Below are 544,819 nucleotides of genomic sequence, written 5' to 3'. Positions count from 1 at the left end.
TTGAACACCCATGTACCAAACTCTGGCTTGCTTTTATCTATTGTGACAAAGTTCCTCCTCTGCCTTGGTGGGTCCTGCACTTATTGGCGGATTCGTTTGCCTCAGAGATTCACAGCAGCCCTCAGTTTGGCCACTTTTGCTAGTGCCTCAAACCTGCTGTTCACTCAGCTAACCTCATCACTGGCCAACATGGGAAAAAGGAAGAAGAACAATCCCCGCAGTCTCTGCTGATCCACCATGTGAGTTGGGGAACAGCCCAGAGACCTTCCCCTCTGGTGGAACCCACAGTGCAGGTCAACTCCTCCTGTGTCTGATCAGAAGTTGGGAGGTTTGGGGGGAACCCGGGCCCGCCCTGTACTCCAGGTGCCAGCCCAGGGCCCTGTGGATTGCAGCTGTCTAGAGTGCCTCCTGGAACAGCTGCACAACAGCTACAACTCCCTGAGCTACTTCCCCATGGCCTCCTCCCAACACCTTCTTTACCCTCTCCACAGGATCTTCCTCCTGGTGTCTGATAATCCTTGTAACACCTCAGTCCTCCAGCAGTACATCCTCTCACTCCCAGCTCCTTATGCACACACACCACAAACTGAAGGAAGGTCCTTTTTAAACTCAGGTGCCCTGATTAGCCAGCCTGTCCTAACTGAGTCTAGCAACTTCTTAATTGGCTTCAGGTGTCCTAATTAGCCTGCCTGCCTGAATTTGCTCCAGCAAGTTCCTTCTGTTTCAAAAAACTGCCCCTGTTACCTTACCCAGGAAAAATGGACCTGCTTTTAATCTGGGACTTTTAAATCTGCTTCAAAAAAATCAGTCACCTGCGCCGAGAGTGCCCCTCTGAGGAATGTGGGGCTGGAGTCTTCATGGCCAGTCACTTTGACAGACATTACTGTGGCAAGTGCTGCCTGACATACTGCTTCAACAAACCAGAAGACAAGTAAATGTGTTAATAAAAAAACCCTCAGATTTTGAAAAAACAAAACAAAACCACTCTCCTGTAGCCATCACACTGTAGACCCTGTCACACTATGCAAAAATGACACTTTTCCTGACAATCCAAATGCTTGAGGGAGATGATCAAAATGCAGTAAAGTGGGAGGATATCTTAAACAATCTCGAAAAGAAGCTGGTTACAAGGTATGAAGAAGACTTTGTGCCTGTTTTACTGAGAAAACTACTTAGAGACCTAGAAGAAGTGGGGTTCTGACACATCAGTGCTATCTTAATGTGTCGAGATCTTTCTTTGATACAGCCATAAAATAAATATATGCCTGGGGAAAGCATACAGATGACTTGAGAGATTTGAAGTTTTTGCTTTTAAATAAAGTTTCTTTAAGATCCAAGATTGAAACAGCAGTCAAGTTACTGCAGAAGAAATGCCCGAATGTGACAATAACTAGGATGTACTGTTTGATGAAGTAACTCTGTTCAATAAATTTATGACAGGAAAACTGTGAGAATGGAATGACAACTACAGTTTTCACAGTATGTTGCAGTGGGGGAGGTTTAGGTTGGATATTAGGAAAAACTTTTTCACTAGGAGGGTGGCGAAACACTGGAATGCGTTACCTAGGGAGGTGGTAGAATCTCCTTCCTTAGAAGTTTTTAAGGTCAGGCTTGACAGAGCCCTGGCTGGGATGATTTAATTGGGGATTGGTCCTGCTTTGAGCAGGGGGTTGGACTAGATGACCTCCTGAGGTCCCTTCCAAGCCTGATATTCTATGATTCTGTGATTCTATGTGGCAGATGGGATGAAGTAATCAAGCATTTTAGAGAACCCTCAGTATGATATGCAAATATTTAAAAAAATGGCAGAACTGATGCTTCACTCAAGAACATTTTCTGTCATGAATGACCTGTGCACAGCAGAAAAATCCAGATACAAGGCTGAAACTGTGAAAGCCATTCTCATTGGCTAAGCAGCAGTTCTGCAGAAAAGGACCTGGGGATTACAGTGGATGAGAAGCTGGATATGAGTCAGAAGTGTGCCCTTGTTGCCAGGAAGGCTAACGCCATATTGGGCTGCATTAGTAGGAGCATTGCCAGCAGATTGAGGGAAGTGATTATTATGTCCGGTTTTGATCCCCCCACTGCAGAAGGGAAGTGGACAAACTGGAGAGAGTCCAGCAGAGGGAAATGAAAATGATTAGGGGGCTGTGGCACATGACTTATGAGGAGAGGCTGAGGGAACTGGGCTTGTTTAGTCTGCAGAAGAGTGAGGGGGGATTTGATAGCAGCCTGAAGGGGGCTTCCAAAGAGGATGGAGCTTGGCTTTTCTCAGTGGTGGCAAATGACAGAACAAGGAGCAATGGTCTCAAGTTGCAGTGGGGGAGGTCTAGGTTGGATATTAGGAAACACTATTTCACTAGGAGGGTGGGTTACCTTCAGAGGTGGTGGAATCTCCCTCCTTAGAGGTTTTTAAGGCACAGTTTGACAAAGCCCTGGCTGGGATGGTTTAGTTGGTGTTCGTCCTGCTTTGAGCAGGGGGTTGGACTAGATGACCTCCTGAGGTCTTTTCTAACCCTAATCTTCTATGATTCTGTGATTGTCAAAACAAACTTCACTTTGCCTTGTCTTGAGTTCAGCAAACTGAGCAAGAACATTACAATTCTAAAACAGATATACTCAACTCATCAGAAATACAGCTATTATTCCAGCAAGCTTCTCTAATATTCACCAGTATTGCTGATGCTGGCAGCACAATTCCTTATATGCATCCGGGGTGGGAGTTGTCCATCTACAGACGATTTCTGTCTCTTAGACCATTGGAGGGGTATGCAGAGGTCTTCCAGGGAGTATGTCAGTTCATCTAGATATTTGCCTGGTTTTACAACAGGCTGCATAAAAATCACGAGCAAAGTCAGTACAAACTAAAACTTCGTAGAATGACGTGTTTATACTGCTCTATATACTATACACTGAAATGTAAGTATAATATTTATATTTCAATTGAATTATTTTATAATTATATGATAAAAAGGAGAAAGTAAGCAATTATTCAGTGATAGTGTGCTGTGACACTTTTGGCTTTTTATGTCTGATTTTGTAAGCAAGTAATTTTTAAGTGAGGTGAAACATGGAGGTACGCAAGACAAATCAGACTCCTGAAAAGGGTACAGTAGTCTGGAAAGATTGAGAGTCACTGTCCTAGACATTTTGGGGGAACTGTGAAAAATTGAGGGAGCTTTTTTGTATTATTATACATATAAACTCTATAAAACCATTTTGTTTGTAGTTTTATAATGCTCCACTACATGGTGAGAAGTCACTTCTGTTCATTCTCATTTAAAATTGTTACATTCTTTATATCCACATTATAGTTGACTGCATGGTTGTATGGTAGAGGTTTAGCTCCAGGCAGATTCCACTAGCAGAAGCAACAAAGTAGTCATGCCGGTTTTCTTGAAATGTGGAGATAACACAGCACTCATTGATAAATCTGTGAAAAATAAATGGTATTGGCAGTGATGTGAAGAAAAAGATTCTTTAAATAGGCCATACTATGGACAACGGGTACAGAAAACTGATGTTCTTGAAAAGTGTTTTTGTATTGTTTGTAACTGGTGTCTGAATGCACTTCTTTAGCGTGGTGTCACCTCCACTGTGATTATATGCATATTTATAGTATGCATCCGATGAAGTGAGCTGTAGCTCACGAAAGCTTATGCTCAAATAAATTGGTTAGTCTCTAAGGTGCCACAAGTACTCCTTTTCTTTTTGCATATTTATAGTGTATATTTTAAGAGTTACATATATAACTGCTAAAAATATTTTGCTTTGCTGTGCTCCGCAACTTACATTTTCAGTCTTGGCTACTTTGCTGTACTTTGCATGTGTCCCCACATTTGATTTACAAAATACGGTCACCTTAGATTGCTAGTAGTTTTAGCAACGACAGCTGTGTTTCTAGTGTAACACTTCCTATGTTTCAGAGTAGCAGCCGTGTTAGTCTGTATTCGCAAAAAGAAAAGGAGTACTTGTGGCACCTTAAAGACTAACAAATTTATTTGAGCATAAGCTTTCGTGAGCTACAGCTCACTTCATCGGATTGAGCTGTAGCTCGGGGAAGCTTATGCTCAAATAAATTTGTTAGTCTCTAAGGTGCCACGAGTACTCCTTTTCTTTTTACTTCCTATGTTTTTACTGTGGTTTTTAATTTGGAATTTTTAATTTTAAATTTTTCTTATTTTTATAATACAAGTTTATTCTGATGGATCATGTGACTTCCATTTTGACTGATTTCCTGGTCTGGTGTTGAAACTTCATTTTCATTTGACCCACCAATGGGGATTGCCTGATGTTATGCTTCTCAATCCAGCCCTTGGTGCTTTTTTGCATGTCACTGCTGCTGTGGAGAACTTGGTTTCCAAATATTAACTAAGGGCAGTATAATAGGTCATATTAAATCCTCTTGAAAGGCAAATATCTAGTGTGATTTTTATTGAACCCATCTAGAATCCCAAGATTACTTAACCACCATAACTGAAAAATCCTGAGTTACTCACCCACAAGTCATGATGCATAAAAACAACAACAAAAAACCCAATATTTATTTATGTGCCTTTTTGGTCCTGAGCCTTTAGTGTGCAGTAGGCCCAGATCCACAAAGCCTAAACACCTTAGTGAATCTTGGCCTAACCTTATACTGTTGTTGTTACCTCTCATAAACAATTCATATACTTAAGGCCACTACAAACTTATGTCGACTCAAATGACATCAACATAGAGCCACCACAGTTAGCATCTCATGGTTCTGAATTCAATAATGAGGTAAAAAGACTTATTTTTGAGATTGAAGAAATAGTAAAAAACAGTCACATTATGAGGTCCTAGATAGCTGATGGTGAATACGGGCTTCATTATCCTCATGAGTTTCTTTAATGTGAATTGTTGCTGACAAGTTTTTCAGCCCACCCACCCTATTTTTGCAAGCACTGGAGTGGCTCATCCCATGAGGGATTGCAATAAAAAAAAAAAATCTGTCTCCTTACCCACTAACACCCCTTCCCCCATATATATTTTTTCCCATATAGTAATACTAAAAAGGTGGGATAGTAAACCACAGTATTTGCACACAAAAGAGGGAAAACAATAGACATGTAGACTTTTCCAAAGGAAAGTTTATGGCATAATTTTTTCTTTCAGTTTAACCTGATCCTTTGTTAAAAAAAAAAAAAAAAAAAGAAAAATTGGAATAAAATATAGTATCACCAGCCCCATACCACCCACAAATCAATGGGTTGGATGAAAACACCAACAAATCCATCAAAAGGTAATTTTAGGGTGAAAATATTCTACTAGTAAAGGCAAATAGAATGTACCATTCCATAAGCTCTTTACACCCCCATCAGTTTTTCCCTCTAGTTCCTCCATCTGTCCAGCACTCTAGTGCCCCAATCTGCACATTAGTTAAAACTCCTCAGTCTTTTTAACCTTTTCACCCAGGCCTGCCCTCTACTCCAGGTGCCAGCTCAGGGATCTTCTGGCCAGTAGCCAAGGCCTGCACTGTCCTACACACCCACACTTAGGGAGAGACTACAACCTAGTTCCCTATGGCTGCTTCTGTTACCAGCTTCCTGGCTTTATAAAGCTGGCCCAACTCCTCCCCCAGCTGGGCTTCATCAACCAATTAGGCATTAGTGCTCCCTGGCTTTCCTTTTCCAGGTGCAGCCTGTGGAGTTATTTGACCCACCTGGCCATCTTAACCCCTTCCAGTGCTGTGTGGGGTGGACACAGGTGTACCCCATCTATCAGAATTGCTACCCCTGGACCAGAGGATGACAAAGGTGAGAGAATAAATAAGAACGGTAATTGGAGAAGAGAGAATGGGGATCTCTGGTATGGGGGAAGGTGGAATAGGGGGCACAAAAGACCCTGGTGGGTGGGAGAACGGGAGACCCAGGACTAGGGAATGCAGAGCTAGCCCTGAGCAGGGGGATAATGGTATCAGGAAGGGGGATGAGAGGGACACAGAGCCCCTAGAATGGGGGGGAAATGTAGAGAATGGAGAACACACAGCAACCCTGTCGTGAAGGAGGACTGGGAGTTGCACAGAGACCCTGCACCAGAGGAGGATGGGACGGTGGCCCACAGGGAGCTTGGGGGGGGCCGTGAAAGGGTGCAAGAAGCCCGTGGGGTGTGCTATGAAATGCAAGACAGTAGGCTCCCCCATAGTCTTGTCTAATTGTGTGCGTCCCTATAATCTAACTTAAGGTTTCCTCTTACGTTGCAGGAACAGAATTGAATCAACTTTTGCTCTCCTAACCAGCTCAGAGGTTCCTGTTTTCTAAGTGTGACTCTCAGGGTCTGGCTGCAGGGCGTTAACCCAGTTATCTACACACATTCCTCCTCTTTAATAGGCTGAGCTCAATTAGCATGGCCATGCTGTGAGATAACACTTGAACTCCTGTGCCCACACTGGGTCTGCACCCACGCGTACTAAGGCTTCTGGGGATTAGCTCTAGCACGAGACCTAATACCTGAACTGCTTCGGCACCTACACCGCGTCTCTAGCCAGACGCCATTCATCCCATAATTCTTTCCTAGTGAATGAATTATTTCCCAGTGAATGGTAGGAATCATAGAATCATAGAATATCAGGGTTGGAAGGAACCTCAGGAGGTCATCTAGTCCAACCCCCTGCTCAAAGCAGGACCAATCCCCAATTAAATCATCCCAGCCAGGGCTTTGTCAAGCCTGACCTTAAAAACTTCTAAGGAAGGAGATTCTACCACCTCCCTAGGTAATGCATTCCAGTGTTTCACCACCCTCCTAGTGAAAAAGTTTTTCCTAATATCCAACCTAAACCTCCCCCACTGCAACTTGAGACCATTACTCCTTGTCCTGTCCTCTTCTACCACTGAGAATAGTCTAGAACCATCCTCTCTGGAACCACCTCTCAGGTAGTTGAAAGCAGCTATCAAATCCCCCCTCATTCTTCTCTTCTGCAGACTAAACAATCCCAGTTCCCTCAGCCTCTCCTCATAAGTCATGTGTTCCAGACCCCTAATCATTTTTGTTGCCCTTCGCTGGACTCTCTTCAATTTATCCACATCCTTCTTGTAGTGTGGGGCCCAAAACTGGACACAGTACTCCAGATGAGGCCTCACCAATGTCGAATAGAGGGGAACGATCACATCCCTCGATCTGCTGGCTATGCCCCTACTTATACATCCCAAAATGCCATTGGCCTTCTTGGCAACAAGGGCACACTGCTGACTCAGATCCAGCTTCTCATCCACTGTCACCCCTAGGTCCTTTTCCGCAGAACTGCTGCCTAGCCATTCGGTCCCTAGTCTGTAGCTGTGCATTGGGTTCTTCCGTCCTAAGTGCAGGACCCTGCACTTATCCTTATTGAACCTCATCAGATTTCTTTTGGCCCAATCCTCCAATTTGTCTAGGTCCCTCTGTATCCTATCCCTGCCCTCCAGGGTATCTACCACTCCTCCCAGTTTAGTATCATCCGCAAATTTGCTGAGAGTGCAATCCACACCATCCTCCAGATCATTTGTGAAGATATTGAACAAAACCGGCCCCAGGACCGACCCCTGGGGCACTCCACTTGACACCGGCTGCCAACTAGACATGGAGCCATTGATCACTACCCGTTGAGCCCGACAATCTAGCCAACTTTCTACCCACCTTATAGTGCATTCATCCAGCCCATACTTCTTTAACTTGCTGACGAGAATACTGTGGGAGACCGTGTCAAAAGCTTTGCTAAAGTCAAGAAACAATACATCCACTGCTTTCCCTTCATCCACAGAACCAGTAATCTCATCATAAAAGGCGATTAGATTAGTCAGGCATGACCTTCCCTTGGTGAATCCATGCTGACTGTTCCTGATCACTTTCCTCTCATGTAAGTGCTTCAGGATTGATTCTTTGAGGACCTGCTCCATGATTTTTCCGGGGACTGAGGTGAGACTGACTGGCCTGTAGTTCCCAGGATCCTCCTTCTTCCCTTTTTTAAAGATTGACACTACATTAGCCTTTTTCCAGTCATCTGGGACTTCCTGCCCTCTCTGGGCACACAGGGGAATTGTGGGAATGCACTGGGGCGAGTTAAAGGGACTTGAGTGGGGCTAGCCTGCATCCACACTACAGGTTGTGTTAGCAGCTGATGACCTGGGCTGATTCAAGCTTTAGCCTATCCCCCCTGACAGGCCAGGCTCTTGAGGTAAAAGCACCAACACACTTGAGTTAAGGAATTTTGTAAGGACAGGACCGGAGTTAAGGGCAACACTTGAGCAACTGTTAGAAAAGGCCTACTGGCTCTTGCCCTCAGCTCTGCTACCAAGACAGACCCCTGCAGTAAAATTTCTCTTCCATTAGACGGCACAGAAAAGTCACAGATCCAGAAGACATATTAATCACAGTGGGCTCCCCAATATTTAACACAATAACCTTTTTTGGCAGCTGTGAAAGTTAGCAAGATTTTGCTCATCTATTTTGCCAATTACGAAAAGCTATTGGCACCAGACACATTGGAACAATCTGTCTGGAGACAGGTTTGTGCCATCACTACCAGTTTAATTTTGCGAATGAAAATGCTTTTTCCTGTGAAGTTGATGATAGCTTAAGTTTCAGACATTTCCCTTATGGACCTGTTATTCCATAAACATTCACTACAGGGATTTTTGGATTTTTCTCTGAAGTATCTGGCTGATGTAAGAGGATCCTGCAGTAGATAGACGCTGGTCTGATCCACTGTAGCAATTATGTTCCTAAAAGAGCACAACTGAAACTTGTACAGCACCCCAGGTGCTGGTAGTTGGTATTTCTTGACCCAGAGTTTAGTATCAGGCAGTCCAGATTCCCACCATCCTGCTCTTTAAAAATGCCCTTGATTGAAAGGCTTTAAAATAGGCCAGGAAATCTGTACTGACATCCTTGTTATGTTGCCTTCAGCTTCATTGTTATTATCACTAAAGTACGGCCGCTTCTTGCTGCTGAATTCGGCAGAAGCCAGGACATGATTGTTTTACACACACACTCCCCCCGCACATTATTCAAGCTATACTTGAAAATGTTCTATGCTGCCTGCTGCCTATAGCCCAAAAATACAGTTAATGTCTCTTTCCAACAGCTCCTATCAGTTATAGTAAGAGGCAGACTTAAGTGAAAGAGGAAGACGCTACCAAAGTTAGGCAACTTTTTAACCATACACTAGCTCTGAAGCCCTTACACATACAGAAGTGAAACAGACATCCTGTTTTTCCCTCGGGTGGAGTGAAGCTTGAGTAATAGTGTGGTAAACGCTCTGCAACCCTCAGCTCCAAGTACCGTTACTCAGACCTACATGCAAGCGGAACATTGGTGCTCACATCTGCCGCCACCTTATTACACAGTGCCATAGAAGAGTTGGGCCACATGCAGGAGAAAGGAACCAGCTTTTATTAGTACAGAGAAGCTCCCTGAAGAAAGCAGAACCATTTAGAAACGTAGCAATTGAATTAGTGTTATTTTTTTAAGTACACCACCTCCTCCCTTCCCCAAGCCAACAGGTACTGGTTTGTGTTTGGCACACCGCAGCTAGCATGCAATAGAGAGGATACTCCCCTCCCCACCCCCAAGGTCTTTGCAACAAGCTCATTGTGGGCAGCTTTGTGCAAGGATTAGGAATAATAGTAAAGTACTGTGACTAAGAATGGTGTCCCTCTTCAGAGGGAACAGGATGCTATTCCCCACGAAAAATGGGCCTAGTCAGTTGTGCCTTGATTACCCAATCCTGCATTAGTTTGTTTCCTTAGGGAAAAATCTTGTGTGACAGCCAACCCCCCAAAAAGCCATGAACATTATTACTCAGCTACTTGTCTATCCACCAAAATTTTACCAATAGAGTTAAACAGATTAACTCTCACATACCCTCCACAGACACTTATTCTGGTATGAGAGAGTAAAACCCTTCCCAAGTGACATACACTAACCTGAAAAAAGCCATTCTTATACCAGCATGAGTGCCCACACTGGAGTTACACCCATATAACTATATCAGTTTAAATTCACACCTTATCTTTTACTAGTAAAACTTTCCCATATGCACAAGCCCCAAGTCGGAGAGACCAGATATGGTACTTATCTGTTATTTCCTCCATGCCATTTCTCCCACAAGTTGTGGTCTAACAAGTCCCTTGTGCACAAAACATAACAATGTTGATCTACTTGATGCTGTATATGACCCTGATCTCCAGCTTAAGACGCAGAGTGCCCCCCATTCAATTTTGTTTATTGTTCTCTGCCTCCTGTCTAGGGCATAGACAGGAGGCAGGATGTTACAATTTCTTGCACATCCTGCACAAACCATATTGAATTAAAATTTTCAATATTTTAGGAGTTCATTGTATTAAAAATGAAAGTGTTTGTGTTATTGTGGGATTAACTGGAAATTCTCTGGGAGGAAAACAGAATTAATGCTATCCCTGGAAAGTATTGTGAGCTTCGGAAGCCGATGCTGAACAACACAGCAGACAACTGATCTTTGGTGACAATACATGTGAAAAGGAATCCTGAGGCAGACTGCAAACTCCCATGAGGGGCTCAGCCTTTGAAGCTTCATCCTTAGGGTGGTACGGGACCTCTTGTCTGCTGCTCACCTGTTACAGGAGAACAGTTCAGACACCAGCTGTATAAAGGAGTAACTGACTTACTCATAAGGGTTCTTGTACCGAGCACGAGGAACCACAGGAGAACTTCTAGGTGGGGTTTGAAGGACTGTTCACTGATTAGTAGGCATTTAGGTTCTTTTTTTTTTTTTTTTAATAGTATGTTTTCTCTGTAATGCTGTTACCTTCAGACAGGGGTGGGCAAACTTTTTGGCCTGAGGGCCACATTGGGGTTCCGAAACTGTATGGTGGGCCGGTATAATGTATTAAATTGCTCCCCGTAGGAATGTGCTATTTACAGGGTGCTACTTACGGCTGCCAGTCCTGGTGCTCTGAGTGGCATGGTAAGGGGGCGGGGAGGTTCGATAAGGGGCAGAGAGTCCCAGGGGCAGACAGGGAACAGGGTGCAGTTGGCTGGGGCAGAGATTCTGGGGTGGGGGGGGGTCAGGGGACAGTTGGATGAAGCAGAGGTTCTGTGGGGTGGTGGTCAGGGGACAGGGAGCAGTTGGATAGGCGTGGGAGTCCTAGGGGGCCTGTCAGGGGGTGGGGGGTGTTGATAGGGGTTGGGGCAGTCAGGGGACAGGGGGGTTGGGTCCCAGGGGGCAGTTAGGGGTGGGGGTCCCAAGAGGGGGCAGTCAGGAGACAAGGAACAGGAGGGGATTGGATAGGTGGGTGATTCTGAGGGGGGGCAGTCAGGGAGCGGGAAGTGGATGGGGGCGAGGGCCAGGTTGTTTGGGGAGGCACAGCCTTCCTTACCAATGTGTAGTGTATTAAATTGCTCCCCATAGGAATGTGCTACTTATGATGTATTACTTACTGCTGCCAGTCCTGGTGCTCCCTAAGTAGCACATTCCTACAGGGAGCAATTTAATACACTACACCCAGTAGCTCTCGCAGCCGCGCAGCCCGGCAGGACCTCACAACCCTGCCACCCAGAGTGCTGGTGGCAGGGCGAGCTGAGGCTGCGGAGGAGTGACCAGGGGCTAGCCTCCCCAGCTGGGAGCTCAAGGTCCGGGCAGGATGGTCCCAGGGGCTGGATGTGGCCTGCAGGCCGTAGTTTGCCCACCTCTGCCTTAGGAATAAATGTCCTTGCATAGAAAGAGCCATGGGGTAGTCTAACTGTGGTACTTACAGTGGTTACTGTCTCTGAGGAGAAAAGTACAGCAGGCTGATTTAGGCAGCCAGGTGTTGCTGGGGAGGTCAGTCCAGGCAGGGAGCTGTGCAGGCTGGAAACACCCAGGTCAGGAGGCAGAGAGAGACGTCTCTTCCCAAGGAGGAACCTTCCTGAGGAGCCTGGAGCTGGTGCCCTTGCAAGGCCACAGAGGGAAATACAGGTGCAGTTGCCCTGAACTGTAGCACAAACAACCTGATATCAGGCACTGTGTTTGCAGAGCTTCTGAATCAGGGTCCAGTACACCAGTGAGCTAGCAGATCACTTTACAAAGGATGCTCACAAGCTCAAGGTTAAACTGATCATCTGATTGGGGTCAGGAAGGAATTTTCTACCACGTCCAATTGGCTGAGACTTGGAGGGGTGGTGGAGTGGCTGCCTTCCTCTGATGCATGGGGTGTGTATTGCTAGGCTGGGCATGTCTCCCTATATTATTTTTCTGCCATTGCAGGGCCCTTAGGCATTGGTGGCACCTCAGCCTCACCTGTTCTCTGTCTGTGGCACACAACAGTTTAATTTCCTGGGGACTGAAATGCTTTAGTCTAACCCACGTTATTGGGCTCTGTACAGGGGTAACTGGGTGGAATATAATGGCCAGTAATATAAAGCAGGTCAGACAAGGTGATCAAAGGCCAGAAGGGACCATTAAAATCTTTAAAATAATGACAGTGCAATGTAGCAGCCCATTCTGCATGGCCCTTCAAAACTAAAGAAGCCATAAGACACAAATACCAAACTCCCCATGGCTAACCAGGCAGTAACCTTACACAGAAAAAGACAGACATCTGGTCTTCAGAAATTTTATTGGTAACACAAAGGCTCACAATAAGCTACCCAGATTCAGGGCTGCTTCCCCTGCGATAGTTTGCTAAAAATTCACATGCAATTTTTACAGAATACATCAAGTGCTCCTCCTGAAGAATTTGGAAGAAGCACCTTCATGAGTAAAACTTCCATGGATAATAGCGTTTTACTTGCAGAGCTGAAGAGAGAGAAAAATTTCAGCAGGACTTTGGCTTGGTTGAGAGCATTCTACGGGACATGCTGAAGGAGCTTTTCAATATCATCTTGGATCTTGATCGTTTCGAAGTGCCTGCTGTATCGCTTGAAAGGCACGCCATCACGCCCAATGAGGAATTTCTCGAAGTTCCAGGAGATGTCATTCCTGCACACTGGAGACCAGATGATGTACTGCGGGTTGGTCATCAGCGACATTGGATCATCATGTGGGAAAGGCAGTGCCTCTTTCAGGAAAGTGAAGAGTGGGTGAGCATTTGCCCCGTTCACATCACACTTCTCAAACATGGTGAAGTTCGGCTCATAACCATTGCCAGGGCGGACATGCTTTAACGAAAGTAGAATCTCCTCATTGGTAGCGTTCTCCTATTAGGCGAGAAAGGAAGTGTGATCTAGTGCAAGGATAAACATCAACAATTGGAATGTATTCAGACAGAACTTCCATCTCCATTACGGGAATCAAACAAGCATGCCTCTGGCACAGAACACGGGAGCCCCTAGCTATCTCTGCCCACCTTCAAACTGTCAGTTCTCTTCCCAACAGCTGTATTAGGAGCCAACAGCAAGGAGGCCAGCTGCACAGGGCATGAGCTTTCAGGGGGGCTTCTGGCAATGGGGAGTTAGTCAAGATTTGCCCTGTTGTCAGAAACTGATCCTCATACTAGTCTCTCATGTGAATGCCATCTTCTAGAACTAGGCAGCCATTTTGCAGGAGTCCTGTGCTAACATCCGATGAAGACAGCTGTAGCTCACGAAAGCTTATGCTCAAATAAATTGGTTAGTCTCTAAGGTGCCACAAGTACTCCTTTTCTTTTTGCGAATACAGACTAACACGGCTGCTACTCTGAAACCTGTTCTAACTAATCATCAAGTTAAAAGGCAACACGTCTTATCTAAAGATGGGCAGTCAGGCCAGGATGCTTTTAGTTAACATGACTTCCTGTGGTGCTAATATCAGCAAGGCCTGGGTCTGCCACACTGCAGCACAGTACATGAAACCATGTTCATGAATCAGGTACACCAGCAAAAAGAAAACCTTACTCCAGGGGTCAGCAACCTTTCAGAAATGGTATGCCGAGTCTTCATTTATTCACTTTAATTTAAGGTTTTGCGTGCCAGTAATACATTTTAACATTTTTTAGAAGGTCTCTCTCTATAAGTCTATATATTATATAACTAAACTATTGTCGTGTGTAAAGTAAACAAGGTTTTCAAAATGTTTAAGAAGCTTCATTTAAAATTAAATTAAAATGCTGATCTTACGCCGCCGGCCCCCTCAGCCCGCTGCCAGCCTGCGGTTTCATTCACCTAGCCCGGCAGCAGGCTGAGCAGGGCCTGTGGCCGGGACCCTGGCTGGCAAGGGGCTGGCAGCCAGAACCCTAGACCGGCAGCGGGCTGAGCAGGGCCGGCGGGCACGACCCCAGACTGGCAGCGGGCTGAGGGGTCAGTCCGCTGCCGGTATCGGGTTCAGTCTGCCGGCTCCTGCCAGCCAGGGTTAGGGTTCCGGCTGCCGGCCCCGCTCAGCCCGCTGCCCGTCTGGGATCCCGGCCCTGCTCACACAGAGTGGGTACCTACCTTCTCCCTTGTTCTAGCCCATTCTCTTCCTCTCTCTCTGCACTGAGCTGAGGGTGGGAGTGCACTGAGCACAGGGCTGGGGATGAAAGAGCCAGCTGGGGGTTGGGGTGTAGGGTCTGGCCAGGAGCTAGAATGAGGGAGGGGCCTCAGGGTTGGGGTTTGGGTGTGGAGTGCTTACCTGGGCAGCTCCCATTTGGTGCAAGGGGTGCACGTGAGAATGTGGGGGGGGTGCAGGAGCTCCCGTTTGGTGCTTGGGGTGGGGGTGGGAATGTCGGGGGTGCAGGAGTCAGGGCATGGGGGGCTGAGTATGTGTGGGGGGGTGCAAGAGTCAGGGCTGGGGTCATGGGGGGTTGCAGGGGTCAGGGCAGAGGGCTGGGGGTGTGGGGCGGGGTCATGGGGGTGCTCCCAGCCCCCTACCCAGAGAGGCTCATGGCAGGCGGCTGGAGGGGATATGCCCTGATTCCGCCCGCCTTCCCCAAGGCCCCGTACCCACCTCTTCTCCACCTCCTCCCCGGAGCAGCGAGTGTGCGGCTCTGCTTCTCCCCCTCCCTCGCAAGGGCCATCAGCTGATCAGCAGCAGGGAGGGAGAGGAGGAGGGGCAGGAACACAGCAGGCTGAGGGAAGAGGCAGGGAACGGGGGAGCTTGCCTGCTCTACAGCAGCAGCCAGCAGGACCAAGCTTCTTCATCCTGCCCGGGAGGGGGGGGGTGGCGGCGGCGGAGAAGAGCAGGCCAGGGCGGGCAGGATTTTTAATGGCACACTGCTGCCTGCTGGGGTCCCAGCCTGGGTTTGGCAGCGGGCTGAGCAGGGCCAGCAGCTGGGACTCGGCAGGCAGCAGCGTGCCATTGAAAATCGACATATGTTCCATAGGTTGCCGACCCCTGCCTTGCTCTGACATGACACTGTCAGTCTGTTCCCCATTTGCAGCACAATGACAGAGGAAGTTACCTTTGGGTCTCCAGCTTGAAGATTTCTTTGGGGCTGGGGGAAGGGAGTAAGAAGGAGGTAGTCCAGAGAGTAACCCTGGAAATACAACTGAAGAAGAGTTTACACTGCTGATCCGCAATTCAGTGGGATCAACCCACTTTTCATCATAGACCCAACAGCAGGAGCTGGAGCAAGAACATCTGAAAGCCACACAAGCCTTCAGTTCCTAGCACCTGTGTTCCTACACTTGGGCAACCTTACAGAAGAAATTTAAGAGCTGCCTAGCTGATAGCAGAGCTCGCACAGCTCCATGTTGCTCCATTCTGCAGCTGCTCCCAGGACCCTGCTGACTGTGCAGAGTGAGGTGGGATGGGATGGGATGGGAGGAGGGTGCTGATGTCAGGGTGTCCCCCTTCCCCCACCTCTGTACCCCATCTACGCAGAGAGGGCAGAGGGGTCTGAATGGTGAATGTCTGAGTGCCTTGGTTAAAGAGACAGTGTACTGTTTCTGAAATTTCCCCAGTGCACACGCACACACACACACAGTCTCTGTCTCTTTCACACTCACCTCCCATTTCATAATTTTTATTTCTCTTACACTTAAATTGCCCTTGATATCTTATTTGCTGACTCACAATGTTGTTTATTTTGCAACAGTGCCTGGTAACTAGTGCCAATTAAGGAGAGTCTGTTGTGGCCCTGAACCTTAGTTACACTTGCAAGTGTTACCAGAAGAAGTAGTAACGCTGAACAAAGAAAGACTGCAGGTCTGTTTGCTTTGTCAAAACACTTCCCCTTTAGACCCTTTATTACCCCGCCCCCAGCCCCAGGCTGTTTTGCTTCCCTGCAATGCTGGTATCTGAGTAACATTCTGGGATAACGCCATGCCAGCTAGCACCCCAGCCAATCCACTTAGCTTCAGCCACGGCTTGCTGTGATAGTGCATGAACATGGGAATGCAGGGCAAGCACAGGAAACACTAGCAGCAAGACACATAGAGAGCTCATGCTCAAATAAATTGGTTAGTCTCTAAGGTGCCACAAGTACTCCTTTTCTTTTTGCGAATACAGACTAACACGGCTGTTACTCTGAAACCTGTCATAGAGAGAACAGGATCCCCAGCAGGCTTGTTGCTAGCCCCATCACGACGTTTACACTACTATTGTTACCGGTTAGCTAAACTAAGGCGAGCACGGGCATGCCTATGTCTGCTCCAATCATACTGCCTAGGTAGGCACAGCCCTGGCAGGTCTGGAGCTCTACGCCACTGACACTGCGGGGCGTCGCAGTCACTAGGCCAGCTAGGATGTAGTCTGGCCAACGGACAGGAGGAAGACGTGCTGGAGGCTGAGATGTAGGAACCAGCTCTGAAGAGTTATGGAGATTTATCCCTTTGGGGGGCACCTGCCCTGCGGGGCACTGCGCCGGCGTGGGGAGGCAGCAGGGCCAGTGGAGGGACGGCTCAGGCATTTAACCCCCTTCTCCTGAAACCGCCCTAGAGCTCACGCCTTATGCTAGCTGCACAGCTGCCCCACGACCTCTGTGCAGGGGTCAGTGGCTGTAGCCGGGCCCAGGCTCGGAGGCCAAAGCGGCAGCAGTAGCCGGCCGGGAGCCCTGTGGCACAGGAAGCAGGTGCAGGGCCTCCCGAGCTGGGCTCTACAAGCAGCCGCCTCCCGCCCCGGCGCAGAGAGCGGCCCGGCCTGTTCCCGCCCGCCCGCGCCAGTACCTGGTGGCCGAACTGGTTACAGGGGAAGGCCAGCACGGCCAGCCCGGGCCCGTAGCGCCTCTGCAGCTCGCTGAGCTGAGCGAAGTCCCGGGCCGTGGTGCCTCAGAGCGACGCCACGTTGCTCACCAGCAGTACGCGGCCCAGGAGCGAGCCCAGCGCCAGCGGTTCCGCCGCGCCTAGCGGCCGCGCCTGCAGCCCCGCTAGCCGCCCAGCCGCCATGAGGTCGCGCTAGGTATGGGTGGGGAGCCGCGCCCGGGAAGGAGCCGCTGGGCCGCCCCGCCCCGCGACGGGGCCTAGCCAGGTCCTGCCCCCGAGAGGAGCACGCACAGCGCCCGGCTGCGAGAGTTCCGGGGCGGGGGCCCAGTAGGGCCCGCCCGCGGCTCAGCCCCAGCAGCAGGGGCCCGGTCGGTCAGGCGTCTTCGCTCCCCCGAGGGTAGAGCTACAGCCCTATCGTGGCTGGTCTTGCTGTGCCCTGGGGTCCCAGTGTTTTCCCCAGGCAGTGAAATTCGAGGGAGGGAGGGAGACCGTGAGAGCGAAGGTGGGCTGTATGGCACCATAGTAAAAACTGAAAAAAATTTCATTACCATTTTATTAGCTTAAACTGATGTTTTTAAATCACCACACAAAGTAAAGTTGACTACACAAGCCTACTATGAAAGAATATCAGGGTTGGAAGGGACCTCAGGAAGTCATCTAGTCCAGACCCTGTTCAAAGCAGGACCAATCCCCAATTTTTACCCCAGATCCCTAAATGGCCCCCTCAAGGGTTGAACTCACAATCCTGGGTTTAGCAGATCAATGCTCAAACCACTGAACTATCACTATCCATCAACTCATATATCTACATCATACTATATCTACATCGTTCTTGCTTTCCTGTTGTAATTTTGCACAGTTCTGTTAATGAATTTCTCAAATGCAGTACATTCATTTTTGGTGGCATCTCATGTGTCCGGTACCTCCAGTCCTTCATGATATGCTCATGATCATGCAGAAAGCGACTTCTTTCAGAACACAAAATTCTATACAATGAGGAAAAAGAATGCTCAACTGTAGCTGTTGTGATTGGGAGTAGAAAGAGATGAATTTCTACTTCTTTCATCCCAGGAAACATAGCACAAAAATTGGGTTGAACCACTAGTGACGATAAAGAAGAAGTTGAAGTCAAATCTTCATTCATTCATCATATGATCATAGAATATCAGAGTTGGAAGGGACCTCAGGAGGTCATCTAGTCCAACCCCCTGCTCAAAGCCAGACCAATCCCCAATTTTTGCCCCAGATCCCTAAATGGCCCCCTCAAGGATTGAACTCACAACCCTGAGTTTAGCAGGCCAATGCTCAAACCACTGAGCTATCCTTCCCCTCCAAATCCTCCCCCCCCCCCCCCAATTCCACTCTGTGTTCAAATTCTCTATTCTGTCCTGAGCACATGGCAGCCCCATTGCAGGTAGTGCCTCACTCTACTCAACTGTCGGTGTTTTATAAGACAGGCATCTGTAAAAGCTGTGTAGAGGTTGATAGAATCCAGAAGTTGCTGTTGTAGAGATGTAAGAATCAAGTCTGTGTACTTTACTTTTTCAGATGGCTTAACAAACACTTCTTGTCCTCTTCATTTAAGGAGTCAATATAAATGCCCTAATTAGTCAACTTCTGAACTGAAGTCTTTGCTTCTTCCCGTACATTTTCAATGGATATCTTTCTGATTGATCCAAGGGTAGCTTCCATTGCTGGACAGAGATCTACTACTCAATGCTTTTTTTGCCTCTGTCTTCACAAACAAGGTCAGTTCCCAGACTGCTGCGCTGGGCATCACAGCATGGGGAGTAGGTGGCCAGCCCTCCGTGGAGAAAGAGGTGGTTAGGGACTATTTAGAAAAGCTGGACGTGCACAAGTCCATGGGGCCGGACGCGTTGCATCCGAGAGTGCTAAAGAAATTGGCGGCTGTGATTGCAGAGTCATTGGCCATTATCTTTGAAAACTCGTGGCGAACGGGGGAAGTCCCAGATGACTGGAAAAAGGCTAATGTAGTGCCAATCTTTAAAAAAGGGAAGAAGGAGGATCCTGGGAACTACAGGCCAGTCAGCCTCACCTCAGTCCCCGGAAAAATCATGGAGCAGGTCCACAAGGAATCAATCCTGAAGCACTTACACGAGAGGAAAGTGATCAGGAACAGTCAGCATGGATTCACCAAGGGAAGGTCATGCCTGACTAATCTAATCGCCTTCTATGATGAGATTACTGGTTCTGTGGATGAAGGGAAAGCAGTGGATGTATTGTTTCTTGACTTTAGCAAAGCTTTTGACACGGTCTCCCACAGTATTCTTGTCAGCAAGTTAAAGAAGTATGGGCTGGATGAATGCACTATAAGGTGGGTTGAAAGTTGGCTAGATTGTCGGGCTCAACGGGTAGTGATCAATGGCTCCATGTCTAGTTGGCAGCCGGTATCAAGTGGAGTGCCCCAAGGGTCGGTCCTGGGGCTGGTTTTGTTCAATATCTTCATAAATGATCTGGAGGATGGTGTGGATTGCACTCTCAGCAAATTTGCGTATGATACTAAACTAGGAGGAGTGGTAGATACGCTGGAGGGCAGGGATAGGATACAGAGGGACCTAGACAAATTGGAGGACTGGGCCAAAAGAAATCTGATGAGGTTCAACAAGGATAAGTGCAGGGTCCTGCACTTAGGACGGAAGAACCCAATGCACCGTTACAGACTAGGGACCGAATGGCTAGGCAGCAGTTCTGCGGTAAAGGACCTGGGGTGACAGTGGACGAAAAGCTGGATCTGAGTCAGCAGTGTGCCCTTGTTGCCAAGAAAGCCAATGGCATTTTGGGTTGTATAAGTAGGGGCATAGCCAGCAGATCGAGGGATGTGATCGTTCCCCTCTATTCGACATTGGTGAGGCCTCATCTGGAGTACTGTGTCCAGTTTTGGGCCCCACACTACAAGAAGGATGTGGATAAATTGAAGAGAGTCCAGCGAAGGGCAACAAAAATGATTAGGGGTCTGGAACACATGAGTTATGAGGAGAGGCTGAGGGAACTGGGATTGTTTAGTCTGCAGAAGAGAAGAATGAAGGGGGATTTGATAGCTGCTTTCAACTACCTGAGAGGTGGTTCCAGAGAGGATGGTTCTAGACTATTCTCAGTGGTAGAAGAGGACAGGACAAGGAGTAATGGTCTCAAGTTGCAGTGGGGGAGGTTTAGGTTGGATATTAGGAAAAACGTTTTCACTAGGAGGGTGGTGAAACACTGGAATGCGTTACCTAGGGAGGTGGTAGAATCTCCTTCCTTAGAAGTTTTTAAGGTCAGGCTTGACAAAGCCCTGGCTGGGATGATTTAATTGGGGATTGGTCCTGCTTTGAGCAGGGGGTTGGCCTAGATGACCTCCTGAGGTTCCTTCCAACCCTGGTATTCTATGATTCTATGATTCCATGATACTGTTGTAACAGATGCCTAGATGGCATTGTTTAATGACCCATATGGTTTCAACAGTAGGCTTACAAGAGAGAATGGTGATTGTCTTCTCTAAACTTAGTAGCAAAAGTAATCTACCAGCCTCACTACTTAGATCTGTCTCATCTTGGTTGATACTTTCCAAAGCCAATAATAATGGTTGCAGTAAATTTAAGACAACAGTCAAGGATCGCTCATGAGAAAGCCAGCGGGTTTTTCCAGGTTGGACTAATTTGAACTTCATTCCCAGTATATATTCTATATTTTGAAATGTTCAGTCCTTTTGGACTCTTGCTGAAAAAAGAGTAAATGAAGACATAAAATTTATAGCTTTTTAAATGCCTTTTGAAGATTCTGCAGCTCGTACTAGTGCTAGTTGGAGTAGATGGCCTCTGCAGTGTGTATAAGAGAGTTTAGAGTTACACTGAGCAAAGCTTGTACTCCAGAGAAGTTTGCAGAGAAGTTTTCCAGAGAAGTTTGCAGCTCCATTAAATGCACAAGCAGCCATCTCTTTGGGGTTCAATTTACAAGGATTTAACTCTTCTAAGATATGGGTTGTCAGAGATGTGGCCAATGTGTCTTCTATAACCTGAACATCTAGAAATTAATCTACTGGCCTACCACTGACATCAAAAAAACATATGCAGTGACCTGGTCACACACCCCTCCTGGGTGTCAGGTTACATGCAGACCACTGGGCAGCCTCACCTGCCCCAAGGGCCTCAGCAAAAATCACACACCCAATTCCCACCACTGAAATATTGGTGCTGTACACAGGGAAACGGAGGTACACACAGTATTAGTATAGGACAGTAAGACTCACATGCAACATAACAAGATGAATAAAACCCCACTTCGTCACAGCAGTCTTCAATAGGCGAGTATAATGATACCATGGATTTATATAGTAAAAGTGGAAGAGCTTGGTTTGCCGGATCAATCAGCAAAGCCAATGCTGACAAACTATGTGAAAAGGATGTACTTCTTCACACAACACACAGTCAACGAGTGGAATTTTTTGTCAGGGGATGTTGTGAAAGCCAAAACTATAACAGGGTTCAAAAAAGAACTAGATAAGTTCATGGAGGATAGGTCCATCAATGGCTATTAGCCAGGATGGGCGGGGATGTAACACCATGCTCTAAGAGCCTCTGCTTGCCAGAAGCTGTGAGTGGACGAAGGGATGGATCACTCGATAATTGCCCTGTTCTGTTAATTACCTTTGAAGCACCTGGCATTGGCCACTATCGGAAGACAGTGTACTGGGCTAGATGGACCATTGGTCTGACCCAATATAGCCATTCTTCTGTTCTGATGTAAAAATTGATTATAATGTAATAAAAATATTTAGTCCAGAAACTCCTCAAGATAATGACCTCTTGAGATAGCAACAATGTGAGATAATGACCTTGGCATATAATGTATTTTAAAAATCATGGCCTAAAGATGAAGACCTAGAGTTCAGAGCTGCTTTCGCATGAGTTTACCTCCCACCCTCGGGGGGCACAGAGGTGAAGGCACCTTGGTCATTCCTCCAGCTGCTCGCCACTTTCTCTGGCCGCTCACTCTGGCCGCTGTTTGTCGTGCCACCATTCACTCCATCACTCCATTGCCAATGGCCCTGTACTGTAACCTTCTGCTGCCACCTGCCATTGTGACCTCTGCGAGTCAGTCTCTTGAGGTTACACCCAGCTCTCAGTGATTTCAGCTCTCAGTGGGGAAACCTCACAGAGAGTGCAGACTGGACTGTCTCTTCCACAGAAGTGCTATCCTGCAGCAGGTCTAAGCACTTAGACGTGATTATTAGTGATTTCAGTTCTAGTAGTCACTTAACAAAACAAAAGACTCTCTATGGAGCCTAATAAGCTCTATCTTTAAATAGGGGAGGGGGCAAGTCAAATAGTGCCTGTGACTCTTAGGCACAGCCCACACCACCAAGCAAAACCCCTGTTCCCCTTCCCTCTCCCCCCCCCCACCCCCCCCCGCCACCAGGATCTGTCATCCAAACCCCTTGCTTAGTGAGTGCAGTTCAGCTGAGGGTGACCAGTGCTTAATTTGTAATGAAAGAAGTGCCAGGGCTCAAGTAAGTTTTTTACTTTCATAACTGATATGGCAAGCCCAGGGGTCCCAGGGCTATGAATTGCCAAGCCTAGAGGTGCCGGTGCTCAGCCCTGGCAAAAATTAAGCATTGAGGGTGACCCACTCAATTAGGACAGGCTAAGTATAGTTCTGCTGCCCTTTACTCATACAATAAGGGTAACAACATTCTATGACCCCCACATTCAATACTAATGTGATTTGTAACCCAACAGCAGCCAAAACTGATCACTTGGGCAACACAGCTCTGTCTGCTGGATACCTAGGTGCAGTAGGTGAGTTCATGTAAATACAGTCTGGTCCGGAAACCTTCACCCTCCCTGGCTCATCACTAGCTGTCAGGAGAGAGCCTCATTCAGACGTTGCTTACAAATCATAATTTGAAATTATAAGGTTGGCCAACATGGCCGAAACAAATCTGCCAACATTGTCAGAAAAAACAACAGCTGTGTGAAGACACTAGTCTTTGTTCATACTTTTCAAACCTGTTATACTTTTCCAGGTACAAGTATTTTATCATATACTGTATATGCCTTTAAAGTGTGTATTAATGTTTCAATTTCAATCCAAATTTCCAACCAATGACTAAATTGGCAACACTGCATGTAACTGGTTGACCACTGGTGTAGAACTGATCAATGAAATTGTTTTTAATTGTTCACTTTATTAATATAACTTCATAAGTAAAGTTTTATGAATGAAACTACATTCATTCATAAAGCCAGGTACCCCAATAACTGGTTAATTGAGTTTCACTTTCAATCCAATTGCCGCTTAAATCACTGAAACTTGCACTGCTTGTAACTTCTCACTGTTTGTCATTCCTTATGCTTGTCCATGTTGTAACCCAAACTCCATTTTAACTTCTCCCAAACTCCATTTTAAAATGCTCACTTCATTTTTGCAAAACCCTGCTGTAATCTTATTAGTTTAGTTTAGATGTGTGAATGAGGTATGCGTGGATGATGGAATCAACCTCCAGCCCCAGCCTGTCCTGATGAAATAAAGTGTAAATACCAATGGCTGAAGATGCAGACAACAGCCCTGACAAAGCAAGAAGAGTCCATCCTAAAAAGAAAAGAACAAAAGTACAATTGAAGAAACATCAAAGCCAGGTCCTAGGCTAAAAGTCATGTTTGCAATTGACAGGTGATCAATCACACCGAACCCAGAGGCAGCGTGACACAGCATGGAGAGGTCTCATCGCATGTTCCCAGTTGACCATGGCAGGTTATTGCAGCAAACGCTCTCCCGCTTGGACCACTGCAGAGCAGCTGGATCTGCTCAGTATAGGGAGAGGAGGTTGTGCAGTCCCGGCTGTGCTTGAGCTGTAGGAATTTTGATACCTATGGGCAGATTTCTCAAGGCTTGTGCAAAAAGAGCTATGATTGGGACACGCTGCAGTGCAGAGTGAAGATAAAGGATCTGAGGCAGGCGTACCATAAGGCGAGGGAGGCAAACCAATGCTCCAGTGCGGCACCCAAGACCTGCCAGTTCTATAAGGAGCTACACGACATCCTCGGTGGCGACCCCACCTCCACTGCCAAGAGCCCCATGGATACTTCGGAGGGCCCGGAGGTGGTGGAAAGAGGACCTAACCCAGAGAACGAAGTCATTGATGAAGAGGTGGAGTTAGATGATGATGTGGAGCTCCTGGCAGGGGTGCCCGGTGGGGTAGGCAGCCAGGAACTGTTCAGCACTCTGGAGGTGTCTAGCCAGTCTCAGCAGTTGTTCTCCGGCGATCAAGAAGCAGGAGAGGAGATGCCTAGTAAGTGGCTGTGGTTTGTGTAGAGCAAAGGTGGGTTCAGGGTATAGAAATGTAGAGGCTGGCTATGTTTCAGTGTGCTGGACATTTCCCTGTGTAGCTAATCAGTACGTCAGAACAGGGTGTTGATGCACGCCAGGATCTCACAGGAATCCTCAAGAGAGATCTCCAGGAAAGTTTCCGGGAGGTACTCAATAATCCTCTGCTGAAGGTTCCTTGGCAGAGCTGCTTTGTTCCTTCCCCCATTGTAGGAAACTTTCCCGCACCATTTGGCAATCATTTGTGCAGGGACCAAAGTGGCATATAGGCGAGCAGTATAGGGACCAGGGCGGAAGCCACAAGTATGTAGTAAATGTACCCTCACTTCCCTGCTTACCCTTAGCAGTGAGATGTCTGCTACAATGACCCCTGCCAATAGGCGCTGACTTCCTTTCTACCTGGTGGGTGCTCAACCCTCCACCCCACTCTTGGCCCGTCTCTTCCCGCTCCTCCACCGCCCTCGCCCCACCCCCATTCCACCCCTTCCCTCAAGTCCCCGCCCCTCCTCCACTGAGTGTGCCATTTCCCCGCTCCTCCCCCTCCCTTCAGGAAAGTCCTAAGCGCTGCCAAACAGCTGTTAGGTGGTGGGCGGGAAGCGCTGGGAGGGAGGAGGAAGAGTGGGGATGTGGCACGCTCGGGGACAGGGAGTGTTGGTGCCGAGCACCTGCTAATTTTTCCCCTTGGATGCTCCAGCCTCAGAGCAGCCATTGAGTTGGCGCCATGCCCCTGCCTATAGAAAATTTTTCCTAGTCAGCTGTACCACAACCCTTGCAGAGTGCTCTTTTCCCCATTTGGAGCACTCTCCCTTCCCGCCACCCCCACCCAACACTAACCATGCTTTAGGGATGTGTGCTTGCCAAGGGTTAATGAGAAAGTGATTGTTATCAAAAGGTGTATTTTATTGAAATGTTTCAGTGCTTTGCGTGAATTTAACAATCATGCTTCTGTCCATTGTTCCTTCTGCTTTGGCAGATGTGGCCTTCAGGAACACCCCACACACACTGGCCGAGCGTCTCCGCCAGATAAGAAAGCGCCCAAGATGGAGCAAAGAAGACATGTTCAGGGAGGTACTGCACTTCTCCAATGCAGAGAAAAGGGAATGCAAGGAGTGCAGGGAAGCCAAAAGGCAGGACAGAAAAGAAAATCAGGAGTTTGTTAAGGACGCTGCTGAGCGGACGATTAAAGTCATAGAGGAGCAAACGCGGGTGCTGAAGTCCTTAATAATGCTGCAGACTGAGCAGATGCATGCCTCCCCTCCCCTGCAGCAACTCTTTTTCATGTGCTCCCAAACTCCACTCGCACAGTCCTTTTTGCTTTCCGGGACTTCTCAGTTTCCCCTTCACTCCGCGCCCTCAGTCAACTTTCAGAATGATAACTGGACTTATAGACAGCTCTGAAAGTCTGCCCTTCCCTGGTACCTGCTTTCCCACCAAGCATCTTTGTGTGTGTGAGTGTTGTTTCTTGTGCAATAAAAGCAAAGTTTTTGAATGGTAAATCGTCTTTATTTGTATCCTACAAATTGAGATAGCAGGCACTACCAATACATAGGCAGTTTAATCATTTGTTTACTGGAATGTAAGGCCCCAGATGTTACCATTACTTCCTAGGAAAACTACATACAATGTAACATTGCAGCACCAATCACAGAGATATACATTACTAGTTCTCATTTTCAAAGTGTTGCCTCAAAGCCTCCCTGATTCAAATTGCCCCCATCTGGGCTCCTCTAATAGCCCTGGTGTCTGGCTGCTCAAAATCAGCAGCCAAGTGGTCTGCCTCAACACTCCACCCCGGAGCAAACCTTTCACCCTTAGCTTCATAAAGATTATGCAATGTACAGCACGTGGCTATGATCATGGGAATATTATCCTCATTAAGGTCTAACCTGCCATAAAGGCATTGCCAGCGCGCCTTTAATCTGCCAGAGGCACATTACACTATCATCCAGCACCTATTAAGCCTGTTGTTGAACCACTCCTTACTGCTGTCCAGGTTTCCCGTGTAAGGTTTCATGAGCCATGGCTGTAAGGTGTATGCCGGATCTACAAGGATCACTATGGGCCTTTCAACATCCCCCACTGTAATCTTCTGATCTGGAAAGAAAGTCTCCACTTGTAGCTCTCTATACAGGCCATCCTGAAGATGCGTCCATCATGCACCTTTCTGGATCATCCCACGCTGTTGTCAGTGAAATGCCCTTGGTGATCCCCAAGTGCCTACAACGCCATGGAGATACTCCTTCCTATTGATGTACTCCTTCGAAAGGTGATCTGGTGCCAAAATAGGAATATGTGTGCCATCTATTGCCCCTCTGCAATTAGGGAAACCCATTTCTGCAAAACTGTCCACTATTTCACGCACATTTCCCAGAATCATTTTCCTTCATAGTAGGATGCGATTAATTGCCCTGCACACTTGCATTAATGCAGCCCCAGCAGTTGACTTCCCGACTCCAAACTGATTTGTGACCGACTGGTAGCAGTCTGGAGTCGCCATCTTCTACACAGCGATTGCCACACACTTCTCTACCAATAGGGAAGCTCTCATTCTGGTGTCCTTGTGCCGCAGTGCTGGGGTGAGCTCCGCATACGGTTCCAGGAAAGTGGATTTCCGCATCCAAAAGTTCTATAGCTACTACTTGTCATCTCACACCTGCATGACGATATGATCCCACCATTCAGTGCTTGTTTCCCGAGCCCAGAAGCGATGATCTACTCTCTGCAGCTGTTCTGTGAATGTCAGAAGCAATCTAAAGTTGTTCCTATCCATATCACATAGCATGTCAGGCAACTGGGAGTCTTCTTCAGTTAGGAACTTCGTGATTAACTGCACTGCTATCCATGATTCTTCATGACAGTTTTCAGACCATAGGAGAGCAGTATGGGACCCATCCCTTCTCACAAAGATGCCAGGGTGCACAGCAAAGAAGGGCCATTGAAAAATGCTGCAAAAGAAATCCGGAAGCCCCTGGAATGCTGGGACAGAAATCAATGCACCACAGGACACTGAGCCCGGTCCCAAGATGCACCATGATCCGCTCCACCTTCCCACAAGTCCTAGCGACAGAGGGTGTTGAGATGGACTGTGGGATAGGTACCCACTGCGCACTGCTCACACTGTTGATGCTAGGGCCCCAAGTGTGGACGCACTCTGCTGACAGAGGGAGTGAGCGTGAACATGCAATACTGATTTTTATTTTAGCACATTTTGAGTGTCGACATCACTTTTGTCAACAAAACTGTAGTGTAGACAAGGGCTGAACCTCTTTCAGTCAGGATTTCTTCCCTAGTCCAATTCTGCTTCCTTTGTTCTTTAGTTGTTGATGGTGCCATAGGTAGAAAGAAAGGGAGAGATGATTTGTGGAGAGAGGGGAAGGTGATCTGCTCTCTCCTCTTATAGCCCTTTCTCTTGTGCAAGAATCATCTCCAGCTGATGTTCAGAAGACAGAAAGTCTTTGTGGGCAGGAACCTCAAGCTGTGTCGTTATTAAGATGCAGATTTTTTGCCCACACCCTCTCTCCTGCATAAGAGTGGCCACGTAATCAGGGGATGGTCCATTTGAGCTCGTTGACACCTGGCTGAGCCATTGGCCAGCCTTCTGTCTCTGGGGAACTGCTTTATGACTGCCCTCCAGAACATGTTGGAACATGTCTTAATAATATCACACAGTGGAATCTTATATCTTTACATTAACAATGTTGCCACACATATTTTACAAGGACAGTAATGATCAGTGAATCATGAGTTTTCAAAGGATTCCTGACAAGGCATACATTGTACAAAAATTATCATAGTCCTCACAGGCACCAACTTTTCAAACTGACAGGGGGTGCTCGACCTCCCGGCTCTGCCCCAGGCCTCACCCCTACTCCTCCACTTCCCCAAGGCCCCCACCCCCCACCCTGCCTCTTCCCGCTCCTGTCCCACTCCTGCCCTGCCTCTTCTCGCCCAGTTCTGCCCCCTCCCCCAAGTGCGCTGCATCCCCGCTCTTCGCCCTCCCTCCCAGCCTCCCTGCATACCGCAAAACAGCTGTTTTGGGAGGCGCGTGGAGGGAGGGGGGATGTGCTGACCTATGTGGCCACTGGCGGGTAGGAGGCTATGACAGGGGATGGGGGGAGCTGTTAGTGGGGCTGCTGGTGGGTGCACCATTTTTCCCCTATAGGTGCTCCATTCCCAGAGGGGGTGAGGGCTCCACCTGGGGGAGAAGGCTTTGGGGTGGGGCCAGAAATGAGGAGTTCAGGGTGTGGGAAGGGGCTCCGGGCTGGGGTAGGGGACTGGGGTGTGTGGAGGGGGGTGAGGGCTCCAGCTGGGGATGAGGGGTTGGGGTGCAGGAGGTTGGCCTGGGCTGGTACCGAGGGGTTCGGAGGGTGGGAGGGGGATCAGGGCTGGGGCAGGGGGTTGGGGCACGGGAAGAGGTTGGGGCACAGGCTCTGGGCAGCGCTTAACTCAAGCAGCTCCTGGAAGCTGCGGCATGTCCCCCATCTGGCTCCTATGCAGATGTGCGGTCATGCGGCTCTGCATGCTGCCCCGTACACAGGCGCCGCCCCCGCAGCTCCTGGAAGCAGCAACATGTCGCCCTTCTGGCTACTAGACAGAGACGTGGCACCAGCCAGGCAGCTCTGCGCATTGCCCCTTTTGCAGGCGCAGCCCCTGCAGCTCCCTTTGGCCACAGTTCCCAGCCAATGGGAGCTGTGGGGGGTGGCACTTGGGGCAGGGAAGGGTGCAGAGACCCCTGGTTGCCCCTATGCATAGAAGCCACAGGGGGGGCATGCCGCTACTTCTGGGAGCTGCCCCGAGGCACGGCACGTGTGGAGCAGGGAAAGCCCCTGACCCTGCTCCCCGGATGGAGCGCCGAAGTGGGGCAAGCCCCAGACTCTGTTCCCAAGCAGGAGCTCAAGGGCCAGGATTAAAACATCTGACAGCCTGGACATGGCCCACAGGCTGTAGTTTGCCCACCCTGTCCTAGGAGGACAGTTCTGCCAGCAGCTTGGCTGCACTAGAACCAGGGCTCCATCCCAGCCCCACCTTTTGTATCCACCATACCACAGCTCTCCTTGCATGTACATACAAACATTCTTGTAAAATCCGTACTCTGTGGGACATTCCCAACTAATAGACGGTATAATACTTAGCATCTACAGGAAGAGGCTAGTACTTAGCATTTATGTTATGAGACTGCATCTCAGGATTTTACGGCGACTCTTCCTCAGGTACATTCTAGAACTTTGTGCACTATTGATTTACCTGGGTCATCTAAGTTAGAACTTCAGGTCTCTTCTTCTCGGCCCTCTAGTTTTACCATTCCCCCTCCCCCTATTTGTTATGCGAGTGTTTAGATAGAATTCCAAGAAGATCGCTCCCTCCCCTTATGTTTACAATCTTTCATGCAGATTGCTTGTCAGAATAACGTGATATTTGGAGCTGAAGCAAATTTTTACAGTCAGGCTGTTGGGGCCATTTATCATATTTAACTACATTCTCTGATTTCTTTCCTTCTGCCTAGGGAGAGCTTTTGCCAGAATACATATTTTATCCTGGAATTTATCGGGGTATAAAAATAAGATGCATGAGATGGAATTTTAAAATGTTTGGAAACACTTGATTTTTGTTTTAGTTTTGTTTTTACAAGAAAAATGTTTTGCTGGGTCAGAAATCATTCTGTTTCCTGGTTTAGAAGCCTTTCTTCAGGGTGGAAGTTGATTGTCTAAAATGGGCTGTATATCAGGAGGACTTGCCACCCTTATGCCTGGAAGCCCAGATTTTACCTTTGGAATGAACATGTCAGGTCATTCAGGCTATATTTATTTTTTCCTGATCTCCAAATGTTAATATGAAGTATTTATTCCCGCCCCTCCCACACACACACACGCCCCCCGATATCCTCCCGGTTTTATTCTGAGTCATTGTGGGAATACCTGGACAAGCAAACCGCTATGGAAGGTCTTCAATTCCCACTGGCCTGTCTAAATATTTTCGGAGATCTTAATGCTCGAATAAGCCATTTATAAATATGCTGTAGTTAAGGGTAGTAGAATGTATGCTGCTTTCATAGATCTAAAAATGGCCTTGAGTCTATTAACTGAGACAAACTTTGGGAAACGAAGGATGGGTCTCAAGACTTTTGCCTGTTGTGAAGGCTGTACACTAGGGCAATATGACTAGCTAGGGTAAGAACTACAGTCAATGGAGAATGTACTAACATTTTCCCTATTTCTAGGGCCATACACCAGGGATAACTTCTAGCACCTCTTCCTTTTAATGTATATATTAACAATGTGGTGGGTGCTTTAAAGGAAGATAATTTGAAGCAGAGAAAAATTAAGGGTAGATCCATCACAGTGTTGTTATATGCCAATAATATGGTTGTTCTATTGCAAATTTCAAGTGGCCTCCACCAGTTATCATCTCATTTTTCCTCTTACTGTAACTTTCAAGACCTGGTTCTCAACTATAATAAGCTCAAGGGTATAATTTTGGGGCAGAACCTACCACAAGTTGAGCAGAAGATAGATGGCCACCCTATATGAGTAGTCTCTGCTTTTCTTGATTTAGGGATAAAGTTTCATCACTCAGCCCACAGGTCCCCTTATCATAAAGACTAAAAACAAAAGGCCCTTTGCTGTGCTCTGTTTTACCTGCTTATATAGTGGGAACAGCGTTGCCCAGCACTAAGAATTTTTTATGCTAAAATAATATCACAGCTGTTCTATGGGGTTGAAATTTGGGTTAGGGGCCAAATTTCAGCCTTAGAGATCATTCAAAAGAATTTTGTCGGAGACTTTTAGTGCTCCCAGAATCTACCCTGGCCTCATTTTTATGTGCCAAGGTGGATGTTCCTTTCATAAGTAGTAGAGCTTGTATTGCTTTTCTTAAATTTTGGTCTAAGATCTGTATTCTTCCAGATTTTGCCTTCAGGAGATGGAGGAACAACCTGTGTCCTCCTTACTTCCATGGTGTAAGACCCTTTAATTTATTATAGCTAGTTTGGATTTTTCTATTACTCACTTATTGTTGATATCTTTTTATCAACTACTGAAACAGAGAGGGACAGATATTATTCAACAAGAAGCACTGGCTGTGATTCATTATTCTAAGTTTCCTACTTTGAAGAAGGCTCATGTTTTTGAACCATATTTGAATGAGTTATCAAATCTTCATTGATGAAAGGCGTATAGTCAGTTACGATTCCACCCCATGGACACTGCTTGTCCTTAAAGGGAAATATGGAAAAGATCCTGGACATCTATATATTTGCCCAGGTAAATCTGGAGCATTTATTTTATTTATTCTACCTCATTTTCTTTTGGACTGTAGAATTTTCCAGCTTCTGAGACCACACTGGATTTTACCTCTTTTGTACGAAAAGAATTTTGATCACCATCCCAAAAGACAGGTTTCAGAGTAGCAGCTATGTTAGTGTGTATTTGCCAAAAGAACAGGAGTACTTGTGGCACCTTAGAGACTAACAAATTTATTTGAGCTTAAACTTTCATTGGCTACAGCCCACTTCATCAGATGCATGCAGTGGAAAATACAGTAGGATGATTTTATATACACAGAGAACATGAAACAATGGATGTTACCAAGCACACTATAAAGAGAGTGATCAGTTAAGGTGAGCTATTACCAGCAGGAGAGAAAAAAAACCCTTTTGTAGAGATAATCAAGATGGGCCATTTCCAGCAGTTGACAAGAACGTGTGAGGAACAGTAGGGAGGAAAAATAAGCATGGGAAAATAGTTTTACTTTGGGTAATGACACATGCACTCCCAGTCTTTATTCAAGCTTAATTTAATGGTGTCCAGTTTGTAAATTAATTCCAATTCAGCAGTCTCTAGTTGGAGTCTGTTTCTGAAGGTTTTTTGTTGAAGAATTGCCACTTTTAGGTCTGTAACCGAGTGACTAGAGAGATTGAAGTGTACTCCAACTGATTTTTGAATGTTATAATTCTTGACGTCTGATTTGTGTCCATTTATTCTTTTACATAGAGACTGTCCGGTTTGGCAGAGGGGCATTGTTGGCACATGATGGCATATATCACATTGGTAGATGTGCAGGTGAACAAGCCTCTGATAGTGTGGCTGATATGATTAGGCCCTATGATGGAGTCCCCTGAATAGATATGTGGACACAGTTGCCAACGGGCTTTGCTGCAAGGATAGGTTCCTGGGTTAGTGTTTTTGATGTGTGGTGTGTGGTTGCTGGTGAGTATTTGCTTCAGTTTGGGGGGCTGTCTGTAAGCAAGGACTGGCCTGACTCCCAAGATCTGTGAGAGTGATGGGTCGTCCTTCAGGATAGGTTGTAGATCCCTGATGATGCGCTGGAGAGGTTTTAGTTGGGGGCTGAAGGTGATGGCTAGTGGTGTTTTGTTACTTTCTTTGTTGGGCCTGTCCTGTAGTAGGTGACTTCTGGGTATGCTTCTGGCTCTGTCAATCTGTTTCTTTACTTCAGCAGGTGGGTACTGTAGTTTTAAAAAAGCTTGATATAGCTCTTGTAGGTGTTTGTCTCTGCCTGAGGGGTTGGAGTAGATGCGGTTGTATCGTAGATCTTGGCTGTAGACAATGGATCATGTGGTGTGGTCTGGATGAAAGCTGGAGGCATGTAGGTAAATATAGCGGTCAGTAGGTTTCTGGTATAGGGTGGTGTTTATGTGACCATCGCTTATTAGCACTGTAGTGTCCAGGAAGTGGATCTCTTGTGTGGACTGGTCCAGGCTGAGGTTGATGGTGGGATGGAAATTGTTGAAATCATGGTGGAATTCCTCAAGGGCTTCTTTTCCATGGGTCCAGATGATGAAGATGGCATCAGTGTAGCGCAAGTAGAGTAGGGGTATTAGTGGACGAGAGCTGAGGAAGCGTTGTTCTACGTCAGCCATAAAAATGTTGACATACTGTGCGGCCATGCGGGTACCCATAGCAGTGCCGCTGATTTGAAGGTATTCATTGTCCCCAATTGTGAAATAGTTATGGGTGAGGACAAAGTCACAAAGTTCAGCCACCAGGTTTGCCGTGACATTATTGGGGATAGTGTTCCTGATGGCTTGTAGTCCATCTTTGTGTGGAATGTTGGTGTAGAGGGCTTCTACATCCATAGTGGCCAGGATGGTGTTTTCAGGAAGATCACCAAAGGATTGTAGTTTCCTCAGGAAGTCAGTGGTGTCTTGAAGATAGCTAGGAGTGCTGGTAGCTTAGGGCCTGAGGAGGGAGTCTACATAGCCAGACAATCCTGCTGTCAGGGTGCCAGTGCCTGAGATGATTTCCAGGTTTATGGATCTTGGGTAGTAGATAGAATACCCCTGGTCAGGGTTCTAGGGGTGTGTCTGTGCGGATTTTCTCTTGTGCTTTTTCAGGGAGTTTCTTGAGCAGATGGTATAGTTTCTTTTGGTAACCCTCAGTGGGATCAGAGGGTAATGGCTTGTAGAATGTGGTGTTGAAGAGCTGCCTAGAAGCCTCTTGTTCATATTCCGATCTATTCATGATGATGACAGCACCTCCTCTGTCAGCCTTCCAAGATGTTAGAGAGCTTATTCCTTCACTCTCCCACTTCCCTGGTTCTTCTCGCATGAACAGAGAGCAACAATACCCGAAGTCTGAAGGTGCAAACAATTCAATGTTTATCACAATCCCCACAATAGAGAGACAGGAAACGGAGGTGAGCTACAGCTCACAGCTTTCAGTTGGCCAAAAAGTGGTGTGAGCACTCTGACCTGCAAACCACATCACAGGCATTTTAAACCTGCCCATGTCTGCTGGGTGACATGGCTATGGAAACCAGGACACCTTATCCAGGGAGCGTGGAGGCTCCAGAGACCAGGCACCTTCATCACATGGGAAAGGGCTCGACTGGATGTCTAACTGCAGAGAGTTATGAAAGCAAAGAGGACTAGATCTACTTCTTATAGTGACATGTCTGGGAGTCCTTGTTCATGAGCCTAGATATGTGCCAGGAACTAGGGGTTCTCATGAGAAATTTTTTGGTAGCCTCAGAGTGCAGCCACCAACTCTTGCTAGTAGCTGCTCTGACAAGTTTTCCGAAAATAGTTAATTAACTTAGGAAAAATAAATAAATATGCACTGTGACAGACTTCCTGGATCCCAATAGGACCAGTTTCCTGTACCCCACTGGTCTGGGTCTGTCACAGTGCATATTTATTTATTCTCAGACCTGCCCACTGCTAAAGGACCTCCCACCAGCCTAAAGGGAGGATCCACAGGACCTGGAAGCCAAATGATTCTGGGGAACAACAAAATGAGATAACAGGGACAGGAGTGAGGTCAAAGGGTCAAACAAAGGGAACCTGATAGGGACACGAGCAGAGAACCCCAGACAGCGCCCACTGCTCCTCGAAGGCATCAAGGGAGTCAGCGGATGCCGCCCAGAGGAACTCTGCCTGGATGCATGAACAGACGGAGGATCGGAAATAGGCCCCACAGTCACAGGAGATCCCTTTGGCCAACCTCCTCTCCCTGGTTTTATAGATGGCCATTTTAGCCAGGGCTAGGAGGAGGTTGACCAGGAGGTCCCGTGACTTTGTGGGGCCATGGATAGGGAGTGCATAGATAAGAAGGTGAGGGGAAAAGTACAACAAGAAACATAGCAGGATGTCTAAGAGGAGCCAGAACAGGGGCTGCAACCTGGCACACTCCAGGTAAATGTGCACCAGGGTCTCCCTCATGCCACAGAAGGGGCAGGTGTCTGGGACGGAGGGTGAACCACACCAAGTACACGCCCGTGCTCACGGCTCCGTGAAGGAGCCAACAACTGATATCCCCGGCAGACCTTGGGACCAGGGTGGAATATAGGCTGGCCCACTGGGGCTCCTCACTCTCTAGAGATGGCAGGAGGTCCCGCCACTTTGTGGCAGGGCAGGATGCGAGGATGAGGAAGTGAAGGGTGTGGAGCACGAGCATGTATAGATGTTTCCTTGGTGCAGTCTGGAAATGAACCGGCTGCAAGTTGTGCAGCTGGCTCACAGTGAAGGGGCGGAGGGCCGGTTGGGTCCATGGGGCAAGGGCCCGATGAAAATGTCCGGAGGGCCTAGGGTGGAGGGTGGCCGGGGTGTGCCCTCTCACAGGACCTGGTCGAGGTAGCCCCGAGCAGCAGGTGGTAAAGTGGCCCTCACCTCCTGAAGTGCGTGATGGAGAGTATGAGGTCTGGAGAGTCCCATGTGCTGAGAGAGCGTCAGGGGATCCAGCCAGTCTCCCCAGTCATAGTCCAGAAGGTCTCCGACTCTGGTGACTTCTGCCAGGACCAACCTCTGGCGCACCAAGTGGGACTCTGCCACCTGTACACGGATCTGGGGGTTGTGTAGCAGGGGCTCCACGAGGAGATCTGCCCCCTCGGTGGCCGCCACGGACCTGGTTGCTGAGAACAGTTTCCAGGTCCGGAGGAGGTCCTGGTAGAAGACCAGAGGCCCGGGGGGGTCTCATGAAAGACCTCTCGGATCGACATAAAGGACCTGCTGGTCACATCGGAGCCCTTGGAAGTGGCGCAGGAAGGCCTGCACCAGTACTCTCCACGCCAGACTACCTGCACCATAAATGAACCTCTGCAGGGCCTGGAGGTGGAAGACATGAACCTGACTGCGTAGGCACTTCAGGCCCTGCCCTCCCTCCTCCAGGGCAGGTGGAGGACCCCTGCAGAGACCCAGTGCACTCCTGGCCAAAAGAACTCCAGAATCGCCCTCCGGAGGTTGGCCAGGAAACCCAGGGCCAGGACCAGGACAAGGACGTTGAGCCGGTACCAAAGCATGGACAGGACTAGTTGATTGAGCACCAGTGCCCGCCCTTAAAGGAAGAGGCACGAGAATAGTCCTGTCCATTTCCGGAGCTGCTCTGTCACCCTGCCCTCTAAACCGTACCAGTTCTCCGGCAGAGATGGATGCGTGGCAGAAACGTAAACACTGAGATAAAGCAGCGGACCCGTGCTCCACTGGATGGCCTGAAGCGCTGGTGGGAGGGAACTTGCCTGCCAGCTGTCCCCGACCACCAGGCCAGAGCTCTTGACCCAGTTGACCCGGGCAGAGGAGGCTGCTGAGTAGACAAGCCTCCACCCACACCAAGTCACCCGGGTCCTGGACTACAAGGAGCACGTCGTCAGTCTACGCCGACAGAACCAGCCACAGCTCCAGTTCCTGCAGCACCAACCCCGTCTGCCTCTGGTGGAGGTGACGAAGGAAGGGCTCAATCGCCAGAGCATATAGCTGGCCCAAGAGGGGGCACTCCTGCCACACTCCCCACCCGAAGCTGACCGGTTCGGTCAGGGTCCAGTTGAGCCTGACCAGATACTCTGCAGAGGTGTACAGGACTTGGACAAAACCCACAAACTGGGGTCCGAAGCCTAATGCTCGCAGAGTGCCCAGGAGATATCCATGGTCCATCCTGTCGAACACCTTCTCCTGATCCAGGGATAGGAGAGTGAACGACAGACCATCCCTACACCCAAGCTCCAAGAGATCCCGGACCAGATGCAGGTTATCAAAGATGGTACGGTCTGGGACAGTGTCGGTGGTGGACCATGGACCCCAGCCGCAGTGAGATGGCCTTCGCTATCACTTTGTAGTCCATGCTGAGGAGCGAGACAGGATGCCAATTCCGTGAGTTGCAATAAGGTGAGCACAGCTCGCCTGCACGAGAGAGGGAGGACCCCGCTCTTCAAGAACTTGGCCCAGAGGGTGATTAGGTCCGGGTCGAGGACATCCCAGAATACGCAGTAGAACTCCATGGTCAGCCCGTCCATGCCTGGAGATTTATTGGTGGGCATGCGGTGGAGGGCTTCCGAGAACTCGGCAAGAATGAGAAGCAGCTCTATGCGGTCTCGGTTGCCCGTGCTGACCATCGGGAGTCCATCCCAGAGCACTCTGCAAGTGTTAGGATAGGTTGGATCTGGGGAGAAAAGGCTTGCATAGAAGGCTCTCGCCCTCCCGTGCATCTCCACCGGATCCGTGAGGGTGGTGCCGTCCTTTGCCAGAAGGCAGGTGATGTGCTTCTTGGCCCCCCTCCTTTTCTCCCGTGTGTAGAAGAAGCGGGAGCTGCGATCCATCTCCCGAAGGAGGCGGATGCGGGATCAAACAAAGGCATACCAAGCCCAATGGTCTTCAAGGGCCCGAAGCTCCTCCCGCTTCTCCCGGCACGCTCCGCAGATGGATGGATCCTCAGGGCTGGCATCCAGGCAGGTCTCCAGCTCTAAGACCTCCTGTTCCAACTGCTCTATCATTGCATCCCTCTGTCGGCTGGCACCCCGGGTGTAGTCGTGGCAGAAGAGCCGGGCGCGCACCTTCCCCACATCCCACCACCGCCGTGCTGAGGGAAAGGCATGCCTCTGCCCCCGCCAGGCCAGCCAGAACTCCTGGAAGGATGCCACGAAGCCCACATCAAGCTGTTGCTGAAATGCCAATAGGCTGGGCCTGGCCTCTCCACGCAGAGAGAGGCTGTCACGGTGGCTAGATGGTGATCCGAAAATGGGGCGGGCTAGATCCTGGAGGAGTGGGCCGATGAAAGTGTGACACATAGATGCAGTCCAACCGGGAGAGGCGCGACAGATGGGCCTCCACCCGGACAAAGGTGAACGTCGACATGATGTCCGGGTGGTAGTCGCGCCACGTCCCTCGCCCCCTCCAATTCTGGGGGAGCCCCCCCAGCCAGCGGGAAGGACCAGGGCAAGAAGAAGGGTATGGGCCCTGCCAAAAAGACTAGGCCTTCCATGGCACGGGCTGCCCCCTTCCCACGGGCTCCCAATGGAGCCCCTCCCACTCCGTTAACATCTGAAGCCCCTGCGAGCCCCGAGGCGAGCATTGCTTTGGGCGTGGGCAGGGAGAATCCTTGGGTGGTGGAAGGTGATCTCCCTTCCATCTATGAGGAGATCGAGGCCTTGGGTCTGACCCCAGTCACATAGCAGGAGGACAACCCTCTGCCAGCGGGCCTCGAGCTGAGCAACTTCGCCTCAGCCCCCATCCCCGCGCTCCCTTCCCCTAACCGTTGTTTCTGCTTCCACCTCCGAGGAGCCCCTGGACTCTTCCACTGACCTGGCTGCCTGTTGAGGTGATGGCCAGTGCCACGCGGCCAGGACCTGAGCCACCAGGGGCACCCCTCATTGGTGTGGAGCAATTGACCTCCTTCCCGGGTGGGGGCCCTAGGAAAGATAGTCCACCTCCTGATGCCATGGCTGCCATACCCACCATGGAACCTGTGCCCAGCATTGCTGAAGGCCTCCTTCCCACCCCCCAAACTCCTGAGCCTGACCGAGATGTGCCACCCCGCAGTGGCTCGGCTTCTGGAGCCCAGAATCTTGCCCCTGTCCGTGCCCCGGATACCAACCCTGTCCCTATTCCTTCCACCTCCCGTGATGTTATTGCCGCCCCAGGGAGTGGCCTTTGTGTTTACCTGTCCCGACCCACTAGGGGCTGCTGTTCTCCCTCTGCCAGCCCCCATTGAGCTGAAATCTGAGGGGATAACTAATGAAATAACAGGGACAGGAGTGTGGTCAAAGGGTCAACGAAGGGAACCAGATGGGGACACCAAGCAGAGAACCCTGGACAGCACGCACTGCTCCTCAAAGCTTCAAGAGTTTCAGTGGACTCCACCCAGAGGAACTCTGCCTGGGTACATGAATGGACAGAGGATCGGAAATAGGCCACCCCCCACCCCCTTCTCTGCTACCTGGTTGCTGGCTGGTGGACCCTCCCCAAACCTTGGTTGCTGCTGCTCCAGCCACAGCCCCTTGGGGGGCCTGCTGGCCTGCTCCCCAGAGGAGGGGCGTGAGGGACCCCTACCCCAGCCATGGACACCACCACCACCACCACCAGTGAGGGGTCCTTTCTGCCTGCCTGGCCACTGGACTGCCACCTGGAGTTGCTGGAGCTGCTGCTGTGTTTAATGCCTAGAGCTGCTAGAGCCTCGAGGAGGAAGACAAAGAGGACCATTTGCCGCTGGGGATGCACGCAGAGACTCTACAGACCATTGTGGAGGGGGCTATCACGGACTGAGTAACTTCCAAATTGTGCTCTTGTGGTGGGGGTTTTGACTGTGTTTGTAGGGACATAGGGGGTGTGGCGTGGAGCCTGCCCCGGTCCATCTGTGTCCCCCCAACTCCCACCACCACTGCTGCCCCCTCCAGTACCCCCATTGGCTGCTTACTATCTGCCTCGGTTCCTGTCTCTGGGACTCAGCTGCTTGCTTGGCTTGCCACGCCCTATTTCCACCATTTCGGCCAGAAACAACAGGCAGCCTAAACAGACTCTTTTGTGCAAGTGCACATCGGCGCACATGTGCCCCCGCTTCCCTTGGGCTGCCCATCCCACCCCTGCAGCAGTCTCCCCCTCTCCCCTTGCAGCCCTTTGCTCCCCCCCTTTTTTTTTGCCCCAGCCCCTCGCTAGCTCCAGTTTGTTTGCCTGCCTCGCCCTTTTCCCTCTGCAGCCTTTGTTTGTTTGCCCTGCCCCAGTCCTGAAGCTAGCCCCTTGGTTTCTCTGCCCCACTCCCAGCCTGGTTGTCTCCCTCCCCCTGCGGCCCCCCCTTGCCCTGATTAGCCCCTCCCCTCATGCGCCCATGCCCCCTCCCATGCGCTTGTGCCCCTCCCCTGTTTGAGTTTGACCCCATCTCACTGCACCCCCTTCCATGGTGTTATATCCCCCCCATCCCCTAGTGCAGCCGGAATCCTATCCTGAGTTGGTGACTGACACCCCCCCCAAGTCCTTGATAGCCCCCCGCATCAAGCCCTCCCCTTCCAGCACCCTCCTCCCCTGCCTGCAAGCTAGTGGGGAGGAGTGGTCATCCTGCTTCCCCTTCCCCTCCTCTCTCTGGTATTTTCTCTACTCCCTTCGCCTCCTTCCCTGCTCATTATGGCAGGGGACATGGCGGGTGGGACCCCTTGGGTAGACCCTAATGCCCCTCCCCCACCTGCCCCCATCACCCCCACTAGCCTCAACCGCCACTGAACCACGTGCTACTGCCCCCACTGGGGCACTGGCAGGCAACGGGGTGACCTCCCTTCCCTCTCTGATTCTGGGGGAGCCCCCCTAGCTGGGAGGAAGAGCCAGGGCAAGAAGAAGGGGAAGGGCCCCACCAAAAAGACCAGGCCCTCCATGGCAGGGGCTGCCCCCATTGCCGTGGCCCCGCCACCGGCCATGGTGTCGCTCCCCGCTCCTCCCTCCACCAGCTCTGCGGGTGCCCCACCTCCCAGGGCGTACGCCCAGGTTGCGGCAGCCCCCCCCACCTGCCGCTACGTCACCTCCTCTGACCCCCACCTCTGCTACCATCTATAGCAGCTGGGGCCCCTTCCCCACCTTGACCAGGAAGCACAGCATCCGTTGCTTCCTGATGCCCACCTCGCCTCATGTGGAGACCTACGTGTGGGCGTTGGCGAGGGTGGTGGGGCCCACGGCCATTGTGGTGGACTCCAAAATGTAAGGAAAGGTCATGTTCTTCCTAGCATCGGAGACCACCACCTAGGAGGTGGTGGAGAAGGGCCTGGTGGTGAGGGGCGTATTCATCCCCCTGGAGCTGCTAGAGGACCTGGGTGTCCACATGGTCCTGACTGCCGTCCCTCCCTTCCTTCCCAATGCCATCCTGTTACCTGCCTTCTCTACTCTAGGGAAACACATCTCCATTGTTAGCCCTCTCCCTCTGGGCTGCAAAGACCCCACCCTCCGTCACGTCCTCTTGTTCCGCCAGCAGGTGCAGCTTCAACTGCTGCCAGCGGCACGTGGTGGAGAGGCGCTTGAGGGGTCCTTCCTGGTCCCCTACCAGAGGGCCTGCTACCGGGTGCATTATTCCGGGGGGAGGCCCAGTGCTACCTCTGCCAGGTGATGGGGCATGTCGGGAGGGACTGCCCCTTGGGCCGGCAAGGAGGAGTGTCTGGGACCCCTGAGCCCCGGCAAGGTGCCGGCCCTGTCATTGCTGGCACCCCTGGCTGCCCAGCGCCACCCCTCCTCCTTCCCAGCCCACCACTGCTCCTGCTTGGGCCCGAGGGGCATCTCCCCCAGTGTGCCCAGACGAGCAGGAGAGCCCCGCCTCCGCTGCCTGCAATCTGGCGGGGCCTGTGGAGGAGGGTGTGGCAGGGACACTGCCGAGCATAGGAGAGGGCCCTCCCCAGGGGGAATCTTCCCTCCCTTGTGCTGCCCCACTGTTACCTCCCCAAGTCCCTGAGTCATCGCCCCTGCCCGAACCCTGCTAGCCAGCCCCCAGCTGATGCCATGGAGGGCTGGGCCCTAGTTCAGGGGAAGTGAGGCAAAGGGAAGGCTCGAGCTCCGTTCCTTCCATCCGATGTGGAGGCCCCCCTGAAAACCAGGAAGGGGGTCACCAATGCCGAGCCTTCCGCTTTGCCCACGGGTGCGTTCCATCCACCGGTGCAAGCTGGGGAAGATATGGCAGCACCGGAGAGAAGCGCTGCCCCTCCAATGGAGCCCCTCTTGCCCCGTTAATATCTGAAGCCCCTGAGAGCCCCGAGGTGAGCGTCGTTTCGGGCGCTGGGGGGGGGGAGAATTCTGGGGTGGTGGAAGGCAATCTCCCTTCCATTTAAGAGGTGATAGAGGCCCTGGGTCTGACCCCAGTCACACAGGGGGAGGACGACCCTCTGCCAGCGGGCCTCAAGCTGAGTGACCTCGCCCCAGCCCCCCTCTCCCCGTGCTCCCTCCCCCTAACCATTGCTTCTGCTCCCCCCACCAAGGAGACCAGCTAGAGCTGCCTCTCACTCTGGCTGAGTTCTTGGAAGCCCTCCACTGCATGCCCACCAATAAATCTCCGGGTGTGGACGGGCTGACCATGGAGTTCTACCGCGTGTTCTGGGATGTCCTCGGCCCAGACCTAGTCACCGTCTGGGCTGAGTCATTACAAAAACGGGGTCCTCCCTCTTTCATGCAGGCGAGCCATGCTCGCCTTATTGCCGAAGAAGGGGGACATCCGTGACTTATGAAATTGGCGTCCCATCTCGCTCCTCAGCATGGACTACAAAGTCATACCAAAGCCATCTCACTGCGGCTGGGGTCTGTGCTGGCGGACGTGGTTCACCCAGACCAGACCTACACCGTCCCAGGCTGTACCATCTTTGAGAACCTGTATCTGGTCTGGGACCTCTTGGAACTCGGGTGTAGGGATGGTCTGTCATTCGCCCTCCTGTCCTTGGATCAGGAGAAGGCGTTCAACATGGTGGACCATGGGTATCTCCTAAGCACTCTGCGAGTGTTTGGCTTCAGACCCCAGTTTGTGGGTTTTCTCCAGGTGCTGTATGCTTCCGCAGAGTGTCTGATCAGGCTCAACTGGACCCCGACTGAACCAGTCAGCTTCAGGCGAGGAGTGTGGCAGGGGTGTCCCCTCTCAGGCCAGCTATATGCTCTGGTGATCGAGCCCTTCCTTCTTCACCTCTGTCGGAGGCTGACGGGGTTGGTGCTGCGGGAAGCGGAGTGGCAGCTGGTTCTGTCGGTGTACGCTGATGATGTGCTCCTCGTGGTTCAGGACTCGGGTGACTTGCTGCGGGTGGAGGCTTGCCAGACCATCTATTCGGCAGCCTCTTCCCCCCGGGTCAACTGGGTCAAGAGCTCTGGCCTGGTGGTCGGGGACGGCTGGCAGGCAAGCTCCCTCCCACGAGCGCTTCAGACCATCTTGTGGAGCGCAGATCCGCTGCTCTATCTCGGCGTTTACCTTTCTGCCACACAACCCTCTCTGCCGGAGAACTGGCACGATTTAGAGGGCAGGGTGATAGAGCGGCTCCAGAAATGGACAGGACTACTCCAGTGCCTCTCCCTTCGAGGAACAGCGATGGTGCTTAATCAACTGGTCCTGTCCATGCTCTGGTACCGGCTCAACACCCTGATCCCAGCCCCGGGTTTCCTGGCCAACCTCCGGACATCGATTCTGGAGTTCTTCTGGTCAGGACTGCACTGCGTCTCTGCGGGGGTTCTCCATCTACCCCTGGAGGAGGGAAGGCAGGGCCTGAAGTGTCTGCACACTCAGATCCATGTCTTCCGCCTCCAGGCCCTGCAGAGGCTCATTTACGGTGCAGGTAGTCCGGCATGGAGCATACTGGTGCATGCCTTCCTGCGCCACTTCCAAGGGTTCCTATATGACCGGCAGGTCCTTTATGTCCATCTGAGAGGTCTTCTGCGAGACCTCTCTGGGCTGCCGGTCTTCTACTAGGAACTTCTCCGGACCTGGAAACTGTTCTCAGCTACCAGGTCCGTGGCAACCACCGTGAGGGCAGATCTCCTCACAGAGCACCAGCTACACAACCCCCAGCTCTGTGTGTAGGTGGAGGAGTTCCTGTTGGTGCACCACAGGTTGGTCCTGGCAGAAGTCACCAGAGTCGGAGACCTCCTGGACTACGACTGGGGAGACGGGCTGGATCCCCTGATACTCTCTCAGCGCATAGGGCTCTCCAGACCTCGTACTCTCCATCACGTACTTCAGGAGGTGAGGGCCACTTTACCACCTGCTGCTCGGGCCTACCTCAACCGGGTCCTGCATGAGGGCACACCCTGACCACCCTCCACCCCAGGCCCGCTGGACCTTTTCACTGGGCCACTGCCCCGTGGACCCAACCGGCCCCTCTGCGCCTTCACTGTGAGCTGGCTGCATGATTTGTAGCTGGTCTGCTTCCAGACCGCACCAAGAAAGCATCTACACACGCTCATGCTCCACACCCTTCATGTCCTAACTCTCGTGTCCTGTCCCGACACAAAGTGGCGGGACCTCCTGCCACCTCTAGAGGGTGAGGAGCCCCGGTGGGCCAGCCTCTATTCCACCTTAGTCCCGAGGCCCGCCGGGGATATCAGTTGGCGGCTCCTTCACGGGCTGTACTTTACTTTGCGTGTACTTGGCGCGGTTCACCCCAATCCCGGACACCTGCCCCTTTTGCGGCGTGAGGGAAACCCTAGCGCACGTCTATCTGGAGTGTGCCGGGTTGCAACCCCTATTCCAGATCCTCACGAATATTTTGTTAAGGTTTTGGTTGCACTTTTCCCCCCACCTCCTTATCTATGCACTCCGTATCCGTGGCCCCACAAAGTCACAGGACCTCCTGATCAACCTCCTCCTGGCTCTGGCTAAAGTGGCCTTCTATAAAACCAGGGTGAGGAGGTTGGCCGGTGGAGTCTCCTGGGACTGTGGGCAGGGGCACAAGCGCATTGGAGGTGGCATGGGTGCATGGAGCGAGGGGCTAAGCAGGCTGGAGGTAGGACAGGGAAGCCATGGAGCTAGCTTCAGAGGCTGGGGCGGGGCAAACAAACAAAAGCTGCTGCGGGAACAGGGCAGGGCAGGCAAACAAACTGAAGCTTCTAAGGGGGGCTGGGGCAAAAGGCTGCAAGGAGCAAATGGGGCAGATAGCAAGAGGCAAAGCTGTGGGGTGTGCAGTCCAAATGGGGGGGAGGCACGTGCACTTGCACAAAAGAGTCCTTGTTTGAGCTGGCTGCTGCTTCTGGCCCAAATGGTGGAAGCAGGGCATGGCAAGCCAAGCAAGCAGCTGAGTCCAGAGGCAGGACCTGAGGCAGATGGTAAACAGCCAGTGGGGGTGATGGAGGGGGCAGTGGTGGTGGTGGGGGTTGGGGAGGGGGACACAGATGGATTGGGGGGCAGGCTCCACACCACACCTCGTGTCCCCACAAACACAGTCAAAACCCCCACCACAAGAGCACAGTTTGAAAGTTACTCAGTCTGAAAGGCCCCCTCCACGGTGGTCTGCAGAGTTGCTAGGTGCTCCCCCACTGGTAGATGGTCCTCTTCTTCTCCTCCTCAGGGCTCCAGCAGCTCCAAGCAGCAAGCTCCACAGCAGCAGCTCCAGCAGGCAGGTCCAGGCAGACAGAAAGGACCCCTCTCAGGTGATGGTGGTGGTGTCTGCAGCAGTAACAGCTGTGGCCTCTCACTCCCCTCCTCTGGGGAGCGGGCCAGCAGGCCCCCCCAAGGGGCTGTAGCAGCAGCAACTGAGGGGGGGGGGCAGTAGCCAGCCAGCCAGCCAGCCGAGAAGGAGAGGGTGGTGTTCGGCTCAGCCAGGGGAGCAGCTGGAACAGCAGCAGCAAGAGCCCATGGCCTAGCAGCAGCAGCCGCCCTCTCCCTCCCTCCAGAGCAGTGGGGTACAGGAGTCTGGTCTTATTGGGATCCAGGAAGTGGGCGGGCGAAGCTCGCCCACTGCTAAAGGATCCCCCCCCAGCCTAAGGGGGGGATCCACAGGACCTGGGAAGCCAAATAATTACGGGGTACAAGTAATGAAGAACAGGGATGGGAGTGCGGTCAAAGGGTTAAACGAAGGGAACCAGACGGGGACACCGAGCAGAGAACCCCAGACAGCGCCCACCACTCCTCAAAGGCGTCAAGGGAGTCAGTGGACGCTGCCCAGAGGAACTCTGCCCGGAGGCGTGAACGGACAGAGGATCGGAAATAGGCCCCGCAGTCGCAGGAGACTCCATCGGCTAACCTCCCCAACTTGGTTTTATAGATGGCCACTTTAGCCAGGGCCAGGAGGAGGTTGACCAGGAGGTCCCGCGACTTAGTGGGGCCACGGACAGGGAGTGCGTAGATAAGAAGGTGAGGAGAAAAGTGCAACCAAAACCTTAACAAAATATTCGTAAGGATCCGGAATAGGGGCTGCAACCTGGCGCACTCCAGATAGATGTGCGCTAGGGTTTCCCTCACGCCGTAAAAGGGGCAGGTGTCCGGGATTGGGGTGAACCGCGCCAAGTACACGCCCATGCTCACGGCCCCGTGAAGGAGCCGCCAGCTGATATCCCCGGCGGGCCTCGGGACTAAGATGGAATAGAGGCTGGCCCACTGGGGCTCCTCACCCTCTAGAGGTGGCAGGAGGTCCTGCCACTTTGTGTCAGGGCGGGACGCAAGGGTGAGGACATGAAGGGTGTGGAGCACGAGCATGTAGAGATGTTGTTTTGGCGCGGTCTGGATTCGGACCGGCTGCAGCTCGCGCAGCCGGCTCACGGTGAAGGGGCGGGGGTGGGAGGGGTCGGTCGGGTCCACGGGGCAGGGGCCCGATGAAAAGGTCCGGAGGACCTGGGGTGGAGGGTGGGCAGGGCGAGCCCTCTCACAGGACCTGGTCGAGGTAAACCCGAGCAGCGGGCGGCAAAGCGGCCCTCACCTCCTGAAGTACGTGCAGGGCAGCACGAGGTCTGGAGAGCCCCATGCGCTGAGCGAGCATCAGGGAAATCCAACCAGTCTCCCCGGTCATAGTCCAGGAGGTCTCTGACTTTGGTGACTTCTGCCAGGACCAATCTCTGGCGCACCGAGGGGGACTCCACCTCCTGGACACGGAGCTGGGGGTTGTGTAGCAGGGGCTCCGCGAGGAGATCTTCCCCAACGGAGGCCGCCACAGACCTGGTCGCTGCAAACAGTTTCCAGGTCCGGAGGAGGTCCTGGTAGAAGACCGGCAGCCCAGAGAGGTCTCACAGAAGACCCCTCGGATGGAGATAAAGGAGCTGCCGGTCATATCGGAGCCCTCGGAGGCAGCGCAGGAAGGCGTGCGCCAATATGCTCCATGCCGGACTACCTGCACCATAAAGGAGCCTCTGCAAGGCCTGGAGGCAGAAGACATGGACCTGAGCCGTAGACACTTCAGGCCCTGCCCTCCCTCCTCCAGGGGCAGATGGAGAACCCCTGCAGAGACACAGTGCAGTCCTGACCAGAAGAACTCCAGAATTAATTTCCGGAGGTTGGCCAGGAAATCCGGGGCCGGAACCAGGGTGTTAAGCCAGTACCAGAGCATGGACAGGACTAGTTGATTGAGCACCAGTGCCCGCCCTCGAAAGGACAGACACCGGAGCAGTCCTGTCCATCTCCGGAGCCGCTCTACCACCTTGCCTTCTAAACCATGCCAGTTCTCCGGCGGAGACGGATGCGTGGCAGAAAGGTAAACACCGAGATAGAGCAGCGGACCCGCGCTCCACCGGATGGCTTGAAGCGCGGGTGGGAGGGAGCTCGCCTGCCACCAGTCCCCAACCACCAAGCCAGAGCTCTTGACCCAGTTGACTCGGGCGGAGGAGGATGCCAAATACACAGCATGGCAAGCTTCCACCCACGCCAAGTCGCCCGGGTCCTGGACCATGAGGAGCACATCGTCGGCATATGCCGACAGGACCAGCCGCAGCCTCGGCTCTCGTAGCGCCAACCCTGTCAACCTCCTGCGGAGGAGACAGAGGAAGGGCTCAATCACCAGAGCGTACAGCTGGCCCGAGAGGGGGCACCCCTGCCGTACTCCTCGCCCGAAGCTGACCGGTTCGGTCAGGGTCCAGTTGAGCCTGACCAGACACTCCGCGGAGGCGTACAGCACCTGGAGAAAACCCACAAACTGGGGACCCAAGCCAAATGCTCGTAGAGTGCCCAGGAGATACCCGTGATCCACCCTGTCGAAAGCCTTCTCCTGATCCAGGGACAGGAGGGCGAATGACAGACCGTCCCTACACCCGAGTTCCAAAAGGTCCCGGTCCAGATATAGGTTGTCGAAGATGGTGCGGCCCGGGACGGTGTAGGTCTGGTCTGGGTGGATCACATCCGCCAGCATGGACCCTAGCCGCAGCGAGATGGCTTTCGCTACGACCTTGTAGTCTGTGCAGAAGGAGCGAGACGGGACGCCAATTTCGTAAATCGCGGAGGTCCCCTTCTTTGGCAATAAGGCGAGCACGGCTCGCCTGCACGAAAGAGCGAGGACCCCGCTCTGCAAAGACTCGGCCCAGACAGTAACTAAGTCCGGGCCGAGGATGTCCCAGAACACGCGGTAGAACTCCACGGTCAGCCCGTCCATGCCCGGAGATTTATCGGTGGGCATGCGGCGGAGGGCTTCCGAGAACTCGGCCAGAGCAAGAGGCAGCTCTAGCCAGTCTCGTTCGCCCGTGCTGACCGTCGGGAGTTCGTCCCAGGGCACTCTGCAAGCTTTAGGATCGGTCGGATCCGGGGAGAAAAGGCCTGCGTAGAAGGCCCTGGCCATCCCGCACATCTCCACTGGATCCATGAGGGGGGTGCCATCCTCTGCGAGGAGGCAGGTGACGTACTTCTTGGCCCCCCTCTTTTTCTCCAGGGCGTAGAAGAAGCGGGAGCTGCGATCCATCTCCCGAAGGAGGCGGATGTGGGATCGAACAAAAGCACCCCAGGCCCGATGGTCCTCGAGGGCCCAGAGCTCCTCCCGCTTCTCCCAGCACACCCTGCAGAAGGATGGATCCTCAGGGCTGGTGGCCAGACGCCTCTCCAGCTCTAAGACCTCCCGTTCCAGCTGCCCTATCACCGCATCCCTCCGTCGGCTGGCGCCCCGGGTGTAGTCACGGCAGAAGAGCCGGGCGCACACCTTCCGTAGGTCCCACCACCACCGCGCCGAGGGAAAGGCACACCACTGCCCTCGCCAGGCCAACCAGAACTCCCGGAAGGATGCCACGAAGCCCACATCCTCCAACAAGCTGTTATTAAAATGACAATAGGCCAGAGACCCAGTGCAGTCCTGACCAGAAGAACTCCAGAATCAATTTCTGGAGGTTGGCCAGGAAATCCGGGGCCGGAACCAGGGTGTTGAGCCGGTACCAGAGCATGGACAGGACCAGGTGGTTGAGCACCTGTGCCCGCCCTCGAAAGGACAGACACCGGAGCAGTCCTGTCCATCTCCGGAGCCGCTCTACCACCCTGCCCTCTAAACCGTGCCAGTTCTCTGGCGGAGACGGATGCGTGGCAGAAAGGTAGACGCCGAGATAGAGCAGCGGACCCGCGCTCCACTGGATGGCTTGAAGCGCGGGTGGGAGGAAGCTCGCCTGCCGCCAGTCCCCTACCACCAAGCCAGAGCTCTTGACCCAGTTGACCCGGGCGGAGGAGGCTGCCGAGTACACCGCCTGGCAAGCCTCCACCCGCGCCAAGTCGCCCGGGTCCTGGACCGCGAGGAGTACATCGTCGGCGTATGCCGACAGGACCAGCCGCAGCTCCGGCTCCCGTAGCGCCAACCCCGTCAACCTCCTGCAGAGGAGACAGAGGAAGGGCTCGATCGCCAGAGCGTACAACTGGCCTGAGAGGGGGCACCCCTGCCGTACTCTCCGCCCGAAGCTGACCGGTTCGGTCAGGGTCCAGTTGAGCCTGACCAGACACTCCGCGGAGGCGTACAGCACCTGGAGAAAGCCCACAAACTGGGGACCCAAGCCGAACGCTCGCAGAGTGCCCAGGAGATACCCGTGATCCACCCTGTCGAACGACTTCTCCTGATCCAGGGACAGGAGGGCGAACGACAGACCGTCCCTACACCCGAGTTCCAAAAGGTCCCGGACCAGATAGAGGTTGTCGAAGATGGTGCGGCCCAGGACGGTGTAGGTCTGGTCTGGGTGGATCACGTCCGCCAGCACGGACCCCAGCCGCAGCGAGATGGCTTTCGCTACGACCTTATAGTCCGTGCTGAGGAGCGAGACGGGACGCCAATTCCGTAAATTGCGGAGGTCCCCCTTCTTTGGCAATAAGGCAAGCACGGCTCGCCTGCACGAAAGAGGGAGGACCCCGCCCTGCAAAGACTCGGCCCAGACAGTAACTAAGTCTGGGCCGAGGACGTCCCAGAACGCGCGGTAGAACTCCACGGTCAGCCCGTCCATGCCCGGAGATTTATCGGTGGGCATGCGGCGGAGGGCTTCCGAGAACCCGGCCAGAGTGAGAGGCAGCTCTAGCCGGTCTCGGTCGCCCGCACTGACCGTCGGGAGTTCGTCCCAGAGCACTCTGCAAGCTTTAGGATCGGTCGGACCCGGGGAGAAAAGGGCTGCGTAGAAGGCCCTGGCCCTCCCGCACAGCTCCACCGGATCCGTGAGGGGGGTGCCGTCCTCTGCGAGGAGGCAAGTGATGTGCTTCTTGGCCCCCCTCTTTTTCTCCAGGGCGTAGAAGAAGCGGGAGCCGTGATCCATCTCCCGAAGGAGGCGGATGTGGGATCGAACAAAAGCACCCCGGGCCCGATGGTCCTCGAGGGCCCGGAGCTCCTCCCGCTTCTCCCGGCACGCTCCGCAGAGGGATGGATCCTCAGAGCTGGTGGCCAGACGCCTCTCCAGCTCGAAGACCTCCCGTTCCAGCTGCCCCATCACCGCATCCCTCCGTCGGCTGGCGCCCCGGGTGTAGTCGCAGCAGAAGAGCCGGGCGCGCACCTTCCCTAGGTCCCACCACCGCCGCGCTGAGGGTAAGGCACACTGCTGCCCTTGCCAGGCCAACCAGAACTCCCGGAAGGACGTCATGAAGCCCACTTCCTCCAGCAAGCTGTTATTAAAATGCCAATAGGCCGGCCCCGGCCTCTCCGCACAGAGAGAGACCGTCACGGTGGCCAGGTGATGATCGGAAAACGCGGCCGGCCGGATGCTGGAGAAGTGGGCCTGGGAGAGATGGAAGCGTGACAAATAGATACGGTCCAACCGGGAGTGGCGCGCCCGACGGGCCTCCACCCGGACAAAGGTGAACGTCGAGGTGTCATCCGGGTGGTGGTCGCGCCAGATGTCCACCAGGGAGTGATGGTCGACTATCTCCTGGAGGACGTCCGCGGCGGCCGGGCACTGCTCGGTCCCCGAGCGGTCCCGCTCCTCGAGGGTCGAATTGAAGTCCCCGCCCAGGACCAGGCACTCGTGAGGATCCAACGTGCCGAGGAAGGCGGACGCCTGCTGAAAGAAGCGTAGCTGCTCCGGGCCCGATGTCGGGGCATAGATGTTGACGAGATTGACCACAAGCCCCTCCAAACGGACCCGGAGGTGCAGCAGGCGGCCCGGCACAGCCTCTGCGACCCCCAGCACCTCGGGCCGTAGGTCGGGGAAGAACAGGGTCGCCACTCCAGCCGTACGAATTGTGAGATGGCTAAAGAAGACCCTGTCCCCCCATTCCAGCCGCCAGCTAGCTTCGGCGGCCGGATCCATATGGGTCTCCTGCAGGAAAATCACAGAGTACCCCCCCTCCCGAAGGAAGGAGAGCACCTGGCACCTGCGGAGACCCATCCTACAGCCCCGGGTGTTCAACGTGACAATGGTAAGAGGTTCCATGAGGAGGGCTGGGGGGAATCCTCACCGGCAGGGACGCTCGCGGTTCCCAACGGGCCGCGCAACAATCCGTGACCTACCCCGTAGGTTATGAGGGAGTCACGGAAGAGGCGGACCCGCTGGTAAGCCGTGGCAGCCTGCTTCCCGGTCCTTTTACCCTCCCCCATGAGGGCCCTTGCGGCCCAGAGGATGAGATGGAAATCCTCCCAGCGCTGCAGAGTGAGCTGCACCTTGTTACGGGAGCCCCGGACATCCTCAAGGAACTCCCGCAGCTCCTCTTGCAGCACATGGGGGGCCAGGGCCACTAGCCCCCGGCTGTCCTCCGGAGGGACCGCAGACACAGCTCCGTGGCCCGCCGAAACGGGCAGACAAGGGGCAGACCCCCAACGTGGCGCCTGATGGGCTGGCGCCACGCGGCCCTCTGTAACCCCTGACATGAGTGGGGGCGGCGGAGGGAGGGTAGCAGCCCCTAGCGAGTCGGGACTAGGGAAAGCAAGAGCCGCGCCCTGGGAGCTATCCACTTGGAGCGAGGCGATGACGGTCCCAGGGGCGGCAATGACAACACAGGAAGCGGGGGGAGCGGGGGCGGGGTTGACATCGGGGGCAGGGCAGGGATCCCGAGGAAGGGCAAGGCAGGGGTTGGGTGCAGAGCCAGAGAGAGGGGCAAGGGTAGGAGCCTGGGCTCCAGGAGCCAAGCCGGTGGACAATGGCCCCTCTCAATCAGGCTCTGGGAGGTGAGGGTGGGGCAGGGGGCCCTCCAGAATGCCGGGCTCTGGCACCACGGCCGGCAGGGGTGCCACAGCACCATCAATGGGGTCCCCACCCGGGAAGGAGGTCAGTCGCCCCACGCCCTCGAGGGGCAACCCGTGGGGCTCGGGTCCCAGCCGTAACGCACCAGCGGTCGCCTCGGTGGGTTCGGCGTCTAACCGCAGGGTGCCACTCACGGCCGGGCAGATGGAAGAGCCCTGGGGACCCTCGGAGGCGGGAGCAAAGGTGACGGGTAGGGGAAGGGGGCACGGGACAGGCGGGGCCGGGGTGAGGTCACTCAGATCAAGGCCCGCTAGCAGTGGGTCGTCCTCCCCCTGGGTAACTGGGGTCAGACCCAGGGCCTCGATCTCCTCGTATATGGAGGGGAGCCACCCCGCCACCCCGGAGGTCACCCCGCTAGTGCCCGGAGCGACACTCGCCCCGAGGCTCACCGGGGTTGTGGGTGGTGAGGGGGCAGGTGGGGCTCCGTCGGGGTCCTTCGAAGGAAGGGACTCGAGGGGAGGGACGGCACTGCCCTCCCGTGCTGCCACGATGTCCCCAGCCGGCACCAGGGGATGGTGTGCACCCGCGGGCAAGACAGAGGGCTCGGCATCGGCGCCCCCCTTTCTGGTCTTCCGGGGGGCTTCCGCATCGGTGGAAGGGGGCGGAGCTCGAGCCTTCCGCTTGCCCCGCTTCCCCTGGACTAGGGCCCAGCCCTCCATGGCATCATCGGGGGGCTGGCTACCAGGGGTCGGGTCAGGGGGCAAGGATGATGGCTCAGGGACCGTGGGAGGCAGCGGTGGGGCGGAATACGGGAGGAAAGAGTCCCCCTGGGGCGGGCCCTCTCCCACGCTCGGCGGCATCCCTGCCGCACCCTCCTCTGGGGGCCCCGCCAAATCGCAGGTAGCAGAGGCGGGGCTCTCCCGCTCGTCTGGGCGTGCTGGGGGGAGCACCCCGCGGGCCCGAGCGGGAGCAGTGGTGAGCTGAGTGGGAGGAGGGGCGGCTTCGTTCGCCGGGCAGCCAGGGGCGCCGGCGATGACGGGGCCAGCGCCCTGCCGGGGCTCGGGGGTCCCGGATGCCTCTCCGTGCCGGGCCAAGGGGCAATCCCTCCGGACGTGCCCCATCGCCCGGCAGAGGTAGCACCGGGCCTCCCCCGTAGAATAATGCACCCGGTAGTGGGCCCCCTGGTAGGGGATCAAAAAGGACCCCTCAAGCGCCTCTCCGTCGCGTGCCGCCGGCGGCAGTTGCAGCTGCACTTGCCGGCGGAACGAGAGGACGTGACGGAGGGCGGGGTCCTTACAGCCCAAGGGTAGAGGGCTCAGGACGGAGATGGGCTTCCCCAGGGTAGAGAGGGCAGGTAGGAGGGCGGCATTAGGAAGGAAGGGAGGGACGGAGGTCAGGACCAGGCGGACGCCCAGGTCGTCCAGCGGCTCGAGGGGGACGAACACGCCCCCCACCGCCAGGCCCTTCTCCACCGCCTCCTGGGCGGCGGCCTCCGACGCCAGGAAGAAAACCACCTTCCCGTACATCTTGGAGGCCGCCACAATGGCCATGGGCCCCACCACCCTCGCCATCGCCCGCACGTACGTCTCCACGTGGGGCGAGGCGGGCACCAGGAGGCAACGGACGCCGTGCTTCCTCGTCATGTTGGGAAAGGGGCCCTGGCCGCTATAGCTGGTAGCGGAGGCGGTGGACGGGAGAGATGACGTAGCAGCAGGCGGGCGGGCTGCCGCCACCTGGGCGTACGCCCTGGGGGTCGGGGGAGGGGCACCCGCAGAGCTGGTGGAAGGAGCAGCGGGGTGGGAGGCCGCGGCCGGTGGCGGGGCCGCGGCAGTGAGGGCAGTCCCTGCCATGGAGGGCCTGGGCTTTTTCGCAGGGTCCTTCCCCTTCTTCCTACCCCGGCCCTTCCCCCCGGCTGGGGGGACTCCCCCAGAATCTAAAGGGGGGGGGGAACGTGGCAGCAACGGAGGTCACCTCGGTGCCTGCCGCTGCCGGCGCCCCAGCGGGGGCGGTAACGGGTGGTTTGGCAGCGGCGGCTGAGGTAGAGGCTCGGGGGGGTGACGGAGGGGCAGGCGGGGGAGGGGTAACGAGGGCTGTTGGAGGGGCCCCCCCCCGTCGTATCCCCCGCCATAATGAGCAGGGAGGGAGGGAAGGACACCGGAAGGAGAAGGGGAAGGGTGAGGCAGGTCAACCACTCCTCCCCGCTAGGCTGCAGGCAGGGGAGGAGGGCGCCAAAGGGGATGGGCTGGACAGGGGGGCTTGGGAGGGCTCGTAGGGGACAGTCACCGACTCAGAGTAAAACAAAAAAAAAAACTGGCTCCTCTAGTTGCACTGGGGGAGGGAGGGGGGTCAGAACAACAGTCGGGGGGTGCGGTGAGGTTGGGGCAAACTCAAACAGGGGAAGGGCACAAGCGCATGGGAGGGGGCATGGGCGCACTGAAGAAGGGCCAAGCGGGGCAGGGCTATCACATGGGGAGGGGGGAGAACCAGGCTGGAGGCAGGACAGGGAACCTAGGGGCTGGCTTCAGAGGCAAGGGCGGGGCAAACAAGCAAGGGCTGCAGGGAGGGAAGGGCGGGGCAGGCAAACACACTGAAGCCAGCGAGGTGCTGGGGTAGAGGGGAGGGCAGAAAGGCTGCAAGGGGAAAATGGGGCAGGGAGCCAGGGACAAAGCTGGGGGCCGGTAAGGGGGGTCAGTCCAGGATGGGGCGGGGGGCACGTGCGCCCACGTGCGCTTGTGAAAGAAAGTCAATGCGGGCTGGCTGCTGCTGCAGGCCCCAAAGGTGGTGAAAGGGGCAGCAGGCCCAGCAGGCAGTGGAATCCCAGAAGCAGGAGCTTGAGGCAGATGGTGAGTGTCCGCTGGGGGTGGTGGAGGGGGCAGCGCCGACGGTGGTGGTGGTGGGGGGAGGACACACTGGTGGACTAGGGGGCAGGCTCCACGCCACACCCCCCGTGTCCCCGCAAACACAGTCAAAACCCCCACCACAAGAGCACAGTCCGAGAGTTACTCAGCTTCCTGGCCCCCTCCACAGTGGTCTACAGAGTCCGTGTGCGCTCCCCAGCAGCAAATGGCCTCGTCCCCTCCTCCTTCGGGGTCCGGCAGCGCTCAGGCGGCAGCAGCAGCAGCTCCAGGCAGCAACCCGGTGGCCAGGCAGGCAGAGAGGACCCCTCACAGGTGGTGTTGATGGTGGTGGTATTATCCACAGCAGCGGTAGCGCCAACGGCTGGGGTAGGGGTCCCTCACTCCCCTCCCTCTGGGGAGCGGGCCAGCAGCGCCCCCCAAGGGGCTGCAGTTGGAAAGTAGTGACAGCACCCAAGGGTGGGCGGGTCCAGTAGCTGGCCAGCAACCAGGTAGGGGAGATGGCGTCCGGCCCGGCCAGGGGGGCAGCTGGAGCAGGAGCAGTGGTGGCAGCGGCAGCAGCAAGGGCCAAGGGCCAAGGCCCCGCAGCAGGAGCAGCAGTCTCCCTCCTCCTTCCAGACTAGGGGGGTACAGGAGTCTGGTAGAAGGCAAATATACTAGCCACCGGATGAACAGGTTTCTGTTCCCTGAGTGACCAGAGCAGGGGCTGTACTAGAGCAATCAGGAACCTGCTCGAACCAAGTAAGACAGGCAAGCTAATTAAGACACCTGAAGTCAATTAAGAACATACTAGAATCAATTATGGCAGGTAGACTAATCAGGACACCTGGTTTAAAAAAGGACCTTCCATCAGTTAGTGGAGGGCATGCAAGGAGTGGGGAGTGAGAAGGTATGTTGCTGTAGGACTGAGGAGTACAAGTGTGATTAGGGGGTTGGACTAGATGCCCTCCTGAGGTCTCTTCCAACCCTGATATTCTATGATTAGGCTTCAGGAGGAAGGTCCTGCAGTGATGATAAAGAAGGTGCTTAGGGGGAGGCTATGGGGAAGTAGCCCCAGAAGATGTAGTTGTAGCTGTCACATAACTGATATAAAAAGAAAAGGAGTACTTGTGGCACCTTAGAGACTAACCAATTTATTTGAGCATGAGCTTTCGTGAGCTACAGCTCACTTCATCAGATGCATACCGTGGAAACTGCAGCAGACTTTATATATACACAGAGAATATGAAACAATACCTCCTCCCACCCCACTGTCCTGCTGGTAATAGCTTATCTAAAGTAATCTTCAGGTTAGGCCATTTCCAGCACAAATCCAGGTTTTCTCACCCTCCACCCCCCCCACACAAATTCACTCTCCTGCTGGTGATAGCCCATCCAAAGTGACAACTCTTTACACAATGTGCATGATAATCAAGTTAGGCCATTTCCTGCACAAATCCAGGTTCTCTCACTCCCTCACCCCCCTCCAAAAACCCACCCCCATACACACACAAACTCACTCTCCTGCTGGTAATAGCTCATCCAAACTGACCACTCTCCAAGTTTAAATCCAAGTTAAACCAGAACATCTGGGGGGGGGGTAGGAAAAAACAAGAGGAAATAGGCTACCTTGCATAATGACTTAGCCACTCCCAGTCTCTATTTAAGCCTAAATTAATAGTATCCAATTTGCAAATGAATTCCAATTCAGCAGTTTCTCGCTGGAGTCTGGATTTGAAGTTTTTTTGTTTTAAGATAGCGACCTTCATGACTGTGATTGCGTGACCAGAGAGATTGAAGTGTTCTCCGACTGGTTTATGAATGTTATAATTCTTGACATCTGATTTGTGTCCATTTATTCTTTTACGTAGAGACTGTCCAGTTTGACCAATGTACATGGCAGAGGGGCATTGCTGGCACATGATGGCATAAATCACATTGGTGGATGTGCAGGTGAACGAGCCTCTGACAGTGTGGCTGATGTGATTAGGCCCTGTGATGGTGTCCCCTGAATAGATATGTGGGCACAATTGGCAACGGGCTTTGTTGCAAGGATAAGTTCCTGGGTTAGTGGTTCTGTTGTGTGGTATGTGGTTGTTGGTGAGTATTTGCTTCAGGTTGCGGGGCTGTCTGTAGGCAAGGACTGGCCTGTCTCCCAAGATTTGTGAGAGTGTTGGGTCATCCTTTAGGATAGGTTGTAGATCCTTAATAATGCGTTGGAGGGGTTTTAGTTGGGGGCTGAAGGTGACGGCTAGTGGCGTTCTGTTATTTTCTTTGTTAGGCCTGTCCTGTAGTAGGTAACTTCTGGGAACTCTTCTGGCTCTATCAATCTGTTTCTTTACTTCCGCAGGTGGGTATTGTAGTTGTAAGAAAGCTTGACAGAGATCTTGTAGGTGTTTGTCTCTGTCTGAGGGGTTGGAGCAAATGCGGTTGTATCGCAGAGCTTGGCTGTAGACGATGGATCGTGTGGTGTGGTCAGGGTGAAAGCTGGAGGCATGCAGGTAGGAATAGCGGTCAGTAGGTTTCCGGTATAGGGTGGTGTTTATGTGACCATTGTTTATTAGCACTGTAGTGTCCAGGAAGTGGATCTCTTGTGTGGACTGGACCAGGCTGAGGTTGGTGGTGGGATGGAAATTGTTGAAATCATGGTGGAATTCCTCAAGGGCTTCTTTTCCATGGGTCCAGATGATGAAGATGTCATCAATATAGCGCAAGTAGAGTAGGGGCTTTAGGGGACAAGAGCTGAGGAAGCGTTGTTCTAAATCAGCCATAAAAATGTTGGCATACTGTGGGGCCATGCGGGTACCCATAGCAGTGCCGCTGATCTGAAGGTATACATTGTCCCCAAATGTGAAATAGTTATGGGTAAGGACAAAGTCACAAAGTTCAGCCACCAGGTTAGCCGTGACATTATCAGGGATAGTGTTCCTGACGGCTTGTAGTCCATCTTTGTGTGGAATGTTGGTGTAGAGGGCTTCTACATCCATAGTGGCCAGGATGGTGTTATCAGGAAGATCATCGATGGATTGAAGTTTCCTCAGGAAGTCAGTGGTGTCTCGAAGGTAGCTGGGAGTGCTGGTAGCGTAGGGCCTGAGGAGGGAGTCTACATAGCCAGACAATCCTGCTGTCAGGGTGCCAATGCCTGAAATGATGGGGCGCCCAGGAGTTCCAGGTTTATGGATCTTGGGTAGTAGATAGAATATCCCAGGTCGGGGTTCCAGGGGTGTGTCTGTGCGGATTTGATCTTGTGCTTTTTCAGGAAGTTTCTTGAGCAAATGCTGTAGTTGCTTTTGGTAACTCTCAGTGGGATCATAGGGTAATGGCTTGTAGAAACTCGTGTTGGAGAGCTGCCGAGCAGCCTCTTGTTCATATTCCGACCTATTCATGATGACAACAGCACCTCCTTTGTCAGCCTTTTGTCAGACAGGCCAGTCCTTGCCTACAGACAGCCCCGCAACCTGAAGCAAATACTCACCAACAACCACATACCACACAACAGAACCACTAACCCAGGAACTTATCCTTGCAACAAAGCCCGTTGCCAATTGTGCCCACATATCTATTCAGGGGACACCATCACAGGGCCTAATCACATCAGCCACACTATCAGAGGCTCGTTCACCTGCACATCCACCAATGTGATTTATGCCATCATGTGCCAGCAATGCCCCTCTGCCATGTACATTGGTCAAACTGGACAGTCTCTACGTAAAAGAATAAATGGACACAAATCAGATGTCAAGAATTATAACATTCATAAACCAGTCGGAGAACACTTCAATCTCTCTGGTCACGCAATCACAGACATGAAGGTCGCTATCTTAAAACAAAAAAACTTCAAATCCAGACTCCAGCGAGAAACTGCTGAATTGGAATTCATTTGCAAATTGGATACTATTAATTTAGGCTTAAATAGAGACTGGGAGTGGCTAAGTCATTATGCAAGGTAGCCTATTTCCTCTTGTTTTTTCCTACCCCCCCCCCCAGATGTTCTGGTTTAACTTGGATTTAAACTTGGAGAGTGGTCAGTTTGGATGAGCTATTACCAGCAGGAGAGTGAGTTTGTGTGTGTATGGGGGTGGGTTTTTGGAGGGGGGTGAGGGAGTGAGAGAACCTGGATTTGTGCAGGAAATGGCCTAACTTGATTATCATGCACATTGTGTAAAGAGTTGTCACTTTGGATGGGCTATCACCAGCAGGAGAGTGAATTTGTGTGGGGGGGTGGAGGGTGAGAAAACCTGGATTTGTGCTGGAAATGGCCTAACCTGAAGATTACTTTAGATAAGCTATTACCAGCAGGACAGTGGGGTGGGAGGAGGTATTGTTTCATATTCTCTGTGTATATATAAAGTCTGCTGCAGTTTCCACGGTATGCATCTGATGAAGTGAGCTGTAGCTCACGAAAGCTCATGCTCAAATAAATTGGTTAGTCTCTAAGGTGCCACAAGTACTCCTTTTCTTTTTGCGAATACAGACTAACACGGCTGTTACTCTGATAACTGATATAGGAGATGTAGACAGCTGCTATCCACAGGGCCCTGGGCTGGAACTCAGTGTAGAGCGCAGACCTGGGTTCCCCCCATCCCACCCAACTCCTGATCGGACACAAGAGAAGTTGACCTGGTCTCTGAACAACAACAGAAAGGAAGGTCTAATTTGGAAAGGGATCTGGCTTGTCTCTGACCCACTATGTGGGACAACAAAGACTGCAGAGATTGTTCTCCATTTCCCCCATGCTGGCCTGTGATGAGCTTAGCTGAGTGAACAGCAGGTTTGAGCCTCTAGCAGAAGTGGCCAAACTGAGGGCTGCCGTGAACATCTGAGGTGAGCAAATCTGCCAAAAAAGTGCAGGACCCACCAAGGCAGAGGAGGAACTTTGTCTCAGCACATATACTCCTCCAAATCATTGTCATTTATTTATGTAAGGTTTTTTTTTTGCAAGGTCAGAAATAAAAATAATATACAGTTATCTCTATTCTTTACTGGACCTAAACAGAATTGAAACACAAATAAGGTACTCTGTACATTCTTGTCTTTTTTGTTTTTGTTGTTTCTTTTGCTTTTTCAGTTGCTTTTTTTTCAGACTTGTTAGCTAGTAAGTTTGCTGCTGTAAAAAGTGATATTTGTATGTTTGTTAATATTTTTCACAGCAGCAGACTTGCTAGCTAGCTGGGAGGCAGTGAAAAGCGATATTAACAAACATACAAATATCACTTTTCACAGCAGATTTACTCAGCCCCGGCAAGCTGGGGAACAAATTAAGCCCTGGATGGGGAGGTGGGGGGGTAGGGAGGCAGTGGGGGCCAGGGGTGATAGGCAGCGGGGGCCAGCAACAATGGGGGTGTGTGTGTGACTTGGGCTGGTGCTCGAAGCCCTGTGGCCAGGGACTGGAGCCTGCTGCTGTATGGCTGAAACCTGGGGTGGGAGGACGCAATGGGGGCCAGAGCCTGAAGCCCCAAGGCCATATCCTGGAGGCTCAGAGCCGGAGCCCACCACCATGCGGCCAGAGCCCAGGGATGGAGGAGACAGCAGGAGACAGGGGTGATAGGGGGAGTGGTGAGCCTGGGCTGGAGCCCACTGCTGTGCAGCCCCAAACCCAATGGGCAGAACTGGCACCCCTGGGCTGAATCCAGAAGCCCGAGCCCCACCACCCCCAGGAAGGTGGGGGGAATCTGCCAGCCGCCTGCTTCTCCGGCATTTCTGGCTACAGAGGGGGCAGGGCCCAACCCCTGCTGGTGGCCCCAGGGGAGGGGCCACCTCTTCCTCTCCTACCAATCACCAACCAGGAGGCTGTGGTGGCAGGAAAAGCCCCTGGTGGCAGCATGCGGCCATGGTGGCCGCATTTGAGAAACGCTGGGCTAGAGGCTGTGTGAGACTAGGCAGCAAGTGGGGTGGCACTCAGTTTAAGATTTAACAGTTATTAACCTTGTGCTGTGGTGACATGTATGCAACTAGCCATTCCCCCTGGCCAGCCATAGACCCAGTCAGAAGTTGCTTTGTGGCTGGAGCCTGCTTGGTTACAAAACTGTGGTGGTGGTGTGGATGGGCTCTGAATCTACACTGTTTCCCCAGGGGCATGGAGCAGATGGAGAATAAAAAGGTTTGTGAGCCCTGGGACTCCATGCGATGCAGGCTGAAAGGAAGCAACGAAGATGAAATGCTGCTACCTGGAGTTACTTTTGTTCCTTTAAACTTTGCTGTGGGAGATCTGGGTGGCAATTAGTCCCTGGTGACTGAGTCTGTGGATTTTGGCAACACATCTGTGTAAACAAACCTCTCCCCGTGCTGTGCAGGCGCAGGCTCAGTACGCTCAGGCTGACCTGCTTCCTTCCCCAGCACGTCAGTTCCTGCAGGCAGTTAGTTTAGTGCTCGCACTGGGGAAAGCAAGAGAGCAGCTGCTCATCCCCACTTGCCAAAGCGGCCCCAACTCCCAGCTGCTTTGGCAACTCACCAGGCTCATCAGGGCTGCACTGAATTTGCATAGACAGGAAAGTTCATCTTTAATCAAGAGCAAGAGTGTGGCCCAACCGCTACCCATGGCAGTGGGAGGTTTCTCCAGAGCCCCAGCATCGCAGGACACTTGGTGTGGCTACAGCCATCAGTGTTGCAAGTGTCACAGGCACGCAGGCAGCAGAAAGTAGCTGAGCAGCAGAGCAGAGTGAGAGCTTGTGAAATCATAGAATATCAGGGTTGGAAGGGACCTCAGGAGGTCATCTAGTCCAACCCCCTGCTCAAAGCAGGACCAAGCCTCAATTTTTGCCCCAGGTCCCTAAATGGCCTCTGTGGCAGTTCAATGATGAGACAGAACACAGCTTTATGCAAGCAAGCAGGCTGGTCAGCTGAGATGGGCTGTTCTGCCCCCCGCCTTCCACCTTCTCCTTTTATTATATTTCTCCGCCCTATGCATTACACACTTCTACCGCAAAAAGATACACAAAGGAATGTATGACGTTGATTAATATACTTATTTACCATCTTTTATCTACTACAATCCTGGTTCTCAGGCCTTGAGCCCAGGCTAAGAAAGCTTCCCACAGTCACTGTCCCTTAATCAAGTTCTCATGGTTCATATCTAGCCCTTGTCCTTGGATAGAGCAATGTGTGCATTGCTTCTACAAAACAGTCAGGGTGTGCCCTGCCTGCTTCCAGGTGGAATAACTAAACATGAACCCTTCAGGCCTCCTCAAGGATTGAACTCACAATCCTCACAAGGTGGGCCATTTCCAGCATAAAATACCTAGGGAGGTGGTGAAATCTCCTTCCTTTGAGGTTTTTAAAGATCAGGCTTGACAAAGCCCTGGCTGGGATGATTTACTTCATGTTGGTCCTGCTTTGACCAGGGCGTTGGACTAGATGACCTCCTAAGGTCCCCTCCAACCCTGATATTCTATGATAATATACAAAAGAGTTTGCTACTTTAACTAGAGTAACCCCAACAGTTTCAGTTTAAAGATAGCACTGGCTTAAGTAAGTTTATTTAAACTACAACAAGAGAGATTTTTAATAAGTATAAATAAGGTATTCAAGTCAGAAATGACAGGTTTCAGAGTAGCAGCCGCGTTAGTCTGTGTTCGCAAAAAGAAAAGGAGTACTAGTGGCACCTTAGAGACTAACCAATTTATTTGAGCATAAGCTTTCGTGAGCTACAGCTCACTTCATCGGATGCATCTGACGAATTGCATAAATTGGTTAGTCTCTAAGGTGCCACTAGTACTCCTTTTCTTTTTGCAAGTCAGAAATGGTTACAAATGAAATAAAGCTAAAACACATTCTAGCAGCTAAAATGTAACTAGACTTGGTTCAAGGTTAAAATCCTCACCACATATTCCCAGCAACAGGGCAGACAAAATTCTCACATCAAAACCCCTTCCAAAATCCAAAGGCTGGTTCCTGTGTTTTCTTAGGTGAAAGAGAGAGAAGGGGAGAGCAATAAGGAGAGAAAGAAAATACCTAGGGCATTTTTGCTCCTCACTTTTATAGTCCAGCCACGCTTTGAAATGCATTTTCCTAAGGGTCACCCTAGTTAAGTCCCTTTTCACTGTGATGGCAGAGATGTAGAGTCTCATGATGAAGGAGATTCCCTGTTGGTGTTTGCTAAAATGCAGATTGAGCTGTTCCTACTCCTGCCATTGATGAAGAACAGCCACTTGACTAGTGATTACCAATCAACTTTGATGACACCTGGCTTGAGGCAACAGCTAGTCCTTGAGGAACAGGTTTACCTCCTTCCCAGACTTGTCTTGTAAACACATTTCAGTCATAATTTCAGCATATGTTCATAGCTTTATGTTGTTATACACATTTCACCACATTATTGATCAGCGAGTTATTAGTTTTCAAATGATACCTCACAAGGCATATTTTGTACAAAGAGCATTTTGTACAAAGTGGTCTGTAGGGTGTGAATACATGGGTGCATTCAGTCACAATCAGCATCTAGATCTTTAATAAAAATTAAATAGTATTGAACTAATCCCTACAGAATTCTGCTAGAAAAAGCTCCACTTATTGATACCCCCCATTACTAACTACATTTTGAGAGCTGAAACCTGTCATTTTGAGAGCTGAGAGCCAGTTTTTAATGCCTTGTTAATTCCAAAAATACAAGTTTTTTAAATCAAAGTGTTATGTGGTACCAAGTCAAATGCCTTGGAGAAACCCAAGTATATTGTATCACCACATCCGATGAAGTGAGCTGTAGCTCACGAAAGCTCATGCTCAAATAAATTGGTTAGTCTCTAAGGTGCCACAAGTACTCCTTTTCTTTTTGTATCATCGCAGTTGCCTTTATCAATCAGATCTGTAATTCTATCAAAAAGAACAAAAGATTTCTTTGACAAGCCTTATCTTCCATGAAACCAAGCTGACCGGCATTATCAACAAAGAATTAGAGGTTAAAAATAAAGACAAATTAATTCTTCCATTATTTTACCCAGGATTGCTGTCAGGCTGTCTTCCCTGTCTTCTACATGGGGGGTTATTGCTTTACTAAATTGCATGGGAATTTAAACAGCACTAAAAGATTAGATTTGAACTCCTGCTCTCCTCTTTCCTGGCTTAGGAAACTTTTCCTTAGGCTACAGGGATGGATGGATGAAGGAGTTAGAGTCGGTCTGTCTCAAATTAGAGTTCGGCAGGTTTAACTTGGTGCCTGTTTTCCATCAGAGAAAAGTTATACAATGCTCCATCAACAAATACTCTCACAGTATAACTGATATCTAGGCATCCTCACATGAGGAGCAGCAATATGGCCAAAGGCCAGGCCCAGACGTGTTTTAGGTTTGTTGCAAGAGGGGTACAATGAAAAAATGAGACAATCCACACAAAAAATTGGTTATTTTTTATTCTCATTATCAATATATTTTTCATAAAACCACCACGAGTGCTGTTAGCATCGCTTAAAGTTTGCATTCTGCTCTGGGTTTTGCTCTTTCAATGAGATTTTTACACTTTAAAGGTTTAAAACGCCTGTTAACACTGGGTTAGAGTTCTGTTTTAACATACCACCTCTCTCATGTCCATATAGGAATACAAAGAGCATGGCACAAATTCTGTATCCACTCTCCTTTGTGGCACAGGGCACACAGCTCACACATACCATTACCAACCAGGGAAACATGGCTCAGCAAGTCAACTTCAACTGTTGCAGCAGCCAAGTGTCTGGGAGCTAATGGTCTAGTTTGAAGGGTCTTTCACAAGAGATTCCTCAAGGGGAAAGAGTTCATTTTTGGGCACTGGAGAGCAGCGAAAAGATGCTGGAATTCAATGGTTGGGTTCTGCCACTCTCCGAATTTGCTGCAGGCACCAGCATGGAATCCATTGCTGCTAAAGGTATTCAAGTGCCTGGACGTGCCGGGTGAATTTCTAACATAGTTCTATCAAAATGAGATTTTTGTCTGAGCCTGTAAAATGCAGGGCCTCAGGGCACCTGCATAACAAATACTGTGCAAAGAGGAACACAAATACCAGGATACCGGGAGCTTAGAAAACTGCCTTTATTCTATTAGTAGTTGGAAAAAGGAAATAATACAGAAGAGTTTAGCTGGCTGCAGATCAGCAAGAAGTTCACAGATGGGAGTTTGGCCACCAGGTGGTAACCAAGCAATACATAGAGAACTTGCATTTTTATAGCCTTGAGCTGAGTCCAGCAGGTTAACTTAAAGCTTCTGAAATGTTCAGTTGCCTTGAGTGTGAACAGGCTGCCTTTCCCTGGCTCCTAAGGCAGGTGCCGGAAGATCACAGAAAAAATCCTCTTCCTGGGTGCAGATATTAGAAATTATACCATACAAATGGGTCAGACACTTACAAACAGGGAGGTGGGAGATGAATCAGCTGCTTTCAACGGGACTTTAATTTTCAAATAAACTTTCTTAAAAACAAACAAACCCAGAACACCTTATGCAGGGATTACAAGTTTAAGAGTATTAGGAAATCCAATTATACAAAAAATACTACATTGCGGCTGGGGCATATAGATTTATTTTTTGGTACCATACATTTAAGTGGCACTAATTACATGGTAACTAAAAGGTAACCAACATGAAACTACAGGACTGTCACTTTTTTGATGGGACTCTTATTTCAGGGTGGTCACAGTTTCAAACTATGGTTTTACACCCTACGCAGCCATGAAAAATGAAATCTCCCTAAAATGTGAAAGCACTGGCGTTATTCTGGACTCCACATACAGCCATGTAGCTCTTGTACCCCATTTGAATGGGACACTAGTTATAAAGTAGTTACAGCCCAATTCTCAGTGTTACCAGCTTTTCCCTCTTTCTAGAAAGAAGCAAGTTGGAGAATTGTCTTCAATTAGCGCCTGGCACATACTGCATGTGCAGACATTTATTAAAGGAATGCTGATGTTACTTGTGTGCACAGATGAATTTGATGCAGACTGTTATAAAAATCATAGTTGGCTTCTAAATATTGGTAGCAAGATGATTTGATTTTTAAATCTCTTAAGTAAATTATTATAGATAAATGAAAAAGGCCAGTAATCATACACTAAGATTAATAAACAGCACTTCAAAATTAATCAAGTGCAGGGTGCTGTCTGAGCCGTCTTCCCTTGGCCATGCTTTACAAGAGAAGGCAGCCAGATTTTTTCTTGCCACGCCGGGCTTGCAAAGCAGCTCTAGTGGCCATTTCAAAAACCTCCCTCACGCCGTCTTTGGTCTTTGCAGAGCACTCCATGTACCCGAATGCACCAATGCGGTTTGCCATGTCTCTGCCTTCTTCAGGTTTGACCGGCTCCTGTGCAATACAATAGTAAAAGCAAATTAATAGGGTCCAACAATGTACCTGAATAGATCATTCCTTTCATCACCTTCCAGGTTTGCCAGAAGTGCAAAATACATACTCTGTTTAGATCCCCATCTCGAATCTAAAATGCTAGCTTATTTTCTGGATTAAAACCCAGTTTAATTAAGAATAACGTTAAAAAAAACATTTTCCTTCCCACAGGTTGTAACATATCAACACCTCACATTACTGAAGAATTTTTAAAATCTCATTTACCTCATCACTTCATTTATTTACGTTTTGGACAATGAAAATGATAGCCCAGTTTGGGTCAGTGTCAATTATTTATAGTCCATTTATTCAGCGTCCAATTCTCATGCCATAGTATAAAAGCTTCAATATTTGTGTTGCAAACGCTTCAGAAGAATATATGTTGCCAAACAAACTGTTGCCATTGGCAATTTAAAAGTCATGGAACCAGTGACAATGATACTTGGGAAGTAAAAGCAATTTTACAAGTCATTACCATAGCAGTACCAACCCCCACAGCATTATTAACAGCTACAAAAATTGCCTTGTCACTTTTTGTTTAAAAGAAACATTATGCCAGGACAGTCAAGTTTGCCTATTTGGGCAGGGTATTCTCATGCTGAAGGATGACTACTTTTTACTAGACCTGGTATGCTACTGTTGGGGATTGTTTCAAAATGAACCTCATTTTGTCTTTACTCATGAACAAACCAAAGCAAGGCTGTTTGAGTTGTTAATATTTAAAACCATGTCCAGTGCAATGGTTTCTTTGGGGGAGAGTGCACTCTGAGTACTGGATAAATGGTATCTTACATGGTAATCTAAGCATCTATTTTGTTGCGCATGTGCTTGGTGTGTTGATTTTGCCTTATCACTGACCTCCCAACTCTTCTAGAACTACTCCTCCAATTTGGGGCCTTCATCTACCAATAGTCTAACTGATGAGAGAGAAATTCTTCATTTCTTTGAGAGTGACCTTTTCTGCTAGGAAGCCCCAAGGTTAGGAAAGCATTATTTGGTGCCTCTGACAAAATCCTTCATAAGAGGCTACTAAAGAAAATATCCAACTGCAACTGAGCATTGTTTGGCTCTTCAACGTCTGTATTTAACAACTTAGTTCTGATTTAAACTATGCAACCATAACACTTAAGTAACAGATATTGTGTTTATTTTTCATCTAAAAGAGGCTTTCAATTTTTTGTCCTGAATAACTGTCATTTCCAGCCCATTCTCCATGATCTATATTGCTCTGAACATTTTCCAATTTCAATACAAGCTCCACTTAGCTATTTCCCACAGATCATCACCTTGTTCCTGATACTTCATTGCAGGGCTGAGTCAAAACACACCCAGGGTGACCGGCTCTAGATCAGCTTAGCAAGAAACAGGAGCACAGAGAAGAGGGGTGGAGGAGACGGAATGCGATAAAGGAATCTAACACTTCTTCCTCTACCTAGTGGAGCCAAACTACACTAGAGAAGGATGAAGAGACAAATAGCTTTGTTCCAGAATGTGGTGCTGTGGGGATGGTGTCCAGGGAAAGCTGCCAATCAGTGCAGACACTGAGTTAATGTGCTCGTTAGCCATATTACAAAAAAACTGTCATGTTTTATTGTAAGAAGGGCAGAAAGAAACTTGCCTGCTTCATTTTGGCCAGCTCCCGTCGTGTGTGCTCATCATTTCTTAAGTCCTTCTTGTTTCCTACCAGTATGATAGGCACATTGGGGCAGAAATGTTTCACCTCTGGGGTCCACTTCTCTGGGATGTTTTCTGGAGGGAGGGGGAGAAAAAAGCAGAAGCGTCTCGTAATCCACATACAAGGCTAAAGAAAAGTGTTTGGGGTGGTTTTCTTTTTAAGATCATCTCTGCTTTCTGACTGGAACTATGCTACTTTATCCCATGACATTTCATTCAGCTTCTGGTGAGATATAAACCACTAAACATCACATTTCCTCCCTCCTGTTGCAACTACCACCAAATACACAAACATTCTGAAGCCAGGGCCTGTCTGTGATCTTCCCAAATTCCTGTTTGAAATTGTCTCTGATTTCCATCTTTCTGGTCACTAGCATGTCCATTTCTCCAAGCCCCATTCATATCCAGAAAGTCAGGATCTATACTCTGCATAGAGGGAATGGTCTGACAAATTCCAGAGGGAATGGTCTGACAAATTCCAGAGGGAATGGTCTGACAAATGTTTGAATTGTTGACTTTGAGAGACGCTTTGAGAGAAGAAGACTTCAACACCACAGCAGAGGAAATTCCTACACCAAACCTCAAGTGTTGCTCAAACAAACCTGTCCCACCATGGTCTCCAGAGCACAACCCATACATGCTCAAGGAGAATTTAGTCTCCTTTGCCACAACTATCAAGGAAATGCTATTCCCCAAAAGCAACCCCAATAGCAGGTAGAGCAATCCTTTCATAAACTTGTTCAACTGCACCGTGAGTGAAGGCTAGGAAACCTGTGCATTAGAGCACGGGAAGTAGAGATGGCATCACATCCACCTCAACAAAACTCAAACATAGCTTAACAGCCAGGCATTTGGGGGAAAACCCCTGGCACACAGAAAGGCCAAATAGCAGGCTACAGTGTTAGGAGCAAAGCTCTTACCCTACACAAACCTGGTATATTCAATGAGACAGACTGATGAAAGTAGTATCTTTCAAGACTGTCCCATCAAGCTTGCTGTTTCAGCTCAGTGCAACTAATGGGCAGCTCCACAGACAGAAGGGAGAGTGCCTCAAATGTTCCCTCTAATTTTTTTCCATCCATGTGCAGAATGAATTTTGCTTTGTGCACCAATATTGAGGTAATATGCAGATGTGCGCAACCAGTAGAAACTAAAAACCTAGCTATAATATATATTTTTAAAAAGTTACCATAGGGATAACTACTCCAACCAGGACAGGTTAGGCATTTTTAGAACTCACTACTCAAAAGAATTACATTTACGTGTAAGAGAGAAATAAAAAATATGAAATGCACAGACCAGTCAAAAAACAGCACTTTAAAAGAATAAAATTACAGAGAATATATGTGCATTGCAGGAAATACCAAGAAGTAACAATAACAATAATACAAGTACGTATTGGGAGGTGGGTGAGAGAGAGACAGAGTGTGAGAGTGAGACAGACACATGCTGCCCCTTTAAGTAGATCAGCATTCACTAGTCTGAAGGCTGCTTGTTCAGACACAGCAGCACCACCACCAGCAGCTCCGTCCCACTTCTGAGCCCTGAGTCGTGTATTTCCAGTCTCTGCACAAGCACCGTCCTGGCAAATTCCTACACAGCATGGTTATTCCAAGCCAGAATCAGAGACAAAAGCATCCAAAAGTGCAAAGAGCTGTTCTCCGGTAGCATTCTATGGTAATGGCTAGTAGAACAGCAATTCCTCTTGGAGTTTTTCCATCATTCTCAAATTTTGTATATGTCAGTATCTGAACAGCACCAGACACATCCATCGTTTTGTCAAGCTGAATGACAAAAAAGGACTTTGCTTGATTTTGGCAATCACTTGTTCAGTCACATCATTTGCCATACGTGAATACGCCTTGCAATAGTGTCAGGGGAATTGGGGCAAGTTGAGTTGGTAGGGTAGGGTAACCACCTTTATGTATACAGTGCTATAAAATCCCTCCTGGCCAGAGGCAACATCCTGTTACCTGTAAAGGGTTAAGAAGCTCAGCTAACCTGGCTGGCACCTGACCCAAAGGACCAATAAGGGAACAAGATACTTTCAAATCTTGGGGGGAAAAGGCTTTTGTTTGCGCTCTTTAAGTGTTTGTTCTCTCTTCGGACAGAGAGGCCAGACAGAAATCCATCTTCTCCAACCCATCCTAATCCAAGTCTCCAATATTGCAACCAGTATAGGTAAGCCAGGAAAGGCCCATTAGTTTATCTTTTGTTTTATGTGAATTTTCCCTGTGTTAAGAGGGAGGTTTATTCCTGTTTTCTGTAACTTTAAGGTTTTGCCCAGAGGGGGATACTCTATGATTTGATTCTGAATACCCTGTAAAGTATTTTCCATTCTGATTTTACAGAGATGATTTTTACCTCTTTTTTTTTTTTTTTTACTTTTTTTTTTTTCCCCAATAAAATCCTTCTTTTAAGAACCTGACTGATTTTTCCATTGTTCCAAGATCTAGGGGTTTAGGTTTTTGATGATTTTGTAACCAATTGGTTAGGATATTATTCTCAAGCCTACCCAGGAAAGGGGGTGTGTAGGGCTTGGGGGGGATATTTTGCGGAAAGACGTCTCCAAGTGGTCTCTTTCCCTGTTCTTTGTTTAAGACACTTGGTGGTGGCAGCATACTGTTCAAGGACAAGGCAAAGTTTGTACCTTGGGGAAGTTTTTAACCTAAGCTGGTACGAATAAGCTTAGGGGGTCTTTCATGCGGGTCTCCACATCTGTACCCTAGAGTTCAGAGTAGGGAAAGAATCCTGACATGGTGGCAGAGCAGTGGGATCATTTTGAACCAAAAACACAGACCTGAAGAGGTTTTTATTTTTTTAAGCTGAGAGCAGCTAGAGGGTTTTCTGTCTATTTGCCTGGAGACAGAGGTGTTCGTTTTTTGTTTTGTTTTTTTTTTTTTTTACAAAGGAATTTTTCTTTTTTGAGCTGGAGTTTTCTCTACCTAAAGGCAGGGTAGTTAACCTCCTGAAGGGAAATTCACAAGTTTGTTTCTGTTTGTTTGTTTGTTTTTCCCTAACTCTCGGGTATAGCTAGAGTTAAGCACAAGAAAGCAGGAAAATGACCAGCAGTGAAGCAGCTAATAAACTAGAGCTGGCCAGATTCGAAGCTGAAGAGAAACAAAAAGAGCATGACAGACAGATGGCCTTAAGGTGCTTGGAGATGGAGGCAGAAAAATCCAGGGTGGAAGCAGAGAAAGCTGCCCACAAGAGAGCTATGGATGTCAGTTTACGTTCCAAAGCCCATTTGGAACCGTGGCTTCCTAAATGAACTCAGGGCCTTGGAAGCACTATTGGTACTAGAAGAGCCTGAAGCCTCAGCAGTACCCAGCCCAGGACTTGAGGATTCAGAAATGGGTGAAATCTGCCAAGACTGAGATCTTTTTGAGACAAGCTCGTTGTGGGAGAACTGGAACTCCTTGTCTTACAGGCTTCCCAGTACCTTCTGACATCTTTTTTTTTGCAGATCTGGGTGAAAGTGGTGCTGAGTAGACAAAGCACTATGCTCACTTGCAGGCTGATGTACAGGGGTTGCACTGACCTGGATCCAGGGCAGGAAGAAGACAGCACTCCATCATGCACTGGATGTGCTATGTTTGTCTTTCTTCCACAGGACAGATGCGACATTGTCTGTACAAAGTGCAAGCTGGTCTCCATACTGGAAGAGAAGGTTCAAGGTCTGGAGCAACAGGTATTGACCCTGCGTTGCATAAGAGAAACTGAAGATTTCCTGGACTGATGTCAGGATAGGCTTCTACGGGCACAAGGTTCTGAAGATTCAGAGCAGGCTGCACATCGGGGACAGAAGGATGGTGAAGAAATTTGGCATTATGTGACCTCCAGAAGAAAAAAGGGGAACGTCCATGTACCAGCAGGGCAGATACAAGTAAGTAACCGTTTTCATGTTCTCTCCACAGGTACTAATGCAGAGAGTGGACCAGATGATACGTCTGAGGGAAGGGAGCAGAAGGAGTCTCTGTCGATTGGAAGGCATGGGATGCACTGTCCTAAGGTTGGGGGTTCCACAACCACCGCTCCCAAGAGAAGGAGGCAGGTGGTGGTGGTCGGGGACTCTCTCCTCAGGGGGACTGAGTCATCTATCTGCCGCCCTGACCGGGAAAACCAAGAAGTCTGCTGCTTGCCAGGAGCTAAGATTCGCGATGTGACTGAGAGACTGCCGAGACTCATCAAGCCCTCAGATCGCTAACCCTTCCTGCTTCTTCACGTGAGCACCAATGATACTGCCAAGAATGACCTTGAGCGGATCACTGGGACTACGTGGCTCTGGGAAGAAGGATAAAGGAGTTTGAGGTGCAAATGGTGTTCTCGTCCATCCTCCCCGTGGAAGGAAAAGGCCTGGATAGAGACCGTCGAATCGTGGAAGTCAACGAATGGCTACGCAGGTGGTGTTGGAGAGAAGGCTTTGGATTCTTTGACCATGGGATGGTGTTCCAAGAAGGACTGCTAGGCAGAGACGGGCTCCACCTAACGAAGAGAGGGAAGAGCATCTTCGCAAGCAGGCTGGCTAACCTAGTGAGGAGGGCTTTAAACTAGGTTCACCGGAGGAAGGAGACCTAAGCCCTGAGGTAAGTGGGGAAGTGGGATACCGGGAGGAGGCACGAGCAGGAGAGCGCAAGAGGGGAGGGCTCCTGCCTCATACTGAGAAAGAGAAGCGATCAGCAGGTTACCTCAAGTGCCTATATACAAATGCACAAAGCCTGGGAAACAAGTAGGGAGAACTGGAAGTCCTGACACAGTCAAGGAATTATGATGTGATTGGAATAACAGAGACTTGGTGGGATAACTCACATGACTGGAGTACTGTCATGGATGGATATAAGCTGTTCAGGAAGGATAGGAAGGGCAGAAAAGGTGGGGGAGTTGCACTGTATGTAAGAGAGCAGTATGACTGCTCAGAACTCAAGTATGAAACTGCAGAAAAACCTGAGAGTCTCTGGATTAAGTTTAGAAGTGTGAGCAACAAGGGTGATGTTGTGGTGGGAGTCTACTATAGACCACCAGACCAGGGAGATGAGGTGGACAAGGCTTTCTTCCGGCAACTCGCAGAAGTTACTAGATCACAGGCCCTGGTTCTCATGGGAGACTTCAATCACCCTGATATCTGCTGGGAGAGCAATACAGCGGTACACAGGCAATCCAGGAAGTTTTTGGAAAATGTAGGGGACAATTTCCTGGTGCAAGTGCTGGAGGAACCAAGCTCTTCTTGACATGCTGCTCACAAACCAGGAAGAATTAGTAGGGGAAGCAAAAGTGGATGGGAACCTGGGAGGCAGTGACCATGAAATGGTCGAGTTCAGGATCTTAACACAAGGAAGAAAGGAAAGCAGCAGAATACAGACCCTGGACTTCAGAAAAGCAGACTTTGACTCCCTGAGGGAACAGATGGGCAAGATCCTCTGGGAGAATAACATGAGGGGGAAAGGAGTCCAGTAGAGCTGGCTGTAGTTTAAAGAATCCTTATTGAGGTTACAGGGACAAACCATCCCGATGTGTAGAAACAATAGTAAATATGGCAGGCGATCATCTTGGCTTAACAGTGAAATCCCTGCTGCTCTTAAATACAAAAAAGAAGCTTACAAGAAGTGGAAGATTGGACAAATGACCAGGGAAGAGTATAAAAATATTGCTCGGAGATGCAGGAGTGAAATCAGGAAGGCCAAATCACACCTGGAGTTGCAGCTAGCAAGAGATGTTAAGAGTAACAAGAAGGGTTTCTTCAGGTATGTTAGCAACAAGAAAGTCAAGGAAAGTGTGAGCCCCTGATTGAGGGAGGCAACCTAGTGACAGAGGATGTGGAAAAAACTAATGTACTTAATGCTTCTTTTGCCTCTGTCTTCACGAACAAGGTCAGCTCCCAGACTCCTGCACTGGGCAGCACAGCATGGGGAGAAGGTGACCAGCCCTCTGTGGAGAAAGAAGAGGTGCGGGACTATTTAGAAAAGCTGGACGTGCACAAGTCCATGGGGCCGGACGTGTTGCATCCGAGAGTGCTAAAGGAGTTGGCGGATGTGATTGCAGAGCCATTGGCCATTATCTTTGAAAACTCATGGCGATCAGGGGAGGTCCCAGATGACTGGAAAAAGGCTAATTTAGTGCCCATCTTTAAAAAAGGGAAGGAGGAGGATCCGGGGAACTACAGGCCAGTCAGCCTCACCTCAGTCCCTGGAAAAATCATGGAGCAGGTCCTCAAGAAATCAATTCTGAAGCACTTAGAGGAGAGGAAAGCGATCAGGAACAGTCAGCATGGATTCACCAAGGGCAAGTCAAGCCTGACTAATCTAATTGCCTTCTATGACGAGATAACTGGCTCTGTGGATGAAGGGAAAGCAGTGGACTTGTTGTTCCTTGACTTTAGCAAAGCTTTTGACACTGTCTCCCACAGTATTCTTGCCAGCAAGTTAAAGAAGTATGAGCTGGATGAATGGACTATAAGGTGGATAGAAAGCTGGCTAGATTGTCGGGCTCAATGGGTAGTGATCAATGGCTCCATGTCTAGTTGGCAGCCGGTATCAAGTGGAGTGCCCCAGGGGTCAGTTTTGTTCAATATCTTCATAAATGACCTGGAGGATGGCGTGGATTGCACCCTCAGCAAGTTTGCAGAGGACACTAAACTGGGAGGAGTGGTAGATACGCTGGAGGGTAGGGATAGGATACAGAGGGACCTAGACAAATTGGAGGATTGGGCCAAAAGAAATCTGATGAGGTTCAACAAGGACAAGTGCAGAGTCCCGCACTTAGGATGGAAGAATCCCATGCACCGCTACAGACTAGGGACCGAATGGCTCAGCAGCAGTTCTGCGGAAAAGGACCTAGGGGTTACAGTGGACGAGAAGTTGGATATGAGTCAACAGCGTGCCGTTATTGCCAAGAAGGCCAATGGCATTTTGGGATGTATAAGTAGGGGCATAGCCAGCAGATCGAGGGACGTGATCATCCCCCTCTATTCGACATTGGTGAGGCCTCATCTGGAGTACTGTGTCCAGTTTTGGGCCCCACACTACAAGAAGGATGTGGATAAATTGGAGAGAGTCCAGTGAAGGGCAACAAAAATGATTAGGGGTCTGGAACACATGACTTATGAGGAGAGGCTGAGGGAACTGGGATTGTTTAGTCTGCAGAAGAGAAGAATGAAGGGGGATTTGATAGCTGCTTTCAACTACCTGAAAGGGGGTTCCAAAGAGGATGGCTCTAGACTGTTCTCAGTGGTAGCAGATGACAGAACAAGGAGTAATGGTCTCAAGCTGCAGTGGGGGAGATTTAGGTTGGATATTAGGAAAAACTTTTTCACTAGGAGGATGGTGAAACACTGGAATGCGTTACCTAGGGAGATGGTGGAATCTCCTTCCCTAGAAGTTTTTAAGGTCAGGCTTGACAAAGCCCTAGCTGGGATGATTTAATCAGGGATCGGTCCTGCTTTGAGCAGGGGGTTGGACTAGATGACCTCCTGAGGTCCCTTCCAACCCTAATATTCTATGATTCTATGAGGAGTTCAAGTTTTATCTCCTGTTTTTTCTACCCTTGCTCTTAAAGGTTGCACAAAAATTGCAATTCTCAGGGATGCACATTTCCTCTGAGCAGTGACTGCACTTGGAATGTCCATTTTTAACGGGAACAGCGTCCCAACAAGTGAGGCTGCATTTGGTCATCCTGGCGTACCCCCACAATGGAGGAAAAGGACTCCTAGGGGGTGTGTGAGGGAAATAAAGACCCTCAAAAATAAATGAAATAGAAATGGAAAACTACACTAATTAAACTACGAGGAGTCTGGTGACACCTTAAAAACTAATAGATTTATTTGGGCATAAGCTTTCGTGGGTAAAAAACCCCACTTCTTCAGATGCATGGAGTGAAAATTACAGATGCAGGCATAAAAATACTGACACATGAACAGAAGGGCGTTACCTTACAAAAACATGGCTACCCCTCTGATACTAAATAAGGTAAACTTCAATAAAAGGCTAAACTAGAAATAAAAATGGCAAACTTAACCAAACAGTAAAGTAGGCATGCTAGATGTTCCGTCTCAGTTGGAGGCGATTGAGAAGGCATTGAGGGCAGTTTGCCTGCACAACCCTATATATACTCAGCAGAAAGCACAAGGAGGTGTAGGGTGCATGCATTGGTTGAATGGGCACTGCTACTGAAAGTCTCTGATCAAAGGCAAATGGGGTGCACATGCACCGGAAGTGGAGCACCCACAGGGACACTACTCGAAGAACAAAGATTCATTACACAAAATATTGAAGCTACCATTGCAATGTATATAAAAGTGTGGTTAGTAGAAACCAGAATTGCCACTCAATATTAAACCATGGATAAATGAATTAAAGGCTCCACAACACAGTCTCCTAGGGATACAGGAAACATGGTTTGGATTCAAGTCTCACTTACCTAAACTATCAGGACTATCAATTGAAAAACACATAAGTATAACATCGGTGTCTGGATATGACAGAGGCCTAAGTCGATCATAATCTTCTTGTCCTGCAGTATCCCACAGGGCCAACTCAACCTACGGAAAAGAATTAAGGCAGTTAGCCAAAATCATGAAGGGGAAATCTGATTCAAGTGTGAGTAGTCCAAGCAAACTAGAGAGTGGATTTCAGTGAACATGACTCAACAGGAGGGAACACAGTGTACTCCACTTTCACAAATGGAAAATGAGGCGTTGTCTATTCCCTGTGTCCAAAAATCAATTTAACACATTGACAAGATTTTCCATTATAATCAGTGGTCATCCCTACACTTCTGAAGAGTGGGAGCTACCAGAAAGAAAAGCAAGATGGATCAACTGAAGGGATATAATAGCCTAAAAATAGTTCTCTGAGGCTGGGAAACTACTCTGTAAACGATCTAAGAGGTCACATTTTCAGTAAAACAGGAATATACATGCACTTGCTTTTCAGAAACTTGGTCAGATTAAAAAAATTCACCCCACACCCCAACTAAGAGAGAAAAATGTCACAGGGCCACTCATTTCCGTGTAGTTTTACTCAACTTCCACCACGATAGCAGAAACTTAAACCCGCAATTTGCTGATCTTTCTTGTGTGCAACACCCATTATTCCTAAGGGATGAATAAATGAGGTCATCTTTTAAGATCTCAATTTGGGGCAGAACTAGGAGAACTACAGCATAGAATTTTTTTGGGGGAAAAAAAAACTAGAAAACTACAAGCTATACTAAGTACCTACAATAATAAATTTGTAAAAACGGCAAATACTAAATGGATGAACCCAAAACACACAAAAAAAAACCACTGAGAAACTTTTCAAGCAGCTCTGATTAAGTGAGACAGGCAGCAACTGGACTCCAAACATCAATATGCTTGAATGCCAAGCAACTGTCAATTGTTTAACTTATGAAAACAGCTCAAATGCTACTCTCAATTATAGGGTGCATCTGCCATAGATTTCCAGGAAGTTTGCACTAATGTAACAGAGGGCAGAACTGGGTTCAAAATGAGAAGTTACTTACCAGTAACTTGTTCTGTGTGTCCCCTTTGTGCATTCACATTTGTGGGAGCAGGCTCCTGGTGGACAACACCCGGAACCCTCTTCTAAAGCAGCGTCTGCTGGGGGGGTGGGTGCAGGAGTGCCTTTGTGTGGTGCTGAAGGAGCCGCTCTAGTCTATATAACAGTGCATCCCCTTTCGCTACCTCAGCTCCTTCTCTCCTTTGAGGGCATCTGTGCATTCCCACCTGTGGGACATTAGTGAGTAGTGTTCCCTGTGACGTTCCCCTCTGGTATTATCTGGACCGGTAATCTGCTAGGTCGCTCGAAACCCTGCCTCTGTGAGCCAGCCTTACTTTGCTCTGCTGTGAGAACCTCCACTCCTGGGCTGTTCACGAACAGCCTCTGACACGTAAGCTGCTCCCTGGATTATGCAACCCAATGACACTAGCCAATATCTCCAGTCCCAGACACAACCCTAGGAACCTCCATCTTGCAGTGTCCAGTTATGCCCGCTGGATGCCGCAAGCTTATATGAGTTTGTCAATTTAACAAAGAAATTCATATGTACCAGGCTTGTTATCCCAAGGGGAGTTTCTGACATGCTTCAAACCAAACGCACTGCTTCAGGTAAAAAAAACAAACATTTATTAACTGCAAATATAAATTTTAAGTGATTATAAGTCAAAGCATAACAAGTCAGATTTGGTCAAATGAAATAAAAGCAAAATGCATTCTAAGATGATCTTAACACTTTCAATGCCCTTACAAACTTAGATGCTTCTCACCACAGGCTGGCTGGTTGCTCATCAGCCAGGCTCTCCCCTTTGATCAGTGTTTCAGTCACTTGGTGTGGTGTCTGCAGATGTAGGTGGAAGAGAGAGGAAGAGCATGGCAAACGTCTCTCCCTTTTATCATATTCTTTCTTCCCTCTTGGCTTTGCGCCCCCCTTCAGAGTCAGGTGAGCATTACTTCATCGCAATCCCAAACTGGCGAAAGGAGGGAGATAAACTCACTCGAGAGTTCAACAGATCCTTTTGTTACTTCATAGGCCAGCATCCTTTGTTCCTGTGAGGCTGGGCTTGTCCCATACCTGCCCTGATGAGGTGTGAACTGCCTCTCTGCTCTTGGAGAGTTTTTGCCTAGGCTTACTTTAAGCCATGAGGATACATTTTCAGCCTCATAACATTACTGTGTGTAGTTATAGGTTATAATTTCATGTAACAACAATGCTCAGTGCATCATGAGCCTTCCGAAGATACCAGACATGACAGACTTTGCATTGGATACTACACAATCATTTCACAAGGATGAACATGAGGGTGCTAGGTGTTCCCCCGAGGTACAGAGCGTCACATTCCCTTAGGAAGAAGGCAGGCGAGGAGCGCTCTAATAAACGTGGACTGTAGCACTGTCCTACCCAATTTCGCATTGCAGTTTAATTTCAAAAGAAAAATGCCTGGTTAAAGTATGCACTGAACTCCATGCTGCTCCTCTCTTTCTCTCCAACAAGAATGTGCCTGAAAGAAGTGATAGCTGTAGCAGTGGCTCCAGCAGAATTTCTTAAGACTGTAGATACAGGTACTTTAGTTATGATTTAACAATTCTATGCATCTCTTAATTCACTGGGACAATCTGTCTAGAGGTAGATGCCAAGGGGAGTCTCCCTCATGAACTATAAACAGAGTTTGTCTTAATAGATTTTGTACTGTTGAGGTAAACCCAAGGAGTTCTTTTAACACAGTGTGCAAGTGTGTTTCCGTGGGATGGGAATGGCATTTTAGGAAGAAGACAGCAAGGGAAATAGATTGATTGAGGTGCAAGTCAGACACCAGCTTAGGCCTTATCTACACTACCACAGTAAGTTGACCTAAGTTATACTACTTCAGTTACATGAATAAATGTAACTGAAGTTGACACAGCTTAGGCTGACTCACCGCGGTGTCTACCCAGTGCTGTGTCAATGGGAGACGCCGCCCACCTAATTTTAGGGTTGCCAGGCACGCAGTTTTCGACCGAAACATCTGGTTGAAAAAAGGGACCCTGGCAGCTCCGGTCAGCACCACCGACCGGGGCATTAAAAGTCTGGTCGCCAGTGTTGCAGGTCTAAGGCAGGCTAGTCCCTACCTGTCCTGGCACCATGCTGTGCCCTGGAAGCAGCCAGCAGGTCCAGGTTCTAGGCAGGGGGGCCATGGGGCTCTGTGTGCTGTGCCTGCCCCAAGCACCTGCTCCACACTCCCAACACTGGCCAGAAACCGTGGACAATGGGAGCTGCGGGGGGTAGGGGGGTGCCTGCGGGCAGAAGGTGGGGGGTGGCACCTGTGTGGGGGGAGGAGGCACACGGAGCCTCCTAGCCCCACCGCCTAGGAGTGGAATCTGCTGGCCACTTCTGGCGTGCAGTGTGGTGCCAGGACAGGCAGGGAGCTTACCTTAGCCCTGCTGGGTAAGCTGCCTGAGGTAAGCCTGAACCCCAACACTGAGCCCCCCAAACCCAGAGCCCCCGCTGCACCCCAAACCCCTTGTCCCCAGGCCCACCCCAGAGCCTGCACCCCCACATGGAGCCCCCCCCACACACACACCTCAATCCTCTACCCCAGCAGAGCCCCCTCCCACACCCTGAACCCCTCATCCCCAGTCCCACCCCGGAGCCAGCATCCTCCAGTTAGAGCCTTCACCCCCTCCCACTCCCCAACCCCAGCCCAGTGAAAGTGAGTGAGGGTAGGGGACAGCAAGCCACTGAGGGAGGGGGATTGTAGTGAGCAGGGGGTGGGGCAAGGGTATTCAGTTTTGTGCGATTAGAAAGTTGACAACCCCATCTACTTGGCTTACTCTTCTCGGGGAACTGGAGTACCAGAGTTGACAGGATATCGCTCTGCCATCGATGTAACGGGTCTTTGCCAGACCTACTAAATCGATGCCAGTGCACTGATCACAACAGCGCTGATCTACCGGTAACTGGCCATCGCCTTAGGCATGATGGGGCCTTATAACCATCTTTGAGCCATGGTGTAAGGTGGTGTAGTCACTGTGCCTGGAGTACACTTACCCTCCTTGCAGAGGTGAAGGCAATAAGGAAAGCTGTATTTAGAAATAAGATGTTTTAAAGAAGCTGATCTAGGAAGTTCAAAAATGGGGGAGGGGAGGCGGGGAGGAGAAAAGAGGAGGAATTAGTACACGATTTAAATCCCAAGAGGAAGGACACTTGTTGGTTGGGGGAAAAGCATTAGTCAAGCCTTTAGAAATCTGGAGACTGGGGTGGAGGGAAAAACTGGTCTGCCTCTGACATGGTGCTAATAGCAGAAATGGCTGCCACATGAACCTTAAGAAATGCACCCAACAGGCCAGACCTTGGGTTACAAGATGCAATAAGTAACCCAGATCTGCAAAAACCCCAACTTGGGATGGAGGCATAATCTTGTCATTGGTCTAGATGCAAAATCTTTTCATTTTTGTGTAGTATTTGAGAGTGGAGCTCTTTCTAGACATGAGAATGATGGATTGCATTTTAAGAACAGGTGTGATCCACCCTAGTTAACCAGGCTGTCCTCCATGCTGTGAGATGTAGCATCTCGGGATTTGGGTGCAGTATTCTACACTGAGACAAGTGGTTTAGAGACAGAGACAAGCAGGTTAGGGTGGCTACCTAGAGAGGTCCAGGAATTTGTGTACCAGCATTGGGATGGTCACAGGTTAGGAAAAATCAAAAGCAGACAGTCACTGTGATTCTAATGACCCCGGGATCACAGGTGCAGGGGAGAGACAGGTCCCACTTCAGAAGAAATTTATCTGAGAGAGGTATTGCCTCTTCCTGCTCTGGTGCAGCAGAATTGATGCTTGGTATTTTGCCTTGATGTGAAACGGTATAATTTTTGGGTGGCCCCATTTGATAAAATTTTCTGACCACTGACATTTTTAGAGATCATTCATATAGATTCGGCATCTTGCTGCTCAACAAGTCTGCTTGCACATTTTCTTCCTCAACCAACCAGATGGATCTGGTGCTTTGTACACCACATTTGCTCTACTTAATGATGGAGAACCTGGTTGTGCTGTTGTCCATTATTAACCAATATCAGTTTCCCTAAGGGCCCATCACACTGGCCTGAAAACACTGGTGTGGCATTTGGATTCTCAGGCATACCACAAGTTATGAACTTTGGGCACAACCAAGACTTCGATCGGGGATGAGGCGGAGGGGTCAGTGGTGAATGTGGATGTGAGAGCAGAAGTGATGGACTGTACACCCTACAAAGATTTTTTTCCTGGCCCCAACCAGGAAAGCTATTGCAGGAATTCAGGAGTGATCACAAGTTTCCTCTAAAAACAATGAGGAGTCCTTGTGGCACCTTAGAGACTAACACATTTATTTGGGCATAAGCTTTTGTGGGATATAACCCACTTCATCAGAAGCAATCAGATGAAATGGGTTATATCCCACAAAAGCTTATGCCCAAATAAATGTGTTAGTCTCTAAGGTGCCAAAAGGACTCCTTGTTTATACTGATACAGACTAACATGGCTACCCCTCTGAAGTTTCCTCTGTAAACTGCACGTTTAGAATGTGGTGTTCTATGACCCAATATTGCAGGGGTCTCATATGAAAGTGAGCTTGAGGGGTCACGTATGCTAAAGAGGCCATAGGGCTTATAAGGCTCAAATGAACTGTGTCAACTGATTTGGCTGGGCACTGAGTGTGATCAGGGCTTGCTGGATCTTGAGGAACCCGTCCTCAGAGGAAAGCTCTGGCCTGGATTGAATCCAGGAATGCCCCAATAAGATGGATGGGTTGGACTGTGAATTTCTCATGGATTATTTGGGGTACTAGAGAAGAGAGCAAGTTGCATGTATATTCAAAATGCCAGTTCTTGCTGTGGTTTTGCATTTACTAGTCAATCATTCAGGTGCTGGTATACATAAACACCCCTTCATCTGAGATAGGCGGCCAGCACTGCCAGACACGAATAACCAGGGGCTTATGGACAGGCCGAAAGAGAAAATTTTGAACTGGATAGTTAATTCCCATGTAGAACACCTCAGGTATTTGATGTGGCTCTTCCTGATGAAACGTGAAAGTATCTAGAATCACGTATCATGTCTCCTTTAAATCAAGGGTTATGTACCAGTCTCCATGGGATAGGGATGAGATACGCTCTCTCTCAAGATGGGTATCCTGAACTTGAAGGTGCGAGTGTACTTGTTCAGGTTCCTTCATACTAGGATGGATTTAAGATTACTTGCCTTCTTGGATATCATGCAATAAGAATAGTATCCATTCCCTCGATATTCAAGTGGGATTTTATTCTCCCTTTGCAAGGAGGGATACCAGTTCATATAAGAAGATTCCCTCATGAGACTGGTCCCAAAAGAGGAAGGAAGGAGACAATGGTGAAGGGATGAAGCGCAGAACTGGATAGACTGCCAAGATTGCAGATTGGTGTCCAATACCCAATGACCAAAAGTAAGGGAGTAGCAACCACTACAGGAGGAGGAGACAAGTTCCAAAGAGAGGAGATGGGTACAGAGATCTGAAGAGATGCTGTTAGAGTGGTATTTGTCTCTTGAAACTACCCTCAAATCCACTGTTTTGAGGCAGATGCTACATGCTGCAAAGGGGTATGATGAGAAATCCTGGTACTGTGTTACTGGAATTTCTCAGTATTTGGTTTGGAAGGTGGCTGGTATCGTCTTTGGTGCTACATATCTTGAGGATAAGCTGGGATCGGTCTCTAGTCACAGAAAGCATGGCATGAGAACCTTCTTTGGAAGACACCTAGTGAATGAGCTATGGCTATGGTTGTCTTGATCTTTCCTAGTATCTAATCCATTTGTCACTAAAAATATGCAGCTTTTCTTGAAGGGCAGATCCTCGATTTTACTTAGACTACAGCATTAGCCCTGAATATCCAAGCTAGGACACATGCACTCACTCACAGAAATCTCCATTTTCCTGGCACCTGTATCTGTAGCATAATATGCTGCCCCCAAAGAATGTGGAGCCAACATCCAGCCCTCACTTGACCAGGATTCTGTCTGCTTCTTTTTGTTCTTTGGGGAGAGAGTCCAAAATGGGGTTCATTGTATCCCATATGGTGTAGCTGTACCCCACCATTATGGGTTGGTAATTCACCACTCTGAGGCCCAGAAATTCCCAATGAATAGGACCTTCATCCAAAAGGATCCTTTTGTACTCATGTGGACTGAATGAGCAGCTCTAGCCCCTCAACATCTTTCCTGAGCAGCAGACACTACCAGGGAGTTGGCAAGCAAGTGCTGCTGCAGAAACTGGTGACCTTTGGAGGGGATGGGGTACATCCTATCTACTTTCTTTACAACAGGTGGAAGAGGAGACAGATGAAAGCCATATCCTTGACTGTGTTCAACAGACCACTATTGGGAAGTCAGGCAGTTATCTCTTTGTAAAATGTCAAATAAGGAATGTTTCTGGTGCTGTGATCCCAGGCTATAACTGAAGCATACAAACCATCATACCTAAAAGTTTCAGGAACTGTTTGTATTTGTCAGTGGGCACGTGGCTGTTCCAATCCGATTGTCTAGGGAAGTGGCATCTGTAGTATTCCCAATAGGGGACTTATGTGGTTCCTGTGGATCATCGCCATCCCAATCAACTGGCCCATCTTATGATCTTGAGCATCAGGGAGTGGTAGTCAGATAAATGCCAAGGACCTGGTGCTGATAGCATTAGTGCTGGTGATGGCCATTGTTGCTGCAATCAATGGAAACACTTCTGGAGTTGTATACTATAGTGACCTGGAAAGTGGAAATATTGCTTCATTCAACAAGGTCTTCACTGAATCCTGCATAGAGGGCCACATTATTAACTGAAGCAAGCCTTGTATAAAGTCTTTTCAGGACCCCATGCCTGTGGGGAAGTGAATGGTCATGAGTCCCAGTGCGAGGTTGCCAAAAGGGACTCTCCAATTCAAAGGTGCTCCACGTCAACCTTAGAGTGGAATAAACCCAGCCAGGGGCTAGCTGAAGATTTTGGGCTGGATGAGGAATAATGCATTGGAGAGGCTAGGATTCTAACTGGTGGGCCAGATCTCTGACTACCAAGTATTGACAGCATTCAAGGAATCCTCAGTAGCAATATTCCTCAGGGCACAGGCACGAATGTATCTGGCGCTGGAAGATGGCCTTGCTGTTCTGGCTGATGCTGGGGGCTGTTCTTTTGCACACGCTCTCTCACTGGGGACCTGTGTTAGAACAGAAGGTGCTATTTGTTCTTTCTATGTCCTCCCTCCTCGATAACGTGTTTTCTCTGTCCTTTTGCACTGGTGGCACTCCTTTTCCAATGCAGAGATGGTCTGTGCATGAGCCTGGAGCAGAAATCTGCCTGAGCTGGAGAAGGGGTTCCGTGTAGTTGGTGCCGCTGGCAGCATAACCAGCTTAGATTACTGAATGCTTGATGTGCAGGAGGAAGCCTCCTGTGTTGGTGCCAGCTGAGGCTTGATGGCTTTGACTGCAGCCATTGGGGCTAGAGGGATCCTGTATCAAGACCTTTATGGTGGGTGGTTCTGGAGCTGAGGAAATAGTGTTCTTGGGTGACACAGGTAAAGACCTCGGCACTGAATCTGGTTCTGTCTGGTCTAAGTGCCAGAACAGGGCCCTATGTTGCTTTGGTTGAAGGCTTTAGGCGGCCAGGTGGGCCTGAGGTCTACCCCTGTTGGTTCCAGAAGTGAAAGTGCCACTTATCACACACCGAGATGTGTCGCCCAGACACAGATGGCAATATACATGCATATCAGATTGTGGTCTGGAAAGAGGCACACCTTTTGAAACCCCATTTTGGGATCAGGGCCAGGCACGTTTGCCCTTGCTTGGGAGAGCCTTAGGGCCCAGAGGTAAAAGCTCGGGGGGCATACTTAAAATTATTTTCTGAGCTTCTTAGACTATCCTTATTAGCTATTTATCAAAGTTGTCTTAGTCAACTTGGACACCAGAGAGGGCCCCTCTCACTACTGGTAGTGATGGAGAAGGAGCAGAGGCAGCTAGAGGATGCATTCTGTTTGATGGAGACTAGGGTGGCTGATGTCAGTGCTGCCAGAAGGCACTCGCATGCTAAACCCCAGACATTGTTTTGCAAACTTACCCCAAAAGGTAACTCCCACAAGTGGAAATATATATAGAGGCCCATGAAGAGGAACCATAATGTTTGCAAAATTATGACCAGTGGAACTGCTAAAATAGTGAACCAGCTAACCTATCCAGAAATGCTGCCACCCACTCTCTTCTCTTCGCAAGAAGATATCCTTGCATTATTCCACCCACCACTGCCAGAAAAATAAGTTACTGCAACAAGATCATACCCTGGACAACTGCATTTTTTATAACCTTCTCAACTCAAAGACGGCTGGTGGGATTTTGCTGACATTTAAAGAAAAGCCAGCTATAGGCACATCACCACTCACAAGACATCTTTCTCCCCAAACGTGCTGCAAACACGTTTTAGGTCCTATAAGGACATACATCTCTCTAGATGTTTCACATACACAGGTGATGTTTAACTGTTGCAGAAATGTGTACCTACCTGCTTTCCATCCACTTCAATATCTGCTACATAATTTTCAAACACTGTGGGAACATAAACTTCAGGGAACTGGTCTTTGCTAAATACAATCAGCAGACAGGTCTTTCCACAGGCACCATCACCCACTATAACCAGCTTTTTCCGAATGGCTGCCATAGCTAGAAAACAAACAAACAAACGGGGCTTGACAAATATAACAGAAATGTTTGTCTATTATATAATAGAGATGCTAGAAACTGAGTGACCGATTATCTCGATGTCCCCAATCAGCAAGAACTTTGAAAAGTGGTACACTTGTTTGTTAAGACTGCTGTGTATGGCATCAGTTTTGACCAATTCACCTTCCTCTTAAAACCTCACAACCCTAAGGATACATGCTGCACGGTGGGGCAAAGGACTACGTGGACTTGGAAGAGGGAGAAACAGAACCAGATGTGAAGTGGGGAATCAGGTATCTAGGCCAGATAAACAAATCAAATCATTGTTAGAACACAAGTGGATACATTTCTAATGTAGAAAGTGGCTGAAAAACTAAGGAAAATGCTTGGAAGCCTACTGAATCCAGAGGAACAGGACAATTCTCCTGGGATATCTGGTACCCAAGAACACATGTGATTGTCTGTTTCCCATAGTAAATCACAGGGTAAAGGAGATGGGGAGACCAATAGTTTCATGCAGCAATGCTTAATAGTTCTTTGTGTGTCTTGTAGACTCAAGACAGGGGAAGCAAAAGAGCGCAAGTAGTATCCTCTGGCTCCTTTCTAAATCTTTTGCTTTCTCCGAGAAAGTTGCTCTTTGGGAATGCCAATCAATGTCTACACAAATATTCTGTTAAAGTGATGGCCAGAGCTATACCCCTGCCATGCTGAGCCAACAGAATATGTATTTTTAACTACAAAAGTACCAGAGGCTTTCCACTCCTTCCTGACATCCAGGACTACCCATGTAGATTGAGTACTTTCCTGATATGCAGGAAGAGAACTGATGGAATGATCACAGTGCAGTGGACAGATTCCTAAAGCAGTAAGCTCCATTAATATGCTATATGGGCTCTTGAAAGCAATCATCTCCTTGCACAGCCAGTTTCAAGGACACTCATCCCTGTAGTAGCAAGACAGTCAGAGACAGAAGCCCTTGTATTAGAGGCCTGGTATCAGGCAGGCCCTGCTTACCGAATCTGGCAAGAACAGGGCTGATATTGCAAACACACACATTCCTAAGAAGTGCTACGCACAAAAACACATTTCCAAAGGGTGATACCAGAACACCCCATACCAAGAATGGTATACAAACAGTCCCTAAAGGTAACAGGAACACATTCTCTTTTAAAAGGGGTTAAAGTCAGGATGACCATACGTAATAGAGATGTTTTGATCAAACCAACATGTACAAGGTAATGGGTTATAATTAGCCACATCAGGTGGCAGTAACTCTGTCAGAGGCACTACTAACTTGTTTATATCAGGGTATAAAGACGTATCTCAGAGGGAGTATCTTTGTCCAGCTGAGGGAGGAATAAAAAGGTCCCACCATTCACTGAGCTGCGTCCATTGTCACAGGCATACATGCCTTAGTATCCTCGTAGTCTACCAGGTACTATTACTGTGCTTTGTTGACAATAAACCTGGCTGGGCGCCTTTGCACCTTAAAGGATCTTGTGGTCATTGGGTGGCTCACTCGAGATCTGCTGTGCTGGCTAACTGCGCAGAGCTGGGACAGCACACAGGGAGAACACACACACGCAGCCAAACACCTAACACTGGTGACCCCGACTACTGATCTGGTAAATAAGCAAGCTGTCCTCTGTAGGAATCATGATCTAACATGACAGAAAACCATAATAAGGCAAATTTTTAGTAAAAATTTTAAATAAAAAGGTAACAACTTGTTTATTTAAAAATGTTTAACCCTTTTGTTTTTTATTTTTGGCACAGCAGACCTTGAGTGAACCGCCCAATGATCACAAGATCCGTTATGGTGCGAAGGCGCCTGGCCAGGTTTATAAGTTTACTGCCAAAGATTTAAAGAAATTCAAACCACTGAACTAGTAGAAGTAACTGGCTAACCGCTTGGAACCAAAGCTTTTTGAAGTATGACTAACAGTAGCCTCTTCTGCAGGTGCAGAGATGATATTCCTTTATTCCAGTTTATTCAACTAGTTCAGTTCAATGACTAGCTTGTTCACAGGTGAGATATCAATTGGGAGTTGAAAAAGAAAGAGCTTATTTTCTTTTTCTAATCTATGCATAAAAATGAAGTGGGAGAGAAGGTGATCTATGAATTTGAAAAACTTGAAAGACAGATGACCAGAAACAATGAGTACAATTCACACTACATTAACAACTAAATTTAATACTTCCTTAGCTTTAACTGCAAAACATGTTTTAATAAATATACATATATAAAAACTACCTTAAATGTGCTGGATACTTTTTTATTAACTAAGGCCAACAAATCCTGAAGCAAAGCATCCAGAACGATGTCACCTATGGCTTGCACTTTGAGGGGTTTTTACAGCAACTGGGATAGAACATTCTGTGAAAAACATTCTGTGAATTAAAAGACTGGTTTTTCTGGGGCTTTATATGGAACCTATGCATTTCTTAGAAAAGATTTTCTACAGCAATGGAGCATAACAGGCTTACTATTTTGTTCCATTTTTATAATGAATCACTCTCCCTCTCCCCTCTGCAATTACATAGGGTTCTTTTAAAATAAGCCAGCTTGGCAGCTTCAGCTAGTGGAAAGGAAACCCACACCAGGCTCACCCTGCAAAGCATGAATCAGATGATTAGTTTCCATGGAAGGGATTCAATGATGACATTTCCTTAACTCAGTCCAAGGTCTTTAAAAGTTATCACACGAGCTTTAAGACACAGTTTGTTCAATAACTCCCTAAAGTCACAGGAGGATACAACAAAGTGGCTCCTGTTAGCTGAAAGTTACCACACCAATATCTCTGCTTAACTGGAGGGTATTTCTTGTGTGCATGGAGGCATTCCCAAGACCATGCCTACTCAAAACATGCTTGTAAAAAAAGCAAAGTGAATATGCTAGGAGAATGGAAAAAACTGACATTTCCCATCCTAAACGTATGTCTCAGAACAGTGTTTGCTTTTCCTCGCCATCCCCCTAATTCAGTTTCCAGATGAGCCATGTTTTAGGCCTGTCCTTAACATGCAAGTTTCAAGATTCTGGAAAGATTGTGGACAATTTCTGAACCCTTTGTGGAGACCTTTGGATGGAATTTGTTAGCTGTATCTGTAATATAGCAGAGGCATTAGAGCTGATCCTGGACAGTCAGTTGTGGGAATAGAATTCCACTATGGCATGGAGAGCCCTAATGGATTTCAATTCCTAATGGCAGTTAACCCAGCCCATGATGTGGCTTCACGATGCTTTGGGGGTGGAGGTCTAACAGTGAGTGGGACAAGACCCAAGTCACAGAGCTGCATCAGTCCCTGTTTACAGCACTGGAGAACACATGCACAATGGGGAGAGAGAGAGAGCGAGAGTTTCCCCAGCCAGGCAACAGGATGAAACTGTGTTGTTTGCTAACAAAATGACAAAGATGGTGCTGCACTTAATGGTACCCCAGAGAACAGGAATCTCTCACCCACCTACGGCCAGGGGATGGGATAGGAAGTACACCTGGTCTTTGCTCTTTGTGCAGACAACGGATAGGCCTTAGGATGGATGTTTATTAAAATTGGAAGCACTCAGCTGTAAAAATCTTTTTTCAGCCCTTACTGGTATTGGTCCAGCTCCTGTTGCTTCCACACTGCCAAGGCCAGCTTCTCTAGCGGTGATGGCATTATTACAGCACCCACATAAGGAGCCTTGGCACTGGACACATCCTCTGACCATTTTGTGACAGACATGATGAACAAAGGCATATATCTTTGAGACTACTGCATCCACATTATAGAGGTTACCTGCATTTTTGTAAGCCAGACCTTGGAAGCCTGAAAACTTGAAAGATTTAGTGTACTGAGACATACTAGTCGACATGGGCCCACAGACTATCCACAGACCTTTCAATCAATAAATTATATATGCATGTGTGTGTTCCTGGCTCACTGGCTGGACTTCCTGGAGAACCTGGAATCACAAGGGGGTGATTCACACAAAATACCAAAACTGGCCATACAGACACCCACCATCAGAATTTTGGCCCCCTGCTCCTCCTCCATCAAAGGAGTATTGACTTGTTTTACCTGCTTCAGGAAGCCCGGGAAACAAAGGCTCCACAACTGTATAAAGTGTCAGCATAAGCTGACTACAGCACCTCAGGTTTGATTAAAAAACCCAACTTGAACCTGTAACCAAGGGGGCAAACCCAACTCAAAGGGTCTGAAGGGCTCAAGGTAAGCTCAGTATGTGTTTAGACCTTGGATTGTTTTAAAATAGGACCAAAAAAAAAAAAAAAAATCAGAGATAATGTAAAATAAATGTACCCCAGAGTTACGAACTCCTTGGGAAGGGAGGTTGCTCATAACTCTGAAATATTTGTAACGCTCAGCAAACCGTTATGTTCTTTCAAAAGTTAACAACATTGACTTAATACAGTTTTGAAACTACCATGCAGAAGAAAAATCCTGATTTCCCTTGATTTTTTTTGGTAGTTTACATTTAACATGGTACTGTACTTGCTTCTTGAACTTCTGGGAATTGCAGGGAGACTGCAGCTTAAATCCTCGGTCTGGGGGAAGAGGATCTGTGTCCCTGGTGACTGACAGGTGACAGCCAGAGGCCTGAAACCAAAGGGGGTCTCTCTTGAGCAGACCATGGAGTGGGTCATAGAATCAGAGGGTTAGAAGGGACTGCAAAGGTCATCTAGTCTAATCCCCTGCCAAGATGCAGGATTTGTCATGTCTAAAGATCAGAGATGCAGTTACCCCAAAACAGGGACATTTATTTGTAGGTGGAACAGGTAGTACTACTTATTTAAGGTTGCCCAACATTTCCCATTGTAAGACCTTGGTTTTAGTTGCTTATAACTTTGCCATATTTTAACCTTCTAGGCTGAAGTTTTTCCACACCAGCTGTCTGCCTCAGATTGATTTTTGGGAAAAATTTCCACAAAATGTTTCAGCTGTTTCTGAAATCGTGGGAGGAAAAATAAATCACCCAAAAATTCTGACAATCATTTTGTTGAGAAGCTTTGGAACAGGGACTTGGTATTTTGCTTGTGGGGATAGCCATTGTGCCTTTTGCTGTGCCCATGGGAAGGGGGAAAAAAAGGAAGAAAAAAAGAAGCAAATTTTGCCAAATTATAAACCTTTGAAAAATCTGAGGTCCCACCTCCTTGGAGACTTTTGTTAGAGTTTGGCAGCTAAATTCTCCCAAGAGTTCATGGAGCATGCTCCAGCCCAAGCATGCAGGGGCCCAGCAGGACTTTCCCTGCAATTGCTTTTCCCAGCTCCTACACCCTGCTGGATGCCAGAACTGAGAGCAAGGAGACTACTTTTTCTGTGCTCTCAAAGCTCTCTCTGCAGGCTCCCAAGCAGCATGGAGCAGGAAGTGGCCTCACTAAGATATAGAGAGGACAAGACGTGGGGGGGGGGGGGGGGGAGGGGGGAGAAGAGAGGAGAGAAAGGTGATAGGTAGGGGGAAGAGACTGAATGAGGAGCCCAAGGGGTTGGAGACTGGAACTAGAAGCGTAGGGGAAGAGTTGAGGGGAAAACTGGAAAAGGCTGGAGGGAAAGCGGGGGGGAGGAACTGTGACCACTAGACCACACTTCCTTCCAGAACCTAGAATGGAGATTCATGAGCCTCATCCTTCCTCTGATGCATGTTCACACAGAGGAGACTAAACAAAGAACCCTGAGACAATGAGACCCCAAGGTCACAATGCCAAGAGCAGAGAGCTAGGCCCAGCCCCCAGGACAGGAGCCACTTCTGTGTGGGGTGTCCTCGCTCTCCAGCTCCTGCCCCTCTCACCACGGTTGACTTGATCTCCAGCCCCATAGAATCATAGAATATCAGGGTTGGAAGGGACCTCAGGAGGTCATCTAGTCCAACCCCCTGCTCAAAGCAGGACCAATCCCCAATTAAATCATCCCAGCCAGGGCTTTGTCAAGCCTGACCTTAAAAACTTCTAAGGAAGGAGATTCCACCACCTCCCTAGGTAACACATTCCAGTGTTTCACCACCCTCCTAGTGAAAAAGTTTTTACTAATATCCAACCTAAATCTCCCCCACTGCAACTTGAGACCATTACTCCTTGTTCTGTCATCTGCTACCACTGAGAACAGTCTAGAGCCATCCTCTTTGGAACCCCCTTTCAGGTAGTTGAAAGCAGCTATCAAATCCCCCTCATTCTTCTCTTCCGTAGACTAAACATCTCCAGTTCCCTCAGCCTCTCCTCATAAGTCATGTGTTCCAGTCCCCTAATCATTTTTGTTGCCCTCCACTGGACTCTTTCCAATTTTTCCACATCCTTCTTGTAGTGTGGGGCCCAAAACTGGACACAGTACTCCAGATGAGGCCTCACCAGTGTCGAATAGAGGGGAATGATCACGTCCCTCAATCTGCTGGCAATGCCCCTACGTATACATCCCAAAATGCCATTTGCCTTCTTGGCAACAAGGGCACGCTGTTGACTCATATCCAACTTCTCGTCCACTGTAACCCCTAGATCCTTTTCTGCAGAACTGCTGCCGAGCCATTCGGTCCTTAGTCTGTAGCGGTGCATTGGATTCTTCCATCCTAAGTGCAGGACTCTGCACTTGTCCTTGTTGAACCTCATCAGATTTCTTTTGGCCCAATCCTCCAATTTGTCTAGGTCCCTCTGTATCCTATCCCTACCCTCCAGCGTATCTACCTCTCCTCCCAGTTTAGCGTCATCTGCAAACTTGCTGAGGGTGCAATCCACACAATCCTCCAGATCATTTATGAAGATATTGAACAAAACCAGCCCCAGGACTGACCTTTGGGGCACTCCACTTGATACCGGCTGCCAACTAGACATGGAGCCATTGATCACTACCCGTTGAGCCTGACAATCTAGCCAGCTTTCTATCCACCTTATAGTCCATTCATCCAGCCCATACTTCTTTAACTTGCTGGCAAGAATACTGTGGGAGACCGTGTCGAAAGCTTTGCTAAAGTCAAGGAACAACACATCCACAGAACCAGTTATCTTGTCACAGAAGGCCATCAACAGGACAGGGCAGGCTTGATCTCCAGTCCCTTCACAAACTTCTGGCATTAAAGACAGAGTGACTGTCTGATGGCAGGTGACATACACTGATGGCCACCAGGTGAACCTGTAGCCAGCTAAGGGAAAGGCCCATCGTCTTTAGAGTAAGAAGACAGTCTACAATAGTAGAAATATCCACTGTCTAAGATCTGAATTGGCTGGACCCAGACATAGAAACCTTTCTACTTGGCTAAGTAACATTTCTTGTTGGAGTCTTCTGTGATATTAAGAATGGTTTGCATAGCTTCAGAATAGGAACCAAGCCGTGAGATGAAGCACATTTGGGTTGGGATGCCGGACTACGCCATTCTGCTGAGTCAAGAGATCAGGGAAGAACTTACTGTTTAAAGGTGGAGGGGATGACATCTGTAGGAAAGCTGGAAACCAGAACTGTCTGGGCCATTTGGGGGTGATAAGGATGACTCATGCCCTATCCAACTGCATCTTCCGTAGAACCCAAGGCAGTAGTACGATGTGAGGGAAGGAATAGCTGAACTGATCTGTCCAAAGTAGCACAAAAGCATTCCCCCCAGAGTCAGGGTGGATTGACTGAAATCATCAAGTGGAAAGCTTTGATTTAAACAAAATAGAAAATTACAAGTACAAAATGGAAAAGTTGAGTAAAATGGAAAGAAAAGGTAAGAACATAAGAATGGCCCTACTGGGTCAGACCAAAGGTCCATCTAGCCCAATATGCTGTCTTCCAAGAGTGACCAGTGCCAGGTGCCCCAGAGGGAATGAACAGAACAGGTAATCATCATCAAATTGATGGCAATTTAATAAGTGATTTATTAAACAGAAGAATTAACTGTAGTCAGTGAATTAAACGGATTTCAGGTCAGCCTGGGAAAGTTTTCAAATATGCCTAAATGAAAGTGACTGGAGCGTAAGTTCTTACTCACCTTAGTCTCTTGAAAATGAGCCAGTCTCCTAAATTATTCAGACTGTCCTTCAAACTTATAAAATTAGTAAGATCTCACCCCTCCCTCATTTTTATTCACAGACTGGAAGGGAGAAAAGTTTTCTTGCTTTTTCAATCCAAACTGATTTATCCAGTTAGTCCAAATGAAGAAAACATTCTCTCTATGCCTGCAGAAGAGACAACTGTAGTCAAAAGGTAGTTTATCACTTTAATAAACTCTGGCTCTAGGAGCTTTAGCTAATGACTTCCATCAGTTCAGTACTGTGAATTTCTTTAAATCATCAGCACACATGTAATGCTTGAATGGTTCACCTCCAGCCCTGAAATTTAGTATGGTTGGCATGACTGATGGATGATTATTAGATGTCGATGTCAAAGCAGGTTTCAGAGTAGTAGCCATGTTAGTCTGTATCCGCAAAAAGAAAAGTACTTGTGGCACCTTAGAGACTAACAAATTCACTTGAGCATAAGCTTTTGTGAGCTGCAGCTCACTTCACTGGATGCATGCAGTGGAAAATACAATGGGGCACCTTCTTCAGCATTTAAGCATCTACCTTGGTACTTTGGGTTGAGAATATTGGCAAGAAAGTGCAGTTAAGTGCTTGATCCATCCACTTCTTTATTGCCTGCAATTTAACTTTGTCATTGAGTATTCTTCTTCATTGCTGTTGAACTTGGCAAAGAACTTCAAGAGAGACATCAGCAATATATCAGAAGGGTAGCCGTGTTAGTCTGGATCTGTAAAAGCGGCAAAGAGTCCTGTGGCACCTTATAGACTAACATGTATTGGAGCATAAGCTTTCGTGGGTGAATATCCACTTCGTCAGAGCTATCCCCCAGGCATGCGTGCAAAGTGCAAACAGTGCAACAAAGAAATGCAAGGCCTGCTTGCCCGAACGAAACAACATCATGAGAAGTGTTACTTCTCAGGAAACAACATCATGAGAAGTGTTACTTCTCAGGAGGAAGCTGCGTTGAAGATGATGAAAGGAACGTATCTGAACATGCAGGATCTTCAGGATGGTATACTTTTTTTTAAGGACTGCCTGTCTTCCTTCTGGACTTTTCTTGAATTTTCATGTTTGAACAAAAAAAATGTAGTTGTTACGCTATGGTACTATCATTTTAGATGCAGTTGTGATAAAAAATAGCTGAAATAGGCAGATTTTCCATTTACAATTTCACCTTGAAAGTAGTACTGAGTGTAAGTGAATGCAATGAGTAATACTAAATGAGCAGTATGGTAATTAAATAACTGCATTGACTTACTTTGTTTAGGAGAATCCATCCTCAACATACAGGATTCCACCTTCAAGATCACCATCATTTTCTATAGTTTCAGAGTTATCTGCCAATTATAGTGTTACAGACACATCATGTATGTCACAGAGCTACAGTATATCAACTGTAGCAAAATAAAAAAAAAATAAAATAAATCTCAATCATCCAGAAACCACCATAGATAAATTTGTGATCAGAACCAGCAGATTACAAAAAGAGGTAATTGATGAAAAAATTGCCTGGTTTGTTTATGCAATAAAAACTCTCCTTTCTATCTGATTGAGAACCCACACTTCATTAACATGGTTCAGTCATTAAGACCAGGATACAATCCACGCAACAGAGTAGATGTTGCAGGCAAATTGCTGGGTAAAAAGTGTATGAAAAAGAAATTGAGCAGTGTGCAAAAGGTCTAGAGGGTGAAACTGTTAACCTGAGTCTTGATGAGCAGAGCAATGTCCACAATGATCCTGTTGTATGTGCCCGTGTGACAACAGAAGGGAATGTCTTCCTACAGAAACAATTGATACATCAGGAAATGCACACACAGCAGAATACTTACAAGAAGTAGCAGTAAAAGCTATAACAAACTGTGAAAAAAAATGCAAATGTCTAGTACACAGCTTGGTCAAATGTAACAAGTTGCAAATGTAACCAAGATAAGAAGAAATTATTTAGAAGAGAGTCGCAAGTTAGTAACATACGGTTGCAGTGCTCATTTGATGCACCTCTTAGCCCAAGACTTCAGTGTTCCAGAAATAAAGGCTAATGTTGTTGAAATTGCAAAATACTTCCGTAACAACCACTTTGCAGCAGCTGCTCTGAAAAAAAAATGGGAGGAACCAAGCTAACTCTCCCAGAAGACATGCAATGGAACTCAGTAGTGGACTGTTTTGAGCACTATATCAAGAACTGGCCTAATGTGACGACAGTTTGTGAACAAAATCGTGAAAAAATAGATGAGACTGTCACAGCCACAGTTCTCAACATTGGGCTTAAGAGAAATGTTGAACACATGCTGAGTACCCTGAAGCCTATTCCTGTAGCCTTGAACAAAATGCAGGGAAATAGCTGTTTTACTGCTGATGCTGTTGAAATTTGGAAGTAACTGAGTGAGATCTTAAAGAGAGAAATGTGCAATGACGGAGTTAAATTACAAGTATTTAAAAAAAGGGGGGGGGGGGGAAGCACTAGCTCCAGCTCATTTTCTTGCAAATATTCTCAATATTCGCTACCAGGGTCAAACCTTAATTGCTGAAGAAGAGGAGTTGCCTATGACATGGACATCCAGTAATCATCCCTCCATAATGCCAACTATAATAAACTTCAGAGCTAAGGGTGAACCGTTCAAGAAATATATGTTTGTTGATGAGGTTTTAAAGAAAGTCACTTAAGCACTTGGATTCAGAGACTGCTGAAGGGAATCTCACTTTTAACTGCAGTAGTTTCTTTTGCCAGTGTAGAATGAATATTTTCTTCCTTTGGACTAATTCATTCCAAATTGAGAAATCATTTGGGACCCGAAAAAGCAGGAAAGCTTTTTCTCCTTTTCCAATTATGAACAAAACAGGAAGGTGAAGATACCTGAGTTAGCTGAAGAAGCCAATATTTTAAGTTTCTCATGTTGACCTGGCTGACAGTCTATTGTTTTTTTAAAATATTTTATTTAAATATTTTTAGTTAACAATTTTAAAAAACTCGAACGTTTAACTAAATTCAAAAATTCATATGCTTGTTTTGTTAAAATATAGTATGTTTGCTCTTGAAGAAAAAAATCCAGAATACATAATGTTGTTGTTTTAGTTAAATAAAAATTTAAATGTCTGTCTGGTAATGTTCTTCTCCTAATACAGCATGGCAAGAAAATCCTCCAAATATTGATGATTAACCGGTTGAATTGGAGATAGTTCACCTTCCAGTGACTTCAAAAATATCTGCTTCAATTACCTTTGGTAAATGAAATAACCAATCATTTGTTTTTTGATACAGCGGTAAAACTAATCTGAAAAGTTTTCAAAATAAATCACTTTAAAAATCTATAGGGTGTACCTTCTAAAAATGAAACCTACATCTATCTCTGAGTTGTGACGAATATGTATTAAGGTTATAACAACCAAAAAGAATGCACTTTTATGTAGAAGACCATGATTAAATCGAGTCTTCCTGACTAGTGATTTAAATCAAATCCACCCTGCTAATTTGTACTACACATGTGAAAAATTAGGTTGTTTTCAAAGGCTCCACTGCCACATCCAAACCTGAGCTTGCAGAACTCAAAGGCACTTCTCCATGAAAGCTAACTCCAAGCCAAATTAACTTTCCAGCTCTAGCCACTGGCACAAAAGCCAGTTGGGTGAGCAGAATTTCCTTCCCCCACCCCAGAAATGGGCTGCGGAGATGTTGGTTGCCACTAGGGGCTGCTAGACCCAGCAGAGCCCAGCTCATAAATAAGAGACAAGGCAGGAGGAGGGATCTGGAGCATTCCCAGAAGCTGCAGTTCCCAGCATGCTCTGAAGGAAGGAGGTGGCAGTGCGTGGGAAACTCTGTGCAAGCCAAGGACCCAGTATCAGCCTGTTTCTCCCTCTGGATCCCTGGACTCTAGAAGGGGAGGGGGTGAGTGTCTGGGCTAGGGGCCCCCACAGCTGGCTTCTGGGGGGTAGAGGGTGTGAGTGTCTGGGCTTGGGGGAAGATGTGGCTAGGCTCTGAGAGGTAGGAGGTGTGGGTGTCTGGTCCAGAGATCCATGCAGCTGGCCTCTGGGGGGTAAAGGCTATGTCTGGGCTGGGGGAGCCCTGCTGCTGGGCTCGGGGGAGTGGGGGGGGGGAGGGAGGGGAGAGAGAAAAGAGTGCCTGGGCCAGAGGTGGGCCATGGCTGGGCTCTGTGGGGAAGGGGGTGAGTGTCTCTGCCAGGGGTCCATGCAGCTGGCCTCTGGGGGGTAGGGGGGTGTGAGAGTGTCTGGGCTGGGGGAGCCATGGAGATTGGGTCTGGGGGGGAAGGTTGAGCGTCTGGTCCTTTGGCTGGGCTCAGGGGGGAAGGTGGCAGAGAAACAGGAACTGGGTTATTATAGGGGTTTCTTTAACTCTCTACTCTGGAGGGGGAGGGGAGGAGGGGGAGAGACAGACAGACAGGTATTTTGAAATAAATTACCAAAATAATTTAAATTTAAACTGGTGTGATTATATATAGTGTTATTTTGTCAAATAACATTTGCAGAATTTTAAAATAATGTGTGCAGAATTTTTAATTTTGTGGCACAGAATTCCCCCATGAATAACCATAAAAGGCCCAACTGACCAGTCTAATTAAGGTAAATCACAGAACATAGCTCTGAATGTCTTAGGTATCTGCTTTATAAAGACTCAGCTTCAGAAGATGAAAGCACTTATATCACCAAACACTATACATTGGTCTAGTTTTAGTCCATGAAATGAACTTAGAGAACAGAGGTGGAACATGGCTACACAGAGCTGCTCCTTCAAGGGAGAGTTGACAAGCCAATCATTCAAATAAGATTAGAAAAATACTCTGTCACCATAGGTAAGTGCCAACCACAGACATGCATTTTGTAAAAAGCACTGGGGCCACAGACAGGTCAAAGGGGGAGGATCCTGTACCAAAAACCTTTCCATATGTCAAAGTGGAGGTATTTGAGGCGAGGTGGCCTTCTGGATATGTGAAAATAAGTGTCCTTTTAAATCAAGAGCTGGAAATGTGTCCTTTTGGGTAAGGGAAGGAATTACTGAATCCAGAGAGAGTATGTAAAAGTGCAAATTTTCTGAAGGAATTCTGCTTCTTGATGGCTAATATTGGGCAGGCACCCCCCCCCCCAACTTTTGTGGGGGGATTAGAAAGCACCTTGGTAGAATCCTTCCCTCTTGAACAAATTAAGAACCTCCTCTGCAGCACTTTTTTGTAGCAGTGAGAGAACCTCTAGTTTTAGGACTGATCTACACTGAAAACTTACATTGATACAGCTATGTCTCTCAGGGGTGTGAAAAATCCAAACCTGAGAAACATAGCAATGCTGACCTAACACCTGGGATAGACAGTGCTAGGTCAACAGAAGAATTCTTCCACTGACCTAGCTACTGCCTCCCAGAGAGGTGAATTAACTACAGTGATGGCAGAATCGGGTCTACACTAGGAAATTAGGTCAGTATACCTATACTGTTCGGGGTGTCAAAAATTCACACCACCAAACAATGCAGTTAAACCCACCTAATCTCCAGTGTAGGCAGTGGTAGGTCGAGGTGGAGTACCTATGCGGGTGGGAAAACCCCACTCATCGGTGTCGATAGTGTCTTCATTGAAGCGATCCAGTGGTGCAGTCTCTCAAGTCCTGTGAGATGTAGATACACCAATTTAAATGTTCGGTGTAGACCAGCCCTAAGATTAGAGCTACTGAGCTCTAACATGTAGTTCCATCTCATTACCAGTGTACTGTACACAACTATAAATAGGATTCTTGAATTAAAGTTTTATTTAGGTGTTGTAACAAAATGTATAACTCATTTCCTTGCAAGGAAGAAAATATTAACCATTACAAAATGAGCTTATCACTTAGTTTAGAGAAACATTTACACTACCCAAAATGTACTGCTTGAGAATTTTCTTACACCGAAAGAAAGAAAATTGTCTTTATTGATGTTTACAAACCCAGAGAAGAAGTCTGTCAAAACTTACTATTACACCTCTACCCCGATATAACGCGACAGGATATAACACGAATTCAGATATAACGCGGTAAAGCAGTGCTCCGGGGGGGGGGTGGGGCTGCATGCTCCGGTGGATCAAAGCAAGTTCGATATAACGCGGTTTCACCTATAACGCAGTAAGATTTTTTGGCTCCCAAGGACAGCATCATATCGGGGTAGAGGTGTACTACAAAAAAAAAAAACCACCATAATGTTTGTTGTCATTTTGGAAGGGTTTTTTGCAGGAAACTGTATATCTCTGAAGAGGCCATCTACATGCTGCCCCTCTGTTTGGCAAATGTCCATTGCGAAGTATATTGTTCCCACAATTCTGTATGCCTGGATTTAGCATAATTTTTTTTTCTTAGAAACTTCCATCTTTTTCCTTTTTAAAAAAAACTCAATTTCCCATCCTCAGCCATTTTGCTTTCACTCACCCACATTCTCCTTTCTGTATCATTTCCATTTGTATTGCTAATCTTAAACCCCAAAGTAAAAAAAAAAACAAAAAAAACAAAATCATGTCAGTCTCCAAATGACTGATCTGATTGCTGAACCTCAACCCCCTGTATTCTCCCTTCCCGAATATTTGGAAATACTTACCTTTTGCAGACCCAGAGACATACTACTCCACACATGGCAACTCAACTCTGACCTATTACATTTTGAGTTACGTGAGGAAGATTTACACAGAATCCATGGAGATTCCTCTGCATCCATTCTTGAATTTCTCAAGATCACTCACTCCACAACTCTACTCCATGCCCCCAATCATTAATTTACTCTATATTTTAAACATTAAGCTCAGCTATTACACATGCATGTTTACACCAATCAAAACTGAACTGTGTATTTCCTTATTAATATAGTTATTATTCAACTCCTCATTTTGGATGATGCCCAGTAAGTCCCTTCTGCTTAATCTTCAGGTATCTGAGCTCTCCTGTTTCACAATACCACATCTGTCACTGACAGTCTTTCCTGTAGAGGGTCTCTTTTCCTACCCTCTTTTTCTTGGGTTTCACCATCTGTCATGATTTTTTGTCAGTTCTACCTCTGCAGAATCTTCTTGTATATTGGAGTTTTAGATCTCTATAGCAAGCAACTGGAGTGTGGTATTCCCTTCTTTAGAGTCTATGTGAGTGATACTGAAAGCTTAATTAGAAGTCAAATGGAAACCCCCCACATATAATGAATTCCTGACCTATTAAGTGTTGCTAAACTTTCACCCAGCTCTAATCTCTTTTTTAAAGAAGAGAGAGATGGTTTTGGACAAACTTGAGCTTGTGGCTTTGGAGTATAAATTCTGAAATGTTCTCTAGCCTTTTTCATAGTAAATTCATTTTGACAACAGTGATGAAACTTCATGAAATCTATAGGCCTTGTGTCACCTCTTCCACAGAGCTCAAATTTAACTACCCCTCAACTAAAGTTTGTGGATACTAGGATTTCCTCCAACTTTTTCAGGCAGACTTCAATTCTAATACCATTTAGTGTGAGCAGCAGCTCTCTTTTTTGCTCCAACAGGACCATGGGACTCCCAGTCCTGCTTCCAGCAATAGCTACTTATTACTTTTCTTCACTGCCACAATCTTGGGGTAATTTCATTTGCAAACAATTCAATTAGCTTTATGCTGAAGACTCACAGATCTACCCTTCTATTCCTTCTGTCCAAACCAAAATCTCAGCTATCTCTGTGCAGATGTCTGTCAGTTCACACTTAACATGGCTATGACAGGCTCTCCCTCCTCCCCCTTCCCGCCAGACCAAGTTCTCCCCCTGCTCCTTTCTCAATCACTGTGGACAACATCATCTCCTGCCTGTAACTCAGGTCCCTAATCAGGGAGTCGTCTTTGATTTGGATCTTTAAGTCCTCATATTCAAGCTACATCTAAATCTTGCAGATTCTTTCCACACAACATCTTTAAGTTAAGTCTTTCCTATCCATCCACATAACAAACATTCTCATCTAAGCTATACCATATCTAAAGAACTGCAACATCACCCTGATTTCCCAGCCCATAAAATAAAGCAGTCAAGCAGCTTTCAGTTAATTGTCGTCCCTTCTTCCATGGGACATGTTTATGAAAACTTATAAAGAGTCCAAGCAGAACAAAAACCAGTAGTAACAAATACAAATAGCAACAAGCAGCCGTTTCCATATACAGACTTGGGGGCACAGCGACAGCTCACACCCAGCTGTTTCCCACTGCTAACGCTCCGGTGGCCCATTATATTGCCCTTGCTCTCTCTAGTAGGTCAGGGTTAACTGGCTGCTGCTTTGACCACTTAGGATCTACGCTAGGGAGTGCCCTTGTCACACATTCTTTTCTTTGGCCTTGACAAATGCAATGTTGCCCTGTTCATATCCATTCACAATGCTTCTACAAAGATCACTCTCCTAGCCTATTGCTTTGACCATGTCACCCCCTTCCTATGAATCCCTCCACTGGTTTTCCCCCTTCCTATTACATCAAACATAAGCTGCCTATCTTCACTTTCCAAGCCCAACCCCCACCTTATCTATCATCTCATTCCTTACTGAAGGATCAACTCCTATCTACAATCTTGTCCAGGATGCTAGCCTCCATCGCCCACCCACCTGCTAAGTTTGCAAACAAGCAATCTTCACTGCCCCTCATGCTTGGGAGGAGCTCCTTATACACATCCACAAAGCTACAGCATTATCTTCCTTAAATCCTTCCTGTAATGAGGCCCAAAGGCCCCTGTTGGAGGCCTTAGGGTGCTGCCACACCCATAACAGGAAAGGAGCAGTGGGGAGGTCCTCCAAGCACTAGTCACTGCAGGGCAAGCAGCCAATCAGAGAGGCTGCAGGGAGCAGCCAATGAGGGCCCAGCAGGCTCATATAAAAGAAGCTGCACAGCCAGAGTGAGTTCAGTCCAATACCAGGGACCGGGAGCAAGAGGTGCTCCTGGCTGGCTGCAAGGGCTCAGGCAGTTTGTTGCTGGCAGGAACTGAGGAAGCAAGAGAATAGCTTCTGGCTGGCTGCCAGGACTCAATTAAGACAGGCTATGGGGAACAGGCCCAAAGAAAAGCAGTTAGTTAAAGGGATGCGGCTGCTACTCAGAGAGTCCATGGACTGAGACCTGGAGTAGTGGGTGGGCCTGGGTCCTCTGTCCCCCTCCCTCTCAATAGGGATTGGGGAAGTGGCTGCGCCCTGAGAGAAGAGAATTTAGACAGGCCTAGGGAAGAACTGTACATGGACCTGTTACCCCCTGGAAGAGGGCTGAACGGAGATGGACCAGCTGGAAAGTTAGGGTCATAGGACGAGAGGGCAGGTAAAGAACCTCCAGGGAGGAAGCCCCGGAAGTGAGCTGCTCCACCCCAGAGCAGGAACCTTTGCGTGCAAGCTGACCAACTAGGGTACTGAGATAGGTCCTGTTGGTTGGACTGAGCCCGGGGAGGGCCACAGGTCACTACTGAGATGTTAAGATAGGCCCAGTTGGACAGCGTAGGGGTTTGTTTTGTTTGTTTGCACACAGATTGCGGGTGACTCACTGAAGACCTGCCTGACAAGAGCAGCAGCCAACAGGGGGCACTGTGAACCAAAAAACTGAGAAAACTGCAGGCACGCGCACACATGACCGGGGGCACTTGTGAGAGGTGGGTGCCACCCTATTACACTTCATTAACACTCTCCTTTGCGGCAAGGCCTACCAAAAAAAATCTTAACAGGCCATTGGTGTACTGAGGCCACTGCCTATCATGCTGACCAGTACATCACACTGTTGCCTTATACTCCCTTCTGTCTGTATCCTTCTATTTTGTCTTATACATAGATTTCAAGTTCTTTGGGGCATGGATCACTTTTTTGTTTTTGTACAGGGCTATGGAGGAGGGGTCCTTGTCCTTGACTGGGGCTCCCAGGTGCAATGGACATACATCCATACCATCCACCCACTGCTTGAATTAAAAAACTCATGATTGAGGCACAAAAAGTTCACAAGATCTAAAAATATATACTTTTGGCTTATTTGCCTTCTAGGATGGGAACCTTTAGGATACATTGGGGTCAGATTTCCAGGCGTTTTGTTGCAGTCAGGAAGGTACGAACTTTGTTTTTGTTTTTTGTTTTTTTTTTTTTAACTGAAAACAGATTGTCCCATACTCATGTGACTCTATACACTTGGGCTCTAATAAAAATACCAGTTATTGTGAGACTCGCAACAGTATCATGACAGTTGGCAAAACAGTCCTTTATTTTACAAAATCTAGTCCATTGTCTGCAGTCTACATTGTTGATAGTGTTGGACCAATCCTGCTACAATTTGTGAAGAAAGTCATGACAAAAACAGATGGAACTATTAGAGCCAAAGCAGTCAAAATCGGAATAAAGATGTAGAAAATATCTTGTATTTACTGAAACCTATTTCCAAAGTGACCTTCTCTATTGCAAATACTGTTGAAATCTGGAAACAACTTCAACAAAACTACAGAAAAATTCCAGGTAGCGAAGAAGTGATAGATCCAGCACTCCACCTCATTTTCTTGCAACATAAAGTACCAGGATAGTCTAACTGACAAAGAATATGCTGCTGTGACATGAGCCCCTAATAGACTATCAATCATGCCGATCATAATCTATTTCGGGGCTAGAGGTGCACTGTACATATTTGCTGCCAAAGCCGTAAAGAAAGCCAAACTGCTAAAATGGTGAAAGTCACCAGCAAGACACCTGGAGCCAGAGTTTGCTAAAGTGCTGAATGGCTTTTAACAGCAATACCATCTTTTGAGATGAAAAATAATTTCTTCAGTTGGACTAACTTATTCAAAGTTTAGAACCTGACAGGATATTGAAAAAGCAGGACAGTGGGTCTTCATCTTCTACTTTATAAATAAAAAAGAGGTAGGAGATAATAGCTACTAGTTCTAGAACTTGAAACACATGGAGATCTACACACCTATTTACAATGCACAGAAAAATACTGCATGATCACAGGGGACTTCAATTTGAGTGACATATTATGGAAGTCTTGTTTAGACAACTATAATATTTTAGAGCTGGCAGCACATTTTAGTTGACAATTTCCTAACAGATGAAGAGGGACTGATCCCAGAAGTTAATGGTCACTTAGGAAAAGTGTTCACGATTTGTTCATATTTATAATGTGCAAACAGAATAAAGTCTAGACCAGTAATATATATACTTGGTGCTTTAATAGGGACAATTTCACAAAGCTGAAAAAAATTATGAGCCAAATCAGCTGGGAAAAAGCATTTAAATCAGAAAAATGTGAATGAAAATTTAGAATGGCTGAAAACATCTTACTAGATGCCCCAAAAGCCACAATCCAACAATCAAGAAGTCTGTGCTGGCTAAAAAAAAAAACCCACACACAACCACCTGCTTTAGAGGTGAAGTAAAGGCAGCAGTAAAAAAAAAAAACAAAACCGAAAACAAACAAACCACCACACACACACACCACAAATGCATATAACCCAGAAGCTAGGAATTGTAGAAAATTGATAAGGGAAGCAAAGGACACAAAGAGAAATCTATGTCCAGCAGAGTTAAGGACAAAGTTTTTAAAATATATCCTGAACAACCAGAATCCTGATAATGGTACTTATCCATTATTAGATGGAAATGGTAAATTTATAAATAATAATGCAGAAGAGGCAGAAGTGTTCAATAAATATTTCTGTTTTGTATCTGGGGGAAAAAAATTGTTATAATCTCATGTGGTGATGATTACATTAGTAGCTGCTGTTTAACACCCTCCAGAGACACTAAAGTTAGACATTTTAAAATCAACTTGTCTGGATAACTTGCACCCAAGAGTTCTAAGAGAGCTGCATGAGGAGGTTGTTGGACTGTTAGCGTTGTTTTTCAAGAAGTCCTGAAGCACCAGGAACATTCAAGAAGACTGGAAGAAAGCTACTGTTGTCCAAATTATTAACAAAGGTAAACAGGATGATCTGGGTAATTGTAGGCCTGTGAGCCTGACATCAACCCCAAGCATGATAATGGAGCAGCTGATGTGAGACTCAATTAATAAAGAGTGATAGGAGGGTAATATAAATAATGCAAATCAGTACAGGTTTATGTCAAACTAACTTGTTTTTAATGAGATTATAAATTTGGCTGACAAAGGTAATACTGTTGATGTAATATATTTAGACTTCTGTTTGACTTGGTACTGCATGGCATTTTGATTAAAAATAGAATGAAATAAAGTGAACATGATACTCTTTAAATTGATTAAAAACTGGCTGAGAGATCATAAAATGCAACTGTAAACGGGGAATTGCCATCAAGCAGGCCTGTTTCAAGTGAAGTCCCACAGAGATCAGTTTTTGGCCCTACGATATTTAACATTTTTATCAATAACCCAGAAGAAAACACAAAACCACCACTGATCAAGTTTGCAGATGACACAAAAATTGGGGAGTGGTAAATAACAGAAGACAGGTCACTGATTCAGAACTATCTAGCTTGCTTGGTAAACTAGACACAAGCAAACAATGTGTGTTTTAATTCAACCAAACGTACATGTGTATATCTGGGAACAAAGAACTCAGGCTGTACTTACAGGGTAGGGGACTCTATCCTGGGAAGCAGTGACTTTGAAAGAGTTTTGGGGATCATGGTGGATTATCCATGAACATGGAGCTCCCAGTGTGATACTATGGACAAAAGAGCTAATGCAATCGTGGGATGCAAAAACAGTAGGATAGAGAGGTTGTTTTCCTTTATACTTGGCATAGGTGAAACCACTCTACTGGGTCCAGTTCTGGTGTTCACCATTCAAGGATGTTGATAAATTGGAAGGTTTCAGAGAAGAGCCATGAGAATGATTAAAGGATTAGAAATACTTTATAGTGAGAGACTCCCGGAGCTCAATTTATTTATCTTAAAGAGAAGGTTAAAGCTGGACTTGATTAGTCTATCAGTACCTACATGAGGTATAAATATTTAACAATAGGCTCTTCAATCTGGCAGAGAAAGGAATTAAAATCCAATGGCTAGAAGTTAAAGCTAGACAAATTCAGACCAAAAATAAGGCCTACATTTTTAACAGTGAGAATAATTAACCACTGGAACAAGTTACCAAGCATTGTTGTGGGTTCTCCACCACTGAATTTTTAAATCAAGATAGGATGTTATTATAAAAGATATGTTTTAGTTATAATTTTCAGGAAGGTCTATAGTCTGTGCTACATAGGAGGTCAGACTAGATTATCAAAACAGAATCTATGAATTCAATGATTACACAAAGCTTCCTTTGTTTAATAAATCTGTTAATTGTAGATATGAAACATGTTTTGATAAACTTTTTTAAATGTATCCACACATTTAAGGTAACAACATTTTTTAAAATGTTTGTGCTAGACTGAATTCAACTTTCACTCAAATTCAGGTTGTCACAAAAGATAAGTAAATCTTTTATAGCAGGGGGAGCTGGTATCAGCCACTCTATTTAGGTTGCCTAATATTTTCCATTACAAAGGATTCTTGCTACATTTTCCTTTAAAAAGCTCTCACACCAATATTGTTTGCAGGCTTTTGATATTAGACAGAGGGAACACCTTCAGACTACAAAAGTGTCTTTTCTTTGCCTCATGAAATTTTAGGATTTGGCTGACACATGAAGGGCTAAAAAAATGTCATCGGCATTCTTTCACTTCTGTTCCTCAGAAAAAAATCTGAGCAAAAAAATGAACATTCTGAGGCCTGTCACCAGACCAGCAGCAGCAACACACACTGTACTACATTGGGAAAACATGGGAGCTGACAGGAATTGTAGCAGGGGGGAGCCCCTCACCCTGTTAGCCTCCTGATCCAGCACACTGCTTCAGTGGCACATTTACCCTCTATCTCCTTGGGAGCACCACATCTGGAAAACTCCCATGCAGTGAGAGATATGCTGAAGGTCTGGCTCCTCCTAAATACTCCTTGGACTCAGGTCACCAATCCTGCTCTTGGGCAGGAGCTCCTCCCATTTTGGAGGCAGGAGAGGGACAGCCAAGTCAGGCCAGACTCTCATCCCCTCTTCTGGGGAAATACCCTTTCCCTGCTGCCAGCTAATATAATGAAATCCTGTAGCTCAAGAAGCAGCACCCTGTACTGTGGAGCTGACAGGTTTGGGTTCAATCCTGGATGGTGATTCAGGATGTGGAGGAAGGTGGTTGTTATAGTTGCACCACAGTTTTTTACCTTTTTCTTTTAAAAAAAAAAGAACCCAGACGTTACATGCACAAACTATGCTAAAATAGCTCTTGACTACAAAGTCATACTCTCAGAAGTTGGAAAACGAAAAATTTATGGCTGCCTGCACAATTTTAATTCTGACCCATTACAATATAGTCTTTAATTACAGAATCACATTCTGTTTTTTCCACAGGACCCTGGCCTCAGTAAGTGCACAGGTTGGACATGCAAGTTTGCGGAAATAAGGTTTTCAGCTGCCCAGGCAATCTTGCATTTCCTGATTTTTAAGTTGTATTCTTTTAGCAGAATGCTTTATGTGCAACCTATTAAATAGGAAATACTGTACAACAGTCACCATTTTCTAACCTACTAAAAATTTATCATTAAGAATCTGAACATGTTTTAATCTCTCTAACACTGTAATTACATAAACAAATGTGTATAGTTACAGTGTCTTCTTCTGGTTAGCATAAAGGCTTACTAGATCTAGTATAAAGGCTATATTTTGTGGTAAATCAAATCAACGTGTTATATCAATTTATGAGAATGAGCCTTTCTTTAGGAAGGTAACGAAGTGCAAACAAAAGAATTAAGCTTTTTTAAATCCAAATTTTCCACTCACTGCTTTAAATTATTAGAATCAGATTTAGAAAAAATTAAATCAATCCACCCTGAGCAAGAATGTGACCACCTCCTCTATGCCTCAGGGGATGCAGGGCCCTTGAGAACAGCTTCTTTTCTGAACTAGCAGGGGCCACAGGATGACTGACTCATCTCATCACTTCCTGGGTTGGGCTGCTCCTCTGAAGCTACACATCAGAATAAAAATCAAACTACAATATCAGAAAATTATGATTAAATCTCCTGCTGTTTAACGGGCATATCATAAAGTGAATATTGAGACGTTGTTTATAAAAATAAGTTCTTCCTATTTTTTCTTCCCTTGCCTCCCTCAAACATGCTACTTGAATACATCTAAATAAACAAGATTGCTTCTCCAAATATAGTTTTTAGAAACTGGATTTAGAAGTTAAGAGTCAAGTCTGGTCCTAGGAGACATTTGCCAACCAAAAGCAGTTATTTCAAAGTTAGTTTCAATAACATTTGGTGATATTTCCTACTCCTATACAATGTGTACAAACCTTCTGATATAGTTTTTCCACAGACAGTGGCTGGAAACCCTGCGGTCTCAGCTTTCATTTCAAACAGATACTCAATCACAACATTAAGGCACCATACTTGCTAATTTCTCATTGTTTGGATAAAATATATGGGCTTTTAAATATCTTAACATATACACTTTTGATAACGCATAATGCTTATTGAATAAATAAGCTGTCATCTTTTCACTACTGATTCGGAGGCTTTTTTAAAAATACATTCTTCTTTAAAGCAATAGGGTAAAAAATAATATTCTGGATGTTTCTGACATTAGTCAGTGAGATGGTTGAGACTTTCCACTCAGTTTGTCTAGACTGGGGGAAATGATAAAGGTTAGGTTGGGTTAGCTAACACATTTTAACTTACCCTGAGCCACACACAATAATTATTTCTCAGTAGGGAAATCCTGAGTTGCAATATACAATTCAGCTAGCACCCAGAGCAGCATGCTACTTTAGGACACAGAGAATTCGCTTGGCTTCTCAACTATTACAGTAATGAGTGTGGGACAGCTCACTCTGCTTTCCTTTCACTAACTAATCCATTTTGCAGCCAACACCTCCAGACACTCTGCTTTGAATGTCATCAACCATTACCAGAAACTTCATGAATCAATGCATATCCTGCCTTCTCCACTTCTACTGCTGAAAGTGTCTCTGTGGCAAGTTCAATGAAATATTAATAAGGGTTCACGGAGGTTTTCAAAATTAATCAAAGATCCATCATAATGTTTTCAAACAAAAAGCAGTTTCAGAAGTTTCCTTTTTTAAACTTTTAAAATCAAAATGAATGGTTAGAAGCTAAACTATAATATGTACAGGTAGGAAATCCTCTCCTAAAAACCCTCTCTTTGTTAATCTCCATGTTAGAAAGAGACATGCAGCCAAGTTATACAGGAAACCAGTTTGTGATCCTGCAGTGAATGTTTCAATAGACCCTTTGCAGGGTCTGATTTTGGGCCCATTTGCAGAAATAGAAATTACATGCACTGCCCAGCAGATTTTTAGGAAGAATAGGTACTTTCCAATACCAACAACCCAAAGACCTGCTGGAACACCACAATAATATTGGACCAACAACCCAAAGACAGGCTGGAACACCACAATAATATTGGACCAACAACCATTTTTAAAAGGGCAACATACTATGGCAGCAGCAAGACACTTTGTTTTTCAGAACTTAAAGATTTCTTGCCTGATTTTCAATACTTGACCATACAATTTTACTCAATATTAGGGAAGTGATAACAAGAGTAGGGTAAATATGAATGAAGAAAGTAAAAACTGAGGAGCAGCTTTCCAATTAAACTGCATTGCAGCTTGCATAGCAGTTATATTGTAAGCATAACACTAGCAAAGGAGGCTGGGAACACAGGAATTGCCAAACCAGATTAGAGACAAAGTACATTCAGTATAGTGTCCCGTCTCTCACAGTGCCCTGCACCAGATGCTTTAGAGGAAGGTGCAACATACTGGACAATAATGGAATAAACTCCCTGTTGGGAAAACTTCTTAACTGATGGAAGTTGGCTTACAAACTACAAGTTTATATCTCTTTCAGTTTATTTTTAATCCAAGCAAATTGAACTGTGGATATTCTCATTGCCAATATATGTTCCTAGCCAATTTCTGGAGTCCTTGTGGCACCTTAGAGACTAAAATTTATTTGGGCATAAGCTTTCGTGGGCTAAAACCCACTTCATCAGATGCATGGAGAGGAAAATATAGTAGAGGTATAAATACACAGCCCATTTCCACCTTAACTGAATTGGCTAATTAACACTGACCTCCCACTTGGTAAGGCAACTCCCATCTTTTCATATGCTGTCTATTGATACCTCTCTGCTGTATTTTCCACTCCATGCATCTGATGAAGTGGGTTTTAGCCCGTGAAAGCGTATGCCCAAATAAATTTGTTAGTCTATAAGGTGCCACAAGGACTTCTCGTTGTTTTTGCTGATTCAGACTAACACGGCTACCACTCTGAAACTTAGCCAATCTCTGAATCCCGCTAAGCTCTTGATCCCAGTGACATCAAGGGTAGGTCTACACAGCAATGCAAGAGTAGGGTTGAGGGACACAAGTCAGCTGACCTGCATCAGAAAACACTGGGCATGAGCGTCTACGCTACATTTTAACCCTAAGTTAAGGATTTTCTGAACTATGCTTGAACCTAGGGCTCTAGCATCCACACTGTGTTGCACAGACCCAGGTAAAAGTAACCGTATCCCAGAGTACCTAGCACACCCCCAGCATCAACACTCTAGCCCTATGAACGTGTTGCACTGAAGGAAAACTCTACTGCCCACCCTTTTTCCTAACCATGATGGTGCTAGTGATGGGACTCAGGTGCCCATAAGGGGGACACAAACTGCATAATGAGCTCCTTTGATAGCTGTCCCAGTAGAATGACTACAGTTTGAGAAGGCTTTATACTGAAGTACCATCTAATCGGAGAATTGGGTTATCCCCCTCTAGGCTGAGTCACATTTGCAGGAAAATGCCCACGTGAGAGTAACTAGGCATCAGATTCCAAGGCTGTAAAACTATGAAAATTACACTTTTTGTGATTCTTAATTTTTAAAATGGGATATTGAATGGAAGTGGTTTGTTTTTTTATTTTTATCTGTTTTGAAGTTTGGACATAAAATACAGGTTTCAGAGGAAAAACGCGCACGCACACACCTCCAGCCTGGCTGCTGCTGGCTGCGGAGTACTGAAGTGCATCCCCAGGGTGTGGGGTGCAGTTTGTGCCAGAGCCCCTTGAAATCCCTTATCTCTTCCCTGTCACACCCCATGAGGTAGGCATAAGAGATCCATTGGGGCTGTGGGGAAGTTTTGGGGCTGGCTCCCACTCACTGTCTTGACAGTGCACACAGCCCAGGCATCCCTGCACATGCAGCCCCAGGGAGAGGAAGGGTGGCCCAGGAGTAAGGGCCAGAGAGCAGGATGGTGACCAAGGACTATCCTGCAGGGAGGGGTAGCAGCAGAGCTCCCAGCTCAGTGCTGCTGAGGGAAGGATGACCCCCAACATCCCAGCAGCAGGGAGCCGCCTCCTGCCTGCCAGCTTCACTCCCTGCTCCAGTCAAGCTCCACACAACAGCAAAGAGGAGATGGAACAGGAGCTGCCATCTCCACAAGAGGAGCAGGAACAGGGAGCACCCTCAGCGAGACAGTATTGGCACCTCTGGCCGCTGGCTACCTGCAGTGTTGTTCCTCTGCCCCTAGGAACTCCGGAATACACCTAGAGGATTTTCAGGACCAGAGTCCAGCCAAGGCTGTGTGCACACACGAAGGCTATAGGCTCAGACCTTACATCCCAGCTTAATACAGTCTCGGACCCTAGATTAACACAATAGGTGTGTGGACACAAGGGGGAGTTACACTTGAGCCCACGCTCAAATTGCTGTGTAGACATACCCCAACTTGCAATCTGTTCCACATGTTAATCATTGATGTAAAATTGATTAAATTTGCTGCCTTTCAAATGAAAATTGAGTATCCCTTTATTGTGGTATTATGGGCGGGGGAATACATGGCACACAATTTATCTTCTCTATACTATTCATTATTTTGTATCTATCCCAGTCATTTGCTTCTTCTGTAAACTTAACAATACAAATTTCCAGTCTCTTCATAAGGATTTTGTCTTATCATGCCTCTAATAATTTTTGTTGCCTATCTGAGCGCCTCAATATCTTCTATAGTCTTTTTGAGACAGGGGATGACAACTGAAAAAATATATTCCATTTGATGGTGTACCATCAATGTATATGTTAGCATTAAAATATTTATAGTATATAGAATTAGATAGAAAAAAAAGCGTTGGGATGTATTTTTCCTGACCACTGCTGCAAATTGGTCAAATGTTTTTGTTGAGTTGACTACAATAACTCGTGGCCCAAATGAGAGTTAATTTAGAAGCCAGTGTGGCATCTGAGTAGATCAAATTATTCCTTCCATCAGGTATTACTGTGCATTTGTCCACAGTTAACTTCATTTTTCATTCTGTGTCCCAGATACTTTTGTTCAGTTCTTTCTACCTGAAGTTTTCTCTAGTCTTTACCATCTGCAAATTTTGCCACTTTAATATATTAAATGATCTGGAAAGGCATATGCAGTGGTGCTGTAGCTGTGTCGCTCCCAGGATGGGAGAGTGAGAGAGAGAAGGTGGGTGAGGTAAAATCTTTTCTTGGACCCACTTCTGTTGGGGAGAGAGAGAGGCTTACACAGAGCTCTTCTTCCAATAAAATATTGCCTCAGCCACTTTGTCTCTGGAAAAAGCAAACAGTCAACAGCAGCCCTAGTACAGAACCTTGCAGCTCCCTGCTGTTAGCCTTTGACCATATTGAAAATTGACTATTCTGGTTCTTTGTTTTCTGTCTCTTGGCCAGTTTCTAATCCATAACAGAACGTGCTTATGAGCTGACTAGCCTCTTGTGAGGAACTTCAAAGGCTTTGTGAAAGTCCAAGTAAGTTAGACCAACCAGTTATCCTTTATCTACTTTTTCTGGACAAGTTCAAAGATCTGTAGTAGACTAAAGAGGCACTATTTTCCTTTATAGATGTTTTGCTGGTTTGTTCCTATGTAGGTGTATTATTCTATTTTTAAATCATCTTGACAACTAGACCAACAATAGGGCTTTTTATAAAGATGGGTATATCACCTGCTAGGCTCAAGTATCGAAGCAGATTTTAATGAATTTGCCTATTTGTTAGCATCTTACTCATGTCACTCTAGATTCCTGCTCTCACCACTACAGGGCGGCAAGAACGAACCCAGGATGTTGTGCTGAGCATTTGCTCCTCTTTTTTCTTGTAGAGGACACCCAAAGTTTTATTTTGTAACCCTTCCCATTCAGTGCATATGTAACAGGAATCTCCAGACTGGGTCAGACCCATGGTCCATCTAGTACAGTATCCCATCTCTGACAGTGACCAGTACCTGATGCTTCAGAGGATAGTGAACATACTCCACAGAACGTATTTATGAGATACTGTGCCACCTCCCGAAAGTTTCCCCCAACCAACCCATCTAGGAAGAGGTTTGTTTAAGCTCTGAAGCTCATAAATGAGGGTTTATATCTCTTCGCAACAACTCTGGACATTTTTGTTATCATATACATATATGTCCAATCCTTCTTTGAATCATGCTAAATTTTTGGCTTTAAAAACCACTTGGAATAAAATCATAGAATCTCAGGGTTGGAAGGGACCTCAGGAGGTCATCTAGTCCAACCCCCTGCTCAAAGCAGGACCAATCCCCAACTAAATCATCCCAGCCAGGCCTTTGTCAAGCCTGACCTTAAAAACCTCTAAGGAAGGAGATTCCACCACCTCCCTAGGTAACGCATTCCAGTGTTTCACCATCCTCCTAGTGAAAAAGTTTTTCCTAATATCCAACCTAAACCTCCCCCACTGCAACTTGAGACCATTACTCCTTGTTCTGTCATCTGCTACCACTGAGAACAGTCTAGAGCCATCCTCTTTGGAACCCCCTTTCAGGTAGTTGAAAGCAGCTATCAAATCCCCTCTCATTCTTCTCTTCTGCAGACTAAACATCCCCAGTTCCCTCAGCCTCTCCTCATAAGTCATGTGTTCCAGTCCCCTAATCATTTTTGTTGCCCTCGGCTGGACTCTTCCCAATTTTTCACTTGTGGCAGTGAGTTCCAAAGTTTAGTTACATATTTAATTTAATATCTCCTTGAGCTTGTATTATAAGGACAAGGAAAATAGGAGGCTGTCAGGCAAGATAATGAGGTAATATGGGCTACAGACATCAATGTCATTTATGCTTTTTTCTTTTTAAATCAGATGTGGATGGTGCATTCTCAGCTATGCCAGTGTTTGAGACTAGAGCTTAGATGAGGGCTAGCTGGCTGAGGCTCAATACAGATAGCACTGGTGAGCTGGGGAAAGCATTCAGAGGAGATAAGAGTTGATATCTGTCCCCATACAGAGGGTTTTTACATCTTTTGTCAGTGAAGTGCACAACCTAGGGTCCCTGTTGGATCCCCGCTGCTTTTAGATCAAGCAGCAGCAGTCAAAATGCTTTTTCCTCTTCACCTGGTTACTAGATGGAGACCTCTCCTTCTGGATATGGACCTCACAAGGCAGCTCCTTCAGACTGCATTACTACCATGCACCCTATTTGTGGTTATACCTGACCAGCATTTGGAAGCTTCAAATAATGCGGAATATAAGGGATCATCTCCTTAGTAGTGCTTTTCAGAACACATTTCACACCTATGCTCCACAGTCTGCACTGACTTCAATTCCTTCTCTGGTTAAGTGTTAGCATTCATAGATTTTTCAGCAAGAAAAGACCTTTAGATCATTAGTATTATACATTGTCAGACTGGGCCACTGAATTGCAACCAGTTACCCTTGTACTGAGCTCAGTAACTTGTGATTGACTAAAGCATCTCTTCCAGAAAGGCTTCCAGTCTTGATTTGAAGACTTCACAACATGGAAAACCCACCACTTCCTTTGGTAGTCTGTTCCATTGGCTAAATCCCACTCACTGGTAAAATGTCCATCTTATTTCTAATTTGAATTTTCTGCCTTTAATTTCCAGCCATTGGTTCTTTTCATGCCCTTCCTATTTTGTTAAAGAACCCATTAGTTCTCGGTATTTTCTGTCTGTTAAAGTACTTATACAGTAATCAAATCACCTTGATCCTCTTTCTGATATGCTAAACAGATTTAAGACTCACTGTAAATCACTTTTTCCACCCTCAAATAGTTTTTTTGATTCTTCTCTGAACCCTCTCCAGTTTTTCAAACATCCCTTTTACAAATGTTGACACAAGGACAGAATGCAGTATTCCAGTATCAATCGCACCAATGCCTCAGAGAGAGGTAAAATCACCTCCCTACTCCCACTCACTACTTTTGTTTATGCATCTAAGGATCATATTAGCCCTTTTTGCCACAGCATCGCATTGGGAGCTCACATGGAGATGTTTGTCCATTAGGACTGTTTTCAGGGTCACTTCTTTCCAGGATACAGTACTCCATCCCAAGGGTTCCCAAAAGGCTGTATGTGTACCTCTGGTGGTATATAAGCTTGATGTTCCATCTACTCACTTCACAACAACTTTTTAAGAAGGTGATATGTGAATCAATAAAGTTTTGGAGCCAATGCTCCATTCTTGTAATAATAGCCTGCACTCTTTGGGCAGTCATTACAGAGCAGTCACTGCATCATCCATAACTTTTTTCAGCAGTGATTTTATATTTATTTATAATTGATAAAAAAAAAGAATGACTAGTGCAGCCCAACAAGAACTGATCCCTGTAGATCGCCACTAACTCCCTTTTCAACTATAATTCCACACTGACTTTGAGAGGAATCAGTTAGCCAGTTGTTAATCTGTTTAAATGTGTGCTTTATTGATCTTGTACAGCACTATTTTTTAAAAATCAGAATGCTGCACAGTAAGTCCAAGACATTACAAAAGTCTAGTTTATACCATCTCTCCCAATTTAAGAAAACAGGTTTCAATGGAACTTGAAGACAGGAGCTGTTTCCTTGGACCTGACAGCAGCCTATGATAAAGTATGGCATGCTGGTTTTCTGGTAAAACTGTCAAGAGCTTTCCCTGCATGGGTGGTGGACCTTGCTCAACTACTTTGTGACAGATATTTTCAGGTACATATAGGAGACAGAACAATGCATGGGGAAGGCAATCCAACTGCTTACCCCAAGGCTCTGTGTTTGCATCCACCCTGTTCAATCTGTGCACAAATGCCCTGCTACTGACTGTCATGAAAATTTATCTATGCAGATGACATCCCTGTCATGCTCTTTCACTGAATTGGAGAACATCTTGGTCAAGATGGCAGACTGCTATAGCGGTTGGAGGCGCCAATCAATTGTGACTAAGACAGTTTTGAGTGTTTTCCATCTCCACAATGCAAGCACTAAATGTGAGTTAAACATCTTCCTCAATGGAAAACAACTGAATAATGAGTCAAAACCAGTCTACCTTGTCGCACTGGACAGCTCTTTGACTTTCCATGACCATCTTAAAAAAAAAAAAAAAAAAAAAAAATCAGGCCAGCAGTAATCTAATCAACTAATTAGCTGGTTTGACATGGGGTACGGTCGCACACTTTGCACACTGGCTCTGGTGCTGTGCTATTCCTCAGTGGAATATTGTGCCCCTGTGTGGCATCATTTGCCTAACACTAAATTGGTCGAGGTCATATTGAACTTGACCATGTATATCAACACAGACACTCTGCACCCCACTCCTCTCGCATGGCTACCAGTCCTGAACAACACAGCCCCTCCACACATTCATCGCAGAGAGTCTAGTGACAGATTGGTGGAAAAGCTACTTGCCTATCCAGGTCTCCCACTGTATATGGGCATTTTCAGATGTCCAGATCACAACTTACTTTGAGGTGTCCATTGTAGTTTTGACTGCCAGATCTGAATCTGTCAGCAGCAACCCCATGGCATGGTGAGTGGTTGGCTAGAGACATTTGGAATGGTTTCCTTGTTGCTGATCCAGCCATTCAACTTCCTGGATTTGACCTGCCACCGCACCTTTGGACTCTGCTGAACAGGCTCCAAACAGGCCAAGGAATATGCACAGCCAACCTCTAAACATGGGTTCTACACAAAGACCCACTCTGTCACCGTGGCCTCCATCAGTCAATGATGCATGTTGTAGACAAGTGTCAACGGACTAGATTTCATGGCAGCCCTAGAATCCTTCATTGTGCCGATTAAGCTTCTGTTGGGTGACTTGGCAAGCACTGCAAACGCTAGCAGAAGCAGTTTAAAACTGTGAACCCCCAGTTTTGTGCCTTTCCTCGCCTTGCATAGTGTCACACATGGACTGTGTATCAGATTAATGATAATACTATGCAACAAACTGGTGTTGACCAGTTCTATATAATGTGTGTCCTTCCTGGCTACTTTATGTAATACCATGGAAACTAAGATCATACATCAATATTAACCTAATTTTGTTTCAGGGAAGTTGTGCACGTTCACTAGTGTGTGTGAAGTTCTTTTATTAGATTTGTATTCAAATAAGGAGAAAAAAAGTACGCCTTCTTTCTTTCTACTTTGATCCCTGTATGCAGTACAGTTGAAGCCGTGTTGGTCCCAGGATATTAGAGACATAAGGTGGATGAACTAAGAATATCTTTTATTGGACCAACTTCTGTTGGTGAGAGAGATAAGCTTTCAAACTACACATAGCTCTTCTTCAGGTCACCTCACCCACCTTGTTACTCTCATCCCTGACACTTCTAGTATGCCTGCATTACAGACAAGGACTGGCCCTCCTACAAGCTCTTGAGGATAAACCTTTTAGATGTATCACCTCAACTCCTTTGACCTCCTCCTACTTTCTGGTACTTATATTCCCTTGCTGGCAGAGAAGAGGCAATTTAATAGTCACCGTGGTTCTTGGAGACAATTGCCTTTGTGTATTTACATTTGTAGAATGACATTTCCCACTGCAGCAATATTGAGCTTCTGGAAAAGCAGTGCCTGTTTGGACCACATAAGTGTCTGCTCATAGCACTAGAAGTTCAGAGGCAAGATTACAAGACATCATGAAGTCCCTCACCCAAACCAATTCTTCTGATAAACTGCAGAGTCCCATAAGGGTAGAAGTCTGTGAAAGAGGGGAAGGTGCATGGATATTATGAATATGCAAAGGTAACACTTTCAACCTAGTTACCATAGTAATTAGTCTTCCTTCCAGGCAGCCTCTGAATATTCTTCTTGTAGGAGTACAGCTAGCAGTACAATCCCCCAGGAAGTGGGCTAAGGATTTCTAATCCTAAACAAGGACTAGAGAACAGTTTGCCTAAAGCAAGCATCAGACTGAGCTGCCAAATTGAGAAAACGGTGCTGCATAAATGTGCATACAGAACTCCAGATAGCAGTTCTCTAGGTTTCTATGATGGAAACATTAGTTGCTTGCTATCAATGCCACCTTAACCGTGAATTCAAAAAAACACTCAGGCACCGACAATCTCCAAAAACCAAACCAATAACCTAGTTCATTTTAATAAACTTTCCGTGGAAATGGTCTTCCCCTTACATTTTATGTAATCTTTTGGAATTAAGACTAAGGCTCTCAAGAAGTAATTTACACTAATCAATAAAAACTCAAAGCACACTTAAAATCTAGGGTATGGAGCCTTGTCTCTTCCTCATAAAAGAGAGGTTTTGGGAAAAAAATGATAGTTACTTACCCGTAACCAGAGTTCTTCAAGGTGGACTCTGCATATTCATACTCCCTGCCCACCGCCCCCACTTCCTGGGACCTATGCTGGGGGGGGGGAAGGGGGGAGGAGGAGAAGAGAGAGACGGACAGGGATGGATGACTGAAGCAGCCAGAGCACAAAGCCTCTATTATATCCTGCCCTCAGCGTGTGCTCCAACACTGAGGGGAGGACATGAGTGCCCCAGTGGGCACTGCTTGTTAAGGTTCCACTGCCCAAGCTACACTGGCTGGAGCAACCCATAGTGCAGAGGACACTACAAGAACTAGGACTTGTACAAGAACAAGAACTGTCTGGCTTAGACAAAACCCTGACACTACTTTAGGTAAAAATTTTGGATGACTATGCAAGACAACTTTATCCCTATATCTTCCGTTGTTGTATGCAGTGGTGTTATAAACACTTTGGCTTCAAGATATTAAAGCAGGGGTGGCCAGAGAAGGAGCCAGAATTTACCAATGTACATTGCCAAAGAGCCACATTAATAGGTCACTAACCCCCCCCCCAATCAGCTCCCCCTCCCTCCCCTTGCTCCCAGTGCCTCCCGCCAGCCTGCAGCCCCGCCGATCAGCGCCTCCCGCCCCGCCCCCGCACCACCCAATCAGCTGTTTCGTGGCATGCAGGAGGCTCTGGGGTGGAGGAGGAGGAGCGAGGGCACAGCAGGCTCAGGAGAGGGGGCAGGAAAGGGTGGAGTGGGGACAGGGCCTGTGGCAGAGCCAGGGGTTGAGCGGCAAGCACCCCCCAGCACATTGGAAAGTTGGCACCTGTAGCTCCAGCCCTGGAGTCTGTGCCTATACAAGGAGCCGCACATTAACTTCTGAAGAGCCACAGGTTGGCCACCCCTGTATTAGAGAGTCAAGGTGGGTGGAGGAATATCTTTTATTGGACCAACTTTTGTTGGAGAGAGACACAAGCCTTCAAGCTATACAGAGCTGAAGAAGAGCTGTGTGTAGCCTGAAAGCTTGTCTCTCTCACCAACAAAAGTTGGACCAATAAAATATTACCTCACCCACCTTGTCTCTCTAACTTTACCCCTGTGATACATATGGTGAAAGGAGGATAAGTTGTGAAAGGCTGTAAGTCACTCACCCCTCTCAAAAAGTTCTCTTTAGCAACAGGTAGAATAAAGAGCCTTCAACCAGAGGTTCAAAAATGAACCAATTAACTTAGTCAGCACCACAGTGAGATCCCACAGCAAGAGTGCTTTTCTAATCTATGAGAAGTCATTAACCAGTCCTTTGAGGAATCTCGTAACAGATGATAGCTAAGAGTTCTTGAAGAGGACATCCGTGAAGTGTTCACTAAATACTTCTGTTCTGTATGTGGAAAAAAGCCAAATGAAAAAATCATGTTCTAGTGATTTCTTTTATCCTTTTCAGTCTGATTTCAAACCTGAGTATGGAATACAGACTATACCCAAGGCAAAAGGTGGCTGATCATCTAGCAATGGTATAAGTATCTCACTTATAGTGATACTTGGAAATTGGCAGCTTTTGAGGTATATAAATGGCTCAGATGGCGTATCTTGAATGGTCCTTCAATGAGTTTGCTCCTTCCCACAGAGAGTTCCCAGAAGGCAGTGTTAGGCAACTGATTCATAGATTCCAAGGCCAGAAGGGACCAGTGTGATCATTTAGTCTGACCTTCTGTATACATAACCCATACGACTCCCCCACACCAAAAAAAAAAAAAATCCTAGGACATCACTTAAAAAAAAAAAAAAAAATCCAATCTTGATTTAAAAATGGTCAGTGATGGAGAATCCACCGTGACTCTTGGTACGTTATTTCAACTGGTTATCTTATTTATCTGTCTTCATATCTATGAAGTGCTCCTTGTTATGGTAACTGATCATCTCACAACCACTCCAACATGTGGAGCCCTACAAGGTCTCATCTTGCAACCATTCTTTTCAATGTATACATGCAACTGCTAGAAGATGCACATTTTGGATGGCATTTCACTGCACCCAGATTCTTGATGTCATTACTCTGCTTCTGATTGGGAAAGATGTTTAGATTTAAGTAAACAGGCTACAACTCAACCCAAATAAGACTGATGTGATACTTGTTGATCAGCAGAGAACAGGAAGAAGTGGTGTCAGCACCATTATTGAAGGAGCATGCCTAGCTTTTACTAAAATTGATTGTAGCTCTGTGTCTTATTGCATCCTCAGATAGTAGTGATGGTATGTGGGACGGTTCATCAGCTACAGCCAGCCAAGACAGCTATTCCTTTCTAATGCAAACTTCACAAACTTTATCTAGACCACGTTGGGCAAACTTTTTGGCCTGAGGGCCACATCAGGGTTGTAAAAGGGTATGTAGGGCCAGGTAGGGAAGGCTATGCCTCCCCATACAGCCTGGCCCCCGCCCCCATCCACCCCCTCCCACTTCCCACCCCCTAACTGCCCCCCTCAGAACCCCTGACCCATCCAACCCCACCTGCTCAAAGATTGAACTCATAACCCTAGGTTTAGCAGGCCAATGCTCAAACCACTGAGCTATCCCTTCCCCCTTTATATTAATACAACTGCATCCACTCAAGGGTTACCAGTATAACTATTAACAATACCCTCTAACTGAAATAATTACATTGGTATAAAAATTGTGTGTAAATCAGGCCTTACTAAAAAAAAAAAAAAGTGTACAAATGTAGAAAGAGGGGTTGGGAACAGCACGATGGAATGGAAAACAGCATGACTCAGAACAAAAGTTCCAAATGTGCCACTGGTTCTGAGATTTATTTTTTCATCCTTTTGGTAAAGATTTTTAGTCACCTACTTTGTTAGTACTACTTTAATGAGTTGAAGGTCAAAAGACCTTTTTCAAAAGTGTATTTTAAGGAGGGACTTGGAAGGGGAGAGAGAAGGCATGGCAGGCTGACTTAAGAAAGGGGAGGTGTTTAGGAATAAGGAGCTGCAGATGAAGTGGCTCACAGACTAGCATAAGTGGACATTAAAGACTTATCTTATAAAAGAAAGTGGCATTTTATTCTACAAGCAATTTACCTATAAACCTAAATAACTTACCCTAAAGAGTGTGTGTGTAGGGAGGATGGGGGGGGGGGAGAAAATAGAGGGGGGCACACATTCTTAAAAGCTTGTGCCTGCATAGCTACACTGCTGTTTTCAGAAAGTTGGCTAGCTTGGAGATGCATACATGTGTTGCAATTGTGCATCCTGACGACAGTGTAGGCATACTGCTAGACTAGAGCTAGCTACAGATGTTTGAATCTTGGGACAAAGGTTTAGAGGGGGTCCGGACTAACCTTTACAAATATGTTAACTACCTCAAATAATCTAATAATTAACTATAGGTTAAAAAAAAAACAAAACCATACACCATTTTAGACAAGCCCTAAAGGGATGGAGAAGCATGTCTCAGGCCAAATGGATGGGGAAGATAAGAGCATCCAGGTTGTTATAAAGCTTTGCAGAAAACAAGATGCTTAAATTTAATATAGAAGGTAAAGGAAAGCTTGAAAGATTTAAAGAGGGACTTCCTGTGGTCGGCAAAGTCAAAGGCAGAGACTTTGAGAGCTGGAGTGTTCCATCCTGGCAACATGGCCAAAGAGCATGCAACATCACTTTTGAATATAATGAGTGAGTGAAGGAAGGCCAGATCTTTGCAAGATTATAAAATTTTGTAGAAAATCAAACCACTTTACATATGAAGTGTTGTGGCTGTGTTGGTCCCAGGATATTCAAGACACATGGTGGGTGAAGTAATGTCTTTTCTGGGACCAACTTCTGTTGGTGAGTCGGTCCCATAAAAGATTTAAAAATTGTATTAAGATGATGTTAAAATAAAAAGAAAATGGTACAGAGTTTAAGCATAGAAGTTTCTGCTTATCAGGGATTAACGTACAGATTATCAAGGGGTGTGAAGTTCGGTTTAGGATCGGACAGTGTAAGAAATACATAATTTGCAATATCCCTAATTGGGGGTAAAAGGTTAATGGGTCAAAGTACAGACATTGAGATATGAGGGTATGTTGTTCATAAAATGGCTATGTTCAGGTATGGAGTATAACGAGTGGATACGATGATGAGGATGGATTTACCCTCATTTGGTGAGATTTAATGTTCAGTGAGTTTATGGTTCCAGTTCATATGGTCCAATGGAAAAAGTCTCTCGGTCCCTTTCTCGTAGTTGATGCACGATGTCGTTCCTGCTCACGCCTCCTGGTATTGTCGGTGGCGTGTTTGATGTAGATGTCCCTGGACCATCGGATGGTGTCCGAGAGCATAAGGTGCCGCATGAGCCATGCGTAGCGTCGACCGATCCCACAGGTCCACAGCATACGCTCATTGCAGGGGTCCCAGGCGCCCAGGGCTCTGACGATCAGGGCGTCCATCTGCACCTCATTATTACATCACCCCCTTGTCTCTCAAACCACTTTAGGCTCAGGATTTGGCATTGACAGCGCATATGCAATGTCTCTAGCTGCTCCAAGTCTGCCTGTCAGAGGGTGCAGATTTCTGACTTGTACAGTGATAAAGTTAGTACACAGGTTTGACAGATCCTGAATTTTGCCTCAGTGCAAAGATGTTTTTATATCCAAAAGTGAGAGATGGACTTCATGCAGAAAGCAGTAAAACCTATTTCTCAAGGAATGCCTGGCTTGCTGCAATTGTTTCAACTCTCCTTGCAGTTAGGTAGAGAGGAAGACATTGGAGTAGTCAAAATGAGAAACTCAGGGCTTGGCAGGACTTGGAGGCGTGTAAATGGGTTAAGGAAACAGATAAGCAGAAAGCTGAAGATATAAAGGTTGAGAGACAGACACAGAGGCCAGAGCAATTGAGAAGGGAGGGGGAAGAGTTCATTTTTGTCATTTTTAGTTTCGGTTGATGACAAAGCACCCTTTAAGCCCTGGAATGATCAGAAACCAGGTTATGTGAAGTGTGGTTGCTAGTCCCACACCCTGGTGATTGTTAAAATCAGTTGGGGTGTTTTTAATTATCTGTTTCTTCAGAGCAGGGTCCCTGCCTTTGGCACTCACTCCCTATGGCAATCTGCACGAGCTTGGGTTTGATGAGCTATGGGCGATAATGCAAGATTTATTTTGTTTAGTTGAACACCCTATTAAGTATTCCCATGGAAACCTCCTGAAATGAAATATTGACTGTTCTAATTTTTTTATATCTTAGCCCAAGTTAGAACTGTCATTATGCTCCAGAATTAACAGTTTCAATCTAACATACTAGTGCTCTGGTGATTGTCAGAAAAGGAGTGGAGTTTGCTACAACAGATCAGTTCATCTGCAGAAGAAAGGCAAAAATTTCCAAGCAGGATCCTTCCAGGGAGATACAGACTTGACATTAGTCTTAACAAGTAAACACAGTACTTCCAAAGCACAGCCTGGCAATTTGAGACATGGAAAACTTGGGTATAGAGTTGTTATGCATCTTAAGTATTATCATCTTCAAGTTTGAGGGGTTTTGAGAGTCAAAAAGTAAGATGACACAGATGTATCTTTTAAAAACCTATGTCTTTCAGATTATCTAAATACCAGATAGAATGTTTTATCTGCTCTATATTAAAAATAAGCCTTTTCTCCCATAGCTAGATTTTTGTGAGTAATCTAGTTTTTCCTGAAGCCTTCATGACTTGCAGTATGAGAAGGTGAGGCTTAATGGATCTAAAGAGACCCTCACCGCTCCCCACAGATCTATCTACTTATTGTCGGGGTGTCAGGAAAGAGAAGTCCTAGAATAAAAACAAGAGCTGGGGATAGAGTGAAAAAAAATTAAGACATTCTAGATGTGTCAAATGTTGATAAATCGGATCCTTTATAATCAAAATTTACTCTGACTTAGCAATAGTACTTTCAAATATCTACCCTGACACAACTCATTGCTCTAGCCACTGTACTAAAGTCTTAAGTTTCTCACTTACTTTCATCTCGCACTGGAAGAAATGATTAATCAAAGACATATTGAACAGCAATTAATTTTCAACTGTATTTAATGTAAGCCTGTTATGCCATTTGCAGCTGACAGTGCTTCCCCGCACCTTTAAAATTCAATTGTATTTAAAACTGAACTCTGTGATAGCCATACACACTTAAATGTCTTTGTGAGCTTAACTAGGACCTGCTACAAAAACCTAAAATATGCCAGTTATAGATAATTTTATTTCATAATCTGTATGTGTAGCAAACACAGTACTAACACACAAAACCAACTTCCTACACTCACTGAAATAGCAATTTTCAGAGTTAATTCACTACATAATTACAGCAAATATACACCCCACCACATGAAAAACATTTACTCAAGGAAACAGAACCACCACTACCTAAATGTCCCTGTGCTCATAAAGTATCCTATTATGGCTTTCGTTCCTGTTCTCTTTAAGTAAAGGACACACTCAGTATTTTACTAAAGGCTGATCCCCACATGAAGTTAAACTAGTACAACTTCTGTACATACACAAAATCCATGTTTGAAAAATATTTTCACTATCAAGACCCTTCAGAGACGTCACTCTTTCTTTAACAAAAACAGGTATCCAGAGAAATGTAACATACGATTACTATTAAGATGGACCTAAAGCAAAAACTGAAACGACAGCCGTTTAGCCTGGAACAGAGAAGAGTCAGACTAGTGAGCCCTTAAACTTTCCCTTAAGGGGACACGCATTTTAGTAGGGAATTGTCGCATGGACACCTCCCCCTCCTATTCACGATTCCACAGCTCCAGCGCTCACCCGTGACACTGGCACATGCCAGAGCCAGTAGGCGGAGAGCACAGAAAGACCCCTATCCACCATCCGACCCATGAGATATCACCCACTGGGCTCGTAGGAAGATAAGACCACGATTTCTGCCCCCTGTAACTCCCCATACCCCGCCCACGGGTCTCTCTCACACCCTTCAGAGATGAGGAAGCACCTCCTCGCCCACGGTTTCCCACCAGGGTGGGGCACCCCCGGGGTCTTGTACCCAGGGCCGTGCACTCTCGCACCGCAGAAGGGGGGAGAGGCGCACCAGGATGCTGCCGAAAGGCGCCAGCCCCGGAGCCCGCGTTGGAAAGACAGACCCACACCACGCCCGGTACCTGCAGGCCCGGCCCGGCTCGGCTCAGTCTCGCCTCGCTCGCGCCGCTTCCTGCTCTACGGGCCCCCGAGCCCCAGCAGCAGCGAACGGCAACAGGCGGGGCAGGACGTGCGCGCTCACAGAAGAACAGCACAGCGCATGCGCGCCGCCGCCACCTGAGCCAATCAGCGCAGTTGGCGAAAGGGCTGCCGGGAAGCGGCGCTATAAAAGCCCGGGTGCTATTTACGCTACCCGTACTAACTGCCGTTCTCGCGCCTGCGCACCCGGACTGAGAAGGATCGAGGCTGACAGGTGGAAGGGCGCAGGGATGGGTATTAGATACACGGAGCCGCGCGCGGGGCAGGATCCTGGGATGGGCTGGAAGCCAGTGGGGTCTCCTAGCAACGGGAAAGCGGGAGCGCCGCACGACCGGCTGGTGTTGCCTAGCACTTGGGGTCGGCAACTTGGGCGGGGTTAGGGCTGCACGGGGCGGGGCTCTGTCCTGTTCGGGAAACCACTCTCCGCGCCTACAAGCCTCTTTGTGATCCGTGCCTCGCACATGCGCAGTGCGACCGGGGGCTGGGCGCGGGGTGACGGTGGCGGCCATGTCGCTGCAGGAGGATCCGGTGCAGCGCGAGATCCACCAGGACTGGGCTAATCGCGAGTACATCGAAGTGATCACTAGTTCCATCAAGAAGATCGCGGACTTCCTCAACTCCTTCGGTGTGTAGGCGCCCGGCCCGGCTCCTCGGGTTCCCCCGGCCCGGCTGCACCCTCGACTCCAGCTCCCTCCCTCCTAGCCAAGTCCGGGCCGGCTCCATCTTCGCTTCCCAGCCAACCACCCCACTTCGACCCACCGGCCCGACTCCATTTTCCCCGGCCCGGCTCCATCCCACCCTGGCCCCGCCGGCCGCCGCGCTCTGTTCGGGCGGGAGGGGTTCTGCGGTCGGGGCTCCCCGGTGGGCGGAGGTGGGGCGCACCTGTCCTGGCTGGGTACCGCGGGGCCTGATGAGCCGCCCCTTCTCCCGCAGACATGTCCTGCCGCTCCCGACTCGCCACCCTGAACGAGAAGCTGACAGCGCTGGAGCGACGGATCGAGTACATCGAGGCCAGGGTGAGGGGTAGCGCAGGGGAGGCGACACCAGGGGACAGCCCTGGCACGGGATGGAGGGCTGGCCTGCGGGTAGCTCGAGGCAGGGCTCAGCCCACGCTTAGCACCTCAGGGACAGCCGGGGCCTTGCTGTTCAAGCGCCCCTATGGCTTTTACCCCATCTCCAGTGGGTATTGCCCTGCTGTACCCCCCCCCACCTCCCAGCCAGGCAGTAACGCTGTGCCCAGCACCACCCACCAGCTAATCTGCTCTTTACACAGTGGGGGGATGTGCGTGACTCCCACACAGAGCCCAGCTGCGCTAGTTGTTACTGTGGGGTGGTGTTGCAGGCCCTTCTCCCAAACAGCAGCGCTGGAGCTCCTGCTCTCTGTACACTCTGGTGGGCATCCCAGCAGTACTTACTTTGGGGCATTGGTTTTGGCCAACAGAGCTAGAGAGAGAACGGAGATCTTGGTGAATTGGTGACTCTGGCCTGGGGAGGACTCCTGCCCCTCCCAGCCTTGCTGCGAGGGATGACTTTTACCTAGTTCCCAGTGTACGGGAGCTCTCATTAACTTTCCCTGAGTGGGCAGACTGGCTAGCCCTTGGTGATTGTAGGCTGTGCTTTCCTCCGGCAGGTAACAAAGGGCGAAACTCTCACCTAACTGCTGAAGGCTGGTGGGGAGCTGACCTGGAGAAGATTGTGCGGCTGTGCCAGAGTTGACTGTCGGGCTTTGATTTCTTCATTACTTCTTATTGGTGACAGGACTTCAGCTTGTTTCTGCCCCCTGCAATGCAGTATCTCTGCATTCAGTGCATGGCTCCAGAGGAAATTGATAAAATGCAAATGAGCATGTTGAATTCAGTGATTTGGTACAGACCGATTCATGCAGCTGTCAAATACTCCTGTGCCACTTAACCTCTCTCTCGTTCCCAGCTGTGCATGTAGAACTACATTTTGCAGCTACAGAATCTCTCTGACTAAAGGTCGCTTTGTGGAAAGAAAACTTCTCTTGGGAGCTGACCGGCTGAGGAAGTGGGTGTCCCTGCTGTTCGTGGGACACTGCTCTGGTGGTTTCAGTTCCTTTAGCAAACACTGCAACTTGTATCTCTTAGCAAAAATGTCAGTATATCCATCCTTCCAGTCTGCGAGCAGAGCAGTAGATGTGCAGTGTGTGTTTGGCAGGGGGAGGCAGAGGAATAGGTCATGTGCCAAGATAAACTCTTCGGGCAGGGTGGGTTTCAGAGTTTTCTGTGTCTTTTGTATTTTGTAGTGTCACATGGGGGTGTCTTTCATTTGTGTTTCAACAATAAACTGCCTCTGCTGATGGGGTCTGTCTGAGCTGATCTGTAGCTGGAGTGCATTGTCTGGGTTGCTGGGAAGCTGGGGTGGGAGCATGGCCATGGAGTGCAGATGGCCTGTTACTGTAAGAGGTGCAGTTGTCTCTTGCTATTCTTCTCTTCCTTCCCCCCTCCACCAATTTCTGCCCCAGTGGGCTTCACTCCTACTTCCCTAAAATGATTAGTAGTGATCAGGGATCCTAGTTTTCTGTGATTTTTTTTAAAAAAAAAAAAAAAAAAAAAACCAAAAAAACAAATCCTTGGCTGAAGGGTTCTCTGCAATTGTGGGGCCTGCGTCCAATTCCTCTCCTTGTTCACGTATCAAGGCAGAGTTCCTCTGGGCCACATCTGCTGGCTCCCTTGACACCTTCGTGGTGCAGTGGATGCGGTCTGGGGTTCTCTGGTCAGTGTTCCCTTCAGGTTCCCTATCTTTGACCCTCACACCTATTCCTGTTTTTTCTTTTGTTGTCCCCTGTACTCATTTGTGTCCCAGGTTCAGTAGATCCTCCCTTTAGGCTGGGGGAGGGGCCTTTAGCCATGGGTGGGCTTGTACCTGCTCACTTCCCAGAACCTTAGTGTCAGGTTTGTCTTTTTCTTCAGTTAGTAAGAATGTGCTAATGAAATTTGCTGATGATAGAAAGTTGGGAGGCATCATGAATACTGAGGAAGATCGGAATATTATACAGGAAGATCTGGATGACTGAACAGTGGAGTAATAAACATGGCATGAAATTCTGTAACACAAAGTGCGCAAAGTACTTAGTCTGACAGTAAGAATTTGTACTACAAGCTGGGGCCTCATCACTTGGAAATGACAGAAGAGGAGAGAGACCTGGTTGGTTAACCATAGGATGACTATGAGCCATGGCTGCAAATGCGATCACTGGAAATGCCTCACCAGACACATCCTAGGAAGATGGAGAAGTATTAATGCTATTGTACAAGGTATTGGTAAGACCTCATCTGGAATACTGGTCACCCATGTTCAAAAAAGATAAAACTGGAACAGATGCAGAGAAGAAATAGTAGGATAATCAGGAAAATGGAGGGGCCTGTCTTATGAGAAGAGACTGGAAGAGCTTAGCTTGTTTAGCATAGCAAAATGGTGGCTGAGAGGGGAATCTCATTGCTCTCTCTAAATACAAAGGGGGTAAACACCAGAAAGGGTGAAGAGCTAGTTAAGCTAAAGGGCTGTTGGCACAAGAACAAATGGATATAAACTAGTCATGAACAAATTCAGGATGGAAATGAAAAAAGGGTTTTTAACTGGCAGGGTGAATGTTCCATCTAATTTTTTCCATCCATGTGCAGAATAAATTTTGTATGCAGTAAGGGATGTGTGCCATCAGTAGAAACAAAAAACCTAGATATATATTTTTAAAAAGTTAAAGAGGAATAATTACTTCAGCAAGAGAAATAAAAATTATGACATGTATAGACCAGTCAAAATACTAAAATAATACACTTTGAAAGAATAAAATTACAGAGAATATGTGAGCATTGCAGGAAGTACCAAGAAGTACTAACAATAATACAAGTATGGGTTAGGTGAGTGTGACACAGAAACAGTGTGTGTGTGTGAGAGACAGAGCGTCTGTGCTGGCTGCTGGGAAAGTTTCTGAGAGATCCCCTGTGCTGTCTCTTTAAGGCACTCACTGAAAGCTGTCCTGAACCCTGTTGTTTCCCCTCCCTGGCTCTGCAGAAATAGGGTACGGGGGAGGGGGAGAAAGAGTGTGAGACAGAGAGAGAGGGGCCCTGAGCTGGCTGCTAGGGAAATCTCAAATAGTGAACTGTCTCTTTAAGAAATGCACTCAGCCCCTCACCCTTCCGTGCAGCAGCTCCAAGTCCTGAGCCAGGCTGTGTCCCCTGCCTCTCCTCTGATCTGCAGAGATGGGGTACAGGGGCTGGGGGGAGGTGGCCACCCTGATATCAGCATCTTCCTCCCACCTCTGGACAGCCAGCAGGATGGTGCCGGGAGCAGCTGCAGGGTGGAGCAATGTGGGGGGAGGGGCACCTGAACACATGCTGTCAGCTATGTATGCCCTCCTAATCAGCTGGGCAGCATTTAAATCTTTCCTGTGCAGCTGCTCAAGCGCTCAAGTTACAGGGAACACAGTTTTCGCTTAGATTTTTCCCATGCCTGGGCAGGGTGAGTTAGGGCTGTGGGGGGGAGGGGCACCCTTCCCGCTGCTGTGGCAGGTCCCCAGGTGGGTTCCCTAAGCACCTGCATGGCACTAAATAGGCTGCTGCAGGGCTGTGTATCTTACAGGAAACTTAAGACAGTGGCAGAAGATGGTGATGGTGCAGGGCCATCCGTGGTGGAGTGAATGGTGGCACAACAAACAACAGCGGCCAGAGTGAGTGGCTGGAGAGTAGTGAGCATCTGGAGGAATGAGCAAGGTGCCTTCTCCCCCACACCATCCTAGGTGGGAGGTGAACTCATGTGAAAGCAGCTCTGAACTCTAAGTTTTCGCTGACCAAGGACAACAACTATGAGTGGGTTGTGATAGAGGGAGAAGGGAGGGGCACAATAAAGAAACATTTGTTTGTTGGACTATGTTTTAGTGACTTTCCTCCAGAATGCTAGATTTGTGACTGAGAAACTTATATAAATATACATTTCCTAGTAGGCCAAGCTTTTTAAAACGCATTATATGCCAAGGTCATTATCTCACATTGTTACTATCTCAAGAGGTCGTTACCTTGGGCAGTTTCTGTACTAAACATTTTTATTATAATCAATTTTTACATAAGAACGGCCATATTGGGTCAGACCAATGGTCCTTCTAGCCCAGTATCCTGTCTTCTGGGAGAGGCCAATGCCAGCTTCTTCAAAGGGAATTAACAGAACAGGGAAATTATTGAGAGATTCATCCACTGTCATCCACTCACAGCTTCTGGCAAGCAAAGGCTCTCAAAGCATGGTGTTGCATCCTTGCCCATCCTGGCTAATAGCCATTGATGGACATATCCTCAATGAACTTATCATAGAATACGAGGGTTGGAAGAGACCTCAGGAGGTCATCCAGTCCAACCCCCTGCTCAAAGTAGGACCAATCCCCAACTAAATCATCCCAGCCAGGGCTTGGTCAAGCCTGACCTTAGAAACCTCAAAGGAAGGGATTCTACCACCTCCCTAGGTAACCCATTCCAGTGCTTCACCACCCTCCGAGTGAAAAAGTTTTTCCGAATATCCAACCTAAACCTCCTCCACTGCAACTTGAGACCATTACTCCTTGTTCTGTCATCTACTACTACTGAGAACAGTCTAGATCCATCCTCTTTGGAACCCCCTTTCAGGTAGTTGAAAGCAGCTATCAAATCCCCTCTCATTCTTCTCTTCTGCAACCTAAACAATCCCAGTTCCCTCAGGCTCTCCTCATAAGTCATGTGACCCCTAGTTCTTCTGTTATAGGAAGGATCTTATTCACTTTCTCCACACCAGTCAAGATTTTATAAACCTTTATTATATCCTCTCTTAGTCCTCTCTTTTCCAAACTGAAAAGTTAGTTTTTTAAATCTCTCCTCATACAGAAGCTGTTCCATACCCCTAATCATTTTAGTTGCCCCTTTCTATATCTTTTTTGAGATGGGGTGACCAGGATTGCACACAGTATTCAAGTGAGCATACCATGGATTTCTATAGTAAAAGTGGAGGAGCTTGGCTTGCCAGACCGATCCGCAAAGCCAATGCTGACAAACTGTGTGAAAAGGCTGCAAAACACCAATCCTCTGGACTGCATTGACATGCAGAAAGCCTTATAAGCCAGTCATTGTCAAAGCCAATTTTAGTAGTATTTAATGAGGCTGTTAAAAATGCTGGAGACAACACAGTTTATTCAAACAAACATAGCTGTCACATCATAGTTTCTCTTTAAGCAAGAGATGCCACACGCTACAAACTGGAGACCAATGTTAAGTGCATTGTCATTTGTTAATCCTGAAGTTGGACCAAGACCAGCAAATGCTCACTATCTCTTTGAAAGAAACTCAACTGACTGGTTAAAAACATGCATTGTAACAGTGAGAGTCAGCTGTTGAAAAAGTGAAGAACTCTCTCACCACACTCAGAAAATGTGCATACATGGCTGATAAATGAACCAATGCAAATGGGTGTCATAGAATCATAGAATACCAGGGTTGGAAGGGACCTCAGGAGATCATCTAGTCCAACCCCCTGGTCAAAGCAGGACCAATCCCCAACTAAACCATCCCAGTCAGGGCTTTGTAAAGCCTGACCTTAAAAACTTCTAAGGAAGGAGATTCCACCACCTCCCTAGGTAACACATTCCAGTGTTTCACCACCCTCCTAGTGAAAAAGTTTTTCCTAATATCCAACCTAAACCTCCCCCATTGCAACTTGAGACCATTACTCCTCGTTGTGTCATCCGCTACCACTGAGAACAGTCTAAATCCATCCTCTTTGGAACCCCCTTTCAGGTAGTTGAAAGCAGCTATCCAATCCCCCTCATTCTTCTCTTCCGCAGACTAAACAATCCCAGTTCCCTCAGTCTCTCCTCATAAGTCATGTGTTCCAGTCCCCTAATCATTTTTGTTGCCCTCCGCTGGACTCTTTCCAATTTTTCCACATCCTTCTTGTAGTGTGGGGCCCAAAACTAGACACAGTACTCCAGATGAGGCCTCACCAATGTCGAATAGAGGGGAACGATCACGTCCCTCGATCTGCTGGCAATGCCCCTACATATACATCCAAAATGCCATTGGCCTTCTTGGCAACAACGGCACACTGTTGACTCATATCCAGCTTCTCATCCACTGTAACCCCTAGGTCCTTTTCTGCAGAATTGCTTCCTAGCCATTCGGTCCCTAGTCTGTAGCAATACATAGGATTCTTCCGTCCTAAGTGCAGAACTCTGCACTTGTCCTTGTTGAACCTCATCAGATTTCTTTTGGCCCAATCCTCTAATTTGTCTAGGGCACTCTTTATCCTGTCCCTACCCTCCAGCATATCTACCACTCCTCCCAGTTTAGAGTCATCTGCAAACTTGCTGAGGGTGCAATCCACACAATCCTCCAGATCATTAATGAAGATATTGAACAAAACCGGCCCCAGGACCGACCCTTGGGGCACTCCGCTTGATACCGGCTGCCAACTAGACATGGAGCCATTGATAACTACTCGTTGAGCCAGATGATCTAGCCAGCTTTCTATCCACCTTATAGTCCATTCATCCAGCCCATACTTCTTTAACTCGCTGGCAAGAATACTAGACCGCATCAGAAGTTTTGCTTAAGTCAAGGAATAACACATCCACTTCTTTCCCCTCATCCACAGAGCCAGTTATCTCATCACAGAAGGCAATTAGGTTAGTGAGGTATGACTTGCCCTTGGTGAATTCATGCTGACTGTTCCTGACCACTTTCCTCTTCTCAAAGTGCTTCAAAATTGATTCTTTGAGGACCTGCTCCATGATTTTGCCAGGGACTGAGGTAAGGCGGACTGGCCTGTAGTTCTCTGGATCCTCCTCCTTCCCTTTTTTAAAGATGGGCACTACATTAGCCTTTTTCCAGTCATCCGGGACCTCCCCTGATTGCCATGAGTTTTCAAAGATAATGGCCAATGGCTCTGCAATCATATCCACCGACTCCTTTAGCACCCTCGGATGCAGTGCATCCGGACCCATGGACTTGTGCTCGTCCAGGTTTTCTATATAGTCCTGAACCATTTCTTTCTCCACATGTTATACCAATAAAATAAAAACCAGCAGGATCTTATTAAAGGGAAAAAGGCAAAATACCACATTTATTGCGAATACAGAAAGAATCATAGTAAGCAGTTAGTTCTAGTTATAACATTCCATTCAATCTCATATTTATTCACACATTCATACAAACACACACACATACATACACACACACACACACACAGGTTCTGCAAGGTTGTTATCATAGTTACCAGCCTTAGAGTTGCTCATGCCAAGCCACTGGCGAGGTGGCCTGGACATGAGGAGGGAGCAGGGCCTTGTCAGATGCTCATCTGATGCTCCTGGAAGTTGGTTTGCAGAATCAGACCCCAAAGTTCTCACTTTTTAGAGTCTATTTTTATAGGAATTTCTTCCTATGCCAGTCTATGGGAATTGCTTCATCATGCTGTTGCTGAATCAATCAGCAGATAGCACATTCCTGACGGCTCCAAGATGTTATCTTGTTCTTTGGTTCTCCCATTCTTGAGGCTGTTGGGTGGATTCCAGTCTGCCCTCCGGTGGGGGGGTCCTCTGGTTATTTCCACTTGACGCCTTCTTCAGCCAATGGACACTGGATTCTTAGGCTGGCACCTCCCTGATCATTCAGTTATTATCCACACCAAGCATCCATCCACATACATCCTCTATCTCTATTTTAATCACAATTGTTAATACAACAAAAGGGTGGGGAGTCTCTGGGTGCTGTTTCTGTTGTTAGAGTATTGCTTTGAGTCTCTCTCTCTGTGAATTGCTTTGAGAACAGACTCTGTCTTAGAATGTACTAACACAATTAGCAGCTTGCAAGTTTCACACATAGAGGGAGAGAAACAGTACCAAAAACCAAGAGACCTCTTAATTAGTAATACCCTGGAATTTAAACTATGGGGAATCAAACTCATTTGTGATTGTAATACAGAACTTCTTTAATATGATCCAACACACAGAGGGCTGGTCACCTCTTCCTCATACTGTGCTTCCCAGTGCAGTAGTCTGGGAGCTGACCTTGTTTGTGAAGACAGAGGCAAAAAAAGCATTGAGTTCATTAGCTTTTTCCACATCTTCTGTCGCTAGGTTGCCTCCCCCATTCAGTAAGGGGCTCACACTTTCCCTGACCTTCTTGTTGCTAACGTACCTGTAGAAACCCTTCTTGTTACTCTTAAGATCCCTTGCTAGTTGCAACTACAATTGTGATTTGGCCTTCCTGGTTTCCCTCCTGCATGCCTGAGCAATATTTTTATACTAGGCATGAGGTGGGAGACAAGCCTGCTTTCTGCAACCCTCCTGCCCCTAACAACTCGGTTCAGCAATTCCCAAAATCAGATCCACTTACCAGGAGCCTCTTCTCCTGTTTCCACTTCGCCAAGATCTGACTGCTGTGACTGGCTAGGCTCCTCCGGGGTAGAAAAGATCTCCTAACTGCATGCATCTCTGGCCTCCGAGTCATCCTCTGCCCCCGGTTTCCTCTCCCCTTCTTCATCCAAGATAGCCTCCTCCTGGCTTGGTCCACTCTTGACTGGCACATGAGCCAACAAAGTATCTACAGGGGCCTTTGCAGTGGAGGTGGTGTCACCACTGAGTATTGCGTCCAGCTCTTTGTAGAACTGGCAGCTCATGGGCTAGTTGTGGTTCTAGTTCCCAAACCGGATGGGGAGATAAGTTTTTGCGTGGACTACCGTAAGCTAAATGCTGTAACTCAGCCAGACAACTATCGAATGCCACGCACAGATGAACTATTAGAGAAACGGGGATGGGGCCAGTTCATCTCTACCTTGGACTTAACCAAGGGGTACTGGCAGGTACCGCTAGATGAATCCGCCAAGGAAAGGTCAGCCTTCACCACACATGTCGGGCTGTATGAATTTAATGTACTCCCTTTCGGGCTGCGGAATGCACCTGCCACCTTCCAAAGACTTGTAGATGGTCTCCTAACAGGATTAGGAGAATATGCAGTCGCCTACCTTCACGATATGGCCATATTTTCGGATTCCTGGGCAGAACACCTGGAACATCTACAAAAAGTCTTGGAGTGCATAAGGGAGGCAGGACTAACTGTTAAGGCTAAGAAGTGTCAAATAGGCCTAAACAGAGTGACTTACCTTGGATACCAGGTGGGTCAAGGAACTATCAACCCACTACAAGCCAAAGTGGATGCTATCCAAAAGTGGCCTGTCCCGAAGTCAAAGAAACAGGTCCAATCCTTCTTAGGCTTGGCCGGATATTACAGGCGATTTGTACTGCAATACAGGCAAATTGCCGCCCCACTGACAGACCTAACCAAAAAGAAACAGCCAAATGCCGTTCAGTGGACCGAAGAGTGTCAAAAGGCCTTTAAGCAGCTTAAAGCGATGCTCGTGTCTGACCCTGTGCTAATGGCCCCGACTTTGACAAACCATTCCTAGTAACCACAGATGCGTCCGAGCGTGATGTGGGAGCAGTTTTAATGCAGGAAGGACCGGATCAAGAATTCCATCCTGTCGTGTTTCTCAGCAAGAAGCTGTCTGAGAGGGAAAGCAACTGGTCAGTCAGTGAAAAAGAACGTTACGCCATTGTCTACACCCTGGAAAAGCTACGCCCATACGTCTGGGAACGGCGTTTGCACCTGCAAACCAACCATGCTGCGCTACAGTGGCTTCATACCGCCACGGGAAATAACAAAAAACTTCTTCGGTGGACTTTAGCTCTCCAAGATTTTGATTTTGACATCCAACACATCTCAGGAGCTTCTAACAAAGTGGCTGATGCACTCTCCCGTGAAAGTTTCCCAGAATCAACTGGTTAAAATCGTCCTTGAGATGTGGAAAATATTGTTAGTCTTTATATACTTGGTAGTATATTTAGAGGTGCATGTGTCTTATTAACTCCATTTTCTCCTAGAGCTCCAGGAAGAAATCACAGCCAGCGTGATTTCACCCTATCTGTGATTTGGGGGGCGTGTCATAAATATAAAGGGAAGGGTAAACACCTTTAAATCCCTCCTGGCCAGAGGAAAAACCCTTTCATCTGTAAAGGGTTAAGAAGCTAAGATAACAGACAGGCAGGGCAGAAAAGGTGGGGGAGTAGCACTGTATGTAAGGGAGCAGTATGACTGCTCAGAGCTCCGGTACGAAACTGTAGAAAAACCTGAGTGTCTCTGGATTAAGTTTAGAAGTGTGTGCAACAAGAGTGATGTAGTGGTGGGAGTCTGCTATAGACCACCAGACCAGGGGGATGAGGTAGATGAGGCTTTCTTCCGGCAGCTCACGGAAGCTACTAGATCGCATGCCCTGATTCTCATGGGTGACTTTAATTTTCCTGATATCTGCTGGGAGAGCAATACAGCGGTGCATAGACAATCCAGGAAGTTTTTGGAAAGCGTAGGGGACAATTTCCTGGCGCGAGTGCTAGAGGAGCCAACAAGGGGGGGCGCTTTTCTTGACCTGCTGCTCACAAACCGGGTAGAATTAGTGGGGGAAGCAAAAGTGGATGGGAATCTGGGAGGCAGTGACCATGAGTTGGTTGAGTTCAGGATCCTGACGCAGGGAAGAAAGGTAAGCAGCAGGATACGGACCCTGGACTTCAGGAAAGCAGACTTCGACTCCCTCAGGGAACGGATGGCCAGGATCCCCTGGGGGACTAACTTGAAGGGGAAAGGAGTCCAGGAGAGCTGGCTGTATTTCAAGGAATCCCTGTTGAGGTTACAGGGACAAACCATCCCGATGAGTCGAAAGAATAGTAAATATGGCAGGCGACCAGCTTGGCTTAATGGTGAAATCCTAGCGGATCTTAAACATAAAAAAGAAGCTTACAAGAAGTGGAAGGTTGGACATATGACCAGGGAAGAGTATAAAAATATTGCTCGGGCATGTAGGAATGATATCAGGAGGGCCAAATCGCACCTGGAGCTGCAGCTAGCAAGAGATGTCAAGAGTAACAAGAAGGGTTTCTTCAGGTATGTTGGCAACAAGAAGAAAGCCAAGGAAAGTGTGGGCCCCTTACTGAATGAGGGAGGCAACCTAGTCACAGAGGATGTGGAAAAAGCTAATGTACTCAATGCTTTTTTTGCCTCTGTTTTCACTAACAAGGTCAGCTCCCAGACTGCTGCGCTGGGCATCACAAAATGGGGAAGAGATGGCCAGCCCTCTGTGGAGAAAGAGGTGGTTAGGGACTATTTAGAAAAGCTGGACGTGCACAAGTCCATTGGGCCGGACGAGTTGCATCCGAGAGTGCTGAAGGAATTGGCGGCTGTGATTGCAGAGCCATTGGCCATTATCTTTGAAAACTCGTGGCGAACGGGGGAAGTCCCGGATGACTGGAAAAAGGCTAATGTAGTGCCAATCTTTAAAAAAGGGAAGAAGGAGGATCCAGGGAACTACAGGCCAGTCAGCCTCACCTCAGTCCCTGGAAAAATCATGGAGCAGGTCCTCAAAGAATCAATCCTGAAGCACTTGCATGAGAGGAAAGTGATCAGGAACAGCCAGCATGGATTCACCAAGGGAAGGTCATGCCTGACTAATCTAATTGCCTTTTATGATGAGATTACTGGTTCTGTGGATGAAGGGAAAGCAGTGGATGTATTGTTTCTTGACTTTAGCAAAGCTTTTGACACGGTCTCCCACAGTATTCTTGTCAGCAAGTTAAGGAAGTATGGGCTGGATGAATGCACTATAAGGTGGGTAGAACGCTGGCTAGATTGTCGGGCTCAACGGGTAGTGATCAATAGCTCCATGTCTAGTTGGCAGCCGGTATCAAGTGGAGTGCCCCAAGGGTCGGTCCTGGGGCCGGTTTTGTTCAATATCTTCATAAATGATCTGGAGGATGGTGTGGATTGCAGTCTCAGCAAATTTGCGGATGATACTAAACTGGGAGGAGTGGTAGATACGCTGGAGGGGAGGGATAGGATACAGAAGGACCTAGACAAATTGGAGGATTGGGCCAAAAGAAATCTGATGAGGTTCAATAAGGATAAGTGCAGGGTCCTGCACTTAGGATGGAAGAATCCAATGCACCGCTACAGACTAGGGACCGAATGGCTAGGCAGCAGTTCTGCGGAAAAGGACCTAGGGGTGACAGTGGACGAGAAGCTGGATCTGAGTCAGCAGTGTGCCCTTGTTGCCAAGAAGTCCAATGGGATTTTGGGATGTATAAGTAGGGGCATAGCGAGCAGATCGAGGGACGTGATCGTTCCCCTCTATTCGACATTGGTGAGGCCTCATCTGGAGTACTGTGTCCAGTTTTGGGCCCCACACTACAAGAAGGATGTAGATAAATTGGAGAGAGTCCAGCGAAGGGCAACAAAAATTATTAGGGGTCTAGAACACATGATTTATGAGGAGAGGCTGAGGGAGCTGGGATTGTTTAGCCTGCAGAAGAGAAGAATGAGGGGGGATTGGATAGCTGCTTTCAACTACCTGAAAGGGGGTTCCAAAGAGGATGGCTCTAGACTGTTCTCAATGGTAGCAGATGACAGAACGAGGAGTAATGGTCTCAAGTTGCAGTGGGGGAGGTTTAGGTTGGATATTAGGAAAAACTTTTTCACTAAGAGGGTGGTGAAACACTGGAATGCGTTACCTAGGGAGGTGGTAGAATCTCCTTCCTTAGAGGTTTTTAAGGTCAGGCTTGACAAAGCCCTGGCTGGGATGATTTAACTGGGAATTGGTCCTGCTTCGAGCAGGGGGTTGGACTAGATGACCTTCTGGGGTCCCTTCCAACCCTGATATTCTATGATTCTATGATAACCTTGCTGGTACCTGACCAAAATGACCAATGAGGAGACAAGATACTTTCAAAGCTGGACGGGGGGAGAAACAAAGGTTTTATCTGTCTGTGTGATGCTTTTGCTGGGACCAGAGCAGGAATGTAGGTCAGAACTCCTGTAAAAAGTCAGTAAGCAATCTAGTTAGATATGCATTAGATTCTGTTTTGTTTAAATGGCTGATAAAATAAGTTGCGCTGAATGGAATGCGTATTCCTGTTTTTGTACACCTTTTGTAACTTAAGGTTTTGCCTAGAGGGATTCTCTGTGTTTTGAATCTGATTACCCTGTAAGGTATTTACCATCCTGATTTTACAGAGGTGATCCTTTTACTTTTTCTTTAATTAAAATTCTTCTTTTAAGAACCTGATTGAATAATAGAATCATAGAATATCAGGGTTGGAGGGGACCTCAGGAGGTCATCTAGTCCAACCCCCTGCTCAAAGCAGGACCAATCCCCAATTAAATCATCCCAGCCAGGGCTTTGTCAAGCCTGACCTTAAAAACTTCTAAGGAAGGAGATTCTACCACCTCCCTAGGTAACGCATTCCAGTGTTTCACCACCCTCCTAGTGAAAAAGTTTTTCCTAATGTCTAACCTAAACCTCCCCCACTGCAACTTGAGACCATTACTCCTTGTCCTGTCCTCTTCTACCACTGAGAATAGTCTAGAACTATCCTCTCTGGAACCACCTCTCAGGTAGTTTAAAGCAGCTATCAAATCCCCCCTCATTCTTCTCTTCTGCAGACTAAACAATCCCAGTTCCCTCAGCCTCTCCAATAAGTCATGTGTTCCAGACCCCTAATCATTTTTGTTGCCCTTCGCTGGACTCTCTCCAATTTATCCACATCCTTCTTGTAGTGTGCGGCCCAAAACTGGACACAGTACTCCAGATGAGGCCTCACCAATGTCGAATAGAGGGGGACGATGACATCCCTCGATCTGCTCGCTATGCCCCTACTTATACATCCCAAAATGCCATTGGCCTTCTTGGCAACAAGGGCACACTGCTGACTCATATCCAGCTTCTCGTCCACTGTCACCCCTAGGTCCTTTTCCGCAGAACTGCTGCCTAGCCATTCGGTCCCTAGTCTGTAGCTGTGCATTGGGTTCTTCCGTCCTAAGTGCAGGAGCCTGCACTTATCCTATTGCTTTTTTCATTGTTCTTAAGATCCAAGGGTTTGGGTCTGTGTTCACCTATGCAAATTGGTGAGGATTTTTATCAAGCCTTCCCCAGGAAAGTGGGTGTAGTGCTTGGGGGGATATTTGGGGGGGGGAAGACGTTTCCAAGGGGGCACTTTCCCTGTTCTTTGTGTAACACTTCGGTGGTGGCAGCTTTTAACCTAAGATGGTATGAATAAGCTTAGGGGGTCTTTCATACTAGTATTAGTACTAGGATACTAGTATTAGCCATTTTCTTTTTATGCCTTGTAAATAACAGACAGGATTTTGTCTGTGTCTATGTTAATTAGATTAGAGGAATTTCAGAGGCCCAGGCCCCAATGTAGGAAAGGATAGTTACAAGATTTAGTAAGGTCTAATTTATGATGCCCTTCTTGTTCAACATAAAACACTGCTGTTTGTTACCTTTTGAAGGTCTCTGCAAAGAACTGTTTGTGTGAATGAGGAATGTATGCATCAGGGAAAGATAAGGTGTGAAGGCCATTTTTGAAGCCAGATGGCCAAGGGAGGAGGAGTGAAGAGACTCAGAGACGCCAGAGAACCATCAACACACATCCGTGGTTGAGGAGGGGCAGACTGATGACCCTGAGGTGAAGGCTGGCACCCTTAAAACACAAGATAATTGATTAAATCAAAATCAGACAGGATGACCCTCTCGGAAGTGTTTTGGGCCATCAAAAGATAACACCAATTAAGGAGTAACCAGTCACAAACTGACACAGAAAAATCCAGACTTTAACGGAGAAAAAAGACTATAAGAACAGGGAGCTTTGCCATGGGACTTTGGGTTCGTCTTGCCACTACTCCAGGAGCATCGGATTGCGACCGACAGAGCCCAGCTACCCTCTGCGACCAATCTGGCTGGCCACTAGATTGATCCAGGCGCTGGATTGGTAGCTATAAACATCAACTGGCAGGACTCTGTGCATGGTGTGTGTGTGTGACTGAAAAGCGTATGCTATTTGCTGTATTCTCAATAAATGCGGCGTGTTGCCTTTTCCCCTATAAAAAGATCTCGTGTGCTCTGTTTAAGCATAACATTTTTACCCAATTCTAATACTTTTTTTGAGATGGGGTAGCCAGAACTTCATGCAGTATTCAAGGTGGCGGAGTACCATGGAGTTATATAGTGGCATCATGATATTTACTGTCTTATTATCTATCCCTTTCCTAGTGGTTCCTAACATTGTTAGCTTTTTTAACTGCCCCTGCACATTGAGCAGATGTTTTCAGGGAACTATCCACAATGACTCCAAGATCGCTTTCTTGAGTGGCATCAGCCAATTTAGACCACATCATATCATATGCATAATTGGGATTATGTTTTCCAACGTGTATTACTTTGCATTTATCAATATTGAATTTAATCTGCTAATTTTTTTCCCAGTTATATGATAGCCCTTTGAAACTCTTCACAGTCAACTTTGGACTTAACTATCTTGAGTAATTTAGCGTCATCTGCAAACTTTGCCAGCTCACCATTTACCCATTTTTCCAGATAAATTTATGAATATGTTGAACGGTACTGGTCCCATTACAGATCCTGGAGAGACACCACTATTTACCTTTCTCCATTCCGAAAACTGACAATCTATTCCTACCCTTTGTTTCCTGTCTTTTAACCAGTTACTGATCCATGAGAGGAGCTTCCCTCTTATCCCATGACTCCTTACTTACGAGCCTTTGATGTGGGACCTTGTGAAAGGCTTTCTGAAAGTCCAAGTACACTATATCAATCGGATCACCCCTGTCCACATGTTCTGTTGACCCCCCTCAAAGAATTCTAATAGATTGGTGAGGCATGATTTCCCTTTCCAAAGCCATGTTGACTCTTCCCCACAAATCATGTTCATCTATGTGTCTGATAATTCTGTTCTTTACTATAGTTTCAGCCAATTTGCATGGTACTAAAGTTAGACATAACAGGCTGTAATTGCCAGGATTGCCTCTGGAGCCTTTTTAAAAAATCAGCTTGACAGACTGACCTGATCTTGAACAAACCTTATGGAATTAAAATAAACTCTATCAAATTAAGTTAAATCTTACTGAGTTAGGGTTAATACCTTTGGAGTATATTGTATTAAAAATGAAATAAAATATGTGTTATTGTGGCATTGTATGTATTTTCTCTAGTAGGAGGAGGAGGCTAATGTACTTCCTCCATTATCCGCCCTCTGAAGCCACCCGTTGGAGATATGCATGTATACTAGTACAAACCAGATTCTCCTTGGACCAATGGACAAAGAGGATTTTTGGATAAAGAGCCTGGTTTTAAACTGGCTCAGGGCCTTCTTTCTGATCAAGCCAACACAGGACTCCTGGTCCATGGAGGCCCTCCCATCCTTGGAAGGACTGGGCCTACTGAAGCCCCATAAGACTGGGTGCTTGTTCTGAACTGATCTGTGATGGAACATGTGGCCACACAGGAGACCCCATGGATGGTATGTTGAAAGACTGCTGTTGCCAGAGCCCATGTTAGGACTGGGGTGACTTGTGGTAACTGTATTAGCAGGCATGTAGGTTATTTTATTGTTTTTGTTTTTTCTGTAATGCTTTCACCTTAAGAATAAGACAGGCTTGCATAAGTAGGACAGTGTGGGTAATTTACTGACAGTCACTCTTATCCCTCTCTGAATAGAAAGCAAGCCTCTGCTGGGAATAACACAGTGAAGGCAGAGAGCTGGCAGCCTGGAAGTAACCCAGTCAGAAGGGAGAGAGACATGGGTCTCCAACCAGAAAGGCAACAGCTGGGTAGTTTGAAAGCCCGGGAGAGGGTGCCCTTCCTGAACCACAGTTGGGAAATACAGGTGTGACAGCAAAGTCAGAGTTCAAAGCCAGAAGGGACCAGTTAATCTAGTCCAGTGGCCTCTCAACTTTTCCAGACTACTGTACCCCTTTCAGTTGTCTGATTTGTCTTCAATACCCCCAGTTTCACCTCACTTAAAAACTACTTGTTTACAAAATCAGACATAAAAATACAAAAGTATCACAGCACACTATTACTGAAAAATTGCTTCGGTTCTCATTTTTACCATATAATCATAAACTAAATCAACAGGAATATAAATATTGTACTTAATTTCCGTGTCTAGGAAAAAAAGAGCAGTATAAACAAGTCATTGTATGAAAATTTAGTTTGTACTGACTTCGCTAGTGCGTTTTAATGTAGCCAGTTGTAAAAGTAGGCATGTATCTCGATGAGTTAATGTACCCTTGGAAGACCTCTGCATACCCCTGGTTGAGATCCGCTGCTCTAGTCCAGAGACCACCAGCACCTGCCCACTAAACCCAACAAGCAAAATTAGGCCCAAGTATTACAGCACACAGGAGACAAGACTATTATGTGCCATAGGCAGAGAACAGGAGGGACTGGGTGCTGAAGGCTCCTGCAGTGGCAGGGAAATGATTAAGTGAGAGAGACTCAGCTAATCCTGGCAAGTGACCCATACCCCACATTGCAAAGAAAGGCAAAAAAATCCCCAAGATCCTTGCCAATTTGACCTGGGGGAAAATTTCTTCCTGACCCTACATATGGTGATCATTTTAGATCCTGAGCACATGAGCAAGAATCAATCAGCCAAGCACCTGAAAGAGAATGCCCAGTGCCACCTCAGAGCCCTGGCCCACCTTGCCCAATGCCCTATTCTCCATCCATGGCCATCCCTGATGCAGAGGAAGGAGACCAACCCTCATCCCCCTTAAAACCCCAGAAGATGGCTGAAACCCTGAAGCATGAGCTGTAGGCACATAAGATAATAACTGGAAGGGACCCTCCAGTGCTGCTGCCCTCCTACCCTGGAGCACCCAAGGAAAAAAGTTAGTGGGTGCTTAGCACCCACTGGCAGCCAAGCTCCCCTCCTGCCCTTGTGGCCACACTGATCAACTCCTCCCCCTCCTCCCAGTGCCTCCTGCATGTTCCGCGGCATGCAGGAGGCCCTGGGAGGGAGGGGGAGGGAAGGAAGAGGCAGAGCAAGGGTGAGAACAAGCAGGGCAGGGGTAGAGTGGGGGTGGACCTGTGGCAGGTTGAGCACCTGCCAGAGAAGAAAGGAAGTCAGCACCTATGATCACAAGCAAACCTGTCGTACAATCTCACTCATAAATTTGTCCAGCTCACTCTTAAAACGAAGTAAGTTGTTTGGCCTCACAACTAGTGGAAGGCTGTTCCAGAACCTGGTCCTCTGTGAGTTGGTCTTTTGAGGTTCCACTCAGCTCTCGGTGATTTCAGTTCTCAGTGTGGGAACCTCACAGTGAGTGCAGGCTGGGCTGTATTTTCCACAGAAATGCTGTCCTGCGGCAGATCTAAGCACTCAGACCTGATTGTTAGTGATTTCAGCTCTAGTCGTCACTTAACAAAACAAAAGACTCTCTATGGAGCCTAATAAGATCTATATTTAAATAGGGGAGAGAGGCAAGTTAAACAGTGCCTGTGACTCTTAGGTTCCATCTACACTGGCAAGTTTGTGCACAGGAAAGCAGCTTTGAGCGCTGTAAGTCCGGAGGTGTTCACACTGCCAAGCCGCTTAGTGTGCAGAAACTGCACAGATGCAGTGCTCTAAAAAAACCCACCTCAACAAGAGGCGTAGAGCTTTCTGGGCTGGGGCTACAGCACTGCGTAGAGCTTTCTGGGCCGGGGCTACAGCACCGTGGTGGTTAGAGGGCTACAATTGGCCTCCGGGAGGTGTCCAACAATGCCTGTTCTCACCTCTCTGGTGAGTTCATCGATTTGAACTCTACTGCCCTGCCCTCAAGTGACCAACTGTCAGTCCCACCCCATACATTCCTTTACAGATTTGAAGGTCCCCTTCCTGTTTGCTTGGTGATGCGTCCAGTGGTCTCAGTGCACCTTTCCAGGTGGCCATGCCCACTCCACACACAAGGTGATCCCCCGCTTGGAGCAATGCTGACCTGCTGGACCTCATTGGCATTTGGGGAAAGGAGACAGTGCAGTCACAGCTGCTCTCCAGTCGTCGGAATTATGATACCAACGGACAGATTTCTAGATGCATGACAGAAAAGGGCCATGACCGGGACACATTGCAGTGCAGGGTCAAAGTGAAGGAACTGTGGAACACCTATGTCAAAGTTCCTTCCCCACTCTGAACTCTAGGGTACAGATGTGGGGACCTGCATGAAAGACCCCCTAAGCTTATTCTTACCAGCTTAGGTTAAAAGCTGCCACCACTGAAGTGTTACACAAAGAACAGGGAAAGTGCTCCCTTGGAAACGTCTTCCCCCCCAAAATATCCCCCCAAGCACTACACCCCCTTTCCTGGGGAAGGCTTGATAAAAATCCTCACCAATTTGCATAGGTGAACACAGACCCAAACCCTTGGATCTTAAGAACAATGAAAAAAGCAATCAGGTTCTTAAAAGAAGAATTTTAATTAAAGAAAAAGTAAAACGAATAGGGGCGGAATTGTGGCACGTGAGTGACATCCATTTGCCACAGCTGATTCGCTGCGGTACCTCTGGGGTCAACGGCATAAAAAAAGGTAGGGGCAGCAGCGGCACAGTGGGGGCAGGAACGAATAATAGAACGTGCATGATCAGCAGGAATGTAAAACTGTCGGGCCAAACCAGAGGCAGACTGATGAAAAAAGGAATGGCTTTCAATGGGGTCAGAAAAAAGGGAATTTTCCTGACCACGTAACGCGCGATCAGCGCGCGCATTGCCTTCAGTAAGTAGCCCAGGCAGAGGGGTATGACTGCGAATATGAGCAACAAAATAAGGGAAATTACGAGTGGTGATGAGATACTGTAAGGACAAAAACAGGCGAAGAAGGTCCGCATCGACCTGAGGGGTAATAAGGGCAAGGGGTAAATGATCAATTACCTGATAAACATAATGCGTGTCCACGATCAAATTAAAGGGACAATCAGCAAAAAGTTGAAAGGCCAAAATAACAGCAGCTAGTTCCAAGGACTAGTAAAGCTCTCCAAGCGCTGTGCATGCAAATATTGTTGTACAAGTGAATGAAGCGCTTTCAGTTTTTCTAGGGGGAGGGGCCACTGGTCAATCCACACGGGCTCTAAGGATTGCCATACCAATGGTAACACGGATGGCAAGATGGGTGAGGGAGGATTTTGGGCGATTATATATTAATATCGAGGGTGGTGTCCAGCTTTGCAAGTAAGTCACGGCTCCAAATATTGAGGTGGACAGGGAGTACAAAAGGGTGGATTGTAGCAAGGGCATGGCCTCCTGGTTTAGAGACCGTGACCCAAGACAAACTTTGGCGCCCGGGTTTGCTACCCCCGATCCCCCACAACTCTTTAGAAGGAACTGTTGGCCAACCGACCGGCCACTCCGGATCACAAATCACCGTAATGTCAGCTCCAGTGTCCACCAGCCCTGTAAAAGGAACATTATTTAAAAGAAGTGTTAACTGAGGTTTTGAGGGGCGGACCGACATTGTTAGAGCAACAAGTGGAGAGGACGTGTTGTGAGATGGCGACTGAGCCAGCGTCGATCCAAAGCCGCCTCTGCCCTGGGCTCGATCCTCTGCAGCTGGCACCTGATAGGGGACTAAAATCAATTGCTCAATTGACTGTCCACACGGGAGCGATTGTGCAAGATGGGTCCATACCTGAACCTTAATAACGCTGGTGTAATCGGCGTCAATGACCCCTGGGATGACAAAAAAACCCTGTTTCCCAGCGTGTGAGCGAGGGAGAGGTCCCATCACCTGGGTAGGTATGGCGCAAACCTCTCCCGGCAACCGAAAATCAGTGTGTTTCTGCATAATCAAATCAAGCCCTGCACTTCCGGCAGTCGCCGCCCTCATGGAGTCTATGGATTTTAAGGCAGAGGAACAGTTGTCTGAGTGGGAAACACCCCCTTTTGGCCCTGGGTTCGGGGGGAACCCGTCGTGCGGTTTCCCGACCCGCTACGACACTGATTAGCCCAGTGATAGCCCTTCCGACACTTGGGGCACTTCTTTGAGGGGCAGGCGGGCGCCGTCGATGAGCGGCACTCCCGCTGAAAGTGACCCTCCTTACCACAGTGGTAACAACGCTTCCCCTCTTTCCCGCTTTTCCGCAGGACGGCGGTCATAACCCCAGCTTTATGTGCTTGAGTTCCGATGTTTTGGCACGCCCGCAGCATGTCTGACAGCTCTAGAATTCCAGAGGCTTGTGCAGCCTGGAGAGCACGGCGGCAATCCTCGTTCACATTTTCAACGGCCATTTTTAACAGGATCTCCTGGGCTGCCGCAGGGCTATCCACCTGCCGGAGGATAGCCTCCTGCAATCTGTTGATAAAATCCATAAAGGACTCTGATGCACCCTGATGGATACTGGCAAAGCTTTTGGTAGGCTTGCCTGAATCCGGGACCTTCCGGAAAGCATGCTGGGCGCAGGTGGAAATAATGGGGAAGACGGCCTGAGGGAATTGAGACTGCATCTGAACGGTAACAAACAGGCCCTCCCCTGCCAAATGCTCATAAATGACACCTTGCTCTCTATATACCTGGGCTTGGCGTTCCGCCATCTGCCGATTCTCACTAAGCCAAATAACATACTGACTGGGCGTCAGCATCATGCGCAACAGCGCCTTCCAATCTTCAGGGATCAGGGTGTACCCAGTACCTAGCCCTTCAATGAGACCACTTACATACGTGCTAGTGAGGCCGAACTCGCGAATCGCTTTCTTTACGTCTCTGATCACCGAGTAGGGCAAACTGACCCAGTTTGCAACCTGGTTGCCCTGGCCATCATCCTGCCAGGTCACCGAACAAACTGAGACCAGATCAGCCAGCTCCTCTGCTGTAATATCTGAGTGAGTCTTCGCTGCGTGAACCATTTGTTGCACCAGCGAAAGCCGCTGAGCAGACGCGGACGACCCTCCAGGGGGCCCCGGAGCATGGGGCCCCACGTGGGGAGGGTGATCACACACCGGCTCCGGTGGGGAAGGCCAGGGAGGCGGTGGTAATAGAGGCACTGGGGGCAAAGCAGGGGGAGGGATGGTTGCAGGAGCAGACGGGGGTGGCAAGATCGGCAGCCCCTCTGTTGGCGCGGGAGAGGGCCTTTCCGAGGCAACACGCTGTGTCGCATTGCCAGGAGGGGGGATGGCTGCAGGAGTGGACGGGCATGGCGAGATCACCAGCCTCACGAGGGAGGGCCTGTCCGAGGTGACACGCTGTATCGCATCGTGGCAGAGGTGCCAGGCATGTAGAGCCTGCACGGGCGCCCGAGGCTCTTTGTGCAATGTCTGGCCCAACCGCTCCCAGTCCGCTAGCTTAAGGGTTCCAGCTTCAGGGTACCACGGGCACTGGGCACTCACCTCCTGTAGCAGAAGAGTGAGTTCTCGAGTGGGGCAATCATGCTGAGCCTTACGCAGCAAATACTGTAGCTCACTGCGGTGTTGCACTTGCAAAGCAGAGAGGGAGCTTCCCATACTTACCACAATGAAAAATACTCACCAGGATCCGCGAAGCGGATGAGTGACGCGTCTGAAACCCTTGCCGGGTGAGGTGAGTGCTGAGGGCCCCACGTTTGGGCGCCAGTTGTGGCAGTTCAATGACAAGACAGCACAGAGCTTTAAGCAAGCAAGCAAGCTGGTCTGCTAACGGGCTTCTGCCTGTCAGCTTTTCACTCTCTCCTTTTTTCTTTTCTCTCCCCCCGCGCATTACATTCTCCAACAGATAAAAGGAATACACTGGCTTTGTTTAACATTCTTATTTACCCGTTTCTATCTACCGCATTCCTTGCTCTTGGGCCTTGAGCCCAGTCCTGGGAGGCTTCCCACGGTTCATGTCATCTGGGCGAGATTCCAAGGTTGATGCCCTTGAAAGGAGCTGTGTGTGCACAGGTCCAGCACAACACTCCGGGTGTGCCCTGAATGTTGCCAAGCGCATAAACCTTGTATGAATCCTACAGTCATCCTAGTTGTTTGCATGTATTATTTCTATGTCTGGAGTTAGGAGAATATGCTATAAGCTTGTATTACTGATGTAAACATGTTAAGTAGAAGCCATTAAGGGTGCTTCAGAATCAATGAACTGTAAATGGCTCTGTTTACTTGCAAACCTTCCTGTGTATGTGTGGGCCAGCCCAGGAAGAATGGAGCCTGGGGTGTCACAGGACATGGAGTCCATCTTAAATCTGGTACTTTTCCATTTAGAAGGGGGGGTGGGGACCCAGAGAGACAAAAGATTCCCATCTTGTGCCAAAGCTATAAAAGGGGGTGGAGCAGGACAAAGGAGGCTGCCAGTCCCGAGAAAGCCCCTGCTTACCACCTGAGATGCCTGCTCGAACTAACAAGGACTGTACCGGGAAAAGGATTGGGCCCAGACTAGGAAGGAGTCTAATCTGTGAAAGAATTTACATCCATATTTGAGGAGATCGAGGCTCTGGGTCTGACTCCGGGGCGATGCTCGCTTTGGGGCTCGCAGGGGTTTTAGATGTTAAGCAGGCAGGAGGGGCTCTATGACACCACCCCACTCCTCTCTGGTACTGCCACGTCTTCCCCAGCTGGCACCCATAGATGGAACACAGCCCTGGGCAGGGCGGAAGGTTCGGCAGCGATGCCCCCCTTCCTGGTTTTCCAGGGGTCCTCCGCATCAGATGGCAGGAGCGGAACTCGAGCCTTCCGCTTGCCCCGCTTTCCCTGTACTAGGGTCCAGCCCTCCATGGCATTGTCTGCAGGCTGAGTAACAGGGATTGGGTCTGGGGACAGGGAAGATGACTCAGGAAGGCAACGGTGGAGCAGCACGAGAGAGGGCAGATTCCCCTGGGGCGGGCCCTTTCCCATGCCCGGCGATACCCCCACCACACCCTCCTCTACAGGCCCCGCCAGAGTGCATGCAGCAGAGGCGGGGCTCTCCTGCTTGTCTGGGCACACTGGGGGGAATACCCCTTGGGTATGAGGGGGAGCAGTGGTGGACTGAGAAGGAGAAGGGGCAGCTCCAGGTGCCAGGCAGCCAGGGGTGCTGGCAATGACGGGGCTGGCACCCTGCTGGGGCTCGGGGGTCTCAGGCGCTCCTCCATGCTGGGCCAAGGGGCAGTCCCTCCGCATGTGCCCCATCGCATGGCAGAGGTAGGACCAGGCCTCCCCCATGGAATAATGCACCCAGTAATGGGCTCCCTGGTAGGGGACCAGTAAAGACCCCTCGAGCGCCTCTCCGCCATGCGCCGCTGGCGACAGTTGAAGCTGCACCTGCTGGCGGAACGAGAGGATGTGACAGAGGGTGGGGTCTTTGCAGCCCAGCGGGAGAGGGCTGATGACAGAGATCGGTTTCCCCAGGGTCGAGAGGGTGGGCAGCATTGGGGAGGAAAGGAGGTCAGGACTACACAGGCACCCAGGTCCTCCAGCGGCTCTGTCAAGGTTCCTTCCCCACTCTGAACGCTAGGGTACAGTTGTGGGGACCTGCATGAAAAACCTCCTAAGCTTATCTTTACCAGCTTAGGTCAAAACTTCCCCAAGGTACAAAATATTCCACCCTTTGTCCTTGGATTGGCCACTACCACCACCAAACAAATACTGGTTACTGGGGAAGAGCTGTTTGGAAATGTCTTTCCCCCCAAAATACTTCTCAAAACCTTGCACCCCACTTCCTGGACAAGGTTTGGTAAAAAGCCTCACCAATTTGACGAGGTGACTACAGACCCAGACCCTTGGATCTTAAGAACAATCCTCCCAACACTTGCACCCCCCCTTTCCTGGGAAATGTTGGATAAAAAGCCTCACCAATTTGCATAGGTGACCACAGACCCAAACCCTTGGATCTGAGAGCAATGAAAAAACATTCAGTTTTCTTACAAGAAGACTTTTAATAGAAATAGAAGTAAAGAAATCACCTCTGTAAAATCAGGATGGTAGATACCTTACAGGGTAATTAGATTCAAAACATAGAGAACCCCTCTAGGCAAAACCTTACGTTACAAAAAAGATACACAAACAGAAATAGTTATTCTATTCAGCACAATTCTTTTCTCAGCCATTTAAAGAAATCATAATCTAACACGTACCTAGCTAGATTACTTACTAAAAGTTCTAAGGTTTCAGAGTAACAGCCGTGTTAGTCTGTATTCGCAAAAAGAAAAGGAGTACTTGTGGCACCTTAGAGACTAACCAATTTATTTGAGCATGAGCTTTCGTGAGCTACAGCTCACTCCATTCCTGGTCTATCCCCGGCAGAAACAGCATATAGACAGACAGAGACCCTTTGTTTCTCTCCCTCCTCCCAACTTTTGAAAGTATCTTGTCTCCTCATTGGTCATTTTGGTCAGGTGCCAGCGAGGTTACCTTTAGCTTCTTAACCCTTTACAGGTGAGAGGAGCTTTCCCCTGGCCAGGAGGGATTTCAAAGGGGTTTACCTTTCCCTTTATATTTATGACAGGCTCCATGGGGACAAACATGCCCCCCACCACCAGGCCCTTCTCCACCGCCTCCTGGGTGGTGGACAAAGATGACCTTGCCATACATTCTGGAGGCCACCACAATGGCCGTGGGCCCCACCACCCTTGCCAACGCCCCCACGTAGGTCTCCACATGGGACAAGGCGGGCACTAGGAGGCAACGGACGCCGTGCTTCCTGGTCAAGGTGGGGAAGGGACCCGGCCGCTAGGGATGGTAACAGCGGCGGTGGCTGGGAGAAATTACGTAGTAGTTGGCGGGGTATACGCTCTGGGGGCCGTTGGAGGGGGCTGCTGCGGTGCTAATGGAGGGAGCAGTGGGGAGGGACGCCGCAGACAAAGGCGGGGCCGCGGCAGTGGGGGCAGCCCCTACCATGGAGGGCCTAGTCTTTTTAGTGGGGCTCTTTCCTTTCTTTTTGCCTTGGCCGTTCCCACTGGCAGGGGGAGCTCCCCCAGAATCGGAGGGGGCGAGAGACGTGGCAGTAGCGGAGGTCACCCCATTGCCCGCTGCTGCTGGCGCCCCAGCAGGGGCGATAGCCGGTCGTTAGGCAGCGGCGGTTGAAGTAGTGCCTGGGAGGATGTCGGGGGGGTGGGGTCTGCCCCAGGGATACCACCCACAGTGTCTCCTGCCATGATGAGCCACAAAGAAGGGGAAAGAAGGGGAAAAACACCAAAGAAAGGGGTTGAAAGGGGAAGCAGGTCAACCATTCCTCCCTGCTAGGCTGCAGGCAGGGGAAGAGGGTGCCAAAATGGGGGGGGCAGATAGGGGGGCTATCAAGGACAGGGGGTGTGGGGGGTCGGGTCAGTTACCGACCTAGGATGGAAGTCCGGCTCCTCTAGCTGCACTAAGGGAGGGAAGGTCACAAGAACATCAGGGGGGTGCAGTGATCAACCAAAATGGGGGGGGGGAGACACAAGCACATGAGAGGGGGTATGGGCACACGAAGGGAGGACCAATTAGGGCAAGGGGGGGGCCGCAAAGGAAAGGGAGCAACCAGGCTGGTGGTGGTGCAGGGCAACCCAGGGGCTAGCTGTAGGACCGGGGCAGGGCAAACAAACCAAACCACAGAGGGAAAAGGGCAGGGCAGGCAAACAAACTGGGCTCGCAAAGGGCTTAGGCAAAAAAGCTGGGGGTCAAAGGGCTTTAATTGGAGGGGGCGCAGTCCAAAATAGGAGAGGGGGCACGTGCACCCACGTGTGCTTGCGAAAAGTCACTGTGACTGGGCTGCTGCTGCAGGCCCAAATGGTGGAAATGGGCGTGGCAGGCCAGGCAAGCAGCTGAGTCCTAGAGGCAGGAGCTTGAGGTAGATGGTATGTGGCTGGTGGGCGTGGTGGAGGGGGCAACGGTGATGGTGGGGGTTGCGGGAGACACAGATGGACTGGGGGCAGGCTCCATGCCACACACCCTACATCCCCACAAACACAGTCAGGACCCCCACCACAAAAGCGCAGTTTGATAATCACTCAGTCCTCAATAGCCCCCTCCAGAGTGGGCTCCAGAGTCTCTGTGCGCTTCCCCAGCAGCCGATGGTCCTATTAGTCCTCTTCTACTCCAGCACTTCCCCAGGACAAATGCAGCAGCAGCGCTGGCGGCCAGGCAGGAAGGACCCCCACACAGGTGGCATTAGTGGGGTCCTGGCTTCTCCCTCCAGAGGTGGGGGAGGCAGGCCAGCAAGGCCCCCCTCATTCAGCAGCAGTCCTCCGAGAAAGAAGAGAGCTCTACCTAGCAGCAACAGCTCAGAGAGGAAGAGGGAAAGCTCCAGCCAGCAGGTCAGCCCAAGCAGACTGACCCTCCCTTCTGCAGCGCGGTAGTTATCCGCTTTTGCTGGCAGCAGCAAGCAACCCGCCCCGTTCCCTGCGTTGCTTGGGGGAGGGGGCAGAAGCCGGAAAGAGGTGGGGCACGGTCGGGGTCTTGGGGGAAGGGGTGGAGCGGCCTGGGGCCGGGTCCCTTGCTGCTGCTGTCGTCAGGCCCCCTGCTAGCCCCCAGGCTGCCCTGGACCCCATGTCCCCCTGAGGTGTGGGACCCCCCCGAAAGAGCAGTTCCTGGGGCAGTTGCCCCCGTCCATCCTATGGACGGGATGGCTCTGATTAAATATAAACCCAAACATTGGCGGAGCCAGGCCCATGTTATTGAATATTGGTGGAGCACAGGGAAGCTGGTTGTATTTTATGTAAATGAGCTAACACAATATGCAGATGAAGGACCCTGCAATCTCCACATCCCTGGCCCGCAGGTCTGACAGCGCGCCCCGCCCAGATGGACATGGACACGGACCCCGCTCCGGGCCTGCCGCAGGGGCGCTCCGCGCTGTACTGAGCGGGGTCCCTCTAGGTTGAGCACGGCACGGCTCGGCACGTCACAGCCGAGACCCCGCAGCTCCCAGCCGCGCGTGAGACACCCGGCACGAGGGCTGGGCTGGGACGGGCTGACGCACTCCCCCAGCAGGTGGCGCTGCGCCGCCAGCCCAGCCTAGCGCTCCGCCCGCGGAGAGCGGCCCGTTCCGCCAATCAGGCTATCGGCGCAGCCCCGCCCCGGCCGCAGTGTCCCTGCTGGGACTCCGTCCGTAGCCGGGTGGTTGTTGCGACTGAGGGGCTCTGGCGGGTGAGTGTCCGTGGGCCTTGCTCGATCCGGGCTCCCTGCTGCGGCTCCAGAGCGCCTGGGGCCGTGGGTGCTGCGCTGCGGCCCCTGGGCGGGTCGGGGTCTGGTGGGGTGGGGTCGGGGTCAGGGACCGGTGGGGCGTGTGTGTCCCTGGGCGGGAGCGGTTGGGTCGGGGGCTGGGTCTGGTGGGAGGAGAACCTGGGTGGGTCGCCGGCTGGTGGTGGTGGGGTTTCCCTGGGTGGGAGTGGGCGGGTCCGGGTGTTGGGGGTGGGCTCTGTGGGAGGGGCTGGGTCCGGAGCTGGTGGGGTGTCGCTTGGTGGGAGAGGGCGTGTCGGGGGGGGGGCTGGTGGGGAGGGTGTCCCTGGGCAGGAGTGGGTGGGTCGGGGTGAGGGGGGGTGTCCCTGGGCGGGAGCTGGTGGGTCGGGGTGGGGGGGTTGTCCCTGGGTGGGAGTGGGTGGTCGGGAGCTGGGACTGGTGGGAGGGGGCCCTGGATGGGAGTGGATGGGTCGAGGACTGGTGGGGGGGACCCTGGACGGGTCTGGGGCTGGTTGGGGTGGGAGCAGGGGCCCCGATGGGAAGTGGGTGTTCCTAGACTAAAAGCCCCTGGGCTCCGTCATAATAAAAGTAGTGAGACAAGTGAGTTAATTTTGCACTCAGCCGAAGCCTAGGGAAGCCCAGCAAGGTGATGGGGACTAAGTGCCCACTGCGCTTGGCGTAGGGTTGCTTGCCTGGGGGCTAGGATAGATCTATTGGCAACTAGTGCAAGCAGCCCGTGGGCCTTGAAGGCCAGTCAGCGTTGCTGTGCTGCAGGCCCAAAGAGATGGCTCTAGTATGCGTGTGGTAGCACCTCAGGGGTTCCCCTTTCACTTCAGGCATTCATTCACATTGTTCTGCATGAAAAGTGTGTCATATCTTCCCCCAGTGTGCAGCACCTGATCTTTAGGTAAAACATGAATTTTCTGACAGATTAATTAAATCTGAGTTTATTAGTGAAAATTAACTAAAAGTGGGATCTTTAAGAACTTTCTCCAGTGTTTGACCTGTTGTTCCTCTCTTTCTTGCTAACAAAGGGCTGGCTTTCTGTATAGTTGAAGCTTCTTGCTAGCATTCCTCAAATATATGCTGAGGCCTGGTCTACACCTTAAAACTTACTTCAAACTAGCTATGACTCAGGGCTGTGAAAAATTTTGTGCCAGCACTTAGGTTGAGCTAACCTCCACTGTAGTCGCAGCTAGGGCAATGGATGAACACCTCTCCACGGGTGGATCTGCTACAGCAGTGTGTCTCAACCTTTTTGTGCAGGTGACCCCTCTCCCAATTGTGACCCTCCCCCTTAAATATCACTAAGTTAATCATGATTAATACTTAGGGCTGGCAAGCAGGACAATTGCCAGGGCCCCACAAAGCTAAGTTACATGCTTCAGCCCTGGGCGGGGCTCAGGCTTGGGCGTGGGCCCTGGGTGGTGTGGCTCACCTCAGCGGGCCACCCAGCCCGTGGGTCAGTGTCAATGCTTCCGCATCCAGTGCTGGTTCTGTCCCCAGAGACCATCGCACATACCTTCTTTGTGGGCTCACGCTCTTTAGTTTCTGCTCTGGTCCCCAACAAGTGTAACTCCGGCCCTGCTGGTAACCCCCCTAAAACTGTCCTGCAGTCCCCAGGTTGAGAGAGACTGTACTACAGGGACAGAAAAACCCTTTTAGTCACTGTAATAAGTGTCTACAGAGCTACAGCGGAATAGCAGCTGTGCCAGTGTAGTGCTTATAATGCAGATATACGCTGAAAAGGTTAGGTTGTAAGGTAAGCAAAGTTTGTCTTTCTGTCTTGCCCATTATCTTACAATTTTCCCTCCCTTGAGATGGCTGTCAGTTCATATAACTTACAATGTACTGAAATTACTTATACCCTTTGTAAAAATGGCTGCAGTTTAACTGGTGTGGGGGGCCTTTGTTTCCAAGAGGACTGAAGCTACAGGCCGTTGTCAAGAGAAGTGTCTTCCGTTTCCCTAAAGCCTCTGGCAGTTTTGGAGCTTGAGAGACTGTGTGTGATAAAGCCACTGGAACGTAGATTAGAGTGGCTTTTCACTGTAGCACCTGGTTTTAAGTCTATTTTCTTACTGTATGAAAAGATAAATATGTTTTAAGAGGGAACTGGAAAAAAGAAATGCTGTCCTCCTGTGGCCCATACGAACCCCTAATAGTATTGAGCAAAACCTTAATTGCAGCCTTCCCATTCCCCATAAATACAGAATGCACAGTATGGCAACCCTTAATGTTTGCTGCTGTTGCTGACCGTGTAGTCCAGGCTTTGCTGTAACCTATGAGGGAGGTGAGTGTGCTGTGTAGCATGGTTCCTTATTTGGAGTCAGTAGGAGGTTCGGTGTGGTGTGGAGCCTGTTGCTTTCCCTGAAAGTGGTGCTACATGGGTAGTTGGGTCCAGATAAGAGCTGTTCCATAACTTGCTTTTTAGGGTTTGCGGTAGAGCGGATATTATGTGTACCATGTCTTAGTCCCTTTTAAACACAAGCTTTTGTTTATGGCTATTAGAAGTGGCAATAGGGACAGTAGAGTGGGCTGATCTCAGAATTGCCTGCTCCGATTACCTAGTTGATGAAGTGAGGGACAAAATAGAGGTAAGACAAGCTGATCATTCCTCACACGGTGGAGGTCACTAGAAGAGGGGGGTATAGTAGTGAGAGAGGCTGTGGTAAGGACACACTCCTTTGGGCATCATTATACTTTATTTCTTAAAAGAGCCTAAACATTTACTGTATTGTGAATGCTGTTGTGTACTGAACAGATGTCTCCACTAGTCACCGATTTGTTTCAGAATTTACAGATTTTACAGAACTTGTTTGTTTCCTATGTGCATCATAACCTTTTACATGCCTTCACTGAACTTCATCTTCTCTTGTGCTGCTAATTCTGTTTGGTGGCCTTTGTGTCACTCCTCACTGGTTTTCTTAGTATATATTAACCAAAATCAACATGTGCCTTTGGTAGATGGCTACAAACTACTCCATATCCTCTCCCAGATAGTTATCAAATATCTTAGACCTCACCAGCTCAAGCACTAATCCATAAATCTTCAGCTTCTAGTCTTTCCATACTGAGAATTGGCCCTTTATCCCTGTGCTTTGTTTCCTTTTGCCTTAAGCGGTTGTTAAATTAATTGCAGTGGCAGTGCTTTACCTTTCACACTTGATATCATTTTTCCTTAATACACTTGTTGGGGAATCTGTCAAAATTCTTTAGAAAATCCAAAGTGCTATACAGTAGTGCCTATTCTGCTGGGTTTTTTTAGCTGTTTTAAAGTGTTTTGGCAGGTTAAAATAAGTACAGTTTTGAGGAGGGTAAACTGGGTTCCCTATCATATAATACACCTCAAGGTATTCTATTAACCCGCCCTTACCTGGTTTTCACAGCTATTTCTTCTGAAGATAAAGTAAAGTGTCATGCTTGTTGACAGTTCCCAAGCAACTTTTAAAACTGCACATGCAGCATAGCAACTAGTTTTAAGGGAAAATCATAGAACTGTAGAACTGGAAGGGATCTTGATAGGTCTAGTTCAGTCCCCTGCACTGAGGCAGGGCTCAGTATTATCTCCTGGACCATCCCTGACAGATGTCTAACCTCTTCTTAAAAAACCCCACTGACAGATATTCCACAACCTCCCTAGGCAATTTGTTCCAGTGTTGAGCTACCCTGACAATTAGGAACTTTTTCCTAATGTCCAACCTAAACCTCCGTTGTTGCAATTTAAGCCCATTGCTTCTTTCCCTATCCTCGGTGGCTAAGGAGAACAAATTACCACTCTCCTTTTTATGACAACCTTTTATGTACTTGAAGACTGTTGTCATGTTCTCGCTCAGTCTTCTCTTCTCCAGACTAAACAAACCCAGTTTTTTTCAACCTCTCTTCATAGGTCATGTTTCCTAAACCGTTGATCGTTATTGTTGCTTTCCTCTGGGCTTTCTCCAATTTGTCCATATCTTCCTTGAAGTGTGGTGCCCAGAACTGGACACAATACTTCAGTTGAGGCCTTGTCAGCGCAGAGTGGAGTCGAAGAGTTATTTCTTGTGTTTTGTTTACAACACTCCTATTAATACATCTGTCACGGATCCATAGGATTGGTGCTATGTCCCAGCTTTGGGACAGACTGTAGGACAGGGGTGGGCAAGCTACGTCCCGCCAGCTGTTTTAAGCTGGCCCTCTAGCTCATGCTGGGGAGTGGGGTCTGGGGCTTGCCCCGCTCCGGCACTCCAGCTGAGGAGTTGGGGGCTGCTCCACACAGCTCTGGGAAGCCACAGCATGGCCACCCTCCAGCTCTCCAACTGGGGAGCAGGGTTGGGTGCCACTCCACGCGGCTCCTAGAAGCAGCTGCATGGCCCCACTCTGGTGAGCAAGCCGGAGCGCAGGGTCAGGGGCCGCTCCACATGGCTCCTGGAGGCTGTGGCATGGCCCCATTCCGGTGCTCCAATGGGAGCTGCAGGGGTGATGCCTATGGACGGGGCAGTGTGCAGAGCCATCTGGCTGCACCTCCGTGTCGGAGCCGGAGAAGGGACATGCCGTTGCTTCCGGGAGCTGCTTGAGGTAAGTGCCGCCCGGAGCCTGCACTACCCTCTCCCCATGCCCCAACTCCCTGCCCCATCCCTGATCCCCCTCCCACACTCTGAACCCCTTGATCCGAGCCAGGAGCACCCTCCTGCACCCCAAACCTCACATTCCCAACCCCACCCCCGAGCCTCACTCTTCCCCACACCTCACTTCCCCACCCCAGCTCAAGGCCCCCTCCCGCACTCTGAAGTCCTCATTTCTGGCTCCACCCCAGAGCCCACACCCCAGCTAGAGCCTGCACCCCCTCCCCCACCCCAATCCCAATTTTCTGAGCATTCATTGCCTGCCATACAATTTCTGTTCCCAGATGTGGCCCTCGGGCCAAAACATTTGCCCACCCCTGGTCTAGGAGGAACCTCTTCAGTGTGCTGGACCCCCTAGGGCCTCACTCATCCTGCACAGGATTGGCCTCTTTAGACTGAACTTCTGCTGCTCCAGCACTCCTGCCTCACCCTGTGAGCTCTGTTCAGCTAGTCCAGATGAGATGGACCCTGGTAGAGACTTGTACACTCTTTAGGGATTAATGTGCCTCTCCAAACATTTGCAGTGACACTTCAGCACCATTGTCAAAATAGTCAGGTTTATTAGTCAACTGGAGCCCAGTTTAGGAAGTCTTTAGAGGAGCCCAGAGAACTGAAAGTTAAAGCATAGCCCAAGTCCATTCTGATTAGTCAGAGCCCAGACAAGCTGAGTCTCTCTCTGTCTGACTTCCTTGGTCAGTTCCCAGGTGAGAGTCCCAACTCCTTCCAGCAGCCAGCTCCTATTTCCCCACTACCTCACATCTCCCAGCCTTTGTTCTCAAGCTGGGGGATATTACTCAGATTTCCCCTCCTCTCAGTAGGAAACTATTTCCTCTGAGTTGTTGATTGCTAGATGTCAATGTCCTGGTGACTGGTTTGCCATTGTTTTCTCTTCCAGGCTTTTCCCAAGGACTCCTTTAGCCTCAGACAGGTAGGCAACATTCATGCTGTACCTGAATCACTTAGCCTGCCTTGAGAGCAAACAGTCATTTCGCACCCATTGGGTATCACTACTATGTATAGAAGAAACCGAGGCACACAAAGATCCATAAAAATTACAGAAAATTCTCACATCCTCACAACATCCCAGAATGATTATCAATTTTTTTTTGCAACAGTATTACACTGTTGATGCCTATTTAGTCTGTGATCTGCTATAACCACCCCCTCCTTTTCTTCAGTACTTCTTCCTAAGCAGTCATTTACCATTTTGTATTTGCGCAGTTGATTATTCCTTCCAGAGTGGAGTATTTTGCATTTGTCCTAATTGAATTTCAGTCTGTTTAATTCAGACTTTCTCCAGGTTATCAAGATCATTGTGAATTCTGTGTGGTGTGTTATCCAGCTCTCAGATGAAAGCTATTCTGCGGGTTTAGTACATTCTAACTTTGAGTTGTTGCCATCATTTTGTTTTTCATTACACTCCGCTGGAGAGGTGAGAGAGTGCCCCACCATCACTGCAGTCCAGGGCAACTGTGCAATAGGGATTGCTTCATTGCTCTGGTGGAATTGGACGAAATCCTGTTTTTTCTCTACAGTCCCTTGTTTCTCCCTTTGCTGCCTGTTGGCCTAGCAGTCCCAACTGACCTCCCACCAATGGGCTTCCTGCAGTACTTAAATTGTTGGCTTGGGTCTCCATTTTTCCTCTGAGCTGCCCTAGTCTCCACCCTGCACCTTGCTTGGTGCTGTTTCCACTAGGCTCAGGCACTCGCTTTGCACTGCCTGCTTCCTGTCTGCTCTTTTTCTTTAGAGCAGGGAACACACTGAAGTTGATCAGACAGTTGTTCTCCAAAGGACTTGTGGGAGGATTGTAGTGATTTTCAGTAGAGTGCTTGCTCACAAACAATAGATGCACAGCACTTGTGAGCCAGAACACAGCTGGCAACTGACACATCTGCTGTCCTTGGCAGCAGCCTTTAAACAACATGGGTGATGTCTAGAGAACTCTGCTTTCTGCCAGTGATCTGCTCCGGCTGAGAACTTGGGTACCTGGGGGTGGCTCTGAGGTAGTTCTCTGAGTTCTAGTAATATTGGGAACAATCAGAAATGTTCAGGCTAATGCTAGGTTTTCACCTTGCAAACTGCTTCACCAGTAGCTCATTCACTTCCAGCCAAATTAGTTGCTGTCCCTGTAAAAACCCCTTGGATGCTCTATGGCTCCTCTGCTTTGTAAGCAATGTGGTTCTGCTTTTGTCTGGTTCAGGCCTCTCTCTACCTTCCCCCATCGCTGACCAAGGCAGTTCCCTCTTGTACAAACTGTCAAATAGAAGAATGAGGTGTCAGTCTATTCCTATATCTGTGGGCATGTGAGGTATTGTCAGGATGAGTGTGAGGACTGCTAGGTTGGTATTTGTACCACATGGCTGTCCCTGAGCCCCTTCTTGAATGAGGCGTGTCTATGCTGGGCACTGATGTACTGCTGCTGCCCGGTTTCTGTGTAGTGGCTCTAGGTGTGAGACAGCCTAAGCTCTTCGGCGGCTGTAGAGCCCATGGGGGTGGAGGGCACTGTCTGGTGCAAGTAGGCGCTGAGTCACATGACCTGGGTCAGGTGCTGGGAATGGCTGAATTACAATGTGTTATGATTGCCTTGTCTCCCACTCTCCCAGGCCTCAGTTGAGACTGTGAGTGGGGCTGGCAGCCTATTCCAGTTAACTTCCCTGGTTGTATGGCAAGCTCTTGGGGCAGGGACCTGTTAATTGTCTGACATCATCATGTACATGTTCAGTGCCTTGTTGGGCACTTCTAAAGCCAGGGAAATCTAAGTGACATTCTGTGCTTGCCTCTGATTCATAATGATGGGCAAGAGCTAAGGGAGGGACCTTTCTCACCAAGTCTCCTTGCTCCTAATGACAGACTGGTGTGCCTTCCTGTTTCAGCTTCAGCCTCCGTGGTGGTTCATACAGCCGTGAAGAATGACGTCGAGAGGTGCTGGGACTGCCTTTTCCCGGAGGAACTACAGGCTGAGCACTGAGTCTGAGAAGCCCAAGCTCACAGGTACGTGCCCTTGCATAGTGTGTAGATGTAGGGGTAGACTGGCACATCTGTTTCCTCGGCTGAGTTCTTTGCAAGAGCCAGTTAGCAGTTTCTAGTTGACACTGAGGATTTTCCCCACTTCCACCCTTTAGTGCTGCCATACCACTGCCAACCCCCCAGTGTGACACAAGTAACTGCAATTTGCACTGGGGCATCTTACTCCACTTTTGGGCAGGGACAAGCTGTCCTGGTGCCAAGGGCAGTGAACTTGCTTGTTGCCCCAGTGCAGCTGCACTGGGGATTGCAGTTGGGCAAGACTCCAGGGCAGACAAGACTTAAACTCTTCCTAAGAGCCCAGAGGGGTTCTGTCTCTTGTGGGAGGGGCCTTTCTCACTGCTCTAAGGGCTTCTCCCTCTTGTCTCTGTCCAAGACTCCCTTGCTACAGTGGTTTTCCTCTGCATGCAGCTCCTCTACCTCAGGCAAAAGCGTGATGCCTCAGACTCCTTGTCTTCACCCCTTCTGACTTGGGGAGCTGCTTGTGCAGTACTTCGAAGCTGCAGGGGATTACAGTTTGCATCTGAACCTTTTTCTGGGCAGCTTAAATGTCCACCAGGAGCTAGTCTTCCCATTTATAAGTCCAGTGTTTCTGGGTGCAGCATCAGAAGCCTTGAAGTAAGAAGCTGTGCGAGAGTCATGCAGATGATTTTCCTTGGGTGAAGTAGAGTATAAGGGCTTGTCTATATGGCAAGTTAATGTGCAACAAGCTGGGCTGTGAATGTACAGCACAAATTAGTTTGCCATGTGCTAACTTGCTGTGTGGACTCTGCTACCATGCACAAAAAGTTCCATGTAGACAAGGCCTGAGTGGGCCCAAGGAGGGCCATGGGATTGTAAGTGAGCCAGGCACACTTCATTTCCATCTTCCTCTAGAAAGAAACTGTCCTTAAGTCAGTTTCACTGCTGGTTCTTGGCAATGCTGGTTAGTCTGTGGCTTCAGCCGAGTGGGCTTTCATTAGGGACGGGTTCTGATCTTTCCACTCCTATTCCCCTAGGGAGATTTGGGAAGGACATGGAAGGTGTGAGGACAGCTTGTCTCTAAAGGAAGAGCTGAAACTCAGCGTTCCAGGGAGATCTGGCAAGGGATTTGATTAGACTGGGGGAGCTGCAGTTGCCAGCCCCCTCCCCTCCCAGCAATTTGTACACTGTACTTCTGTTGCAGTACAGAAAGGAGTAAAAGCTGAAAACATAGGGGCAGCATTAAATAAAATATGAACATGACATCAGGAGTTACAACTGATTAGATTACTCACTTTCCTACTGAATTTGGTAAAACCTCCTATTCTGAGTGTATAGAAATTCCAGTTTACCACAGAATGTAGCTGCAAGAGAATAGATGGGGCACTATGTCCTCTCCTCATGGTGGTGAGGCTGCTCAGATCGACATGGGCCCTTGCTGTGAAGTCCATGACTTGCGAAGAGAACTTCTGATGCCCCTACTAAAGATGGTCAGCAGGCTAATGTCTTTCTGAAGCTGCCTTTTCTGCTGCACGGTAGGGTGACTTGGAGACCTACACCCCACTGTTTCCCCACGAGTTGGAGACCTCGCCCATAGCAAAGGAAGTGAAGTTGATATTTCTGGGGTGATCTTCCTGACTTCCCATTGCTTATCTTTCTTTTGCTGTTCACTACAGGGATAGTGAACAGCAAGCTGCTGAATGACTATCTGCACCGCATCTTTCCCAGTGCTGATGGGATCCAGCCTGCAACTGCTTACAGGTACTGGTTGCCTTCTAACTCTTACATGGCGAGTGAAGCTGCACCTACCTTCCTCCTAACATGTCATGACAGGTCTGACCGGGACACCATTTCCAGAGTCAGTCGGTAACAAAGCCTCTCTGTGATCCTGGCATTAGGGAAAAACAAGCCAGTGGAAGTGCATTGTATTGCAGAAGTCTCCTCTTTCATGGCTTATCACAATTTGCCTGACTTATAGAATTGTGCACATGTAATTGTAGGCCTCACTTGCTTGGAGATGTACAGTAAATGTAGTGATTGCATGTACTTAGGGCCAGCTATGCATCTACCTGATCAGTCATACACGCTGTTGCTCAGTTTGCTTATGCAGTGACAAGTGCTGCAGAAATGTTGTGTAAGCATTTGTGAAAATTGGGCAGTCATTGCCCTGTAAACTAGACACAATGCTGCTATTGTCATATGTAATACAGTGACACTTCCTATGACAGTAATATCCCTTCTGTTGTCTCAGTCTTGAGCACTGTATGCTGACCTCTTTATTACTAAAACAATGAAGAGTCTGGTGGCACCTTAAAGACTAACAGATTTATTTGGGCATAAGCTTTCGTGGGTAAAAAACCCACTTCTTCAGGTGAATGGAGTGAAAATTACAGATATAGGCATAAATATATATTGGCACATGAAGAGAATGGAGTTATCTTACAAGTGGAGAACCAATGTTGATGGCCAATTTAGTCAGGGTGGATGTGGTCCACTCCCAATAATTGATGAGGAGGTGTCAATACTAAGAGAGGGAAAATTGCTTTTGCAGTGAGCCAGTCACTCCAAGTCCCTAGTCAAGCCCAAATTGATGGTGTAAAGTTTGCAAATGAATTGTAGCTCTGCAGTTTCTCTTTGAAGTCTGTTTTTGGAGTTTTTTTGTTGAAGAATGGCTATTTTTAAATCTGTTGTTGAGTGTCCAGGGAGGTTGAAGTGTTCTCCTACTGGCTTTTGTATGTTACCATTCCTGATGTCTGATTCGTGTCCATTTATCCTTTTATGTAGAGACTGTGTTACACAGACAAAACTACACAGGGGCTAAGACAAAATGTCACGTTTATTATAACACAATTTGATTTATGACCAATAACTAATATCACACACACACACCCCCAAATGTTCTGCACCTGCTGTATAGTTACCAGTCCTGAATGTAGCTTGGGTTCGTAGCTTGTGGCGGCTAACTGGCCAGGAATGCCGGGCACAAGGAAGAGCTGGGTCTCTGTTGGGCATGCACCGATGCCCTTCCATGTTGGCAGCAGAATGTTACCCTCCAAAATCTTATATCTGCTCCATCCTTTTTTGCAGTCTTCAGTTTGAATCCAGAGTCTATAGCTCTTACTGTGTCACACTGCCTTTGGGTTCGGTGTGATTGATCACCCATCAAAAGCGGACATGACTTTCAGCCTAGGACCTGGCTTTGATGTTTCTTCAGTTGTATTTTTGTTCTTTTCTTTTTAGGGTGGACTCTTCTTGCTTTGTCAGGGCTGTTGTCTGCATCTTCAGCCGTTGGTGTTTACACTTTATTTCATCAGGAAAGGCTGGAGCTGGAGGTTGATTCCATCATCCATCCATACCTCATTCACACATCTAAACTAATAAGATTACAGCAGGGTTTTGCAAAAATGAAGGTTGCAGCAAGCTTTTACAAAATGGAGTGAGCATTTAAAAATAGAGTTTGGGACAAGTTAAAATGGAGTTTGAATTACAATGTGGACAACTGTAAGGAATGGCAAACAGTGAGCAGAAGTTATAATCATAGAATATCAGGGTTGGAAGGGACCTCAGGAGGTCATCTAGTCCAACCCCTTGCTCAAAGCAGGACCAATCCCCAACTAAATCATCCCAGCCAGGGCTTTGTCAAGCCTGACCTTAAAAATATCTAAGGAAGGAGATTCCACCACCTCCCTAGGTAATGCATTCCAGTGTTTCACCACCCTCCTAGTGAAAAAGTTTTTCCTAATATCCAACCTAAACCTCCCCCACTGCAACTTGAGACCATTACTCCTTGTTCCATCATCAGCTACCACTGAGAACAGTCTAGATCCATCCTCTTTGGAAGTTTCAGGTAGTTGAAAGCAGCTATCCAATCCCCCCTCATTCTTCTCTTCCGCAGACTAAACAATCCCAATTCCCTCAGCCTCTCCTCATAAGTCATGTGTTCCAGTCCCTTAATGATTTTTGTTGCCCTCCGCTGGATGTTTTCCAATTTTTCCACATCCTTCTTGTAGTGTGGGGCCCAGAACTGGACACAGTACTCCAGATGAGGCCTCACCAATGTCGAATAGAGGGGAGCGATCACGTCCATCGATCTGCTGGCAATGCCCCTACATATACATCCCAAAATGCCATTGGCCTTCTTGGCAACAAGGGCACACTGTTGACTCATATCCAGCTTCTCGTCCGCTGTAACCCCTAGGTCCTTTTCTGCAGAACTGCTGCCGAGCCATTCGGTCCCTAGTCTGTAGCGGTGCATTGGATTCTTCCATCCTAAGTGCAGGACTCTGCACTTGTCCTTCTTGAACCTCATCAGATTTCTTTTGGCCCAATCCTCTAATTTGTCTAGGTCCTTCTGTATCCTATGCCTACCCTCCAGCGTATCTACCACTCCTCCCAGTTTAGTGTCCTCTGCAAACTTGCTGAGGGTGCAATCCACGCCATTCTCCAGATCATTTATGAAGATATTGAACAAAACCGGCCCGAGGTCCGACCCTTGGGGCACTCCACTTGATACCGGCTGCCGACTAGACATGGAGCCATTGATCACTACCTGTTGAGCCCGACAATCTAGCCAACTTTCTATCCAACCTATAGGCCATTCATCGAGCCCATACTTCTTTAACTTGCTGACAAGAATACTGTGGGAGACTGTGTCAAAAGCTTTGCTAAAGTCAAGGAACAACATGTCCACCGCTTTCCCCTCATCCACAGAGCCAGTTATCTCATCATAGAAGGCAATTAGATTAGTCAGGCATGACTTGCCCTTGGTGAATCCATGCTGACTGTTCCTGATCACTTTCTTCTCCTCTAAGTGCTTCAGAATTGATTCCTTGAGGACCTGCTCCATGATTTTTCCAGGGACTGAGGTGAGGCTGACTGGCCTGTAGTTCCCAGGATCCTCCTTCTTCCCTTTTTTAAAGATGGGCACTACATTAGCCTTTTTCCAGTCGTCCGGGACTTCCCCGGATTGCCATGAGTTTTCAAAGATCATGGCCAGTGGCTCTGCAATCACATCTGCCAACTCTTTTAGCACTCTTGAATGCAGCGCATCCGGCCCCTTGGACTTGTGCTCGTCCAGCTTTTCTAAATAGTCCCGAACCACTTCTTTCTCCACAGAGAGCTGGTCACTTCCTCCCCATGCTGTGCTGCCCAGTGCAGTAGTCTGGGAGCTGACCTTGTTCGTGAAGACAGAGGCAAAAAAAGCATTGAGTACATTAGCTTTTTCCACGTCCTCTGTCGGTAGGTTGCCTCCCTCATTCAGTAAGGGGCCCACACTTTCTTTGACTTCCTTCTTGTTGCTAACATACCTGAAGAAACCCTTCTTGTTATTCTTAACATTTCTTGTTAGCTGCAACTCCAGGTGTGATTTGGCCTTCCTGATTTCACTCCTGCATCCCCGAGCAATATTTTTATACTCTTCCCTGGTCATTTGTCCAATCTTCCACTTCTTGTAAGCTTCTTTTTTGTGTTTAAGATCAGCAAGGATTTCACTGTTAAGCCAAGTTGGTTGCCTGCCATATTTACTATTGTTTCTACACATCGGGATGGTTTGTCCCTGTAACCTCAATAAGGATTCTTTAAAATACAGCCAGGTCTCCTGGACTCCTTTCCCCCTCATGTTATTCTCCCAGGGGATCCTGGCCATCAGTTCCCTGAGGGAGTCAAAGTCTGCTTTTCTGAAGTCCAGGGTCCATATTCTGCTGCTCTCCTTTCTTCCCTGTGTCAGGATCCTGAACTCGACCCTCTCATGGTCACTGCCTCCCAGGTTCCCATCCACTTCAGGTTCCCCTACTAATTCTTCCCAGTTTGTGAGCAGCAAGTCAAGAAGAGCTCTGCCCCTAGTTGGTTCCTCCAGCACTTGCACCAGGAAATTGTCCCCTACATTTTCCAAAAACTTCCTGGATTGTCTGTGCACCGCTGTATTGCTCTCCCAGCAGATATCAGGGTGATTGAGGTCTCCCATGAGAATCAGGGCCTGCAATCTAGTAACTTCTGTGAGTTGCTGGAAGAAAGCCTCGTCCACCTCATCCCCCTGGTCCATTGGTCTATAGCAGACTCCCACCACGACATCACCCTTGTTGCTCACACTTCTGAACTGTTGAAACAGTGTAAGTTTCAGCGATTTAAGCAGCAATAGGATTGAAAGTGAAACTCAGTAAGCCAGTTATTGGGGTACTTAGTTTTATGAATGAATGTCGATTCATTCATAAAACTTTACTTATGAAGTTATATTAGTAAAGTGAACAATTAAAAACAATTTCATTGATCAGTTCTATAACTGTCCAGTTTGGCCAATGTACATGGTAGAGGGGCATTGCTGGCACATGATGGCATATATCACATTTGTAGATATGCAGGTGAATGAGCCTCTGATGGCGTGGTTGGTGTTGTTGGGTCCTGTGACGGTGTCGCTAGAGTAGATATGGAGACAGAGAAGGCAACAGGGTTTGTTACAGGGATTGGTTCTTGGGTTAGCGTTTATGGGTTGTGATGTGTAGTTGCTGGTGAATATTTGCTTCAGGTTGGGGGGCTGTCTGTAAGTGAGGATGGGCCTGCCTCCCAAGGCCTGTTAGAGTGGGGGATCGTTTTCCAGGCTAGGAAGTTGATCATTGATAATGCTCTGGAGAGGTTTTAGCTGGGGACTGTACGTGATGGCCACTGGTGTTCTGTTATTTTCCTTGTTGGGCCTGTCCTGTAGTAGGTGACTTCTGGGTACCCATCTCACTCTGTCAATCTGTTTCTTCACTTTAACAGGTGGGTATTATAGTTTTAAGAATGCTTGATAGAGATCTTGTAGGTGTTTGTCTCTGTCTGAGGGATTGGAGCAAATGTGGTTGTATCTTAGGGCTTGGCTGTAGACAATGGACCGTGTGATATGTCCTGGAAGGAAGCTGGAGGCATGTAGGTAAGTATAGCGGTCAGTAGGTTTTCGGTATAAGGTGGTATTTATGTGACCATCACTTACTTGCACGGTAGTGTCCAGGAATTGGATCGCTTGTGTGGACTGGTCCAGGCTGAGGTTGATAGTGGGGTGGAAATTGTTGAAATCCAGGTGGAATTCTCCAAGGGCCTCCTTCCTGTGGGTCCATATGATGAAGATGTCATCAATGTACCATAAGTAGAGGAGGGGCGCTTGGGGACAATATCCAAGGAAGCACTGTTCTAAGTCAGCCATAAAAATGTTGGCATACTGTGGGACCATGCGGGTACCCATAGCAGTGCCGCTGACTTGAAGGTATAAGTTGTCCCCAAATCTGAAATGGTTGTGGGTGAGGACAAAGTCACAAAGTTCAGCCACTAGGTGTGCCATGACCTCATCACGGATACTGTTCCTGACATCTTGTAGTCCATCCTTGTGTGGAATATTGGTGTGTAGAACTTCTACATCCATGGTAGCCAGGATGTTGTTTTCAGGAAGACCACCAATGCATTGTAGTTTCCTCAGGAAGTCGGTGGTGTCTAGAAGATAGCTAGGAGTGCTGGTAGTGTACCGTCTGAGGAGAGAGTCCAAATGGCCAGATAATCCTGCTGTAAGAGTGCCAATGCCTGAGATAATGGGCCGTCCAGGATTTCTAGGTTTATGGATCTTGGGTAGCAGATAGAATACCCGTGGTCGGGGCTCTAGGGGTGTGTCTGTGTAGATTTGTTCCCGTGCTGTAGCAGGGAGATTCTTGAGCAGATGGAGTAGTTTCTTTTGGTACTCCTTGGTGGGAATGGAGGATAGTGGCCTGTAGAATGTGGTGTTGGAGAGTTGTCTGGCAGCCTACTGTTCATAATCCGACTTATTCATGATGACGACAGCACCTCCTTTGTCAGCCCTTTTGATTATCATGTCAGAGTTGTTTCTGAGGCTGTGGATGACGTTGCGTTCTGTACAGCTGAGGTTATGGGGCAAGTGATGCTGTTTGTTCACAATTTCAGCGTGTGCACGTGTGCGGAAGCACTCTATGTAAAAGTCCAGTCTGTCATTTTGACTGGCAGGCAAAGTCCACGCAGAATTCTTCTTCTTGTAGTGTTGGTAGAAGAATTCTTGTAGGTCACTGCTCTATTCAGTGATGTGTTGAAAATGTTCCTTGAGTCGGAGATGGCAAAAGTAGGCTTCCAGATCACTGCAGAACTGTATCATGTGCGTGGGGCAGCAAGAGAGTCCCCGAGATAGGACAGACTCTTCTGCTGGGCTATGTGTGTGGTTGGATAGATTAACAATATTGTTGGGTGAGTTAAGGGTACCACCATTGTAGCTCCCTGTGGCATGTAGGAGTTTAGGTAGTTTACTGTCCTTTTTCCTCTGTTGAGAAGTGGGGGAGAGTTATGAGTTCAATCCTTGAGGCAGCCATTTAGGGATCTGGGGCAAAAATTGGGGATTGGTTCTGCTTTGAGCAGAGGGTTGGACTAGATGACATCCTGAAGTCCCTTCCAACCCTGATATTCTATGATTCGATGAAGTATGCGTTGTAAATGGCTTGTTTTTGTAAAGCCCAGCCATGTGGAAGTTTGTGTGGAAGGTTGGTTTTGTATGAGAGTTTCTAGTTTTGGGAGCTCATTCTTGATCTTCTGTTTGCTGTACAGGATGCTGATCAGGTGGTTCCTCAGTTTCTTTGAGACTGTGTGGCATAATCTCTCACCATAGTCAATGTAGTATGTCGATTGCAATGGATTTTTTACCTTCAGTCCATTTGGTATGATGTCCATCTGTTTGCACTTGGAGAGGAAGATGATATCTGTCTATCTGTGAGTTTTTTTCATGAAGTTGATGGATTTCTATTTCATACAGCTAAATTCAGTGCCTTGCATGGTACCAAGTATCAGAGGGGTAGCCGTGTTAGTCTGTATCCACGAAAACAACCAGGAGTCTGGTGGCACCAGACGAACAGATTTATTTGGGCATACGCTTTCATGGGTAAAAAACCCACTTCAGGTGAATGGAGTGAAAATTACAAATACAGGCATAAATATCTATTGGCACATGAAGAGAAGGGAGTTAACTTACAAGTGGAGAATCAATATGGAAGGCCAATTTAGTCAGGGTGGATGTGGTCCACTCCCAATAATTGATGAGGAGGTGTCAATACCAAGAGAGGAAAAATTGCTTTTGTAGTGAGCCAGCCACTCCCTGTCCCTTTAAAACTACTATACTCACCTGGGGAAGTGAGGAAACAGATTGACAGAGCGGAATGGGTACCCAGAAGTCACTGTTAGTTTTTAAGGTGCCATCAGACTCCTTGTTGTTTTTGTGAATACAGACTAACACAACTACCCCTCTGATACTTGGTATCTTTATTATTAGGTGTCCTCTGAAGGAAACTGCTTGTGCAGGGCAAAAGTAAAGCTAGACACTAGACACCAAGCTGTGGCACTGAAATTCTTTTTATACTTTCAATTCTGCTTCACATTCGGTGGGTCAGAATCCTGGGGCCTCTTGCTGTGTAACTCTTGTGTTCAGCTTTACCACTGGAAGCCTGTAGGCTCGGGGTGGGTACAGTTGCAGTTGGAATGGTGTGGAGCCCCTCTGGTGAAATGTTCCTCTTTCTGGCTGGCTGTGTTTAAAAGGCGCCGGGGGTCACATTCCTCCCACTATGCTTAGATTCTAAGCTCACATCTGATCTGTCATCACCTCTAAAAATAACTTTGGGCCCTCTTGGCTGTTGGTAAGCTGAGGTTATGGGGGGAGGAGAGAGGACTGTCTCATGTTACTTTGCCACACACTTTTCAGTCAGCATGCCTTGGAATATTCCATTTGCACTAGCATGTCAGTTTTCAGAACTCCAATTCTTTTGTCTGCTGACTGGAGCTTTAAGGGCATAGGGCTGACAGACCAGGAAAGGGTGATTGATCCAACAAACTGGCTTCTGTTTGTTTTTCTCCTCTCTGCCTCCTTGGACTTGAGCTGAGAAGTAGAAGACTGTAGTCTGATCCCAGTACATTATCACCTCAACTCAGGTGCAGACAAAGAGAGCTCTTGGCTAATGGAACTTGCCATATTGAAGCAGTCCTTCTAGGCTGCTGTGCTCTCTGGTAGTGGATTGTACTGTGCTTGGGCTGAGCTCCCCTTAAACATCTGCAAAGCTATCTCATTAATACTGTCTCATTGTTTCCTTGAGCATCCCCATCTGTCTGTCTACATCGTCTCTCATTTTATATTTAGATTGTCAGCTCTCTGGGGCAGGGACTGTCCTTTTTGCTCTGTTTGTACAGCACCTAACACAATGTGGTCCTGGACCATGAATGGGGCTTTAGGCACTGTGGTAATAGTAATGCAGTTGGCCAGTTTCACAGTACTCCGCATAGGATTGCCTCTGACCTCAGCTGATGATCAGCACCAAGAGTTGAGGGCCTTTGGTAATTTAGCTTATCTCTCTGCAAACACTGTTCTTATTCACATATCTCAGCCTTTGATCCTAGCATGCCTGTCTGCCTCAAGTTCCTTGGGTTAATGATATGTAACACAGAAAAGTGGAACGTCTTACTGTGAGCTTTACTACAAAGAGCAGCAAAGGATAATGGTGGGGACAGTCAGGCAGATCTGGCTTACAAGCCACCCAAGGTGTGAACTCATTAAACCTGGGTGACACAGAGTTCTGAAGGGCTCTCTTCTTTATTCCCAGGAAGCCACTGACATTCCAGAACCTGCAGGAGCACCTAGACAAATTGCTGGCAGAGGACAGTGGTGCAGAGGACAGTCGAGGTAGGAGATATTGGGTGTCTGGTCCTTTTGGAGCTTCCTTGTCTGCCTTATTGGGAGAAAAATCAGTCTCATGGGAGACAGATTCCTAAATGAGCTTGGTTCTTGCTTTCCTATGTTCTGATTCATCCTCTCTTTAACTCCTGCATTCTAAGCACTTGTGGGCTAACCCTGCAACAGATCAGTTCTTAGTTGTAACAACCACGTTTCCAGATGGATAGTGGGTGCTTGCTCCAAAGAATGGACAAACTCATTATGCAGTGAACTCTTGTTTGGGCAGGTGTGTTGGATATATCTCCTTAGCAATGATATAGCAAGCCCTTGCTGCTGAGGCTTCACACTGCAGAATAGCTGGAGTGTACCATTCTCCAATGGAATAAGCAGGCTTGTTGATAGTCTGTGGCTTATTCTTCTGATGCATTCCCCTGCTGTTGCTGAATTTCCTCAGCCCACGCTTTTACCTGCCATGGTCCGAGGCATTTGTTTCCTCCCCCAGTCATTAAAGCACAGCCCATAAGAGGTGATGCTTTGCCTCTTCATGTATCTAGTCACGAGCCCATATCTACTGTGCGAGTGTCCTGCTACCACTAGATGGGAATGTTTGGTCTAATGTTTGGTTTGGAGTTCAGCTTTGATGGCAGTCAGACTGTTTTGAAGCCACTGAAACTGTTGGGGTAAATTTTCCAGGTGCTATATGAGACTGGGCATGTGACTTGGGTGCTGCATGCCTAAAACATCATGCATTGCTTTGAGAACTTCCATTTAAGTTTCATCCTGAGCCTCCTTCCCTGCTGCCTCCTGGAAGTGCTGATAATCTGATACTAATAACTCTGTTCTACTGCTCCTCCTCAGCTGCAGAATCCAGGTGTTCTTCTCTAGTCTATACCATGGTGTCCACAAAACACTTTTACTGCAAGTGCCATGTGGCTTTCTCTGCTGCTCTGACTGGCTTTCATGCAACTCTCATTTCAGATCAGGTATTAGAGGGGCGACTTGGTCCCTCTACTGTGGTGTTGGACCACACCAGTGGTTTTGAGGGACTCCTCCTGGTTGATGATGACCTACTTGGGGTGAGTGTGACAAGGGGCACAGTGTATGTAGAATGGCCCATGGGGATTTAAAGGTCTGTCTTCAGGCCTGCGTTGTCCTCTTGCAACATGTTCTTCAAAGCAAATCCCCCTGCCGCCATTTTGGTGAGTGTTGTTAAATGACGCTCTGGGAGGCTGTAATGCTCCTGAGTGAAACAGATTCTCCAAGAGGAGGAGTTCTAGCAGTGCCTTCAAACTGTATTTCAGGCAAGCTGCTCCTGCTCTGGTTTTATTGCATAGTCTGTTGTCCAGAGGTTTGAGATTCTGGGGTGGTTCTCAGTTGGGTTTTTTTAAGTCACCTCGAGGTTGCATTGCACTTAGCCTGTATTCTGTGATACCCAGGTGCTTCAGGTTAAGTCAGTGAAGCATCAAACAAAAATGAAAGGCAGTATGCAGGGCCTTTGGGTAACCAGAGGTCTCTGGGCAGCAGGGGCCAGGCAGTTCCCTCATCCTTCCCTTCACTAGCCTGTTGTCCATTCTCGCTCCCTGGCTCACTTCCAGCACCTATTACCTCTGCTCCTGCCATGGTGCTGTGGGAGACCCCATCACTGCACTGACTTGTTCTCTTCTCTTTCTCTATCCCATTGGCCACAAGTCCTGCTTCCTGCCACTCACTGAACCCACTGCCCCCCATTGAGCCCTGCTGCCTCCACTTACTGTAGCCCTTTCTCCCCCAGCACACTCACTGAAAGAGCAAAGTGGCCCAGTCTGCTGGGATCTAGCAGATTCTCCACCTGCCCCAGCAATCCCACCCCTCACTGCCTCCTTGCGTCCCTTGCCCCGTGTTTACACCTCTGTCTCAGTCTCTCTTTGTTCTTCCTCCTTGGTCCTTCTTGCTTTGCCTGCCACCGCCCCATCTCTCTCCTCCCCTGGATCTAGAGTGCGTTGTCAAACTGATGTGTGTGTAAATTGCCTGTCACTCCCTGAACCCCCACCTCCTTGTCTGCCCTGAAATCAGGAGCACCTTAGAGCATGGGTTGCCATTCCTCTGTGTCGGGAAAGAATCGGGTGGGAACCGTAGTAAGTACTCCCCAGTCCTGGTCTCCAGGCTGGCTATACTGAACCTGTGACTTCATCCTAGCTTCACATGGCTTATCTAGGATCCAGACATCTCCCCTGCTCCTCCTTGTACTCTCAGCAGCACCAGCAACAAACTATATCTACTTGGCTATTGCTGCTGGGCCCTGGTGGTGCTGCTGAGCTTCTGCTGAGCTCCTACTAAGCTCGTAATGTATTTGCAAACACCATGTGTTATGGGATGTGTGCAATTCAGGTAGCTCCAGACTGTTTGCTGCTGAAGACCCTGGGATCCTGGCAATTGATATGTTGCCTTTGATAGCAACTGTCTCCCTGACTTAGGATGGAAAAGTGTCCCCTGTGACTTGGGCTGCATGCAGTGGGAAGTGCCAGTGGTGGGGCCTGGGCTGGGGGAATCTGTGGGCCTGCCTCAGCTGTACAAATCTCCCTTGTTTGTTCCTCCATTCAGGTGATTGGCCATAGCAACTTTGGCTCCATCAGGGCCACGACCTGTGTGTATAAAGGTAAGTGCAGTGAGTGGGTGGTGTGGCTGGAGAGCCTGCCATGACAGAAGGGAGTTGCAGGTTACCCAGCTGGAGAGGCAAGGGTGTTTGATATGCTGCAGCCTCCTCAAGCTTTTAAAACCCCAATCCTTCCACTTGGTCTGTGGGGATGGAAGGGAGGCAAACGATTGTCTGATGGGAGGAGTTGGCAGAGGGGATTGGGTTTGACCTTAAGGTCCCCTGGACATCACATCCTGTCCTGCAATGGCAGTGTCGCTGCCTGCTGTTCTGCTGCACTGAGTTCTTAGTTTGTGCTGTCTGGCTCTGTCATCCCTGCTCCTCTCCCCTCTCTTCCAGGAAAATGGATCTACGAGGTGCTCATCTCCTCCCAAGGGCTCATGCAGATTGGCTGGTGCACTCTCAACTGCAGGTTTAATCAGGAGGTACTGTAACTGCACAGCTCTGCAGCCTGTTCCTGGCCTGCATGCCGAGGAGGGGGGCGTGTTCTGTTGTCTTGGTGCGCTAAAGTTGCTTCCAAGCACATGTGCACACTGTAAATGTCAGATCATCATGAAATAATAGACCTCATAAAAGCTATTTCTGCTGCAGTTGCAGACTAGGGTACAGTGCAGGTGCCCTCCAAATCCCTTCTGTGTTATGTGCTCATGCTGGATACACAACTGGGGACAGCAAATGCTGCATCTCAGATTACATAGGCTCTCCCTTCTGCTCTCTCCTCTGGCACCCTGTTAGCATGATATACAGGGCTGATGGGAACATTCATGGCATCTGGGCCTCAACATGGTTCTTGCCAATAGGTGCTACGTGGCTTCTCAGGCTGGCATAAGCAGAGCCTGGTAAACTCTTGCCAGGCATTTGGGGGCTGTTTGTTTCACTTGGAGTCTGGCCTGCCTGTTTTCAGTGTGTCCTTGAATGTTGATGTGTGATTGGCAAGGCAGGGGGGACGGGGAGCAACTGGTGGTGTCTCACTGGCTAGAGTGTTGGGTGTATGGTTTGCTCCTATTCTTTTGTTTGGGCTGAAGGTCAGTGGGGCGGTGGTCTGTAAAAAGGCATAGGAAGTGGGAGTGCAAGTGCCGCTGAGTAACAGGATCTTTGCAGGCGCTGTGGGAGTGCAGAGGGCAGTCTGCTGCTGCCCTGGGAGGATTACAGGTGACCATAGATCTGGGGGCTGTGTGTGTGAACTACTAGAATTATGGTCCAACGCTCTCCTCCTGCCCACAGCAGAGTGCGCATGCTGCTGAGCGCCAGAAAGCCCATTTTCTCTACCTTGTGGCTTCGCTTCCATTGCAGTGGCTGCCTCTCTGGGTGTGAAGAGAACAGGAGTACTAGTGGCACCTTAGAGACTAACAAATTTATTAGAACATAAGCTTTTGTGGGCTACAGCCCACTTCATCAGATGCATAGAATGGAACATATAGCAAGAAGATATATAGTGACTGGGTCGGGCCAGATGGCTACAGGAGAGCAATAGAAGGCAGATATATTAGCCCCAGGTTAAGTAGGTCCCTTTTCACTGGTAAGGTAACAGGGAAGGTTCCAGAACAATCAGGAACCTTCTGGAGACAATTAAGACAACAGGCTGATTAGAACACCTGCAGCCAATCAAGAAGCTGTTAGAATCAATTAAGGCAGGCTAATTAGGGCACCCGGGTTTAAAAAGGAGCTCACTTCAGTTTGTGGTGCACGTGTGAGGAGCTGGGAGCAAGAGGCACTAGGAGCTGAAAGTGAGAACGCGGACTGTTGGAGGACTGAGGAGTACAAGCATTATCAGACACCAGAAGGAAGGTCCTATGGTGAGAATAAAGAAGGTGTTGGGAGGAGGCCATGGGGAAGTAGCCGAGGGAGTTGTAGCTGTCGCACAGCTGTTCCAGGAGGCACTCTAGATAGCTGCATTCCACAGGGCTCTGGGCTGGAACCCGGAGTAGAGGGCGGGCCCGGGTTCCCCCCAAACCTCCTAACTCCTGGTCAGACACAGGAGGAGTCGACCTGCACTTTGGGTTCAGAAAAACGGCCAAGCTATTATCAGCAGGAGAAAAACTTTTGTAGTGATAATCAAGATGGTCCATTTAGACAGTTGACAAGGTGTGAGGATATTTAACATGGGGAAATAGATTCACTATGAGTAATGACCCAGCCACTCCCAGTCTCTATTCAAACCCAAGTTAATGGTATCTACTTTGCATATTAATTCAAGCTCAGCAGTTTCTCTTTGGAGTCTGTTTTTGAAGCTTTTCTGTTGCAAAATTGCTACCCTTAAATCTTTTACTGAGTGGCCAGAGAGGTTGAAGTGTTCTCCTACCGGTTTTTGAATGTTATGATTCCTGATGTCTGGGTGTGAGGTGCTTGAGCTGGGCTTCTTGTGCCCCGTCAGCTTGACTATTGTTGGCCTCTTCTCTGTGCAGGAGGGGGTTGGAGACACTCTGGATTCGTATGCATATGATGGAAACAGGGTGCGCAAGTGGAACGTCACCACCACCAACTACGGTAAAGTAAGTGCCTGCGCTCAGTGGCTGCCAAGAGGGAGCTCTCCTTTGCTTTTGGGCCTTCCCACCAGGTCACAGGTTAGGTCGCTAGTGGAGCACTGTGACTGCATGGTCTAGCGTTCCCCAGCTGCAGTGATGAGTTCTGCAGAAGCCTTAATTGGTATTGGCAGTGACATGGAGGTGTTGAGAGGAGCTGGCTCTGCAAGAGGGTGTGCAGCAGTCAGCAGAGCCCAGAGAGGCAATGCTGCTCTCAAACCACACTGAACCCCATCATTGTCTTTGTGAATGCCAGCTGGGGAAGAGCTGTTCTTTCCTTTGGGCAGGGGAAGAGAAGAGCTAGCAGAGCCATGTTCCCTTTAAAAGGGAAGGAAGTAGGTGGCTCCCTTTGGTCCTTGTATCTGACAAAGCTCTTTCCTGGACTTTGTAAAACACTAGTGAGTGGTTTGGCGAAACAAGGAGCCAGCCCCAGGTGAGCTCGGGGATGCAGACAGCCTGATGATCACTGATCTATGCTCCTGGTAGCACACTGCACCCTTACAGCACCTACGTATTTGGACCTGGCTGCTTGGCCATCTAGTTCAGTTCACTGAGCAGCTGCTCATGGGAATGAACCCCAGCTTGGTGCTGCTATTGTTCTCAGGAGGGCACCATTTGGTTTGCTCCTTGTTAAACGATGCTGCTGCCCTGTGGCTAATTCTGCTGGGTTTGTGGGTCTGACACAGCCACGGTCATACATGTAAACCTAGTAATGGCCAACAAGGAGAGCCTCTGAGTGTTGTGTGCACAACTGTGCAGAGGTGGCTGACGATGCTGTGTGAGCTTTTGTGGGAAGGAGATGTCCCGTGCTTTTCTCTCTAGACCTGGCCAAAAAAGGGTTGCTGGAAAACAACCAGAATTGTTCTCTTTGCAAAACTGAAAACTTCTGATTTCTGTCAGGAATGTCAGAATGAATGCTCCTGGCTGTCCCTGCCTGCAGGGCTCAGTCTTAGGGAGACAAGGTGGGTGAGTAATCTCTTATTGACCAATTTCTGTTGGGGACTGAGACAAGCTTCTCAGGTCTCTGAAATGTACGCCAAGGGCCAGAGCTAAATACAAGGTGGAACAGATTGTTGAAGTGGTTAACACATTTCAAGGGACCAATCAAGGTGAAGTGGCCCATTAACAGCCCACCATTCATAGGGAGGAAAGGAAGGGCATGGGGAGCAGCTGGGGGAGCTTGGTAGTGGGTTATAGATTATTGTAATAAGCCATAAATCCAGTGTGTCTATTCAGTCCGTGATTTTTAGAGCCTAGCAAAGTTATGAATTTAAGCTCCCAGGCTTGTCTTTTGAAGGAATTGTGCAGGCTTGTTTGAGGATGAAGACTCAGAGGTTGGATATAGAGTGATCACTTTGCGAAAAGTGTTCACCCACAGGTGCTTGGGTGTGTTTTTGTCTTTGGGAGGCTCTTGCCAGCTTCGCTTTCTGCAAGTGATGTTGACACAAGCTTTTCTGTGGGGCTGCTGAGACACAGTGCCTAGGAGCTAGGTGTTCCCCCACCAGCTCTGGGAGGCAGAGAGTCCCACTGTACAGACTGCCCTGAGGCGAGGGACCCCTGTTTTCCATGCTGTCTGGCTCTAGGTCAGCCTGGAAGCTCCTGAGAACCTTGGATTGAGTTCAGACTTACAGGGCTTCCCAAAGTGCCTGCTGAGAAACCAGGAGCTTGGAAGCCCTGAGACACACTCTCGGGATCTGTGACAGCACTGCTATGTGGACTACCCTGGGCCAGGGACCCCCAGGGCTTCCAGACTCATGGCCAGCGGGCTCCCTAAACTGACACTAGTGTTTGTTTTGGAAATGTGTCAGTGTTACTGAAATGAATTGCGGTGAGGGATTTCTGGTTCATGGAACACTTAGAAAAATTTGGATTAATTCCTTTTCGTAATGAAACCAAATTGCAAAAATGCAAAATTTCCCATGAACCAGAAAACCCATATTTTGGCTAGCTCTTCTCTTCCCAGTCCAAGAGTCTGGGATAGGTATCTGGTCCTGCTCTGGTTTGGGAATATCCAATGGGAAGCTGGTCGAACACTTGGATAAGCTTCTAAACCTTTTCCTTCTCTTTGTGCAGTCCTGGGCGGCAGGAGACATCGTCAGCTGTTTGATAGACCTGGATGAGGGGACCATTGCTTTCTGCCTGTAAGCATCTTTGCAGGGCTCCCTGTTGCATTGACTAGCCCTGCTTAGTGTAAATGTTCCTCTTTCCTCAGCAGATGCTGCCAGGCCTTGGATGAGCTTCTCCTGGCAATCACCAGGAATATTGTACTCCCATGGCTGAACCCTTGGCCAAAGTAGCAGCTTGGTAGGGTACTTATACTCCTAATCGTCATGGAACCCAAATGGTTTACTTCTGAGCGTGACTTAAAGGCTCTATCTTTGGTGCAGAGCTAACACAGGTGAATGGCGCTTGGGTTAACCTAGCCCAGATCATAGAATCATAGAATATCAGGGTTGGAAGGGACCTCAGGAGGTCATCTAGTCCAACCCCTTGCTCAAAGCAGGACCAATCCCCAATTTTTGCCCCAGATCCCTAAATGGCCCCCTCAAGGATTGAACTCACAACCTTGGCCTTTAGCAGGCCAATGCTCAAACCACTGAGCTATCCCTCCCCCTCCAATGTGAGGAGCCACACTGTGAAGACCTGGTCAAGTTATTGGGTCCACACCTAAGTTCCCTCTAAGCTGCGCAGCCGCACAGCAGCCTATTAAGCGCCTCTCAGGGCGGTGGCAGGGAGAGATGCTTCTTCCCCCAGCCCCAGGCCTGCTGCGGCCAGGGAAGAGGCCCCCTCCCCCCCCCCCAGCTGACCATGGCCCTGGGCCTGCCGTGGCTGGGGGAGAGGCGCCCCTCCCTGCTGGCCCCAGCCCCGGGCCTGCCGTGACTGGTGGAGAGGCGCCTATTCTCCCCAGCCCACATGCTGCTGTGGGGAGAGAGCTCGGGGAAGTCCTCTTTCCCCACTGTAGCCCTGGGGCAGCCTGTCCTGCACCCCAAGCCCCTCATCCTTGGCCTCACCCCAAAGCCTGAAACCCCAGCCAGAGCCCCTACACTCTGAACCCCTCAGCCCCACCCCCACAACATGAATTTTGTTATGTGCACCGATATGGAGGTGATGTGTGACACATTCATTCATTCTGCACATGCGTGGGGGAAAAATTAGAGGGAACACTGGTGCTGCACTCCTCCAAATGTGTTGCTAGGACTACTGGGGTTCTTATGATTCTTAGCAGTGCAGTAAGCTGAGATGCTCTGATAGTTTTGCAGTGAGTCATGGGAGAACTTGTCTGTCCTCGGCACATGAGGAATTGTGGGAAGGTATTGGAGTACCACTGGCATGAACCTGCTTCCGTACTGCAAACTGGGTGGGTTACAAGCCCAAGTGAAAGCAGCACCTGGGCTTTAGCCTATAGCCCCAGATGAGCTAGCTGGACCGGGTTTCAGAGTAGCAGCCATGTTAGTCTCCGCAAAAAGAAAAGGAGTACTTGTGGCACCTTGGAGACTAACGCATTTATTTGAGCATAAGCTTTCGTGAGCTACAGCTCACTTAAGCTCCTTCATATGTAGGTCAGAGGTTTGTGTGTGTGTGGGAGCCAGCTTAACTTTGTAGTGAAGACAGCTTAAAGCAGCCCAGGGATTCAGGCTGTGCCCCCGGGAGGGGGGCAGTGCCACCAGGCAGGCTAGACTTGGAGGGGAATCACTCAGGTTCTCAGGGTTCTGGGTCAGGTGTCTGTGGCACTGCATGGAGTTCTGCACCATTGCAATATTGCACTTGTGAAAACTCCCCCAGCCCCATTCCACTAAATGAATGGGAGAGACGCTGCTTTGGAGTCCGCTGCAACAGTAGCTGTGTGACAGATGCAGAGTTGCTGCAGGCATGCAAAGTGGTGAGCAGAAGGGCTGTGCTAATGGAAAGGGCAAGTCTGTGTCAGATGTCGCTTTTAAACTTCTAAAAGGCTGGTACAAAGCTAGAGAACTAGACGTAGGAGAGCTCTGGAATTAGCTGTTAAAGGGAGCTGCAAAGCAGACTCCGAATGGGGCTTATTCTTTGCACTCTCTGGTGGCTACAGAAAGCCTGAAAGGTATCTTCAGAAATGCTTTTTTCTGCTTGTTTTCCATAAGAAATTCTGTTCATGTCTAGCCTGGAAGACTCTGGGGCTGGAGAGCTAGTAAAATAACAGTGTGTGAGGCCAGAGAGTGAAAGTTGAGTCAGACTGTCAAACAGCTGTTCAGTTTACAGCAGCATTAATCTTCAGTAACTCTTTGTTAAAGAGTCTATCCCCAGCCCTCTGATTAAAGGGTGAGAGCTCCAAATACACCACCCAGACCCCCACCAGCCGTCCAGCCTGGGGGAGGGATGTTGGTGGGGGAACCCTTGCAGGCTGCCTTTCGGCCTTTTTTGCTGCTTTCCAATAGATAACCTCATTTAAAAAAAAAATCCTTCAAAGGTCACCTTTAAACTCAAGCCCAGGCAGCTGTGTAATGGAGGGTAGATGAGCTCCCTCTTCTGGGGCACTTATGATGTAACAGCCTGCACTCCTGTTCCTGTGAGGCACCTGCTGGCAGGTGGGCAGAACACTCACCCCCCTTTTTCTCTGGGGCCAGGGCAAGTTGGGGGTTGCTGGGCTTGGCTCTAAGGCAGCTGGTTGATTGGCAAAGCAGGCCCAGTGGAGCGTGGCAGTATTCTCTCCAGGGAATGGGAATCTCTGGTGTGGAGCAAGTTGCTGCTGTGTGCTGGCCAGAGGAGGGGAGTCCAGAAAGTGGTGGGCATTTCTGATGCACAGCAAGGACTGAATGCAGGTGCTTTGTGGAGAAGATGCTCTAAGGCTGCAGAGTAGAACAGATTGCGGGTGTGTGAACTGCAGTGTGCACCACAGTGCTGCGCTGTAGCTGCTGTGTGGATGCTGCCGGCATGAAGTACAAGGTGCCTAGTTTGCTCTGCACACAAGACTATGTTAATGTGAAATAGAATCATGAAAGCACAGGACTGGAAGGGACCTCAAGAGGTCATCTAGTCCAGTCCCCTGCACTCATGGCAGGGCTAAGTTTACGTCAGCAGTGTCCAGTGCAGTTACATCACAGCACTTCAGTGCATGCTGCAGTTCGCACCCCTGTAGCCCACATGGGGGGCTGTGCAGACAAGCCCTTAGCTTCCTGGTTGGAATGGGAAGACCTTATGGCCCCTCCCTCGCAATTACATTGGTAACATTAAGAAAAGGAGTACTTGTGGCACCTTAGAGACTAACCAATTTATTTAAGTATAAGCTTTCGTGAGCTACAGCTCACTTCATCGGATGCATAAAGCAGAAAATACAGTGAGGAGATTTATATACACACAGACCATGAAAAAATGGGTGTTTATCATACACATTGTAAGGAGAGTGATCACTTAAGATGAGCTATTACCAGCAGGAGAGTGGGGTGTGGGGAGAAAAAACCTTTTGAAGTAATAATCAAGGTAGGCCATTTCCAGCACATTTCCAGGAGTTAACAAGAACGTCTGAGGAACAGTGGGGGAGGGGGAGGAATAAACAAGGGGAAATAGTTTTACTTTGTACAATGACTCAACCACTCCCAGTCTCTATTCAAGCCTAAGTTAATTGTATCCAATTTGCAAATTAATTCCAATTCAGCAGTCTCTCATTGGGGTCTGTTTCTGAAGTTTTTTTGTTGAAGAATAGTCACTTTTAGGTCAGAAATCGAGTGACCAGAGAGATTGAAGTGTTCTCCGACTGGTTTATGAATGTTAGAATTCTTGACATCTGATTTGTGTCCATTTATTCTGTTACGTAGAGACTGTCCAGTTTGACCAATGTACATGGCAGAGGGGCATTGCTGGCACATGATGGCATATATCACATTGGTGGATGTGCCTCTGATAGTGTGGCTGATGTGATTAGGCCCTATGATGGTGTCCCCCGAATAGATATGTGGGCACAGTTGGCAACGGGCTTTGTTGCAAGGATAGGTTCCTGGGTTAGTGGTTCTGTTGTGTGGTGTGTGGTTGCTGGAGAGTATTTACTTCAGGTTGGGGGGCTGTCTGTAGGCAAGGACTGGCCTGTCTCCCAAGATTTGTGAGAGTGTTGGGTCATCCTTCAGGATAGGTTGTAGATCCTTAATAATGCGTTGGAGGGGTTTTAGTTGGGGGCTGAAGGTGACGGCTAGTGGCGTTCTGTTATTTTCTTTGTTGGGCCTGTTCTGTACTAGGTGACTTCTGGGTACACTTCTGGCACTGTGAATCTGTTTCTTCACTTCAGCAGGTGGGTATTGTAGTTGTAAGAATGGTTGATAGAGATCTTGTAGTTGTTTGTCTCTGTCTGAGGGGTTGGAGCAAATGTGGTTGTATCGTAGAGCTTGGCTGTAGACTATGGATCATGTGGTGTGGTCTGGGTGAAAGCTGGAAGCATGTAGGTAGGAATAGTGGTCAGTAGGTTTCCGGTATAGTGTGGTGTTTGTGACCATCGCTTATTAGCACTGTAGTGTCCAGGAAGTGGATCTCTTGTGTGGACTGGTCCAGGCTTAGGTTGATAGTGGGATGGAAATTGTTGAAATCATGGTGGAATTCCTCAAGGTCTTCTTTTCCATGGGTCCAGATGATGAAGATGTCATCAATATAGCGCAAGTAGAGTAGGGGCATTAGGGGATGAGAGCTGAGGAAGCGTTGTTCTAAGTCAGCCATAAAAATGTTGGCATACTGTAGGGTCATGCGGGTACCCATAGCAGTGCCGCTGATCTGAAGGTATACATTGTCCCCAAATGTGAAATAGTTATGGGTGAGGACAAAGTCACAAAGTTCAGCCGCCAGGTTTGCCGTGACATTATCAGGGATAGTGTTCCTGACGGCTTGTAGTCCATCTTTGTGTGGAGTGTTGGTGTAGAGGGCTTCTACATCCATAGTGGCCAGGATGGTGTTTTCAGGAAGATCACTGATGGATTGTAGTTTCCTCAAGAAGTCAGTGGTGTCTCGAAGATAGCTGGGAGTGCTGGTAGCGTAGGGCCTGAGGAGGGAGTCTACATAGCCAGACAATCCTGCTGTCAGGGTGCCAATGCCTGAGATGATGGGGTGCCCAGGATTTCCAGGTTTATGGATCTTGGGTAGCAGATAGAATACCCCTTGTCGGGGTTCTAGGGGTGTGTCTGTGTGGATTTGTTCTTGTGCTTTTTCAGGGAGTTTCTTGAGCAAATGCTGTAGTTTCTTTTGGTAACCCTCAGTGAGATCAGAGGGTAATGGCTTGTAGAAAGTGGTGTTGGAGAGCTGCTGAGCAGCCTCTTGTTCATATTCCGACCTATTCATGATGACGACAGCACCTCCTTTGTCAGCCTTTTTGATTATGATGTCAGAGTTGTTTCTGAGGCTGTGGATGGCATTGTGTTCTGCACGGCTGAGGTTATGGGGCAAGTGATGCTGCTTTTCTACTATTTCACTCCAATGAGAGACTGCTGAATTGGAATTAATTTGCAAATTGGATACAATTAACTTAGGCTTGAATAGAGACTGGGAGTGGTTGAGTCATTATACAAAGTAAAACTATTTCCCCTTGTTTATTCCTCCCCCTTACCCTCCCTCCCTCTCCCCCCCGCCCGCTGTTCCTCAGACGTTCTTGTTAATTCCTGGAAATGTGCTGGAAATGGCCCACCTTGATTATCACTTCAAAAGATTTTTTCTCCCCACACCCCACTCTCCTGCTGGTAATAGCTCATCTTAAGTGATCACTCTCCTTACAATGTGTATGATAAACACCCATTTTTTCATGGTCTGTGTGTATATAAATCTCCTCACTGTATTTTCTGCTTTATGCATCCGATGAAGTGAGCTGTAGCTCACGAAAGCTTATGCTCAAATAAATTAGTTAGTCTCTAAGGTGCCACAAGTACTCCTTTTCTTTTTGCAAATACAGACTAACATGGCTGCTACTCTGAAACCATTGGTAACATTGGCACCAGGGTTTGCTTCCTCCTGCTGGGAACTGCCACTGTAACACCTGGGAGTGGCACCATGGGAACACATTGCTGCTGGACCTGGTGAGCCAAATGCAGGACACTTTCTGGTGCTGAAAAGTAAAGCCTATGGAGTGGCTGCTATTGAGAGTTCAGGGACGCTGTGGGTGCCCAGTGTCTTCAGACCAGGCCCTGCTGGAGGGAACGTCCTTCACCCAGGTGTGTCCGTTGCAGTATTCCTTGCTAAACAGGTTGGCAAAGTTTTACCCTGCAATGCCTGTCCCAGGCCAGGCCCCTGCCACATGTGAGCTGTCCTGTGAGCTTTACGCTGGTGGCATAGCACAAGCACTCTGTAGCACAATGGGACTGAATTCCATAGCACTGCTAACATGGTCTGTCTGTGGCATCCCTCACATTCCCAGGCCCACAGCCATGGCTCTGGAGAAAATCCTCTTCAACCTAACTTGCTTGGTTTTGATGCTGGGTTCTTGTTGTGCTTGCTGACTGCAGGGGCCTTGGCAGCACTGATTATGCCCAGCCCTGCCAATCTGTGTTGGAGAGGGGGCACTTTGTAGCCAGCATCAGCAGCTCATCTGCAGCTGCCTGGCTGCTCTGGCTGCACTTCTGGTTCCCTGGCTCCATTTCTACCTCTCTGACCCCCATTGCCTAGCACCATAGATCTGTGCAAGGAGCATACACTGCGGCCCAAGAGGCAGCTGCAGGCAGGTCCCAGCCAGGCAGGAGGACAGGAAACAGGTTGTGGGTAGCCTGATACAGCACAGGTGAATTCCACAGCTGAAGCTGAATGCTGTGGCTGAGGAATCTGAGATCTGTGGGGCACTGACATAGAGGAACAGGGAAAATCACACCCTCTGAGTGTTATCTGTGGTGTCTTGGATACCATTATTGCTTCACACTCCATTCATGTTTTCAGGGTTACCTCAGCATTAAAAGGGCTAGAGACACATATTCTGAATGAGATTCTGGAGCACACGTCTGGTGTGGATTCGTGGGCCCTTGGTGCTGATTTCCAAATCTGCCAGTGCACATCTGCCCTTCACTGTGTGATCATAGTAAATAAGAGAAGCCCGTGGTCTGTTGCCTCCTCCTCCAAACATGGTCCCTGAGATGGATGAACCACTAACCTCTTCCAGGCTGGTTAAACCCCAGTGGGGGCTGTCTCCTCTTTCAGGAATGGTGTGTCTCTGGGAACAGCTTTCGATAACATCACCAGGGGAGCTGGCATGGCGTACTTCCCCGCTATCAGCCTCTCCTTCAAAGAATCAGTCGCTTTTAACTTCGGCAGCCGCCCACTCCGATATCCTTTCACAATAAGCCTGGGGGAAGAACAACCGGTACCTAGACCATTCTGGGTGAGGGGTGCTGAGTGCACAGGCCAAACTCTGCCCCCACTTGTCCTACTCAGATGTGCTCTTCGCCATCCCTTGGGCCGAAAGCTAAGCAGGGTGGGCAATACGAAGTGCCTTCTCCTGTACTGGGGGTGTTCCACTTGCTCTGAAATGAAGTGGGTCTAATGCTGCCTCAACTGTGGGCTGACTGCTCTTGAGTGCCAAGATCCCTTCACTGTATCTTACTCAAAGTGTAGAAGTCCCAAGGGGGCCAGGAGTGTGGGCCCCCTTTGCTACGGGCCCTTCCCATCCTCCCCTCCGGGCTGAGGGCACTCTAATGTATCTTCTGGCATGGCAAAAGTGCCTCACGTGTTGGTGGGAGGGTTGGGAATGGCAGTCCATAGCTGCGCGGCTCTCGGGCCTGATGATCCCAGAGGTACTTTAGTGAGCAAAGTCTGAAGTACTTGTACTTCCTTGTGGCCTCTTGGAATGTCTGTTCCCTGTAGGGTGACCAGATGTCCTGATTTTATAGGGACAGTCCCGATTTTTGGGTGTTTTTCTTATATAGGCTCCTATTACCCACCCACTCCCTGTCCCGATTTTTCATACTTGCTGTCTGGTCACCCTAGTTCCCTGCTTGGCACAAGGACTGGAAAGCATGGGGTGGCCTCAAGTTCTGACCAGAGAATATATGGACTGTATAATATAGCACATGCATGGCAGTCTCCTTGCAGAGCCAATGGTGCAGGTCTTCTGTTGCATTCTGGCTAGTAGACTTTTCTTAACACTCCAGCACTTATCCGGTGGAGGGATATCGCCCCCTGCAGGACCCGCCCAGTGTGGACCTGGTGAAAGCTCACAAGCTGTTGGGCTACCTGAAGAATGTTATTCACATTGGGATAGACGTGTTGGTAAGTTGGCATCATCGGGTTAGTGAGGCTAAGATCTAGGAAATTTGTGCTGCTGCCTTCCCTCTGTCTGCCACTTTAAAAGCTCTTAAAACTCTGTGGATAGCTCCCTACCTTCAGGGATATGTGCTTGTGGGGGGCTCCTGTGACTTGGTGACTCCTAATTGCCTATCACTCAAGGGTTGCAATAAGTCACCTCTAGCTTGTTAAAATATTTTTTATTTGCAGTGGTGTTGTAGCTGTGTTGGTCCCAGGATATTAGAGAGACAAGGTGAGTGAGGTCATATCTTTTACTGGATCAGCTTCTGTTGGTGGAAGAGAGAAGTTCTAGAACTGCACAGAGGACTTCTTCGGGTCTGGGAAAGGTCCTCAGTGTCGCAGCTAAATACAAGTTGGAACAGATTAAACATAAGGGGTTAACACATTGCAAGAAACCATTTTAAACGAAGTGGGCAATTAATATCTCTGCAGTATCAGAAGCAAGCTCCCCACAGACCAGGACCCACCAACTCAGAGGCACCAGACTCTGGCAGAACAACTGGATGCAAAACCTACAGACATAGCTCCATTGTTAAGATGATCAGTACCCCCATAACACTTTTTAGGATCCATGGGTCCTACATATGTCTATCACAACCTGGGGTATACCTCATCCCATGCATCAAATGCCCCCACAACACCAGTGTGGGCAAACTCACACAGAAAAATGTTAAGACCAAAACACCCTGGCACTTGTGGGGAATGCCTTTCCCACAGTGATCTCTCCATGTCTGACCTCTCAGTCCTCATCCTCAAAGGAAACCTGCACAACACCTTCAAAAAATGAGCCTGGGAACATAAGTTCATTACTCTGCTGGACTTGAAGTCCTGGTCTACATGCAAAGTTGGGTCTTTTAAGCTGCCTTTTGTTGACCTAGTTGTGCATGTGTCTACACTTAAGCATGTGTCCTGCTGATGTAAGCACCCTGTTACAGCAACACAGCACCACCACTTCCCCAAGGGGCACTGAGCCATGGTCGATGTATGGAGGTGGCTGCAGCATGAATGTAGACACTGCGTTACTTATGTCTACCCTAACAGTCCTCCAGCAGCTGTCCCACAATGCCAGACACTGACTGCTCTGATCACGATTGTGAACTCCACTGCCCAGGGGTCACAGAGACTGAAAGGCTCCCCACCACCTCTTTAAAGCCCTGTGAATTTTTGAAATGTCCTTTTCTTGATTACCTGGCTTGACGAGCACACCGAGCAGCTCTCTATTGTGTGCAACTGCCTAGCTCACCATGCCGGTTACGTGCTCCAGACACTCTGGATTGGAGTAGACGAGCTATTGGATCTCCTGGGCCTGTGGGGAGAAGAGGCTCTGCAGACACAGCTATGGACCAGTAATAGGAACCTGGACATCCATGAGCAGATTGTATGGAGGATTCAGGAGAAGCAGTATGACAGGGACCAGCACCATGCTGTGTGAAAGTGTAAGAACTGCAACAGGTGTATCAGAAGGCCAGGGAGGCCAACAGTCAATCCATTGCCAAGCTGCAGACCTGCCGCTTTTATAAAGAGCCACATGCCATACTATGCAGAGACCCCATCACCACCCCACAGACTACCAGGGATACCTCGAAGGAGCCTGAGCCATAGGCCCCTGACGTGAACAGTGAGGAGGTGGAGGAAGAAGAGGGTGGAAAACATGCAACTGGGGGGTCCAGCTATGCCACGAGCCAGGACCTGTTTGAGATTCCACTGCAGTCCCAGCTTTCGAGCATGGGTGAGCCCGATGTAGGGGAAGTAACCTCAGGTAAGTGTTGTGACAAAGTTCCTCCTCTACCTTGGTGGGTCTTGCACTTATTGGTGGATTTGCTCTCCTTGGAGCTTCACAGCAGCCCTTAGTTTGGCCGTTTTTGTGAACCCACAGTCCGGGTCCCCTCCTCCTGGTCTCTGACCAGGAGTTGGGAGGTTTGGGGGGAACCCGGGCCTGCCCTTTACTCTGGGTTCCAGCCTAGGGCCCTGTGGAATGCAGCTGTCTAGAGTGCCTCCTGAAACAGCTGTGCGACAACTACAATTCCCTCGGCTACTTCCCCATGGCCTCCTCCCAACACCTTCTTTATCCTCACATAGGACCTTCCTCCTGGTGTCTGATAATGCTTGGTACTCCTCAGTCCTCCAACAGTATGCTTTCTCACTCTCAGCTCTTAGTGCCATTTGCTCCCAGCTCCTTACACGCACACCACAAACTGAAGTGAGCTCCTTTTTAAACCCGGGTGCCCTGATTAGCTTGCCTTAATTGATTCTAACAGCTTCTTGATTGGCTGCAGGTATTCTAATCAGCCTGTCTGTCTTAATTGTCTCCAGAAGGTTCCTGCTTGCTCTGGAACCTTCCCTGTTACCTTACCAGTGAAAAGGGACCTACTTAACCTGGGGCTAATATATCTACCTTCTATTACTCTCCTGTAGCCATCTGGCCCGACCCTGTCACATAGTGTAATTGTATTTCCCATTACGATGGTATACTGATGTTGCTCCTATCTTAACAGGACACAACTATCAACTTTTCATTAATTTACTTGTACAAGAGGAGATCGTGGTGCAACAAAGAGGTAGCATTATTATCTGCTTTTCAGTGCCCTCTAGAGTTAAGCAAGGCAGGGGAGGTGAGTATGGGGGAGGGCATGCGAAGCAGTTACGTAGACCGGGATGTTCCTTGAATCTTCCTGAGAGATCTTGGTGAAACTGCCATGGAGGCTCTCTGCAATCCTATCCCAAAGGTTTCTAGGGATGACGGCCTTATTACTTCCTCCTCAGTAGGACACTTTCCCACTGCACTCAGCAATAACTTCAGCAGGCACCATTGCAGTGCATAGGCTAGCAGCATACCGCCACTTCCAAGAGCAGGAGACGGGTGGTGGTGGTGGTCAGGGACTCCCTCCTAAGGGGACGAAGTCATCCATCTGCCGTCCAGACTGGGAAACTTGCAGTGTGCTGCTTGCCTGGAGCTAGAATTCAGGATGTGATGGGGTGTCTGACCGGACTGATCAAGCCCTTGGGCCGCTGCTCCTTCCTACTTCTCCATGTGGGCACCAGTGATACTGCCAAGAATGACCTTGAGTGGGTCACTGCAGACTACGTGGCTCTGGGACGAAGGATAAAGGAGTTTGAGATGCAAGTCGTTTCTCGTCCATCCTTGCTGTTGAAGGAAAAGACCTAGGTAGGGACCATGAAATTGTGGAAGTAAATACATGGTTACACAGGTGGTAACAGAGAGAGGGCTTTAGATTCTTCGACCATGGCATGTTGTTCTCGGAAGGAGGATTGCTAGGAAGAGATGGCATCCACCTAATGAAGAGAGGGAAGAGCATCTTTGCAGGCAAGCTTGCTAGCCTGGTGAGGAGGGCTTTAAACTAGGTTTGCCGGGGGATGGAGACCTAAGCTCTCAGGTATGTGGGGAAGTGGGATACTGGGAGGAAACACAAGGAGGAGGGTGCAACAGGGGAAGCCTCCTGATTCATATTGAGAAAGTAGGGCAATCAGCTAGTTATGTTAGGTCCCTGTACACGAATGCAAGAAGCCTGGGAAACAAGCAGGAAGAATTGGAAGTACTGGCACAGTCAAGGAACTATGATGTGACCGGAATAAGAGACTTGGTGGGGTAACTCACATGACTGGAGCACTGTCATGGATGGGTCTAAACTGTTCAGGAGGGACAGGTAGAGGAGAGAAGGTAGAGGAGTTGCACTGTCTGTAAGAGAGCAGTATGATTGCTCAGAGCTCTAGTATGAAGCTGGAGAAAAGCCTGCTGAGAGTCTTTGGGTTAAGTTTAGAGGCGAGAGCAACAAGGATGATGTCGTGGTGGGCATCTGTTACAGACCACCAGATCAGGAGGATGAGGTAGACGAGGCTTTCTTCAGACAACTAACAGAAGTTTTCAAATCACAGGCCCTGGTTCTCATGGGGGACTTCTATCACCCTGACATCTGCTAGGAGAGCAATACAGCGGTGCACAGACAATCCAGGAAGTTTTTGGACAGTGTTGGGGACAACTTTCTGGTACAAGTGCTAGAGGAACCAACTAGGGGCTGTGCTCCTCTTGACCTGCTGCTCACAAACAGGGAAGATTTGGTAGGGGAAGTAGAAGTGGGTGGCAACCTGGGCAGCAGTGACCATGAGATGGTCGAGTTCAGGATCCTGACAAAAGGAAGAAAGGAGAGCAGCAGAATACGGACCCTGGACTTCAGAAAAGCAGAATGACTCCCTCAGGGAACTGATGGGCAGGATCCCCTGGGAGGCTAATATGTGGGGGCAAGGAGTCCAGGAGAGATGGCTGTATTTTAAAATAGCCTTATTGAGGGGGCAGGAACAAACCGTCCCGATGTGCAGAAAGAATAACAAATATGGCAGGTGACCAGCTTGGCTTAATAGAGAAATCTTCAGTGAGCTTAAACACAAAAAGGAATCTTACAAGAAGTGGAAACTTGGACAGATGACTAAGGAGGAGCATAAAAATATTGCTAGAGCATGCAGGGATATAATCAGGAAGGCCAAAGCACAATTGGAGTTGCAGCTAGCAAGGGATGTGAAGGATAACAAGAAGGGTTTCTACAGGTATGTTAGCAACATGAAAAAGGTCAGGGAATGTGTGGGACCCTTACTGAATGGGGGAGGCAACCTAGTGACAGATGATGTGGAAAAAGCTGAGGTACTCAATGCTTTATTTGCCTCAGTCTTCACAGACCAGGTCAGCTCCCAGGCTACTGCACTGGGCAGCACAGTATGGGGAGGAGGTGAGCAGCCCTCAGTGGTGAAAGAACAGGTTAAGGACTATTTAGAAAAGCTGGACATGCACAAGTCCATGAGGCCGGATGCAGTGCACCTGAGGGAGTTGGCGGATGTGATTGCAGAGCCATTGGCCATTATCTTTGACAACTGGTGGCGATCGGGGGAGACCCTGGACTATTGGAAAAAGGCAAATATAGTGCCCATGTTTTAAAAAGGGAAGAAGAAGAATCTGGGGAACTACAGACTGGTCAGCCTCACCTCAGTCCCTAGAAAAATCATGGAGCAGGTCCTATAGGAATCCATTTTGAAGCACTTGGAGGAGAGGAAAGTGATCAGGAACAGTCAACATGGATTCACCAAGGGCAGGTCACGCCTGAGCAACCTGATTGCCTTCTCTGATGAGATAACTGGCCCTGTGGATATGGGGAAAGCGGTGGACGTGATATACCTTGACTTTAGCAAAGCTTTTGATACGGTCTCCCACAGTATTCTTGCCAAGAAGTTAAAGAAGTATGGATTGGATGAATGGACTCTAAGGTGGATAGAAAGCTGCCTAGATCGTCAGGCTCAACGGGTAGTGATCAACGGCTTGATGTCTAGTTGGCAGCCAGTATCAAGCAGAGTGCCACAGGGGTTGGTCCTGGGGCCGGTTTTATTCAACATCTTCATTTAATGATCTGGATGATGGGATGGTTGACCTCCACAAACTTGCTGAGGGTGTAATTAAGCTTTGAGGGGGAGGTAGATATGCTGGAGGGTAGGGATATGGTCCAGAGTGACCTAGACAAATTGGAGGACTGGGCCAAAAGAAATCTGATGAGGTTCAACAAGGGCAAGTGCAGAGTCCTGAACTTAGGATGGAAGAATCCCATCCACTGCTACAGGCTGGGGACCGACTGGCTAAGCAGCAGTTCTGCAGAAAAGGACCTGGGGATTACAGTGGACGAGAAGCTGGATATGAGTCAACAGTGTGCCCTTGTTACCAAGAAGGCTAACAGCATATTGGGCTGCATTAGTAGGATTATTGCCAGCAGATTGAGGGAAGTGATTATTCTCCTCTATTTGGCATTGGTGAGGCCACATCTGGAGTGTTGCGTCCAGTTTTGGGCCCCCTACTAGAGAAAGGTTGTGGAAAAATTGGAGAGAGTCCAGGGGAGGGCAACAAAAATGATTAGGGGGCTGGAGCACATGACTTATGAGGAGAGGCTGAGGGAACTGGGCTTATTTTGTCTGCAGAAGAGAAGAATGAGGGGGGATTTGATAGCACCCTTCAACTACCTGAAAGGGTGTTCCAAAGAGGATGGAGCTAGTCTGTTCTCAATGGTGGCAGATGGCAGAACAAAGAGCAATGGTCTCAAGTTGCAGTGTGGGAGGTCTAGGTTGGATATCAGGGAAAACTATTTCACTAGGAGGGTGGTGAAGCAGTGGAATGAGTTACCTAGGGAGGTGGTAGAATCTCTAGCCTCAGAGGTTTTTAAGGCCTGGCTTGACAAAGCCCTGGCTGGGATGATTTAGTTGGGTTGGCCCTGCTTTGGGTAGGGGGTTGGACTAGATGACCTCCTGAGGTCTCTTCCAACCCTCATCTTGTGTGATTCTGTCCGGGTCTGGGTGGCTTTGTGATGCCAACAGGAGCTGTGCTCTGTGTGCCTTTTGTTAGCCTCAGGAGTGAGAGATCGGCTAAAATCGCTACTGTGTCTGGAAAACTGCCAATATTCAATGCCATTGCTCTGTACTCGATTTCATGGAGCCAAGCAGTTTCCTCCGCATTTCGCTCACCCCTGGTGGGCCGTACTCACCTTGTCTGGTGCTGAGTGGGGGGTCATGCACAAGCATTCCAAAGCAGAAGTGTCAATAAGCACAAACACGTCTTGTTTAAAGCTTTAGGGGAACAAGAGAAGGGAGTTCTGAATCTAACATTCACTTCCAATTGGGACTATATCAACAGTGGTACTTGTGTGGGTTATCTGCCTCTGCTGCCGTTGTGGCCTTGCGGGTTTCCCACTCCACACCTGTGGGACACCTGTGCCAGTTGAGGGGAAAGGAGGATCCGGGATGGCATGTTCAGTGAGATCCTGCAAGCCATCGCTGCATCAAGGTGTGAGCACAGGACCTGGAGGGTGAACACTGCAGACAGCCTGGAGAAGGAAAGAGAGGCCCAGGAGTCCCAGCAGGAAAAGGAGAAGGAGATGAACCAGGATGCAGTGGGCTTTTCTGGCAGCAAACACAGGTGCTGCAGACTTTTGTGGACCTACAGGTTCCTCAATCCAAGGCTCGTCTCACTTTGCAGTCAATGGAGAACTCCACTGCAGCACCTCCTGATATCCCCCAAAGTTTCACAAGGCATTCCACAAGGGGCTGCATCCCTACCCTACCACTCCACCCCAAGGCACATTAAGGACAACCTCAGTTTCATATGCACTGACCTGTGAGAGCCTCGGTTGCTGTAGGTGTGGGTAAAATGGACATCAGTGTTCTTTCCCCTTAAGTTTTGTTCCATTAATTTATTAAGTTTTTAGTGTATTTGGTTTTAAATGGTACAGATTTCTTTGCACTGGGTTTCTGACTGAATAAAATCCTGTCTGGAAAATAATTCATCTTCATTAGTTCACAACATATGCTTACAGCCTGCCTAGCAGTTCTGAAAGCACCCACTTGTTACTGTACAATGGGACACAACTTGTCGGATCAGTGACAAATACTGTAATAATCAAATGTGCAGCAAGTGCTGCAAAATTAATAAAATGTGCATGAAGCAGCATACAATTCCTAAGAGACACCCAAACAGCAGGGCCAGGTAGCACCTTTCAATGCTCTCCAGTCACTCCTTGTCATCCCAAGCCTGCATGGTGGTGATATCCCATCAGGCAGTGCTCATTCCTTGGGCCCAAAAACAGTGCTCCATCATCTGTGGCTCCTCTGTGAACTCCACCTACAACCTTGAATTGGCAATCCATCCTCCAAGAAATCAGCATGTTCTCCACTGATTTGGTGGTTTTGTGGCTCTGGAAATGCCAGAGGATAGTGCATCCTGTACGTGCAATGCTTATGACAATCGTGCAGAGCTGGGCAGACTCCACACTGCTGTCAGATGGCAGACAGTGAGGAGGGCTGCATAGGTTCATGGGATTTTTAAAACAAATGCAAAAATTTTGGGATATAGATGACATTATGTGGTGGAGACAGTTGCAAGCTGCGAAGTTAACCCCTTGTTTGCAGTCATCCCTGCACGACTTTTCTGCCCCAGTATGCATTGCCAGAACTTCCCAAAAGACACCGTTAGACAGCGGTGGATTGCACACTAGGATACCTGCCCATGGTGCATCACACTGTGCCTTGACACAACACTCCTGGTGAGTATGCTTAGCGCTGACACAAGGAAACAAGTATGCACATGCACAAACAATACACTAACTGCGGTGGCTTTATGCCATTGTATCTTGTGTAGCATAGACATGGCCTAAAAATCATGGGCTCACCAGTGAGCCTGGCTTTATGGCTTATTACAACAGTTTGTAACCTTGTAATCTTCCTTTTTCCCATGACTGCAAGGTTGTTAATTGCCCTGTTCATTTTAAATAGTTTCTTGCAGTGTGTTAATCTCTTATGCTTTAACAATCTGTCCCAGCTTGTATTTAGTTGTGATACTCTGGTTACCTTTTCCAGACTTAAAGAAGCTCTGTGAAGCTCAAAAGGTTGTCTCTCGCCAACAAAATATTTCTTGTATCACAGCTTTCAGCAGCGAGAGTTCCAATCAATGCTATCCACTAAGGGAGACTAGAATTTATAGCTTGTGTGGTCATAACCACAGAATTTATTTTTGCAACTATGTGAAACTGGTTTGCATATTTAACTCTCACTCGATCCCGGGATCCAAATCCACTAGTCCAATTTTTGACATGCCCCTCATGGCAGCAGTTTGGACACATCTTAGGGAATCTGTATTCTCATCCCTGGCATCCAGCATCAGGCAAGAGAGGGAGATGAAAATAACTATTGCTGAGGGTAGCTAGAGACTGCTTCTTATGAGGCTGCCTCATCATTACCCAGGCTGGAAACACTTGCTTTATCACCTGGTGGGCTTGGCCTTCTGTTTTCCCATGGAGGGCAGGACTTGGATCTAGCCCCGGTCATGATTGAAAGCACACCACAAATCTTTCCTATCTCACCTAGTTTAGAAACTTGCTCAGTTAGAACCTGTTGGGATAGGAAGTTCAGGCAGATTGGGGGAGTAGTAAATAATGAAGAGGATAGGTATGCCAGATTCACAGGGTTTGGTCTGTGCCCCAGCCTGGAGTGACCCTTTAATGTGCCAAACATCAACGGTCCACACAGCTCAACAGGGCAGGTCCACAACTCTGAAATTGAGCTGTCTGCCCCCAGCAATAGCAGTGCTCGCTGTAGGTATTTGCAGAGACACTAGACAACCTTTTCAAAAACAAGGTAACGCTTTAGTAGTCATCTGGCCTACAGAATATGAAAGTCCTGATGCCAGTAGAGGGAAACCAACGTTCGGACAGTCCATATGGCTGAAAGCCAGGGCTCTACCCAGTCAAGCTGCCCACAGAATGCATGTTGTCTCTGTCTTTTATTTCTGTTTTGTTTGTCATGTCACCCACGCACTCTAGGGCACCCTCATTTACTCTGTTCCTAGGGCTCAAGGCATAACCCTCTTAATTAAGGCACCCACCCATACCCTGTTCCTAGGGCTCAGGATGTAACCTTCTGTGGGCTTATGGGACCTTTTACCGGTGAAAGAGCCTTACAGAGTAATATCCTTAACCTCTATATATTAACAATCACCAGAACAGAATGCACACGCTAAGAATACAATGCTCAACACTCCTAATAAGGTAGATGAACTTTTCCTGGTGGCCAGTCAGGATCAGGTCATCTGGGGACTCCAGCTTCTGCGTGATATAGCTTGCAGGATGTTGGCAGCTCTGATCTTGGGCTATGTCGTGGAGGTGGTTCCCAAGAACTTCATTTTGAACCCCAGTTTATATTGTGAAATTTGAGTCCTGCTTAGCTGTAGCTTAACCAATCATTTTACGTAAATATTACAAGATAATTCTTTGACCAATCCTAATATTGCAAAATAATTCTTTACCCAATCATACCCCACCACCTTAATTGATTTAAATCTTGTAAAATTAATTATGCAACAGGCAGGAAAAAAAATCAAAGAACCAGACAGAAACCTTACAGATAAACAATAGAGAAGCAGGGACCATAAAGGCCAAACAATAGAAGTATAGATTTAATAATCGCAACTATCAAACAGTTTTCTTTAAGCATCTGAAGATCTGTTTCTTTATCTGGTGGTGGTTGGTACTATTAGGACAGGATCGCCTTCTTAACAGCCCGATATTTCATTGTTTTAATGTAATTTAGATGAAATGTGAAGATGTGACTTTCTGCTTCTTGGCTCATGGCTGCTGCTCTCCTAATGTGGCTGCAGAAAAAAGCCTCAGACCTTGCAGTTATTCCAGGTGAGAGCTGTTTGTCTCTCCAAAGGCCAGCTCTTAACATAGCTCCCTGCCACCTTTCCCCATTGTTTTGCAACTCTCTGCTTCCCAGCAGAGAGGTGTGTGTGAAGGGGGAATCTTCCTTCTGGTTGGTGGTTACTAGGTGTGAATGGCCTGGCCAGTGGCGTTCCCATTTGTCTTTTGGACCCTCCATTGAGATGGGTCACTTTCATACTGTCTTTAACGGCCCATTCATCCCACCCCAGACAGGTATTCCAAAAACTTCACGTCTTCTGCTTCATCCCAGGAGCATTTTAACCCTTCTGCACCCACTGGCTAGCAAGCCCTAGTCAGGTAAGTCCCTGGCATGCACATCATCCATACAATGTTATGGACAATTCCCATTTTGTCGCAACAGGTCACTGACACAGAGTCAACTGGATGGCTTGGTAAACTGGGTGCAAGCAAACACTGTGTTCTGACCCAGATAAGTGTAAAAATATACAGCTGGGAACCAAGAATGTAGGTCAGAAGGGGGAGTTTCTTGGTGTGCTCTGGCTTGACCAGTGCTGGATACAAGTGCTGCACTTTCTGCAAAGCAGAGGGAGGTCAAGCTTACAGGACAGGGGACTATTCAGGGAAGCAGTGATTTTGAAAAAGATTTGGGGGTCATGGTGAATAATCAGCTAAACATGAATTCCCAGTGCAATGCTGCAGCCAGAAGGGGTAATGTGATTCTTGGATGCATAAATGGGTGAATCTCCAGTAGGAGCAGAGAGGGTATTTTATCTCTGGATTTGGCACTGGTGTGACCACTGTGGGAAGCCTGTGTCCAGTTCTGGTGTCCACAATTCAAGAAGGATGTTGATAAATTGGAGAGGGGTCAGAGAAGAGCCCCAAGAATGATTAAAGGATTGGAAAACCTGCCTTATAGTTTCAGAGTAACAGCCATGTTAGTCTGTATTCACAAAAAGAAAAGGAGTACTTGTGGCACCTTAGAGACTAACCAATTTATTTGAGCATAAGCTTTCGTGAGCTACAGCTCACTTCATCGGATGCATACTGTGGAAACTGCAGAAGACATTATATACACAGAGACCATGAAACAATACCTCCTCCCACCCCACTCTCCTGCTGGTAATAGCTTATCTAAAAAGAAAAAGCTGTAGCTCACGAAAGCTTATGCTCAAATAAATTGGTTAGTCTCTAAGGTGCCAGAAGTACTCCTTTTCTTTTTGCGAATACAGACTAACACGGCTGTTACTCTGAAGCTTATCTAAAGTGATCACTCTCCTTACAATCTGTATGAAAATCAAGGTGGGCCATTTCCAGCACAAATCCAGGTTTTCTCACCCCCCCCCAAAAAAAAAAAAAAAAAAAAACCACACACACACAAACTCACTCTCCTGCTGACAATAGCTCATCCAAACTGACCACTCTCCTTACAATGTGTATGATAATCAAGGTGGGCCATTTCCAGCATAAATCCAAGTTTAACCAGAACGTCGGGGGGGGGGGGGGGGGGGGAGAATAGGAAAAGACAAGGGGAAATAGGCTACCTTGCATAATGACTTAGCCACTCCCAGTCTCTATTTAAGCCTAAATTAATAGTATCCAACTTGCAAATGAATTCCAATTCAGCAGTTTCTCGCTGGAGTCTGGATTTGAAGTTTTTTTGTTGTAAGAGAGCGACCTTCATGTCTGTAATTGCGTGACCAGAGAGATTGAAGTGTTCTCCGACTCGTTTATGAATGTTATATTCTTGACATCTGATTTGTGTCCATTTATTCTTTTGCGTAGAGACTGTCCAGTTTGACCAATGTACATGGCAGAGGGGCATTGCTGGCACATGATGGTATCTATCACATTGGTGGATGTGCAGGTGAACGCGCCTCTGATAGTGTGGCTGATGTGATTAGGCCCTGTGATGGTGTCCCCTGAATAGATATTTGGGCACAGTTGGCAACAGGCTTTGTTGCAAGGATAGGTTCCTGGGTTAGTGGTTCTGTTGTGTGGTATGTGGTTGCTGGTGAGTATTTGCTTCAGGTTGGGGGGCTGTCTGTAGGCAAGGACTGGCCTGTCTCCCAAGATTTGTGAGAGTGTTGGGTCATCCTTCAGGATAGGTTGTAGATCCTTAATAATGCGTTGGAGGGGTTTTAGTTGGGGGCTGAAGGTGACGGCTAGTGGCGTTCTGTTATTTTCTTTGTTAGGCCTGTCCTGTAGTAGGTGACTTCTGGGAACTCTTCTGGCTCTATCAATCTGTTTCTTCACTTCCGCAGGTGGATATTGTAGTTGTAAGAATGCTTGATAGAGATCTTGTAGGTGTTTGTCTCTGTCTGAGGGGTTGGAGCAAATGCGGTTGTATCGCAGAGCTTGGCTGTAGACGATGGATCGTGTGGTGTGGTCAGGGTGAAAAATGGAGGCATGTAGGTAGGCATAGCGGTCAGTAGGTTTCCGGTATAGGGTGGTGTTTATATGACCATTGTTTATTAGCACTGTAGTGTCCAGGAAGTGGACCTCTTGTGTGGACTGGACCAGGCTGAGGTTGATGGTGAGATGGAAATTGTTGAAATCATGGTGGAATTCCTCAAGGTCTTCTTTTCCATGGGTCCAGATGATTAAGATGTCATCAATATAGCGCAAGTAGAATAGGGGCGTTAGGGGACGAGAGTTGAGGAAGCGTTGTTCTAAATCAGCCATAAAAATGTTGGCATACTGTGGGGCCATGCGGGTACCCATAGCAGTGCCGCTGATCTGAAGGTATACATTGTCCCCAAATGTGAAATAGTTATGGGTAAGGACAAAGTCACAAAGTTCAGCCACCAGGTTTACTGTGACATTATCGGGGATAGTGTTCTTGACGGCTTGTAGTCCATCTTTGTGTGGAATGTTGGTGTAGAGGGCTTCTACATCCATAGTGGCCAGGATGGTGTTATCAGGAAGATCACCGATGGATTGTAGTCTCCTCAGGAAGTCAGTGGTGTCTCGAAGGTAGCTGGGAGTGCTGGTAGCGTAGGGCCTGAGGAGGGAGTCTACATAGCCAGACAATCCTGCTGTCAGGGTGCCAATGCCTGAGATGATGGGGCGCCCAGGATTTCCAGGTTTATGGATCTTGGGTAGTAGATAGAATACCCCTTGTCGGGGTTCCAGGGGTGTGTCTGTGCGGATTTGATCTTGTGCTTTTTCAGGGAGTTTCTTGAGCAAATGCTGTAGTTGCTTTTGGTAACTCTCAGTGGGATCAGAGTGTAATGGCTTGTAGAAAGTGGTCTTGGAGAGCTGCCTAGCAGCCTCTTGTTCATATTCCGACCTATTCATGATGAGAACAGCACTTTCTTTGTCAGCCTTTTTTATTATGATGTCAGAGTTGTTTCTGAGGCTGTGGATGGCATTGTGTTCTGCACGGCTGAGGTTATAGGGCAAGTGATGCTGCTTTTCCACAGTTTCAGCCCATGCACATCGGCGGAAGCACTCTATGTAGAAGTCCAGTCTGCTGTTTCGACCTTCGGGAGTCGTCCACCTAGAATCCTTCTTTTTGTTTTGTTGGTAGGGAGGCTTCCAAACCCCTCCAACGCATTATTAAGGGTCTACAACCTATCCTGAAGGATGACCCAACACTCTCACAAATCTTGGGAGGCAGTCCAGTCCTTGCCTACAGACAGCCCCCCAACCTGAAGCAAATACTCACCAGCAACCACATACCACACAACAGAACCACTAACCCAGGAACCTATCCTTGCAAGAAAGCCCGTTGCCGACTGTGCCCAAATATCTATTCAGGGGACACCATCACAGGGCCTAATCACATCAGCCACACTATCAGAGGCTCGTTCACCTGCACATCCACCAATGTGATAGATGCCATCTTGTGCCAGCAATGCCCCTCTGCCATGTACATTGGTTAAACTGGACAGTCTCTACGCAAAAGAATAAATGGACACAAATCAGATGTCAAGAATTATAACATTCATAAACCAGTCGGAGAACACTTCAATCTCTCTGGTCACGCAGTTACAGACATGAAGGTCGCTCTCTTACAGCAAAAAAACTTCAAATCCAGACTCCAGCGAGAAATTGCTGAATTGGAATTCATTTGCAAATTGGATACTATTAATTTAGGCTTAAATAGAGACTGGGAGTGGCTAAGTCATTATGCAAGGTAGCCTATTTCCCCTTGTCTTTTCCTATTCTCCTCCCCCCACCCCCCAGACGTTCTGGTTAAACTTGGATTTATGCTGGAAATGGCCCACCTTGATTATCATACACATTGTAAGGAGAGTGGTCAGTTCGGATGAGCTATTGTCAGCAGGAGAGTGAGTTTGTGTGCGTGTGTTTTTGGCGGGGGGGAGGTGGGGTGTAAGAAAACCTGGATTTGTGCTGGAAATGGCCCACCTTGATTATCATACACATTGTAAGGAGAGTGATCACTTTAGATAAGCTATTTCCAGCAGGAGAGTGGGGTGGGTGGAGGTATTATTTCATGGTCTCTGTGTATATAATGTCTTCTGCAGTTTCCACAGTATGCATCCGATGAAGTGAGCTGTAGCTCACGAAAGCTTATGCTCAAATAAATTGGTTAGTCTCTAAGGTGCCACAAGTACTCCTTTTCTTTCTGCCTTATAGTGAGACTCAAATAGGTCAGTCCATTCAGACTTGATTACAGGGTATAAGTAGCAAATATTGAGAGAGCAAATATTGGATAATGGATTTCTCAGTCTAGCAGAAAAAGGTCTAACATGAGCCAATGGCTGGAAGCTGAAGCTAGAGAAATTCAGGCTGGAAATAAGGTGTAAACTTTAACAGCGAGGGTAACCAATCATTGGAACAACGTACCAAGGGTTGTGGTGGATTCTCCATCACTGACAATTTTACAATCTAGGCTAGGTAGTTTTCTAAAAGCTCTGCTCTAGGAATTATTGTGGGGCAGGTTTTTGGCCTGGGTTACACAGGAGATCAGACTAGATGAGCACAGTGGTCCCTCTGGCCTTGGAATCTCTGGATTTGTGGGTGCTCGACTCAGTCTGCATCTTGGGTACTCTTGGTTTCTGTAGTGACAGTGCCTTATGGTAGCTAAGGCCATTCTGCCCTGCACGTAGGGAGAAGGAAAAGAGCACTAATCATATTCTAAACTCTTGTCGAAACTGCTCTGTGAAATGTGCAGCTTAACCAGGGCATGTGCTGGTGTGTGTTAAAGTTCCAGTTCACCCCTGCACATGGTGGCTTAGCTCATCCCCCATTTCTGACTATCCTAGTTCACTCCAAAGCATGGCAGCCTAGCCCATCTCCCCTCCCTACTTGTGCCCCTGCTTCTGTCATGCTAACCCTAACCCATCCCCCCCTGCTGTCCTAGTTCAGCCAGGCAGTTTGGCAGCAGATTGGCTCTTGGGTGGTTAGGGCATGCACCACAGCTCCTTCAGTGATTTTTCCCAAAGGGCTGTTAGGGTGTGACTTCTCACATGATTCCCCGGAGCTCTGTAATGCCTTTCACCATTTCCCAGCATGTTGCGGCAGGGAGCTGTCAGGTTCTGTGGGAGAGCTAGACAGAGAAGCATTGCAGCTGAGTGATAGTGTGGCCAGGGGCCACAGCTGAAAGTGTCATTAATGCAGTTCATCCAGGCTGATGCAGGAGCACTGACTATAGATATGCTGCTCTCTATTATAGGTAGGACCCTACCAAATTCTTGGTCCATTTTGGTAAATTTCACTGTCATAGCATTTTAAAAATCTTGAATTTCATGGTTTCAGATATTTGAATCTTAAATTTCACAGTGTTGTAACAAACCACGAATATGTATTTAAAAATGGCAAAATATACGTAGAATCATAGAATATCAAGGTTGGAAGGGATCTCAGGAGGTCATCTAGTCCAACCCCTGCTCAAAGCAGGACCAATCCCCAATTTTTGCCCCAGATCCCTAAATGGCCCCCTCAAGGATTGAACTCACAACCCTGGGTTTAGCAGGCCAATGCTCAAACCACTGAGCTATCCCTTCCCCCTTACATGTGGAAAGCCCCTTTCTCAGCATTTCTCAAACTGGAGGTCTTGACCCAAAAGGGGGTTGTAAGGTGATTGGGGTATGGGGAAGGGGTTTGCGATATTGCTATCCTTACTTCTCTGCTGCAGTCAGAGCTGGGTGGCCGGGGAGGGGCGGCTGCTAGCCTGGCACCCAGCTCTGAAGGCAGTGCTGCCACAGCGCCAGCAACAGCACACAAGTAAGGCTGGGAATACCATGCCACCCTTACTTCATCGCTGCTGCTGGCAGTGGTCAGAGGAATGATGCCTCTGCTACTCCATAAGCCGCTGCTTTTTTAACCCTACTGTTGACAAGCTAACTGAAACAGAAGCATGCGACCAAACTAACTATTACTTAGAATTAATTACCAACTGCTGGTCTAATGACTAAGTAACAAGATTACTAGGGAATGACACAGTTGTTCCCACTTCCTGCCTGAGATGGTTAGAAGGAACTGAGTGGCAACTGGGGTTGCTGTGCCCTTAATGACCTCAGGGGTGTGGGGGTGAGGCCATGCAGGGTGTGTGTACCACCCTCCTTGGACACTGCTGGTGAAAACATTCTGAGCTCCTGTGCTGGGCACACGGACACTGAGTGGGATCCACACATGCAGTAACTCAAAGAGCTAAGCATATCCCATGGCATGACAGGAAAAGCTAATGCTCTCTCATCACCACCCCTGTAAATTCTTGTGCCCTTTCTTGTCCTAGCATCTGAGACATAATGAACTCATATACATCCCTATGCCTGTATTCCACCCACTGCCTCCTGATTGTTCCCTTCCCCAACAGCTGAGTGACAGAGTGCGACAGAGGGTGCAACAAACATAACTGTGGGCCTGGCGCCCAGCTGTACCAGGCAGCACCTAGAGATGCAGCCGCTGAGCCAGTACTGCCTGGTGGGATCCGAGCAGTCCTGGCACCCCCACAGCTGTCTGTAAAAAAAAATTCCTTCCGGTGCTGGGAGTTGAGCCTCAGGCCTGCAGGCCTCTCTCTCGCCTCATCTGAACGTGGATGGTGGGAGAGGAGGGAAAATGCACTTCAGGGGAAGGAGGGTATGGAGAAAATGAATGGGGTGGGGATTTCATATAGCAGCGCAGTAACATGCCTTTCAGTTTCTAACCACGTGCACTGTCAGACTGTTCTGGGGATGCAGGTTTATGGAAGGGGGTTTGCCTGACATCTGGTGTTGGGCCTGGCTGAGCTAGAGCTCCCTGCCCCGAAAAGGCTGTTCAGGCACTGTGGCATTTGGGATGCTGAGTTCTATAATGACGTCGCTGGTGAAAGCCTTGTGTGGCGGGGGGATGTGCATGCCTTTGGTCATCCTTCAGGGACATCTCCTGTACTGCTGTCCTCTCTGCAGAGGCAGGGAGTGCTGCCCTCTCTCTCCAGCATGCATGCGTCTGAAGATGGAGCTGCAGGCAGGATTGGGGTTGCTCAGAGCCTTATGTCTCCTGGGATTGGTGTTGCAGGAGGGGAAGTTGGTGGAGAAGGACACATCGATGTGGCAGCTGCAAGGAGAGCCCACAGTGCTGATCACCCTGACACACATCTTTAACCACTTTGCACCTCTCATGGTGAGTGCTGGCTGCTGGACGTGCGTGTGCTCCCCCACAGTGCTTGTAGGGAGGGGGACCCACAACTCCTCCTTGTTTTTCACAGCTGCCTGCTCAGGCAGAAGGGGTGACACGCTCCGGTATCGGAGAATTCACAAGCCTAGAGTTGTTAGGTAGTCCCAAGTCGCGAATAGCCCCTCTCCCATGGGGTGGCAGCTCCCCTTGCAGCCTGACTGAGGGAGTGATGTTGCAGAGCAAGTGCGGAGGCTTTGTTTACACCAGGGTGTGTGCTTTCTGTTTGGTCAGTAAATTGCAGAGTGGTGGTGGTAGGGGTGAGATTGGCGCTGCATTGCAGGGGGTTAGTGGGCTGCAGGACACACTCTTTTGGAACCCTTTGTACCCTGAGTTTGGCAGTCAGGCTCTTCATGGGCTCTGCTTTCTTGCTTTCACATCTACTGTCGCCCATTTTTGCCTGGCACTTGTCAGAAACGGTCCGGTTTCCGTGTACTCCTGGAGTGGGCTGGGCTGTTCCTAGCACCGAGCCGGGCATTGCTGCCAGAGGCGTCATCTTCAGTCTGCAGTAACAGGAACATCCCATTGGCAGCAGTAAGTCACCGTTCCTACCTGACGCTGGCTCCCAGCAAGTCTACAGCTTTCCACCTGGGCCTAGACCCTCCATGTAGTGCTGAGAACACATTCTCTGCTCCTGTGTGGTGCTGCTGCTGGCTAGAGCTGCTGACCACAGGCTTTCTGTTTGCAGTGCAAAGTGTACCTGGTAGATGATGTGCTCATGCACTTCCTGCTGAGCATTCTGGAGCGAGGAGGGGCTGTGGAAGCACATCCTCTCATCCAGCAGCTACTGGATCTCATGTGGCTTCTCATGGAGGTGAGTTGCTCAGGCACTTCCCCCTCTTTCACTCTGCATCCCCTTGGTTCTCTGTGGCAATGGGCAGGTGTCAGGATCTCGGTTGGGTGCACCCTGCAATGGCATGGTTTAACAGCTGAGTTGGTTTCTTGCCACCATCTCCCAAAGCAGCTTTGCCTGCCAGCTGCACTCCCTTAAGAATGCAGTACCAGCATCTGGTGCCCTGGCACTGGCTGTTCTTGGCACGCCAGGCCCTGGCTGCAGTGACTGTAGGGAGGGGGCTGGGAAGAACTAGATTTATAATTAGAAATTGCTGGTCATAGTGAGCTTCTGCTCCCACCCAGAACCCAGTGACCAGGTCCTTTCAGCGTTAATGACTGTTCCTTGTGGTGAGGGAAAGGCCGAGCTGCTACTGGGGAGCTGGGAAGGGAGGAGGAAGGAGTTCGGTATTCCTGATCTCTGAAAAGCGATTTTTTAATCAGACTTTTCTAGCTTCCCTAACTATAAATAAACTCTGATGTTAATTTATTTAACTTACTGCATGTGTGACAGTAAAACTCTTACTCTTGATTAAAACTCTTTGAAAATAACCACTATTTAGTAATACTTCTGTAATTATAAAGTTCTTTTCAGTGGAGCAGCCAGGGGCTACCTGGGAAATGTTAGAGACCATGACATTGTATTGGCTGCAGTGGGAACTAGTGTTGCACCATTGCCCTCTTAGTAGGGTTAAAGAAATACAACCCATCCTCTGCCCCAGGCTCAGCGAGGCCAGGAGGTTGTGCCCCTTCCTGGGAAGTGTCAGAGCTGGCTTTGGCAGGCATCTCCTGGGAACCCCCTTCTGCGAGTGACCTTGGGGGGTCTAAACCCAGAACTGGCAGAAGCAGCCTGGCGGCTAATCTAACTGCTCCAGGAGCTGTAGGGAAGAGAATCTTTTGGGTAGCTGGGGTCAGGCTTGCAGGAGTTCCGGGGTATTGCCCACCCCTGTGGTTGCACCTGGTTAGCAGATGGCTGCTACTAGCCCTCAGCACCGTGGGTCAAATGCTGCAGTGAAATCTCCCCAAGCGTGTTCTGGAGACTTGCTGGCCCGTAGCTCAGGTGACAGATTGTCCCTTGCCTCCCTCTCTCTCCCTCTCTCTTTTATTGCTGTCCTCCAGGAGTGAAATCAGAATCCCTGGCAGGATGAAGGCCTGAGAGGTACTTAGAGGAGCAGGTTCTCCTTTTGGTCTGGTATAGATCCGGGGAGCTGCATTGGCTTTCTGGGCTCTACACCAACAGAACCTGGGCCACATTTTGTCTAGGAGATGGCTTGTCTCAATGCTCACTCTGGTGATTGGTATTTGACAGCAGTTGCTCTCTACTGCTGATGCTGCTGTAGAGGCAGAGTGCTGGACTGCAGCAGTGGCAAGTGGTGAGGGGGCCTCTTGTGGTCCTGATGGGTCATTTCTGAAATGAACAGACACCTTCCAGCCCTCTCCACATCCCCCCAGATGTCGATTTCTGCTGAGTGTTTCTCTTTCTCTTACTCTTAGGATTATGAGGTGCATGAATGCCTCAAGCAGCTGCTGATGTCCCTGCTGCGGGCTTACAGGTTCTCTCCCATCATCCCAGACCTGGGCTTACAGGTGAGTGGTACCTGAGAGTGTCTGAGAACAATGACTAGCCAAGGATTCATCCTTCCCTGGCTTCAGGTGTCCCAACGCAGGAGTAGTCAGGAGTCACAGATAGATTTCTGCACCAGAAGGGACCACTGTGCTCGTCTAGGCTGACTTCCTGTATAACATGGGCTAGAGACCTGCCCCAAAATAACACTTAACACAGGTCTTTCAGAAAAACATCTAAACCATTTGAGTGATGGTCCCTATTGTATTCCATTGAGGATAATACATGTGCTCCCGGAGCCAGAACTTTTCAAAGTGGTAGTGTCTGTCAGTTCACACATGTGTCTCTGTGTTGCCTCGTGGTTTTGCCCAAGGCAATAAAGGGCGGGGTGGACTGACTGCATCTTCAGTTTCTTCTTACTGCCGCATAGTCTGAGTTGGAGTCTCTGCTGTCTTCTCGTCCTTGGTGACGCATTTCCTGGAAAATTGTTTTTATTCTTTATTTAGGAATTTTAAGGTTGTAATCAACATCCTATACAGCAAACAGGGAAAGATTAGGAATGAGCTCTCAAAACTGGATACTCTCATAAAAAACCAACCTTCCACACTAACTTCCTCGTGGCTGGACTTTACAAAAACTAGACAAGCCATTTACAACACACACTTTGCTTCTCTACAAAAGAAAAAGAACACAAAACTAACTAAACTACTACATGCCACAAGGGGCCACAACAGTGGTTCCCTTAACCCACCCAGCAATAATGTTAATCTATCCAGCTATACTCTTAGGACAGATTCTTCTGCTGGGCTATCTCGGGGCCTCTCTTTCTGCCCCTCCACCCCCCACAAACATGATACAGTTCTGTGGTGACATAGAATCCTATTTTCGACGTCTCCGACTCAAGGAATATTTCCAAAACATCTCTGAACAACATACTAAACCACAGAGACCTTCTTACCAACACTACAAAAAGAAGGATTCTGGGTGGACTCCTCCTGAAGGTCGAAACAACAGACTGGACTTCTACATAGAGTGCTTCCGCCAACGTGCACGGGCTGAAATTGTGGAAAAGCAGCATCACTTGCCCCGTAACCTCAGCGGTGCAGAACACAATGCCATCCACAGCCTCAGAAACAACTCTGACATCATAATCAAAAAGGCTGACAAAGGAGGTGCTGTTGTCATCATGAATAGGTCAGAATATGAACAAGAGGCTGCTAGGCAGCTCTCCAACACCACATTCTACAAGCCATTGCCCTCTGATTGCACTGAGGGTTACCAAAAGAAACGACACCATCTGCTCAGGAAACTCCCTAAAAAAGCACAAGAACAAATCCACACAGACACACCCCTAGAACCCCAACCAGGGGTATTCTGTCTGCTACCCAAGATCCATAAACCTGGAAATCCTGGGCGCCCCATCATCTCAGGCATTGGCACCCTGACAGCAGGATTCTCTGGTTATGTAGACTCCTTCCTCAGGCCCTACGCTACCAGCACTCCCAGCTGTCTTCGAGACACCACTGACTTCCTGAGGAAACTACAATCCATCGGTGACATTCCTGATAACACCATCCTGGCCGCTATGGATGTAGAAGCGCTCTACACCAACATTTCACACACAGATGGACTACAAGCTGTCAGGAACACTATCCCCGATAATGTCACAGTAAACCTGGCGGCTGAACTTTGACTTTGTCCTCACCCATAACTATTTCACATTTGAGGACAATGTATACCTTCAAATCAGCGGCACTGCTATGGGTACCCGCATGGCCGCACAGTATGCCAACATTTTTATGGCTGACTTAGAACAACGCTTCCTCAGCTCTCGTCCCCTAATGCCCCCTACTCTGCTTGCACTACATTGATGCCATCTTCATCATCTGGACCATGGAAAAGAAGCCCTTGGAGGAATTCCACCATGATTTCAATAATTTCCATCCCGCTATCAACCTCAGCCTGGACCAGTCCACACAAGAGATCCACTTCCTGGACACTACAGTGCTAATAAGCTATGGTCATGTAAACACCACCCTATACCAGAAACCTACTGACCACTATACTTACCTACATGCCTTCAGCTTTCATCCAGACCACACCACACGATCCATTGTCTACAGCCAAGTTCTTCGATACAACCGCATTTGCTCCAACCCCTCAGACAGAGACAAAAAACTACAAGATTTCTATCAAGCGTTCTTACAACTACAATACCCACTTGCTGAAGTAAAGAAACAGATTGACAGAGCCAGAAGCATGCCCAGAAGTCACCTACTACAGGACAGGCCCAACAAAGAAAGTAACAGCCACTAGCCGTCACCTTCAGGCCCCAACTCAAACCTCTCCAGCGCAGCATCAGCAATCTACAACCTATCCTGAAGGATGATCCCTCACTCTCACAGATTTTGGGAGACAGGCCAGTCCTTGCTTACAGACAGCCCCCCCAACCTGAAGCAAATACTCACCAGCCACCACACAACAAAAACACTAACCCAGGAACCTATCCTTGCAACAAAGCCCGTTGCCAACTGTGTCCACATATCTATTCAGGGGACACCATCACAGGGCCTAATCACATCAGCCACACTATCAGAGGCTAGTTCACCTGCACATCTACCAATGTGATGTATGCCATCATGTGCCAGCAATGCCCCTCTGCCATGTACATTGGCCAAACTGGACAGTCTCTACGTAAAAGAATAAATGGACACAAATCGGACGTCAAGAATTACGGACAATCGGACGTCAATAACATTCAAAAACCAGTTGGAGAATGCTTCAATCTCTCTGGTCACTCGATTACAGACCTAAAAGTGGCAATTCTTCAAAAAAAAACCCTTCAAAAACAGACTCCAATGAGAGCCTGCTAAATTGGAATTAATTTGCAAACTGGACACCGTTAATTTAGGCTTGAATAAAGACGGGGAGTGGATGTGTCATTACACAAAGTAAAACTATTTCCCCATATTTATCCCCCCCCCACCACTGTTCCTCACACGTTCTTGTCAACTGCTGGAAATGGCCCACCTTGATTATCACTACAAAAGGTTTTTTTTTTTTTTTTCTTCTCTCCTGCTGGTAATAGCTCACCTTACCTGATCACTCTCATTACAGTGTGTATGGTAGCATCCATTGTTTCATGTTCTCTTTGTGTATAAAATCTCCCCACTGTATTTTCCACTGCATGCATCTGATGAAGTGAGCTGTAGCTCACGAAAGCTTATGCTCAAATAAATTGGTTAGTCTCTAAGGTGCCACAAGTACTCCTTTTCTTTTTGCGGATACAGACTAACACGGCTGCTACTCTGATACCTGTAGTAGTTTTGTTTCTCGAAGTTTTGTAGGGCTAAGGATGGGGGATGCCGCTCCAGCGGTTTTCTGTCCAATCCCGCGCACCCCCCCGCCTCCAGCATCTGCATCTGGGTACTGAACGAAGTCAGGATGTTCCATGGTTTTCGGTAGTAATTTTCTTTTGGGACGCCACTTTGGACTCTGCTGCCAAATGATCCTCCCCACCCAGCACCCGGGTCTGGGTATTGGATTATGACTGAGAGGCCATGATTCAAAGTCTGCACTTCCAACCCTTGTTTGTTGTCCCTGAATGATGAGTACCAACACTGTCTGTACTGTTTGGGGGACGCCCACACCATGGCCAGGTGTAGGTTCGGTCTCTCCTTCCCTGCCGCACATGGGAAGGCAGAGCCCTTCGCCTTAAGCACCTCATGGAGGTTGCCACAGGGCCGCAGTTGGATCCTGGCTGGGGAACAAGCCCCCCAGCATCCTTCCCCCCGTCATACACCAGCCTGAATAATCCATGAGTGTACTTCTTACCATGGAGCCCCAATCCAACGTCACTGGTACCAATATTACTGACTCCGCAGTGGGGCCTAGCCATGAATCATGGAAGCATGCACATAAGTATGGCAGTAAATCTCCCTCCAGATCTAAGAAAGACCCTGCCATCCATGAGTTCCGGCCAAGGGGGAGCACTGTGCTCCAAGGCCCACAAGACCGACCAAAGACTGCATTGTTCACCAGATCCACCGGTACCAGTTATAGACCCCCCACACCCTGGCATCGGTTCCAGTGATGTCCAGTGATGCTGATCCTGAGACAGGGCCTGTTACCAGCTCCAGTCCCATCCATAGACCTGGTACTCCTGACTCTGGGGAGACTTGGAGATGCTCCTGGGCCTCATGAACTGTTCACCCTGGAAAGCATGACATCTCTACACTCTCTGGTACTCTACCAAGGGAGCTCCATCCTGTGCATCGGATCTGCCACCTTCTGTTAGTGGTCATGTAACACACCCCATTCTGTTAGCTCCTTTGGCACTACTATTGGTGCGAAATTCTGATTCTCCCTCCGAGTCTGAGGATCTGGACATTACGCATGGCCTGCTGCTTCTGTTCTGAAAGCATGACTATCGGATGGTTTCGATGTGTAGCCTTTTATGTTATTCAAAGTAAATTTAGTGATGTATGACACCACTGTCGGTTCTGTTCTGGTGGCTCAAGTTCAACAGAGTTACCTCTGCCACTTGTTTTAGATCTAGAGCTTCTAGGAATATATGAAGACCAAGGAAAGTAACCCGTACAGTCACAAGAACAATGTCCAATATCTTTTATCAGCTTTTTATAGTTACCAGCAAAGTTATGGCTATCCAAGCATATATAAATCCTAAATATATCCATGCACAAATCATAGCTACAGTCCTACTCACATCCTCCTAGACAGTGTTAGGGTCTGGTGGGTTTCTCATTGATTGAGCATCAGTAGAGGGATGATTTCTGCTGGAGTTTTCCCATAGGGAGCTCAATTTTTCCCAATTTGGACACCCTCTTTTATGATGTGATTCTGACTATATCTCATACCCTGCGCATGTGCATGAAAGTGTCAACCCTCTTTTTCCTTATTTATATTGTGTCCCCCTCAGAATATCGTACCCCATTTTCTGTAAGTTGTATATAGTTCCCTTTATTCTTATTAACATTGATTCACAACCTGTATCCTGTGATTAAGGGGAAAAATGTGCCTCTAGAGCATTTTGTGATCTAAAATTACTCTTAAGGCTAATTTTTCACAATATCACCTCTTGGCACATCTATTCCTGTAATTTTATGGCATCGGGTTACTCTTTGGTCATTTATGTCAAGCATTTCTTAACTCTAAGGCCTAAAATGGCTATGCTAAAATCTTACAGGCCTCCGCCTGTAGGCCTTGCATTTCAGCCCTCCTTACTTAGATACCTAATACATATTTATCCCTTCTAACTACTGATCAATCTTATACTTCTATAATCCTAACATCACACAGCACACAATCAAATAAAATCATTGGCTACAGATGGCACTGTGACAATTCCCTCGCTTACCTCAGTCCAGGAGCCACTGGTACCCGACTCCCTGATGTTGCAGTGGTGGTACCCAGGATTAACCAGGTTGGCCATATAGGGGCTTGTGGCCCCAATATTTGCCTTAGGAACTGTCTTGTTTGGCATGGGAGGATTCTCCTGTATCACCATAGACACATGGAAGATTAGGGTTGGAAGAGACTTCAGGAGGTCATCTAGTCCAACCCCCTGCTCAAAGCAGGACCAACACCAACTAAATCATCCCAGCCAGGGCTTTGTCAAGCCGGGCTTAAAAACCTCTAAGGATGGAGATGCTACCATTTCCCTAGGTAACCCATTCCATCCTGTCCTTCATTGAGTAGAAGGGGGAGAGGGTGTTTTGCCTGCCAGAGCTGTGCTGCTTCTTTCTCTGGACAGGGGCTTGTCCAGGCTGTAGGCTGAATGCGCCCATGGTGTGGCCCAAGCATGGATATGGCCATGAGCACAGGATCATGCTAAATTCCAAGTGTGATGTTGCACTCCGTATGTTATATGGAAATATGTGAATATGATGTAACTGGAATATGCTTTATGCAAAAGTCTCTTGTAAGGTATAACAAAGGTTATAAACTACTTAATATATTCCTCCTATTTGTATGCATGTATCATTCTTGTATCTGAAACTAGAAATATGAAGTATAACTGAGGTCCTATTGTAATTATGCAAAGTGTGGGCCATTAATGGTGGTTTAGAATCTTGATGGCTCCCATTGACCTAGACAATTGGTTGTAAATGGTTAATTTACCATTTACCATAGAGTTCGCCCATTTGGACTTATCATTTCCTCCTGAGTCTTCAGAAAGGTTTTCTCTGTGTTAGCAGCTTACCTCTGACCACGAGGAATCCTTGTCTTCCCTTACCTAGACAATTGGCTGCTGACGGGGAGGTTCAGAACAGAAACTAGAGCATCAGTGTCCCAGCTTCTCCTCCCTAGAAGTGAGCATCCACGTCGAAAAATCAACAATCCCTAGAATTCATAGGATCACGCATCGATGTGACCTCCGCATGTGCTTATCTGCCTAAAGACAGGTTCCTGGGCTTACTGAACCTGATCACCTTAGTGACCTCCAGCCCTTCGATATCAGCCAGAACTTGCCTTTCCTTCCTCCGTCAGATGGCAGTGTACACATATGTCATTCCCTTCACTCATCTGTGGTTCCGCTGTCTCCAGCTCTGGCTACAGGGAGTCTACTCCCCCATGCACCAGTCCAGGGATACCACCCTCACAGTTCCACTGGAAGTGCTCTCTTCCCTCTGATGGTGGACAAACCCATTCCATGTTTGCTCCAGAATGCTCTTTCTTCTGTCCTTGCCAAGCGTTACAATTATAACAGATGTGTCGCTCGAAGGCTGGGGTGCCCACATGGGATACCACATGACGCAAGGCACTTGGACTGTTCAGGAAACCAGGGTGCACATCAACATCTTGGAACTTTGTATGGTACACAAGGCATCCCACGTGTCCTTAACAGCTATCTGTTCTTATATCAGACAACGCCACTGAGGTTTACTACATAAACAAGCAAGGAGGCGCACCGTCCCCAGCACTGTGTGTGTAAGCCTCTGGAAATGATGCATTTCACATCATATGCTCCTGTTGGCAGCCTATCTACCAGGAACCCAGAATGTACTTGCCAATGCTCTCAGCAGGAACTTTGCGACTGACCACGAATGGGAGTTTATACAATGTGATAGTCACAGACATCTTTGGCCGCTGGGGAACCCGTCAGAGACCTCTTTGCGTCTCACACCAATACCAAGTGCATTCAGTATTGTTCGAGGGGAGGACTCGGCACCCACCTGCAGGAGGACACCCTGATCATCAACTGGTCAGACCAGATCAACTATGCCTTCCTTCCATTGTTGCTCCTGCCACGGATTCTACACAGTCTCAGACGGGAGGGGGTGATGGTCATCCTGATCACCCCATATTGGCCTCACCAGTTCTGGTTTCCTCGTCTTCTCCGCATGTCAAAGTGTCCAGCACTCCCACTCCCAATATTCCTGCAACTACTCACACAACACAACTGCAGACTCAGACACCCTGATCCGAGGGCACTCCACCTGACAGCATGGTATTTGGATGTACGTCTCCGGTAACACAGAAATGCTTGCAGGCAGTCTGAGAAATTCTGTCCAATAGCAGAAAGGAGTCCACAAGGCAGTCCTATCAGGCCAAATGGGCTCGTTTCATTACCTGGACCCAACATAGAGGTCTTGCACCAGAGTCTATGGGCATCCTCATGCTATTAGACTATCTGCTCTCTCTAAAGACCTCGGTGCTCATTCTCAAGTCCATCAAAATGCATGTAGCAGCCATTAGTGCCTTCTACCCTCCCATGGATGGACATTCTGTCTTCACCCACCCCTTAACTGCCAGGTTCTGGAAGGGCCTTGTATGCAAATACCCACCCATCCAGGCTGTTGCTCCTCAATTTAGTCCTCCCATCATTAATGAACTTCCTCTTTGAACCTTTGGCCTCCTGCCCCCTTTCTCTTCTTTTTATGGAAGTTGTCTTTCTGATCACCATTATCTCTGCAAGGAGGGTTAATGAATTGGGGTGCGGGGCTATGCTGGCAAACCCCACTTTCAGCACATTCCATAAGGACAAGGTCTCGCTGTGCCTGCATTTCAGGTTCCTACCGAAGCTGGTTTTCCATTTCCACCTCAACCAAACCACATGCCTCCAGTGCAGAATGACGACTCCACTCCCTCGATCTACGAAGGGCCCTGGCCATTTACCTGCGAAGGACAAAGCCATTCCAGAAGTCTCCCAGACTATTTGTTGCCATATCAGAGAGAATTGAAGAGGAGGCTGTGTCGTGCCAGAGACTCTCGAAGTGGGTCTCAGGGTGCATTATGCTCTCTTATCAATTATTGGGACGGTCCCCAGCAGGTGGGATGGGGCCCATTTCACAAGAGTGCAGGCATTAGGTGCTGCAGCGCTCCATGACATGCCCCGTCACAGATGTATGTAAGGCAGTCATGTGGAGTTTGGTACCACCTTTTCTTCTCTGTCTGCCATAGTACATGATTCTGCGACGGATGCCTCTTTCGGCATGGCGGCCCTCCATTCAACAATTCCATCATCTTCCTTGCACCCTCCTCCTACCTACATACTGCTTGTTAATCCCCCTCAGTTGAATACAGTAGGGACCAATACTTGAAGAATGGGAGGTTACTTGTAACTGGGGGTTCTTCGAGATGCGCATTGCCCTCAATGGAATACAGACAGGGACCATCTATCTCAAAAAACCTCCTGTTACAGGTAAGTAACTTCCCCTTTTGATTCAAAAATTGCCAGTGATAGAAAATCCAGCATGGCCCTTGGTAAATTGTTCCAATGGTAATTACCCTCAATGTTAAAAATTTACTCTTTATTTCCGGTCTGAATTTATCTAGCTTCAACTTCCAGTCACTAGATCTTTCCTTTCGTGTCTAGATTGAAGAACATATTGTTAAATATGTTTCCCAAGTCATCCCTGAACCGTGTCTCTGTTAAGCCAAATAGACTCAAGAGAGCTGTCAGTCTGTCTCTTGAATTGCTGACTTGAAACATGGCAGCTCTTTGTTCCGGCTGTACTTGTATTGGTAACTGAACCCTGGTCGCTTCCCTGAGCAGCTTTTCCTGTTGACTCTGTTCTACCTCTCTCCCCAGATCCACTACCTCCGGCTCACCATTGCAGTCCTGAAGCACGAGAAGTCCAGGAAATATCTGCTCAATAATGTCCTGTATCCATTGCATTTATTCCCATTCCGACATACCCCTTAGAAGATGCAGTCAGTTTTCTCTCCCTGGGTGCCCCATGTTCTGGGGGCCTCTTGTATCTGCAGGAATGGCTGGTACCATTCTCCATGGAACCTCCCTTTTGAAGAAGGGAGGGGAACTCCCTAGACTGTGCTGCATCCTGTTGGGTTCTTTCTCCTGTTCTGTGCCCAGCTTCTCTGTGCAAATCCCTCATTCCATATCCCTTGGCTGACTCCTGGAGTGAAACAACAGAGAATTCACCAAAGCAGCTTTCACAGCAATCAGCCCCCCCAGGCACCCAGCCTGTCTGTTTTGGTGGGATCCCCCCAGTTTCCAAGCACCTCATGAAGATGGATTCAAGAGTTTGTTTGGAAAGTTGCCTAACCTCTAACCCCATCTTAGCGGTGGGGTTTCTTTTCCCTCCCCTGTGGCTCTTTGTATGGCTGACCTCCTGTGAGTGCTCCCAGCTGAGCTGCTGGGCTTGTCCCTTAACTCCTGCACAGCTTCGACGTGCTCCGCTCGGTGGTATTCTTCTACATCAAGAGCCCCCTGCGTGTGGAGGAGGCTGGCCTGCAGGAGCTCATCCCCACCACCTGGTGGCCAAACCGCTTCACCAAAGAGGTGTGCAACAACATGCCAGGCGTGATGGTGGCAGGCTGGGAAAGGCATAGCTGCTTCCTTCTGGGACACGCTTGTGCTGTGAGGCTGGGTTAGATAGCCAGGTAGCTGTGCTGACCGGGATGGGTTTTCAGCTGTGTTTGATCAGGAGGTTGTGGCCATTTCTTTCTATGTGGGGACCTCTGTCCCCTCCAGACCAGACTGCTGGAGTGTGGTGTCCAAGGGTGCAGAGTCAGAATGATGGGTAGACATCCTCCTCCATGGATCAGAGCACTTGACACCGAAGGTTGGTATCCTCCCATTTGACAGAGCCAGGGACTGGCCTAGTGACATCATGGCAGACCTGGGGGATAGAACCCAGTTTCTGGGTCCCAGGTTGTTCAACTGTTATTGAGAGTTACGTTCTGGCAGCACTTCAGGGCCCTTCTGGGGCCCATTGTGCCAGCGCTGTACAGACACGGTCCCTGTCTGGAGAGCTCAGTCTGCCAGACAAAGATGAGCCAGGTGCTGGGACTGGAGAGTTGCCTGAGTCACTTGGGCATGGTAGGGACGGTCCAGTTTGTAGTTGGGCCTTTATTTGAAAGATCTAACCAGGTTGGGGGGAGGGGAGCGAGGGAGAGTCACAGCACAACCCCTACTGAGTGGCACCCCCAGGCCAGGTTCTTGCAGCACCACAGCGGGATGGAGACACAGAAGGTGTGGTTTTGAGGGGGTAAAAGCAGTGGCTGGCTGGGCTCTTCTGGGGTCTCTGTGAGGCGTGGGAGGAGCTGACAGATGGGTGATGAAGTCTGGGGATGTTGGTGGGTGGAGGCAGGTTGATGCCCCTGCACACTGCTAGGGAGGTGGTGTGCTGTGTCGGATGCGGAGGTGAATGAGGCGTGCAGGGCTCAGAAGGGCTGAGGGGGCAGAGCAGTGAGCTGGGAAGGTGACTGAGCTGCCTGCTCTGTGTGGAGCCCAGGGGAGTGAGGTGCCAGAGCCGGCCAGGAGGAGGTGGCAGCACCAAGGAGCAATACCCTGGGTGTGGCTGAGGGTGGAGAGGAAGCATCAGGGCTTGCACACGGCCTGAATGCTGAGTCCAGTGAGAGGGTGGAGTCAGCGAGCGACTTGGTTACGGGCCTAAGTGATGGGCAGGAGGAGGGGGAGGTTTGGGCAGGAAGATCCAGCACTGCCCACTAGCCCCTGTTGTCTCTGGGGTGAAGGGCAGTGAGTACCTTGCTGTGACCCTGTGCCAAGGAGCTACACTGATTGCTGACTGGCTTCCATGTAGGGACTGGGGACTGTTAGCTCCGAGAGCTGTCTCTCTCTGCCTGGCGTGCAGCTGCGATTGACAGAGGCGCTTGAACAGGAGCCCCAGTGGGATGCTGGCAGGGCGTTCTCTATGGAGGTTAAAATAGCTCACAGTGACTGAGCTGCTGGCTGCTGTCCCCAGCTGCTGGGGACAAGCTGGGTGGGGTGTCTGTCTGCTGGGGTGAAGTGGGGTGGGCTTGGATGAGTCTGATATGTGGATGATGTGTCAAAAGCACCTTGAGCTGGAGAGAGAGAGATTAACTAGTGTTGTGCGTGGGGCACCTGGGGGGCCGAGGCTGGTGTAGTGGGACACTCCGAGGCCAGGGAGTGGAGGGGTGTGTTGAAAAACTCCCTGATAGCTCCTTATTTTGTTTCCAGGCGGGGCAAAGGAGCGAAGCAGCCTTCAAGCTGTAGCTCCAGTGACAGGAAGGGGGGAGGGAGAGAGCAGGAGCTGAGCCCTGGAGCCTTCAGTGGGGAGGGGCAGCTGAGGCTCCCAGGAGATGGAGCTCCCACTAGGGCTTGGGGGCTCCCCTTCTTGCTTCCCACTTTGGTTGGTTTCAGGGGTGGGGGGTGGCTTGAGTGACTGACTTTAATTGGTTTGGGGAATGGAGAATTGCTTTTAGGAAGGTGTGTGTTGGGGGTTGGGGTTGACCTGAGGGATCTTGTACTGTGAGGGGTTGGGGGCGGGGGGTTGGGTTCGGGGCTGTTCCTGAGAGTGGGTGCAGGGGGAGATGAGGCTTGGGGGCTCCTGGGGAAGGATTGGTGTTTCGTGGGCACCGGGGGGAAGACAGAGCTGGGTCACTCTGGGGGACAAGGCACTAAAAGCAGGGCTCTAACAAGGCAGCTACTGCTTCCTTCTCCCAGCCCAGTGTGACTCAGCAGCATTGAGCTGTGGGGCTGGCAGCTGCTTGTAGGCACCTAGTTCAGTGTCTGAAGAACGTTGGAGAGGACTGCAGGGGGTGGCAGCCCTGTTCGCTCGCTGACCCCTTGACACTTTGGGGTGCAGCCCACTGGCTGGGTAGGCAGGGGAAACCCCTAGGCTGTGCTCACATAAGAACTGGCAGATCTGTGCTGTGTCCTCTGTGCACCAAGAGCTCCCAGCCCCTCCACTGCCATCCATCACGGTCTGACCTGGGTTGCGTGCTGTTGCGCGGTGCGGGCAGGTATGCCTTGCAGGAGGAAAGGGGGCAGGGCTTCCTTCCCAAGTTGCCATTGCAATTCTGCGTGATTGTCTAGTTGCTCTCCACCCCTCAGAGGTCAGGCGCTGTGGCAGGGGAGTCGCTCTGGGCAGTGTGGCTCCTTTCTGGCTCCCATGTCCCCTGAGGGACCTGTGACACTGCAGGGAGGGCTCCTAGCTTGGCAGCCAGTTGTCAGGCCAGTCGCTCTCCCTGGTGGGGAAGGGCCGTTGTCCCTCTGTGGTGCTGGGCTTGGTGTGCTTGTCCTGGGCTGGGGTTAATTGTCAACCAATTCCCACCCGCTCACCCCAGGGCAAAGAGAGCAAGGAGGTAAAGGAGGAGAGTGCCGAGGAGAGGCTGCGCCGGCGGGCATACGACAGAGGCTGCCAGCGGCTCAAAAAACGCATTGAAGGTCTGTGAGGGGGTTTCTGCTGGGGGACCAGCGCCTTGTAGAGCTGTGGTGAAATGCACTCACACTGTCACAGGACAGGTATCTGAGCTGCCTTCAAGTGCCCTTGGCAGCCAGGAGCCAGTTGCGGGCCCATGTGTGCCGAGCTGCTCAGCGTTCCCATGGCCGCGCAGTGGGAGCTGGGGGCCAGGCCGAGAGGGCCCAGCAGCCATGGACACGGTGCCATGCTGGCCTGAGCATGCTTTCCTGACTGCTGGGGAGCAGTCTCAGGCAATCTCTGCCCATGGTATGGGGGTGAATGGGCTCCGAGCTCTCAGGGCACTTCCTCTGATGGCTGACTTGTGTGTCCCTTTCTCAGTGGTGGAGGAACTCCAGGTTCAGATCCTGAAGCTGCTTCTGAACAACAAAGACCGAGGAGGGGTAAGTAGAATGGAAACACCTCGTGGGCCCCTCTAATGTGGCATCCGTGGACTGCAGGGCTTTCAAGGCAGAGCTGCTCAGCCTTTCCCCAGGGCCATGTGGGCACCTGGCTTTGAGCCAGGGTGCCACACCTCTGCCATGCAGTACCAAGCACCCCCCAGTCTTGAATGTGGAAAGGCTGCCTTGGAGAGGGCAGCTCTCTGTGTTGATCTGTGCAGGCAGGCTGCATTGCTCCTTGTGCCTTGGACTCTGTGTTAAGGGGGAGGGGAGGATCTCTGAACTGCATCTGCTCATTCTGAGAGTCACCTGCTTTGGCCCTTGGTGTCCAACACAGAAACCAGAGCTCTTCAGCTCTTCCCTCGCTCTGAATTTCCTTCCTCTTTGGGATTCTAGTGAAATGTTAGCCCGCACCCTGTGGGTATGTGGCCTCTTAAAGCCCCTGCGCATGTGCACTGCATACTGTGTTCACACTAACTGGGCACACTGGCAGATCCCAGCGGGGTCCTACTGACAAACCCACACTCACATCAGGAGGCGCTGATATTGGCAGGAAGGTGGGGTGGGCACTGGCCCTGCTAAGACTCACTCCCAGGTTACTTAGCGGTGCTGGTTAAATCGCTGTCCAAATGGCAACAGAACATGGCTGTCCATAGGTCACTGGCTCCGAGAGGAGAGACCAAGTGTTGTTCTCAGGACATTGCTATGCATGCCAGTGGTGTGGGATGCATGTCTACAGTGGGAATAGCTTGGTCTGCCTCGGTGCAGGCCAGAAGGGGAGCTGGGAGGGAGAAGTGGAGTGCATTGGGCATGCAAACTAACACGGGAAGACTTGAAATGTCCCCAGAGGTGAAACTGGCCCTTGTGCAGAGGGTCATGCCAAGGCCTGTGTGGCACTTGATTCTCAAGGAGCTTCTGGGGGTGAATTTTGGGCCAGGTGAGCCGGAGTCCCAAAGCAGAGAGGAGAGAACAGGGGATTCTCACAGCTGGGTAAGCACCATGCCTGCTCTCTCACCTGGCAGGGGGAAGCCTCCAGATACATCTTCCTGAACAAATTCCGCAGGTTCCTTCAGGAAAATGCCAGCAACCGAGGGGTAAGTTGTGGCGCCAGCACTGCTGCAACGGGCCATTGTTCTTCTCTAGTACCTCTGGACTGGGCAGCCCTGCCCTGCACCAGTGTGAGCTGGCTGCATGGCTGCACTGGGCCCTCCTGTCACAGGGAAGGATTTGCGCAGTGACTGTCCAGGGGATAGAACCCAGGGGACTCAGCTCTTCCCCCTGTACCAGCAGGGCGTGCTGTCCTCAGGAGTGTGGCTTGTGCACGCAGTGTGCACTGGGGAGGGACAGGTGCTGGGGTTGAAGCAGGCAGCGGGGAGGGAGAAGCCAAATGTTTTAACCCCTCTCCCAGCCAAGGCTCTCATCCCTTTAGGGACCCCATTGCTAGCACCTCATAGGGAGAATATGACCCTGCCCTCACCCAGGCACTGAGAGCAACACGCTGTTAGGGGCATGTTGGGTCTGTTGGGGTGGTGGTGTCGGAAGGCAGACAGCATGGTGAGAGCTGGAGGTGCTCATGGCCCTGCTGTGATGCTGCTACTGTCCTCAACTTCCCAGGCTGGACCCACTCGAGGGCAGTGAAGGGACTTGTGCTGCTGTCAGTGATACAAAGCTGACTGGTTCCTGCAAGGGTTTGTTTGTGATACCCTCATAGGCTCAGCACCTAGGAGGAATTGTCATCCTGGGACACAGCCTGTGTCTGCCCCAGCCTTCCTCTCCGATCTCATGGCTGCACTGGCCCCAGTGCAGTCCCACTACAGTAGCTGTGGGGGACACTAATGTAGATGGAGCACTGGTGCTTAACCCTGGTCAGAGCATCTCCGGGGACAAGATGTCAGTGACTATCCGGGGTGCTAGGGTTAGTGCTTTCTCGCTGCCGTCGGTGGTGGAGCTGCTCCACAGCTATTGCAGTGGTGGGAGATTTGGGAGCAAGCCAGTACAGCCCTGGCGCCAGGGAACCCCAACTGGCAGCCTGCTTCACTTGCTACTGTTGAAGGTCTCCGTGATGCTAGTGGTCACACCTAGCTCTGTGCTAGGTAGTTGTGCCCTTCCCCACTGCATAGTTACGTTATTTAGCAGCTTGCCTTCTCTGCCACTGAGAGTGCCCAGCTGGCGTTCAAACGTTTGCTAGCAGGCTGGCCCAGCACTCGATTTTGCGATGCCATGGGGAAGGGTACTGTGTAAGAGGCTGTTGCCTTCTGAGGAGGCGCTGTGTGCTGGGGCTGGGCTCTGCGGCCAATGCTCCATGCGGTCTGCAAGACAGTGGAGTGCACAGAGTGGGGCTGGGAGCAGAAAGTGCCAGAAGGGACTGCCAAGTGTGACCCTCCCTCACTGTCCTCTCTGCCGCCCCCTCCAGAACCTGACTGTACTGTGCCCGCCAGAATACATGGTCTGCTTCCTGCATCGACTCATCTCCACCTTGCGCTGCTACTGGGACGGGCACAAGGCCAAGGCTCCTGCAGCCCTGAGCAGTGAGGGTAAGGCCTCTCCATGCTCCAGCAATCAGCAGCAGGGCGGCGTTGTCATGGAGGCCCCACTACAGTGGGGGTGGGAACAGGATGGGGCCTATTTGCCATTCTCCAGGAGGCTGGACGCTTGAGCTTGGTTCAGGAGCAGTGACCTTTCATGACCCTGCAGCCTGGGAACCTTTACACTTGGGCAGTGATGCAAGTAGAAATCATTTCTTGCTGGTATGCTGCACTTATGGGAGGGACAGGTGACCGCCCCACAGGACCCATGTGACTCCTCCCTGCCCCACCCCCGGACCCCCATGCTGTCCCCATCCCCTCCCCATGATCCACATCCATCCCATGTTACCTGCGGGGGGTGGGGCGGCAGGCGGCTCTGTTCTCCTCCCGCTGCGCCAGAGACTTCTGCTGTAAAGACCCCAGGCAGGAGAACTCAGGAGATGCACCTGCATGGAAGGGCTGGGGGTGGTACAGCCGTGCCGGAGGAGCTGCCAGTGTTTTCCTTTCGCTGCTGTGATTCCCGGGGGATCAGGGCTCTCCGGAACCGCAGCGGTGAAAGGAGCAGAAGGTGGGGCTGCTGGGCAGCCCCCCACTGGCAGCTCCTCCAGCATGGCTGTTGTACTGCCCCAGCCCTTCCATGCAGCTGCGTCTCCTGAGTCCTCCTGCCTGGGGTCTGTACAGCAGCCCTGCCAGAGGACAGGACAGGGCGGGGGTGGGGGGCAGGGCTGGAGGCCAGCAGGGAAAGGAGCGGAACGCTGGCAGCTCCTCTGGCAGCTGTACCGCCCCCAGCCCTGTCCTCTGGCAGGGCTGCTATACAGATGGAGGAGACGCCATTCCATGGAAGGGCAGGGGGCGGGGCTGAGAGTGGGTTCCTCCTGTGTCTTTCTGGTACACAATATCAGCTATAAATATCCTACTGGTATGGCATACCGAACCATACCACTGCACTTGGGGCTTGGCAGCACTGGGAAGGTGACTGGCATCGCTAATGTGGGATAGTGCTCCAGCCAGGTAACTTTGCCATGCACGCTCACTGTTTCAGAATGACCCCTCTGAGGACATGCTTCCATAGCTCTGCCACTCAGGTTCCCCACACAGACCAGCCCTCTAACGGGAGTGGATGGGCTTGTCAGAGCCCTGAAGTGCAGGATGAACAGCACTATCTGGCCAGCAGGGCCTGTGCTAGCTACTCTTACACACACTATCCCAGCATCATCTATTCCCCCTCAGTCCTGGCCTGCCACCTCCTGCTATTTCAGCCTTAGCCCCACCGCCGAGCTCTGTCCAGCCTGGAATTGGTCAGGTGTACCTCACTGTGTGGCTCAGTGGCTGGAGTGTGTTGCTAGGAACTGGGTGGAGACCTGCCCTGCTCATGCAGTGAGCAGGCTTTCAAGGACAAGGGAGCTGTGGGGGAGCAGTGTGTGGCCAGTCAGGGCTCTGAGTGCCCTGTCTCTGTGCTCGTGTGGTGTGTGCTCCGCTCTGGAAACCACCTCTGCCAGAGTGGTCTAAAATCAGAGTAAAATCTGCAGGGCAGTAAAATCTGCCAGAGTAAAATCTGCAGGGCTGTCTGGCTCCCCAGGCTGGGGCCAGTGCTCCGTGCTCTCTGTCTTTTCATGTTAGCTGGGCCACAGCCTGGGACACTCACCATAAATCTTTGTCCCCTTTCCGCCAGAGGCATATGTTTCTCCTCAGCTCTTCTATAATGGAAAGGTGGATTACTTTGACCTGCAGCGACTCGGTGGACTCCTGTCTCATCTCAAGAAGACTCTGAAAGGTGAGTGCTGGGTCGGATTGCTTCGCTTTACTGGCATGGTGTGGAGTCCTGCTCTTCAGAGACCTTGGTCTAAATCGGGGGGAAGGGCAAGGAGGAGGTTGAGGGCGATGCAGTTTGTGGTAGTTTAGGGAGTAATGGGCATCTCCTTGTCCTTTAACTGCAGTGGGAAGGGGTTGGTTTCTGGGCACGTGGGGAGGGAAGGGCTGGTGTTCTGACTACAAGGAGAGGGCTGTCTGTTGCACAGATTACTATCAATAATAATGCAGAAAAGGCACACGTGTTCAATAAATGTTTCTGATCTGTATTTGGGGAAAAACAGATGATGCAGTCTCATAGGGTGATGAGAACACTTTCTATTCCACTGGTATCTTGGGAGGATGTTAAATAGATCCCGGGATACATAAACAGACATTTGCAAATCAGTGGGTCCAAATAACTTGCGTTCAAGAGTTTAAAAGAGCTGGATGAGAAGCCTGCTGGACCATTAATGTTGATTTTCAGTTAAGTCTTAGGGCACTGGGGAAGCTCTAGAAGAGTGAAAGAAAGCCAATGTGCCAATTTTCAAAAAGGATAAATGGAATGACCTGACTAATTGTGGGCCTGTCAATCTGACATCAATCCCTGGCAAGAGACTGGAGCAGCTTATACAGGACTCAGTTAATAAAGAATTAAAGGAGGGTAATATAATTAATACAAATCAATGTGAGTTTAAGGAATGTAAAATCTCTCTCTTTGATGAGATTATGAGTTTGGTTGATAAATTTACTAGTGTTGGTGTAATATACTTCAGTAAGATGTTTGACTTGGTACCATAAGTCATTTTAATTTAAAAAAAAATTAGAATGATATAAAATTAGCATGGCACACCTTAAATGGATATAAAAACTAGCTAACTGATAGGTCTCAAAATATAAATGCAAATGGGGAACCATCGTTGACCCAGTGTGTTTCCAGTGGGATCCTACAAGGGTCTGTTCTTGGCCCTATGCTATTTAACATTTTTATCAATGACATGGAAGAAGACATAAAATCATTATTAATACTTTTGCACATAACACAAAAATTGGGGGAGTGGTAAATAATGAAGAGGACAGGTCACCGGTACAGAGCAGTCTGGATTGCTTGATAAATGGCTCAGGCAAATAAGATGTGTTTTAATATGGCTCAATGTAAATGTATGTGTCTGAGAACAAAGAATGTAGGCTGTATGTACAGGCTGGGGGACACTCTTCTGGGAAGCAGTGACTCTGAAAAATCTTTGTTGATAATCAGGGTGGATAATCAGGTGAACAGGAGCTCCCAGTCTGACTCTGTGGCCAAAAAAGCTAATGAGATCCTGGGATGCATAAATGGGAATCTCAGTAGGAACAGAGAGGTTATTTTACTTCTGGATTTGGCACTGGGCAACCACTGCTGGAATCCTGCGTCCAGTTCTGGTGTCCACAATTCAAGAAGGATGTGGATAAATTGGAGAGGGGTCAGAGAAGAGTCACAAGAATGATGAAAGGATTGGAAAACCTGCCTTCTAGTGGGAGACTCCAGGAGCTCAATCTATTTAACTTAACAGAGAGAAGGTTAAAGGTTGACTTGATCACAGTCTATCAGTACTTGCATGGGGAACAAATATTTAACAATAGACTCTGCAGTCTAGCAGAGAAAGGTCTAACACAATCCAATGGCTGGAAGCTGAAGTTAGACAAATTCAGACTGGGAATCAGGCCTACATTTTTAACGGTGAGGATGATTAACTATTGGAACAACTTACCCAGGGGCATGGTGGATTCTCCATCATCTCTAACAATTTTTAACTCTGGATTGGCTGTTTCTCTAAAAGCTCTGCTGCAGGAATGCTTGTGGGGCTGGTGAGCAAAATGGTCCCTAGTGGCCTGGGAATCTAGGCACCTAGGAGGAGTCTGCTGTGTCATTTGGCTCTAGCTGCCTTGCATGCTTCCCTTCCCTACTGCGTTATTTTAAATGGTGCCCTTCCTTGTAAGGGGTTGATGTGAAGATTGATTGCTAGAGAGGTTTGGGGGAAGGGGGAGGGGGGACAACAGTAGCCCCGTGAAGGGGGCCATGCCCATGTTAGAGGGACTGGTGGCTAACAAACTGAAGGATGGAAGGGGGTGGGAGCCATTAGGGTGCAGGGACAACCTGAAGGAGGGGTGAGGGAGACTCTGGGGAAGGGAAGATGGAGGGGAACTCAAAGGGGAGAGCAGGGGATTCCAGGATTGGGGAGGAGGGGAAGGGCACTGGAGCCAGTGGAGGGAGGAAGGGCTTGCTGGTGGAGGTCTGGACTCTAGCCCCATTACCAATGATCCCTGAGCACCCCTGGCACTTACCCTGTCAGCACAAGGGAGCTTACCGTGCCAAGGGACAGTTCACTTCATGCTCAGCAGTGGTGGGCATTGCCCTGCTGTGAAATCTGGGCAGCAGCGGAGGGATGTGGACCCACAGCGTGGCCTTACCTGAGTGCCAGGCTGGCAGTACTATTACCTTGGTTTAGCTGTCTGGCTTTCCCATGGCTGTCTGTACAGTGTGGGGCACAGGTGCCACCTGGGGAGCTGGAATGGGGGCGCTGGGATCTTGCTGTGTAGGCAGCGTTGCAGTAATGGACAGGATCTTACCCAGGTTAGATGGGGCAGAACAGTGCCCTGGTGTGTGCCCCAGCTGGAGGCACTGCTCCATCTCCCAGGAGTGCCCTGGAGCCTCCCCATGGCCTCTCACGGGGGTGCTGCAATGGGCAGAGCCAGGGCTGTTTCCAGTTATGCAGAGTTGCCATTGTGGGGATGTGCCAGGGATGTGTGACGACAGCACCAGTCCTGCTTCTGGTGTAGCAGACTTGGACTGTGCTAGGCCAGCTAGGGAGTAGTGGAGAAGAGCGTAGGCTCACATGTGAGAGGGTGGGGTGAGGAGAGCAAAGGGACCAGAGAACTGTGACTTCACCGGGACAGCGTCAGTGTCTTCCCCCTCCACTCCCTGGGGCTGGCCATGTGCCATTCCGTGCTCCAAGGGAGTGGGCCCACAATGAATCCTGATCCCATGGCTCCTTTCACACAGATGACCTGGCTTTGAAAGCAAATATTCTGATTGACCCTGCGGAGCTGCAGGCTGTGACCATGGACGACCTGGACGAAGATGAGGAGTCCGCAACCTCCACAGCCCAGGTGGGTCCAGTAGGCCTGTGCCCCCAGCAGCGGCTAGAGAAGCCACATGATGGGGAAGAGAGGGGACTGCTGAGTGAGCCTGGTGGCTTCCGGTGTCCAGTGTTCAAGTGCTGCTGCCATCAGAGAAGTACCTGTAAAGGCGTTCCCATCTCTGCACAGCTCTGCTCCCTGTCTGGCCAGAATGGGGTGCTGCGTCCTGTTGGTCCTGCACAGCCAGCCCAGCTGTGGCAGGGAGGGAGCGAGCAAGCTGGGGTCTGTCACATTAGCCCTAGGAAGCCAGGGAAACTCTGGGCTGGCACAGTTGCGACCCTTGGAGATAAAGGGCTCGGAGTCAGTGGGCAGCCTAACGAATGGAGCTGCTCACATTTCTGACCTTCTGTGTCTCAGCGCCCAGTTGCAGCACTGGCCATTGGTGGTGCCCTTGCCAGGCCCAGTTGGCTCAGCTCACCCACCCTGGGCCGTGCCAACCGCTTCCTCAGTACAGCAGCTGTCAGCCTGATGAACCCCCGGCGGCCCCTGGGCACCCTGGAGAAGATGAAAGCACGCACGCTGAGTGTGGAGCAGCGGACAGAGGATGACAGTGAGTAGTTCCTACTGTATGCTTGTCAAGGTGTCAGGTAGGGGTGGGAGAAGCAGGCAAAGGAAAAGGCCCAGCCAGTCCCCGGGGAATGGATCAGTCCTGAGCCTAGCTGAGAAAGGGCCACAGCAATTGCTCGCTGTCTGATTGAGGAGTTGTCGTTTAGCCAGTGAGCTAGCTCAGTGTGTGATGCTCAAAGCCTGGAGGTGCTGGGGGCTGGCAATGACCTGGGCATGGTCCTGCTCACAGGAGCTGTGGGAGAGCCAGGAGTGCATCTGAGTGCTGTCACGGCAGCGCTGATCCCTGCGCGGGCAGTCTCTCCTGAAGCAGGTTATCAAAGCGTCTGCATTTTCTTTAAAAATCAGTCAGTCCAGTTGCCTACCCAAAGGTGAGGAGGCGAGCCCAGTGGCTGAGGACTCAGCCCCTGCTGCTGCAGTGCATGGGCAGGAGCAGGCCAAGCAGTGGGGCTGGGGGCTCACATGGGGGCAGGTTAGAGCCGAGGTGGTGGGGCCCAAGTCTGTAGTCAGTGGCACTTGGCATTGCGGACTAGTGGTGCATAACAGAGAACCTGGGTCTGAGTTCCCTGCCCTGCCCATCCTTGATGATCTTGGCCTCACTCTGATTTTGGCAGAGGCTGCTGGGTTTTGCTCATTTGCCTGGCAGTGCCCAGAATGCCCCAGTTGTGCCCAGCCCTTTCCCAGCATGCAGCGGGAAGGGTAGGAGGCTCACACCGTTCTGCTCAATGTGTGTTTGCCAGGTGCTTCCCTCCTTGGCCTGGGGAGGATAGGGACTGTGCGCAGGGCCGGACTGCAGTAGCACGTCAGACAGGAGCACTGCTAACCCTCTGAAAGCCAGCTCAGCCCCTTTGTGTGAGGCCCCCACCAGGCTTGTAGAGAGGGAACAATGGCTGGGGAAAGGCATGGGGTGGGAGGGAGCTGTGCAGTGGTCATGGTCCCTGAGAACACTGCACACTGGGGGTGATGCATTGGTTAGGAGGCGTGCAGGCCTCGTACTGCCAGCGACACTGCTGAGAATTCTCTTCTGTCTTGGGGCTGGGTTGCAGTAGAAGGCAGCCATGGAAATGAGGGTCTGTTACTGGGGAGACCCCCTGAGGAGCCGGAACAGTCAATCACTGAGAACTCCCTTCTGGAGATCCTGGATGGAATAGTGATGATGTACAACCTCAGCGTCCACCAGCAGCTTGGTAAGGTGAGCAGAACCCATAGGGGAGGAGGTCACAGCCCTTGTCGTGCTGCCCCACACTCGGGCCAGCACCCGTGGGTCCTTGCAATGAGCCAGCTCCCTTGTGCCTATCGAGCCACCAGAGAGAGAGGGCCACCTTGGCCAGTGTGCATATCTGTTTGTGGCACAGCCCTGTTTCTTTTTTTGTTCCACTCATCCTGGGGTGATGGCTCTGGCAGGAGGGGACCCTGTGTCTCAAGCAGGGACTGCAGATCCTGTCCCAAACTGCATTTGTTACGCTTCGGTGTCACTGGAGATTGCAGCTTAGTCCCTGAGCTCCAGTCCCCCACCTCTTTCCCCCCGCTGTTGTGGCTACACACACAGGTTAGAGGTAGGGCTGAATTCCTTTCCTGGAGAGTGGGAGCTAAGTAACAGCAGCATGCTGGGGCCTAGAGCACAGGGATGCTGGACCAGATGGCTGTTCACCTGAGCAGTCCAGGGCACGTTGGGATCTGGACGTCTCTGCTCAGTCCACCAAGTTCAATCCAGGACAGAGAAGGGCTCACCGCTAGCATAGCATAGCGGGTTACAAGCTAGCATAGGTCTTGCTTTTGGTCCTTTAGCCTTTGCTATGTGTGAGCAAGTGGCTGGTTTTGGTGAGGAGGAATTGCTCCTGTATCTGCAGTGAGAGCAAATCACTGCAGCTCCAGCCTTCCGACCCCCTGACCTGCAGAGAGCAGCCCAGCCAGGGGACAGGAGTGTTGCGATGCTGGCTGGTTTGCTGCTTTCTGGGGTCAGGCTGCTCTTAACCATGCTGGAAAAGCTCTGTGCTGGCATCACCATTCCCCACTTGTCTTTCAGATGGTGGGTGTGTCTGATGATGTGAATGAATATGCCTTGGCACTGAAGGACACAGAGGAGAAGATTAGCCGATGTCCAAAGAGGGTAAGGAGTCCCTCCAGTAGCCCCCACAGCTTCCATCTTTGTAGCCTTTGCAGAGCCCTGGGGCAAAGGGCTCTGCCATCTCTGCCGGAGGATAGCTCAAGCCAGGGGTTGCGAGGAGGCTGGCAGGGAGGAGGAGCACGTGCACTGTGCGGTTCAGTTGCTGCTTTTCTAGAGTGCAGGCCCCAGCAGCAGGCCAGGGGGAACAAAAGCACGGGTGTTGCTCTCCATTTACCTCTGGGGTTCACAGGCTGAGGAGCCTGCCTCATGGGACAGGTGGACCAGACTGGTCTGTTACAGGGTGTAGAGTTTCTATCCCCAAGAGTATTGAATAAAATAACCCTCCAAACCCAGCCCGTGGCATAGACGCCCCACCCGCTTTGGGTCTGGGCACCGCTGTATGCAGTAGTGGGGCTTAGGGGAAGGACACCTGACAGATGGTGCTACCAAGAAACCAGACAGGAAATGCCCAGAACGGTTTCTGGCTCAGGGCTCCTGCAGGTGGAGGGTAATTCCATCTGACGAGTCCTACCAAAGGCTGCCTCTTACAGCAGGTGATTTGAAAGCACTTGGATACCTAGGGGCTAATTCCTGGCCAAGGTTCCTGGTCCTGGGGTTCTTGCTGGTCAGGGCAGCGATCGATCCCACCTGGGAATCTCTCTGCTTCGGGCTTCCACTCCCCCAGCGTTCGCATGGATGCCTCTTAGCTGGACTCTGGCCCCTCTGGCTCTTGCCTGTCCTCCCTTGCGAACCATAGAAGGGGGGACCTCTTGTGTCCTGTCCATTCTGCTCTGCACCGTGCCTGTCTGGTCAGGGAGGGACTCTTCACGCCCGCTGTACTTCTTTCAGAGGAGGGACATATACGAGGAGCTGGTGAAAAGCCAGAAGGTTTTCTCAGAGAAACTCAACCACCTGAGTCGCCGGCTAGCCTGGATCAACGTCACCATCTACTCCAAGGTGAGAGAAGTGTGTGGTGGGAGGAGCCTGGGGGAGGGTGGGCAGCGGTTCAGCCTGACCCCTGTGAAATTCTGAGCTGTGGGGCTTGTCGTATTGATTTTGATGGACTACACGGGCCCAGAGAGTCCCACGGGTTAAAGTGACCCTGCCACTGTTCCTGTTTAAAACTCTTAATGTTGGTTTGGGCCTGGGTGAGCAGACACCTCGGCCTGCTAATACCATGGCAAATACACCATTACAAACGAGGCAGCATTTCAGTAAAGATCTAGAAAAAGAAGGAAACCCAATTAAAGTACTGGAAATATGAAGTTAAGTGGGGCTTTCATTGTAACACTATTTCTTCTCCTACCCCCACTCCCTCCCACTTTGAGCTGTAGAGCCTTTGGCAGGAAGCTCCACCCCCTCCCCCTGTCTGAGACTGAGGTAGAAGTAAAGATGGTACTAGCTGTTCTCTTTGAGGAAAAGAGAAGCCATGAGTTGGAATGGGCTGGAGCTGTTCAAGTTCAATCCCTTTTTCCTACAAAAGAGAGCGAGACAAGCACATGAAAAGGGGAAGAAACCACAAAGAGAAAATGCAGCTTCTGCCTCTGGGGCTGGCTCTGACTTGCTGAACCCGGGTTTCTCCAGCAACGAGGGTGCATGTGGTCTGATCAGCCACTTCTGCACCTGGCAACTTGTCCCAGCGCAGATCTGTTCAGGGCATTGCTTTTAGCTGTGTTTTTGGTTACAGGCTTACAGCAGTGTTGCAGAGCATATGGTCCTTAGACAAAAGGAAAAAGAGGGCTAGGAAAACGTAAAGCAGGGGGGAGGAGGGGAAGGGAGGTGTGTGATAGCAGGCATCAATATCTTCATCCCAGGGCGTGATTGGGGTTTAGCTGGAGCTGGTGGAGGCAGTGTAATGAGGCCTTTGCTTGCCCTCGCAACAAATCAGCCAGAGACCCCTTCTGAGTGCAATCACCAGTGCTTTTTATTTTCAGTGTCAGCTCCCACCACCTTCTATTTACAGTCTGCTCCAAACCAGCAACCTGGGGGACAGCTAGCTTCTCCAGCCAGCAGGGATGTACAGCCTTTGGCTCCTTCCTTTCCTTTCCTTTCCTTTCTCTTCCCCCCGTTCACTTCCTTCCTGCCAGCCTTATATAGTCCTCGGCTAATAAGGTCCACAGGTGGATCTGTTCTAGTAATTAGGTATGGCATATTCAGCCAGACCCAATTAATACTTCTTAATTGGAGCTGGGTTAACAGGGGCCTGGCTCAGGACCTCCTGGCCAGCACCCTGTTACAGGCAGGGATGTGTTTTGACTCCCTTTCTCTGGCCCAGGTTGGTCAGAACATTTTTCAGAGTTAGGATGGTAAAGGTCCAGTGGTGGCTCCTGGAGGCCCTAGAGATTGTGAGGTGATGGCTCGCTGCTTTTGGGCAGCCCATCTCCCAGCTAGCATTTGTTGTTCGGCAGCTTTTTTTTAATGGACAAAACAGCTCCTCGCCTCATTATTTTCTTTACTATTGGGCCTAATTCTCAACACCGGTTTTGGGTTACTAATTTATGGTCCCATTCCTCTTTTGTTTGCCAGGCATGATCCTAACCCAGTCCTTGAGTTATACCGGTAGGCCTTTTTGCTTGACCAAACCCAGTCCTTTTGTGTCCCCTTTGGACCTTTTCCCATTAACATTTATTATTATAGTTATTGTCTAGGCAGCTGTTGATCCACTGCGTCAAGGTGTATGCATAAAAGGTCTAGTCAGGTGCCTGCTGAATCCGCTTATGGCTGACCAGACCAATCTGAGGGCGCTCCAGCTTGCTAGAAGTTTCACAGATCCATCCAGGTGTTGTCTGAGTTGGAGTCCAAGATGACAGCACTCTGCTTTCTTCTTTGACGCTTAACTTCCATCCTCTGTTCAAAGCTGCTTCAGGTTGAGCTGCCCCTGGCTAGCCGCATGGCATGGTCCTGGGGCTCTCCACTGAGTTCTCAGCCTCTTATCCTTCGTGCCAACAGCAACGATCACTTTGGTATGTTGCCTAGATCCTTTTCTGGCATGCCTGGGGTGGAAGCTGACTCTTTCATGGCTGTGTTCTCCCTGGCAGGAGAAGATGCAGGACATATACTGGCTGCTGCGAGTGTGCATCCGCACCATTGAGCACGGGGACAGGACGGGCTCACTCTTCGCCTTCATGCCGGAGTTCTACCTCAGTGTGGCCATGAACAGCTACAGCGCGCTGAAGAACTACTTCAGCCCTGTCCATAGCATGGAGGAGCTCCCTGGTGAGGAGGGGACTCGTGCTGTCGTCACTGCTGACTTATGCTGGGCTGAGATTGGTGCTGGGCAGGACAAAGCTGTGCCCTGGCTGTGAGCTCCCAGGAGACATCGGGGCTGCTTCCCCTGCCGTGTGCTCATCTCTGCACTGAGTGCTGGCCATTTCCTCGGGGAGGGAGGACAGCTTATTGAGTTAGATGGAGGTTTCAAAGGGGCCCTTTGGGATTTCCTGGGCTTGGTCACCTGCTAGCTCTCAGCCTGTGGCACGTGGGGACCTGCAGGCAGCCAGGAACCCAGGTAGTCTTTAGCCATTGTGTTGCCTTTATTGTATGCTGCCCCTGCTCCTGCAGTGTGGTGTGGAGTTCGACCTGTGGGTGTCTAGCTTGCCACAGTGGTGGCTGGGGGGGGCTGGAGACTTTGGCAGATGACTTTTGGTACAGTGGGGTAATGGAAGTGGCTGGGTTTGGAGCACAGAAGGGATGGGATGTCTGTCCTCTTCACTCCCTGCCAAGGGTGGGGGTGACAAGCACGAGCTGGGGTGTTTCTGTTAAAACTATCAGCAGTGAAATGGCGAACAGCAAAGCTGTCGTCACTGGGTTTCAGAGCCAACACCTAAGGTGTGGAATAAGCAGTTCCTGCTCCCTTCCCAGCCACCAGGCCTTTGCTATCTAAGCCATCTTCTGCTCCAGTGGAGCTGAGAGTCTGTGGCAGATTCTGCATCTGGAGTCCTTATGTAGCTGGGGCCCTGCGTGATTTGTGACTCCTTCCTGCCCTGATCCCCTTCAGGTTTAGGTCCTTCCCCAGTTCTACCATCCCCTCTGCTTCTGTGGGGTTAGCCCCATCCCGAGCTGGCTGGCGGATTGGGAAAGTGCTAGCAGTCAGGGTGTGGGGAGCAGATCTGAAGGCCCAATGCAAGCCAAGACCCTGGCAGTCACTGAGAGATGGGTCAGCTCCCCGATCAGGGTGTTCCGACCCTCTGTGTCCCTGCCCTGTGCGGTCCTCTGCAGTGTCTGGCTTTCCTTACTGGGCTACTCCTGGCTCTTTGCATAGCCAATGGCAATGCTAGTCTCCCTGCTGAGTCCCTTGGGTCTGAGAGCCAGGCTGGCCATGCTCGCTCCAGTGCCCGACTTGCTCTGTGCTCCTGTGTCAGGGAGGAGGCCGTTTGGTGTGGTGTTCATAGAATCATAGACTATCAGGGTTGGAAGGGACCTCAGGAGGTCATCTAGTCCAACCCCCTGCTCAAAGCAGGACCAATCCCCAATTTTTGCCCCAGATCCCTAAATGGCCCCCTCAAGGATTGAACTCACAACCCTGGGTTTAGCAGGCCAATGCTCAAACCACTGAGCCATCCTTCCCCTTGTTCTGATGGGTTTGAGTGAAAATCCGCTTGCTCTTTGAGGTGGGAGGGAGGGTGGGTGGGCAGGTGGGTGATACGCTGCTTCTCTCCCAGCGAGAGGCATCATGGGGCCGGTGTGGGCATCCCCCCCAGGACATGGGGTGTGCCGACTTGGGGAGCAAGAAGGTCTGAGGCCTGGGCTCTGTCAGAGTGTGCAGCGCCAGACCCAGCTGGCCCGCAGCTACCAAAATGCTAATCCAGAACGGCCGTGTATGTGCAGGTGATTGAAGAGACTCACAGACCTGCTGGCTCCTCTTGTCCAGCCCTGCCTGGCGTGCCATGGAGCCAGAGCCCTGCTCCTGAAGGGTTCAAACCCTGAGGCAGAGAATAGCAGTGTCCAGTGTCCCCAGTGAGGGTCCACCCTGGCAATGTTTTCTTGCAGCGTATGGCACGATGTTACATTGCTCCTAACATGGGCTGAGCCCACTGCAGGAGCCATACCCTTTGTATTCCCAGCTTGAAGGGGCAGTTGGGCTTAGGTGTGCTATCCTGAGCATCCAGAGCCGCAGTCCTGTCCTTCCCTGCTGTGCTGGGGCTTCCCTATGTCCAGCACCCCTCGTCCCCATACACGCAGCTAAGACTTGGAGCCGTTGGTTATTTTCATGGCTGGCCTTTTGTGGGATTCTCCAGGCACCTGGCAGCTGCTACGTCCAGGGAGGCTGACTCAAAACACCCCCCTCAGAGCAATGATGTCAGGCTCTCTGCATCTCGGGCAGAGATGCCCTGTCAGTTACTGTTCCCATGGTTATCGTTGCACCACATGGGTGAGACCTAGTTATATAACATAGGAACAAACTCTGCCGCCCAGCTTCACAGCAGGGGTGGTTCCCGCGACCGCCTGAGGGTGTGGGACTGTGCCCAGAGCCCCTGTAACTACTGATGGACTGACACCTCTCCACCTGCTCAATCTCTTTCCTTGCAGGCTATGAAGAGACTCTGACGCATCTTGCTGCCATCCTGGCCAAGCACTTTGCTGACTCCAGGATCGTTGGCACTGGTGAGGCTGCTCTCTTGGGGTAACTGGTGACTGTTCTGCCTGTTGGGGTTGAGGGCACAGGCAGTGACCAGCCCCCATCTTGCTGCCAGACCCTGCCTGTGGCAGCAAGGGGCTGCTGGAGAGCAGCAAAGGGACCAGGCTGTGTCAGGGCTGCTGGGCACCCTGCGGTGGCTTTCCTGGTAATTGCATTAGTGGGGGAAGAGGAAGGAGGGCAGAGTGTCCTAGCTACTGGCATGGGGTGGGTTCTCCTGGGCATGCTCGTCTGTTGATGGCAAACCCATAGCAGCTGCCTGGAGGGCTCAGTGCCATCCCTGCAGTCTTGGCTGGGCGCAGACAGGCCGTTTCTCAGAGGCCATGCATTTCCCAGCTGCGTGGGGTAGGGGAATCCATGACCTCCCCATTGTGCAGGTGATGGTCAGAGATGAGCAGGGACTAGGCAGTTACCCTGTGACTGGAGAAGGCCTGAGGAGGCTCCAAGCCTGGCCCCTGGCCTGGCAGGACCTGGGAGGTCACAGGGCGGAGTGAGCTGGCAGGAGGGGACCCGTTGCCTGTGTGTTTAATAAGGCCCTAGCCAGCCCCTGGATTGTACCATTTAAAATGCCACTTGCCCCTCCTGCTGGGGACCAGTCCCTTCCCTGGCTCCCTGCACAGCTCAGCCACAGGCCTGGCCCTGCTGTGTCAGCCTAGCCCCTCTCGTCTGCCCCCAGACATCCGGGACTCGCTGATGCAGGCGCTGGCCAGCTATGTCTGCTACCCACACTCGCTGCGGGCCGTGGAGAGGATCCCGGAGGAGCAGTAAGTCCTGATCTGCACCCTGAACTGCCGTGGGGAGCTGGGGCAAAGGAGCTGGGAGTGGAAGAGTGGGTGTCAGGACAATGTGGGGGAGGGCTGCGTGGCTGAGAGGTCCCTGGGCTGGAGCAGGCTGGGCCAAGGGCAGTAGCAGTGATTATGGCTGCTGGGGTAGATCAGCTGCAGACTAGCTCGGGAAGGGAAGAAATAGCTTAACTTTAACCCCTCCCCCAGGTGCTGGCCCCACCCCTCCCCTGGGTGTGCCGCTGGTGCTGGCCCTGCAGACATTGGTGCCATTCTACTTCCCCTGCCCTCTAGGAGCCCCGAAAGTGCCACCCTGCCCTCCTTATGTTCCTGGCTGTCAATCTGTCCCTTCTGTCTGGCAGGCGAATATCCATGATGAGGAACCTGCTGGCTCCCTACGAGCAGCGGCCTTGGGCGCAGACCAACTGGATCCTCGTTCGGCTGTGGCGGGTAAGGTCCCACTGCCTGTTGCTGCCAGCTGCCTGGGCCCATGCCTCTGGGGCCATCACTCAGCTGCAGGCGAGAGGTCTCAGCCCTCTCCCTGGCAGGCTGGGCAGCACCTGCAATGTCCCCTTCAGCCTGCCTGGCGCAGCTCGGCGCTCTGCCGTGGAGGCCTAGGGAGCCCTGTCCTAACCCTGCCGTTATCTCCCTCCCGCAGGGCTGTGGGTTTGGATACAGGTACACGCGGCTCCCGCACCTGCTGAAAACCAAGCCCGAGGATGCCAATCTCCCCAGCCTGCAGAGTGAGTGGGGTGGGGGCAGTGTCTGGTGCCGGGGCGCTCATGGCACTGAGGGGAGCAGTGTCTGGTGCTGGGGCACTCACGATATTTTCAGGGGAGGCAGGGGTATGGCACTGGGATGCTCGCAGCTGTGGAGTGGGAAGGGTGGGGTCTGGCACGAGGCGCTTGCGGCATTGATGGAGGGAAGGGTGGGGACTGGTAGGGTCTGGTGCTGGGGCACTCGCAGCATTGAGGGCGGTATGGGGGGGCGGGGTTTGGTGCTGGGGCGCTTGCGGCATTGAGAGTGGTATGGGTCGCGGGGTCTGGCACCGGGATCTAGCGGGGCCCTGTTGTTGGGAACCAGGGATGTGTCCAGCAGGCCCAGCCGGTGGTGCTGGGAACAGCCCCAGCAGTGTGCAAACGCCGAGCCAGGGGCTCTTCAGCAGGTGATGGAGGAGGCGTGAGCAGAGGCTTCTTGGAGCGCCAGGGAGCATACAATGGCCGCAGCTTGAGGGGGGCCTGTTCCCTTCTCCATCCCCCACTGCCCTGGTGCCCTTGTACCATTGCACTCCTGTGCTGTCGTGGCCTGGGGATCAGGCCCGGCCTGGGGCCTTGCTTGCAGACAGCAGCGGGTGCCAGGGCAGCTGGCCGCAGCCAGCTTTGCTGCAGTAATGACTGGGGCCATGTCCCCCTGGCTCCAGCCAGCCAGGTGTTGAAAGGGCCAGTCTTGGTCTGTTCGCTGGGGCAATAGGTGGTCTGGGGAGCCAGCAAGTTCTGTGAGCAGGCCTTGCTGTTCCCAAGCACCCCATCTCCACACAAGCCCTGGGCAAACCAGCTGCACTAGCGGAAGTGGAGGCCACAGAACAGCAAACGAATCCTAATATCGCACGGCCACCCAGGCACCTGGCATGCCCACACTGGGTGCTGGTTAATAGAGGAGTGATGGTGGTATCCTCCTTTCTGTGACCTCCCTTTTGTCTATCCCCTTTGCTCATCAGCCCCTGGAGCACTGCTCCCTACGTGGAGCTGTGTGAGGGACACTGGGCCTTGGGGGCAAGGGTGCATGTGTGTGTGTGCGTGCGTGCACAAGCCGCAGGGTCTTAGGGTGTGTGTATGCACGTGCAGCTGGGCTCTGGGTGGGGAGTGTGTGTGCGTACAAGCTGCTGGGCCTCGCTCTCCTCCAGTGGAGAGCTCTGGTGATGCCAGGTCAGCGGCTGGTGCACAGCTCTGGGTGTGGGCGTAGGGCCCTGCAGCCATAGATGCTGCACTGTGCACCCAGGCTGCACTGCACTTTGCCCCTCTGTAATGCTGCTGTCTTGTCTCTCTCTCTCGGGGGCCCAGGAGAGCTGTCTGTTGCTAGCCTCCAGCGTAAGTTTGCTGTTTGCTCGGCCCTGTCTTGTGTGGTGGTGGAGTAGCTCTTCGTCCCCTGGTGCTTCCCCTCCTGGTGTGCTCCTGGCCTGCCCCCGACCCTCTCCAGTCCTGGTGGGAGCCCTGGCAGGGGAGGGGCTCCTCGGCCTGCATCTCGGCTCTGTGCCAGGGAGATGGGGCAGTTCACGGCAGTGCCCTGAACCCCTGCTGCAGCTGTGCAGAGCGGGGCCACTCACCTAGGGCTGCCATTACCATGGTGGTGACTTCCTGGCTCACTGAGCAGGGTGGCTGCCTCCTGCCTGAGAGAGGGGTGTGTGTGGGTGGGTGGGTGGGTGGGTGGCGGGGGGAGGGAGTTGCTGCGACTGGGGGGTGGACAGAGCTGGCAGATCCAGGGTATGAGCCGCGCCAACCTCTGCCTTGGCCTGCGGGCTAGAGAGCGCCATGGTAACATTCCAGTGTCCCGTGCTGGCAACTGTGTGGCATGCTTACCGCACCCCCAGGGGCAGCGGTGGTGTGGCTCTGCTCCTGGGTGCCCCTGCATCTGATTGGGAAAGCTCTGAGCGGGCAGAAGGATGGGCCTGGCTCCTGGCACTGCTGGTCTGTGCAGCCCATGAACCAATAATGAAAGCTGCCCTAATTGCAAGGGAGCATGTTCCACAGAGGTGCCCTTGGGCCCTGCCCCTGCCTGGGCGGGGCAGGGGGACAAGGGGCTGATTCCAATGCAGTGCCCATTGCGCGGGCTGTGTCTGAGGGGCGGCTTGAGGGAAGTGCTACTCCCCTGCCCCGGAGAACCAGGTCCCACTGCCAGAGGCACCCCCCAAGCAGCTTGAGCCTCCTGCTGCGTTGGAAGTCCATGCAGGCTGTCCACAAAGGCACAGCCCCTGCTCCCTTCTGGCCTGGCAGCCCCGGGAACCAGGCCCATGTCCCTTAGACCCGGGCATTTTGGCCCTTGCTATAGGCAGGAGGGAGCGTTCAGAGGAGCAGTATGCTGCTGGGCCAGGCACCCCTCCGTCCCTCAGGAGGGCAAGGCAAAGTGCCCTGGTCTGTAGCATGCGGGTTCCCTGCTGCGACGGGAAGCTGCAGGCCCTGCTGCTCATTGTCTGGGCCAGTCCCAGGGCCGCTGTTGGCGCCAGTCAGTTCCTCCTGGTAGCGGGGCTCTGGCTGCTGAGACCGGGGTGGCTCCGCTCAGCAGGACACGCGGGGGCACTGCGCTGCAGCTGTAGGGAGCTGCTGCTGTCTGCTTTCCCCACTGGGGCTCTGCCCCACACACAGGAACATGGCAGCTCCCCTGCTGTGGCAGGCATGGCTCAGTGCTGGGACCTGCAGCTGTGGCAGTGACTAGGGGCTGCGGTGCAGTGTCTATCCTGGCCCAGTGTCCCATCCCCTCCCTTTCCCTCCCCTGCTGGGCAGTGCTCAGGCCCGAGCCCCGTCTGTGCCAGGGAGGGACACTGTTAAAGGCCCCTGGCTGGCTGAGCCGCATTGGGCCCCAGTGTGTTTGTGCCGGGGGTTGCCAATGCCAAGAGGGCTGAGCTGGGGAGCAACGGTGGGAGTGCTGAGAAATGACCTGCCTGGGCTCCGGGAGCGCAGCCCTGGGGAAGGGCTCTGCCCCATCTCAGGGAGGGAGCACCTTCCTCACTGGCCTTCAGAGCACAGCCGGGCAGGCCAGGGCCCACATGAGGGGGCGGGTGTGTAGGCATGGGGCAATGACTGTGATGCTGGCATCAGGAGAGATTACTACTGAACTGGTCTGGGGCTTTCTGAAGCTGAGCACTAGAGGCTTGGTTAGCTCAGGGCTGCTGTTCCCCTGGAAGGGAGGAAGGGAGGGAGAGCTACGACTGTGCACAGCTGTAGCCCAGCTTATGCAGGGCAGTGCTGGCAGCCCACGGGCAAGCTCTGTGCTCAGAATAGTGTGTGGACCTAGTCTTGCAGGGCACCTGCCATCTCTACTCACTGTACAGAAGCCGGGCACAAGGGGCTATCTGCTTCATGCTCAGTCTCCCTCCTGGCCTTAAAGTGCTGCATAGCACCAGGCCTGTGCCTTCCCCAGCTGCCTGCCTCCCTTAGCTGGGCATCCCAGGCTGCCCACTGCCGGGTCTGCCCTTGACTCTGCTGCCCTTTGGTCCTAGAGCCGTGCCCTTCCACCTTGCTGCAGCAGCATATGGCCAATCTGCTGCGCAGTGACTGTGACATGGCACCCAGCTTCCTCAACAGCGTTCTCAACCAGCTCAACTGGGCCTTCTCGGAGTTCATTGGCATGATCCAGGAGGTGAGTGTTGGGGCTTGGCTGGACGGCACCTAGCAGGGAGCCCAGCAGGCTATGCAGGGGTGGGCTCTGGGAGCCAGGCCAGGGCGGCCTGGTTGCAGAGTCAAGCAGCACAGCCCTGATGGGTGCATGAGCGGGTGGAGGCCTCTGTTCCTTGCAAGGCCCTGTACTGAGCTGTGCCCTGTGCCCGGGCAGATCCAGCAGGCGGCAGAGCGCCTGGAGAGGAACTTTGTGGACAGCCGCCAGCTGAAGGTGTGTGCGACCTGCTTTGACCTGTCAGTAAGCCTGCTCAGAGTGCTGGAAATGACTGTCACGCTGGCCCCTGAGATTTTCCTCGACTGGAGTCGCCCCTCCTCGGAGCTGCTGCTCAGGAGACTTGCCCAGGTACATCCCCATGCTGGGAGCCGGTGGAGCAGGCGAGAGCACCCCCTGCTGAGGGCAGGATGGCACGAATATAGAGCCCCCTTCCTGGGTGCCCCTATTAAAGCTACCAACCCAGGGGATCCAGCATCAGTGTCTCAGGCTGACGCATCTGCGAGCAGCTATTGTGGGAGAAATCTGGCTGACTCTTGGTGCTGCCAAGCGTTCCTATGTGGTTAAGCTTTTCCAGCAGGCACCTCATCAGCCCCCACCCCACAGAAACCCGTCCCAGGCAGAACTCCCTGCAGCCCCATGAGGGGGAAGAGATGCATGTTCCAGACTGCACACTAAGGACCTCCCCATGCCAGTGGCTTTCACATGGCAGCTGCTCAGATCCTGCAGAAATGGCGGTTGTACAAAGCCCTGAGAGAGAAGAGATGCAATCATCTGTTTGTCGTGAACTCAAGGGAAGCAGGGGAGGGGAGAGCTAGCCTTACTTGGAACCTGAAATAGTTAGGGTGGGTATTCCAGACCTCGGCACCCACTCTTGCTGTGCCAGTGCCCTTCAATCCTAATCAACAGCCCTCTGCTGTTACAGTCTCTAGCTTCCACCCCTTCTCAGCTCTGCCAGTGCTCCTGGCAACTGACCTGCAGCCCCCAGCTGTTGCTATCCTGGGATTTCCCCCTCTCCAGCTCTGTCCTTGCTCCTTAATCCTGACCCACTGCTATTCCCACCTTGGCACCTCTGTTGCCAACCACAGCACTGTGGCTAAAGCTAGTAAAGCTAAAATCAGTTTAGCAACTACCTATCTGCAGTCCATATCTGCACGCAGCCTTGAACTGACATAATACGTGGTTTTACGAGTCCCCTTTGGTGTGACGAGCAGCTGCACTAGCAGCTTATTGAAATGAGAAGTAAGAGGTGATTGACCCCAGGTCGAGTCCCTCCATAGGGAGAATGTGGCTGCGAGCAGAGGCCTTTGACATCCAGCAGCCAAAGACAGAGCACGAGCCAGGACAGGGAGCTGAATTGGGCAAAGATCAAATGAAGCATGACCCCAGTTGTCCAAGTGAGGCCCTAGCCCCTCAGAGCAATGTGCCTGGGCCGGAGGGATTCTCTGTCCTGGGAGTCTGTAAATCGAGACTGGACGTCTCTTTCCCAGAGCTCTGCTCTGGCCAGCCATCAGTCATTGGCTGGAATTGCGAGGTGATGTTCCCACGCCTGTGCTAGGTCCTAAGGCTCCTTTCTGTGTCTCCACTCGGAGAGGTTGGTTTGGACCTTGTCGTCTGGCCAGGGCTCCAGGCAGGGGACACTGTGCCAGGAGTGACTTGGCACAAGCCTCCTGGAGCCCACCTTGGCCAGCTGAGCTGGCAGCACAGCTCTGAGCCCAGCCACCCACCAGAGCGCAGTGGCATGCCCCTTGCTTCCTGCATGCTTAGGGCTGTAATGGGGGGCTACAGGAGGAGTGCTGTACAGGAGAGGGGAGCACCACCAGCAGCTTTTCCCAGGCTGCTGTGGTGCCATGCCTGTGTCCCAGGATAGACCACAACAAGGGGGTGTGCTGGCAGGGTCAGCTGATGTGTAGCCAGGGTGGGGCCTCGCTGCCTTGAGAGAGAACACGGCCAGTGAAGGGGGTTATACAAATGCAGGTAGGGCAGAGTGAGGTCTGGGGTGTGCGGGGAAGGGGGAGAGCGAGAGTGGGCCAGTCTGCTCTCATGGCTCGCCCTGCTGCGGACAGGGAGCACTGGGTGCCCATGTGGTGCTGATACCAGATGTGCCCTGCGCCATGGGGGTCCTGATGGAGCTGGCCCTACTTGACTGCACCAGGGATTTGCCTTCAGCTGAAAGAAGAGTAGCCATGATGGTGGCAGAGCAAGCGTGCCAAGTGAGCTGAGGTGGGCTGTGTGCTGGAAAGGGCACGCCCAGAGCCTCAGCTGTCCCAGTGGGGGGTTCACCCTGGAGCCTAACAACATTCAGTTTCACTGCCAGGCTGGGCAGAAGCCTGCTGCTTGTCTGGGTGGAGCTTCGTTGTACACTAACTCCTCACTTAACATTGTAGTTATGTTCCTGAAAAATGATACTTTAAGTGAATCCAATTTCCCCTTAAGAATTAATGTAAATAGGCAGGGTTAGGTTCCAGGGAAATTTTTTTCACCAGACAAAAGACTGTATATTTTTTTATATATATAATATATATACACATACACACTATTAAGTTTTAAAAAATTTAATACTGTACACAGCAATGCTGATTGTGAAACTTGGTTGAGATGGTGAAGTCAGAGGGTGGAAGAGGTTGGGATATTTCCCAAGGAATGCTTTACTGATAAATGATGAACTAGCATTTGGCTGAGCCCTCAAGGGTTAACACATTGTTAATGTAGCCTCACACTCTACAAGGCAGCAGCACGAATGGAGGGAGGGGAGACAGCATGGCAGACAGAGACACACTCCCTGCGTGAGCGAGAGAGAGATGCACATTGCCCCTTTAAGTACACTGACCCCACTCTAAGTACGCTGCCTTTTTCAGTAGATCAGGAAGTTGAGACAGCAGCTGCTGCCAGCAAGCTCCCTGAGCTCTGTCGTGTCCCCTCCTGCTCTGTGGAGATGGCCTGATGGGGAAAAGGAGCGGGGGACACCCTAACTTTAGCACCCCTCTTCTCCCTGCCCTGCCCAGCAAGCCGGAGGCTCCAGGGAGCAGCTCCAAGGCAGAAGGCGGGAGCAGCTCCAAGGCAGAGCGGGAAGGGACAGCTGAACTGCCCGGCAATTGATAGCCTGCAGGGCTGCTACCCCCGCACAGGGAACTTAGAGGAGCTGATGTGGGGGCTCCCAGTCCACCCTGGTTCCAAGCTCCCACCAGCTAGCTCCAATGGGCTGCTCTTTCTGCAAGCAGTGGACAAAGTAGGCAGCTGCCAAACAACGTTATAAGGGAGCAATGCCCAACTTTAAACGAGCTTGTTCCCTAATTGATCAGCAACAAAACAATGTTGACTGGGATGACTTTAAGTGAGGAGTTACTGTATGTGATTGCCCAGCAGCCTCCTGGGCCTGAGCTGTTTCCTTGCTGTGTTTGGAGACCAGCAGTCCTAGTCCTGCTAGGTCCTGGGCTCAGCAGAGAGCTCCTTGGGCCATTGGCAGCTGTTAGCCAGCAAGCGCCTGCACCCAGCCCTGCTCATAGCTGGCTCTTGGTTGGCCCACTCTGATCAGTTCTGCCATTGGCCGTGGTGTGGCCTGTGACTGTAGCTTCTCCTTGGTGAGAGCTTCCTCCATACTGACGGCAGCCTGGAATGCAGCCAGTGTGACTGCCCACATGTTCAGCCTCTTATCGCTGCAGGTTATGGCCCATTGCACACCAGGGGCCACCAGCACTGCATGCACTGCTGATGTGTGTGTAGCCTGCTGGGAGTCAGCATGCTCCCACAGAGGGAGTGTTGCAGTGCTGCTGCCATCTCATGCAGTGCAGCTGCGCTGTCCACTCCTAATGGAATGCTGAATGCTGGGAGCTGCAGTTCCCCCAGGCATTGCCCTGGTAGGGATGGGAGGGCTGCAGTCTGCTGTTGTCGTGCTCTGTGGTGTGGATCCTTAGCAATCCATGGGACGTGCTCAGCCAGATGCCTCTTGTCCAGCTGGTGGGAGGTTCAGGAGCAGCTAGAAGAAGAGGGGCAATCTCCTGGAAAGGCCCTGCATGGGGCAGGTGTGCTCTCTGAGGGCAATGAACCCACTTGGGGCTGGGGCTGATGGCTGGAAAGGGGCTGCTCCGTCCTGCTCAGGCAGGCGCCCTGTCTGAGAGATAGGAACAGTCTCTCCTGACATCTCTCCTGTCCCCGCACAGCTGTTGAACCAGGTGCTGAATCGCGTGACAGCCGAGCGGAACCTGTTCGACAGAGTGGTGAACCTCCGGCTGCCAGGTAAGTCACCTTTAGAATCATAGAATATCAGGGTTGGAAGGGACCTCAGGAGGTCATCCGGTCCAACCCCCTGCTCAAAGCAGGACCAATCCCCAACCAAATCATCCCAGCCAGGGCTTTGTCAAGCCTGACCTTAAAAACTTCTAGGGAAGGAGATTCCACCACCTCCCTAGGTAACGCATTCCAGTGTTTCACCACCCTCCAAGTGAAAAATTTTTTCCTAATATCCAACCTAAATCTCCCCCACTGCAACTTGAGACAACTACTCCTTGTTCCGTCATCTGCTACCACTGAGAACAGTCTAGATCCATTCTCTTTGGAACACCCTTTCAGGTAGTTGAGAGCAGCTATGAAATCCTCCCTCATTCTTCTCTTCTGCAGACTAAATAATCCCAGTTCCCTCAGCCTCTCCTCATAAGTCATGTGCTCCAGTCCCCTAATCATTTTTGTTGCCCTCCGCTGGACGTGTTCCAATTTTTCCACATCCTTCATGTAGTGTGGGGCCCAAAACTGGACACAGTACTCCAGATGAGGCCTCACCAATGTCGAATAGAGGGGGACGATCACGTCCCTCGATCTGCTGGCAATGCCCCTTCTTATACATCCCAAAATGCCATTGGCCTTCTTGGCAACAAGGGCACACTTCTGACTCATATCCAGCTTCTCATCCACTGTAATCCCTAGGTCTTTTTCTGCAGAACTGCTCCCTAGCCATTTGGTCCCTAGTCTGTAGCAGTGCATGGGATTCCTCCGTCCTAAGTGCAGGACTCTGCACTTGTCCTTCTTGAACCTCATCAGATTTCTTTTGGCCCAATCCTCCAATTTGTCTAGGTCCCTCTGTATCCTATCCCTACCCTCCAGCGTATCTACCACTCCTCCCAGTTTAGTGTCATCTGCAAACTTGCTGAGGGTGCAGTCCATGCCATCCTCCAGATCATTTATGAAGATATTGAACAAAACCGGCCCCAGGACCGACCCTTGGGGCACTCCACTTGATACCGGCTGCCAACTAGACATGAAGCCATTGGTCACTACCCATTGAGCCCGACAATCTAGCCAGCTTTCTATCCACCTTATAGTGCATTCATCCAGCCCATACTTCTTTAACTTGCTGACAAGAATACTGTGGGAGACCATGTCAAAAGCTTTGCTAAAGTCAAGGAACAACACGTCCATCGCTTTCCCTTCATCCACAGAGCCCGTTATCTCATCATAGAAGGCAATTAGATTAGTCAGGCATGACTTGCCCTTGGTGAATCCATGCTGACTGTTCCTGATCACTTTCTTCTCCTCTAAGTGCTTCAGAATTGATTCCTTGAGGACCTGCTCCATGATTTTTCCAGGGACTGAGGTGAGGCTGACTGGCCTGTAGTTCCCCGGATCCTCCTCCTTCCCTTTTTTAAAGATGGGCACTACATTAGCCTTTTTCCAGTCATCTGGGACCTCCCCTGATCGCCATGAGTTTTCAAAGATAATGGCCAATGGCTCTGCAATCACATCCGCCAACTCCTTTAGCACTCTCTGATGCAGCGCATCCGGCCCCATGGACTTGTGCTTGTCCAGCTTTTCTAAGTAGTCCTGAACCACTTCTTTCTGCACAGAGGGCTGGTCACCTCCTCCCCATGCTGTGCTGCCCAGTGCAGTAGTCTGGGAGCTGACCTTGTTCGTGAAGAGAGAGGCAAAAAAAGCATTGAGTACATGAGCTTTTTCCACATCCTCTGTCGGTAGGTTGCCTCCCTCATTCAGTAAGGGGCCCACACTTTCCTTGACTTTCTTCTTGTTGCTAACATACCTGAAGAAACCCTTCTTGTTACTCTTAACATCTCTTGCTAGCTGCAACTCCAGGTGTGATTTGGCCCTCCTGATTTCACTCCTGCATGCCCAAGCAATATTTTCATACTCTTCCCTGGTCATTTGTCCAATCTTCCACTTCTTGTAAGCTTCTTTTTTGTGTTTAAGATCAGCAAGGATTTCACTGTTAAGGCAAGCTGGTCGCCTGCCATATTTACTATTCTTTCTACGCATTGGGATGGTTTGTTCCTGTAACCTCAATAAGGATTCTTTAAAATACAGCCAGGTCTCCTGGACTCCTTTCCCCCTCATGTTATTCTCCCAGGGGATCCTGCCCATCTGTTCCCTGAGGGAGTCAAAGTCTGTTTTTCTGAAGTCCAGGGTCTGTATTCTGCTGCTCTCCTTTCTTCCTTGTGTCAGGATCCTGAACTCGACCATTTCATGGTCACTGCCTCCCAGGTTCCCATCCATTTTTGCTTCCCCTACTAATTCTTCCCAGTTTGTGAGCAGCAAGTCAAGAAGAGCTCTGCCCCTAGTTGGTTCCTCCAGCACTTGCATCAGGAAATTGTCCCCTACCCTTTCCAAAAACTTCCTGGATTGTCTGTGCACCGCTGTATTGCTCTCCCAGCAGATATCAGGGTGATTGAGGTCTCCCATGAGAACCAGGGCCTGCAATCTGGTAACTTGCGTTAGTTGCCAGAAGAAAGCCTCGTCCACCTCACCCCCCTGATCCGGTGGTCTATAGCAGACTCCCACCACGACATCACCCTTGTTGCTCACACTTCTAAACTTAATCCAGAGACACTCGGGTTTTTTTGCAGTTTCATACCGGAGAGTCATACTGCTCTCTTACATACAATGCAACTCCCCTAACTTTTCTGCCCTGCCTGTCCTTCCTGAACAGTTTATATCCATCCATGATAGTACTCCAGTCATGTGAGTTATCCCACCAAGTCTCCGTTATTCCAATCACATCACAATTCCTTGACTGTGCCAGGACTTCGAGTTCTCCCTGCTTGTTTCCCAGGCTTCTTGCATTTCTGTATAGGCACTTGAGATAACTCGCTGATCGTCCCGCTTTATCAATATGAGGCAGGAGCCCTCCCCTCTTGGGCTCTCCTGCTCTTGCTTCCTCCTGGTATCCCACTTACCTCAGGGCTTTGGTCTCCTTCCTCCAGTGAATCTAGTTTAAAGCGCTCCTCACTAGGTTAGCCAGCCTGCTTGCGAAGATGCTCTTCCCTCTCTTCGTTAGGTGGAGCCCATCTCTGCCTAGCACTCCTCCTTCTTGGAACACTATCCAATGGTCAAAGAATCCAAAGCCTTCTCTCTGACACCACTTGCATAGCCATTCATTGTCTTGCATGATTCAACGGTCTCTACCTGGGCCTTTTCCTTCCATAGGGAGGATGGACAAGAACACCACTTGTGCCTCAAACTCCTTTATCCTTCTTCTTAGAGTCTGGCTGCCTCCTTGCCCGTCAGGAACTCACTGGTGGCTGCATAGAGGGCCCAGGGGATTCAGGTGCTCCCCCTCGCCAGCGGAGCAATGTGGCTGTGTGGGTGCTTTGCAGAGATAGGCCCTGTCTGTGATCTTCTGGGGCTGTCACTGGGTGCTGGGCTATGTGGCTGGGAACCTCAGGGCCGGGAATCCTGTGGGCTGGGGATATAGCAAGGGGCATTCTTTTTCTGAGTCCAACAGAAGGGTGACCTGCCACCCCAACCACTGGCGATGCTAAAATGCTTGCAGGGCAGGCTGTAGGAGATGTAAACAGGGGTCCTGACCATTGTGCTCACTCCTGGTTCCCTGGCTCTTTCCATGAGACCCTATGTCCTGCCGCAAGTCTCTCCGCTTCCCTCACTTCCCCTCAGGTCCTGGCCTCTGGGGTCTTTAGGCACCAAACTCTGAGCAGCTGTTAAACTGCTGCCATGTTCCACGCCTGCTCTGGGGCACTCTAGGGAACTGGAAAGGGTGCTGGGATCTCGGATGGGAGGTGCCTGTAGAATGGAGCCTGATCTCCCTGCATGCCCTTCCCTGGCACAGGCAGAAGTCCTTGTCTAGTTACGCGTTGCTGAGTATGTTCTTGGGCTGTGTGGCAAGGTTTGGGGAAGGACAGTGCTGTGCTAGCAGCCACCTGCTGTCCCTGCACCACAGGCCATCTACCTGCTTGCATTGCCAGGGGATGGCTGAAGCACAGCCAGCAGATTAACAGTCATGCTGCTAGCAGAGCCCTTGGGCCACGTGGCGCTGCTAAGTCAGCCTATCTCTCTTCGGAGAATGATTATCTCATCAGTGTCTCCTCTTCCCTTGAGGCACAGCTCAGCTACACTCCCCGTGGGAAGGCTGCTAGGGGGAGCTCCAATCAGCCCCCCTGTACCACACCAGGGCAAGGCATCAGCCCCAGGGTGGCAGTGAGCCCCTCTTTCCTGAAACTTTGGAGAAGTCAAGTCAGTGCTGGCCATGGGGAGATGCCTGCGACCAAGGCCATGTGAAAGGTGCTTATGGGGTTTGGGGGAGGAGGAGGTCGTGCCTCTGGCCCAGGGCTCCCCCAGCGCGGCCATGGGTGTAGCTGAGGTGGGCTGCTGCAAAGAGACGTACAGCTGCCAGGCTGAGGGTAAAGAGCCAGGCAGGTGTGGGGATGGGGTATGGCCTGGCCTTCCCAGCCATGGTCATTGCTCTGGCTCTGCTCTGTCCCCCAGGGCTAGAGAGCGTGGATCATTATCCAATCCTTGTGGCTGTGACAGGGATTCTGGTCCGACTCCTCATGGACACTGACTTCCAAGGGTGAGTGACTCCTCCTGCGAGAGGCAGTGTCGCCGAGAGGCTGTGCTGTGGTGTAGCTGGGGATGGACTCAGCCCTTCAGAGCTTGGGGATGGGAATCCCCGCCAGGTGTGTGCTGGTCACTAGGGTCCACGTATCTGCCCCACAAGGTGGGTTGGACACCAAGTTCACTTAACTCCTTATGTACTGGCCCAACTGCTGCTCTGCCCTGCCTCGGCTCAGCTGGGACCACTTCCATCTCCTAGGCCTGTCTAGCCGTGGAGGGGGCAGGCGTGCTCCCTTGAGCACAGAACTAGCCCTGCTGTCCTCCTGCCGCAGCGCCCCCACTGCTCTGTATGCCCCACTCCCTTTCATATTGGCCTGCGTCCCATGGCAGCTGTAAGCGGACACCTGCCCAGCCTGCTGGTGCCTCACCTCCACCGTGCTGCTGTCTGTGCTGTTGCCTTTTTTTTTACTGGTGGCAGTTTAGCCCTCAGGCAGGGCTGCACCCACATGTGCACACCTCTAGTGCCAGCTGTGTAAGATACTTACGTGGCCCTCATCTCCATTGTGTCTGGGGGCCACTCCAGCTCCCCTCTGGGGCAGGGCAGGGCTCCTATCCCCGCTCTACAGCTGGCAGCTGATGGCCAGACAGACTTGGTGAAACCAGGGAGCCAGTTGCAGAGTAGGGAATGGAACTCTGGTCTCCTGCATCCCAGGTTAGTCCCCTACCCACTGCACTACCTGCCTTTCTAAGCTGGCTGCTCTTAGGGTGTCCTGGCAGGAGACTCAGCCCTGTGTGCTGCTGAGAAGGAGCCTAGGTGAGTCAGGAGAACAGCAGTGCCTTCCAGGATCCCAAAGCCTTGATGTGCTGTTACTGTAGGAAATGGCAGGGTGGCGCCATGCGACTCTCAACTTTTCTATATGCAACCTTCTGCCTCCCTCAGTTGGCGCTGGGGTGACGGCTGCTTAGTGCCAGGGTGGTAAGGTGCCCTTCTAGGCTCCATGTGCGCTGCCAGGCCCGGGGACTCGCCCACCATGTGCCTTGCATACGTTCAGCTCCCACATTGGTCGCAGGAATGGGGGACAGGCTCAAACCCTGTGCAGAGGCCTCCAGAGAGGTGGCAGTAAGATTACTGCCAGGTGGCATGTTGTTCCAGCACTGGGTGTATGTAGATTGAGCTCACCTGGGCAGGCGGGGGCCTGGCACTTGCCTTGCCTCACATCAGCCACGGGTCCTGGCATGGCCCCTTCTCTCCAGTCCCCATCCTGGCCAGCATTGCTGCGAGGCAGGGCCAGCTCTCCCAGGGGTGTTTGGGGTGGAAGAGGGTTTGTATTGGCTGTGTGTGAGGTAGTCAGGGGCTGGAGGGATACCTGGGGGCTATGGAGATCCCAGACATAGCTGGCAGCAGCTCCCAGTGTCCTGCTCCTGCCCCGTGTCAGGAAGGGAAGGGGTCGAATCCTTGCTGTCCTTGTGTCTCTGGTATAAGGAAATGACACAAATGCCTGTAGTCCAGTGCAGCAGCCTGTGAGCAAAGGGACCTCTAAACTAGGTGCCCACTGAAATCACCATGCATGGAGCTTACTGTGGGGAAGGTGCTGGCAAATTCATTAGTGATTTCACTGGCCAGGTGGTTGAGTGTCGTCAGCCACAGTTGTTGCCCCCCTTTCAGGCTGCGCTGTGCCCTAGCACACTGCTGTGCTCATGGCCATATTTATGAGGCCAACAGCATGGACAAGTCCTGTCCAGGGAAGGGGAGCAGCGTGGTCCTGGCAGGCAGGACACCCTCTCCCACTTCTTGTCTCAGAACGCCCAGGGGCCATGGTACAGGGTGAATGCATGTCCTGCAGGTTCTGGGTGTGTGTGTGTGCTTCCTGCCAAGAGCTCGGCCCATGTCCAGGTGAGGTAGCTAAGATCCACTTGCATTTGTTTGTAAATGCACGTGCATTCTCCCCGAACACCTTCTGCCTCCAGCTCTGCCTCGTCCCCTGCTGGGAGCCTCTGGTCCCCATCCTGCGCATCCCGCTTTCCCTCTGTGCATGTGGAACAGGTTAGTCCCTGGTTTTGCAGAGAGCCAAGCCCCATCTGGCTGGGCCACTCAGCCCTGCAGCCAGACTTGCTCTGATCCTTCTTTCAAGGACTCAGAGATGTACACAAATGCATCTAATTATATCCTATATCCCGCGGTCCCTGCACCAGTCACACAGCCCTGAGCATGACTGTGCCAAGTGTTCAGCGCAAGGTCACTAATTAGTGGCCTTTTCTGCTTTGCAAATGCGAACAGGCTTCGCTCTCCCACAGACTTCACAGAACTGCTTGTTGTTGCTGGCAGCTCTGTCCTTGGAAAGGACTCGGCACTGGAGTGAGCTCCGGGATCACCTCCCTGCCCCGGCCTCCGCAGCTCCTGCCCCTGCTCAGGTTGCTGGACCTGACAGCCAGAGGGAGGGGCAAAGACTTTTGTTTGTGCCTGCAATCAGACCCATGCTAACTCTGGGAGGGCAGCATGAAGAGCGTGGTATTAGGGGTAAGCAGGGGCCCAGCAGGGCCTCTAGAAGGGGACACATGAGATCCCAGCTCGACTCTTGACAGCCGGCAAGGCTATGGGCTGCCACTTGATAAAACCCATCTCTGTCCTTATGTGAACCAAGCAGTTCTGACGTGGAAATCAGCAAGGCTCCCAAGCTGTGGAACCTCGGCAGGCCCCTTCTCGGACCCCCTCTTTCTCCCCCTCGCAGGTTGTTAGAAAGAAAGGGGAGCAGCAACCCCGGCCATGGACACCGCTAATGCTTGAGGGGCAGGCATCAGATTCCAAGCAGTGAGGCAAGCACCCCCCTCCAGCCCTTGAACAGTGCACATCTGAGTTAAACCTCATCGTTGGAGCAGGAGTGTATAGATGCCCTTGGGGGCAGTGGCCAACAGATCATACAGGAGATTGCCATGCGGCAGGGCAGTGAGCAAAATGCAGTGACTGTAATCCACCCCCTGAGGTGTCCTTGCATAGAGGCAGCAGCTCTCTGCCGTAAGACTGACCGCATACCTGGAACGCTGTGTTCATTCTCCTCTGTGCCCCAGAAGGAGGGAGCGAGTTGAGGGCAGAACAGACAAACCTGCTCCATTAGCTATGGCACAGTGCTCCTCAGCCAGCTGGTAGGGGGCAGGGGTTGTCTCTGCAGGGGTGGGGAGTTGGGCTAGCAAGGTGCAATCAGGAAAATCCCCAAAGGGGTATTGGTTACAGAAGGGGCTGTCTACCAGTGGGAACCATGAGGGGAGTGCAGTGGGGTGGCTAAACTTGGAGATGACCCAGTTCTTTGTTAGTCGAGTCCGGAGGGACCGAAACAATCCACGGGAACAGGCAGCTCAGTGGCAAACTACACTCAGTGTGCTGAAAGCAAAGTAACATATACTGGAGGGGATTACTCCCAGCAAGCCTGACTTAACTGTCAGCTCGGGGATAGGAGCTGGGTGCCATTAGAGACAGTGCCATGGAGACCTCTGCTCAATGGGCAGCTGTGGTCAGAAGAGCAAGGTGTGTTCAGCTGCATAAGGAATGTGGCAGAGAACATTCTAATTCTGGTGCGGCCTCATCTGGATCCTGTACAGCACTGGGCACCCCGTCTCTGAAAGGATAGCGCAGAATTAGAGGGGCCCAAAGAAGGGCAATGGGAAAGACCCAGGGCCTGGAGAAACTCTCCTATGAAGAGCGGTTGAGAAGATGGGGATTGTTATCTTAGAGAGGAGACATGATAGTCTATCAAATACTGACTAGTCTGAGAGACATCCAGAACATCTCTTGTCCATGGCAGCTAGTGCGTGAACAAGAGGACATTCAAGTCAGTTCAATTCAATTCAAAACCTGATCAAAGGAAACACTTGTTCACACAATGTGTAACTGACCTGTGGAACTCTCTGCCACTGGAAGATGTTGAGGCCAAGAACTTGGAAATGTTCGGTAGAGAATTAGACATTGATACAGGTAAGCAAAATATCCAGAACTGTCATAGTGAGCGCTAATGAGAGTAATGGAAGGGAGGTAACCCTCCTGTAGCAGGGTTTAAGTAGTCCTCAGCTATTAGAGATCCAAATGAGACTGTCTTTGGAGTAGATTGTTCCCAGTCTGCTGCTGTGGGTTCTTACACCTGCCTCTGAAGCACCTGGGGCTGGGCACTGTTGCAGACAGGAGATTGGGCGGCATGGACCTCAGCTCTGATCCCATCTGGCAATTCCTGTGCTCCTGAAAATATCAGGGAAAGTTCCTTGCATTGTGGCTTGTTTATTCAGGAAAACATCTCCCCCAGGGCTGGGATTGGAGCCCTGTTGCTTGGGGCATTTATGGCTAGGCTAGTCCTGGCCAGGCCCAGAGGGACCTTATAGTGCTCTTCCATTGCTGCTGTGATTTTGTTTGCCTGTTGTTTGATCCATAAAACCCTGCACTCTCCTGTCTGCGGGGGAGATTCCTGGGCTGGCACTCTCCTGTTTCAGAGCTCAGGTGGTTGCAGCCCGGGCTGGAATGCTCGATGGGCCTGTTGCACTCTGGCCCATGTTTTGGCTCCTCTTGGAGTACAGGGGCCTGGACCCCGCTCCCATGACTGAATTGCCCTGAGCTGGGGGTGGTGCAGTGGCCAAGTGAGGACAGTTCAGAAGATGCCTGACAGAAGGGTTCCCGGAGCCAGGCAGACTCAGCTGGTGTCTGAGTGTAGCATCAGAGAGCAGTCCAGTTACCCCAGCAACACATTGCCATGGGGCAGGAGGCAACAAGGCATCTCATTACAGACCTTTGGTGGGGTGAGCCCCCTGGAGCCAAGAGAGGAGCATTTCTCAGGCGGAGCTGATGAGAGGACTTGCAGTGCATGTCGTCCTATTTCAGGGCTGGACAGAATGGGCTCGAGAGAGGTATTGCAGTATTTAATATCTCTGGTTATGCCCGTGTTAATTGTGGTGAGTCACAGCTCTCCTATCACACCCTGTCCTACTGCTCATTATACAGCCCTCACTGGATGGTTGTTACCGCATGACTTCCCAATGCTTCCCGGAGAGGGAGAGCAGAAAGGGATGGCTCTAATTACTGGTGTTCTAATGTGGGGAGCATTCTCTGCAAAGAGAACCGGGGGTTTGTTTGGCATGGGGCACGAGTCCCAGTGCTTCACCCCTCTGCTTTGGCTGGGCAGGCCACATTTAGCACTTTGGAGACCTGGATTCCAGTTTGATTGAAATCACTGTGGAAGCTGAGTTTGGCCCCATGTAATCCTTCCTGGATGTCAAGTTCAGCACCAATATTTTGCTGCTTGGCAGAACAGAAGAGTAGTGGGGGGCTAAAAGTTGGATTGAGGGGCACTGGCAGCTGTGTTGGGGGAAGCCCAGGCTAGGATAGCAGAGACTACAGAGCCAGGCGGGGATTTGTCAGTAGAGCTGTGGGGAGCCCTGCTCTGTGCGCCCCTGCCTTGGACTTGGTTCTAGTTATTGTTGATCTGTTTTCACTATCATAGACATGTACTAATGAGAACAATTGAGAAGCAGAGCTGGCTGCAGCAGGGCCACGGAGAAGGGATTAAATGTAATCCCTCTTGGAGCAGCTTTAGGGAAGGGCCCCACCACACCTGACTGCCCTGCCCTGCCAGCTCGGACCCTCTCCCATAGTGGGACAGCAGAGGGAATGGGCCACAGGCTGGTGCTTTGTTTCCTTTCCCTCCATGGCAGCCTGGCAAGGGATGGGGCTGGAGTCAGGGAGCTGGCACCAAGGGGCAGAAATCAGGGACTCTAGTGATTGCAATGAGTCCCTGAACCTGGGTCTGCAACAGCTGCCTGTGCTGGTGAGAAGCCATTCCCTGGTGTCCAGCAGGGGCCAGTGCACCACATGGGATAGACCATATGACTTCTGTTGCCTAACGAAAAGGAGTCCTGCTCCACCCAGCTGGAGGGGTGGCTGCTCCATGTGGAGTGAGACTGTTGCAGAGGTTCCCTGCTGCACTGGTTTGCAATGCTGAGTGCCAGCAGCGTCTGTGCCTGTCGTGCAGTAGTGGGCTAGCTGACCCGCACCCTCCCCTTAACTCTGAATCAAGGGCTGAGAAGCTGAGTGCCCTGGCATGTGTCTGTCTCTCCAGCATGGCTTCTGGTGCCAGGCCCTGTGCCCTTCCCCACGCTAGGCAGAGCTGCTTCCAGGATCTGGAATAGGCCTGGCTGGCATGACAGCAGTTGCCATTCACACATGTTGATAGCTCCTGCTTTTCCTCCAGCTGGCACAGGGCAGCTGGGTGTTGTGCTTCAGGGCCCCCACCCTGGGCAACACCATTTCCTGCTGTTCCCACCTTGGCATGCTGCTGGCCGCCATGAGTCTGTCCCAGAGCTCAGACTCAGTGCCATGGGCAGCATAGTGCAGAGCGGGGTGCTGGGCAGCAATGGCATGGGGAGAGGCACAGACAAGGGTCCCATGGGCTGATTTGGAGCCAGGTCCTAGACCAGGGGTTGGCAACCTTTCAGAAGTGGTGTGCTGAGTCTTCGTTTATTCACTTTTTAATTTAAGGTTTCGCGTGCCAGTAATACATTTTAACGTTTTTTAGAAGGTGTCTCGCTATAAGTCAATATATTATATAATTAAACTATTGTCGTATGTAAAGTAAACAAGGTTTTCAAAATGTTTAAGAAGTTTCATTTAAAATTAAATTAAAATGGTGATCTTACGCCGCCAGCCCGCTGCCAGCCTGGGGTTCCGTTCACCTAGGCCAGCAGCAGGCTGAGCGGGACCTGCGGCTGGGACCCTGGCTGGCAAGGGGCCGGCAGCCAGAACCCTGGGCCGGCAGAGGGCTGAGCGGGGCCAGCGGATGGGACCCCAGACCGGCAGTGGGCTGCATGGCTCAGCCCGTTGCCACTCAGCCCGCTGCCGGCCACACAGAGTGGGTACCTACCTTCTCCCTAGTTCTAGCCCATTCTCTTCCGCTCTCCCTGCACTGAGCTGAGGGTGGGAGTGTACTGAGCACAGGGCTGGGGGTGAAGGAGCAGGCTGGGGGTTGGGGTGTAGGGCCTGACCAAGAGCTAGAATGAGGGAGGGGGCTTGGGTTGGGGCAGGAGGTTTGGATGTGGAGTGCTTACCTGGGCAGCTCCCATTTGATGCAAGGGGTGCAGGTGGGAATGTGGGTGTGTGTGCAGGAGCTCCCGTTTAGTGCTCAGGGTGAGGGTGAGAATGTGGGGGGTGCAAGAGTCAGGGCATGGGGTGTGGGGGGGCTGGGTATGTGTGTGGGGGGCTGGAGTCAGGGCAGAGGCCTGGGGGCATGTGAGGGGGGTGCAGAAGTCAGGGCATGGGGTGTTTTGGGCTGGGTATATGTGAGGGGGGCTGGAGTCAGGGCGGAATGTATGTGAGGGGGGTGCAGGGGTCAGGGCAGAGGGCTGGGAGTGTGGGGGGAGTGCAGGGGTCAGGGCAGAGGGCTGGGGGTATGGGCTGGGGTCGTGGGGGTGCTCCCAGCCTGCTGCCCAGAGTGACTCATGGCAGGGGGCTGGAGGGGATATGCCCTGATTCCACCCCCCACCCCACCCCAGTCCCCATCCCCACCTCTTCTCTGCCTCCTCCCTGGAGCAGCAAGCGCCCTGCGGCTCAGCTTCTCCCCCTCCGTTGCAAGGGCCATCAGCAGATCTGCCGCAAGGGAGGGAGAGGAGAGGGGCAGGAACCCAGCATGCTGGGGAAAGAGGCGGGGGAGGGGGAGCTTGCCTGCCCTGCAGCAGCAGCCCTGGACCAAGCTTCTTCACCCTCCCCCCGCGGGGGGCGGAGAAGAGCTGGTCAGGGTGGGCAGGATTTTTAATGGCATGCTGCTACCTGCCGGGGTCCCGGCTGCTGGCCCTGCTCTGAGTGGGGCCGACAGCTGGGACCTGGCAGGCAGCAGTGTGCCATTAAAAATTGGCTTGCATGCCGTCTTTGGCATGTGTGCAATAGGTTGCCAACCCCTGTCCTAGGCACACATGGACTTGCAGTGTGGGGGCCAGGAGGCAGAACAGCCCCAAGTGTTGGTCCAAGCTGCTGAAACTGTGGCAGTCTCATGCCTGTGTGTGTCTGCTGAGTAACTGAGCCGATGTTCTACTGAGCGGCCCTTGGAGTGAGCTGAGAGGAATAGCAGTGGCAGGAGGTACAACTTGTGTAGTGACACTGGCAGGAGCCAGCACAGGGCCAGGAGAGCCTCCTTCTCAGTGCTGTGTGGGTCACCACAAGCTGCCCAGACACCTGGCCTTGGGTGCTTGCACCTCCACTCCCTCCTTCCTTCCCCCTGCAAATGGGCTGCCCAGAGACCGTGGATCTGGGCGCTCACCCCACTTGCAGGCAGGCTGGGGTCGCTGGTTTTCTCATTCCGCTGGACTCTTGTTCCTGACTCTGGCTGGATTTCTGGCACCTATGTGATGGGGCACAAGTTATACTATGTCCCTTACGCAAGTTCCCTGAGAAATAGAGCAGTGCCCCTAGGGGTGTCTCTGGGCATGGCAGTGCCATCCCAGCATGGAGATGGGCCGGGGGTACCTGCCTGGCAGCTCTGCCATGGGAATCCTGGAAGGGGGGTGAACAGGTCCCCTTGCCCCTCCAGGTGGCAGGGCTGTTAGTGCACCCAGCACTGGCCCCAGCTGGGGGTCTCTGTGGCACAGCATTTCAGGGGACTTGGGTGGTGTAGCAGATCACTCAGTGCCCCCTGCAGGACTTAGCCAGACACGCTGCTTTCTGGGCTGCAGCATCTTGCCCTGCCCTGCCCAGGAGGTGGATTGCAGAGGCGACTCCACAGCTGCACCCTAGCTCCCTGGCCTTTGCTTGCACCACTCTGGGGTTTCTGTGCACAGCAAGGGAAACCAAACCAGCCAGACAGAGAAGACTTTGGTTTTACCCCACTGGCTAACCACAAGTCACACAAGCAATTCCCTTAGACACTCCAGTTTCCCAGTATCACCACCAGAGCCACTCATTATGAAAACCAATACCCCAGTAAAAGAAAAAAGGTTCTCTCGATCCCAAAAGACCAAGCCCCAGACCCAGGTCAATATACAAATCAGATCTTGCCCACAAATCACGCTGTTGCCAATCCTTTAGAATCTAAAATCTAAAGGTTTATTCATAAAAGGAAAGAAATATAGATGAGAGCTGGAATTGGTTAAATGGAATCAATTACATACAGTAATGGCAAAGTTCTTGCTTCAGGCTTGCAGCAATGATAGAATAAACTGCAGGTTCAAATCAAGTTTCTGGAGTACATCCACAGTTCAAAGTTTCTGTGTAGCAAAGTCCCTCCAGAGGTAAGAAGCAGGATTGAAGACAAGATGGAGGAGCTGCAGCAGCTTTTTATATTCTCTTGCCATGTGGTCTCTGCTTTCTTTGTTCCAAAGACAAGCTGTCCATCACGTGACCTGGAAAAACCTCAAGAGTTCTGTCCATAGGCATGTCCCTGCACACCTTGCTGAGTCACAAGGTGTATCTGCCTTCTCTCAGTGGGTCAGTTGTATAGCTGATGGTCCTTAATGGGCCATCAAGCAGGCTAGGCAGAGCTGATACCAACTTGTCTGGGGTGTCACTCAGAAGCATAGCACAAGTTTGAAATACAGACAGTATAGAGCCAATACTTATAACAAATACAAAAACACAAAAATGATACATGCATACAGATAGCATAATCATAACCAGCAAACCATTACCTTGTCTTAGACACCTTATTTGACCCCCTTTATACAAGATTTGGTGCCACTACAGGACTTTGGTTGCAACAATGTTCTATACGGTTCAAGTCAATAACGTCACACGGCTCTATTTGAATCCAGGCTGGGGAGACTCCCCATATACCAGCCTCAGACTGTGAGCAACGCCCCTCTGAGTATGAGCTCCAGAGTAGAGGCCAAAACACTTAATCTTAAGAAACCCTCTCCCAAGGGTAGGGGACATGAATATAAGCATAAGGACAGGTCCCTGTCCAGATCTGCTTCTAAGAGAAAGCATCCCTCCCATTCACGGTCAGATTCAGGTGAGTCCTCATTTGAGGGTCCTAAGGAATTAGGCCCACACAAATCTTCTGTCCAAGGTGTGAAGGAAGAAGGATCCAATGGTATCATTCCTGGTTTCGTCCCACAGATCAAAAGATCGATACTGTCTGGTCTGGAGCGCCATACTGGACTTCACTCTGTGTGGGATCCTCTTAGCACCAGATCACTGGACACCCCAGATCTGATAGTCCCCTCCATAGGGCTCCCCAAATACCATAAGGGACTGAAGCCTTTATCTCACAGGATATTTTTGCTCTGCCCTATCCACAGTCTCCTCTTCTATGTGGCTCAGTTGTGCTTAGAGACATCTCTACCCTCAAAAACCCCACATCAAAGAAAAGAGTCTTCCCCTTCCGCGTCCACAAGCTGGAGCCTTCTCCCACTGCTACAGATGGCACTACTGGTAGAGCAGGACCCTACCTTTTCATTGTGCAAATCCAGTGCTCCAGACGAGCCTCCCCGTGAGGGAAATGAGCCCAGACAGAACCCATAGGAGGGACACAGGAGGCTGAGGGGTGTCAGCTTCTTCACTGGATACGGTAATAGCTCCATCCTCCCCTTGCCTCTCCATCGATCACAGGCAGTACCAGGAGCTGTTACAGAGGGCAGCAAGCGAGCTTTAGATATATCTGGAGGAGGTCCAGGATACACAGCATAGTCTATTGAACATCCTTCAGCGCTCTGGCCTTACTAGGATGGTCCTCCCAGTGAATGAGACCATTTTGGAACCCACCAGGTCTGTGTGGCACATCCCAGCCTCCTGTGTCCCTACCCCAAAGAGGACTGAAAAGAGATATTTCATGCCAGCTAAAGGGGCAGAGATTTATTCACAGTGGCCAACTCCTGAGTGTTGCAGGCAGCTACAGGGAGGTCCAGAGCACAGCACCCCAAGACTACCCCAACTGACAAGGGTGCTAAATATCTTGACCTCTTGGGAGGAAAATATTTTCATCGGCTACTCTCCAATTCAGTGTTGCTAACTACCAGGTATTAACAAAGTATGACTTTATAAATTATTCTAAATTTCTGGAATTCAGAGACAAACTTCCTTAGGAAGACAGGGCTCAGTTCCAAGCCCGCATAGATGAAGGCAGATTGGTGGCTAAGACATCACTCCAAGAGGCAGTGGAGAGCCATCACCACAGCTGTAGTCATGAGGCATGAATTGTGGCTGCATTTTTGCGGGTTCCCCAGGAAGGTTCAGCATACCATTCAGGACCTTCCCTTTGACAAGTCTGACCTCTTCAATGAGAGGTCAGTAGGCTCTCTTAAGGACTCAAAGACAATCCTCTGCTTCCTAGGTATTTACACCTCATCCCCAAAGAGAAGACACCACAAGCAAACTTACAGGCCCAGACTTTCCCCCACAGACCTTTCAGCACTAGTGCCCTTATGAGCCACCACGCAAACAAAGAGTTCTAAGACCCTAGTACATGGCTTCTTCCACCTCTACGGCCACTGCTCAGCCCCACCCGCTAGCTAAGGGTTTCTTTGGATGGAATGCTCAAAGACTGCACACCAGTATTGATGCTATGCCCAGTGTCCTGTCTCCAACTGAGGGTAGTAACAGAGCTTTAGGGGGAGTGAACAGAGCAAGGCAATTTTGGAGAGAGCCACTCCTGTGTTCTCTTTCTTGCTTCTGACAGACATTTATTTTCCCCTAAATAAGGGGTTACATCCCTGACCACCTTGGCTAATAGCCATTAATGGACCTATCCTCCCTGAATTTATCTAGATCTCTTTTGAACCCAGTCATACTTTTGGCTTTTACAACATTCAATAGCAATGAGTTCCACAGGTTAATTTGTGCATTGTGTGAAAAAGTACTTCCTCTTGTTTGTATTAAACTTGCTGCCTATTCATTTAATTGGGTGACCCCTGGTTTTTAGCATTGTGGGAAAGGGTAAATAACACTTCTCTTTTTACTTTTTCCGCACCATTCTATCATATCACCCCGTAGTCATCTTCTTTCTAAGCTGAATAGTGCTAATCTTTTTAGTCTCTCCTTGTATGGAAGCTGTTCCATTGCCCTTCTCTGAACCTTTTCCAGTTCCATTACATCTTTTTTGAGATGGGGCAACCAGAACATTATTCCAGGTGTGGGCGTGCCATGTTTTTATATAGTGGCTTTAGGATATTTTCTGGTTTTCTATACTTTTCCTAATAGTTTCTAGCATTCTGTTAGCCTGTTTGACTGCTGCTGCACTTTGAGCTGAAGTTTTCAGAGAGCTATCCATGACGACTCCCAGGATCTTTCTTGAGTGGTAATAGCTAATTTAGAGTCCATCGTTATATATGTGTAGTTGGGATTATTTTTTCCAGTGTGCATTGCTTTGCAATTATCAACACTGAATTTCATCTGCCATTTTCTGACCCAGTTTTGTGAAATCCCTTTGTAACTGTTCAGTCAGCTTGACTATCTTGAGTAATTTTGTATCATCTGCAAACTTTGGGACTTCACTGTTCACTTCCTTTTCCAGTTCACTAATGAATATGTTGAGCAGGACAGGTCCAGTACAGGTACCTGGGGGACCCCACTGTTTACCTCTGTCCATTGTGAAAACTGACCATTTATTCCTACCTTTTGTTTCCTGTTTTTTAACCAGTTACTGATCGATGAGGGGACCTTCTCTGTTATCCCGTTATTGCTCAGTTTCCTTAAGTGACTTTGGTGAGGGTTTTTGTCAAACGCTTTCTGAAGATGCACTATATCCACTGGATCACCCTTATTTGCATGCTTATTGACACACACAAAGAATTCTAATAGATTGATGAGGCATGATTTCCCTTTACAAAAATCATGTTGACTCTTCCCCAAAAAATCATGTTCATCTACATGTCTGATAATTCTGTTCTTTACTATTGTTTCTACCAATGTGCCAGGTACAGAAGTTAGGCTTACTGGCCTGTAATTGCCAGGATTGCCTCTGGAGTCTTTTTAAAAATCAGCATTACATTAGCTACTTTCCAGTAATTGGTTCAAGTGATAGGTTACATACCACAGTTAGTTCTGTAATTTCATATTTGAGTTCATTTAAAACTCTTGGGTGAATCCCATCTGGTCCTGGTGATTTATTACTGTTTACTTTATCAGTTTGTTCTAAAACCTGTTCTAGTGACAGGGACAGTACTTCAGATTTGTCTCCCAAAAAGAATAGTGCTGATGGGGTTATCTCTCCCACATCCTCCACAGTGACACCAAAGGCAAAGAATTTATTTAGCTTTTTTGCAATGGCCTTGTCTTCCTTGAGTGCTCCTTTAACACCTTTGTCATCTAGTGGCCCCACTGCCCTGTTTAGCAGGCTTCCTGCTTTTAGATAGATTCATAGACTACAAGGCCAGAACAGACAATTTGAGATCTAGTCTGACCTCCTGTATAACACAGGCCAGAGATCTGCCCCACAATATTCCTAGAGCAGATTTTTTTTAAAAAATCGAATCTTGATTTAAAAATCACTGGTGATGGAGAATCCACCATAACCCTTGGTACGTTGTCCCAGTGGTTAATTGCTCTCACTGTTAAAAATGCATGCCCTATTTCCCATCTGAATTTGTCTAGCTTCAAGTTCTTCTGATGCACTTAAAAAAATTCTTACTGTTTTTGCGTCTTTAGCAAATTACTTCTCAGATTTTTTTTCTTGTCCTGCCTTCTTACATTTAACTTATCGGAGTTTGTGTTCCTTCCTATTTTCCTCACTAGGTTTTGAATTCCGAATTTTAAAAGTTGCCTTTTTACCTGGCCTCCATTTCTAGGCTGTTTAGCCATGATGGCATTCTTTTTGTCCTCTTAGTCTTTTAGTCTTTGCCTCTATTGTGGTGTTTTAAATAGTCCCATGCTTCCTGTATAACCCTTATGACAACTCCTTTTAATTCCCATCCAACAAATGTCCTCATTTTTATGTGGTTCCCCTTTTTAAATTTAAATGTTACCGTGTTTGAGTTTTCTGGTATTATCCCCTCTACAGGGATGTTAAATTTTAATTACATGTGGTCACTATTACTCGTGGGAGAGTTCAGCTATAGTTACCTCTGGGACCAGATCCTGTGTTCCATTTAGGACGAAATGAAGAATTGCCTCTCCCCTTGTGGGTTCCAGGATTAGTTGCTCCAAGAAGCAGTCATCGATGGTGTCTTGAAATTTTCTCTCTGCAAGTAAAGTTTATCCAGTCAATATGAGGATAGTTGAAATCCCATATTGTTTCAATTTTTGCTTTTGTGACTTTCACATACAGTGCCACTCTCCCACCAGCACAACCTACTCTCATTCTTGTATATATCATACCTTGATATTACCATGTCCCATTGACTATCCTCATTCCACCAAGTTTCTGTGATGCCTGTTACATCAGTATCCTTATGTAATGCCAAGTACTGTAGTTCACCCATCTTAGTATTCAGACTTGTAGCATTTCTGTATAAGTACTTGTATATTTTGTCAATATTCAGTTGCTTGCCTTCATGTGTTATATTTAAATGGGACACTGTTTCATCTGGCTGTTCCTCACTAGCTCCTACCTTTACTACTTTTTTCCTACCCTCTTTACTAGGATATAGAATCCCTCCCCTTTAATAAATTAAATCACTAAGGGATGGCTCTGTCCAAACCATGTACTCCTCTGCACCAGTAAGCTTTCCCCCAGCCCTTAGTTTAAAAAAATCCTCTACAACCTTTTAATTGTATATGCCAGCAGTTGAGTTTCTCTCACCTTCCCACCACAAACCCCCTTCCCCGTCTCTTCACAGGGACCACTCTCAACACCTTCATCAGGAGGTGGGATCTTCCTCTTTCAGAGATAGGCGGAAGAGCAGGTGCCACCCCAACATCAAGGGAAGGAGTTCTACTCCCCATATTTGAGTTCCCCCCAAAATGGAGGATAGAGACCAATTCTTGATCTATCCCACCTAAATGTCTTTATTCACAAATCAAAATTTTGCATGGCAACATTGGCATCCGTAATTCCCTCCTGCGGTTCGTGGCCCGCAACATGAAAGATCCTTACTTTCATGTGGATTTTCACTAATCCCATAGAAGGTTTCTCAGATTCATGGTAAGGCAAGAGCACTGTCAGTTCAGAGCACTCACATTTGGGCTGACAACAGCACTTAGGGGCTTTGCAAGAGTCTTCTCAATGGTAGCAGCCCAGATGAGATACAATGGCTGCACTGTTTTCGTGTATATGAACAATTGGCTACTAATGGGCAGCTCAAGCCAGGCGGCCTGGTTGGCTACCCTGTTCTTGCTCCACCTTCTGGGATCACTGGGGATCTGTGTAAACAAAGAAATTCTCACTTTGACTCTGACTATAGATTTCATAGGAGCAACCCTAGAGACATCCTCAGGAGAAGCCTACCTGCCTATAGACAGAGTTCAGGCTGTGAACGGTCTGATAAACCAAGTCACCCTCTTATCTCTTGCCACAATCAGGATCTGCCTTTCCCTACTAGGCTGCATGGTGACATGTATATGTGTGACATCGTTCGTCAGACTCCACCTTTGTTGCCTGTGGGCCTGGCTTCGGTCAGTTTACACACTGGACAAGGACAACATGAATGACAGGGTAACAGTCCCACCAAAAGTCAGAGCCTCTCTCATATGGTGGATGAAACCAGATGAGCTGTGAGAAGGAGTTCCTTTTCTTCCACCCACCCACAACGCAACCATAATTACAGATTCATGCCTTATAGGATGGGGAGCCCACCTGGATAATCATAGTGCACAAGGCACGTCTCAGAATAGGCTGTGGAGTAAAAGCCCCATTGCCCAGACCCCTAAAACTAGCCTGGCCCCAGCCTGAGGTAATGTGCTGTGGGTGCCAGGCCTGCCAGGGCTCTGCAAATGGGCTAGCTGGCTGCCAGGAGCTGGGCTGCTCCCTTAGTGTTGGGGTGACTGCTCTAGCCTGGCTGTAGGCCCTGGTGGTGCTGAGGTTACCGACTCGTGGGAGAGTGGCAAGTGCTCTCTAAATGCCCGTGAGGGGTAATCTCCTTCCAGCAACCCAGCTGCCTTTGCTTTGGTGGTGTGTAGCAAGAGCAGTAAGTGCTTGGTGAAGACCAGGACCCACATGGCTCAGCCAAAGGCCCTGTCGAGCCGGGGAAATGAGTGGTGCCCAACACCTACTGACTGGGGGGAGGGATAGCTCAGTGGTTTGAGCATTGGCCTGCTAATCCCAGGGTTGTGAGTTCAATCCTTGAGGGGGCCATTTAGGGATCTGGGGCAAAAGTTGGGGATTGGTCCTGCTTTGAGCAGGGGGTTGGACTAGATGACCTCCTGAGGTCCCTTCCAACCCTGATATTCTATGACAGTGGGAGTTGCATTAGCCCCAGTGCCTGTGTCCCACTCTCTGCTCCTCTGTGCTGTGCTGGCATCCTACTAACTGAGTGGGTGCAGAGCCACTTGGCCAGCTGAGCTGTGCAGGACTCAGAGGAGGTGGCTCAGGGCCTCTCTCTCCCAACCTGGGACAAGTGAGTGGCAGGAGAAGGTATCCAGGCTGTGTTGGCAGTTTGCTGGCAAGTGCAGGCCTGGCAGAATTTTGCATGGACTCAGGACAAGTTTGATACCCTGCACTGCTGTACACAGCCCTGGCTGTGGTGTCTGCCCAAGAACAGGCAGAATGGGGCACAGCCCTTTGTGTCATGGATCCAGCCCACACAGCAGCAGTAGCTCAGTGGGCGTGTGTGCTCTCCCTGAGCATGGTCAGGGGTGGCAGCTCCCAATGTACCATAGTGACCTAGCAGCTAGGACCTGAAATGCCGAGCATTCCAGGCAGGGCCCTGATCAGGTGGCTCCTTCTCAGGGCACAGCCCTGCATCCCACCAGGCCAGGCTCCCTGAGGCAGGCGCGAGGGAGTTTGGGTCCCACTGGAATCCTGCAGGGATGCAAGCCTGGGACCCTGCACTGCGTCACCTCCTTACACTGAGGGCAGCGCCTGGTCAGAGGGTTAAAGGTGGCGCGCCCATCAGTAATTCAAGGGGCCTGTGATGGGGGAGGCTGGCCTGAAGGGGTATGCGTGATTGAAATAACCTTGGTCTCCTTGTTTCTTCCATGGCTGGCCCGGCCCTGCTCTGCCCAGCCAGCTGGGGGTGGGGGCAGACAGTGAAATCTCATTACTTGAGACAGGGAGGGATTCTTGTCTGGGCTCTTCTCACCCATTTAACTCCACTGCTTGGGAGGGAGCGGTCTCCTCGCATAGGCTCCGGGGGCTCCCACCTCAGTTCTCTGCTCCTCCAAAGAGATGTCCGGCAGCAGTGGGGAGACCAGAGCACAGGGAAAGCACAAACTGGAGCAAAGCCTTGTTGGGCAGGAGACAGGGTGAGTCCTCTCCACCCCACAGAACTGCAAAGCACCCCTCTTCTCCCTCCCCCCCCCGACAGAACAGTCAGGACTAAGACATGCCATCTGGGTACTGTGCTGGGAGCACTTACATGGGAGGAAAGTGATCAGGAACAGTCAGCATGGATTCACCAAGGGAAGGTCATGCCTGACTAATCTAATCGCCTTCTATGATGAGATTACTGGTTCTGTGGATGAAGGGAAAGCAGTGGATGTATTGTTTCTTGACTTTAGCAAAGCTTTTGACACGGTCTCCCACAGTATTCTTGTCAGCAAGTTAAAGAAGTATGGGCTGGATGAATGCACTATAAAGTAGGTAGAAAGTTGGCTAGATTGTCGGGCACAACGGGTAGTGATCAATGGCTCCATGTCTAGTTGGCAGCCGGTGTCAAGTGGAGTGCCCCAGGGGTCAGTCCTGGAGCCGGTTTTGTTCAATATCTTCATAAATGATCTGGAGGATGGTGTGGATTGCACCCTCAGCAAATTTGTGGATGATACTAAACTAGGAGGAGTGGTAGATATGCTGGAGGGCAGGGATAGGATACAGAGGGACCTAGACAAATTGGAGGATTGGGCCAAAAGAAATCTGATGAGGTTCAATAAGGATAAGTGCAGGGTCCTGCACTTAGGACGGAAGAACCCAATCCACCGCAACAGACTAGGGACCGAATGGCTAAGCAGCAGTTCTGCAGAAAAGGACCTAGGGGTGACAGTGGACGAGAAGCTGGATCTGAGTCAGCAGTGTGCCCTTGTTGCCAAGAAGGCCAATGGCATTTTGGGATGTATAAGTAGGGTCATAGCCAGCAGATCGAGGAACGTGATCGTTCCCCTCTATTCGACATTGGTGAGGCCTCATCTGGAGTACTGTGTCCAGTATTGGGCCCCACACTACAAGAAGGATGTGGATAAATTGGAGAGAGTCCAGCAAAGGGCAACAAAAATGATTAGGGGTCTGGAACACATGACTTATGAGGATAGGCTGTGGGAACTGGGATTGTTTAGTCTTCAGAAGAGAAGAATAAGGGGGGATTTGATAGCTGCTTTCAACTACCTGAGAGGTGGTTCCAGAGAGGATGATTTAATTGGGGATTGGTCCTGCTTTTGAGCAGGGGGTTGGACTAGATGACCTCCTGAGGTCCCTTCCAACCCTGATATTCTATGATTCTATGATCTGCTGTAGGACCCTTGCTCCCCTAGTCTCCTCTCCTGGCTGCCCTGGCCAATCCTCTCACCCCTCGTGCTGGACCCAGGTGGGCACCGTGTCTGACTGACGTAGGGTTGGAAGGGACCTCAGGAGGTCATCTAGTCCAACCCCCTGCTCAAAGCAGGACTGATCCCCGACTAAATAATTCCAGCCAGGGCTTTGTCAAGCCTGACCTTAAAAACTTCTAGGGAAGGAGATTCCACCACCTCCCTAGGTAACGCATTCCAGTGTTTCACCACCCTCCTAGTGAAAAAGTTTTTCCTAATATCCAACCTAAATCTCCCCCACTGCAACTTGAGACCATTCCTCCTTGTTCTGTCATCTGCTACCACTGAGAACAGTCTAGAGCCATCCTCTTTGGAACCCCCTTTCAGGGAATTGAAAGCAGCTATCAAATCCCCCCTCATTCTTCTCTTCTGAAGACTAAACATCCCCAGTTCCCTCAGCCTCTCCTCATAAGTCATGTGTTCCAGACCCCTAATCATTTTTGTTGCCCTCCGCTGGACTCTCTCCAATTTTTCCACATCCTTCTTGTAGTGTGGGGCCCAAAACCGGACACAGTACTCCAGATGAGGCCTCACCAATGTCGAATAGAGGGGAATGATCACTTCCCTCGATCTGCTGGCAATGCCCCTTCTTATACATCCCAAAATGCCATTGGCCTTCTTGGCAACAGGGGCACACTGTTGACTCATATCCAGCTTCTCATCCACTGTAACCCCTAGGTCCTTTTCTGCAGAGCTGCTGCTTAGCCATTCGGTCCCTAGTCTGTAGCAGTGCATGGGATTCTTCCGTCCTAAGTGCAGGACTCTGCACTTGTCTTTCTTGAACCTCATCAGATTTCTTTTGGCCCAATCCTCCAATTTGTCTAGGTCCCTCTGTATCCTATCCCTACCCTCCAGCGTATCTACCACTCCTCCCAGTTTAGTGTCATCTGCAAACTTGCTGAGGGTGCAATCCACACCATCCTCCAGATCATTTATGAAGATATTGAACAAAACCGGCCCCAGGACCGACCCTTGGGGCACTCCACTTGATACCGGCTGCCAACTAGACATGAAGCCATTGGTCACTACCCATTGAGCCCGACAATCTAGCCAGCTTTCTATCCACCTTATAGTCCATTCATCCAGCCCATACTTCTTTAACTTGCTGGCAAGAATACTGTGGGAGACCATGTCAAAAGCTTTGCTAAAGTCAAGGAACAACACGTTCACCGCTTTCCCTTCGTCCACAGAGCCCGTTATCTCATCATAGAAGGCAATTAGATTAGTCAGGCATGACTTGCCCTTGGTGAATCCATGCTGACTGTTCCTGATCACTTTCCTCTCCTCTAAGTGCTTCAGAATTGATTCCTTGAGGACCTGCTCCATGATTTTTCCGGGGACTGAGGTGAGGCTGACTGGCCTGTAGTTCCCCGGATCCTCCTCCTTCCCTTTTTTAAAGATGGGCACTATATTAGCCTTTTTCCAGTCTTCTGGGACCTCCCCCGATCGCCATGAGTTTTCAAAGATAATGGCCAATGGCTCTGCAATCACATCCGCCAACTCCTTTAGCACTCTCTGATGCAGCGCATCCGGCCCCATGGACTTGTGCTTGTCCAGCTTTTCTAAGTAGTCCCGAACCACTTCTTTCTGCACAGAGGGCTGGTCACCTCCTCCCTATGCTGTGCTGCCCAGTGCAGTTGTCTGGGAGCTCACTGCAGTTGTTTGGGTTGCAGGCGTGAACCCAGCCTTGCTGTCTATACCCCTCCAGGCCCCTGCAGCATCCCCTGCCAGACAGTCAGAGCAGGAGTTATGTTGGGCACCTCAAATGCACGGGGGTGGAAAGGCTTCCTGGGTGCTGGAGTCAGTCAAAATCCCCTCCGCCAAAAATGAGAGCCCCAGGGATAGCACAACTTCTGCGTTCCCTGCCCACGTGCTGCGGCTGGGACTGCCCCTTTCCCCAGCTGTGGCTGGAGTGGAGGTGAGGCTCCCTAGCTCTCCTGAGGATTTGTGCTGTGGGCCCAAGTTTGACCATTGCCCCTGCTGTGCGTGCTGGCACTGAGAGCCGCTGGCACCGTGGCTGTCTTTCATGCTGTGTCCATGTATGCACACCTCCGGCCAGCTGTGTGTGCTGGGACGAGCCTGTCAGCCAGCAGCAGCAGAGCGCTAATGAGACCAGACAGGGCCCTTGGGTGCGGGAAGCAGGTGTTCAGGCATGTCTAGCTTGTCATGTCCTGGACACAGCTCCCAGAAGGCATCTGGGGTCCAGAGCAGGACAGGGTATTTCACACCCAGCAAGGGACGAGGCTTGTTGACATGGCAGGCTGTGAATGTGAACTCCGGAGTGAGTCCCCTCGGGACGCGCTTCCCCAGCATGAGGGAGCTGGGCTCTGGGTTAGCATGCCACTTGGGAAGCAGCATAGACAGGCAGGACTTGGGGATAGGGGTGGCCTGCCCTTGGTGGAGGGGTGGCAGGCAGGTGCCAGAGCGCTCTGCAGCTGGTAGAAGCTGGAGTGTAACTGGCCCTGTGGCCCACAAGCTGTGGTGGGTGGGGCATGGGGGAGCCAGCACGCTGTGGGGCCTGTTCAAGTGTGTCAGCCCCAAGGCCGTGCATGCGTGGGTACAGGACAAGGGAGTTGTGCGTTGTGGAATGATGGGGGCATGGGGTGTTGGGGGGAGGGATGGGGCAGGGAGCATGGGGTGATGTTGAAGAGGGATTGGGTGCTGGGGGTATTAGGGGTGTTGTGGAGGGATGGGGCACAGGGTGATATTGAAGGGGGGTGAGGGGTATTGGGGAGTCGTAGGCTTGGGGTGTTGAAGAGGGATGGGGTGCTAGGAGTGTTGAGGGAGGGAAGGGGTACTGGGCATGTTGGGGTGTTGTGGAGTGATGGGGCAGGGGACACAGGGTGGAGTTGGTGTGGGGGGATAGGGGTATTGAGGGGGAATATGGGGGGATGGGGGACTCAGGGTGGTGTTGGAGGATGGCGGGGTGGATGGGGCAGGGGGCTCAGGTTAGTGTTGAAGGGGGATGGCGGCGTTGAAGGGGGATGGGGTGAGGGGCATTGTGGAGGGATGGCGTGGGGGGCTCCGGGTGGTGTTGAAGGGGGTTGGGGTATTGTGGAGGGATGGCGTGGGGGGCGTTGGGGCAAGGGGCTCAGTGATGTTGTGGGGGGATTGGGGCACTGAGGAGAGTCAAGTGGTTGGATTGTGTTTGTTGCTCCCTGAGGGGGTGGGAGCACTGCTCTCCTGGGGCTGACGCTGGGGGGCATTCCCAGGCCTCGGCTCCCCTCACAGGAGGCCTCTGCTCCGCAGCCCCCTCAGCAGGGAGGCCTTGGTGCCAGGGACAGAAGGGTCCAGGTGGGGAGTCCCCAGCTCCCAGGATGTGCTGAGACAGGTTTGGTGTTGGCTTCCCGCCCCCCCCCAAGAGCTGCTGCTACTTCCCATCAGCAGGGCTCTGGGGGATATAGACACCCCTGCTGCCCCCTGCTCCTGGGGAGAGATCCATCCAGCTGGCCTTGCTTCCTCAGCACTGTCCTCTGGGCCCTCCACAGCCTCCTTGGGTCCTGAATCCCAGAAGGGGCTGCGAATCAGGACACAGGCTTGGGCTGCCCTAATGGGCCTCTGGCACAGCCCCTCTGCCCTGGCAGGTTCCCTAGGCTCTGTGATGTAGGAGCTCCTCTCCTGCAGAGATGGAGGGTGTTTGAGAGCTGGGGTTGGCAGCTCAGAGGCTGTATCCCCACTCCCAGATGAAGGGGGCTGCAGTGTGTACTTCGCCCCTTACCCCCTATATGCTTCTGCCTCAGGGACTCTCCCAGCTCTGCAGAGAGTGGCTGACTCCACTCACTGCGAATCCAGGCCCTCGCAGAGCTGGATTGAGATCCCGGAGCCACTGAGCCCCAGCCCAACCGCTGTGTGGCTGCCCAGCACCTGCTGGCAAGGGTGGGGTGTGAGTGGTGCAGAGCTGCCTGAGTTCTGGGTGCTTGTGTTCAATGGGGGGGGCTATTAGAAACTGCCAGCCTGGGGGCTGTTTGTGAGGGATCCCTCTCCCCCATCATGCACCTGACCCAGAGCTCTCCCCCACCCCATCCCACCCCATCCCACCCCACCCCACCCCCAGTGGCTGTGCTGCTCCTGCCTGCCTGCAGAGTTCAGAGCCAGATCCCATGGCTAGCGAGGGAGCAGAGTTGTGAGCCAGCACTGTGTGTGGGGCTTTCTGGGACAGTGGGAGCTCCCAGCCACAGCTCCATTAGCTTCTCCCCAGGGCCAGGCTGGTCCTCACTGGGTTACTCTGCCAGATGTGCTGCTGCTTCTCTCAGCTGGGTGGCTGGGCATATGCTGGGCAGGCCAGCACTGGCTCCTGCGCCTGCAGCCCCACGCTGCCTGCCTCTAGCCCAGGCTTGGTTCATGTCCTGTTAGCTGTGTAAGCCTGTGGCACCTCTGCATGGGCATTCAATGCAGCTCACTGCATGCCTGGGTGTGCCATCAAAGTCCATGGAGAGAGAGGCTGCTGGAGCCTGCTGTGGAGAAGGCTGTTCCTGCTCTGCATAACTCTCCATGCAACCTCCTAGGACTGGCCAGTGCAGCAGTGTTCCCATTCACCTGGTGCCCCTGCTCCTGCTTGCTCTGCAGAGCCATGCTCTGTTAACCTGGCTGGCACCTGTCTGTGTGCTGCTTGTGCAGCAGGCTCCCTTTGAACAGCTCTGGCATTGCCCACTGACACCCCTGCCGCTTGGAGGCAAACCTAAATCTCGTCTGATGGCAGCACCTAGCCAGATGTTGAGGCTGCTGTCAGGGAGCGATGTCGTGGCCCCCTGTGCAGGGGCAGAAGGAATGCCAGTCCCCTCTGTTAGGACAGGACTTGGGCAGTGGTCCTGGGTGGAGAGGTCTGTCCTGCTGACAGATACCAGGGGTGTTGGGGACAGGCTGAGGTGGACTCCATTCCAGGCCCCACACAAGGGCAAAGAGACTCTTGGACCGAGTTGAGTTAAAAAAAATAGGCATTTTTTATTCCAGTGTAACTAGAGAATTTATGGTGCAAGAAAGTGAGAGATGGTTTTAGTCCCAATCCTGGATACACTGTTGGGTTGTTACCTAAACAGCCTAGCAGCAGGTCTGTCCTGCTCAAGGAGAGAGCACCCAGGGAGGAGATGGTGTGTGTAGGAACTGCTCCTTCTCTGTTACAGAGAGAGCACGGAGCAGTGCAGGGTTGGGTCATTAGTATCACACTATGCACAATCATCATCTATTACATTCCTGAACTCAACTACTTACAGCTGCTTGTGTGTAGCAGAGGAGGGGAGTAATTGCATTGTTTACTTTGCTGAATGGCTTTGTCTAGTGAAGATCGGAGTGAAATTCCCATCCTCATTAGGACCACACACAAACTAGGCAGCACTTACCTAAATCTAGGGCCAGCTGGTTGAAGGAGCTGGCAGTGGGTTAGTTGTACGTAGTAGGCAGCATCAGCCTGTGCCAGGAGAATGTCCTCCTTACCCCTGTGCTCTGGGGGATGGAGCATGCTACTCTCCTTCTTTAAGCCTATAGGGCATATAGCCCGTACTGGCTTGTTTGCTGCTGCTACTGTCCTGAGCTAGCAGAATTCTAGTGTAGTAATGCAGGTGCCCCAGTGCTATTGGAGACTACACTCTGGAGGGGAGCTCTCACAAGAAAGAAGCTCAGTACAAGGGGCTGGCCATGTGGCTTTGTAATTAAAGCAAACAACTCTCTAAGCTAGGTCAAGCAAAAGTCTAGCTGACAGTCTCCAGCACTTACGGTGCTCTCCGCACATGCCCAGAGGGCAAGTGGTCAAGTCAGGCTCAGCCTTGCCCAGGATAGTGCTGAACCCTGCAGTGCACTATTCAAGGAAGTCCAGGGCTGGCTGGAAGTGGAGGGCTCAGCCATGCATGTTTCCCTGTGCCCAGTGTTGGACACATGAATGGGGGGGAGTGGGAGAGGGAGGAGGCAGAAGGATCGCCCAGTCTTGTGCCATTGCTAGAATGTTCTAGAAAGACAGATCTGTAAGGATGTTAATTAGCCAATGTGCATCATCCTGAAGGTCAAAGCTGCAGTCCTAACCAGACTGGCTGCTCAGGAGAGCTAGGAGCTACCCAGTGGGCTTCTCTTGAATCAGCCACTGGACAGCACTTGGAGGAAATTGTCCCTGTTCCATTGCCAATAATCTAAAGTGAGGAGAACCCTCTGCTATACCATATTGTCTGGGTGGTGCAGAACAGGATGCAGTCACTTGTGATCCTTCAAAGAGCATTTGATCTCATAAAAGCTAGCTTTGTTTTTGGGTGACCTGCCTGCCTTTAACCACAATGAAGAGGAGAGGCCGATGCCATCAGACTGCAGTCTTGGGAGATATTCTGATCTTCTCTCCCTCCTGGATTGTTTTACAATGTGACAGTGGAGCCTGGAAGTAGCTGGAGCCTGATAAGGATGCATCATAATCCTCCCTCTGGGAGTAACAAATATAAGAAAATGCAGCTCTTCTGCACGGCAGATTGCATCTCCGCATGGTGCCCCTTTCTCCCTCCCCAGCAGTGACTGCTAGCAACCCCACACACACCAATTTTGTCTCCTGGGAGACTGCCCCCCATTTCTGATCCCCAGCCCGCCTACTTCCTAGGACATGATGGGAGTATCTGAGAAGATGGAACTAATAGATTCTGAGTCTGACTTGAGCTGCAGGAGCTTAGGATTCTTGGTGTCTTCCTCGCTGGCAGCCAGCCTGATCTTACCATTGTGCGCTTCCTTAATGGACTAAAGGAACACCACGTGCTTGCTGGTGCTGATCTTCCGGCTGGGCCCAGCTAGGGCTGGGGGGGTGGTGCTCAGGATGGAGGATTGAGCGCTGCATTCCTGGGGAGGGCTAGGAGCAATGGCTTTCTTGCAGCACTGGAAGCAGTAGCACTGAGTGAGGTACAGGTACATGAGGACTAGCACGAGGCTCACTATATATAAGTAGGGGCATAGCAAGCCGATCGAGGGACGTGATCGTCCCCCTCTATTCGACATTGGTGAGGCCTCATCTGGAGTACTGTGTCCAGTTTTGGGCCCCACACTACAAGAAGGATGTGGATAAATTGAAAAGAGTCCAGCGAAGGGCAACAAAAATGATTAGGGGTCTGGAACACATGACTTATGAGGAGAGGCTGAGGGAACTGGGATTGTTTAGTCTGCAGAAGAGAAGAATGAGGGGGGATTTGATAGCTGCTTTCAACTACCTGAGAGGTGGTTCCAGAGAGGATGGTTCTAGACTATTCTCAGTGGTAGAAGAGGACAGGACAAGGAGTAATGGTCTCAAGTTGCAGTGGGGGAGGTTTAGGTTGGATATTAGGAAAAACTTTTTCACTAGGAGGGTGGTGAAACACTGGAATACGTTGCCTAGGGAGGTGGTGGAATCTCCTTCCTTAGAAGTTTTTAAGGTCAGGCTTGACAAAGCCCTGGCTGGAATGATTTAATTGGGGATAGGTCCTGCTTTTGCGCAGGGGGTTGGACTAGATGACCTCCTGAGGTCCCTTCCAACCCTGATATTCTATGATTCTATGCACCCAAGGAGGGTTGTGAGGCTGGTACTGAAGGACTCCCCATCCAGCATGGGGTAATGGATGGTCACGTTGATCTCGTGTGTCTTGTTGAGCTGGTGGTGCTTGCTGATAGCCATGCACACATACACCCCAGAGTGCCATGGCTTGGCTGCGATGATCTTCAGGCTCCCGTTGTGGTAAACTTCAAGTGTGCGATTACCGTTGCCAGGGTGCATGATGGGCTCGTGTCGGGGTGAGATCCACATGCAGGTGACAGATGTGTCAGGCATGCTCGTGTTGCAGTTGATCAGCAGAGTCTCTCCTACGAGCACTGTGGCATGCATGTCTGAGGCGCCAGGGGAGCCCTGGCTCAGGGAGCAGTTCTCAAGATCTTGTTGTACTTGAGGAACCTGACTAAGGATCGTGTCATGTTGTCGAACGCCATACACGTGTGTTCCTCTAGGAAATCCTGCACCGAGCTGAGGTGCCGCTGCTGCCACTGCTTGAACATCTGGTAGAGTGAGCAGTCACACCGCACTGGATTGTTGTGGAGATACAAGCCATTTCTGATGTACACAGGCAAGGCTGTGACCTCCTCAATGGGGATTCTGCTCAGGTTATTGGTGGAGAGGTCCAGGGTCATCAGGTTAGGGTGGCTAAGCCCCTGCGTGGAGCTGAAGGGGAATTGGGTTATGTTATTCCAACTTAGGTAGACCTTCTGCAAGCTGCTTAGCCTGAGGAAGGCTTGTTCATCTACCTGTACAATCCAGTTGTTGTAGAGCAGGAGCTCCTCTTTAAAGTGCTTCGAAGTAGTGCTTCTCAACGGCATGCAGGTAATTGGAGGACATGTCCAGGTGTCTCAGGTCTGTGGCATTGTGGAACGCCTGTGGCAAGAGGTCTGTGATGCGATTGTGATTGATGCGGAGGGCCTGGAGGCGTGTTAGGGCTGCCAGCCAATGGTTATGAAGCTGGAAGAGGGCATTGTGGCTGAGATCCAAGGTGGTAGCTGTGGGAGGCAGTGCAACTGGCACCTGCTGGAGACCTTGCTTGGCACAGCTCAGAAGGTCCAAGGTGCATATGCAAACATGGGGGCATCTGTGGGGGATGGCTGACGTGTTTAAGAAGTTGCCTTGAACACACAGCTCTAGGATAGCTAGCAGCTTTCCCAGGCATTTCCAGAGAGTGTGGGCCAATGCCTGTGTGTTCGTCATGTGGCCGTAGGGTCCTGCTGAGCACCCAGCAGCATGGAGAGGTGCTATGCCAGGTTAAGTCTGGCCTGAGCAAAGGCTTGCCAGGCAGCGTTAGAGTGAGCACGCTGCAGCATCAGCTCACCAGGGAGTACTGCTCAGCAAGGAGAGCTATTGATGGGGTGTTCTTGATCGCCAGGCAATTCTTTGATTCAGGACACACAGGCAGGAGATGAGTCCCAAGGAAGGGTCCAAGGTTTAAAAAGAATTAAAGAAAAACAGCCTAGCCCCGTCCTGCTTCACTGGGGCTTAGGGCAACCTCCCATGGGTCCTGGCAGAGGGGCAGATGCAAGCTGGGGACTAGCTTCAGAGCTGCTTGCACCTCCTGAGAACATCAGAGTCCCTGTCTCTGAGCCTGGGTCCCTGGAGCCCAAAGTTTCCATGAGTCAGTGCTCGCCTCCTGGCTGAGCCCTGTGGCACGCCCCAGCCAGGAGCCCAGTTGCGGAGCAACCGAGCAGTGAGCGGGAGCTGGGTTGTGGCCTGGCAGAGCCCTTCCCAGAGTCCTGGCGGAGTCACGCCCGCCCACTGCTGGGGCCGCTATTTACCAGCAGCCGGCAAGCACGGGGGCGGAGCCTGGCTGGCAGGGGCAAGCCGATTGGTCCGCGTAGCAGGGGGTGGGGGTGGAGGAAGGAGGAAATTTCTGAATGGCATGTTGTTCCCCCATCATACCACTAGTGGGCAGCACAGCCCTGCGAAGGCCGTTGCGAGCTGGCTCCGAAGCACTGGGCGATTGCAGCAGCTGCAGCGGGAGATTTTATTTCCAAAGGGAAGGGGCAGGGAGCAGAGCGGTGAGCTGCCTGGGGGAGTCTCCGCTGCTGGTCCTAGGGCCCAGGCAATGCTTGGTGCTCGCTAATTCCCAGGGGCCACTGCTCCTTGCTGTGGGGTGCCCAGTGTGATTGACACTCCAAGAGGAAGGGACTTGCCCAAGGTCACAGCAGGTCAGTGGCAGAGTGAGGGACAGAATGGCACTGCCAGTCCAGTGCTCTGCTGTCACCCTGGGAGAGGATTCAGTGTCCCCACCAGTTCACTTATGGGGAAACTGAGGCACAGGGGTGAGGCATGACTTGCCCAAGATCTCTGTCTGCGGTGGGCTCGGGACTAGACCCCAGCACTGTGCCTAGTCGTCTAGCACCAGGTGTCTGTCGTGTGTGAAGCCCACATGCCAGACAAAGCTGGTGGGGAGGTTTCCAGTATGGTGCATGCAATCTAGCTCCGTGCGCCTTTGATGTGGTGAGTGAGGTCTCTGGTGCTGCTTTGAAACAGTCCCCACTCTGCTGCCAGCAGCAGGGACTGCTGTCCTCTGGCAGACACAGCTCCTGAGTGCAGGCCACTCTCTGTCGCATGCTGGGCTCAAGGGAGCAACCAGGATATCCTCCGTGCTGCACCCTCCCCAGGGACAGCGGAACAGAGCGGGGGCTTGGCAGCTGTTTTCCCTCATTAGCATAGCTGTGTGCTGCTTGTCTGAGTGTGCCTCAGGCAGAGCTTGGGCTGGATGCAGACCCTGCAGAGGCGTCTGGCAATTCCCAGCAGCTCCTGGGAGCCCTGGCCTTTGAATCACCTTGTTGGTGACTGCTCCACAGACCAGCCTCCTGCATTGTGTGTTCTTCCCCCCTGTTCCAACAGCCCTGCACTGGTCTGTGCTCTGGCCTTCAGAACAGCCGTCTCTCTGCTGCTTAGGGCCCACAAATAGTGAGCCCCTTGTTCCCTCCTGAGATGCCACTTCTCGTTCTCCTCATGGTGTGTGGAAGGCGGTTTGCTGCTGTAGGGCTGGGCCCGGGCTGTGGCATTCGCCTTGTGCCTGGAGAGAGAATTGAAGTATGTTGGCGTATCTGAGGTGGGGAAGGGCAGGGTCCTGTTTTGGAGGGCAGAGGGGGGAGAGAGAGAAATAGACCTGAATTTGCCGATGATAGAGTTCAGATTTTGATGAGACCAGCATGGCTCATGGCCTTTTAAATCATCCACCCCCTGCTCTCTTTAGTCAGTCATGGGTCTCGCTTCCCTCGCTCGTTCCTAGGTTAGGTGGTGGGAGAAGAACCTGTCCTTTCATGCTGCCCAGCCTGGCACCCCCCGTTGCCTGTCAGCTCTCTGTGCCCTGGAGGTGCCGTTGCAGTCAGTGCTGTGACTGTGTTGCTGGGTCTAGGAGCAGTCCCTGGTCTGGGGGCAATGGGACAGAATAGGGCAGGTGGGCTGGGAGTGCATGTGATGGGGCTACCTCTCTCCTGCATCTGGGGGGGGGGCCAGGAGGGTGCTGTGTGTGAGTACCCCTGCCCCTTTGCAGTGATGGGCACTAGCTGTGAGCAGAGGCCGGCTGGGGCAGGTGAAAGCAGTGCAATGCATCAGGTGCAGGAGTGTAATGCTGACAAACTGGGCAATTTTACTGGAGACGTGAAACTCAAGGCTGGGTGACCGGTTTCCATTAGGGCAGCAAATGGCTAATTTTGCTGCTGCAGCTGCCAGGTGAGAGGGTTGCTAGCTCGCAGCAAGGGGCAGCCTCCCACTGGGGTGTCAGCAGGGCAGGGAGCTCTGTGCACGTGTGCCCGCCTGAGGTGCCCTAAGGATACAGTGCAGGCGCCTGTCCCCAGGGCCCATAGGCTTGGGCACCCTGATGTCTGTTTTGCTGCCACACAAGGGCTAGCAGCAAGTTCTACTGCGTTTCGTTATGTGGGTGCCGTCAGACCAGGGCTCTGTCCATGCAGCACCTAAGATAAGCCTGGGACTTTGTCCCCTCTTCTGCCAGCTGAGGGAGGGTGATGGCATGTCTTAGAGCTTGCTCATACTAGGGCCTGAGGGGAGAGGGACAAGGGCTGATGAGCTAGGCCTTTGCCTAGAGCTTCCAGGACGGGGGCTGAAGGGACTTGGCTACGTGGCACTAGGACAGAGGACTCCAAGGCCAATGGGCAGGTTGGGTGGAGGCTCTGGGCCCTGCACAGGCAGAGTGCTCCCAGGGCCAGGCAGGATGCTGAATGGATTGGGTCCCTCAATGGGCACCTGTCCTCCCAGGGGTCCGTGCAGAATGATCCCTGCAATGGCTGCCTTGGCAGGAGCCATGTTGGGCTATTCCCTCCTCTCCACCTTCTCCACCCTCTGGGAGCGGATCCACAAAGAGCAAGAGTTTGCCACGTTGCACAGTCCTGTTGTGCTAGCCCTGACATTCTCATGTGCAGCGTGGTATGGGAACATGCTAGGAGCCAGCCACAGAGCCAGGGCAGAGGGCGCGGGGCTGCCTGTGAACTGAGCACATGTGCTCTGGGGTCACCTGGACCCGTGAGCCAAGATCAGCTCCATAGTGACACGGAAGGTAAGGGTGCCTTATCCTTTTCACTGCCCTAGCTCTGAAGAGCTGGAGTCGGTCTGGGGCTGCCTGCCCTGGGTGAATGGGCAGGATTAGCGCTCGGTGCCACAGCAGGGCATTGCTGCGGCTGTGCTTGCAGGCTGCCAGTGTTCACCCAGTGGAGGCCACACCCACAGGCAGGGTGGTTGGTTACTTGCCCCCTTTTCGTTATCTTCTGGTTCCATGGGCCGGGCGGCTGCAGTAACCTGCAGGTGCTGTGGCCATAGTGGAGCCCCCTGCAGGGCTGTGCTGGGGATCACACAAACAGCGTGACCCAGTGCTCAGGCTCAGATCAGGTGGCCAATGGGAGAAGGCTGGGCAGGAACGGCCCCTCCTGCAGTCACTCCTGCGAAGGACTCCATGCCAGGATGCCAGGCCAGGAGGAGGTATCTGTGTCTCCTGAATGTGACCTTGAGCTGCCTGCAGAGCCACTGTGCTGATGCTGTGCTCTGGCAAAGAGCATAGTCTTTCAGCACTCATGAGGAGGCTGCTGCAGTTGTCCTGCCCAGCCCTCTCCTTTATCCCTGTCCCATTGGGAGCCCTGGGGAAGAGACGGAAAGCGTTTCCTTTGGTGGGCTGCCTCCAGCACACCCAGCCTCCCAGGCTGGGGAGCAGGAACTGTCCCCCTTGCATACACCCAGGAATCAAGGAGCACATATAACCCTGCACATGGGAACCAGCCCCAGCACTAGCTTCGCTGCCACACCCATGGCAGCATCCCATCCCCCAGGTGGCCCTGCTGGAGACCAGAGGCAGCTACTCAGGGATCAGGGCACCTGTTCTGGGTGCATTTGCCAAAGAGCACTGGGCAGCTGGAGCTGCTAAGGTGGGGCCTGGGGGTCATGGGCAGTGGGGGCATTAATGCCATTCTGGTTCAGAGGGGTTTAAAAGGTTCCCCTTAAAACTACCTCAGCGCTTACCCACCCATCAGGTCAGTGTGCTGCTCACCTGGCCTTGGAGAGCTGCCATGGTGGCAGCGTGGCATGTTCCTGTGCTGGCTGAGCAGGCCATGTTGCTTGGGGGAGCAGGCTCTGTGCAATCCACCCCATGAAAACGAGTTGGGACCTGTCTGGCACTCCCTGGCATGCTGCCAAGCGGTGTTTTGGCTTTATTACTTCTGGGGAGGGGAATTGTACTAGGGACATTAACTGCTATCTGCTGCCGAGCCTTTCTGCAAATCCTTCCTGGAGACCCAGCCTGAGGCTGCCAAGGTTTGGAACTTGACGTCACCTGCCTCTCCTGTTGCCGTATTGATTCAGGCGGCTGAAAGATACAGGACCAAGGGGCTGCGGTGAACGCTTTCAGGAATGATTGATCCCTGCTGGGAAGGGCAGCATTTTTGGACAGGGAGCAGGTTAAGCCCTGAGCTGGTGGTGGAGAGCAGCACCTGCAGGGGGGTTGCAAGGAATGGGACAAGCTTGGAACCACTTACTTCTGAAAGCTAGCTTTTCTGCCCCTGTCCCAGGACAGCTCTCTCCTGCAGGGCAGCTCTGAGACTCCCTGGCTGCAGCATGGATACTTGGTGTGGGCCTGGTGGCTGCAGTGGGGTGATAGTTCTGTGATTGCTTGGAAAATGTGACTCTTGAGTTTGACTGCGTTTTTGCAAGGATGAGGTGCAGCCTAATGCAAAAGCCGGACCTGTTGTATTAATTTACATGGGCTGAAGGTGTTAATGTGACCCAGTCCCACTCCAACATTAAACTATGTTAAACAAGATCTGTGGTTTGTGATCCAGAGACCTCAGCCTGCAAAGCCCCAGGGCAAACACCCTGGCAAACATCCCTGTAATCTTGTATTAACAATACAGAAAAGATGGAAAACTAGCTGATGCAAGTGAAATGGAAAGTCATTGTAACAACGTCCCGTGTTCCCTTTCCCTTTTAGAGGGGAAACCCCCTTGTCTGAAGTCTCTTTGGTGATATTAAAGATAGTACCAACAGGCCTTTTGGGAACAATGAGACGTGAGTTGAGCTGGACTGATTTCTGGTTCCACACCTCTGTTCACCAGGCATGAGTTTACCACCGTCCTTCAGTTGTTATATCTGTAGGATTAACTCAGTCTGTCTCCCCTTTGGGCCTTTCCCCATCAGTGTTTGTTGTGACAGGTGGTATGAAGCTTGAGAGACTTTCATTCACTTGTCACAGTTGAGATCACAATTAGGGAAGATGTGTACTTATCCCCATGGACCCTTTGTTGTCTAGGAGCTTTCCTCTAAATCATCCCAGCACTAGGCTGGGGCCAGGGCAGTTCCTAGCTCTTTGGAAGCTGATGCAGTAAATCAGCACCAGATCCATGGACAGTTCCCTGTGTCCAGTTTGCTGGCAGTGTCTTGGGAGCTACCAGAAGGCGCTCTGTCCCTCTGGGCATTGACTGGGGCACTTCCTCCAGCAGAAGACCCGTGGGATTGTAATTATTTGGCTTCTGGCCCCAGGCTCATTCCCTAGACTGAGCAGGCACTGGAGGCCAAGGGAGCAGTGTGTAATAATGCTAGACCCCCCTGCTGCTGGCACCACGCCACAACACACGCTGCACCAGCCTTTGCGGGAGGCACTGAGGTCAGGTTCCATAATCAGGTGCACCCTTTGAGCCAGGGAGTCTGCACCCTGGAGCAAAGATGGGAAGATGGCAGCTTTGTATATGTTTGCGGCCATGCTTTGGGACCTGGCAGCAGTTGTGTTGCTGCAGCACTCAGCTCAGTTCCCCTGTTGTAAGCTCCATTTCAGGCTGCTGGGAAGGTAGCAAGGTGGCAGCCCTACATGCTGACTGTCCCACTGCTGCCCACCAGCTCAGTGTCAGCACTTTCCCCTTAACGACAAGCTGCTAGGAGTAGCTGGCCTGCACTAAGCATGATGGCTCCGGGCGCCAGATAATAAGGTGTTATACCAATAAAATAAAAACCAGCAGGATCTTATTAAAGGGAAAAAGGCAAAATACCACATTTATTGTGAATACAGAAAGAATCATAGTAAGCAGTTAGTTATAGCTATAACATTCCATTCAATCTCATATTTATTCACACATTCATTCATACAAACACACACACTGGTTCTGAATAGTTACCAGCCTTAGAGTTGCTCATGCCAAGCCACTGGCCAGGTGGTCTGGACATGAGGAAGGAGCAAGGCCTTGTCAGATGCTCATCTGATGCTCCTGGAAGTTGGTTTGCAGAATCAGACCCCAAAGTTCTCACTTTTTAGAGTCTATTTTTATTGGAATTTCTTCCTATGCCAGTCTATGGGAATTGCTTCATCATTCTGTTGCTGAACCAATCAGCAGATAGCACATTCCTGACGGCTCCGTGCTGCTAGATGTTATCTTGTTCTTTGGTTCTCCCATTCTTGAGGCTGTTGGGTGGATTCCAGTCTGCCCTCTGGGGGTCCTCTGGTTATTTCCACTTGACGCCTTCTTCAGCCGATGGACACTGGATTCTTAGGCTGGCACCTCCCTGATCATTCAGTTATTATCCACACCAAGCATCCATCCACATACATCCTCTATCTATATTTTAATCACAATTGTTAATACAACAAAAGGGCGGGGAGTCTCTGGGTGCTGTTTCTGTTGTTAGAGTATTGCTTTGGGTCTCTCCCTAGTACCAAAAACCAAGAGACCTCTTAATTAGTAATACCCTGGAATTTAAACTATGGGGAATCAAACTCATTTGTGATTTTAATACAGAACTTCTTTAATATGATCCAACAAAGGCTCTGACCTCGCTTTCATCGGTGACGGCCAGCTGTGATGCCACACATCTTGTCTAGGCTGCGAATGCCATTGCAGTCTCAGCTCTTTCCAAAGCTGGAGGAGGCAGCAGGAGGCAGTAGAATTGTCTGCAGGGCCCATCCATTAGGTTAGTGAGCTAGTGGAAGAGGGGCCCTGTGCAGACAGAAGCATTGGAGGTGCTGCGTCTGTGCTTCTGGCTCCTTGCTACAGGGCATGAGGCCAGGGTCTCAATGTCTGTAAGTGGAGCGCAGCAGTCAGTGTCCCTGTCTCCTCGTTAGTCACCACACTGGGCTCATCATCTTTGAGTGATGGTCCCTGTTGTTTTCCACTGAGGGTAATGCACATGCGCCGTGTACCTGGAGCTTTTCAAGGTAGCGGTGTCCATCAGTCCATATATACACCCTTACATTGCCTCATGGTTTTGCCTGAGGCAATAAAGGGCGGGGTGGACCGACTGCATCTCCAGTTGCTTCTTACCGCCCCATGATCTGAGTCGGAGCTTCTGCTGTCTTCTCCTCCTTGGTGATGCATTTTCCAAACTTTTCAGAAAAACTATTTTTATTCTTGTTCATAGTTAGAATTTTCTTTTTTGCAGTAATTTTCTAGTTCCTAGAAGCTTGGTAAAATTAAGGACTTGGGTTGGGTGACCGTATTTCCCTATGCTGAATATGGGACAACTGGTAAAATTACTCGTATTCAAGCAAGTTCAACGGCAATCAAACGGAACTATGCAGTACAAAGTTCAAATTAACATCAAGTTGACTGAGCCCCTATTAAAAAATACTGTGTAGTTGGATTATTTTTATTTACTTATCTTTAAGGCTTTAGGGTTCACTCAGGGAGGGTCTCTCTCTCTCTCTCTCTCTCTCTCTCGTTTACCCCTCTCTCACATGGGTAGGGGGGTAACCAACCGACCTAGCAATACCTGCCTGGCATACTCTGCCCTCCATGCCTGGATGGGCCCCCAGGATGGACCCGCCTCTCCTGGTACCTGGCATTGCATCTTCCAAGGCAACACATCGGAGGCACGCAGAGTCACATTCCCCCCCCGAATAGGGCCAGTAACAGCCTTTCGGCACTGTGTGGGAGAGAAGGAACGGGAGCTGCTTCCAGACGTGGAATGGGGGTGGGGAGTAGGATGACCTGCCCCATGTCTTTGCAGAGCTTATCTCTTTCCTCCGCCTTAACCCCCCCCCCGCCCCATGTCGCTGTAATCAGCTTGTCCCTTCCTGCCCAGACAGTATCGAAAGGCAGCTAACATCTCCAGGCTGCTGATGTAACCCAGCTGCTTCTGGCTACAGCGTGGGCAGGAAGGGGTTAAGCCTTAAGGATGTGTTGTGCACCAGGGCCCAGGGAACCTGACTGCAGGGGCTTCAGTGAACCTGGCCAGAGAGGGGGCTCAGCAGGGGAGGGTGCCTAGGGGATGGAGCAGCCCTGTGTTCCCTGGGGGCAGGACCCAGGATGAGGGGTGTGGGTGAAGAGTGTGCTAAGCCTCTGCCCCGGGAGTTGCTATGGAGCCTGCAGGGTTGGGGTGTGAACAGGCTGGAAATCGCTTCCCCTGCCTGCTACTCCAGAGCTTGGCTGAGGGATGGAGAGGTTTCCCCGTGCCAGCTCTGTGCGAGGCTTTGGTACATGCAGGGCTTGGCGGCTCCTGCCCAGCACCCCTGGGCTTTCTCAGGGTGCTGGCCCAGCCAGAGGCAGTGGGGGAAGAAAAGAGCCTGCTGGCCAGGTTGTCAATGAGCTGAGCACTCCGACAAGGGGCTGGCTCCGTGTACAGTGCTGAGAGTGGGATGCGCCCTGCCGGGGGGATATGACAAAGCAGCAGGGCTTGGGAGGTGAAAAGCAGGGAGAGGACAGTGAGAGGGGGAGCATGTAAAGGGCTGATGGGTGGGCAGCAGAGGTGACACGTAACCAACTGCTGCCTGGTGCCTGCCCGCATTCACCAGCCGCTGCAGCAAGCAGCCAGTGCCGACTGGAAATGGGGCGAGGGGCGGGGCCCTGCTTGCTGAGAGCTGGCATGCAGTGGGGGGCTGCGCTGACTGACCAGCAGGGGGAGTGGCTGGCCCTGTGTGCTGCATCTTTTCCCCCACTACCAGCTTCGCACACCCACCCCCATCGTTGGCACTGGATCCCCACACTCACTGCCGGTGGGTGGGTGATGGTAAGCAGGGATCCAGCCAGTAGCAGGACTTGCTGATACCGATTTTTTTTGGGGGGGGGGGGGGGGGGGGACAGAAAATACGGGACAATTTGCTTGTTTTTAAGAAAAAGTCAGGACACCTGCAGGAGGACTTAAATATGGGACTGTCCCTTTAAAAACAGGGCATCTTGTCATCCTAGACTTGATACATGGCTTTGGCGGTTTCCTGCCAAACAATCTGCCCCCCCTTCCCCGCCCCCAACACCCAGGTCTGAAAACTGGATTATGCCAAAGATGCTGGGATTCAGTCTGTGGTCCTTGCCTTGCTCATTTTCCATCAGCAATGAGTACTGCTTGGGGAAGCCCAACCCACATCCAGGAGCAGTATCTGCCTCTCTTTCCCTGCCCTTCTGTGGGAAAGCTGAGCCCTCTGCCTTCAGGTCTCCGGGGGGCCACAATCAGATTCTGGCTGGGGAACTCCCCTGTACATCAGCCTGAACAATCTGAGTGCTCCCCGCTACTGTGGAGCCTCTGTCCGGCTCCACTGGTACCAGTGCTAGAGACCCCATGCCGGGACCTAGCCATGAGCCTCGGAAGTATGTGCATAAGCATGGCAGTAAGTCTTCCTCTGAATCAAAGAAAGACTCCGCACTGTCCACGAATTCCGGCTATGGAGAAGTGACATGTTCCAAGGCTCACAAGACTGACAAGAGGCTGCACCATTTCCCAGATCTGTACCATCTGCTGGACCCATGTGCCCCTCCTGCTTCAGCTCCACCAGTGCCCCATGAATCATCGGTTCTGAGACAAACCCCTTTACCAGTCCCAGTTCCATCCATAGACCAGGTACCATTAACTCCGGGGAGACTTGAAAGTGCTCCTGGGCCTCATGATCTGTTCACCCTGGAAAGAGTGAGGTCTCCGAGTGTTCTGGTGCACTCACCTGTTCAGAGAGCCCCATCTCCTGCATTAGATCTACCACCTGCTGGCCTTATCCTGTCAGCACCACCGTTTGTACAAGACTCCAGTTCCTCCAAGTCTGAGGATTCGGATGTTCAGCATGGTCCCCCACTTCCATTCCAGAGACATGACTATTGGAGGGTGCTGGTGGCACCATGGTAGTTCCCTCCTTTCATAGCTCAGGAGCCACTGGTACCCGGCTCACTGGGCACCAACACAATAGCAGCAGGATCAACCAGGTTGGCTATATTGGAGCTCATGGCATCAATATTCACCTTTGGAACCATCCAGTTCAGCATGGGAGGATGCTCCTATTTCACCTCCCCACCCTTTGAGTAGGCATTCGGAACCTGGGTTAGACGATGCACTGATGAGTCCGGTACTGATTGACTCCGGAGAGATTCCCTTCGCCATCCCCGGATGCCAGATGCCTATCATCCATTTCAAGAGCTACTACAGAGGATAGCTAGTGCTCTTGAGATCACACTAGAAGAGGTGCAGGACAGTCAGTAAGAGTTATGAGACATTCTGCACGCATCGGTACCGGGAAGGGTGGCCTTCCAGATCAATTATACCATTATTTAACTGGCATGCACGGTGTGGCATATCCTGGCCACATGCACCCCCACTCCAAAGGAGGCTGAGAAAAGATACTATTTCCCCCCCCAAGGGATCTGAGTTTTTGTTTTCACACTCTCCACCTAACTCCTTGGTGATCCAGGCCACGTCGGAGCGGGACAAGCAGCAACACTCATGCTCTACCCCGGCAGACAGGAGGACAAGAGACTGGCCCTTATGGGTCGAAAGGTCGTCTCAGCAGGACTACAGTTCTGGATTTCTGACTGCTTGGCACTGATGGCCAAATATGACTTCATGAACTATGGACGGAGGGCGGAGTTTGCAGATAAGTTACCTCAGTAGGATCGTTCCCGATTCCAAGCAGTGTTACAGGAAGGCAAGTTGGTCACCAGATCCATACTTCAGGCTGCAACTGATTCAGCGGACACGTCCTCATGAGTACTGGCGACTGGAATTGTCATGAGGAGGGAATCCTGGTTACATTCCTCCGGTTTCCCTAGAGAGGTACAGAATACAACTGAGGACCTCCCCTTTGACAAATCACACCTCTTCAACCAGAAGATGGATGATTCCTTACACTCACTGAAAGACACTGGTGCCACCGTACAGTCCTTAAGCATACATACACTGGCACCAAAGAAAAAGTTATTGCTTGCCACCTACACAGCACTACAGAACCCCCCCACTTCTCCCACCAACGAACCTACGAACCTCATGAGAAATGTCCTAAGGCCCGCAGAACCTGTCTGCCTGTTCTGACAACGCAGACCTCTGCACAACACACTCGGTCATCGCGAAAGAGATATTTCTGAGTGCAGCTAGAGAGCCATCAACAACTCTGTACACCAATGCTCTTGCCAACCACCCTTTTTGGGGGTCATCTCCAATTCCGCCTGCAAGTAGAGCGATAACAATGGACCAAGGATTCCTGGATGTCATTTGACGTGGCTATACCATCAAGTTCATGATGATGCCTCCTCCACATCCCCCGCCTCAGTCCCTTCTCAGGAATCACTCTCATGATAGCATTCTTACCCTAGAGATGGACTCCCTCCTGTGGAGAGGAGCAGTGGAGCCAGTCCCTATACTCCTCCATGGCACAGGGTTCTGCTCCCAACTATTTCCTGGTACCCAGAAAGAACAGGGGATGGAGACCAATCTTGGATCTCCAACACCTCAACCGTTCCATTCACAAGCCAAAATTCCACATGGTCACACTTGCAGCCATCGGTCCCCTAGTAGAAAAAGGCTTTTGATAAGCAGGATGGCTACTTCCATATCGACATATATGCGACTCACAGACAGTTCCTGAGGTTCAAGGTGGGGCCTCGACACTTCCAATACAGGGTACTCCTTGTGACATAGTGAGGATTTTCCCTTGCTATGTTGTATGTGAGCCTATGTGAGTCTTACTGTTTTGTATGAATGCTGTGTGTGCCTCAGTTTCCTTGTGTATTGCACCAATGTCTAGGTGGTGGGAATAAGGGTGTGTGACTTTTTGCGGGGGCTGCTCCAGCTGCCTGCATGGATGCCATGGCTGCCTCTTTGTAATCAGAGACCCAGGAGAGGGATGGGACCAAGTAACTTTTGGCCCAGGAAGCAACCTAAGGCCAGAGGAGGAGCAACAGGCAGGGCATGGGCCAGGCAGCTGGAAGTGAGTCAGTCTCGACTGGCTTGGGGCACAGGGGGAGGGCCAGAGCCCTGAGTCTGGGCTCCCCTCCCCCAAGATGGACTTGGCTGAAAGTCACTGATTTCTGTGCTAACAAGTTCTGTCATACACTATGTTCCTGTTGACTAATAAACCTTTTGTTTTTCCGGCTGTCTGAGAGTCACATCTGACTGCGGAGTTGGCTTGCAGGGCCCTCTGGCTTCCCAGGGAGCCCCGCCTAGGCAGACTCGCTGCGGGAAGCGCACGGTGTGGAAAGGGATGCTGAATGCTCCAAGGTCAGACCCAGGAAGGTGGAAGCTTTGTAAGCTTCTTGCACTGGAGACAGTATGCTCAGGGAGAGGAGGCATGCTCCCCCAGAGTCCTGACTGGCTTCATATGGAGTAGTTCCAGAGCATCTCCCCGGTGACTCCGTGACACTCCTGTTTGGACTTACTGCTGCCCCACAAGTCTTCACAAAGATTTTCTCTGTGGTAGCAGCTTATCTACCTCATCAAGACTGACATCAAGGAGTTCTTGTCGTCGCCTACCTGGTCGACTGACTGCTGGCAGTGCAGTCCAAAGAGGAAGCTCGAAAATTGATGTCCCAGCTTCTTCTACTCCTCTCCTCTCTAGGAGTGAGTGTCAATGTTGAAAAAGCAACTTTGCAGTCTACATGGTCCCTGGAATTCATAGGAGCATGCATGAATGTGGCCTCCATGTGCTTATCTGCTAAGGGACAGGTTCCAGAGCCTACTGGACCAGATTTCCCTAGTGACTAACAACCTTCAGTCTCAGCCAGGACCTGCCTTTCCCACCTAGGGCACATTGCAGTATGCACATACATCATGCCCTTTGCTCGTCTGTGCCTTCGCTGTCTACAAGTATGGCTGCAGAGTGTACTCCCCTATGCACCAAATCGTGGACATCATACTCAGCTTTCCACTGGAGGTCACCTTTTCACTTCGATGGTGGACAGACCCACTACAAGTCTGCCCTAGGATGCCCTTCCTTCCATCCTCACAAACTGGGGTGCTCAGATGGGAGATCACATGACACAAGACACTTGGACCATGCGGGAGACCAGGATGCACGTAAACATACTGGAACTTTGGGTGGTGTGCGAAGTATGCCATGTGTTCTCAACAGCTAACTGTTGTCCAACATGACGAGGACATGATGATAACACCACCACAGTATACTACATAAACAAGGGGGCACGAGATCCCCAATGCTGTGTACATAAATGGTACACCTATGGAAATGGTGTATTGCACACCATATCCTTTTTTCGGCAGCCTACCTGCCTGGCACCCAGAATGTGACTGCTGATGTTCTCAGCAGAAACTTTTGCAACCAGCCATGAATGGGAGTTGCACGACATGGTAATTGCAGACATCTTTGGGGGACGCCAATCAGGGACCTCTTTGCATCCCACACCAACAGCAAGTGAACCCAATATTCCTCAAGAAGGCGACTTGGTGTCTACTCACTGGGCGACACTCCAGTCGTTGATTGGTCAGACCAGCTGAACTATGCCATTTCCCCCTTCCCACTCTTACTTTGTATCCTCCACAAACTCCAGCAGGAGAGCATGACGTGTCATTCTGATTGCTCCGTTCTGGCCCTGTCAATTTTGGTTTCCCCTTCTCCGCATGTCGAAACGTCCTCCACTCCTGGTCCAGGCGTTTATGGAACTGCTAACACAATACAATGGCAGACTCAGGCACGCCAATCCGCGGACTTCCACCTGACAGCTTGGTTTTTGGATGGACACCTCCGTTAATATGAGAATGCTCGTTGCCAGTATAAAACTTCCTTCCCAGAAGCCAGAAGGACTCTATGAGTTACTGCTATCAGGCTAAACGGGCACATTTCACTTCCAGGGTACAAGAACAAGGCCTTGCCCCCGAAGCTGTGGGCATCCCGATGCTCGTAGACTATTTCCTCTATTTAAAGACATTGGGGCTTGCTCTCAATTCCAGCAGGGTGCGTGCAGCAGCCATTAGCGCCTAGTTATTAGCGCCTAGTGCCATTAATTAGCCATTAGTGGAGGGGCATTTGAAATTTACCTATCCCTTGACTGCCCCATCTGGAAGGGCCTTTTATGTAAATACCTGCCCAGTCAGCCTATTGCTCCCTAGTGGGACCTCAACCTGTTAATGAACACTCCTTTCAAACCTCTGGCCTCCTGCTTTCTGTCTCACCTCTCCATGAAGGTCGCTTTCCTTGTCTCCATTGCTTAGCAAGGAGGGTGGTGACCTGAGGGCTATGGTGGCCACATTCCATAAGGACAAGGTCTCCCTGCGCTTGCATCTGAAGTTCCTACCAAAAGTGGTTTCCCGTTTCCACCTAAACCAACCCATACACCTGCCCGTTTTCTTCCCCAAACTGCATGCCTCCAGTGTAGAACGACGACTCCATTCTCTTGATGTTCGTAGGGCCCTGGCCATTTACCTGCAAAGGACAAAGCCATTCCAGAAGTCTCTTAGACTATTTGTTGCCATAGCATAGAGAATTAAAGAGCAGGCTGTCTCCCCCCCAGAGACTCTTGAAGTGGTGCATTACGCTCTATCAATTTTCGGGACGGTCCACAGCGGGTGGGATAGGGGCCCATTCCACGAGAGCTGCTGCCACACTCCATGACATTCCCCTCACAGATACATGTAAGGCAGCCACATGAAGTTCAGTTCCCACGTTTTCTTCTCACTATGATCTAGTGCATGATTCTGTGACGGACGCCTTGTTCAGCATGGCGGCCCTCCGTTCCACAGTTTCGTCTTCTACCTCACACCCTCCTCCTACCTACGTACTGCTTGTTAGTCCCTCTCCGTGGAATACAATAGGGACCAACGCCTGAAGAAGGGGAGGTTACTTACCTGTAACTGAAGGTTCTTCAAGATGTGTGGTCCCTACTTGTACTCCAGACCCACCCTCCTTCCCCTCTGCTGTGGATCTGTGGATCTGCAGTGGAGAAGGAACTGGAGATGTGGTCCGTTTGCCCCACCCTTCAGGCAAACCCACGGGACAACGCAAGGGGTATGTGCAGTCCGACGGATGCTATTACTTTGGAAAGCTCCGGCTACGGGTGCCCAGCGCATGCACGTTGCCCTCAGTGGAATACAGACAGGAACCACCCATCTTGAAGAACCTCCAGTTATAGGTAAGTAACTGCCCCTTCTAGCTGCTGAACACCTGCTGCTCCCCAGGCTGTTCACTGGGCCCTGGTAGTTTAGCACCTTGCACTGCCCTGGCCTCTGCTAAAGTCAGTGTGCAGCAGGGTCTAGAGCCAGCAACAGACCTGGGGCTCTGCCACCTGTGCACAGGGGCAGGGCTGCCCCCAGTGGGTACCAAGGGATCTGATTCCTTGTCTGCAGTTACTCTCTTTCCTCCAGCCAGCGCTTAATTGGATCCTTCCAAAGAGCCCACAGCCATTTCTGTCTGAGCAGGGAGTGTTTTTATCTAGTGTGCTGGGGTGATGTGGCCAGTCCTACACAGGCTGCCCCCTCCTGCCTGGCTCCCTGGCCTATGGGTTGCATGAGGAGCTGCCCCAGCTGTTGGCTCCTGGAACTGAGAGCTCCGCTGCTGGCAGCGCCCTGACCAAGGGGGGCAAGCGCCTGGCAGGACAAGCTAGGCTGTCGATTGCTTTGGGGTTTTGGAAGCACTGGCCTCAATGCCAGGGCAAACCTGTGCTGTCACGGAGTCCTCACCCCGCAGAAGTCTGGTCCCAGTGCCCAGTATGGTACTGGTGGGAGGGTCAGCCCTGGCTGATGACCTGCAGTGCAGGACTCCAGGTTATCACAGCTCTTCCCTGGAGTCTAGGAAGCAGCTGGCTGCTGCAATTCAATTCCCAGTGCCCTGCCCTTGCTCTCCATGGGGAATAGAGGCCTGACCTTGTGTGTGTGTTTGCAGGGCCAAGCGGGCGACAGCTGTGCTCCTGGCGGACCCCTGCTTCCAGCTCCGCTCCATCCAGTACCTGCTGGGCCATGCAGAGCCATCAGCTCTGGCAGCCATGCCTCCCTCTGCAGACAAGAGACATTTCTCCCTGCACACCTGTAAGTATCTGCACTGCACCAGGCGAGGGCCATGGGGGTGTCCCCTTGGGGCATCTGGCTGGGCCAGCTTTGGGAACTGGAGCTCTGTCCTCCTCAGAGGCAGGCTGGCCCCTGGGGTCATGCTCTGGGGTGGGGGGGTGGGTCTCCCCTTTCCCCCACCCTGGGGAACAACACGGGGTTGGTTTTTACAGCTTGGTCTTCACCCCATTTGTGTAAGAGACTCAACTTGGCAGGGAGAGATTCCCGCGGCAGCCTGTAGCCAGCAGGGGATGGGCCACGAAGGACACTGCTCCTCCACGGGCTGAGTGACTCACCTTGGGTACTGCAGGGGGCTGGAGCCGGTTGCACCCTGCACACACCTCAGGGCAGGACAGTGAGCCAAGGCAGAGCTCGGTGCCAGGGAGCGATGTGGGTGCACCCAGGCCCTGGCACAGAGCTTCCCCTCAAAGTCTGCTTTTCCCAGGCACCTTCCGGCAAGAGAGGAGAGAGAAAGTCTTTGCCAGCTGCCCTGTCCTACCCCAGGATCCAGGCCCACCCCCCGGCCATGCCCACAGCCCCTCCAGCCTTCTCTCAGTGCCAAGGGAATGAAGCAAAATGAAGGGATGGCAGAGAAGGGGCAGCTCCCAGGGCACTAAAAACACATCTCAACAGCGCCCATGGGTCCCTGGCAGGGTGGAGGTGTCATGCAGTCACAGGGCCTGGTCTGTGCCCCCCAGCTTGTCACCAGTCTCCTGGGAGTGCTCCCTCTGGTGTGCGAGGCCCCGAGGCCCCAAGGCCCCACATAATTCCAGTGGGACAGGCCCATGACCTCCATCCCTGGGCCATCAGCACCAATGATCGCTGGTTCTCTGGGTAGCTCCCTGCAGCGAGTCCAGCCCAACCAGACCCCTGCCGGAGGCTTGTACTGTCCCCTCCAGGGTGCAGTGCTCTAGAGTATCTGCAACGACACCAGGAATCTGTTCCTAGCCAGGGGACCATTTACTAGTCACCTGGCTACAGAATCGGGGAGTCTGAGGGGAGCCCAGGGAACTGATTGGTAATGTCCAGCCCAAGTTCCGTCTGGGTAGCCAGGGCCCACCATGCTGTCGTGAACCCCATGGTTCAGGCTGTGTCTCTGTCCGACTCCTTGATCAGTTCCCATGCAAGACCCTGACTCCTTCCAGCAGCCAGCTCCGATCCCCGCACCTCACGCTTCCCAGCCTTTGTGCTCGGGCTGGGGCCTGAGGGCGGGGAATCCAGCTCCCTCTGGGCTGCTGGTCAATAGGTGTCCATGTCCTGGGGACTGGCTTTGCCGTTTGTCTTCTCATATGTGCCCTTGATACAGGGTCAGCCTTGGGCCAGTTTTTTTCCAAGTGACACATTCCAGCTCAGACAGCTAAGTGCCATTCATACTATTCCTTCAGCCTGCCCCGAGAGCGAACAGTCCCCTCCCCTATCCCACACCCACACTGAGCAGACTTGCAAAATAAGAGGGAAACTGAGGCACACATAGGCTTCATAAAAATATGACAGAAAATCCCCCTTAGTCATAAGAGGCACTGGGCAGTCACAGCGCCCTCTGGCTGGAGTTCCATGTGACCTAGCTGAGGATGGCTCAGAGCCCAGGTGCTGCAGTGCCCATTGGGGAAGGGCAGGGCTGGGCTGCCCCCTTTGCTCCCGGCAGTAAGGCTGTACCACAACACTGTGGTGCAAAGAGGAGAGGCGGGGTGTGCCTTGAAGTGGCTGGAGTCCCCACTCTGCCAGCACAGAGCTGTTCTGAGCACCTGCCCTGCCCGGACTGCTGGTCCCTCTGGGCAGGCACACACCTTGGGAGCGGGCAGTAGGCTGGAGCGTCCCACCTCTGCTGAGACAAGAGACCCTGCCCCAGGAGAAAGGGTCTGGCCCTGCTGCAAGAGCGGAGACCAGCTGGCCGGCCTGGGGTTGGATCTGTTGGTCTTCAGGATGCCGGTGTTGCTGCTGTCTGCCACAGCTGGCTGAGCACTGCTCTCGTTACAGTTGTGAATCCACAGTTGTCTCCTAGTGCCACAGCAGGGTGGGCACTCAGCCAGTCGGTCACTGGCCAGCATGTGGCCTTGGGTAGCCGGCCACTTGCACGTTAGTGCAACTCTGGCATCTAGTAAGGCCCTGTAGGCTGCAGCTGGTGTGTGCCCGCTTAGTGAGGGGGTGTTCTCTGAGCTCTGCCTAGCAGTACCATGTATTGTCTCCTAGTACTGCAAAGGGAAGATGTGCTGGAAATGCAGTGGCCAGGTGGTATGTGCTCATGCATGGCTCTGAGCACCTCTCCTTATGCACAGGTAGGAGCTGCTAATTAGCTTCTCAGAGCATGCTGTGCTTGGCTCAGTCACTCACCACCTGGATCCCAGTACCTGCGGGCATGCCCTGCCCAAGCCCCTCTGTGTAGCTGAACACTGAGTGCTCAGGCTCTGCTCCCCTCCCCGTGGCACTGCAATTCTAGCACAGTGACTGGGGGCTGTGCAGCATTGTTCTGCAGCCCAGCATCTCCCCCAGCTCTGGACATCTCGTCCACTCTCATCTCTCTGCAGCGCACAGCGGTGAATCAGCATTTTGGCGCCACACGCTCTTGTCACCCCCCGCCCCCCCCCCCCCCCCCATGTTCCCACTTGCTGCCGCATTCTCTGCCTTTGTGGCTGTTCCTTTTGCTCCTGCCCTTACTCCTTCTATTTTAACTTTCTGTCTTGTTCTGTGGGCAGTAGGGTTCTCCCTCCTGGGCATTCCTCCTCCTCCTAAGTTTTAACCCTCCCTGAGCCTTGGCTGCAGTGTTTCCCTACTGGCTCCTCTGCCCCTTACACGTGCAGCCAAGAAAGCACTGAGTCAAATCCAAGCAGTGCTCGATTTGTGAGGCAGCCTTCTCAGGCTTGGCAGATGATGAGTTGTGCCTAGCATGCACCTAGACTTCCATCCCTAATTCTGTTAGGTCCTGGGGCTACGAGTCGAGCAGGCAAGTGGGGTCCCTACCTACCAAGGCAGCTGTGAGTCCAACAGGGGAAAATGGACCAGGAACCACAGTGCAGAACAGGGAGAGTCTCCAGAAGAAAGGAGAACCCTGACTGCTTAACTAAGGGGATAAGTCCCAGGGGCCTCTTGCAGAAGAGGGGAGGATTGCAGGGCCACGAGTGTCCTCTGCCTCCTTGCAAGTTGTAAAGTGGGTCCTGAGCACCATGGGAAAAGAAGCAGGGCTTCTAATCAGCTCCCTCCCTCCCGAGCTGTCCAGGTGGGCCCTGACTAGTTCCCCCTCCCCGTCCCAGGTTCAGAGCCAGACCTCTCAAGAGGGCTCCAGGCCTTACGGAAGACAAGCCGTAGGCGGCCTCCCCAAAGCCGCAGCAGAGTTTCTATGCTCCCAAAGTTCGCAAAAAAGATAAAAAATCTGAAAGGGGAAAGAAAAGGCACATAAAATCCAGGAGGTCCGAGTCCTCCGACTCCTCCCCCTGCGGAAGGCGAGCTATCTGGCGCTGACTACAAACAGGCTGCGGGGAAAACTCAGCAAAGGCTTTTTCTCCTAGAGAAATGTCAAGCCATGTACAGCAAGGTTATCTGCATGATTCAAACCCAACCTCAGCAAGCTCCTGAGAGTGAGCCTCGGAGTCAATTTCTTCCCTCAAAACCCTCTCCAGTGGTGGTGATACCCCTTCATTCTTCCTTCCAGGGGGTGAGTGGGGTAAGCCAGGCAAGGGCCAGCACGTTAACAAGAGCGACCTCAGGCTCCATAACATTCCAGACCCAAAGGACTTCAAAGGCTGACCCTGCTGTAGCGTCCCTCCCCAGGGATACCATTAGCCCCTCAGAAGAGGAGTTCTACCCTACGGAACCCACATATAGGAAGATGGAGGCCATTCTCAAACAAGACTTTGAAGCCTCCTCTGCCACCTTCCGAGCGTCCCTGGGAGCAGCTGCTTGCTTTGCAAGAGTATCTCTCCTGGCTGGGAGATCACAAAGCCCTTAAGGAGAGAGATCACCCTGACTTCGGCTACATTTTAATGAATGTCTTTCTAGCAACAGTGATGGTAGCTGACACTGCAATGGATGCAATGAGATTGTCAGCACGAGCCATGGCTTCCAGCTAAGCTACCAGGCACCACCTATGGCTCTGATCCTGGAAGGTGGGTACTCGCTCTAAGCAGGTCCTGTGGTCGGCCAAGTTTTGAGGCTCCCTCTTTGGAGAAAAGCCAGAATAAGTGGTGGCAGACAATGCAACAAAATCCAAAAGGTCTTTCCCTTTCCCACTAAATGCTCTCTATAGAATGTAGTCTGGTCTTCAGACAGAGATGCTCCTTTTGCTACTTGTCCTCACAGAGGTACCTATGAAGGGACAGCCGGTTTCCCAAGGGAAAACAGTGGGATCAAAGTCCAGAAGGAAAGTCCAGAGGGACCTCAGCTCTCCTAAAATCCAATTTATGACACAGATTATGTAGGCCTCTGCCCAGGAGAGAAGCGAGGGGGCAGAATTTCCCATTTTCTAGAGGAATGGTTTTCTTTAACCACAGAGAAGTTGACCAGGGCGATAGTGAGCTAGCGATAGTCCCTCGAACAGTGGGCTCCACCCCATCCATTCTTCATCCAATCACCTAGTTTCAACAACCCTGTAAAACACAATTTGATCCAGAATGAAATATCTCAACTTTTGGATATCAGCGTGATAGAGAGTGTTCCCTCAGAAAAAGGTTTGCCGGGTTGTACTCCAACATCTTCATTGTGCAGAAGCTCATGGCAGGTATCAGAGCTATTCTGAACCTCAAAGGGCTGAACAAGTGGATGAAGAAAACAATGTTTCTGATGGAGACCCTGGCCTGTACGGTATCCTCCCTGTCCAGAGGGACTTCTTGACTTTAGTACCTCTTGCAGACGCATATCTCCATATCCCCATCTGATCGTGCCACGCAGACTTCTGAGGTTCACCTACAGCAGGAAACATTGAGTATTGAATGCTCTTGGCTGGCCTGTCTTTGGTCCCCATGGTTTTACAAAGAAGTTGGTAATAGCCAGACTCAGGTTGCAGAGAACTCACCTGTACCCTGTTCTCAACAACATCCCAATCAGAACTCCATCGCAGTCATCAGTTCAGAGGACCACATCTTGGATGTTGAATCTCCTCCAGGTGCACTGCTTCTTCATCAGTGCCAAGAAAAGTTCTCTGATTCCATCCAACAGACTAACCACCTGGGAGCAGAAATAGACACCTTGATAGCAAACATCATTAGACAGAAAAGGAGTACTTGTAGCACCTTAGAGACTAACAGACTTATTTGAGCATAAGCTTTCGTGAGCTACAGCTCACTTCATTGGATGCATGCAGTGGAAAATACAGTGGGGAGATTTTATATACACAGAAAACATGAAACAATGGATGTTACCATACACACTGTAACAAGAGTGATCAGGTAAGGTGAGCTATTACCAGCAGGAGAGGGAAAAAAAACCTTTTGTAATGATAATCAAGGTGGGCCATTTCCAGCAGTTGACAAGAACATGTGAGGAACAGTAGAGGGGGGAAATAAACATGGGGAAATAGCTCATCTTACCTGATCACTCTCATTACAGTGTGTATGGTAACATCCATTGTTTCATGTTCTCTGTGTATATAAAATCTCCCCACTTTATTTTCCACTGCATGCATCCGATGAAGTGAGCTGTAGCTCGCGAAAGCTTATGCTCAGATAAATTTGTGAGTCTCTCAGGTGCCACAAGTATTCCTTTTCTTTTTGTGGATACAGACTAACACGGCTGCTACTCTGAAACCTATCATTAGAAAGGTTTCAGAAAATCCAGAAATTTATCATCTTGCTCCAGAGGTGTAGCAAGCCTACCATAGCACTGTGCTGTGCTAGGACTCCTGGTAGTGTGCATAGGGATCACTCCATGGGCACAATCACGCATCAGACCTCTTCAAGTCTTCATACTAAAGGTGTGGGAACATTTCCCGGAACACATGAAAGATAAAATACGGGTTCCAACACAGGTATTTAACTCCTTATAATGGTGGTCAGCCCATGATAATGCCTGCAAAGGCATGCCCATCTGCCTTCCAGATCTTTTAGTTCTTGCTACCAAGGCCAGCCTGGAGGGCTGGGGAGCTCACTTCGAGACCCAAACAACCCAGGGCCTCTGGAGCTAGGAGACAAAGGCTAACAGCATATACCTCCTAGAGCTGAGAGCTGTTCAGCTAGCTCTGCAAAGGTTCCAGCTCACTCTAAGGGGGAACCATGTCCTGGTTCAATCAGATACTATGACTATGTCTGCATATTTAAACAACCAATGGGGAACAAGGCATCCAGCACTACTTGTGTGAGCAATTGAAATAGTGAGGTGGATGGAACGGTTCTGCCTTTTCCTCAGGATGATCCATATCAAAGTGGATCTGAACCACAAAAGGGCAGATGGTCTTACCAGGCGCAGAGTCAACAACTCCAAATGATTCTGAATCAGGACTCACCATTCATATATTCTGCCTCCCTTTAACCAACCATTTGTGAATCATCAAATGCAAAGAAGCCAAAATACTTCACAAGTGAGGCAGACCCCAGAGCCGTGGGCACAGATGCCTGATTGCACAGTTGGCCATAGGGCCTACTTGACACGTTTTCACCTTTTCTGCTACTGAGGAAGGTGGTTCAGAAAATAAAATGAGAGCAGGCAATGGTAATGCTTATAACTCCTCATTGGCCAAGGAGACCTTGGTTCTCAGACCTGATAGAGCTGAAACTGAGACTCCGACTCCAGGTTCCGTGGAGACTGGACATCCTTTCAAAAGGTCCTGTTCTTCAGCCAGATCCAAAACAGCTTCAACTAACAGCCTGGCTATTGACAAGGAAGCACTAGAAGGTCTTGATCCGTCTTCCAGATTCATTAAGTCATTGCTTTCATCTAGGAGAGTATCAATACTAAAAATATCCTGTTCTCTGTGGTCCAGGTTCTACAACTGGTACCAAGAACACAATGCAAATCACAGAAATCCTGGAATTCCAGCTATTCTGGACTTTCTCCAAGAAGACATAGACAGAGACCTTCAGCTGAATATCTTTTCATGTCAGGCGTCTGCTCTTAGTAGTGTGCTATTTGTAGGATCCTTGGCCCCCTTGCAGAGCATCCACAGGTAGCCAGATTCCTTCTAGCAGTCCAATTAGCCAGACCAGCAGTCAGGCCAGTCTTCCCAGCATGGGACCTACTGCTAGTTTTGAGGGCCCTGCCAGCCATCCCTTTGAGCTTCTGACTCCAGTGTCGGCCTTTCATTTATCCATTAAGACTGGTTCTTAGTAGCTGTCATGTCTACCAGGCAAGTGTTGGAGCTGGCAGCCTTATCCACACATGAGCCTTACTGGGTGTTCCATGAGGTCAAAGTGGGGCTCAGGACACCAGCATCCTTTCTTGCTAAGGTAAATTCCTCCTTTCACACTTCCCAAGAAGCTGTGCTTCCTTTGTTCTGTCTAAAACTACACCATCCAATGGCAAAGATGTGGCAGTCCTGGAATGTCAGAAGAGCTTTGAAAATCTCTCAATTGTGCAGAATCCACAAGAAGATCGGACTCCTAATTTGTGTCCTTCTACTCGAAATGCCAGGGACTCAGAGCTTCCAAGTCCTCCATTGTTAGGTGGATCACACTATGTATTGTGGAACCCTGAATCCTCAGAGGCTCCAGTCCCAGAAGGGATCAAGGTGCACTCCATGAGATCCTTAGCAGCCTCATGGGAGAAATAAGCAAGTGCTTTGGAAATTTACAAAGTGGCCACTTGGTCTACAGCAGGGATCTCAAACTCAAATCACAATGAGGGCCACATGAGAAATTGTACCTTGGCCCGAGGGCCGCATCACTGACCCTCCCTTCCCCAATGCTGCCCCCGGCTCCGCCCCCACTTCACCCCTTCCATGAGGCCCTGCCCCTGCCCCACCTGTTCCCACCCTTTCCCTGCCCCATTCCAACCCTTTCCCCAAATCCCTGCCCCACCTCTTCTCCGCCTCCTCCCCTGAGCACGTGGCTCCCCGCTCCTCCTCCCTCCCTCCTAGAAAGCGCTAGGTGCTGCCAAACAGCTGTTTGGCAGCGGGAAGCACCTGCAGGTAGGCAGAGGAGCAGGGACTCAGCGCGCTGGGGGGAGGGGAAGCAGGGGGAGGGGAATCTGGCGGGCCACAGGAAATAACTCCGGGGGGGCGCAGGATGCTTGGCGGGCCACAGGAAATAACCCTGCAGGCCGCATGTTTGAGACCCCTGGTCTACAGCTAACATCTTCATTAAGCTCCACAGGGTGGGCCTTCTGTCTTCTGAAGAGACTCCTATGGCAGAATGATGCTGCAGGCAGTGGCTCAGATATAGTACAGATTTTGAGCAAGTTCACAAAAGGGGCAGGGGGTACTTTTCTATCAAACTTTTGTTTCATAACCCTCCCTATATCTGGTTGCTACTTCCCAGACAGCCAGAACTGTGGGAGAATCAAAGATTTTGTAGCGATAATTTCCTTTCTGCTAGCAGCGTCTCCCACAGTTCTCCCCACCCTGGATGGCTCAGGAGCCAGGGTTAGATACTAAGTGGAATTGTTACCATAGGATTGTCTTCCTTGGTCCAATGTACATAATGTCATTATTTTTGGAATATTTGTAAACGCTATTCCAGTTTTACCGCTTGGGAATATTCCTCTGGCAGCAAGTGGGAGCAGAGAAGGCATGGCCACAGCGTGCTGATCAAGCTCCATGAGCTGCAGCGAGAGGAGATGCTGCTAGGTAGCAGAAAATAAATAATCTTTGAGGAATTTTCCTGCCTCCTTTGGAAATGGCAGGGTCCCCAAACACTGTGTACCTCCAGCCTCTCTTGTCTTGTCAGGGTTGCCCAGCCTCTCATCACACAGCTTAAGTGCCCCCTCCCCCCACACCACCCCTTCATTGCCCTGGGCCCTGACCCTGCAGCCTCTCCCAGAACCAGCAGCTGCCCCCTCACATCCCTGCTGGCCTAGACCTGTTTGCCACCTTGGTCCTAGCTCCCCCAGCCCAACCTACTTGCTTGGATGCCACCTTCGGGCCCTCTGACCCTCGGTGCCCTCTCCAAACCCCAGTCAATGCTGCTTGCCCACCAGTGGCTTTCAGGCAGGCTCTAACGCATGGACACAGCTGCTGGAAGAGAACAGGTGCCCGTCTCTCTGGCCTTGCCCTGCAGGGAGGGAGAGGCGTGACCAGCACTCTGCTTGTCTCCTATGCTGCCAGGATCCTGGACACCCCCTCCGGCTCGTCCTGTTTCTGCCTGGGGGGGACACTGCAGCTTGCACAGAGCCACTGTGCTGTCCAGCCAACTTGGCTGCAGTTTACCATTCCTGGGCCAGTGGGGTGTCCTGGCACGAAGTCAGGCACAGAGCTGTGCTGTGTGCCCCACAAGTACCACCCTCCCCTTTGGGGCCAGTTCTGGTGCTCTCTTCCCTTTCACTTCAGCCCTTCCCTCCGCAGACACCGACTACATCAGCCTGGAGGAGCTGGCCAAGGTGGAGCGGATGCTGAGCCACCTGAGTGAAGAGTCAAAGCAGGCAGCTGCCTCCACGCTGGTGAGTCCCATCCATCCAGCCCCTGCCCAGTCCAGACACCAGCAGCCTTGTGGGGTGGAGGTGGGGGAACCAGTCATGTCAGCTCAGGACTGGTGACTTGGGAGGGTTCAGCCTGGGCAGCTGTGGGGCTGGCTCTGCACATGCTGCCCAGCTTGGCCACTGCACAGCCCAGCCAGCTGTGTACCCAGTACTCTGCTGAATGCTAAATGCACCCACTTCTCTGTGCCTGGCAGCTTGGAACCACTGGGAGATGGCCACACAGGGTGCAGGGCTGCTGCCCTGCCGCATAGTGGGCGTGTCGGGGTGAGGGCTGGCTGGGAAAACTCCCCAGGGCAGAGGCTCCCTTGGCCAAACCTGGGGTATGAGGTGTGATTGGGAATCCCCAGGCAGTCTGAGTCTCTCCAGGATTAAATCCCTGCTACGCTGGCTGAGCTGAAATTGGCCCCAGGGTGCTACACAGGCTGCCAGCCTGAGCAACCCCGGGGCAGCCGCCAGCCTGGGCTACAAGGGACAGGAGTGCTGGGCTCAGGCCACTTGGTGCAGCACCCCCAGTGCTGCTATCTGGCAGGAGGCAGCCCTAGGGAGTGTGTGGGTGCCTTCAGCTGCTAACTTGAGGCCGGGTGATTGTCTTTGCAGCCAACCAGTGAGGAGGACCTGTGCCCCATCTGCTACGCACACCCCATCTCGGCCATCTTCAGGCCATGCTCCCACAAGTCCTGCAAGTGAGTAACTGCGGCCGCCCTCTGCCCCTTCCCTCCCTACCGGGGGCCAGGAACAAGAGAGTCTGCTCGGCCCCACAGGATAGGAGCCAGGGAGAGCAATGCTTCTCCGCTCCCCTTGAACCCCTCCCCTGGCAAAGACTGCCTGCGTCTGGAGCCCAAAGACCTGGCTCATGCTCCATGGAAGCTCTTGGACATGTTTGCATGTGGTTGGAGGGGCTCCCCAGTGAGAGGGCCAGGCCCCATCCCTCTCCGCACTGGGGCTCCAGACCTCGCTGCAGGGTGACAGAGCGGGGTGCAGCCATGGGCTCCACTGCTCAAGGGAAGAGCTTTGCCTTGGTGTGCTGGGTGCAGGGCTGGGCACAACTCCCTCATGGTACAGGCTTTGTCTTTTCAGAGCATGCATCAATCAGCACCTGATGAACAACAAGGACTGCTTTTTCTGCAAGGCCACCATCACAGGCGTGGATGACTTCATCAAGCCGGTCAGCTCGTAGCAGGGGGCCTGGGCTGGTCCTGCAGGCTCCAGAGGCTCCTTTCCCTCAGCCTCCAGTAGGGGGTGGCCCAGCTCTGGTTAGTTGTGGGCCTTTCCATGGCCCAGCCCCCTTGCTCACGAGGGTGAGGGTCACCACCAGATGGTGGAGGTGCTGCTCTTGCCCTGTCTGAGCCAAGGCTGGGCTTGGCTCGTTCAGCAGGTATGGGGAGGCCTAATACAGTAAGGGCTGAGGGGCTGCCTTTCCCTGGGGAGGCTAATGCCAGCATGTACTCACCACCACAGCCTGCTGGAGCCTGGCTGCCCCCAGGGCCTGTCCTGCTGCTGTTGCCATTTGCTATGGAGCATTTGTTCATGTGTGAGCCTGTGCGCTGCCTGGGACTGGCAGTGCTGTGTTGAGCCACTGCCAGCTTCCCTTTGCTGGGGGTGAGGCATGCTTTGGCCCCAGCTCTAGGTACCAGGCAGCCAGACTGAGGAGAGCTACTGCTTCTGTGCTAAGCTAGACAAAGAGCAGAGGCTGTTCACAGCTGGCTTGGTCTAGGCCTGGTGGCTGAGTTCTCTGCTGGGCTGTAATTGGCTGGGATCTGGCAGCCTGCAGTTCCCCAGCTTCAGCCTGGTGGGGGCGAAGTAGGTGGCACCTCACCCTGCAGCTGCTGGAGGATGTGCTAGCTGGCAGCAGGGTTGGGGATCCCTGCTGGTTTGTGCAGGAGCCTTGGCCTGGGTCTCAGCTGGGGATGAGGCTAATGCTTGAGCTCTGCTGCAGGTGGGGTGCGACTAGCAGTGGTGTGTGATTTGTGACCGGCCCTGTGGGATTGCTCAGTACTGTGCATTGGGTGCTGTGTTACCTGCCCCAGCCAGGGTCACTTCCCTGCATGGGAGTATTAAATTATTCTTCTTTATGTGGTGGCAACTTGTGTGTGTATGGCAGATGGGAATGAAAGGGTTGGGGATCAAGAAGCAGCTGTGTCTGGGCAGGGGGCAAGCCCCCAGCTGCCTCAGGGGGATAGAGACACACAGGAATGGTATGGAAAGAAAGGCTGTGCCAGCCCCAACCCAAATGGGGTGGGCAGGGGCTACAGAACCAGCCACGGCACAAAGGTGACACACGGGCATTCAGCACTTTTAGACAGTGTAATTGTATTGGGTAGGGCCCTGTATGCCTGGCCCTCAGTGGCACACCTGGCTCCTACCAGCACAGGCATGTTGCAGCTGTGGCCCCCTATTTTCCCTGAACACTTTCTACTGCTACAGGATCAAGCTCTTCCCCCTGCTGCCCCCCTGACAGCAGCCCCATGGCCACAAACCCCCATTAGCCCCTAGCTCCTCAGAGCCCAGCAGCCCATGAGGGCCTAGTGCTGCACCCTGCTGTGAATCCCTCCTAGGCATCCTGGCAGAGATGCTGTGCCAGCAGAGCCAGCTCCAGTGCCCACCCCTGCATGTAGGGCTCTGCTCCAGGAAACAAAGTGTTAACAGTTCAGTAGCAGGCCTGGCCCAGCAGCTACATGATGATGCGTGGTTCCGGCACCGACTCAGCGATGGACTTGTGTGGCAGCACATTGGCCCCGTTGAGATAGAGCTCATCATTGACGATGACGTCCTCACCCAGCACTGTCACGTTCTCCATCCGCACCTAACCGAGACAGGCCGCCTGTCAGCCAGTCCCCACCACATGCTTCCCTAAAGGCCGAGCTGGCAGGGTGGTAGCATAGTTGCAGCAGCCCTGCCCCAGAGGCAGCGTGTCTCCCACAGTGTGGGTACATGGGTGGACTTGCCCAGTGATTCATTCACTCAACGCTGCCTCTCCTGGCTCCTGCTTGGGTCCCTCTCCCCACAACAAGCCCTAGGCTGGAGGAGAGATGGGAATCCCACCATTGCAGCCAGGTGCAGCAACAGCCCCCCCACCCCCACATTTCCCTGGGCTGGGAGCAGCCTGGCCCTTCCATGCCTGCTCAAGCCCCTTCCATGCCTGCTCAAGCAGGAGGGATGAACTGGGATCTGGTCTCTAACTCAAGCCTGCCCCAAAGCCAGACTTCCACCCCAGAGCTGGAGTTTGTATCCTTGCCCCCAGCTGTCACCTCTGTTCTTCTGCAGAAAGGGACTGTGCCTTAGCCCCCCCAAACCAGCCAGGCATGGCCCCCTCCAGTACCCCCAAAAAGAAAATGGTCACAGCCATGACTCACCAGGGAGCACCAGCAGCCATGTGTAGCCAACTAACCAGCAAGTGTTTATGATAAACACACAGCCAGCCTCACTGGCTGCTGGGCCTTGCTGCAGGCATGCGCCAGCCTGCCAGGTAACTCACCCACTGACCCACAGACGACAGCCAGCCAACAATGCAGGACTCTAGCCAGGAGTGGGAGCAGATACGGGAGCCCTTCAGGATGGTGCAGCGCTTGATCCGTACCCCATCCTCCACCACCACCCCAGCCCCAATGGTGACATTGGGGCCAATTGTGCAGTTCTCACCAATCTGAGCACTTGGGTCCTGGAAAGGAAGAGCGAGGTGGGTGTAGGCCTACACTATAAGGGCAGCTACCTGCCTTAGCACCAATCCCTATTGCTCCAGCCCTCATGGTGCTAGGGGTATCTGGCCACGGCCTAGCATGGCTGGCTGGAGGAGCTGCCTTTTGAGAACAGAGCAGATGGGTAAGCAAGGAAAGTCATGGACCCAAGTCCTGGCTGATTCTCTGTCAGCATAGGGGACCCTCACCCAGCAGCAGGGAGTTCCCTGGCTCAAGGCAGCCCTGTGCTAGGAGATACCAGCCCACTTTGGCAAAGGAGGCCCCATAGCTCCCCCACAGAGATGAGAGCCTGCCAGCACCCCCCCCCAATGCTGAGCCTACCAGTACTTAGACACAGATGCCAGACCTGGTAGCCCAGCGAGGGCCTGCTTCTCAGGTCAGTTGCTGAGCTCTGTTGCAGGCAGGCAAGAGAGAGAGGGGAGTCTCCACCCCAGGTTCCCCTCTAGGCAATCCCAGGGTCATCCTGTCCCTACAGAACCATGCCTTGGCACAGTCCTGCATGGGAGGGGATAGCTGCCCCTAGCCACATTCCCTCTAAAGGAAGTGCTGTTACAGATGCTTGCAATGGCCTGTGCCTGCAGAATGGGCCAGCCCACCTCGCTCAGCCCATGCAGACTGCTTCGGGGGGAGCTGCAGTGCTCAGCCATACTCAAAGTGCTGTAGGTCAGAGGCCTCCTCAGGACCCCCGTGACAGCACAGCCCTCACTTTTCTGGGACCTGCTCAGCCAGCGAGGCTGCCTGCAAACCCCAGGTTTGTAGCACTCCACAGAGCTCTGCCCGACCCTTGGGATGAGAACAGCATGTGCTTGCTGTGGGCCTGTTTGACTGAAATGTATCGTGTGGGCTGGTTGGGGGCCATGTGCTGAGGCTAGCTGAGAGCTTCAATCCCTAAGTCTTGAACTGTTAACCAGCGGGCAGAGCTACTCATGTAGACAAGGGTTGAAAAGCCAGCTCCAAAGCAACAAGCGGAACTAGTGAGAGGAGGTTAGAGAGTGAGCAAGAGAGTCAGATATACTTTCTGTTCCCTAAAGTTAGGCCAAGAAACTATCCCTTCCCCCACCACAGGCTCCAAAAGTACAAATACTGCAGGCAAAAGTACAAGTCCAGGAGCAGAGCAGGGTCTCTCCAGTTTATTGCACTGAATACAGCATGGATGATTACCTGCCTCATAGACATGTGGCTGCAGACAGCTCCTGGCCCTCAGAGACTAGAGTGGCTGAACTGACAGAGCTAAGGGAGACACAACGTTACAAAGACTAGACTTTATGGGACACAGCAGAGCGGGCCCACCCCTGGCCTGACAGCCTCGGGGCTGCTGAGGAGGATGAAGGTCTCAGGGAAAGAACATCAAGCTGGAGCAAAAGGCAATAAACCCTTAATTGGGACCCTCATCTCACACTGAGGACACCCTTCCAAGGGAGAGACCCCACTAACTAGGAAGAGATAGGTAATAGTAATGGGGCATTCAATTATTATAAAACCAGCTCAGTTTGTGAGAACCACATGGTGAATTATCTGCCAGGTGCAAAGGTGCAGCTCTCAAGACATCTAGGACAGACTTTGTGCAGTGCTGGGGAGGGGCCAGTGGTCATGGTGCATGTAGGTACCAGTGCCATAGGGCAAGGCAGGGGAGGTCCTGGAGGCCAAATGTAGGCTGCTAGGTAAGAGACTAGAGTCCAGGAAAATGGAAGTGCTCTATTACACTGAAATGCTTCCAATTTCAGTGCCAGACAGGCAGGTCTCATTGCGTGGATCAGACAATGGTGTTAGGAAGGGGGGCTTAGGTTTATTAGAGAAAGAAGGAGCCAGTACTTGAGGGAGGGGCTCCACCTCACCCAAACAGAACCAGACTGCTGGCATGTCAAATTAAAAAGGTTGCAAAGGAGTTTTTAATCTAAGGGCTGGGGGAAAGCTGACAGGTGCAGAGGAGTGCATGGTTTGGGCAGAAATCCCTTAGGGGAGGATCTATTAATGGGAATTCTCTATGTCCTAGTAAAGAGGCAAGGAAAAAAATTGATAAAGTGCAAGTAGGAACTGAAGAGAAACAGTCAAATGAAAGAGTCCCATTCAATTATATCACATGAAGGCAGACAACTAAACATTGACCAATTTTTTTATGCACTTATATACAAATGCAAGAAGTCTAAATACTAAGATGGGAGAACTTGAGTGCCTGGTGTTAAATGATTATAATCAATGGGAGACGGTAAAAACAGCATCCTATAGATGTTGTAACAACTGGGTAGGTCGTGCTAGTGGGGGAGTGTGAAAAAACATAGTGAAACTTGTAAAAATCTTAAATGAATCAAACAGCACCACAGAATTGCTGTGGATAGAAATTCCATGCTTGAATAATAAGAGTATAGCAGTAGGAAATATACTACCGACCACCTGACCAGAATAGTGACAGTGATTATGAAATGCTGATAGAGATTAGAAGCGAATATAGTTGAACCGCTTGGTGATAGCGTCCATAATGTAATTAAATTTAACATCTGGGGGGTGGAGGGAATACCAAAGGAACTCATCATAGTAGCATTTAATTTTAAAAAAGGGGAACTACACAAAAATGAGGAAGCTAGTTAAAACAGAAATTAAAACTAACAGTCACATTAGTGAAATGCCTGCAAACTGCATGGAAACTTTTTAAACCACCATAATAGAGGCTTAAACCTACCCCACAAATAAAAAAAATAGTAAGAGGAACAAAAATAAATGTGACATGGCGAACCAGCAGAGTAAAAGAGGTGGTGAGAGGCAAAAAGGCAGGCTTTATAAATTACAAGTCACATCTTACAGAGGAAAATAGGAGCCTAACCTCTGGCAAGTGAAGTGTAAAAGTATAATTAACATAAGAATGGCCATGCTGAATCAGACCAAACACTTCATTTAGCCCAATATCCTGTCTGTCAACAGTGGCCAATGCCAGGGGCTTAAGAAGGAATGAACGAATGAGACAGCTGAAGAAAGAATTTGAAGAGCAATTAGCAAAAGAGAAGAACTGCCAGTAAAAAATCCTTTAAGTTCATCAGAATCAGGAAGCCTTCCAAACAATCAATGGGGCCACTAGGCCATCAAGGTGCCAAAGGAACATTCAAAGAAGACAAGGCCATTATGGAGAACAAAATTAATTCTTTGCGTCAGTGTTCGCTGCAGAGGGTGTGAAGGAGATTCCCCGCACCTGAGTCATTCTTTTTAAGTGACAGATCTGAAGAATGGTCCCAGATTGAGGTGACAATAGAGAAGGTTTTGGAACAAAGTGATAAATTAAACAGTAATAAGTCACTAGGACCAAATGTTATTCCCCAGGAGTTCTGAAGGAACTCAAATATGAAATTGCAGAACTACAAATGGTGGTATGTAACCTATCACTTAAATCCGTACCAGATAACGTACGTAATACCAATTTAAAAAAAAAAAAAAAAAAAAAAAAAAGGCTCCAGAGGTGATCCCAGCAATTACAGGCTGGTAAGCCTGACTTCGGTATCTGGTAAATTGATTGAAACTATAGTAAAGGAAGAATTCAGACACATAGATGAACACGATTTGTTGGGGAAGAGTCAACATGGCTTTTGTAAAGGGAAATCATGCCTCACCAATCTATTAGAATTCTTTGAGGGGGCCAATAAACATGTGGAGAAAGGTGATCCAGTGGATATTGTGTACGTGTACTTGGACTTGCTTTCTTAAGCAAAGTAAGCGGTCATTGAATAAGAGGGAAGGCCCGCATTGATCAGTAATTAGTTAACAGAAAACAAAGAGTATGAATTAATGATCCATTTTCAGAATGGGCAGACGTAAATAGCAGGGTCCTCCAGGGATCTGTACTGGGACCAGTGCTGTTCAATAGATTAGTAAATGATCTGGAAAAGGGGTAAACAGTGAGGTGGCAAAGTTTGTAGCTGATGCAAAATTATTTAAGTCCAAAGCAGTCTGCAAAGAGTTACAAAGGGATCTCATACAACTGGGTGTCTGGGCAACAAAATGGCAGATGAAATTAAATGTTGATAAATGCAAAGTAATGCACATTGGAAAACTTAATCCTAACTGTACGTGCAAAATAATGGGGTCTATGTTAGCTGTTCCCACTCAAGAAAGATGTTGGAGTCACTGTGGATAGTTCTCTGAAAACATCCACTCAGTGTGCAGCAGCAGTCAAGAAAGAATACAGAATGTTGGGAATCATTAGGAAAGGAATAGATAATAAGTCAGAAAATATTATAATGCCACTATATGAAGCCATGGTATGCCCACACTTTGAACAATGTGTGTATTTTTGTTGCCCCATCTCAAAAAAGATATTAGAATTGGAAAAGGTTCAGAGAAGGGCAACAAAAATGATTAGGGGTATGGAACAGCTTCCATAGGATCGAAGATTAAAAAGACTGGGATTGATCAGCTTGCAAAAGAGACCCCAAGGGATGATATGATGGAGGTTTATAAAATCATGGCTGGTGTGGAAAAGGTGAATAGGGAAGTGTTATTTACCCCTTCACATAACACAAGAACCAGGGGTCACCCAATGAAATTAATAAGACAGCAGGTTTAAAACAAATATTTTTCACACAATGCACAGTCAGCCTGGGAAACTCATTCACAACATCCCCTGGCAAGGCCAAAAGTATAACTGGGTTCAAAAAAAGGATGAGATCAGTTCATCAGTGGCTATTAGCCAAGAGATGCAACACAAGCAGTGATGCAACCCAAGCACCAGGTGTCCCTAGCCTCTGATTGCCGGAAGCTGGGATTGGACACCAGGGGATGGATCACTTGATAATGGCCCTTTTCTGCTCACACCCTCTGAAGCACCTGGCATTGGCCCTTGTCGGAAAACAGGACACTGGGCTAGCTGGACCTTTGGTCTGACCAGAGTGGCCATTCTTATGTTCTGTTCTTTTCACTCCCTCCCTGTGGGCTGGCCCCAGGCACTGCCCAAGGGAGAGAATTACAGCCAGCCCCTTTCCCTGGGCTGGAAAGCCTGAGTCTAGATGACCCCTGGCCAGGACTAGCTCAGGCTGGTGTCAGGACAGCAAGGGCCCTGTCTCAGCTTCCTCAGACAGGGCCCAGACAGCCCACACTCCCCATCTGGGAGGGCCCCAGTGGGATGAGGGACCGGGCTGGGCTGGCCATAGCAGGCCTGCTGGGGTCCTACATGGGGTGCACAGGTTGGAGGCCAGTGCCAGTTAGTGTCCTGGGTCTGAATTTCCTAGCATACTGCAGCAGAGCTCAGTAAGCCAAAGCCCACGGCCAGTTACAGAGCCCTACCATCAGAAGACACACAAACCAGCTCAGCTCCCGGGAAACGGGGGGGGAGGCGAGCAGCAGGGTGACCGGGGTACTGCAAGCCCACCATGGGTGTCACACTGTGGGTGGGTCTACACCCACCCATGTCAGGATGGAAGCAGCGTCCCAAGCACACCGCTAGGCGGAAGAGCACAGATACTCACCACCAGCACGTTCCCCATGAAGCCAGGGCCCGCATGCAGCCTCTCTGGGTGCTGGACCCTCAGCGACTGCAGGAACATACACATGCCCGTCAGAAAGTCCTTGGGCTGCCCGATGTCCATCCAGAAGCCTGTAAGGACAGAGCAGCACTCACAGCCTACAGGAAGGGCAACAGGGCCAGGTCAAGCCCCCACAACAAGCACAGGAGATTCCCCCCATCCTCCTGGATTGGCCCAGAGGAGGCAGCTCATATACCCACTTGATGCCACTGGCACAAGAGGTACACAGACTCAGGGCAGAAGGTTTCCTTTGTGCTGGGGCAGAGAGGGGGAGGGCCAGGACTGTTTCCCAAGGCACAGCAGAGAGCGGGGAGATGGATGTCTCCTTTACTCTGGGGCTGGGAAGGGGTCTCAGCGGGGTCCCTTACCCTGCAGCTCCATGGCATAGAGCTCCCCATCCTGAGCCATCACTGGGAAGATCTCCTTCTCTATGGAGGTGGGCCGCAGCTGCAGACAGACACACAGCACCCAGTCAGGGGCATCTCCTCCAGCCTGGTGCTCCCATTAACCTGAGTGCACAGCCTCCCAGTTCCCACAATGCCCTCCAAGCACCTGGCTGTTAAACCTACATGCAGCCTAGAGATTCCAGGTGGTCATGAGAGCTCCTGGCTGGGCCTGGTCTCTGCTTCCATGCCCCCGGGCTCCACCTGATCTGTTTCAGTGCCCTAACTGCTGGGAACCCCTCCCCTTCCACAGCCTCCTCTGTCTCCTAGAAAAACCCCAGCCCAACACTCAGCCTCCATCTGCCCTCTGCTACACATGCACACAAACCCGGGGAGGGAGGGGGTGCGGACCAGGAGACATGCATCCCTCCCTCCCACCCCCAGCCATTGCTCTCCCTTCTGAAGGCTGGGCCCACAGGTGACCAGCTCCCTACCTGGATCCTGTGCAGGAGACTGGGGTTGAAGATGTACATGCCGGCATTTATCTTATTTGAGACGAACACCTGGGGTTTCTCCACAAAGCGGTGGATGCGCCCTGTCTCGGCTTCGCACACTACCACCCCGTACTTGGAGGGCTCCTCCACCTTTGTCACCTGCAAGGCAAAGTCACCGCAAGGCACCTCCCTGTGGGATGACTGAGGGAAGGCCAGGTGGGCTCTGCCAGGCCAGTCACGACATTGGCCAGGACGGTTTCCCCTTTTTACAGGCAGGGAAACTGAGGCACAGGGAAAGGACTTGGCCAGGACTGCATAGCCAGTAGTCCCATTTCTGCCAGCTCTACTCAGGGGGGCCAGAACGGGGCGGGGGAAGGGGGGTAGGGGCTGCTGGTTTGTATAATTTTTGGTGGTGCCCAGAACAGGTCCAAGTCCGCCCCAACCCCCCACACACACCTGCCTAAGGCTCTGGGAAGAAGTTTGGGTGCGGGAGGAGTGTGGGCTCTAGGATGGAGTTTGGCTGCTGGGGGCAGGGTCTGGGTTCGGGCAGGAGGTTCGAGTGCGGGAGGAGGTTTGGGCGCTGGGTGTAGACTCTGGGCTGGGACAGAGGGTTGGGGTGTGGGAGGGGCATGGGGCTGGGCCAGGGATGAGGAGTTTGGGGTGCAGCAGGCAGGCTGCCCAGGGGCTGGGGGCCAGAGAGGACTCCCCCCAACCCTCTCCCCACTGTCAGCAGTGAGCTCTGGGGGAGGGGGGATCCCCTCCCCAGCCCAACACTCACCCAAGCTCCTGCAGGCTGCTGCTCAGGAGGTCCAGCCAAGATAAGCCCCCCACCCCCACCCCAGAGTTGCCTGCCAGGAGAGAGGAGTGGGGCTGCCATGTGCCTCCTCCGGTGCAGCAACTGTCTCAGCCTGTCCCCAGTGCCGCTCCCTTGTAAGTCGGCTGTGGCAGCTGCCAGCAAGGGAGCGTAGCGCAGAGCAGCAGCCCGCTTCCCACAACAGACAGGGACACTCGGGGGAGGCGCATGGGGGTGGCAGGCGGGGCCAGGGGATGCTCCGCAGAAGGCACGTGGGGGCAGCAGGCAGGGCAGGGGGAGAGACCCAGCCCCAAACATTGGTGGAGCCGCCCCTGGGGGAGGGTCATAGAGGCAGTGGCAGGGCTGTGCTTCATGCCTGGGGAGCTGATAATGTGATCAGTCCTCCCACCACAAAGTGTTGCCCCTGCCAGTAGCACCAGCTTCTTCCCAGTGGGGAGCCAAGGTGAGCCTTAGCCCCCTCATTTCACCAAGGAACCCTGCCCCCTGCTCCTCCTCTTCCTCCTGAGGCCCCGCCCCCTGGCCAGGCCAGAAGCCAGAGCCAGGCCATGGTAATAGCTGCGCAGGGAGCCCGGGCAACTGTGGGGAACCCCAAACCCTCCACCTGGTCTGGGTGGTGCACCTCCAGGGTGAGAACACAGGCTGGGGGCTGCTCTTGGCAGGTGGAGGGTCCTGGGACTCCCCACAGCAGCCAGGGCAGCTCTTATCCTGGCCCAGGCAGCCCTTATCCCAGCCCGGCTCCAGCTTCAAGCCAGGCTAGGGTGGGAGGGGCAGGGGGCATGGCCCCCCATTTTTACACAGGTTCCAGAACTCCTGGCTCTGCCCCTAAAAGCCCAGGAACAAGTGTAGCCTGGTACGCCAAGTCAGTAGGGGGTGGCAGGAGCCAGTCCTGTTCCGACCTCCAGGAGTCAGCCCTGGGCACTCACCACAATGGAGCCCTCCTTGCCGTGGTGCTTGTGGAAGCGCACCATGTCTGTGAAGGGGAAGTCGCAGATCACGTCACTATTAAGGACGAAGAAAGGCTCCGAGCTCTCAGTCAGCAGCTCCCGGGCCAGCGCCAGGGGTCCCGCTGTGGAGGGAATATGGCTCAGAGAGAGTTGGCAGGGGGCAAGGCCACCCACTGCTCCCCAGAGTGGATACAACAGCTGCCAGCAGGCACTGGCTCCACCCTGCGCTGGGCTAGCCGTTTAGCTTCAGTTTTATGCAAGCGGGTGGCATTGGAATGAGAAGCCTCACCCCATCCCTGTAAACCACATGAGCAGGTAGTCGGGCCCCTCAGCTGACCCTGAAGGGGGCCCCACGGAGCAAGTGGGATGGGCACAGACTCACCTGTGCCCAGTGGCTCCTTCTCATGGGACAGGGAGATGCGAATGCCCAACTGAGAAAGGTAAAAGAATCCAGGGTCAGGAGGATGCACTGCACTAACGGCCATTTCCTGCCCCCCCCCCCAAATATCCCCGATGCCACCCTGCTCTGCCCAACCCCCCACCTCCCCAGATGGTTTCCCCTGTCCCCGCATGCTCCCAACCCCCCACCCCTTCTACATAGCCGCACCCCGCCCTCCAACCCTTCCACATGGCTCCCCGCGGCCCGGTCTCACCCGCTGCTCCTGCTCCCGCATCGCCCCCTCCAGCACCTCCGACATGTAGCTGACAGCCAGGATCACGTGATCGACGCCCGCCTGCCGGGGAAAGGGAAAGCGCGTCAGCGGCGGGGGCTTGGGAGCCGCCGCGGGCGGGGTTCGGGACTCGGCCCTACCTGGCGCAGAGCCTCCAGCTGGTGCAACAGCATGGGCTTGTTGCAGAACTCCACCAGCGGCTTTGGGGTGCTGAGTGTCAGCGGCCGCAGCCGGGTGCCGTAGCCGCCCACCAGGATGAGCGCCTTCATCGCCCTGTGTGGGGAGGGGAACCGCCACGTCAGGCCGGCGCGCGGGGGCAGGGCCCGCCCCGCCTCCTTTCTCGGTTCCGCCCCCTGCCCGACAGTCTATCCAGCTCCTTTTCCAGCCCAGCCCGCGCTCATCCACCGCCCTCAACACCTGTCCGGCTCCGCCGCGCCCCTCAGGCGGGGAAGCCTAGGCCGGGCCTCCTGACCAATCCCAGCGGCAGACGTGTCCCTCCACCCAGGCCGGCCAATCATACAGCACGCAACGGCATTCCCATAGTAACCACAAACGTCACAGGGACTACGGCGCGCGGGGAGCTGGTCTAGCGCAGGAACAGCCAGATCTCAGGAGCCAGGGTAAACCACGCCCCTCGGGTAGCGGTGCCGACCGGTTCCGCCAGGCAGCCCCAGAGGGCGGCCTCCCGGCCCCACCCCAGCCTGCGGCCTGGGCGGTGTGCCAGGATACGGCGGGGGCGGCGAGGAGTTTCCCTGTCTTGGGGCAGCTGGGCCATGGCAGGGTCAGAGAGGATGGTGCACACGGAAGAGCTGTACAAGAAAAAGAAAGAGAGAAAACGCCAACTGGACCTGCTAGAGCAGCAGAACCAGAACCACCAACTGCCATCACTCCAGAAGTCCACAAATAGGCGCACTTACGTCATGCATATAGTGAGGAGGACACTATTGCTGAATATCTGACTACCTTCAAAAAGCTATGTGTAATAGATGCTTTCCCTGGTAATAAGAGAGTTCCTACCCTGATTGCAGAATTAACTGGTAAAGCTCAAAATATATTCAATGGAATACCGATTGGAGATGCTTTAGACCAATGGTTCTCAAAGCCAGTCCACCGCTTGTTCAGGGAAAGCCCCTGGCAGGCCGAGTCAGTTTGTTTACCTGACTTGTCCGCAGGTTTGGCCGATCGTGGTTCCCTTGGCCTGCGCTGCTTCCCCAGTGGGAGCCGTGGGTGGCCAAACCCACAGACACAGCAGGTAAACAAACCGGCCCGGCCCGCCAGGGGCTTTCCCTGAACAAGTGGCGGACTAGCTTTGAGAACCACTGCTTTAGACTACTGTAAATTTAAAGATAGTGTTTTGCAAAGTTTTCAGATTACCCCCTGTCAGGGTTCCCTCCCCACTCTGAACTCTAGGGTACAGACGTGGGGACCCGCATGAAAGACCCCCTAATCTTATTTCTACCAGCTTAGGTTAAAAACTTCCCAAGGCACAAATTCTCCCGTGTACCTTGGATTAGGTAACACTGCCACCACCAAGCAATTTAGACAAACTCAGGGAAAGGACCACTTGGAGTTCCTACTCCCCCCTAATTTCCGTCAAAGTCCCCGTATCCCCTTTCCTGGGGAGGCTTGAGAATGAACAAGATGAGCACAGACACACAAAAAACCCCAATCAGATTTTAAAAGAAACAGAACTTTATTAGAAAGAAAAAAGGTAAAAGAAGCACCTCTGTAAAATTAGAATGGAAGATAATCTTACAGGGCAATCAGATTCAAAAACACAGAGGATTTCCCTCTGGGCCAAACTTTAAAGTTACAAACAGAAAACCAGGAATACACCTTCCTCTCAGCACAGAGAAAATCACAAGCCAAAACAAAAATAAGCTAACGCATTCGCTTGCTAGTACTTACTAATTCTAATGGAGTTGGATTGCTTGCTTCCTTGATCTATGTCCAGCAAGCACACACAACAGATAGACCAAAAACTCCCCCCCAGATTTGAAAGTATCTTGTCCCCTTATTGGTCCTTTTGGTCAGGTGCCAGCCAGGTTACCTGAGCTTCTTAACCCTTTACAGGTAAAAGGATTTTGTGCCTCTGGCCAGGAGGGATTTTATATACTGTATGCAGGAAGGTTGTTACCCTTCCCTTTATATTTGTGACACCCCCAAAACATATAGAATTAAATTTAGGAATCTTAAAAGGGTTGTTGGGAAGAGTAATGAGGAATACGTAAACAATGAAAGATTTGTTGGGAAAATGGGTAAGGGGTAAAGAGGTGGCAAGTTTTGAAGGAATGCTTGATCTTGTTGCTCAAGAGCATTTCTTGAGCATGTGTAAGGCTGATGTAAAGCAGTGTCTATGGGATAAAAATGTAAAAACTGTGGATGAGATGGCTTTTTTAGCTGATGCCTTTGAACAGACTCAGGCATCTATTGAGAGCAGGCCACAGAAGACGGGTTTAAAACTGGTGGGAAGGGAGGATCCCATTTTGCCCCTGGGAAGAGAGAAGGGGGTTGGGAGCCTAAACATTTTCTTACCCAAAAACATCCCTCTACTGTTAACTTCCATCCCAAATCTTCTGTAAAAGCAGAAGAGCCCAAAAGGTGCTATCAATGTAATTCCACTGATTACCTGAGGAATAAATGCCCTGTGCTAGGAGGAAGCAGACAACCAACAGCTCATGTTAGTTCTGCTGTCCTCAACACAGAAACCCCCCCAAGCAATTGAAACCTATCATACTGGTTTTGTGCGATTAGCCTCTGCAGAACCAGATATGGAGCATATTAAGGTTGTCCAAATTAATGGCAGGGAACGCTTGGGGCAGAGGGATACAGGGGCCCAGATCTCTCTGGTTAAGCAGAGTGGGGTCCCAAAGGCCAGTATGCTACCTGGCCAAATGGCAGAGATTGTGGGGGTTGGCAAAAGCAGATTCCTTGTACCACTAGCTAAAATCCATGTGGTGTGGGAAGGTTTGGAAAGTTTTTTGATTGTGGAGGTAATGGAATACCTCCTAGTGCAGGGGTCTCAAACTCAAATGACAACGAGGGCCACATGAGGACTAGTGCATTGGCCCGAGGGCTGCATTACTGACACCCCCCACCTCATTTCCCCCAGCCCCCACTCCACCCCTTCCATGAGGCCCCACCCCTGCCCCGCCTCTTCCCACCCCTTCCCTTCCCGCATTCCAACCCCTTCCCCGAAGTTGCCCTTTTCTGAACCGTTTCTAATGCCAGGTTTCAGAGTAACAGCCGTGTTAGTCTGTATTCGCAAAAAGAAAAGGAGTACTTGTGGCACCTTAGAGACTAACCAATTTATTTGAGCATGAGCTTTCGTGAGCTACAGCTCACTTCATCGGATGCATACCGTGGAAACTGCAGAAGACATTATATACACACAGAGACCATGAAACAATACCTCCTCCCACCCCACTGTCCTGCTGGTAATAGCTTATCTAAAGTGATCATCAAGTTGGGCCATTTCCAGCACAAATCCAGGTTTTCTCACCCTCCGCCCCCCCCCCCCACACACACACACAAACTCACTCTCCTGCTGGTAATAGCCCATCCAAAGTGACCACTCTCTTCACAATGTGTATGATAATCAAGGTGGGCCATTTCCTGCACAAATCCAGGTTCTCTCACTCCCTCACCCCCCTCCAAAAACCACACAAACAAACTCACTCTCCTGCTGGTAATAGCTTATCCAAAGTGACCACTCTCCCTACAATGTGCATGAAAATCAAGGTGGGCCATTTCCAGCACAAATCCAGGTTTTCTCACCCCCCCACCCCCATACACACACAAACTCACTCTCCTGCTGGTAATAGCTCATCCAAAGTGACCACTCTCCCTACAATGTGCATGGTAATCAAGGTGGGCCATTTCCAGCACAAATCCAGGCTTTCTCACCCCCTCCCCCGGAAACACACACACACACACAAACTCACTCTCCTGCTGGCAATAGCTCATCCAAACTGACCACTCTCCAAGTTTAAATCCAAGTTTAACCAGAATGTCTGGGGGGGGGGCGGGGGTTAGGAAAAAACAAGGGGAAATAGGCTACCTTGCATAATGACTTAGCCACTCCCAGTCTCTATTTAAGCCTAAATTAATAGTATCCAATTTGCAAATGAATTCCAATTCAGCAGTTTCTCGCTGGAGTCTGGATTTGAAGTTTTTTTGTTGTAAGATAGCGACCTTCATGTCTGTGATTGCGTGACCAGAGAGATTGAGGTGTTCTCCGACTGGTTTATGAATATTATAATTCTTGACATCTGATTTGTGTCCATTTATTCTTTTATGTAGAGACTGTCCAGTTTGACCAATGTAAGTGGCAGAGGGGCATTGCTGGCACATGATGGCATATATCACATTGGTAGATGTGCAGGTGAACGAGCCTCTGATAGTGTGGCTGATGTTATTAGGCCCTGTGATGGTGTCCCCTGAATAGATATGTGGGCACAGTTGGCAACGGGCTTTGTTGCAAGGATAGGTTCCTGGGTTAGTGGTTCTGTTGTGTGGTATGTGGTTGTTGGTGAGTATTTGCTTCAGGTTGCGGGGCTGTCTGTAGGTAAGGACTGGCCTGTCTCCCAAGATTTGTGAGAGTGTTGGGTCATCCTTCAGGATAGGTTGTAGATCCTTAATAATGCATTGGAGGGGTTTTAGTTGGGGACTGAAGGTGACGGCTAGTGGCGTTCTGTTATTTTCTTTGTTAGGCCTGTCCTGTAGTAGGTGACTTCTGGGAACTCTTCTGGTTCTATCAATCTGTTTCTTCACTTCCGCAGGTGGGTACTGTAGTTGTAAGAAAGCTTGACAGAGATCTTGTAGGTGTTTCTCTCTGTCTGAGGGGTTGGAGCAAATGCGGTTGTATCGCAGAGCTTGGCTGTAGACGATGGATCGTGTGGTGTGGTCAGGGTGAAAGCTGGAGGCATGTGTGTAGGAATAGCGGTCACTAGGTTTCTGGTATAGGGTGGTGTTTATGTGACCATTGTTTATTAGCACTGTAGTGTCCAGGAAGTGGATCTCTTGTGTGGACTGGACCAGGCACATTGTAGGGAGAGTGGTCACTTTGGATAAGCTATTACCAGCAGGAGAGTGAGTTTGTGTGTGTATAGGGGTGGGGGGGGGTGAGAAAACCTGGATTTGTGCTGGAAATGGCCCAACTTGATGATCACTTTAGATAAGCTATTACCAGCAGGACAGTGGGGTGGGAGGAGGTATTGTTTCATGGTCTCTGTGTGTATATAATGTCTTCTGCAGTTTCCACGGTATGCATCCGATGAAGTGAGCTGTAGCTCACGAAAGCTCATGCTCAAATAAATTGGTTAGTCTCTAAGGTGCCACAAGTACTCCTTTTCTTTTTTCTAATGCCAGTATATCTTTTTTGAGATGAGGGGACCACATCTGTACGCAGTATTCAAGGTGTGGGCGTACCATGGATTTATATAAGGGAAATAAGATATTCTCCATCTTATTCTCTATCCCTTTTTTAATGATTCCTAACATCCTGTTTGCTTTTTTGGCTGCCGCTGCACACTGCGTGGACGTCTTCAGAGAACTATCCGTGATGACTCCAAGATCTTTCTCCTGATTAGTTGTAGCTAAATTAGCCCCCATCATATTGTATGTATAGTTGGGGTTATTTTTTCCAATGTGCATTACTTTACATTTATCCACATTAAATTTCATTTGCCATTTTGTTGCCCAGTCACTTAGTTTTGTGAGATCTTTTTGAAGTTCTTCACAGTCTGCTTTGGTCTTAACTATCTTGAGCAGTTTAGTATCATCTGCAACTTTGCCACCTCACTGTTTACCCCTTTCTCCAGATCATTTATTAATAAGTTGAATAGGATTGGTCCTAGGACTGATCCTTGGGGAACACCACTAGTTACCCCTCTCCATTCTGAAAATTTACCATTTATTCCTACCCTTTGTTCCCTGTCTTTTAATCAGTTATCAATCCATGAAAGGATCTTCCCTCTTATCCCATGACAACTTAATTTACATAAGAGCCTTTGGTGAGGGACCTTGTCAAAGGCTTTCTGGAAATCTAAGTATACTATGTCTACTGGATCCGCCTTGTCCACATGTTTGTTGACCCCTCAAAGAACTCTAATAGATTAGTAAGACATGATCTCCCTTTACAGAAACCATGTTGACTTTTGCGCAACAATTTGCGTTCTTCTATGTGTCTGACAATTTTATTCTTTACTATTGTTTCAACTGATTTGCCCGGTACTGATATTAGACTTACCAGTCTGTAAGTGCCAGGATCACCTCTAGAGCCCTTCTTAAATATTGGCATTACACTAGCTACCTTCCAGTCATTGGGCACAGTAGCTGATTTAAAGGACAGGTTACAAACCATAGTTAATAGTTTCACAATTTCACATTTGAGTTCTTTCAGAACTCTTGGGTGAATGCGACCTGGTTCCAGTGACTTGTTACTGTTAAGTTTCTCAATTAATTCCAAAACCTCCTCTAGTGACACTTCAATCTGTGACAATTCCTCAGATTTGTCACTTACAAAAGACAGCTCAGGTTTGGGAATCTCCCTAACATCCTCAGCCATGAAGACTGAAGCAAAGAATTCATTTAGTTTTTCTGCGATGACTTTATCATCTTTAAGCAGGGCTTTGGAGCTGTGCTCCAGCTCTGCTCCAGCTCCAGGCAAAAACCTGCAGCTCCACTGCTCCGGAGCTGCTCTGCGGGCTCCGCTCCAAAGCCCTGTCTTTAAGTGCTCCTTTTGTATCTCGATCGTCCAGGGGCCCCACTGGTTGTTTAGCGGGCTTCCTGCTTCTGATGTACTTAAAAAACATTTTGTTATTATCTTTTGAGTTTTTGGCTAGCTGTTCTTCAAATTCCTTTTTGGCTTTTCTTATTACATTTTTACATTTAATTTGGCAGTGTTTATGCTCCTTTCTATTTACCTCACTAGGATTTGACTTCCACTTTTTAAAAGATGCCTTTGTATCTCTCACTGCTTCTTTTACATGGTTGTTAAGCCACGGTGGCTCTTTTTTAGTTCTTTTACTGTGTTTTTTAATTTGGGGTATACATTTAAGTTGATCCTCTATTATGGTGTCTTTGAAAAGTGTCCATGCAGTTTGCAGGGATTTCACCTTTTTATTTCTGTTTAACTAACCTCCTCATTTTTGCATAGTTCTGCTTTCTGGAATTAAATGCCACAGTGTTGGGCTGTTGAGGTGTTCTTCCGACCACAGGAATGTTAAATGTTATTATATTATGGTCACTATTTCCAAGCGGTCCTGTTATAGTCACCTCTTGGACCAGATCCTGCTCTCCACTCAGGACTAGATTGAGAGTTGCCCCTCTCCTTGTGGGTTCCTGTACCAGCTGCTCCAAGAAGCAGTCATTTAAAGTATCGAGAAATTTTGTCTCTGCATTTCGTCCTGAGGTGACATATACCCAGTCAATATGGGGATAATTGAAATCCCCCACTATTATTGAGTTCTTAATTTTGATAGCCTCTCTAATCTCCCTTAGCATTTCATCATCACTATCACTGTCCTGGGCAGGTAGTCGATAATAGATCCCTACTGTTATATTCTTATTAGAGCATGGAATTACTATCCATAGAGATTCTGTGGAACATGTGGATTCATTTAAGATTTTTATTTCATTTGATTCTACATTTTCTTTCACATATAGTGCCACACACACCCCCTCCCCCCGCCCGCCCATGACCTGTTCTGTCCTTCCAATATATTTTGTACCCCGGAATGATTGTGTCCCATTGATTGTCCTCACTCCACCAGGTTTCTGTGATGCCTATTATATCAATATCTTCCTTTAACAGGAGGCACTCTAGTTCACCCATCTTATTATTTGGATTTCTAGCACTTGTGTACAAGCACTTTAAAAACTTGTCACTATTTATTTGTCTGCCCTTTTCTGATGTGTCAGATTCTTTATGTGCATGTTTCTCGTCTGATCTGGCCCATACTTTATCCTCTACCATCCTCTCCTCCTGACTAAAATCTAGAGAATCTCTATCAATAGACTCTCCTCTAAGAGAAGTCTCTGTTCAATCCACTTGCGCCTCTGCAGCAATCAACTTTCCCCCATCTCTTAGTTTAAAAACTGCTTTGCAACCTTTCTAATGTTAAGTGCCAGAAGTCTGGATCCACTTTGGTTTAGGTGGAGCCCATCCTTCCTGTATAGGCTCCCCCATCCCAAAAGTTTCCCCAGTTCCTAATAAATCTAAAGGAGTTGAGACCAACTCCTGCACTGCAGCTGGAGGCAACACCACATCAGGAAGGGATGGGGCTGTAATGCCTGCCAGGGAGAGAACTGTCCAAGTTGTTAGCTGCCAGCGGGTCGCAGCTGAACCAGTGATAAAATCAGCTCTAAGGAGCATAGAGAAATGTATCCCAGGGAAGGGGCAGGGAAACTCAAAAACCACTGAGGTGGGTGAGGATTCCTGTGACTCTGTAACACAGGGAAGCAGTGTGCTTCCAAGTATGGGAGGGGCTAAGCCTAGCTCCTTTCCAGCAGAAGGCAACATGCCTTCAGGTGCAGGGGCAGGAGACATGTTGTCATTGTCAGTGATTAAGGAAACTGTCCCAGTTGTTAGCTGGCAGAGTTTTTCAGCTGAACAAGGGATAGAACGCTTCCTAGGGAGCACAGAGAAGTGTGTCTTAGGAGGGGGCCCAGAGGAGGAAACTGGGGAAGGAATAGTGGGGGTACAGGAATGTCTCCTCACTGGTCATTTGGGAGAGGATGCCCAGGACAGAGTAGCTGAATCAGCATCTGTGCACCCAGGCACTCAGCCCATGACCCAGGTTTTAAGAGGGAACTGTGTGACCGACTTCCTGGAGGGGAGCAGTCACACAGCTTACTTCTCAGCGACAGAGAAAGGGGTGATGGAAGGTACTCCAATCCAGGTCCCTGTTTTTCAGGATGCTATTTCTGATAAGTTTTTGGAAACTTTACGTCTCTTTACATCAAGATGCAACTCCAATGCCTGGGACAGCAGAGGAGTTGAGACCAGGAAATTGCCAGGTGGTAGTTTGTGAGAACATAAATGACCCAACTGACAGAGAAGGGGGTGTTTTCCCCCAGGCTGGTGAAAGACAGGGTGCATTTATGGAAAAGCTGCTGGGAAGAGGTGCATCTGATCAAAGGGTAAACACACCTAGCCCAGAGAGCACAGATCACAGCCCTCTATGGGGCAGGGAAGGACTCAGTTCTGGGAGGGGGAAACACCAGGTAACCCCAAAAGGGGAGCTTGATTTTCTGCATATGTACAGTCCTGGGGTTGGGAGACCACTCCCTGAAGGGCCAGCCAATGTGCAGGATATCCCTGAACACCTGTCTTGCCAGACCCTGAGGCACCAAACTTCATAAGAACATAAGAATGGCCCTACTGGGTCAGACCAAAGGTCCATCTAGCCCAGTATCCTGTTTTCCAACAGTGGCCAGTGCCAGGTGCCACAGAGGGAATGAACAGAACAGGTAATCATCAAGTGATCCATCCCCTGTTGCTCATTCCTGCCCATCCTGGCTAATATGGACCTATCCTCCATGAATTTATCTAGTTCTTTTTTGAACCCTGTTATGATCTTGGCCTTCACCACAACCTCTGGCAAGGAGTTCCACAGGTTGACTGCATTGTGTGAAGAAATACTTCCTTTTATTTGTTTTAAACCTGCTGCTTATTAATTTCATTTGGTGACCCCCTAGTTCTTGTATTATGAGAAGTAGTAAACGACGCTTTCTTATCTACTTTCTCTACACCAGTCATGATTTTATAGAGCTCAATCATATCTCCCCTTTGCCGTCTCTTTTCCAAGCTGAAAAGTCCCAGTCTTATTCATCTCTCCTCATATGGAAGCCGTTCCATACCCCTAATCATTTTTGTTGCCCTTTTCTGAACCTTTTCCAATTCCAGTATATCTTTTTTGAGATGGGGCGACCACATCTGCACACAATATTCAAGATGTGGGCATACCATGGATTTATATAGAGGCTACATGATCTTTTCTGTCCTATTATCTATCCCTTTCTTAATTATTCCCAGCATTCTCTTCTCTTTTTTGACTGCCGCTGCACATTGATGTTTTCAGAGAACTATCTACAATGACTCCAAGATCTCTTTCTTCCGTGGTAATAGCTAATTTAGACCCCATTATTTTATATGTATAGGTGGGATTATGCTTTCCAATGTACATTAATTTGCATTTATCAACATTAAATTTCATCTGCCATTTTGTTGCCCAGTCACCCAGTTTTGAGAGATCCTTTTGTAGTTCTTTGCAGTCTGTCTGGGTCTTAACTATCTTTAGTAATTTTGTACCATCTGCAGATTTTGCTACCTCACTGTTTACTCCTTTTTCCAGATCATTTATGAATATGTTGAATAGGACTGATCCCAGAAAAGACCGCTGGGAGACACCAATATTTACCTCTCTCCATTCTGAAAACTTACCATTTATATCTACCCTTTCTTTCCTATCTGTTAACCAGTTACCAATCCATGAGAGCACCTTCCCTCTTTTTCCGTGGCAGCTTACTTTGCATAAGAGCCTTTGGTGAGGGACCTTGTCAAAGGCTTTCTGAAAATCTAAGTACACTATATCTACTGGATCCCCTTGGTCCACATGCTTGTTGACCCCCTCAAAGAATTCTAGTAGATTGGTGAGGCATGATTTCCCCTTACTAAAACCATGTTGACTCTTCCTCAACAAATTATGTTGAGTCATAAAAAAAAGTCAAAAAAGAGAAGAGAATGCTGGGAATAATTAAGAAAGGGATAGATAATAGGACAGAAAAGATCATGTAGCCTCTATATAAATCCATGGTATGCCCACATCTTGAATATTGTGTGCAGATGTGGTCGCCCCATCTCAAAAAAGATATACTGTAGATAAATTGGAGAGAGTCCAGTGAAGGGCAACAAAAATTATTAGGGGTCTGGAACACATGAGTTATGAGGAGAGGCTGAGGGAACTGGGATTGTTTAGTCTGCAGAAGAGAAGAATGAGGGGGGATTTGATAGCTGCTTTAGGACAAGGAGTAATGGTCTCAAGTTGCAGTGGGGGAGGTTTAGGTTGGATATTAGGAAAAACTTTTTCACTAGGAGGGTGGTGAAACACTGGAATGCGTTGCCTAGGGAGGTGGTGGAATCTCCTTCCTTAGAAGTTTTTAAGGTCAGGCTTGACAAAGCCCTGACTGGGATGATTTAATTGGGTATGGGTCCTGCTTTTGAGCAGGGGGTTGGACTAGATGACCTCCTGAGGTCCCTTCCAACCCTGATATTCTATGATTCTATGTTAATCTATATGTATGCCAATATTGTTCTTTATTATAGTTTCAACAAGTTTGCTGGGTACTGAAGTCAGGTTTACAGGCCTGTAATTGCTGAGATCATCTCTGGAGTCCTTTTTAAAAATTGGCATCACATTAGCTATCCTCCAGCCATCTGGTACAGAAACTGATTTAAATTATAGGTTACAGACTACAGTTAGTAGTTCTGCAATTTCACATTTGAGTTCCTTCAGAACTCTTGGGTGAATACCATCTCGTCCTGGTGACTTATTGCTCAGTGTGTTCCAAAACCTCTTCTAATGATACCTCAATCTGGGACAGTTCCTTAGATCTGTCACCTAAAAAGAATGGCTCAGGTTTGGGAATCTCCCTCACATCCTCAGCCATGTAGACTGATGCAAACAATTCATTTAGTTTCTCCGCAATGGCCTTATCGTCCTTGAGTGCTCCTTTAGCACCTCGTTCATCTAGTGGCCCCACTGGTTGTTTAGCAGGCTTCCTGTTCTGATGTACTTAAAAAGTAATAGCAAATTTTTGTTTGAGTCTTTGGCTAACTGTTCCTCAAATTCTTTTTTGGCCTTCCTAATTGTATTTTTACACTTCATTTGCCAGTGTTTATGCTCCTTTCTATTTTCCTCACTAGGATTTAACTTCCACTTTTTAAAGGATGCATTTTTGCCTCTCACCGCTTCTTTTACTTTGTTGTTTAGCCACGGTGGCTCTTTTTTGGTTCTCTTACTATGTTTTTTAATTTGGGGTATACATTTAAGTTGAGCCTCTATTATGTTGTCTTTAAAAAGTTTCCCTGCAGCTTGCAGAGATTTCACTTTTGGCACTGTACCCTTTAATTTCTGTTTAACTAACCTCCTCATTTTTGTGTAGTTCCCCTCTCTGAAATTAAATGTTACAGTGCTGGGCCACTGTCGCTTTTTATGCCAGAGGAATATTAAATTTAATTCTATTACATTATCACTATTACCAAGTGGTCCAGCTATTTTCACCTCTTGGACCAGATCCTATGCTCCACTTAGGACTAAATCAAGAATTGCCTCTCCTCTGGTGGGTTCCAGGACCAGCTGCTCCAAGAAGCAATCATTTAAGGTGTCAAGAAACTTTATCTCTGCATCCCGTCCTGAGGTGACAAGTACCCAGTCAATATGGGGATAATTGAAATCCCCCGTTATTATTATTGAGTTTTTAATTTTAATAGCCTCTCTAATCTCCCTGAGCATTTCACAGTCACTATCACCATCCTGGTCAGATGGTTGCTAATATATCCCTACCATTATATTCTTATTATTAGAGCATGGAATTTCTATCCATAAAAATTCTATGGTACAGTTTGATTCATTTACGATTTTTACTTCATTTGATTCTATGCTTTCTTTCACACATAATGCCACTCCCCCATCAGCACAACCTGTTCTGTCCTTCCAGTATATTTTGTACCCTGGTATTACTGTATCCCGTTGATTATCCTCATTCCACCAAGTTTCTGTGATGCCTATGATATCAGTATCCTCATTTAATACTAGGCACTCTAGTTCACCCATTTTATTATTTAGACTTCTCGCTTTGGTATATAAGCACTTTAAAAACTTGTCTCCTTTTAGCTGTGTGCCATTACACAATGAAATTGAATGGGACTCTTTTTTATTTGACTGTTTCTGATCGGACCCTGCCTGTATTTTATCATTTTCCATCCTCTCATCTTCACTAGCACATAGAGATGCTCTATTAATAGATCCTCCCCTAAGGGATGTCCGAACCATGTGCTCCTCCACACCTGTCGGCTTCTCCCCAGCCCTGAGTTTAAAAACTGCTCTGCGACCTTTTTAATATTAAGTGCCAGCAATCTGGTTCCATTACAGAAACATGATTAAATTAAGAGCCCCCCACACAGCGGAACACTGGAGGGAAAGAAAAGCCAGTGACTGATTACATGGGAGAGAGTCAAAGGACACCATGGGTAATGAACAAACTAACCTCAAACTAGAATATCTGAACAGAGGGCATGGTATCATAAAGATACTTGTAAACGCACATCTGTGATAAAGATATTGGTATTAATGTTAAGTTTTGACTATAAGAATTTTGACACAGATGTTAAACCTTATGATAATGCTACTTTTCAGTTAATACCTGTAAACAGACTTAAAGCTTACCATGGCAGAGAAACCATAACAAAACTGATTTCCTGTGTGAGGGGGGAAACTGAGGCACGCTGCCTCATGGCCTTAATGGCTGGACACCAAGAGAACTATAACACAAACTGCCTTTGAGATAGTCAGTGACTAACCCTCTTGCAGTAAACTAAGGGGGCAGGTGTGAAAGTGTTAAAATCAGCTTAGAATGCGTTTCGCTTGTATTTCGTTTGACCAAATCCGACTTGTGATTTGACTTAAAATCACTTGAAATCTATCTTTTGTAGTTTGTTTATTCTACCTGAAGCAATGCGTTTGGTTTGAAGCATGTCAGAGACTCCTCTTGGGATAAAGAGACTGGTGCATATCAATTTCTTTGTTAAATTGACAAACTCTTATAAGCTTGCAGCGTCCAGGAGGCATAACTGGACACTACAAGATGGAGGTTCCTGGGGTTGTGTCTGGGACTGGAGATATTGGCAAGTGTCATTTGGTTGCACAATCCAAGCAGCTCACATGCCAGAGGCTGTGCATGAACAGCCCAGGAGTGGGGGTTCTCACAGCAGAGCAGGGTAAGGCTGGCTCCCAGAGTCAAGGATTAGAGTGACTTAACAGATCACTGGTCCAGATAACACCAGGGGAACGTCACAGCGGTGAGGCAAGATGTTTCTCTAGCCCAGGGTGGCTGTGCCAGGGCAGGGCTGGGGGGGGAAGGGGGGAGAAGGCAAAGTGTTTCTCTAGTCTGGTGGGGCTGTGCCAGGGCTGACTGGGGCGGGGCAGGGATATGAGGTGTTTCTCTAGCCTGGATTCTCTAGCCTGGTGGAGCCATGCGAGAGCAGGATTGAGTGGGTCAGGCGATGTATTTCTCTAGCCCGGGGGGGGCCGTGCCAGGGCAGGGTGGGGGAGGGAGGCGAGGTGTTTCTCTAGCCGGGGTGGCTGTGCCAGGTCAGGCTGGGGTGGGGTAGCTGAGGTGTTTCTCTAGCCCGGGGGGGCAGTCCCAGGACAGGCTGGGGGCCAGGGAGGTGAGGTGTTTCTCTAGTCTGGGAGGGCTATGCAAGGGCATGGCTGCGGCCTGGGAGGTGAGGTGTTTCTCTAGCCCAGGGGCACCATGCCAGAGCAGGCTGGGGGTGGTAAGTGAGGTGTTTCTCTAGCCCGGGAGGGCCATGCCAGGGCAGGGCAGGGGGGGAGGTGAGGTGTTTCTCTAGCTCAGGGCAGCCGTGCCAGGTGTCATGGACTCACAGGTCGTGCCCACTCTTGGCCCCTATGGTCCCTGGGGGGAACCCCCTTCAGTATGACAGCCCTTCTCGGGGGTACACTCTCTCTCAGGGGTTAAGCCCCTCCGTCTCCTGGAACCGCACCTCTCTGAGCCTTTAGCACACCTGTCTCTCGCCATGGGCCCCCTCAGGGAGTCCACTCGCTCTGGACCCCTGGGGCCTCCACTCCCAGGGGGAATAGTGCAACCCTGTTCTCTAGACCAGAGCGACTCTCAGCCAGACGGGTTTATTGAGCGCCTGAACACAGCATAAGAAACTCTCAGGGCCCTCAGGCCTGGCCTCCCTCAGCACAGTACATCTAAGTCTCCCCTGCATCCAGGTGGGCTCTGCCTGCTCTCTCTCTCCTGTCCCAAGCTCCTGTCCTTTCCAGCTGGGCATCTGATATCACCTGCCCCCAAGTCCCACCTCTGTCCTTTGTCTTCTGTCCCGGTAAGCAGGGTCACCTGGGCCTCCTCTCCTCTCAGCCGTCCTTTATTCCCCACTGCTTGAACTGGCTGGTCAGGTCACTGGGGTCCTTTCTCCACAGTCCATTGTCCGCCCACTGGCCAGAACCGGCTGTGGCACCCGAGCTGGACTTTCTGGTCACCAGTCCACCAGTCACTGGGGTATCCATTCTCCAGGCAATTGGCTGGGGTTTCAAGTTCCATCGCTTGTCCTCTGTAACAACAAACTCCCTCTCCCATCACCTCTTTAAATCAGTAACTCCCAGGGAAACTTAGTAGCACCCACTCGGCATGCACACCATTGAAAAAAACAAGAAAATCCTGCACTTCGTCACCTCTCCCCCTTCGAGTCTGAAATGAGCGGGGTCACTTAGCCTGTGACCTGGGGAAATTCAGGGGACCCGCTCTGTGATAAAGCATCGACTATAACATTGGCACTCCCCCTCACATGGACCACCTTCATGTGATAACCCTGGAGGAGCAGGCCCCATATCAGGAACTTGGCATTAGCCCCCTCATTACACAGGGAAGCGCTGCCCAAATAGATTGGGCTGCAGCTTTTTAAGGATCCACACCGGGGTTCTTGAGCTTCTTGCTCAAGTACACAATGGGGTGTGTCAAGGTTCCTCCCCCACTCTGAACTCTAGGGTACAGATGTGGGGACCTGCATGAAAACCTCCTAAGCTTACTTTTACCAGCTTAGGTTAAAACTTCCCCAAGGTACAAATTAATTTTATCCTTTGTCCTTGGAATATCCACTGCCACCACCAAACTCTAACTGGGTTTACTGAGAAACGTAGTTTGGCCACATCTTACCCCCCAAAATCCTCCCAATCCTTGCACCCCACTTCCTGGGAAAGGTTTGGTAAAAATCCTCATCAATTTGCATAGGTAACCACAGACCCAAACCCTTGGATCTGAGAACAATGAAAAAGCATTCAGTTTTCTTACAAGAAGACTTTTAATAGAAATAGAAGTAAATAGAAGTAAAGGAATCACCTCTATAAAATCAGGATGGTAGATACCTTACAAGGTAATTAGATTCAAAACATAGGAAGAATCCCTCTAGGCAAAACCTTAAGTTACAAAAAAGACACACAGACAGAAATAGTCATTCTATTCAGCACAGTTCTTTTCTCAGTCATTTAAAGAAATCATAATCTAACACATACCTAGCTAGGTTACTTACTAAAAGTTCTAAGACTCCATCCCTGTTCTATCCCCGGCAAAAGCAGCATACCCGACAGACACAGACCCTTTGTTTCTCTCCCTCCTCCCAGCTTTTGAAAGTATCTTGTCTCCTCATTGGTCATTTTGGTCAGGTGCCAGCAAGGTTACCTTTAGCTTCTTAACCCTTTACAGGTGAGAGAATTTTTCCTCTGGCCAGGAGGGATTTTAAAGGGGTTTACCCTTCCCTTTATATTTATGACAAGGTGTCTCTCCCCCTTAGTATCAGTTTGCCTCAGCACCGCGCCCAGCCCTATGTCTGAGATGTCTGTGAACACCAGGAAGGGTTTGTTAAAATCTAGGTTTACCAGCACCGGGCTTTGGTTGAGTACCTCCTTCAGTGCACAGAGAGCCCTCTGGCTCTGCTTGGTTCAGACCACCTTGTCCGGCTTTCCATTCCTACAAAGCTCTGTCAGGGGAGCTGCCAGGAAGCTAAAGTGTGGCACAAGCCTCCGGTAGTAGCTCGCTGTCCCAATGGAAGCCTGGGCCTGCTTATTAGTCTGGGGAGAAGGCCAATCCTTTATTGCCTCCACTTTGGCCGCTCCGACTTCAGGTGGCTGCTCCCCACCTTGTGGCTCAGGTATTGCACCTCTGCCATCCCCACCTTGCACTTCCCAGCTTTTACAGTTAGCACTGCATCATGGAGACGACCCAGCACCCTCTTCACCTGGAACACATGTTCCTCCCAGGTCTGGCTAAATACACAGATATCATCAATATACGCTAGAGCAAAGTCCTCCATCCCCTTTAATAACTGATCCACCAGGTGCTGGAAGGTGGGAGGCACCCCCTTGAGGCCAAAAGGCAGGACCAGGCACTCCAAGAGCCCCATGGGGGTGGTAAAAGCAGAGTTCGCCCTGGCCTCTGGGTCCAAAGGCACCTGCCAGTAGCCTTTGGTGAGATCCGTAGTAGTGAGGTACCGGGCACCCCCCAACTTGTCTAGGATCTCATCAGTCCTAGGCATGGGGTAGGCATCTGTCAAGGCTAATTCCCCACTCTGGCACTTTGAGTGCAGAAGGTGGGGGGCCCTAGATTCTAAAGGATTCTAAAAATTAATACTGGCCACTCCAGGCTTATATTAAACTCCCAAGGTTACAGCTTTTCTCTGACCTTGGATTGGTAGATGCTGCCACCACCCAAGTGCAGAATTCCTTTGAGAGCCCAGGAAGGCACACTTGAGAATTCCTTCCTGTGGGATACCCTCAAGCCCTTTCACGCCCGCTCCAGGGAAGACCTGAGAAAGATCAAAAAAAAAAAAAAGGAAATCAGCTGTTGCCACTAGCTAATTAAACAACGTGCACAAACCTCTTAGGACACAAAAATCCAATTCTGTTCTTAAAAAAGGTAAATTTTATTAATTAAAAAAAGAAAGAAAATACATGTGAGAACTCAGGCTATTGCTAGATTTTAAAAGAGCAACTACAAGGATTAAGCACCAAGAATAGCTTTCTTGAGGTCCAGCTTAAAGGTTACAAGCAAAACAAAAGCACCTGGGGTTAGCACAGAGGAATCCACAAGCCATAACAAAATAAAAGGGATAAACCTAATCACAGCTTCCTAGACATTTCCTGATCTACTTACATAGTTGGGGTTTTAAATTAGTAGTTTCTAGGTATGATACTGATGATTTTTTCATACCTGGCACAAGCTTCTTACAGCATAGCTATGCCCTGTCCACCTCTCCCCAGGAGAATAACAGGCGGACATTTATCACACGCCCCCCAAATCACAGATAATGTTGGCCAGCCTGGTTCAGGTCGGGTCCACACCGACTGGGATTTCTTCCTAGAGGTTTAGGAAAACAAAGTTAACAAGATACATGCACCTCTAATTTTACTACTAATTACATGAAGAACTAAACAGTATTTTCCACATTTTTAAGGACTACAATGACTTAGAATACAGGGACGTTTTTACCCGGCTGATTCTGAGAAACCTTCCTGGAGAGTGCATCAGCCACTTTATTAGAGGCTCCTGAAATGTGTTGTATTTCAAAATTAAAGCCTTAAAGAGCTAAACTCCACAAAGAAGTTTTTTGGTAATCTCTTTGACTGCCACTTCAGTGCGGCATGGTCAGTCTGCAGGTGGAAACGCCATCCCCAAATGTATGAGCATAGCTTCTCCAGAGCATACACAATGGCGTAACGTTCTTTTCCTGAGACTGACCAGTGGCTTTCCCTCTCAGAAAGTTTTTTGCTGAGAAACACGACAGGATGGAATTGTTGATCTGGTCCTTCCCACATTAAAACTTTTCCTACACCATGCTCAAATGCATCTGTGGTTATGACGAAAAGGTGGTCGAAGTCCTGGGCCCTTAGTACAAGGTCAGACGTAAGGGCCGCCTTAAGCTGGTTAAAGGCCTTCTGACACTTCTCAGTCCACTGAACTGCATTTGGCTGTTTTTTTCTGGTCAGGTCTGTCAGTGGGGTGGCAATTTGGCTTTAGTGTGGTACAAATCGTCAGAAGGATTGGACTTGCTTTTTTGACTTAGAGACAGGCCAATTATGGATAGCATTTACTTTAGCCTATAGGGGGTTGATAGTTCCTTGACCCACCTGGTGTCCAAGGCATGTTACACTGTTTAGGCCTATTTGACACTTTTGGGCCTTAACAGTTAATCCTGCCTCCCTTATGCGCTGGAAGACAGCTTGGAGGTTTTCCACATGTTCTGCCCATGAATCTGAGAATATAGCCACATCGTCAAATTCCCCAAATCCAGCCAGAAGGTTCTCTCTGGAAGGAGGCAGGCGCATTTGGCAGTCTGAAAGGGAGCACATTAAATTCATACAGCCCTACATGGGTGATGAAGGCTGACCTTTCTTTGGCTGGGTCATCTAGCGGCACTTGCCAGTACCCCTTAGTAAAGTCTAAGGTGGAGATGAACTGGGTAATAGCTCATCTGTATGTGGCATTGGATAGTTCTCTGGGCGAGTTACAGCATTTAGCTTACAGTAGTCCACACAAAAGCAGATTTCCCCATCTGGTTTGGGAACCAGAACCACTGAAGAGGCCCATGCTGTGATAAATGAGGGGGAGGGGTAGCTCCCTTTTATGGACACCCAGCCAGCCAGTTAGATATAAAGTCTCTCTTGGTGGCTGTTCTCTGCTTGTTTTACCTGTAAAGGATTAAAAAAGTCTCCCAACATAGGTAAAAGAAAAGGAGTGGGCACCTGACCAAAAGAGTTTTAATTTTTTAATTAATTTTTTTAAACGGATAGAATTTTTTAAAATTGAAAACAAGACAACCCTTTGTCTGTGTGTTGGTGTTCTCTGGGGAAGAGAGGAACAGGGCAGCACTTATGCTGTGAGAAGCTTTAAGCCAGGTATGAAAAACCATCAGACCATACCTAGAGATTGCTTATCTGAAACCCCAAATATGTAAGTAAATCAGGGAATGTCTAGGAAGACGTGATGAGGGTTATTTCTTCTATTTCTTATTGGCTTGTGGACTCCTCTCTGCTAACCCCCAAATGCTTTTGTTTTGCTTGTAACCTGTAAGCTAAACCTCAAGAAAGCTATCTTGATGCTTAATTTTTGTAAGTGGGTTTTTTAAATCTCGCAAAAGCCTAAGTTTCAGATGTATCTTTTTCTTTTTGTTTTTAATAACATTTACCTTTTATAAGAACAGGATTGGATTTTTGTGTCTCTAAGAGGTTTGTGAAAATGTTGTTTAATTAGTTGGTGGCAACAGCTGATTTCCTTCGTTTTCTTTCTCAGCTCTTCCTGAGAGGGGGGGTGAAAGGGCTTGAGGGTACTCCACAGGGAGGAATTCCCAAGTGCGCCTTCCTGGGTCCCAAGGTTTGGGGTTTTTTTGCACTTGGGTGGTGGCAGCATCTACCCATCCAAGGTCAGAGAAAAACTGTGACCTTGGGAGTTTAATACCAGCTTGGAGTGGCCAATATTAATTTTTAGAATCCTTGTAGGTCCCCACCTTCTGCACTCAAGGTGCCAGAGTGGGGAATCAGCCTTGACACATGCACTCTCAGAGAGGCGGATAACATCCATCTGTAACATGTCCTTGAGCTCCCTTTCTATTTAGGTTTTGGTTTGAGGAGCCATCCTGTAGGGTTGGGCTCTAATTGGGCAAGCATCTCCTGTGTCAATGGAGTGGTATGCTCATTCTGTCCGTCCTGGGCTGGCTGAAAACATTGGCACGAAGCTGGTGCACAGCTCCTGGATTTGCTGTTGCTGCTTATGCCCAAGGATGATGGAAAAGCTCACCTCTTCCACGCCACCATTGCTTTTTCCTTCATAGTAGACTCCTTCAGGCCCCTCAGCGTTGTCTCTCTCCTGGGCTGTAAACTGGAGAACCTTGGTTTCTCTGGAATAAAAGGGCTTTAGAGTATTAACATGGTATACTTTAGGTTTTAGGGTAGGGTGTGGGAACACTATGAGTAATTAACAGCTCCCAGGCACTCTTGGACCATACCATGACACTTCCATCTTATCGGCCTGGAACACTTTCAGGACCATTACTTGGTCACCTATTCCGAAGGAAAGCTCTCTGGCACATTTATCATACCAGGCCTTTTGCTCTTGTTGAGCATCCTGTAGGTTTTCTCGAGCAAGGGCTAGAGAGTCCTTGAGGGTGTTTTGCAGGTTGGTTACAAAGTCCAAAGTCTCCCCTCCCCTGCCTCCAGCAATCAGCTGGTTTGCGGCATTCAGGAGGCAGGGGAGGGAGCGGGGAGGCTGTGCGCCGCGTCCCCGCTCCTCCCCCCAGCCTCCTGAACACCGCAAGACAGTTGATTGGAGGTGGGGGGAGCAGGGGGAAGGCGCTGATCTGCGGGCTCCACCAGTGGGCGGAAGGTGCTGGGGGTGGGGTGGCATAGGGGAGCTGATAAGGAGACTGCCAGCCTGTTTAATACCTTTATTAAATTGCTTGTTTGAAATTGTTTAAAACTTATACCTGTATTAAATTGCATTTTAAAAATTATTTAAAATGTATATAATGCCTTTTGTCTGGCAAAAAAAAATTTCCCTGGAACCTAACCCCCCCCCCATTTACATTAATTCTTATGGGGAAATTGGATTCGCTTAACATCGTTTCGCTTAAAGTCGCATTTTTCAGGAACACAACTACAACGCTAAGTGAGGAGTCACTGACCTTAGTTGGAACTACCAACTGTCTCTGAGGATGCCAATCCTCCTTGTGCCCACCAGAAAGGGTTTCCTTGTATAAGAGTCCTCCTTCTACAGCAAGCCTGGGCCTATTGGAAGAACTGAGAGGTGGTGGGTCGCTCTGTGCCACCATCCAAGCTCCCTTGAGGCTTCTATCCGCTTCCTGCTCTGCCTGGAACTGCTCCCTTGATGCTGGAGACATTAGCTCCTTGCTGGGTTGTGGACTTGGGCTTGGTCCCACTGGAAGTAATTCAGGTGATGGGTTGTCTCTGTCGACTTTGAACCACTCTCCACTGGTGCACTGGGTTGTATTTTAGGCTCCAGTTGAGCTTCTTGCACCAGTTTAGCTGCTGCTGCAGGTGCAGGCTCTGTGGCACCCTTTGGTGCTCGCTCCCCTGACTCTGGTGGGGTTGCAAGCACGGGCTCTGGTGCTGACTGCTCCCCACAGTTCCGAATCTTGGGCTGGGTCTGGCTGGATTCCAGGAACTGGATCTACAACTGCTGCCATAGACTTTGGTCTGGGGGTCTAGTTTCACCACCTCTGGCTGGGTCCCTGTAGGAGGCTCAGGAATGGAATTAAGTGTGGAGGCCTGTTTAGCCTGGCTGCGGGTGACTATCCCCACCCTTTTTGTTAGCCTCACATGGTTGGCTAAGTCTTCTCCCAGCAGCATGGGAATGGGATAATTGTCATAGACTGCAAAGGTCCATATTCCTGACCAGCCCTTGTACTGGACGGGCAACTTGGCTGTAGGCAAGTTAAAAGAGTTGGCCTTAAAGGGTTGCACCATCACTTGGGCCTCTGGGTCAATGAATTTGGGGTCCACCAGGGACTGGTGGATAGCTGACACCTGTGCTCCAGTGTCTCTCCACACGGTAATCTTCCTCCTGCCCACACTCACAGTTTCCCTTTACTCTGGGGGTATTTGCGAGGCATCTGGGCCTGAAGGCTCTCAGTGGGACCCCGGGATGATGAGTTGCAGTTGGCTGGTGCTCTTGGGTAGTTGGTCTTCACATGCCCCAGCTCATTACATTTGAAGCATCGCACAGCTGTCTGTGGGCTGGGGCGATGTGGGTGGTTGGAGAATAGGGTGGTGGGACAAGAGGGCATCTGGGGTTTCCCTGGCTGTGTGGCGGGCTCCTCCTTGCGAGGTGGGGTCTTGGGCTGACTCCGATGGTGGGGTGTCTTCTCGGGTTGCCCCTTCCGGTATCCGCTCCAACTGCTACTAGAATTTCTTCTTCTCTGCCACCTCGACCGATTTGACTCCGATCTCCCCTACCTCAATTACAGTTTTGGGCTTCCCATCTAGGATGTACCTTCCTATTTCCTCAGGAACACCCTCTAAGAACTGCTCCATTTGTATAAGGAGAGACAGATCTTTCAGAGACTCAACATTTGCTCCTGATGTCCAGGCATCCCTATTTTTAACAATGTGGTAGGCATGTTGGGAAAATGCCACATATGGTTTCCACCTTAGGGCTCTGAACCACTGATGGGCATGCTCGGGTGTTAGCCCCATCCTAATTCTGGCCTTTTGCTTAAAAAGTTTGTACTCGTTCATGTGTTCTTTAGGCATTTCAGCTGCCACCTCTGCTAAGGGTCCACTGAGTTGTGGCCTCAGCTCCACCATATACTGGTCTGTAGGGATGTTGTATCCAAGGCAGACCCTTTAGAAATTTTCTAAAAAGGCCTCTGTGTCATTGCTACCTTGTATGTGAGGAATTTCTTGGAATAGGGAGCGGTACTGGAGAAGGATTATTAGGGCTACCTGATTGATCCAGCTTAGCCCTTTCCAGCTCTAAGTGCTTCAGCTCCACTTCCAAGTGCTTCGCCTGTCTCCTCATCTCTGCTTCTGCCTCCAAGCGCTGCATCCACTTCCAAGTGCTTCTTCTCTGCTTCCACCTCCAAGTGCTTTATCTCTAGGAAGAAATTCCTTTCTGCCTCAGTTAGAACTCAGCCTGAGTTACGGACATCCCTCCATCCTAGCACCGGGATCTAGGTTGCAGAAGGGCTGATCCTTCCCCCCTGGGAAGTCCCCATTCCCCTGCATTTCCATCATGGAGCTGGATGTCTGGGCTTGATCTGGGTCTGTCTTCTTTGTGGTGTGCCGCTTTGGGAAGACTGGTTTTTCTAAGGTTTCAGTGCCTGACCTCAACCTCATGCACAGGCTGCCCTACTCTAGCCTCGCTATTTCGTTGCCATGAAGCTAGAGGGAAAAAAAATAAACTGCTTGTTGGACTCCCTGGCATGGCAGGCTGAACCCTTTTCATGCCTGTTCGCCCTCAGGAAGCAAAAAAAAAGAAAAGAAAAGAAACCTCCCTGGCTTTGCAGGCTGCCAAAAGGAAAACTGTCCTTTTAAAATCCTGCGGTCTGTGCTTCTGTTTCAAAATGATCCCACCACTCTGCCACTGTGTCAAGGCTGATTCCCCACTCTGGCACTTCGAGTGCAGAAGGTGGGGGCCCGCGAGAATTCTAAAAATTAATATGTGCCACTCCAGGCAGGTATTAAACTCCCAAGGTTACAGCTTCTCTCTGACCTTGGATGGGTAGATGCTGCTGCCACCCAAGTGCACCCTAAAACCTCCCTTGGGACCCAGGAAGGTGCACTTGGGAATTCCTCCCTGTGGGGTACCCTCAAGCCCTTTCATCCCCTCTCTGGGGAAGAGCTGAGAAAGAAAACAAAGGAAATAAGCTGTTGCCCCAGCTAATTAAACAGCATATGCACAAACCTCTTAGGACACAAAAAACCCAATCCTGTTCTTAAAAAAGGTAAATTTTATTAAAAACAAAAAGAAAGAAAATACATTTGGAACTTAGGCTATTGCTAGATTTTAAAAGAGCAAATATCATAATTAAGCATCAAGAATGGTTTTCTTGAGGTCTAGCTTAATGGTTACCAGCAAAACAAAAGCATTTGGGAGTTAGCACAGAGGAGTCCACAAGCCAATAAGAAATAACACTAATCACATCTTCCTAGACAATCCCTGATTTATTTACATATCTGGGGTTTCAGATAAGCAAGTCCTAGGTATGATTTGATGATTTTTCATACTGGTTTAGCTTCTTAAAGCATTGCTGCTCTGTGTCTCCTCTCTCCAGAGAACAACAGACAGACAGACAAAGGGAAAGTTTTTTCCCAATTTTAAAAAGTTCTAGGCATCCCATTGGCTCTTTTAGTCAGGTGCCCACTCCCTTCCTTTTACCTGTGGGCTTTTTTAACCCTTTACAGGTAAAGCAAGTAGAAAACAGCTACTAACAGGGATTTTATAGCTAATTGGCTGGCTGCGTGTCCATAAAACAGAACTACCCCCTCCCCCTTCATTTATTACACCCTGATGCACCAAAGTTCCAGAAACATGATTAAATTAAGAGCCCACACAGAGGGGAACACTGGAGGGAAAGAAGAGCGAGTGACTGATTACATGGGAAAGAGTCAAAGGACACCATAGATAATGAACAAACTAACCTCAAACTACACTATCTGAACAGAGGGAGCAGTATCATAAAGATACTTGTAAATGCACGTCTGTGATAAAAATGTTGGTATTAATGTTAAGTTTTGGGGATAAGAATTTTGACACAGATGTTAAACCTTATGATAATGCTACTTTTCAATAAATACCTGTAAACAGGTTTAAAGCTTATCACAGCAGAGAAACCATAAAAACCTGGTTTGCTGTGTGTGAATGGGGAAACTGAGGGACGCTGCCTCATGGGCTTAATGGCTGGATGCCAAGAGAACTATAACACAAACTGCCTTCGAGCTAGTCAGTGACTAACCCTCTTGCAGTAAACTAAGAGGGGAGGTGTGATGCTCTGTACCTCGGGGGAACACCCCCATGTTCATCCTTGTAAAATGATTGTGTGGTATCCAATGCAAAGTTTGTCATGTCAGGTGTCTTTAGAAGGCTCATGATGCTCTGAGCATGGTTGTTACAGTAATGTTATAATAAGGTTATAGGTTATAATTTCATGTATGTAGTTATGAGACTGAAAATGTATCCTCATGACTTTAAATAAGCCCAGGCAAAAATGCTCCAAGAGCTGAGAGGCAGTTCACACCTCATCAGGGCATGTGTGGGACAAACCCAGCCCAGCCTCACAGGAACAAAGGATGCTGGCCTAGAGAGCAACAAAAGAATCTGTTGGACTCTCGAGGGAGTTACCCCCACTTCCTTTGGTCAGTTTGGGACTGAGATGAGGTAATGCTCTCCTGACCCTGAAGGGGGCGGGACAAAGCCAAGAGGGAAGAAAGAACATGATAAAGGGGAGAGAGATTTGCCGTACTCGCTCTCTTCCACCTACATCTACAGACACCACCACCACCAAGCGACTGAAGCACTGATCAAAGGGGAGAGCCTGGCTGAAGAGCAACCAGCCAGCCTGTGGTTAGAAGCATATAAGTTTATAAGGGCATTGATAGTGTTAAGATCAACTTAGAATGTGTTTTGTTTTTATTTCATTTGACCAAATCTGACTTGTTATGCTTAGATTTTAAGTGATTAAAGTCAAACTTTATAGTTAATAAATTCGTTTGTTTATTCTACCTGAAGCAATGCATTTGGTTTGAAGCGTGTCAGACGCTCCCCTGATACATATCAATTTCTTTGTTAAATTGACGAAGTCATATAAATTTGCAGTCTCCAGCAGGCATAACTGGACACTGCAAGACGGAGGTTCCTAGGGTTGTGTCTGGGACTGGAGATATTGGCTAGTGTCATTCAGTTGTACAATCCAAGGAGCAGCTTACAAGCTAGATGCTGTGTGTGAACAGCCCAAGAGTGGGGAGTTCTAACAGCAGAGCAAGGTAAGGCTGGCTCCCAGAGTCAGGGATTGGAGTGACCTAGCAGATCACCAGTCCAGATAACACCAGAGAGGAATGTCACAGGTGCCCTGCAGGGTCTCTGGACTCTGGGGAGAGATCAGGCAGAGCCTATCTGGATGCAGGGGAGACTTAAAGGTACTGTCCTAAGGGAGGCCAGGCCTGAGGGCCCTGAGAATTTCCTATGCTGTGTTCAGACGCTCAATAAACGCTCCTGTTTTACACTGGCTGAGAGTCGCTCCGGTCTAGAGAACAGAGTTGCATTATTCCCTCTGGGAGTGGAGGCCCTGGGGGGCCAGAGCGAGGAGTGGACTTCCTGAGGGGGCCCACGGCGAGAGACAGGCATGCTAAAGCTCAGAGAGGTGCAGTTCCAGGAGGCAGAGGGGCTTAACCCCTGAGAGAGAGTGGACCCCTGAGATGGGCTGTCGCACTGAAGGGGGGGAAAGGGACCGTACAGGGCCAAGAGTGTGCCCCACCTGTGAGTCCATGACAACTTGGTAGCAGAGGATGCACCCTGTTGAGAGTTGGCTGCGAGCGCAGGCACTTTGCAGTGAGTGGCTGCCAGTGATAAAACGAGAATTGAAGGAACCAGCATGGAAACGGCCTATAACCAGCTCAGTAAGATGGGGAATGGGGGGAGGTGAGGTGTTCCTCTACCTTAGGGTGGCCATGCCACAGGAGGTTGTGGGTGGTAAGCAAGGTGTTATTCTAGCCTGGAGGGACCATGCCAGGTCAGGGCAGGAGTCAAGGTGTTTCTCTCCCCTGGGGGGGAAGTGCCAAGGCAGGATGTGGGGGGAGGGGGGGAGGCGCCAAGGCAGGATGTGGGGGGAGGGGGGGAGGCGAGGTGTTTCTCTAGCCCAGAGTGGAAGTGCCAGGGAAGAGCAGGGGGAGGTGAGGTGTTTCTCTATCCTGGGGGGGGAAGTGCCAGGGCAGGGTGGGGGTGGAGGGGAGGTGTTTCTCTAGCCTGGAGGGGTGGGCCAGTGCTAGGGCAGGCTGGGGTGGGGGTTGGGGGGGGGGGGGCGGGGCAAGATGATTTTGTAGCCCAGGGTGGCTATGCCAGGGCAGGCTGGGGAGGGTGTCACTTAGTGTGGGGGAGTCAGGGCTCTGCACCACCCCCGCCACCTCCTGCTATCCACCATGACTCTCAGCCAGCCAGTAAAACAGAAGGTTTATTGGATGACAGGAACACAGTCTAAAACAGAGCTTGTGGGTACAGAAAACAGGACCCCACAGTCAGATTCCTCTTGCGGGGTGGAGAGCCCAAACCCAGGTTCTGGGCCTCCCCACCATCTCCCCAGCTAGCTCCAAACTGAAACCCCTTGCAACTGCCTCACCCAGCCACACCCCAGCCCCTCCTCCAACCTTTGTCCATACCTCCAACCCCTTCCTGGGCTCAGGTTATGAAGGGAAGCCGCCATCGTTTACATGCTGGCTGTAAATTATCATCCCTCAGTGAAGTCACACCCTTATTTCGCATCACCATCTAGTATTGGTGCAGTATCCCAGGGAAACAGAGGCCCGCCCCGTGTTAGCAGAAGACAGTATACTAGTAAAACTCCTATGCAACATTACCAGGTCAATACTCCCTATGCCGTCACAGGAGGTGAGGGGTTTCTCTAGCTTGGAGCGGGGGTGGGAGGGCTGTGCCAGGGCAGGCCAGCTGCGGAGGTAGGCGAGGTGTTTCTCTAGCTCGGGGTGGCCATGCTGTTGGTGTGGGGGGAGGCGAGGTGTTTCTCTAGCCTGGGGCGGCCGTACGTGACAAAGTGGGGCTTTATTCATCTTGTTATGTTGCATGTGAGTCTTACTGTCATGTACTAATACTTAGTTTCCCTATGTACTGCACCAATACTTAGGTGGTGGGAGTTGAGTGTGTGATTTTTACTGAGGCCCTCAGGGCAGGTGAGGCTGCCCAGCTGTTTGCACCTATGTAACCTGAGACCCAGGAGGGGAATGCAACCAGGTGACACCTTTTGCCCTGGAAGCAAGACAAAGAGAAGGGGGAGGAGCAAGAGGGGGTGTCGGCGTCTGGACCAGGATTCCCAAAATGGATTTGGCTGAAAGTCACTGATTTCTGTAATAGCAAACTGTTCTACGCTGTGTTCCTGTCAACTAATAAACCTTCTGTTTTACCAGCTGGCTGAGAGTCACATCTGACTGCGGAGGTGGGGTGCAGGGCCCTCTGGCTTCCCCAAGAGCCCTGCCTGTGTGGACTCGCTGCGTGAAGCGCACGGTGTGGAAGGGGATGCTGAATGCTCTGAGGTCAGACCCAGGAATGTCAAAGCTGTGTAAGCTTCTTGCTCTGGAGACAGTATGCTCAGAGAGAGGAGGCTCCCCCAGAGTCCTGGCTGGCTTCATACGGAATAGTTCCAGAGCACTGACCTGGTGACTCAGTTACATCTGGTGGCAAAGGTGGGATCAAACTGCACCCCATGAGCAGAGCATCCTCTGTAAGTGACTGGGGAGCAATAGAACGAAGGGGGATTAGCAGGTGGGGGATTAGCAGGAGTGCTGAAGTCTCAGAGAGGTGCGGTTCCAGGAGGCAGAGGAGCCTATGGCTTAACCCCGAGAGAGAGTGGACCCCCCAAGAAGGGCTGTGGCACTGAAAAGGTTCCTCCCAAGGACCGTGGGGAGTAGAGAGAGCACAGGCCAGTGAGTCCGTGACCACATGGGAACAGCATGGAGATAGCCTATAACCATCTCCTTCAGAAAGACATTCTAGAGTTGTGCAGAGAGAGCGGGCTGCGCATTGGAAGATTCACCAAGGCACAGCCGATTGCTCAGTTGGAAGAAAATGACCACTCTAAGGAGCCAGTTCCTGACCCAGTTGGGGCTGTGAGAGAGGCTGGGAGCAGCCCGGCAGCCCAAGGGGTCATCCCAGCCACCGACCCAACCGGGGATGCGGGAGAGGCTGAAAGCAGCCAGACGATCCCAGGGCCCACCTACCGGACCAGCAGGGGATCTTAACAGCCAAGTTCTCTGTTGGTGGAGCAGAGATGGTTGGAGTTGGAAATGGAACAGAAACTTAAAGAGCTGGAGGACTGTGAGAAGGAATGGAGGGACTGGAGAAGGAACAGGAGGACCGTGAGAGACAGAGGCAGCATGAACTGGTGATGAAGGAGCTGAGAATCAGAGGGACCCCTGCTGGGGTGAGTGGGGATGAGTCCAGGGTTGCTAAGCCCACAGGGAACTCTGATATAAATGTGCTACCTCAGTTTAAGGAAGGGGATGATATAGATGCCTTCCCCACTGCCTTTGAGAAGGCCTGCAATGTGCACCAGGTTGACCCTGCAGACAGGCTTTGGCATCTCACCCCCTTACTGGGTTCCAAGGCCATAGGGATGTTCAGGCAGATGGATGAGGTGGAAGCAGAAGACTGAACTGTTGAAACAAGCCCTGCTGCGCATGTTTGAGCTGGCCCCCGAGGTGTACAGGAAAAGGTTCCAGAGTATGCAGAAGACCCAAGGGGTGACCTGTCTGGAACTGGCCACCCTGATGGACGAATACACCCGCAAGTGGGTGAATGAGGCTGGGGTCCAGACCAGGAGGGATTTTATAGCACTGTACACAGAAAGGTGGTTACTCTTCCCTTTATTTTGATGACACACCCCCCAAATCACAGATAGGGTGAAAACACTGGCTGTGATTTCTTCCTGGAACTCTAGGAGCAAACAGAGTTAATAAGACACATGCACCTCTAAATATACTACCAACTGTATAAAGACTAACAATATTTTCCACATCTCAAGAACTATTTTAACCAGTTGATTCTTGGAAACTTTCATGGGAGAGTGCATCAGCCACTTTCTTAGAAGCTCCTGAAATGTGTTGGATGTCGAAATCAAAATCTTGGAGAGCTAAACTCCACCGAAGAAGTTTTTTGTTATTTCCCTTGGCGGTATGAAGCCACTGTAGCACAGCATGGTCGGTTTGCAGGTGGAAACGCCGTCCCCAAATGTATGGGCGTAGCTTTTCCAGAGTGTAGACAATGGCATAACATTCCTTTTCACTGATTGACCAGTGGCTTTCCCTCTCAGACAGCTTCTTGCTGAGAAATACGACAGGATGGAATTCTTGATTTGGTCCTTCCTGCATTAAGACTGCTCCCACACCACGCTCGGACGCATCTGTGGTTACTAGGAACAGTTTGTCAAAGTCTGGGGCCCTTAGCACAGGGTCAGACATGAGTGTCGCTTTAAGCTGGTTAAAGGCCTTTTGACACTCTTCAGTCCACTGAACTGCATTTGGCTGTTTCTTTTTGGTTAGGTCTGTCAATGGGGTGGCGATTTGGCTGTATTGCAGTACAAATTGCCAGTAATATCCGGCCAAGCCTAAGAAGGATTGGACCTGTTTCTTTGACTGCGGGACAAGCCACTTTTGGATAGCATCCACTTTGGCCTACAGGGGGTTGATAGTTCCTTGACTCACCTGGTGTCCAAGGTAAGTCACTCTGTTGAGGCCTATTTGACACTTCTTAGCATTAACAGTTAGTCCTGCCTCCCTTATGCGCTCCAAGACTTTTTGTAGATGTTCCAGGTGTTCTCCCCAGGAATCCGAAAATATGGCCACATCGTCAAGGTAGGTGACTGCATATTCTCCCAATCCTGCTAGGAGACCATCTACAAGTCTTTGGAAGGTGGTGGGTGCATTTCGCAGCCCGAAAGGGAGCACATTAAATTCATACAGCCCGACATGTGTGGTAAGGCTGACCTTTCCTTGGCGGATTCATCTAGCGGTACTTGCCAGGACCCCTTGGTTAAGTCCAAGGTAGAGATGAACTGGGCCCACCCCAGTTTCTCCAATAGTTCATCTGTGCGTGGTATTGGATAGTTGTCTGGGCGAGTTACAACATTTAGCTTATGGTAGTCCAAGCAAAAACATATCTCCCCATCAGGTTTGAGAACTAGAACCACTGGAGATGCCCATGCACTACCAGAGGGGCAGATTACACCCATCTGTAGCATACCCTGGATTGCCAGTTCTATAGCAGTTTTAGCTTGAGGAGACACCTGGTAAGGTTGGGCTCTAATTGGGCGAGCATTACCTGTGTCAATGAAGTGGTATGCCCGTTCAGTCAGTCCTGGGGTTGCTGATAATGTCGGCGCATAGCTAGTGCAGAGCTCCTTGATCTGCTGTCGCTGCATACGCCCAAGGGTCATAGAGAGGTTTATCTCTTCCACACCACCATCACTTTTCCCTTCATAGTAGACACCTTCAGGCCACTCAGCGTCATCTCCTCCCTGGGCTGTAAACTGACAAAGCTTTAATTCTCTGGAATAAAAGGGCTTTAGAGAATTAATATGGTACACCTTAGGCTTTCGGTTTGAGGTGTGGAATGCTATGAGATAATTAACAGCTCCCAGGTGCTCTTGGACCATGAATGGCTCTTCCCAGGACGCTTCTATTTTATGGGCCTGGAGCGCCTTTAAGACCATGACTTGGTCCCCCACTTTGAAGGAATGCTCTCTGGCATGTTTACCATACCAGGCTTTTTGCTCTTTTTGAGCATATTTTAGGTTTTCTTTAGCAAGGGCTAGAGAGGTTCAGAGGGTGTTTTGTAGGTTGGTTACAAAGTCCAGAATGTTAGCTCCTGGAGAAGGTGGAAACCCCTCCCATTGCTGCTTCATAACTGTAATGGCCCCTTAACCTCACGGCTATATACAAGTTCAAATGGTGAAAACCCTAAACTGGGATGGGGTACAGTTCTGAAGGCAAAGAGCAACTGCTGCAACACTAGGTCTCAATCACTGGAGTGCTCATTTAAGAATTTACGTATCATGGCCCCCAAAGTTCTATTAAACTTCTCCACCAGGCCATTTGTTTGATGGTGGTAAGGGGTGGCAACCAAGTGATTCACCCCATGAGCTTCCCAAAGGCTTTCCATAGTTCCTGCCAGGAAATTAGTTCCTGCATCTGTGAGGATGTCGGAGGACGAATCTACCCTGGCAAAAATGCCCATTAGTGCCTGACACACACTTTTAGCCTTAGCGTTGCTTAGAGCTACTGCTTCCGGCCATTGGGTGGCAAAATCCATGAATGTTAGTATGTACTGCTTTCCTCTGGGTGTCTTTTTCAGAAAAGGACCCAGAATATCCACAGCTACTCACTGAAATGGAACCTCAGTGATGGGGAGTGGCTGTAGAGGGGCTCTGACCTGGTCTTGGGGTTTTCCCACTCTTTGGCACATCTCACAAGACCGGACATAGGTAGAAACATCCTTGCCCATTCCCTCCCAGTGGAACGACTTTCCCAAATGGTCTTTGGTTCTGTTCACCTCAGCATGGCCATTAGGATGATCATGGGCTAAGCTCAAGAGTTTTACTCAGTACTTAGTTGGAACTACCAACTGTCTCTGAGGATGCCAGTCTTCCTGGTGTCCACCAGAAAGACTTTCTTTGTATAAAAGTCCTCTTTCTACAACAAACCTGGATCAATTAGAAGAGCTGAGAGGTGGTGGGTTGCTTCGTGCCACCGTCCAAGCTCTCTGGAGGTTTTCATCTGCTTCCTGTTCGGTCTGGATCTGTTCCCTTGATACTGGAGACATCAGTTCCTCATTGGATTGTGGACCTAGGCTTGGTCCCTCTGGAAGCGATGTAGGTGATGGGGCTGTTTCCGTTGACTGTGAACTGCTCTGTACTGGTGCACTGTATTGGGGTTCAGGCTCTGACTGAGCCTCTTGTGTAGGGTTATCTGCTGCTGCTGGTGCAGGTTCGGTGGGGCCCTCTGGTGTTGGGGTTGCAAGCACTGGATTCAGTGCTGACAATGGTTCTGGTGTTGGTTGTTCCGCCAGTTCCGGGACTGGCTCTGTCTGGGTCTCTGTGACTGGATCCACTACTGCTGTTGCAGACGTTGGCATGGGGTCCGGTTCCCTCACCTCTGGTCTTGGTAGAAGTCTCCGGAATAGAGCTAGGTGTGACAGCTTGCTTAGCCTGGCTGTGAGTGACCATTCCCACCCTCTTGGCTAGCTTTACATGATTGGCCAAGTCTTCCCCCAACAGCCTGGGGATGGGATAATCATCATAGACTGCAAAAGTCCATGTTCCTGACCAGCCCTTGTACTGGACCGGCAACTTGGCTGTAGGCAAGTCAAAAGAGTTTGACTTGAAGGGTTGAATCATCACTTGGACCTCTGGGTCGATTAAATTGGGGTCCACTAAGGAAGCATGGATAGCCGACACTTGTGCTCCAGTGTCCCACCACGCGGTGACCTTCTTCCCGCCCACACTCACAGTTTCCCTCTGCGCTGAGGGATCTGGGCCTGAGGACCTCTGGTGTGATTCCAGTGCAATGAACTGTAATCTGTTGGGATTCTTGGGGCAGTTGGCCTTTACATGCCCCACGTCGTTACATTTAAAACATTGCCCAGCTGACGGGTCACTGGGGCGAGGTGGGTTGCTGGAGAACGGTGTGGTGGGACGATAAGGTGTTTGGAGTGTTTCTTGGGATGTATTTGGGGCCTTCGGCTGCCCCCGGTAGTAGGGTGTGATCTGAGGTTGTCCCTTCTGGTATCCGCTCCAACTGCGACTAGGGTTGTTTCTCTCTCCTCCCTCCACCCGTTTTATTCTGGTTTGCCCCACCTCTCTGGCAGTCTGGGACTGCTCGTATTGATCAGCATAAGAAGCAAGACTTTCTGTTGAGTCCATTTTCTTATCCCATAAACACTGTATTATATCATCCTTGGACATATTCAGGAATTGCTCCTGAGTCATCAAATCACACATTCCTTCAAAGCTAGTTACACCCCTTCCTTTGACCCATTTATCTAACAGATCCTTCATCTGGTTTATATAAACCACATTACTTAGTCCAGGTCCTCTCTTGAAGGGCTCTAAATTTTAATCTGTAAATTTCAGGTGTAACTGAAATTGTTTTAAAACCAAATCCTTGAATTTATTATAGTTAGAAGCCTCCTCAATAGGCATCTTATTGAATATGTCCAGAGCCCTTCCAGTCAATTTTGTGACCAACGTGGTCATCTTGTGAGCTTCAGGAATTTTATGGAGTGTGCACAGTCTCCCAAAGGCAGCTCGCAGAAGCTACTAGATCGCACGCCCTGGTTCTCATGGGTGACTTTAATTTTTCTGATATCTGCTGGGAGGGCAATACAGCAGTGCATAGACAATCCAGGAAGTTTTTGGAAAGCGTAGGGGACAATTTCCTGGTGCAAGTGCTAGAGGAGCCAACTCGGGGGGGGGGGAGCTTTTCTTGACCTGCTGCTCACAAACCGGGAAGAATTAGTGGGGGAAGCAAAAGTGGATGGGAATCTGGGAGGCAGTGACCATGAGTTGGTTGAGTTCAGGATCCTGACGCAGGGAAGAAAGGTAAGCAGCAGGATACGGACCCTGGACTTCAGGAAAGCAGACTTCGACTCCCTTAGGGAACGGATGGGTAGGATCCCCTGGGGGACTAACATGAAGGGGAAAGGAGTCCAGGAGAGCTGGCTGTATTTCAAGGAATCCCTGTTGAGGTTACAGGGACAAACCATCCCGATGTGTCGAAAGAATAGTAAATATGGCAGGCAACCAGCTTGGCTTAACGGTGAAATCCTAGCGGATCTTAAACATAAAAAAGAAGCTTATAAGAAGTGGAAGGTTGGACATATGACCAGGGAAGAGTATAAAAATATTGCTTGGGCATGTAGGAATGAAATCAGGAGGGCCAAATCGCACCTGGAACTGCAGCTAGCAAGAGATGTCAAGAGTAACAAGAAGGGTTTCTTCAGGTATGTTGGCAACAAGAAGAAAGCCAAGGAAAGTGTGGGCCCCTTAATGAATGAGGGAGGCAACCTAGTGACAGAGGATGTGGAAAAAGCTAATGTACTCAATGCTTTTTTTGCCTCTGTCTTCACTAACAAGGTCAGCTCCCAGACTGCTGCGCTGGGCATCACAACATGGGGAATAGATGGCCAGCCCTCTGTGGAGAAAGAGGTGGTTAGGGACTATTTAGAAAAGCTGGACGTGCACAAGTCCATGGGGCCGGACGAGTTGCATCCAAGAGTGCTAAAGGAATTGGCGGCTGTGATTGCAGAGCCATTGGCCATTATCTTTGAAAACTCGTGGCGAATGGGGAAAGTCCCGGATGACCGGAAAAAGGCTAATGTAGTGCCAATCTTTAAAAAAGGGAAGAAGGAGGATCCTGGGAACTACAGGCCAGTCAGCCTCACCTCAGTCCCTGGAAAAATCACGGAGCAGGTCCTCAAAGAATCAATCCTGAAGCACTTACATGAGAGGAAAGTGATCAGGAACAGTCAGCATGGATTCACCAAGGGAAGGTCATGCCTGACTAATCTAATCGCCTTCTATGATGAGATTACTGGTTCTGTGGATGAAGGGAAAGCAGTGGATGTATTGTTTCTTGATTTTAGCAAAGCTTTTGACACGGTCTCCCACAGTATTCTTGCCAGCAACTTAAAGAAGTATGGGCTGGATGAATGCACTATAAGGTGGGTAGAAAGTTGGCTAGATTGTCGGGCTCAACGGGTAGTGATCAATGGCTCCATGTCTAGTTGGCAGCCAGTGTCAAGCGGAGTGCCCCAGGGGTCGGTCCTGGGGCTGGTTTTGTTCAATATCTTCATAAATGATCTGGAGGATGGTGTGGCTTGCACTCTCAGCAAATTTGTGGATGATACTAAACTGGGAGGAGTGGTAGATATGCTGGAGGGCAGGGATAGGATACAGAGGGACCAAGACAAATTGGAGGATTCGGCCAAAAGAAATCTGATGAGGTTCAATAAGGGTAAGTGCAGGGTCCTGCACTTAGGAAGGAAGAACCCAATGCACAGCTACAGACTAGGGACCGAATGGCTAGGCAGCAGTTCTGCGGAAAAGGACCTAGGGGTGACAGTGGACGAGAAGCTGGATATGAGTCAGCAGTGTGCCCTTGTTGCCAAGAAGGCCAATGGCATTTTGGGATGTATAAGTAGGGGCATAGCCAGCAGATCGAGGGACTTGATTGTCCCCCTCTATTCGACATTGGTGAGGCCTCATCTGGAGTACTGTGTCCAGTTTTGGGCCCCACACTACAAGAAGGATGTGGATAATTGGAGAGAGTCCAGCAGAGGGCAACAAAAATGATTAGGGGTCTGGAACACATGACTTATGAGGAGAGGCTGAGGGAACTGGGATTGTTTAGTCTGCAGAAGAGAAGAATGAGGGGGGATTTGATAGCTGCTTTCAACTACCTGAAAGGTGGTTCCAGAGAGGATGGTTCTAGACTATTCTCAGTGGTAGAAGAGGACAGGACAAGGAGTAATGGTCTCAAGTTGCAGTGGGGGAGGTTTAGGTTGTATATTAGGAAAAACTTTTTCACTTGGAGGGTGGTGAAACACTGGAATGCATTACCTAGGGAGGTGGTAGAATCTCCTTCCTTAGAAGTTTTTAAGGTCAGGCTTGACAAAGCCCTGGCTGGGATGATTTAATTGGGGATTGGTCCTGCTTTGAGCAGGGGGTTGGACTAGATGACCTCCTGAGGTCCCTTCCAACCCTGATATTCTATGATTCTATGAGAAAATATTCAGCAATATCACTGGATTCATCATACTGAGGACATAGTCGCTCCCATTTGTGGATTGTTGGGGAAGGATTGTTAGGGTTATCCGGTATATTCTGCTGAGCCTTTGCCTTCTCCATCTCCAGTGCATGCTTCCTCTCTTTTTCCTTCTCCTCCAGTTCTTTTTCCCTTGCCTCCATAGCTCTCCTGTAGGCAGCCTCTTGGGCTTTTTCTGCCTTTTTCGCTGCCTCCAGTCTGGTTAACTCCAGTTTGTGTGGTGCCTTGGTTTCTGTCATCCTAGCCTCTCTGTTTTTAACTAACTTTACACCCTAGAGTTAGAAAGAAAACCACAAAACAAAACCAAAAAACCTGGCTTGTAAAATTTTGCTGTGCTGTAATGTGATACCTATGTTCTCTGATAGCTATTCTCAGCCTACAGAAAAATCCTTTAAACAAACAAACAACAACAACAAAAAAAACCCCGAATACCTCTGTCTCCAGGCAAATAGACAGAAAACGCTCTAGCTGCTCTTAGCTTAAAAAAAACCTCTTCAGGTCTGTGAAAAACTTGTGAATTTCCCTGCAGGAGGTTAACTACCCTGCCTTTAGGTAGAGAAAAGTCCAGCTCAAAAAAGAAGAATCCCTTTGTTATGCCTACTGCTCTGTCCCCCAGGCAGAGACACAGAATTTACAGCTGCAATCCTCTTTTACAAAACCTTTTAAAATCCTGCTGTGCTTCTGGTTCAAAATAATCTCAAAAAGATCTCAAAATGATCCCCCCGCTCTGCCACCATGTCAAGGTTCCTTCCCCACTCTGAACTCTAGGGTACAGATGGGGGGACCTGCATGAAAGACCCCCTAAGCTTTTTCTTACCAGCTTAGGTTAAAAACTTCCCCAAAGTACAAACTTTACCTTGTCCTTGAACCCTATGCTGCCACCACCAAGCATGTTAAACAAAGAACAGGGAAAGAGCCCACTTGGAGACGTCTTCCCCCAAATATCTCCCCAAGCCCTACACCCCCTTTCCTGGGGAAGGCCTGATAAAAATCCTCACCAATTTGTACAGGTGAACACAGACCCAAACCCTTGGATCTTAAGAACAATGAAAAAGCAATCAGGTTCTTAAAAGAAGAATTTTAATTAAAGAAAAGGTAAAAGAATCACCTCTGTAAAATCAGGATGGTAGATACCTTACAGGGTAATCAGATTAAAAACACAGAGAATCCCTCTAGGCAAAACCTTAAGTTACAAAAAGACACAAAAACAGGTATATACATTCCATCCAGCACAGCTTATTTTACCAGCCATTAAACAAAAGGAAATCTAACGTATTTCTAGCTAGATTACTTACTAACTTTACAGAAGTTCTGAGTCTGTATTCCTGATTTGTTCTCAGCAAAAGCGTCACACAGACAGATGAATCCTTTGTTCCCCCGGCCCCTCCTGATTTGAAAGTATCTTGTCTCCTCATTGGTCATTTTGGTCAGGTGCCAGTGAGGTTATCTTAGCTTCTTAACCCTTTACAGGTGAAAGGGTTTTGCCTCTGGCGAGGAGGGATTTTATAGCACTGTATACAGAAAGGTGGTTACCCTTCCCTTTATTTTTATGACAGCATGTGAGGGGTTTCTCTATCCCGGCGGGGCCATGCAAGGACCGGGCTGAGGGGGGTAGGCAAGGTGTTTCTTTATCTGGGGGGGGGGGGGACAACATGCCAAGGTGGGGCTGGGGAGGGTAGGCGAGGTGTTTCTCTAGCCCGGTGAGGATGTTGCCAGCATGGGGGGGCGGAGGGCAGGAGGCGAGGTATTTCCCCCGCCTGGGGTGACCGTGTCAGGGCAGGCCTGGTGGGGGGTTGGAGGTGAGGTGTTTCTCTAGCCCAGGGTGGCCGTTGGAGGAAGAAGAGATGTTTCTCTAACTCTGTGGGGTCGTGTGAGGGCAGGGCAGGGGAGGCAAGGTGTTTCTCTAGCCTGGGGGTGGGGGGCCATGTCAGGGCAGGCTGGGAGTAGGAGGAGAGGTGTTTCTATAGCCCCTGAGGGGGCAGGCTGGGGGTGGTAAGCAAGGTGTTTCTCTAACCTGGGGTGGCCATGCCAGGGCAGAGCAGGATGGGGAGATGAGGTGTTTCTCTAGCCCGGGGTGGCCATGCCAGGGCAGATTGGGGGAGGGAAGGGGGAGATGTTCCTCTCGCTTGGTGGGGGCCATGCTAGGGGAAGCTGGCAGGGGGAGGTGAGGGGTTTCTCTAGCCTGAGGGGGCTATGCCAGTGCAGGGCAGGCTGTGGGGGGAGAAGAGGTGTTTCTCTAGCTTGGGCCAGCCATGCAAGGGCAGGACAGTAGGGGGGAGGTCATACTAGTCAGCTCTATGTTCTTGGGGAAGCAGGGTGCAGTATCCAGCCTGTCTTACTCATGAAAGACACCTCCCCCACACCCCCCTCAGCCTCTGCTTGAAGCAAAACCGATCAGAAGAAAGACTTACAGAAAGCAATGAAGAGGTGGTCGGAGACACACCTAAACCCCTCCTGACAAGGGTGACAGGATTAAGGCAACTCCCCTAGCCTCAGCTGCTTCAAAGATGGGACAGGGAGACATCTCCATTAGCATACAGAATGAAGAACAGAGATTACCGCACTGAACTCTGGGACCAGAAAAGCAGGGAAGCACTGCATCATGGGGGATCTCAGCTCCAGATGTTAATGAACCTACGCCTGCACACACCCAGCTCAGCAGTTATCAGACCAATCCTAGTAATGAATCCTTGATTGGTATCCAAAATACTGAAGCTGCCTAACTGCACTGTGAGTTCCCTTGAAGGAACATCACCCATAGCCAGGAATGATCAGTTCCTATTGTCTAACCTAAAGAAAACCCTTGAGTCATCAGTATACCCATAAACAAATCTAGTTTTCTCCCTTGAGCCATTGTTGTTTCCCTACAAAAAACCCCTACTCACACTCAGGTAAGTGTTCTGATGCCTGCTCCAAACTCTGCATCAGATCCACAGGGACTCCATCTTCTCCTGACTGATCGTGCTGGGGGCTCTGCCTCTCTCCAGAACTACCATCATCACCTGGGAACCCCGACCAGTTCAAGCTTCATTGAGTGGTGAGACCCCAGCTCTCTCTCTCTCTCGCTCTCTCTCTGTTTTCTTTTCTACCTCAGGTATAACTTTTTAACCCTGACTTGTTTGATTAGGCATAGTTTTCTATACCTGACTTTTGTAATCTTTAATAATGTTATATTTGTTTAGGCTCTCCTTGTGTAGTTATCACTATTATTCAATAGATAACTTTTATGGTTAAGCTGGTTGCTTCCCTCCCTCTCTCTCTGAACTTTATTCTTTTGTGTTTTTGGCTCCCCCATTTACTCTGCAGCAACGCTCCTCTTACCTAAGCTAAAGATCCCTGTAGTGCCCAAAAATACTGTGGGGTTTGCTCATCAAGTGGGTGACTACCAGAACAATTGTAACATGAAAGTGGGGATAGGAACATGCTGAACCTGTGATGTTCGAGGGTGGCAGCCTGTTTGACCCAGCCTGCTCAGGCTCTATTCTGGTGCAGTACCTGTGGCATATAAAAGTGGCAGCTTGGAAATGCTGCTTGGCCCAGCCCACTGAGTCCAGGGGCATATAAGGGGTCAGCTTGAGAGTGCCGATTGACCAGGTCCACTCAGTCTTGTGTGTGTGTGTTTATTCATCTGATTCTGGGGCTGGAGGAACCCAGCCCTGGGGAACCTAGGTCCTGCAGGATAGTTCCCTTGGGAGGGGACTTGCAGAAGGGAGAAGTAGAGCTCCTTATGAAAACACAAGTGACACAAGCAGTACATTAACAGAATTACAGACTCCCCACCCAGAAGAGTAACCCTAATAAATGAGCACATCCCAAAGTAATGGGCAAATCTGGTAACAGAGGGTAGATATTTCTGTAGCCTGGGGCAGCTGTGCCAGGGCTGGGCAGGGGGAGGAGGAAAGGTGTTTCTCTACCCAGGGCAGCCATGCCAGGGCAGGGAGTGGGGGAGGCAAGATGTTTCTCTAGCCTGAGGGGACCATTCCAGGGTAGGCCTGGCAGGCAGGTAGGCAAGGTGTTTCCCTAGCCTGAGGGGGCTGTGCTAGGGCTGGCGTGGAGTGGGGAAGGTGAGGTGTTTCTCTAGCCTGGGGAGCCATGCCAGGGCAGGCTGGCAGGGAGGAGATGTGAAAGAGTAAGGAGTATTAACCTGGTAATGTTGCATGGGAGTTTTACCAGTTTACTGTCTTCTGCTAACACAGGGTGTGCCTCCGTTTCCCTGGGGTACTGCACCAGTACTTGATGGTGATGGGAAATAAGGGTGTGACTTCACTGAGGGATGTACTTGATGGCCAGCACATAAACAATGGCGGCTACCCTTCGTAACCTGAGCCCAGGAGGGGGTTGGGGCCAGGTGCCACCTTCTGCCTGGGAACCAGACAAGGGCTGGAGAAGGGACCAGGGATGGGGCTGGGTGAGGGAGCAGGAAGAGTTTTCCTGGGTCTAGGCTCCCCACCCCCCAAGAAGGACGTGACTGAGGGGTCCTATTTTCTGTACCTACGAGCTCTGTTTTAGACCTTGTTCCTGTCATCTAATAAACCTTCTGCTTTACTGGCTGGCTGAGAGTCACAGTGAATTGCAGGAAGTGGGGGGTGCAGGGCCCTGACTCCCCCACACTCCGTGACAACTGCTGGCAGTGGTGGGACATACTGCACCCCGTGGATGGCGCTTCCTGCAGTAAGTGACTGGGGAGCAGTAAAATGAAGGGGGATTAACGAGAACCAGGCATGCTGAAGGCTCAGTGAGGAGAGGTTTCAGGAGGCAGAGGAGCTACTCTTAACCCTTGGGAGCATGTGACCAAGAGAGGGACGGTTGCAGTAATGGTGTCCCCCTGGGGACTGCGGTGAGCAGTTCCAGGGGCGGAGGAGTCTGCAGCTTGACCCTGTGAGAGAGAAGAACTGTTGCAGTAACGGGGTCCCCTTGGGACTGTGGTGACCAGTTTCAGGGGTAGAGGAGTCTGGGACTTGACTCTGGGAGAGAGGTGGTGACCTGGAAAAGGGCTGGCACAGTAGGGGTTCTTCCTGGAAACCGTGGGGAGCTGAGAGCACACAGGCCTGCGAGTCCACAACACCTTGGGAACAGCAGGGAGATCTATAACCATCTCCTTAAGAGGGACCTTGTAGAGCTGTGCAAGGAAAGGGGGCTTCACAGGGGGAAGACCACCAAAGCACAGCTCTAGCCTGTGGAGATTGCCCAGCTGGAGGAGGAGGATCGCTTGGAGGAGCTGATCCCTGTCCCTGAGGGAAGCAGCCCGGCAGCTGCAGCGCTGGCACCAGTGTCTGTCCTGGCTGGGAGTGGTCAGACTGCTGCCGAGGGCATGCTGAGGCTCCTTCTACCTATAGCTGGGGAGGGGCTAGAAGCAGCCAGGTGAACCCTGGGGACACTGTGACCCCCGCGGCCAGCAGGGGATCCTCACGGCCAAGCTCCCTGTTGCTGGAGCTGAGGCGGCTGGAATGGGAGAGGGAGATAAAACTGACAGAGCTGAAGGATTGGGAGAAACAGCAGCAGCATGAACTGGAGTTAGCAAAATTGAGGAGCAGAGAGCCCCCTGCTGCAGTGAGTGAGGGGGGACCCAGGACTACATGGAACTTTGATAAGCACATGCTTTCCCAGTTTAAGGAAGGGGAGAACATAGATGAATTCCTGATGCCCTTTGAGAAGGCTTGCCAGCTGCACAGAGTTGACCCTGCAGTCAGGCTCAGGTTTCTCACCCCCCTTACTGGACCCCAAAGCCATAGGGATGTACAGCTGAATGGAAGGGGTGGAGGCAGGGGACTATGAACTGTTCAAAAAGGCCCTGTTACGCAAGTTTGAAATGACTCCTGAGGCGTACCAGAAAACGTTCTGGAGTCAGTGTAAAACCCCTGAGGACACATGTCTAGAACTGATCCTCCGAACGGAGGGATATGTCCACAAGTGGGCAGATGGGGTCCCGACAAAGAAGGACATGGCTAAACTGGTTGTATTGGAGCACCTGTATGAACATTGCCCATCCGACCTGAGGATATGGTTGGTGGACAGAAAGCCAGAGGACCTGCAGAGCGCAGTGCAGCTGGCCAACAAGTTTGTGTACAGCCGGTCAATGGGTGGAATGGAGGAGTCCCAAAAGAATAAGCCCACCATGGTACAGAGAGTCACCCTATGACCCCACAATGGGGGAATGTGGAGAACCCCCTCTCCAGGGGAACAACTGGCACCAGGACCAACTGATAGGGTCAAAGGGACCAACGAACATGAATTGTTATTACTGTGGGCAGAGAGGTGAGGTGTTTCTCTAGCCCGGTGGGGGGCCATGCTAAGATCATTAATGATCTGGAGGATGGCATGGATTGCACCCTCAGCAAGTTTGCAGATGACACTAAACTGGGAGGAGTGGTAGATACGCTGGAGGGTAGGGATAGGATACAGAGGGACCTAGACAAATTAGAGGATTGGGCCAAAAGAAATGTGATGAGGTTCAACAAGGACAAGTGCAGAGTCCTGCACTTAGGATGGAAGAATCCCATGCGCTGCTACAGACTAGGGACCAAATGACTAGGCAGCAGTTCTGCAGAAAAGGACCAAGGGGTTACAATGGATGAGAAGCTGGATATGAGTCAGTAGTGTACCCTTGTTGCCAAAAAGGCTAATGGCATTTTGGGCTGTATAAGTAGGGGCATTGTCAGCAGATCGAAGGTCATTTCCCTCTATTCGACATTGGGCCCCACACTGCATGAAGGATGTGAAAAAATTGGAGAGAGTCCAGCAGAGGGCAACAAAAATGATTAGGGGGCTGGAGCACATAACTTATGAGGAGAGGCTGAGGGAACTGGGATTGTTTAGTCTGCAGAAGAGAAGAATAAGGGGGGATTTGATAGCTGCTTTCAACTACCTGAAAGGGGGTTCCACAGAGGATGGATCTAGACTGTTCTCAGTGGTACTGGATGACAGAACGAGGAGTAATGGTCTCAAGTTGCAGTGGGGTAGGTTTAGGTTGGATGTTAGGAAAAACTTTTCCACTAGGAGGGTGGTGAAGCACTGGAATCTCCTTCCTTTGAGGTTTTTAAGGTCAGGCTTGACAAAGCCCTGGCTGGGGTGATTTAGTTGGGGATTGGTCCTGCTTTGAGCAGGGGGTTGGACTAGAGGACCTCCTGAGGTCCCTTCCAACCCTGATATTCAATGATTCTATAATCTTACAAAGGGCTACTGGCAAGTGCCACTGGATACAGATGCCAGGCTGAAATCTGCCTTTATCACCCTTCTGGGGCTCTATGAGTTCCTGGCCCTGCCTTTTGGCCTCAAGGGCGCATCTGCTACCTTCCAGTGCCTGGTGGATCAGCTACTGAGGGGGATGAAGTTTTGCCATGGCGTACATTGATGACATCTGTGTCTTTAACCAGATCTGGGAGTACCATGTGTCCCAAGTTAAACAAGTGCTGGACCGACTCCAGGAGGCTGGGTTGACGATAAAAGCTGAGAAGTGCAAGGTGGGGATGGCTGAAGTATCTTACCTGGGCCACCGGGTGGGGAGTGGCTGCCTAAATACAGAACCAGCCAAGGTGGAGGTGATCAGAGACTGGCCCGCTCCCCAAACCAAAAAGGCAGGTCCAGGCCTTTATTGGGATGGCGGGGTATTATTGAAGATTTGTGCCACACTTTAGTTCCATAGCCGCCCTCATCATTGAGCTATGCAAGAAGGGAAAGCCAGACAAGGTGGTCTGGACCAAACAGTGGCAGAAGGCTCTCTGTGCTGAAGGAGGCTCTGGTCAGTGGCCCAGTTCTGGTAAACGCAGACTTTGACAAGCCCTTTATGGTGTTTAGTGACTCCTCAGACACGGGGCTGGGTGCGCTGTTAATGAAGGTGGATGAAAAGGGGGAGAGACACCCAATCATGTACTTGAGCAAGAAGTTGTTACCTCGGGAGCAAAACTACGTGGCCATAGAGAAGGAATGCCTGGCTATTGTATGGGCCCTTAAGAAACGAGAGCCATATCTATTTGGGTGACACTTCACTGTGTACACTGACCATGCTCCCATGACCTGGCTACACCAGATGAAAGGAGCCAATGCCCAGTTCCTGAGGTGGAGCCGGCTCTTCCAGGATTATGATATGGAGGTGGTCCATGTGAAGGGGAGTGCTGTGATAGCTGATGCATTGCCCCAGAGAGGGGGGCCTCAACTTCCCCAGGTCACTGGTTAGAGTGACCCTGCTCACTTCAGTCACGAAGCGGGGAGAGATGTGACTGAGTAGGGAGTATTAACCTGGTAATGTTGCATGGGAGTTTTACTAGTTTACTGTCTTCTTCTAACATGGGGCGTGCCTCCGTTTCCCTGGGGTACTGCACCAATACTAGATGGTGATGCGAAATAAGGGTGTGACTTCACTGAGGGATGATCCTTGATGGCCAGCACATAAACGATGGCAACTGCCCTTCGTAACCTGAGCCCAGGAGGGGGTTGAGGCCAGGTGACACCTTCTGCCCGGGAAACTGGACAAAGGCTGGAGGAGGGGCTGGGGGTATGGCTGGGTGAGGCAGTAGGAAGGGCTTTCAGTTTGGAGCTGATTGGGGAAGATGTGGGGAGGCCCAGAACCTGGGACTGGGCTCCGCACCCCCCAAGAGGGACCTGACTGAGGGGTCCTGTTTTCTGTACCTTCAAGCTCTGTTTTAGACTGTGTTCCTGTCATCTAATAAACCTTCTGTTTTACTGACTGGCTGAATTGCAGGAAGTGGGGGGCGCAGGGCCCTGACTCCCCCACACGCTGTGACAGGAGGCAAGGTGTTTCTCTAGCCCGGGGCAGCTGTGCCAGGGCAGGGTAGGGTGTGCAGGAGGCGAGGTGTTTCTCTAGCTCGGGGAGGGGGGCTGTGGTGTGGCAGGGCAGGGCTTGGGGGGAGGCGAGGTATTTCTCTCGTTTGGTTGGGCTATGCCAGGGGAAGTTGTTGGAGGGAGGCTAGGGGTTTTGGTTATCCTGGTGCAGGGCCCTGACTCCCCCACACTCCGTGACAGGAGGCGAGGTGTTTCTCTAGCCCAGGGTGGCCAAGCCAGAGCAGGGCAGGCTGGGTGGGAAGGTGAGATGTTTTTCTAGCCCAGGGTGGCCGTGCCAGGGAAGGGCAGGGCAGGGGTGTTTCTCTATCCCCGGGGGACTGTGCCAAGGCAGGCTGGAGGGGAGAAAGGATTTCTGTACCAGGAATGGGCACCCCAAGGAGAAGTAGAACTGTGGGGGGATCAGGAGATAGATGGTGGTCTTCCAGAAGTACTGCCGCAGGCTACTGTACTTGGCTCATGATGTCCCTCTCTCGGGGCAATAGGGAATCCAGCGCACCAGGCAGAGACTCTTAAGTAACTTTTATTGGCCTGGTCTTTGATGCCGTCCAGCAGTACTGCAGGTCCTGCGACCCCTGCCAGATGGTGGGGAGGGCCTGGGACAAGGGGAAAAGAGGTTTGAGGCCCCTGCCCATCATAGAGTAGCCTTTCCAGAAGATGGTTGTAGACATAGTGGGGCCCCTCAGCAAGGCAACTCGGACAGGGAAAAAATACATTCTGGTAGTGGTAGATTTCGCTACATGGTGGCCATGTCCTCTATCGAGGCAGACACTGTGACAGATACATTGCTGACCATTTTCAGCAGAATAGTATTCCCCAAGGAGGCCCTTCCAGACCAAGGCTCCACTTCCATGTCAACTCTGCTCTGGCGCTTGTGGGAGAAGTGTGGGGTCCAACATACCTTGGCCTTGGCATATCTCCCTCAGTCCAATGGGCTGGAGGAGAGATTCAATGGGACTCTAAAGATGATGCTGAAAACCTTTATGAACCAGCTGTCACAGAGTCACTGGGGTGATGCTGTGGAACTACTCCATATGAAGCCAGTCAGGAATCTGAGGGAGCATACCTCCTCTCTCTGAGCATACAGTCTCCAGGGAAAAAAGCTTGCACAGCTTCCACCTTCCTGGGTCTGACCTTGGAGCATTCAGAGTCCCCTTCCACACTGTGTGCTTCCCACAGCAAGTCCGCCCAGGCTGGGCTCCTGGGGAAGCTGGAGGGCCCTGCATCCCAACTCCGCAGTCAGATGTGACTCTCAGCTAGCCAGTAAAACAGGTTTATTAGTCGATACAAACAGTGTAGAACAGAACTTGTTAGTACAGAAATCAGTGACTTTCAGTCAAGTCCATCCTGGGAGGAGGGGAGTCCAGAGCCAGGGCTCTGGCTCTCCCCCTGTGCCCCAAGCCAGCCGAGACTGACTCACTTCCAGCTGCCTGGCCCCTGGTCTGCCCATTGCTCCTCCTCCGGCTTTTGTCTCGCTTCCCGGGTCAAGAGTCACTGGTCGCATCCCCTTCCTGGGTCACAGGTTATGAAGGGCCGGCCATAGTATCCATGCAAGCTGCTGGATCAGCCCGTGCAAAAGTCACACACCTTTATTTACACCAACTAGATATTGATGCAATACACCGGGAAACTGAGGCACACACAGCATTCATGCAAAGCAGTAAGACTCACATAGGCTCACATACAACATAACAAGGGGAAATCCCCACTTCATCACACCCTCTCCCCCCTTAGAGTCCGAACTGAGAAGGGTCACTTTAGCCAGTGACCTGGGGAAGTTCCGGCCCTGCTCTCTCGTACAAAGCATCAGCTATAACATTTGCACTCCCCTTAACGTGGACCACCTCCATCTCATAATCCTGGGAGGACAGTCTCCACCTCAGGAGCTTGGCATTGGCCCCTCTCATCTGATGCAGCCATGGCAGGGCGAGTAGTCTGTGCACACAGTGAAGCGCTGCCCAAATAGATCCGGCTGCAGCCTTGTAAGAGCCCACTCCATGGCCAGGCATTCCTTCTCTATGGCTGCATAGCCCTGCTCCCAGGGCAGCAGCTTCCTGCTCAGGTACATGATGTGGTGTTTCTCCCCCTTTGCATGGGCCTGCCTCGGCACCGTGCCCAGTCCTGTGTCTGGGGCATCGGTGAACACCATAAAGGACTTGTCAAAGTCTGGGTTTCCCAGCACCGGGCCCTTGACCAGATCCTCCTTCAGTGTGCAGAGAGCCCTCTGGCACTGCTCAGACCAGACCAGCTTGTCTGGCTTACCCTTCTTGCATAGCTCAGTGATGGGAGCTGACACAGAGCTAAAGTGTGGGTATAGAGCTTGCACTATAAGGTGGGTAGAAAGCTGGCTAGATTGTCGGGCTCAACGGGTAGTGATCAATGGCTCCATGTCTAGTTGGCAGCCGGTGTCAAGTGGAGTGCCCCAGGGGTCGGTCCTGGGGCCGGTTTTGTTCAATATCTTCATAAATGATCTGGAGGATGGTGTGGATTGCACTCTCAGCAAATTTGCGGACGATACTAAACTGGGAGGAGTGGTAGATATGCTGGAGGGGAGGGATAGGATACAGAAGGACCTAGACAAATTGGAGGATTGGGCCAAAAGAAATCTGATGAGGTTCAATAAGGATAAGTGCAGGGTCCTGCACTTAGGACGGAAGAATCCAATGCACCGCTACAGACTAGGGACCGAATGGCTAGGCAGCAGTTCTGCGGAAAAGGACCTAGGGGTGACAGTGGACGAGAAGCTGGATATGAGTCAGCAGTGTGCCCTTGTTGCCAAGAAGGCCAATGGCATTTTGGGATGTATACGTAGGGGCATAGCGAGCAGATGGAGGGACGTGATCGTCCCCCTCTATTCGACATTGGTGAGGCCTCATCTGGAGTACTGTGTCCAGTTTTGGGCCCCACACTACAAGAAGGATGTGGATAAATTGGAGAGAGTCCAGCGAAGGGCAACAAAAATGATTAGGGGTCTAGAACACATGACTTATGAGGAGAGGCTGAGGGAGCTGGGATTGTTTAGCCTGCAGAAGAGAAGAATGAGGGGGGATTTGATAGCTGCTTTCAACTACCTGAAAGGGGGTTCCAAAGAGGATGGCTCTAGACTGTTCTCAATGGTAGCAGATGACAGAACGAGGAGTAATGGCCTCAAGTTGCAGTGGGGGAGGTTTAGATTGGATATTAGGAAAAACTTTTTCACTAAGAGGGTGGTGAAACACTGGAATGCGTTGCCTAGGGAGGTGGTGGAATCTCCTTCCTTAGAAGTTTTTAAGGTCAGGCTTGACAAAGCCCTGGCTGGGATGATTTAACTGGGAATTGGTCCTGCTTCGAGCAGGGGGTTGGACTAGATGACCTTCAGGGGTCCCTTCCAACCCTGATATTCTATGATTCTATGAAAGTGGGGCACAAGCCTCTGGTAGTGCCCCGCCATCCCAATAAAGCCCTGGGTCTGTGTGGTAGTCTGGGGAGCAGGCCAATCTCTGATCGCCCCCACCTTCGGTGGCTCTGGCTTTAGGCAGCCACTCCCCACCTTGTGGCCCAGGTACGACACCTCTGCCATCCCCACCTTGCACTTCCCAGCTTTTACAGTCAGCCCTGAATCCTGGAGGTAACTCAACCCCCGCTTCACCTGGGACACATGGTCCTCCCAGGTCTGACTAATGGCACAAATATCATCAATGTACACTAAGGTAAAAGTCTCCATCCCCCCCAGTAACTGATCCACCTGGTGCTGGTAGGTGACTGGCGCCTCCTTAAGGCTGAAAGGTAGGACCAGGGACTTGTACAGCCCCAAAGGGGTGACAAAAGCAGGTTTCAACCTGGCATCTGGATCGAAAGGCACCTTCCAGTAGCCTTTGGTGAGATACCTGGTCATGGGGTACTGAGTCCCACCCCAACTTGTCTAGGATCTCATCAGGCCTAGGAATAGGCAAGAACCAGACATGGTGATGGCACTGAGCTTTGGATAGGACACACAGAATCAGATCGACCCATCTTTCATGGGAGAGGCCCCTGGGGCTGGTGGATAGCTGGATCACCCCTAAAGCCAGCATGTCTCTGACCTCTCCCTGCAGGGCCTGGGCTGTGTTCTCCGTTACTCTGAATGGGGAACACCTGATGGAGGGCCAACTGCTGTCTCCACCCAGTGGACAGCTCCATTAGTGAGCCCAGGCCAGCTGGAAAACAGCTGTGGTACGAATGCAGCACCTCGCTGATCTCTGCCTGCAGGGCAGGGGTTAGCTGGTCAGAGAGGGGAATTGATTCCAGCAAGGGGCCGGCTCCTGTCTCAGGAAACAGACCCACCAGGGGGATCTTCCCCCTTCTCCCACTGGCCACACACGGCCAGTACCAGCGTCTCTCTCCCACACACACAATAATTTATAGTTCCATAATTTTTGGTTCCATCATGTGGATCTGGTCCCCTCGGTGGCTGAGAGCCCGGTTGGGCAGTTCCACCACATCGTTCTCCTGATTTAGCTGCTTGATGATCTTGAAGGGCCCGTCCCAGGCACCTTGCAGCTTATTCTTCTGCACCAGGATGTGACCCCTCACCTGGTCCCTGGTGCCATAGGCTGAGCAGTCGTACCAGACCTTCTGCCTCCTGTAGCCCCTGGCTAGGTTCTCCCTGGCCAAACCCATGAGCTCAGCGAGCTTTTCCCGGAAGGTCAGTAAATACTTCACCACTGACTCTCCATGGGGGGAGGCCTTCCCCTCCCATTCGTCCCTCACCAAGTCCAGGGTGACCTTCCGAAAAGGCTCCTCTATGACAGGCATGTGTCTCAAGGCTGCTTTACCCTTGTCCCAGGCCTTTTGCACCTCTGGACAAGGCAGCCCTTGTTGGCAGCTGTCCCATCCTGGCTATGGTTCCTCACACTCAGCTGGGGTCTCCGATCCCCCTGGGCTCAGCTTTTCCCCTGCTGTCCCAATGAGGGCAGGCTGTGAGCCCGCTGCTTTGCTCACAGCATCAGAGCCAGTGTTAGCCACCTCCCCCATGTGCAGGGAGGTGGGGAGTATCTCTCTGTCCCACTCAGCTCCAGGGCTCTGGTTACAGACAGGCAGGTGTCTTGAGCTTAGCAGCCCCCGCCCCCGCTGCCAGCCGGGTCATTTGCATTTTCACTGACTACTTCAATCTCAGCTGATTGGTTCCCTGGACTCAAATTCAAATCCTCAGCTGTTACAAGGGCAGGGCCTGGATCCTGTCCCAAATAGACAAGGGTCATCCCAGAACAGGAGGTCACAGCTGATATCTTGGAGAACCCCAACTACCAGCCAGCCTGAAACCTCCAGTGTGTGCACAGGATCTGGGCCAGAGGCAGGGCAAGGGGCTTCATCCCTGGGACCTTCACCAAGGTCACACAACCCCTCAGCATCTGGTGAGGCTGCATCACCCGGGGCCTGACAACAGTTCTCTCTGTCCCAGGATCTCACCACCCCAGGAATGTCTCCCCATTGACCATCACCTTCCGCTCCCACTGGGGGTCCGATGGGCCTGAGCCCAGGAGAGTCCACACAGACGTATAGGCTGGGGCCAGGAGTAAGAGCCAGTCTGCCACCCCGCCCATCTGGTGAAACAGCTCTATGGCCTTGGGACCCAGGAAGGGGGCTAGACACCGGAGCTTTCTGCAGGGCCAGCCTGGTTCTGATTGCAAGCCTTCCCAAAGGCTGCGAGACAGGCATCTAAATCTCCCTCCTCCTTAACCTGGGGCAGCAATTAAGTCTCGAGGTTCCCTGCAGAATTGGCACCCTGGGATCCATCCACACTCACCCCTGGATGAGTCCTTATGCCTCTCAGCTCAATCATCACCAGTTCATGCTGCCGCTCTCTCTCCTGCTGTTCTGCTTCATGCCTTCCCTGTCTCTCATGGTCCTCTGACTCCTTCGATTTTAGCTCCAATTCCACCCCTCTCAGATCCACTGATGGGGAACCTGGTGGAGACCCCCTACTGGTCAGGGACATGGGTCTCTGGGACACCCAGGTGCTCCCAGCCTCTTTCGCGGCCCCAGCTGAGTTAGGAACCGGCTCCTGAGAAAAATCCTCCTCTTCCAACTGAGCAATCAACTGTGCCTTAGTGAGCTTTCCAATGTGCAGCCCACTCTCTCTGCACAGCTCTACAATGTCCTTCTTAAGGAGATGGTTATAGGCCATCTCCATGCTGTTCCCAAGTGGTCACGATGTCACAGGCCTGTGTTCTCTCTGCTCCCCACAATCCCTGGGAGGAACCCCTTCAGCGCAACAGCCCTTCTCGGGGGTCCACTCTCTCTTGGACTTAAGCTCTTTCGCCTTCTGCACCTCACCTCTCGGAGCCTTCAGCACACCCATCTCTCGCTAATGCCCCTGGGTTTTACTGCTCCCCAGTCACTTACTGCAGGATGCTCTGTGCCGTTTGTCCCACCGCTGCCAGCAGTTGTCACGGAGTCACCGGGGCAATGCTCTGGAACTACTTCATATAAAGCGAGTCAGGACTCTGGGGGAGCCTCCTCTCCCTGAGCATACTGTCTCGATGGCAAGAAGCTTACACAGCTTCAACCTTCCTGGGTCTGACCTCGGAGCATTCAGCATCCCCTTCCACACCGTGTGCTTCCTGCAGCGAGTCTGCCTGGGTGGGGCTCCTGGGGAAGCCAGAGTGCCCTGCACCCCAACTCCCCAGTCAGATGTGACTCTCAGACAGCCGGTAAAACAGGTTTATTAGTCGACAGGAACACAGCATAGAACAGAATTTGTTAGCACAGAAATCAGTGACTTTCAGCTAAGTCCAACTTGTGGGGAGGAGAGCCCAGAGCCAGGGCTCTGGTCCTCTCCCTGTGCCCCACGGCACCCAAGGCTGACTTGCTTCCAGCTGCCTGGCTCCTGCCCTGCCCGGCTCCTGCCCTGCCCGTTGCTCCTCCTCTGGCCTCTCTCTCACCCACTTCCTGGGCCAAGGGAATTCCCTGGTCGAATCCCCCTCCTGGGTCTCAGGTTATGAAGAGGGCAGCCACAGCATCCGGGCAGGCCATAGCATCCAGGCAGCTGGATCAGCCCCCGCAAAAGTCTCACACCGTTATTCCCACAACCTAGACATTGGTGCAATACACATGGAACCTGAGGTACACACATAGTTCATGCAAAACTGTAAGACTCACATTGGCGCACATACAACATAACAAGGGAAAATCCCCACTTTGTCACACCAGCACCTGCAGGACTGGGACAAGTATTTACCCCACTTGCTGTTCGCAGACCAGGAAGTGCCCCAGGAATCAACTGTGGTCTCTCCTTTTGAGTTGCTGTATGGGAGGAGAGTGAGGGGATCCCTGGACTTGATGAGGGATCGAATGGGAGGAGAAGAGCTCCCCCGATGGAGAATCAGTGGTGGAGTATGTACTGACTTTCTGGGAAAAGCTCGCTGAGCTCATGGACTTGGCCCAGGAGAATCTAGCTATGGCCCAGGGGAAGCAGAAGGTCTGGTACGACCGCTCAGCGCATGCCCACTCCTATGCCAGTGGGGACCAGGGGAGGGTTCTCATTCCCATGAGGAAGAACAAATTTCAAGCTGCCTGGAACGGGCCCTTTAAAGTCATCAAGCAACTGAATGAGGAACTATGTGGTGGAACTGTCTGATCAGGCTCATGGCCACCGCGTGTACCATGTCAACATGAGGCTGTACTTTTGACAGGGAGAATTTGGTACTGATCATGTGTGGTCAGTGGGAGGAGCAGGGAGATGATCCCCTGGTGGATTTATTCCCTGAGGCAAGTGCCGGCCCTTCACTGGAATCAATTCCCCCTCTGACAGCTAACCCCTGCCCAGCTGGCAGAGATCCAAGGGGTGCTGGGTTCCTAACAGCAGCTGTTCTCCAACCACCCTAGGTTCACTAACCTGGGCTGTCCACCAGGTGGAGACAGGAGCCCACCCTCCTGTAAGATGCTCCCCATTCTGGGTCACTGGAAAAACAGCCCAGGACCTGGAGAGAGAGGTCAAGTACATGCTGGCTTTAGGGGTGATCCAGCTGTCCTCCAGCCCTTGGGCCTCTCCCGTGGTGTTTGTCCCCAAGAAGGACAGGGCAATCCAGTTTTGTCTGAATTACCAGAGGCTTAATGCCATCACCAAGTTCGATGCCTATCCCACGCCTAGGCCCAACGAGCTCCTAGACAAGATAGAAGAGGCTTGTTATTTCACTACTATGGATCTCACCAAGGGCTGCTGGCAAGTACCTTTGGATCTGGATGTCCGGCTGAAATCTGCTTTTATCCCCCCTCTGTGGCCATACGAGTTCCTGTTCCTAATTTTTGGCCTAAAGGGCACACCTGCCACCTTCCAGCGCCTGGTGGACAAGTTACTCAAGGGGATGGAGAATTTTCCCCTGGCATATATTGATGATATCTATGTTTTTAGCCAGTCCTCAGTTCGGTCTTGGAGTGGGGAGAGATGGGACGAAGTGAGGTTTTATTCATCTTGTTTTGTTTCATACGAGTCTTACTTGTCCTGTACTAATACTGTGTTTCCGAGTGTACTGCAGTGTACTTAGTTTCTGCAGCAGTACTTTGGTGTTGGGAATTGGGTGTGAGATTTTTGCTGAGGTCCTCAGGGCAGGTGAGGCAGCCCAGCTGTTTGCACTTATGTAACCCGAGACCCAGGAGGGGGATGCAACCAGGTGACACCTTTTGCCCAGGAAGCAGGACAAAGAGAAGGAGAAGCAACAGGGGTGTGCTGGAGGTTCGGTTGCTGACAACTGGCTGTCTGCATGGGGGGGACTAGAAGAGGGGGAGTCCAGGGCGTCTGGCCCAGAACTCCCACGATAGCCTTGGCTGAAAGACACTGATTTCTGTGATAGCAAGCTCTGTTCTACTCTATGTTCCTGTCAACTAAAGCCTGGTCTCCACTGGGGGGTAGGGAGGGGGGTGCGAGCTGAAGTAGCTGAAGTTGATGCACTTAGACTACTTACCGCAGTGTCTTCACTGTCGACTGCTGACGCTCCCGTCGACTCCACCTAAGCTTTTCGCTCCAGTGGAGTACCGGAGTCGACGGGAGAGTGCTCAGCAGTCGATTTATCATTTCTCAAACCCCGCTGGATCAATTGCTCCGAAGGTAAGTGTAGACATGCCCTTATAAACCTTCTGTTTTACCGGCTGGCTGAGAGTTACATCTGACTGTGGAATTGGGGTGCAGGCCCTCTGACCTCCCAGGAGCCCCACCTGGGCAGACTCGCTGTGGGAAGTGCATGGTGTGGAAGGGGATGCTGAATGCTCCGAGGTCAGACCCAGGAAAGTGGAAGCTGTGTAAGCTTCTTGCCCTGGTGCCAGTATGCTCAGAGAGAGGAGGCATGCTTCCCCAGAGTCCTGGCTGGCTTTGTGTGGAGTAGTTCCAGAGCACTGACTGGGTTACGCCATGACAGCACAGAAGCAAGGTGTTTCTCTACCCCGGGGCAGCTGTGCAAGGGCAGGGTGAGGAGTTTTTTTAACCCTGGGGTGGCCGTGCCCTTGCAGGTTCTGGGGGTGGGTGGCAAGATGTTTCTCTAGCCCGGGGTGGCCGTGCCATGGAGGGCAGGGGGAGGTGAGCTATTTCTCTAGCCGGGGGGCCCTGTGCAAGGGCAGGGCAGGCAGTGGGGGCGGGCAGAGGCAAGGTGTTTGTTTAGCCTGGGGTGGCTGTGCCAGGGCAGGATGGGGAAAGCGAGGTGTTTCTCTAGCCCAGGGCTGCTGTGCCAGGGTGGGGGCGAAGGCAATGTGTTTCTCTAGCTAGGGGGGAGGGGGTCTATGCCAGGGCAGGTTGGGGCAGGGGGTGGAAGGCAAGGGGTTTCTCTAGCAGGGGGTGGCCATAGCCGGGGGGAGGGGTAGGCCAGGTGTTTCTCACCCTTATGGCTTTGGATCTCTTTTAGAAGTAAGCTTAACAGAAGTCCATGGGTTTTTGATGTCTTGTGGGTGAAGGTGAGCCGCCACCGCTCCGCTCACAATTATAATCTTGCTGAGGCTGAACCCCCATTCAACAGGCCTCGTGTCTAAGAATTGCCTTTTCAAGTTCTTCGGCTGTGGAAGGGAGTCTCAATCTTTTTCTTAGGTCGCTCATCTTCCTCTTTGCTTCTAGCTCCGTGAGGCAAGATCTCCCCACCCATCCCAGTGTGGGTATGATGCTCCTGCCCCTGTGTGCTTTCTGCTCCCTCACTGCCCGCAGGGGGACTGGTGACATTATGCTGCCCCTCCATACAGAATGCTGAACTGGATCCCCCCACATGTACCCTCTCTGGGGGAGAAGACTGAATGGAGGTAGTCCAGCAGTACCTGGGCACCCCACTGAGAGAAAGCAGAGAGTGGAAGTAGGGCAGGGCCCAGAGCCAAGCCCCTGCGCTATCTGTGCACAGCTGCTCAAATGTAATGAGAGCTCCTCATCCCTGTCTGCTCCCCCTCATGCCCTTGACTCACTTTAACCAAAAACATTGCAACAGGTAAGTTAGCTGTAGAGGACTAGCCGTGGTGACTGGCTGAGTTACTTCTGATGTCATGCTATTTAGCTGCCCTTAACTATAAATGAGATGGAATAATGGCTCTTCTTCGATTGCTTGCTCATCTCCATTCCAGTCAGGTTTGTGGACGTGCACAGTAGCCAGAAATTTTCTCCTCTACAGCATCCTTCATGGCGCCCAATAAAAGGCCCTGCTGACCCGCCACCCTCTCAGTTCCTTCTTACCACCAGTGACGATAGCTGAACTTCCCCTTGCTCTTGCTTCGGCAAGGGGCTTAGCTGTACTTTCACTTTTCGCCATAGATAATTCTAGTTGGTGTAGATAGTTCATTTATAAGTTTCAATTATGGGGAGTTCCCCCCCTCATTTTTCTCCCCCCACCTATTTGTCACTAGGGCATGCCGTGATCCCTGGGCTTCAAGACTGCACGAAGTGCATGCCTAAAAGTGACCCCCACACCTCCTGTTTACGGTGTCTGTGCGAAGGTCACCAAAAAGACCACTGCAAGATCTGTCAGGCATTCCAACCAAGAACTCTTAAAGAGAGGGAGTAGTGGCATAAAGTCCTCCTTATGGAGACAGCTCTCTGACCTCAGTCAGACCCTGGCACCAGGGATCCTGCTCCCAGTACATCTTCTTCGGTGCGGAGCCCTCCAGCACCGTCTTTGAGAGATGCGGCGTCGAAAAAGGACATTTCCAAGGAGGCTCGAGACCGCCATGGAGTCTCTCAGGGGCACTCCAGCCTTCGGCACCGATCCCAATCACCGCGCAGAAGACGACGGCGGAAAGAGGCTGATCCCCTCGGCAAGATCCAGGGACCATCCATCAGTGGCACCTCAGTTGGGCCACTGCTCTGAGAGGGGCTACGTCGACTCCTGCCCAAGTGAGGTAGTCTAGTCCAGGCCCATCCTGCTCGCTGAATTCCTTGGAGCACCTGCTGCTCCTGTCCACCCCGGAGGCTTTTGAGGCGGTGCAGGACCTGCTGAGACTCACGGTGCCATTCTCGCCCCCAAAGCAGGTGGATGTGCTGGCACCAGAGGCTCCATCCCAGCACCCTGTTCAGTCAAAGGGAAAGCTAGCGATGATGTCACACGGATCTCTGGTGTACAGAACGAGCTGGCGGACCACCTCAGCAGGTCCTTTCATGGCCACAAGTGGTCCCTTCACCCAGACGTCGTGAATTCAATCTTCCAGAGATGGGGATTTCCCCAGATAGACCTATTCGCCATGCAATGCAACAGGAAGTGCCAGCAGTTCTGCTCCTTCCAAAAAAATCACAGCCCAGTCTCCAGCACAGACGCTTTCCTCCTCCCATGGGAAGGTTGTCTTCTATACACCTTTCTGCCCATACCGTTCATTCACAAGGTACTCCTCAAGCTCCAGAGGGAACAAGCTCAGGTCATATTGATAGCTCCAGCCTGGCCCTGCCAGCACTGGTGCACATCTCTCCTAGACATGTCTGTGGAAGCTCCATTTGCCCTGCCACTCTTCCTGACCTCCTGATACAAGATCATGTTTGTCTCCAACATCCGAACCTTGAGGTGCTGCACCTCACAGCATGGAAACTCCGAGGTTGAACCCAGTGGACCTTTCCTGTTCAGACCAGGTTAGACAAGTCCTTAGCAGCAGGTAACCCTTTATGAGAGCTGCCTACCTTGCCAAGTGGAAGAGATTTTCAATCTGGTCGGCAGAGCATCATTTGCTCCCAACGCTACCCCAGTGCCACTTATTCTGGACTGCCTCCTCCATCTGAAGCAGCAGGGGCTTTCAATGTTGTCAGTAAGGGTTCACTTGGCCGCCATCGTGGCATTCCACCCAGGCATGGAGGGCCGCTCTGTCTTTGCTAACCTGATGGTCAGCCAATTTGTAAAAGGTCTCAACAGCCTATACGCTCACGTCCAGCAGCCTGTCCCACCTTGGGACCTCAACCTGGTCCTTTCTAGACTCAGAGCACTGCCCTTTGAGCCCTTGGCAGCGTGCTCCCTACTCTACCTCTCTTACAAGGTCGCATTCCTGATAGCGATAACCTCAGCCAGGAGGGTGTCTGAGTTTAAGACCCTAACATCAGAGCCCCCTTTCACCGTGTTCTGTAAGGACAAGGTTCAGCTCAGACCTCACCCTGCTTTCCTACCGAAGGTTGTATCACAGTTCCACATCAATCAGAACATCTTTCTCCTGATTCTACCCTAAGTTTCATTCCAGTGGCAGGGAGCAAAGACTTCACTCTCTAGCTGTCCACAGGGTGTTAGCCTTCTAGATTGAGAGAATGAAGCCATTCAGAAAATCAGTCCAGTTATTCGTGGCAGTGGCGGACAGAATGAAAGGTCTGCCTGTGTCATCACAACGCATCTCGTCATGGATAGCGTCCTGTATTCGTGAGTGCTACAACCTGGCAGGTGTCCCTGCATCTTCCAATCACTGCGCACTGCACCAAGGAGCAGGCTTCATCAACAGTGTTCCTGACTCAGGTTCCCACACTGGAAATCTGCAAAGTGTGGATGTGGTCCTCCATCCACACTTTCACCACACACTATGCAATTACCCAGCAGGCCACAGACAATACAACCTTTGGAGGAGCGGTGTTCCAATCAGCGGACAACTCCGACCCCACCTCCTGAACTTGGGCTTGTGAGTCACCTGATTGGAATTGACACAAACAAGCACTCAAAGAAGAATAAACCTGTTACCTTCTCATAACTGTTGCTCTTCGAGATGTGTTGTTAATATCCATTCCAATACCCGCCTTCCTTCCCCTCTGTGGGAGTAGCTGGCAAGAAGGAACTGAGGGGTGGCAGGTCGGCAGGGCCCTTAATTGGGCACCCAGGCCAACCCCACGGATGCTGCTAGGGGAAAGTCTTCTGGCTACTGTGCACACGCACACACCTGATTGGAATGGACATAAACAACACATCTCAAACAGTTACAAGGTGAGTAACCAGTTTTCAGGAACTTTGCTTCATTAAAACAAAATTTCAAATTTGCCAGTGCACTAGTTTGCAGGACTGTGAAGGGTAAAAGCCAGCTGCTTGTTAGCTACAGAAGGGAAAGCTGACAAGGGGAACTGTTAATTGTGCTCATTTTTACTGAACTGTAACTCAAACATTAACAGATATTAACACAGAATGTATGGAGGGTACACTGTACTCTTCCTCCGTAAGAAGCTGAATCCCTAAGTTGCAAAACTCAACCTTAACTATGAAGCCACTATTGGTGCCTCCGTAACCAAGGCCACGCTGATATCCAATGGACTGTGGAGATCCTTTCCCAGGCAGTGTCTGAGATTGCACAGCAGTTAGAGGAAGCATAGGCTGATGTTTTCTCATAGGAGTCCCTGGATTCCTCTCTGGTCAATTTTCCCACCATACCCAGTGCAATGTACTCAGATCAAAGATGGCACAGCCACACTATCACCACCTCAACTGCTTGGCATGTATATTACATCCCCTCCCCCACCAATTCAGCTTTATCTTTATAGATCATTCTCTATCTGTGGTAAGGAAGTGCCTGGTGGGCACTCCTGCAGCCTACCTGATACCACGAGTTGGGGAAATGTTTGGTGGGAGAAAACAACAGCACACAGAGACGTGCACATCACTGCTAAATTTCTAACCGCTTTTATTTGTATATACATGACTTTAGAGACAGCAGGAGAGGTAACGTTGCAGCGTCTGGAGTACAGGTACTGGTACTTTTCATGCCCATAAGCTTGACCTGGCCCAGTACAGTGGGGCTGAAAGAGAATTAAAAAAATATGCAGGAAATGCTCGAAGACAATATGATGCTGCATACCTCCCAGACAAGCCAAAGGGATGCAGGGCAGGAGAGGGTTAAAGCTCTCTGCTTCAGAGGGCCCCCTCCCTTCCCCCAGTAACAAATCCTTCTACACTTGCCAGAGATCCCTCCACACCTGGACCTTTCAAGTACACAAGCATTTTGCTCCTGAGATAAACATGCAATAACAGTACAAATACAAACACCGAAGTCTGAACTTCTGGTTTGGGTGACTCTGTTCTGGGCAGAGTCCGGGAGTGGGAAACGAGGAGATGGGGCCCATCATAAAATGAGAAAGTTGCAGGACTGGATTCTCAACAGTCGCCCCTCCAGGAAGTCAGAATGCCACTGCTCTCCGCTTTAACATGGAGGTTTGGCCTATAGAGCAAGAAGTACAACCAGGCTGATTGCATCACAATGGAGCAGTGCATGCTGGGGAGCTGCCACATCTACAGACTGCACCTCCACATTATCTCAAACATCAGCTTTATATGATGAATTAGGTAACATAGCTCTGGGTTGGGCAAACATCCTCGAGCTGCTACTGCTGCTCCATTGGCCCCATAACACAACACGTGCAGGAGCAGCAGGCATGCAGGCGGGCCCTGAGTCACAGTTTGGTCCTCTGTGGGGACAGGGCTGTTTGGCACAAGCCTGAGGTCTCACAGGCTAGGGTGCAGGAATGAGGAAGTTACAGCTGATGAGTCAACTCCTTCATGCCCTTCTCCAGCACTGAGGGAACTGGCTCCCTGCAGCTTTTGCTCGAGCACAAGAGTTGAGAAGAGCCACTATCCGTAAGGGGCCAAATTCACAGAAACTGCACAAAATGTGCTACCCACTTTGGAGCCAGGTGTGCTTTACGCAGATTTCAACATCTCCACAGGAAGGCTTCAAAGCCTTAGATCTGCTAGTTCTTATACAGAGATTACACTTACCAGCCCAACTCAAACATCAAAGCTGCTAGCTAGGGAAAGCAGCTTCCACTCCCACTGACACAGCAAGAAGAGCTGCCAATGACAAGTTACAGGGTAGGACAAGTTACAGGCCAGGCCAGGAAAAGAGGAAGACTCCCCAATATCTTCCCCAAGACAGCAGCAACTCATCCAAATCCTCATGGCTTTAGGCAATAAAACAAGCTCCTTGGGGTTTGGCTACCCTCCCAACCACAGAGTGTTTATCTGAAGAACAGTCTTGTTCTCTTTTGTCCATGTTTGTAAGACCAGGGACCTAGACACAGAAAAACCCTTGCATTGATAATAGACCTACACATGCTCTCAATGCTGGCAGATCAGACTATTGCTAGAGATTGACTGGCTATGTATTCCAAAAGGCTGAAAGCAGGTCCATCTTTCTACGTGAAGGCAACTACAGAGTGCATGTATACTCTGCTACAGAAGTTCACGCTGATGGGCGTGAAATGTTCGCAAGCTCTGAAAGGAGGCAAACAGGTTATGCTGCTTGACAGGACTGAAGGACTATTTACGCGCACACACCTGAAGTGGATTTGACTGTGTACAATGCATGCAAAATAGTTTTTTAGGAAAGGCCTGTCCAAAAAGCATCCCCGTAACCTTGGACTCCAACACCAAGCAGCTGCATTTATGACCAGGTCAGCCAGTCCTCTACATTTAAACATAAGGGTGCACTCACTTGGGAAATTAGGTCAGGGTTACATCACATCAACTCACTCCTACCTCTTTGTGGTAGGTTAACCAGTTACAACACTGCTTCCCAGGGCAGGGGAGAAAAGCACCTTTTCGTTTGTTCTCTGAAGTCAAACCAATGAAATACTGAACCATTTGGCTTTGGGGAATGACTGGGGAGTTCCACAATGAAAAATACAGAACCCATTTTTAAATAGGATCAGCTCTACGAGGATTCTGCTAACCACATAATTATCTAATGTGAGGATTTGCCTAGACAGAGGTAGTAGCCAGGGGCTAGCACATTGCTCAAGAAGTGGCTATCTAGAGACTCCTGGTTCCTGGTCCCAGAAGGAAAAGGACACTTGCTACAGTGTTAACAGCAAATGCTCTCACCCTGGCCATGGTTGGGGCTACAGTTCCTAACAGTAACTTTGTTTCACCCAAACTAGTAAAGTAACAATCTCTGCAAACTAGCAACAAACCCCATCCACATAACAGAGAAGGTGCCAACAACATCCTGTATGAGTCCTGGGCAGAAGCAGACACCTGGGGTTGACTTCATTCCCTTCTCTGCAAGGCAGGGCAAGCTGTGAGGCTACCAGGAGCCAATGGATCTGCAAGTCTCACTTTTGGAGATGTTTACTGCCTTGGAAACATCAACCAGAGCTGCTTGCAAAGCCAGCATCGAGCTCTATGCTGTATCTCCACGAGCAAGAGGGAGATAAAATCCAGAAACGGCTCCATGTTCGTCCAGAGCAATCATCTAGAAATCTTACTGCAAAGAGCAGCTGAGGAAAAGACTTTCTTCATGAGCTGACCTGGCCAGCTCCCACTTGAAGCCTTTCTATTGTCACTTCCACTGCCCCATGTTGCTCTGGGTTCAAGGAAGTGCCAAGATACAAGGGCTGCCCACGCAGCGTGCCCATTGGGCTGCCTTCAAGTTACTAACTTGCCCTGGATTGACAGCCAGATGTGAAAGTGCCTCACTTCCATCATGTATGCTCTGGGGGAGTGTCCCACAACCGGCTCTGCCTATGTACCTCAATTCCAGTTATGCCTGTATTAAGGAGGCTGTGGCAAGGGTGACAAGGAGTGTGTTGATGGTGTCTAGGAGGGATTAGCAGGAAAACAGCCATTCCGTTTGTGCTCTAAGCCAGATAACCAACTCAAGCCTCCAGAAGTCCAAGGCACTTGCATTCATCTCCGGCCCAGCCTGAAGCCCATCCAACGCCATGTCCTGCATGTCACTGCACTCAGCTGGATGGGAAGGGTTATTGCTGCTGAGCAAGGCTGTGCGTTGTGATCATGCTGTGTAGAAATGTAACACTGCAGCAATGGCAAAACTAAACCCTTCATTTCTTTAGGTTTTTCATGAAGCACAAACAGAATAAAAACCCCTCCAACAAGCAGAACAATTCCGTAGTCAAGGCTATTTACAAGTTCTGGAAATTTTGTCGGGATGGTCCAAAGATACTTTGCAAGGGGAATCACAAGAAGCCAAACAGGGAACGCACCATGTTGCTAGTGATCTGTGTATACACCTCACTATGACTGAGGAGACTGGTGTACAGACAAGATCTCCCGTACAGTCCAGCTATGTCGGTGTGACCCTGGATCCAGGATGTAATACAGGTTGGTACTGGACCAAAGCCAACGTACAAGCCTCACCAGGATGGCTGAGGTGCCACACTCAGCATTAGGACTTCAGTGCAGGATCCAATGGGAGACACGAGAACTGTAACACATATCTCCGCTTCCCTCAACAATACCCAGAATAGGGGACAATGGGAATGCTGAAAGACCAAGCAACCATATGTGGACGAGTCCCCTCCCTGGTGTGAAATGCCTCGCATTAGCGCTACCTGCCATAGCAGGGCCAGTGAAGAAGGCAGGCCATTTGACTAGGATTTGATTGGACACAATGCACAAGGACCTCAATGCATTTCTGCCCAGCTAACTTGGACTTCTTTGTTTCAACCATGGAAATAACTGTATTGCTTCCAGCAGCCCACCTTTGACTGCTGTGTCCTGGCCACTGAGAAAATCCCATTAGCAGCTGCTTGGGGAGGAAGAGCTCATGGATGTGGAGGGAGGAGTAACTTAACAAATGCTAATGCCATGGCCAAGAGTCCAGCCCCCATCTGCAAGGCCTGAGGGGGACATGGGCTTTAACCAAGCTCAGAAGAGTAGTAAAGAGACAGGGCAGTCTTAAGCTTTAGCACAAACTCAAGCACTGCTCCCCTCTTCCCCGCAACTAGCAGTAACAGGATTGAGACCCAACGGCCCCAAATCCTGCACTCTCTGCAGCAACCGCAGATGGCAATGCCCCCTCACCCGCAGATGACAGTTTGGGTTAGAAGAGCTAGTCTCAGGGCCATGGAAATGACATCTAGGTGGAGAATCCCTCTGACACAGAATACCCTGAGCCACAGGCACCGTGTCCATCCTCAGCTTGGAGACTGGACAGCTTCGATCAGGCTTTCATGTAGCTGATTTACCTGATGCTTTCATTTAGCTCAGAGCACCTCTTTTCCCTGCTGTCATTCAAGTCCCCAGCACAGAAATCCACTAGTGGGAGTGGAGAATAGGGCCAGAGCATAGCCAAGTAATGTTTAGCTGTATCCAACCCTAACACAAGCCAGCAGATATCAGCTCCCTGAGGGTAGGCCAGGTAGTGATGGCAGTGCTTCCAGCTGGGGGTCACCATGCCAGCCAGACAGCTACTTCCACCCACAGAAGGGGCACTTCTGCGAATGAGCAACTCCAGCATGGGGCTCAATAGACAACATGATGGGGACAGCCTGAAGCCCTCCGTCAGTTCAGCTAAGACTCTTCTTCCTCATTAACTCCACTAGGATCCTTCCAAGCTAAGGCTGAAACCCCGTCCCCTCAGCCATTTCCCTTTTCCCACCCCAGGGAGTATGACGGACTATTCCAGAGTGTGGAAGGGGTCAGCCTTGCCCTGGGAGGAATCAAAGAAGACAACAGTCTTGTGCTGCAGTGCCAGGTCTGGATGTGGCTCAGAAGACACGCCCATCCCAGCTGCTGTGCCTATGCTATACAAACATTGAGGTTGGGACTAGCTTGATATACTCCAGTGGAAGAGCTGGGGGAGTGAATTCACTTGCTGTCAACACTACTGCCGGCCAGTTAGCTGAACTCTCATTGAATCAATGCACCAAGGCAGGGTCAATCGCACAGGAACCTCATGCTTATCCTTGGCCTGCCCTTACAGCCCTGCACAAGTTTCTCTGCCAGCTGCAGATGGTGGCGAGGGGTGGTAGCAAAGCCTCCCTGACTGACCCCACAGCAACTGGGGCAAGGTGATTTACCCATTGCTGCAGCTCTGCAATGGGTTTTGTTTGGTCATTTATTCCTGCCCATTTGGGATGATTTGCCACAATGCCCAAACTGGAGAAGATAAATGTCGTATCATAAAGTAACACCCCAATCAAATCAATCACACCCCTGGGGCAGGGCTAGCTGCACCAAACAGCTGGTACCATAGGAAACAGCATGAGTGTGCTGCGCCCATCAGCCCCCATAGATATTTCTGGCTCATTTCAATGAACGCCCTTTCCAAATGACAGAAGAGGTTCAAACCAAAGGCTCTGCTGGGACTTCTGGGAAGCAGAGGCAGTGGAATTCCAGTCGGAACCCTCATCTCCACCCTGAAGGGCTGGCTTACTCCTCCCTTCCCTGTGGCCAGGTCCTCCTTCCAGAATGCATACACAATGAAGAGATTGATGCACAACAGCAGCAAGCCCATCATCCAGTGGGGCCCCTGGGAGCCTCCTCCAGAAGGTAAGGCCAGTGGAATCAGAACCACACGGGCAGCAGGACGGCAGAGATCTTCACACTCCTCACACAGCTCTTCCAGCCTAGGGGACAGTTATAAACAAGGGAGCAAGCGAAACACTGAATACCAAAGTTGTTTGCTTTTTCCTGCTCCCGCCACCAGGGTAGGAATGAACGGGCACAGCCCAGGCCTACTGGTTCTCCTCCCGCATCTGTTCCATTATATTGATTAGGCTTTCCAGCCCGAATACATAGCCCATGTCAGGTCCATCATGCACAGTGGGGTCATCCCGAAACCCTTTGAACGTGCTGTGTGCAAAGTCAATCATGCGCACATCCACCTTGGGCAGGGCGGAGGGGCTGGGCTCTGTGCTGCTGTCATCCTGCAGGCTCTCTGGGAGAGAGGTGTCCACGCGCTTTAGGCGCATCTCTGCCCTGCGCTCCATGAACATGCCTGCCCTATTGTCCTTCCCGTCATAAATGATGAGGAGGGAGCTGGAGTAGAAGCGGTAGGATGCCTGCCTCTCCAGCACAGCCTTCAGGCTCCGGAGTTTGGCGAGTATGGGCTCAAAGAGGTCCTTGCGCAACTCTAGGCCATTGTGGAGGTACTGGTAGAGGGCATTACGGAACCCCTCGATGGAGAGACCACGGCCATAGTACTTATTTCTGCATAAGTAATGTCCTGTGTCCAGCTGATAGACCTAGAATACCAGAGCTCATGTTAGGTGGGAAGCATGGGAAGTGCTAGTGACACACAGTTACATAGAAAGACTGGACTGCCCTATGGCGTGACACTGAGGGGACCTCCTGAGACTCAGCAGCAGGCAGGTCTGTAATACTTTTGGTGCTCCTGGAAACCTTACAGGCAAGGTGGCACTTCCCTTCTCACACTGCCTGGGATACTGAAGGCTGCCCAGGCTGGGTTTCCCTTTCCAGAAGCAGAGAGCAGCACATCTGTTAGCACAGCAAAGTGAGTCCAAAGTAGTGGGGTGGGGAGAACCTTCACACATGACCAGATGGATCAGTGCTGAGTGTGTCAGCAGCTGAGCCACATGGAATGGAGGGATTGCTAAGAAGGGTCTGCCCCTCAGCGTGGCATACGACTAACCCGTGGCACTCACTGCTGCAGAATCAGATTCCAGAAAAGGACCAGGGCATCTCCCCATCACACTAGCCAGAGTAGGAGTACAAGGGCACTCATTCCTTATGCTTCAGGGCATACCCAGAAGGGAAGAAAGGAACCCCCCCACACACACACAAGTGGAAGCCACAAGTGGCCTGTGACTGTGTGTGAGATGCTACTGAAACAAGACCCCAGGCCACAGGTACCACTGATCTGGCTGGAATAGGCATCAATTGCTGGGCTCCTTACTAATTAGGCTTGCTGGATTTTAGCACTTCTCTAGAACACTCAGTACATTTGGTTACTGTGCAAAGCAGGCCATGGCCCATTCCACCCCATGAGAAGTTATAGACTCCCTCATTCCAGTGGAACAGAGAGGGAAGTGATGTGTAACAGCATGCACTTTTTGGAACACACAACTGGTGGCAAGCTGTCAAGGGGCTGGGAAGGAAGAAGTGTCACAGGAACACTGCCCAGCGGAAAGCACTATCCTGCTGTACTTTCCCCTAGTGGCTGGGGATGTTCGAGGAGGAGTGGGGAAGATGTCTTTGTGCCACAGGCTACCCCAGACAAACCCTGGGATATTGTACCTGCATTCCACAGACTCTCACGCCCAGCGTGGCTGAGGTACTCTGTTCACACTTCTTCATCTGCCGAGCAGCCTTCTCTTCAGAAGCATCATCTCCATGCTGCCTGGTCCCCATCTTCAGGTCAAGCACACAGGGAAATCGGAAATGGTGCACCACATTCTCCAGCAAAAGAAACTCTAAGAAACATGTCAAGGAGATTTCATCTCTCAGAGCTGCCAACCACCAGGAACCAAGGAAGTTCTCTGGGGACTCCTGGAGCAGTAATACACTCCGGGGAGTGGGCACAAGGGGACAAAAGGGAGTCAGGGACACAGCAGCCAAGAAGAGGGGAATACGACAAGCCCAGTAGGGAGAAAAGGAGAGAGCCCACAAGGCAGTAGTACCAGGCAGGAAAATATGAGCCCAGTCTTTGTCAGAGGGACCAGAAGGGGAGACATGACCTGGTGATACAGGTGGCACCTAGCCAGCAGGCACTGCCAGTGTCCTTGGCAAAAACCTGACAATCCTCCCAGGTGCCTGGACAGACACTGCTGCAGGGACAGATGGAAGGAGTAATGGAAGAGGGGCCCCAGTCTTTGGCCCAGCTGGTTTTGCTTGTGTTGATGGCAAAGGGAATGTGTGCTCTGAGCATTAGCCAAGGGCGAGGTGCCCGTCACTCCTTGCAGAGGTGGGAAGCCTTTGCCGGCAACGTTCTGGCAGACGCAGCCAGCTGCCCTGGCTCTGCTTTCTGGAGGATACTGTAGAGCTTTCGGTCCTTGGACTCCGATCGCATGCGGCTCAGCTGCTGCTTGTGGCAGCGCAGACTCCATGGGTTGTAGCTGATCTTTTCTGAGCTCAGGCCGCTGTTCCCATCCAGCATCTGAAACGGAACATCGGAATGGATGTGCAGCTCCACCTTGGGGCTCTTTGTCTCTTGGATGCTGCTGGCACAAAGAAGAGAACACATGCATGCTAGGGAGTCCTTGGCTAGATATCTAATCTGTCACAGCCAGGAGTTAGACTACAGCACCAGACCCCAATACCTTTTCCTGGCAAGACCACCCATCACCAGACCTCCCATCCCCTCTCCTGTTATACGCCCGGACCTCCAACCCAGCAATGTCAGTCTCTATTCTCAGTGAAAGCCAGCAATTCTTCCAGGGCGAGCCTGCAGCAGAGCCTCCATGCTGGAGGGGGCCTATCTGCACAAAGCAGGAGCAGGATCAGTGGAGGGCACAGGCTGCTGAAAGGGGAACCTTCCCCTAGATCACCCCAGCAGGCAAAGGGCTTGCCCCAGGGACCTTCAAGAATGTGCCACAGTGGCAGCTAGTCCCCAGGGGCCTCGTGGCTCCAGCCTGAGCATATCTCAGAGAGGGAAGGACCAGGCCAGTGACTGGGACGAGATGCTGCCTAGAAGTGGGCAGTGTGTGACAGCCAGGTGTGCGCACTGACAAGTGAGCCAGGGACCACACTCCAGCAAGTTCTGCACTGCATCACTTCCTGGGGCCAGTCACTGTACGACATGGGGAGTGCAAGGGAAAGCTATTCTGCCAGGAAGCCCCAGAGCTGACCGAGGGATGACAAAGTGGTGTGCTTGCAGTCTGCACTGTTCCCAGCCCCCATCCTTTTACCTCTCAGGGTTGTCATTGGCCAGGCTGGGTCTCTCCTCCTTGTGCTCACCAACACTGCTGGATCTGTGAAGGCTCCTGCGGGAATGCTTACGCCGAGGCTGGTCCCTCTCTGGCATGTCATCCTGCTCCAAGGCCTCGCTCTCCACGTAGGGATATGCTACCAAGTTAATGTAGCCATCACTGTCTCCCTCAAAGCAGACAGACACCACACCTACCAGAGAGAGGTAGCTTATCTCAATCCAAGCAGTCCCTCAAGGGGTAGCCGTGCATGTCTGTGACTGGCAGTGTAAGAGCTGTCAGCAGGGAAGGGAAAGCAGACAGCACCAGTACAAACCTAGAACCGTGGAACAGTTCTACAGGAAGGGATCTGAGATGCTGCAACCTGCACGAGGATCTTGCAAAGGGAAAATTCCTCAAACAAACTACCACACCCAGCTACTGGCACTGATGTATGAACACGTAGCAATCACTGTGGGGTTCCTAGCCCCGCAGAGGAGGGCATGGCAACGGTGGCTGAACGCCTACAGGCAGGGCAGCCTCAGCAGTCACAGGAAGCCCACCAACACATCATCCTCAATTTACAGAAAGCCTGAAAGTTTCATCTCTTATCCTCCTGCCACGTCAGCAGCTTGCGCTTCAGCTAATGCAGGCAAGGTTCACCCCGCACCCAGCAGTCTGTTTGCTGAGGCAGTGTTGCCTCTCTGCATCTTCGAAAGCCACGGCTCAAGGTGTGGTCTAAACCAAATGCTAGTGACTCCTCAACTGACACTGCCATTGGAGGGGCCCAAGGGAGACTTGGTGCAACGTCTCTCAGACGGTCACTCCAACTAGTTATGGACGCATCTGTGTGATGTCTCCAGTTCAGGAAGGCGCTTTTCTGGTCCTCTTCTAGGAGGACAGGTAGGATTTCACCTAGGCATTCCGAACAGCACTCCTCAGAGCTCTTGCTCGAAGAAGTCATCAGCAATTCAGATTTCTAATTCACTCAGTAAAAAACATTAATGTAGTTTTTTGTATTTCTAAATTAAATGAGTGCCTATCTGTGACAGCAAGCAATAGTAGCCATGTGCCCATCACTGGAGAACCAAGAGAAGGATCCATGGTAGTGAATTAAGCATTTCTACTTGGGATCTCTGGTCTCCTGGCTTGGTTTTTGCAGTCCAAAATTGGGGTGGATTGTTACAACAGACATTTTACCCTTCAGCAGCATGAGGAAGCTAGCAGAGGAAGCACATGCCAGACACCCGTCCTGGGAATTATCCTAGTTATGCTAGCAACTCCATAGTGGCAACAGGGTTTCTGTTTAAAGCCCAGTTTTTAACCCTATTTAAATCAGATTGACTGAAAATGGACACGGCAGTTCAGGACTCGGGAGAACTCATGATGCAAATGTGGGGGCATTTGGTCAAGAGGTTGCTGTGATACAGCCCTATCAAACATAGGGCTTTTGTCCCGGGAGAGAGAGAGAGAGAGAGAACGAACAGGAGGAAAGATTCACACAACACTCCTATCCCTGGTCTGCACCCAGCGAGAGCTAGTCTTCAGCTCCAGAAATGACTTGTTCCAGTGCTCCATGAGACTGTGTCCGGCTGTACACACAGTCACTACCCAGCTTGTAGCAATACTGCACAGATGCAATCAGGGAACTGCAAGCCATGACAGCTCTGGGACCCCGCATGAGTTCAAGATTCCTATTCCACTGGCTGCTGATAATATTTCTGAGCCCTACACAGACAGCCCTTTTTACTGAGGTCCCATACCCTACTGTAGGAACAGGCAGCTATCCTACCCCACTGCCTCATTTTAGAGATACAACAACTGAGGTTGCAGGTCACTTCCAGTAGAGCTAGGGAAAGAACCCAGGTCTCATCCACGTTGCCTTTGGAAGTGAATGTGCAAAATCTATTGCTTGTCTATCCTGTCTAACCACTGGATCACACGTCTTGTACAGGTCAGGAATTGAGCCCCTAATCCAGAATCCTGATCACAGAATCATAGAAGATTAGGGTTGGAAGAGACCTCAGGAGGTCATCTAGTCCAACCCCCTGCTCGAAGCAGGACCAACACTAACTAAATCATCCCAGCCAGGGCTTTGTCAAGTCGGGTCTTAAAAACCTCTAAGGATGGAGATTCTACCACCTCCCTAGGTAACACATTCCAGTGCTTCATCACCCTCCTAGTGAAATAGTGTTTCCTAATATCCAACCTCGACCTCCCCCACTGCAACTTGAGACCATTGCTCCTTGTTCTGTCATCTGCCACCACTGAGAACAGCCTAGCTCCATTCTCTTTGGAATTCCCCTTCAGGTAGTTGAAGGCTGCTATCAAATCTCCCCTCACTCTTCTCTTCTGCAGACTAAATAAGACCACCACTCCCGTGTTATCTATCTAGTAGCTGGGTCAGTGGTTGAGTTATGTGGGATGGCCAGTTCAGTTAAGGTGACAGTTACTTTCTGTTTGGTCACATTGCTAAAGCATTAGCCTGGGACCCAGGTGAGCTGGGTTTGAATGCAGGCCCTGACTGACTTTCTATGTGATGCTGGGTAAGTAACTTAGACCAAAATGTTTGGAGGTGGCCTTTGTTTCTCTGGGCCTCAGGCCCTCTGTACAGGGGGTAACAGCTCCCCACCTCTCCTGGGTGTTGGCTGGGTACAGCCAGAAGTGGCTGGGAGGCATTAAGATCCTGCAGCGAGAGGGAGGGAACAGGCACAAGAACTACCTGCCTTGTGAGCTGCTGGGGTCACCCCCACCAGTATGGAGCTCACTGGGGTTTCCACAGCTTTTTGGAGACTCATAAGGGCTGCCCAGGAGTCGAATCAGCTAATTTGGATACTGGCTGTGGGGCCTCCGAAGCCTATTCTGGCTCCCTGTGCCAGTTTTGGTAGATTAAGAAGCTTACAAGAAGTGGAAGATTGGACAAATGACCAGGGATGAGTATAAAAATATTTCTCGGGCATGCAGGAGTGAAATCAGGAAGACCAAATCACACCTGGAGTTGCAGCTAGCAAGAGATGTTAAGAGTAACAAGAAGGGTTTCTTCAGGTATGTTAGCAACAAGAAAGTCAAGGATAGCATGGGCCCCTTACTGAATGAGGGAGACAATCTAGTGACAGAGGATGTGGAAAAAGCTAATGTATTCAATGCTTTTTTTGCCTCTGTCTTCACGAACAAGGTCAGCTCCCAGACTACTGCACTGGGCAGCACAGCATGGGGAGGAGGTGACCAGCCCTCTGTGGAGAAAGAAGTGGTTTGGGAGTATTTAGAAAAGCTGGACGTGCACAAGTCCATGGGGCCTGATGCGTTGCATCCGAGAGTGCTAAAGGAGTTGGCGGATGTGATTGCAGAGCCATTGGCCATTATCTTTGAAAACTCATGGCGATCGGGGGGGGGGTCCCAGATGACTGGAAAAAGGCTAATGTAGTGCCCATCTTTAAAAAAAGGGAAGGAGGAGGATCCTGGGAACTACAGGCCAATCAGCCTCACCTCAGTCCCCGGAAAAATCATGGAGCAGGTCCTCAAGGTATCAATTCTGAAGCACTTAGAGGAGAGGAAAGTGATCAGGAACAGTCAGCATGGATTCACCAAGGGCAAGTCATGCCTGTCTATTCTAATTGCCTTCTATGACGAGATAACTGGTTCTGTGGATGAAGGGAAAGCAGTGGACGTGTTGTTCCTTGACTTTAGCTAAGTTTTTGTCACTGTCTCCCACAGTATTCTTGCCAACAAGTTAAAGAAGTATGGGCTGGATGAATGGACTATAAGGTGGATAGAAAGCTGGCTAGATTGTCGGGCTCAACGGGTAGCGATCAATGGCTCCATGTCTAGTTGGCAGCCGGGATCAAGTGGAGTGCCCCAAGGGTCGGTCCTGGGGCCAGTTTTGTTCAATATCTTCATAAATGATCTGGAGGATGGGGTGGATTGCACCCTCAGCAAGTTTGCAGATGACACTAAACTGGGAGGAGAAGTAGATATGCTGGAGGGTAGGGATAGGATACAGAGGGACCTAGACAAATTGGAGGATTGGGCCAAAAGAAATCTGATGAGGTTCAAGAAGGACAAGTGCAGAGTCCTGCACTTAGGACGGAAGAATCCAATGCACCGCTATAGACTAGGGACTGAATGGCTCGGCAGCAGTTCTGCAGAAAAGGACCTAGGGGTGACAGTGGACGAGAAGCTGAGTATGAGTCAGCAGTGTGCCCTTGTTGCCAAGAAGGCCAATGGCATTTTGGGCTGCATAAGTAGGGGCATTGCCAGCAGATCGAGGGACGTGATCGTTCCCCTCTATTCGACACTGGTGAGGCCTCATCTGGAGTACTGTGTCCAGTTTTGGGGCCCACACTACAAGAAGGATGTGGAAAAATTGGAAAGAGTCCAGCAGAAGGCAACAAGAATGATTAGGGGACTGGAACACATGACTTATGAGGAGAGGCTGAGGGAACTGGGGATGTTTAGTCTACGGAAGAGAAGAATGAGGGGGGATTTGATAGCTGCTTTCAACTACCTGAAAGGGGGTTCCAAAGAGGATGGCTCTAGATTGTTCTCAGTGGTAGCAGATGACAGAACGAGGAGTAATGGTCTCAAGTTGCAGTGGGGGGGATTTAGGTTGGATATTAGGAAAATCTTTTTCACTAGGAGGATGGTGAAACACTGGAATGTATTACCTAGGGAGGTGGTGGAATCTCCTTCCTTAAAAGTTTTTAAGGTCAGGCTTGACAAAGCCCTGGCTGGGATGATTTAGTTGGGGATCGGTCCTGCTTTGAGCAGGGGGCTGGAGTAGATGACCTCCTGAGGTCCCTTCCAACCCTGATAGTCTATGATTCTATGATTAAGGCAGAGGCGCTTTCTAAGGTTTGTGGGGAGAGCCGCTGCTGGGCTGCACCTGGGCACACCGAGTCGATTACTGAGCTGGCATTCCTGGAGCTGTGATCTTACTGTGAGTCATGGTACTCCTGAACCTGAGGCAGCCTCCATGCACAGGCCACCACAGTCCCCTGCCACCGTGCTCCAGGGGTGCTTTGGGGGTGTTGAGGGAAGGGTGCAGCTAGAGCTGGGGTTGATGCAACAACTGTCCACAGCAATTGCTAAGGATGTCTCCTTAAGAGCCACTGTGTATGCAAGTTCTCCCTGGTGGGTTGTGGCTTGAGCAGTCAAGCTCCCGGTGCCCACTGGGGCATTGGACTCCAAGCCCCCAACTCAGGAATTAGAAAGTCAGGAGCTGCTCACTTTGGCACGTCTACCTGAGCAATGTCTGCACGGCAAGCTGGGGTGTAAATCTAGAGCGCTCCAGCGTGCTGCACACTAACTGTCTGGGTGAACCTGCTGCTGTGCATTAAAAGTTCCCAAGGGAACTCTACTGTAATGCTGCTTCAGCCTGTGCATGAGACACCAAAGTGCATGAGACAGCTGTTAGTGCCGTGGCAGCTGGGCCCGCGCAGCCACTTGGCGCTGCAGCAGGCTGGAGCGTGGCAGAATTACAACCCAATTTGCTGCACAGTATCACTTGCATGGACATGCCCCTAATCTCCCCACATGTCCCAGAGAGTGTATTAGTGCAAGATGGAGAAAACCATGAAACTTATAGACTCCGGAAATACCCAGTTAAGAATTGGAATCCCCCAACAGTAACTCCACTCTGCAGGGATGGCAACAAGAAGTGGGAATGTCACAGTATAGCTCCAACTCAGGGCTCCTCTTCAGACTGCCAAGCGGCACTCTGGCTGGGGCCTGTGTAGAAGTCCTAACAGGACAGTAATCGCTGCTGGCTAGGAGAGTTTGCACTCACACCTTGAGCTGTCTCTCCCTGTTTCCAGAGCTGGGTGAAATTTTTCAAAATTTGATAAAAAGGGAGGGAAATGGACACATTTTTGGGAGCTGTCTGCATTTGTCAACTGGCTGCCTCATTACCAGGTGCACAATCACAGAGAAGCCAGCCCAGTGTCCAGCATGTCAGGTGAAGATTTCCTCAGGGAGGCATGACTATGTGAGAAGCAGCACCTGAACAGGGTATGCCGCATGTTTGTAAGTTTGCCTGCTTCCCCTTGGCACACTAACACTCTCTGGGGGTACCTGGGCAGACTATGGCAGCAGCTCCCAGCTTTTGAGCATATCAGCCTGGGGTTCTGGACTCCCACCCCCGAGGGGCATGAGGAGCAGGAAGCCTGTCGTGCAGCAGTCAATTGATGGAGTTATGGTAACAAGTGGATAACCTAGTGTGCAGGCAGGAAGGGGACAAGAGAAGCCAAAGTCTGCATGTGCCATGCAGAGCATGTGCCCCCCAAAGAGCCTGGGCCAGGCAGAGGACCAGAGTGGGGGTGGAGGGAGGAGAAGTGGGCAGTGAGGGAAATGAGGAGTTTTAGCTGGCAGGAGTCCTGCCCCTTGGCTTGAGGGAGTAGCTTCGAGTGAGCTGTACTGACATGTACAAGTGGTGATGCTTTTCCTGCTGTGAACCTCCCTCCCCCACAGGTCTCGACTCAAGCTTCCACCTGAGGCTGAAGAGGTGACCTGTAGTGACCTACCTCTAGGCCTGGAAGGAGATGGTTTTTACGTTTCCCCTAAACACACAAACCAATGAAAATATATTTCCATCCAAAGTCATAGACATTTATAGCTCAGCAATGTAAGAAACAGTTGCTTAAGAGCTTTGCGTTTGATGTAAGGCTATTTCCTTTGGATAGTCTGACATCTGATGTTGACAGTGCGTGTTTGAATGGTTATAAAAAACTTTAACCTTTTGAACCTCAATGTGTACTGTCACTAAATAAATGTCTGACTCCCCTATAATTTCCCACAACTAGGAAAATTTAAACTGATACAAATTTTAAAAATGCTTAAAAACAAACATCCTCCTCCATTGAAATTACATACATGCAAATCTAACTCTGCCAAGCCTGGCCACAGGGATTGGCAATTCCTCATATCCCAATGGCCCCACAAATCACTTCCTGCTGGAGATGGAAGACTCTAAACCAGAGTTAGTTTTAGTTTTTGGTCACTTTGAAAAGTTATTGGTGCTCCTGGTCAGCCCGGTGACTCTTAAAGACTGTTTGCATTTGGAGGGGTAGAAAACTCAGTTCCAAGTGAACGTTTTCACGCTCTGACACATCTGTGAATGGTTTTTCAGTGACAAATGTGGCACATACAAGAGGGGTAAAAATTTCACTAGCTCTTTAGGACGACCAGCTAGACACCCATCAAGCTTTAACGTACTATCATGAATCACACACCAGCGCACTCGGACATGGAGTGCCTGGTGAATCTGTAAATTGGACCTAGTCCCCGCATCCAGACTGTGGTAATGGTAATGCTGAGGAAAGCCAAGAGGAAAAGGTCCTTCCTCCAGGGAGCGTATCTAACTGCCTTACTCTGGCACAGATGCAGCTCAGCTCGCCCAAGACAGAGTCGTTTCACGTCTATAGGAAGGCAGGGTACCTGCAAAGCAGATCAGGCTTTGAGGGGGTGACAGCTCACTTGCTGCCACCGAATGCCCCCATTCCCCTGAATATTCACAAACAGCAAGTAGGTCAGGAAAACCAGGAATGCACATTTTTAGGACCAGATTCAGAACATCTGCCTTGGCAGTTTGTTCATATTTTCCACACATCTGTTCCCATAGATGAACCAGAGTACTGAAAAGAGCTGATACAGTCAAGCCCAGAAAGCAAAGGTACCGACTTCACTGTTCTATTTACACTCAGTGCTGAGTGCCGTGGGGAACAGTGTTGAGCGCTGCCGGGAGCTTAGGGGAAGCTCAGAGGAAGCAGCACTTTCAGTTCTGCTTTTGTTAGCCATCCGGAAGCAGGGTCTTCACCCTGGTGATACCTCCATATTCATTTCCCTGCAACGAAAGCTGGAACCCAGCACACTCGGCATGCAGCTGTATAAAGAGGCACCCATCACCTCCGTTTAACAACTTCCTTGTTTGATGTGAAGAGTGGGAGGACGAGCCTTCTGAGGCTATCTGGGCAGGGTTCAAAACAGGACTTTTCCGGCCGATCCACATACACTGAACATGGCTCAGTCAGGAGCTAATTCAGGACTCTTCTCAGAATGAAGCATGGCACTGAAATTATCTCCTTGATCATCAGCCACATGCTCAGCCCTGTACACACAGACCGAGAACACCCCTACCCACCACACCATTCACATCATATCAGTGGAGAGCAGCAGAAGTGAAGGGAATGACAAACAGAACCTGCCCCCAGCTGCAGGAGCCCCACAGAGTGGGAAGCTACATTGTGCAGCAGCACTGGGGCTCACCTTTATACTCAGGCGTGAACTCCTTCATTTCCGGGGGCAGGGACTCATAGAAGCGCTGTTCTCGGGAAATGAGGGGCTTGCAAACAGTGTGGTCATCGTAGCGCATCATGCTGCTGTGGCCGCCCACCTGGTGAATGAAAGGCTCCAACAGGACCCCTCGCTCTCCGGCTCGACTGGCATTTTTGCCATACTTGCCCACTTCCATGGTTTGACAAACACACATTGCGTTCGGCACCAGTTGCACGCTTGGGGCATGGGGAGAGCCGCATGGGCTGGGAGGGGGCAGCTTCACGAGAGGCAGACAGCCACGGCTGAGAAATCCCAGGAATTAGTCTTGTTCTGATCTGCAAAACAATGGAGAATCCTATGAGAAAAGAGCTGTTCTCACCTCACTGTTTGGCCTGTCTCCCTAGTAACTTTTACCACATAAGAGTCCAACAGGTTTTCTACTAATGAAGCAAAGGTGATCCTTCAACCATACCTGTAGCCCTGCCCACATGGACGGGGATGCACACACTCGCTACTATTAGTATTTGGATCAAAAATGTCCAGCTCCCCACCCCACCCCCACGTCCAGCATATGCTCTGACTCTTCAGGGCTAGCAGGACTTTCCCACAGGGGTTTGTCAAGTGATGGCTGGAAGAAATCTAGTATTTTGATTCCACTTAGAAAGTTATTTCCATGTGCTAATGGATCTTGCCATTAATAAAGTGATGTCACAATTGCAGCATACATTATGAGGGAGACACCCCCCCTTTGCCAACCCTCCCCGCAAATATCTAGCACTAAGAGTAGCACAAATACACAGAAAACTCCTTCAGGAATCCAAATCCTGCTATTTCTGCCACCAAGTTTCTGGGATCCAACTTTATCTTTGATAAACTGCTACCATCCTAGTTAGTCTCCAGTGAGGACTGCTGTAACCTCCTGCGCCTGCCCTCCCGATGGCACACGCTACCACCCAAAACACAGCCTCTGGCCGTATCCTCCTGCCCCGATCCCTGCCTACATCACTCCCCATCCACTCTCTCCACTGGCACCTCCAGCTCCACTAATCATCTTCTTCAAGCTCCTTGGCTTCAGCTTCGAGCACAGCCCCCCATTCACCCTGCCTCACCTGACCAGGTGGCCAATGCTGAGCTGCTTGTGTGCCCCACTCCCCAGCCTCTCAGCTTCCTCTCTCCCTGCGGACACTATCATCCCCACAGTCATTCAGCCCTGTAACCTCTCTGATTCGGCCTTCCCTCTTGACCCACATATTCAGGCCGTGTCCAAATCCCACTGCATAAGAAAAAGCAGCATCTCTGAAACTGGCCTTTTCTCTTCGTCAACACAGCTAAACTCTCACCCCAGCCCTCAATGTCTCACACCATGGCTACTGCAGCCCCTCCTCACTGGCCCCCAATACGACACCTTGCTTGCCTCGGGTCCATTCTGAACGCAGCTGCTCAAGTTGCCTTGCTGGCTTGTCACTCTGACCACCTCAGTCTACGTCCCACAGATGCCTCTGCTCACAACAAAATGGACAGTAGAGACAAGCCCATGGCCCTTCCTAACTTAGTGCTGCCGTACCTCAGTGATCTAGTAACTGACTGCAACATTAACCCCACCTTGCCAGCATTCCCAGCCTCTACCGCCCAGCAGTCAGCGTCCCCTTACATGCCTCCTGCGTTCTCATGCTGCCCCTTATGCATGGCAGGATCTCCCCAGTAAAGCATATCCTGCTTCAGATCCCGCCTTAGTGGCTTGGCTCATGAACATTTAGTTTGAGCGTGCTTAGGATTCATGTGGACCCTGCTCCATTAGCTGGAAGTTGAAGCTAGGCAAATTCAGACCAGAAATAAGGTGTAAATTTATAATGGTGAGAGTAATTAACCACTGGAACAATCCTTGACAAATTTTTAATTTAGGATGGGCTGTTTTTCTAAAAGTTCTGTTGTGGAAATTATTATGGGGCAGCTCTCTGGCCTGTGCTATACAAGGGCTCACACTAGATCAGGGGTGGGCAAACTGCGGCCCGCAAGCCATTTTAAACTGGCCCACAAGCTCCAGCTGGGGAGCCTGGTTGGGAGTCGCACCACGCGGCTCAGCCCCACTCCGGCGCTCCAGCTGGGGTGCTGGGTCAGGGGCCGTACCACGCGGCTCCTGGAAGCCACAGCATGGCCCCACTCCGAGGGTCGGGGGCCACTTCACACCTAGAAGCCAGAGAAGGGACATGCCACTGCTTCAAGGAGCCACTTGAGGAAAGCGCCACTCGGTGCCTGGACCCATGAGCTTCTCCCCATGCCCCAACCCCCTGCTCCAGCCCTGACCCCCCATCTGCTCTCCAAACCCCTTGATCCCAGCACAGAGAACCCTCCTGCACCCCAAACCTCTCATCCCCAGCCCCACCCCAGAGCCCGCATCCCCAGCCAGAACCTGCATCCCTTCCCATGCCCCTACCCCAGCCCTGATCCCCCTCCTAACCCCTCGGTCCCAGCCCAGAGCACCCTCCTACACCCCAAACTCCTCATCCCCAGCCCCACCCCAGAGCCCGCACCCCCAACCAGAGCCCTCACCCCCTCTCGCACCTCAACCCCAATTTTGTGAGCATTCATGGCCCGCCATACAATTTCTATTTCCCAATGTGGCCCTCAGGCCAAAAAGTTTGCCCACCGCAGCACTAGATCAGTGGTCCCTTCTAGCCCTGGAATCTCTGAGATCAGAAGCTTTTTGAGGCAGGGACCTGCTCCTTTAATTTGTTTGTGAAGGGTCTTGCACACCCATGGGTGCTGCAGAACTAAGGAAGTCATATAAAGAAAAGAGAGTGGACTCTTGCCTGAGAAATGCTGATGGGGCAGATTGGCTGGCCTGCCTGCCATTCTCTGCCTTCACTACACAGTTAAGTTGGAATCTTTCCCAGGTCTTAGCCCAACCCTCCCTCTGTCCATGCATAAGACCCTTGGAGCTGGGTTTGGAGGTACTTTATGCCCAGGCTAGCTGGCCCAGCTAGTGAGCCAGGTTAGAACCTGGGCTCCAGTTCAACTCAGGCTGGAACCACCCCCTTTGTGGTGAGAATGCAGGCAAAAAAAACAAACAAAAAAACCCCTCACTCACATGCTGATAGCCCTGCAATACCTTTCCCACAACTTCCCCCCAGAGGACAGACAAGTTCTCCTGCAACTGACACAACGGACTGGGAAAGAATCCTAGAGTGTCTCAGCACAAAGAACTATGGGATATGCCCCCAGAGACACTCAGGTAAGCACAGACACAGTAAAGGCACAGTAAAGTGGGTAGGTCTGTGCTGTAGGGGTGCTCCAACCTGGATGAGGTTAAGCAGGGTGCTCAGACCCAGGTGCCAATAACTGTGGAGTGCAGACAGCCCCTGTGGTGTTTCTTGGAAGTGGGTCAAGGGTTTGAACCACATAGAAAAGGGGCGTAGAATTTTCTAATGTTTCCATCCCCTGCCTTTTCACAAGGAGGAGACCAGCAGAGGGGCAAGATGGTGCTGTGCGCTGGAGGTCAGCCACAGATTAGAGCAGAACGAGGCAGGAGTTATTTGGGGTCTCTTCCTGCAGTCTCAGTGGTGCCTAGGAGAAGTTTATATTCCCAGCATTCTGCAGTGTGAGGTCCTGTCAGCACCTCTGTACCAGACAAAGCAATGGGCATTGACATAATAGCATCCAAATGCATGGCTATCACCATATACAGGGTTCAACAGCTTTCAGCACCCCCACCATACAAACAGTTCCATCGCCCCTCCAAGGTAGGACTTTGGTTCTGTCACAGCTCTGATGTGGGTTTCTTGTAATCAAGTCACAGGCTGCAGTTCTTCCCCAGCAGACTGGATGGAGCATGTTAGCCTCCACCTTGCCTCCCTACAGCACAGGTATGTGAAGAGGGAAAGATGTTCCCTGAAGAAGGTCTAGCCAGGATATAATCAACCTTTTCAATGACAGACATGATTTCCTCAGCACTGCCGGCTCTCTCAACCTGGTCGGGACTGTCATACCATCTGAAGTTTTAGTGACCCAGGTCTTGGGTTCATGCGATTCCAGAGGAATCTCAGCTGAAGGAGAAAAGATTTACAAGTATGCCAATCGTAGGGTGAGACACATGCCAGGAGCCTGAGGTGGGCTTTTGGCACCAGCCCTATCAGCATGAGAGTCAAACTTATGTCAAGGAGGCCATGGGTCCACACTGATACTTTGAAGCAGATCCTTTGGCCCAGTCTACTTGCTCAATGCCCCTTGGGTCATACAAAGAGAGCAGAAGCTGCCTGGTGGAGGGAGTCTCCAGTGGCTGCAGAGCCAGCACATTCAGCTCTTATGCCTTCCTGACCTCTGCCTCAGTGTAGCACTGTTAGGGTGGGGACAGGACAAGGGCATATTGAGAGTGGGAGGGGCTGTGTCTGGTGCCCTCCAGCTATCCCTAACTGGCAAGTGATCTCTTGGGGTCCACAGTCAACTAGCACATGAGCCTGGGGCAGGGCAGAGAACCAGGAAGCTGTAATGGATTGTTGATTTTCCCGCACTCCTAGGCTCCGTGGGGAAGATTTCCCAGTCTTAGATGCGGTCAGTCAAACTCCTGTCCCACTTGCTGAGGTTCCCACAGCCCAGCAGGGAGGTAACGATGAACAGCCACAGGTACTTTCATTGCTCCTGTAATGCAGCAGGAAGCCAGCAGGGGAGCTGCTAAACAGCTGCAGCAGGGAAGGGACAACAGCTGCTCACAGCATTTTGGTTCAAAGCAAAGCTGCTCTAGACAGGGGTTGTAACTTGTGCTGCGGGGGGGGGGGGGGGGGAGGCAGTGCCCGCCACAGTGACTAAAACTGATCCAAACCCTTCACTGTAAACCTCACAGGGTGCAGCCCTGTACATTGAGGGCCACAGGTTGGACATCCTGACCTCAGGCTCTGGGATGCATCTCCTGGGTCCCATATGGGAAACATAGAGATGAGGTTCTTCCTCAACTGGCCACAAGATGTCTCTGTTGCCACACATATTTGAAAGGACCCGAAGTATCTCTAGGATGGGGATAATAACAGCTCTGTTCTTCTAATGCAGGGGTTCTCAAACTTCATTGTACCATGACCCCCTTCTGACAACAAAAATTACCACACAACCCATGGAGTGGGGACTGATGCCTGAGCCTGCCTGAGCCCCACCATCCTAGGTGGGGGGCCCAAAGCCCGAGCCCCACTGCTCCAGCTGTATGTGTGCGGGGGGGACAAAGCCCCAAATTGGAGGCCTGTAACCTGAACCCCACCACACAGGGCTGAAGCCCTCATGCTTCGGCCCTGGGTCATGGGTCTCAGGCTTCAGCCCCGGACTCCAGCAAGTCTAACACGGGCGATTTAATTCTAGTATTTTAATAAAAGTGGTATAGCTTGTGGCGCAGAAATTTGCGAGTGTAGACATACCCTCAGTATGATCCTAAAACACAAAGGCTTAATCACAAACCAAAAGGTTTTATTCCCAATGACCTGACAAAAAAGAGTCACCCACAAAACTGGGCTAAGAAAGACTGCTGCACTTACTCAGCTGTGCTCTCAGAAATAAAGTGATGGCTGCAGCACTCAAAACCCATTTCAAGTACAGCTGGACAAATTATTTGTAGTGAATAATATACCTGATTGAATGAACCCTTTTTATTGATGGCAATTATTTGCAGAGCCTTTTTTAAAAAGTTTATTTGACATTCATAATTACTCACTCCCTTGCCTTTGAGGTAGTCTAATGGAAAGCATGTATGGTAAATGATTATTATTACACATGGACACTACACAGGCACTAAACTGACAGATGGCTCCTTCAACCAGTTACAAAACTCTAGATACTTGAAAGCTTAAGAATTACTCACCCTGGCTCTTATTAATCTTGTTTAGCTAGCCTCTTATCAAAATCACTGTACTTGCAGTAGTACTGCACAACACAACATGCATAATGTCAGTCTATTGCTGAGAATGAATTGGAGAGGGATCTATTCACTCAAGCAGGTTCTTTGGCAGCTGTTCGGTGCTGCTGTGTTTGTTCCTGCTATATGTCAAACCAAGGAATGAGAATCTTATCAAAAGGCAACAGAACATTAAATCAATTTAACGAAAAACATTTGTGAAGCAGGATGGATTGATTTAAATCAGCTTTTAATCATGATTTAAATCAGCAAGTAGAAAACCTTAATTTAAATAATCAATCTTAATCATATTCTGCGTTTGTACTTTTTAGTTATTCTCCTAAAGAAAGATTGATTCTCATTGGTTGGTACCCATTAAAACATGTCAATCTGCAACTAATCATAGCCTTTACATGAAATTTAGTGTTTCTTTTTGCTAACCAGGAGGGTACACTATATCTATACACTTATTTAAGCAATTATATAGCTTAACTTTTTACTAGATGATTAATGTCTTGCTTGTGGCACCTTAGAGACTAACCAATTTATTTGAGCATAAGCTTTCGTGAGCTACAGATCACTTCATCGGATGTTACAGATCCGATGAAGTGAGCTGTAGCATCATCAGATGTTCACATGGCTGTTACTCTGAAAAATGTCTTGCTTGTGTTTGGCGTCAAGCTCTATCTGGATGGAAATTCAAATTCAATAAAAAATGCACAAAACCAACATTTTAAAAATTAAATTTAAGTGTATTGGATACATAAGAAAAAAGTTTGTCAAAACATGTTTTCCATTTAAAATGGATTTATTAAACAAAGGAAGTATTATCTGTAGTTAGTGAATTGAACTGATAGTTTCTGGTCATCATGCCCATCCTTCAGGATTTTGGAACTAGTAGATATCATCCTCTCACATCTAGCTTTTATTCACGGATTGCAAAAGAAAAACTTTCCTGCTTTTTCAACTACCAGTTGGTTTCTTAACTTTGAATGAACTAGCCAATGAACTGAACTAACTGAATAAACTGTAATCAAGAAAATACTCTCTCTACACCCGCAGAAGACGCTACTGCTGTCAAAAGCTAGTTTAGCACTTCAACGAACTCAGATTCTAGGCGCTTAACTAGTGACTTCCACCAGTTCAGTGGTCTGACTCTCTTAAAACTTTGCAGCAATCATGTACTGCTTCACTTTTTTTTTGTATTTCATTTAAATTATTATAAACATATTTTAAATAAACATCAGTATAGGTTTACAATTTCAAATTTAATTTAAAAAACCCTATGTGATGTTATTGACATAACCTGTGACCGTATAGATCATTGTTGCAACCAAGGTCCTATGCAGGGCTTTGGAGCGAAGCCCGGAGCTGGAGCACAGAGCAGCTCCAGAGCAGTGGAGCTGCTCCAAAGCCCTGGTCCTATGGTCAAGTGGAGGAGGTCAACTGAGGTGTCTATGGAAAAGTTGTAGTTTGCGGATTATGATTATGCTGTGTGTATCATTTTTGTATCTGAAGTTATGAATATTGGCTATGTACTTGCATCTCAATGTGTTTGATTCTAAGCAGCCTCAGTGAAGCACTTGGTCAGCTACTTGAGAAAGGACTATTCTCAGTAAGTGCCCAGTCAAGAAACACTTAACTGACAATGGACTTTGGGAGATGCCAATCCATATCTGAGCTTTCCTGGGAAAGTTCAAACTACAGTACAGACCCATTTATGAGCGGATGTCGGGAGTCAAGCCGTCACAACCGCGTGTTAATGGACCACGGGTTAAGAGGGCCATGCTGAAACATCTTAAGATATCTATATATACACACACACACGTATAATTATCTAGGATTACATACGTATTCACAGCGTTCCAAATACTACAGGCCTATCTGTTAATGGCGCTTTGCAAGAATATAAATTCAAATGTGTTATCTAATAAAAACATTACTACTACTACAGGGGTGAAAATAAGTCAGGACACTTACTGGTACGGGGCGGGGGCAGCTCTGGCCCCCGGAAGGGGCGGGGCCTCAGGCAGAAAGGCAGGGCGAGGGTTCAGCATCCCCCCGCCAGCCCTTCCAGGCTGCCTGGTCTGCGCCGCCTGGGGTTCCCGTGTTGATTTAAAGAGCCCGGGGCTCCGGACGCCACTGCTGCGGTAGCAGCGTCCGGAACCCCGGGCCGTTTTAAATCGCTGGCACCAGGGCAGCTGCTTTGAGGATCCTTAAAGCACTGCCGCAGCAAAGGACTATCCTTTACCATTTTAACATTGCTGCCCCTTCTCCCCCCCCCCCATCAGCAGCAAAGACGTACAACACGTTTCCACTCCACACTTCCTGTTGATTTCTAGGTCAGTGAGTTAGTGACCAAATCTGTAGCGCTACACAGCAAGTTCCTGTATCATGTGTTAACAAGTCATGTGTGTTAAATAGGTAGCACTGGGAGGCATGGCGCTACCGCGCGTTAAGCGCATTCGTGTGTAAACACGTCTGTACTGTAACATGTAAACACTGGCGTCGGCCTGCAAAAAGCTGAATCATTCATGAACATGTGACTTGCCTGGTGGCTACAAACTCCATCTTGTTACTGTGATTTTGCACAGAAGAACAAAGGGGTTTCAGCCCACAAGAGGGAGAATACAAAAGACCCTGGAAGCCTCTCTGTTTTGCCTTCAGCTAGCTTGAGAGATGACTTCTCCACCCCAAAGAGATGCCTGAAAGAAATTGGAACAAAGGACAGTAACTACGGGGGTGTGAGTGATTGCTGGACCCAGACTAGGAAGGAGTCCAGTCTGTGAAAGAAGCTTATTGGAACATCTCTGAGGGTGAGATTTCATCTGTAATCAGTTTCTTAATGTATTAGGCTTCGACTTCCAAGTTTTGTTTTATTTTGCTTGGTAACTTACTTTGTTCTGTCTGTTATTACTTGGAATCACTTAAATCCTTTTTTATATTTAATAAAATCACTCTTCTTATAAATTAACCCAGAGCAAGTGATTAATTCCTGCGGGAGCAAACAGCTGTACATATCTCTCTATCAGTGTTACAGAAGGCAGACAATTTATAAGTTTACCCTGCCGGCCGTCAAGTATCATTCCTCAGTGAAGTCACACCCTTATCTCCCATCACCATCTAGTATTGGTGCAATACCCCAGGGAAACAGAGGCACTAAACTAGCAGAAGACACTAAACTAGGAAAACTCCCATGCAACATTACCAGGTTAATACTCCCTACTCCATCACAGCAGATTATAAAACCGCAGGCCAGAGCCACCTTCCCCTTTAGTACAGGTAGCTGCAGTCTGCTCCATTTTATGCAAGGGAAATTAGATCCCCAGGTTTGTGGTCACATTGAGTGGGGCTTTGGCTAGGACACTGGAGTTTTAGATTAGCTCCAGATTGCCTGACTTCCCCTGAAATCAGATAATTCCATGCCCACATGACCTCAACGGCCCTCATAAAATAATGATATCTGCAAGTGACAAGCTGTCAAGATTCCTTCCCCACTCTGAACTCTAGGGTACAGATTTGGGGACCTGCATGAAAGACCCCTAAGCTTATTCTTACCAGCTTAGGATAAAAACTTTCCCAAGGTACAAACTTCGCCTTGTCCTTGAACAGTATGCTGCAACCACCAAGCGATTTAAACAAAAAACAGGGAAAGAGACCATTTGGAGACATCTTCCCCCAAAATATCCCCCCAACCCTTACACCCTCTTTCCTGGGGAAGGCTTGATGATAATAATATCCTCAACAATTGGTACAGGTGAACATGGCCCCAAACCCTTGGATCTTAAGAACAATGAAACATCAATCAGGTCCTTAAGAGAAGAATTTTATTTAAAGAAAAGGTAAAAGAATCACCTCTGTAAAATCAGGATGGTAAATACCTTACAGGGGAAACAGATTCAAAACACAGAGAATCCCTCTAGGCAAAACCTTAAGTTACAAAAAAGAGACTAAAACAGGAATACACATTCCCTCCAGCACAGCGAATTTTACAAGCCAAAAACTAAAAGAAAATCTAATGCATTTTCTAGCTAGATTACTTACTAACTTCACAGGAGTTGGAAGCCTAGCATCCTTGATCTGTTCCTGGCAAAGGTAACACACAGAGAAAACCCTTTGTCCCCCCCTCCAGATTTGAAAGAATCTTGTCCCCTCATTGGCCATTTTGGGTCAGGTGCCAGCAGGGTTACCTTAGCTTCTTAACCCTTTACAGGTGAAAGGATTTTGCCTCTGGCCAGGAGAGATTTTATAACACTGTATACACAAAGGTGGTTACCCTTCCCTTTATATTTATGACACAGACACAAGCAGAGAAGCACTGTTAAGCCAAAGCTTGTTGGATTATATTAAAGAAGTTCTGTATTAAAATCACAAATGAGTTTGATTCCCCATAGTTTAAATTCCAGGGTATTACTAATTATAGGTCTCTTGGTTTTTGGTACTGTTTCTCTCCCTCTCTGTGTGAAACTCGCAAGCAAATTGTATTAGTACATTCTAAGACAGAGTCTGTTCTCAAAGCAACACTTTGTAACAGAAATAGCACACAGAGACTCCCCACCCTTTTGTTGTATTTATCTCACTTTGTTAACAATTGTGATTAAAATAGAAATAGAAATAGAGGATGTATGTGGATGGATGCTTGGTGTGGATAATAACAATGATCAGGGAGGTGCCAGCCTAAGAATTTTTGGTCCATCGGCCAAAGAAGGCGTCAAGTGGAAACAACCAGAGGACCCCTGGAGGGCAGACTGGAATCCACCCAACAGCCTCAAGGATGGGAGAACCAAAGAACAACACGGAGCCATCAGGAATGTGCCATCTGTTGATTGATTCAGCAACAGCATGATGAAGCAATTCCCATAGACTAGCATAGGAATAAATTCCTATAAAAATGGACTCTAGAAACTGAGAACTTTGGGGTCTGATTCTGCAAACCAACTTCCAGGAGCGTCAGATGTGCATCTGACAAGGCCCTGCTCCCTCTTCGTGTCCAAGCCACCTGGGCAGTAACTGGCTGGTAGCTATGATAACAACCTTTCATAACCTGCATGCGTGTATGAATGAATGTGTGAATAAATATGAAACTGAATGGAATGTTATAGATATAAGTAACTGCTAACTATGATTCTTTCTGTATTCACAATAAATGTGGCATTTTTACTTTTCCCCTTTAATAAGATCCTGCTGGTTTTTATTTTATTGGTATAACAAGCTGGGGTTGGAGAAGACTATAGGGAAGAGATAACACCCAACCAGGCCTTTAGTCTTTAACCCTTCATCATACTTGTGTGCTGCAAGCAAATGACAAGGCAATGAAATCAGTGGAATGTCCTGACACTCCTGGACCTGTCAGTTGCAGAGCTTTGCTTTGACAGGGAAATTCAGTGCAGTCAAAGGTGTAAATGGGAATTCCCTGGCTCTTGGGCATGTTTCATCTTAAAAAGGAGGACGGGAGAAGATTGAGAAATTCAAACAAAAACTACAATCAAGAAGACTGTATTGTATTGTAAGCATGAAAACCCTTACACTTTGTAGACAACAGATCTATACTGGGAGGAGCAGAATGGAGCAGCTGGGGACTCATGAACAACTGCTAATGAAGTGAGAGAGCTCAGACAGACAATACCTGGTATGGATCATGCATCACAGGCTTTGTCCTCATAAATGGGATGCTGTGTGGACACTTTATTTTGGTCTAGCCTAAACTTGTTCCTAATGGACTTCGGTTAAACCCAAATAAACCTAGTTTAAACAAAAACCAGTGTCCACCCAGCCTTTGACACTGAATTAACTAAATCAGGTTAAAAAGAAACCCCACACCTTTAGTTAAATCTAAAGCCCTCAGAAAGCATGTTAAATGATCTGATCCAGTGAGTAAGAGCAGTCTGCAACACAGAGAGAGAAAGAGGGAGGCAGGCAGACAAACAAGCAACACATGACTTCCCAGTCTGGAAATACTAACAATCTGAACCACAAGAACTGCAGCTTTCTCTCCTTGTGCGATTCAGTTCATCTCCTCTTCTCTAGCAAACCAAATAGCCAGTTACAAGGAGGCAAAGAAAGGAATTCTAGGTTAGACTAAATTCACTCTCTCTCCAGATAACCAAGTACTGTTTCCTAACAAGCTAGCAGACTGAGAAGAAAATCTTAGAAAAGGGGAGTCAAGACAGCTGGCAGCTAACATAGCACAATTCCCTGTCCCATGGTCACAAAGAAGCTACTTGGGGATTCCACTTCCCCTCCGAGAACAGGAACATACAGACTGAACGTCCCCCCTGTACCATGAAAGGACGTGCTGGGGATTCTAGCACCCTGAAAAACTTCAGAGGTTTGCACTGGCACTTTCACTGACTAGTTATTACAAAAGTGCATACTCCATCTCCGGCCTCAGCAACTTTTTCTGCCTCTTCCAAATATTCAGACAAGGAACTCCCCCCTTCTCTGGCTAGAAATAAACACTGATTTATAATAAGCACTCCCACTTGCAAGTGTTCTTACAGATCTTCGAGAGTTATAGTTTTGAAGTGTTCCCCTATGACTGACAGACTCTGGGGATTTGACAGTCCAGCCACCAGGGTTTCACTTCCCAAATGCAGAATTCTGATGAGTTCGGCCTACCTGTTCCCCTTCAGGCGAAAATTTCTGCTGTTTTGTATTCTCTGAAAGAAGCCAACAAAGCTGGCATCAGTAAAACTGGACATCCCTTATGACAAGATGGAAAGGACACCAGGAGATGCTTTTCTCTGTGTGATCTTACTAGGCAAGGGACATGGCAGAAGTCACTTACACTGTGAGTAACTCATGGGGTAGCTTTAGTTGTGCCATCATTCCCTCCTTGAGCAACTGCTGATTTGAAGTAGCTAGCATTCTAGCTCACTCTTTGTCAGTCACCTCTAAGGTACTGTCATTACTTAGCCTCATTTCCTAGAAAATACACCAAGGGCAATGCCACAGATTGCATCTACCAACCTTAATCTGATCCGGCTCTGACTAAGCATCTCTGAAATCTGCATTACTTCTAAGTCTGTTTCAACCCCTTCCAAGACCTCACTGTATCTGAAGGATAACAATTATAGTTGCAGCCATAAAGCAGGAGACATAGCCTACTGTAAACCATACTTGCCTTGAACACAGGCACTGAGAGAAACAACTGGCACTTCTGCAGTATGAACTGGATGACCAATCCCAGCTATCATGGTGGGCCCTTGTCCATGCTCAGTAGAAATGCCTAAATTGGAAATACTCTGATTAAGTGTCATCCAGACCTGTTTTACAAAGTCTATGGCAACTAACACCTAGCAGTGGTAAAATGCATTCTGTATGATAAGGAGCTCCGACAGAACTCCTGAGAACAGGAAGACTCCGTGCAAAACGCTGAGTTCCCAGCTTCAAACTGTACAAACACTTTTCAAAGAAATGGTTAGAAAAAGTTAACACGCTGGGAAAACTACCATTTTTCCCCCAACCTTATTCTCAAATAGCGTGACCAGATGCCCTGATTTTATTGGGACTGTACCGATATGAAGGGCTTTGTCTTCTATAGGACCCTATTACCATCTCCCCTCCGGTACCAATTTTTTACCCTTGCTATCTGGCCACCCTATTCTCTGAAACCGTTACACTGTTTTTGCTCAAACTTTCCAACGTTCTTCACCTTGAGGCAGAGACCAGGTGTGAAAAATGTCAATTTAAAGTTCGGCAAAGCTACAAATAATGAACTCAGAGGTTTAATTGACACGCAAAAAGCCTTAAAGGTGCAGTTAAGGTTGCAGGCACCTTACAAACAGTTTTATGCTGCTCATGCCATCCCAGAATGGAGGAGCTTCACTCCCAAATCTCCAACCAGGAAGCATGGTGCTAAAGTTCCCTTCAACACGCCTTATAAGAACATTAGTGTTGTTTTGGTATTTCTTTTAATGCCAATGCCCTTGGAAGGGGTGTTGAAGGCCATTGGGGGGACAGGCCTTGCTGGGTACAGGGAGCATCCTCCCACAGCAACTGGTCCTCGGTCATGCACCCCTCATGCTGCCGCTACACACTTCAGGAGGAACTGGATGGGATTGTCAGATTTTATGGTCAGAAGCAATAGAGCTTTGAGCTCCAGAACACCATAAACCCTCATCCAGTAATGCATGCCTCAGGTCCATAACTTCTGGTTGAACTGTAATGTATCTTAATAGTAAACATTCACTCTTGATTTTAAGACTCCAAGTGATGGAGAAAGTACCATATCCCCAGATAAGTTGTTGTAATAATTCCTTTCAATATTAAAAAACTGCAACTTATTTCTAGTCTCAACTTGTCTTCAACTTCCTGCCACTGTATCTTTCTGCCTTTGTCCAATAGGTTAAAGACCCCTCCAACATCAGAAACCTCTTCCCCATGTAGGTACACATAGGACATAACCAACCTTCGCATCAATCCATAGAACCCTTCTGGATGGCTAAGAGAAATTTGACCTTCTTCATTCTCATGGTAAGGCAGGTTTTCCAGAAGATGTCTAATTTCTTAGGGCTGTCATCTGGAAGATTTGATTTAGATCAGCAGTCCCCAAACTTTTGAGGGTTGCACTCCCCTCACCCCTGTCCAAGCCCCCCTCCGACCCTCCTGGAGCTGGGGTTGGAAGAAGGCTGGGGGAGGGGGAATGGACAGGGGTAAAGGGGGGTAGGCTGGGGGTGGGTCTGGGGCCAGGAGTGGGACTGAGGCTGGGGCAGAGCCACAGCCAGACTGCGGTAGGGGCCAGCAGCCAGGCCCGCAGCCAGGTGCAGCTCTGTTCCTGGCCTTGGCCCCAGCCTCGGCCCCAGGCCAGGAACAGAGCCCCGACCAGCGGCCGGGGCTGTCACAAGGCTGGGTGTGGAGCCACGCTGAGGCTGGGGACGGGGCCAGGCGCAACGTTCCCTCTAATTTTTTCCATCCATGTGTGGAATAAATGTTATGTGCACCGCGATACGTGCAAATGTGCGCCACCAGTAGAAACAAAAAATCTAGATACAATATATATTTTTTAAAAGTTACCATAGGGATAATTACTCCAGTCAGGACAGATTAGGCATTTTAGAACTCACTACTCAAAGAATTAAATTTAAGTGCAAGACAAATAAAAATTATGAAATGCATAGACCCGTCAAAACACTAAAATGACACACTTTGAAAGTGTGTGTTGGGGGGTGGGAGGGAGAGAGACGCCTGCTGGGGAAATCTCAGAAACAGTGCACTGTCTCCTTAAGAAAGGCACTCACTCACTGTTCACCGTGAGTCCTGAGCCAGGCTCTGTCCCTTGCTCTGCAAAGATTGGGTATAGGGACAGAGGAGAGGGGGACACCCTGATATCAGGACCTCCCCTGCCCCCCACTCTGCACAGCCAAAAGGAGGTTCCTGGGAACAACTGCAGGATGGAGCAACATTGCGGGAGGGGCACCTGAACACAAGCTGCTGCCTATGCGCGCTCTGCTATCAGCTGGCAGCATTAGACTCTCTCCTGGGTGGCCACAAAGGCGTGCAGCTTATAGGGAACACAGGCCAGGCGTGGGATGCAGCCAGGAACCAGAGCAGAGCTGTGGGCGCGGGGGGGGTGGGGGTGGGGGGGTGGTAGGGTTAGTCACACAAATGAGGGTCATTCTTGTCAGTTGCCAGCTTGTGCAGATCAAGGAGTGACTGGTTCACATTCTTTTCCAGGTGCAAGGCACTCGCCATTGCTGTCAACCCATTCTCCCAATCATCACGATCTGGTTTCTTGATGTCCTGCAAAAAGATGCGACCGCCCCTCTGGTTCTGCAGCTTCATGAGTTTTTCAGCATGCTCACGCTCCTCATGGGACTGGTGCAGGAAATACTTGGCAAAGTTCTTTAGAGCCACATCATCCCGGTCAAAATAGAAAGACACGCTGAGGTACATGTAGGAGGCGTAGAGCTCCAGGTTGATCTGGCGGTTGAGGGCCGCTTCGCAGTCCTGGTTGTAGTTCTGGCGCACCTGGGATGGATACGAAGACATAGCGCTGCTGCTGCTGTTCCTGCTGCTGCTACGGGAGCCAAGAGGATACAAGGGAGGCTGGGTGATGCTCCCTCTGTGCCCCTGTGGGGGCTTGCCCAGGCCCTGCCACCCCCCTTCCCGGACAGTCCTACACATGCGCCCCACACTTTGAGGACCTCTGCTTTAGATAAACAAATCACTGGGTTCAATGCAGAGGTGTCTGGGAGAAATGTAATGGCATGCGAGAGAGAGGGTTAGAGTGGATGGTGCCTTCTGGATTTCAACTCTATGAATGTGTTCTGAACCCATTCCAGTTTCCTTCCATGTCCCTTCCAAAGTGCAGACTCCAGAATCATCACAGTATCCATCAACGGTCTCGCTAATGTTATATGCGGAGGTAACGCTACCTCCCTACTCCAACTCAACATTCCCCTGATCCAAGGATCAAATTGGTCCTCTTAGCCACAGCACTGAGTTGGGGTACCCCATATGCCCCTCAGGACAGTGGTAGTCTTTGCTATGTGTGTGCAGTACCCAGCCACAATGGGGCCCCAATCCCAACTGGGACCTTTGGGCACTGCGATAAATGCATATTTACTCTATTACTTCACCACACTACTGGCAGGGTAAGGTACAAGGAACACCAAGCAGAACACTGATCAAAGGCAAGTCAGAAGGGTCTGGGGTGGTTTTCCTTTATGAGTGTTGGAGTCACCCTGGACACACATGGCTCTCCTGTACTGCTATACCACTTTGTCAGCCCGCAAAAGGTGCCAAGGGTGGGGACTCTACTTCCCTTTCCTGTAGCTCACAGACGTACCACACTAGTTTGCTCCCTTACCCTTACTTAAAGCTCTCTCAGCTGGCCCTATATTCCTGCACCTTTATTGACTAACGGACGTGCCATTTCCTCAAGGAAATATTTTCACAGCACTTTCCATATTACTGACAGCTGAAGTGGAAAATTACAATTATGTCCTAAACTACACGCTATCGATTGCACTCCTCCCTTCACCCAGCACATACAAGAAAAAATACCCTGCCGTACTGTCCTCCAGGATCAGCAGTACGAGCACAAGCTCACGCTATGCAGGTTTATAAAACTCTCTCTCCTTGAGCCAACAAGTAACATTTTGCATGACATAGGAAGGGCATTCTCAAAGTTCTTTGGGCCGCAGTCTGCCAGCCTTGCTCACATTGAGCAGCAGCCAACTCCAAGGAGTCCTATTAGTTTCAACGGGATTACGTGAAGGAGACCTTCTCTGACATAGCTACCACCTCTTGAGGAGGTGGATTTATTATGCCGACGGCAGAGCTCTCTCCCGTCGGCATAGCACATCTTCACCAGATGTGCGACAGTGATGTTGCGCTGCTAGTGTAGACTAGGCCCTCCGTTTAGGCTTTTTTATAGGCAACGCGGGGAGGGGGGGCGGAAATCTGGGGAGCTATAGAAAATACAATGGGCCAGATTCTCAACTGTGCATGAGGGAGCCAGCTGCAGACCCCTCCCCCCACCATCCTGTGCCCCCTGGCATCAGCATAAGTTAAAGCAGTTCCTTGGCTGCAGTGGCTCTAACTTAAGCCACTGACATAGGATCTCTAGGAGACTTGACACCCAATCTTCCACTGACATATGGAGTACCCCTCTGCCAAACCCCCTACACGGGTGGAAGTGGCTGGCACAGGAGACAATTCTGCCATCTCCACCAATGGAGAGCTCCCCTGAATGAGGAGGAATTCTCCACAGGCCAGCTACAGCCAGAGTCTAGCCACTTTGCATCAAAGTGGCCACAACAGACTGGAAAATCCAGCACAGTGTTCTTTTAACCAGTTTCCCCCTCCATCCCCTGAATCTCTGACCCCAGAAAGTTTAAACAGAAGGACCGTTAGCTTCAAACCAAGACTAAAAGTTATCTGCAAAATCAAATGTTTTCTTCAGAAAATTATGAGAGTTTGCAAGATCAGGGGGAATGTGTGTCTATAATCACAAAATTTACACCCTCCATTCCCACTCCCAAGTTCCTCTCACCACCCATTCTCATGGATGCCAAGGTAAGGACAAGGGTTCTACAGAGCTGTACAGTCAGACTGACAGATGGGTTTCCATGGACCTTTCAAATACTGTAACACTGGTCAGTGTGGCTTCTGACCCACAAAAATTATTGACCCAAGAGTTCATCTCAGAGGGCAAGATTGTGCCAGGAATTTGAGAGCCCACTCAAAACCACATCACTCATGTGACACCTTTTCCTGCTCCTGTGGGACAGGGTACTAGGGGCAACAAAAATAAAGTTAATCCAGCCCTTCCTGCTGCTGTTCCTTTCCCCTCTTAGCTATTAGCGGCTACAACTACTCCACTTTTCTCTGCTCCATCCCAGCAACATCAGGTGGGAGATGTCACCCGGTGTGGTGCACAGGCAGTGTGCACTTCAGCCCTCAGCTCTACTGACCATGGCACCCAGGAAAGGTACAGGAGCATACCAGGTGGCGGTACCTTTCCTAGCAGTCTGATTTTCAGAGATGAAAGTATCCAGAGTACAAAGAGATTTCAGTGGGAATTCATTTAAATATCAAAAATTCAGATTTAGGCTCTTAACTTTATGCACCCAAGTTTGGAAGTTTCAGACACAGGGTACTGGTAACTTTGGTTTACAACCACAACTAACAATATAATGATCACTAAGAAGTCTACTAGCCCTGTAATGCCAAAGCACGGTAATTTAGGGAGCTGTTACAGACAAGAGACACTAGTGTTCCATTTAGGCTTTCAGAAAAATAGCAGGTCTGCAGCTCACACAGCAAACAAACTTCCAACAGCTGACCTGCTGTCTGTCTAGTTACTATTTCAACATCCTGCAAAAAATGGTTAAATTTCTAATGGAAAATACTAACACCAAGGAGGTTCTACATTGCTTTCCTAGGATTTGCAAAAACTAAAAATTTGAACTTGGTGATTAAGATAGCAGAAAGAAACCATACAGAAAGCAGAGATGTAACAATACATCAGCTGTTTGATTAATAGGTTTTAATAGATTCGAAGGCCAGAAGAGACCACTACGATCATCTATTCTGACCTCCTGTGTAACACAGGCCAGAGAATTTCCCCAAAAGCGTTTTCTACGAAAATATCCAATTTTGATTAAAAAAAAAACGGTCAGCGGTGGAGAATCCACCATGACCCTTGGTAAACTGTTCCAATGGTTAGTTACCTTCACTGTAAAAATGTAGGCCTTATTTCCAGTCTGAATTCCAGCCATTGGATCATTTTAGACCCTTCTCTGCTACACTGAAAAGCCCACGGTTAGTAGGTACTTATAGACTATAATCAAGTCAACCTTTAATCTTCTCTTTGAACTCCTTGAGTATTACACTATCAGGCATGTTTTCTAATCCTTTAATAATTCTCCTGACTATTTTCTGAACCATCTCGAATTTATCAACATCCTTCTTGATTTGTGGAAATGGCCACAGCATTCCAGCAGCGGTACACCAGTGCCAAATAAAACACCCTCTCTACTCCTATACAAAATCCCCCTGTGCATGCATTCAAGGAATGCATTAGCTCTTTTGGCCACAGCACCACACTGGGAATTCATGTTCAGCTGATTATCCACCACCACCCCCAAATCTTTTTCAGAGTCACTGCTTCCCAGGATAGTCTCCCCCATTCTGTAAGTAAGGCCTACATTCTTTGTTCTGAGATTTACACATTTACATTTAGCCACATTAAAATGCATATTGCTTCCTTGCACCCTGGTTACCAAGTAATCCAAACTACTCTGTATGTGTAACCTATCCTCTTCATTATTTACCACTCTCCCAGTTTGGGTATCAGCTGCAACCTTATTACTGATGATTTTATGTTTTCTTCCAGGTCACTGACAACAATGTTAAATAGTATATGGTCACAAACAGACCCCTGCACGACCCTACTGGAAACAGACTGATGATTCCCCATTTACAATTCTTGTTTTTCTGCCATATGGTGATAGTGGAACAGTGAAAGCAATGGCATGACTACAGTTGGATCTTAAGGTCTTTTATCCAGTCCAGAGCAGACGTATTAGCTATGTGAATGCCTGTGACACCTCCAAGATGAGCATAAAGAAAAGGAGTACTTGTGGCACCTTAGAGACTAACAAATTTATTTGAGCATAAGCTTTCGTGAGCTACAGCTCACTTCATCGGATGCATTCAGTGGAAAATACAATGGGGAGATTTATATACACAGAGAACATGAAACAATGGGTGTTACCATACACACTCTAACCAGAGTGATCGCTTAAAGTGAGCTATTACCAGCAGGAGAGTGGGGGGGGGACCTTTTGTAGTGATAATCAAGGTGGGCCATTTCCAGCAGTTCCGTCTGAGGAACAGTAGGGGGTGTGGGAGGGGGGAGAAGATAAACATGGGAAAATAGTTTTATTTTGTGTAATGACCCATCCACTCCCAGTCTCTATTCAAGCCTAAGTTAATTGTATCCACTTTGCAAATTAATTCCAATTCAGCAGTCTCTCGTTGGAGTCTGCTTTGATGAGCATGTGACCGTCTGATGCATCCAATAGTTTGCATCACATCACAGTCACAGTTTGATGATTCCCCCACTTTCCCTCTATGAAGTAAATATGTACATCTTCCATATCAGGTGCGAATATGGTTTTGAGCGGTCCACACACACTGTGGGGAGGAGAAGTCTGGCACTTGCACAGTTGGGTCGATTAGATTTTTGTTTGGCATGCTGGCAGCAGCCCAGGCTTCAGACCTCTTCTGCAAACACCCTTCTCTTCCATAAGGAGGGCTGTGGCACGAGATCAGAAGGGTTTTCTTGGTTTTAGTCAGTGGTGAGGAGGGTGTTCTAGATCATGGCGGAGCGGTAGTGTAGTATTTGCCATGATCTTTATGTACCCCCTAACTGTTGCAGCATCTTGTTGAATAGTTGCTCATGCAACGTTAGCCAATACTGATAGCCATGGAAATAGCACTGGTGTGAGGATGCAGTTAACTATGCAAAGAGCGGTGTTAATTTCAGTGTCCATTAAAATGGTGTGTGAACTTCCGCTCCAAACTGGGGCATAGTGTGGAATGGACCAGAGCTAGTATGGATATTTGGAGGGTGTGGGAGTCACTTCCGCAAGACACTCTTGCATGCTTCTGTACGATATTGACCCTGGCCTTTGTTTGCCTTTTGGTTTATTCAAGGTGGCGACAGAAACTGAGCATGCAGTCCAGGGTTATCCCCAGGTACCATGGATTATGATTGTGCATTAATGGCGACTCACAGAAATTGATGTTTAATGTCTTCTTGGCCTGGGTATTATTCAAATGGAAACCTGAGACCACTCTTTGTGGCATTTGACTTTAACTGCTCTGCCCTGAAATAGGTTTCTAGGTCTTGTTCTAGACCAAACGTTCTCAAACTTCATTGCACTGCGACCCCCTTCTCACAACAAAAATTACTACATGACCCCAGGATGGGGGACCAAAGCCTGAGCCCACCCAAGTCCCACTGGCCCGGGTGGGGGGGCCAAAGCCTGAGCCCCAGCACCTTGGGGGTGGAAACGGTCAAAACAAAGCCCAATGGCTTCATCCCCAGCCAAGAGGCCTGTAACTTGAGCCCTCCCCAGCTGAATCCCCCGAGCCTGACCCACAGTTTGAGAACCGCTGTTCTAGAACATTTGGAAACCTATCAGTTAGTCAGTTTTTAATACATTTCATGTGTGCTGTGTTAATTTTATATTGTTCTAGTTTTGTTTTTTAATTGAAATTTCATGTGGTTAACAAGTCAAACATCTTACAGACGTCTGTCATGTCAACACTATTACCTTTATCAACCAAACACATAATCTGCTCAAAAAAAGACTGTAAATTAGAGCCTGTCAAAGTATTTTACATAAACCATGTTGATTTGCATAACCCTTTTTTAACTCTTTATTAATCGAGTCCCATATTAGCTGCTCTATTACCTTGCCAGGGATCAACGTCAGACTGAGAAGCCTATAGTTACCTAAGTCAGCCCGTTTATCCTTTTTAAAAATTTGCTCTTTAGCTTTCTTCCAGTCTTCTGGAATTTCCCCAGTACTCCAAGGCTTACTGAAAATCAATATTAACAGTCCAGTGAGCTCCTCACCCAGCTCCTTTAAAAATCTTAAGAACTGCAGTTTAATTTTAATAGTTTGACAGCCCTGGAGACTGATGTCCTCATTATCCTCAAAACAGGTGCATGTGGGCATTTTCATGCCAGTGTGACTCAGCATAATTCTCAGATTAGATGGTAGTTCATTATAAAACCTTCTCCAACTGCAGTCATTCTACTAGGACAGCTATAAAGGAGCTCGTTATGCAGTGTCCCCCCTCCTTATGGGCACCTGAATTTCATCAGTAGCACCATCACAGTTAGGAAAAAGGGTAGATAGTAGAATTTTCCCACAGTGCAAAACATTTGTAGGGCTAGAGCAAAGATTTTCAAACTGTGGGCCAGGACCTGCGGAGGAACATTCAGAAGGCCAGAGCTTGGGGAGGGAGCACCACTTCCACACCGACTGACCTCTTTCTGTCTGGGTTGGGGAGGACAACCAAAAATTTTAACTCAAATGGGGGGGCTCAGCTCAAAAAGTTTGAAAACCACTGGGCTAGAATGTTGACACCGGTGTGGGGGGGTGGCACTAGGCATTCTGGGATAGGGTTACTTTGACTCATGTCTGTGCACGCCAGAGCACTGGGTTTGAACACGGGTCAGAAAATCCTTAACCTAGGGTTAAAATGCAGTGTAGACACTCTGAATACCATCTGAGACCCACCCTTTTAAGCTGCTTTCAAATACAGTAGGATACAGAGATTTTCATATTATGTCACAATTGAATCATGGGGGTTGGGGAGAGAACCAAGACCGTAGTCAGAGTGACAAGATTTTAAACTGAAAAGATGGGTCAGATAATATCTTTTATTGGACCAACTCCTGTTGGGGAGAGAGACAATCTTTCACGCTTCACAGAGCTCTTCTTCAGGTCTGAGAAACTTAGGTGTCCCAGCTAAATACAAGGTGGAACAGATTGTTCAACGTAAGTAGTTAACACATTTAAAGGGACCATTCCAGGTGAAGTGGCCAGTTAACACCCCTCCAGTCACAAGGAGGAAAGGAAGGGAGAGGGAGAAAAGTCGCTGGGGAGGCAGGATGTTAGTGGGTTGTTGTATGAAGCCATAAATCCAGTGCGTCTATTCAGTTCATGATTTTTAGTGTCTAGCAAAGTTATGAATTTAAGCTCCCAGGCTCGTCTTTTGAAAGTGTTGTGCAGGTTTCCTTTGGGGGATAAGGACTGATTGATCATTCTGTATGTGACCTCTTTATGAAGTGTTCACCCACAGGTGACAACGTGTTTTTGCCCTTTATCGTTTTCCTATGTGAATTATTTGAGAGCGTAATGATTGTCTGGTTTCTCCCGTATAGTTGCTACTGGGGCATTTAGTGCACTGGATGAGGTACATCACATGTTGTGATAGGCATGTGTAGGACCCACGGATTTTGAAAGGTGTCTTGTGGGGGTGCTGATCGTTGTAGCAGTGGAGGTATGTCCACAAGTTTCGCATCTGTTGTTCTGGCAGGTTCTGATGCTATTTGTTGGTGTGTCCTGGTCTATGTGGAGCTTGCTTCTGATGAGCTTACAGAGGTTGGGGGTGTGTTTTGAAGGCCAGAAGAGGGGGGTTCAGGAAAGATTTCTGTCAGGATGGGATCCCCCACCGAATATGGGTGGTAATTATTTGACGATACCCCATATGAGTTTCAGTGTGGAGTGGTAGATGACAACTAGCGGTGTGCTGTTAGGATACAGATATTCAGGCCTGTCTGTAAAGGCCTATACTCTAAGAATTTAGGTGTATTCTTATCACTTAGCTAGTTATAGAGGTATAAAAGAAAGAGTAAAAATCACAGTCTGCCTGTTTACGGGCTTTCTCTTATAGTGACCCTGTTCTTAGGCTAAGATCTTTGGCTAAACAGCAGAGGCAGCCATAACCTGGGAAGTGTATGGTCACATCTTCACATTCCAATAAGGCAATCTGGGGCTGTTAGAAAGGTGATCTGATCTATCACCTCCAGAGAAAGGGAAGAGCCTAGAGGACGTAAAGGAAGTTTAGTTTGATAGTTTTCTGTTCGGTAAGAACTCACTTATCAATAGACAGCTAGGAAACCCTTATGTCTTTATAGATGTAGTTGTGAAATCCTCACTTCTGTATTGTTTTGTCATTATAGTTCCCACTTTGCTATTGTTTGTCTGTATAATCTGTCTGGTTCTGTGATTGTTTCTGTCTGCTGTATAATTAATTTTGCTGGGTGTAAAGTAATTAAGGTGGTGGGATATAATTGGTTAAATAATCATGTTACAATATGTTAGGATTGGTTAGTTAAATTTCAGGAAAATGATTGGTTGGTTAAGGTATAGCTAAGCAGAACTCAAGTTTTATTATATAGTCTGCAGTCAATCAGGAAGTAAGGGGGGGGAAATGGGAACAGTGAATGGGGGTGGGGAAATTGGAATCATGTTTTGCTAAGGGGGTGAATGGGAACAGGGACACAGGTAAGGCTCTGTAGTGTCAGAGCTGGGAAGGGGGACACTGAGGAAGGAAACTGGAATCATGCTTGCTGGAAGTTCACCCCAATAAACATCAAATTGTTTGCACCTTTGGACTTTGGGTATTATTGCTCTCTGTTCATGTGAGAAGGACCAGGGAAGTAAGCAGATGAAGGAATAAGCCCCGTAACATGTGCGTTGAGAGGGCGTTTTATTTCTATATTACCAGCAGGACAGTGGGGTGGGAGGAGGTATTGTTTCATATTCTCTGTGTATATATAAAGTCTGCTGCAGTTTCCACGGTATGTATCTGATGAAGTGAGCTGTAGCTCACGAAAGCTCATGCTAAAATAAATTGGTTAGTCTCTAAGGTGCCACAAGTACTCCTTTTCTTTTTGCGAATACAGACTAACACGGCTGTTACTCTGAAACCTATATTAAAACAGGTTCTCTCAGTGGCCCATTCCATGATAGGATCTACTTCTCTTGTGGAGCGTCCTTTTTTGGTGAAGGCAGTTTTGAGCATTTTAAGGTGTATATCCTAGCCTTACCAGAGAACATGCTTTGAGGAGAATCTGAGCTCCTGGCTGTAGATAAGAGATTTCTTGGTATGTTTGGGGTGGTTACTGGATCTATGAAAGTAGGTATGGTGATCCGTGGGGTTTCTGTATATAGTTTTCTGTTGAGTTCCATTGTTGGTGTCCAGGAAGTTGATGCTGATGTGGGAGTGTTCCCGAGAGTTTAATGGATGGGGGGGTGCGGGGGTAGTTAAAGTTGTGCTGGCGGGGTGTTAATGGGCCACCTCACCTTGAATGCTAAACAATCTTTTTCACCTTTGTATTTACCTGTAACACTCTAAGGGCATGTCTACACTGGCAAAGTTAGTGTGCCGGCAGTTACAATGCCACTCAGAAAGTGCAGAAGAGAAACCACTGTTGTGTGTTCACACTGACAGCTGCCTGCGCAATAGCGTATTCACACCTGCAGCACTTGCAGTGGTATTCGTAGCGGTGCATTCTGGGCAGCTATTCCACAGAGCACCTCTTTCTCTTTTGCTGCTAAGACTAGTGGGAAGGCCGGGGTGCAAGGTTGGAGGGGAGAAAAGGGGGAAGAATTGCAGGGCATCCTGAGTCCTGTCCCAATGCCCCATGACGCATTGCTTCGCATCCCAGCAATCCCTGTTCTTCCATCTGCATTTGGCACCATCTTTCAACCGTTTGTTTACTGCGTGCCCTGCCCTACCTCTTTCTGGCTGCAGGAATGGATCCTGAATTGTTGACAAGAATGCTGCTCGCACTGACCAACACGTCATGAGGGGCAGTGGAATTATTCTTTAAACTACAAAGGCAAGAGTGCGACATTGATCTCGCCACGCGTAGTAGCTACAACACGAGATTGCTTGTGGCACTCACGGAGGTGCTGACCACAGTGGAACACTGCTTTTGGGCTCAGGAAACAAGCACTGAATGGTGGGATCACATCATGATGCACGTCTGGGATGACTAGCAGTGGCTGCAGAACTTTGGAGCGTGTCCACTTGGCGCTCCACAACCTTTAAGAGCCACTCCGTGGCTTCTTTCTGGTGTGCCACGTTCTCCTTTCAGTCCGTCTTCTCGCATTCCCACCACTCCTTCAATTCCTATTTCTCAGCAGTGGAGTGCATCATAACCTCACGGAGGAAGTTCTTCTTGGCCGCTTTCTAATTCTGCGCAGCCGTTCTGCCGCTGATAACAAAGAGGGAGACTGGGCTCTCAAGGTCATCTCTGTGAAGTTTAAATGCAACATTTTACAGAAGCATTATTGTTTGCAACACAGACAACTCTGATTCAGTGCTTTAAAACACAGCCAGTACTTACACACCTGTCACTAACTGGTTGACCCCAGGCAAGCCAGCACTGTAGGGGGCGCCTGATAATCATTCCTGTCCCCACACTTTCCACAGGTGTAATCATTATGGAAGATATCTCGCTGCTGAGGGTGAGCAGGGAACCGAGGGAGGGTCTTCTCCAAACCTGCGGCTTCCACCCTGGCCCCTATGCAGCTTGTTGTGTGCAGCCATGGTTTTACACACACACACACACACACACACAGTCTCCCCATGATGGCAAAGTGGCACGGGAAAATTATCATTAATTGGGCGAGAAACAAAGCAGCTCTGCCAAGGAACCTGCGGCAGCGGATTGCCCAGGAGCTCTACGAGAGTTTCCTGGAGATCTCTGAGGGAAATTCACATGAAGCGAGGGAATCTATCAACACCCTGTTCTGCTGCTCAGACTAGGCATGTGGTGGGAGACAAGCCTGCTTTCTGCAACCCTCCTGCCCAGAACAACTCGCTTCAGCAATTCCCAAAATCAGATTCACTTACCAGGGGCCTCCTTTCTTGTTTGTGCTTCGCCAAGATCCGACTGCTGTGACTGACTCGGCTCCTCCGGGGTAGAGAAGAGCTCCTGGCTGCATGCATCCCTGGCCTCTGAGTCATCCTCTGCCTCTGCATCCCCCTCCCCATCAAAGATTTCCTCCTCCTGAGCCAGTCCACTCTCGACTGGCACACGAGCCAACGAAGTATCCACAGGGGCCTTTGCAGTGGAGGTCGGGTCGCCACTGAGTATCATGTCCAGCTCTTTGTAGAACCAGCAGCTCGTGGGTGCAGCACTGGAGTGGCGGTTTGCCTCCCACACCTTGGGTAGGTGTTCCGCAGCTCCTATACTGCATTGTGTCCCGGTCATGGCCCCTTTCTATCATGCATCGTGAAGTCTGTCCATAGGTATCATAATTCCTATGGCTGGAGGGCATCTGGGACTGCACAGCCTCCTCTCCCCAAATGCTGGTGTGTGGAGCAGGCATGGCCACCTGGAAAGATGTGCTGAGATCACTGCACACATCACCGAGCAAACAGGAAGGGGACTTTCAAATTTGCAAAGGAACGTGAAGGGTGGGGATGACGGTTGGTCACCTGAAAGCAAGGCAGTACAGTTCAAAACCGATGATCAGAGAGGTGAGAATAAGCATTGTGGGACACCTCCTGGAGGCCAATTGCAGTGCTGTAATCGCCACGGTATCTACACTGGCACCGCAGAGCTGTAGGCCCGGTGCAGAAAGCTGTACGCCTCTTGTTGGGGTGGGTTATTTTTAGAGTGCTACAACTGTGCAGTTTCTTCGCACTAAGTGGCTTGGCAGTGTATACACCTCAGGAGTTACAGTGCAGAAAGTTGCTTTACTGCGCAGAAACTTGCCAGTGTAGACAAGGCCTATGTTTCCCAATTCCCAGACCTGAAGAAGAGCTCTGTGTACCTTGAAAGCTTGTCTGTCTCACCAACAGAAGTTGGTCCAGTAAAAGATATTACCTCACCCACCTTGTCCCTCTAACATCCTGGGACTGACATGGTTCTAACACTGCACACAAGATTTTGAACTGTCATATCTCCATCTCCCAGAGCTAGAAGTGAATGCATTACACACCACATATAGTTGTCAGCTGGAATGCAGTGATTTCTAGTCCTGTCAGATCAGGGCTTTGGAGAGGAGCCCGGAACTGGAGCCCGGAGCAGCGGAGCTGCAGGTTTTTGCCTGGAGCTGGAGCGGAGCCGGAGCACAGCTCCAAAGCCCTGTGTCAGATTCCAAATTACTGGACTTTATCACTGGTCCATCAATCTAGCAGTCTTTTAAAACTGATAAGGACTAAACAGAGCAAGATGGAGTGCAGTGCAGTTTCAATCAACTTTGCTTTCATATATTATACCACCCCTTAAAAGTCTCCTGCTCTCTATTCCCTTCCTATCGTTTGGCTCCACTATACCATGCCCACATCAACTAATGATAATTCTGATATTGTCTATGCTTTTAGCTACAGAAGACTTTAGTAACAATGCTCAAGAATAAGCATGACACCAACAGTTCAATCTCCCCTTAAAATTCCACTGCTTCTTGGGGTTCCTCAAAGAATTTATCATTGACCAAAATATCTCCAGGGCTAAGGCTCACTTATTCTTTACGCAATGTCCTGACACACCAACAATGTCATAGATCAGCCCACTGTGGCAAAGTATACACCTGAAAACTGAAAATTGAAATCCAATAATAAGGAGTCACTACATCTACTCTGAAAAAACTGAATTTTTTTATACCATCATGAACAGGTCGGAATATGAATGAGAGGCTGCTAAGCAGCTCTCTAACATCACATTCTACAAGCCATTACCCTCTGATCCCACTGAGGGTTACCAAAAGAAACTACACCATCTGCTCAAGAAACACCCTGAAAAAGCACAAGAACAAATCTGCACAGACATAGCCCTAGAACTCCGACCAGGGGTATTCTGTTACCCAAGATCCATAAACCTGGAAATCCTGGGCGCCCCATCATCTCAGGCATTGGCACCCTGACAGCAGGATTGTCTGGCTATGTAGACTCCCTCCTCAGGCCCCATGCTACCAGCACTCCTAGCTATCTTCGAGACACCACTGACTTTCTGAGGAAACTACAATCCATCGGTGATCTTTCTGAAAACACCATCCTAGCCACAATGGATGTAGAAACCCTCTACACCAACATTCCACACAAAGATGGACTACAAGCCGTCAGGAACAGTATCCCTGATAATGTCATGGCAAACCCGGTGACTGAACTTTGTGACTTTGTCCTTACCCATAACTATTTCACAATTGGGGACAAAGTATACCTTCAAGTCAGCGGCACTGCGATGGGTACCCGCATGACCCCACAGTATACCAACATTTTTATGGCTGACGTAGAACAACACTTCCTCAGCTCTCATCCCCTAACGCCCCTACTCTACTTGCACTACATTGATGACGACATCATCTGGACTCATGGAAAAGAAGCCCTTGCGGAATTCCACCATAATTTCAACAATTTCCATCCCACCATCAACCTCAGCATGAACCAGTCCACACAAGAGATCCACTTCCTGGACACTACAGTGCTAATAAGCGATGGTCATATAAACACCACCCTATACCGGAAACCTACTGACCACTATACTTACCTACGTGCCTCCAGCTTTCATCCGGACCACACCACACGATCCATTGTCTACAGCCAAGCTCTTTGATACAACCACATTTGCTCCAACCCCTCAGATAGAGACAAACACCTACAAGATCTCTATCAAGCATTCTTAGAACTACAATACCCACCTGCTGAAGTGAAGAAACAGATTGACAGACCCAGAAGAGTACCCAGAATTCACCTACTACAGGACAGACCCAACAAAGAAAGTAACAGAATGCCACTAGCCATCACCTTCAGCCCCAACTAAAACCTCTCCAGCGCATCATCAGGGATCTACAACCTATCCTGAAGGACAATCCCTCACTCTCAAATCTTGGGAGACAGACCAGTCCTTGCTTACAGACAGCCCCCCAACCTGAAGCAAAATACTCACCAGCAACCACACATCACACAACAAAACCACTAACCCAGGAACCTATCCTTGCAGCAAAGCCCGTTGCCAACTCTGTCCACTTATCTATTCAGGGGACATCATCATAGGGCCTAAACACATCAGCCACACTATTAGAGGCTCGTTCACCTGCACATCTACCAATGTGATATATGTCTTCATGTGCCCTCTGCCATGTACATTGGCCAAAGCGGACAGTTTTCTATGTAAAAGAATAAATGGACACAAATCAGACGTCAAGAATTATAACATTCAAAAACCAGTCGGAGAACACTTCAACCTCTCTGGTCACTCGATTACAGGCCTAAAAGTGGCAATACTACAACAAAAAAACTTCAAAAACAGACTCCAACGTGAAACTGCTGAATTGGAATTAACCTGCAAACTGGACACCATTAAATTAGGCTTGAATAAAGACTGGTAGTGGATGAGTCATTACACAAAGTAAAACTAATTCCCCATGTTTATTTTTTCCCCCCTACTCACACGTTCTTGTCAACTGCTGGAAATGGGCCATCCTGATTATCACTACAAAAGTCATCGTCGTCCCCGTCCCCCCCCCGCTAATAGCTCACCTTAACTAATCACTCTCGTTATAGTGGGTATGGCAAAACCCATTTTTTCATGTTCTCGGTGTGCATGTGTGTGTGTATATATCGGGCTCAAAGGGTAGTGATCAATGGCTCCATGTCTAGTTGGCAGCCGGTGTCAAGTGGAGTGCCCCAGGGGTCTGTCCTGGGGCCGGTTTTGTTCAATATCTTCATAAATGATCTGGAGGATGGGGTGGATTGCACTCTCAGCAAATTTGCGGATGATACTAAACAAGGAGGAGTGGTAGATACGCTGGAGGGCAGGGATAAGATACAGAGGGACCTAGACGGATTGGGCCAAAAGAAATCTGATGAGGTTCAATAAGGATAAGTGCAGGGTCCTGCACTTAGGACGGAAGAACCCAATGCACCGCAACAGACTAGGGACCGAATGGCTAGGCAGCAGTTCTGCGGAAAGGACCTAGGGGTGACAGTGGACGAGAAGCTGGATCTGAGTCAGCAGTGTGCCCTTGTTGCCAAGAAGGCCAATGGCATTTTGGGATGTATAAGTAGGGGCATAGCCAGCAGATCAAGGGACGTGATCGTCCCCCTCTATTCGACATTGGTGAGGCCTCATCTGGAGTACTGTGTCCAGTTTTGGGCCCCACACTACAAGAAGGATGTGGATAAATTGGAGAGAGTCCAGTGAAGGGCAACAAAAATGATTAGGGGTCTGGAACACATGACTTATGAGGAGAGGCTGAGGGAACTGGGATTGTTTAGTCTGCAGAAGAGAAAAATGAGGGGGGATTTGATAGCTGCTTTCAACTACCTGAGAGGTGGTTCCAGAGAGGATGGTTCTAGACTATTCTCAGTGATAGAAGAGGACAGGACAAGGAGTAATGGTCTCAAGTTGCAGTGGGGGAGGTTTAGGTTGGATATTAGGAAAAACTTTTTCACTAGGAGGGTGGTGAAACACTGGAATGCGTTACCTAGGGAGGTGGTAGAATCTCCTTCCTTAGAAGTCTTTAAGGTCAGGCTTGACAAAGCCCTGGCTGGGATGATTTAATTGGGGATTGGTCCTGTTTTGAGCAGGGGGTTGGACTAGATGACCTCCTGAGGTCCCTTCCAACCCTGATATTCTATGATTCTATGATCTCTTCCTACTGTATTTTCCACTGCATGCATCCAACGAAGTGGGTTTTAGCCCACGAAAGCTTATGCTCAAATAAATTTGTTAGTCTCTAAGGTGCCACAAGTACTCCTCGGTCTTTCTGCTGAAAGAACTATTTTTCCCTGAAGTGCATCTATGATTAATGATTCATGACACCACAGATGGCCTGTGACGGAGATAAGGCTAGATAATCTGATGATCCCTTCTGGCCTTAAACTCTATGAAACTAAACACGTCCTAAAGGTTTTGCAGACACGATTCTTTGAAGGGAAATCCTGTGCACGTACAGGTCTCTTTAGAACAGTGGTCACCAACCGGTCGATCGTGATTGACTGGTCGATCCTGGAGACTCTACCAGTCGATCATGATCTCCAGCCTCAGGAAGGCTCCCTGCCTGCCCTGGCTCCAGATTACTCCCAGAAGCAGCCATCGCAGCCCCGGGGGAGGCTGGGGTCTCTGCGTGCTGCTCCTGCCCACAAGCACTGCCCCCACAGCTCCCATTGTCAAGGAATGGGGAACTACAGCCAATGGGAGCTACAGCGGTGGTGCCTGCAGAAACAGGCAGCATGCAGAGCATCATGCCCCGCCCCAGGGGCTGCAGGGGTGTGTTGGCTCCTTCCAGGAGTGGTGTGGGGCTGTGGCAGGCAGGGGCTTAGCCCCGCTGCGCCAGCCGGGAGCCGCCGGAGGTAAGTGCCACCCAGCGGAAGCCTGCACCCCAGCCCTGAGCCCCCTCCTGGAACCAGCACCCCATACTCCCTCCTATACCCCAAACCCCTTCCCCAGCCCTGGGTCCCCTCCCAGAGCCCACACCCCCTACCCCCTCCTGCATCCAAACTCCCTCCCAGAGCTTGCACCCCTTACCCCCTCCTGCACCCAAGCCCCTGCCCCAGGCTCAGCCCGGAGCCCCCTCCTACACTCCGAACCCCCTGGTCCAGCCCAGGGCCTGTACCCCCTCCCAACTCCGTCCTAGCTCAAGGAAAGTGAGTGCGGGTGAGGGAGAGCGAGCGACAGAGAGAGGGGAGGATGGAGCAGGGTGGGCCTTCGGGGAACAGGTGGGGTAGATCCTGGGTTGCACTTAAATTCAAAAAGTGATGTGTGTAAAAAGGCTGGAGAACACTGCTTTCGAAAAATGGAAAGAACAGGGGCATCATCTTGAGCAACGGAAACTCCTATTTATAAACCTATGCTAAGCAAGACAGCCTGTGCCACCGTAATTACTTGTAACGGATCTGGAACAATGCTCAATTCTCCTGCGCAATACACTAAATGTAACCCTAAGTATAGCCTAAATGAGAAATTGATAGTGTGATTTTTTTAACTCAAGATAATGAAAAATCTAATATTTTTTATTATTTTGCTCCTGTTGCTGTTTTCATGCCCTCACCACAGGACTGTGCATACATGACTATAAGTGTGCTTGTGGACACCTACCTACCATGGTCAATTCTAGTATCCTTACTAACCAAACTACAATGCACTCAATGAAGAGTGACCTCAAAAGCTATACATTTTGATGAAACAAAAGAAGTTACACTAGTTCAGGCCTGTGCACGCACAATATCACAAGACAGTCCATCAGCACCCACAGAGTAAAGCATTGAGCACATTAGAAACACTTAAGAAAAAATGGACTACTGGACAGCTCCCAGTTTAGCTTACACTGGCAAGTGAGTTAAACGTGACCAAAAACCCCACAATCTGCTGGTGAATGAGCAGCTCAGCCCTTTGGAGACGAGGGCATTTAAAACATCACTAAGGAAGATTCTGTCACAGGTATTTTTTGTAAGTCAGGGACAGGTCACAAGCAATAAACAAAAATTGGCAGAAACCTGTGACTTGTTCCTGACTTTTATTAAAAACACCCAGGAGGGGGGTGGGTGGGTTACACACAAAAACAGAGCACTGCCAGGGCTTGTAGCTGCTCCAGCCATGTGGGCAGCTCCAATGGCTGGTGGACCAGGGCTGGCTTCTGATCCACTGTTCTGGCAGCTGCTGCTCTGGCAGCCACAGGGCTGACAGCAGCTCCAGCCCTGCCCTAGAAAAAGTCACGGAGGTCCTGGAAACTCATGACCTCATTGTATCCTTAATCATCACCTTCTCCCTCACACAACCGCCCCTCTTCACTCTCCATCTAGCCATCCTCGATCCTGCTTCTGCTCTCAGTAAACTTTAGTCCCTCTCCTGCTGGACTTGAGGAGCATAGGGACTGTGTAGGAGAGTGATAAGGTCTGAGCTAGGCAACACAGAGTTCCTATATGACTGTGACATCTCCAAAAAGGCCTAGAGAACCACTCAGCCAAACTGACATACAAGTTCACATACACACAGATGACTCTAAATGAAACCAGGCAGAATGTACTGGAGGTCCTTTCCTCGATGTCGAAAAAGCCACTGGACACAGAACATAGATGCCTATGCTGGTATGAAACATCCTATTGATAAGCACTGGCTGACAAAGGTTAGCAAGTAGTGCCTTGTAAGTGTTACCCATCATCCAGTTACTATCACAGGGTGGCAACGTGATGACATTCATGAGGAAAGGAAGGACTGTTTGAAAGCTTCCTGGGCCGGAACTTCCTTGACATGAACCACCACTTCCAAACCCTTCCCCCATTAATCTACAGAGAATGCTGTGAAATGTTGCAGTTCGTATCTCTACATGCAACTATCATGCTGCTCTCATTCCTTTGTAGGAAAAGAGTTCTCCCAGTCAGAATGCCTTATCAGAATTTGGATAAGAATGTCCACATGGGCAGTTATACCAGTGTAACTATACCACTTTAAATTCACACCACTACCTGATCCCATGATTACTTCCCCATGTAGACAAGTTCTAAGGAGAGGATGGGCTGGGACAGAAGGGCTGTGATTTCCCTTCACCATGATAAAGTGCTGATTACCGAAGCCAATAGCTACAAGGAGGTGTGAACTCCCCGATCCATATCCATGGAACCCAGTGACAATCTGAGGCTAAGACCTTGTCTAAACTGTAGAGTTTTTTCCACAAAAGGCAGCTTTTGGAGACGAAACAGTGGAGGTGTACACTCTGCAATGCCACTTTTGGCGACAAAACTCCTCAGTTTCGGTGACAAAATAAAACCTCGACGAGAGTCATAGGGTTTTTTTTTTTACGCAAAAGTTTTGTCCCCAAAGTGCCACTGTAGACACCATGCTTGATTTTATTGCTTTAACTGGCCTTCAGAAGGTGTCCCACAATGCCGATCCTGACTGTTCTGGTCAGCAGCTCCAACTCCGCTGCCCTGCAGACAGATAAGCAACCATTGGCCCCTCCTCCTTTAAAGCCCCAGTGAAATTTCACTTCTTGTTTGCTCGGCATAGAGAGCTCACATCACATCTTCCCAGCTGACAATGGCAGCTCCACACGGCAAATACTCTCCTGCTTGGAGCACTGCAGAGCTGTTGGATCTGCTCTGTATTTGGGAAGAGGAAGCTGTGCAGTCCCAGCTGCACTCCAGTCGTAGGAATATTGATACGGGCCGATTTCGCAAAGCTTGTGTGAAAAAGACTATGATCAGGACACACTGCAGTGCAGAGCAAAGATTGAGGTGCTGAGGCAGGCATATCAGAATGCAAGGGAGACAAACCATCACTCCGGTGCTGTGCTGAAGACCTGCCATTTCTATAAGGAGTTGGTCACTATCCTCAGCGGCGACCCCACCTCCCTGTGGATACTTCGGCAGGGCAGGAGCCAGCAGAAAGTGGACCTAATCTAGAAAACGAAGTCATTGACGAAGAGGGGGAGGCAGATGACCATGTGGAACCCACAGCAATGTTGCCCAGTGGTGTGTCCAGTCAGGAGCTGTTCTCCACTCCGGAGGTGTCTAACCAGTCTCAGCAGTCACACTTTGGTGAGAAAGAAGCAGAAGAGGAGACCCCTGGGTAAGTGGTTTTGCTTTGTGAAGTGCGGAGGTGGGTTGAAGGCATAGAAATGTACAAGGCTGGCCAGTTTTCTGTGTGCTGGACATTTCCCCATGCAGCTAAGCAGTATGGCGGAACAGGGTGTTGATGCACACCAAGATTTCACAGGAATCCTCCGAAGAGATCTCAAAGAAACTTTCCTGGAGGAAAGTTCCTTGACAGAACTGCTTTGTTCCTTCCCCCATTGAAGCAAAGTTTCCCGTGCCATTCTGCAATCACTTATGTAGGGACCAAAGAGGCACATAAGCGAGCAGCATAGAGATCAGGGAAGAAACTGCAAGTATGCAGTAGATGCACCCTTGCTCCTGCTTACTCTCAGGAGTGAGATATCTAGTATAATGACACCCGCCTGTGGAAAAGGGTGGGAAAATTTAGAATACTGTCCCTAGTCGACTGCTCCACGACCCTTTCATATTGCTTTTCTCCCCACATACAATGACCCCCACCCCAGGGTAAACTCACCATGCTTGGGGTGTTCGCCCGCATGCGTGCTTGTCACAGGTCAGTGAAAAAGTGGTTGATATGGTACTAGACGTGTATTTTACTGTACTGTTTCAATGTTGTGCATGTACTTAGATTCATAGATATTTAGGTCAGAAGGGACCATTATGATCATCTAGTCTGACCTCCTGCACAACGCAGGCCGCAGAATTTCACCCAGCACTCCTGCAAAAAACCTCACACCTATATCTCTGCTATTGAAGTCCTCAAATAGTAGTTTAAAGACTTCAAGGAGCAGAGAATCCTCCAGCAAGTGACCCGTGCCCCATGCTACTTAACAATCATGCTTCTGTATATTTTTCCTTGTGCTTCTGCAGATGTGGCCTTCAGAGGCACTCCCTACACACCGGCGGGGCATCTCTGCTGGATAAGAAAACGCCCAAGATGGAGCAAGGAAGACATGTTCCAGGAGGTGATGCAATGCTCAGATGCAGAAAAAAGGGAATGCAGGCAGCGGAGGGAAATCGAAAGGCAGGACAGACAAGAAAGTGAGGCCTACGCTAGGGATGCAACCAAGAGGATGATTAAAGTTATGGAGAAGCAAATGGTTCCTCATAACCCTCCAGACAGAGCAGATGCGTGCCCACCCTCTCCTTCAGCACATTCAGAATTCTTTCCCATGCCCTCCCCAAACTCCACCCGCAAATTCCTTTCCGCTGTGTGGGACTTCTTTCTGTCCCGTTCACTCCACCTCCGGACACCTTTTCAAATGATAGCTGGACTTACGCACAGCTCTGAAAGTCAGCCCTTCCCTGGTACTTCCTCTGCCCTCCAGAAATTGCGTGTCTGTGAGGTGTTTTGAATTATAAGAACTCTGTTTCCTGCAAATTGTGATAGCAGATAGCAGCAACAGATACACAAGCAGTTAAATCACTTGCTTACATTAAATCTAGGCCACAAAAATCTCGAGTGCTTCCTTACAAAACTCAATTTCATTAAGCATTGCAGTCCAGAGCATAGCAACATACATTACTGGTTCTCATCTTCAAAGTGCTCCATCAAAGCCCCTCTAATTCAAATTGCCCCCATTGTGCCCCTCTACTAGCCCTTGTATCTGGCTGCTCAAAAGCAGCAGCCAGGCGTTTTGCCTCAGCAGTCAACCCCGAGCAAATTTTTCACCCTTTCCTTCACAAACATTGTGCAACGTGAAACATACAGCTATGACCATGGGAATATTATTCTCATGGAGGTCTAACCTGCAATAAAGGCATCACCAGCACACCTTTAATCTGTCAAATGCACATTCCCTGGTCATCCTGCACCTACTCAGCCTATTGTTGAACTGCTTACTGCTACCCAGGTTGCCCATGTAAGACTTCATGAGCTGTGGCATTAAAGGGTATGCCAGGTCTCCCAGGATCACTGTGGACATTTCAACATCCCCCATGATAATCTTCTGGTCTGGAAAGAAAGCCCCTGCTTGCAGCTTTCTGTACAGGTTGGAGTTCCTAAAGATACATGTGTCATGAACCTTTCCAACCACCCCACACTGAAGTCAGTGAAACGCCCGCAGTGATCCACAAGCTCTTGCAATACCATGGAGAAATACCCTTTTCTATTGATGTACTCCGTCGCAAGGTGGTCCCATGCTAAAATTGGAATATGCATGCCATCTATTGCCCCTCCATGTGCTATTTCACGCACATGCGCTACAAAAGTCATGCGCTATTTCACGCACGTTTCCCAGAGTCACGGCCCTGCACACTTGCATTAATGCAGCCCCAACAGTCGAGTTCCCAACTCCAAACTGATTTGTGACCAACCAGTAGAAGTCTGAATTCACCAGCTCCCATACGGCGATCACCACACACTTCTCCACCAAGAGGGCAGCTCTCATTTGGGTGTCCTTGTGCCACAGGACACTAGTGAGCTCAGCACACAGTTCCAGGAAGGTGGATTTCCTCATCCGAAAGTTCTGCAGCCACTGCTTGTCATCCCAGACTTCCATAATAATGCGATCCCACGACTCAGTGGGCCCAAAAGCGACGGTCCTTAGTCTGCAGCTGTTTCGCCTGAGTAACAGCACAAGAGAGGAGACTCTTCAAAGTTTTACAAGCTGAGCAAGATAGTAAATGTTTCATAATGAAGAACAATTAAGTTTGGTATTTACTGAACCATAAACTATACAAGTTTCAAGTCAGGCACTAGTACTGCATTCATTTGCTATCTTCTGCCTGCAGTGCTTCAGCCTAACAGTCTGGGCTCTAAAGACAGATGTGCACAGGAGGTGGTGGAGGAGGGGAAGTGTTCCTTGTTGACAGGGTGACACAAAGTGGGGATTTCCCCGTTATGTTGCATGTGACCCTATGTGATACTTACTGTTTTCCATGAATGCTGTGTGTGCCTCAGTTCCCCTGTGTATCGCACCAATGTCTAGATGGTGGGAATAAGGGTGTGTGACTTTTCCAGAGGCTGCTCCAGCTGCCTGCATAGATGCTATGGCCAACCCTTCGTAACCTGAGACCCAGGAGGGGGATGCGACCAGGTGACTCTTGGCCCAGGAATCATAGAATCATAGAATCATAGAATATCAGGGTTGGAAGGGACCCCTGAAGGTCATCTAGTCCAACCCCCTGCTCGAAGCAGGACCAATTCCCAGTTAAATCATCCCAGCCAGGGCTTTGTCAAGCCTGACCTTAAAAACTTCCAAGGAAGGAGATTCCACCACCTCCCTAGGCAACGCATTCCAGTGTTTCACCACCCTCTTAGTGAAAAAGTTTTTCCTAATATCCAATCTAAACCTCCCCCACTGCAACTTGAGACCATTACTCCTCGTTCTGTCATCTGCTACCATTGAGAACAGTCTAGAGCCATCCTCTTTGGAACCCCCTATCAGGTAGTTGAAAGCAGCTATCAAATCCCCCCTCAATCTTCTCTTCTGCAGGCTAAACAATCCCAGCTCCCTCAGCCTCTCCTCATAAGTGTTCTAGACCCCTAATCATTTTTGTTGCCCTTCACTGGACTCTCTCCAATTTATCCACATCCTTCTTGTAGTGTGGGGCCCAAAACTGGACACAGTACTCCAGATGAGGCCTCACCAATGTCGAATAGAGGGGGACGATCACGTCCCTCGATCTGCTCGCTATGCCCCTACTTATACATCCCAAAATGCCATTGGCCTTCTTGGCAACAAGGGCACACTGCTGACTCATATCCAGCTTCTCGTCCACTGTCACCCCTAGGTCCTTTTCCGCAGAACTGCTGCCTAGCCATTCAGTCCCTAGTCTGTAGCGGTGCATTGGATTCTTCCGTCCTAAGTGCAGGACCCTGCACTTATCCTTATTGAACCTCATCAGATTTCTTTTGGCCCAATCCTCCAATTTGTCTAGGTCCTTCTGTATCCTATCCCTCCCCTCCAGCGTATCTACCACTCCTCCCAGTTTAGTATCGTCCGCAAATTTGCTGAGAGTGCAATCCACACCATCCTCCAGATCATTTATGAAGATATTGAACAAAACCAGCCCCAGGACCGACCCCTGGGGCACTCCACTTGACACCGGCTGCCAACTAGACATGGAGCCATTGATCACTACCCGTTGAGCCCGACAATCTAGCCAGCTTTCTACCCACCCTATAGTGCATTCATCCAGCCCATACTTCCTTAACTTGCTGACAAGAATACTGTGAGAGACCGTGTCAAAAGCTTTGCTAAAGTCAAGAAACAATACATCCACTGCTTTCCCTTCATCCACAGAACAAGTAATCTCATCATAAAAGGCGATTAGATTAGTCAGGCATGACCTTCCCTTGGTGAATCCATGCTGGCTGTTCCTGATCACTTTCCTCTCATGCAAGTACTTCAAGATTGATTCTTTGAGGACCTGCTCCATGATTTTTCCAGGAAGTGAGACAAAGGCCGGAGGAGGAGCAACAGGCACGGCAGGGGCCAGGCAGCTGGAAGCGAGTCAGTCTCAGCTGGCTTGGGGAGCAGGGGGCGAGCCAGAGTCCTGGCTCTGAGCTCCCCTCCCCCCAAGATGGACTTGGCTGAAAGTCACTGATTTCTGTGCTAATAAGTTCTGTTCTACGCTGTGTTCCTGTTGACTAATAAACCTTCTGTTTTACCAACTGGCTGAGAGTCATGTTTGACTGCGGAGTTGGGATGCAGGGCCCTCTGGCTTCCCCAGGAGCCCCATTCAGGCGGACTCATTGTGGGAAGCACACGGTGTGGAACGGGATGCTGAATGCTCAGAGGTCTGAACCAGTAAAGTCGAAGCTGTGTAAGTTGCTTGCTTTGGAGACAGTATGCTCAGAGAGAGGAGGCATGCTTCCCCCAAAGTCCTGACTGGCTTCGTATGGAGTAGTTCCAGAGCATCGCCCTGGTGACTCCATGACACAGGGCTTCAGCCCTGGGGTCATCGGGGGCCCTTACACATGCATCTCACACTCTTGCCCGTTTATTCACCCTCCTAAGGGAACAGCCCTTTTAATACTCCAGCCAGAGTTCTATCAACACTCCTCACACCACTGTAGTTAGATAGCAAGTGCCCCAACATATACCCTGCCATGCCAGTGCACTTTTTCCAACTCAGTGTTTACTCACCCATCTAAGTGGCCCCACACAGCTATGCTTCTCTGAAACAGCACTCCTTCAGCTCCCACTGCACCCTGCAGTAACCCAGAACATTTAGGCTGTAGCCTCTCTCTCTGTCATTCCCATAGGATAAATATAGACTAACTGATATGGCCATTTCTTGCAATATCTTTGGGACAAATTATTGATTTAAGTTGAACTAGCTATGGAATCCAATGTATTATAAATGCAAAGTTTACATGTTGTTGTTAGATTGTATGTAACTTCCCTGGGGGCGGCCAGAGGGGCACATGGCAATGTTCCCTCTAAATTTTTCCGTCCATGTGTGGAATAAAATTTGTTATGTGCACCGAGGTAACGTGTGCATGTGCACCATCACAAAAAACAAAAACCCTAGATATAATATATATTTTTTAAAAAGTTACCATAGGGATAATTACTCCAGCCAGGACAGGTTAGACATTTTAGAACTCACTACCCAAAGAATTCAATTTAAGTGTAAGAGAGAAATAAAAATTATGACATGCATAGACCAGTCAAAACACTAAAATAACACACTTTGAAAGAATAGAATTACAGAGAATATATGTGTATTGCAGGAAGTACCAAGAAGTAACCACAACAATACTACTAGTATCTGTTGGGAGGTGAGTGTGTCACAGAGACACTGTGTGCACGTGCGCTGGCTGATGGGGAAAAGCTGTGCATGGTCTCTTTAAGATACTCACGGAAAGCTCCTCTGCTCCGTCCTGAGCCCTGTTGCCTCCCCTCCCCTGCTCTGTGGGGATGGGGTACATGGGGGAGAGAGAGAGAGAGAGAGTGTGTGTGACAGACAGAGACTGTGTGAGCTGGCTGCTGGTGAAATCTCAGAAACAGTGCACTGTCTCTTTAAGAAAGGCACTCAGTCACTCACCATTCAGATCTCAGCAGCTCAGAGTCCTCCTGAGCCACGCTGTCCCCTCTGCCCTGCTCTGCAGAGATGGGGTACGGGGCGGGGAGACACCCTGACATCAGCACCCCTACTCTGCTCTGCACAGCCAGATGGATGGAGCAACATGGGGGGAGGGGCACCTGAACACATGCTGCCAACTGTGCACGCTCTCTAATCAGCTGGGCAGCATTTGAATCTCTCCTGCACAGGCACCCAAGCACGCAGCTTACAGGGAACACAGAAACATTGTAAACAAATGCTGGAAAGTATTATGAGCTTCAAAAAACTATATCTTAATGTACCAGACAAGAAGGCACTTTAGGAAGAAACAAAATAAGTGGGTTTCCCAGGAAATACCCAGGGCAAGAGGAAGGCAGACCCAACCTTTTGAAGCTACAGCCTGCAGAGAGAACCACTGTTTGGCTAATTACCTATTCAAGGCCTTTGTAGATCAAAGACAGACTGTAAAAGGAGGGACTCAGACTCATGGATGTGATTGTTCTGAGCTAACAGCTGTTATGAATTAGTAACCACAGAAAAACCTCTATTGAGGTTTAAAGAACTGTTCACCTACTGGAGCCCTTGTTAGATCTGGGGGTGATTATTGACATGTGTTTTGGTTTGTTTATTGCTAATGCTTTCATGTTAAAAATAAATGTGCTTGTTTAGAAAGAGCTGTGGGGTAACATAATTGTGGGCAACTACACTGTTTATAGTCTCTGAGGAGAAAGCAAAGCAGACCTGCTTAGGTAGTCTGACTTGCTGGGGAATTCGCAGTGTAACAGGGAACTGTGCAGCCTGGAGAGCCAGAAGGGGGGTGAGAGAAGGTCTCCCCACAAGAGAGGCGACAGCTGAGGAGCTGGAAGCCTACAGTGGGTGCCTTTGCTAGACCCAGGAGGGGGAACATAGGTGAAGCTTCCCGGGACAGTGACAGACATCTCTCTCATAAGCCAAGATTCTGATCAGAATGGATAGGTCTCAGGGTGGGGAATAGATGCTCCTCCTATTTAAACAGCATGGAAAATAGAAGATTACAACATCTAGTAAGAAAGGACAAACTTTTTTTTGAGTTCTCTTCTCTAAGGGCTTGTCTACACTTGAAAGGTTATCATTGGCTTCTCTGCTGAGAGTTTAGTGCCATCTGTGATATAGCCCTCTGAACAGAAACTGCTTGCTCCCTCAGTTCACAGAAGCTGAACAGATGTGCAATGATTTTCCATGACTATCAACTAAAGTTTAAATTCAACTAGTGGCCCAAAAGTGATAGGCACAATGTCTCAGCCCAGTCTCACCTTCTTCCAAGTCTTCTTTTACTAAAAGAGCAACAGACACAATATCAAGGCCCTCACCTGGAATACTGTGTGCAGTTCTGCTTACCACATCACAAAAAAGGATTGCAGAAATAGAAGAGGTTCAGAGGTGGACAATTAGTGACTGGAAAGGCTTCTGAATGACAAGAGATTGAAAAGACAGGCTATCTAGTTTAGAGACGACAAATAAGAGGGCCATGAAAGCAGCATATAAAATAACAAAAGGTACAGAAAAGGTATATCAGGCCCTTATCCTCCCTCATAATAGAAGAATGAAACGGAAAAACATTAAATACAAACTTAGAACTGGTAAAACAAAACACTTTACACATACAGCTCAATTAGCCTGTAGAATTCATTGCCATAGGATATTGAGACCAAGAGCTTAAGAAGACTCTAAAGGATTGAGCATTTATACAGATGATAAAATCCAGAGCTACATTAGAAAGGATTAACAAAGACAGCAATAGCTCAGAAGGGATATAAACCCTCATGCTCCACAATACACACTAACTTTTAATTTGCAGGGTTTAGGAAGAAACTGTCTGGTCTTAGAGGGACCACGAGTCTGATCTGCTATAGGAAATATATCATTCATCATGCTGTTTAATATATAATTAATGTTTTACTCATGATTTGACTCAAGGTGCATTTGGAAATTGAAATTAAACTTTAAAAAAATGCAAAACAAGTTTGAATTTTTTTTATTAATTGAATAAAACTGCCAAAGTTTTCCCCCCACTGAAATCTCCACTAGAAGCAGCTATAATCTTAAGAAGGTTAGATGACTGATGAACAGACTGCAAAAACTAAACTAGAGATTTCTGCTAAATTGAAACCAAAAGTAGTTAAGGAAAAAGCTTTTCCGTGGAACAGAAACTGAAAGTACTGACATTTAGAAAAAAGCACTAGTATTATCTCTATTATAAAGACTGAAAGTGATCTAGATGCTTAATGCAGTGCATCAGATATTGTGCCATATTTACAAAGCTTGACCTCAAAAGTTAAAGATGTTTTCCATCTGTTTCTGTACAGAAAAAAGCAGCTTTCAAATCATTAGTTAAATTTTACGAGTGTTCATTGATCCCTCTTTGTTAAATTGTTTAAAGGTTGGCAACTTCAAATTTAGTTTTAAACAGGTTTAGCGTTTGTTTGTTTTTTAACTCAATTTAAAAATGCATTTAAAATCAGATTTTTTAAAACAATCCACCTTGGACAGATGCCAGTTAAGTATACTGTGTATGAACAAAACGTACAGAACTTGAGCCAAGGCAAGCAAAGGCAACAACTCTGGTGTTTGTGAATGTAAATAACAAGAAACTATATACGGGTGACCGTAGAAGCACGGCCAGGTCCCATCCACCCAACAGAATCTGTGCAAGATCTGTGCATTTGTTATTAGCTCACTCTGCCTGATTTCAAGAGACATTCCTTCTCCTTGAGGGTCTGACTAAAACAATACTGCATTTAGGGTAACATTTTGACAGACTGGGCATCAGCAGACTGCTGTAGCAGCACTTCCAGTACGGATCTGAGAAGACCAGAGCTACAAGCATGTACGCAGAACTTCCATGAACAGACAGACAACAAAGAGCTGAGAATCAAACAGAAGGGACCACTGTGATTATCAACCCTGACCTCCTATATAATAGGCCAGAAAACTGCCCCACAAAAATTCCTAGAGCAGAGCTTTTAGAAAACGATCCAATCTTGATTTAAAAATTGTCAATGGGGGAGGATCCACCATAAGCCTTGGTAAATTGGTATAATGAATAATTATCCTCACTGCTAAAAATTTAGGCCTTATTTCCAAACTGAATTTGTCTAGCTTCAACTTTCAGCCACTAGATCATGTTATATACCTTGGTCTGCAGAGCCCATTATTAAATATTTGTTCCCCATGCAGATCTTATTTGCCTTAATTTTTAAAACTTTTCAGAAATACCCATCACTATTTTGATATCATCCATGATCAGCACTCCAATCTCAGCTGAAGCTCCCATGTTATAGATACTTCCCAGATGTCCACTCTGATGAGGCTGAAACATAGAAAATGCAGTTCAGCATCTGACAGCAAGAGAAAAAGCAAGAGCATAGCTCTCACCTTTAGATCAGCAATTAAATCCCCTACAGGTCAGCTGTTATGAAAGTCACAGGGCAGCATTCTCTGCAGAGAATGTTGCACTGCCCCTCTCTCCATCCTATAGAAGCTCTCCTGGTGCTTACTGCCTTCTTTGGTCATTACCTAGTGTATTTCAAAATAGTGGTGGCTGCTAGTGCCATAGGGCAGAAACTCATTTCTTTTCTACTTGTCTATGAAGCACCACTACTATCTAAGACAATTTGTGGTAACAATATTTATTATAAAAAGAAGAGTACTTGTGGCACCTTAGAAACTAAAATTTATTTGAGCATAAGCTTTTGTGAGCTATAGCTCACTTCATCGGATGCATACAGTGGAAAAACGGAAATATTTATCACTCAAGTCTGTGCTGACAGCCAGTTTCTAGCAAACAAGTGCCCGAATCACAAAAACCACTGGTAAGCTGGATCAAGGTGCCAAGGACTAAATGGGTCTTGGAGCTTGAATTTATTTTTCACCCTAGAGGAAGAAGACTGTGGTACACTGGTAGAGCAGTGTGGAGGAACATTGCCTGGCCCCTCTGCTTGATTCATCTCATCTGTGACTAAAGACCTTCAGTCAGAAGGGCTGTCAAGCCAGCAACTTTCACTCATGCTAAACTCACAAAACAGAAAAAAATACCCAAATTATTGCCTAGTTCTAGAGTTAGCATTGTAGGGTGATTTAGAAGTGGTTCACCCACCATCCCACTAACCAGAATTGTTCAAACACAACAGAATTACTCTTCAAACCCTGGAAGCATCGCATCTCTCAAGCACCCTCGTGCTGAACTGCATTTCCCGAGTGAATCTCCAACTAGGTCACATTGTCAAGATGGTGCGCTCCTATTTGATTATATTTAAGCAACAACTATAAAGAGGGATTGGACTTATCTTTGCATTTTAGGATATCACTGCAGCCTCCTCCAAGGAAGAGGGGTGATTTGGAGAGTAACCCACGATATACATGGATATACTGGGCTGATAGCTCCTCTTAGCATGTAATTTAACTAAGAAGAGAAGCTACAATTTTCTCATTGCTGAATGTTCGCTGCATCTACATGTGCAAATGCTCATGTTGTGTAAAGCAAAACAGGTATCTTCAGTAAGCCATGCAAGTTCTTTCAGTGAATACTTGCCAGAATGCAAAGCCAAGCCAACACAGTCCGGAGGGGGCAGGAAGTTGGCCTGAAAAAACAGTTTTGTGGGGAAGGGAGTGGATATTTTAAACTAAAGGAACATCTATTTCATTTGCGCTCTAGCTGCGTAACAGGCCATTGGATTGGTAAGGTTTAAGGCCATACTTTCCCCTGTGTTTACACATGGCCAGTTCACAGCCACACTCCACAGCGATAGTCTGCTGGGATGCAACCACTCACACTATTCTCTGTCAAATGTAGTGACATCCTACTGGGCATGTAGGAACAGCCTGGGACCTTGCAGACTGCTTTACACCACTTACCTGGCCCACATGCAGGCTTTGTATTGGTATAACATATTGGTTAGGACTCAGGAGTAGGATTTCAACAAATAGTTACACCCTTACAAGTCCTACTGTGGATGCAGTTATGCTAGTATAAAGGTGTCTTACACTAGGGCTTTATCTACACTACCAAGTTTTGTTGCCAAAACCTGCCTTTTGGTGACAAAACAGTGAGAGAGTACACACTGCAGTGCGACTTTTGTTGGAAAAAATGCCCGGTTTTGGCAACAAAAAACTTCCACCCCATGAGAGACTTTTCTCTTTTCCCCTCCCTTTACTGTCGACAAAGAGCCAGTGTAGACACCGCTGGTTGTTTTGTCAACAGAACTGGCTTCCTCCAGTATCCCACAATGCCCGCCCTGATCGCTCTGCTCAGTGTTTTGATCTCCGCTGCCCTGCAGGCATGCATCCCTCCCCTTTCAAAGCTGCGGGAAGTATCTGACAACTGAGTGTGCTGTTCCGTTTGGGGAACAAAGAGCAAATCATTGGAATGCTCCGGTTCTGCCCTGCACTAGGAACACAGTGGCAGACAGATTGCTGTCGCAGGGACACAGGAAGAAGAGACTGCTGTGCTGCTCTGACATTCCTCAGCATGGAGCGCTCCCAGAGCTACTCATGATGCCACTCCAGGCAGCCGAGGAGGCTGTGGGAGAACTCAGAGGGAATCCTCCCAAGATGCACAGCGATCAGCTCCGCCTTCCCACAACACCACACTGTGGGATACATACCCACAGTGCATTGCTCACACTGTCAATGATGGTGCCCACAATGTGGACATGATCTGCTGACAGAGGGAGCAAGTGTGAACACCCTTAGGCTGTTTTTGTTTTGTCAACTTTTGGGTGTCAACATAAGTTTTGTCGACAAAACTTGGTAGTGTAGACAAAGCCTAGTATAATCTATTCTCCTTTCCTTACAAGACTAGATATACCAGTAGAAGCACCTTTACTCTGATAGAACCACGTCCACACCTAGAGGGACAGAGAGGTTGTAGCACTTTAACTATACTGGTTAAATTTAGTAAACTACTGGTAGAGTTAAAGCGGTACAATTGTGTGTGTACACAAGCCCACAGAAACAAGTCAATTTAACCTGACTTAGTCCTCCAAAACTTCATTCTCTCTGTGCACTCTGAGGGCACGTCTACACTTAAAACACTGCACTAGTGCTTAAATGAAGATGCTCTATGCTGACAGAGTTCTCCCATTGGCATAGTTAATCCACCTCCAAGAGGCAGAAGCTATGTTGGTGGGAGAAGCTCTCTCGTCAACAGAATGCTGTCTACACAGGTGATTAGGTAAGTATAGCTGCATCAATCGGGGGGTGGCTTTTTCACACCCCAAACAATGTGGTTATGCTGACAAGGTCTGTAGTGTAGACCAGAACTAGGTAACAGCTGATAGTGTCTGCACAGGAAGCACTGACAACTAGCACTTAAGCTAAAGGAACTGCACTCACAAGAAAAGCATTAGTTTCCAAAGAGCATCACTCAGAAGGCTGAGAAACAAACAAGAGTTGCTACCTGTGACCCCAGGAGGCCTTCAATGCCCACTGGCAAAGGGCACACCATACTGTAACTCATCTCAGGCCTGACATGCTCACTACCCCAACAAACTGTTGTCATAAAAATGTCTCTAAAATGTCACATAAGGTATCAGATGTAAACTGGTGACATGCTGGTCCTGAAAAATCCCTGCATGCTGTGTGCACAGGTTGTGTGTAAAGAGTTATATGGGTGTGCTAAAAAAAGTGTTCTTAAAAATGTGCTTGGGAGGCAACCCAGCCTGGCCTAGACAAAGCGATGTGGATTAGCTGTCTGACCAGCTGGATTACAGGCAGAGGACAAAGAAAGTACATTATATACAAGATAAACAAGGCAACCAAGTTAACAAGCAACAGAGGAATCAATTTAGTAAACACACCACCAGGGTTCCAAGTCTGAAACCCACAGGAAGTCTTTCTGGCTCTTGAGACAAAGATAATGGACTCTGGAAACCATAAGGGGAGGCAACAAGACATTCTAGTTATCCACCACTTAGGAGACATATGGAACAGCACCCTCAGAGCCTGTGAAGGTTGGATCCTCTTAGCCTGAAGGGGAGGAGCTCCTGAATTTGCTGTAAGCGAGCAACTATTTTAGGCAAAGACATAACTTGCTAGAATTAAGTTTTAGTCACTAGAAAGCATGTTTTGTTCTGTCTGTAAGTAGACCTATCTCTTTATTTTTTTGCTTAGTGTCACTTAAATCTCCGTTCTCGGTTAATAAGGGTATTCTTAGTTTTACTATAAATCATCCCAGCGCTGCTATATTAAGGCAAGTGTGAGTCCTCAACAAAACGAACGATCTGGGGTGTGCTCTGTCTCTTTGGGGACAGTGAACTTACCTTCTGTGAGTGTCCAGTGAGAGGAACTGGACACTGCAAGGAGATGTCTCTGGGGAGCTGGCGCTCACTGAATGTTGCCTGCAAAGGCAAGGTTCAGACTGGCAGAGCCTCGAGGAGTTTGCTGGAGTGTCAGGAAGCTCACGCACAGCTTAGCAGCAGCAAAGCTCTCACTTGCTGAGGCAGAGGGGTAACAGTGACTTACAATTCTGAATGCCCTGAGCAGAATGTTTCTCTGCCCCATCTGAGCAACAGAGCAGCACAAGCACTACTTGTGAAAGGGGTCTAGAAAGCAGGGCTTGGAGCGGCCATGGCTAGCAATCTCCAGCTTTTAGCCTCACCCCTGGTAGCAGTCGTAGCAATCCTAAAAAGGGACACTGGCCAGCCTCCAGCTTCGCACTTCAGTCACATCAAGGACAGTGAGAACACTGTTAGCAGCCTGCTCCCTACTTGAGCCAGAGCCACTTTTTCCATACCTTGGACTAGATTCCTTCTGTTTCTAGACAGCAACAGCCTATTCTTCATGACAACTGTAAATCGAAGTTTTTGATAGGATTCCCACAGAGATTTCTGCTGTATTTTCCTCACACTCTCCCTTTCTCTAGGCCGCCCATCTGAGAACTAGCCAAGGACCCTTACAATTTACTCTGTTGTTTTGGGGGTTTTTCTGAGGCAAGACTCCTTTTCAGAGAATGTGGGAACACATGAACAGAAGTAGCCATCCTTATGCCAGTCATCACATTATATAAACTAATGAGTACAGCTTTGCTGAGCTGTTACACAGTAGAGCAGCGGTTCTCAACCAGCGGGCTGCAGGCTACATGCGGCCCATTTAGCACACAGCTGTGACCCAGCTCAGCTGTGTGCTAAAGGCCAGCCAACATGGGGTGAGGGGAAGGGGAGGGGGGTCCGGACAGCCAGCCGGCCCCATGGGAGGCGGTGGTCTGGGCTCAGGGCTGCCGCTGCCCTGTCACCCGGCCCCCGTGGCCAGGTAACACATTGTGGGTTGCATATGTGGCCCACAATAATAAATAAGTGGAGAACCACTGCAGTAGATCCCCAGAGCCAGGGGCAATGCTCAAATTTTGCCCAACAGTTATGTTGACAACTTGGCACATTTGCAAATTAAACAGAAAATGGAGAAGGTTGCAGCTTGCTTTCAATGAGAGCAACATATCAAGTCCCAAAATTCAACACTCAACGTTGACCCAAATGTCTTGGCTACACCATATGCTAGTCCTCCTTCAGCAACTGCCGGTGATTTCGTTGACTTGAATAGGTGGTGGTTTCCCAGCGAGCTAAGCGAGGAACTCCTTAACTTCCTCTTCCAGGGCCCAGATATCTCCTTCGATTTTCCTGATGACAATCATCCTCCTATTGCCACAGGTGATGTCCTTATATAGACTGGAATTTTGTGCCTGCGGGAACGTCTCACAAAGGAAGGAAGGGCAGGTGAAGTATCTGATGGCGCTCTCCAGCTAGACGGGATGGGGTACTGGGTATGTCTGGAGGGAGCAGAAATTCTGGTGGGTGGAATGAGTCTCTCCACAAATTTATATTCTTCAGTGGATTCCAAAATCCCAGAATAATGGGGGTGAGGGGTCTCAGGTTTGGCCTGGGACTGGCTCTGCAGCAGTCACCGGGCCCCCGCTAGGGCTACGGCCGCCATTTTGCTGTCGCGTCTGGCTGGTGTTGCCCAACTTCTGAATGCTTGATTTTGTAACCTTACCATTCTTCTAACATTGTTTTAATGTGCAATATAAAATAAGGTGGAAGTCATTTTACTCTTAGTATCTGTCAGGAGAAGCAATGCCAAAAGACGAACAACAATTTTACATTCTAGAATTTAGTACAGTAATATTTGCCAAGTATTTCATGTGCCCTAGTGTTGGAGAATCATATCCTGAGAAACCCTATAGTAATGCACAAATGCAAGGCAGAAGAGATGTTTGTGTATGCATCGCTAGGTCATTACACTGCTAATCCTAAAAATAAGAGCTGCGCGACAGGGAATCTGAGCAAATGCCTGTTGCTGGTGGATGAATGCTGCTTCAAGGGAGAGGTACACCTGAGTGGCTCTTGGCCCAGTGTCAGGTGGTTATCTCCTTCCCCCACTCCATCTCAACCACAGACTGTTCATTAACAGGAGAGGCTGTCACATGGGAAAGTTGTGAAGAACCAGAGCTGGCTGCTGCAAGCAGCAAGCCAAGGACCTCACTGGGAAAGGTACATCTCACACTGTTCAGAAGAGACTCCCAATAGTAACTCTGATCTCCCCCTGCCCTTGTAGCCTTCAGCCTTCCCCACGCAGTGTCCTCTTCAATTCATGTGGTTACCACCCCAAGCAGCTGGAATGTGATGGATTCCAGAGAAGGAGCAGAGGGTGATATTTCATACTGTCCCAAATACTCCTACCACCTTTAAATGGGAAGTGAAGCCAGAAGATGTAAACAGGAAACTGTAAGCCAGTAAAGCAAACCTAAGCAGTGTAAGACTGCCTGAAGCTTATCTAAGTAAAAAGCTGCATTGAAGGACATGGGGAAAGTATGAACCATCATTTGAAGATACTGGGGGAAGATAGTTTTCAGAGTAACAGCCGTGTTAGTCTGTATTCGCAAAAAGAAAAGGAGTACTTGTGGCACCTTAGAGACTAACCAATTTATTTGAGCATGAGCTTTCGTGAGCTACAGCTCACTTCATCATGTAGCTCACGAAAGCCCATGCTCAAATAAATTGGTTAGTCTCTAAGGTGCCACAAGTACTCCTTTTCTTTTTGGGGGAAGATACATTCCCTAGCATACTCGAAAAACCAAAGAGAGACCCTGAGTTTTATGTAGTTCAATCTCAGCCTAATGTTGCCTCCATGGACAGTTCATGTGTTTAGTTTTCCCAAAACACATCACCTTTAATTACTCAAAGCCCTAAAATGAAAACAAAAGATTCAGCTCTGAGCTGAGCTATCACAACTCAAGAAATATTTTACAGAATTCTAAGGGACAGGGAAGAAGACATAAGAAAGCTGCAGACTCCTAGGGACATCTATCTCAACCCTAACTACGTAGTCATCTTAACAGTAAAACTGCCAAGTGGGTAAAAGAGACTGATTTTAGCACTACTGAGATGTGAAAGATTTTTTAAGAGGAATCTGAGCCCTAGCTCTTTGCCATATTAACTGCAATACAGATTCCCTAACTGAGAGCCATTTACTCAACATACACATCTTTACTAATTTAGCAGATGCATATGCACAGCTCATAAACAGAACCTGCTCTAAGCATATTGGCATATGGGGTTTTTATGACAAACTTGTGACAAACTGTCAGCCAACTTCAGATAAACTAACTTGCTCACTCTAAAAAAAAAAAACAACCAAAACAAACAAAAACTGTTAAATGAAGACAGAGCAATATACACAAGATCATACCATCCATGAAATCTGTGCTGTATTAGTAAATAAACTACCATTTTGGATTCAGCTTTGGGAAGAGTTAAACCCAGGTGACTCTGGATGGAAGAGGAGCAGCTAAGGTGGCAACATGCCATGACACAGGGTAATTGGGAAGGTACCACAGATATACCACAGCACATTTACAGAGAGAAACATGGGCAGCAGGCATAGAGCATTAAGACCCTCAAGGGTTATAGATCCCATCACTAATTCAAATCCAGTCCAGGTCAGAACTGAGCAAAAGTCAGTAACCCTGTCTCACATGGTCTAGCCTGACTCCTATCTGGTGGTTCACAAATGTTGGTCTCAGTCCAATTCCCCAGCCCAATGGGCAAACAAGCATATTACATCTCCAAGGATGTCAAGCTGGCACCTTTTATTAGAATTAAAGCTTCCTTTAATGAGCACACCTGTCTCTTTTTTTTTTAACATTGCCATTCGATCAACATGCCCTCTCTGTACCAGAGATTCAACTCAATGTAATATAAGTCACTAGACAGGACAGCGTTATTACGATGCTCGCTCCTAGTAAGGTAACACCTGTCAAACAGAGAGATCCCATGGCCAGAGTCCCGTAGAATGCCGCGCTAAACAGAAGTTCGCTGTTATAACGATCGCTGTTTTGTCCCTGACATTTACATGGCACGGATTGTAAACCCGGTAGAGCCTCCTCCTGAATAAACAAATAGTGCTAACAACGAAAGGAACCGTCCTTTCAACGTCTGGGGAAACATTATAACAAAGCCCCCCCAAAACCATCCCCACCCGCCGCCGCGGTGAGACAAGACCGCACTGTGCCTCTCGGCCCCGGTCCGTTCCCAGCCCCGCGCCCCCCCGTCCCGCTAGCCCCTCCCCCACCCGTCCCGGCGCCTCAGAGCTGTGCATATGCATCTGCTAAATTAGTAAAGATGTGTATGTTGAGCCCTCGGGCGACCTCACTCACCGGGACGGGCTCTCCCTGCCGCCCGGGGGACGCGGCGCTGGGACCCCCGGTTCCGGCTCGGTCCTGGCGCCCCCTCGCCCGCTCCTGACCGTTCGAATCAACAACAAGATGGCGGCGCCCGGAAAGGCGGAGACTCCACCGCCTGCCGTCATAGTAACCGCGCCGGCCAGGTCCCCGCTTCCCCGAGAGATGCACCAATCACAGCACGAGCCCGCCCGCCCGTGCGCCGCCAGAACGTTGACAAGCTAACGGAGCTGTCCTTCAAACACTTGAACCAGGGTCGCTCCGCTAGCTGAGCCGCCGGCGGGTTCCAGACACACGCTAGGTACACGTGACGCGTCTGTTCTACGGAGACCGCGACCATTGGCCAACAGAATCGGAAACCATCCAATCACGGCGCGGTATGGGGGGAACAAGCTCTGAACTACTTTCCATGATGCCTCTGTACACCCCCTGGAACCCGCCCTCTGACCCCCTCAAGGGGACCCACCTGCCCTCAGATTTCTTCCCTCTGACCCTCCCAATGGGACCTGGCCTCTGACCCCTTCCCTCTGATCACCCATTGGGTACACCCTCTGACCTCTTCCTCTAACCCCCTGTGAGGGCATAGGGAGTATTAACCTGGTAATGTTGCATGGGGGTTTTACTAGTTTACTGTCTTCTGCTAACACAGGGCGTGCCTCCGTTTCCCTGGGGTATTGCACCAATACTAGATGGTGATGGGAAGTAAGGGTGTGACTTCACTGAGGGCTGATACTTGACGGTCACCATGTAAATGATGACAGCTGCCCTTCCTAATCTGAACCCAGGAGGGGATTGGGGCCACTTTCTCCCTGGGAACTGGACAAAGGCTGGATGAGGGGTGGGGTGAGGCAGCAGGAAGGAGTTTCAGTTTGGAGCTGGCTGGGGAGTAAGTGGGGAGGCCCAGAACCTGATTTCCCCCACACGCGGTGACAACTGGTGGGAGCGGTGGGATGTACTACACTCTGTGGATGGCGCTCTCTGCAGTAAGTGACTGGGGAGCAGTAAAAGGAAGAGGGATTAACGAGAACCAGGTGTACTGAAGGCTCAGAGAGGAGCGGTTTCAGGAGGCGGAGGAGCTACGCTTAACCCATGGGAGTGTGTGACCAGAAAGAAGAACTGTTGCAGTAACGGGGTCCCCTTGGGGACTGTGGTGAGCGGTTTCAAGGGCGGGGGAGTCTGCGGCTTGACCTTGGGAGAGAAGTGGTGACCTGGAGAAGGGCTGGCACAGAAACTGGGGGGGAGCTGAGAGCACACTAGCCTGAGACTAGAACAGTTTGGGAACAGTGGGGAAATGTATAACCATCTCCTTAAGAGGGACCTTGTAGAGCTGTGCAAGGGGAGGGGGCTTCGCAGAGGGAAGGCCACCAAAGCACAGCTGATTGCCCAGCTGGAGGAGGAGGATTGCTTGGAGGAGCTGATCGCTGTCCCTGAGGGAAGCAGCCCAGCAGATGCAGTGCCACCACTGGTGTCTGTCCCAGTTGGGAGTGGTCAGACTGCTGCCAAGGGCACTCCGAGGCCCCTCCTACCTATGGCTTGGGGAGGGGCGAGAAGCAGCCAGGCGAAACCCAGGGACACCGTGACCCCCACGGCCAGCAGGGGATCCTCACAGCCAAGCTCCCCATCACTGGAGCTGAGGCAGCTGGAATGGGAGAGGGAGATAAAACTGAAAGAGCTGGAGGATCAGGAGAAACAGCGGCAGCATGAACTGGAGTTGGCAAAGTTGAGGAGCAGAGAGCCCTCTGCTGCGGTGAGTGAGGGGGGACCCAGGACTACATGGAACTTTGATAAGCACATCCTGTCCCAGTTTAAGGAACGGGAACATGCTACAACAGTGGTTCCCTCAACTCACTTAACAATATCATTAATCTATCCAACCACACACTTAGCTCGGCAGAAGAGTCTGTCCTATCTCTTTCTGCCCCACCACTCCCACGAACATGATATAGTTCTCCGGTGATCAGGAAGCCTACTTTCATGGTCTCAGACTAAGGAATATTTTCAATGCACCACTGAACAGTGCACTGACCGACAGGAACCCTCCTACGGGGTGGATTCCACCTGATGGTGGATATGACAGACTGGACTTCTACATACTGTGCTTCCACAGACGTACACAGGCTGAAATTGTGAGCCACCCCTGTACTAGAGCCTGTGCTGCAGGGAGCGGGGCAGGGCTTAGCAGTGCCTTATCTGAAAGTGTTGTCTGTGATGTCCTGTCCCTGGAAATGGTCAGGGGCTCTGTCCTTCCCCCACCCTCCCAGGAAAGCCCCAGTGTCCTGTTAGTTTTTGTTTTGTAGCAGAATAATAAAGGGACACTTCAGACAGCAGTGAGTCCATGCACTCCAACCGTGGTTTCTGCCTGTCGGTGTGTCCGTCTGCTCCCCCCACGGCTATCTGTTTCTTTGACTCTGGGAGCCAGTCTTACCCTGCTCTGCTGTGAGACCCCCCCCCCCCCCCCACTCCTGGGTTGTTCACACACAGCCTCTGGCATGTAAGCTGCTCCAAGCTAGTTGCAATTGAATGATACTAGCCAATATCTCCGGTCCCAGACACAACCCTGGGAACTTCCGTCTTGCAGTGTCCAGTTATGGCCGCTGGACACTGCAAGCTTATATGAGTTCATCAAGTTAACAAAGAAATTGATATGTACCAGGCTTGTTATCCCAAGGGGAGTCTTTGCTACAAATGCACTGCTTCAGGTAGAATAAACAAATTTATTAACTATAAAGATAGATCTAAAGTGATTTTAAGTCGAGGCATAACAAGTCAGAGTGGTTACGAAAATAAAATAAAATATAAGCACAGTCTAAACTCTCAACCCTTTAGACTGGGCAGCAACTAGATTAAGCAGTTTTTCTCACCCTACTGGATATTGCAGTCCTTAATATACAGATTTGTTCCTTAAACCTGGGCCAAACTCCTGTGTTGGAGTCTTGTGTTCTTCTCAGTGTCCTGGTTGCTTGCAGAAGAGGTGGGGGCAGGAGAAGGGCCCAGTATGTGTCCCTTCTCCCTGTTTTACACTCTCAGTCCATGTGCTTGTAGAACAAATGGAATGTCTCTCCAAGCAAGGTTGAGCAATTCCCCTGGTGGGGCCTCATGCAGGTGACTCATTGCATTGTAGCTCCCTTGGTGGAAAATGGCTGTTGATGGGCTATTTGACACCCCGCCCGGTGCCTTGCTGTTGCCTCTGGGAAGCTAATATCTGGCTGATTCCCAACTTACAGCATGCTTTAGTGAACACCATACAACATAATTCTCATAACTTCATATGCATTAGTGATACATATGTATATGGATAGAGAAATGACTTTTAGCAGATCATAACCTTTCCCTTGATACTGTACAAGGCTTGATTTGTATGTGAGATCATGATTATATGAAAATGAAGAATATGGGGGTTACAATACACTCCCCCAAGGTATAGAATGTCACAGTAGTTGCACTGTCTAACAGGGCTCACTGGCACCGAATGTACCATGTCAACATGATAAAGCCATTCTTTGAGAGGGAGAATTTGATACTGGCCGTGTGTGGCCAGTGGGAGGAGCAGGGAGATGATTCTCTGGTGGATCTATTCCCGGAGACAGGGGCCAGCCCTTCACTGGAATCAATTCCCTCTCTGACCAGCTAATCCCTGCCCAGCAGGCAGAGATCCGAGAGGTGCTGGGTTCCTACGAGCAGCTATTCTCCAACCACCCTGGGTTCACTAACCTGGCTGTCCACCAGGTGGAGACAGGCTCCCACCCTCCTGTATGATGCCCAGGACCTGGAGAGAGAGGTCAAGGACATGCTGACTTTAGTTGGGGCGGGGTGGGGGTCGTTATCTCAATACTATGGCTCTCACCAAGGGCTACTGGCAAGTACCTTTGGATCCAGAAGTCCATCTAAAATATGCTTTTATCACCCCTCTGGGGTTATATGAGTTCCTGGTCCTACCTTTCCGCCTAAAGGGGACACCTGCCACCTTCCAGCGTCTGGTGGACCAGTTACTCAAGGGGATGGAGAATTTTTCCCTGGCGTGTATTGATGATATCTCTGTTTTTAGCCAGACCTGGGAGGCCCATGTGTCCCAGGTGAAACAAATGCTGGACCAGCTCCGAGATGCAAGTCTGACTATAAAAGCTGGCAAGTGCAAGGTGGAGATGTCAGAGGTGTCATACCTGGGCCACAAAGTGGGGAGCAGTTGCCTAAAGACAGCGCCAACTAAGGTGGAGCTGATCAGAGCTGGGACTGCTCCACAGACTAAGAAGCTGGTTCAGGCTTTCATTGGGATGGTTGGCTACTACCGGAGGTTCGTGCCCCACTTTCGCTCCATAGCTGCCCCCGTCACTGAACTATGTGAGAAGAGTAAGCCAGATAAGGTGGTCTGGATTGAGCAGTGTCAGAGGGCTCTCTGTGCTCTGAAGGAGTCTCTGGTCAAGACCCTGGAGCATAGGCGCCGACTCCATGGGTGCTCCGGGACTGGAGCACCCACGGGGAAAAATTGCTCCCCGACCTGCCCCGCTGCCCCAGTTCACCTCCGCCTCTGCTCCACCTCTGCCTCCCCTGAGCGCGCCGCCACGTCCTGCTTCTCACCCCTCCCTCCCATGTTTGCACTGCGAAATGAAAGTTGGCGCCTGTGCGATGCTGGTAAACCCAGACTTTGACAAGCCCTTTATGGTGTTCACCGATGCCTCGTACACAGCGCTGGGTGCACGTGCTAATGCAAGTTGATGGAACGCGGAAGAGACACTCCATCATGTACCTGTACAGGAAGCTGCTGCCCTCGGAGCAGACTTATCCAGCAATAGAAAGGGAATGTCTGGCCATGGTGTGGTCCCTTACAAATCTGCAGCCGTATCTGTTTGGGCGCCGCTTCACCGTGTACACTAACCATTCACCCCTGAGGTGGCTACACTAGATGAAACGGGCCAATGCCAAGCTCCTGAGGTGGGGTCTCCAGCTTCAGGATTATGACATATGGAGGTGGTCCACGTTAAGGGGAGTGCCAAGATTGTAGCCGATGCTTTGTCCCAGAAATGCGGGCCAGAACTTACGCAGGCCACTGGCCAAAGTGCCCCACCCAGTTCCGGTCTCTGAGGAGGAAGAGCTGTGACAAAGTGGGGTTTTATTCATCTTGTTATGTTGCATATGAGTTGGGCGTGTGATTTTTACTGAGGACCTCAGGGCAGGTGAGGCTACCCAGCCGTTTGCACCGATGTGACCCGGTGACACATTTTCCCTGGGAAGCAAGACAAAGAGACGGAGAAGGGGCAACAGGGGGGTGTTGGAAGCTGGCAGTCTGCATTAGGAGACTGGAAGAGGGCTAGTCCAGCGCGTCTGGCCCAGGACTTGAAAGATAGACTTGGCTGAAAGTCGCTGATTTCTGTGCTAACAAGTTCTGTCCTACGCTGTGTTACTGTCGACTAATAAACCTTCTGTTTTATTGGCTGACTGAGAGTCATGCCTGACTGCGGGGTTGAGGTGCAGGACCCTCTGGCTTCCCCAGGAACCTCACCCGGGCAGACTCGCTGTGGGAAGTGCACGGTGTGGATGGGGATGCTGAATGCTCCAAGGTCAGACCCAGGAAAGGTGAAGACGTTTAAGCTTCTTGCCTGGAGACAGTATGCTCTGAGAGAGGAGGCATGCTCCCCCAGAGTCTTGGCTGGCGTCAGACGGAGTAGTTCCAGAGCATCGCCCCGGTGATTCCATGACACACCGGCAGACGTGACTCTCAGCCAAGCTGGTAAAAACAGAAGGTTTATTAGTCGACAGGAACGCAGCGCAGGACAGAACTTCTTAGCACTTCTTAGCTTCTCCCCCAAGCCAGCCGAGACTCGCTTCGAACTGCCTGGCCCCTGCCCTACCTCTTGCTCCTCCTCTGGCCTTTCTCTCGCTTCCCAGGCCAAGAGTATCCTCGTCGCATCCCCCTCCTGGGTCTCAACTTACAAAGGGGTGTCCATAACTTCCATACAGAAAGCTGGAGCGTCTCCAAAAATTGCACACGTTTATTCCCACCACCTAGACATTGGTGCAATACACAGGGAAAGTTAGGCACACACAGCATTCATGTCAAACAGTAAGACTCATATACAACATAACAAGGGGAAATCCCATCACATGTCTCCCCTCTTCCCCTCTTTGAGACCTAACTGAGCGGGGTCACTTTAGCCAGTGACCTGGGGAAGGTCAGGTCTCCCTCACCGGCACAAAGCATCAGCCAAAACATTTTCACTCCCTTTAACCACTGTGGACCACCTCCATATCGTAATCCTTTAATGACAGACTCCACTTCAGGAGCTTGGCATTGGCCCCTCTCATCTGATGCAGCCATGGCAGGGCGAGTAGTCTGTGCACACAGTGAAGCGCTGCCCAAATAGATCCGGCTGCAGCCTTGTAAGAGCCCACTCCATGGCCAGGCATTCCTTCTCTATGGCTGCATAGCCCTGCTCCCAGGGCAGCAGCTTCCTGCTCAGGTACATGATGTGGTGTTTCTCCCCCTTTGCATGGGCCTGCCTCGGCACCGTGCCCAGTCCTGTGTCTGGGGCATCGGTGAACACCATAAAGGACTTGTCAAAGTCTGGGTTTCCCAGCACCGGGCCCTTGACCAGATCCTCCTTCAGTGTGCAGAAAGCCCTCTGGCACTGCTCAGATCAGACCAGCTTGTCTGGCTTACCCTTCTTGGGAGCTGACACAGAGCTAAAGTGGGGCACAAGCCTCTGGTAGTGCCCCGCCATCCCAATAAAGCCCTGGGTCTGTTTCATAGTCTGGAGAGCAGGCCAATCTCTGGTCGCCCCGACATTGGCTGGCTCTGGCTTTAGGCAGCCGCTCTCTACCTTGTGGCTCAGGTACGACACCTCTGCCATCCCCACCTTGCACTTCCTAGCTTTTACAGTCGGCCCTGAATCCTGGAGGTAACTCAGCCCCCTAATCACCTGGGACACATGGTCCTCCCAGGTCTGACTAATGGCACAAATATTATCAATGTACGCTAGGGTAAAATTCTCCATCCCCATCAGTAATTGATCCGTCTGGCACCGGTAGGTGACCGACACTTCCTTAAGGCTGAAAGGTAGGACTTGTACAGCCCCAAAGAGGTAACAAAAGCAGGTTTTTTCAACCTGGCATCTGGATCGAAAGGCACCTGCCAGTAGCCTTTGGTGACATCCTTGGTCATGGGTACTGAGTCCCCCCCACTTGTCTAGGTTCTCATCAGGAGTAGGTATGTGCAGGCACCGGACATGGTGATGGCATTGAGAGTCGGATTGACCCATCTGTCCTGTGGACCGGCACAAGTGACAGGCCCCCGGGGCTGGTGGATGGCTGGATCACCCCCTAAAGTCAGTATGTCTCTGACCTCTCCCACCAGGTCCTTGGCTGTTTTCCCAGTGACCCAGAATTGGGAGCATCTTACAGGAGGGTGAACGCCTGTCTCCACCTGGTGAACAGCTAGGTTAGCGAGGCCAGGCTGGTTCCAAAGCAGCTGTTGTTACGAATCATAGACGATTAGGGTTGGAAGAGAACTCAGGAGGTGATCTAGTCCAACCCCCGATCAAAGAAGGACCAACACAAACTAAATCATCCCAGCCCGGGCTTCGTCAAGCGGGGCCTTAAAAATGTCTAAGGATAGAGATTTCACCACCTTCCTCGATAAACCATTCCAGTTTTTCACAACCCTCCTAGTGAAATAGTGTTTCCTAATATCGAACCTAGACGTCCCCCACTGCAACTTGAGACCATTACTCCTTGTTGTGTCATCTGCCACCACTAAGAACAGCTATGATCCATCCTCTTTTGAAGGCTGCTATCAACTCCCCCCTCACTCCTCTCTTCTGCAGACTAAACAAGTCCGGTTCCCTCAGCCTCTCCTCATAAGTCATGTGCCCCAGCCCCCTAATCATTTTCGCTGCTCTCCGCTGGACTCTCTCCAATTTTTCCACATCCTTTCTGTAGTGGGGGGCCCAAAACTGGACGCAATACTCCAGATGTGGCCTCACCAGTGCCTAATAGCGGGGAATAATCACTTCCCTCAGTCTGCTGGCAATACTCCTCCTAATGCAGCCCAATATGTGGTTAGCCTTCTTGGTAACAAGGGCACACTGCTCACTCATATCCAGCTTCTCAGCCACTGTAATCCCCAGGTCCTTTTCTGCGGAGTTGCTGCTTAGCCAGACAGTCCCCAGCCTGTGGTGGTTCATGGGATTCTTACGTGCTAAGTGCAGGACTTTGCATTTTTCCTTGTTGAACCTCATCAAATTAATTTTGTCCCAATCCTCCAATTTGGCTAGGTTACTCTGTACCCTATCCCTAACTGTGACGTGTTCATTCACAGAGACCCCCTTCCTTGGACTGTTACCTGATGTTACAGAAATTACCTCTGAGCCTGTTTTCCCTGCCAGCTTGGGACTTCCAGAACCCTGCCTTGTTGAGCCAGACACGCTAGTCTGCTGCAACACAGACCCAGGGTCTGGGCCACACCCCCAAAGCTGCAGACTTTGAAAACAGCTCAGCAGGTTACCTGTCTCCAGCACCCACGTCCCAATAGGAGCTAAACCCCAAACAAATCCATTGTACTTGTTATAAAGCTTATACAGGGTAAATTCATAAATTGTTCACCCTCAATATCACTGATAGAGAGATATGCACAGCTGTTTGCTCCCCCAGGTATTCATCACTTACTCTGGGTTTATTAATAAACAAAAGTGATTTTATTAAATATAAAAGTAGGATTTAAGTGGTTTGAAGTAACAACAGACAGAACAAAAGAAGTCACCAAGCAAAAATAAAGCAAAAACACACAAGTCTAAGCCTAAAAGCATTAAGAAACGGATAACAGGTAATAGCTCACCCGCAGAGACATTCCAATAAACTTCTTTCACAGACTCCTTCCTAGTCTGGGCCCAATCCTTTCCCTGCTACAGTCCTAGTTAGTTCCAGCAGACATCTCAGGTGGTAAGAAGGGGTTTTCTCATGGCCGGCAGCCTCTTTTGTCCTATTCCACCCCCTTTTATAGCTTTCGCACAAGACAGGAATCTTTTGTCTCTCTGGAGCCATACCCCTCCTTCTAAATGGAAAAGTACCAGATTGAAGATGGATGTCATTACTAGGTGACATGGTCACAAATAACTATAAGTTCCCTAGTCTCCATTTCCCATGGGCTGGCCCACACGTACACAGGAAGGCTTTCAAGTAACTAAGGCCATTTGCAACTGATTTTTTTCTGGAGCACCTTTAATAGCCTCCACTTAATATGTTTACATCTGTGAAACAAGTTTATATCTCATTCTTCTAACTCCAGATATAGAAATAATACATGCAAAAAAATAGGATGAACACACTTAGTAGATTACAAGCTTTCTAATGACATAATACAAGGGGTATTTAGCGCAAAGCATATTCCAGTTATGTCCTATTCATAAGCATATTTCCATAAAGCATATGGAGTGCAACATCACACCTACCCTCCAGCGTATCTACCTCTCCCCCCAGCTTAGTGTCATGCGCAAACTTGTTGAGGGTGCAATCTAGCCCATAGTCCAGATCATTAGTATTGAAGAAAACCAGACCCAGGACCGACCCCTGGGGCACTCCGCTTGATACCTGCTGCCAACTAGACACTGAGCCGTTGCTCAGTACCCATTGAGCCTGACAATCTAGCCAGCTTTCTATCCTACCAGGCAGAGAGGGGAATTGATTCCAGCAAGGGACCGGCTCCTGTCTCAGGGAAAAGACTCACCAAGGGATCTTCCCCCTTCTCCCACTGGCCACACAATGGCCAGTACCAGCCTCTCCCTTTCACAATACAGCTCCATCATGTTTACCTGATCCCCTTGGTGGCTGTGAGCCCAGCTGGGCAGTTCCACCACATCATTTTCCTCCTTCAGCTGCTTGATGAACTTGAAGGGCCCGTCCAAGGCAGCTTGCAGCTTATTCTTCCTCACCAGGATAAGAACCTTCACCTTGTCCCCGGTGCCGTAAGCTGAGTGGTCGTACCAGACCTTCTGCCTCCCTTGGGTCCTGTCATAAATATAAAGGGACGCCACTTATATAACCACTTTTCTGTATACAGTGCTATAAAATGCCTCCTGGCCAGAGGCAAAGTTCTTTTACCTGTAAAGGGTTCAAAAGTTGATACCGACCCAAAATAACCAACGAAGGGAGAAGATACTTTCAAATCTGGAGGCTGTTGTCTGTCTGTGTGATACCTTTGCCGGAAATAGATCAAGGATGCAAGCCCTCCAACTCCTGTAAAGTTAGTAAGTAATCAAGCTGGAAAATGTGTTAGGTTTTCTTTGTTTTGGCTCGTGAAATTCGCTGTGCTGGAGGAAATGTGTATTCCTGGTTTTGTGTCTTTTTGTAACTTAAGGTTTTGCCTAGAGGGATTCTCTATGTTTTGAATCTGACTGCCTGTAAGATTATCTTCCATTCTGACGTTACAGAGTTGTTCTCTTATCTTTTTTTGTTCTTCTAATAAAGTTCTGTTTTTTTTAAGAATCTGACTGGGTTTTTTTTCTCGGTCTGTGCTCATCTTATTTAATCTCAGACCTCTCCAGGAAAGGGGGTGTAAGGGGTCTGGGGGGATATTTTGGGTAAATAGGAGGCACACCATACAGGGCCAGACAACAGTTTTCTCTATCCCAGGATCTCACCGCCCCAGGAATGTCCCATCACCATCCTCTACTAACGGGAGTCCAAGGGGCCTGAGCCCAGGACAGTCCACGCAGACATATATGTTGGGGCCAGGAGTCAGAGCCAGTCTGCCAACTCGCCCATCTGGCTAAACAGCTCTATAGCCTTGGGACCCAGGAAGGTGACTAGACACCGGAGCCATTCCATAGGGCCAGCCTGGTTCCAATTGCCAGCCTTCCCAAATGCCATGAAACAGTCATCTATATCTCCCCCCTCCTTAAGCTGGGGCAGCAATTTAGAGTCGAGTTTCTCTGTGGAATTGGCACCCTGAGGTCCACTCCCACTCACCCCTAGACGGGTCCTTCTGCCTCTCAGCTCAGCCAACTTCACTGTATGCTGCTTCTGTCTCTCCTGCTGTTCTGCCTCATCTCAACTCCAATTCCCTCTGTCTCAGAGCCACCGACGGGGAGCTGGTGGAGACCCCCTGCTGGATGGGGACGGTGACAGAACTTGTTACCACAGAAATCAGTGACTTTCAGCCAAGTCCATCTTGCGGGGAGGGGAGCCCAGAGCCCGGGCTCTGGCCCTCCCCTTGTGCACTGTATGTAAGGGAGCAGTATGACTGCTCAGAGCTCCGGTACGAAACTGCAGAGAAACCTGAGTGTCTCTGGTTTAAGTTTAGAAGTGTGAGCAACAAGAGTGATGTAGTGGTGGGAGTCTGCTATAGACCACCGGACCAGCGGGATGAGGTGGATGAGGCTTTCTTCTGGCAACTCGCAGAAGCTACTAGATCGCACGCCCTGGTTCACATGGGTGACTTTAATTTTCCTGATATCTGCTGGGACAGCAATAGAGCGGTGCATAGACAATCTAGGAAGTTTTTGGAAAACGTAGGGGGGACAATTTCCTGGTGCAAGTGCTAGAGGAGCCAACGGGGGGGGGGTGTGTGGAGCTTTTCTTGACCAGCTGCTCACAAACCGGGAAGACTTAGTAGGGGAAGCAAAAGTGGATGGGAAAAGCGTAAGCAGGAGGATACGGACCCTGGACTTCAGGAAAGCAGACTTCGACTCCCTCAGGGAACGGATGGATAGGATCCCCTGGGGGACTAACATGGAGGGGAAAGGAGTCCAGGAGAGCTGGCTGTATTTCAAGGAATCCCTGTTGAGGTTACAGGGACAAACCATCCCGATGAGTCGAAAGAATAGTAAATATGGCAGGCGACCAGCTTGGCTTAACGGTGAAATCCTAGTGGATCTTAAACATAAAAAAGAAGCTTACAAGAAGTGGAAGGTTGGACATATGACCAGGAAAGAGTATAAAACTATTGCTCGGGCATGTAGGAATGAAATCAGGAGTGCCAAATCGCACCTGGAGCTGCAGCTAGCAAGAGATGTCAAGAGTAACAGGAAGGGTTTCTTCAGGTATGTTGGCAATAAGAAGAAAGCCAAGGAAAGTGTGGGCCCCTTACTGAATGAGGGAAGCAACCTAGTGACAGAGGATGTGGAAAAAGCTAATGTACACAACGCTTTTTTTGCCTGTGTCTTCACTAACAAGCTCAGCTCCCAGACTGCTGCGCTGGGCATCAGAGCATGGGGAGTTGATGGCCAGCCCTCTGTGGAGAAAGAGGTGGTTAGGGACTGTTTAGAAAAGCTGGACGTTCACAAGTCCATGGGGCCGGAACCGTTGCATCCGAGAGTGCTAAAGGAATTGGCGGCTGTGATTGCAGAGCCATTGGCCATTATCTTTGAATACTCGTGGCGAACGGGTTAGACCGACTGGCTAAGCGACAGTTCTGCAAAAAGTAATTTCTCTATCCATATATGTATATCATTAATGCATATGATGTTATGAGAATTGTATTGTATGGCTGTCACTAAAACATGCTGTAAATTGGAGAATCAGCCAGATATTAGCTCCCCGGAGGCAACAGCAAGGAAAGTAACCAACACCTAGGCGGGGGGTGGGGGGGAGGGGGCAAACAACCCATCAACAACCTTTGTCCAGCTAGGGAGCTACAATTCAATGACTCACCTGCATGAGGCCACACAAGGCTGTGACGTTATTCACACAAACTGTGACCATATAGACCATTGTTGCAACTGAGATTCTGTAGTGGCACCAAATCTTGTACAAAAGAGGTCAAGTAACTTGTCTAGGGAAAGGTTATGATTTGCTGGATATGATTATGCTATCTGCATGCATGTATCATTTTTGTATTAAAAGTTATAAGTATTGGTTCTACACTGTCTGTGCTTCAAACTTGTGCTATGCTTCTGGGTGACGCTCCAGACAATTTGGCATTAGCACTGCCTAGTCTGCTTGATGGCCCATTAAGGACCATCAGCTATACAACTGACCCAACGAGAGAAGGAAGATACACTTTGGAACTCTAAGGATATGTCTACACTGGCAAATTCGTGCACAGAAAAGCAGGTCTGAGCACTGTACCTCCCAAGGTTTACATGCTGTTGCATGCGCTCTAAAAACAACACCTCGACGAGAGGCTTAGAGCTTTCTGCACCGGGGCTACAGCACTGCGTGGTGATTACAGCGCTGCGATTGGCTTCCGGATTGGCTGCCGCACAATGCTTATTCTCACCTCTCTGGCCATCCGTTTGAACTCTACTGCCCTGTCCTCAGGTGACCAACCATCAGCCCCACCCTGTACATTCCTTTGCAAATTTGAAAGTCCCCTTCCTGTGTGCTCAGTGATGCGTGCAGTGGTCTCAGTGCATCTTTCCAGGTGGCCATGCCTGCTCCACGCACCAGGCAATCCCCCCCACTTGGAGCAATGCGGAGCTGCTGGACCTCATCGGTATTTGGGGAGAGGAGGCAGCGCAGTCAGAGCTGCGCTTCAGCTGCCGGAATTTTGATACCTATGGACAGATTTCTAGACACATAATAGAAAAGGACCATGTCCAGGACACATTGCAGTAGAAGGTCAACGGCAGCTGGTAGGCGTAGCTCCAGAGAGGCAGTTTGCCTCCTGTGCCTTGTGGTAGGCATTCCGCAGCTCCTTCACGTTGATCTTGTATTGCAATGTGTCCTGATCATGGCCCTTTTCTATCATCAAAAAGAAAAGGAGTACTTGTGGCACCTTAGAGACTAACAAATTTATTTGAGCATAAGCTTTCGTGAGCTACAGCTCACTTCATCGGATACATGTAGTGGAAAATAGAGTGGGGAGATTTTATATCCACAGAGAACTTGAAACAATGATTGTTACCATACACACTGTAACAAGAGTGATCAGGAAAGGTGAGCTATTACCATCAGGAGGGTGGGTGGGGGGAAAAAAACCTTTTGTAGTGATAATTCAGGTTGGCCATTTCCAGTAGCTGACAAGAACGTGTGAGGAACATTGTGGGTAGGGGGAAATAAACATGGGGAAATAGTTTTTCTTTACTTTACTGTCATGTTCTCTGTGTATATAAAATCTCTCCACTGTATTTTCCACTGCATGCATCCGATGAAGTGAGCTGTAACTCCCAAAACCTTGTGCTCAAATAAATTTGTTAGTCTCTAAGGTGCAACAAGAACTCCTTTTATTTTTGATGATAGAAAATGGCCATGACCAGGACACACTGCAGCACAAGTTCAACGTGAAGGAGCTGCGGAATGCCTACCACAAGGCGCAGGAGGCAAACTGCCTCTCTGGAGTTACGCCCACCAGCTGCCGCTTCTACAAAGAGCTGGACGAGACACACGGTGGTGACCCCACCTCCCCTGCCAAGTCCCCTGTGGATACTTCGTTGGCTTGGTTGCCAGTCGAGAGTGCACCGAGCCAGGAGGAGGCAATCTTGGATGAAGAGGGTGAGGGGGAACCAGAGGCAGAGGATGACTCGGAGGCCAGACATGCATGCAGTCAGGAGCTCTTTTCTACCCCGGAGGAGCCTAGTCAGTCAAAGCAGTCGGATACTGGCGCAGCACAAACAGGAGAGGAGGCCCCGGTAAGTGAATCTGACTTTGAGAATTGCTGAAGCGAGTCGTTGGGGGCGCCAGGGTTGCTGAAAGCAGGCTTTCATCATACAGAACAGGCTGTTGATATACTCCCTCAATTCATGTGAATCTCTCTCACAGATCCCCAGGAAATTCTCGTGGAGATACTGGGCAGTCCGCTCCCACATGTTCCCCGGCAGAGCTGCTTTGTTTCTTGCCTCATTAACGGTAACTTTCCTGTGCCACTGTGCCATCACGGGGGGTGGGGAACCATAGGTACACACGCGCCATTCACATAGGGCCAGGGCAGAAGCCGCAGGCTTAGAGAACACTGTCCCTTGATTCCCTGCTCACCCTCAGCAGCGAGATATCACCCATAACGATCACCTCCTGTGGAAAGTGTGGAGACAGGAATGATTATCAGGCCCACCCTACAGTGCTGGCTCTCCCCAAGTGCCCAAGAGCCAAGTGTCCAGTGTACAGCAGGGTCCCGAAACAGTGATTTACCCTGTCCCTGCTGCTACTCACCATTTTGGGAGTCTTGTGGCTTATGTGTGCTTGCCTAGGGTCAACCAGATACTGACAGTTGTGTGAGTACCAGCTGTGTTTTAAAGCACTGAAAGAGTGCTGTCTATGTAGCAAACAATACTGCTTCTGTAAAATGTTGTATTTAAACTTCACACAGATGACCTTGGGAGACCAGCCTCCCTCTTTGTTATCGGCGGCAGAGCGGTTGCGAAGAATTCGAAAACGGTGAAGAAGTAAGGAGGATTTTATGCGTGAGGTTATCATCCACTCCGCTGCTGAGAAAAAGGAATTGAAGGAGTGGTGGGACAGTGAGAAGACGGAATGAAAGGAGAACGCAGCACAGCAGAAAGAAGCCACGGAGTGGCTCTTAACAGTTATGGAGCGTCAAGCGGACATGCTCCAGAGGTACTAGCTCTTCAAACCGAGCAGCTCCACGCCCACCTTCCCCTGCAGCCGCTGTCGGAAAACTCTTTCCCAAAGCACCACACACACACACACACACACACACACATCGCCAACACACTCCTATCAACCTCCTGGATCCACTCTCTATCCGCAGCATTCCACTCCTCCCTCCTCAAAGTCCAGCAGTGTGGACTCCCAATACCCACTACACTCAACACTTGCCCAAGTTTGGGTATGATCCCTGGACATACACAAATCTGTAGTCGTGCTGAGACCCCCCTCCTCCTCTTGAGACCTTCCATACCCTCCATTCTCCCCCATCCTGCTCCCGACTGATGATTTTTTTCATTGGACTCTCTCTTCCGGTTGTTGTCTTTCAGTAAAAGAATTGTGTTTGTTTGAAAGCAATCTTTATTCTATTAAGTGAAAGCAAAAAGAGCACTGCAAAGTAACATAGATACAGCTATGTTAAGTCCCCTTCTTGCATCATGTGCACCAATCACCTCCTAGCATTACAAGCACTGCAATCTCGAGTATAGGTTTCAGCTTCAAATTGCTGCCTCAAAGCATCCCTGATCCTTATGGCCCCGTGCTGTGCCCTTCTAATAGCCTCCAGGTGCTGAGCCTTTGCGGTTCAGCCCTGAGTGAAGCATTCACCCGTCCCTTCAAAAATATTATGTAGTGCACAGCACACGGCTATAAGCATAGTAATATGATCATCGGCCACGTCCAGCTTCCCATACACGGATTGTTGGGTCTGTTTGGAGGCTGGATCAGAAAACACTGCTGACCCTATACAGAGCCTGAATCAGACCCGTTACTAGGATCATAGCCCCATAGGGTTGGGAGGGACCACAAGGGTCACCTAGTTCTAGTCTGGGCCCTGCCAAGATGCAGGATTGACTCTGGCTGCCAAACTTTTGGGTCAGCATCAAAATCAGAACATTAAAAGTTAGATTTAACACAAGCCCAGGCAGTCCAAATTCTGTGCGGTGCATTTATTACCACACCTGCTTGCACGCTACAGAGAGCTGCTAGTGAAATGTCAGTTACACGACAAATGAAAGTACTGTGCCATGGATCTGTGTGGCTCCCGGAAACAGCTGGATCTGGTTCCCCCTCTCTGGCTCTTACTAAGATGTAAGATGGCTCTACATGCCGCCTAGGGGAGCTGTAGGGACGGTGCTGGACAGGGCACATGCTGCTGCTTCCAGAGATGCTTGAGGTAAGCACCACCCGGAGACTACACCCCAACCTCCTCCAGTGCACCAACTCCCTGCCCCAGCCCTCATCCCCCTCCTGCACCCTGAACGCTTCATTTCTGGCACCACCCCAGAGCCCGCAGCCCCAGCCGGAGCCTCCCCCCACACACACCCCAACCCCCAATTTTCTGAGCATTAATGGCCCGCCATACAATTTCCATACCGACATGTGATCCTCGGGCCAAAAAGTTTGCCCATCCCTGATCTAAACGAATATCTGACTATGTAGCTGTCATGACAACATTGAACTGGATCTGGGCTGTACATCCAGCAGCAGTGTTCAGATTTTTTGATTCAATCTCAGGCTTTAGGGTGCTAAAAAAGGTTTCACCATATAGTTCACCTCCTTGTTTGATGACCTTGAGAGGCCTATCCCAGGCAGCTTGCAACTTATTCTTCTTCACGGGGATGAGAAGCATCACCTGGTCCCCAGTGGCACAGGAGGGGCCCCCGCTGAGCAGCCTTACAAAGACCTTCTGCTTCCCTTAGGCCCTGACTTGGTTTCTCCTGTCCAAACCCATAAGCTCAGTGAGATTTTCCCGGAAAATCAGTACGTATTCCACCACTGATTCTCCATGGGGAGAGGGTTTCCCTTCCCCGTCGTCCCTCATCAAGTCCAAGGGTCCCCTCTTTGGAGCAGGGCTGACATGAAGTTGGACTGCTGGTCTGTAAGGACCTCCTTGGGGAACCCCACTCTGCTGAAAATGGTCAGCAGTACATCTGCCACGGTGCCTTCCTCGATAGAGGACTAGGCCACTGCATCGGGGTACCACCACCAGAATGTATTTCTTCCCAGCGCGGATTGCCTTGCCGAGGGGCCCCACTATTTCCATGATGAAAAGGCTGTATGATGGGCACATGTCTCAGAGATGCTTTGCACTTATCCCAGGCCTTCCCCACCCTCTGGCAGGAGTCACAGGACCTGCAATACTGTTGGACAGCGTCCAAGACCAGGGCCAGTAAAAGTTCTGCAGCAGCCGCTGCCTGGTGTGCTGGCTGCCCTAATGCCTCAAAAGGGGAACATCATGGGCCAGACTGGGGAATCACAAACTGACTCCTGCCTTTACAAGGTTCAGTCTGCCCCCAAACCAGCCCATTCCCTTCTCTCACAGGAAGCTCTCCCAGCTGTCCTCCCCAGGGGTCCGGCACCACTGTGGCCAGCAAAGGCCCTCAGCTTCTTTAAGGAGGGATCCTCCTACAGCCAAACTGGAATTCCGCTGCTGGGTTTGGGGCCACAGCCCTGGCTGGCTATGCATTGGTTTCCCCATCTTGGGACAGAGGCTCAGGCCCAGCCCTTTTGAACCCTACCCTTGGTGCTTTGCTCCCCACATTGGGAGGTTTCGCACTGCTGGCTCAGGACAGGGTGTCCCTCACTGGCTCTGACTCTGGGGAAGGATCAGGGTGCTCTGAGTGCCATCCGGCCAGTCCCCCAAGTCAATACCCATTAGTTCCTCCAGGGGTAGCTTATCATGCACCCCAAACTCTTTGGGGACCCTCCTTAGCCCCCCCCCCCCCAAGTTCAGATGCATCTTTGCTACAGGAATCTTGTCGAGGGGCCTGAACACACCTCTCAGGGTCAGCTATGCATCAGGCACTAGCTGGTCTGGGTCTACCACCTCTGGCCTGGCCAGTGTCACCTCTCTGCCTGTGTCCCAGAACCCCTGGACGCTCCTTCCGCCCAGCTCAATGGGGATGAGCTCGCGATTTTTCCATGAGGCCTGTCTCATTCTCACCCGGGGGATTGAGTACAGGTGCTCTGGAACTGGAGCCCCACCTTCCCCTGCTCGTCTGCGCTGGCGTTCTCCTCTCCCTGACTCTGCCATGTTGACTGCGGCCCCCTGGACTGGTGGTGCCCCCTCTCGGTGGGCTTCCACCCAGTTGACACTCTGAGGATTCTGCTTGGCCTGCATTTCCTTCATCTTCAGGCATTGCGCCACTTTGTGTCTTTTTTGGCCACAGTAATTACATTTCAGGTCCCTCAAGTCCCACGAGTGGGGGGGTTGGCCCGCTCTGGCTCATGGGCACCCCTGAGTTGGGCTTCTTGGAGTCGCAACTTTGAGAGGTCTCTGGGTGACCCACCCTTCTGAGTCCCCGATGTCGGTCTCCTTCGCGCCCCCCCCCCCGATCTGCTGTCCACAAACTCATCCGCTAGTGCCCAGTGCTTTGGGTCCACTAACCACATCTTAAGATCTGGAGAACAGATGTCATACAGCTGCTTCAATCCCACCAGATTACACATGTCCTCGGAGGTAGTGGCCCCTGTACCCTTCCCCCACTTGCGGAGATATTCCCACAGCAGGTTGGTGACCTCCTTGTAAGTGACACTTGGGGTCTTGCGTACACCCCAGAATCGATTCCTGTACACCTTGGGGATCAGTTCAAACTTCAGTAGCAAAGCCTGTTTGAACAGGTCATAGTTCCCCATCTCAATACCATCCGTTTAGCTCAATCCCTCCTTGGCCTTGGAACCCAGCAGGGGGCGGTTACACAGCGGAGCCTGTCTGCAGGGTCAATCTGGATCAGATCACAAGCCTTGAAGGATGTGAAGGACGTGAAGTAGGCATTAATAGCCCCCCTCCTTAAACTGGGGTGACAATTTGGTGTCTAGATTCTCTGCAGAACTGGCATCTTGGGTCCTTCTTCATTTACTCCCCTGGCAGGCCCTCTGTCCACCAGTCTCTGCTCCTCCAGTTCCAGCTCCTTCGCTTTCAGCTCCTTCACTTTCAGCTCCAGCTCCAGTCTCCACAGTTTCTGATTGGGGCGCCCCCCGCACCCCCCTCCCGCTGACTGGGGAATTGGGTCTGATAGACTCCCGGCTGCTACACTGACCACCCACTGACTACTCCCCAGGCTCTCCGGGCATCCTGGGAGCCCAGCTGGGATCTGGAACTTGCTCCTTAGCATGATCACTCTTTATCAGACAGGCAATTAGCTGTTCCTTGGTTAGCCTCCCAGTGCTCAGCACTCTCTCCCTGCATAGACATGTAAGATCTCTTTTAGGGAGCTGGTTATAGGCCATTTCTGTGCTGATTCCTTCAATTCCCTCATTTTATCGCTTGCAGCCACTCACTGCAAAGTGCCCGCCCTCGCAGCCAACTGTCTACAGGGTCCATCCACCAACCATCCTCTGCTACCACGTTGTCACGGACAGGTGGCGCTCACCTTTGGCCCTGTACGGTCCCTGGGGAGAACCCTCTTCAGTGCGCCAGTCCTTCTCGGGGGTCCACTCCCTCTTGGGGGGTTAAGCCGCAGGCTACTCCATCTCCTAGAACCGCACCTCTCCGAGTCTTTAGCATGCCTGTTGCTCACCATGGGTCCTCGCGTGGCCTCCACTCTCAGAGGGAATAATGCGATCCTGTTCTCTAGACCAGAGTGACTCTCAGCCAGTGTAAAACAAAAGTTTTTATTGAGCATTTGAATACATCATAGGAAACTCTCAGGGCCTCAGGCCTGCCCTCTCTCAGCATAGTACATCTAGGTCTCTCCAGGCCTCCACGTGGGCTCTGCATGCTCTCCCCTCCCAGCTCAGCCCCCGCACCCCCCACTTCCAGTTGGGCATCTGCTATCACCGTCCCTCAAGTTCCGCCTCTGTGCTTTGTCTTCTGGTAAACAGGCAGCCAGGCATCCTCTCCTCTCATCCTTTGTGTCTCTTGTGGCTGGAATTGGCTGGTCAGGTCACGTGGGTCCTCTCTCCGCAGCCCATTGTCCTCCCACTGGCCAGAACAGGCTGTGACTCCTGAATTGGGCCTCCCAGTCACCAGGTCACCAGTCGCTGGGTTTTCCATTCTCCAGGCCATTTTCTGGCCCTCTGTAAAAACAAACTCCCTCTCCCACCATCTTGTTAAACCATAAAACTTATTTATAACTTTATTTATAAGCATAAACTTATTTATGCTCAAATAAATCTGTTAGTCTTTAAGGTGCCACTAGACTCGTTGTTTTTGTGGATAGAGACTAACACGGCTACCTTCTGATACTTGTCACCATGCAAGGCACTAAATTTAGCCGTATGGAGTGGAAATCCATCAACTTGAACAAAAAAATTGCACAGATACAGACAGACATCATCTTTCTCCCCAAGTGCAAACAGATGGATATCATACCAAATGGACGGAAGGTAAAAAATCCGTTGCAATCGACTTACTACACTGACTATGGTGAGAGACTGTGCCACACACTCTCAAAGAAACTGAGGAACCATCTGATCGGCATCCTGTACAGCAAACAGAAGATCCAAGAATGAGCTCTCAAAACTAGAAACTCTCATACAAAACCAACCTTGCACACAAAATTCCACGTGGCTGGACTTTACAAAAACGAGACAAGCCATTTACAACGCACAATTCACTTCTCTACAGAGGAAAAAGGACAGTAAACTATCTAAACTCCTACATGCTACAACAGTGGTTTCCTCAACTCACTTAACAATATCATTAATCGATCCAACCACACACTTAGCTCGGCAGAAGAGTCTGTCCTATCTCTTTCTGCCCCACCACTCCCACGAACTTTCATGGTCTCAGACGTAAGGAATATTTTCAACGCACCACTGAACAGTGCATGACCGACATGAACCCTCCTACGGGGTGGATTCCGCCTGATGGTGGATATGACAGACTGGACTTCTACATACTGTGCTTCCGCAGACGTGCACAGGCTGAAATTGTGAGCTACCCCTGTACTAGAGCCTGTGCTGCAGGGAGCGGGGCAGGGCTTAGCAGTGCCTTATCTGAAAGTGTTGTCTGTGATGTCCTGTCCCTGGAAATGGTCAGGGGCTCTGTCCTTCCCCCACCCTCCCAGGAAAGCCCCAGTGTCCTGTTAGTTTTTGTTTTGTAGCAGAATAATAAAGGGACACTTCAGACAGCAGTGAGTCCATGCACTCCAACCGTGGTTTCTGCCTGTCGGTGTGTCCGTCTGCTCCCCCCACGGCTATCTGTTTCTTTGACTCTGGGAGCCAGTCTTACCCTGCTCTGCTGTGAGACCCCCCCCCCCCCCACTCCTGGGCTGTTCACACACAGCCTCTGGCATGTAAGCTGCTCCAAGCTAGTTGCAATTGAATGATACTAGCCAATATCTCCGGTCCCAGACACAACCCTGGGAACTTCCGTCTTGCAGTGTCCAGTTATGGCCGCTGGACACTGCAAGCTCATATGAGTTCATCAAGTTAACAAAGAAATTGATATGTACCAGGCTTGTTATCCCAAGGGGAGTCTCTGCCACAAATGCACTGCTTCAGGTAGAATAAACAAATTTATTAACTATAAAGATAGATCTAAAGTGATTTTAAGTCGAGGCATAACAAGTCAGAGTGGTTACGAAAATAAAATAAAATATAAGCACAGTCTAAACTCTCAACCCTTTAGACTGGGCAGCAACTAGATTAAGCAGTTTTTCTCACCCTACTGGATATTGCAGTCCTTAATATACAGATTTGTTCCTTAAACCTGGGCCAAACTCCTGTGTTGGAGTCTTGTGTTCTTCTCAGTGTCCTGGTTGCTTGCAGAAGAGGTGGGGGCAGGAGAAGGGCCCAGTATGTGTCCCTTCTCCCTGTTTTACACTCTCAGTCCATGTGCTTGTAGAACAAATGGAATGTCTCTCCAAGCAAGGTTGAGCAATTCCCCTGGTGGGGCCTCATGCAGGTGACTCATTGCATTGTGACAGGTTTCAGAGTAACAGCCGTGTTAGTCTGTATTCGCAAAAAGAAAAGGAGTACTTGTGGCACCTTAGAGACTAACCAATTTATTTGAGCATGAGCTTTCGTGAGCTACAGCTCACTTCATCAGATGCATACCGTGGAAACTGCAGCAGACTTTGCATTTTAGCTCCCTTGCTGGAAAATGGCTGTTGATGGGCTATTTGACACCCCGCCCGGTGCCTTGCTGTTGCCTCTGGGAAGCTAATATCTGGCTGATTCCCAACTTACAGCATGCTTTAGTGAACACCATACAACATAATTCTCATAACTTCATATGCATCAGTGATACATATGTATATGGATAGAGAAATGACTTTTAGCAGATCATAACCTTTCCCTTGATACTGTACAAGGCTTGATTTGTATGTGAGATCATGATTATATGAAAATGAAGAATATGGGGGTTACAATACACTCCCCCAAGGTATAGAATGTCACAGTAGTTGCACTGTCTAACAGGGCTCACTGGCACCGAATGTACCATGTCAACATGATAAAGCCATACTTTGAGAGGGAGAATTTGATACTGGCCGTGTGTGGCCAGTGGGAGGAGCAGGGAGATGATTCTCTGGTGGATCTATTCCCGGAGACAGGGGCCAGCCCTTCACTGGAATCAATTCCCTCTCTGACCAGCTAATCCCTGCCCAGCAGGCAGAGATCCGAGAGGTGCTGGGTTCCTACGAGCAGCTATTCTCCAACCACCCTGGGTTCACTAACCTGGCTGTCCACCAGGTGGAGACAGGCTCCCACCCTCCTGTATGATGCCCAGGACCTGGGGAGAGAGGTCAAGGACATGCTGACTTTAGTTGGGGCGGGGGGGTCGTTATCTCAATACTATGGCTCTCACCAAGGGCTACTGGCAAGTACCTTTGGATCCAGAAGTCCGTCTAAAATCTGCTTTTATCACCCCTCTGGGGTTATATGAGTTCCTGGTCCTACCTTTCCGCCTAAAGGGGGCACCTGCCACCTTCCAGCGTCTGGTGGACCAGTTACTCAAGGGGATGGAGAATTTTTCCCTGGCGTGTATTGATTTTCGAGTTTCTCTGTGGAATTGGCACCCTGAGGTCCACTCCCACTCACCCCTAGACGGGTCCTTCTGCCTCTCAGCTCAGCCAACTTCACTGTATGCTGCTTCTGTCTCTCCTGCTGTTCTGCCTCATCTCAACTCCAATTCCCTCTGTCTCAGAGCCACCGACGGGGAGCTGGTGGAGACCCCCTGCTGGATGGGGACGGTGACAGAACTTGTTACCACAGAAATCAGTGACTTTCAGCCAAGTCCATCTTGCGGGGAGGGGAGCCCAGAGCCCGGGCTCTGGCCCTCCCCTTGTGCACTGTATGTAAGGGAGCAGTATGACTGCTCAGAACTCCGGTACGAAACTGCAGAGAAACCTGAGTGTCTCTGGTTTAAGTTTAGAAGTGTGAGCAACAAGAGTGATGTAGTGGTGGGAGTCTGCTATAGACCACCGGACCAGCGGGATGAGGTGGATGAGGCTTTCTTCTGGCAACTCGCAGAAGCTACTAGATCGCACGCCCTGGTTCACATGGGTGACTTTAATTTTCCTGATATCTGCTGGGACAGCAATAGAGCGGTGCATAGACAATCTAGGAAGTTTTTGGAAAACGTAGGGGGGACAATTTCCTGGTGCAAGTGCTAGAGGAGCCAACGGGGGGGGGGGGGTGGAGCTTTTCTTGACCAGCTGCTCACAAACCGGGAAGACTTAGTAGGGGAAGCAAAAGTGGATGGGAAAAGCGTAAGCAGGAGGATACGGACCCTGGACTTCAGGAAAGCAGACTTCGACTCCCTCAGGGAACGGATGGATAGGATCCCCTGGGGGACTAACATGGAGGGGAAAGGAGTCCAGGAGAGCTGGCTGTATTTCAAGGAATCCCTGTTGAGGTTACAGGGACAAACCATCCCGATGAGTCGAAAGAATAGTAAATATGGCAGGCGACCAGCTTGGCTTAACGGTGAAATCCTAGTGGATCTTAAACATAAAAAAGAAGCTTACAAGAAGTGGAAGGTTGGACATATGACCAGGAAAGAGTATAAAACTATTGCTCGGGCATGTAGGAATGAAATCAGGAGTGCCAAATCGCACCTGGAGCTGCAGCTAGCAAGAGATGTCAAGAGTAACAGGAAGGGTTTCTTCAGGTATGTTGGCAATAAGAAGAAAGCCAAGGAAAGTGTGGGCCCCTTACTGAATGAGGGAAGCAACCTAGTGACAGAGGATGTGGAAAAAGCTAATGTACACAACGCTTTTTTTGCCTGTGTCTTCACTAACAAGCTCAGCTCCCAGACTGCTGCGCTGGGCATCAGAGCATGGGGAGTTGATGGCCAGCCCTCTGTGGAGAAAGAGGTGGTTAGGGACTGTTTAGAAAAGCTGGACGTTCACAAGTCCATGGGGCCGGAACCGTTGCATCCGAGAGTGCTAAAGGAATTGGCGGCTGTGATTGCAGAGCCATTGGCCATTATCTTTGAATACTCGTGGCGAACGGGTTAGACCGACTGGCTAAGCGACAGTTCTGCAAAAAGTAATTTCTCTATCCATATATGTATATCATTAATGCATATGATGTTATGAGAATTGTGTTGTATGGCTGTCACTAAAACATGCTGTAAATTGGAGAATCAGCCAGATATTAGCTCCCCGGAGGCAACAGCAAGGAAAGTAACCAACACCTAGGCGGGGGGTGGGGGGGAGGGGGCAAACAACCCATCAACAACCTTTGTCCAGCTAGGGAGCTACAATTCAATGACTCACCTGCATGAGGCCACACAAGGCTGTGACGTTATTCACACAAACTGTGACCATATAGACCATTGTTGCAACTGAGATTCTGTAGTGGCACCAAATCTTGTACAAAAGAGGTCAAGTAACTTGTCTAGGGAAAGGTTATGATTTGCTGGATATGATTATGCTATCTGCATGCATGTATCATTTTTGTATTAAAAGTTATAAGTATTGGTTCTACACTGTCTGTGCTTCAAACTTGTGCTATGCTTCTGGGTGACGCTCCAGACAATTTGGCATTAGCACTGCCTAGTCTGCTTGATGGCCCATTAAGGACCATCAGCTATACAACTGACCCAACGAGAGAAGGCAGATACACTTTGGAACTCTAAGGATATGTCTACACTGGCAAATTCGTGCACAGAAAAGCAGGTCTGAGCACTGTACCTCCCAAGGTTTACATGCTGTTGCATGCGCTCTAAAAACAACACCTCGACGAGAGGCTTAGAGCTTTCTGCACCGGGGCTACAGCACTGCGTGGTGATTACAGCGCTGCGATTGGCTTCCGGATTGGCTGCCGCACAATGCTTATTCTCACCTCTCTGGCCATCCGTTTGAACTCTACTGCCCTGTCCTCAGGTGACCAACCATCAGCCCCACCCTGTACATTCCTTTGCAAATTTGAAAGTCCCCTTCCTGTGTGCTCAGTGATGCGTGCAGTGGTCTCAGCGCATCTTTCCAGGTGGCCATGCCTGCTCCACGCACCAGGCAATCCCCCCCACTTGGAGCAATGCGGAGCTGCTGGACCTCATCGGTATTTGGGGAGAGGAGGCAGCGCAGTCAGAGCTGCGCTTCAGCTGCCGGAATTTTGATACCTATGGACAGATTTCTAGACACATAATAGAAAAGGACCATGTCCAGGACACATTGCAGTAGAAGGTCAACGGCAGCTGGTAGGCGTAGCTCCAGAGAGGCAGTTTGCCTCCTGTGCCTTGTGGTAGGCATTCCGCAGCTCCTTCACGTTGATCTTGTATTGCAATGTGTCCTGATCATGGCCCTTTTCTATCATCAAAAAGAAAAGGAGTACTTGTGGCACCTTAGAGACTAACAAATTTATTTGAGCATAAGCTTTCGTGAGCTACAGCTCACTTCATCGGATACATGTAGTGGAAAATAGAGTGGGGAGATTTTATATCCACAGAGAACTTGAAACAATGATTGTTACCATACACACTGTAACAAGAGTGATCAGGAAAGGTGAGCTATTACCATCAGGAGGGTGGGTGGGGGGAAAAAAACCTTTAGTAGTGATAATTCAGGTTGGCCATTTCTAGTAGCTGACAAGAACGTGTGAGGAACATTGTGGGTAGGGGGAAATAAACATGGGGAAATAGTTTTTCTTTACTTTACTGTCATGTTCTCTGTGTATATAAAATCTCTCCACTGTATTTTCCACTGCATGCATCCGATGAAGTGAGCTGTAACTCCCGAAACCTTGTGCTCAAATAAATTTGTTAGTCTCTAAGGTGCAACAAGAACTCCTTTTATTTTTGATGATAGAAAATGGCCATGACCAGGACACACTGCAGCACAAGTTCAACGTGAAGGAGCTGCGGAATGCCTACCACAAGGCGCAGGAGGCAAACTGCCTCTCTGGAGTTACGCCCACCAGCTGCCGCTTCTACAAAGAGCTGGACGAGACACACGGTGGTGACCCCACCTCCCCTGCCAAGTCCCCTGTGGATACTTCGTTGGCTTGGTTGCCAGTCGAGAGTGCACCGAGCCAGGAGGAGGCAATCTTGGATGAAGAGGGTGAGGGGGAACCAGAGGCAGAGGATGACTCGGAGGCCAGACATGCATGCAGTCAGGAGCTCTTTTCTACCCCGGAGGAGCCTAGTCAGTCAAAGCAGTCGGATACTGGCGCAGCACAAACAGGAGAGGAGGCCCCGGTAAGTGAATCTGACTTTGAGAATTGCTGAAGCGAGTCGTTGGGGGCGCCAGGGTTGCTGAAAGCAGGCTTTCATCATACAGAACAGGCTGTTGATATACTCCCTCAATTCATGTGAATCTCTCTCACAGATCCCCAGGAAATTCTCGTGGAGATACTGGGCAGTCCGCTCCCACATGTTCCCCGGCAGAGCTGCTTTGTTTCTTGCCTCATTAACGGTAACTTTCCTGTGCCACTGTGCCATCACGGGGGGTGGGGAACCATAGGTACACACGCGCCATTCACATAGGGCCAGGGCAGAAGCCGCAGGCTTAGAGAACACTGTCCCTTGATTCCCTGCTCACCCTCAGCAGCGAGATATCACCCATAACGATCACCTCCTGTGGAAAGTGTGGAGACAGGAATGATTATCAGGCCCACCCTACAGTGCTGGCTCTCCCCAAGTGCCCAAGAGCCAAGTGTCCAGTGTACAGCAGGGTCCCGAAACAGTGATTTACCCTGTCCCTGCTGCTACTCACCATTTTGGGAGTCTTGTGGCTTATGTGTGCTTGCCTAGGGTCAACCAGATACTGACAGTTGTGTGAGTACCAGCTGTGTTTTAAAGCACTGAAAGAGTGCTGTCTATGTAGCAAACAATACTGCTTCTGTAAAATGTTGTATTTAAACTTCACACAGATGACCTTGGGAGACCAGCCTCCCTCTTTGTTATCGGCGGCAGAGCGGTTGCGAAGAATTCGAAAACGGTGAAGAAGTAAGGAGGATTTTATGCGTGAGGTTATCATCCACTCCGCTGCTGAGAAAAAGGAATTGAAGGAGTGGTGGGACAGTGAGAAGACGGAATGAAAGGAGAACGCAGCACAGCAGAAAGAAGCCACGGAGTGGCTCTTAACAGTTATGGAGCGTCAAGCGGACATGCTCCAGAGGTACTAGCTCTTCAAACCGAGCAGCTCCACGCCCACCTTCCCCTGCAGCCGCTGTCGGAAAACTCTTTCCCAAAGCACCACACACACACACACACACACACACACATCGCCAACACACTCCTATCAACCTCCTGGATCCACTCTCTATCCGCAGCATTCCACTCCTCCCTCCTCAAAGTCCAGCAGTGTGGACTCCCAATACCCACTACACTCAACACTTGCCCAAGTTTGGGTATGATCCCTGGACATACACAAATCTGTAGCCGTGCTGAGACCCCCCTCCTCCTCTTGAGACCTTCCATACCCTCCATTCTCCCCCATCCTGCTCCCGACTGATGATTTTTTTCATTGGACTCTCTCTTCCGGTTGTTGTCTTTCAGTAAAAGAATTGTGTTTGTTTGAAAGCAATCTTTATTCTATTAAGTGAAAGCAAAAAGAGCACTGCAAAGTAACATAGATACAGCTATGTTAAGTCCCCTTCTTGCATCATGTGCACCAATCACCTCCTAGCATTACAAGCACTGCAATCTCGAGTATAGGTTTCAGCTTCAAATTGCTGCCTCAAAGCATCCCTGATCCTTATGGCCCCGTGCTGTGCCCTTCTAATAGCCTCCAGGTGCTGAGCCTTTGCGGTTCAGCCCTGAGTGAAGCATTCACCCGTCCCTTCAAAAATATTATGTAGTGCACAGCACACGGCTATAAGCATAGTAATATGATCATCGGCCACGTCCAGCTTCCCATACACGGATTGTTGGGTCTGTTTGGAGGCTGGATCAGAAAACACTGCTGACCCTATACAGAGCCTGAATCAGACCCGTTACTAGGATCATAGCCCCATAGGGTTGGGAGGGACCACAAGGGTCACCTAGTTCTAGTCTGGGCCCTGCCAAGATGCAGGATTGACTCTGGCTGCCAAACTTTTGGGTCAGCATCAAAATCAGAACATTAAAAGTTAGATTTAACACAAGCCCAGGCAGTCCAAATTCTGTGCGGTGCATTTATTACCACACCTGCTTGCACGCTACAGAGAGCTGCTAGTGAAATGTCAGTTACACGACAAATGAAAGTACTGTGCCATGGATCTGTGTGGCTCCCGGAAACAGCTGGATCTGGTTCCCCCTCTCTGGCTCTTACTAAGATGTAAGATGGCTCTACATGCCGCCTAGGGGAGCTGTAGGGACGGTGCTGGACAGGGCACATGCTGCTGCTTCCAGAGATGCTTGAGGTAAGCACCACCCGGAGACTACACCCCAACCTCCTCCAGTGCACCAACTCCCTGCCCCAGCCCTCATCCCCCTCCTGCACCCTGAACGCTTCATTTCTGGCACCACCCCAGAGCCCGCAGCCCCAGCCGGAGCCTCCCCCCACACACACCCCAACCCCCAATTTTCTGAGCATTAATGGCCCGCCATACAATTTCCATACCGACATGTGATCCTCGGGCCAAAAAGTTTGCCCATCCCTGATCTAAACGAATATCTGACTATGTAGCTGTCATGACAACATTGAACTGGATCTGGGCTGTACATCCAGCAGCAGTGTTCAGATTTTTTGATTCAATCTCAGGCTTTAGGGTGCTAAAAAAGGTTTCACCATATAGTTCACCTCCTTGTTTGATGACCTTGAGAGGCCTATCCCAGGCAGCTTGCAACTTATTCTTCTTCACGGGGATGAGAAGCATCACCTGGTCCCCAGTGGCACAGGAGGGGCCCCCGCTGAGCAGCCTTACAAAGACCTTCTGCTTCCCTTAGGCCCTGACTTGGTTTCTCCTGTCCAAACCCATAAGCTCAGTGAGATTTTCCCGGAAAATCAGTACGTATTCCACCACTGATTCTCCATGGGGAGAGGGTTTCCCTTCCCCGTCGTCCCTCATCAAGTCCAAGGGTCCCCTCTTTGGAGCAGGGCTGACATGAAGTTGGACTGCTGGTCTGTAAGGACCTCCTTGGGGAACCCCACTCTGCTGAAAATGGTCAGCAGTACATCTGCCACGGTGCCTTCCTCGATAGAGGACTAGGCCACTGCATCGGGGTACCACCACCAGAATGTATTTCTTCCCAGCGCGGATTGCCTTGCCGAGGGGCCCCACTATTTCCATGATGAAAAGGCTGTATGATGGGCACATGTCTCAGAGATGCTTTGCACTTATCCCAGGCCTTCCCCACCCTCTGGCAGGAGTCACAGGACCTGCAATACTGTTGGACAGCGTCCAAGACCAGGGCCAGTAAAAGTTCTGCAGCAGCCGCTGCCTGGTGTGCTGGCTGCCCTAATGCCTCAAAAGGGGAACATCATGGGCCAGACTGGGGAATCACAAACTGACTCCTGCCTTTACAAGGTTCAGTCTGCCCCCAAACCAGCCCATTCCCTTCTCTCACAGGAAGCTCTCCCAGCTGTCCTCCCCAGGGGTCCGGCACCACTGTGGCCAGCAAAGGCCCTCAGCTTCTTTAAGGAGGGATCCTCCTACAGCCAAACTGGAATTCCGCTGCTGGGTTTGGGGCCACAGCCCTGGCTGGCTATGCATTGGTTTCCCCATCTTGGGACAGAGGCTCAGGCCCAGCCCTTTTGAACCCTACCCTTGGTGCTTTGCTCCCCACATTGGGAGGTTTCGCACTGCTGGCTCAGGACAGGGTGTCCCTCACTGGCTCTGACTCTGGGGAAGGATCAGGGTGCTCTGAGTGCCATCCGGCCAGTCCCCCAAGTCAATACCCATTAGTTCCTCCAGGGGTAGCTTATCATGCACCCCAAACTCTTTGGGGACCCTCCTTAGCCCCCCCCCCAAGTTCAGATGCATCTTTGCTACAGGAATCTTGTCGAGGGGCCTGAACACACCTCTCAGGGTCAGCTATGCATCAGGCACTAGCTGGTCTGGGTCTACCACCTCTGGCCTGGCCAGTGTCACCTCTCTGCCTGTGTCCCAGAACCCCTGGACGCTCCTTCCGCCCAGCTCAATGGGGATGAGCTCGCGATTTTTCCATGAGGCCTGTCTCATTCTCACCCGGGGGATTGAGTACAGGTGCTCTGGAACTGGAGCCCCACCTTCCCCTGCTCGTCTGCGCTGGCGTTCTCCTCTCCCTGACTCTGCCATGTTGACTGCGGCCCCCTGGACTGGTGGTGCCCCCTCTCGGTGGGCTTCCACCCAGTTGACACTCTGAGGATTCTGCTTGGCCTGCATTTCCTTCATCTTCAGGCATTGCGCCACTTTGTGTCTTTTTTGGCCACAGTAATTACATTTCAGGTCCCTCAAGTCCCACGAGTGGGGGGGTTGGCCCGCTCTGGCTCATGGGCACCCCTGAGTTGGGCTTCTTGGAGTCGCAACTTTGAGAGGTCTCTGGGTGACCCACCCTTCTGAGTCCCCGATGTCGGTCTCCTTCGCGCCCCCCCCCCCCGATCTGCTGTCCACAAACTCATCCGCTAGTGCCCAGTGCTTTGGGTCCACTAACCACATCTTAAGGTCTGGAGAACAGATGTCATACAGCTGCTTCAATCCCACCAGATTACACATGTCCTCGGAGGTAGTGGCCCCTGTACCCTTCCACTTGCGGAGATATTCCCACAGCAGGTTGGTGACCTCCTTGTAAGTGACACTTGGGGTCTTGCGTACACCCCAGAATCGATTCCTGTACACCTTGGGGATCAGTTCAAACTTCAGTAGCAAAGCCTGTTTGAACAGGTCATAGTTCCCCATCTCAATACCATCCGTTTAGCTCAATCCCTCCTTGGCCTTGGAACCCAGCAGGGGGCGGTTACACAGCGGAGCCTGTCTGCAGGGTCAATCTGGATCAGATCACAAGCCTTGAAGGATGTGAAGGACGTGAAGTAGGCATTAATAGCCCCCCTCCTTAAACTGGGGTGACAATTTGGTGTCTAGATTCTCTGCAGAACTGGCATCTTGGGTCCTTCTTCATTTACTCCCCTGGCAGGCCCTCTGTCCACCAGTCTCTGCTCCTCCAGTTCCAGCTCCTTCGCTTTCAGCTCCTTCACTACTTCAGCTCCAGCTCCAGTCTCCACAGTTTCTGATTGGGGCGCCCCCCGCACCCCCCTCCCGCTGACTGGGGAATTGGGTCTGATAGACTCCCGGCTGCTACACTGACCACCCACTGACTACTCCCCAGGCTCTCCGGGCATCCTGGGAGCCCAGCTGGGATCTGGAACTTGCTCCTTAGCATGATCACTCTTTATCAGACAGGCAATTAGCTGTTCCTTGGTTAGCCTCCCAGTGCTCAGCACTCTCTCCCTGCATAGACATGTAAGATCTCTTTTAGGGAGCTGGTTATAGGCCATTTCTGTGCTGATTCCTTCAATTCCCTCATTTTATCGCTTGCAGCCACTCACTGCAAAGTGCCCGCCCTCGCAGCCAACTGTCTACAGGGTCCATCCACCAACCATCCTCTGCTACCACGTTGTCACGGACAGGTGGCGCTCACCTTTGGCCCTGTACGGTCCCTGGGGAGAACCCTCTTCAGTGCGCCAGTCCTTCTCAGGGGTCCACTCCCTCTTGGGGGGTTAAGCCGCAGGGCTACTCCATCTCCTAGAACCGGACCTCTCCGAGTCTTTAGCATGCCTGTTGCTCACCATGGGTCCTCGCGTGGCCTCCACTCTCAGAGGGAATAATGCGATCCTGTTCTCTAGACCAGAGTGACTCTCAGCCAGTGTAAAACAAAAGTGTTTATTGAGCATTTGAATACATCATAGGAAACTCTCAGGGCCTCAGGCCTGCCCTCTCTCAGCATAGTACATCTAGGTCTCTCCAGGCCTCCACGTGGGCTCTGCATGCTCTCCCCTCCCAGCTCAGCCCCCGCACCCCCCACTTCCAGTTGGGCATCTGCTATCACCGTCCCTCAAGTTCCGCCTCTGTGCTTTGTCTTCTGGTAAACAGGCAGCCAGGCATCCTCTCCTCTCATCCTTTGTGTCTCTTGTGGCTGGAATTGGCTGGTCAGGTCACGTGGGTCCTCTCTCCGCAGCCCATTGTCCTCCCACTGGCCAGAACAGGCTGTGACTCCTGAATTGGGCCTCCCAGTCACCAGGTCACCAGTCGCTGGGTTTTCCATTCTCCAGGCCATTTTCTGGCCCTCTGTAAAAACAAATTCCCTCTCCCACCATCTTGTTAAACCATAAAACTTATTTATAACTTTATTTATAAGCATAAACTTATTTATGCTCAAATAAATCTGTTAGTCTTTAAGGTGCCACTAGACTCGTTGTTTTTGTGGATAGAGACTAACACGGCTACCTTCTGATACTTGTCACCATGCAAGGCACTAAATTTAGCCGTATGGAGTGGAAATCCATCAACTTGAACAAAAAAATTGCACAGATACAGACAGACATCATCTTTCTCCCCAAGTGCAAACAGATGGATATCATACCAAATGGACGGAAGGTAAAAAATCCGTTGCAATCGACTTACTACACTGACTATGGTGAGAGACTGTGCCACACACTCTCAAAGAAACTGAGGAACCATCTGATCAGCATCCTGTACAGCAAACAGAAAATCCAAGAATGAGCTCTCAAAACTAGAAACTCTCATACAAAACCAACCTTGCACACAAAATTCCACGTGGCTGGACTTTACAAAAACGAGACAAGCCATTTACAACGCACAATTCACTTCTCTACAGAGGAAAAAGGACAGTAAACTATCTAAACTCCTACATGCTACAACAGTGGTTTCCTCAACTCACTTAACAATATCATTAATCGATCCAACCACACACTTAGCTCGGCAGAAGAGTCTGTCCTATCTCTTTCTGCCCCACCACTCCCACGAACTTTCATGGTCTCAGACGTAAGGAATATTTTCAACGCACCACTGAACAGTGCATGACCGACATGAACCCTCCTACGGGGTGGATTCCGCCTGATGGTGGATATGACAGACTGGACTTCTACATACTGTGCTTCCGCAGACGTGCACAGGCTGAAATTGTGAGCTACCCCTGTACTAGAGCCTGTGCTGCAGGGAGCGGGGCAGGGCTTAGCAGTGCCTTATCTGAAAGTGTTGTCTGTGATGTCCTGTCCCTGGAAATGGTCAGGGGCTCTGTCCTTCCCCCACCCTCCCAGGAAAGCCCCAGTGTCCTGTTAGTTTTTGTTTTGTAGCAGAATAATAAAGGGACACTTCAGACAGCAGTGAGTCCATGCACTCCAACCGTGGTTTCTGCCTGTCGGTGTGTCCGTCTGCTCCCCCCACGGCTATCTGTTTCTTTGACTCTGGGAGCCAGTCTTACCCTGCTCTGCTGTGAGACCCCCCCCCCCCACTCCTGGGCTGTTCACACACAGCCTCTGGCATGTAAGCTGCTCCAAGCTAGTTGCAATTGAATGATACTAGCCAATATCTCCGGTCCCAGACACAACCCTGGGAACTTCCGTCTTGCAGTGTCCAGTTATGGCCGCTGGACACTGCAAGCTCATATGAGTTCATCAAGTTAACAAAGAAATTGATATGTACCAGGCTTGTTATCCCAAGGGGAGTCTCTGCCACAAATGCACTGCTTCAGGTAGAATAAACAAATTTATTAACTATAAAGATAGATCTAAAGTGATTTTAAGTCGAGGCATAACAAGTCAGAGTGGTTACGAAAATAAAATAAAATATAAGCACAGTCTAAGCTCTCAACCCTTTAGACTGGGCAGCAACTAGATTAAGCAGTTTTTCTCACCCTACTGGATATTGCAGTCCTTAATATACAGATTTGTTCCTTAAACCTGGGCCAAACTCCTGTGTTGGAGTCTTGTGTTCTTCTCAGTGTCCTGGTTGCTTGCAGAAGAGGTGGGGGCAGGAGAAGGGCCCAGTATGTGTCCCTTCTCCCTGTTTTACACTCTCAGTCCATGTGCTTGTAGAACAAATGGAATGTCTCTCCAAGCAAGGTTGAGCAATTCCCCTGGTGGGGCCTCATGCAGGTGACTCATTGCATTGTGACAGGTTTCAGAGTAACAGCCGTGTTAGTCTGTATTCGCAAAAAGAAAAGGAGTACTTGTGGCACCTTAGAGACTAACCAATTTATTTGAGCATGAGCTTTCGTGAGCTACAGCTCACTTCATCAGATGCATACCGTGGAAACTGCAGCAGACTTTGCATTTTAGCTCCCTTGCTGGAAAATGGCTGTTGATGGGCTATTTGACACCCCGCCCGGTGCCTTGCTGTTGCCTCTGGGAAGCTAATATCTGGCTGATTCCCAACTTACAGCATGCTTTAGTGAACACCATACAACATAATTCTCATAACTTCATATGCATCAGTGATACATATGTATATGGATAGAGAAATGACTTTTAGCAGATCATAACCTTTCCCTTGATACTGTACAAGGCTTGATTTGTATGTGAGATCATGATTATATGAAAATGAAGAATATGGGGGTTACAATACACTCCCCCAAGGTATAGAATGTCACAGTAGTTGCACTGTCTAACAGGGCTCACTGGCACCGAATGTACCATGTCAACATGATAAAGCCATACTTTGAGAGGGAGAATTTGATACTGGCCGTGTGTGGCCAGTGGGAGGAGCAGGGAGATGATTCTCTGGTGGATCTATTCCCGGAGACAGGGGCCAGCCCTTCACTGGAATCAATTCCCTCTCTGACCAGCTAATCCCTGCCCAGCAGGCAGAGATCCGAGAGGTGCTGGGTTCCTACGAGCAGCTATTCTCCAACCACCCTGGGTTCACTAACCTGGCTGTCCACCAGGTGGAGACAGGCTCCCACCCTCCTGTATGATGCCCAGGACCTGGGGAGAGAGGTCAAGGACATGCTGACTTTAGTTGGGGCGGGGGGGTCGTTATCTCAATACTATGGCTCTCACCAAGGGCTACTGGCAAGTACCTTTGGATCCAGAAGTCCGTCTAAAATCTGCTTTTATCACCCCTCTGGGGTTATATGAGTTCCTGGTCCTACCTTTCCGCCTAAAGGGGGCACCTGCCACCTTCCAGCGTCTGGTGGACCAGTTACTCAAGGGGATGGAGAATTTTTCCCTGGCGTGTATTGATGATATCTCTGTTTTTAGCCAGACCTGGGAGGCCCATGTGTCCCAGGTGAAACAAATGCTGGACCAGCTCCGAGATGCAAGTCTGACTATAAAAGCTCGGAAGTGCAAGGTGGAGATGTCAGAGGTGTCATACCTGGGCCACAAAGTGGGGAGCAGTTGCCTAAAGACAGCGCCAACTAAGGTGGAGGTGATCAGAGCTGGGACTGCTCCACAGACTAAGAAGCTGGTTCAGGCTTTCATTGGGATGGTTGGCTACTACCGGAGGTTCGTGCCCCACTTTCGCTCCATAGCTGCCCCCGTCACTGAACTATGTGAGAAGAGTAAGCCAGATAAGGTGGTCTGGATTGAGCAGTGTCAGAGGGCTCTCTGTGCTCTGAAGGAGTCTCTGGTCAAGACCCTGGAGCATAGGCGCCGACTCCGTGGGTGCTCCGGGACTGGAGCACCCACGGGGAAAAATTGCTCCCCGACCTGCCCCGCTGCCCCAGTTCACCTCCGCCTCTGCTCCACCTCTGCCTCCCCTGAGCGCGCCGCCACGTCCTGCTTCTCACCCCTCCCTCCCATGTTTGCACTGCGAAATGAAAGTTGGCGCCTGTGCGATGCTGGTAAACCCAGACTTTGACAAGCCCTTTATGGTGTTCACCGATGCCTCGTACACAGCGCTGGGTGCACGTGCTAATGCAGGTTGATGGAACGCGGAAGAGACACTCCATCATGTACCTGTACAGGAAGCTGCTGCCCTCGGAGCAGACTTATCCAGCAATAGAAAGGGAATGTCTGGCCATGGTGTGGTCCCTTACAAATCTGCAGCCGTATCTGTTTGGGCGCCGCTTCACCGTGTACACTAACCATTCACCCCTGAGGTGGCTACACTAGATGAAACGGGCCAATGCCAAGCTCCTGAGGTGGGGTCTCCAGCTTCAGGATTATGACATATGGAGGTGGTCCACGTTAAGGGGAGTGCCAAGATTGTAGCCGATGCTTTGTCCCAGAAATGCGGGCCAGAACTTACGCAGGCCACTGGCCAAAGTGCCCCACCCAGTTCCGGTCTCTGAGGAGGAAGAGCTGTGACAAAGTGGGGTTTTAGTCATCTTGTTATGTTGCATATGAGTTGGGCGTGTGATTTTTACTGAGGACCTCAGGGCAGGTGAGGCTACCCAGCCGTTTGCACCGATGTGACCCGGTGACACATTTTCCCTGGGAAGCAAGACAAAGAGACGGAGAAGGGGCAACAGGGGGGTGTTGGAAGCTGGCAGTCTGCATTAGGAGACTGGAAGAGGGCTAGTCCAGCGCGTCTGGCCCAGGACTTGAAAGATAGACTTGGCTGAAAGTCGCTGATTTCTGTGCTAACAAGTTCTGTCCTACGCTGTGTTACTGTCGACTAATAAACCTTCTGTTTTATTGGCTGACTGAGAGTCATGCCTGACTGCGGGGTTGAGGTGCAGGACCCTCTGGCTTCCCCAGGAACTTCACCCGGGCAGACTCGCTGTGGGAAGTGCACGGTGTGGATGGGGATGCTGAATGCTCCAAGGTCAGACCCAGGAAAGGTGAAGACGTTTAAGCTTCTTGCCTGGAGACAGTATGCTCTGAGAGAGGAGGCATGCTCCCCCAGAGTCTTGGCTGGCGTCAGACGGAGTAGTTCCAGAGCATCGCCCCGGTGATTCCATGACACACCGGCAGACGTGACTCTCAGCCAAGCTGGTAAAAACAGAAGGTTTACTAGTCGACAGGAACGCAGCGCAGGACAGAACTTCTTAGCACTTCTTAGCTTCTCCCCCAAGCCAGCCGAGACTCGCTTCGAACTGCCTGGCCCCTGCCCTACCTCTTGCTCCTCCTCTGGCCTTTCTCTCGCTTCCCAGGCCAAGAGTATCCTCGTCGCATCCCCCTCCTGGGTTTCAACTTACAAAGGGGTGTCCATAACTTCCATACAGAAAGCTGGAGCGTCTCCAAAAATTGCACACGTTTATTCCCACCACCTAGACATTGGTGCAATACACAGGGAAAGTTAGGCACACACAGCATTCATGTCAAACAGTAAGACTCATATACAACATAACAAGGGGAAATCCCATCACATGTCTCCCCTCTTCCCCTCTTTGAGACCTAACTGAGCGGGGTCACTTTAGCCAGTGACCTGGGGAAGGTCAGGTCTCCCTCACCGGCACAAAGCATCAGCCAAAACATTTTCACTCCCTTTAACCACTGTGGACCACCTCCATATCGTAATCCTTTAATGACAGACTCCACTTCAGGAGCTTGGCATTGGCCCCTCTCATCTGATGCAGCCATGGCAGGGCGAGTAGTCTGTGCACACAGTGAAGCGCTGCCCAAATAGATCCGGCTGCAGCCTTGTAAGAGCCCACTCCATGGCCAGGCATTCCTTCTCTATGGCTGCATAGCCCTGCTCCCAGGGCAGCAGCTTCCTGCTCAGGTACATGATGTGGTGTTTCTCCCCCTTTGCATGGGCCTGCCTCGGCACCGTGCCCAGTCCTGTGTCTGGGGCATCGGTGAACACCATAAAGGACTTGTCAAAGTCTGGGTTTCCCAGCACCGGGCCCTTGACCAGATCCTCCTTCAGTGTGCAGAAAGCCCTCTGGCACTGCTCAGATCAGACCAGCTTGTCTGGCTTACCCTTCTTGGGAGCTGACACAGAGCTAAAGTGGGGCACAAGCCTCTGGTAGTGCCCCGCCATCCCAATAAAGCCCTGGGTCTGTTTCATAGTCTGGAGAGCAGGCCAATCTCTGGTCGCCCCGACATTGGCTGGCTCTGGCTTTAGGCAGCCGCTCGCTACCTTGTGGCTCAGGTACGACACCTCTGCCATCCCCACCTTGCACTTCCTAGCTTTTACAGTCGGCCCTGAATCCTGGAGGTAACTCAGCCCCCTAATCACCTGGGACACATGGTCCTCCCAGGTCTGACTAATGGCACAAATATTATCAATGTACGCTAGGGTAAAATTCTCCATCCCCATCAGTAATTGATCCGTCTGGCACCGGTAGGTGACCGACACTTCCTTAAGGCTGAAAGGTAGGACTTGTACAGCCCCAAAGAGGTAACAAAAGCAGGTTTTTTCAACCTGGCATCTGGATCGAAAGGCACCTGCCAGTAGCCTTTGGTGACATCCTTGGTCATGGGTACTGAGTCCCCCCCACTTGTCTAGGTTCTCATCAGGAGTAGGTATGTGCAGGCACCGGACATGGTGATGGCACTGAGAGTCGGATCGACCCATCTGTCCTGTGGACCGGCACAAGTGACAGGCCCCCGGGGCTGGTGGATGGCTGGATCACCCCCTAAAGTCAGTATGTCTCTGACCTCTCCCACCAGGTCCTTGGCTGTTTTCCCAGTGACCCAGAATTGGGAGCATCTTACAGGAGGGTGAACGCCTGTCTCCACCTGGTGAACAGCTAGGTTAGCGAGGCCAGGCTGGTTCCAAAGCAGCTGTTGTTACGAATCATAGACGATTAGGGTTGGAAGAGAACTCAGGAGGTGATCTAGTCCAACCCCCGATCAAAGAAGGACAAACACAAACTAAATCATCCCAGCCCGGGCTTCGTCAAGCGGGGCCTTAAAAATGTCTAAGGATAGAGATTTCACCACCTTCCTCGGTAAACCATTCCAGTTTTTCACAACCCTCCTAGTGAAATAGTGTTTCCTAATATCGAACCTAGACGTCCCCCACTGCAACTTGAGACCATTACTCCTTGTTGTGTCATCTGCCACCACTAAGAACAGCTATGATCCATCCTCTTTTGAAGGCTGCTATCAACTCCCCCCTCACTCCTCTCTTCTGCAGACTAAACAAGTCTGGTTCCCTCAGCCTCTCCTCATAAGTCATGTGCCCCAGCCCCTTAATCATTTTCGCTGCTCTCCGCTGGACTCTCTCCAATTTTTCCACATCCTTTCTGTAGTGGGGGGCCCAAAACTGGACGCAATACTCCAGATGTGGCCTCACCAGTGCCTAATAGCGGGGAATAATCACTTCCCTCAGTCTGCTGGCAATGCTCCTCCTAATGCAGCCCAATATGTGGTTAGCCTTCTTGGTAACAAGGGCACACTGCTCACTCATATCCAGCTTCTCAGCCACTGTAATCCCCAGGTCCTTTTCTGCGGAGTTGCTGCTTAGCCAGACAGTCCCCAGCCTGTGGTGGTTCATGGGATTCTTACGTGCTAAGTGCAGGACTTTGCATTTTTCCTTGTTGAACCTCATCAAATTAATTTTGTCCCAATCCTCCAATTTGGCTAGGTTACTCTGTACCCTATCCCTAACTGTGACGTGTTCATTCACAGAGACCCCCTTCCTTGGACTGTTACCTGATGTTACAGAAATTACCTCTGAGCCTGTTTTCCCTGCCAGCTTGGGACTTCCAGAACCCTGCCTTGTTGAGCCAGACACGCTAGTCTGCTGCAACACAGACCCAGGGTCTGGGCCACACCCCCAAAGCTGCAGACTTTGAAAACAGCTCAGCAGGTTACCTGTCTCCAGCACCCACGTCCAATAGGAGCCAAATCCCAAACAAATCCGTTGTACTTGTTATAAAGCTTATACAGGGTAAATTCATAAATTGTTCACCCTCAATATCACTGATAGAGAGATATGCACAGCTGTTTGCTCCCCCAGGTATTCATCACTTACTCTGGGTTTATTAATAAACAAAAGTGATTTTATTAAATATAAAAGTAGGATTTAAGTGGTTTGAAGTAACAACAGACAGAACAAAAGAAGTCACCAAGCAAAAATAAAGCAAAAACACATAAGCCTAAAAGCATTAAGAAACGGATAACAGGTAATAGCTCACCCGCAGAGACATTCCAATAAACTTCTTTCACAGACTCCTTCCTAGTCTGGGCCCAATCCTTTCCCTGCTACAGTCCTAGTTAGTTCCAGCAGACATCTCAGGTGGTAAGAAGGGGTTTTCTCATGGCCGGCAGCCTCTTTTGTCCTATTCCACCCCCTTTTATAGCTTTCGCACAAGACAGGAATCTTTTGTCTCTCTGGAGCCATACCCCTCCTTCTAAATGGAAAAGTACCAGATTGAAGATGGATGTCATTACTAGGTGACATGGTCACAACTAACTATAAGTTCCCTAGTCTCCATTTCCCACGGGCTGGCCCACACGTACACAGGAAGGCTTTCAAGTAACTAAGGCCATTTGCAACTGATTTTTTTCTGGAGCACCGTTAATAGCCTCCACTTAATATGTTTACATCTGTGAAACAAGTTTATATCTCATTCTTCTAACTCCAGATATAGAAATAATACATGCAAAAAAATAGGATGAACACACTTAGTCGATTACAAGCTTTCTAATGACATAATACAAGGGGTATTTAGCGCAAAGCATATTCCAGTTATGTCCTATTCATAAGCATATTTCCATAAAGCATATGGAGTGCAACATCACACCTACCCTCCAGCGTATCTACCTCTCCCCCCAGCTTAGTGTCATGCGCAAACTTGTTGAGGGTGCAATCTAGCCCATAGTCCAGATCATTAGTATTGAAGAAAACCAGACCCAGGACCGACCCCTGGGGCACTCCGCTTGATACCTGCTGCCAACTAGACACTGAGCCGTTGCTCAGTACCCATTGAGCCTGACAATCCAGCCAGCTTTCTATCCTACCAGGCAGAGAGGGGAATTGATTCCAGCAAGGGACCGGCTCCTGTCTCAGGGAAAAGACTCACCAAGGGATCTTCCCCCTTCTCCCACTGGCCACACAATGGCCAGTACCAGCCTCTCCCTTTCACAATACAGCTCCATCATGTTTACCTGATCCCCTTGGTGGCTGTGAGCCCAGCTGGGCAGTTCCACCACATCATTTTCCTCCTTCAGCTGCTTGATGAACTTGAAGGGCCCGTCCGAGGCAGCTTGCAGCTTATTCTTCCTCACCAGGATAAGAACCTTGTCCCCGGTGCCGTAAGCTGAGTGGTCGTACCAGACCTTCTGCCTCCCTTGGGTCCTGTCATAAATATAAAGGGACGCCACTTATATAACCACTTTTCTGTATACAGTGCTATAAAATGCCTCCTGGCCAGAGGCAAAGTTCTTTTACCTGTAAAGGGTTCAAAAGTTGATACCGACCCAAAATAACCAACGAAGGGAGAAGATACTTTCAAATCTGGAGGCTGTTGTCTGTCTGTGTGATACCTTTGCCGGAAATAGATCAAGGATGCAAGCCCTCCAACTCCTGTAAAGTTAGTAAGTAATCAAGCTGGAAAATGTGTTAGGTTTTCTTTGTTTTGGCTCGTGAAATTCGCTGTGCTGGAGGAAATGTGTATTCCTGGTTTTGTGTCTTTTTGTAACTTAAGGTTTTGCCTAGAGGGATTCTCTATGTTTTGAATCTGACTGCCTGTAAGATTATCTTCCATTCTGACGTTACAGAGTTGTTCTCTTATCTTTTTTTGTTCTTCTAATAAAGTTCTGTTTTTTTTAAGAATCTGACTGAGTTTTTTTCTCGGTCTGTGCTCATCTTATTTAATCTCAGACCTCTCCAGGAAAGGGGGTGTAAGGGGTCTGGGGGGATATTTTGGGTAAATAGGAGGCACACCATACAGGGCCAGACAACAGTTTTCTCTATCCCAGGATCTCACCGCCCCAGGAATGTCCCATCACCATCCTCTACTAACGGGAGTCCAAGGGGCCTGAGCCCAGGACAGTCCACGCAGACATATATGTTGGGGCCAGGAGTCAGAGCCAGTCTGCCAACTCGCCCATCTGGCTAAACAGCTCTATAGCCTTGGGACCCAGGAAGGTGACTAGACACCGGAGCCATTCCATAGGGCCAGCCTGGTTCCAATTGCCAGCCTTCCCAAATGCCATGAAACAGTCATCTATATCTCCCCCCTCCTTAAGCTGGGGCAGCAATTTAGAGTCGAGTTTCTCTGTGGAATTGGCACCCTGAGGTCCACTCCCACTCACCCCTAGACGGGTCCTTCTGCCTCTCAGCTCAGCCAACTTCACTGTATGCTGCTTCTGTCTCTCCTGCTGTTCTGCCTCATCTCAACTCCAATTCCCTCTGTCTCAGAGCCACCGACGGGGAGCTGGTGGAGACCCCCTGCTGGATGGGGACGGTGACAGAACTTGTTACCACAGAAATCAGTGACTTTCAGCCAAGTCCATCTTGCGGGGAGGGGAGCCCAGAGCCCGGGCTCTGGCCCTCCCCTTGTGCACTGTATGTAAGGGAGCAGTATGACTGCTCAGAGCTCCGGTACGAAACTGCAGAGAAACCTGAGTGTCTCTGGTTTAAGTTTAGAAGTGTGAGCAACAAGAGTGATGTAGTGGTGGGAGTCTGCTATAGACCACCGGACTAGCGGGATGAGGTGGATGAGGCTTTCTTCTGGCGAGTCGCAGAAGCTACTAGATCGCACGCCCTGGTTCACATGGGTGACTTTAATTTTCCTGATATCTGCTGGGACAGCAATAGAGCGGTGCATAGACAATCCAGGAAGTTTTTGGAAAACGTAGGGGGGACAATTTCCTGGTGCAAGTGCTAGAGGAGCCAACGGGGGGGGGTGGGGGTGGAGCTTTTCTTGACCAGCTGCTCACAAACCGGGAAGACTTAGTAGGGGAAGCAAAAGTGGATGGGAAAAGCGTAAGCAGGAGGATACGGACCCTGGACTTCAGGAAAGCAGACTTCGACTCCCTCAGGGAACGGATGGATAGGATCCCCTGGGGGACTAACATGGAGGGGAAAGGAGTCCAGGAGAGCTGGCTGTATTTCAAGGAATCCCTGTTGAGGTTACAGGGACAAACCATCCCGATGAGTCGAAAGAATAGTAAATATGGCAGGCGACCAGCTTGGCTTAACGGTGAAATCCTAGTGGATCTTAAACATAAAAAAGAAGCTTACAAGAAGTGGAAGGTTGGACATATGACCAGGAAAGAGTATAAAACTATTGCTCGGGCATGTAGGAATGAAATCAGGAGTGCCAAATCGCACCTGGAGCTGCAGCTAGCAAGAGATGTCAAGAGTAACAGGAAGGGTTTCTTCAGGTATGTTGGCAATAAGAAGAAAGCCAAGGAAAGTGTGGGCCCCTTACTGAATGAGGGAAGCAACCTAGTGACAGAGGATGTGGAAAAAGCTAATGTACACAACGCTTTTTTTGCCTGTGTCTTCACTAACAAGCTCAGCTCCCAGACTGCTGCGCTGGGCATCAGAGCATGGGGAGTTGATGGCCAGCCCTCTGTGGAGAAAGAGGTGGTTAGGGACTGTTTAGAAAAGCTGGACGTTCACAAGTCCATGGGGCCGGAACCGTTGCATCCGAGAGTGCTAAAGGAATTGGCGGCTGTGATTGCAGAGCCATTGGCCATTATCTTTGAATACTCGTGGCGAACGGGTTAGACCGACTGGCTAAGCGACAGTTCTGCAAAAAGTAATTTCTCTATCCATATATGTATATCATTAATGCATATGATGTTATGAGAATTGTATTGTATGGCTGTCACTAAAACATGCTGTAAATTGGAGAATCAGCCAGATATTAGCTCCCCGGAGGCAACAGCAAGGAAAGTAACCAACACCTAGGCGGGGGGTGGGGGGGAGGGGGCAAACAACCCATCAACAACCTTTGTCCAGCTAGGGAGCTACAATTCAATGACTCACCTGCATGAGGCCACACAAGGCTGTGACGTTATTCACACAAACTGTGACCATATAGACCATTGTTGCAACTGAGATTCTGTAGTGGCACCAAATCTTGTACAAAAGAGGTCAAGTAACTTGTCTAGGGAAAGGTTATGATTTGCTGGATATGATTATGCTATCTGCATGCATGTATCATTTTTGTATTAAAAGTTATAAGTATTGGTTCTACACTGTCTGTGCTTCAAACTTGTGCTATGCTTCTGGGTGACGCTCCAGACAATTTGGCATTAGCACTGCCTAGTCTGCTTGATGGCCCATTAAGGACCATCAGCTATACAACTGACCCAACGAGAGAAGGCAGATACACTTTGGAACTCTAAGGATATGTCTACACTGGCAAATTCGTGCACAGAAAAGCAGGTCTGAGCACTGTACCTCCCAAGGTTTACATGCTGTTGCATGCGCTCTAAAAACAACACCTCGACGAGAGGCTTAGAGCTTTCTGCACCGGGGCTACAGCACTGCGTGGTGATTACAGCGCTGCGATTGGCTTCCGGATTGGCTGCCGCACAATGCTTATTCTCACCTCTCTGGCCATCCGTTTGAACTCTACTGCCCTGTCCTCAGGTGACCAACCATCAGCCCCACCCTGTACATTCCTTTGCAAATTTGAAAGTCCCCTTCCTGTGTGCTCAGTGATGCGTGCAGTGGTCTCAGCGCATCTTTCCAGGTGGCCATGCCTGCTCCACGCACCAGGCAATCCCCCCCACTTGGAGCAATGCGGAGCTGCTGGACCTCATCGGTATTTGGGGAGAGGAGGCAGCGCAGTCAGAGCTGCGCTTCAGCTGCCGGAATTTTGATACCTATGGACAGATTTCTAGACACATAATAGAAAAGGACCATGTCCAGGACACATTGCAGTAGAAGGTCAACGGCAGCTGGTAGGCGTAGCTCCAGAGAGGCAGTTTGCCTCCTGTGCCTTGTGGTAGGCATTCCGCAGCTCCTTCACGTTGATCTTGTATTGCAATGTGTCCTGATCATGGCCCTTTTCTATCATCAAAAAGAAAAGGAGTACTTGTGGCACCTTAGAGACTAACAAATTTATTTGAGCATAAGCTTTCGTGAGCTACAGCTCACTTCATCGGATACATGTAGTGGAAAATAGAGTGGGGAGATTTTATATCCACAGAGAACTTGAAACAATGATTGTTACCATACACACTGTAACAAGAGTGATCAGGAAAGGTGAGCTATTACCATCAGGAGGGTGGGTGGGGGGAAAAAAACCTTTAGTAGTGATAATTCAGGTTGGCCATTTCTAGTAGCTGACAAGAACGTGTGAGGAACATTGTGGGTAGGGGGAAATAAACATGGGGAAATAGTTTTTCTTTACTTTACTGTCATGTTCTCTGTGTATATAAAATCTCTCCACTGTATTTTCCACTGCATGCATCCGATGAAGTGAGCTGTAACTCCCGAAACCTTGTGCTCAAATAAATTTGTTAGTCTCTAAGGTGCAACAAGAACTCCTTTTATTTTTGATGATAGAAAATGGCCATGACCAGGACACACTGCAGCACAAGTTCAACGTGAAGGAGCTGCGGAATGCCTACCACAAGGCGCAGGAGGCAAACTGCCTCTCTGGAGTTACGCCCACCAGCTGCCGCTTCTACAAAGAGCTGGACGAGACACACGGTGGTGACCCCACCTCCCCTGCCAAGTCCCCTGTGGATACTTCGTTGGCTTGGTTGCCAGTCGAGAGTGCACCGAGCCAGGAGGAGGCAATCTTGGATGAAGAGGGTGAGGGGGAACCAGAGGCAGAGGATGACTCGGAGGCCAGACATGCATGCAGTCAGGAGCTCTTTTCTACCCCGGAGGAGCCTAGTCAGTCAAAGCAGTCGGATACTGGCGCAGCACAAACAGGAGAGGAGGCCCCGGTAAGTGAATCTGACTTTGAGAATTGCTGAAGCGAGTCGTTGGGGGCGCCAGGGTTGCTGAAAGCAGGCTTTCATCATACAGAACAGGCTGTTGATATACTCCCTCAATTCATGTGAATCTCTCTCACAGATCCCCAGGAAATTCTCGTGGAGATACTGGGCAGTCCGCTCCCACATGTTCCCCGGCAGAGCTGCTTTGTTTCTTGCCTCATTAACGGTAACTTTCCTGTGCCACTGTGCCATCACGGGGGGTGGGGAACCATAGGTACACACGCGCCATTCACATAGGGCCAGGGCAGAAGCCGCAGGCTTAGAGAACACTGTCCCTTGATTCCCTGCTCACCCTCAGCAGCGAGATATCACCCATAACGATCACCTCCTGTGGAAAGTGTGGAGACAGGAATGATTATCAGGCCCACCCTACAGTGCTGGCTCTCCCCAAGTGCCCAAGAGCCAAGTGTCCAGTGTACAGCAGGGTCCCGAAACAGTGATTTACCCTGTCCCTGCTGCTACTCACCATTTTGGGAGTCTTGTGGCTTATGTGTGCTTGCCTAGGGTCAACCAGATACTGACAGTTGTGTGAGTACCAGCTGTGTTTTAAAGCACTGAAAGAGTGCTGTCTATGTAGCAAACAATACTGCTTCTGTAAAATGTTGTATTTAAACTTCACACAGATGACCTTGGGAGACCAGCCTCCCTCTTTGTTATCGGCGGCAGAGCGGTTGCGAAGAATTCGAAAACGGTGAAGAAGTAAGGAGGATTTTATGCGTGAGGTTATCATCCACTCCGCTGCTGAGAAAAAGGAATTGAAGGAGTGGTGGGACAGTGAGAAGACGGAATGAAAGGAGAACGCAGCACAGCAGAAAGAAGCCACGGAGTGGCTCTTAACAGTTATGGAGCGTCAAGCGGACATGCTCCAGAGGTACTAGCTCTTCAAACCGAGCAGCTCCACGCCCACCTTCCCCTGCAGCCGCTGTCGGAAAACTCTTTCCCAAAGCACCACACACACACACACACACACACACACATCGCCAACACACTCCTATCAACCTCCTGGATCCACTCTCTATCCGCAGCATTCCACTCCTCCCTCCTCAAAGTCCAGCAGTGTGGACTCCCAATACCCACTACACTCAACACTTGCCCAAGTTTGGGTATGATCCCTGGACATACACAAATCTGTAGTCGTGCTGAGACCCCCCTCCTCCTCTTGAGACCTTCCATACCCTCCATTCTCCCCCATCCTGCTCCCGACTGATGATTTTTTTCATTGGACTCTCTCTTCCGGTTGTTGTCTTTCAGTAAAAGAATTGTGTTTGTTTGAAAGCAATCTTTATTCTATTAAGTGAAAGCAAAAAGAGCACTGCAAAGTAACATAGATACAGCTATGTTAAGTCCCCTTCTTGCATCATGTGCACCAATCACCTCCTAGCATTACAAGCACTGCAATCTCGAGTATAGGTTTCAGCTTCAAATTGCTGCCTCAAAGCATCCCTGATCCTTATGGCCCCGTGCTGTGCCCTTCTAATAGCCTCCAGGTGCTGAGCCTTTGCGGTTCAGCCCTGAGTGAAGCATTCACCCGTCCCTTCAAAAATATTATGTAGTGCACAGCACACGGCTATAAGCATAGTAATATGATCATCGGCCACGTCCAGCTTCCCATACACGGATTGTTGGGTCTGTTTGGAGGCTGGATCAGAAAACACTGCTGACCCTATACAGAGCCTGAATCAGACCCGTTACTAGGATCATAGCCCCATAGGGTTGGGAGGGACCACAAGGGTCACCTAGTTCTAGTCTGGGCCCTGCCAAGATGCAGGATTGACTCTGGCTGCCAAACTTTTGGGTCAGCATCAAAATCAGAACATTAAAAGTTAGATTTAACACAAGCCCAGGCAGTCCAAATTCTGTGCGGTGCATTTATTACCACACCTGCTTGCACGCTACAGAGAGCTGCTAGTGAAATGTCAGTTACACGACAAATGAAAGTACTGTGCCATGGATCTGTGTGGCTCCCGGAAACAGCTGGATCTGGTTCCCCCTCTCTGGCTCTTACTAAGATGTAAGATGGCTCTACATGCCGCCTAGGGGAGCTGTAGGGACGGTGCTGGACAGGGCACATGCTGCTGCTTCCAGAGATGCTTGAGGTAAGCACCACCCGGAGACTACACCCCAACCTCCTCCAGTGCACCAACTCCCTGCCCCAGCCCTCATCCCCCTCCTGCACCCTGAACGCTTCATTTCTGGCACCACCCCAGAGCCCGCAGCCCCAGCCGGAGCCTCCCCCCACACACACCCCAACCCCCAATTTTCTGAGCATTAATGGCCCGCCATACAATTTCCATACCGACATGTGATCCTCGGGCCAAAAAGTTTGCCCATCCCTGATCTAAACGAATATCTGACTATGTAGCTGTCATGACAACATTGAACTGGATCTGGGCTGTACATCCAGCAGCAGTGTTCAGATTTTTTGATTCAATCTCAGGCTTTAGGGTGCTAAAAAAGGTTTCACCATATAGTTCACCTCCTTGTTTGATGACCTTGAGAGGCCTATCCCAGGCAGCTTGCAACTTATTCTTCTTCACGGGGATGAGAAGCATCACCTGGTCCCCAGTGGCACAGGAGGGGCCCCCGCTGAGCAGCCTTACAAAGACCTTCTGCTTCCCTTAGGCCCTGACTTGGTTTCTCCTGTCCAAACCCATAAGCTCAGTGAGATTTTCCCGGAAAATCAGTACGTATTCCACCACTGATTCTCCATGGGGAGAGGGTTTCCCTTCCCCGTCGTCCCTCATCAAGTCCAAGGGTCCCCTCTTTGGAGCAGGGCTGACATGAAGTTGGACTGCTGGTCTGTAAGGACCTCCTTGGGGAACCCCACTCTGCTGAAAATGGTCAGCAGTACATCTGCCACGGTGCCTTCCTCGATAGAGGACTAGGCCACTGCATCGGGGTACCACCACCAGAATGTATTTCTTCCCAGCGCGGATTGCCTTGCCGAGGGGCCCCACTATTTCCATGATGAAAAGGCTGTATGATGGGCACATGTCTCAGAGATGCTTTGCACTTATCCCAGGCCTTCCCCACCCTCTGGCAGGAGTCACAGGACCTGCAATACTGTTGGACAGCGTCCAAGACCAGGGCCAGTAAAAGTTCTGCAGCAGCCGCTGCCTGGTGTGCTGGCTGCCCTAATGCCTCAAAAGGGGAACATCATGGGCCAGACTGGGGAATCACAAACTGACTCCTGCCTTTACAAGGTTCAGTCTGCCCCCAAACCAGCCCATTCCCTTCTCTCACAGGAAGCTCTCCCAGCTGTCCTCCCCAGGGGTCCGGCACCACTGTGGCCAGCAAAGGCCCTCAGCTTCTTTAAGGAGGGATCCTCCTACAGCCAAACTGGAATTCCGCTGCTGGGTTTGGGGCCACAGCCCTGGCTGGCTATGCATTGGTTTCCCCATCTTGGGACAGAGGCTCAGGCCCAGCCCTTTTGAACCCTACCCTTGGTGCTTTGCTCCCCACATTGGGAGGTTTCGCACTGCTGGCTCAGGACAGGGTGTCCCTCACTGGCTCTGACTCTGGGGAAGGATCAGGGTGCTCTGAGTGCCATCCGGCCAGTCCCCCAAGTCAATACCCATTAGTTCCTCCAGGGGTAGCTTATCATGCACCCCAAACTCTTTGGGGACCCTCCTTAGCCCCCCCCCCAAGTTCAGATGCATCTTTGCTACAGGAATCTTGTCGAGGGGCCTGAACACACCTCTCAGGGTCAGCTATGCATCAGGCACTAGCTGGTCTGGGTCTACCACCTCTGGCCTGGCCAGTGTCACCTCTCTGCCTGTGTCCCAGAACCCCTGGACGCTCCTTCCGCCCAGCTCAATGGGGATGAGCTCGCGATTTTTCCATGAGGCCTGTCTCATTCTCACCCGGGGGATTGAGTACAGGTGCTCTGGAACTGGAGCCCCACCTTCCCCTGCTCGTCTGCGCTGGCGTTCTCCTCTCCCTGACTCTGCCATGTTGACTGCGGCCCCCTGGACTGGTGGTGCCCCCTCTCGGTGGGCTTCCACCCAGTTGACACTCTGAGGATTCTGCTTGGCCTGCATTTCCTTCATCTTCAGGCATTGCGCCACTTTGTGTCTTTTTTGGCCACAGTAATTACATTTCAGGTCCCTCAAGTCCCACGAGTGGGGGGGTTGGCCCGCTCTGGCTCATGGGCACCCCTGAGTTGGGCTTCTTGGAGTCGCAACTTTGAGAGGTCTCTGGGTGACCCACCCTTCTGAGTCCCCGATGTCGGTCTCCTTCGCGCCCCCCCCCCCCGATCTGCTGTCCACAAACTCATCCGCTAGTGCCCAGTGCTTTGGGTCCACTAACCACATCTTAAGGTCTGGAGAACAGATGTCATACAGCTGCTTCAATCCCACCAGATTACACATGTCCTCGGAGGTAGTGGCCCCTGTACCCTTCCCCCACTTGCGGAGATATTCCCACAGCAGGTTGGTGACCTCCTTGTAAGTGACACTTGGGGTCTTGCGTACACCCCAGAATCGATTCCTGTACACCTTGGGGATCAGTTCAAACTTCAGTAGCAAAGCCTGTTTGAACAGGTCATAGTTCCCCATCTCAATACCATCCGTTTAGCTCAATCCCTCCTTGGCCTTGGAACCCAGCAGGGGGCGGTTACACAGCGGAGCCTGTCTGCAGGGTCAATCTGGATCAGATCACAAGCCTTGAAGGATGTGAAGGACGTGAAGTAGGCATTAATAGCCCCCCTCCTTAAACTGGGGTGACAATTTGGTGTCTAGATTCTCTGCAGAACTGGCATCTTGGGTCCTTCTTCATTTACTCCCCTGGCAGGCCCTCTGTCCACCAGTCTCTGCTCCTCCAGTTCCAGCTCCTTCGCTTTCAGCTCCTTCACTTTCAGCTCCAGCTCCAGTCTCCACAGTTTCTGATTGGGGCGCCCCCCGCACCCCCCTCCCGCTGACTGGGGAATTGGGTCTGATAGACTCCCGGCTGCTACACTGACCACCCACTGACTACTCCCCAGGCTCTCCGGGCATCCTGGGAGCCCAGCTGGGATCTGGAACTTGCTCCTTAGCATGATCACTCTTTATCAGACAGGCAATTAGCTGTTCCTTGGTTAGCCTCCCAGTGCTCAGCACTCTCTCCCTGCATAGACATGTAAGATCTCTTTTAGGGAGCTGGTTATAGGCCATTTCTGTGCTGATTCCTTCAATTCCCTCATTTTATCGCTTGCAGCCACTCACTGCAAAGTGCCCGCCCTCGCAGCCAACTGTCTACAGGGTCCATCCACCAACCATCCTCTGCTACCACGTTGTCACGGACAGGTGGCGCTCACCTTTGGCCCTGTACGGTCCCTGGGGAGAACCCTCTTCAGTGCGCCAGTCCTTCTCAGGGGTCCACTCCCTCTTGGGGGGTTAAGCCGCAGGCTACTCCATCTCCTAGAACCGGACCTCTCCGAGTCTTTAGCATGCCTGTTGCTCACCATGGGTCCTCGCGTGGCCTCCACTCTCAGAGGGAATAATGCGATCCTGTTCTCTAGACCAGAGTGACTCTCAGCCAGTGTAAAACAAAAGTGTTTATTGAGCATTTGAATACATCATAGGAAACTCTCAGGGCCTCAGGCCTGCCCTCTCTCAGCATAGTACATCTAGGTCTCTCCAGGCCTCCACGTGGGCTCTGCATGCTCTCCCCTCCCAGCTCAGCCCCCGCACCCCCCACTTCCAGTTGGGCATCTGCTATCACCGTCCCTCAAGTTCCGCCTCTGTGCTTTGTCTTCTGGTAAACAGGCAGCCAGGCATCCTCTCCTCTCATCCTTTGTGTCTCTTGTGGCTGGAATTGGCTGGTCAGGTCACGTGGGTCCTCTCTCCGCAGCCCATTGTCCTCCCACTGGCCAGAACAGGCTGTGACTCCTGAATTGGGCCTCCCAGTCACCAGGTCACCAGTCGCTGGGTTTTCCATTCTCCAGGCCATTTTCTGGCCCTCTGTAAAAACAAATTCCCTCTCCCACCATCTTGTTAAACCATAAAACTTATTTATAACTTTATTTATAAGCATAAACTTATTTATGCTCAAATAAATCTGTTAGTCTTTAAGGTGCCACTAGACTCGTTGTTTTTGTGGATAGAGACTAACACGGCTACCTTCTGATACTTGTCACCATGCAAGGCACTAAATTTAGCCGTATGGAGTGGAAATCCATCAACTTGAACAAAAAAATTGCACAGATACAGACAGACATCATCTTTCTCCCCAAGTGCAAACAGATGGATATCATACCAAATGGACGGAAGGTAAAAAATCCGTTGCAATCGACTTACTACACTGACTATGGTGAGAGACTGTGCCACACACTCTCAAAGAAACTGAGGAACCATCTGATCAGCATCCTGTACAGCAAACAGAAAATCCAAGAATGAGCTCTCAAAACTAGAAACTCTCATACAAAACCAACCTTGCACACAAAATTCCACGTGGCTGGACTTTACAAAAACGAGACAAGCCATTTACAACGCACAATTCACTTCTCTACAGAGGAAAAAGGACAGTAAACTATCTAAACTCCTACATGCTACAACAGTGGTTTCCTCAACTCACTTAACAATATCATTAATCGATCCAACCACACACTTAGCTCGGCAGAAGAGTCTGTCCTATCTCTTTCTGCCCCACCACTCCCACGAACTTTCATGGTCTCAGACGTAAGGAATATTTTCAACGCACCACTGAACAGTGCATGACCGACATGAACCCTCCTACGGGGTGGATTCCGCCTGATGGTGGATATGACAGACTGGACTTCTACATACTGTGCTTCCGCAGACGTGCACAGGCTGAAATTGTGAGCTACCCCTGTACTAGAGCCTGTGCTGCAGGGAGCGGGGCAGGGCTTAGCAGTGCCTTATCTGAAAGTGTTGTCTGTGATGTCCTGTCCCTGGAAATGGTCAGGGGCTCTGTCCTTCCCCCACCCTCCCAGGAAAGCCCCAGTGTCCTGTTAGTTTTTGTTTTGTAGCAGAATAATAAAGGGACACTTCAGACAGCAGTGAGTCCATGCACTCCAACCGTGGTTTCTGCCTGTCGGTGTGTCCGTCTGCTCCCCCCACGGCTATCTGTTTCTTTGACTCTGGGAGCCAGTCTTACCCTGCTCTGCTGTGAGACCCCCCCCCCCCCACTCCTGGGCTGTTCACACACAGCCTCTGGCATGTAAGCTGCTCCAAGCTAGTTGCAATTGAATGATACTAGCCAATATCTCCGGTCCCAGACACAACCCTGGGAACTTCCGTCTTGCAGTGTCCAGTTATGGCCGCTGGACACTGCAAGCTCATATGAGTTCATCAAGTTAACAAAGAAATTGATATGTACCAGGCTTGTTATCCCAAGGGGAGTCTCTGCCACAAATGCACTGCTTCAGGTAGAATAAACAAATTTATTAACTATAAAGATAGATCTAAAGTGATTTTAAGTCGAGGCATAACAAGTCAGAGTGGTTACGAAAATAAAATAAAATATAAGCACAGTCTAAGCTCTCAACCCTTTAGACTGGGCAGCAACTAGATTAAGCAGTTTTTCTCACCCTACTGGATATTGCAGTCCTTAATATACAGATTTGTTCCTTAAACCTGGGCCAAACTCCTGTGTTGGAGTCTTGTGTTCTTCTCAGTGTCCTGGTTGCTTGCAGAAGAGGTGGGGGCAGGAGAAGGGCCCAGTATGTGTCCCTTCTCCCTGTTTTACACTCTCAGTCCATGTGCTTGTAGAACAAATGGAATGTCTCTCCAAGCAAGGTTGAGCAATTCCCCTGGTGGGGCCTCATGCAGGTGACTCATTGCATTGTGACAGGTTTCAGAGTAACAGCCGTGTTAGTCTGTATTCGCAAAAAGAAAAGGAGTACTTGTGGCACCTTAGAGACTAACCAATTTATTTGAGCATGAGCTTTCGTGAGCTACAGCTCACTTCATCAGATGCATACCGTGGAAACTGCAGCAGACTTTGCATTTTAGCTCCCTTGCTGGAAAATGGCTGTTGATGGGCTATTTGACACCCCGCCCGGTGCCTTGCTGTTGCCTCTGGGAAGCTAATATCTGGCTGATTCCCAACTTACAGCATGCTTTAGTGAACACCATACAACATAATTCTCATAACTTCATATGCATCAGTGATACATATGTATATGGATAGAGAAATGACTTTTAGCAGATCATAACCTTTCCCTTGATACTGTACAAGGCTTGATTTGTATGTGAGATCATGATTATATGAAAATGAAGAATATGGGGGTTACAATACACTCCCCCAAGGTATAGAATGTCACAGTAGTTGCACTGTCTAACAGGGCTCACTGGCACCGAATGTACCATGTCAACATGATAAAGCCATACTTTGAGAGGGAGAATTTGATACTGGCCGTGTGTGGCCAGTGGGAGGAGCAGGGAGATGATTCTCTGGTGGATCTATTCCCGGAGACAGGGGCCAGCCCTTCACTGGAATCAATTCCCTCTCTGACCAGCTAATCCCTGCCCAGCAGGCAGAGATCCGAGAGGTGCTGGGTTCCTACGAGCAGCTATTCTCCAACCACCCTGGGTTCACTAACCTGGCTGTCCACCAGGTGGAGACAGGCTCCCACCCTCCTGTATGATGCCCAGGACCTGGGGAGAGAGGTCAAGGACATGCTGACTTTAGTTGGGGCGGGGGGGTCGTTATCTCAATACTATGGCTCTCACCAAGGGCTACTGGCAAGTACCTTTGGATCCAGAAGTCCGTCTAAAATCTGCTTTTATCACCCCTCTGGGGTTATATGAGTTCCTGGTCCTACCTTTCCGCCTAAAGGGGGCACCTGCCACCTTCCAGCGTCTGGTGGACCAGTTACTCAAGGGGATGGAGAATTTTTCCCTGGCGTGTATTGATGATATCTCTGTTTTTAGCCAGACCTGGGAGGCCCATGTGTCCCAGGTGAAACAAATGCTGGACCAGCTCCGAGATGCAAGTCTGACTATAAAAGCTCGGAAGTGCAAGGTGGAGATGTCAGAGGTGTCATACCTGGGCCACAAAGTGGGGAGCAGTTGCCTAAAGACAGCGCCAACTAAGGTGGAGGTGATCAGAGCTGGGACTGCTCCACAGACTAAGAAGCTGGTTCAGGCTTTCATTGGGATGGTTGGCTACTACCGGAGGTTCGTGCCCCACTTTCGCTCCATAGCTGCCCCCGTCACTGAACTATGTGAGAAGAGTAAGCCAGATAAGGTGGTCTGGATTGAGCAGTGTCAGAGGGCTCTCTGTGCTCTGAAGGAGTCTCTGGTCAAGACCCTGGAGCATAGGCGCCGACTCCGTGGGTGCTCCGGGACTGGAGCACCCACGGGGAAAAATTGCTCCCCGACCTGCCCCGCTGCCCCAGTTCACCTCCGCCTCTGCTCCACCTCTGCCTCCCCTGAGCGCGCCGCCACGTCCTGCTTCTCACCCCTCCCTCCCATGTTTGCACTGCGAAATGAAAGTTGGCGCCTGTGCGATGCTGGTAAACCCAGACTTTGACAAGCCCTTTATGGTGTTCACCGATGCCTCGTACACAGCGCTGGGTGCACGTGCTAATGCAGGTTGATGGAACGCGGAAGAGACACTCCATCATGTACCTGTACAGGAAGCTGCTGCCCTCGGAGCAGACTTATCCAGCAATAGAAAGGGAATGTCTGGCCATGGTGTGGTCCCTTACAAATCTGCAGCCGTATCTGTTTGGGCGCCGCTTCACCGTGTACACTAACCATTCACCCCTGAGGTGGCTACACTAGATGAAACGGGCCAATGCCAAGCTCCTGAGGTGGGGTCTCCAGCTTCAGGATTATGACATATGGAGGTGGTCCACGTTAAGGGGAGTGCCAAGATTGTAGCCGATGCTTTGTCCCAGAAATGCGGGCCAGAACTTACGCAGGCCACTGGCCAAAGTGCCCCACCCAGTTCCGGTCTCTGAGGAGGAAGAGCTGTGACAAAGTGGGGTTTTAGTCATCTTGTTATGTTGCATATGAGTTGGGCGTGTGATTTTTACTGAGGACCTCAGGGCAGGTGAGGCTACCCAGCCGTTTGCACCGATGTGACCCGGTGACACATTTTCCCTGGGAAGCAAGACAAAGAGACGGAGAAGGGGCAACAGGGGGGTGTTGGAAGCTGGCAGTCTGCATTAGGAGACTGGAAGAGGGCTAGTCCAGCGCGTCTGGCCCAGGACTTTAAAGATAGACTTGGCTGAAAGTCGCTGATTTCTGTGCTAACAAGTTCTGTCCTACGCTGTGTTACTGTCGACTAATAAACCTTCTGTTTTATTGGCTGACTGAGAGTCATGCCTGACTGCGGGGTTGAGGTGCAGGACCCTCTGGCTTCCCCAGGAACCTCACCCGGGCAGACTCGCTGTGGGAAGTGCACGGTGTGGATGGGGATGCTGAATGCTCCAAGGTCAGACCCAGGAAAGGTGAAGACGTTTAAGCTTCTTGCCTGGAGACAGTATGCTCTGAGAGAGGAGGCATGCTCCCCCAGAGTCTTGGCTGGCGTCAGACGGAGTAGTTCCAGAGCATCGCCCCGGTGATTCCATGACACACCGGCAGACGTGACTCTCAGCCAAGCTGGTAAAAACAGAAGGTTTACTAGTCGACAGGAACGCAGCGCAGGACAGAACTTCTTAGCACTTCTTAGCTTCTCCCCCAAGCCAGCCGAGACTCGCTTCGAACTGCCTGGCCCCTGCCCTACCTCTTGCTCCTCCTCTGGCCTTTCTCTCGCTTCCCAGGCCAAGAGTATCCTCGTCGCATCCCCCTCCTGGGTTTCAACTTACAAAGGGGTGTCCATAACTTCCATACAGAAAGCTGGAGCGTCTCCAAAAATTGCACACGTTTATTCCCACCACCTAGACATTGGTGCAATACACAGGGAAAGTTAGGCACACACAGCATTCATGTCAAACAGTAAGACTCATATACAACATAACAAGGGGAAATCCCATCACATGTCTCCCCTCTTCCCCTCTTTGAGACCTAACTGAGCGGGGTCACTTTAGCCAGTGACCTGGGGAAGGTCAGGTCTCCCTCACCGGCACAAAGCATCAGCCAAAACATTTTCACTCCCTTTAACCACTGTGGACCACCTCCATATCGTAATCCTTTAATGACAGACTCCACTTCAGGAGCTTGGCATTGGCCCCTCTCATCTGATGCAGCCATGGCAGGGCGAGTAGTCTGTGCACACAGTGAAGCGCTGCCCAAATAGATCCGGCTGCAGCCTTGTAAGAGCCCACTCCATGGCCAGGCATTCCTTCTCTATGGCTGCATAGCCCTGCTCCCAGGGCAGCAGCTTCCTGCTCAGGTACATGATGTGGTGTTTCTCCCCCTTTGCATGGGCCTGCCTCGGCACCGTGCCCAGTCCTGTGTCTGGGGCATCGGTGAACACCATAAAGGACTTGTCAAAGTCTGGGTTTCCCAGCACCGGGCCCTTGACCAGATCCTCCTTCAGTGTGCAGAAAGCCCTCTGGCACTGCTCAGATCAGACCAGCTTGTCTGGCTTACCCTTCTTGGGAGCTGACACAGAGCTAAAGTGGGGCACAAGCCTCTGGTAGTGCCCCGCCATCCCAATAAAGCCCTGGGTCTGTTTCATAGTCTGGAGAGCAGGCCAATCTCTGGTCGCCCCGACATTGGCTGGCTCTGGCTTTAGGCAGCCGCTCGCTACCTTGTGGCTCAGGTACGACACCTCTGCCATCCCCACCTTGCACTTCCTAGCTTTTACAGTCGGCCCTGAATCCTGGAGGTAACTCAGCCCCCTAATCACCTGGGACACATGGTCCTCCCAGGTCTGACTAATGGCACAAATATTATCAATGTACGCTAGGGTAAAATTCTCCATCCCCATCAGTAATTGATCCGTCTGGCACCGGTAGGTGACCGACACTTCCTTAAGGCTGAAAGGTAGGACTTGTACAGCCCCAAAGAGGTAACAAAAGCAGGTTTTTTCAACCTGGCATCTGGATCGAAAGGCACCTGCCAGTAGCCTTTGGTGACATCCTTGGTCATGGGTACTGAGTCCCCCCCACTTGTCTAGGTTCTCATCAGGAGTAGGTATGTGCAGGCACCGGACATGGTGATGGCACTGAGAGTCGGATCGACCCATCTGTCCTGTGGACCGGCACAAGTGACAGGCCCCCGGGGCTGGTGGATGGCTGGATCACCCCCTAAAGTCAGTATGTCTCTGACCTCTCCCACCAGGTCCTTGGCTGTTTTCCCAGTGACCCAGAATTGGGAGCATCTTACAGGAGGGTGAACGCCTGTCTCCACCTGGTGAACAGCTAGGTTAGCGAGGCCAGGCTGGTTCCAAAGCAGCTGTTGTTACGAATCATAGACGATTAGGGTTGGAAGAGAACTCAGGAGGTGATCTAGTCCAACCCCCGATCAAAGAAGGACAAACACAAACTAAATCATCCCAGCCCGGGCTTCGTCAAGCGGGGCCTTAAAAATGTCTAAGGATAGAGATTTCACCACCTTCCTCGGTAAACCATTCCAGTTTTTCACAACCCTCCTAGTGAAATAGTGTTTCCTAATATCGAACCTAGACGTCCCCCACTGCAACTTGAGACCATTACTCCTTGTTGTGTCATCTGCCACCACTAAGAACAGCTATGATCCATCCTCTTTTGAAGGCTGCTATCAACTCCCCCCTCACTCCTCTCTTCTGCAGACTAAACAAGTCTGGTTCCCTCAGCCTCTCCTCATAAGTCATGTGCCCCAGCCCCTTAATCATTTTCGCTGCTCTCCGCTGGACTCTCTCCAATTTTTCCACATCCTTTCTGTAGTGGGGGGCCCAAAACTGGACGCAATACTCCAGATGTGGCCTCACCAGTGCCTAATAGCGGGGAATAATCACTTCCCTCAGTCTGCTGGCAATGCTCCTCCTAATGCAGCCCAATATGTGGTTAGCCTTCTTGGTAACAAGGGCACACTGCTCACTCATATCCAGCTTCTCAGCCACTGTAATCCCCAGGTCCTTTTCTGCGGAGTTGCTGCTTAGCCAGACAGTCCCCAGCCTGTGGTGGTTCATGGGATTCTTACGTGCTAAGTGCAGGACTTTGCATTTTTCCTTGTTGAACCTCATCAAATTAATTTTGTCCCAATCCTCCAATTTGGCTAGGTTACTCTGTACCCTATCCCTAACTGTGACGTGTTCATTCACAGAGACCCCCTTCCTTGGACTGTTACCTGATGTTACAGAAATTACCTCTGAGCCTGTTTTCCCTGCCAGCTTGGGACTTCCAGAACCCTGCCTTGTTGAGCCAGACACGCTAGTCTGCTGCAACACAGACCCAGGGTCTGGGCCACACCCCCAAAGCTGCAGACTTTGAAAACAGCTCAGCAGGTTACCTGTCTCCAGCACCCACGTCCAATAGGAGCCAAATCCCAAACAAATCCGTTGTACTTGTTATAAAGCTTATACAGGGTAAATTCATAAATTGTTCACCCTCAATATCACTGATAGAGAGATATGCACAGCTGTTTGCTCCCCCAGGTATTCATCACTTACTCTGGGTTTATTAATAAACAAAAGTGATTTTATTAAATATAAAAGTAGGATTTAAGTGGTTTGAAGTAACAACAGACAGAACAAAAGAAGTCACCAAGCAAAAATAAAGCAAAAACACATAAGCCTAAAAGCATTAAGAAACGGATAACAGGTAATAGCTCACCCGCAGAGACATTCCAATAAACTTCTTTCACAGACTCCTTCCTAGTCTGGGCCCAATCCTTTCCCTGCTACAGTCCTAGTTAGTTCCAGCAGACATCTCAGGTGGTAAGAAGGGGTTTTCTCATGGCCGGCAGCCTCTTTTGTCCTATTCCACCCCCTTTTATAGCTTTCGCACAAGACAGGAATCTTTTGTCTCTCTGGAGCCATACCCCTCCTTCTAAATGGAAAAGTACCAGATTGAAGATGGATGTCATTACTAGGTGACATGGTCACAACTAACTATAAGTTCCCTAGTCTCCATTTCCCACGGGCTGGCCCACACGTACACAGGAAGGCTTTCAAGTAACTAAGGCCATTTGCAACTGATTTTTTTCTGGAGCACCGTTAATAGCCTCCACTTAATATGTTTACATCTGTGAAACAAGTTTATATCTCATTCTTCTAACTCCAGATATAGAAATAATACATGCAAAAAAATAGGATGAACACACTTAGTCGATTACAAGCTTTCTAATGACATAATACAAGGGGTATTTAGCGCAAAGCATATTCCAGTTATGTCCTATTCATAAGCATATTTCCATAAAGCATATGGAGTGCAACATCACACCTACCCTCCAGCGTATCTACCTCTCCCCCCAGCTTAGTGTCATGCGCAAACTTGTTGAGGGTGCAATCTAGCCCATAGTCCAGATCATTAGTATTGAAGAAAACCAGACCCAGGACCGACCCCTGGGGCACTCCGCTTGATACCTGCTGCCAACTAGACACTGAGCCGTTGCTCAGTACCCATTGAGCCTGACAATCCAGCCAGCTTTCTATCCTACCAGGCAGAGAGGGGAATTGATTCCAGCAAGGGACCGGCTCCTGTCTCAGGGAAAAGACTCACCAAGGGATCTTCCCCCTTCTCCCACTGGCCACACAATGGCCAGTACCAGCCTCTCCCTTTCACAATACAGCTCCATCATGTTTACCTGATCCCCTTGGTGGCTGTGAGCCCAGCTGGGCAGTTCCACCACATCATTTTCCTCCTTCAGCTGCTTGATGAACTTGAAGGGCCCGTCCGAGGCAGCTTGCAGCTTATTCTTCCTCACCAGGATAAGAACCTTGTCCCCGGTGCCGTAAGCTGAGTGGTCGTACCAGACCTTCTGCCTCCCTTGGGTCCTGTCATAAATATAAAGGGACGCCACTTATATAACCACTTTTCTGTATACAGTGCTATAAAATGCCTCCTGGCCAGAGGCAAAGTTCTTTTACCTGTAAAGGGTTCAAAAGTTGATACCGACCCAAAATAACCAACGAAGGGAGAAGATACTTTCAAATCTGGAGGCTGTTGTCTGTCTGTGTGATACCTTTGCCGGAAATAGATCAAGGATGCAAGCCCTCCAACTCCTGTAAAGTTAGTAAGTAATCAAGCTGGAAAATGTGTTAGGTTTTCTTTGTTTTGGCTCGTGAAATTCGCTGTGCTGGAGGAAATGTGTATTCCTGGTTTTGTGTCTTTTTGTAACTTAAGGTTTTGCCTAGAGGGATTCTCTATGTTTTGAATCTGACTGCCTGTAAGATTATCTTCCATTCTGACGTTACAGAGTTGTTCTCTTATCTTTTTTTGTTCTTCTAATAAAGTTCTGTTTTTTTTAAGAATCTGACTGAGTTTTTTTCTCGGTCTGTGCTCATCTTATTTAATCTCAGACCTCTCCAGGAAAGGGGGTGTAAGGGGTCTGGGGGGATATTTTGGGTAAATAGGAGGCACACCATACAGGGCCAGACAACAGTTTTCTCTATCCCAGGATCTCACCGCCCCAGGAATGTCCCATCACCATCCTCTACTAACGGGAGTCCAAGGGGCCTGAGCCCAGGACAGTCCACGCAGACATATATGTTGGGGCCAGGAGTCAGAGCCAGTCTGCCAACTCGCCCATCTGGCTAAACAGCTCTATAGCCTTGGGACCCAGGAAGGTGACTAGACACCGGAGCCATTCCATAGGGCCAGCCTGGTTCCAATTGCCAGCCTTCCCAAATGCCATGAAACAGTCATCTATATCTCCCCCCTCCTTAAGCTGGGGCAGCAATTTAGAGTCGAGTTTCTCTGTGGAATTGGCACCCTGAGGTCCACTCCCACTCACCCCTAGACGGGTCCTTCTGCCTCTCAGCTCAGCCAACTTCACTGTATGCTGCTTCTGTCTCTCCTGCTGTTCTGCCTCATCTCAACTCCAATTCCCTCTGTCTCAGAGCCACCGACGGGGAGCTGGTGGAGACCCCCTGCTGGATGGGGACGGTGACAGAACTTGTTACCACAGAAATCAGTGACTTTCAGCCAAGTCCATCTTGCGGGGAGGGGAGCCCAGAGCCCGGGCTCTGGCCCTCCCCTTGTGCACTGTATGTAAGGGAGCAGTATGACTGCTCAGAGCTCCGGTACGAAACTGCAGAGAAACCTGAGTGTCTCTGGTTTAAGTTTAGAAGTGTGAGCAACAAGAGTGATGTAGTGGTGGGAGTCTGCTATAGACCTCCGGACTAGCGGGATGAGGTGGATGAGGCTTTCTTCTGGCGAGTCGCAGAAGCTACTAGATCGCACGCCCTGGTTCACATGGGTGACTTTAATTTTCCTGATATCTGCTGGGACAGCAATAGAGCGGTGCATAGACAATCCAGGAAGTTTTTGGAAAACGTAGGGGGGACAATTTCCTGGTGCAAGTGCTAGAGGAGCCAACGGGGGGGGGTGGGGGTGGAGCTTTTCTTGACCAGCTGCTCACAAACCGGGAAGACTTAGTAGGGGAAGCAAAAGTGGATGGGAAAAGCGTAAGCAGGAGGATACGGACCCTGGACTTCAGGAAAGCAGACTTCGACTCCCTCAGGGAACGGATGGATAGGATCCCCTGGGGGACTAACATGGAGGGGAAAGGAGTCCAGGAGAGCTGGCTGTATTTCAAGGAATCCCTGTTGAGGTTACAGGGACAAACCATCCCGATGAGTCGAAAGAATAGTAAATATGGCAGGCGACCAGCTTGGCTTAACGGTGAAATCCTAGTGGATCTTAAACATAAAAAAGAAGCTTACAAGAAGTGGAAGGTTGGACATATGACCAGGAAAGAGTATAAAACTATTGCTCGGGCATGTAGGAATGAAATCAGGAGTGCCAAATCGCACCTGGAGCTGCAGCTAGCAAGAGATGTCAAGAGTAACAGGAAGGGTTTCTTCAGGTATGTTGGCAATAAGAAGAAAGCCAAGGAAAGTGTGGGCCCCTTACTGAATGAGGGAAGCAACCTAGTGACAGAGGATGTGGAAAAAGCTAATGTACACAACGCTTTTTTTGCCTGTGTCTTCACTAACAAGCTCAGCTCCCAGACTGCTGCGCTGGGCATCAGAGCATGGGGAGTTGATGGCCAGCCCTCTGTGGAGAAAGAGGTGGTTAGGGACTGTTTAGAAAAGCTGGACGTTCACAAGTCCATGGGGCCGGAACCGTTGCATCCGAGAGTGCTAAAGGAATTGGCGGCTGTGATTGCAGAGCCATTGGCCATTATCTTTGAATACTCGTGGCGAACGGGTTAGACCGACTGGCTAAGCGACAGTTCTGCAAAAAGTAATTTCTCTATCCATATATGTATATCATTAATGCATATGATGTTATGAGAATTGTATTGTATGGCTGTCACTAAAACATGCTGTAAATTGGAGAATCAGCCAGATATTAGCTCCCCGGAGGCAACAGCAAGGAAAGTAACCAACACCTAGGCGGGGGGTGGGGGGGAGGGGGCAAACAACCCATCAACAACCTTTGTCCAGCTAGGGAGCTACAATTCAATGACTCACCTGCATGAGGCCACACAAGGCTGTGACGTTATTCACACAAACTGTGACCATATAGACCATTGTTGCAACTGAGATTCTGTAGTGGCACCAAATCTTGTACAAAAGAGGTCAAGTAACTTGTCTAGGGAAAGGTTATGATTTGCTGGATATGATTATGCTATCTGCATGCATGTATCATTTTTGTATTAAAAGTTATAAGTATTGGTTCTACACTGTCTGTGCTTCAAACTTGTGCTATGCTTCTGGGTGACGCTCCAGACAATTTGGCATTAGCACTGCCTAGTCTGCTTGATGGCCCATTAAGGACCATCAGCTATACAACTGACCCAACGAGAGAAGGCAGATACACTTTGGAACTCTAAGGATATGTCTACACTGGCAAATTCGTGCACAGAAAAGCAGGTCTGAGCACTGTACCTCCCAAGGTTTACATGCTGTTGCATGCGCTCTAAAAACAACACCTCGACGAGAGGCTTAGAGCTTTCTGCACCGGGGCTACAGCACTGCGTGGTGATTACAGCGCTGCGATTGGCTTCCGGATTGGCTGCCGCACAATGCTTATTCTCACCTCTCTGGCCATCCGTTTGAACTCTACTGCCCTGTCCTCAGGTGACCAACCATCAGCCCCACCCTGTACATTCCTTTGCAAATTTGAAAGTCCCCTTCCTGTGTGCTCAGTGATGCGTGCAGTGGTCTCAGCGCATCTTTCCAGGTGGCCATGCCTGCTCCACGCACCAGGCAATCCCCCCCACTTGGAGCAATGCGGAGCTGCTGGACCTCATCGGTATTTGGGGAGAGGAGGCAGCGCAGTCAGAGCTGCGCTTCAGCTGCCGGAATTTTGATACCTATGGACAGATTTCTAGACACATAATAGAAAAGGACCATGTCCAGGACACATTGCAGTAGAAGGTCAACGGCAGCTGGTAGGCGTAGCTCCAGAGAGGCAGTTTGCCTCCTGTGCCTTGTGGTAGGCATTCCGCAGCTCCTTCACGTTGATCTTGTATTGCAATGTGTCCTGATCATGGCCCTTTTCTATCATCAAAAAGAAAAGGAGTACTTGTGGCACCTTAGAGACTAACAAATTTATTTGAGCATAAGCTTTCGTGAGCTACAGCTCACTTCATCGGATACATGTAGTGGAAAATAGAGTGGGGAGATTTTATATCCACAGAGAACTTGAAACAATGATTGTTACCATACACACTGTAACAAGAGTGATCAGGAAAGGTGAGCTATTACCATCAGGAGGGTGGGTGGGGGGAAAAAAACCTTTAGTAGTGATAATTCAGGTTGGCCATTTCTAGTAGCTGACAAGAACGTGTGAGGAACATTGTGGGTAGGGGGAAATAAACATGGGGAAATAGTTTTTCTTTACTTTACTGTCATGTTCTCTGTGTATATAAAATCTCTCCACTGTATTTTCCACTGCATGCATCCGATGAAGTGAGCTGTAACTCCCGAAACCTTGTGCTCAAATAAATTTGTTAGTCTCTAAGGTGCAACAAGAACTCCTTTTATTTTTGATGATAGAAAATGGCCATGACCAGGACACACTGCAGCACAAGTTCAACGTGAAGGAGCTGCGGAATGCCTACCACAAGGCGCAGGAGGCAAACTGCCTCTCTGGAGTTACGCCCACCAGCTGCCGCTTCTACAAAGAGCTGGACGAGACACACGGTGGTGACCCCACCTCCCCTGCCAAGTCCCCTGTGGATACTTCGTTGGCTTGGTTGCCAGTCGAGAGTGCACCGAGCCAGGAGGAGGCAATCTTGGATGAAGAGGGTGAGGGGGAACCAGAGGCAGAGGATGACTCGGAGGCCAGACATGCATGCAGTCAGGAGCTCTTTTCTACCCCGGAGGAGCCTAGTCAGTCAAAGCAGTCGGATACTGGCGCAGCACAAACAGGAGAGGAGGCCCCGGTAAGTGAATCTGACTTTGAGAATTGCTGAAGCGAGTCGTTGGGGGCGCCAGGGTTGCTGAAAGCAGGCTTTCATCATACAGAACAGGCTGTTGATATACTCCCTCAATTCATGTGAATCTCTCTCACAGATCCCCAGGAAATTCTCGTGGAGATACTGGGCAGTCCGCTCCCACATGTTCCCCGGCAGAGCTGCTTTGTTTCTTGCCTCATTAACGGTAACTTTCCTGTGCCACTGTGCCATCACGGGGGGTGGGGAACCATAGGTACACACGCGCCATTCACATAGGGCCAGGGCAGAAGCCGCAGGCTTAGAGAACACTGTCCCTTGATTCCCTGCTCACCCTCAGCAGCGAGATATCACCCATAACGATCACCTCCTGTGGAAAGTGTGGAGACAGGAATGATTATCAGGCCCACCCTACAGTGCTGGCTCTCCCCAAGTGCCCAAGAGCCAAGTGTCCAGTGTACAGCAGGGTCCCGAAACAGTGATTTACCCTGTCCCTGCTGCTACTCACCATTTTGGGAGTCTTGTGGCTTATGTGTGCTTGCCTAGGGTCAACCAGATACTGACAGTTGTGTGAGTACCAGCTGTGTTTTAAAGCACTGAAAGAGTGCTGTCTATGTAGCAAACAATACTGCTTCTGTAAAATGTTGTATTTAAACTTCACACAGATGACCTTGGGAGACCAGCCTCCCTCTTTGTTATCGGCGGCAGAGCGGTTGCGAAGAATTCGAAAACGGTGAAGAAGTAAGGAGGATTTTATGCGTGAGGTTATCATCCACTCCGCTGCTGAGAAAAAGGAATTGAAGGAGTGGTGGGACAGTGAGAAGACGGAATGAAAGGAGAACGCAGCACAGCAGAAAGAAGCCACGGAGTGGCTCTTAACAGTTATGGAGCGTCAAGCGGACATGCTCCAGAGGTACTAGCTCTTCAAACCGAGCAGCTCCACGCCCACCTTCCCCTGCAGCCGCTGTCGGAAAACTCTTTCCCAAAGCACCACACACACACACACACACACACACACATCGCCAACACACTCCTATCAACCTCCTGGATCCACTCTCTATCCGCAGCATTCCACTCCTCCCTCCTCAAAGTCCAGCAGTGTGGACTCCCAATACCCACTACACTCAACACTTGCCCAAGTTTGGGTATGATCCCTGGACATACACAAATCTGTAGTCGTGCTGAGACCCCCCCTCCTCCTCTTGAGACCTTCCATACCCTCCATTCTCCCCCATCCTGCTCCCGACTGATGATTTTTTTCATTGGACTCTCTCTTCCGGTTGTTGTCTTTCAGTAAAAGAATTGTGTTTGTTTGAAAGCAATCTTTATTCTATTAAGTGAAAGCAAAAAGAGCACTGCAAAGTAACATAGATACAGCTATGTTAAGTCCCCTTCTTGCATCATGTGCACCAATCACCTCCTAGCATTACAAGCACTGCAATCTCGAGTATAGGTTTCAGCTTCAAATTGCTGCCTCAAAGCATCCCTGATCCTTATGGCCCCGTGCTGTGCCCTTCTAATAGCCTCCAGGTGCTGAGCCTTTGCGGTTCAGCCCTGAGTGAAGCATTCACCCGTCCCTTCAAAAATATTATGTAGTGCACAGCACACGGCTATAAGCATAGTAATATGATCATCGGCCACGTCCAGCTTCCCATACACGGATTGTTGGGTCTGTTTGGAGGCTGGATCAGAAAACACTGCTGACCCTATACAGAGCCTGAATCAGACCCGTTACTAGGATCATAGCCCCATAGGGTTGGGAGGGACCACAAGGGTCACCTAGTTCTAGTCTGGGCCCTGCCAAGATGCAGGATTGACTCTGGCTGCCAAACTTTTGGGTCAGCATCAAAATCAGAACATTAAAAGTTAGATTTAACACAAGCCCAGGCAGTCCAAATTCTGTGCGGTGCATTTATTACCACACCTGCTTGCACGCTACAGAGAGCTGCTAGTGAAATGTCAGTTACACGACAAATGAAAGTACTGTGCCATGGATCTGTGTGGCTCCCGGAAACAGCTGGATCTGGTTCCCCCTCTCTGGCTCTTACTAAGATGTAAGATGGCTCTACATGCCGCCTAGGGGAGCTGTAGGGACGGTGCTGGACAGGGCACATGCTGCTGCTTCCAGAGATGCTTGAGGTAAGCACCACCCGGAGACTACACCCCAACCTCCTCCAGTGCACCAACTCCCTGCCCCAGCCCTCATCCCCCTCCTGCACCCTGAACGCTTCATTTCTGGCACCACCCCAGAGCCCGCAGCCCCAGCCGGAGCCTCCCCCCACACACACCCCAACCCCCAATTTTCTGAGCATTAATGGCCCGCCATACAATTTCCATACCGACATGTGATCCTCGGGCCAAAAAGTTTGCCCATCCCTGATCTAAACGAATATCTGACTATGTAGCTGTCATGACAACATTGAACTGGATCTGGGCTGTACATCCAGCAGCAGTGTTCAGATTTTTTGATTCAATCTCAGGCTTTAGGGTGCTAAAAAAGGTTTCACCATATAGTTCACCTCCTTGTTTGATGACCTTGAGAGGCCTATCCCAGGCAGCTTGCAACTTATTCTTCTTCACGGGGATGAGAAGCATCACCTGGTCCCCAGTGGCACAGGAGGGGCCCCCGCTGAGCAGCCTTACAAAGACCTTCTGCTTCCCTTAGGCCCTGACTTGGTTTCTCCTGTCCAAACCCATAAGCTCAGTGAGATTTTCCCAGAAAATCAGTACGTATTCCACCACTGATTCTCCATGGGGAGAGGGTTTCCCTTCCCCGTCGTCCCTCATCAAGTCCAAGGGTCCCCTCTTTGGAGCAGGGCTGACATGAAGTTGGACTGCTGGTCTGTAAGGACCTCCTTGGGGAACCCCACTCTGCTGAAAATGGTCAGCAGTACATCTGCCACGGTGCCTTCCTCGATAGAGGACTAGGCCACTGCATCGGGGTACCACCACCAGAATGTATTTCTTCCCAGCGCGGATTGCCTTGCCGAGGGGCCCCACTATTTCCATGATGAAAAGGCTGTATGATGGGCACATGTCTCAGAGATGCTTTGCACTTATCCCAGGCCTTCCCCACCCTCTGGCAGGAGTCACAGGACCTGCAATACTGTTGGACAGCGTCCAAGACCAGGGCCAGTAAAAGTTCTGCAGCAGCCGCTGCCTGGTGTGCTGGCTGCCCTAATGCCTCAAAAGGGGAACATCATGGGCCAGACTGGGGAATCACAAACTGACTCCTGCCTTTACAAGGTTCAGTCTGCCCCCAAACCAGCCCATTCCCTTCTCTCACAGGAAGCTCTCCCAGCTGTCCTCCCCAGGGGTCCGGCACCACTGTGGCCAGCAAAGGCCCTCAGCTTCTTTAAGGAGGGATCCTCCTACAGCCAAACTGGAATTCCGCTGCTGGGTTTGGGGCCACAGCCCTGGCTGGCTATGCATTGGTTTCCCCATCTTGGGACAGAGGCTCAGGCCCAGCCCTTTTGAACCCTACCCTTGGTGCTTTGCTCCCCACATTGGGAGGTTTCGCACTGCTGGCTCAGGACAGGGTGTCCCTCACTGGCTCTGACTCTGGGGAAGGATCAGGGTGCTCTGAGTGCCATCCGGCCAGTCCCCCAAGTCAATACCCATTAGTTCCTCCAGGGGTAGCTTATCATGCACCCCAAACTCTTTGGGGACCCTCCTTAGCCCCCCCCCCAAGTTCAGATGCATCTTTGCTACAGGAATCTTGTCGAGGGGCCTGAACACACCTCTCAGGGTCAGCTATGCATCAGGCACTAGCTGGTCTGGGTCTACCACCTCTGGCCTGGCCAGTGTCACCTCTCTGCCTGTGTCCCAGAACCCCTGGACGCTCCTTCCGCCCAGCTCAATGGGGATGAGCTCGCGATTTTTCCATGAGGCCTGTCTCATTCTCACCCGGGGGATTGAGTACAGGTGCTCTGGAACTGGAGCCCCACCTTCCCCTGCTCGTCTGCGCTGGCGTTCTCCTCTCCCTGACTCTGCCATGTTGACTGCGGCCCCCTGGACTGGTGGTGCCCCCTCTCGGTGGGCTTCCACCCAGTTGACACTCTGAGGATTCTGCTTGGCCTGCATTTCCTTCATCTTCAGGCATTGCGCCACTTTGTGTCTTTTTTGGCCACAGTAATTACATTTCAGGTCCCTCAAGTCCCACGAGTGGGGGGGTTGGCCCGCTCTGGCTCATGGGCACCCCTGAGTTGGGCTTCTTGGAGTCGCAACTTTGAGAGGTCTCTGGGTGACCCACCCTTCTGAGTCCCCGATGTCGGTCTCCTTCGCGCCCCCCCCCCCCGATCTGCTGTCCACAAACTCATCCGCTAGTGCCCAGTGCTTTGGGTCCACTAACCACATCTTAAGGTCTGGAGAACAGATGTCATACAGCTGCTTCAATCCCACCAGATTACACATGTCCTCGGAGGTAGTGGCCCCTGTACCCTTCCCCCACTTGCGGAGATATTCCCACAGCAGGTTGGTGACCTCCTTGTAAGTGACACTTGGGGTCTTGCGTACACCCCAGAATCGATTCCTGTACACCTTGGGGATCAGTTCAAACTTCAGTAGCAAAGCCTGTTTGAACAGGTCATAGTTCCCCATCTCAATACCATCCGTTTAGCTCAATCCCTCCTTGGCCTTGGAACCCAGCAGGGGGCGGTTACACAGCGGAGCCTGTCTGCAGGGTCAATCTGGATCAGATCACAAGCCTTGAAGGATGTGAAGGACGTGAAGTAGGCATTAATAGCCCCCCTCCTTAAACTGGGGTGACAATTTGGTGTCTAGATTCTCTGCAGAACTGGCATCTTGGGTCCTTCTTCATTTACTCCCCTGGCAGGCCCTCTGTCCACCAGTCTCTGCTCCTCCAGTTCCAGCTCCTTCGCTTTCAGCTCCTTCACTTTCAGCTCCAGCTCCAGTCTCCACAGTTTCTGATTGGGGCGCCCCCCGCACCCCCCTCCCGCTGACTGGGGAATTGGGTCTGATAGACTCCCGGCTGCTACACTGACCACCCACTGACTACTCCCCAGGCTCTCCGGGCATCCTGGGAGCCCAGCTGGGATCTGGAACTTGCTCCTTAGCATGATCACTCTTTATCAGACAGGCAATTAGCTGTTCCTTGGTTAGCCTCCCAGTGCTCAGCACTCTCTCCCTGCATAGACATGTAAGATCTCTTTTAGGGAGCTGGTTATAGGCCATTTCTGTGCTGATTCCTTCAATTCCCTCATTTTATCGCTTGCAGCCACTCACTGCAAAGTGCCCGCCCTCGCAGCCAACTGTCTACAGGGTCCATCCACCAACCATCCTCTGCTACCACGTTGTCACGGACAGGTGGCGCTCACCTTTGGCCCTGTACGGTCCCTGGGGAGAACCCTCTTCAGTGCGCCAGTCCTTCTCAGGGGTCCACTCCCTCTTGGGGGGTTAAGCCGCAGGCTACTCCATCTCCTAGAACCGGACCTCTCCGAGTCTTTAGCATGCCTGTTGCTCACCATGGGTCCTCGCGTGGCCTCCACTCTCAGAGGGAATAATGCGATCCTGTTCTCTAGACCAGAGTGACTCTCAGCCAGTGTAAAACAAAAGTGTTTATTGAGCATTTGAATACATCATAGGAAACTCTCAGGGCCTCAGGCCTGCCCTCTCTCAGCATAGTACATCTAGGTCTCTCCAGGCCTCCACGTGGGCTCTGCATGCTCTCCCCTCCCAGCTCAGCCCCCGCACCCCCCACTTCCAGTTGGGCATCTGCTATCACCGTCCCTCAAGTTCCGCCTCTGTGCTTTGTCTTCTGGTAAACAGGCAGCCAGGCATCCTCTCCTCTCATCCTTTGTGTCTCTTGTGGCTGGAATTGGCTGGTCAGGTCACGTGGGTCCTCTCTCCGCAGCCCATTGTCCTCCCACTGGCCAGAACAGGCTGTGACTCCTGAATTGGGCCTCCCAGTCACCAGGTCACCAGTCGCTGGGTTTTCCATTCTCCAGGCCATTTTCTGGCCCTCTGTAAAAACAAATTCCCTCTCCCACCATCTTGTTAAACCATAAAACTTATTTATAACTTTATTTATAAGCATAAACTTATTTATGCTCAAATAAATCTGTTAGTCTTTAAGGTGCCACTAGACTCGTTGTTTTTGTGGATAGAGACTAACACGGCTACCTTCTGATACTTGTCACCATGCAAGGCACTAAATTTAGCCGTATGGAGTGGAAATCCATCAACTTGAACAAAAAAATTGCACAGATACAGACAGACATCATCTTTCTCCCCAAGTGCAAACAGATGGATATCATACCAAATGGACGGAAGGTAAAAAATCCGTTGCAATCGACTTACTACACTGACTATGGTGAGAGACTGTGCCACACACTCTCAAAGAAACTGAGGAACCATCTGATCAGCATCCTGTACAGCAAACAGAAAATCCAAGAATGAGCTCTCAAAACTAGAAACTCTCATACAAAACCAACCTTGCACACAAAATTCCACGTGGCTGGACTTTACAAAAACGAGACAAGCCATTTACAACGCACAATTCACTTCTCTACAGAGGAAAAAGGACAGTAAACTATCTAAACTCCTACATGCTACAACAGTGGTTTCCTCAACTCACTTAACAATATCATTAATCGATCCAACCACACACTTAGCTCGGCAGAAGAGTCTGTCCTATCTCTTTCTGCCCCACCACTCCCACGAACTTTCATGGTCTCAGACGTAAGGAATATTTTCAACGCACCACTGAACAGTGCATGACCGACATGAACCCTCCTACGGGGTGGATTCCGCCTGATGGTGGATATGACAGACTGGACTTCTACATACTGTGCTTCCGCAGACGTGCACAGGCTGAAATTGTGAGCTACCCCTGTACTAGAGCCTGTGCTGCAGGGAGCGGGGCAGGGCTTAGCAGTGCCTTATCTGAAAGTGTTGTCTGTGATGTCCTGTCCCTGGAAATGGTCAGGGGCTCTGTCCTTCCCCCACCCTCCCAGGAAAGCCCCAGTGTCCTGTTAGTTTTTGTTTTGTAGCAGAATAATAAAGGGACACTTCAGACAGCAGTGAGTCCATGCACTCCAACCGTGGTTTCTGCCTGTCGGTGTGTCCGTCTGCTCCCCCCACGGCTATCTGTTTCTTTGACTCTGGGAGCCAGTCTTACCCTGCTCTGCTGTGAGACCCCCCCCCCCCACTCCTGGGCTGTTCACACACAGCCTCTGGCATGTAAGCTGCTCCAAGCTAGTTGCAATTGAATGATACTAGCCAATATCTCCGGTCCCAGACACAACCCTGGGAACTTCCGTCTTGCAGTGTCCAGTTATGGCCGCTGGACACTGCAAGCTCATATGAGTTCATCAAGTTAACAAAGAAATTGATATGTACCAGGCTTGTTATCCCAAGGGGAGTCTCTGCCACAAATGCACTGCTTCAGGTAGAATAAACAAATTTATTAACTATAAAGATAGATCTAAAGTGATTTTAAGTCGAGGCATAACAAGTCAGAGTGGTTACGAAAATAAAATAAAATATAAGCACAGTCTAAGCTCTCAACCCTTTAGACTGGGCAGCAACTAGATTAAGCAGTTTTTCTCACCCTACTGGATATTGCAGTCCTTAATATACAGATTTGTTCCTTAAACCTGGGCCAAACTCCTGTGTTGGAGTCTTGTGTTCTTCTCAGTGTCCTGGTTGCTTGCAGAAGAGGTGGGGGCAGGAGAAGGGCCCAGTATGTGTCCCTTCTCCCTGTTTTACACTCTCAGTCCATGTGCTTGTAGAACAAATGGAATGTCTCTCCAAGCAAGGTTGAGCAATTCCCCTGGTGGGGCCTCATGCAGGTGACTCATTGCATTGTGACAGGTTTCAGAGTAACAGCCGTGTTAGTCTGTATTCGCAAAAAGAAAAGGAGTACTTGTGGCACCTTAGAGACTAACCAATTTATTTGAGCATGAGCTTTCGTGAGCTACAGCTCACTTCATCAGATGCATACCGTGGAAACTGCAGCAGACTTTGCATTTTAGCTCCCTTGCTGGAAAATGGCTGTTGATGGGCTATTTGACACCCCGCCCGGTGCCTTGCTGTTGCCTCTGGGAAGCTAATATCTGGCTGATTCCCAACTTACAGCATGCTTTAGTGAACACCATACAACATAATTCTCATAACTTCATATGCATCAGTGATACATATGTATATGGATAGAGAAATGACTTTTAGCAGATCATAACCTTTCCCTTGATACTGTACAAGGCTTGATTTGTATGTGAGATCATGATTATATGAAAATGAAGAATATGGGGGTTACAATACACTCCCCCAAGGTATAGAATGTCACAGTAGTTGCACTGTCTAACAGGGCTCACTGGCACCGAATGTACCATGTCAACATGATAAAGCCATACTTTGAGAGGGAGAATTTGATACTGGCCGTGTGTGGCCAGTGGGAGGAGCAGGGAGATGATTCTCTGGTGGATCTATTCCCGGAGACAGGGGCCAGCCCTTCACTGGAATCAATTCCCTCTCTGACCAGCTAATCCCTGCCCAGCAGGCAGAGATCCGAGAGGTGCTGGGTTCCTACGAGCAGCTATTCTCCAACCACCCTGGGTTCACTAACCTGGCTGTCCACCAGGTGGAGACAGGCTCCCACCCTCCTGTATGATGCCCAGGACCTGGGGAGAGAGGTCAAGGACATGCTGACTTTAGTTGGGGCGGGGGGGTCGTTATCTCAATACTATGGCTCTCACCAAGGGCTACTGGCAAGTACCTTTGGATCCAGAAGTCCGTCTAAAATCTGCTTTTATCACCCCTCTGGGGTTATATGAGTTCCTGGTCCTACCTTTCCGCCTAAAGGGGGCACCTGCCACCTTCCAGCGTCTGGTGGACCAGTTACTCAAGGGGATGGAGAATTTTTCCCTGGCGTGTATTGATGATATCTCTGTTTTTAGCCAGACCTGGGAGGCCCATGTGTCCCAGGTGAAACAAATGCTGGACCAGCTCCGAGATGCAAGTCTGACTATAAAAGCTCGGAAGTGCAAGGTGGAGATGTCAGAGGTGTCATACCTGGGCCACAAAGTGGGGAGCAGTTGCCTAAAGACAGCGCCAACTAAGGTGGAGGTGATCAGAGCTGGGACTGCTCCACAGACTAAGAAGCTGGTTCAGGCTTTCATTGGGATGGTTGGCTACTACCGGAGGTTCGTGCCCCACTTTCGCTCCATAGCTGCCCCCGTCACTGAACTATGTGAGAAGAGTAAGCCAGATAAGGTGGTCTGGATTGAGCAGTGTCAGAGGGCTCTCTGTGCTCTGAAGGAGTCTCTGGTCAAGACCCTGGAGCATAGGCGCCGACTCCGTGGGTGCTCCGGGACTGGAGCACCCACGGGGAAAAATTGCTCCCCGACCTGCCCCGCTGCCCCAGTTCACCTCCGCCTCTGCTCCACCTCTGCCTCCCCTGAGCGCGCCGCCACGTCCTGCTTCTCACCCCTCCCTCCCATGTTTGCACTGCGAAATGAAAGTTGGCGCCTGTGCGATGCTGGTAAACCCAGACTTTGACAAGCCCTTTATGGTGTTCACCGATGCCTCGTACACAGCGCTGGGTGCACGTGCTAATGCAGGTTGATGGAACGCGGAAGAGACACTCCATCATGTACCTGTACAGGAAGCTGCTGCCCTCGGAGCAGACTTATCCAGCAATAGAAAGGGAATGTCTGGCCATGGTGTGGTCCCTTACAAATCTGCAGCCGTATCTGTTTGGGCGCCGCTTCACCGTGTACACTAACCATTCACCCCTGAGGTGGCTACACTAGATGAAACGGGCCAATGCCAAGCTCCTGAGGTGGGGTCTCCAGCTTCAGGATTATGACATATGGAGGTGGTCCACGTTAAGGGGAGTGCCAAGATTGTAGCCGATGCTTTGTCCCAGAAATGCGGGCCAGAACTTACGCAGGCCACTGGCCAAAGTGCCCCACCCAGTTCCGGTCTCTGAGGAGGAAGAGCTGTGACAAAGTGGGGTTTTAGTCATCTTGTTATGTTGCATATGAGTTGGGCGTGTGATTTTTACTGAGGACCTCAGGGCAGGTGAGGCTACCCAGCCGTTTGCACCGATGTGACCCGGTGACACATTTTCCCTGGGAAGCAAGACAAAGAGACGGAGAAGGGGCAACAGGGGGGTGTTGGAAGCTGGCAGTCTGCATTAGGAGACTGGAAGAGGGCTAGTCCAGCGCGTCTGGCCCAGGACTTTAAAGATAGACTTGGCTGAAAGTCGCTGATTTCTGTGCTAACAAGTTCTGTCCTACGCTGTGTTACTGTCGACTAATAAACCTTCTGTTTTATTGGCTGACTGAGAGTCATGCCTGACTGCGGGGTTGAGGTGCAGGACCCTCTGGCTTCCCCAGGAACCTCACCCGGGCAGACTCGCTGTGGGAAGTGCACGGTGTGGATGGGGATGCTGAATGCTCCAAGGTCAGACCCAGGAAAGGTGAAGACGTTTAAGCTTCTTGCCTGGAGACAGTATGCTCTGAGAGAGGAGGCATGCTCCCCCAGAGTCTTGGCTGGCGTCAGACGGAGTAGTTCCAGAGCATCGCCCCGGTGATTCCATGACACACCGGCAGACGTGACTCTCAGCCAAGCTGGTAAAAACAGAAGGTTTACTAGTCGACAGGAACGCAGCGCAGGACAGAACTTCTTAGCACTTCTTAGCTTCTCCCCCAAGCCAGCCGAGACTCGCTTCGAACTGCCTGGCCCCTGCCCTACCTCTTGCTCCTCCTCTGGCCTTTCTCTCGCTTCCCAGGCCAAGAGTATCCTCGTCGCATCCCCCTCCTGGGTTTCAACTTACAAAGGGGTGTCCATAACTTCCATACAGAAAGCTGGAGCGTCTCCAAAAATTGCACACGTTTATTCCCACCACCTAGACATTGGTGCAATACACAGGGAAAGTTAGGCACACACAGCATTCATGTCAAACAGTAAGACTCATATACAACATAACAAGGGGAAATCCCATCACATGTCTCCCCTCTTCCCCTCTTTGAGACCTAACTGAGCGGGGTCACTTTAGCCAGTGACCTGGGGAAGGTCAGGTCTCCCTCACCGGCACAAAGCATCAGCCAAAACATTTTCACTCCCTTTAACCACTGTGGACCACCTCCATATCGTAATCCTTTAATGACAGACTCCACTTCAGGAGCTTGGCATTGGCCCCTCTCATCTGATGCAGCCATGGCAGGGCGAGTAGTCTGTGCACACAGTGAAGCGCTGCCCAAATAGATCCGGCTGCAGCCTTGTAAGAGCCCACTCCATGGCCAGGCATTCCTTCTCTATGGCTGCATAGCCCTGCTCCCAGGGCAGCAGCTTCCTGCTCAGGTACATGATGTGGTGTTTCTCCCCCTTTGCATGGGCCTGCCTCGGCACCGTGCCCAGTCCTGTGTCTGGGGCATCGGTGAACACCATAAAGGACTTGTCAAAGTCTGGGTTTCCCAGCACCGGGCCCTTGACCAGATCCTCCTTCAGTGTGCAGAAAGCCCTCTGGCACTGCTCAGATCAGACCAGCTTGTCTGGCTTACCCTTCTTGGGAGCTGACACAGAGCTAAAGTGGGGCACAAGCCTCTGGTAGTGCCCCGCCATCCCAATAAAGCCCTGGGTCTGTTTCATAGTCTGGAGAGCAGGCCAATCTCTGGTCGCCCCGACATTGGCTGGCTCTGGCTTTAGGCAGCCGCTCGCTACCTTGTGGCTCAGGTACGACACCTCTGCCATCCCCACCTTGCACTTCCTAGCTTTTACAGTCGGCCCTGAATCCTGGAGGTAACTCAGCCCCCTAATCACCTGGGACACATGGTCCTCCCAGGTCTGACTAATGGCACAAATATTATCAATGTACGCTAGGGTAAAATTCTCCATCCCCATCAGTAATTGATCCGTCTGGCACCGGTAGGTGACCGACACTTCCTTAAGGCTGAAAGGTAGGACTTGTACAGCCCCAAAGAGGTAACAAAAGCAGGTTTTTTCAACCTGGCATCTGGATCGAAAGGCACCTGCCAGTAGCCTTTGGTGACATCCTTGGTCATGGGTACTGAGTCCCCCCCACTTGTCTAGGTTCTCATCAGGAGTAGGTATGTGCAGGCACCGGACATGGTGATGGCACTGAGAGTCGGATCGACCCATCTGTCCTGTGGACCGGCACAAGTGACAGGCCCCCGGGGCTGGTGGATGGCTGGATCACCCCCTAAAGTCAGTATGTCTCTGACCTCTCCCACCAGGTCCTTGGCTGTTTTCCCAGTGACCCAGAATTGGGAGCATCTTACAGGAGGGTGAACGCCTGTCTCCACCTGGTGAACAGCTAGGTTAGCGAGGCCAGGCTGGTTCCAAAGCAGCTGTTGTTACGAATCATAGACGATTAGGGTTGGAAGAGAACTCAGGAGGTGATCTAGTCCAACCCCCGATCAAAGAAGGACAAACACAAACTAAATCATCCCAGCCCAGGCTTCGTCAAGCGGGGCCTTAAAAATGTCTAAGGATAGAGATTTCACCACCTTCCTCGGTAAACCATTCCAGTTTTTCACAACCCTCCTAGTGAAATAGTGTTTCCTAATATCGAACCTAGACGTCCCCCACTGCAACTTGAGACCATTACTCCTTGTTGTGTCATCTGCCACCACTAAGAACAGCTATGATCCATCCTCTTTTGAAGGCTGCTATCAACTCCCCCCTCACTCCTCTCTTCTGCAGACTAAACAAGTCTGGTTCCCTCAGCCTCTCCTCATAAGTCATGTGCCCCAGCCCCTTAATCATTTTCGCTGCTCTCCGCTGGACTCTCTCCAATTTTTCCACATCCTTTCTGTAGTGGGGGGCCCAAAACTGGACGCAATACTCCAGATGTGGCCTCACCAGTGCCTAATAGCGGGGAATAATCACTTCCCTCAGTCTGCTGGCAATGCTCCTCCTAATGCAGCCCAATATGTGGTTAGCCTTCTTGGTAACAAGGGCACACTGCTCACTCATATCCAGCTTCTCAGCCACTGTAATCCCCAGGTCCTTTTCTGCGGAGTTGCTGCTTAGCCAGACAGTCCCCAGCCTGTGGTGGTTCATGGGATTCTTACGTGCTAAGTGCAGGACTTTGCATTTTTCCTTGTTGAACCTCATCAAATTAATTTTGTCCCAATCCTCCAATTTGGCTAGGTTACTCTGTACCCTATCCCTAACTGTGACGTGTTCATTCACAGAGACCCCCTTCCTTGGACTGTTACCTGATGTTACAGAAATTACCTCTGAGCCTGTTTTCCCTGCCAGCTTGGGACTTCCAGAACCCTGCCTTGTTGAGCCAGACACGCTAGTCTGCTGCAACACAGACCCAGGGTCTGGGCCACACCCCCAAAGCTGCAGACTTTGAAAACAGCTCAGCAGGTTACCTGTCTCCAGCACCCACGTCCAATAGGAGCCAAATCCCAAACAAATCCGTTGTACTTGTTATAAAGCTTATACAGGGTAAATTCATAAATTGTTCACCCTCAATATCACTGATAGAGAGATATGCACAGCTGTTTGCTCCCCCAGGTATTCATCACTTACTCTGGGTTTATTAATAAACAAAAGTGATTTTATTAAATATAAAAGTAGGATTTAAGTGGTTTGAAGTAACAACAGACAGAACAAAAGAAGTCACCAAGCAAAAATAAAGCAAAAACACACAAGTCTAAGCCTAAAAGCATTAAGAAACGGATAACAGGTAATAGCTCACCCGCAGAGACATTCCAATAAACTTCTTTCACAGACTCCTTCCTAGTCTGGGCCCAATCCTTTCCCTGCTACAGTCCTAGTTAGTTCCAGCAGACATCTCAGGTGGTAAGAAGGGGTTTTCTCATGGCCGGCAGCCTCTTTTGTCCTATTCCACCCCCTTTTATAGCTTTCGCACAAGACAGGAATCTTTTGTCTCTCTGGAGCCATACCCCTCCTTCTAAATGGAAAAGTACCAGATTGAAGAGGGATGTCATTACTAGGTGACATGGTCACAACTAACTATAAGTTCCCTAGTCTCCATTTCCCACGGGCTGGCCCACACGTACACAGGAAGGCTTTCAAGTAACTAAGGCCATTTGCAACTGATTTTTTTCTGGAGCACCGTTAATAGCCTCCACTTAATATGTTTACATCTGTGAAACAAGTTTATATCTCATTCTTCTAACTCCAGATATAGAAATAATACATGCAAAAAAATAGGATGAACACACTTAGTCGATTACAAGCTTTCTAATGACATAATACAAGGGGTATTTAGCGCAAAGCATATTCCAGTTATGTCCTATTCATAAGCATATTTCCATAAAGCATATGGAGTGCAACATCACACCTACCCTCCAGCGTATCTACCTCTCCCCCCAGCTTAGTGTCATGCGCAAACTTGTTGAGGGTGCAATCTAGCCCATAGTCCAGATCATTAGTATTGAAGAAAACCAGACCCAGGACCGACCCCTGGGGCACTCCGCTTGATACCTGCTGCCAACTAGACACTGAGCCGTTGCTCAGTACCCATTGAGCCTGACAATCCAGCCAGCTTTCTATCCTACCAGGCAGAGAGGGGAATTGATTCCAGCAAGGGACCGGCTCCTGTCTCAGGGAAAAGACTCACCAAGGGATCTTCCCCCTTCTCCCACTGGCCACACAATGGCCAGTACCAGCCTCTCCCTTTCACAATACAGCTCCATCATGTTTACCTGATCCCCTTGGTGGCTGTGAGCCCAGCTGGGCAGTTCCACCACATCATTTTCCTCCTTCAGCTGCTTGATGAACTTGAAGGGCCCGTCCGAGGCAGCTTGCAGCTTATTCTTCCTCACCAGGATAAGAACCTTGTCCCCGGTGCCGTAAGCTGAGTGGTCGTACCAGACCTTCTGCCTCCCTTGGGTCCTGTCATAAATATAAAGGGACGCCACTTATATAACCACTTTTCTGTATACAGTGCTATAAAATGCCTCCTGGCCAGAGGCAAAGTTCTTTTACCTGTAAAGGGTTCAAAAGTTGATACCGACCCAAAATAACCAACGAAGGGAGAAGATACTTTCAAATCTGGAGGCTGTTGTCTGTCTGTGTGATACCTTTGCCGGAAATAGATCAAGGATGCAAGCCCTCCAACTCCTGTAAAGTTAGTAAGTAATCAAGCTGGAAAATGTGTTAGGTTTTCTTTGTTTTGGCTCGTGAAATTCGCTGTGCTGGAGGAAATGTGTATTCCTGGTTTTGTGTCTTTTTGTAACTTAAGGTTTTGCCTAGAGGGATTCTCTATGTTTTGAATCTGACTGCCTGTAAGATTATCTTCCATTCTGACGTTACAGAGTTGTTCTCTTATCTTTTTTTGTTCTTCTAATAAAGTTCTGTTTTTTTTAAGAATCTGACTGAGTTTTTTTCTCGGTCTGTGCTCATCTTATTTAATCTCAGACCTCTCCAGGAAAGGGGGTGTAAGGGGTCTGGGGGGATATTTTGGGTAAATAGGAGGCACACCATACAGGGCCAGACAACAGTTTTCTCTATCCCAGGATCTCACCGCCCCAGGAATGTCCCATCACCATCCTCTACTAACGGGAGTCCAAGGGGCCTGAGCCCAGGACAGTCCACGCAGACATATATGTTGGGGCCAGGAGTCAGAGCCAGTCTGCCAACTCGCCCATCTGGCTAAACAGCTCTATAGCCTTGGGACCCAGGAAGGTGACTAGACACCGGAGCCATTCCATAGGGCCAGCCTGGTTCCAATTGCCAGCCTTCCCAAATGCCATGAAACAGTCATCTATATCTCCCCCCTCCTTAAGCTGGGGCAGCAATTTAGAGTCGAGTTTCTCTGTGGAATTGGCACCCTGAGGTCCACTCCCACTCACCCCTAGACGGGTCCTTCTGCCTCTCAGCTCAGCCAACTTCACTGTATGCTGCTTCTGTCTCTCCTGCTGTTCTGCCTCATCTCAACTCCAATTCCCTCTGTCTCAGAGCCACCGACGGGGAGCTGGTGGAGACCCCCTGCTGGATGGGGACGGTGACAGAACTTGTTACCACAGAAATCAGTGACTTTCAGCCAAGTCCATCTTGCGGGGAGGGGAGCCCAGAGCCCGGGCTCTGGCCCTCCCCTTGTGCACTGTATGTAAGGGAGCAGTATGACTGCTCAGAGCTCCGGTACGAAACTGCAGAGAAACCTGAGTGTCTCTGGTTTAAGTTTAGAAGTGTGAGCAACAAGAGTGATGTAGTGGTGGGAGTCTGCTATAGACCACCGGACTAGCGGGATGAGGTGGATGAGGCTTTCTTCTGGCAACTCGCAGAAGCTACTAGATCGCACGCCCTGGTTCACATGGGTGACTTTAATTTTCCTGATATCTGCTGGGACAGCAATAGAGCGGTGCATAGACAATCCAGGAAGTTTTTGGAAAACGTAGGGGGGACAATTTCCTGGTGCAAGTGCTAGAGGAGCCAACGGGGGGGGGTGGGGGTGGAGCTTTTCTTGACCAGCTGCTCACAAACCGGGAAGACTTAGTAGGGGAAGCAAAAGTGGATGGGAAAAGCGTAAGCAGGAGGATACGGACCCTGGACTTCAGGAAAGCAGACTTCGACTCCCTCAGGGAACGGATGGATAGGATCCCCTGGGGGACTAACATGGAGGGGAAAGGAGTCCAGGAGAGCTGGCTGTATTTCAAGGAATCCCTGTTGAGGTTACAGGGACAAACCATCCCGATGAGTCGAAAGAATAGTAAATATGGCAGGCGACCAGCTTGGCTTAACGGTGAAATCCTAGTGGATCTTAAACATAAAAAAGAAGCTTACAAGAAGTGGAAGGTTGGACATATGACCAGGAAAGAGTATAAAACTATTGCTCGGGCATGTAGGAATGAAATCAGGAGTGCCAAATCGCACCTGGAGCTGCAGCTAGCAAGAGATGTCAAGAGTAACAGGAAGGGTTTCTTCAGGTATGTTGGCAATAAGAAGAAAGCCAAGGAAAGTGTGGGCCCCTTACTGAATGAGGGAAGCAACCTAGTGACAGAGGATGTGGAAAAAGCTAATGTACACAACGCTTTTTTTGCCTGTGTCTTCACTAACAAGCTCAGCTCCCAGACTGCTGCGCTGGGCATCAGAGCATGGGGAGTTGATGGCCAGCCCTCTGTGGAGAAAGAGGTGGTTAGGGACTGTTTAGAAAAGCTGGACGTTCACAAGTCCATGGGGCCGGAACCGTTGCATCCGAGAGTGCTAAAGGAATTGGCGGCTGTGATTGCAGAGCCATTGGCCATTATCTTTGAATACTCGTGGCGAACGGGTTAGACCGACTGGCTAAGCGACAGTTCTGCAAAAAGTAATTTCTCTATCCATATATGTATATCATTAATGCATATGATGTTATGAGAATTGTATTGTATGGCTGTCACTAAAACATGCTGTAAATTGGAGAATCAGCCAGATATTAGCTCCCCGGAGGCAACAGCAAGGAAAGTAACCAACACCTAGGCGGGGGGTGGGGGGGAGGGGGCAAACAACCCATCAACAACCTTTGTCCAGCTAGGGAGCTACAATTCAATGACTCACCTGCATGAGGCCACACAAGGCTGTGACGTTATTCACACAAACTGTGACCATATAGACCATTGTTGCAACTGAGATTCTGTAGTGGCACCAAATCTTGTACAAAAGAGGTCAAGTAACTTGTCTAGGGAAAGGTTATGATTTGCTGGATATGATTATGCTATCTGCATGCATGTATCATTTTTGTATTAAAAGTTATAAGTATTGGTTCTACACTGTCTGTGCTTCAAACTTGTGCTATGCTTCTGGGTGACGCTCCAGACAATTTGGCATTAGCACTGCCTAGTCTGCTTGATGGCCCATTAAGGACCATCAGCTATACAACTGACCCAACGAGAGAAGGCAGATACACTTTGGAACTCTAAGGATATGTCTACACTGGCAAATTCGTGCACAGAAAAGCAGGTCTGAGCACTGTACCTCCCAAGGTTTACATGCTGTTGCATGCGCTCTAAAAACAACACCTCGACGAGAGGCTTAGAGCTTTCTGCACCGGGGCTACAGCACTGCGTGGTGATTACAGCGCTGCGATTGGCTTCCGGATTGGCTGCCGCACAATGCTTATTCTCACCTCTCTGGCCATCCGTTTGAACTCTACTGCCCTGTCCTCAGGTGACCAACCATCAGCCCCACCCTGTACATTCCTTTGCAAATTTGAAAGTCCCCTTCCTGTGTGCTCAGTGATGCGTGCAGTGGTCTCAGCGCATCTTTCCAGGTGGCCATGCCTGCTCCACGCACCAGGCAATCCCCCCCACTTGGAGCAATGCGGAGCTGCTGGACCTCATCGGTATTTGGGGAGAGGAGGCAGCGCAGTCAGAGCTGCGCTTCAGCTGCCGGAATTTTGATACCTATGGACAGATTTCTAGACACATAATAGAAAAGGACCATGTCCAGGACACATTGCAGTAGAAGGTCAACGGCAGCTGGTAGGCGTAGCTCCAGAGAGGCAGTTTGCCTCCTGTGCCTTGTGGTAGGCATTCCGCAGCTCCTTCACGTTGATCTTGTATTGCAATGTGTCCTGATCATGGCCCTTTTCTATCATCAAAAAGAAAAGGAGTACTTGTGGCACCTTAGAGACTAACAAATTTATTTGAGCATAAGCTTTCGTGAGCTACAGCTCACTTCATCGGATACATGTAGTGGAAAATAGAGTGGGGAGATTTTATATCCACAGAGAACTTGAAACAATGATTGTTACCATACACACTGTAACAAGAGTGATCAGGAAAGGTGAGCTATTACCATCAGGAGGGTGGGTGGGGGGAAAAAAACCTTTTGTAGTGATAATTCAGGTTGGCCATTTCCAGTAGCTGACAAGAACGTGTGAGGAACATTGTGGGTAGGGGGAAATAAACATGGGGAAATAGTTTTTCTTTACTTTACTGTCATGTTCTCTGTGTATATAAAATCTCTCCACTGTATTTTCCACTGCATGCATCCGATGAAGTGAGCTGTAACTCCCGAAACCTTGTGCTCAAATAAATTTGTTAGTCTCTAAGGTGCAACAAGAACTCCTTTTATTTTTGATGATAGAAAATGGCCATGACCAGGACACACTGCAGCACAAGTTCAACGTGAAGGAGCTGCGGAATGCCTACCACAAGGCGCAGGAGGCAAACTGCCTCTCTGGAGTTACGCCCACCAGCTGCCGCTTCTACAAAGAGCTGGACGAGACACACGGTGGTGACCCCACCTCCCCTGCCAAGTCCCCTGTGGATACTTCGTTGGCTTGGTTGCCAGTCGAGAGTGCACCGAGCCAGGAGGAGGCAATCTTGGATGAAGAGGGTGAGGGGGAACCAGAGGCAGAGGATGACTCGGAGGCCAGACATGCATGCAGTCAGGAGCTCTTTTCTACCCCGGAGGAGCCTAGTCAGTCAAAGCAGTCGGATACTGGCGCAGCACAAACAGGAGAGGAGGCCCCGGTAAGTGAATCTGACTTTGAGAATTGCTGAAGCGAGTCGTTGGGGGCGCCAGGGTTGCTGAAAGCAGGCTTTCATCATACAGAACAGGCTGTTGATATACTCCCTCAATTCATGTGAATCTCTCTCACAGATCCCCAGGAAATTCTCGTGGAGATACTGGGCAGTCCGCTCCCACATGTTCCCCGGCAGAGCTGCTTTGTTTCTTGCCTCATTAACGGTAACTTTCCTGTGCCACTGTGCCATCACGGGGGGTGGGGAACCATAGGTACACACGCGCCATTCACATAGGGCCAGGGCAGAAGCCGCAGGCTTAGAGAACACTGTCCCTTGATTCCCTGCTCACCCTCAGCAGCGAGATATCACCCATAACGATCACCTCCTGTGGAAAGTGTGGAGACAGGAATGATTATCAGGCCCACCCTACAGTGCTGGCTCTCCCCAAGTGCCCAAGAGCCAAGTGTCCAGTGTACAGCAGGGTCCCGAAACAGTGATTTACCCTGTCCCTGCTGCTACTCACCATTTTGGGAGTCTTGTGGCTTATGTGTGCTTGCCTAGGGTCAACCAGATACTGACAGTTGTGTGAGTACCAGCTGTGTTTTAAAGCACTGAAAGAGTGCTGTCTATGTAGCAAACAATACTGCTTCTGTAAAATGTTGTATTTAAACTTCACACAGATGACCTTGGGAGACCAGCCTCCCTCTTTGTTATCGGCGGCAGAGCGGTTGCGAAGAATTCGAAAACGGTGAAGAAGTAAGGAGGATTTTATGCGTGAGGTTATCATCCACTCCGCTGCTGAGAAAAAGGAATTGAAGGAGTGGTGGGACAGTGAGAAGACGGAATGAAAGGAGAACGCAGCACAGCAGAAAGAAGCCACGGAGTGGCTCTTAACAGTTATGGAGCGTCAAGCGGACATGCTCCAGAGGTACTAGCTCTTCAAACCGAGCAGCTCCACGCCCACCTTCCCCTGCAGCCGCTGTCGGAAAACTCTTTCCCAAAGCACCACACACACACACACACACACCGCCAACACACTCTTATCAACCTCCTGGATGCACTCTCTACCCGCAGCATTCCAAGCCTCCCTCCTCAAAGTCCAGCAGTGTGGACTCCCAATACCCACTACACTCAACACTTGCCCAAGTTTGGGTATGATCCCTGGACATACACAAATCTGTAGCCGTGCTGAGACCCCCCTCCTCCTCTTGAGACCTTCCATACCCTCCATTCTCCCCCATCCTGCTCCCGACTGATGATTTTTTTCATTGGACTCTCTCTTCCGGTTGTTGTCTTTCAGTAAAAGAATTGTGTTTGTTTGAAAGCAATCTTTATTCTATTAAGTGAAAGCAAAAAGAGCACTGCAAAGTAACATAGATACAGCTATGTTAAGTCCCCTTCTTGCATCATGTGCACCAATCACCTCCTAGCATTACAAGCACTGCAATCTCGAGTGTAGGTTTCAGCTTCAAATTGCTGCCTCAAAGCATCCCTGATCCTTATGGCCCCGTGCTGTGCCCTTCTAATAGCCTCCAGGTGCTGAGCCTTTGCGGTTCAGCCCTGAGTGAAGCATTCACCCGTCCCTTCAAAAATATTATGTAGTGCACAGCACACGGCTATAAGCATAGGAATATGATCATCGGCCACGTCCAGCTTCCCATACACGGATTGCTGGGTCTGTTTGGAGGCTGGATCAGAAAACACTGCTGACCCTATACAGAGCCTGAATCAGACCCGTTACTAGGATCATAGCCCCATTGTGTTGGGAGGGAAGCTTTGAAAACTTGTGGAGAAAGGGGGAAGTTTCAGATGACTGGAAAAAGGCTAATGTAGTGCCAATCTTTAAAAAAAGTAAGAAGGAGGATCCTGGGAACTACAGGCCAGTCAGCTTCACCTCAGTCCCCGGAAAAATCGTGGAGCAGGTTCTCAAAGAATCAATCCTGAAGCACTTAGAGGAGAGGAAGTGATCAGGAACTACCAGCATGTATTCACCAAGGGAAGGTCATGCCTGACTAATCTAATCGCCTTCTATGATGAGATTACTGGTTCTGTGGATGAAGAGAAAGCAGTGGACGTGTTGTTCCTTGACTTTAGCAAAGCTTTTGACACGGTCTCCCACAGTATTCTTGTCAGCAAGTTAAAGAAGTATGGGCTGGGTGAAAGGACGATAAGGTGGATAGAAAGCTGGCTAGATTGTCGGGCTCAACGGGTAGTGATCAATGGCTCCATGTCTAGTTGGCAGCCGGTGTCAAGTGGAGTGCCCCAGGGGTCGGTCCTGGGGCCGGTTTTGTTCAATATCTTCATAAATGATCTGGAGGATGGTGTAGATTGCACTCTCAGCAAATTTGCGGATGATACTAAACTGGGAGGAGTGGTAGATATGCTGGAGGGGAGGGATAGGATACAGAGGGACCTAGACAAATTGGAGGATTGGGCCAAAAGAAATCTGATGAGGTTTAATAAGGGTCCTGCGCTTAGGATGGAAGAACACAATGCACCGCTACAGACTAGGGACCGAATGGCTAGGCAGCAGTTCTGCGGAAAAGGACCTAGGGGTGACAGTGGATGAAAAGCTGGATATGAGTCAGCAGTGTGCCCTTGTTGCCAAGAAGGCCAATGGCATTTTGGGATGTATAAGTAGGGGCATAGCGAGCAGAATGAGGGACTTGATCGTCCCCCTCTATTCGACATTGGTGAGGCCTCATCTGGAGTACTGTGTCCAGTTTTGGGCCCCACACTACAAGAAAGATGTGGATAAATTGGAGAGAGTCCAGCGAAGGGCAACAAAAATGATTAGGGGGTCTGGAACACATATGACTTATGAGGAGAGGCTGAGGGAACTGGGATTGTTTAGTCTGCGGAAGAGAGGAATTAGGGGGGATTTGATAGCTGCTTTCAACTACGTGAGAGGTGATTCCAGAGAGGATGGTTCTAGACTATTCTCAGTGGTAGAAGAAGACAGGACAAGGAGTAATGGTCTCAACTTGCAGTGGGGGAGGTTTAGATTGGATATTAGGAAAAACTTTTTCACTATGAGGGTGGTGAAATACTGGAATGCGTTACCTAGGGAGGTGGTAGAATCTCCTTCCTTCGAGGTTTTTAAGGTCAGGCTTGACAAAGCCCTGGGTGGGATGATTTAATTGGGGATTGGTCCTGCTTTGAGCAGGGGGTTGGACTAGATGACCTCCTGAGGTCCCTTCCAACCCTGATATTCTATGATTCTATGCTTCTATGATTCAAACGGGAGCAATGGGATCTGATCGCTGCATGGGGAGAGGAAGCCGAGTTATCAGAACTCCGTTCCGGTTTTCGAAAAGCCAAAACATTTGTCAAAATCTCCCTGGGCATGAAGGACAGAGGCCATAACAGGGCCCTGAAGGAGTGCCAAGTGAAACTTAAAGAGCTGAGGCAAGCCTACCAGAAAACCAGAGAGGCAAACGACCGCTCTGGGTCCGAGCACCAAACATGCTATTTCTATGATGAGCTGCATACCATTTTAGGGGTTCAGCCACCACTATCCCAGCCATGTTGTTTGACTCCTTCAATGGAGATGGAGGCAACATGGAAGCAGGTTTTGGGGGACGAGGAAGATGATGATGCTGAAGTTGTAGATAGCTCACAGCAAGCATGCGGAGAAACCGGTTTTCCCGACAGCCAGGAACTGTTTCTCACCCTGGACCTGCAGCTAGTACCCCCTGAACCTATCCAAGGTTGCCTCCCGGACCCGCCAGGCGGAGAAGGGACCTCTGGTGAGTGTGCCTTTTAAAATACTTCACATGGTTTAAAAGCAAGCATGTTTAATGATTAATTTGCCCTGCATTTACGGCTCTCCTGGATTTACTCCCAAAGACTTTGCAAAAGGTTTCTGGGGAGGGCAGCCTTATTCCGTCCACCATGGTAGGACACTTTACCACTCCAGGCCAGTAGCACTGGCAGTGTATGTTTGCTGGCATTCAAACAACATCCGTTCTTTATCTCTTTGTGTTATCCTCAGGAGACTGATATCATTCATGGTCACCTGGTTGAAATCGGGTGCTTTTCTTTAGGGGACATTCAGAGGTGACCATTCCTGCTGGGCTGTTTGCCTGTGGCTGAACAGAAATGTTCCCCGCTGTTAGCCATGGGGAGGGGTAAGGGGCTAGCCATGTGGTGGCGGGAGGCAAAATGCGACCTTGGAACGAAAGCACATGTGCTGTGTATGTAATGTTAACAGCAAGGTTTGCCGTGAAAGAGTGTACCCATTGTTCTATAAAATGTGTCTTTTTAAATACCACTGTCCCCTTTTTTTTCTCCACCAGCTGCATGTGTTTCAAGGATCACAGGATCTTCTCCTTCCCAGAGGCTAGGGAAGATTAGAAGGCGAAAAAAATGCACTCACGATGAAATGTTCTCTGAGCTCATGCTGTCCTCCCACACAGTCAGAGCACAGACGAATGTGTGGAGGCAAATAATGTCAGAGTGCAGGAAAGCACAAAATGACTGGGAGGAGAGGTGGCGGGCTGAAGAGAGTAAGTGGCGGGCTGAAGAGAGGGCTGAGGTTGAAAGGTGGCAGCAGTGTGATGAGAAGAGGCAAGGATTCAATGCTGAGGCTGCTGGAGGATCAAACTAATGCGCTCCAGCGTATGGTTGAGCTGCAGGAAAGGCAGCAGGAGCACAGACCGCCGCTACAGCCCCTGTGTAACCAACCGCCCTCCTCCCCAAGTTCCATAGCCTCCTCACCCAGATGCCCAAGAACGAGGTGGTGGGGCCTCCGGCCATCCAGCAACTCCACCCCAGAGGATTGCCTAAGCAACAGAAGGCTGGCATTCAATAAGTTTTGAAGTTTTAAAGTGCTGTGTGTCCTTGTCCTTCCCTCCTCCACCACCCCTCCCGGTGCTTTTCTCTTCCACCACCCCTCCCAGGCTACCTTGGCAGTTAGCTCCCTATTTGTGTGATGAATTAATAAAGAATGTATGAATATGAAGCAACAATGACTTTATTGCCTCTGCAAGTGGTGATCGAAGGGAGGCAGGGAGGGTGCTTAGCTTACAGGAAAGTAGAGTGAACCGAGGGGCGGGGGGGTTTCATGAAGGAGAAACAAACAGAACTTTCACACCATAGTCTGGCCAGTCATGAAACTGGTCTTCAAAGCTTCTCTGATGCGCACAGCACCCTCCTGTGCTCGTATAACTGCCCTGGTGTCGGGCTGCATGTAACCAGCGGCCAGGCGATTTGCCTCAACCTCTCACCCCACCATAAACGTCCCCCCCCTTACTCTCACAGATATTGTGGAGCGCACAGCAAGCAGTAATAACAGTGGGAATATTGGTTTCATAGAATCATAGAATATCAGGGTTGGAAGGGACCCCTGAAGGTCATCTAGTCCAACCCCCTGCTCGAAGCAGGACCAATTCCCAGTTAAATCATCCCAGCCAGGGCTTTGTCAAGCCTGACCTTAAAAACCTCTAAGGAAGGAGATTCTACCACCTCCCTAGGTAACACATTCCAGTATTTCACCACCCTCATAGTGAAAAAGTTTTTCCTAATATCCAACTAAACCTCCCCCACTGCAACTTGAGACCATTACTCCTCGTTCTGTCATCTGCTACCATTGAGAACAGTCTAGAGCCATCCTCTTTGGAACCCCCTTTCAGGTAGTTGAAAGCAGCTATCAAATCCCCCTCATTCTTCTCTTCTGCAGACTAAACAATCCCAGCTCCCTCAGCCTCTCCTCGTAAGTCATGTGTTCTAGACCCCTAATAATTTCTGTTGCCCTTCGCTGTACTCTCTCCAGTTTATCCACATCCTTCTTGTAGTGTGGGGCCCAAAACTGGACACAGTACTCCAGATGAGGCCTCACCAATTTCGAATAGAGGGGAATGATCACATCCCTCGATCTGCTCGCTATGCCCCTACTTATACATCCCAAAATGCCATTGGCCTTCTTGGCAACAAGGGCACACTGCTGACTCATATCCAGCTTTTCATCCACTGTCACCCCTAGGTCCTTTTCCGCAGAACTGCTGCCTAGCCATTCGGTCCCTAGTCTGTAGTGGTGCATTGGATTCTTCCGTCCTAAGTGCAGGACCCTGCACTTATCCTTATTGAACCTCATCAGATTTCTTTTGGCCCAATCCTCCAATTTGTCTAGGTCCCTCTGTATCCTATCCCTCCCCTCCAGCATATCTACCACTCCTCCCAGTTTAGTATCATCCGCAAATTTGCTGAGAGTGCAATCTACACCATCCTCCAGATCATTTATGAAGATATTGAACAAAACCGGCCCCAGGACCGACCCCTGGGGCACTCCACTTGACACCGGCTGCCAACTAGACATGGAGCCATTGATCACTACCTGTTGAGCCCGACAATCTAGCCAGCTTTCTACCCACCTTATAGTGCATTCATCCAGCCCATACTTCCTTAACTTGCTGACAAGAGTACTGTGGGAGACCGTGTCAAAAGCTTTGCTAAAGTCAAGAAACAATACATCCACTGCTTTCCCTTCATCCACAGAACCAGTAATCTCATCATAAAAGGTGATTAGATTAGTCAGGCATGACCTTCCCTTGGTGAATCCATGCTGGCTGTTCCTGATCACTTTCCTCATGCCTCAGGATTGATTCTTTGAGGACCTGCTCCATGATTTTTCCAGGGACTGAGGTGAGGCTGACTGGCCTGTAGTTCCCAGGATCCTCCTTCTTACTTTTTTTAAAGATTGGCACTACATTAGCCTTTTTCCAGTCATCCGGGACTTCCCCCGTTCACCACGAGTTTTCAAAGATAATGGCCAATGGCTCTGCAATCACAGCCGCCAATTCCTTTAGCACTCTCGGATGCAACGGTTCCGGCCCCATGGACTTGTGCACGTCCAGCTTTTCTAAACAGTCCCTAACCACTTCTTTCTCCACAGAGGGCTGGCCATCTCCTCCCCATTTTGTGATGCCCAGCGCAGCAGTCTGGGAGCTGAGCTTGTTAGTGAAGACAGAGGCAAAAAAAGCATTGTGTACATTAGCTTTTTCCACATCCTCTGTCACTAGGTTGCCTCCCTCATTCAGTAAGGGGCCCACACTTTCCTTGGCTTTCTTCTTGTTGCCAACATACCTGAAGAAACCCTTCTTGTTACTCTTGACATCTCTTGCTAGCTGCAGCTCCAGGTGCGATTTGGCCCTCCTGATATCATTCCTACATGCCTGAGAAATATTTTTATACTCTTCCCTGGTCATATGTCCAACCTTCCACTTCTTGTAAGCTTCTTTTTTATGTTTAAGATCCGCTAGGATTTCACCATTAAGCAAAGCTGGTCGCCTGCCATATTTACTATTCTTTCGACTCATCGGGATGGTTTGTCCCTGTAACCTCAACAGGGATTCCTTGAAATACAGCCAGCTCTCCTGGACTCCTTTCCCCTTCATGTTAGTCCCCCAGGGGATCCTGGCCATCTGTTCCCTGAGGGAGTCGAAGTCTGCTTTCCTGAAGTCCAGGGTCCATATCCTGCTGCTTACCTTTCTTCCCTGCGTCAGGATCCTGAACTCAACCAACTCATGGTCACTGCCTCCCAGATTCCCATCCACTTTTGCTTCCCCCACTAATTCTACCCGGTTTGTGAGCAGCAGGTCAAGAAAAGCGCCCCCCCAGTTGGCTCCTCTAGCACTTGCGCCAGGAAATTGTCCCCTACGCTTTCCAAAAATTTCCTGGATTGTCTATGCACTGCTGTATTGCTCTCCCAGCAGATATCAGGAAAATTAAAGTCACCCATGAGAATTAGGGCATGCGATCTAGTAGCTTCCGTGAGCTGCCGGAAGAAAGCCTCATCTACCTCATCCCCCTGGTCCGGTGGTGTATAGCAGACTCTCACCACTACATCACCCTTGTTGCACACACTTCTAAACTTAATCCAGAGACACTCAGGTTTTTCTACAGTTTCGTACCGGAGCTCTGAGCAGTCATACTGTTCCCTTATATACAGTGCTACTCCCCCACCTTTTCTGCCCTGCCTGTCCTTCCTGAACAGTTTATAACCATTCATGACAGTACTCCGGTCATGTGAGTTATCCCACCAAGTCTCTGTTATTCCAATCACGTCATAGTTCCTTGACGTCACCAGGACCTCCAGTTCTCCCTGCTTGTTTCCAAGGCTTTGTGCATTCGTATATAAGCACTTGAGATAACCTGTTGATCGCCCCTCATTCCCAGTATGAGGCAGGAGCCTTCCCCTCACAGGCATTCCTGCCTGTGCTTCCTGCCGGTATCCCGCTTTCCCACTTACCTCAGGGCTTTGGTCTCCTTTCCCCGGTGAACCTAGTTTAAAGCCCTCCTCACTAGGTTAGCCCGCCTGCTGGCAAAGATGCTCTTCCCTCTCTTCGTAAGATGGAGCCCGTCTCTGCCCAGCACTCCTCCTTCATGGAACACCATCCCAAAGAATGGTCAAAGAATCCAAAGCCTTCTCTCCGACACCACCTGCGTAGCCATTCGTTGACTTCGACGATTCGACGGTCCCTACCCAGGCCTTTTCCTAAGGTTCAGGATAATTAGGGTGGCTGGTGGATGGTGTTTGGGGCTGGACAGTCTCGGGAGGGTGGCGGTTGGTGTTTGGCTCAGAACAGTTGGGGGTATTGGGGGCTGATGTTTTCTTCAGGACAGTTGGGAGGGGACTGGTGGCTGGCAGTTTCCTCAGGACAATCAGGAGTGGAGGTTGGTGGCTGGTATTTTGCTCAGGACAGTTGTGGGGGCTGGCGGACAGTGTTTGGTTCAGGACAATTGGGGGGCTGGAGTATGGTGTTTGGGGCTGGACAGTGGTGGGGGGTGGCAGTCAGTCTTTGGCTCAGAACAGTTGGGGGGTATTGGAGGGTGGTGTTTTCTTAAGGACAGATGGGGGGGTTGGTTGCTGGTATTTTGCTCAGGACAATTGGGGGCGGGATTTGCAGCTGGTGTTTGGGTCAGTACTGCTGGGGGGCTGGCGGCTGGTGTTTTCCTCAGGACAGTTGCGGGTGGGTAGGTTGCCAGTGGTTTCCTCACAATAATCTGGAAGGGGGGTTGGCAGCTGATGTTTGGTTCAGGACAACTGGGGGGGGGCTGACTGACAGTGGGGGGCTGGCAGTTGGCATTTGGCTCAGAACAGTCAGGGGGGCAGTGCGGGCTGGTGTTTTGCTCAGGGCAATGAAGTGGGGGTTGGCAGCCAGTGTTTTGCTCAGAACAGTTGGAAGTGGGGGTTGGCAGCTGGTGTTTGGCCAAGGACAGGCTGAGGGGGGAGGGGTTGGCAGCCAGTGTTTTCCTCAGGATAGTCGGAGAGGGGTGGTGGTGGCTGGTGCTTAGCTCAGGACAGTTGCAGGGGCTGGCGGCTGGTGTTTGCCTCAGGACAGTATGGGGGGGCTGGCGGATGGTGTTTTGCTCTGGACACTCTGAGGGGGAGAGTTGGGGGCCAATGTTTTGCTCAGGGAAGTTGGGGGGCACTGGCAGCTGGTGTTTGGTTCAGGACAATTGGGGAGGCTGGCAGACGATGTTTGGCGCTGGACAGTCGGGGAGGGGGGGTGTCACGGCCAGTGTTTTTCTGAGGGCAGTCATGGGCGGTGGTGGCTGGTATTTTGCTCATGACAGTTGGGGTCGGGGTGTGTGTTGGTGGCCAGTATTTTGCTCAGGACAGTTAGGGAGGGAGGGTTGGGGCTGGTGTTTTGCTCAGGAGAGTTGTATGGGCTGGCAGCCAGTATTTTTTTTCAGGAAAGGGGGGGTGCTGGAGGTCGGTGTTTTGCTGAGGACAGTTTGCGAGGTGGGTCCTGTTGGCTGGTGATTGGTTCAGGACAGTCTGGGGGCGCAGGGGGGGCTGATGTCTGGTATTTTGCTCAGGACAGTTGGGGGGCACTGGTGGTTTGCTTAGGAGAGTTGGGGGGATGGTGTGACGGATTCAGTCACAGAGACCCCCTTGGCACTGTCACCTGATGTGCTGAGATTAATTCTGAGCCCATTTTCCCTGCCAGCCTGGGACTCCAGAACCCTGTCTTGTTGAGCCAGACACACTACCATGCTGCAATACAGACCCAGGTCTGGTCCACGCCCCCAAAACTGCAGACTTTAACCAAAAACTGCTCAGCAGGTCACCTATCTCCAGCACCTAGACACCCAGTTCCCAATGGGATCCAAACCCCAAATTAATCAGTCTTACTCTGTATATAGCTTACACAGGGTAAATTCATAAATTGTCCGCCCTCTATAACACTGATAGAGAGAGATGCACAGCTGTTTGCTCCCGCAGGGATTAATCACTTACTCTGGGTTAATTAATAAAGATAAGTGATTTTATTAAGTACAAAAAGTAGGATTTAAGTGGTTTCAAGTAATAACAGACAGAACAAAGTAAGTTACCAAGCAAAATAAAACAAAACATGCAAGTCTAAGCCTAATGCATTACGAAACTGTTTACAGGTAAATCTCACCCTCAGAGATGTTCCAGAAAGTTTCTTTCACAGACTAAACTCCTTCCTTGTCTTGGCCCAATCCTTTCCCCAGTACTGTCCTTCTTAGTTCCAGCAGGCATCTTAGGTGAAAAGTTGGGGGAGGGGTGGTGGTCAGTGTTTGGCTCAGAACAGTCAGGTGACATTGGCTGGTGGTGTTTTTTTCAGGACAGTCAGGAGGGGGGGTTAGCAGCTGGTGTTTGGTTCACAACAATGCGGGGGGACTGGTGGACAGTATTTGGCACTGGATAGTCAAGAGGGAGGTTTGAGCGGGGTCAGTATTTTGCTCAGGATAGTTGGGGTGGCTGGTAGCTGTTGGTTTGCTCAGGGATGCAGAGGGGCTGGTTTGTGCCAGGCGCTGCTGTCCCGTGCATTGTGAGCCAGTTGGTGAAGCCTGTTTGTTAGATTTTAAAGCTAAAATCCAACTGGCACCTCAGCAGATTCCTCCCCTGCACGCCATTCTCCGCACCTCTGCCCTGAGCCACAGCCCTTTGTGTTGGCAGTGCCCACATGGCTCTTCCCGTTTTCCAGTCACTGCTCGGTGTAGTGAATGACACAGGTCACGGCTGGCCCCTTACACCCTCTGCTCTCCTCTAGCCGGGCCTGAATGGCAGCGAATCCTGCGCTTAACTTGGTGCCCCTTTTACCCAGGACGACTTCACTTCTGTTGGGTGGGACCTAGCCTCCTGGCTCTGGAGTTGTCCTGGCAGGACCCCTCAGTGTGCCAGCCCCTTTAGGCTCTTGCTGCCTAGGGTAAGACACGCAGCTTCACCACTACCTGGGTCCGACCCTTGGAGCCTCTAACCCCCGTTTCTGTGAGCTCCCTGCAGCAAGTAGTTCTGC

At 49.8% G+C, this 544,819-nt stretch overlaps 6 protein-coding genes and 1 pseudogene across 17 annotated transcripts; 2 read left to right on the top strand and 5 right to left on the bottom strand.

Annotated features, from left to right (window-relative positions):
• Positions 1-12,553: 12,553 nt before the first annotated feature.
• GPX1 (glutathione peroxidase 1) lies at positions 12,554-17,310 on the bottom strand. Its single transcript, XM_077821872.1, has 2 exons — positions 17,014-17,310; positions 12,554-13,152 (listed from the first exon to the last, which is right to left on the bottom strand). The coding sequence occupies exons 1-2, from the start codon at positions 17,230-17,232 to the stop codon at positions 12,802-12,804; spliced, it is 570 nt and encodes a 189-aa protein (XP_077677998.1). The 5' UTR covers positions 17,233-17,310; the 3' UTR covers positions 12,554-12,801.
• Positions 17,311-64,882: 47,572 nt separating this feature from the next.
• RHOA (ras homolog family member A) lies at positions 64,883-126,759 on the bottom strand. Of its 3 annotated transcripts, XM_077823420.1 has the most exons (6): positions 126,647-126,721; positions 119,554-119,630; positions 85,894-86,051; positions 76,285-76,405; positions 67,817-67,947; positions 64,883-66,159 (listed from the first exon to the last, which is right to left on the bottom strand). In XM_077823420.1, the coding sequence occupies exons 3-6, from the start codon at positions 86,047-86,049 to the stop codon at positions 65,986-65,988; spliced, it is 582 nt and encodes a 193-aa protein (XP_077679546.1). In that variant the 5' UTR covers positions 86,050-86,051; positions 119,554-119,630; positions 126,647-126,721; the 3' UTR covers positions 64,883-65,985. The 3 variants fall into 3 exon arrangements, with proteins under 3 accessions (XP_077679546.1, XP_077679545.1, XP_077679547.1); XM_077823419.1 differs by lacking the exon at positions 119,554-119,630 and having other exon boundaries at positions 126,647-126,759; XM_077823421.1 differs by lacking the exons at positions 85,894-86,051; positions 119,554-119,630 and having other exon boundaries at positions 126,647-126,744.
• Positions 126,760-127,147: 388 nt separating this feature from the next.
• Positions 127,148-129,061, top strand: LOC144268476 (putative protein BRICK1). Its single transcript, XM_077823422.1, has 3 exons — positions 127,148-127,347; positions 127,656-127,738; positions 128,353-129,061. The coding sequence occupies exons 1-3, from the start codon at positions 127,230-127,232 to the stop codon at positions 128,377-128,379; spliced, it is 228 nt and encodes a 75-aa protein (XP_077679548.1). The 5' UTR covers positions 127,148-127,229; the 3' UTR covers positions 128,380-129,061.
• Positions 129,062-155,539: 26,478 nt separating this feature from the next.
• Positions 155,540-307,702, top strand: RNF123 (ring finger protein 123). Of its 7 annotated transcripts, none has more exons than XM_077821983.1 (39): positions 155,540-155,630; positions 163,138-163,255; positions 164,926-165,010; positions 173,854-173,933; positions 174,903-175,000; positions 176,505-176,559; positions 176,896-176,981; positions 178,962-179,048; positions 181,152-181,219; positions 188,202-188,327; positions 189,155-189,269; positions 206,987-207,091; positions 207,831-207,956; positions 209,468-209,560; positions 218,593-218,666; positions 219,186-219,303; positions 222,075-222,174; positions 222,530-222,591; positions 223,611-223,682; positions 225,002-225,122; positions 226,786-226,887; positions 229,945-230,051; positions 230,439-230,631; positions 231,695-231,837; positions 232,672-232,755; positions 233,602-233,709; positions 235,791-235,968; positions 238,279-238,353; positions 239,061-239,148; positions 239,529-239,616; positions 239,825-239,909; positions 243,380-243,519; positions 243,712-243,900; positions 247,710-247,785; positions 252,274-252,358; positions 295,915-296,057; positions 305,497-305,591; positions 306,228-306,313; positions 306,708-307,702. In XM_077821983.1, exons 2-39 carry the CDS (start codon positions 163,174-163,176, stop codon positions 306,805-306,807), a joined length of 3,918 nt encoding a protein of 1,305 aa, XP_077678109.1. In that variant the 5' UTR covers positions 155,540-155,630; positions 163,138-163,173; the 3' UTR covers positions 306,808-307,702. The 7 variants fall into 7 exon arrangements, with proteins under 7 accessions (XP_077678109.1, XP_077678108.1, XP_077678110.1 ...); XM_077821982.1 differs by having other exon boundaries at positions 231,692-231,837; XM_077821984.1 differs by lacking the exons at positions 252,274-252,358; positions 306,708-307,702 and having other exon boundaries at positions 231,692-231,837.
• Positions 307,703-307,919: 217 nt separating this feature from the next.
• On the bottom strand, positions 307,920-318,585 carry GMPPB (GDP-mannose pyrophosphorylase B). The gene is made up of 9 exons (XM_077822366.1): positions 318,276-318,585; positions 318,118-318,198; positions 317,847-317,895; positions 317,444-317,586; positions 315,707-315,865; positions 315,198-315,276; positions 314,773-314,900; positions 309,106-309,288; positions 307,920-308,433 (listed from the first exon to the last, which is right to left on the bottom strand). Exons 1-9 carry the CDS (start codon positions 318,402-318,404, stop codon positions 308,302-308,304), a joined length of 1,083 nt encoding a protein of 360 aa, XP_077678492.1. The 5' UTR covers positions 318,405-318,585; the 3' UTR covers positions 307,920-308,301.
• Positions 318,586-377,221: 58,636 nt separating this feature from the next.
• Positions 377,222-448,255, bottom strand: IP6K1 (inositol hexakisphosphate kinase 1). 4 transcript variants are annotated; one of them, XM_077821863.1, is made up of 8 exons: positions 448,137-448,247; positions 421,787-422,374; positions 420,834-421,184; positions 395,011-395,354; positions 386,755-386,965; positions 385,883-386,067; positions 385,145-385,320; positions 377,810-384,132 (listed from the first exon to the last, which is right to left on the bottom strand). In XM_077821863.1, exons 4-8 carry the CDS (start codon positions 395,231-395,233, stop codon positions 383,623-383,625), a joined length of 1,305 nt encoding a protein of 434 aa, XP_077677989.1. In that variant the 5' UTR covers positions 395,234-395,354; positions 420,834-421,184; positions 421,787-422,374; positions 448,137-448,247; the 3' UTR covers positions 377,810-383,622. The 4 variants fall into 4 exon arrangements, with proteins under 4 accessions (XP_077677991.1, XP_077677989.1, XP_077677988.1 ...); XM_077821865.1 differs by lacking the exons at positions 420,834-421,184; positions 421,787-422,374 and having other exon boundaries at positions 377,222-377,946; positions 448,137-448,255; XM_077821862.1 differs by lacking the exons at positions 420,834-421,184; positions 421,787-422,374 and having other exon boundaries at positions 448,137-448,255.
• Positions 410,483-410,975, bottom strand: LOC144267766 (ferritin heavy chain pseudogene; annotated as a pseudogene).
• Positions 448,256-544,819: the final 96,564 nt, after the last annotated feature.

This window comes from Eretmochelys imbricata, chromosome 7 (genome assembly GCF_965152235.1).
Source record: "Eretmochelys imbricata isolate rEreImb1 chromosome 7, rEreImb1.hap1, whole genome shotgun sequence".
NCBI classification, from domain to species: Eukaryota; Metazoa; Chordata; order Testudines; family Cheloniidae; genus Eretmochelys; species Eretmochelys imbricata.
The sequence above is the reverse complement of the archived record's forward strand: the minus strand, read 5'-3'. Positions and strand labels throughout refer to the sequence as shown.

Excerpts from the sequence above, each read along its gene's own strand:
- RHOA (XM_077823419.1), bottom strand. The coding sequence starts at position 86,049 with ATGGCAGCCATTCGGAAAAAGCTGGTTATAGTGGGTGATGGTGCCTGT. Across the intron at positions 76,406-85,893 it reads TTGAAGTGGATGGAAAGCAG|GTTGAGTTGGCCCTGTGGGA; the intron begins GTAGGTACACAT and ends TCTTTTCCGTAG. Across the intron at positions 67,948-76,284 it reads TGATAGTCCTGATAGTTTAG|AAAACATCCCAGAGAAGTGG; the intron begins GTAAGTGAGACT and ends CCCTCCCTCCAG.
- LOC144268476 (XM_077823422.1), top strand. The coding sequence starts at position 127,230 with ATGTCGCTGCAGGAGGATCCGGTGCAGCGCGAGATCCACCAGGACTGG. Across the intron at positions 127,348-127,655 it reads GGACTTCCTCAACTCCTTCG|ACATGTCCTGCCGCTCCCGA; the intron begins GTGTGTAGGCGC and ends CTTCTCCCGCAG. Across the intron at positions 127,739-128,352 it reads TCGAGTACATCGAGGCCAGG|GTAACAAAGGGCGAAACTCT; the intron begins GTGAGGGGTAGC and ends TTCCTCCGGCAG.
- RNF123 (XM_077821982.1), top strand. The coding sequence starts at position 163,174 with ATGACGTCGAGAGGTGCTGGGACTGCCTTTTCCCGGAGGAACTACAGG. Across the intron at positions 163,256-164,925 it reads TGAGAAGCCCAAGCTCACAG|GGATAGTGAACAGCAAGCTG; the intron begins GTACGTGCCCTT and ends TGTTCACTACAG. Across the intron at positions 243,520-243,711 it reads TCATTGGCATGATCCAGGAG|ATCCAGCAGGCGGCAGAGCG; the intron begins GTGAGTGTTGGG and ends GTGCCCGGGCAG.
- GMPPB (XM_077822366.1), bottom strand. The coding sequence starts at position 318,404 with ATGAAGGCGCTCATCCTGGTGGGCGGCTACGGCACCCGGCTGCGGCCG. Across the intron at positions 315,866-317,443 it reads GCAAGGAGGGCTCCATTGTG|GTGACAAAGGTGGAGGAGCC; the intron begins GTGAGTGCCCAG and ends TTTGCCTTGCAG. Across the intron at positions 309,289-314,772 it reads TCATGGGGAACGTGCTGGTG|GACCCAAGTGCTCAGATTGG; the intron begins GTGAGTATCTGT and ends CTTCCTTTCCAG.
- IP6K1 (XM_077821862.1), bottom strand. The coding sequence starts at position 395,233 with ATGTGTGTTTGTCAAACCATGGAAGTGGGCAAGTATGGCAAAAATGCC. Across the intron at positions 386,068-386,754 it reads GCCAATGACAACCCTGAGAG|CAGCATCCAAGAGACAAAGA; the intron begins GTAAAAGGATGG and ends TCTTTGTGCCAG. Across the intron at positions 385,321-385,882 it reads CAAGGACCGAAAGCTCTACA|AGTTTCTTTTGCTGGAGAAT; the intron begins GTATCCTCCAGA and ends CATGTTTCTTAG.